The sequence below is a fragment of the Balaenoptera musculus genome, chromosome 9 (genome assembly GCF_009873245.2).
Source record: "Balaenoptera musculus isolate JJ_BM4_2016_0621 chromosome 9, mBalMus1.pri.v3, whole genome shotgun sequence".
NCBI classification, from domain to species: Eukaryota; Metazoa; Chordata; class Mammalia; order Artiodactyla; family Balaenopteridae; genus Balaenoptera; species Balaenoptera musculus.
In genome coordinates this window covers 24,580,339-25,157,054 of record NC_045793.1, presented here as the reverse complement: position 1 = coordinate 25,157,054, position 576,716 = coordinate 24,580,339, and the positions used below count along the sequence as shown (strand labels likewise).

The 576,716-nt window shown below is 45.3% G+C and overlaps 7 protein-coding genes and 1 pseudogene across 7 annotated transcripts; 3 read left to right on the top strand and 5 right to left on the bottom strand.

Annotated features, from left to right (window-relative positions):
- Positions 1 to 64,225: 64,225 nt before the first annotated feature.
- GCC1 (GRIP and coiled-coil domain containing 1) lies at positions 64,226 to 69,311 on the bottom strand. Its single transcript, XM_036863897.1, has 2 exons — positions 67,891 to 69,311; positions 64,226 to 67,031 (listed from the first exon to the last, which is right to left on the bottom strand). The coding sequence occupies exons 1-2, from the start codon at positions 68,920 to 68,922 to the stop codon at positions 65,736 to 65,738; spliced, it is 2,328 nt and encodes a 775-aa protein (XP_036719792.1). The 5' UTR covers positions 68,923 to 69,311; the 3' UTR covers positions 64,226 to 65,735.
- Positions 69,312 to 72,094: 2,783 nt separating this feature from the next.
- On the top strand, positions 72,095 to 75,070 carry ARF5 (ADP ribosylation factor 5). The gene is made up of 6 exons (XM_036864510.1): positions 72,095 to 72,292; positions 72,817 to 72,897; positions 73,232 to 73,341; positions 73,805 to 73,876; positions 74,360 to 74,485; positions 74,588 to 75,070. Exons 1-6 carry the CDS (start codon positions 72,226 to 72,228, stop codon positions 74,672 to 74,674), a joined length of 543 nt encoding a protein of 180 aa, XP_036720405.1. The 5' UTR covers positions 72,095 to 72,225; the 3' UTR covers positions 74,675 to 75,070.
- A 1,021-nt stretch (positions 75,071 to 76,091) lies between these two features.
- Positions 76,092 to 83,951, top strand: FSCN3 (fascin actin-bundling protein 3). Its single transcript, XM_036864014.1, has 7 exons — positions 76,092 to 76,336; positions 77,376 to 78,072; positions 78,412 to 78,530; positions 80,556 to 80,715; positions 81,198 to 81,368; positions 81,699 to 81,904; positions 83,778 to 83,951. The coding sequence occupies exons 1-6, from the start codon at positions 76,193 to 76,195 to the stop codon at positions 81,902 to 81,904; spliced, it is 1,497 nt and encodes a 498-aa protein (XP_036719909.1). The 5' UTR covers positions 76,092 to 76,192; the 3' UTR covers positions 83,778 to 83,951.
- Positions 83,952 to 87,473: 3,522 nt separating this feature from the next.
- Positions 87,474 to 97,483, bottom strand: PAX4 (paired box 4). Its single transcript, XM_036864318.1, is given in 12 exon segments — positions 87,474 to 87,542; positions 87,544 to 87,597; positions 87,931 to 88,089; positions 88,374 to 88,429; positions 88,814 to 88,883; positions 89,231 to 89,313; positions 89,502 to 89,627; positions 90,217 to 90,292; positions 90,607 to 90,822; positions 91,106 to 91,289; positions 95,036 to 95,096; positions 97,459 to 97,483. Coding segments are annotated over 12 exon segments (1,179 nt in total).
- A 9,258-nt stretch (positions 97,484 to 106,741) lies between these two features.
- On the bottom strand, positions 106,742 to 110,037 carry LOC118901220 (annotated as a pseudogene).
- A 6,411-nt stretch (positions 110,038 to 116,448) lies between these two features.
- On the top strand, positions 116,449 to 533,907 carry SND1 (staphylococcal nuclease and tudor domain containing 1). The gene is made up of 24 exons (XM_036862917.1): positions 116,449 to 116,774; positions 145,473 to 145,622; positions 158,931 to 159,051; positions 162,882 to 162,960; positions 171,747 to 171,907; positions 172,699 to 172,790; positions 173,413 to 173,571; positions 174,849 to 174,955; positions 177,220 to 177,310; positions 189,393 to 189,506; positions 274,667 to 274,756; positions 315,442 to 315,542; positions 350,772 to 350,882; positions 367,684 to 367,756; positions 388,048 to 388,189; positions 438,889 to 438,998; positions 519,436 to 519,624; positions 524,778 to 524,919; positions 528,323 to 528,446; positions 529,352 to 529,421; positions 530,458 to 530,571; positions 531,344 to 531,547; positions 533,148 to 533,192; positions 533,300 to 533,907. Exons 1-24 carry the CDS (start codon positions 116,697 to 116,699, stop codon positions 533,363 to 533,365), a joined length of 2,733 nt encoding a protein of 910 aa, XP_036718812.1. The 5' UTR covers positions 116,449 to 116,696; the 3' UTR covers positions 533,366 to 533,907.
- On the bottom strand, positions 243,609 to 245,353 carry LOC118900514 (rhotekin-like). The gene is given in 7 exon segments (XM_036862921.1): positions 243,609 to 243,710; positions 243,713 to 243,858; positions 243,860 to 243,938; positions 244,017 to 244,208; positions 244,211 to 245,163; positions 245,165 to 245,236; positions 245,238 to 245,353. Coding segments are annotated over 7 exon segments (1,641 nt in total). The 3' UTR covers positions 243,609 to 243,627.
- Positions 422,173 to 475,728, bottom strand: LRRC4 (leucine rich repeat containing 4). The gene is given in 4 exon segments (XM_036862918.1): positions 422,173 to 425,885; positions 473,563 to 473,924; positions 473,926 to 475,431; positions 475,611 to 475,728. Coding segments are annotated over 3 exon segments (1,854 nt in total). The 5' UTR covers positions 475,332 to 475,431; positions 475,611 to 475,728; the 3' UTR covers positions 422,173 to 425,799.
- Positions 533,908 to 576,716: the final 42,809 nt, after the last annotated feature.

The following is a 576,716-nucleotide window of genomic DNA, read 5'->3' as shown; positions in this document are numbered from 1 at the left end:
CTCTTTGAGCAAAGGGGAATTCTCCAGACAAGGGAGCAGGAGTGAGCTGTTAGTAGCCAATGATTATGGCAGCTGTGGGATGGGTGCCCTTGCCTGTTAATAGGGATCTCAGAGGGACACCAGCAGTGTAAACAATGTTTTCAAATTATTAAGAGAAATTTATTTTGAACCTAGAACCCTATACCTGGCCCTCTAGCCTCTCTATGAAAGAATTACTTGAGAGCAATATTGGAGCAGCAAGATAAATGAGTTCAAGAAAGAGAAATGCATGGTATACAAGAAAAAATACAAACAAAGGAATACATAAAATGTCAAGTTAATTCTAATAATTCTTAATGCAGAAATCAAAAAAAACAAAACAAAACCTGGAAGTAGAATTCCAGATGATTACCGTAAGGCAGATAGTGGTGTAGGATGAGGAGCAAAAAAATCAAAGTATCCTAAGGTGAGTAGCAGTGTATCTGGAGAGGAAGAAATAAACACAAATTAACTCTGGGCCTGTGTTCTCCAGCATGGTTGTTATGGGCTGATTTGTGTCCCCGCAAAATTCATAAATTAAAGCCCTAACCCTCAGTAGCTCAGAATGTGACTGTATTTGGAGATCGGGCCTTTAAAGAGACAAGTAAGTTAAAATGACATTGTTAGGGTGAATCCTAATCTAATCTGACTGGTGGCCTTGTAAGAAGAGGAAGTGTGGATACACAAGTGACACCAGGGATGTGTGCACACAGTGGCAAGGCCATGTGAGGACACGGCAAGAAGACAACCATCTACAAGTCAAGGAGAGAGACCTCAGGAGAAACCAAACCTGGCAACACCTTGATCTTGGACTTCCAGGCTCCAGAACTGTGAGATAATACATTTCTGTCATTTAAGCCACCTATGCTGTGGTATTCTGTTATGGCAGCCTGAGCAAACTAATATGATGGTACTTGCTGGCTACATATGGCTATTTAAATTTACATTCATTAAAATTAAATAAGTTAAAACTTCAGTTCCTCAGTCACACTAGCCACATTTCAAGTAATCAATAGCCCATGTAGCTAGTGCTTACCCTACTAGCCAGTGTTAGAGATATAAGACATTTCCTTCATCACAGAATTTTTTATTGCACAGTACTGCTCTAGAGGTTGAAGTCAAATTTTAAGTTTAAATATAGGGGATAAAAACTTAAAGGATGGGCTTCCCTGGTGGCACAGTGGTTAAGAATCCGCCTGCCAATGCAGGGAACATGGGTTCAAGCCCTAGTCCGGGAAGATCCCACATGCCGCGGAGCAACTAAGCCCATGTGCCACAACTACTGAGCCTGCACTCTAGAACCCATGCTGCACAACAAGAGAAGCTACTGCAACAAAGAGTAGACCCCTCTCACCACAACTAGAGAAAGCCCACGCGCAGCAACGAAGACCCAACGCAGCCAAAATAAATTAAATAAATAAATAAATTTCTAAAAAAAAAAACTTAAAGGATAATGATTAGAAAAAAGAGAAATAAAAATTAAATGACGAAAACATAATAAATCTAACAAAAGACCCAAAAGGATAAAACACCAATAAAATAAAGTAGTGGGAATATAACCGACCATATCAATAATCATAATAAGCATAAATATATTAAATTCCTCCTTTAAAAGACAAATTGTACTTTGAGTAGAGAAGGAAGAGAGGGAGGGAGGAAAGGAGGAAGGGAAGAAATTATGAAGTAAAATTAAAAATAGAGATATGGAAAATATACAATTGGTAACAAAAAGAAAACGTAGCAATAGTAATGTTAAACAAAATAGGATTCAAGTCCAAAAAACAGTAGCTGGAACAAAAAAGAATATTTTATACTAAAAAACGGTGCAATCAATCACGAAGATTGATAACTCTTCAAAATGTAAGGTAAAACTGTCAAATCCATGAGTGGCTACATTCAGAGTGGAAACTTCATACTCACAAAAGGAAAATATACTCTTGGATCAGTAACAAGATTTGACATATATTAGATCACAGATAAAATTTCAATCAATGCTGGAAGTCAGAAGTCTTACAAGCCATAATGACTGACCACATCACAATAAAAAGAGAAATTAATGAAAAGAGACAACCAAAATATTTATCAACTGGGACATATTTTGAACATGCTTCTAAATAGTTCCTGGAATAAAGAGGAACTCAAAATGTTATTTAGAAACACTATTTATTTATTTATGTTATTTAGGAACATTACTTAGGAAACACTATTTAGAAAGGAACGACAATGAAAGCATGTATTCAGTCAAGATTCTGAGTTGGCGTATGCTAATACATATATATGGAATCTTAACCAAAAAAAATGGTTCTGATGAACCTAGGGGCAGGACAGGAATAAAGACACAGACGTAGAGAATGGACTTAAGGACACAGGGAGGGGGAAGGGTAAGCTAGGACGAAGTGAGAGAGTAGCACTGACATATATACACTACCAAATGTAAAATAGATAGCTAGTAGGAAGCAGCCGCATAGCACAGGGAGATCAGCTCGGTGCTTTGTGACCCCCTAGAGGGGTGGGATAGGGAGGGTGGGAGGGAGATGCAAGAGGTAGGGGATATGGGGATATATGCATATGTATAGCTGATTCACTTTGTTATACAGCAGAAACTAACACACCATTGTAAAGCAATTATACTCCAATAAAGATGTTAAAAAAATTTAAAAGTTAAAAATAAATAAAAAGTAAAAATTTAAAAAAAGATTCTGAGTTGGAAGCAATAGAAACCAACTCTGGCTGACTTCGGCTGAAAATGAATTTATTAACAGGACATTGATTAGCCCACAGAATCACTGGCTTGGCAGCAGAACTAGACTCAGGGCTGTACAGTTAGAACAATGCCCACCACAATGCCACTGAAGCAATCTGGAGAGGACAACGCTCCTGCCACCACCAGGTGCCAGCAGCTGCTTCTTGCACCACTGATTATGACAGCCATGGATGCTGAGACTTCCCTGGTGGTCCTGCCCCAAGAACTTGGTCTTGCTGCCAATGCTACTGCTGTCACTTCTGTGCACTGCTAACTCTCATTGCAAAACCGGGATAGCATACCTATGCTTGGAGGCTAGATCATGTGCCTGTATCCATGCTGCAAGACACAACAACATTTTCAGCTTTTATAGAAAAGGCAGGCTTTGCCTCCCACTAAGACTTATCAACTCAAGAACAAAATAAGCCCAAAGAAAGTAGTAGAAAGCAATTAACTAAAACAAATAGAAAAATTAACAAAATGGAAAACAAAAATCAGATAGACTTGATTTTTTAAAAGATAGACAAGCTTTTATCATACTTGATTAAGGAGAGAGCGAGAAAAAAGAAACACAAACACCTTTTAGGCTAAGAAAAGGAACATGACTATAGATAGAATTATTATTTTTAAAATAATATTACATACAGGTTATTATCAATAAATCTGAAAACTTAGAGTAAATGGATATTTTCAAAGAAAACATGAAATAATTGACTCAAGAGAAGACACAAAACATGAGATAAATAACCACTGGAGAAAATAGAAATGTAATTTTAAAAATCTATCCCTGAAAAGGCATCAAGAAGACCCAGATGGCTTTATTAGTGGGTTCTAGAAAAATTTTTAGGGAAAAAAATGTGATTCCTGTTTTAGACAAACAACTCCAGATCGAGTATAGAAAAGGTGAAAAGTTTTCCCACTTCATTTTACAAATTAAATATAACCATGTTACCAAAACTGGACAAAAATTGCACGCTGAATAAGACAGTTACTGACAATATGATTCAAAAATGTAGATCCAAAAATCCTAAACCAAGTATTAGTAAATCAAACACAGCAGTATATTAAATATATCTTAAATATATATATTATATATATATATATGTAATGACCAAATAAGGCTTATTGCAGGAATGCCAGGATGATTCAACATTAGGAAACCTCATTAACAAAGGAGAAAATATCAGGAGTTTCTCCATTTTGATAGATATAAAAAATGCATTTGATAGAATACAGCAAGCTTTTTGAAATAAAAATCCCATTCTAAATTTTAAAAAACCTTTTATGAGGTAAGAACAGAAAAAAATTCCTTTTCCTAGATAGAAGTTAACCATCAGAAACATGCAAATTACTTCTGATGGTGAACTACTAGAGGTATTCTAATTGAAGACAAGACCAAGAAAATGTATCACATAACAGTTCTTGGGTTGAAAGAAATTGCCTGAAACCAATTCTAACTAACTTGATACAAAGGGAGGGAGAATTTATTGGAAAGCTTTTAGAAAGTTCTCAAAATCAACCAGAAGCCTGGAGAACCTAGCTCCAAAACAGACAGGAATTACTTGGTCTCTGGAATCAATGAATTCCAGTTTTTCTTGCTTGCTTACACATGGGTCACTTCTTCAAGAGCCGAAGCCCTAGGACAGTAAATCCAAATGGCTAAGCTCCAGTCACGAACTTGCCCCTTGACTATGCAGGTGCACTGATGGGAAAGATCTAATAAAAAAAATGTCCAAGGGTCTCTTCTACGTCCATAATAGGAAAGCAGGGTCCCAGGATTTACCAATCTTCTATGACTGCCCACAGTGGGGGAGAGGTAATTCCACAAAATCAATCAGTCAATCAATCAATCAAGGTGCTGTCAGAAGGAGAAAAAGATGCCAGGGAAATATAATTCTACCACAACATCCTAGTCAGTGCAATAAGACAAAAAAAAATAAAATTTTTTTTAAGAAAAAGGAAATAAGTGGTAAAGATCTCAAAAGGAAAAAGTAAACACTCATTAATTGGAGATGATATCATTGTCAAGCTAGAAAACTCAATAGAATCAACTGAAAAGTATTAATATATTATTATATTTGTAATTAATTACAACTTGTAATTAATACAAATTCATGAAGGTGGCTAAATACACTATCAACACAAAAAATTCAACAAATTTCCTACCTACTTTCAATAACCAATTAGAAAATGTAATGAAAAAATATCCAGTCACAGAAATAGCAAAAACTGAGATATCCAAACAACCCTAACGAGAAATGGATAAAACTCATATAAATAAAAATATAAAATTTTTCTGAAAGATATATTGAAGAAAACCTGAGAAAATGAAAAAATATACCATATTTCAGAATGGGAAAACTCAAAATTATAAAGCCATTCAACCTATAACAGCAATCAAATCCAAGCATAGTTTTTTACGGAACTTACAAACTTTTTATAAAGTTCATCTGAAAGAGAAAAACGTATAATAATACATTTGAAAAAATGAGGGAGCATTTACCATACCAGGTTTCAAAACATAGAGCTTTAATAATTAAAACGTGGTATAGTCTACAGAGGACATGAGAGAATCTAGCAGCAGCCACATGTTCATAATTTCTGTTATGACAAAGGCAGAATTTTACATTAAATGGCATTGGTACAATTGGCTAACCATTTGGAAACAAAATTAGATCCTTATTTCCTGTGTTGCACAAAAATAAATTCCACATACAGAGCTAAATGTAAAAACAAAACTATAAAAGCATCCTAAGAAAGTACAGATTATTTTAATATAATCTTGGGGTAAAAAGTTTTTTTTATCAGAGCCAGAGGCCATATATTGACCATTTCACTATATAAAAATTTTAAACTTTTAAATAATAAAAGGTACCTTTTAAAAGATAAAAACAAACAAACAAGCAAACAAATAAAGAAAAAAAAAAACAGCAACAGACTGGGAGAAAATATTCAAATGAGCTCCTGCAAATCAGTAAGAAAAAGACCAACGACCCACTTTAAAAATAGGCAAGGGCTTCCCTGGTGGCGCAGTGGTTAAGAATCCGCCTGCCAATGCAGGGGACACGGGTTCAAGCCCTGGTCCAGGGAGATTCCTACATGCCGCGGAGCAACTAAGCCCGTGCGCCACAACTACTGAGCCTGTGCTCTAGAGCCCGCGAGCCACAACTACTGAGCCTGCGCGCCTAGAGCCCGTGCTCCACAGCAAGAGAAACCACTGCAATGAGAAGCCTGCGCACTGCAACGAAGAGTTGCTGAGTAGCCCCCACTCGCCGCAACTAGAGAAAGCCCACGTGCAGCAACGAAGACCCAATGCAGCCAAAAAAAAACAAAATAAAAATAAATAAAACGAAAGGTGACTTATAAAATGTGTGCTAATTTTCAGCCTGCTATGACTTGCTGTTTACAGTTTAAGAAAGAAACCACACACTAAATCACAGGTACCATAGAATTACAAAATTACTTCATTCTCTAGACATTTACATAGTGCAGATCAGTGAAGTTGTAATGCTGAATTCTCCTTTACTTCATACCCAGGAGTCAACCTATAACCCCTAATCCTGGTTCTCTACCTCCTCCCCACTACTGCCCAATTTTTGGCCATTTGGCTAGTCATTACTCAAAATATAGGTAGGAAGAAAGAAAGGCAGGAGTTTAAAATTCATAAACAAGGTACTGTATGGTGTGAACAACTTTTATAAAATTTTGATGATGCTTGGGGGACGGAGGTTGACTGTGATTACTACAACACATTTGGAAAATTCTCTGAGTCTTTATGTCCACACCTCAGCCATCTCCTACCCCAGCAACACAGATAACCAAGGCCAAGCATAAACGATACTTCCTTGGAAAAAACTGCCTGTACTTCCCTGTACAGTTAGTCCTTCAGCCTCCTTGGTCTGAAAGCACTCTGTTTGGTACCTCCTATAGTCTAGTAGTTGGAATGCTATATTTTAATGTTTTCCAGATATGTCTTGCCCTTTTCTCTGCACATGCCACATAGACAGGGGCCTCTCTGATGCATCTGTATAGCTCTTGTGCCAGCCGCAGTGTTTGATACATAGGTAATATGTAGAGTTTTGTTGAATGAATGAACGAATGGTGTGACTTTCATTCAGCAGTTTACCACTTTTGACCAACTCCTGCCTTGTCTACTAAGTATATACCTCTTCCACTGTTATGTTACTAGCTTTCTGGATACTGCTTCTTACCTCCTTAGTCCCTTGCAGACATACAATGTTCCCAAAACACTCCATTTTTATCCAGACTCAAGTCAGAGGAGGAAGAAGAAGCAAAGGAAATAGAGAACTCAGTTCCATAATGTCAGGAGCCACATGATTTGGACTACAGCTATAACCCAGGCCTTAACAAATAGTCAAAATTACCCCAGGGCATAAGTTTTGAAATTCCAGTACTGGGTGAAAGAAGTCATCCTTGCAATATGGCAAAGAAAATAAACCTCAAAAATGTATGAACAATATAATAATAACAACTAACATTTATTGAGCACTTACTCTGGGTCAGCTACTGTTCTAAATAATTTTAATTGTACTGTAGTTTTATAAATGGTCCTGATATCTGGTAGGACAAGTCTCCCATCTTGCTCTTCTTCAAGAGTACTGTGGATCTCTTTGGTTTAGGGCTCTTCCATATAAATTTTACAATCAATTTTTCAAGTTCCACCAAAAATGAAAAAAATCCCTTTCAGATTTTGATTAGAATTGCATTGAATTTATGAATTATTTGGGGAAGAATCAATGTCTCATGATATTGAATCTTATATCACGTAGTATACCTCTCCATTTTTTTAGATCTCCTTTAATGTCTTTCTATGAAGTCTTATAATTTACTTCATAAAGGTCACATATATCTTTTGGAAGATTTATTCATAAGTACCATATTTTTGTTGCTATCATAAATGGGATATTCTTTCTTCTGTTATATTTTCTATTTGTTGATGGCAAATAGTTTGTATAATAACATTAGATCCAACCACCTTCTTATTAATTCTGTAACAAGCCTATAGATTCTTTGAACTTTCTGGGTAGAGAATCATATTATCTGCAAATAATGACTAATTTGCTTACTTATTTCTTGCCTTACTAAAAATCCAATAAAATGTTGATGAGAACTGACAATAGTGAATGTCACTGGCTTTGCCAAGTGTCATTGCCAGGTCTTAAAAGGAATGTTTCTAAGATTTGACCATTAAGAATCATGTTCACTGCATCACTAATTACTAGAGAAATGCAAATTAAAACTACAATGAGGTATCACTTCACACCTGTCAGAATGGCCATCATCAAAAAGTCTACAAATAATAAATGCTATAGAGGGTGTGGAGAATAGGATGTACTGTTGGTGGGAATGTAAACTGGTGCAGCCACTATGGAGAACAGTATGGAGGTTCCTTAAAAAACTAAACATAGAACTACCATATGATCCAGCATTCCCACTCTTGGGCATATATCCAGAGAAAACCATATTTTAAAAAGATACATGCACCCCAATGTTCATTGCAGCACTATTTACAATAGCCAAAATGCAGAAGCAACCTAAGTGTCCATCAACAGATGAATGGATAAAGAAGCAGCAGTGTATATTTACAATGGAATACTACTCAGCCATGAAAAAGACTGAAATATTGCCATTTGCAGCAACATGATGGTCTAGAGATTATCATAGTAAGTGGAGAAAATCAGACAAAGACAAATATATGATATCACATATATGTGGAATCTAAAAAATAATTCAAATGAATTTATTTGCAAAACAGAAACAGAACCATAGACATAGAAAACAAATTTATGGTTACCAAAGGGAAAAGGAGGGGAAGGGATAAATTAGGAGTAGGGATTAACAGATACATACAACTATATATAAAATAGATAACCAACAAGGATTTACTGTATACCACAGGGAACTATACAATATCTCGTAAAACCTATAGTGGAAAATAATCTTTATATATATATATATATATATATATATATATATATACATACATATATGTGTGTGTATGTATAACTGAATCACTTTGCTATACACCTGAAACTAACACAATATTGTAAATCAACTATAGTTCAATACATAAATAAATAAATAAAAGTTTTTAAAAATAAGAATAATGTTCACTGAAGTGTGTTGCTGTTCTTTTAATACCTTTTATCTGGTTAAGGGAATATCTTTCCATATTTAGCTTCATGAGATTTTTTAATAAAATCATAAACAGGTTTTGAATTTATCAAATATTTTTCCTGAATCTATTGAATTGATTTTTTTCTCATTTAATTTCTTGATATGATGAATGCTATTTATAAATATTGGAATGTTAAACCACCCTTGCATCTCTAAGATAAACCCAATTAAATCATAATACATTATCTTTTTTATACACTGCTGGATTTTGGCTTGTTAATATTTAGTGTAGAATTTTTGAATGTTCAGGAATGAGATTGGCCTGTAATTTTCCTTCCTGTACTATCCTTGTCAAATTTGGGGGTTTTACATTTATACCAGGTTCACAGAATAAGTGAGGAAGTATTGGCTCCTTTTCTATATTCTGGAAGCATTAGTATAAGACAGAATGACCTGTTCATTAACGTTTGGTAAAAAATCTGGGCCTGGTATTTTTTAATGGGAAGATTTTAACTACTTATTTCATTGCCTTTTTTTATCTCTTTCCTCTGATGAGTTTGAAATTATAGAATCTATTTCTATTCTATTAGTAGTAACCTTTGTAATTTTTAGACTTTATTTTTATTTTTATCAAAGATACATGTGGATATAGCTTAGTGTCAAATAGTTCTATGAATTTGTTATGTAAAACAGCAGTTCCCTAACCCCTACATGCAGCCCCATTTCCTGATTCCCAGAGGTAAATTCTCTCAATTTTTTAATTGATTCTTTTGATATTTATATCCATAGCTTACATAACATGCTTATATTATTACTTCTTGGTTTTTCTGTTTTAGGCATTATCTATTACCTTCCCACCTTGGAAAACAAGAACTTAATACACTTTCACACATACTCTACATCCTCATAAACCTACCATATACACACAAACACTACCCTTCAATCTTCACAATATAGCTATTTGAATTTTTTTTAATTAATTAATTTATTTTTGGCTGTGTTGGGTCTTCGTTGCTGCACGTGGGCTTTCTCTGGTTGAGGTGAGCGGGGGCTACTGTTCGTTGCGGTGCACGGGCTTCTCATTGCAGTGGCTTCTCTTGCTGTGGAGCACAGGCTCTAGGTGCACGGGCTTCAGTAGTTGTGGCACACGGGCTCAGTAGTTGTGGCTCGTGGGCTCAGTAGTTGTGGCTTGCGGGCCCTAGAGTGCAGGCTCAGTAGTTGTGGCGCATGGGCTTAGTTGCTCCGTGGCATGTGGGATCTTCCCGGACCAGGGCTCAAACCAATGTCCCCTGCATTGGCAGGTGGATTCTTAACCACTGCGCCACCAGGTAGGTCCCTATTTGAATTTTAGATAGGGATTGCTGTTTTACACATATTCAGTACCTACACCTCATTATACAGGGTAATAGACTCCACTCCCAACTGTGCCTACCACTGCCCAGCTCAGAAGTCACAGGAATTATCCCATCCAGAGGAAATGTTTAGGGTGGGAAGGAAAGCTGGTAGGCTAGCCTCTTTGTAGAAAACCTCTCAACCACTCCTCCTTTTGCACCCTCACCAAACCTCCACCTCCAGGAAGTTCCTAATGACACCCGCTCCAGGACCTTTTGTGAATTCCTCAGCACAAATAAGGTGCTCCTCAGCTTTCTCCATCTGGACGCGCACAATTCCATTTATTTCTTCCAGGTCCACATTGTGTTTCTTGTTGCTTTCCTTTTATGTGAATACATATGTTATGTCCTTTTTTCCCTTCCAGTTTTATTGAGATATAATTGATATATAGCACTGTATAAGTTTAAGATGTACAGTATCATGATTTGACTTACACACATCATGAAGTGATCATATGTTATTTCTTTAAGCAATTTCATACAGTTTCTATTATGCATCTCGTAATTCTAAAATCTGAAGTTCTTAGGAATCTAAATCATTTTTCATTGTTGCCGCTGACTCCTCATGCAGCTTGGAACTCGGCTTCCCCAGGTTCTCTAAGACAGTTGCCACGCATCCAGCTGCTTCCCGCCTTCCTAAATTTGGCTCCTTACTTGTTCCTGTAGGCTTGTAACTTTTAAAAACATCCATTTATTGTCATGCTTGTGATTTGGAGAAGAGAGTGAAAATAAATGCATTCAATCTATCCATATGGTTTAACTAGACATTCCCATCCTTAAAATTTTTTCCTTCATATTTAAACAAAATCCAAAAGATAACCAATACCGTAACATTCCCTCCTGAATATCCTTCATCCTTCCCAGTTCACATACGATTTTTACCCCTCCCAATTTGTATGGCTCTGCTGCCTATAATTTAACTCTAATATTTTAATCCCCACAAATAAAACATTATTATTTTATATAGCTAAGATTTGTTAGATTACCGTTTTCTTTTCATCAGACCTTCTTCTATTTCAGACCTTACTTCTGTAGACATTTTTTTCAGTTCTTTTGAATAGCAACCTCAAGGTGTGATTTATGGACATATAGGGTCCCCGAGACACTTTTAGGGGTCCAAAAGGTCAAAACTACTTCCATAATAATACTGAGGTGTTATTTGTCTTTTCTACTGCATTGACACACACGTTGATAGTGCAAAAGCAACAATGGTTAAAAGTGCTGGTGCCTTAGCACGAATCAAGGCAGTGTCACCAAAGTAGGCTAGGAATCACTGTGTTGTCACTGTCACGCCCTCACAGTAAATTTTCTAAAATGCCAGTTTCACTTAACAGTGTGCTTGGTGAAGCAGGAAAAATAATATTAACGTTATTAAGTCTTGACCGGTAAGCAATGTCTTTTTAATAGTCTCTGTGACCAAAGGGCAAGTACAAAAAGCACTTCTGCTGAATACCAAAGTATGGTGGTTGTCTCAAGGAAAAACACTTGTGTGATTGAGTTTCAAGCTGACGTAACCAGTTTTTTCATGGAACCCCATCTTTACTTAAAAGGATGACTGACAGATGAACTATGGCTATTCAGACTTGGATGACTGCCAGACATTTTCTCAAAATTGAACGAAGTTGAGCCTGTTACTTCAAGGAAAACAACTGACAGAATTTGTTGCCAATGATAAAATTCAAGTTTACAAGCAAAAGTTAGAATTTTAGAAAACTTGTACTTCCCACCATGAGCATGACAGCTTCTCAGTACAGGGACTTTTCTATCAAGATCGGCAGTGATGTTAATGAGTGTGATTTTTGCACCAATATTTGGAAGATCTGCATTATTCAATGAACCAATATTTTCCAAATCACCAGTCCACGATGTTACAAAGTCATACATAAGTGAAATATCCATTTAAAGTTTAACATAGGCAAATAAATTTTGATGTAACAAGAATATGAAAAGGTTATTGATATGGCTTTCAAATTCCACATTGCAACTAACCATTAGAAAACTACCATTGGTTGAGTTTTGGTGTAATATCAGCAGTAATATCCACCATTATCTGAAAAGGGTATTAAAATACTTCTCCCTTTTCCTGCTACGTATCTGTGTGAGGCCAGATTTTTTTCATACGTTTCAACCAAACAACATATAGCAACAGAATGAATGCAGAAGCAGATATGAGAATCTAGCTATCTTCTATTTACCCAGACAGTAGATTTTCAAAAATGTAACACAATTTCTCAGTAATATTTTTGTTTTGGAAAATAAGCTATTTTTCTTAAACTATGTTATTTATGTTAACATCAAATGGATTTATGATTTTTGAATGCATTAATATTTTAAAATTCTGTTTCATCTTCTAATATGGTAGATATCAATAGATATAACCTACATATACAAAAGCACTTTGGGGTCCTCAATAATGTTTAAGAATGTAAAGGGGATCTGAGATCAAAATGTTTGTTTTAGAAGTTCCTTGATTGAGGGCTTGTTGTGATAAACTCTTGCATATTTTCCATCTCCCTGTCTTTCTGTGCTATATTCTGGATAATTTCTTTTAATCCTCTATCAATAATTCTCTCTTCAATTGTTTAATCTGCTACTTAACCAACTCATCGATTTTAAAAATTTTAACCATTATATTTTTCCATCTGGAAATTTCTATTTGGTTTCTTCTCAAATCTTCCCACTTATTTTGGGTAGTTCCTTATTGCTTTCTCATTTCTATAAGATGCCAGGTTATCTCTTTAAACATTTCATACCTTATCATTTGATATTCTACATCTGATAATTCCAAAATCTGAATTCATTAATGCTCTGAATCCTTTGTTCGTTGTTTCTGCTGACTTTCCTCATGGTGAGACAGAGGTTTTTTCTTCTGCCATTTTGGTGATCTTTGGTTGTGAGTTTATATTTGGTAGATCTTAACCTATAGGAATCCCAAAGTCCCACTGAGGTTGCCCTCATCCAGAGCAGGTTTCCTCTTCTTCTGCTGGAGGCCCAGGACTCTAGACCTGGGGCTACCTTACCCCCCTCCTAGGGTCTCACTAACATAATAGTCTCAGATTCCATTCATTCACCTTTGCTTTGGGTACAAAACTTAGTCTCCTGATCACATTTGCTTACTGCTCACTGCATCTCCTACTCACATTTCAACAAACTATTCTCTTTTTTTCACCATTGGACATTTCCCTCATTTCCTACCAACCTAGCCCTGCATTTGAAGTTGTGATGTTACTTAAGTACATATATAATATATCATAATAGAATCAAAACCCAACTTTATTTTTGCCTCCCACTGTTCCTACAAGTTTTATTTAGTAGCGGTAATGTTTCCCTGCACCTGGATTAAAACACAGTCTTGATTCAGTAACTAGAATGTCCAATTCTGTATAATAATTATAACTCTGGGTGTGACTTAGCAGTCAATCTCTTCCTCTCCCAGCTTGCTTCTGCTTCAGGCTACAAGCTTTCCATGAGAAAGAGGGGCTGATTGGCTTCTTCTCTAATTCACTGCCTTGTGCTTCTCTTCTCATCCTTCTTCTTCTGTCTTCCCTCTTCCAAGCTGAAGTTTTGATGCCTTCAGGGTCAAAGTAGGATAGAGAAGAGGAATGGGACAAAATGTTCTCACTTAACTGATATCCTCAGGATCTGAGGGTCAATGAGCTCTTCAGAGGTTATTATCAATGGACATCTTTCTCTTGCAACTTCTGGCCCCAGGTGGGTGCATTTCTAACCTGAGTGGTCTTTATAATTCCCACCTAGACTTTGTACACCAGTGGTACATAACCAGCCTCTATCTTCTGATTTCTCACCTCTTGCAGATGGCAGGCTCTGAGAGAAACCACACTGGCTCTTTTTCCCAATGCCCACAACTAGATTTTTTGAAACAATGAGACAGCATATGGGGGAAAAGAAAAAGCCAATCCCTCCCCACATCTGCCTCAAGAGTGGTTAGTCAGCCCTTTTCTTGCCCTCCAGATTTCCGGCATCAGAATCAGACTCCAGCCCACATGCATCAAAGCCCTCCAGGTGGTGCTACAGACCTGAAATAAAAAACGAAGTGTCTCCACCTAGGGGGTGGGGGCAGGCAGTGCAATGGATCCCCCAGGTTTCTCCAAAGGTATCCTCCTCACTAACCCTTTCCTCACTCCATGCAATAACCCCTTTTCATATCCTTGACCTACTACTTCATGCACATTGTTCACAGAATATTCAAACTCTCTTTGGTATCCACCATATTGGTGTTTCAGTCAAAACCCAGTGGAAAGAATTTCAGTCCAACACCCTGTGACTCATCAGTGAGCATGCTTTATCCGGGATCTAGCTGAGTATTTAGTACACCATGTCGGAGGAAGCAGGAGCATGTGCTAATAAACTTGACTCATTTAAATGTTGTAAATGTATGATAGAATGCCTTAAAAATAAGGCTGCAGTGCCTGGATGGGAGGGGAGTTTGGGGGAGAATGGATACATGTATATGTATGGCTGAGTCCCTTTGCTGTGCCCCTGAAACTATCACAACATTGTTAATCGGCTATACTCCAATATAAAATAAAAAGTTTTAAAAAAGTAAGTCTGCAGTATTCAGTCATATTCTGAAGGCCCTGAGCTGTGAAGAATACTGCTGTCACACCCCCAAATCAATGTCATTTCTGGAAAAGAATGATCACATACACTACAGTGAAGGACCTGTCTTCTTCATTATGCATGTGTTCCAAGTTCCCTGTTACACAAGTATGTCTCAGCCCACTTCTACCTCATTTGGATGCACATGAGGCCGTTTTTCCCTCCAGATACACATTGCATGATTATTTTCCGCTCTAGTAAATGAATAGCTTAATTAGCTCTTTAATTTGATTTTAAGAGCTGAAAAATATAGGTAATGGTGCATTCTTTTTTTTAATATTCTACATAATCACACTTTGGGACTAATTCTTAGATATGCAAACTGCACTAAAAGAACAGCAAAAAATAGAAAAAAGCAACATCTACTAAAAGCTATTTTTGACAATTAAGAGGATTTCTCTTGTTTACATTAGAGGAGTAATAGTACAAAAGTAACTGAACACATGCCAGAATAATTAGCAGCTCTTGGCTCATTTAAATTATATGCACATTGCCATTTTAATGCATTTTTTAAATACCCTCTTGCAATCCTGTTTTATTCTTGGAAGAAAATTAATAGCTTTCTACTAGGTATGACTAGTGAAAGCAAATTTGTTTCCTGTTTTCTTGGAAAACATGTATCTTCCTCGCTTTATAGACCTACTTTTAATAATAATTAAACACATAAAATAATAATAATTGTACTTTGGATTTATACTATACTTCTGCCTGAAAACTGGAGGCATTCTTTTATGGAAGATAACTCCTCTGTAAGAATATCATGTTGTTTTTCATGCTCGTTATATAACATGTTGATTCTAAGGATCATCTCATATTAATAATAAGAGGATTAAGACTGTGATTTTCTTTTTTCAAGAAAATACCCCAGTGGCTCCCTAGAAACAAATTCAGGGCATGAATTTTACACATTTTCTTCTAAATTTAAGGTCCCTGATGATTAGTCACAAAGTAGTGATTAGCAAGAAGGGTATGTATGTGCATGTTTCTCATCCTAGGAGATAAAAACAGGGAGCAAAGAGAGGAGATAATTTATATCTTCTGAAGACGTAAATACAGAAAATTTGGTCATAAGGACAGTAGACCCACTGATCTGAAAGCTCTAATCCAGACCAACAAAATTCTTGTCATTAAATGTTATAACATACATAGCTCAGCTAAGTATCATGATATGCCTCACTCAGACTTTAGAATATATGGAAAGCATTAACACAACCTGTCCACTGTTATCCTGTGCCTAGTCTGCTCTGGGCCCCGAACACATGCCATGTGAAACCACAAAAGTAGCTATGACATGACCTGGGCCCTCTAGAGGCCTCCAGTCTATTGAGAGATATGACTGCCGCATAGGTAATTAGAGGAAGGTAAAGAGTTGGACATTCTCTAAGATGGAATCAGGAGGGAGCTAGTACTTCTGCAAGGAGAAACCAGAGAAGACAAACACAGCCCTCAACCATAAGGCCAAGGAAAGCCATGAAAGCGTGTGGACCTCAAGAGGGGTCCTTTTGGGCCAAAGAGAACATCTGTCACACTCGTTCACTGGACAGGAATGCAGTCCCACCTCTTTCATACCAAGCTTTGCATAAAGTATACAAAAATAAAAGAAGGGTATACCTATCACAGAAATGTCTGTAAGCAAAAGAAAATGAGGCAAAGTCAGAAAGTATGATCAGGTAATCCAAAAAGATAAAAGTAGGGACTCTGGGGACTTCCCTGGTGGTCCAGTGGCAAGACTCCACGCTTCCACTGCAGGGGGCATGGGTTCAATCCCTGGTTGGGGAACTAAGATCCTGCACACCTCGTGGCGTGACCAAAAAAAAAAAAAAGCAGAGACTCTGGTCAAGAGGTTAGCCTGTCACATGGGCCTCTTTGTCTCTAAATTCAAGTCTGAAACAGGATATTTGCGGAGGTGTGATCCAGCCATGTAGGGAGGAGACTGCAGGTCATGACATGCATGACATTTCCATGCTCTCTCTCATGCTGAGAATGAGGAACAATGACAATATAAGTTGAGTACAGGTGGCTGGAGGAGACGATACTGTTAGCTCAAGAAGATCCAGGTTTTCTGCCTTCCTTTAGTATATTCACTTCCTTCTTTGCTTTGAAAGAAGAAAGACTACAACAGTGCCATCTTTATTTTTAGAGGCTTATTCCCTTCATTTGATGATCTACAATCAAAGCTACAATTGAGGAGACCAAGTACATCACCAAGGTCCTTGAAATTATGCATTCATCATTTTCAAGATATGTGTTCAGTAATAATATTCATATTATTTTATCACATTTTTGACAATAAAATAACATGTATAAAATATTCTCTTTAAAACTAATAATTTTTGCAAGAGTATAAAGATCTGATTATATATTTTAAAAATAGCTCTCCTAGCACATGTAGCAACTAGTTTGTGAGCTGATTTAATTTGACGTGTGAAAATTAATCAACGTTCGATCTTTGATCCATGCATGTAATTTCATTGATTTCAGTGGAATCTGTCTTCAAGGTCCAAGGGTAGAATCACTCCATAATTATCTTTACCAGTCCAGTTACTATATTTATTACAAAAGCCACTTCATTTCCCATACTGACTTTTTGAAACTCAGAGTGCATACATTAATATTCTGAATTTCTTCCTTCCATAGGCAGAGTATGAAATCCATCATGGAATTGGTAATATAAAATTACCAGAACAAGGATTTATGATGACAGTGAACACTCCTGAATGTCTCCAAGGGAGATACAAGTTTATATTTACTTCTTTAGTATATAATCCACGGTGGAGTAAAAGACCCTCACCAGATCTCTTATTCACCAATAATACTGATAACACTGAGGTTTCTGTCCCAACCTTCGAGATGCTTATTTAAAGCTTTTACCAGTTTCTCCATAATCCCTTTCCAAAATTCCCTCTTCTACCTGCCTCAGCAGTACCCTCCAGCCATAGTCCAACAATATAACATGAAACTTAACTGGATGCTTAACCGCTGAAAAAGGCACTTCCCACTTCCAAAGCCAGAAGAATACGTAATGAAACAACCAGTGCTGAGAAAATTAAACCAGTTCACAGAGCTCTTTCCTAATAAGGCAACAGTTAAAAATGACTCAGGCCCATAACAAAATAAAATTAGCAGGATGTCATAGAATCTTTTTTTGTTGTTGTTATTTTTCTTCAAAAAAGACTACAAAGCCTGCATTCCTTTTTTTGATGTACACATGAAAAAGAGCCCAGGGCTCTGCTCAGGGGAATCAGAAACGGTTTAGATTTGTTTAGCTATTAAAACCTGCCATCAGGGGACTTCCCTGGTGGCGCAGTGGTTAAGAATCCGCCTGCCAATGCAGGGAACACGGGTTCAATCCCTGCTCCGGGAAGATCCCACATGCTGTGGAGCAACTAAGCCCATGCACCACAACTACTGAGCCTGTGCTCTAGAGCCCACGAGCCTACAACTACTGAGCCTGCATGCCACAACTGCTGAAGCTCGCACACCTAGAGCCCATGCTCAGCAACAAGAGAAGCCACTGCAATGAGAAGCCCGTGCACAGCAATGAAGACTCAACGCAAGCAAAATTAATTAATTAATTAATGATGTTTTTTAATAAGAAGATATTCATTTTTAAAATTTTTATTTATTTATTTATTTTTGACTGTGTTGGGTCTTCGTTTCTGTGCGAGGGCTTTCTCCAGTTGCGGCAAGTGGGGGCCACTCTTCACCGCAGTGCGCGGGCCTCTCACTATCGCGGCCTCTCTTGTTGCGGAGCACAGGCTCCAGACACGCAGGCTCAGTAGTTGTGGCTCACGGGCCTAGCCGCTCTGCGGCATGTGGGATCCTCCGAGACCAGGGCTCGAACCTGTGTCCCCTGCATCGGCAGGCAGACTCTCAACCACTGCGCCACCAGGGAAGCCCTAATTAATTAATTTAAAAAAGAAAAAAAAACCTACCATCAGGCACAGTTTATCTGCAAAGTGGATGCCTATTTTGGCACCAATTGACAGTCTTACTAAAGTAGTGACAAGATGAATACAATCTTCAGGAACCAAAAGACTCTGAAATCTGCTCATATCATTCCATTTTTTCTATTACAAGAATTTACTCCTACAAAAATTAACTCAAAATGGATCATGGACTTAAGTGTAAAACAAAAAAACATAAAAATTTTAGAAACAAAAAAAAGGAGAAAAACTTCGGGTCCAGGAGTAGGCAACAAGTTCTTAGATTTGACACAAAAAAGCATAATCCGTAAAAGGAAAAGTTGACAAAATTAGACCATATCAAATTGAGAACTTTTGCTTTGCAAAAAACCACGTGACAAGGATGGAGAGCAAGGCACAGACTGGGGGAAAATATTTGCAAATGACATATCTAACAAAAGACTAGTACGTAAAAAAATATTTTTAAACTCTCCAAATTGAACAGTTAAAAAAATGAACAATCCATTAGAAAATGGGCAAAAGACATGAAAGCACATGAAAAGGTGTTCAACATCATCAGCCCTCAGGGAAATACAAATTAAAACCAACCACAAAGAGATATCACTACACACCTACCAGAATGACTAAAATGAAAAATAGTAGCAACATCAAATACTGGTGAGGCTGCAGGGAAAAATGGATCACTCATACATGACTGGTGGGAATGTAAAATCATAGTCATTCTGGAAAACACTTCGACAATGTGGCAGGCTGAATGATGGCCCGCAAAAGGTGTCCATGTCTTAATCTCCAGAACCTTTGAAAATGTTACCTTATATGACAAAAGAGACTTTGCAGATGTAATTAAGTTAAAATCTTGAGATGGGGAGATTATCCTGGATTATCCAGTGGGTGCAGTGTAAACACAAGGGTCCTTATAAGAGGAAAGCCAAACATCAGAGAGAAGAGAAGATGCTGCAGAGGCTTTAAACATAGAAGGAGGGACCATGATGAGCCTCTAGAAGGTGGTGGAGGCCAGGAATAGATTCTCCCCTGGAGCCTTCAGAAGGAATTAACACTGCCAACCCTGTAAGACTGATTTCAGAGGCCTGACCTCAGGAGCTATAAGAGAATACATTTGTGTTGTTTTAGGTCACTAAATTTGCAGCAGCAATAGGAAACTAATACATGCAGTTTCTTATAAAATTAAACAGACAACTAACATATGACACAACAGTTGTACTCTTAGGTGCTTATCCAGAGAAAGGAAAAACTTGTATTCACACAAAAACCTGTACACAAATGGTCAAAGCAGCCTGCTTTGTAACAGTCAAAAGCTGGAAATGGTCCAGATGCCCTTCCATAGGTAGGTTAAACAAACAGTGGTACATACATACCACAGAACACTCACTACTCAGCAATACAAAGGAATGAACCATTGATGCACAAAACAATTTGGATGAGTCTCAGGGGAATTACACTGAGTGAAAAAAGCCAATCCCAAAAGGTTACAGACTGTATAATTCCATTTGTCATTCTTGAAATGACAAAATAATGACAATGGAGAACAGATTAGAGACAGAAAGTGCGGTAGAAGGGAAGGATGCGGGTGTGATTACAAAAGGGCAGCTGGAAGGATCCTTGTGATGGAATTGTTTAGGATCTTGACAGTAGTGATGGATACACAGATGTGATAAAACTATATAGAACCCAATACACGCACACACACACACACACACACACACACACACACAAATAAAACTGGGGAAATAAGAAAGGTAGATTTTATCCATGTCAATATCTTAGTTGTGATAGTATACTACAGTTTTGCAAGATGCTACCATTGGGGAAAAAATGAGTAAACGGTACATGGGACTTCTCTGTATTATTTCTTGCAACTGCATGCAAATCTACAATTAACTCAATAAAATTTCAATTAAAAAAGGCATTTATTATAATCCGTATACTAAAATAATGTCTTCCTCTTTAATAGGCATTTTATGTCCCTCATACAACCAAATACTATCAGTACTTTCGTAAAACTACTTTTGCATTTATTATAAATAATTATATATTGGAATGTAGAGGGGTTTTTTTTAATTTATTTATTTATTTATGGCTGTGTTGGGTCTTCGTTTCTGTGCGAGGGCTTTCTCTAGTTGCGGCGAGCGGGGGCCACTCTTCATCGCGGTGCGCAGGCCTCTCACTATCGCGGCCTTTCTTGTTGCGGAGCACAGGCTCCAGATGCGCAGGCTCAGTAATTGTGGCTCACGGGCCTAGTTGCTCCGCGGCATGTGGGATCTTCCCAGACCAGGGCTCGAACCCGTGTCCCCTGCATTGGCAGGCAGATTCTCAACCACTGCGCCACCAGAGAAGCCCAAGAATGTAGAGTTTTTAGTAAAAGAAGAAAACTATTCTTAAGTCAGATATGATTTAATACTCTAAGTATTTGCTTTTATTTTTGCCACATATGCATTTCTGAATGCCCTACTCAACTGAAAGCTTGATATCTACTATGTGTGTGTGTGTATTGGATTCTGTACAGTTGTGTTGCATGTAGGTTTGCGTAGGTTTGTTCATGGAGCACATATTAGGGACAGAAGGTACGGCAGGAGGGAGAGGGGTGGCTGGGATTGTAAAAGGGCAAAACCAGGAATCTAGTAACAGACGCTGAAGATAGACCTTAAAGTTACAACTGCCCACATTCAGCACCAGGAATCTGGTAACAGACGCTGAAGATAGACCTTAAAGTTACAACTGCCCACATTTAGCACCAGGAATTTTGCTGGGATAATACTAGAAAGTCTAGCAATTTGCCAGAAGTTGTGGAAGAAGTGCCCAAATTCTGATTATGACTCAGAAAGCCAAAACCAGATTTCTGGTTTCTATCTCAGGCTCAGCCATTAACAGTGAAAATGACAGAGTGAGACCCAGCGCCACATCCAGTAAAATATCTCAGAAAGCACCATGTTGTCATCAGCAGCCACCCTTAGCTTCCTTACTCTCTAAGGCTGAATCTTCCCACTACATTCTGCAATTTCATAGTCATCATGATCAAGTGTGCATCTTTCCAACTGCTGAGAAGTCACTATTACCTCTGTATTATAACTAGGTAAACTGAGTCCTGGAAATCAGAATTATTTTCTCCAGTACCAACAGTCAGGGTTCAAGTTTCCTTCCTTTCGGCAGAACGTTGCTCAAAAGAGCGGTCGGTCATATCTAGGAAGCCAGATGACAAGGAAGTCCAAATCCCTGAATAGACTTGAAAATACAAGATGGCTAGGCAGCTGCAGCTTTTCAGGAGTATAGCTTCTCTTCTTGTGACTTTGACCCCTGTGTCATCCCCTCTCCTTACCTGTGCTGTCACCAGACAGTTGTTTACACTGTCAGCAACTCTGTCACATCCACAGGGAAAAAAGAAATTAGACTGGGCCAAAAAAGAATTCCATCTGTAAGCTCATCATCATTGGGTTAAAAGTTTAATATCCAAGCCACCACTTTGGGAAAAGGTCTAAAAACAAACAAGCAGCCTGGTGAGACGTGTAGCTCTGTCCAGCCTCTGACAACATGTGCTTTTGGTCACAGTGTCAGGCTCCCCAAAGAATAAGGAGAAATCAACTGCCTACCCAACTCATAGTCTTCTCGGGGTTGCTTGAACGCACAAAACAACTGATCCCAGCCTCCGTGACACCTAGGCATGCAGTGAGAGGGATGGAACACGCTATGTAGTTGTTGCATCTCTTAAACAAGCATAATTTTTCAAAGGATACAATGGAGCCTGATGAAAGAATAAAGATGATACTCTTTAGAGACGGTGACTGTGTCAAAAGAAAAAAGATCTGTGTTAACATTTAGCCAATATATTCCTCACCATTGACTATTTCCCCTTTCATTCCAAGACATTCATTATCAGATACAGTGTCACCCGAGTGCCATCATTTTGCAGTTGTTGCAAAGAGATGCATTGAAATGACACTAACTCTTGTTCATTCTCAAGATCTGATGAAACTTCCAGAGTGTGAGAAGCAGTTCTCTGGATACAGAAGAGATTTCATTATAATGTACTTTTGCTGGTATATTTTAAGGGGGAGAGGTAGCTAACAATATTCATAATATTAAATCAAAGCCTAAAGTATGACATGAGAGGAGACGCCAAAACCAGGCTGTGTAGCACATCACAACACTGACATCTGTTGGCTACAAGTGTACTGAATCTATCTCCCTTCTCTGAGGCTGCAAAACAACTCCTTCTAAACCAAATCTCTTACTGGCCCTGAGCCATTTGAGGTATGTTATGTCCTTCATTTCTAACAGATTGCAAACTCATGTTCATGGCTTCTCGTGTTAGCCTTTAACTCTCTTGTGAAACAAGACTTTAGGCCATTTTAATTCTTTTCTAAAACAAAAATCAAACATCCATGTATACAACAGCCCCGTTAATCCATGCACAAGCTCCATCAATGAGAACTGTCGTTTTACTGATACAATTTTGAAATGCAAATTATGAAGATTACACGTTTATTGATGTGTCACGTGTCCCCCGTGTAAATGCCTCCTGCCATTCACCCTGCTATGTATTCTCTCACTTGACTCTCCTTTTTAATCCTCCATTCTTGACCCCATCCTTCACTGTGCTCCTCTCTTCTCTGTGATCCTACACACTCTTTTTCTTCCTCTACCCATTACCTATGAGGATCCACGAAGACTCCCTGTGCAGTCCTCCAGAGCCCTCCTTCTGACACTCAGTATCAAGGGGACTGTATCTAAGCACGTGGTTCAATATCCCATAGAAGAAGCACTCCCTGACCTTTCCTCTCCTGTATCTCCTGAGGTTTCAATGACTTAGAATAAGAGGGATTACTTGCAACGTCCCTTCTTTAATGCTATGGATTAAAGCATTAAATTTAATTTAATGAATCACCCCACTTCTGAATCACCACTCCTTTCCAATTCCCCCATTTCTATCAAATGCAGTGCTATCCTTCCGGCCCTTTAATTGCAATTTTGGATGTGGTGCTGTGGCTTGGCTCTTCCCTCTTCTCCCCTACAACATTCCCTATCCATCCCCACAGCAGGGGTCCTGATCCCCGACCCCACAGCCTCTCACTTGGACAAAGACAGTAGAATGCTCATCCTCTTCCACGACACCAACCACCATCTACGTTCTAAAGACATCCCCTTCTCCAGCCTAGATATCTCCCCTAAACTTCAGACCCACAGAATCCTCAGAATCCGTAATTGGTCACCTTCACTTGGATATCACCAGGTACCTGAAACTCTACGTATCCAAAATCAAATTTCTATTCTTTCCTTTCTCCCCCCAACAACCTGCCTCCCTCTCCTCTGTTTCTCATCTCTGTAAATGTAAAGACCGTTGACTTTTCTGTCCAAGTCAAAAACCTGGGAGTCATCCAGAACTCCCACCTTTCCCTCAGATATCCTATCCAATCCATCGCAGAAGCTTAATTAATTGCCCTGTGGATTCCAGCCCCTGGGTTACTCTCTCTTTCATTCATGTCTCACCAACCCAACTGTAGCAGAGACCACTGTCTGACAACCCAAGATTTGAGCTCCTCCTCTGTAGTGTGGAATTGTCACAGGGAAGGAGCTGTCCAGACGGAAACTACTGCCTAAGCCCCTAGTATCTGGGCTGTGGAAGAAGGCATATGATTAGTTCTTGCCCGTGCAATGTAAGCTGATGTTACTTGTACCACTTAGTATTTACGAAGCAGATGTACATTCCCAAGGCTCTTTCCCCATCCACCAGCTGAATGGAGTAGACTCTTAGGTCTTAGAGGATAATGGGGCCACGAGACAGAGGAGCCTAGGTCTCTGAATGAGCACTTGGAAGGCTGTCTTCCAGGAAGAGACATATTGGGCTGTGACACAGTATGAAGCAAACTATTATTGTGTCAAGCCACTGGGAATTCTGGGCTTATCTTTTACAGTGCCTAAAGCACCCTCTGACACTGCCTACTTCAAGCCACCATCAGATTATTGCAGGTGACTCTCAGCTGATCTCTGTGCCTTTAGTCATGTCTGGGTGCCCTCTAGATCGTAAGCTCCTTGAAGGCAGAGTCTGGCTCTGCTTGTTCACATCACGGATCCCCATCATGTTGCACAGTGCTTACCAGGCAATAAAAACAACTAGGATCCTTTCTTCCCAATTACTCCCTAGGTCATAATCTCCTCTCCTGGTTTTTATTACCCAATGCCTCTCTCTCTCTTACACCAACACACACACACACACTCATACTCACACTCACAGAGGGTTGACTTGAGCCCTCCTCCCAGTCCTCATGCTGACAATTCCCTGACATCCCAGCCCCTCCCATTCCCTCCTACCCCTGCCCCCTTTCAAGTTGCTTATAGCTCAGCTTCTGTGAATTTTTGTCTAGCTTCATCTAGGACTGATTATTCCAACATTAGTTATCCCGTTGTTCTGTGTACCTTGTCCTAGACCTCTGCTTGCATGTGCAATAAATCCTTTGTGTCTGACATACACTCTTTCCCCTCCGCTGTGCTATAGTACACACTCCCACAGGGAAGAATAGAGGTTCACTCTTTTATTAGAGCTCCTTAGTGAATGTTCAATAAATACCACCCCCTGAATCCAATAATTTGCTTTGTATAATCCTCTACCTAGCATCTTCTAGGGCACCTCTGGGTCCACCTTTTTGTGTGTGTACTTCAATTTGAGGGATTTTAATGGAAATTATGCATAAAACTAAAATGAAACACAGCACTTACAAAAAGAAGTATCTCCCTATTACCTCCTTTGTGACTATGTAGTTTTCCATAAAGGGGAAATCGATTGTTAGAGCATGAAATAAGCAATTAGGTCCAGTGTATAATTATCATTCATAACAAGTAATAGTAATAATAATAATTTAATGTCTATTAAACCAGTGCTTGGCGCATAGTAAATGCTCTATGAACATCTTAACTTAATTCTAACAACAACACTATAAAGTGGTCCTCCTGTTGTTTCTGAATTGTATCAGTTTCTTCCTGAGCTTCCTTTCTTAAAGAGCCGGTAACTGAGGAAGGGGACTGTGTTGAGACATCTGAAAGGCTCCCTGCTGAGGGCTTCCAAAAGTCAAGGGTTTGCTGAGCACACCAGAATATAGGTGAGGGCTTCCCTGGTGGCGCAGTGGTTAAGAATCTGCCTGCCAATGCAGGGGTCATGGGTTCGAGCCCTGGCCTGGGAAGATCCCACATGCCGCGGAGCAACTAAGCCCATGCGCCACAGCTACTGAGCCTGTGCTCTAGAGCCCGCGAGCCACAACTACTGAGCCCACGTGCCACAACTACCGAAGCCCACGTGCCTAGAGCCCGTGCTCCGCAACAAGAGAAGCCACCGCAATGAGAAGCCTGCACACCGCAACGAAGAGTAGCGCCTGCTCGCTGCAGCTAGAGAAAGCCCGCGTGCAGCAATGAAGACACAGCCAAAAATAAAATGAAGGAAAATAAACAAAATTTTTTTAAAAAAGAGTATAGATGAAAAAGATGCACCGGGGATGACCAGCCTCAGACAAGAATCTCCTATCTTCATAGCGTGGCTGCTGGGAAGTTACAGGGAAATCCTGGAGGTACGATGACTGTTCCTAATACAGACACCATCATCCCCACTGTAGTTTACCCATTCCATCACACAGTCCACTCATCACACAGAGACTCAATAGCCGACATTTGGTCGGCCAGTCATCGTGGGTCATCTAAAGCACAGGGAAGCTGTGTATCCAGGATCCCTGGGAGGCTGACACATTAGCCAGCCCAGTACCAAAATCTCTTCAAACCATTCGACTGAGCACTCCTCGAAGAGACATAACCTAGCTCTCAAGGAAATCTGCTAAGGCTTTCAGGCGTGCCTCACCATGCTTTTGAAAAATTATTTTTCATTTATGTGCTGTACATTATCACTCTGTGTGCAGGCACTATATATATATTGTGCTGCACAAAAATAATTGATTACTCATGAGTGACAGAGTAATTGGCACTACCCGGGTTATTCAGCTATTTTTATACATTATAATTACCAGCTTCATTACACTAGACAGAATTTAATGTTCCTGAAAAGTAATATTATTGAAGGAATTGATACAAACGAATGTAATGCTCTTAAATTTAAAGCTTGTCACACAATGATAGAGTCTCCCATTGTTGGCTATTTATTAATATTTTGTTTTAATCATTTCAAACTCCTTTATCAAGTTGCAGAGCCTGTAGCTCCTGTCAATTCAGTACAACTGAATTCTAGTAAGTCTATAATCTGAATTAAAGCTTGCAGTAGTAATATTACATGTTTAATGCTGTGTTGAAAATCTAGAATCTTTTCTTTTGCGTACTGACCTGCATTAGAGCTGTGAGTTCCTTGAAAGCAAAAAATAAAAAAGGAGTCATTTATGTATGATCCTAATAAGTGCCTGGTATGCTCAGGCTGCATGAAATATACTAAATAAGCAGAATAATATACAACAATGAAGCCTATGAACTCCCTAGAAGAAATTCCATCTTCTGCACTGTGGTCTAGCTGTGATGCAGGAGCGAGACCTCCCAGGATAAAAGACATAGCTGTGAAGCTGAATCTGGCCCTTAACTTAAAGTCATCCTACCCAGGGTGATGGTACCAAGATAAGATATCTTTTGTGAAATGCTCTGGATTATATAAACGGAACCCTCCCACCCCCACTTTTAAATGACCTAACCACAGTGTCCCAAACGCTTCTTACTTATGAAACCTGGTTTTCTCTTCACTCCTGTGAATAATTCCTATGCTTATGCCAGTCTCTTTCTTTCCTCTTTTATTCTGCCTACCTTTGTATCTTTAAGAGCACAGGAAGTTTTACATGTTTGTAACTGAGGCCATTCATCTGAGCGGGTCTCCCCTCTGCTACAGTCCCCCGCTCCCCATTGTTCACACCCCAAATGAACTGCCAGGTCCTACCAGCCATCTGGGTGTGGCTTTCCTAACTATTCGTGTGCGCTCTCTCTCTCTCTCTCTCTCTCTCTCTCTCTCTCTCTCTCTCTCTCTCTCTCTCGTCTTCATTTTCCCTCATCCTTCCCTCCAGTCCCATCTATCTTTTCTCTTCCTCAGCAGTTGGCACTTAAATACTTAATACTGAAGCGCTTAAATAGTCCTTTCAATTGCCAGCTCCTAATACAAGAACTAGATTCATGGACTCCTTTTTTTAACCTTATTACTTTCTTTAAAATAATAATTAGAGTTAATTTTACTCCTGTGGTTCATGAATTGCTTTTTGTTCCTGTGAGTTAGCAAAAGTCCCTTCAAAAAACATTATTTCCCATCCCCACTATAATGGCTTAACAGATATGAATTAAAGAATCATAGAATATTTAACTATTATTAGCTTTAAGAAAATTAAAGTTAGAAAAGACAGGGTAGAATCGATCTTAAATGTGGAGCCAAAATTTTAATATGTCTTCCCAATCAGATTAATGTAGTAACATAATTTCAAGTAATTGACTCTATTGTTCTAGTACACATTAGTTTAGTAATCAAAGTGCCAACTTGATTAACTCCCATAAATTTGTATAGAAATATGCTTATTACCTCATGCCAAATACAAAAATTAACTCACAATGGATTATAGACCTAAGATTATAGTTCTTACTATGATTAATAAGAACTAAAACAACAAAACTCTTAGAAGGAAACATAGGAGTAAACCTTTGTGACCTTGGATTAGGCAATGGTTTCTTAGATATGACACAAAAAGAACAAGTGATAAAAGAGAAAAATAGGTCAATTGGACTTCATCAATATTAAAAACTTTGTGCTTTGGAGGACACCATCAAGAAAGAAAAGACCACTGACAAAATGGAAGAAATAAATGCAAATTATATATCTGATAAGGGTCTAGTATTCAGAATATATAAAGAACTCTTACCACTCAACCTAATTAAAAATGGACAAAGGATTTGAATAGCTATTTCTCAAAAGATGATATACAGATGACCAATAAGCCCATGAAAAGATGCTCAACATCATTAGTCATTAGGGAAATACAAATCAAAGCCACTAGGAGATCCTACTTCATACCTACTAAGATGGCTATAATCAAAAAGATAGAAAATAACAAGTGTTGGCAAGGATGTGGAAAAATTAGAACCCTCAAACATGTAAATGGTATAGTCACTTTGGAGAACAGTTTGGCAGTTGCTCAAAAAGTTAAACCTAGAGTTACCACATGACCCATCAATTCCACTTCTAAAAGTTTGAAAGCATACATCCAAAAAATTTGAAAATATTCATCCACACAAAAACTTGTACATGAATGTTCATAGCAGCATTATTCACAATAACCAAAAAGTAGAAACAACTCCAATGTCCATTAATGATTAATGAATAGATAAGCAAAATGTGGTATTTTCATTACAATGGAATATTATCAGCCATAAAAAGCAACTGATTCATACTACAACGTGGAGGAAACTTGAAAACATTATACTAAATGAAAGAAGCCAGAAACAAAAGGTCACATATTGTATGATTTCATTTATATGAAATATCTAGAATAGGCAAATCCACAGAGGCAGAAAGCAGATTAATGGCTGCCAGGGGCTGAGGAAGCGAAAAATGGAGAGTGACTCCCAGTAGGTGTGGGATTTCTTTTTGGAGTGATTAAAATATTCTGATGAGATCGGGCACATTCAGGGTGGTATGGCCGTAGACGAGTGATTAAACTATTTTGGAATTAGATAGTGGTGATGCTTGTACAACTTTGTGAATATACTAAAAATCACTGAATTGTATACTTTTAAAGAGTGAATATTATAAAGTATAAATTATATCTCAATAAGCTGTTATTCCTTTATAAGTGCTTATTGCTAGGAAGTGCTTTGTGCTCTGATCAGCAAAGGAGTTCCCAGTGATGGGGACTTGTTGGTGTCTAAGACCTGGAGGGGACAGAGTTCCATTCCAGAGATCCAGGGGCTTCGCCCTGGCCTTCCCCTTTTTCCTCTACTGAATTAATTCAGAAAATAGACCGTGTGTTGATGTTACTTTATGTAAATTAACTTCTCCTGACCTCAGTTTTCTCAGGTATTCACCCAAGGGAGTTAGAACCCAAGTGTTAAGAGTATACATTAGAGTCAGTGCAGTTACTATTTTCATCCCAGCTCTACCTTTTTAGAGCTGGAATTAAACCTTGGTCATGTTATTTAACCTTGCTAGGCCTCATTTATCCTCACTGTAAAGTGGGCATAATTGTACCCAACTTAGATTGTAGAGAATGAAAAAAATATACGTAGCATTCATTGGGGTCCTTGATAGGGAGGAAGCACTCTGTAATTGCAGTTATTATTAGCACAAATCTCCTTCCAGTTCTAAAATCTCTAAGATGCCTCATAGAATTACAGTTTAAATAGTATATATCATAAAAATAGTAACAAACACAGAATAATAGCTTTAAATAGTATATATCATAAAAATAGTAACAAACACAGAATAACAGCTTAAGTTGACTTGACACAGAGCTTAAAATAATAAGAAAAGGTTGAAGTCCTCTTGTCATTCTGCACAAACACTTCCATTACAACAATGTGTCCTTAAATGTTTTTTCCCATCTTCTGCCAGTTGCCTGATTTCTCAGATAAAATAGAGTATCCAATGATAGTTCAGTTGTTTCTGAATACACACAGATTTTCTTTCCATAATCTGGCTAGATGCTGGGGCGTGACTTTCTTATCATACTTAAGATTGCTCTGGCGGATCACGTAATTGATGGATGTACAAGGTAAGTCTATGGTAAGCCACAGGGACAGATGCTGTTCTCGCTGCCCCTTATTTCTGAGTCAAGGAGAAGACACTTTGATGATGGCTCAGGGGTTTTTTCCTACTAATTTTGATGCCCACATGCTTGAGAGGCTACTTCTTAGATTGCCAAGCAAACATTATTGACATCATTTGCAAAATGACAAAATTACAGGGACATCTCCACTGACTATTCAATAGACTGACTTCTAGCTCTCAAGGTGTCTTCCATTTTCTTCAAGCAGTAATTTATCGAAGAGATAATTATCAGCCATTAGCTCCCCCACTGAGCTAGCCCAGCAGTCTAAGTTCAGAGTGAATAAAAGGGGGAAATCATATAACTTACATAAGTACAGCCACTGATTTTTCTCAAAAAATAGAGAAACAGAAATAATACTTAAAAAAGAGTCTCGGCAATACTACTACTAATAATAATAATAATAATAATAACGACAACAACAAACTTCTGCAAGCAAAATCCCTTAGACCTAGTTGTAAGATCATGAGGTCTCATTTCATTTTTAAATGAATACATACTACACCAAGAAACAGCAGCCTATGATTACATCTAGAGCCAACCAAATCCCTCCAAGCCTCTGAACACGCCATAAAATAAAAAACATTCTAGTGTCCATAGGTCAGCCCATCTGTAGTAATTTGACAACCTGGGGGAGGGAGAGAACAGATATATACTTCAGATAATCCCTTAAAACTTATTAGGGTTTCTATAGGAAGCTTGTCCTTCATCTTCGAAGGTGCCCACAGGAAAGAGCAACCCGTGAACACAAACAAATGACACATTATGTTGAATCATAATCTTGAATAAACGAAAAGGATACCATTCGGCAAATTATTCCATAGTACCAGTAGCTAGTAAATTATGCAGGCCTCAACAAAACAGCTGACATGCACAATGACATTTAGAATAACAATATTCTGTCTTGATCTTGTTTTGCCATCTGTGAGGCTCCACAATTAATGCATCCTACCTTCGTGACTTACCATTTCATCAAACTGGAATACTGCATGTAGATCCACAGGCTTTGTGATATAGACACTTAATTGGTAAATTGATTCAGTAAAGGGAACCAAAACAAATTCTAGAAAATTTGGGACATATTAAAATAAAAATATCTAGCATTCAAATAGAAGTATAAAGGCTATGCATTTGCACGCGTTTTTGAAAGGCAATGGACTCCAGAGCCAGATGAGCGGGGCTGGAATTTTGGTTCTGCTAAGCTGTATGACCTTGGGCAATTTAACTTCTCTGTGCCTCAGTTTTCTCATCAGTAAGATGGGGACAGGAATAGTACCTATCTTGTAGGGCTGTAAGGAGAATTAATAAGTTAACATGTGTAAAATACTTAGCATAGTGTGTGGTACATGGGAAGCATTACATAGGAGTCAGCTGTCATTGTCTCTATGAGACTAGAGGTGGGGGTAACAGTAGAGTGCCATTTTAGCACAACCAACACAAAACGACCCCTTTGGCTTTGCACTTCTGGACGCTTGAACCCAAAAATCCAACCTGACTGATGATCTGAACCAACAGATGAGCCTCCCTATTAGCAATTTAAGGCGGAGCTCATGAGTTCCCTTTTGTCCAGGTACCTCCAACCCCTGAACATCTAGGGGATGGAAAGAGCATGCACTGGATCTGCAAACGTTAACTAAGAGATGCCATAAGGAGACCATCCGTGTATTACCAACTTGCAGAAAATCTGTGATACTGTAGATTCTACCTATACTAACATTTATAAAACAAATTTTGGTAACTCAGAAAGCACTTCAAGATCCAATAATATTTCAGAATCATTATTATGAACATCAGTTATTACTATACTGTAGAGGTGCAGACAGAGAAGAAAAACAAAGTTGAACTTGTCTCAACTATATCCTGGAAGTAGTCTTTTTTTTTTTTTTTTTACTAAATATCCTTGATATGAGTATATTTACTCACCACTTGTGTGTCTTTCTACTTTTTTTATTTTCCAGTTGCTTGGACTCTGGGCAATGAGGACTTTATCATTTCCTCTTTTTCTGTGAGAATGCATTATTTACCCAGCTCCCCATCACACCACACAGACCAATTGCTCTCTGAATGTAGCAACCCAAAATCAAACATCCAGACCTAGTAAGCACTGAAAAAGTAGTTCCCAACATCTTCACCTCTAAGAACTCCTTTTATTTTCTTTCCCCACAAACGATGTCCTAAAAGATTTTATCTACTGAAATACAATCATCGGTTAACCATTTACTTGTTGAAGGATATCTAGGTTGTTTCCAATTTTTAGCTATTGCAAATAAAGCTGTTATGAATATTCACATTCAGGTTTTTCTGTGAAGATAAAGTTTCATTTCTCCGAGATAAATGTCCAAGAGTACAACTGCTTGGGTGTATGGTAGTTACATGTTTAGGTTTATAAGAAACTGCCAAACTGTCTTCCAGGGTGGCTGGAACATTTTACATTCCCATTGTCAATGTAAGGGTGATCCATTTTATCTACATCCTCACCAGCATTTGGTAATGTCATTATTTTTCATTGTAGCCATTCTGATAGACATGTAGTAATATCTTATCGTGGTTTTAATTTGCATATCTCTAAGGGCTACTGATGTTGAACATCTTTCCATGGGCTTATTTCCCATCTGTATATCCTCTTTAGTGAAATGTCTGTTCATATCTTTTGCCCATTTCCTAATTGCATTGTTTAGTCTTTACTGTTGCGTTCTAAAAATTCTTTATATATTCTAGATACTAGTCCTTTATCAGATATATGGTTTGCAAATATTTTCTCCCAGTCTGTACTTACCTTTTCATCCTCTTCACAGAGTCTTTCAAGAAGCAAAAGTTTTCAATTTGGTGAGGTCCAATTTCTCAATTTTTCCTTTTATTAATCATGCTTTTTTGTGTCAAGCTAGAGATCCCCACAGCAGGAGCCATTGCACTAGAACTATGGTAACCAACTCATCCAGGTTTGCCTGGGACTTTCCTGGTTCTAGCTTTGAAAGTCCCGCATCCTGGGAATCCCCTCAGTCCCAGACAAACCAGGACAGTTGGTCACCATAACTAAAACCAATGGAATCCCGTCCCTCTTTTGTACCAAAGTAGCCTCGGCTGAATGGTGGAAAAGGATAGTGCCAGGGAGACACCACATTCTATGACTTAGAGTCAGGATGTGAAGTCATTGACACATAAGTAGTTGTGATGCTACAAAGTCGTGATGTGCACACATGGTACGTTTGCCATTTCCTCTCTCACTACGATAAGCATGATGCTCTAGAAAGGCAGGCTAACAGGGGAAGAGAGTTCCACTTGCACGGTCATCCCACTGTCCTCCCCTGACTTTGGAGTGTGTACTGAGGCAGCAATTCTCACAATGCCCACCCACATCCTTCCTCATCTGGTTCAACCCTTTGGGCCAGGAGTCCTGAGTCCTGGCTGCACACTAGATTCCCCTCGGGAGCTATTCAAAAATAGTGATGATTAGGCCCCATCCCAAACCAATTAAATGTGACTCTCTGGGAGTGGGGCTCAGGCATCCATTAGTTATAAAAACTCCCCAGGTGATTCCAGTGTGCAGCCAAGGTTGAGGCTGTCTGCTGGAGACTCTAAGAGTATAAACCACTTGAGGACAGGGATGGGAGCTGTTTGCCAGCACTGTACCCACAGCATCTAGCATGATGCCTGCATACAGTAGGCATCTGATATATATTTGGTAATTTTTAAAATGAGTGACTAAAATAGAAGTGATCATAGATTGGGACCAAATATCACTTACTTTGTCTTTCCTGCTTCGAACCAAAGAATCAAATGAGGTACAAGATAAACTGCAAGATAAGCCTCCCTATAACTAGTCTGTCCCCAAACCCTTCCCAATCTCCCAAAAGCTATTGTTGAAAAGTCAGGAAATCCAAGATGGCATCAATGGCCATTTTTATTACCATCATTTTACAGATAGATACTTTGGCTCTGGGACAGTGAGAGCTACATCTCGTCTCTGGGGAAGTTAGAATCTCGAGCCCTGGCAGCATCAGCATCACCAGGAATGCTGATTTTCAGGCCCCATCCCCAAACAACAGAATCAGAAGGTGCATATTTCAGGTCATTCACATGCTCTTTAAAGTTTGAGAAGTACCCATCTAACCCAAATGGCTGAGAGAACCAGCTGGCTCCACTGGGAAGGTCCTCAGGCCGGGAGATGTATACAGGGAAGGGAAGAGACCCTCAGATGAGGCTGGGGGAAGCAGTGGAGCCACACCCAGAGACCAAGTCACAGAGCCTTTTGACCGTCATAAAACCTCCAAAGAATCTAAGGACTTGAATCCTTAACTTCGCAAGTGTAAGTCTTGAGCTATAAAGATCAACGAGCAGGCAAACCGACACGGCAAAGGAGAATAGCCTATGGACACCATATAGTGTGTTTATTTTTACTTCCTGAAGGATCTGGATGAAGGCAGAGCCATGAACAGGTACTGGGTGTCGTCCTGAGATGGACTGAGGAATGTGGTCACGTCTCTGAATTACGGCGGCGGCGGCTGAGGCAAACACCTCGGGGTTTGCTCAGGGAGGCGGGGTGGGTGGGGCTCCTCGCTTCCTCCCCCACGTGGCCAGAGTTCTGTAATTCCCACATGACGTCCACCGTGCTGGGCAGTCCCCTCACGGCACCAGAGATCAGCACCAAGATCCCTTAGAAACCCTTGCTTGTCTGTCTGTGCGTCTAGCAGTTTAGTTAGCATGGCAGCATCCTTACCAGCGTTTACGGCTGGTGGCTGTTATTTTCATCGTTTACTTCATCCTAAAAGCAGCCTTCTGTGAGGTTTGCAGGTGGAAAGGGATGGCTGTGGTCGTGTTTTCTTTTGTATAATGGGGGGGATCTTATACCAGCGAGGAAATGATTTATTTTTTGCGAACTGTAGATACACTTTATGCATTTTTCTCCAGATTCTGATTAACGCCTACACAGACTTTCCCACAGAGGCAATAGCTGACACCCACCAGAAGTTCACGGAGAACAGCTCCCAAACCAGGGTGAACATCAAAGGCAGAGCTAAAACCTCAACTCACTCCATCCTAAGAGCCTCTCTGCCCTCAAAGTAACCTGACATAGCTACATAGACACAGGAACACCAGAAGGGGAGATCTCAGAAACTGTGTTGCCACAATGATGTTTTGTCCTGCTTTTGCCCTTGATGAAATTGCTTAAACTATTTTCTGCTTTATGACATCATACACAGAAAACATCGTACACAGAAAACATTTTTCATGCCCGGGCTCTGGCCTAAGGCAGTTTTTGCATTTTGCAATCAGGAGGAAATTGATTAATGTGAATGTTTTAGCTGTGGTTGTTGTTTGTGTATAAACTTTTGTTAAAACAAGTGCGGCAGAAAAAATGACCTTTATGTAGACACCTATTAAGGCACTAAAAGGCTTGGCTACATTCATCTGAGACGCGGACACATAACGAGGGGAACAATGAGGCGATCAGCAGCTGCAAGGGGTTGAATTGAACTCGTCAACAATGGAAAAGTTTCTCAGACCCAAATACCAGCAATCAAAGAGAATTTTTGCAGATAATCCGAAAGAAAGAAAATAATAAAATTAAAAAAAAAAAATGCTAGCCAACTTTGCACCAGTTAGCATAAGGTTGCCATCTGAAACATGTCAGCTTAAGAGCAGACTTACCACCATTCTTTCGCCCAACTGCAGTATTCAGAACTGTTTCCCCAAATAATCCCAGATGGCATGCCACAAAATTTCAATTCATTTTAAAAGCTTTCTTTGCAGTTATTATGCGATTGAAAGTGCAAAAGCAAGTTGCCATTCTCATGGCACTATTTGCATTGGCTATTATTATCCCCTAAAATCCCCTTTAAACAGCTACATTGTCAGCCCATAGGCCTCATTTAGAACTACAAAAAAGCCCAGATTAATTCGATCAAAGAAAGAGCCAAGTACAAAATGCACTTTTCAAACTGTATCAGAGTGGGTTCGCTTTACAGATCGCTTCGGGGCAAGAACCGCAGGGGAAAGAAAGCCTCGAAATAAAGCTTGGTTATGAAGCGAAATAACTCGGTTTGGCTCCTTCTCTGTTTTATTGGAGCACCTCGAGCCGAAATCTCCAATTAAAAATTCTTACAGGGAAATATATTTAAATATAAATGCCGACACGGATGCCCGCAAACGGCAGCATCACATTCGTACCCTTGCCTTTCGGCCATCGTTCTCGGGAGGCAGTTGGAAGCCTCGTGCGGGTAACCTGATTAGTTAGCAGGCATCTCTGAAGTCTCACACACTGAATAAGCCAAAGGGCTTTGCACTGTAAACATTTATATCCAGTTTTTTTCACCCCATCCCCAGAGGAAATGTTTTAAGTTACCACAAGACAAGAAATTGCTGGGAAACAAAGGAAAACGGGGGTGGCGGCCTTTCTTTGCACAAAACAAAACATGCTCAGATTCAGGTCGAATTCAGGGATGAGAAGCATGCTGCAAGCCCGCCTTCTACAGGCAGGCTGATTGGACTGCCGGCTGCGGGGTTGGTTGGTCGGATTTAGTCTCACCTGGGGGTCTGGAGGTGGGGGAGATAGCTGGGGTGAGCCAAGCTGGAGTTGGGTTTCTTAGGGACGCTGCATTCGTTTCCTAGGCAGGGCTAGCAGTGTCCGTTTCCACTGGAGATGGTGCAGCGGCGCTTCAGCCGGCCAGCTCCCTCCTCCCTCTGTGCCCAAAGCTGTTCCCTTCAGCCGCCGCTTTTGTGCGCTGAGAACATTTTACCGAAGAGGGATCGGAGGCACAAAGGTAGGGCTACAGGACGTATGCAGCAGGTTGTGCAATTGCCTCTTCAGGGACCGAGCAGGGCCAGCTGCAACAAATGTGAAAGTGATTTGCACGAGGGAGGAAACAGAGGCGATTCCAGCTGGTAGTTTCAGTTCAATCTTTTGCCCCCCCCCAGAAGGATGAACTCAAAGTCCTGTTGTTCCCCAAACCCACCCTGAAAACAAATGAGCATCATGCTGCTCTGGTCACATCCCATGTAATGTTTAGAAAGGGCACGCTTACCAAGGGGCTCCAACCATAAAGCACTGGTCCGGAGCTTCTTGGTCACATGCTCAGCTAGAAATGCACAGGACCAAGTTATTCAAATTGCACATAGGTGTGCACCACCCCGCAACAACTAAATCCTCATAATCATCCTGAGAATTATCTAGAGAAAACAAACATGGATAGAAAACTCTGCAAATTGGAAATGTTACCTACCTCCCACCTCTGAAGGCAGGAAGACAGGGAAAGAAGTCTTACAGGAAAGGGACTATAGACCCAAATTGCTTTCAGCAGAGGTAAACATTCAGTTTTTCCCCCAAATTTTCCAAATTAGTTGGAGTCTTTTCCTGATAGTTCTAAATTTTAACTACAGCATCATGGTACAAAGAAAAATGGTTCTGGTTTTCTGAGACCTGGATAAAGTTTCTGAAATTCTGCAAACCTACACCTGTAAAGCAAAAGGGAAAAGACAGGCATGTCTACTGATTCCTTATGAGAAAACTGTCACTGGGAGAAAACATATCCACAGTAATTTATTTCTAGTGAATTTCAATAGACCATTTGTTACCTAGTTGCAATGGAAATGTTCCTGTGACTTTTTATGTAGGTCTCACTGGAGCCCTAAATGAAAACACAATTACTTCCCTTGATGGGTAATGTTTCTCTGATGATAATTCAAAAAATATTCCAAGCAAAATAAGAAAGGAAGATCAGCACTTCATCATTACCACCACTGCCAGGGTCTAGAGACCCATGGTGATCCCATCAGGACTCACAAGCACATTGTTTAAGGCAAATCCTTTGAGTTTTGTTTTTGTTTTTGTTTTTGTTTTAGGGGAGCAGAGGAATAAGGGAGAATTTGTCACAGTATATTGTAAAAGCCTCAACTCTTTGTCAGGAGATCTGAATACTGGTCCTGGCTCTTCCTCTAACTAACAGAATGACCTTGGGCTAGTCCCTTTCCCTCTCTGGACCTTACTTTCCTCATCTATAAAATGAGAAGGCTCAACTAGATGATTTCCAAGGACCATTCCAGACGTAACACCAAAGAGTGATGCGAAGATTCCTCTGGAGACTGCAGACAACAGTAATACAAAGGTTCTAAAATAAGTCTCATGTTATGTGCTTTCTACATGACAGAATAGCTTCACTGGCACAGGATGGGGCTTGGAAGGCTTTCTTTTTGCCTATTAGAGGCTCTGGTCATCTCTATGATACACATATGAATGAACTTCAACGTGGTCAACAGGAAATTAGCCATGAAGTTTCTGGCAGTTAGCTGCACTGATGGATCCCAAATTTGAATCCACCGTAGGAAAGCCTACTTTACCTACCTGGCCATTGGGCCCCAACTTCTAGTCCTCTAGAAATAGCCTCTATGTTTTTCTTCAGTCAAATGGGAAAACAGGATGCCATTTTTAAAAATTATCTGACAAATATCTCTTAGGCCTTTTGTATTTATAAAGAGGAAGTCTTGGTTTAGTCATAAATACTTCCATTACTAGTATCACTATCCAAGCATTCATTCAAGAAATATTTATTGAGTGCCTACTTTGCACCAAGCACTAGTCCAGGTGCAGTAAATACAAGAGTGAAAAAGAATGACAAGTTCTCTGCTCTCATGGAGCTCAAACCCTAGCGCAGGGCCAGGGAGAGATCATACACAAGCAAAAACAGAATTAGAAGTAGAGTGGTGGGACAGAAATTGGTGGGCTACACTGGATTGAGTGAACTCTTTAAAAGAACGAGCCAGCATAGATCAGGGAGAAGAGCCCTCTGGGCAGAGGGAACAGCAAGGGCAAAATCCTGAAAACTTGGGACAGAAAGAAAGCCAGTGTGGCCAGAATGCAGTGGTGGAGGGAGGGAGTGGTGTAAGATAAAGTCAGAGAGGTGAGCAGGAACCAGACCAGGTACATCACTGGACTTTATGTTAATTATAGGACAGAGCATACAGGGAGTTTTATGCAGGGTAGTGACCGAGCTGCCCTCCTTTGTGCCCACACCCCACATCTCTCATGTCCAGCCTCCAGGTTTTGCCCGAGGACCTCCGTTTTGAGGCAGACTTCCTCAGCTCCCACATATATGAGGCAATTAATGCCCCATGGGGTGAGTTTTTGACTAAGGCAAGATGGCAGCTGACAGATAAATTCATCTCCCTTCCACCTCCATATGGACTGCTCTGAAAAAAAAAAAAAAAATCAAAGCCAGAAAATGACCTCACAAGATTGAGAAATCAATCATTCTTTTTTTTCCTTCCAGTTTCATTGAGATGTAATTGACATAACAGCGCTGTATAAGTTTAAGGAGTACAGCATAATGGTTTGACTTACATACATGATGAAATGATTATCACAATAGGTTTAGTGAACATCCATCATCCATAGATATAACAACAAATTAAAGAAATAGAAAAAACATTTTCCTTGTGAGAAATCAGACATTTTTAAATCCAAGTGATGGCCCATTGACTAATGCGCACTCATGTTCCCTCACTCTCCTCTCCTGCATCACTCCCCCTTTGCCCTCACTCTTCTCCCTGGGATTGGGTTCAGAAGGCAGGAGTCCAAGCAGAGGTGCAGCTGCTCTGCCATCTTACCGCTCAGCAGCTCTGGCGGTGCTGGAAGTATCTGCAGCGGATAAGAACACTGTGCAGAGTCTCTGGAAAGCCTCAGTGGGAGAGTTAGCCCAAAACACGAGGGTTATGGAGCAAGGCCAGACCTTCTGTGGCCAACAACTATTTTCCATTCGAAAAAACAGCTCCTGGTACCATTGAGACCTAGTAGAGATTGATTGATCTTGGTACATGAATTGACTATGCAAATGACTATAAGGTCAGGGAAGTGCAGCAATCCACCATATGATGGAAAATGGTGTATTCAGGATTGGGCCTGAGCAAGTCCAGAAGGTATGAGTAAGCTACCTGAACAGGTGGTCCAGATTCCCCTACACCTCTCTCTATTGCATTAACACCTCTTCCTCAACTCGCTCCCACAGCTTCATAGAGGACCCGTTGACATCAATTAACAGAAGAGGAAAGGACTCAGGGCTGGTTCATAGATGGGTCAATAACAATACATTGGTACAAAAACAAAATAAAATAAAACAAATAAAATTAAAAAGATAAAATAAAAAAAATACTGCAGCTGCATTACTCAGGAGTGGGTCTAAGGTGCGATGATGAAGGCAAATTCTCCCTGTAGGCAGAGCTCTGAGCAGTATACTTTGTCATCCTCTCCATATGAAGTGGCCTGAAGTACAGATATACGTAGATTCCTAAACAGTGGCAAAAAATGGCTTAAAGGTCAAGTCCTGAAAGGAACAAGATTGGAATATCAGAAATAAGGAGGTCCAGATAAACAACAAGGTCCTACCTCATAGCACAGGGAACTATATTCAATATCTTGTAATAACCTATAATGGAAAAGAATCTGAAAAAGAATATACTTATATGTATATGTGTGTGTGTGTATATATATATATTTATATATATATATATATATATATGAATCACTTTGCTATACCCCAGAAAGTAACACAACATTGTAAATCAACTATACTTCAATGAAAAAGAAAGAAAGGCATGCAGGAAGGAAGGAAGGAAGAGAAGGAGGGGAAGGAGGAAGGAGGGGAGGAAGAAAGAAGGCGGTCTGGGGAAGAGGTATGTGGGTGGATCTGTGGAAGCAGACCCCAGGTGTTTAGTTTTTTGAATCTCATGTTGATGCCCACAGGCGGTGTTCTTCCCCGTTAAGTCCCTCACCAACCACATGGACAGGATGACATGTCTTATGGACACGAGCCAGCCTTTCTTTCTTGGCTACCACAGTGCCTGTGCAATAGACCCATGCTACATCCATAGCCTTCATCCATGCTACCATGCTATGGATGGGCTAAACAGCATGAATTACCCTCGCTAAGACTGATGCAGCAACTCCCAGTGCTGAATGCCCAACCTGCCAAAAGCAGAGTCTGACACTGAGCTACTGATATGGCACTATGGCTCAGGAATTACACTTATATCACCTTCCACCCTAGAGGGAAGAGTAGGTGTTGTTTCCAGATTTGACACCTGCTTTAGATGAGATTTGCCTTTCCTCTTCATAATGCCTCCAACAGCACCGCCATTTAAGGTTTACAAATGCCTCTTCTAAAAACATTATATCACACATGATATTGCCTCGGTCCAAGGGACCGATTTTACAGCAGAGGAAGTGTGACAAGGGACACATAACCAGACTCCACTGCCTTATGCCTCATCACCCTGAAACACTCAGGCTAGTAGTGAGTGTACTGGCCTGTTAGGACTCATTTAAGGTGCTGGAATTATTATGCTCTATTCCAGGATTTGGTGTACGTACTGAATCAACAGGCAGAACCTGGTTCTGTGTGTCCAAGAGCTAGAAGACCCAAGACCAAAAACCAACGAGTGGAGGTAGGATTAACCCTTCTCACTATCACTCCCAGTGACTCACTCACAGAATTCGTGCTTCCCGTTTCTTTAGCCTTAGGCTCTGATGCATTAGTAGTCCTGGTCCTGGGTGAGGATACTTCCGCCAGGGAACACAGTAAGAGTTCTACTAACCTCGAGGCCTCAACCCCTACTTGGTCACTTTCATCTCCTCATTCCAGTAGACCAACAGGCAAATACATGAATTTATTTCTAATTACCATGAGGAGCTAGCGTTGATGCTACACATGGGGTCAGGAAGGAGTATGTCTGAAACCCAGGGGGCTTGCTGTAGTATCTCGTGGTGCTTCCTTGCCCTTTGATAACAATGGATGGACAACTGAGCAACCAGTACCTGACCAAGTTAAGGCAACTAAGGATTCAGATCCCTCAAAGATGAAGGTCTAGGTCAGTCTACCAGCAAAGGAACTCAGACCAGCCAAGTGCCGGCCAAGGGAGAGAGGGATCTAGAGTGGTGGAGGGAAACGACGATGAATATCTATTACAGCCAAGGGACAGGTTGCAGCATCAGGGACTGTAGACCATTTTGCTAACTCTGTTACCTTAAATCTTTTCAGAAATGACGGCTGGCCATCAAGTTGTGAATTATTGAACGCGTCCCTCCTTTCTCAGGGAAGACATGAAAACATCTTCACATCACAAAAATGAAGGCCACAGATCACAGTGTGAGAGCCAGACACAGTGGGAGGGTGGAGCTGATTTGAGAGATGCAGGAGGAGAACTGTATCAGCACCTCTCATGTGCCAGTCCAGATCTTCATGGTCTCACCATCCACAGGGCCTTTGGCCAGTTGTTCCAGACATAGCTGCAATTGTAGTGACTGCGTCCATATGGCCTCTGACCCACTTCAGGCAGAGAAAACCTGGTAGCACCTTGCTCCACACTATGCTTCACACTCCCATCCTTCGCCCTGAGGCATCCCTACTGACACCAAGGCACGGTACACACAGACCCACTCAGTGCCCCTCAGGGCCAGCTGCAGAATTTGCAGTACAAAATGAAAATGTGAAGTTGCTTGTTCAAAAACAGGAAAGAAGCTTTTTTCTTTCTTCCACAGTCTCTCTTTTGACCTGTCAAGGTATATTTTACCTGCTATTTCATGTTGCACTCCCTCAGGCAGAGAGGTACTCACCGGGTGAGTGCAGACCCTTTCAAGTATCCAGGGCACCACCAATGACTCAGTGGCACAAAGCTGGGCACAGAGAACCCATCTCAGAGAGGCAGGGAAAAGAAGAGACCACCATGAGCAGAAGCTCCAAGTCCCTCAGCGCAGGCTGCATTGTCCCTCAGACTTCACTTACAAAACACAAATTCAGAAATAAAATTATTAAGACTTTCCAGGCAGTGACTACAGAGCATTAAACCTCAAGAGTGGGCCCCCTTCTGAGCTCGGCTATGACTTCATTGGTCATGTGCCCAGGAAGCCGGCCCTGGTGCCCATGCACGCCCAAATGGGAGTGTAAAAGAATTAACACAATTAACACCCTGTGGAGCAAACTGTTAGCCAATGGGAGATGGGAGACAAGTAAATTCTTCTCCCTCTTTAATCCAGACATACTGCCCTGAAGAGTAGTTTCTCAGAAAACTGTCCTATAAGAAATCAGTCCCACTTGATTCCAAGTGCAGGCTGGCTCAGTTGGGCATTTTCATATTAGCTCTCTCTCCTTCCTGGACTTACTCTCCTTTTCTTCATCCTGCTTGGGCTGTATCCCGATTAAAGTAATAGCATATAAGCCTTTTCCACAGGCTCTGAATTTTGGGTAAACTAGGGTAAGACCATCAGTTAACTAAAAAAGCAAGGAAACAGGGAGGATACTTTAAAGAGTTTATTTTTATTTAAATGTTTTATTTTAGTTTATAATGCTATTTTAATTTAAAATGTTTAAGCATGCACTTGTTTGCCAATTTTCCAAAGTTTTTTTTTGTTTTTTAAAGATTGGGTTCACTTGGGAATTCCCTGGCGGTCCAGTAGTTAAGACTCCGCGCTTCCATGGCAGGGGGCACGAGTTTGATCCCTAGTTAGGGAACTAAGATCCCACGTGCCGCTCGGTGCAGCCAAAAACAACAGCAAAAAGCAAAACAAAACAAAACAGGACAAAACATTCCCTGGTGGCGCAGTGGTTAAGAATCTGCCTGCCAATGCAGGGGACACGGGTTCGAGCCCTGGTCTGGGAAGATCCCACATGCCGCGGAGTAACTAGGCCCGTGAGCCACAACTACTGAGCCTGCGTGTCTGGAGCTTGTGCTCCGCAACAAGAGAGGCCGCGATAGTGAGAGGCCTGCGCACCGCGATGAAGAGTGGCCCCCACTTGCCACAACTAGAGAAAGCCCTTGCACAGAAACGAAGACCCAACACAGCCAAAAATAAAAATGAATAAATAAATAAATAATAAAAATAAAGGAATTCCTTTAAAAAAAAAAAAAAGACTCAGTGCTTTCACTGCTGAGCCCAGGTTCAATCCCTGGTCAGAGAGCTAAGATCCCGCAAGCCACGAGGCGCAGCCAAAAAAAAAAAAAAGAGTGGCTTGAGCAAATTAGAAATTTATTTTTCTTTCATCTAGAACAAATCCAGAAACAGAGAGCTCATGACCTGTATGGTGCTCCAGTAAGTGACCAAGGACTCAAGTGCCTTCTGCCTCACTCTCCCCCATCCCTAGTGTGGGACCCCTGTCCTCATGGTCCAAGAGGGCTGCTAGAGCTTCAGCCACTGCATCTACATCCCAGGCAGCAGCATCGAGTAAAGGAAATGACAGGGGTACTCCCTCCCTTAAAAGGAGCCTTCACAGAAATCCTACACAACACTTCCTTTTAACATCTCATTATCCAGTAGTCACATAGTTTTTCATAGCTGCAAGGGAGCTGGCAAATGTCTTTTAGCTTAAGGCACAACGTGCCCACTCAGATATTACTAAGGGAGAAGAGGAGAATAAATATTGGGAGACAATTAGCCAATTTTATCACACATTGTAATTGTAAAATCATACCTGCCATTACCCAACCCCCAAATGAAGAAATCACTTATGTAAACATTTCTAGACATTGCTGTAGTAAAAATGCACATAGAATCAGCTTTTTGAGAAATAAGAATTCACATTTTTCATGAGACTTTCAAAGGGAAAGGGGGGGGGAAGAAAAATACCCTTCACCAAGGCCTACTATGTGCCAACCACAGTGCCTTTGCATCTGCCATCTCATTGATTGTCCACCATCAGGAGTGGTAGGAAGTCTTACTTTCTGTAATAGTCAGGATGGGCTAGATTGGGTGCAGTTAAAGAGAAAACTCCTTGTCACCTGTTGGGAAGGGGATAGGGAAGTGAAGGAATCACACAAGAGTTCCTATAGGTCAAAGAAAGGGACATGACCACGCCTACCTTCTAGCAGGTAACCAAGTGCTGGGGAGAATTGGAAACATCAATGGCTGATGGTCCAAGGTTAGAAAGAAGCTTTTGAGGCCAGGAGCAGTGTCTCACTACCTTGGTATCTGGCATCTGGCCCAAATCCTCACACACCTAAGGAGTCTGCTAAATGTTTAAGTTAAATTGTTTGCCAAAGGGGAAGTTTTAAAATTCGCCCAAATCTCCCATGTGAACCTCAATCATCTTTCTAGAACCACTCTTCTCCTGAAAGAATTAGCTTCTGCAGCATTATTCCTAGAACTCATCAAGATTGTGAAAAAATAAGAACTTCCTGAAAATTAGGTTCTGCCCAACTTCTTCCACACTGCCTGCCACCCAGGCAAAAAATTCCCCAAGGCAGCATGGACCCCAGGCCTCTAGTGGAGGAGACACTCATTTTGGCTTTCATGCTGCAGGACAATTTGACGTGTCAAAATTCTGTTTTTAATTTGCCCATTCCCAAGGAAGTCATGACAAATGTTATAACGGGAAATACATTTTTCCAACGATGAGGTTATATAGCAGGCTAATCACTTTTGCTTTTATGAAGAATCAAGTGCTGGTGTTGTTACTAGGGATTGTCAGCTAAATAATTTAAGCTGTGCTATTTACATAAGTCCCTAATTACTGCTGGGATTCGTACAGTAAGATGGAGTTAATGATTTTTTCTGTCATATCTCTTCTGTAATGTGATGACTTTTGCAAGCTTCCTCCTTCTAATTGCATAAAACAACTGAAGCACTGTGTTAAAGAAAAATGGGCAACTAAATAATGATGAGTCAAAACCCACCTAATTAAGACGCGAGTGCCAGAGCTGAGCCCCGAACTGCTTAGGGGCACACTTCTCATCATTGTTGGATGTCTCAAAAACCAACTGTGCATTAATGTACCAAGGGAAATAGCCAGCATTATCCATCCAAGTATCTTCATCAGTACATCCCCCTGAGCCTCTGGTGTCAGGACTTTAACACTGTAAGCAATAGAGTGCTGAAATTAGATAATTTGACACCACTTTTGAACATAAATCTTATTATGTGGATTCTCATTCCACCTCTCAACCCCTCAGTCCATTTCTGGATCCATAAAGATTTTAGATTGTGAAAAGAAATGGCCCTTGGACCACTGCAGAATTTTGGTCTTTCTTATGATTTCCTGGAGGCGTTTGCTGGCCTGGACTCTGACGCAAGGCAGTTCCTGCGAGCAGCCAGGGGGCGGAGAGAGAAGTGCCATGGCCTCCAGGCTCAGGACTCAGGACTCAGGTCACAGGGGAGGCTCTAGGCTCATCAGCCTGCTGGATCGGATGAAGGGCAAGGCCAGGAGGGTGTCATCACAGAGAGCAAGGACAGAACCTAGCTGCACGGGGAGGATGGAGACAAGAAAAGCCGATTTTTCCATCTACTTAGGAGACTTCAAAGGACTCAGCCTGGCCTGAAGACAAAATAAGGTGACCAGGAAGAGTGGCCCCTAAGTCGAGGCTGAGAACCAGAAAGGAGAGAGACTAAAGGAGCTGGAAGGAGCTGTAAAATGTATTATACTTTCACCTGTAATTTCCTTAAATGTATATTTTGTGTCCCCTTGTATTGTATAAAAAGTTCGTGTAAACAAGCTTTGATAGTCTATTGATTGGGTAATTCCTACACTGCCACCAACCATAATTCTGTGTGTGTGTGTGGGTGTGTGTGAGTGTGTGTGTGTTTTACTTCCTCCCAAACTGCTCAATATCTATCTTTTTTATCTTAATTAAAAACTGCATGTGGGAATTCCCTGGTGGTCCAGTGGTTAGGACTCAGTGCTCCCACTGCCGGACCCCAGGTTCAATCCCTGGTCATGGAACTAAGATCCTGCAAGCCACTCAGCGTGGCCAAAATAATAATAATAATAATAATAAAAGTTTAAAAATAAGAATAAATAAAAAATAAAAACTCTACATGAAACCATCATTTTGAAAGAGCAGGGTCTGTGATTCTAGCTGAGGGAAGAGGTAAATCAATACAGGGCTTAGAACACACTGAGTCTCAGGTGTCCGTCCCTCCCCTGGAAACCGTGCATTGACCACATGAAGCTGGAGCACGAGGACGCACTCCCAGCCGGAACACAGATTCAGGAGTCACGAGTGGTGGCAGTTACAGTGAGGAAACTGGATGGATACCCAAGAGAGTTTCAGAGTGATAAGAGAATGTCAAATACAGAACCCGAGTGCACAGCAACATTTTCTAATGGGTGGAGGAAGAAGAGACAAGTCACACAGGTAAGAAGAGAGGAAGTCACAGGAGAAAGAAGAAAGAGGTATAGCTCCCAAGGAGAGAAGTTTCAGGAAGGGATGGCTCATGGTGTCAGAGGTCATAATGATCAAGCAGATCATGGATCTGGCTACACTTTCAGCTCCTGGCTTTTAGCTCTGCCCTGGATGCAAAACTTACCTCGACCCCCTGAGATGATGTCTTCGTGGGCTGGTCCTTCCCTAAAGGCCACTGGGACATGGCCCAGGGCTACCACAGGCTCACTCATTGTCACGCATTGTCCTGGAAGGCCTCACTCAGCCTAAGACCAGAATGTGTACTTCTGCTCCAATGCTCTCATCTTCCTATCCACTCAGCCAGGACTTTAAAAGTCTATCTTTTATACACAGGTAAATGGAAGTCTTCCAGGCTGCACTGATGATACAGGTGGTATCTGATAATTACCCTTCAAAGAGGGCATATTGGATGACACTCTTCTTTTAAAATGGTCCGGCCAGGTCAGAGCTGAGTGCTCTCGCAGAGGTGGAGACAATATATTTTTGGAGTATTTAATAAAGCTTTAACTTTAGAATCATTTTAGATTTACAGAAAAATTTCAAAGACAATGTAAAGTGTTCCTATATATTCCAAACCTAGTTTTCCCTCTGATGAATATCTTACATTGGTATGGCACCTTTGTCACAATTAATGAACCAATATTGATTTGTTATTATTAACTAAGGTCCATACTTTTTTTTTTTTTTTTAAGTTTTACTTAATTTCCTTTTTCTGTCCCAGGATCCCATCCTGAATACCTTATTACATTTAGTCATCATGTCTCCTCCCACTTCTCCTGATTAATTCTCCTGGCTGTGGTAGTTGGGCTGCTATCTTTTACAATGGCTCTGCTGTCTCAGACTCGACATCCATGCATATCCCACTATCTAGATTCCCAGAACCCATGAGCACGGGGAGGAAGTTCCTGGGGCAAACATGGGTCACTCAGGCTAACGCACGGAGCGTGATCCAACCTGCGCTGTCTACAGATGGCTACAAAATAAGTAAAATAACTCTTACAGTGGTGTGAGGAGTGCTATCTTGTCCTGGAAGAAACAGTGCCTTGGTTTGTACTATCTTGTACTTGTACAGCACAAGAGGAGGAACAGGGAACAGATCAAGAATGAAGCCACATGGCTGTGAAGGAAACACCAGAACATGAGGAGCTGCTCTATCAGTGGAACAGAAGGGAGGGTGAGTAGCTCGAGGACCCAGAGCGAGGCCGCCACGGGGGCAGACGCTGCTAGTTCTCACCTCCCGTGGGGAGCAGGGACACAGGCAGCCTCGAGGGTTCTGCCCCAAGATTCTTCATTCTCCAGATAGATGGGTAAACTGTGGGGTGGGCCACAGGGATGTATCAGGCTCACAGAGCCCCTCCCCTGTGCCATCAGGACCAGGGACCCCCCACAAAGGATATTTGTTCCCCAGAATCAGAGGTGCCTGTCACGGGGGGACACCCTCAGGAGGGATGGGGCGTGAATTCTATTCCGTGCTCTATTTCCATCAGCTTATTCACCATTTTATCTCTGTAGGGAACAGAACTGCCATCTCTCTCCTTGTCTGGGGCCAGGTCAGCCTCACACGGTAAACAACTTGCTGACTGTAGTGGTGGTGGGGGAAGAGGAGACCTAATATATGGGAAAGAAAAGGGTAAACCTCTCTGAGGCCTGGAGAAGGAACTGGGGGGAAGGGGGCAAAAAACTAATGGAAAGTACTTTTCCCATCTCTTCTTCATGGCCTCTAATTAGTCATCACCCATTTTTGCCTCCTTGACCCTCCTAGTAATTTTTTAGTAACTTTATTGAGATATAATTCACATACAAAACAATTCACCCATTTAAAGTGTACAATTCAATGGTTTTTAGGGGTTTTAGTATATTCACAAAGTTGTTCAACTATCACCACTAATTCCAGAACATTTTCATCACCCCCCAAATAAATCCTGTACCATTAGCAGTCACTCCCCATCCTTCCCTCCCCACTTCCAGAACCTGGCAACCGCTAATCTGCTTTCTGTCTCTATGGAATTGCCTGTTCTGGATATTTCATATAAATAGAATCATACAATATGTGGCCTTTTGTGTCTGGCTTCTTTACTTAACATAATGTTTTTCAGGTTCTTCCATGTTGTAGAATGTATCAGTACTTCATTCCTTTTCATGGTTGAGTAATATTCCATTGTATGGCTATGCCACATTTTGTTTATCCATTTATCAGTTGATGGACATTTGGGTTGTTTCCACTTTCTGGCTCTTATGAATAATGCTACTATGAACATTAGTGTACAAGTTTTTCTACAAAAGTATGTTTTCAATTCTCTTGGATATATACCTAGGAGTAAAATTACTGGGTCATATAGTAACTCTGTTTAACTTTTTGAGGAACTGCCAAACCAGGGCTATACCAATTCTTTCACAAGAACAAGAAATAAACCTCTCTGTTGTTTAAGCCAGTGTTCTTTGGGGTTTTGATGTATGTACAACTGAGCCTAATTATAACTGGTACCCCTGGCCATTAAGTCTTCAGTGTTTTGTAAATAGGTACATATGCTTTAACTACCAGGGTGTGTTTTGTCTGCCAATAAGGCTGGGTGCAATTTGAGGATGAGGGTCACGTTCTTATCTTTCTGCATCTATCACAGAGTCCAGCATGGCCCAAAACAGAATTAATTTAAATACTTCTGGATGTACACATGGGTGTAGGGGTTCACACTGTCTAAAGAACATACAGAAGACAGAATCAGTATTCTCCCTCTATGAATGGTGAGAATTTCCTTTTTCCACCATCAGTCACTGAGCTGCACCTTCTATTCTACCTTTTTAATTACAGGACACTGTAAGTTTTCTGCTGAAATTTACTTGGAGAGACACTAGGTGTTGCTGGTTTCCCATGAAAAAGAATATTGCTAGGAATTATCCAGTAATACTGGAAGCCCTTATTACCAACAAGTCAGGAAGAATTTTGATTTTCCATTTTCATTTTTGAAAAAAAGTTCTTTCCAGATGAAATACTTCCGAAGTATATAATGTGGTAGGAAGAATAATAGCCCCCGCCCCCAGATTTTCATGTCCTAATCTCTGGAACCTGTTAGGTTGCATGGCAAAGGGGAATTAAAGTTGCTAATTGACTGAATTTAAGATAGGGAGATTATCCTGGATTATCCAGGTGGGCCTAACCCTAATCACAAGGGTCCTTAAGAGTGGAAGAGAGAGGCAGAAGAGAGTCAGAGGGAGATGTGACAATAGAGAAGGCGCAAAGAGATCCGACATCGCTGGCTTTGCGGATGGAGGAAGGGGACCGTGAGAAAAGCAACACAGGCAGCCTCTAGAAAAGGAAAAAAGGCAAGGAAACAGATTCTCCTGTTGAGCCTCCAAAATGGAACACCTTGGATTTTAGCCCAGTGAGACCCCCTTTCAGACTTCTGACCTCCAGACCTGTAGGATGATTAATTTGTGTTGTTTTAAAGTCACCAAGTTTGGGGTAATTTGTTATGGCAGCAATAGAAAGTCAATACATAGCCTAATACTGTTTTTCCCCACCTCATCTTTTTAAAAGTAGGAATCTTGGGACTTCCCTGGTGGCGCAGTGGTTAAGAATCCACCTGCCAATGCAGGGGACACGGGTTCGAGCCCTGGTCCGAGAAGATCCCACATGCCGTGGAGAAACTAAGCCCATGCACCACAACTACTGAGCCCGCGAGCCACAACTACTGAGCCTGTGTACCACAATTACTGAAGCCCGCGCACCTAGAGCCCATGCTCCGCAAAAAGAGAAGCCCCTGCTCACCACAACTAGAGAAAAGCCCGCACGCAGCAATGAAGACCCAACACAGCCAAAAATAAATAAAAATTTTTTTAAAAAGTAGGAACCTACTTCTTAGGAAGACAGTGGGATGTGGGAGCCAAAGTGGGAGTTAGGTAATAGTTGACCCACACAGAGTTAATTTATCATTGTATTATGTTGTCTAGTATATGTGATGTCAGACATTAATAATAATTATATTTTATAGTACTTTACACTTTTCTAAGAACTTTCAATACATTGTTTGATTTGATCAGTAAACAAACAAAGAGTCATCACAATAACTTTGAGAAGCTATGCAAATGCATTGCTTCCCTTTTTGACAGATTAAAAACAATGAGTCACGAAGAAGGTCCCAGAGAGAGGTAAGGACAGAATCAGCATTTTGTCTTCATCTCTTCCAGGGTGGTCCTTGGCCTTTAATATCTTACTCTTTCAAAGAACTAGGGTCCAGGGTGCTAGAAACCAAAAGCCCACTTTCCTAAGGACATCTGTATGGTTTGCAGGCATTCTTCCACCATATCTAGCACTTATGGAAAGAGTTCAAAGACATTAATTGAAAGTTTCTACCTTGGGCTTACAGACAATGACCTGAAGTCTGGTAGGCAGGCAGGTCTAGGTATTTCAGACCTTATGTTGTATGACTTATGGCTCCCAGAGCATAAAGGGACTCTCAGACTGTAGGCTCCTCCTTCGACGGTTCACTCCTCACTGGCTCTCCCCTCCCACCCAGCCTCCACCATCCTCTGAAGCCTGGCAGTAGCCGTGTTGGCCAGGGGTTCGCCATTGACTGACACTATGAATCTCTGGCTTGAACTCATTCCTCTGGCCCGTCCTACTCTGGATGCCAGAAGTAGAAAACTCTAGGCTGTTTGTGGCCCCTCAAAGCCCAACTCTCTACACAAGTCAGACACAGTCTACAGTTCATCTCACCAGCCTTCCCAGTCTCCAATCGATGCCCCCGCTTCCACCTTCCACCCTCCCTCCCTCCCTTCCTTCCTTTTGTCCTTCAGTAAGTGTTAAGGGCACATCTATTCTGCATACTGCACAAGACACTTGGGATGAAGTAGTGAAGAGCAGGCCCACTCCCTAGCCTCTGGCCCTGATACCTATTGGGAAACGCATACATACATTAAATAACAAACCCTGAAAAGGGGGAAACGCAGGGCACCCGCACTCAGTTAACAAGGAGACTGGCTCCAGCTCCCTTCATAAGCTTGGCTTTGGTTATTTTCAGTTTAGTGATGCAATTCTAGAGGGGCATCACAGTGTAATGATTAAGAACCTAGGCTCCAGAGCCAGACTTCCTGGGCCCAAATCCTGCACCTGCTGCTTGCTAGCTATGGGCAAGTTATTTAACCTTTCTTTGCCTCAATTTCCTCAGATGTAATAACAATGATGATAAATAATACCTCATAAGGTATGATTAATTAAATTAATAGCACAGAGACACCCTTAAATCAGGTCTTCTGATACATGTAAATACAGTACCTGGCATATATTAGATATGGCACATATTAGACCATATGAAATTGCTGTTGTTATAGGTTGGATATCAGCAACTCCGCAAACATTAAAACGTTAAAACATTAATATTAGCAAACGTTACTTAAGTGTTGTCACTGTCTTTCCAGCAGAGTGGTGGGAGAGTGAGCAGATGAAGGGGTAAAGGAGTGAGTGGTTCTGGAAGCCACAGAAGATGGAAGAAAGGAGGCCTCTTCCCTCTTTAATCAGTACAGCCATTAAAACAGGTCAGAAAGAAGGGTGGGAGGACACATGGAAAATAAACAGATGTTATAAGATTATCTCAAGCAAAAAGCAAACACAAAATTATAATGCATCATGTTATAATTTCAATAAAGGATAGAATTCCTGTGGACAGATATTGGAAGGGAGCATCAAAATGAAAACAGCTGCTGAGTTACATAGCTGGGATATGCATGGATGTTTAAAAGCTTTTAAAAATCTTGTTGAAAAGTGATTTAAATTTGATAGGGCCGAACACTCTCTCCATGATAAAACTCATTTCTCCTTTGAATTCTTTGACACCTCCTCTGCTAGTTTTCCACTTCTTTTCTGGTTGTTCCTCATCTGTCTCTGTGTGCTCTTTTATTCTGCCTACTTTTTAAATGTTAATGAAACATTTAACATTAATGAAATACTAAAGGGCTCCATCCTTGGGTTCTTGTTGTAGAAGAAACATATATGGGATAGGGGATGGTAGGGAAAAACTGAGTGGAAAGGGATTGGAATCAGAGATATTGGTGCAAACTTGCAATTTTTTTTTTTTTTTTTGCAGTGTTTGTGTTTTTACATTTTCGGTCTGTGATCCATTTTGAGTTAATTTTTTAAAATATTTATTTATTTGGTTGCATTGGGTCTTAGTTGCGGCAGGCGGGCTCCTTAGTTGCGGCATGCAAACTCTTAGTTGCAGCATGCATGTGGGATCTAGTTCCCTGACCAGGGATTGAACCCGGGCCCCCTGCATTGGGAGCACAGAGTCTTATCCACTGCGCCACCAGGGCAGTCCCCAAACTTGGAATTTTTAAAGTGTGTATTTATGCATGAATAGCTACATGTGCACACATATATGTATATATGTATATATAATACATAATATTTTCTATGTCTGTCTGCTGTAAGGACCTAGAAGCAAAGACACCCCAGTAGCAATGAGCTCACATAGCTCCCAGATATTGGTTTCTAATACCAGCCCCCACTAAAAAGAACCAGGCATCCCCAGAGAAATAGTTGATTCCAGGACTAGGGCACAGAAACCATAAGATGAGCCAAAAACATGTTTTCAAGCCAGAAAGTAAGGAAGTACTCCAAAAAACGATGGGGGCATGTCACAAGAACATGGGAGTTTGAAGGGGTTCTTACCAATCTGGGGAAATCTGAGCCAAAACAATTAAGTAAAATAGTAAATAATAAACCATTCAAAAATAGGAATCCATCAGTCTAATAATAAATAGATAAATAAATGTTAAATAAGTGATGGAGAAGGCAGGGCTCTTGCTTAGAAAATGCCAAGGACCAAAAGATAAATGCGGCAGCAGTGCTGGAGTTGAAAAATCATCATTTTTCAACCATCACAGCAAAGATTGGATTATCATCAGTTGATGTTAAATTTAGGGGGGAAATTTTGAAAAGAAGCAGGATATCTGCAAGGACTTAGAGTATCTCCCCATAGATTGTTTATTAGTAGCAAAACAAAATATTAACTATACAGTTAAGAAATCAGACACCTTGTCTGAGTATCAAAATTAACATCACCAATGAGGAGCAGATGATAATTTGCCTCTGGGAGTGATACCCTGAGAAGAGCATGTAAAACAAAGAATGTTACTCACCATCCAGTTGTACAAGGATTAAGTCATCAGCCACTGCAGTCGCTGATCAACAGTGTACCTGGGAGGAATTCAGGATGAAACACAGGGTGAGGTGCTCTGTGTTCCGGGAAAATAGGCCCCTTAGACAGTTAGATGTTTATCTCAGGAAGAACCTTAATGAACCCAGATTCTTGGATCTTCCCATGCACGGTAAAGCATTAAAATCATTAACTGATGTATCTTTTCCTTGTGACTAGCAGTAACCTTTTACCAAGGTGTATGCTTGATTGCATGTACTCCCTAGCCAAAAATCATAAATATACTGGCTTCTCCCCTACCCCTTTAGAGAAGTCTCCTCAGAGCTACTGTGAGGCTGTCTCCCAGGCTACAGTCCTCAGTAAGACCCTGAATAAAATTTAAACTCATAGCTCTTACGTTGTACAATTTTCTTTCATTCAACAATCACATCACTGATACAATATTCTGGCAGGGAATGCATAACCTTTGTCTGATCGTGAAGAAACGTCACACTCAAAATGAGGACTCTTCTATTTTAAAAAGTGGGGGAGGGCTGTATTCTCTTAAAATGTCACTGTCATAAAAGACAACAAAAGGTGAGGAACTATTCCAAATTAAAGGACGTTAAAGAGACGTGACAACTAAAGGCAATATGTGATCCTAGAGAGGATCCTATACTAGAGCGGGGGAAATCCTATAAAGGATATTATTGCGTTAGTTGACAAATTGGAATGCTGATGATGGATTTGATTATAGAATTGTACGGACGTTAAATTTACTGAAGATTGTTACTATATTGTAGTTATGTAAGAGAACATCTTAGGAAATAGTCACTGGTAAAAGGTAAAGGGCCATGATGCATGCAATTTACTCTCAAATGGTCCAGAAAAAATATATATGCATACATAGAGAGAAAGCAAAGGATAAAGCTAGTGGAACACAAGGTGAACAATAGATGAGTCTGGGTAAAGGGTATATGATTGTTCTCTGTACTGTTCTGGAAACTTTTCAGTAAATATGAGGTTATTTCGAAAAAGATCTTTTTAAAGGGGGTGGGTGCCACCCCTGGCCCATTTCTCTCCAAAGTCTACACATCCCCCGAGTAATCGCACGCACACTAGTGCCTGTGTCACGCCACAGACTCCCAAATCTTCATCTCTACTCCACGCTGTGCTCCTGAGGTCCCAAACTCTACGACAGTTGAGGGGGCCTCTAACTAACTAGTGGGAGCAGTTAACATAATTTAAGATGACTTGGATAATGGAAAGTTCGGGAGCTCTGCATTTTAATTCTTAAATTATGCCCCTACTATGATAACCCGTGAATACAGAAATGTTTTACTTTTCTGAATAACCTCTGACTTAAAAAAGAAGTTTTTATTTGCATGGTTATATTTACATTAACATTGATATTTTCTTCTACTCTTCTCCCTGAAGTCATCTTCTTTCTTCTCTAAGCTGAGCACCATGTCCCTCCCAGCTGCTCAGGTTGGAAGCTGGAAGTCACACCCCCTTTGCCAGGATCTGGGGAACAGGAAGACACAGCAGCTGCTGGCTCTGGAGCCACGTTTCTGTTACAGCCAGGCCAGAAAAACAGAAACCTTGCGTGCCACCCACTCAATCCGTTCCTAGTTCCAATCTCAGATGGAGCCTCAAGTACCTCTGGAATCCTAGTTGCAAAAGAAACTGACAAACATCATTTTCAGCTTTTTCATCTCTGCAGTTCAGGAAGACTCAATCAAAAGGGGATTAGAAGGACATTGAATGAGCTAATCTCCTATATCTACCACATGCCCCCATGCCCACTCTCACCACCACTGTCTGTCCATGTGGAAAATGCCAGTTGGTCTTAGTCTTGCAAAGCTCAATTGAAGTGTCACCTTCACTTTAGTTCCTTGATTCTTTGCAGACTGAGTTCAATGTCCTGTCTTCCCCTTCTACTCCTCCATTACAGCACTTGCCACACCGAATTATAATCATTCATCTCTGAACCTATATCCTGTGCTAAACATTGAGTATATTTTGAATGCCCAGCAAAGTGCCCGGGACAGAGTAAAAGTTCACTATGTGTGTGCTGAATTGATGAATAAACAGTGATATAACCTCCACGTTCCAGACTTCACCTACAGGTGGGTTAAAATTTAGGTCCATAAACACTAGCACCCATGGGTGGGAGTTACTGGGTAAGTTACCCTTAGTCGGCTGAACCAATAGGATCATCCTCCTGGATCTCTCCCTTTTCCCTTCTTGCATCTCTTTAAGAGGCCCAGGAGCAGGAGCAGGAGAAGAGAGGGAAGACTCAGACTCAGACATCAACAGAGCTGCTGCCTGCAGTTCTCACCGCCCCCTGCCCTCAGCGTCCGCCGCTGCTGTGCTCACCCAGACCCACACTGCACGAACCCACCGTGCACCCGATGCCCCACTCTGCCTGCCACCCAGCCACTACCCATCAGCCACTACTCTGGACGAGAGCCTCTACCTCACTCTTAAGCCACAACTTGTGATAGAGCCAATTTGTCCTGTGTGGGTCTCGGTTTCCTCTTCTCTTAAGGGAGCAGCATACCAAGCAAGCTCCAATATCCCTTTCGGACTGAACAGTCTGTGATTCCATAAATGCGCTGCTGGACTTGCACAGTCCAGGTCTTTGGTCCATGCTTTCATCCTGTGTGGGATGCACTTCCCCACCTAAGCCACCAAAGAAGGGCAGATCATCACTCATGGCCAGGCTCATGTCCTGAAGCCTCCCCTCATCACTCTGGATCACTCCCTGACTCTTCACCGTCATCATCCATTGACCAACCCACTCTTGGTGTACAGAGTCCTCCTGCTGTTGCAGTTTGGATAAACATGCTATATGAACCCCAACAGATTCTAAGCAACTTCGAGGCAGGAATCATTTTTATTGGAGAAGCAACAGGGCTGAAATGGAGAGAGGAGACAGAGGTGGTTAGTGAACCCATGCTAGTTGCTGGATCAGCCTGATTCCCTAGGCCTCTTGGCCAAGTCTGCCACCATAACTTGGGAAAGATCCCAAGAGTCACCTTTGTGGTTTGTACAGCACCCAGATACGGCCTGAATCATCTGACGGCTGAATGACCAGGGATTGCTAACGTGAACGATTCTGGCCCCAGGTGTCTCCAAAGCATGGTTCACAAATTGTAGAAAATTCTGTTTCCTCCTGTACCCATGGGGCTCCCTGACTCACTGACCGTGAGCCATGCACAAGTGCTGACCAAGGTGCTGAAGAGGCTCCCTGGGAAGACGTTAAAGAGAAAGAAAGATAGTGCCACTCTCCACTCTCACCTCCTTCCAGACACGCGTATCTTGGTTAGTCCCTCTCCAGAAGTTGGGTGCCGGTCTGAAGGACCAAGTGTCAACTCACAGAAAGAAATCAACTGTTTTTGTTCCTGACTAAACCTAGGCAGCAGAGAAAGTTTCATTTACAAGAACTTCGCCACAACCATAAAAGGATATGAGGATAGAAGAAAAGGAGGTCCCTAATCCCCTTGAGAGATAAGGTGATGGCGATGCCTGTTCTACACACCCCTCAAGTACAGGGGTCTCTCAAATACAGGGACACACTGCCAGAAGCTTCCTGCAGGGGTCCTCATCAGGAGCAAGACCTCAGGCCCAAGTTTGGCTCAGCACCTGAGCCTCAGAGCACTCGCCACATCCTATATCCTCCTTTTCTCAGCCATCTTCCTCATAGCTCTGAAGAGAACTCCCTGGTGGGACCAGGGCTAACTCCCCAAATCCTCTAACAACCAAAGGAAGCTAATTTACCTAAACTCAATTCTAGTCATATTCCCAGAGGCCGAGAGAAACAGCACAGCCACTAAAATGGCCGAAGAGACAACTAGCAGGAAAACAGCACAGTGGGAGAAAGCAACACTAGCAAAAAATTAAATCTCTCACTCTGAATGTACAAGATTGGTATTTTCAGTCTCTTGTTCATTCATTCGGCTGTTTATTGAGCATTTAGTATGTGCCAAATTATGAAAAGTCCTGAGAGTGCAAAGATGAATGGGGCCTGGGACATGACCATGAGAGGTTTATAGAGTAGTCAAGGAGACAGAGAAGTAAATTTAAAATGAAAGTACAAGAAATGACTGTGCCCAAGGTTGTATGAACAAAGTGCTAAAGGACCTCAGGGAAGTACCTGAGCATCCCTGGGTATCGGAAAAATCAGCGTGGATGGAGTGATGTTTCAGCTGAGTCTGAAAGGATAGGACCATACTGCACATGGCTGGGATAGGGTTGGGGGGTGGATTTTGAAGGTGGAGAAAACAGTGTGCCTAAGGATCCTAGGTTTGGGAAACGTAATCCAACCAGGTGATACAATGTAAGTGTTCAAAACCAACACAAACAAGCTTGGCTTCCAGACTCCTTCAAAGCTCCTCTCAGCTGGCTAAGGCTCCAAGTTGGGCAGATATCCCAGTGGACCATACAGGATGCCAGAGCAAAGACATCCACCCAAAGGGGCATGAAATTCCCCAGGCTGAGGCTTCACTTTTAAAACCTGATAGCTGTTGAACTAAAGGAAAGACAATGGACCCTACTCTAAATATTAACCCCCAAAATATATTGACTGTACGGACAGCACAGCCTCAGCTAATAAAAAATTTGCATGTGATTTGCATTAAAAAACTCACGTTCATGTAAAGTGGCATCAGCCTTTAGATTCATTCTCTCAGATAAGAAAGACAGTGTGGTCCCTCAGCGGCAGCCCATAGGGATGGACAAATTTACACTGAACCAGAGATGGTCTCCTTGCTGAAGTCAAGGGACAGGGTTTACCCATGAGGGTCACTGGCTTGCAGGTGACCTTCACTTTTCTGGGTCCCCTGACCTGTGGGTTTGTCAGAAGCTTTGATATTTAGGTTATTCAGGAGATCCGGGTCCCAGGAAAAAACAGGCTGTTACTACTCAAACTCACATAAAACTGAGCGGTAACAACGACTCCATTTCAGAACTTTCGGTGTGAAAGAGCTCTGTTGTTTTTCTGCTGTTACGAAAAAATGAGGCTTCAGAGAAATTATAAGGCAGTTTGTTGCCACTGAAGAGAGGACCACCTGGACAAGGACCCCTTCCTCCCCAGCCCAGGCCAGAAACACAGCCGCCTGAACTCCTGGGCAAGCAGCGCGTCCTCAAGATTCCACGTTGCCCTCTGGCGGCATAGACGGCAGAAAGAGCTGGGCCGCTCGGTTCAGATAAATGGGTTTGAATCCAGGTTCTACCATCCCTGGCTCTGGGCCTTGGGCAATTCATCCTGCCAAGCCTCCATTTCCTCATTTGCAAAACAGATATGCTTCACAAGACTGCTGTGAGGATTAAGTAAAATAACGCAGGGGAAATGCCAGCAGTCAGTTTCAGAGCAAGCACTTGATAAAAGATAGTCGTTTTTCCTTTTGTTTACGGAAATATTTGTGCCTAAGAAATCAAGAAAAGCTCAGTCTAACTTCCAATTCTGCCAATTCTTGGGAAAAAAAACTAATGTGGTTTAGCACCTACTCTGTTTCAGATACTGTGCTGGTTCTTTCTGTACTTAATTTCTTTATAACCTGAGACTGTAACCCTGAAATAAGTATCATTATTCCCATTATAAGAAAATTAAATTCAGAGAGATTAAGTGATTAATCAAGGTTATACAGTTGGCAGGAGATTGTACTGAGATTTTAGCCCAAAATGTCTGAATCTAGTTCCTTGCTCCAAAAACCATCAATCCGAGTAAGCCAGGCTGCCTGGGAGAGGCAGAGGAAGAGAGTGGAGGGGAGAGAGTAGAGGTGGTTGAAGATTGGGTAAAGTGACCAATTCATTACGGTTCTATTTCCAATTCCCAAAGGTGTTTCCCCAGCTTTACTGGAGGTTATTATTGGAATACAGTATAGTAATAGCTGATATCCTCCTCTCATTTAGTTAAAATGATCCCAGTTCTAAATAATCCTAAAATTTATATGGAACCACAAAAGACCCAGAATTGCCAAAGCAATCCTGAGGAAAAAGAACAAAGCTGGAAGCATAACCCTCCCAGACTTCAGACAATACTACAAAGCTGCAGTAATCAAAACAGAGAGGTGCTGGCACAAAAAGAGACATACGGATCAATGGAACATAATAGAGAGCCCAGAAACAAACCCACACACCTATGGTCAATTAATCTTTGACAAAGGAGGCAAGAATATACAATGGAGAAAAGACAGTCTCTTCAGCAAGTGGTGTTGGGAAAGCTGGACAGCTGCATGTAAATCAATGAAGTTAGAACATACCCTCTCACCAAACACAAAAGTAAACTCAAAGTGTCTTAAAGACTTAAATATAAGACATGACCCCACAAAACTCCTAGAAGAGAACACAGGCAAAACATTCTCTGGCATAAATCGCAGCAATGTTTTCTTAGGTCAGTATCCCAAGGCAACAGAAATAAAAACAAAAATAAACAAATGGGTCCTAATCAAACTTATAAGCTTTTTCACAGCAAAGGAAACCATATAAGAAACAAAAAGACAACCTATGGACTGAGAGAAATATTTGCAAATGATGCAACCAAGGGCTTAATTTCCAAAATATACAGACAGCTCATATAACTCAATAACAAAAAACAAACAACCCAATCAAAAAATGGTCATAAGACCTGAATAGACATTTCTCCAAAGAAGACAAACAGATGGCCAATAGGTACATGAAAAGATATTCAACATTGCTAATTATTTAGAAAAATGCAAATAAAAACTACAATGAGGTATCACCTCACACCAGTCAGAATGGCCATCATCAAAAAGTCTACAAATAATAAAGGCTGGAGAGGGTGTGGAGAAAAAGGAACCCTCATACACTGTTGGTGGGAATGTAAATTGGTGTAGCCACTATGAAGAACAGTATGGAGGTTCCTCAAAAAACTAAAAATAGAGTTGCCATATGATCCAGCAATCCCACGCCTGGGCATAATCTAGAGAAAACTATAATTTGAAAAGATACATGCACCCCAATGTTCACTGCAGCACTATTTATGATAGCCAAGACATGGAAACAACCTAAATGTCCACTGACAGATGAATGGACAAAGAAGAGGTGGTATATACATACATAGAATGGACTACTACCCAGCCATAAAAAAGAATGAAATAATGCCATTTGTAGCAACATGCATGGACCTAGAGATTATCATACTCTGACTTCTCTGAAGTCAGAGAAAAACAAATATGGTATCACTTACATGTAAAATCTAAAAAATGATACAAATGAACTTATTTACAAAACAGAAACAGACTCACAGACACAGAAAACAAACTTATGATTACCAAAGGAGAAGGGGGCGAGGGATAAATTAGCAGTTTGGGATTAGCAGATACAAACTACTATATATAAAATAAACAACAAGGTCCTGCTCTATAGCACAGGGAACTATATTCAAGATATTCAATATCTTGTAATAAGCTATAAATTTTTTTGTGTCTCATCTAAATTCTTTCTCTCTCTCTCTCCTTTTCCTTTCTTAGAGTTTCTAGAACAGGCATACCAGTCAAATAACTGGAAAACTTATTTGGGGGAAAGGGGAGGGAAGACAAGGAACCTGTGTCCTTAAGGGTAGGAAGGGACCAAGTCTTTTCCTTTCAGTTGGGAGCATTTGCAGCCTTATGTATATCAATACTTAAAAGTATTAATCTGAAACTGCCTTCCTTCTTTGCTCGTTTAATATCTCCTCAAAAGTCAAAAGCACAGAATTATTAGTCCTAGGAAAGCAGCTGTGACTATGGATCTTTCTATTCTGTCCAAAACCACCTAGGAATAACAACAATCATAATATATCCTACATTTAAGGGGATCAGGTAAGAAAATTAAGAGATGATCATCATCACCATCACCATCATCATCATCATCATCATTTAATTTAGCTTGATATCCTGAGAAACTTTTCCAGGATACCATGAATCCTGGTTTGAAGTATAATAAAGCATTCATAAGCAGATTACTTCTAAAGTTTAAAGCAGGGCTTCCCTGGTGGCACAGCGGTTAAGAATCCACCTGCCAATGCAGGGCACACGGGTTCGAGCCCTGATCCAGGAAGATCCCACATGCCGCGGAGCAACTAAGCCCATGTGCCACAACTACTGAGCCTGTGCTCTAGAGTCCGTGTGTCACAACTACTGAAGCCCACGCGCCTAGAGCCCGTGCTCCGCAATGAGAAGCCACCACAATGAGAAGCCTGCGCACCGCAACAAAGAGTAGCTCCCACTCGCCGCAACTAAAGAAAGCCCATGCGCAGCAACGAAGACCCAACGCAGGAGCTTCCCTGGTGGCACAGTGGTTGAGAATCTGCCTGCCAATGCAGGGCACATGGGTTCGAGCCCTGGTCCGGGAAGATCCCACATGCCGCGGAGCAACTAGGCCCGTGAGCCACAACTACTGAGCCTGTGCTCTAGAGTCCGTGTGTCACAACTACTGAAGCCCACGCGCCTAGAGCCCGTGCTCCGCAATGAGAAGCCACCACAATGAGAAGCCTGCGCACCGCAACAAAGAGTAGCTCCCACTCGCCGCAACTAAAGAAAGCCCATGCGCAGCAACGAAGACCCAACGCAGGAGCTTCCCTGGTGGCACAGTGGTTGAGAATCTGCCTGCCAATGCAGGGGACACGGGTTCAAGCCCTGGTCTGGAAAGATCCCACATGCCGCGGAGCAACTAGGCCCGTGAGCCACAACTACTGAGCCTGCGCGTCTGGAGCCTGTGCTCCGCAACAAGAGAGGCCACGATAGTGAGAGGCCCATGCACCGCGATGAAGAGTGGCCCCCGCTTGCCGCAACTAGAGAAAGCCCTCGCACAGAAACGAAGACCCAACACAGCCAAAAATAAATAAATAAAAAATAAATAAATTTAAAAACAAATAGAATCTAGGCAATAAAATAAAGTCTAACCTTTAAAAAAAAAAAAGACCCAACACAGCCAAAAATAAATAAATTTTTTAGGATAAATAAACTAATTTTTAAAAATAAATAAATAAAATAAAGTTCAAAGCAGTAATTATGGAAGTTTCAAGCTCGCCCACTAAACCCATGAGAAGGCTTTTTCCAGTGTAGTTGCCTATACACAAACACGCATACACAATTCCAGGCTAAAAAATTTGGGCTGTAATTGAGGCAGTTAAAGCATTGAGGTATTCCTCCCTAGATTCAAGCTCATGGATTAATATGATGAAATATTTCTTACATCCTTTTCATTTCCCATTTATATTCACACTCCATTTATGTCCATATATATATATATATATATATATATGTATATGTATATATATACCATTAAGGAAGCACACAGGTCAAGTTGGTCAGGTTTAATGATTCCGTGGTTATTATCATTTGAACACATCTCTTCTGTTCCGCTAAGTCTGCTTTCTGTAAATAGTCCAGGTCACCCAGCCTCCCAATCAGAACATTTAATCACAGTCTCTGCACCCCCAAACCCTCACAAAACAGATTGCTATGATGAAATAACAGAAAGATACATATTAGCCCAGTCAGTGGCAAAGCACTGGTCTTTAGGATCCAAAGATCTCTACAACCAGCAAGAGCAGTTGGGGGAAAGCAAAGAATTGGGAAGTGATACTGTTTGAACTCAACTTTTCTGAGCCCCTCCTTTAGTAGTAACATGTGTGGAGAAGACGAGGCTTACGGACTGAAACTCTATTACCTCCCTAAGTGAGTGGGCAAAGTACTCTGGTGACAGTAATGCATGAACACCCTGGCTGCAGGGACGTGGAGATTTAGCCAGAATGCTATCCACGGAGCAGCAAGTACCCCAGCCCGGCCTCAGCTGAATTTCCACCACTTTCCTGTGAGGGTCATAGCATTCTTCTGGAATCCTCTGCAGCAGATCTTCTTCCTCTTCCCTGTCCCTACAAAGGCAGAAACAGCTTGAGGGGGACGGTGTAAATCTCTGTGCTAACTCCTTGTATCCAGGCAGGATCAGACCTTCCTGATCAGACCCCTCTCTGTAAGAAGGCAGAATTTTTTCTCAATGGAAGTTCAACATTGAGGGAAAGCTAGCAAAGTCATTCACTCACAATCTCAGGCCAACCCTAGGCAGACAGGTTAAGACAGGGACAAATGTGAGAGGTCTAGAACCCTATCCAGGCCAAAAGCAGTCATTCAGGAAATCCCTAAGATCCAACTGGTGCTCAGGGTTCTCTCTAGGATGGTCACAAGTGGTGTGTTTTGTCCAGATTGATTATGTCGTACCTAGCCCTAAGTATTCCAAGCTTCCCAGGTTCCAAGATGAACTTCCCAAGTTCACTATTCCTTGGCCGTTTGGACTAGGGGACAATCTGTCACTATTTCAAACTTCCTGGTCCCTCTCCAGCCTGAATTTCTGTCCCCAGAGAATTGGGGCAGCAGTTGACCAGACTCAAGATTTTGATGAGATGGAGTAAATAGCTGGTCCTTGTGCATGTTTAGAAATTAACTGAACTCACTTTGGAGTCATATGTACTCCTAGCTCTGCACTAGGAGTATGATATTAAAACCAAAAAAACCTTATTTTAAAAGACTCTCACTTCCCCAACTTTTGCACCTCTGAGTCCTAACCTCTCCCCCCCGCTTCCCCTCACACACACCACCAGAAGATGCTGTCCCAACACTTTCAGTATCTCTAGGGCCCAAGGATAAAATGGCATTAATGGCATTTGGCAGAAAATCCCAACCCACACTGAGGATTCCTCCCAGGTCAACACAGTGAAGAAATGATAATGTAAGAGAAGAGGCAGGAGAAACCAGAGCCTGCCCCTTCTCACAGAACAGGCACAGAAAATTGAGGAGTTAGTGAAAAGGGCATCATCTCTTGCCAGAAGGCCACCAACTAGCACCGGCTGGGAGCCGCATGATCACTTGTTTCTCCTCTGGACTGAAGTGCAAGATGGTGAGGATGGCGGTGAGCGTCTGCTGGCGGCCCACGGTGTCCGGCAAGGTCAGGAAGCGGTAGATGATGTTCTTGAGGTACTCCAGGTTGGCTCCCTCCCGACTCTGGTCCCTGATGTTCTTTGCAATGTGGCTCTGCAGGGCCCCCACCTCCTCCCGATGCCGCTCGCCCTCCTCCAGCAGCCGATCCTGCAGCTGATGCACCTCCCCCTCCAGCCTGTGCTTCTGCTTCCTCAGGGACGTGACCTCCACCTCCTTGCGGGCCAACTGCTCGGCGTAAAGGAAGAAAGTGGGCTCGCTGGCCGCAGCCAGCTGCAGGGCTTGGGTCAGGCTGTCCGGGGCAGACGTGTCCGCCGGATCCCCGGGGCCCACACTGCCCACAGGGCTTCTGCGTCCCGGCAGCCCAGAGGACAAGGCCACGGAACGCAGCTGCTCCAGCTCCAGGTCCTTCTCGGCCAGCACGGCCAGGGCCCGGTCCCGCTGCTTGTGCAGCTCCTCCTCCAGTTTCAGCGTGCGGTCCCTGAAGTCCAGCTGGCTCCGCTCCAGTTCCTGCCGGTGGATGTGCTGCAGCCGGGCCAGCTCCTGCTTCCAGCCCTCAGCCTCCTGCTGGTGCTGGCATTCGAGCTCCTCGCAGGACAGCCGCAGCGAGATGTACTTCTCCTTCAGCTCCGCCAGCTGCTCCCGGGCTTCCTCCAGCTCCTTGCCCGGGTTCCCGTCTTTGACGTTCTTGCTCTTGAGGACGACCTGGGCCCGCATCTTGTACCTCTCAAACTCCTCCTTCAGCTGTTTCAGCTCCTGCTGGTAGTAGAGCACGCTGGCCTTCTCCCCGTCGGCAGCCTCTGAGCTGGGCATCATCTCCAGGTTGCAGAGCTTCTCCACGTCCAAGGTCACCTGGCTCTTCCTGGCCGCAACCTGCAGCAGCCTCTTCAGCTTCTCCATCTTGTCCTTCAGGACATTGACATCCAGACTGGACTCCTCTCCATGGCTGTCCAGAGGGGACCGGCTAGAGGCCGCTAGCGCCAGTGTCTTGTTCTCCAGGTCCAGCTGAAGAATGCGCTCCTTCAGCTTCTGGATGGCCAGCTGGTCCTTCTGCTTGGCTTTCTCATAGGTGCCCAGCAGTTCCGACACCTCAGATATTTGATTCTCCAGGGCCGCCACCCTCTGCTCTTCCAACTGCGACTGCTGTCGTAGCTGATCTTCGGCGAGGGCTGTCTGGAAAACAAGGGAACAGGTGGAGATGCATCCAGAAAAGCCACAAGGCCCGATGGCAAACTTTGAGAAAGCAAGAGAGGGGAGCAAAAGGGCTATGGGACAGAGGTGGCCTGGCAAAAATGGGAACTGGGAATTTTTCTGTTCGTTTGGGAGCTAACCCAAGCTCCTGTAACCTGCTCCCAGACACACATTATACCAAACAACATTAAGAACCTTTGTAGATCTGCTGTCGTTCTGCTTTAGTGTTTCTGCTCTCTCTTCTCATACGCCAAGCTCACATGTGAAGTGTGCTCTTAACCATATGACATTCTTTTCCTCTTCCAATATTCCTGGAAGTTCAAAATTGACTTGGATCTCTCCCAACACTGAAAGGTGGCACTGTAAAATAGCATACCTTTCCAGACAAGGCAAATGTTGACTGCAAGCAATACAACAGGTTATTTCTTCTGAGAAAATTCCCTTGGCCCCCTTCAGCCACCCTACCTATAGGCATACACTGCTACCTATATATAGGCATATTCCTACAAGCATACACTCCACCTTTCACCGCACAGCCGCCACTACACTGCTTCACAGAGCACAGCTGGGAAGATGCCAACGCCCAGATGCTCAGAGCTGTCTGGCTCCAACCCGGCCTCCACTCAGAAACTCCACATCCTACTGGAAGCACACTCTGTGGATACTGTCAACACCACACAGAAAAGGATTTCCCAGGACTCACAAGTGAAACTTTCTGAATAGCATCAAAAATCGACAGTGCAGCCACTTAGTTCTAACTATCAAAGGAGGAAAAAAAGCCCTAGTATTTCCCCACTTCAGGTTAAATGACTTAATGTTTGAAGGAGATGAAGATAATTACCTTCCTCATTTCCTGCTGCAACTGAGCCTGGAAATGGCTTTTAAGGCAGGCGGCCTCTTCCTGAAGCTCCTGCAGCCGGGGGTCAGGCCGATTCTTCTCATCTCGAAGAGCCTGCAGCTCACCTTTCAGCTCCTCTACCTCACGGGTCAGCTGCTTGGTTTGCAGTTCAAACCCTTCCATCTGACCGGCTGCATAGGCCTGCCCAGCCAGAGCTTCTCGGGTCTCTTCCAATCGAAGCTCCAAGTCCTGGCGCTGGGTCCTCTCCTCCTGCAGCAGCTTCTGGAGCTCACGCAGCATCAAGGCATGGTCACTCTGCTCTTGGGCCCGATCGTGCTGCTGCGTGATAAGTCGGGCTTTGGTTTCTGCTATCTGCTCCTGCAGCCCCTTCAATTCTCCCTCCAGCCGGCCCCTCTCCTCCTCTGCTTTTTTACTGGCATTATCTAAGTCCTGTTTCATCTTCTTTTTGTCAGCCAGGTAAGAAGCTTCCATGCGGGACTTCTCCTGGGTGACTGTAGCCAAAGAGCTGGTCAAAGTCGCCAACTGAGTCTTCAGCTGGTGCAGTCGTTTGTCCACCTCCCCACTCCCAGACGGTCCATCCCCACTACTACTGCTAACGCCGCTCTCCGATCCGCTGGCCTCTTCGCACTTTAGAGGTGGTGGTCCACGGGCCAGTCTGTCATCTTCTACCCCAAACTCACCCTTGGTGCTGGTCAGACTGGCCGCAGTATCTAAGCTGGTGGCGGTCCCAGTGCTATCCTCGCTGTGAGTGGAGCATCGGTCATCCACAGAGTCAGGAAAGGTGAGGCCTTGAGGCTGGACACCTGCAAGGCCCACATCCGCCTCGTGGGATACCGACAGCACCTTAATGCTGGCCTCCAGCGCCTCTTTCTCTTTCAGCAGACTTTTATAGGCGCGGACTACATCCTTGAGACGTGCCTGGTACTGGAGGAGCTGCTTCTTCTGGGTCTCAATGGTCTCCAGCAGGTCCTTCTTGCTTGGGCCGCCCCCGAAATTCATCCCAAACTTCTCCATGAGGGTTCAGAACGGGCTGTTCCACGTCAGTGTTCGGACAGCCTGGGAGAGGGTCACGAAGACGCTGGCGGGGAGAGAGTTGTCCCTAAGGACTTACATCCGCTCCTCACAGCTATTCGAGACCGGATGCAGGGCAGCGGGGCAGCCTGGCAGAAGCGCCCGCCATGTCCCAGGCAGGCGGGCAGGGGCGGGTCCTATCCTAGAGGCGGGGCGACGCTGGCACGAGAGGAGCACACTGCCAGGGCTCGCCCGCACTGTCCCAAAAGCCGCTCCGCGCTCCCCGCTCGCCCGGGCCACAGCAGCACCGGCCGGCCCCGGGCTCACGACTGGCCAAAGCTTTAAGCTGAGCGGAGCCCCATTCTGACTTCCTAACTCTAGCGGCTGGACAACCGCGCTTCCGGGTCCGCTGGAAGTGACGACAGCACGACGCCTCAGGCCCCGCCCCCCGTGGGCGCGAGGTGGGCGGGGCTACTTCAGCCGGTGGGTGGGAAGCCGCCTGTTGCGAACTCAGCTGGGCCACGAGTCGGTCACTCTCCAACAGAGCGCTGGTCACTCTCCACCAGAGCAGAGCAAGCAAAGTCGAGTACACGGAAGTAATGCTGGTTTGGTGAGGGCGCCTGGTCTTGCCCTAGCGCTACGATCAGCGAGGGACGGGGGCGACGTCGCACTGAGTCCTTACCAAAGACCCAGGTGAGCGACAAGACCCCACTGTTTGGGGGCTCAGTGCATTTGTCCCTAAAGAGCAACAATTAAGACTCCCTTTCGGACCACGAAAATGGCAACCCTTTCTAGGACAGTATTTGGCACCTAGTAGGTGTACAGTATAATTATTAGCATCCTTCCTGAGTTCTGCTGTGTTCATTAAACAAATATATATAGATGAATATATATAGCCGTGATGTCCATCCTAAGTGCCAACTATATTTCAGAAGCTTCACAGGAGTTTTGTTATTTAGTCTTTACAATAATTCTGCTGAGTGGGTGTTATTAGCACTATTTTACAGATAGGGAAACATGAGGCACAGAGAAGCTAAGTAACACGCCCGAGGTCACACAGCCAGTAAGTTTAGAATCCTATCTGGATCAGTCCGAGTCTCAGCATAACCAAATGCTGTGCCAGATGATCACCATGAAGAGACAAGATCCTGCCCTCAAGGAGACCACATCTAGAGAGGAAGCAGACATGCAAACAGGAGTATATTCAAAGTGGTACAGAAGTTAAGAGGAGGGAGGCCTGTCTAGGGGAGACAGAGAAGGCTCTCAGTGGAAATACTTTGGGATTTGAAGGATGAATACTGATTGCCCATCTAACTAGAGATGAGGGAAACAAACATTCCAGGCAGAGGGAAAAAAATTGCAAGGACTCCTGGGGCATCAGAGAGACTGGCTCACCCGGGAAGCAATGAGAATCATTTCAAGGCAGTAGCTTAGGGTATGCGAAGGAGGTGGCAACAGATGGGGCTGACACAATAGATGAGGACCCAAATTAAGGCATTTGGATTTTATCTTGGGTGATAAGACACTAAAGGATTTTCATCACAAGAGTGGCATCATCAAGTCTTGTATGACAAGGTGAAGATACCAAGGTGCAGAAGGCCATTTTCATTCATGGGGATCAGATGGTAGTGAAATAGAGCAGTGACAACAGGGATGGAAAGAAAAAGGCTAATTGAAAGAGCTAAAGATGACTTGGTCACCACTAGTTATGTTATTATATTGGAACTCTTTTAAATGTGCTCGTCAACATTGTAAAAGCCTTCTTAGGAATGCAAGTCTATGACTGAAGAGTAAAAAAGTCATGTATTCACTCATACCTGGTGCCCAGAGTCTGTTCTCTTTACAGACTGAGGGTCAGGATGGGGCAGACACTAGAAGTCTGTTCAGACCCAGATTCTTGGTGGCCCAGATAACATCAGCCGCATCACACAAAACATTCAGATACATTATCTTATTTTAATCTTCACCATAACCTCATGAGACAGGACAGATATTAGTCTCCCTTTACAGATGAGAAAATGATAGGTTGTGAGTATTGTTGAAGTCAAGCCCCACCCCCACCAAAAAAAGGCAGAACTGAGAATTGAACTGAGGCCTGGAACAATGGCACAAAGTGGGTACTCAGTAAATATCTGTGGAAGGGAGGGAGGGAGGGAGGGAGGAAGGAACTTTCTCTGATTCCCAGCTCACTTCACCATGTCCAGTCCATAAGCAACTCATCCTAGAAGCCCACTGCAAATCCAGAATAGGCAAAACGCCTGCCCTTGCTCCACTGAGCAACCGATTAGTCCATTCAACCCAGCCAGCATTTGTTAAGCATATATTAGGTGCCTGGCATTGACCCAGTCTCTGCCATAGAAGAAATTTAAATTAATTCCTATCTTGCTATTTCGCCTCAGATGCTAAGATGAGTGGGGAAATAACTTATGAAGCTCTTTGGCAAGAGCCTCACAAAATCCTAGATAGCTGTGCATTGAAAATCCAGGTTCCCAGGTAGGTCTGTGGCAGAGTGAGGAGGGAACTTTAGAAAGGCTGCCCTCTTCGACTGAAAGGCATTGTTTCCAGGGCCATCAAGGCGAAGGCAGAGTTCTCCAGTATACAGGAGTAGGGTCTACGACCCCGCCGCCAGAACTGGGGATCTTCCACTGTTTCTGCTGATTGGGGATCTATGAAGGTGGCGTTTTAAGGAACCATGAAGCGCATCTTCTTCCACCTCTGGCGTACTCCTCTCGAGATTCTACGGTCACTGAACCACCTGCTACGTTCAGAGTCCCTCGCTGGGAGGTGGGAGGATAAAAGGGAGGACTAAGATACTTGCACAGAACTTCCGCTCCCCCGGGGAGGAGGCTGGAGGTTACCAAGAGCTAAACCGGAGCCCAGAGTGGGTTGGACGCAACAAACCAAGGCCCAGCGACCGGCCACTGAAGATGGGGGTGGAGGGCCGTTATGCAGCGTTGTAGGCTTTCCTCGGCCCTGCCCGGGTTGCCGGTTCAGCGCCATAGACCTGACAGGTGTGCTAGGAACTGGGGGAGACCCAGGCCCTTTCCATCTTTAAAGCTGGCGCGGGACTGCGGAGGCTCGCTCAACTTCAGTGTCTTCCTGAGCCACGGTCTGGAGGCGGGGCGGGGGCGGGCCTGGGGGCGGGGCCAGGGCGGGGGACGGCCCGAGGTGACGTAGGGCCGGCCGGGACGCGCGGAGGCCGCGGCGGCGCCTCCTCCTTCTGCTGCTGCTGGGCCCCATCCCCCAGCGGCCGGTTCCAGCCAGCACCCCGCGTCCGTGCCCGCGCCCCCTCCCCCGGGCCCCGCCATGGGCCTCACCGTGTCCGCGCTCTTTTCGCGGATCTTTGGGAAGAAGCAGATGCGGATCCTCATGGGTGAGGCAGATCAAGCGCGCGGCCCGGACTGGAGCGCCAGCCCCCGCGCAGCCCTCTCGCCCCCGCGTCCCTCCAGCCCAGCTCACCCCGGTCTCTGACCCCGAGTCACCCACCTCCTAACCCCCTGGGGCCGCTACTCTCGGGTGGGTCGCGGTCTGCAGCACCGTCCCCGGGGCCTGAGACTGAGAGCTGCGGGCCTGGGTGGGGTGAAGCTCCCTTCGCCCCAGCCCGGCTGGTAAGAAGGGAGGATTCCGCCCTTGGAGACGACTTTTAAAAGGAGCGCGGCCTTTCTCTTGCGCCTCTTTCCCCTCAATCCTCTGCCGCCCCTCCCCCGCTTTGGGGGCAGGAGTTGGCGCTCCCCACCCTACTGCACTCAAGGCCCCGAAGGTAGATAACAGCGCGCACCTGGAGGCGCTCGGGCTCTCCGCCCCCGTCACCATCAGCTGTCCTGGCCTCTCCCCTTCCCTGGGCTCTAGGGGGCTCCCTCGCTCCCGTCTCCATCCCTGTGCCCCTCTCCGTTGCAGTTGGCTTGGATGCAGCCGGCAAGACCACAATCCTGTACAAACTGAAGTTGGGGGAGATTGTCACCACCATCCCCACCATAGGTGAGTCCAGACGGAGGAGCGGGAGCGCGGCGGCGGCACTTCTGAGGATCTTCTCTGCATTCTGCCCCAGGCCCTTATTTCTGTGCAGGGAGCTGACCCTGACATCAGATACTGCTACCTGAGAAGTGGGTCAGGGTATCTTTACGTGCAAGATGAGGCGGGATGGATGTGACCTAGCCCGGCCCCATCTGTGGGCTAGCTGGTCCTCTGGGGTTCTTTTCCCCTGGGCCTTGATCGTTGCCTTCTAGTTTTATATCCCTGCTGAATCCACTTAGTTTTAGTGAGTTCCTTCCTTTCAGGACTTCTTCCTCATATTTTTACCAATTATCTGCAGGCTTCAACGTGGAAACAGTGGAATACAAGAACATCTGTTTCACAGTGTGGGACGTGGGAGGCCAGGACAAGATTCGGCCTCTGTGGCGGCACTACTTCCAGAACACTCAGGTTGGGGCTCCCCAACCCCAGGGGAAGAGGGTTAAGGTCAGAAAGACTGAGATGTTGGCCCAGGCCAGGAAAAAACCCTTACCTCCTTCGACCCTCATTTGTAGGCTAGCCTCTCCTCATCCTTCTGAACTGGCCTCAGACTTCTGAGACTTAGCCACCGTAAGCTTCTCCTGAGAAGCAGAATTCTGAATCCACACTGCCTGATTTAGCTCTCATCACATGTCTTTCCCTGTTCCCTTGCACATCTTTTAGCTAGACTGCTCGCCTGAGGGCAGAGGCTGTATCCTTTGCTGGGTGTCTCCAGTTGGTGCGAGGACATCTGCAAAGCCGTAGTGGAAGTTTACTAGATGAGAAGGGTTTAGACACAATTAGACGTGGGCAGAAGAGAGAAAGAGCCAGACTAGGGTGTATATGTCCCAGGCTCGAGTGATTGCTCCTCTTTCCTTTCTTCCTTCCCACCCAGGGCCTCATCTTCGTGGTGGACAGTAATGACCGAGAGCGGGTCCAGGAATCTGCTGATGAACTCCAGAAGATGGTGAGCCCCCAGAGCCCTGGGACAGAGAGATCTCTGTGCTGGTGTGAGAGTCAGGAAATGCCTCACAGGCCTTGAATGTGTGATTCTCTTTGTGGACACAGTCACAAGAAGTAGCTCACCCTGTTTTGAATTGGGGTCAGGTAAAAAGTATAGGACCTACTTTTTCCTTGCATTCTCTCCTGTCTTCACAACTGACTCTGAGAAGTCGGTGGGGAGGGGGGAGTTCTACGTGGTGGAGAGAAACATCATCTTACGTTCTTATTTTTCCATTTGGAAATTTTGTCATTTTGACTAGGGCAAGGAGTCAAATTAGAAAAAGACCCTTTCTGGACTTCAGGCCAAAATGGCCTCAGGCTAGTTTATAACTCTGTCTTGGGTTCAGCACTAGACGACACAATATTCTGTTCTTCTCACAAATGTGCTAGAAGGTAAAAAGGGGGGCTCCCGTGCACAGCTGGATTCCACCCCCTTCGCCTCTCCCAGCTGCAGGAGGATGAGCTGCGGGATGCGGTGCTGCTGGTGTTTGCCAACAAGCAGGACATGCCCAACGCCATGCCCGTGAGCGAGCTGACCGACAAGCTGGGGCTACAGCACTTGCGCAGCCGCACGGTGAGGGCCTGCCTCTCCCAAAGGGGCCCCAGGCCAGGCAGGAAATAAAGGCATCTCCTTTTCTTCCCTGCTCCTGACCCCTTTCTTTCCTTCTCCCCACAGTGGTACGTCCAGGCCACCTGTGCCACCCAAGGCACGGGTTTGTATGATGGGCTGGACTGGCTGTCCCACGAGCTGTCGAAGCGCTAACCAACCAGGGGCCGGCCCCTGCTGCCCAGAAGCTCCCGCGTGCATCCCGGGGTGACCAGACTCCCGGACTCCTCAGGCAGTGCCCTTCCCCCCCAACTCCTCCTCCCCCGCAGACACCGGCCTCTGCTCCTGCCTGCATGTTGTCTCTGTTGTCGGAGCCTGGGGCCCCGCTCTCTGGGCACGGAGGGCTCCGCTCTCCTGCCTTCTGGGACCTGTGGAAAGGGGCTTCCGGGGCCAAGGCCCCTTCTGCCAGAGGAGGAGCAGGGATCTGGGTTTACTTTTGTTTCTTCCGTTTCGGGTGTACCCTTGGGGCCAGGTGGGGAGGGAAGGTGAGGGCTCCGGGTGGTGCTATGATGTGGCACTGGATATTGAGTAATAAATTTGCTGTGGTTTGTACACGGTGTTGTCTGTAGCCTAGAGGTCGGGGGCTGGGTTATTGGCTGCAAAGAGACAATATGGGAGAGGCTCAAAGCAGCTAAGGCTGCAGGGCCAGCCCCGTCCCCCAAGCACACACACACATCACTGCCCTCATCTAGCTCAGCTTCTCCTCCTTTACTCTTGAGATTGGAAGTATTTAGGGGCTCCAGTGGAGGAAATCCCCTTCCTTCCCCACTTCCAAGGGACCTTTGCTGCGGTAACAGGCTCTACCTTCATGGGTCTATACACCACCTAACGCCCATTTCCCAGCCATCTCCCAGCTACTTAGAGAAGTAGGCAGTGGGTCCTGGAGGCTATTGGACAACAGAGACTCCTTGGTGAGGGAAGGACTGATATCCTTAGGGGCAGCCCTGGCTGGTTGCCCAGCAGCAGGGCAACTGGGGACCGAAGAGGGTGCTCTGTGGTCCCCCCACCAAGGCCAGTCTCCTTACCCTGCTCCTGAGCCAGCCCTTCCTGATTAGCATGAGTAATCCGATCCTTGCTGGTTATCTAGGGTTTCCTCACACTCCCTGAAAAGTACCTTCTGAGATGTTTTGGCCTCATCCTCCCAAGGACCATAGAAGGTAATAGATTTTTCTTAGGTATCTTGAACTCTAAAAACACTTGAGCCCCAAGGGAGCCAGGCAGACCCCACTACCTAGGGAGGAAAGAGGTTGATTTCTATCCTATGATTAAAATGAGGAACACAAGTAAAGAAAGGGAGGGACTTGCCTGAAGTCACAGGTGGTGGTTGGCACAGGCTGAAGTTCTGATTCCCAGTCTTAGTTACCTCGATGCCTGGAGTGATGTGGGGAGGCTAGTGCCAGTGGCCCTGGACCCACTTCCTCTGGGCTGTGGATTGATGTTGCTGAGCCAGTGCCCCTTCTCCTCTATGGTGGGATAAGAGGCAACCCTCACAGTCACAATGCTCCCGGGTCACAGAGGTCCTGGGCCCCAGGCCAGCCTCTGCCTAGGAAGTTCCCTCTGGAAACATCTTCCGGTGGGCACTAAGGGCCTGATTCGGGGCCCTATGGCCTGTAGAACCTCACCACTGGGGAGAAGGCTGGGCCGGACTGAGTCATCACCTGTGGTGCCGGCCCCATGAATGAAGTGGAACGGATGCCAAGACAACCCAAGGCCGAGGACCTCAGGGTTGGGCTCATCAGCTGGGCGGGATCCTACCTCACTTTTGAGACATACAAGAATACCGTCACTGCTACGGCAAAGGGTTTGGGCCGGAGACAGGTAACAAAGCAAACTTGCACTGGAACCATTTTTCCCAAGCTGTGAGTGTGTGTGCGTGTGTGTGTGTGTGTGTGTGTGTGTGGTGTGGATACACTTTCAACCTAATCAGTTTACTAGCCTCTGCCATTGTCAGGGCAAGCCAGGCTTTTGCTCACAGGTCTCCATTGCTCCCTCTCCCCCTCTCTAGACCTAATTCTATCAGGTGAAGCCTCAGCCCTGGCTTTGCTACCTTGTCTGGCTCTGGTTGCTCCCTCCCCTCTATCCCAGCACAGTGGTCGTGTTATCACAGAAAGGAGAGGTGGAGAGCCCAGGCTGGAAGGCAGAATTGTGGGAGTCCGGGAAGTTGGACCAGCAGAGTTACTGCAAAGTCTATGTTCTGGTTGTAGTTTTGAGACTAGGGTTCTCTAGAAGCCCTCAGAGATTTGGTCTTCATTTTAGAGAGTGCTGTAGGCACCTCTCGGGATGGTGCTATAGAGCAAGGCAGTGGCAAGTTCCTCTCGCTTATAACAAGGTTGATCACCGCTGAAACAGACAATTCCATCTCGACTGTCTGTGCTCCCATCCTCATCCCCGGAGCCCGGGCCTGCCTGTAAGAGGTCTTTCTTTTCTCCTGCCATGGTGGAGAGGTGGTTTCGGGGGGGTGGACGTGTCGGCTGAGTGTGCTGTCCAGGGGCAACAGTGAGAAAGAGAGAAGTAAGACTTAAACAAAAGCATTTATTGGAAAGTTAGGTATTTAAGGAAGCAGCCAAGGAAGAGAGAGAGGGAGTTTTACCCTCCATTATCTGGAGGAGTGGGCATCTAGAACGTCTCTTGGGATCTTGAGAAGCCCTGTGGCTCCAGTGGTGGAGGAGCCCTGAGATCTCTAGATTACCACTGGATGAGAGGGTAGAAGAGTGGACAGCAAGGAGGCCAATGTGGAGGGAAGGTGGTTGTCCTCAGCGAAGGTGCTGGAGTGATGCCAGGGGTGATGGTTGAAGGGCTCCTCGGTCTAGTCTCTCGGCAATACTGATTTCCTTCTTCTCCCTCCCAATGCCTCCAGACCTGGGAGATCCTAGTGAGCAATAAGCATGACACACAGGCTGTGGTACGACTAAGAGGCTTGCAGGGCTTCTACCTTCTGTGCGAGGCGGATGGTTCTCTGTGCTATGGCCGGCCAAGGACAAGCCATCATGGATGCTTCCTAATCCGCTTCCACCGCAGTGGCAAATGGACCCTCCAGTGCATCATCAGTGGTCGTTATCTGGAATCTGATGGCGAGGATGTTTTCTGCACCTCCCGGGCCCTCTCAGCTTACCACATGTGGACCCCCCGGCCAGCCCTGCACGTCCACGTGATCCTCTACAGCCCCCTCAACCACTGCTATGCCCGGGCTGACCCCACCATGGGCCGAGTCTGGGTGGACGCACCAGTTCCCTGCCTGAAGGAATGTGGCTTCCTGTTGCATTTCCAAGATGGATGCTACCACCTGGAGACCTCTGCACACACCTTCTTGTCCCACTTAGACCGGCTGGTCTCCCAACCCTCAACACAGACAGCTTTCCACATGCAAGTGCGGCCTGGAGGGCTTGTGGCTCTGAGTGATGGAGAAGGAGGCATGTTGTATCCACAGGGCACACGCCTGCTCCTGAGCCTGGGCTCCAATCCCCATGGGGGCGAGGAGTGGCTCATCCTACAGCACTGCCCTACCTGGGTCAGCCTCAGGTCCAAGACTCAGAAGTTTCTCTCCGTTGTCTACGGCAAGTGCTGGGTCCAACACGGCCATAGAGGGAGGGAGGGCTGGCTGCTGAAAAGAGGAAAGTGTGTTTAGGATCAGTGAGGATTTTTGAAACTAATGATAAGGAAGATCCCGAGGTCCCAAGAGGATCTCTGCTGCCATGGAGAAGGGCTTTAAACCAGGGGCATGGGCTTGGAGAGAAAGTGGCCTGGGTCTTCTCCAGGCCACTATGGTCCAGCCAAAGGTGGTGAAGGCTGAGGAGGGAAAGCAGAAGCAATGCCAGCCATGAAGTGTGGAGGAGGGGCTGAGCCTGAGGCTGAGGCCAGACTCAGGCTTCTTCTGATGTGTTCTTCCTCTGCAGACGTGGAGGTGTGTGCCGCCTCTGAGCACATAACCCCAATGTCCTTGTTCCAGTTTGAATGTGACAACAAGAGCCCCACCTTGCAGCTTCGTTCAGCCAATGGCTGCTACCTAGCCCAGGTGAGACCTTGACTTTCTGAGTAAGAGAACCCTTAAGCCCTGAGCTCTCCCTCTCCAGACACACTTTTTCCTTCTTCAAGGCAGATGATCAGATGGTGAGGTAAAGTGTGGAGGTCCTTGTCTATAAACATTCATTTTCATCCAGTGGGCCCACTTTCATTCAATGGGGCCTCTTTAAAAAAAAAACTTAAACTTTATTGAGGCATTATTTACATACAATAAAATGCACCCATTTTAAGTGTACAATTCAATAAGTTTTGACAAATGTATGCAATCATGCTACAATCATATCACAAGTTAGAGAATATTTCTATCACCACAGAAATTCCCTCTTGCCCCTTTTCAGTCAGATCCCCTCCCCTCTTGCCCTCCCTACTACCACCGGTATATATTCTGTCACTATAGATTAGGTTTGCTTACTCTGGAATTTCATATAAATGGAATCATACAGTAATTACAGTATATATGCTTCTTTCACTCAGCATGATGTTTTTGAAATTTGTCCATGATGTCACATGTATCAGTAGTTCGTTCCTTTTTATTGCTGGGTAGTATTCCATAACTCTACTCATAAACACAAACATAATTTGTTTATCCTTTCACTTGTTGATGAACACTTGAGTTGTTTCCAGTTTGGGCCATTATGAACAAAGTTGCTATGAACATTCATGTACAAGCCTTTTTGTGGGCCTACGCTTTCAGTTATCTTGGGCAAATACGTAAGAGTGGAATTATTGGGTCATACGATAAATGTGTGTTTAACTTCTTAAGAAAATGTCAAGCAGTTTTCTAAAGTGATTGTACTATTTTACATTCTCACCAGTAATGTATGAGAGTTCTAATTGCTCCACATCCTTTCCAATACTAGGTATTGTCTGTGTTTTTAATTTTGGCCACTCTAAAATTAAATGTGTAATGCCATCTTATTGTGGCTTTAATTTGCATTTCCCTTATGATTAATAATGTCGAGCATCTTTTTTTTTTCCAGTGTTTTTGGTGGCTGCCCTTTATTTATTTAAATTTATTCTATTTTATTATTTTTTTTAAATTTTGGCTGCATTGGGTCTTCGTTGCTGCGTACAGGCTTTTTCTAGTTGTGGTGAGCGGGGGCTACTCTTCGTTGCGGTGCACGGGCTTCTCGTTGAGGTGGCTTCTCTTGTTGTGGAGCACAGGCTCTAGGCGCACGGGCTTCAGTAGTTGTGGCACGCAGGCTCAGTAGTTGCGGCTCACAGCTCTAGAGCGCAGGCTCAGTAGTTGTGGCACACAAGCTTAGTTGCTCCGCGGCATGTGGGATCTTCCCGGAGCAGGGCTCGAACCCATGTCCCCTGCATTGCAGGCGGATTCTTAACCACTGCGCCAGCAGGGAAGTCCCCAAGCATCTTTTCATGTGCTTATTGGCCGCTTGTATATCTTCTTTGTGAGGTGTCTATTCAGATCTTTTGTTTATTTGTTATTGGGTTGTCTTATTATTGAGTTGTAAGGGTTTTTGTGTGTTCTAACATCAGTCCTTTGCCAGATTTATGTATTGTAAACGTTTTCTCCCAATCTGTGGCTTGCCTTTTCATTTGCTTAATAGTGTCTTTTGAGCAGCAAGTTTTTAATTTTGATGAAGTCCAATTTCTCCGTTTTATAAATGGTTAGTGCTTTTTTCTTGCACCAGGAAATCCTTGCCTACCCCAAAGTTGCAAAGAATTTCTCCTACGTTTTCTTCTAGATGTTTATAGTTAAACTGTGGTTATAGTTTAGCTTTCATGTTTATGTCTATGATCTATTTCGAAATGATTCTGGAGTCTGGGCCAAGGTTCGTTTCTCTCCATATGGGATACAGCACAGACTGGAGAAGTGGGAGAGCTGAGGTCACAACATGTTTTCCAAAAAGCATCTGAAGGCATAAGCGTACCCTGGGAGAATAAAAAAAGCTAGAGGGTGGGATGTGGGAAAGAGGGTCTAAGAATAAAAATATTGAGGAGAAAGCTGAGATTTTGGGTCCTTGCTTCCCTTCTCTGTTCCCAATATTCTCTCCAGAGGCGCCATAGGAGAGTGATGGCTGACGGGCACCAGCTGGAGTCTGAAACCTTCTTTCGTATGCACTGGAATTGTGGCAGGATCATCCTGCAGTCTCCCAGTGGACGCTTCTTGGGCATCGCAGCCAATGGCCTGCTGATGGCCAGTGCCACCATTCCAGGTGAGCAAAGCAGGCCTTGCCAGGTTATTCCAAGTCAGAGACGCTTTCAGAGGGAGCGGGGGTTATGATAGAAAGACCACTGGAGTTGGGGTCAGAAGATTTGGGTCTGTATATCTGCTGAATCCCTGACTTTTCATCATCACTTGGGCAAACCACGTCTCTGAGGCTCAGTTTCATTGTCTCCATCATCAGTGGAGGTGACAGCCAACCTGCCTGCCTCACAGGATTATCCTGAGGATTAAATAGATTCACACATCTCAAAGGAACGAAGAATATTAAAATTTCTTGGCCTCCACGCTGTACTAAGTGTTTTCACAAACATTTCACAAGCACCTAGCGTGAGACCTGGCACATAGTAAGTGTTCACTAAATATTAAGATAATTGATGACACCCTTCTGCCATTAGTGCCCGTCTTCCTGCTTCCATCTGGGAAAGCACCTAGAGGCAGCCCATCCAGATAACTTCTTCCTGTTTCTTTCAGGCCCAAATGAGGAATTTGGGATTCGATTAGCCAACCGCCCCTTCCTCGCCTTGAGGGGACGGTATGGGTATGTGGGCACCTCGTCGGAACACGACCTCCTGCAGTGCAATATGGATCAGCCCGACTGCATTCACCTGCTGCCCTGCCGCCAGGGCATCTACCACTTCCAGGGTGAGTAGCTCTTCTTCTTCACCCCTGGGTTCATGGTCTAACCCAGCCTTAGCCCCAACTCAGACTTCAGGGCCTGCCACTCAGGGCCTACTTATATAAAAGGAAAAGCAGAGTTTCTGTTTGCTTTTACACTTCAAGGCCCCCAGAGTGGGGGGGGGAGGGGCAGAACAGAAGCCAGCCCTCCTGTGTTTCTAGAGAGGGACCTGCCAACACAGGCAGTGTAGGGCGGTCCGGGAGGGGTGGCGTGCCTCCTGGGAGCCTCCTCAGAGGCTGTACTGTGGGAGACGTTCCTCCAGAATGGCCCACCACCCTGAGCTCTTCCCTCCCCAGCACAAGGTGGATCCTTCTGGTCAATAACATCCTTTGGCACTTTTCGCCCTTGGGGAAAGTTTGCCCTCAACTTCGGTATAGAGCTTCAGGGCAGCAACTTGCTCACGGTGCTGGCACCCAATGGCTTCTACATGCGATCTGACCGAAGTGGCACCCTGTTGGCAGACAGCGAAGACATTACCAAGGAGTGTATTTGGGAATTCTAGGTAAGGTAAAGTGTGTAAGGACCGGGGGGTCTGGGAGCAGGAGCTGCAAGAGAAGAAGAGAGGAGGGTGGGGAGGCAGGTGGCAGTCAGACCAAAATGCAGCCCAGGCTGACTTCTATCCGACAGCTGGATCAACTCCACACGTTCACTGCGAGTCTGTGCCTTTTCTCTCAGGGCTTCTAGACCTAGACTTGCTGGAGAGAGGAGTCAGATCTAGGTTTCTCACTGTTATGTCACGCTGACACTTGCGCTTGCCAGCCAGCCTGCAAGGAACAGGATGAAGCGTACCTGTGTAGCTCTCTCTTCATTAAGGTGTGGAGTTTTGCCCCCTTTGTAGGGAAGACGGGTAACTTTGGGGGGTATTCTTTCCACCCTATGCACTTTCTACCCCTATACCCCTGGATCCTTGGGGTGCTGATGGCACCCAGATATTTATCTGCAGCCCTGACCCTTCTCCTGAAGTCTAACCTTATCTCTTTCCAACTTCCTGATTGACAGTTGACTTGACTTCATCCTGCCATCCCCTCCAAATCAGCCTCCTCACCTTCCCCTTCAAAGGTGGTCCTTCCTGCCCTCCCCACGGCCATCTAGGGCACCGCCATCCTCGCAAACTCTCAGGCTCAAGACCCCAGCACCATCTCTCCTTCCTCCCTTACATTCCCTTCACCAAACCCTGAAAACTCAGGTACTTCCTTAACAATGCCTCTTGAGCGCTTGCTCCTTCTTCATTGCCGTTGCCACTGCGTGGTTCCAAGCTTTCCACCAAGAGCCTACACTGCAACAAGGGCTCCCCAGCAGCACTCCCTGCCGCCAGGCCCATTCCCACCCGATATCTTCTCCACCCCAAGTTCACTTTCCTAAGATGCTGCCTCCATCCCATCATTCCCTGTTCACAACTCTTCAGGGCACCTCAGTGCTCTTAGCCCTGTCCCTTCACAATCGACCTCGCTTTCCTGGCTTGGGAACTCATGAGGATGTTGCAGAAAGAGATAGCTTTTGATATTGTATTAGACCTGGAACCAAAACTAACAAGGTGTGGTCCTTACTAGCTCTGTAACCGCAGGGAAATTGCTCTAACATGTCTAGGCCTTGGTTTCCTTATCTGTGAAATGGGAATAATATCTATTTCATAGAGTGGTGTGAAGGTTCAATGACCATATGCCTCTAGATAAAGATCCCCGTGTACATTCACTCTTTTCCTTCATTTTCTACCAGTTTTCTACACAAACCTTTTAATTGTGGCAAACTGGGGAAAATACAATGAAATTCCACTGGGCCTGTTTTCTTATCTATTCCATGAAGTATTTGGATCGAACTAAATTTCTCAGGCTCTTTCCAGGCCTAACATTCTAGTAGACAGTGTATCAAAGTGGTTAAGAGCTCATTTCTGGACTCCGAACTGGGTTCTAATTCGATGTTTATCAGTTAAACTTGTTGTTTGATGTTGGGCAAATGAACCTCTCGAAGTCTGCTTCTTGTGGGTAAAATGGGAATATAGTGTTTATCTCGTGGTATTATTGTATTACATGGGCTGATGATAGTGAAATGCTTAGTAAACAGCCTGGCACCTAGCACACTCTCACTCCATCAGACATCTCCCCCGATCCAGTTTGAATTCTTAGTAAATCTAACCTGTTGACTGTAGTCTCCCTGTGAATTCTGATGCAATTTTGCACCATTCATTGGATTTTAAAAAATCACCTCTACTGCCTTTTCCTATAAACTAACCTCACCTCTGTCCTTGTGATCCCTTATCAAGAATGGAACAAATCACTTTATTCTCTCTCTTCCCACAGGATCTCACCAGGTTTTTCCTAAAAGCCAAAGATCAGCAAATGACCGACTGAAGGTTCCTATTTCCACTTGCCTCCCAGGTCAATGGGATGCCACCTACCAAAATCCAAATCCTCCAGGAGAAACTACTACACTAAACCAAACAGGAACCCCAGAGTCAAGATCCATGAGAAGAATATCTGTTGCACAACATTTCCTACCCAGTTTAGCAAAACACCTGTTTCAAGCAACAATACATCACAAAAGGCCACCCCCAACACCCTGGTGTGCCTCTGACTTGTGAGTAGGGGTGTGGATGTGGGTGGCGACTGAGACCTCAGGTCACTCCAAGTTCTATCCAGAAGAGGGGAGACCAAATGGTAACCTATTCTTCTATTGATTCTCCGCATCCCCTCCAGAACCACTAGACTTTTCCCAGTGATCCCATGAGGATCCAGCCTTGCCCTGAAGGATTCAGAAACCAGATATGACTAGATGTTCTTTTGGCTTAGAACAAAGGAAGGATTATTAATGATCATAACAGCTTATGCCTCTATAGCCCACCCTCCCTCCAAAGCTTACCAACCATCCCACCTTATCATTACCTTTGATCCAATCAGCTGGACACAACAGGTACTTTCCCCATCACTGCCTACCATTTACAGGGAGCTGAAGTGATTTGCCCATGACTGGGACCTCTGACGCAATTCTTCAATTAGAGTAGACCCTAACATCCATGGCTCTTTCCATCAAAACAGAGTTTCCAAAATGACTGTCATTCTTGCACTGTCTTCATAACTTTGGCTTTTATTTACCTACTGTCCACCCTATTAATGTCTTCCTTTTTTTTTTTAATTTTTTTATTTATTTATGGCTGTGTTGGGTCTTCGTTTCTGTGCGAGGGCTTTCTCTAGTTGTGGCAAGCGGGGGCCACTCTTCATCGCGGTGTGCGGGCCTCTCACTATCGCGGCCTCTCTTGTTGCGGAGCACAGGCTCCAGACGTGCAGGCTCAGTAGTTGTGGCTCACGGGCTTAGTTGCTCCACGGCATGTGGGATCTTCCCAGACCAGGGCTCGAACCCGTGTCCCCTGCATTGGCAGGCAGACTCTCAACCACTGCGCCACCAGGGAAGCCCTTAATGTCTTTCTTGACATACACTCTTAAGTACATTTATTTTAAAAGGGATATTTTGATCACTATCATGAAATGGAAGACCAGAATCACTTGCCATGAATAGAAAGTGACCATGAAAAGAAATACAATGAAAACAAAGTGATGTTTCAAGTCTTAGTTAGATTTCCCTTCTTTGACCAAGGCTCAGAGACTCCCTTTCCCTCTGTTAAAAAAGTAGATTAGCAACTGTTACAGAGGGGCTAAAGAGTAGGACCAAAATGAAAATTTTCTCTTTGACACAATCAGAACTGTAAGGGAGTGGAAGAGGGAAAATTGTTCTCATTGTTAACCCAATATTATATAAAGCAGCATGCAGACAGTTCCTAAAAGTTTCTCAAATACCAGTGATGCCTGACCCCTATTGCACCATCCCATAAGCAGTGCCTGGTTTATAAGTCCACTGAGAAGAGAACCTGAAACCAGAACATGAGAGAGATTCTGTTTGGATAGAGGAAAATGATGTCAAGTTTCTGTAAGTATGTTTCTCCTCAAGAACATGAAAGAATTTTGTAAACATTTTAATCCAATAAAAAAAGGTTGCAAACACTAGAGGCCAGGGCGTCTCCTTTCCTGCAGAACATTAAGAACAGGCCAAGGATGTGGAGTGGAATATAGTCTTCAGAGATAAGACGTTGGGGGTCATTTAGTGGAGAACCCCTTCCTCAGCTTTCCATAAATACATCTACACACTCAGATGCACGGGCATGCATGTGCCCAGGGACACACACACACACACACACACACACACACACATTGGTCTGCCCCGCTCCCCGGAAGTGGTCATCCATCCTCCACTTGAATGGTGCTCAGCCATGGAGCCTCCGATGACAGCTGCTTCCATTGCTGAGGTCAGTTTTGTTGCTGAAGTGAAGGGCATATTCTCAGCTGTACTGTGAATGTTGTCACCCCACAAAACCTCGTCCATTTCCCTGAGCAGTCTGTCCAGCAGGGTCCCCAGCTTGAGGGGAGAGAAGGCAGGGCGGGGCAGGCTGCACTCTATTACCCTAGGAATTTCATTCTAGAGCTGTGCTGTCCCATAGAACTTTCTGTGCTGATGGAAATGTTCTATAAAATTTACTGTCCAATACAGTAACCTCAGGCACATGTGACTGCTGGGCATTTGATTTGGGGCTAGTGTGACTGAGGGGCTGAATTATTCATTTTATTTCATTTTAATTACACTTTAATAGCCACATGTGGTCGGTGGCTATTTACTGAGCCCTACAGCTCTAGAGTATTTGATGATAAAGAGACTTCCTGAAGGACAACTTCTGCACTTGTACCTGTCACAGATGGGAGTAAACAAACATGCCCCCAGTCCCCCCCACCCTGCTTTGCACCATCATCATTCCATCCCCTGCTCTTCAAAAAGGAAAGAATTTGGAGGGATGAGCCCATCCCCCATTCCAAATATCTCCTCTTTCCCCCTTTCCCCCCATAGCCCTCTCTTTCCCTGCATCCCAAGGCTTCCCAGGAGGAGCCTAGAGATTTCTCTGCAGGGAGACAAAATTGAGATGAGTTGGAACTTACAGCCAAGAAGAAGCAAGCAAACATGCCCCAGGAGCACATATAAAGGGATGAGCAGAATATAAAAAGGGTCATTTCCTCTCTGTGTGCTGTTGTGCAAAAAAAAAAATACATATGCAATTAAGGAGTTCATGTCTCTCTTCTTAGATTAAGGAATTATTATACATTTTCTTAGATGTGGTCATGGTGTTGTGGTTATGTAAGAAAATTTCCCTTATTTTTTGGAGATGCATGCTGGAGGACTCAGGGGTGACGTGCCATGAGGTACTATCAGTGTGTGTATGTGTTATGTGTGCATACATGTGGGTATATGAGCACCCAAACACCAAAATAGATACATATGTAGATATAAACATACATAGATAAATACAAAGATTAGATAGATTGGATAGATAGATAATAGCTAGATACCTAGTTATATAGACACATAAATATATTAGATGATAGCTAGATAGACACATAGTTACACAGATAACTAAATTAGACAGATAGATAGATAGATAGACAGATGGCAAACTTTTTTTTTTTTTTTTTTGGCTGTGCTGAGTCTTTGTTGCTGCTCGTGGGCTTTCTCTAGTTGCGGTGAGTGGGGGCTGCTCTTTGTTGCGGTGCGTGGGCTTCTCATTGCGGTGGCTTCTCTTGTTGCAGAGCACGGGCTCTAGGCTCACAGGCTCAGTAGTTGTGGCGCACGGGCTTAGTTGCTCCACGGCATGTGGGATCTTCCTGGACCAGGGCTCGAACCCATATCCCCTGCATTGGCAGGCGGATTCTTAACCACTGCGCCACCAGGGAAGCCTGGTGGCAAACTTTATAATTGTTAAATATAGCGGTGGGATTATGAGTGCTCATGAGAAAAACATGACAGACAACAGAACTACTGCTAATTTAAAAGATGTTTTTATCACTGCCAACTGGAAGCGTCTTAAGACCAGTGTGAGAAGTGGGTGGGCACGGCTTCTGCAATCAGGTGACACATAAGAAGGTCAAGGTCCACAGATGAGGAGGAGACACAGGAAGGAGGAAGGAGCAATGCTCTGCTTGGGCAGGCGGTATCAGATCCTCCCCATCCCATCTCCTTTCCACTCTGGACCACCTCCCTCATCCCAGGCCTCAAAGTGGGGAGCCAGGCCAGAGCAAGACCTGATGGGTACCAAGACTGGCGATGGGGGCAGAGGAAGGAAGGGCAAGGATGGCAAAGCAGGAGTGAATCCAGGGAGCTCGGCTGTGGGGGGCAAGTAGCCTGTAGGGATGAAGAGAGGTTGAGCTTGGGCTTGTTGCTGCCACCCCACCCCTCAAAGTCACTGATGGGGAGAGGGGCGGACATCGGTTCTCTACACTGGATATGCACACTTGAATCTCCATCCCAGCCCCCTTGCCCGCTATGGCCGTCAAAGGTAGTATAGACTCAGGGGTACTAGTCTCCCCAACTTTATGAGCCATGCAAAGAATGAGGAAAGCTGTATTGAGGTTCCTTTGATGACCCCGACTGGGGATCCGTGCCCTCCAGTGGGTCAAGGAGTCAGTTAGCCTTCCCTACACCCTGCAGGAGTGAGGCCTGGCCTGGATTCTTACCCCAGCAGGGCTTGAGACAGGCTTGTGGAGGAGTGTCACTCAGACATCTGTCTGCTGCTGTTCCCCAGAACCGCGGATAGCCGGGGGGAGCCAAGGATTCCAGGGCAGGTAGGACTGCTGTGGACACACTGCCGGGGGATTGCTAGAAAAAGCAAGAGGAAACCCTTAGCTGCCAGTGATGCCTCCTGTTTAGCATGACTGGGACCCCAGGGCTGCACGACCCCACCCCACCCCCAGGGCTGTATCCTGAACAACTTCAGAGGGAGCCATTCATATGGTAAACTCTGAGGATGGCACTTTCTGGCAGCATGTACTGTGGGGGCCCGGAGGAGTCATGCATTCTAGCTCAGGCACCCACTGGGAACAGGACAAGCAGTGATCCCTTCAGTCTTCCCAGTTCACACGCTTCCCCCTCTTCCTGGATACCTGTGCAGAGACGGTCCCTGCGGAGGCACTTGGTACAGTCAGGTCCTGGGAAGCACCTACAAGGTAAGGGTGGATGCACCAGAGGGAGGAACAGGGGTCTGGGGAGCAGGGGGTGGAGGTGAGAGGCAGGGAGGTTCAAGGAAAGGCAATGACTTCTGGGAGGGCTGGGAGGAGATGGATGCTACAGCCCCAAACTGCCCTCCTTCCCAGGGCGGGGTCTTGGGAGACTGGGGGAGAAGGATTAGATCCCAGGGATGGCAAACTGGGGGCGGTGCAGCCCTGAAGAGCAGGGACTGTGTATGTCCAGCATCTAACACAGGGTCTGGTGCATGGGAGGTGCCGAGTAAATGTTTGGTGGCTGCATGGATGGATGGATGGATGGGAAGGAAGGGAGGGAGGAAAGAAAGGTAGGTGAGTGGATGGATGGGCAGAGAAATCACCTGGAAACCGCATTTCCCCCTTGAGCTTCTCTTGTCGGCGCCACTTGGCTCTTCGGTTGGAAAACCAGATCTGAGGAGGGCAGAAAGCATGCGGCTGGCTGTGCGCTCCAAGGCCCAGCACCTACTGCTCTCACCACGTGTTCCTGACCTGGGCTCGGAGTGCAGACCCTTCCTCAGCCCTGACGTCATCCCTTCCTGCTCTGGCCTGGGCTCTCTGTCCCCTTCCTCCGTGCTAAGGCGTGGAGTGGGGAGTGGAAGAGAAAGCTCAGCAGAAGCGCAACAAGGAGGAACCCGTCTCATTCCTGCTCGTCTGGCCACCGTCTGGCCGCCGTCTCCATCTCCCCGGAACCCGAAGCCTGCCGGCCCAGACGCTCTGTCCTTGCGGTTCGCGCGCGCTGTGTGGCGGAGCTCACTCACCCTCACCGTGTCTTCAGGCAGAGAGGTGGCAGCAGCCAGCTTCCCGCGGGCCACTGAGTCAGGGTACTGCCCGCGCCGGAACTCTGCAGAGATGGAGGCTCACACAGCAAGGGCGCGGGGAGAGGATCAAGGCCCCGCTCCCCGCCTGTGCCAGCCCCGAACTGCCCTACTCCCCGACGCAGGGCCATCCACAGCCTCCAGCTCCCAGCCTTGGCCCGCAGGCCTCCGGGCCGTTGCCTCCGTGGCCCACCGTCCGCCCCAGCTCTGGCACCTTTCTCCAGCGCTTCAGCTTGGCCTGGGGAGAAGATCGTCCGATTCCGGTGGCCTGTCCCTGGGTGGGGACCCCGGGGCGCCTCGGAGCCACTAGGCGGCGTTGGAGGAACTGGAGCCAAAACAGCTGCAAAGGGAGACAGTGGCTGGTGCGGGTCTGTGATGGTGATTCCTCTGGTCGAACGGAGTCCCCACGTCCCTGGTGCTGTAGGCAGGGCACAATGCAGGGTGAGAGCAGAGCCGCACCGCCGGGGCATCCACAGTTACTCGGGGGTCACCGCAGGGGCACTGGTGGGAGGGTTCGAAGCCGTGGTGGGAACGTGCTTAGCATTTGGGGGGAGACAGCCACAAGGATGGGCCAGGCTTGCCTGATCCCTCAGCACCTCAAAAATGCTCTGAGGAGCTGTGAACGAGGCAGGGGGAGGGCGTGGAAGGCCGAGTCCTGTCTCCTTCTCGGCAGATCCTGTGAACTTAGAGACCTAGGGAGCTGGGCTCTGTTCCAGGACCTGCCAACAACTAGCTGGTGACCTTGGGTAAGTTACTTCCCTTCCTCTGAGCCTCCATTTTCTCCTGCTAGGAGAGAATAAGACCCCCTGTGAGGGCCACTTTATTGTCTTGTTGTGAGGGTGATCCAAGAGAGAACAAGAAAGGGATCTGAGAACTTAAAATGCTTAGGTTTGGCTCTGAACATCCCTGGAGGCCGCTCCAAGACCCACCTGGCAACCTGAGCTGTGCCCCGGGCAGTCTCTGGTCCTCCTGTATCACCCGCAGGACTCGGTTGATGGAGGAGACCTGAGGATGTGGGGTGATGAGTGGGGAAACGGTGCCCAGCCCAGGTTGCATCCTGAGGATGTTTCCCCAGTATCCTCTCTCTCCTCTGTCCCGGCCCAAGGGCAGCCTCCTTTCAGCCCCACGCTTTCTTCTTCTCACCTGTCTCACCACCACCGCTTTTCAGAAGAGAAACTTCTGGGTCGGAAGAGAGCCCAGGAGCCCCGCCCCCCAGCCTGGGAGGCCCCACTGCCAAGTAAGAAGGGATCTTCTTCTCCCTCCCCAGACAACCAGTCTGGCAGCCGCAGTTCCGGTTCTGGGGAGGGGAGGGCACTTACACTGGGAGTCTTGTCCTGGGTGCAAAGCCCTTCAGCGCAGAGCTGGCGTTGGATCTCCCAGGCGAAGAGGGCTGGGCACTCACCCTTCAGCTGGGCGATTCGAGCCACCACAGGTGGCGTGGCCAGGCGCGGCTTGCTTCCCCCAATCCCCCTGGGCTCCAAGACACCTGTGCGGTAGTAACGCCCTAGGATCTTGCTCACACAGCCATTAGATACCTGGGTCAGGTGAGAAGCAGGGACAGGTGAGGCATGATGGGCAGAGGGTGAGTGTCCCTGGGACAGAAGGAAGCTACAAGGCAAGGTGAGACTGACTGAATCAGGCCCCAGAGTCGAGTCTAGCCTCACCTTTGGAATCCTGAAGCTCCCCATCCCAGCCCTCAAGGAAGCGATCCAAGCCCCAAAGGCCCTCCGAGTCTGCAACAGCCCCAGACTTGCCTTAAAGGGGCCGCTTCTCCCTGCTTCTTGTGCCCATCACTGGGTGAAGGTCCCAGCACACTACCTTAAGGGTCCGTGAGATGTCACAGGGCCGCATCCCGCTGACGGCCAGCCGCACGATCTGCTGCCGGGTGTCCAGGGGCAGAGGCCGACCATTCACAAAGAGCCCCCCGAGCTGATTCACACTGCTGACCCCTGGGCAGGAGAAGGAGGCATCGTACCCGAAGTCTCCCCTCTCCCCAGCCCACCTGCAGCATGGAGGGCCCTCCTGGGAGAGGGTTACTCAGGCCCCGCTAGCCTGGCTTCCCACCATAGAGAAAATCCTCTCTCCAGGGGACTGCTCCCCTTCTGCTCCCAGGGTCCCCCAAACATGCCACTTTCTTTGGGAGCTGGCTCATGGGTGAGTCTTTGCTCCTTGGCCACGTGCACTGGCCCTCATTGTCTAAGGGCAGCAGGGTGGAGCAGGGAGAGAGTGCCCGGAAGGAGCTCCCCAGAACGCTGGCTGAGGGCAGATGAAACCACACGGATGCAAGCAGAGCCCTGAGCCATTCCCGCCCTCCTGTGATGCCCTGTTCTTCCCACTTCTCCTGGGCATCTTACCGTCCTGCAGCATGCTCCAGGCTGAGCCTCCTCACAGAAGGGCAGGAACTGGGAAGACTGGGGAGGGGAGTTCCTCCTGGGAGCTCCTTTTTTGTTCTTGAAGCTGGACCTGCAATAATCGAGGGTTCTTTGGGCGGAGTCTCTTGCTTAGAATGGTCTTGGGGTGTTTTGTGATAGAGGATAAGGTTTCTAAAGTTTGCCAGTAGATTGGCTATGAAAACTCAATTTCTCTTTACTAAACCTTTGAGTTAAAACATCACAGAGCCAGCAGATGACTGGATCTTTCTGGATGTCCTGATAAGGGCCTGGGAGGGTGGGAGGGCTCTCCTTCTCACATGTTCCATACAAGAGGTCAGGTAAAAATGGATGATGCGTTCCCTTTTCCAAATGGACCACTGTCGCCTCTGACCCCTCAAAAGCCTTATCAGCCACCAGGTGATACACTTGGGACCAAGTCCTGCCTCCTAAGCTCAGGATGCTATACCCAGCCAGAGAGGGCACCAGGGACCAAAGATCTCCATCGCCCTGGTCTGAGGCTGGGGACCAGGTTCAAGGCTCTGCCTTTACTCTCACGCAGGTCCTGACGTTATGTTCTCCAAACCACCAGCCAGAAAGCTTCCTTCAGAGCACCTCATGGGAGGGTCTTGCTCTGGTTTTTGATACTCTCCAAGAAGGTCTGGGGAAACACCAGGGCTCAGCTCTATCCCCAGGCATTGAGGCTTGTGTCCCACCCCCTGGAAGTAGAGATGAACAAGCCTGAAGTCCTGGCTTCTCCCGGAAGACACCTCTCTTGACAGCTTCTAACCTGCTGGGGTTGCTGCTCCCTGTTAACTCTGGAGAGGTCTAGATCTCATACTTTCAGAGGCCAAGTCTCTGGGACCAGACACTCATTCTTGCAACTACCGTTTACCGAAGGCATGTCAAAGCGAGAGAGGGAGAAGCAGGAGAGAGCTGTCTCTGACCTGTACAGAAGCCAATGTGAGCACAAGAGAGTCTCTTGGCAGCCCGGGACACAGGTCGTGGGCCACCATGTCCGTCTTGCTTTTATCTGCTAGTAATGGGAGTTGAAGCCGCCTCCTTTCATGCCTGGACCCCTGGCAGGGCTGGAGGTCACCCCAGAGAATAGCTTATGCATAGAACTTGCCTGTAATAACCATGCCATCTTGGCTCAGTTAACTAATCTGCAATTATTTACTGAATAAGGTATTAAGCATGAGCACATAACTGGTTGTTCAAGATGAAGGGAGTAAAAAGAATAGGGACCAGGTTTTTGCCCTCCAAGAGATTACAGTGCAACCAGGGAGAGGGGACCAGCTCGGGGGAAACAACAATAAACTCACAAAGACTATGGCAGCCAGAGCGATTTGATAAAGTTTAGGAGATAAATCAGCTTTTACTCACTCCTCTCTAGACAGTTAGAGACACATTCCCTGCATGCTCTCATCTTTCCAGAAAGTCAGGAAGGAAAGCAGAGGTTTCTCCAAAAAGAAAACTGAGGCAGAGATTGGGGTTCCCACAAATCAGGGGCCACCCAGGGAGTAAAGCTCAAGGAGGTTTAGAAGGCAGTCCCTCCTCAGAAGCTGCAATTTCCAGCTTCTAATCCTGAGGCTCTCTTTCTCTGCCTCCACCCCTGCTGCCTCCAAAGCAATAGAGAGAGGAAAGTCAATCTGGGGATGTAAAGGCTATGCCAGGATAGCGGGGGCAGGTGGAAGCTCAGAAAATCAGCCAAACCCTGAATCCTTGATAGGACTGTGTTCCCCCTGAGTGATCAGAGCTCAGAGGAGCTGTGGGGTCTCAGGTTCAATATCCAAACCTAAAGCATCTCCAAACCTAAAATCACCCCAACTCAAAACAGAAAGCCATCCCCAGTCACCGCACCACACATTTCCAACGTTCATATTAACTTGTCTGATGAAAGAACTGGTCCTCACAAGATGGGAGAGCAGGAGAGGGGGCTGAAGGGGCAGGAGGGTGGTGACTGCAAAGACAAAGGACGAGAGAGGTTGGCTTGGCCACACAAAGACATGGAACCAGCGTGAGAGGCAGAGCAGACAATGAGCCTGCGGTGAGCTACCTGTTTGGTGGGGGGGTCTCAGTCTCCTGACCTGGGCTCCTGAGACCCCTGCAGGCTCCAGGGATGGTGGTGGTCTGGTCCTGCTAACAGCCTCCACTCTGCTCCTGCTTCAGTCCTGCCAGGGGGTCCAGAGCCACAGAAAGCCCGTGCTCAGGAGCAGAGGGCAGCCTTCTGGGAGCAGCCAGTGATGTCACAGGCCATGAGCAGAGGAGAGAGGAGGAGGGAGGTGTGCGTGGGGCTGACTGACACCGGCCCCGAGTCAGGGCAAACCACAGCCAGTGACCCACTGTGTCCTTCCACTGGAAGTCCTCAGAGCCCACCTTGCGGCTACCTGCCACCCTGAAGCAGGTACAGAGCCAGTCTCATGCAGGCCCCCTGGCTCCTGAGTGCACCCACTCAGGGGCCAGTACTCCTGAAGGGAACGGGGAATGAGGAGGATGGGGAATTTCAGACTGTGTCCCCAAGGCTTTGAATGCACAGAAGCCCAAACATGAATTCCAGAACCACAGACACAGCTTCCCAGCCAGAATGTACTTTTGGGTTCTGGGTCAGCTCCTGGGTCCTATGTATATTGCTATAAAAGGTCAATGGGTATATAGACCAACACCTAATTACTGGCCAAGTCGGCTCATGGATCTCTGAGAATGCGGTGCGCATAGAGAGAGTATCACATAGCACCAGTTCTTCCCAAGAGTGTCCTCACCAATCCTTCAGTTGGCTCCTTGACTGAGGTGATGCCCAGGATGAGTTCTTGCCTGGAAACTGGGGGACCCTGGACTTTAGAACACTGGCAACAGGAGCGATGGAGGGAATGAGCCTCTGAAGGGAGTTAGGTTGCAGGTGGGGTGTTTATCCATTTCTCGATTTATCAGGCTCCATTCTACAAGGGATTTGGTGCTTTTAGACTCTGAGTTATGAATGACACTCCTGTTCCCACAGAGAACACCACAAGTTATCTGGATTGTTGTTCAGCTGGGGGGTCCAGTAGCTGGAAGGGAAACAAAGCCCCCAGCGCATGGAAGCTTTGTTGCCACCATGGTCTCAGCCAGACCCCTTGTGAAGGAGCCGGCATGGAAAGCTCTTTGGGTCCACCGCATACCTTGGTGTCTGTGAAACCCTCTCAGAAGTCAGGCTGAAAGTAAGCAGGGTGTGGTGCTCTAACACTAGACCCAGAGCGGGGAAGAATAGGTTTCAATGGTAAATGCTTTGGTTTGGGGGGCAGGGGTGTTGATGTTGTATGTTCAGCTTGATCCTAGGATTGGGAACTCTTATTCTCAAAGCAGGGCCAAATATATCACAGAAGTGGGTTTTCTACCTTACCCTGACATGTACTGCCCTTCTCTTCCAGCCTCCTCCAGCATCCTCAGACTAGCCTGGAGCCCTGGGGGACAGGGGAGACTGCAGCAGGCGGTTTCAGCACCAGGGGCAGGACAGCACATGCTCTAGTGGCTGTAGAGCCATTCACTCCCAGGGCAGCTGGCACTGCTGGTCCCTCTACTCAGCCATGCCTGGGTGAGAGGAGTTCCCGAGGAAGGCATGTGGTAGCTCTAATCTTAGTCCTCCTTTCCTGCCTCATCCCTTCCTCTTGATTTGCCCCTGCATCTGGGGGCCAAAGGCTCCATGTCCAGACCCACTATTCCCATAGACAGCTGTGTGAGGGTGGAGATAGGGGTGTCAGGGGGAGAAGGGACAAGACCTGGCAGATGGTGGTGGCAGCGATTTCCCCCATAAACTACCTTCTCCCCCCGCCTTTACAACACACTCTTGGGTCTGAACAAACAGAGGCTTTCGACCCAGAGGTGATGGGGGGAGGGAAAAGAGAGGAAGGGCCGTGGCAGAGGGGCCTAGCCAGCCCAGAGGCTCAGCCACTCAGCCCTCTGCCCAGCGCACCAGACTGTTTGAGGAGCAAATATCTGCCTTCACTGTCTGACTCTCTCAACCTCCCCCCCACCCCAACCCCGGGCTTGGGGCTAATTGTCCCTCATTCACTGGGCCCAGGCCCCAGGCTGCCGCCAGCCCCTGCCATCTGCTCTCAATTATACATTAACTCAGAGGTCTTGCCGCCCGCCAGCCAGCCTGTGCGCCCCTCTCCAGTCCGCCCGTGGCCATTCCTGCTTGTCCCTCGCCCTGTTGTAGAGCCCTGACCGCTGGCTTCTTCTGCCCTTGGGAGCCCCTGGTGTAAAGCCCTGTAGCTGTGGGAAAAGATCTGTCCTCAGGAGAGGCCGCTGGAGTTCCCCTGCCCTCCTCAAGGGGCCAGCAGACAAGACAAGCCTGTGCGTAAAGCTGGAGAGGGCAGGGCGCAGCCAGGACAGAGACCCACGGCTTTGATCTGACACCTCACCCCGGGCTTTGGGCACTCACTGGGGGTGGAAACGCCAGTTCCAGGCTGTTTCCACCCCTCCCTGTAGGCTGTGGGGTTCTGGCTCCCGTCTTCCCTCTCTCCAGCGAGCCCCACCTCCTGCCAGCCCTCAGCTTTCCAGAGCGCACTGGCCACCTCGCCAAAACCACTCTCTGGCAGCACATGCCTCCGAGTTGAAAGTCACAGTAGTTTCCCAGCTACAAAAACATAGGGTATCTTCAAGTTCCTTGGATATTCCTAAGCTTGGTGCTAAATCTGCAACTGCTTGCACCGCCAACCCTACTCTCCCAGCCCAGACCCCACTATAACACTTGCAAATCCCAACGCTTTTCCGCTCAGCGTCTGAAACGCTGGCTACTCAGCTCCCTCCCTCTGAATGTGCCACAGAGAGAGTGAAGAGCGCTTCCTCCCAACTGGGGACACAGAAAATGCCCCCCCCCCTTTTCCCTCTTTTTCACTGCAAGCCCCTAACCTCTGAGCTCAACCCTCCCCTTGTTTCTCCTAAGATCAGGCTTTGCCAGGCGGGGTGGGGAGTCTTTATTCCCCTAGACAACCCCCAGCAGAGCTGGAGAGTTCAGGGGTTAGAGCCAAGGGCTCCAGGAGGCCAGGTGAGGAAGAGCCCAGCCCAAAGCTGCCAGGTCTGGCGCTGTGCGCCTCAGACCTCAGTGGCCCATCACTTGGGGAGAGTGAGTGCGTCCTTGGGTCCGAATGCACATCAGACCTGCCCGAGGGGAAGGGGCTGCATCCTGACTGGGGTTTTCAGACCCGCCTGGTGACCCAACGTTCCATGTATTCCTTGGGGACAGCTAGCTCTGCGCTCTGCAGATCTTCCCCACTCCATCCCGCCCAACTTTGCATGAGGTGGAGGATCTGGGGAGGAAGATAGCATTCCATTTTTAAAATACATTTTATTTTAATAGGCTTTATATTTTAGGACAGTCTTAGATTTACAGAGCAATTTCAAAGATAATACAGAGAGTTCCCACACACCCTATACCCAGTTTCCCCTATTATGAACATCTTACATTAGTATTTGTTATAATTAATGAACCAATATGGATATGCTATTAATAACTAAAGTCCATACCTTATTCAGATTTCCTCAGTTTTTCCCTAAAGTCCTCTTTCTGTTCCAGGACTCCATCCAGGACACTACATTTAGCCACCAGGTATTCTGAGGCTCCTCTTGGCTGTGACAAGTTTCTCAGATTTTTCTTGTTTTTTACAACTTATAAAATTTTGAGGAATTGTAGAACATCCCTTAGTTTGGATTTGTCTGATGTTTTTCTCATGATTAGACTGGGCTTATGGGTTTTGAAGAAGAAGACTGAAAAAGGTAAAGTGCAGTCCTCATCATGTCACATCACACGTCAACATGACTTACCTCTGTTGATGTTGACCTTGATCATCCGGTTGAGGAAGTGTTTATTGGGTTTCCCCACCGAAGTTAATCTTTTTCCCTCTTTTCCATACGGTACTTTTCTGAAGGAAGTCCTATGTACAGCTCACACTTAAGGAGTGGGGAGTTATGCTTCACCTGCTTGAGAGTGAAGTATCTACATTGATTTTGGATTTCTTCTGCTCAGGAGATTTTTTACTTCTCTCCCACTTATTTGTTCAGTAATGTATGTCTATCAACATGGACTACGGATACTTATTTTATTCTTTGGAATATTATTATCCAATATACTACTTTTTTTGTTGCTCAAATTGTTCTAGCTTTGGCCATTAGGAGTTCTTTCAGTTGTCTCCTGTGTCGACATGCCCCCATTTTCATGGGGCTCAGTTTTTGTTTTGTGTGTGTCTGTGTGTGTTTGAGTATCTCCTTATTTATCTTGTATATTTCCTGCCCCAGGCCTAGAATCAGCCATTTCTCCAAGGAGCTCTGGAACCTTTTGTTGGAGAATGGTATGAGAAACAAAGATCTGGGCACTAGGTATGCCTGCTGCTACTGGGGTGTCAGTGCTTCTGGGTTCTTTCAGCTGACAGAGCAAAGAAATATACATGAGTGTACTAATCCATGTATATGGACATATCTATAAATAGTTCCATATGTAACCATTTGTATCGATATTAAACTAAACAGGAGTTCATACTGATGTCTCCAGCTCCAATCCATTATCACATGGATCATTCTGGTTTCCTCCCTTGCTTACCTGTGAAGTCTGTACAATACGTAAGTACAATTTATTTTACCTTTAGTCTTACAGACTCCACTCATTTCCAAAGTTACTTAAATCAAGTAACTTGATTTTCCCCACTCCCGTCCCTGAAGCTGTTTCATACATTGTAGTACACTTCCATTATTTATTCATATTCTGCAATTCATTTTAGGATTCCCTGACCTCTAGGTAGCTTTTTAAAATTTGTATACGTTAAGTTTCATCCTTTGTGCTCTAAAGTTCTGTAAGTTTTGATAAATGCATAAAGTTGTGTATCCACAAGTACAGTATTACACAGAGTAATTTCACGGCCTTAAGAGATGCGTAGTGCTTCACCTATTCAACCCCCTTCCCTCCCCGCAAGCCCCTGGTAACCACTGATCTTTTTACCATCACTATGGTTTTGCCTTTTCCAGAATGTTATGTAACGGAATCATACGGTATGTAGCCTTTTCAGACTGGCTTCTTTCACTTAGTAACATGCACTTAAGATTCCTTCATGTCTTTTCATGGCTTAATAGCTCATTTCTTTTTAGCACTGAGTAATATTCCACTGTATGGATGAACCACAGTTTATTTATCCATTCACCTACTGTGGGCATAAGTTTTCAACTCCTTTGGGTAAATAGCAAGGAGTACACTTGCTGAATCACGTGGTAAGAGTATGTTTAATTTTGTAAAAAAACTACTAAACTGTCTCCCAAAGTGGCTGTACCATTTTGCACACCCACCAGCAATGAATGTGAGTTCCTGTTGCTTCACCAACTCATTAGCATTTGGTGTTGTCAGTGTTTTGGATTTTGGCCATTCTAATAGGTGTCTAGTGGGGTATATCATTGTCATCTTAACTTGCATTTCCTTAATGATACAATGTGGATAATCTTGCCATATGCTTTTTGCCATCTGTATATCTTCTTTGGTAAGATGTCCAGTTAAGGTCTTTGATCCATTTTTTCATCAGGTGTTTGTTTTCTTATTGTTAAGTTTTAAGAGTTCTTTGTATATTTTGGGTAATATTCCTTTATCAGATATGTTTTTTGCAAATATTTTCTCCCAGTCTGTGGCTTACCTTCTAATTCTACTGACGTCTTTCAAAGAGCAGAAGTTTTTAATTGTAATAAATTCCAGCTTATCAATTATTTCTTTCATGGACCATGTCTTAGGTGTTGTATATAAAAGTGCATCACCATATCCATAGACTTTATTTTTTTTAGAGTAGTTTTAGGTTCACAGCAAAATTATGAGGAAGGTACAGAGATTTCCCATCAACCCTCTGTCCCCACACACGCACAGCCTCTCCCATATTCAATATCTCCAGTTTGTTACAATTGACGAACCTAAGGTGTAAATTCTGTAGATGTTCTTTATAAAGCTGAGGAAGTTCCCCTCTTTTCCCAGTCTGATGAGAGTTTTATCATGAGTGGGTATTGGATTTTGTTCAATGCCTTTTCTACATCAATTGAAATGATTTTTCTTCTTTAGCCTGTTGAAGTGATGGATTGTATTCATTGATTTTTAAATGTTGAACCAGCTTTGCATACCTGAAATAAATTCACTTGGTCATGGTGTATGATTCTTTTTAGACATTGTTGGGTACAAATTACTAATATTTTGCTGAGGATTTTTTTTTTATCTATGTTCATGAAACATACCGGTGTTCGGTTTTCCTTTCTTATGATGTCTTTAACACTTTTGATATTAGGGCAATTAATATTGGTCTCATAAAATGAGTTAAGAAGTGTTCTCTCAGAGATCCAGCTTTGAGAGTGAGGACAGGATTTATCAAGCACATGTATAGAACACTCGATATAAGTATCACACAATAATTGTTGTTACTACTATTACTACAACTATTATGTGCCAACAGGTAACGCTATTATCTATTGACTGCGTTCACCTGTTCCAGCCTAGGACATTCCCAGCCCCACCCTTGCTGCCTTAATTCTGCACTCCTGTCATTTCTGTCTCTCTGCTCTTCAGTTTACCCTCTTGATCTCTGGGCTCATTAAGCCTACTATATGAAATTCCTTCTCTGAACTAGAGTCACCTTATCTGGAGATAGTGGGGTGGCTATCTTTCTGCTGCCTTTGAAATATCCACAAACTTATGCACTTTTGAAAGGGAAGAGGAGGAGGAGCATGAGTCATTGATGATCCAAGGTCTTTGCCTCTATGCTTTTTTTTCTTAATTAATTAATTTATTTATTTAAAAAAATTTTTTTGGCTGTGTTGGGTCTTCATTTCTGTGTGAGGGCTTTCTCTAGTTGCAGCAAGCGGGGCCACTCTTCATTGCGGTGCGCGGGCCTCTCACTATCGCGGCCTCTCTTGTTGCGGAGCACAGGCTCCAGACGCGCAGGCTCAGTAGTTGTGGCGCACGGGCTTAGTTGCTCCGCGGCCTGTGGGATCTTCCCAGACCAGGGCTGGAACCCGTGTCCCCTGCATTGGCAGGCAGATTCTCAACCACTGCGCCACCAGGGAAGCCCCTGCCTCTATGCTTTTTGAAGGTTGTGGGATCTTCGTCTTGGTCTCACTATAGAGTGAGAGGGGACTGAACTGTTTTAATGTAATCTAGTCATCACTGAAACTATGTCTGTAACAGGTCCTACCTAGGAAAGCTCAGTGCTCCAGCTCGGGTAACTTTCTACTGCTTAGCAAGACCCAAAGGCAATGGGGAAGAAAGCTCCCTCCCCAAGAATAAGGATCTTACCTCGGTCCCAGGAATCCAGAGCTTGTCATCTTTACTGTGTCCACAAAGGCCCCCAAAGCAACACCTGCTCAGCCCAACAGAAGTCACTCTACTACCCAGAAGACAAGCTGTGTAAAGACAGGTAATTATAAATCAAGGCTCATTACTGTCTCTGGCTTGGCACCATCAAGCACAGTAACCAGGCTTTGAATGGTCCACGTCCCAGGTTTCATCATCAGCCCAGCTGGCATCCCTTTCACCACCAACCCTCAGCTTACCTAATTCTGCTTTACTATAGTCCTCAGGTCCACTTCTTGCTCGCCCTTATGCTCTCAAATCTCCACTACATGAAATCAATTATTTTAGCCTTCCCTAGACTGCTCCACATTTCTCTCCCTCTCTCTCTTTCTCTCTCTGTCTCTCTCTCTCTTTTGTGGAAGAAAGTGCAGCAGTGATGTTTCACGGAAGCTTCTGTTTACTCTCTGATTCTCTTTTCTTCTCCCACTATTCAACATTTAGATGGTTCACCAAAGCCCTCACTTTCTCCACCCACTATGCCGGTTTCTCTTGTCTCTTGGTACTTTGAGTTCTTTCTCTTAGTTTTCTTTCTATTTCTCATAATATATAATAATAATTATCCCAATCAAGCTGTATTTGGGGAGACGCTGGCTAGAGCTGCTTGACCTCAGCCACGGGGGATCAGCTACTTGGGAGCCTGCCTGGGAGAGCCAGGTGGCCCTGCAGGGTCTGCACGCGGGCTCCCCCTGCAGCCTGCCCAGTGCTCTGCGTTTCGTAGGGACCCTGAGTTTGATAGTAATTGTTCATAACCCAGGCTTCCTTCATCACCTCTCCCCTGAGAGTCCCAGCACTGTGATTGGCAGGGGAGTCAGCATCAGGTCAGAAGGGGAAAGAGAGATGCAGACTTGGGAAAGACTTGGCACCTGCAAGTGCTCTGAGACACCAGTTCCCCTTCTAATCCTGTACCATCCAATAGCCGCTCTCCACACCATGAGTCTGACTTCCTCCAGGGATGGAATTGAAAAGACACGCTCTGGAACCCAACAGAGTAAAATCCTTTGGGTGTTATTATCCTTGTTAAGGAAGCTGGGTTTGAGAATAGAATTCTCTTTTTTCAGGAGAAAAGAAGGAATTTATTTTAAACCAACCAGTAAAAATATCAGTCAAACTATCTAACATAATTGCCCAAAGATACTAATCTTAGGAACTCAGAAAAAAATGATTCTGTTGGATCAGCAATAAAGAATGCTGATTTTACCTCTGGTATTTTCTTTACTTTTCTTTTTACATTGTGGGAAAATATACACCACATAAAGCTTACCATTCTAGCCATTTTTAAGTGTAAAATTCAGTGGCATCAAGTACATTCACAATGTTGTATATCCATCATTACTATCCATTTCCAGAATTTTTCATCATCACAAATTCTGTACCCATTAAACAATAACTCCCCTTTCCTCACTCCTCCTAACACTTGGACCTTTATGCTACTTTCTGTCTCTATTAATTTGCCTATTCTAGGTACCACATGAGTGGGATCATGTAATATTTTTTCTTTCGTGTCTGGCTTATTTCACTTAGAACGATGTCTTTGAAAAGGAAGTTCTTATGCATGCTTCCCTTCTCTTTATCACCCTGATCTCAAAAAATTAAAGCTCCTTTTGAAACTATTGGTGGAGGCTTGACTAAGAACGGAGGTGTCAGTCTATGAGCCCTGGGCAATAATGGAGATGTCAGTCTACGAAGATGAAGGATAGAACACAGCAAGTCTGTAAAGAGCAGACTCCCCTGGAGTTCCAAGTTCACATACCTTGAGTACCGGGAGAGCCCCAGTTGAGAGAGAAGACAAGGCAAGAGAATTTCATCAGCCAGTCCACAGAGATACCAAGCAATTCAAATAGGAAAACGACAGCTTGTCTCTCTCTTCCAGATGCTGGGGTTTTTCTGTACTGGAGGGTGAATCCCCTGAGCTCTGGTCTGCTTGGAAAGGCGACAAGAAGGTAAGGTCAAAATAGAGGAGTTAAAATGTCCAAGTGGGACTTCCCTGGTGGCACAGTGGTTAAGAATCTGCCTGCCAATGCAGGGGACACGGGTTTGATCCCTGGTCCGGGAAGATCCCACATGCCTTGGAGCAACTAAGCCCGTGCACCACAACTACTGAGCCTGCGCTCTAGAGCCCAAGAGCCACAACTACTGAGCCCATGTGCCACAACTACTGAATCTCGCGCGTCTAGAACCCGTGCTCCACATCAAGAGAAGCCACCTCAGTGAGAAGCCTGCGCACCGCAACGAACAGTAGCCCCTGCTCGCCGCAACTAGAGAAAGCCTGCTCGCAGCAACGAAGACCCAACACAGCCAAAAATAAATTTATTAATTTAATTTAATTTAAATAAATAAAATGCCCAAGCGAGTCCTGCCTCCTAGCTTCTACATTCTTCCTCTCCTAACTCACTCCCATCTTTTAAAAATTTATGGACTGGAGATGAAAGGAGAAAATTTGAAGTAGAAGGAAGTAGTATGTGGGAAGGAAATGAGAAATAAGACATCATAGGAAATCTAGCCTCTTGACTGCGTGGCATCTTCTGTTCTGCTCCATCAAGAGAGAGTGGGAGGACACCACTGGCACGTGTGTGGAGGGGAGCACATTGCTTGGAAAAACTGAGATTTAGGCCAAACGGCCACTTATTTGCTGTGGGACCTCATCTTTCTAATGAATAAACTAACCCTAGTTTACCTGTTTCTTTTTGTCATAGGGAGATGTATTAATTCACTACAACTGCTGTAACAAAATACTACAAACTGGGTGGCTTAAACAATAGACATTTATTGTCTCACAGTTCTGGAGGCCAGAAGTCTGACATCAAAGTGTCAGCAGGGCCACGCTCCCTCTGGAGGCTCTAGGGAAGGATCTGTTCCAGGTCTTTCTCCTAGATTCTGGTAGTTCATTGGCTTATGGCTCCAATGTTCACATGATTTTCTTCCTCTGTGTGTGTGTGTGTGTGTGTGTGTGTGTGTGTGTGTGTGTTTTCAAAAAAGGCATTCTTTTCATGAGGACACTAGTCATTGATTTAGGGGCCCACCCTACTCTAGTATGACCTCTGATTTTAATTGATTACATCTACAATGACCCCATCTCCAAATACAGTCACATTATAAGGTACTGGGGGTGAGAACTTCATCATATGAATTTTTCAGGGACACAATTCAACCCATAACAGGAATGATTCCATTGTTTTAATTAGCACCTTTCCTATGGTAACCTCTCAGCACTGAGATTTGGAGAGAGATAATCATGCCCCTCCAAGACATATCCCAAGAAAGGAGCATCTTCTGCTCTATCCTGTCCTGTCTGGTCCCAAAGATGAGTTCTTACCCTTGGTAGGGACTGCAAAGCAAATGCCCAGCAAGACAATAATCCTCCTGGCTCTCACCAAGGTGCCATTTCTCCTCATACTCTCACCGCAAGTTCTTGTTTGTGGACCCCTCCATGGGGCCACCATCACTTTGTGCTGATTGTCACGTTCTTGTCAATGTTTTTAGATTTCCTTTTAGGTTTACCCTGTCTCTCCGTGGAAATTCTAGGCCCCAAGGTAAGGAGAAGATGAGGAGCTGTCCACGGTCCATTGATAAACAAGTCCTAAAGTTATCTGGCTCCTTCCTGCAAACAACTTGACCATCCTATGACATCCAGAATATGTGAGCTGGGTGGAGAAGGAGGTGAGGGCCAACTACTGGGCATAGCCTGCCAATAAGGCCTCCACTGGGCAGCCAGAGGGCAGTGTTCGGCTACCTAGAACCTGGGAGGGAGGAATTCCTATGAGGGGGCAAAGGCCCCGGAAATGGGTGTGGGGCTGGGACCAGCAGGGACTATTAAAGCAAATCCCCTCTTTAACAATCACTCTCAGGACTTCCAAACCTTCTCAGATATATTCAGCTCTGTCTTAACCCTAGGAGCTTAGAGGAGACTCCCTCTAATAGCTACTTTGTAGGAACAGAAATTTTCTTGGGAGAGAAAGGACAGTCAAGTTGGATAAAAGAGAAAAAAATTACCCAAGGTGCTAGATAACACTTTCTGTAGGAGGAACACAGAAAATTATCACAGTGGCTTGAAACAATGACTCATCTAGGCCAGCATTTTGTTTCTAGGACTGAAAAAACAAGAATCATTTGATGGGGAAAATAAAAGCTGGGTGGGCAAAAGACCACGTGAGATAAGGAAAAAGCGAGTAGATGAGGTAAATGTTATTAAATGTTACTGAAAGGATGTCTTTGACAACGACCTCAGCCTTTGTATGAGGTGGGATGGCCTCTAAGAGGCTTCCAAAACCATGCCTCATGGATAGATTGACAGAAGGACCAAGAGCTTGAACTTAGGAGTCACATAGACCCGGGTTGGAATCCTGTCCTCCTGAGCCTCAGTTTTATTTCCTTTACAGTGGAAACAACATTTCTCCCATGGGGGATTATTATAGCAATTTCATGAGATCATATGATAGTATATACAAAATATGTAGTACCATGCCTAGCCCGTTGTAGAGACTGAACAAAAGGTAGTGTTTATAATTTACTTAAGCACCAATAGAAGGCAAAATGGGGCTTCTTAGTTACCAAAATGATGAACACATGGTTATGCAGGCGTACTGAAGCGATGTGCAATAAAACCAGGCTGAGTGGGACTTCCCTGGTGGCGCAGTGGTTAAGAATCTGCCTGCCAATGCAGGGGACTCAGGTTCGAGCCCTGGTCCAGGAAGATCCCACATGCCGTGGAGCAACTAAGCCCATGCGCCACAACTACTGAGCCTGAGTGCCACAACTACTGAAGTCCACGCACCTAGAGCCCATGCTCCACAACAAGAGAAGCCACTGCAATGAGAAGCCCGCGCACCTCAACGAAGACCCAACGCGGCCCTAAATAAATAAATAAATTAATTAATTAATTAAAAAAAAAACCCAGGCTGAGCAAAAAATAATAATAATTAATAAATAAATACAGGCTAAGCAAAAACTCAGATGGGAAAGAGACTTCGGCTGTTTTTCTGGCCTGTTGGTTTATGATCACATGGGGCTCACGCCCATTCATTCTATCTCACCCAGATGAATTCTGGCCTGGAGGCTAGACAGGTATAACCGTCAGTCATGCTGTCACCGAAGAGAAGCAATGTGCTGTCTTTCCAGGGTGCACTCTGTGTATGTTGCCCAATAGACAGGGCTGGTGGGACCAAGTCCTGCAGAGCAGCTGCAGCACCATCACCTGAGTAAGTGATTAGAGCTGAACTTCTTGGCTCTCCCCTAGCGTTTTACAACCAGTACCCACTGTGGGGTACGTACGAACCCTTAGAGATGCCCTCCCTAAGGAGGCTAGGGGTGGGAGGGCCTCTGTGAGGCTGCCTTGTTGGGGAAAACTTCATGAGTACCACCTACTTCCTAACCAGTTACAACCCTTTTCTGTAAGCACTTACTATGCTCCCACCATGTTCTGACTCCTTTTCGCTCCTTTGCATTTCCTGGCCCTAAAAAGTTTTTACACGGATATGAGACAGAGGTGGAAAGTCTTAAGGAAAATTATGCATGGGGTGGAATTTTTGTATTAAGGGTGGGTTGGGGTTTTTTGTTTTGGTTTGGTTTGTTTTTTCATTGCTTAGTGATTTATTCTCTCTTTTTTTTTTTTTTTTGGCCGTGCCCCATGGCTTGTGGGATCTTAGTTCCCCAACCAGGGATTGAACCCTGGCCACTGCAGTGAAAGTGTCGAGTCCTTATCACTGGACTGCCAGGGAATTCCTGATTTATTCTCTTCAGGTTCCATCAGCAGGTGGAATGGAAGACCCTTCCCACCCTGGCACCTTGGGTAACCAAGGCATTATCCTCCTTCACTGCCTGCTCTGTCTGGAGGGCCCGCACATCAGTGCCTTCTTCCCCGAGGTACTCCAGAGTTGATGGGGTACCTTCAAGGCCTCACTCATCCCTCAGCCAATCGCAAGGGTCTGCACACCCGTCTCCACAATTTCCTTCACATCGGCAGGCTGCACACCAGGAGAACGCTCAGTTCTGTCTCTCTCTGAGCTCCAGCCCAACTTCCCCCTGGCTGCACTTTGCAGCCCTTATAGATTTTAGTAGAGTCTTGTATTTTCATTTGCCCCCATGAGAGGGAAGCAATTTCAGGGGAAGATATAAGGAACTTAACTGAACTCCAACGCCCTCTGTCCACGGAGCTGCGATCCCAAATGGCTCTGTACTTTATCTCTCACCTTGGTTTGTTCAGGGCCTCTTGGCTAGGCCAAGGGTGTTTAATTATAATGGGTTTATTTTTAGTTTTGGGGAAGAGACAAATTCATTTAGGAATGTGGAGAAGTCATAAGCAAGAAGGAAGGTGGATGGGAGAAAGAATAAACAAGGAGAAGGGAAATGAATGCTTAGTGGAATCTGTGTAGCAGTAAACATTAGGGTAACTGGACAGACCTTCCCATTTGTCTGCCATGGCTAGGAAGAACTTGGTCTCAGATCTTAGAGAAGAGCAGGTTGGAAATCTAACTGCCTTGCAATTCCATGGGTAGTAACTCCCAGGAAGAGAAGCCATCCTAATCCTTCCAGGGGAATTCAAACACCAAGCTCGAAAGGTCTAAAGTCACAGTTAAAATGCTCTGACATCTTCGTGTTTGCCCCTAAATCTGGGAATCCAGAGTTCAGGAGAGACGTTCCTCTCAATGACCTTGTCCTGGCCACAGGGGCCAGATGGGAGTGGGGACACTTATGCTTGTTTGGCAGCACAGTGAGAAAGGGGGAGAGCCATGGCTTTAAGCACTTGGTTTGGAGGCGAGGTGTGTGATGGGGAGAACAGAGCGAGTGGGGTACTCCTCTGTAGAGCCTGGGTCCCAAATGAGTTGGTGGGATTAGGCTGCTTGAAGAATAGAGTGTTTTACTCTTCTAGGGCCTCAGGATTTTGACTTTATCATTTGGTTTGCAATGAAGACTTTCTAAGTTCTGGGAGCAGGAGAATATTCCAGGGTTAGATCCTCTCATTTTGGATCAGGATAACATTGAAATGACTACAATCCCAAAAGATGACTTGAGGGCAGACAAACGAAATGATGTCACAGTGCCTCCAGGAATTGTTGCTATTAATGTGAAAGGCAAAATAATAAAGCTCCTAGAAGATAATAGAGGAGAATACCTTTATGACCAAATACCAGTTATACATATTTAAAAATGCTTAGCCTCATTAGAAATCAGGGAAATGCAAATTAAGGCCATAATGAGAATACTACTGCCCCTCTACCAAAATGTTTGGAATTAAAAAAGACTGATAAGGACCGCCCTGGTGGCACAGTGGTTAAGAATCCGCCTGCCAATGCAGGGGGCACGGGTTCGAGCCCTGCTCCCAGAAGATCCCACATGCTGTGGAGCAACTAAGCCCGTGCGCCACAGCTACTGAGCCTGTGCTCTAGAGCCAATGAGTCACAACTACTGAGCCCACGCACCACAACTACTGAAGCCTGCATGCCTAGAGCCTGTGCTCTGCAACAAGAGAAGCCACCGCAATGAGAAGCCTGCGCACCGCAACTAGAGAAAGCCCGCGCGCAGCAACGAAGACCCAATGCAGCCAAAAATAAATAAATAAATAAATTTATTTTTTAAAAAACCCAACATAGAAGATTCCGGTATCAGATATGACAGCAAGATTTAAGTTTGATCACCTAGACTGGTGATTAAATACATCAGTCACTAGCCTTAGGTGGCTACTTAAACTTAATTTAAATTAATTAAATTAAATAACATTAAAAATTCAGTTCCTCAGTTGCACTAGCCACATTTCAAGTGCTCATTGACCACATGTGGCTGTTGCCTACTGTGTTGGACAGAGCATATACAGAACGTTTCCATTGCTCCAGAAAGTTCTTTTGGACAGGGCTGATCTAGACAACTTGGGTTTATGACGCTTTTCTTTTATTATTTTTTAAAATATTTATTTATTTATTTATTTAGGCTGTGCCGGGTCTTAGTTGCAGCACGTGGGATCTTCGTTGTGGCATGCGTGCCGGATCTAGTTCCCCGACCAGGGATCGAACCCGGACCCCCTGCATCGGGAGCACAGAGTCTTACCCACTGGACTACCAGGGAAGTCCCATATGAGGCTTTTCTTTTAGATAAGCATAGTACAGTAAAACGTTGTATTAGCTCAGACTGTCATAACAAGATACCAGACTGGATGACTTGAGAAACAGAAACCTATTTTCTCACAGTTCTAGAGGCTAGAAGTCCAAGATCAAGGTGCCAGGGTTGATTTCTGGCGAGACCTCTCTTTCTGGCTTGCAGACAACCACCTTCTTGCTGTGTCTTCACATGGCCTTTCCTCTGTACACCTGCAGGCAGGGAGGGCGGGGGGAAGGAGAGAGAGCTGGTTTCTCTTCCTTATAAGGACACCAATCTTATTGGATTAGGAAACCACTCTTTTAACCTTAATTACCTCCATAAAGGCCCTGTCTCCAAATACAGTCACATTGGGGGTTTGGGCTTCAACATATGAATTTTGCAGAACACAGTTCAGTCTGTAACAAACTTTAAAAAGAAGGAGAAGGAAGAAGAGGAGGAGAAGGAGGAAGAGGAGAAGGAGGAGGAGGAGAGGGAGGAGGAGGAGAAGGAAGAGTAGGTCAGAGCCAGATGGTGAGGGCCTCCTGTGCTATGCTTAGGAGTTGAAACTCTATCTGAAGCAGAAGGGGAGCCACTATAATGTTAAGGAGGGAGTCTGTGTGATTGAAATGTGCATCTCAGAAAGAACAGCAAGTTGACAGTATGGAGGGTGGGTTGAAGTTGGAGAGGGTCTTGGAAGAATGGAAGCAGGTAGTTAGTCCAGTGCTGAATTTCCTCCCGTTTATCCAAAGGAAGCTCATTGAAAAGTTGAAAACTCTTTCATTGAAGCCTCTGGATTCTACAGGTGCAGATCGAGGTTGAGGGGCATGTCTGACCACCCTAGAAGCAGGCTAGTCAAATGGTTGAGAGCAGACTATGGTCAGAAATTTCAGGGTTCACATCTTGACTCCATCCTTATTACCAATTGACTTACAGTTGGTTGCTCACCTTTTCGAAGCATTTATGTCCTCCATTGTGGAAAGAGACTGAGTATTTCATAGCATTGTTCTAAGGATTAAATTATGTAATGTAGGGAAAAGTATTCTGCATCGAGTCTGTTTAGTATTTAGTGCTCAATATATTTTGGCCATTATTACTACCGGGGATATATTTCCTAGATTTACTCTCAAAGGAGTACAGAAAATAGTGTGTGTGTTTGTTTGTTTAAATGAATCTTGTCCGTCTCCAGATTGTGTGTGTGTGGGCGGGCGGTATGTGTTCATGTTCACCACCACACAGGAGTCACCTTTAAGGTTTTCTAAGTCTCCTTCCATTACTAATGGCAGAGTGAACATGAGTTTTAGAGTCACAAGAACTAGTGTCAAATCCCTTCTCTACTACTTCTCTAGCCGTGTGACCTTCAACAAACATCCTACTTGAATCTATAGTTCCTTACAGGTGAAATGAATATGATAATACTTTTCTGTCATTCATTTATTTTGTTGTATTTTATTTGGCTGCGCCGAACAGCATGCAGGATCCTAGCTCCCCGACCAGGGATCAAACTCTGTGCTGTCTGCAGTGGAAGCGCGGAGTCTTAACCACTGGACCACCAGGGAAGTCCCTGTCATTCATTTATTCACAGATATATACTGAGCAGCTGTCTGTGCCAGGCATGGCCTCCGAATTCCACTGTAAGGAAATCAGACACAGTCTGATGACATTTTCAAAGGGAAAGAGACAATGATACTACAATCTCATACGTGCTCTAATGGATCAAGAGTAGGAGAAAAAACAAAACAATCCTACCCTGAGGAAAGGCATTCTTCTCAATGCCTTCCAGGGGAGACATTCTGATTTCTAAGTGGGGAGTTGAAGGATGGGGAAACAGGGGAAGTGAGTCAGGGCAGGGAGGAGGAAAGAGGGATGGAAAGAGTGCTCCAGGCAGACAGAAAAGTAGGCACAAAGCCCTGGAGGCCAAGGGGTGTAGTCTTGAAAGGCCAAAACCAAGTTCACTTCGCCTGGGCACACTGTGGAAGGGTAGAGCTGTGAGAGAAGAGCTGGTGTAGAGAAATCACGTGAGGAGCTTAGGGAGTAGAAAGACCTGATCAGATCTGCATTTTAGAAATATCACTTAGGCTGCAGTAGGAAGAATGGGTGGGGTGTAGGTCAAGGAAGCTCCCTGATGTCAGGGAGCTCTATTATAAGCCTAGTGCAGCAACCCGGGTGAAAATATGTCAGGCTTAAGCAACAGGAGATACTTAATAATAATCACAGCAAATTTAACACATATATCCAGGCAGTGTTCTATGCATTTAGCATATACTAACGCATACAATCCTCAAGACCAGAACGACCCTAGGAGGTAAGTCTTATTATCATCTTTATTTTACAGAGGAGAAATCCATGGAACAGAGATACCACACAGCCTGCTCAAGGTTATATAGTGTTGGGATGTGAACCCAGGCAGCCTTGCTCCAGGTCGGGCTTATGTGCTACACCGCACTGCTGTAGATCTAACAGATTTCCGAGATTGACTAAGAATTAAGGAATGAGGTAGAGAGAGGAGTCACAGATGATCTCCAGATTTCTGGCTTGTAACTGTGTAGCTTTTTTTTTGTTTGTTTGTTTGTTTAATAATGTGAGTTTGTGTTTTTTTTTTTTAATTATTTATTTATTTATTTATTTATTTTTGGCTCTGTTGGGTCTTCGCCTCTGTGCAAGGGCTCTCTCCAGTTGCGGCAAGTGGGGGTCACTCTTCATCGCGGTGTGCGGGCCTCTCACCATCGTGGCCTCTCTTGTTGCGGAGCACAGGCTCCAGAAGCGCAGGCTCAGCAGTTGTGGCTCATGGGCCTAGTTGCTCCACGGCATGTGGGATCCTCCCAGACCAGGGCTTGAACCCATGTCCCCTGCATCGGCAGGCAGACTCTCAACCACTGCGCCACCAAGGAAGCCCTAACTGTGTAGCTTTTCATCTCATTATTTGGGCTGAGACACATAGTAGGGAAGAGGAGGCTAGAGAGGAAAGATAATGAGCTCCTTGTGAGACATGTTGAATTTGAATTCCCAAGGTGACAGCCACGGGCAGATATCCAGAGTATCATTGTACATATGGGTCTGGAGCGCAAGGGAGTTATTTTAACAGAAGTTATCTATTTGGGAATCATTAGCATGCAACCATGAGAATGGATTAGATGTCTCAGGAAGAATGTTTTGTGCTAGAAAAAAAGATACTTTGAGAAGAACCCAGGGGAACATCAATATTAAGGGGTAGGCAAAAGGAGAGTCCTTTACAATGGAGATGAGGAGGAATAGCTAGAGAGATGGGAGGAATATAAGAAATATGGGAAGGAAAGAGACATTTCAAGGAGTACGATGTCAAATGCTATGGAGAGCTCAGCTAAGTGACTGCCGAATGTGAAGAGTGTCCATTGAATGTAGTCACAAGGAGGTCACTCATGAGTGACCTTGGAGAGAACAGTTTCAGTAAGTTGATAAGAGCAATAGTCAGAGTGCAGGGAGCTGAGGACTGAATGCAGGGTGAGGATGCAGAGGCAACAGACACAAAGAATTTCACCAAGAGGGTTTGCCTATGAAGGGAGGAGCGCTATCTGGAGAGGGATGTGGAGTAAAGATTAATTTAATTAATTTATTTTTACTGTGCAAGACATTTGAGAATATTTAAATATTAATGAGAAGAATCCAGGATAAACTGAGAGGCTATGAAACAGGAGAGGGAATTATCTGAGCGCCCTTGAGAAGGTGGAGGGGGTGGATCCTGGACATAGACAGAGAGTTTAGCCTAAGCAGTAGGAAGTTTTTTCTTTGTAACAAGGGAGAAAAGGAGAAGAATGAGAAGGAAGATAAGTTTTTAGCTTTAGTGGTGGGAAATGGAGGGAGTTCTTTTTTTTTTTTTTTTTAACATCTTTATTGGAGTATAATTGCTTTACAATGGTGTGTTAGTTTCTGATGTATAACAAAGTGAATCAGCTATATGCATACGTATATCCCCATATCCCCTCCCTCTTGCGTCTCCTTCCCACCCTCTCTATCCCACCCCTCTAGGTGGTCGCAGAGCACAGAGCTGATCTCCCTGTGCTATGCTGCTGCTTCCCACTAGCTATCTGTTTTACATTTGGTAGTGTATATATGTCAGTGCTACTCTCTTACTTCGTCCCAGCCTCCCCTTCCCCCTCCCCGTGCCCTCAAGTCCGTTCTCTACGTCTGTGTCTTTATATGAAAGGAGTTCTTGATGGCTTTTATTATCCCTCCGAAGTAGGAGGCCTTACACTATTGGAGAGTGTGGGAGAGAGTGGAGTCAGGGTTAAGAGGAAAACAGAGAAGGTTTAAAACAGACCCAGGGATTTTTTTAATTAATTTTTATTGGAGTATGGTTGCTTTCCAATGTTGTGTTGGCCTCCACTGCACAACAAAATGAATCAGCCGTACACATACAGATATCCTCTCCCTTTTGGACTTCCCTTCTATTTAGGTTACCACAGTGCATTAGGTAGAGCTCCCTGTGTTATAAAGTATGTTCCCATCAGTTGTAAAACAGACCCAGGGATTTTTAGGGCAGGGAAAATACTCTGTGTGATACTATATTGATGGATATATGTCCATTATACATTTGTCTAAACCCATACAATGTACAACACCAAGAGTGAACCCTAATGTAAACTATGGACTTTGAGTGATTATGACGTGTCAATATAAGTTCATCAACTGTAACAAATGGACCATGGGATGTTGATAATGAGGGAGGCTATGCCTGTGCAGGGGCAGGGAATATATGGAGAAATCTCTGTACCCTCCTCTCAGTTTTGCTGTGAAACTAAAACTGCTCTAAAAACATAGTTTTAATTAAACAACGACACACCAGACCCAATGGAGTTGGAGACCAAAGTGATTGAGGAAACAGAAGAAATTCCAGGCAATGTGTGAGGGCCTGTGAATTGTTAGTGTGGCAACGACCTGCATCTTTGAGTGTTTGCTCTAGTTAAGTGGTAGGTTTGGAGAAGGCAGAGAGTTCTAGAGTTGGAGTTTTGACAGTTGAGTCCAGTGGAAGGCAAATGGGGATTAGAGATGAGGATACTGGAAGGAGAGGGGCAAAAATAATGGAGTCTAAGGGACCAGGAGAAAGCAGAAAAGAGCTGATATAAAGAGGACAGAGAGGTTCAGGGACTTTGAATTCTACTTAAAGAACAGTGTGTGATAGGTAGCCTCTAAGATGATCCCCAGTGATCCTACCTCCTGGGTAATCTCTGCCCTTGTGTAATCTCCTCCCTTTGAGTGTGGGCTGCACCTAATAGAATATGGCAAGTGATGGGATGTTACTTTTTTTTTTTTTTGGCTGCGTTGGGTCTTTGTTGCTGTAAGTTGCGGCGAGTGGGGACTCAAGTGGGGGTTACTCTTCATTGCGGTGCGGGGGCTTGTCATTGTGGTGGCTTCTCTTGTTGCGGAGCACGGGCTCTAGGCACGTGGGCTTCAGTAGTTGTGGCTCGTGGGCTCTAGAGTGCAGGCTCAGTAGTTGTGGCACATGGGCTTAGTTCCTCTGCAACACGTGGGATCTTCCCACACCAGGGCTCGAACCTGTGTCCCCTGCATTGGCAGGTGGATTCTTAACGACTGCGCCACCAGGGAAGTCCTGGGATGTTACTTCTGAGATTAGGTTCAAAAAGACTCGTGCTTGTCCTCTCGCTCTCTTACTCACTTGTTCTGATGCAAACCAGTTACCACGCTGTGTGCCCTACGGGGAGACCCACATAGCAGGGAACTGAGGTCCTGAATCCTGCCAATGACTGCCTGAGTGATCTTAAATGCAGATCCTCCCTTAGTCAGATGGAACCTTCAGATGAGACAAAAGCTCCCATTGATTACAGGCTTGATTACAGCCTTGTGAGGGAACTTGAAGCTAAGACCTGCCTAGATTCCTGACAAAAACTGTGAGATAATAAATGCTCATTGTTTTAATACTTAAGTTTTGGGGTAAATTGTTATACAGCAATAGATAACTAATACAAGGTATAAGAAGTAACAGTGAGAAGGGAGAAAGGACAGCAATTATGATCAGAGAATGGGGTGTTTGAGTTTACAGTTTCAGCTGTGGAGCTGTTGTAATGCTTCATCTGTCCTAAAGAGGGTAGCTGAAGGGGTGCAGAGGTCAAATTCACTGAAGATGAGGTCAAGGCCAGGGTATTGGATAAGTCAGGCACATAAAGGTTAAAGTCACTCAGGATCACTGGGTGGAGAAGAGTGTGCACCAGGTGTCAATTTCAATGAATGACAAAGTGGCATTTGGGGCAGAGAAGACAACAACCCCAGTGAAGAGGAGAGTACTATAATCAGGTGGGATGAGCCACCACAGAGATTTTTTTTTTTTTTTGAAGAGGATGGCAAATTAATGGTATGGAAGGGGCAATAGGCGTCTAGGAAGATGCTCACCCCAAAACTTGCCTCTGGGAAAAGTGAAGTGTGGGAGAATAACCGCTTCTCAAAAGAGCTACAGGGGAAACTGTCGTCAGTGTAGGACCAAGTTTCAAGATTAAGATTAAATGGCATGAAAGTAAGATCCTTGGCTCCTCATAGCGGGCACTCGACGAATATTAGTTGTCTCTCAACATTCACATGTCTTTGCTCTGCGCCTCCCTACCCCGCCATCACTTTATTCGAAAGAGACTAGGGCTAGGTGAAGGGATGGCGTCGGGCGGTTGGAGGAGGCGTGGCTCTTCACGCTACGTCAACGGAGAGAGTGTTAGCAAGGTTCTCCGCAACTTCACTGGCGCACAAGACATATCACCCCGTAAGAGAGATGTATTCTTTCCACCAAAAAACATTAATCGAGCGCCTAACAAGTGCTAGTCACCGACGACTCAAATGCGAGCGAGATACGCTCCCGATTACAGGGAGGGCGCGCGGCCACGTTCGGTGTCAAGGCCAACATCGGTAGGTTTCACGGCGTTCAGACTTTTCCAAGTACTTCCCACACTTTCAGCTGAGGTAAAATGTCGGAAGTCTGTGTGCACCAGTACTGAGATCCCTCTAGGATTCGGCCTCGTTGGCTCGGGGGGTCCCAGTCCGCTCTCCCCAACCCTGGTGCGCCCTCCTGTAAAGCGGGCTTCCACGTGGGCTCCCCAGGGGCCCGCGGGGCGGGGCGTAATGGGCGGGGCCAAGCCGGAGGGCGAGGCTGACCCCGCCCTTGGGGCTCCCATGGCCCACCGCGCCCCGCGGCCAGATGCTGACGTGTCCTTTCCTTTCCACTACACCTCCCGACACTACCTACTACCGCTGCCCCGGAAGTCCCGCCCCATACTTAGCCCATCACCGCAAATCAGCTCTTTCAGCGCTTCCTGAAGCTCTCCACCGGTTTGGGGAGCAAGGGGCGGGGTTCCGCGAGCAGGGTGCCTATTGGCTTGGGGTCCGGCGGGCTCTGGGCTCTAATTGGCCGGAGAGCAGTGGCGCTCTGGCACGCTTGCGCGGCGAGTAGAACGTGTAGCGGCGGCGGAGATCGCGTCTCTTTTGCTGGCGGTCCCGCTGCTGCTCCTCTGAGCACCCGGCGTGTCCGTCCCGTCCATCGCCCACAGCCGGTCGCCCGCCTGCTCCTCTCCGCGGCGGCCTCTCACCAACACCGACACCCACACTGACACCTCCAAGCCGGCCCACCGTCTTACTCGCTGGTTTTCCATCGCTACACATGGCCTCCTCCGCGCAGAGCGGCGGCTCCTCCGGGGGACCCGCGGTCCCCACCGTGCAGCGGGGCATCGTCAAGATGGTGAGAGCGGGGACCGGGACACCGATCCCACTGGCCACCACCGTGCGGGAGTCTGGCGCTGGCTCCTTCCCCTGCCGCCAGCCTGCATGGTCTCCCAGATCCTCTTTCCTCTGCCTCTTTCCTCACTTTTCACCCGTTCTCGGAATCCCCTCCCTAGACGCAAACCGACACGGACTCCTCTGGGTGCCTTGCCTCCCGGACACCCTGGCATTAGGGGTCACAGTGATTTCCGTGATCGCGGCACTCAGTCTCGTGGCTGTTTACCAGGACAGACAGATTAGTGATTGGTTAACGGGGATAATTTGTTGGTAGCTGTCCTCTGATCCACCCGTTCTCTGTCCATTTTAGCATATGCTGAGTAGTTTGCAGTTTTTCAAGATCCTGACGTCCGCTCTTCCATGGAACTCTTGGAGTACTTGGTCTTCTTGAAGCTTCTATATTTTCACCCACGCTCAGTTACTTACGCCAAGTTTTCTCGCGCTCTGGCCCTCATTTCCCGTCTTTTTCCCTCCACCTCTTGTGTCAAGTTTGTAGTCCTGAGAGCTCCTCATATTTGTGCTCCCCCTCTTTTTGACTCTTAAGATGTTAGACCGGTAGGAATCTTAGCGATCATTATTGTTCCCTCACTACAGATGAGACTAGTTTGAAGAGGGCAAGTGACTTGCCTAAGGTCACCTCGTGGTTTGGATTGGAGCCAGGACCAGAGCCCAAGTGTTCTGATTCCCAGCTCACTGCTGTAACACCGTAGATTCTGCCTGATTATATATCCCCTTACTTCCTACATCCTTGAATGGTGAATTTAAACCCTGCAAGTTTCATTAAAAAATATTTACCCCCGGCTCCATGATAATTTTGTAGTATAAATTCTCTTTATCAGTTGTCCCCTCTATTGGCCTCCCCACAACGCTCCCTAATATTGGAACCTGACACTTCTTGGTTGTTACTAGAATTTCTGGTTGTGATGACCACAGACTTCCAGATTGCATTTCAGACTGCAATTCTGACTTTTCTGTCAGGAAATATTCTTTATGAGATTTTGTCCCAAAGCTCTGCAGTGGTTTACAGTTGTAGAAAGTTTAAAATACATTCTGTTTTCTTGGCTCATTGTCTTTCACAGGATTAAAGTATTCTTCAGCTTGTGTGTATGAATTAGATTTCAAGATTTTTTTTTTCCCACTGATGCTCATGTATTCATTTCTTAGGCAGTATGCTGCCGCCAGCTGAGATTCTTAGGATTTTCAATATTGCTTTCCCCGTTTATTTATACATAAACGGAGAGTCAGAATTTATCAGAAACTGAAAGAGAAGGGAATTTCCAAGGTCCACATATTTTCACCTCCTTGGAATACTGACTTGACCTATGAAAGGATTATCCTGAAGTGGCTCCTCTTAAATTAGCTTTTTCATTTGCACTGATCTTTCCCTTCACCATAGGAACAGAGCAGTGCTTGGCGGTCTGGTAGTGGAGTTGGCAGCACTGAGTGAATCTTTCTGAGTTTTTTCCTTTGCTAAGGCTTGAATTTTTCTTAAAGGCCCCTCTTATTTGTGGGGTGGGAGTGGAAGGAGGCTGAACATATTTTTGCTTTTACAAATGCTGGAGGTTTCCAGGGCATCTGGATTCTATGGGGTGACGACGTCTGCCCACAGATTACTCCCGAGGATACTGAATATCAACAATCACTTGTTTATTAAGGCTCATGTCTTGAGCTGAGTATTCTGTTTGTATTATCTCATTTATAATACCTAACAAGTAGATAGGATCATTGGCTACATTTTACCGATATGTAATCTGAGGTTTAGAAAGAGTAGTTTACCCCAGGACAGGTACTTTTTAATTGGTAATGAGAGGCAGAGCTGGGACTTGAACCCAGGCCTGTCTGCTAAAGCACAGGCTCTTGAACATCATAGTACAGTGCCTCTGACTCCAGGACATGACGTTAGCAGAGGGCAGGGCCGGTGATGCATGGCCGCAAAATTGCAGGAAAGTGAAGCTGACTGTAATTGAGCGAAGGAAAGATTAGATGTTACTCCTGTCTTGTCCAGGAGCTGCTGTTATGCTAAGTGACTTTATTTGGTGCTTATGGTCCTTACGTGCAAAGGAGTGTGGTGTGGAAGACACGTTAGGATTGGACGGAGGCTTTGAAGATTGAGTGGTAGAGTCACCTATACTGCTGTTTTTCTGTGACCAAGCTGCAAGAGGTGGGTGAGTGAGTTCCAGGCAGGGATTAGGTGAGGGAAGCTGGGTGAACTGCAGAGCGACAGGCAGATTTGTGCCAGGCTTCGAAGCCTGTCTGGAATGAAAAATCGACCCCTGGCCAATTGCTCTGTGTGAAGTTCTTCTGCTAAGCAAAGTTGTATTTTCCTGGAGAGTAATCGTTTCCAGTGGTACCAGGAACTGCTTCGTAAGAACTGCAAGCGAAGATGGGGCTCTATGACAGAGGAAAGTGAGGAGGAAATAGTTTGATGAATAGGAAAATAGTGGCCACTGCTTTGCTTGTCTTTGGGTTGAGGGGCAGAAACTGACTAACCAGAGGCGGGCCTTTCAGGCTGAGATTTGTCTGGACTCAGGCTGAGCTGAAGGTCTGAAGGTCTAGGGTTGAGGTTTGCTGCAGTGAAGAGGAGTACTCACCCTTCCTCTTTTTTGCCAAAGAACCATGGAAAGGCCATGGAAAGTGCAAGTTTCTTCTGGTCTCTGCCTTGCTGTCCTAGCAAGTCCTGCATTCCTTCTTTTAAGGTTGAAGAAGAAAGAACTGAGAATGAAGTTGTAAAAAATTTTTGCATTTGCCCAGTTTTTTAAAATGACGGTAGAGGCTACGTCTGCTATTGAGAGTGGAAGCCAAGGGACAGAGCTGGTTCTGGAATGTGTTGAAGGAGGAAGTCGGCAGTAAGTTGACACAAGCGTTGTGGGGCCCTTCCGTTACTGAGAAGGCAGTGAGAATGATGGAAAAACCGAAGGTGGATTTGTATATTTTTTGAGTTGGGATAAGACTGGCAATTGTGTGGGCAGACAAAATAGGACCTGGGAAAGTAAATGTCTCTGTCAAATCAGATATTTTCTCAAAACCCTAGAGGATTCTATCTCTGGGTTTCTTGAGTAAATACTAGACTTTCTTTAGCTGCATCAGAATATTGTCAGCACATGTTAAATAGAGGTTGGGAGAAGTCTTGGGGTACTGAGTATAAAATTCAGTCACCCCACTTAGCAGCTACTTAGAGATGGCTATTTTCGCTGGTTTTGCTGACCCCATTTACTTCTGTCATGGGGATAGAGCCCTTTTCGAAGTCTTCACGCTAACCCTCCTATCTTATGTCTGCATGTCTTTTCAAGCAGGAGCACATAGCAGGATAAATCCGCCGCAGTTCTTGAATCTTCTGTGCTTATCAGAAGCAGCCATGGAAGCAGCATATCTTATCCTGCTTATGGTGTGGAAGACCAAATCTCAATTCCCATTTCACCCCGCCCCATTTAAAAGGGGAAAAGGATCCCTCTGCCAGTCTTTGGTTTTATGCTAAGAACCAGGATTCTCACTCGATGCCTAAGCCTTGGGACACCTAAAGGAGGAAATGACCACAATTTCCTCCTTCGACAGGAATTGTGCTGCCAGGTTGTTGTGAAGCGGGATGTAAGCTTCCTGGTGAGTAGCTTAGTGGAAATTTCTCCAGTGTACAGCTTGTAGGAAATGCTGCCTATAATTTAGATCATTATAGCTAAGTGTTTCCTATGTTTCTGAGCTAAGAAGTATGTGTCTTTCCAGAGTGTAGTAGGGATAGAGTAGTAGTCTACTGATCTGTTCCTTCCTACGTGCACTTAGCTCATGCAGACTGTGAAAGAAAAACACCTTTGCTAAGCTACTTAACACTCTTATTCTACTATTCAAAGGGACAAGGTAGCCGAATAACAATATTTTAGTAGGGCCATTTGCGAAGAAGTGGGTGGAATAGGATGGAAGGCTTTCCCCTCTAGTCTTAAAATTGCCCACTTCCCAGCAGGTGAGCATGGTAGCTTTCAATCAAAATTGTAAGTAAAGGAGCACTAAGTTTTTGCTATGTCTTAAAGGCTTTCTGTCGTTTTTCCTGTACGAAGAGGAAGCATCCTTCTGGCTCTAGTCGTGCTAACAGTGGCTGCTGCCATGTACTAACTAATGATATAGAATGATGAGCAATCATATTTCCTTTCTTGAACGAATTTTATTGATCATCTGTGTCAAGCACTGTCTGGGTATTAGAGAAACAGTGGTAAAAAAGTAAATCAGATTCCTGCCCTTACGGGTTCATGGAGGAGATAGACCATCAACAAGTAAACAAGAAGATGATAGTGTAAGATAGCGATTTCCGGTAGGGGAATGGGACAGAGCGGTTGGGAGGAAGGGAGGGGTGGCTCCTTTAGGTAGGAAAGGCTTCCCTCGTCTGAGATCGGATAGACATCAAAGAACCAGCCACGGGGGAAGAGTTCCCGGCAGAGGGAACCGCAAGTGCAAAGGTCCTAGGGTCTCCACTGGTGATTATTTTCAGAATTTTTATAGCAGCTCTTCAGTGTCTTCAAGTTCATTGTTTCACATAAATGGTATGGGTTTAACCTGAGCTATTAATATATGTGTTTTACGGTGATAAAAGGTGGAAAGGCAGCAGAGGTGATGCTTGTTCTGGTATCCTGGTGAGATCAGTAGCAGACATTAAGTCTACTGAATAAATATAACTGATGAGAGATTGATTAAAAAAAATACTTGCTTTTGGTCATATTCACGTTTCTTACAGGGCCAAGACTAAGGTTGGTTTTTTTTTTTTTAAGATTTATTTATTTATTTGGGTCTTAGTTGTGACACGCAGGATCTTCGTTGCGGCACGTGGGATCTTTAGTTGTGGCATGCGGGATCTAGTTCCCTGACCAGGGATGGAACCCTGCAATGCCCCCTGCGTTGGGAGTGCGGAGTCTTAACCGCTGGACCACCAGGGAAGTCCCAAGACTAAGGTTTTCTGACTTCCTGTCAGCCAATCCTGTGTATTCCCAAGGTACCCACCTCTCAGTGGACGGGCCCCGGATGAGACGATAAACGCCAAGAGCAGGCTTAGCAGGAGTCACAGAGCAGCTAGAACCTGTCAGTGTTCATGCTCCTGACATCATTTTTTTACTGCCTGGAATGTAGTAGCTCTGGCCTCTGGCAACACTTTTAACCTAGCAAGCTTTAGGTAACAGTGATGGTGAAAAGCAAAGTAGCATGCTTCAGAGCTCAAACTAATGGTCAGGAGAGAAGAGCTCGTGAGCAGTGTGGCTGTTTAACAGGAGTGGGGACTCCTGGGGCCGGGTAGTGATCAGCGCTGGTAATAACGAGGCAAGTGTTTTGGCGCATCTATGCCCCAGTTTACTTGGGGAGTGAAATTTGGGAAATAAGTGAACATTTTAGTTTTCATCGGTAAGTTCAGAAGAGAAAATTGGCCAGGTTTTTGAATCCCGGTAAGAAGCTTCTAAGGTCTGTTGTGAAACTTACTTATCAGCATGGGCTAGCAGTCCAGCTGACAGGTATGGTTCTAGCAGGGTGTTCAGTAGATATCCTTTGGAATCTGGTCTTTGGATTTATTTTGTTTCATTTTTTCAAGGGAGAGCATAGCTAAATATTGTAGGAAATTTTTTGCCTTATCGGGGACAAGGAATGAAGTAGAGGGATTCAACTCTTACTGGGCTTAGGTAGCTTTTCCTCTTATTTCTTGTTTGGAGATGGATACCCACCCAGGTCCCCCCACCACCCCGCCCCGGTTTCTGTTGCTAATTCCTCTCTTGGGAGACTGACGTATGCTTTTTGTTCTTACAGCGGAAATTGATGCAGAATCACAGGTTGTGAACATTTGATGCAGATGGAGTGTTGTGGGGATTCACTTACTTTCAGTGAGACTCAATATGATAAATTAACATCACGTTTTTCTCACTTAGCTCTAATGTTTAGGAAAAAAACCCCCAGTGATTTCAGTTGGCATTTTTTAAAAATTAGGAAGTTAAGCAACTTACAGGGAAAATAAACTTAATGAAAATTTAGGTGACACTTTCAGATGTCATTTTTGAGATGTTCAGTCTCTGATATAAACTGGGCTTGGCATATTTTCTCCATTTACATGCTTATGACGGAGACTTTAAGGCACCATCTCCTCTCTCTTTATGCCTTAACACAGTTTGAGGTGCTTTGCGTTCTCTTTACGTGGGAAGTAGTCTGCTCGGGATGGTCTTGTAACACCAACCTCATGTGTAATGGGGGAATTGAGGAGATTTGGGGAACTGTGCTTCAAGTTAATAAATCCAATGCATTAACATTGTCCCTGGGAAGCAACCTGGAAAAGAAGAGAGATCATGGACCTGGGATTAAGGGGACACAGGTTCTAGGCCAGCTGCTGCTGTTGTGCAGCTGCGTGCTGTGGGGTAAGGTAGTCTGCCTCTCAGGCTCTTTTCTTTTCTCTTAAATGAAGTGGTTGGACTCATCGTCTCTAAGCTCCTTATAGCCCCCAAAGGCTGCAAATGTATAAGAAAGAAGCAGTGTATTACATGTTTTTTAGGCATGAATCAAAGCTGAGAAATCTTATGCCTTCTGGTAGTCTTCACTTTGAATTGCTGCTTATCCTGCAGGAGACATATTTTCTGTTCCCATTGCTTGTTTTTTGTTCTGTTTTGAGAAGGTAGATTAGTTGAAATACGGTTTTCTAGTGTGGAAGACCAGAGTTAGAATTTGAATTAGACTAAGTGATCAGACACTGGAGCGGCTGGAGGGTGGATAGAATTGAGCCATGAAGATTCCTGGCTTCAGCGGTGGTGTTGGGATAGACTAGTGGGAGTGGTTGCTTGGGACCCAGAGGAACATGGTACCAGTGGGTTTTATTTATGCAGTCTCACCTCTGCTTCCGAACACCCAGCCATTCTCCTGGGGCAGCAGGTCTAGACCTGCGAAGGGTGGGGATGAGGAGGACAGTCAGGGAACCTGTAGTGCATGGGGAGAGTTTATTCTGGTCCTGCTCTTGTTGTGGGAGTCTGGCAGGAGCATGGGGCTTGGTTGGGTTCTGAGCTCTGGTTTTCACACTCTGACGCCAAAGCCTCTTCCTTTAGATCATTCTCATTGTCTTGCAGATCTTTCCCACTTCCATTTCATGTGCAAGTATAGGAATCATCTTAATCTATTCTTGGTAGTTCCTCACATGGTTTCTTCAGTTTATTTTTTATTGTAAGCTTTCTTACATCCTTTCTGGGAGTAGATATAGAGAGAGAGAAGGAGGCCAGTTATTTTCTAAACAGGTCGTTGCATCAGGACCACCTAGAAGGCTGTTCTGAGGCACTGGATTAGAATCTCTGCAAGTGTGGCTTGGGAATCCGTATTTTATTCTTTTTTTCCCACTGCACCGTGCGCCACGCGGATCTTAGTTCCCTGACCAGGGATCGAACCTGTGCCCCCTGCAGTGGAAGTGTGGAGTCCTAACCACCGGACGAGCGGGGAATTCCCGGGAATCCGTATTTTAAAAAAGCCACTCCTAAGTGATTCTGAAAGAGTCCGTTTGGGATTCATCCAGGGGCTGGCATTTGAGACCCACTGATCTTGTTTAACTTCTGTGCTGTATGTAGTTGAAGGGGCAGGACATAAATGACAAAAGAAGTGTATGTTTTTGGGGCCAGTGCCTCTGAATTTTATACGAGAGGGGATAGTAGCTTCTTTTTTTCTTTTTAGCACTTGTCTTGATGGCTCCCAGGACCCTTCGCATTGCTTTTAATCTGTAGCTCAATATTGGGCTGACGTCCTCAGGGGTCCATTTACAGTGACTCCGAGAGCCTATTCCTAGGTCATAACTGACAGCTGAGGAGTTGTTTTATATGCCTGACTTAGGCCATATGCTCATTTTAACACTCATTTGCCACTTTTCCTTCTATTTGCATAGATTCCCCAGATCTTCCTATAATTTGGCACCCATAACTTGGCACGTTATTACTATGGAAGTCTTTAGTGTCATCTACAAACATGAAGATTCTCTGCTCCTCACTTTCTGCTCTTAGAATCCTGCAGAACCACACATGTGGGCTTTTTGGTTTCTCTATTTATATCCATCCTGTTTCTTGTTTATAAGCCCCGTTCTTAACAAGAACAACACCAGTAAAACCCAAAATGATAATGACATCTTTGGTGGTTTAAGTCTTTACTTTTTATTTTTTTAATTTATTTTTGGCTGCGTTGGGTCTTTGTTGCTGCGCGTGGGCTTTCTCTAGCTGCGGTGAGCAGGGGCTGCTCGTCGTTGCGGTGCGCGGGCTTCTCATTGCCGTGGCTTCTCTTGTTGAGGAGCACGGGCTCTAGATGCAAAGGCTTCAGTAGTTGTGGCACGTGGCCTCAGTAGTTGTGGCTCGCGGGCTCTAGAGCGCAGGCTCCGTAGTTGTGGTGCACAGGCTTAGTTGCTCCACGGCATGCGGGATCTTCCCGGACCAGGGATCAAACCCGTGTCCCCTGCCTTGACAGGCGGATTCTTAACCACTGTGCCAACAGGGAAGCCCAGTCTTTACTTTCTATTCCACTAGCTTGTCTAATATGTAAATAAAACTTCCTTGTAATTCTCAAGTCTTTGAGGTCCTTGTGATTAAGGGTCACATTTGCAGTTCCTTGGTGGCCTTTCCTTCTTTTGACCAGCCGTTTTCTAGTTCATCCCTGAAGTACTTCCACATGCTCAGGTGAATGCCATCCAGTGTTAGTAATTTCATAATTATTGATATTTAAATTTTCAACGTCATGCTTGTTCCTAAGACTTCAAACAGTATAGAAGTATGTAAGGTTAAATGCAAAAATCTCGCTCTGCCCTCCTTATGAGTTTTCTACCATTCGTTCTCATTCCCTTAAGTAAATGTTCTTCCCACAGTTTTTTCATGCAGATATATACACCCTCCCTTTTTAAACAAACAAACAAACAAACAGAAATGAGGTCGTAATGAGTCCTGTAACTTTCCTTTTTAAATTAATTGTCATAACTATCTTTCTATGTCATAATTATACGTCTATCTCATTCTTTAATGTTTGAGGAGTATTCCATAATTTGGGTGTGTTTGCTTATCCACTTTTTTCCTGTTGATATATCAACATCCTTTGATACATCTTCGTGTTCTTGTGTCGGCATTTCCCTAAGGTAGATTCCTAGAAGTGCACTTAATGTTTCTGGTAGTTGTAGGGGGCGCTTTACTTAGAATTCACCTCTATATCCTACAAGGATCATCTTAGATTAGATTTAGGGCAAAATACAGCTTATCCTCTCCTTACACTCATTAATCCTTTCACGGTTGGTAGTCTATTTCCCCAGTCAGTATCCTTGAAAACCACTATCTTTTCAGTGGAGGGCAGGGCTCAGCTCCTGGGGATCATTAAATCACTACTCTTTAATTGCTTGAAGGCCCCCAGATGTTTGAGGTCTTGAACTTAAAGGAGAGTAGGCTCTTAGAGCTTTAGCCTTATCTGCTCTCTCTGGGTTCTAGAGAGCTCCCTTGCTAAGAAAGGGTGCAACTGCCTACCTATGGATGACAGGAGGAGGTCAGGGGCAAGGTCCTGTGAGAGGCCTGACTTTTCTTTCCTACGGTCTGGTACATAGGTCTTCCTCATTTTTCTTCTTGGATTAGCAGGTGGGGTGGTAGTGGTGGTGAGCCTGACCACATCCTGCACGGGGAAAGCCGGCCATTTTTAGAGTTGTTCGGAGAGGCCGAACCAGGGGAGTCTCGTTTGCAGCCTTTCGGTCCAGCTCGTCTCAACCCTGCTGATGGTTTACCTCCAGTTTCCGGGGCTTCAGGTGTGTGTGTGCCCCTCCCATATTTTTAGCATATTGGAACACTGCCTCTACTTTTATTTAGTTTGAGAATCTTTGGGGCAATCAGCTATTTTAAAAATTGAAATATTATTTTAAAAGGAAATGATTTCACCATTGAAAATGGGAAACCAGTATTACTTCCTGGTTACTACTTACTAGAAAGTACCTTTAGAAAAACCCCACGATGCAAACTAAGCAGCGAGTGTTACTAAACTCCAGCGAGGTACAGCGTCTCACAGCGGGCTCTGAAGGAAGCGTGTAACAAGTGGTAGAGGTGTGCTGGAGGCTTCGGGCCGCCAGACTGAAACTTCATTTAATAGAACAGGTTGAAAGAGAATTGAAAAGGGGACGGGAGACACTTCTTATTTATGTATAAATATTAAATGCTGATACATACATACAGGGATCATATACCCCCCAAACCAGTTTTTCTTGGTTTGTTTTTTAAACAAGCCCACACTTTGGGAAACAGACACATAAGTTGTGTCTTGAGGCAGAACCGAACTGATCTTCTGGGATGGCTGTGGCCCACGTCATCAGCTTCGCTGGCGATTAGCCACAATACCTTGGGCAAGTGACTTTACCCTTTACCTTCCAGCTTTGCCTGTGAACGAGCATAATAACAGTGCTCACCTCATGGGGTTGTTGCTGATAAAATGAGTGAGAGAAAGCGGTGTTCTGACCATTGGCTGGTGTTAGTAGTCCAGCACTTTCCGGATCTGTCCCCAGCTCAGATGGGACTGGAATTGGAACCAGCTGAGGCAAAATGAAAGGAAGAAGGGCACCTGGCAAGTTTTGTGATGTTAAGGCGGTTCAATTTGAAGGACTGGCTTTAATTTTGAGATTATATTCTTACCAGTATTATTTTTTTTTTGGCTAAAACGTCCTTTACTGTATAAATAACGTGATGGCCTTTGTTTTCTTTCATGTCCTCAGTACAAATAAAAAATGTATAACATGTCAGTCCTTAATTTTTGGAAGTGGGGGAAACTCTACTGGTCTGGAATCTTTAAAAGTCTGGGAAGCCCTGGCTTGGCAGAAACTGTGCACTGGCAAATGTGTAACCTTCTGAGCTTTGGAGGTATTCATTTAACTGTTAGGAAAGATTAAACAAATTTAGGTAACACGTGGAAAAGGGCAGTTGTATGTGTGAATACTAGTTGTGGTTCAGCGGCACAGGTGAGGCTAATCAGGCAAAAATATGATGGGCAAAGTTTTGCTTTCCTTTGACTCCTGCCCCATCCTCCCAGGAACCCTCTAGCCTCTGGTGCTTTAGGACTGGGCTGCATTTCGTCTCCACCCCCAAAGGATCAAAACTTGAAGTTGATATATTTAGAAAAAATTTTCCACTACAACGTAAAACATTTTCTGTTTTCTTTGCCCCGAGGTGGACTAGTTTGTTTGGGCATTTTCTGGTCCCCTTTGGGAGACTGGCAGAGAGGAACAATGTGTAGGACCAGCATAAATTGGTTATTTGCAAGGAACAGCCCCTTACCTGGCCTCCCACCTTTGTAAGGACAGGGCAACTTACATCCCACTTTGCCCAGGGCTGTTGTCTTGGCACGATTATCAGTAACGCCCTGTTCTCACTCTCAAAGTGTTCTGATTTGAGTGATAAAATGTATGTTTAATGGGTTTAGTAAGAAGAGTCAAGTCTGGGAGAAAGAGTGTGGGCTGGCATAGTTCAACAGAGGCCAAAATAAACAGAAGGTAGTTGGTTTTTTAAGTGTCTGCTAGGATGGCCTGGGGCGGGGTGGAAGGTCTCCAGGCTTTCATGGAGCACCGGCAGCCCGGGCTTGAGACCAGGCTGTGCACCTGATTCTGGGTAAAGCTTTGGGCTGATGAGATTTTAGGTGTCCCTCTCATTAAAATGCTGTTAAATAGAGGCAGGGAACCTTGTTTTATGGTGGAAGGGGGACCTCATGAAGTTAAATACTGAAGGTTTTCTTGGAGAATGGATGGGTTGGAAAAATCAGATGTGATATTTTCAGATCAGTTTCTCTGTTTTAAACATCTCTTCTGGGGAGACGGTGAAAGTGACAGGTCTTGACAGAGGCAGAGGAATGAAACGGATGAGATAAAAGGCAGCAGAAATGGGTAGGTCCAGGTGGGAACGCTCAGATGTTTGTGAAAGCAGCTGTGAGCAATCTGCTGTCGATATGCAAGTTGAAGGAAACTTGCCTAAAGTGAGGAAGGCCTGCTGGAAGTTTGTGGTAGAGAAAGGAATGAGAAGCGAGACATTTAAGTCTGTGTTTCCAGTCTCTGGAACGTGATGTTAGTGAACTTTTAAACTTTATGAATTCTGTTCCAGGAGAGGGAGGATGCATTGTTTTATATATAGCCTTTAATACCAGGGGCATTTTTATTTTTGGCAACCACCCAAAACAGTGACTTACTCTGTCAAATGTAATTTAGCTTACACTTACCTAATAGCACTGTCCCCGGTCTTCATGGAAAGTGGGGCATTTCTTCCTCCCATTCCTTCCCCCTTTGTGTAAGTAAGGGGGAGGGAGGCTCCATCCGAGTACCTGGGAATCCCGCTGAGCTTTATTATTCTGTGTGCAGTAATTGCTTGTGTTATTACTCCTGGCAGGTGAGCCCTTTCGCAGCCCAGAGGCCAGGAGGCTGCCTCTGTTACTTAAAAGCCGAGTTATCTTGTTAAACTCCTCTCTTGTGAGAGCTTTAGGCTCTCCTGAGACCTGCCGCAGGCTCTCTGGAGCCCAGGCCCCGCTCCCGGTTCAGCCTGCCCTGCCCGGTTGTTAGTCATCTCCTGCCAGCGCGTCACAGAGCCAGTCCGTGCGGGGCTGCCGGCCAGGCCGCTCGGCTTCCATTGAATTCTTCAGCGTCCCCGGATTGGTGCTCTGAATGAAAGTACCTCTCCTACTCTCGCGTCAGAAGAAAGTGTGTTTCCCTGATTATCGACTGGATGAAGCTGAAAGCCAGTGTAGAGAGAATAATAAACTTGGGACTCAGATTATCTGAGGAACGGGGAAAATCGGTTTTTGAAAGGGGTTGATGGCACAAGGCTAAACATAGTAAGGATGCCCCAGGAGTCTGAGCTGTCCATAAACTTTCTTGTGAAATTTCTATGCTTTATGTGTTAAAAACTTTCATTTATTTTGAAAGGAAAAAAACCAAAAGAAAAAAAAACGGTGAGGGGAATCAAAGAGCTGGGCTTTAGTGATAGTATAGGGTAAGTAGAATATTATTGGTATTTTTTAATAAAAATGGAGGAACAGTCTCTTCTGGGCAGTACTTGTAAGCAAATTCCAGATCATGGCCCAATAGCCTTAGTTTAACTTCTTGAAGAGGTGTGCAAATCTGTGCATTATGGTCAAGGATGGGGGTGGGCTGGGCACACCGGCATATAGTGGGGAAGGCATGACCACTTGTCTTGTAATCTTCAGCTGTGTTAGGTGATAAGGGACTTCATAACACTCTCTGAAGGATTTTAATATTAAGGAGAATCTTGGGATGGTACATTAATTTAGCAATAAAGGACTCTGAAAGGTTTATGGTAGATTTGTGGTTTGTACTTCTTTATTTTGACATCTAAAATTGACTGTCAACATTTCAAATAGGAAAAGTTTCCAAAGAAGTTTGGACAATAAAATGGGAACATTAATGCTTTTCATGGGTAGCACAGAAATTGCTTGACTTTCCCAAGTTCTACAGTCAGTCCTACATATAAGCCAAAATAAATATATTAGATATTCTTGAGAGACGATTCATTCGGAACAGTATTGAGTATTATGCTCAATAACCCAGCATCCGTTTGCCATAAATTAGTTCTAAGAAAAAATGTGCATGGCTTTACAGAAACAAACCCGAGGAACAGTAAATGCAATAATCTTCATTCCTATAGAATGTTGCAAGAGTCTGATATACTTTCACTTAGCTGTATCTGGTGCAGGCCTCCTACCCCCTTTTTAATCATGAGATTATGATTTGCTGTTTTGCATAGTGTACCTTTTGCTCGGGGATGCAGTGATGGCGTGCTGTGAGGAGGAGAAATAAGATGACAGCAGCTGTGGCCATTGAGGCTGGGAAAGCAGTAGCTGTGCTTTCCCCCTTTCTGGATCAGGTTTTGTGGTTACACTTCTGTCCTTCCTCTGAGCATTGGAGTTGGGGAGGAGGAACGAGAATTAAAGGGTGGGGAGGGCTGGACGTACAGACCCCGTTAACTGAGTAGCCCCTGGAATGCAACCTAGGCCTCTCCACCCTGCCTTGGCAACTTGCTTGGCACCTTGCTTCATCTCCATTTGCCCCTGAAGGGGGGAGGAAAAATCTTTGGCCTCAGAACACATTTTTTGAGCTTCCTTAACAGAAGACCTGTCTTAGGGGAGTTGCCTCCGAAACCTGCAGTGCCAGTGCATCAATTCAAGAGAAATAAGACCTTAACCTTCCTCTCACATTTTTTAGCAGTTCTGAAACCTGGAGTGGGCAGATATGCAAAGTGTATCTGAAACAAAAAAGGCACTGGTGATTTGAAACCCACAAAATAGGCTAAGGCCAGACACCCTAGAAGTGTGTATTTTGAAGCATTTAAGAAAACAATTGGTGACTTTTTAAAGTGCCTTAAAATTTCTCACAGTCCACAAACCAAACCTTTGGGCTAGGGTTCCAGTTTGTCATTGTTTGGTAAACAGTATTACAGGGTGGGATGTGGAAAATATTCAGAAGGCATGCCCTGGGAATTTTTAATCCCATTCATGACAGGCACATGAATATATCTGTAATACTTGGTGTACAAACGGTGCTTAGAACGGATCTTTACATCAAAGTCTTAGTGTCTAGAATTTGGTGTTTTTAGTGGCTGTATTATACTCTAACTGGGGTCTGGTTGGGAAGGCGGGGTGGATTCTGAGCCCCTTGGAGAGGGCTGTGAGCTGGCTTGATAGTAGCTTAAGCTTGTTCTTTTCTTCTCCACTGAGCGCTTCCCTCCTTGTCAGTGTGTTCTTTGCCTCCACTAATATTTCTCTGTGAGCTTCTTCCCTGGAGATAAAATGAAAAAATGTTACTCTCTTCGCTATCAGTTTAGGCATTTTTGTTACCGTGGTATTTGGCTTTGGCATGTAAATCTCTCAAGAGATTCTTGTCTATTAAACAAGAATAAATATAAGAATCATCGAAAATAAAATCCTAGAAGAGATGACAGCGTTTGTTCAGACAGAGTATCTCTTTGGGGGATATAGGAAATGACTGAGGAAAGTGGGAGGACAATTGAGTATCGAATAGTTAATTGGGAGATTTCTCCAGTGTGGTCTGGGACATAGATTTGAATGGTTTCTGTTGACAGTAGACTTGATAGCTCGCAGGAAATAATAGAGCGGTTGGAAATGAGTTAGGTAAAACATTCTTAAAGGATGTAACAAGGAAATTTGACACTTCATAATAAGAGGGCTGATGAAGAAAGCAGGTTGAAGAAAATGTTCCCAGAGGAAACACGAACTTCTTAGGGGAGAATAAAATGATGCTGAAGACTGTTGGAGTTGCCTTAGAGAGGACAGAGAGAGAGGGCTGGACAAAGTACTGAACTCGGGGAGGGGAGAATCTTTGAGGGGAGGGTTAGGTGAGGACACGCTTGCCTGTAGGTCATGCTAGGGAGGGGTTTCCTGTAAGGCCTTAGAGAACCTTTGGGTTACCTGTTGTCATTTGGCGGAAAAACAGGAAAAACAGCTGTGAATGCAGTGCATGCTCTTAAGAGCTTGGCTCTCTCGTTAGCTTCAACAAAAATCCACTAAGCTATGAGCTGCTTAAGGACAAGGACTGTGTTTTAATTGTTTTTGTCGCTTCTTTCCAAAGTCTAGCACTTGATACTTGTGCTTGATACATACTAGGACCATTCATTTATTCAGAAAAAACACTTACTGAATGCTTACTTTGTCTCTGGTCTTGTTCTGGGCTCTGGGGCTACCATGGTGAATAAGATGGTTGTAGTCCTTGCCTGGAGAGAGCTTGCACCGTGGAGTGGAAAACTGATACTAAACAATTCATTATGCTATTTAATGTTGTGATGAATTCTATGGGAGAGAAATACAGAGGCTCAGAGCATATATGGCATATAGCTGACCTAGTCTGGGGATTGGGAAGGCCTCTTTGAGTAAAAAGTTTAAGCTGAATTTGCTGGAGGACATGTTTGAGCCAGGCAGATTCCCCAGGCACAATGGGGAATAAAGTGTGTGTGTGAGGGGAGATTAACCTTGTTGTGCATACCTGTCACCTGAGGATCTTATTAAAATGCAGATTCTGAATCAGGAGGTCCAGGTAGGGTCTGAGTCTGCAGTTCCGACAAGCTCTCCGGTGACTGCTGGTCTGTAATTGCCTTCAGAGGCTTTCTGTGCATCCTCCTCCCCTTCTTTGTTTCAGTTGAAAGATGATGGGTCAACACCCCCCCGCCCCCCGCTGTGCCTCCCTCCATCTGTAGCCATGGTGGCTGCAGTGATTTAACTTTTCAGTGTATTTAAAGTATAGTTGATTAGCTGTAGAGACTCTTATTCTTGCGGAAGAGGAAATCAGGATTTGGTAAGGATAAAAGAAAATAAAATCTAAACTCGGGATCCAGTGTCTTGCAAATTAATAGATTTCTCTTGGCATTTACCAAAACATCTTTCCCTTTGTTTCTAGACTGGAGTGGGGAAACCAGGCATTGTTTTTGATAATCAGATTCTTCTTCGTTAATAAAGAAGGCCAGCTCCTGGGGGAAAGGGATTACCATCAAGATTACAGGATTTAAACCAAAAATATGGATGGTGCTCTGGCCTCTTAGAGAATGTTCTCAAGAGAGGACTCTGAATTTTCATCCATTGTTTCTCAAAACTTTTGAGACATTAGGGGGTTTTTGGCTTTTCTGAATATAAAATCTAATTAGATCACACATGTAGGTTTTTAAAAATCCCCACCAGATAACTAGCACTGGAAGGAAGAGGGCATCTCCCTAAAATTCAAGATCCTTTCTGGTAGTGATAACCTTTTCTTTTTTTATTTGGATGCAGACCATTTTTAAAGTCTTTACTGAATTTGTTACAATATTGTTTCTGTTTTATGCTTTGGTTTTTTGGCCGTGTGGCATGTGGGATCTTAGCTCCCTGACCAGGGATCTAACCTGCACCCCCTGCATTGGAAGGCGAAGTCTTAACCACTGGACCGTCAGGGAAGTCCCCAGCGATAGCTTTTTTGAACTGTGTGCTCAGAGCTTGGAATTCTGTGATTTGAATGCGTCTAGCATATTCTCTCATTTGGAAGAAGAACATGAAGCGATGAACGGATTATATGGGACGATATGGTCCTTGCAACACAATAACGGTTTTGTCACTGAACTGAACTTGGGTCTGCTTTGCTGCACAGCAAAGCCAATTTACTGACACCAGGTTGTGGTGAAGTATGTTTATTTGCTGGGTGCCAAGCAAGGTGGCTCGTGTTCAGAAGACCTGAACTCCTTGATGGCTTTCAGGGGATGATTTTCTTTTTTTAAATTTTTATTGGAGTATAGTTGATTTACAATGTTGTGTTAGTTTCAGGTGTAGAGCGAAGTGAATCAGTTATACATACACATACATCTACTCTTTTTTAGATTCTTTTCCCATGTAGGCCATTGCAGAGTATTGAGTAGAGTTCCCTGTGCTATACAGTAGGTCCTTATTAGTTATCTATTTTTTATATAGTAGTGTGTATATGTCAGTCCTAATCTTCCAATTTATCCCTCCCTCAGGGAATGATTTTTAAAGGTAACATTTGGGGTGAGGGCTGCAGGGTGTATGACTTTCTTCTGCTGATTGGTTGATGGTGAGGTAACAGGGTGATGTGAATCTTAATTATCAATGTTGTGGTGCCTGCCAGCCAGCCAGCGTGGGGTATACAGCGTGTCGTCACTGTCCTCTACCCAGGTGGGGGGGGTCTTAGTTTCTGCAGAACAACTCAAAGATACGTGTTAGATTGTGTGTATCCCTTGAGGAGGAACTAGAACTCTGTTTTATCACTGAACTATTGTCGTTACTTGTCTTGTTTAACTGCTTTTTGTTTCTGCATTCCCTCACTCCCCTAATGAGTTAACTGCTGGCGCCTGCTGTTTGGAACTCTGGAAGGCCTAGGAGACTAAAGCCTTCTATAAACAAGAAATGGGGGACACGGAGGGGCTTTTGTACCCGGGAGGGCCCTACAGGGTCCTGCTTGGTTTCAGTTTGACATCCATTCTCTTAGTTGTGTGTGCGGAGGGGGGGTCGGGAGGGGAGCAAGACAGATTTTCAGAATCACCAAGGAGATCTTGTTCTAGGGATTTGTTTTGTCTTTGAGGCTCTAAAGCAGCTGGTAGTATGTTTTGCACCTTTTTCAAAAGGTTTTTAAATTTTATTGAAAAATAATCTCAAACTTACAGAAAAGTTGCAAGAATAGTGCAAGTAACTCCTGTGACTCTCCCCCCAGAGGTTGCCATATCATCTTCTTTGTATTTATAACATATAGTCATTTTTCGTGGTAGTTATCTTCTGTCAAGTCACAAGCACTGAATTAGTGAATTTTGAACCATCGCTCCTGTGAGAAATACTGAGTTCCTGTGAGCCTCTGGTCACCACATTTTCATCAAGTAATAGATATATGACCTTGTTCTGTGTGCTTTTGTTTAAAGACCTCTTACTTGGGGCTTCCCTGGTGGCGCAGTGGTTAAGAATCCACCTGCCAGTGCAGGGGACATGGGTTCGAGCCCTGGTCTGGGAAGATCCCACATGCCACGGAGCAACTAAGCCTGTGTGCCACAACTGCTGAGCCTATGCTCTAGAGCCCGTGAGCCACAACTACTGAAGCCCATGTGCCACAACTACTGAAGCCCGCGCACCTAGAGCCTGTGCTCCGCAACAAGAGAAGCCACCGCAATGAGAAGCCCGCGCACCGCAACGAAGAGTAGCCCCCGCTCGCCACAACTAGAGAAAGCCCGCGCGCAGCAATGAAGACCCAACAGAGCCAAAAAAAAAAAAAAAAAAAAAAAACCTCTTACTTGATATGTAGTCTTGATTCATTAACATTGAACATATGAGCAACAGCACTATAACTTGTGCCTAAACGAAAATGATCTAATATTTTCTCTGTAGGGCACATCACAACAGCTTTCTCTGTGCTTAAGAAAACTTCATGACTACGCCTGTGGGCCATTTTAAACAGCACAATCACCACCCAAAAGCCCTGATCACTGCAGTAATTTTCCTTCAGCTTTAATAGTCTGAGTACTTGACCCTAAACATTTGGTCGAGGGGTCAAGTCCTGGAGTGATCAGATGATCACTTTTATGTTCTGGAGTCAATGTTTGGTTCTTCTCCCTTTGGCAATTTTCACACGTGACGGTTACTCTGATAAACTCTTTTGACAACTGGAATGGATTTTTCTGGAATGACACTTTGTGTTTGCCTGCCATATAGTTCCTGCTGAGTTCTTATTTCTGAGTAACTCTGGTTCCTTGACCACAGTGGAGCTGAGCCTTGGGGTGGTGAGGACTTGGCTCTGCAGAGGATCATCATCGGGGTTCTGGCTTCCAGGAGACTGAGTTAGTTCCTTTCTGGTGAGGCTTTATTTGTACAAGTTACAGCCTTGTGTTCTTTATGTTAAGTCACGACTGTTTTGATTCATAGTTCTCATATCAGGTGTTTAATATTTGGGGTTTATTAGAAAGTGCACGGGGAAAACCTGTGTTCTAGTCCTGGTGGCCATCATCTAACTGTGCCACAGTTTGTTGTGAGGATGGAGAGGAGTGGACAGTCGGGAGGGAAGAGAAGAGAGACCAGTGTGCCCTTAACATTTCTTGAGTACCTACTAGGTGTCAGGTACTGTGAGGCATCTCGCTTAATAACCATAACGTCCAGAGAAGATGGCAGTAGTATTGTCCTCACTTATAGATGAGGGAATATCACCACAGTGTTTGGAATGCTTGTCACTTGAGTTTGTGTTCAAACTTAAGACTATCTGATTTCAGATTCATGGTCATCTGAGGCTGTGATTGTCAAGACACTTTGTCAAGTTTGAAGTTAAGAATAGACTTAAGATACGATACTTATTTACCATGATCTCTGAGGACAGAGGTTCGGAAATCACTGAAGTCCACTCTCCTAGAGAGTGGGTATCTTAGGTGTTGAAGCAGGGAAACAAGATCATGGATTATTTCTCTAATTCTCTCTGGTTGAATTCAGTGGTGGGAGAATTTCCATGAATTTGATATTTACTTGTAAACCCCAGGAGGAAATGGTTCTTTTTCTGTGGTACATATACTTCCAGTCTTTACTTCAGACCACGCTTTGAGCCTTTTTTTTTTTTTTAATTTTGGCCACACCAAGCGGCTTGTGGGATCTCAGTTCCCCGACCAGGGATTGAACCTGGGTCACGGCAGTGAAAGCGCCGAATTTAACCACTAGACCACCAGGGAACTCCCAAGCCATTTCTTATAACAATATTGGCTATTATTTATTGGGTCTTTTGGCCAACCTCTGTGCCAAGGGCCTTATTCCCTTGTTTAGGTTTCATCACACCTCTCATGGATATTCTGATATACTTATTTTATAAATGAGGAAATTGAGGCTAATAGAGCCAATGAACTTTCAAAAATCACCACTGACATGGATTTGATTCTGAAACTAGATTCTTATTGCCACTTACCACTGCCCCTTCCCTGATTATAAAGATGAGCAGTCTGTAACTTGAAGTGGTCGTCCAGAATTTATTTTTGCTGTGCACGTACCACTTAACCTGCCATAAAACTAGTTTTCATCTCATTCCCTGTCATAATGTTTTATGTCAGAGGCTGGCAAACTGACTCTTTGAAGGGCCAGGTAGTAAATACTTTAGCCTTTGAGAGCCATGTGGGCTCTGTAGCAACTACTCAACTCTGCTGTTTCAGTGTGAAAGTAACCATATAGACTATTACATAAGTGAATGAGCTTGGCCATGTTCCAATAAAACTTTATTTATGGAAGCTGAAACTTGAATTTCATACTCTTTCCATGTGTTACATAACATCCTTTTTTTTTTTTAACCACTTAAAAATGTAAAAACCATTTTTAGCTCATGAGTTGTACAGAAACAGGTGGTAGGGCGGATTTGGCCACTGGACTGTAGTTTGCCAATCCTGCTTTTTATCATTCTGAAGTTTTCTTCCTTTGTGTCTCCTTTTTGGGTATTCTTTGGTATAATTGGGACTGCAAGTCTGCTTTCCCTGCATATGGTAGTGTTTAATAAGTGTTGATTTGGTTTGGGGAGCCAGCTCATGGAAGCTTTGCTGGCTTAGTGATTTAGTCTCTGACACCTGCTCTGCTGGCACACGGAAATGGAGATTTTTAACTGAGGAGAAGATTTAATCAGTAGGTAACCTCACCTACCGTTTTAACAGATAGCAGCTCCCCAAATGCTTGTTTCTTCCTGTGGCATAGTAGAACATCAGGTTTGGGGACTTCAGGTCTAGTACTTGCTCTGCCATCAATTTTATTTTAAGCAAAAGTCACTTGAGCCTGTCTCATTTGCAGATTCTTCATCTGTAAAATAAAAGGGCCTTGATGAGATGCTCTCAGTTAGCTGCCCTCTCTCTGCAGGTGATCGTTAGAGTCCCCTTGAGATTTGAACTTGCTTCTTTCCAAACTGAGGCCCAATTCATGGTACAGCTGGCCCTGGATTGTCTCTCCTGAAAGAGCTAGTGTGCCCGGCGCAAGTGAAATGGCCTGCCACGAGGCCATGGGCTTCCAGGTCATTGTGCTTGAATGCTGGGCCCCTTCATTTAGGTTTGCCTCTTGCTCTCGCCAGAAAAAGAAAGAAAAAGCCGGTCATGTTGGCACATGTGCTGGGAAAGACCTCCGAGACCACACAGCTTATGCTCTTCTGGGATTGCTTGCTCTTTGTCTAAATGACGTTTTAATTTTCAAGAGATGATTCTTCCTGTGGAGGCAACAGCTCTGGCTGCCAGAAAGCTTTTTTTCTGATATACTAAGATTTTCTCCAGTCTGTTTTTTTGTTTGTTTGTTTTTTAAGTTCTACTTGTGCTTTAATTCCATTTCTTTAGAGTTTTTTGCTTCATTAAAGTGCACAACAGTTCTTCCCCGTCCCCTGATGGTATTTTTAGGTGGAGAAAACACCTTGTCCAGAGAAGAGTCGCTGGCCTGCTTCTTTGTCCTCTAAACATGCAGCCTTTGGGTTGTGGCCTTTGCAGACTTGTGGATGGCATTATGGACTGTTCTTGGTTCTTGGACTGTTAGTGGTTTTCTTGGTTCTCCTTTCTGTGCCACAGAGGGAAAGGAGTTCATTCTACTTGCTGTGTTGTTTCTCAGAAAAAGCTTGTATTGTTTTTGGCCATCTTTCTCCTTTTTAGGGCTTTGTAGATTTCACTGAAGTTCTGCTTCTTTCCCGTGACTTCTATCTTGTTATTTCTCGAGGACTTGAAAGTTTACAGTAGCCCTTCATTCTGTTGTGAATCCCCATGCCTGACTTTTGGGTCTGAGTCAGCTGCCTTTTAAAAAACTTCTGTTAGTGTTGTTCAGCTAAGGGTCTAATCTTCCTACAAGATATGGAAATACCCCTATGGAGATAGACATTTTATGTCATATTTTTGTACTTCCATGTTGGATCTTAATTTTTTTAATTTAAATAAATTCACATACCATAAAATTACTCACACAACTGTTACCACTGTCTAATTCTAGAACAGTTTTCATTGGTACTTAAAAGAAAAAGAAACCCTGGACTTATTAGCAGTCACTCCCTGTTCTCTCCCTCCAGCCCTTGAGAACCACAGATCTACTTTCTGTCTCTATGGATTTGCCTGTTCTGGACATTTCATATAAATGGAATCATTTCAGTATGTGGCTTTTTGTCTGGCTTCTTTCACTTAGCATAATGTTTTCAAGATTCATCCATGTTGTAGCATCAGTCAGTACTTCATTTCTTTTTATTTCTGAATAATATTCCATTTTATGGTTATACTACATTTTGCTTATCTGTTTGTCGCTTGATGGACATTTGGATTGTTTCTACTCTTTTTGGCTCTTATGAGTAATGTTACCATGAACATTTGTGTACAAGATTTTGTGTGGACATATATTTTATTTTTCTTGACTTTGTACCTAGGAGTGAAATTGCTGGGTCATATGATAATTCTGTGTTTAACTTTTGAGGGACTGCCCGACTGTTTTCCAAAGTGATTGCATCACCAACAATGTATTAAGGTTCTAATTTCTCCACATTCTTGTCAACACTTGTTATTGTCTGTCTTACTGATTATAGCCACCCTAGTAGCTATGAAGTGATATATGTCATTGTGGTTTTGATTTGCATTTCCCTTATGACTAATAATAAATGTGCTTACTGGCCATTTGTATATCTTCTTTGGATAGATATCTGTTCAAATCCTTGCCCATTTTTAATTGTTGAGTTACAGTATTTCCTTATTCCAGGTACTAGACCCTTATCACATATGTTTTGTAAATACTATCTTTTCACTTTCTTGATATCATCCATTGAAGCACAATGTTTTTGGTTGCTTGTGCTTTCTAAGATGGTGTCATATCTAAGAAACCATTGCCTAATCCATGGTCACCATGTTTTCTTCTAAGAGTTTTATAGTTTAACTCTTATATTTAGGTCTCTGATCCTTTGAGTTAACTTTTGTATATGGTGTGAGGTAGCGATCTGGCTTCATTCTTTTGCACATGGATATCCAGTTTTCCCAGCATATTTTTGTTGAAAGGTTCTTTCCCAATTGTCTTGGCACCCTTTTTGAAAATCAGTTGACCGTAAATTTACGAGTTTATTTTGAGCTTCCGTTTCATAACATTTTGGTGTTCATCAGGTGACTATCCTTATTCTTTATATTGGATCTTCATATTGACAGATATGGCTAAGATATTCTTGTCATATCTTATCAGGCAGGTATACCTGTTAAGCTAGTCCTCCTTGTAGAGCTAACAAGATGCTCTCAGCTAAGAAGCTATGACTTTTAAGCCAAGATGATTTTTGCTCTTGGTGCCATGAAAAAGAATGCTGATTTTATTGACACGGATTTCTATACCATCACTTTTTTTGCCCTAAGTATAGTGTGGGTAGGTTTTTTTTTTTTTAATTAATTTATTTTATTTATTTATTTTTGGCTGCGTTGGGTCTTTGTTGCTGCGCATGGGCTTTCTCTAGTTGCAGCGAGCGGGGGCTACTCTTCGTTGCGGTGCGCGGGGCTTCTCATTGCAGTGGCTCCTCTTGTTGCAGAGCACGGACCATGTGCACGTGGGCTTCAGTAGCTGTGACTCGCGGGCTCTAGAGCGCAGACTCAGTAGTTGTGGCACACAGGCTTAGTTGCTCCGCGGCATGTGGGATCTTCCTGGACCAGGGCTCGAACCCGTGTCCCCTGCATTGGCAGGCGATTCTTAACCACTGCGCCACCAGGGAAGCCCTGGGTAGGTTTTTGTATAAAAGGTTTCTATCTTTTGGTGTTCGTGGTCTGGGGGCTTAAGAGTTAAACCAAGTCATTTATCAGTATCTAGTGAAGATTTAAGATGGTGTTCCTCTTGCTGTGCAGTATTTTAGTAGCTGCCCATAAAGTGTTTCACTGTAGGTGAATCTCCCAGTACACCTATTAGTGGGTTTGAGCAGTTTGAGTCCCCATTGTCTTTCTCAGCTGGCTTGTTTCAGCCTTTGTCACCATCCAACTTGTGCCCTGAAGCCAGGTCCTCTGAATCACACCATGTCTCTCTGCAGCCTTTATTGTCAGAGATGAAAACTGTCTAATTCATAACCTCAATCAAACTGACTCGTTTTGACAGCTGTTTTCACAAGCCTCCTGCTGTATCAGGTAGGGCTAAGATCATTTTTCTGGAATATGTCATTTTATTAATATAATTGGATAAAGCAGTTACCATATGACTTGCTTTCTACGCCCTATAAATTAGCAATCAAGGATAATTACCGCATCCATGAAAGTTTGCAACATGAATCAGTACAGCTTTGGCAGAACAATTACCCCTGACAGTTGCCTCTCAATCTTAACATTATTTTTCTGAAATTAAAATTCTGGATAACAAACAATATTTTACTTGTTTATTGTTTGTCTGGCTCCCCACACTAGAATGTCAGCTCTCCAAGAGCAGACATTTTTGTCTGTTTTATTTCACTGAAGTATGTTACTTGCCTGGAACAATGCCTGGCATATAGAAGGCACTCAATAAATTTGTGTTGAATTAATAAATGAATGAATAAATAAATGGCTCAGTCAATGGATAAAATTATAAGTAATCAACTTAGATGTCAGGTCTTGTGATTTACAGAGGAAAAATGACTTGTTTTCGTGTCATATGAGATACAAGTTAAGTTTGATATATAGACCCTTGGTCTTTTTCATATTTTACTTAAAGACATTTTAAAGGACTTCCCTGGTGGCGCAGTGGTTAAGAATCCGCCTGCCAATGCAGGGGACATGGGTTTGATCCCTGGTCCCGGAAGATCCCACATGCCGCGGAGCAACTAAGCCCATGTGCCACAACTACTGAGCCCGCGCGCCGCAACTACTGAGCCCGCATGCCGCAACTACTGAAGCCCGTGCACTCTAGGGGCCTGCGTGCTGCAACTACTGAGCCCACGTGCCACAACTACTGAAGCCCGCGCACCCGGAGCCAGTGCTCCGCAACAAGAGAAGCCACCGCAATGAGAAGCCCGCGCACCGCAAAGAAGAGTAGCCCCCACTCACTGCAACTAGAGAAAGCCTGTGTGCAGCAATGAAGACCCAACACAGCCCCCCAAAAATAAAGACATTTTAAGTATTTTTTCCCCAGAAGGTCTTTCCCTTGGCTTTATTTGGTGGGGAACCTTAGACAAGAGAAGCCCATTAAATATTTTTATTGAGGAAGAACTTGAATAAAGACTTTTGACAAGTGAGGCAGGTGGAGGGAGTTGAACAGTACTTGGAAGATGAAATGGAGAGAGCAAAAGAGGAGGTGGAGTGTGTTTTGAACTATTTCAGTTCCTATAAATAATAGGAAGGAAACAAATTCTTCCCATATAGACAGGTCTCTTCCTTCCATAGTGGTCTGCAGACAGTCTTTTCCTATCTCATCGCCAAGGCTGTGGCCACATGAATGAGGGGGAGAGAGTTTCAGAGGAAAGGTGTAGCCGTGCCCGTCCTCTCCTCCTGGGGGAACAGGAATAGCAGCACCCGCCACAGTGAATGTCTGTCCTTGTTGCTTGGGGGGTTGACTTGGTGGTTGCTGCTTGCATTTGTATCCTCAACAGTATAAAAGGTGTTGTGCAGCCTATAAAATCACCTCTCTCTAATATTAATTCACGTACTGACTGTTGTCTGAATGGCATATTTGGTGCAGTAATGCAAAGAAGCTCTGACAGCAGTCTTCAGAATAGCTTTCAGGGCAAGGGGAGAGTGTACAAATGAGGTTTTTCAGAATTCCTTTGTACAAGTTGTTTACTAAAGCCCTTGGTGGGGCCGGGATAATAGTTATAGACCCACTGTCCCACAGTGATCTACTTTACTAGGTCAAGGCATTAGAGGTAACACCTTGCTGATATTTAGGGGGAATAAGAGGGTACTCATCAGTCATTCTATTCTTGAGCTTTTCAGCGGGTTTCGTCAGACTTGAGAAATAAGGATTGTTTCCTAGCCTGGGTCAGTGCTCACTGGTCAGCCAAGGTGAGTTTCCAGCTGGGCTTCCCAAGAGGCACTGGGTCTCCTGGGAGTGCTTTATTACTTTTTGTGAAAACTTGACAAAAATCAAGGAATAGGCCTTTGAGACAGGTGCTCTGCTTTGTATGCTCTATGCTCCTCAGTCCCGTTGCAGCCTGTACATGAATGATTTCAAGGCAGGTATTCAAAAAATGTGCTTTTCTTCCGCCACTTGTGAAGAATTGACTGTAAGTGAATCATTTCCACATTCTTTTCCTTTTCTTCCTTTGGCCCTTCTCATTTCAGGAACATCAACCATCCTGTGCCCTACTCTATCTCTTCTTTGGCTTTGCTTTGTTTGAGGGCTTGTCTTTTTAGAATGTCAAATCCCTGGGATGATGTCCAGGACATGGGTTCTCAAGAAAGGCTGTTAGCAAGACTGTTTGGTTGGAGCTGTAGGGTTTAACTGCTGGTAACACTCGATCACAAAGGATAAAAATGAAAAGCATGACTTGTAACTAGATAAGGAAGACAGTCTTTTGTTATGGTGTAGCCAGGGAGGAACCATTTAGACCAAGGTCTGTGTGCTTGAGGTATTGGGGATAATGAGATGTTAATCTTAGCACTAATTAAAAAAAAAAATTGGACTATGTATATTTGTTGGACTATGTATATTTGTTGGACTATGTAGGTTCATACAATGGAATACTGTACAGCCACAAAAGTGAATAAACTAGTGTTCTGGCATGAATGAGTTTCACCCAAAAAAAGGGCAAAAGAAGCAAGTCACTCAAGTGTACTCATGGGTACACGCAGTAGACTCAGTTTATAGAGTTCAGAAATAGGAAAAACAAAACCACCATATTGCATAGAGATGTATACGTAAATGGTAACACTGTACAGAAAATCAAGGGACGAGGGGTTATCACAATGGTCAGGATAGTGGTGGCAGTCAGGAGAAGGGGCTTGGGAGTAGAGAGGGGCACAGGGGATCCAAGGTTCTGCTAGTGTTCTGGTAATTAACTTGGGTGGTGGTTACATAGTTGTTTGCTTCTTATTCTTTAAGATGTACATGTATGTTTAACGCACTTCTGTATTTATATTAATAATCCACGATTTAGAGCATGAGTTAAGGTGGAGAGGTGAGGGAGACAAGTCAGGTAAGCAAATGCATATCGAAGTGGCTTCCTTCATATTCCTTCCTTTCTTCCTTTGAGTCAGCTTCCTTTCCAAGGACTGTTCCCTTTACAGAAAACTCTGTGGTCTTGTCTGCTGCGGAGTTCTGCATTGGCAGGACTCTCCAACCTTCTATCTACTAACTTTTCATTCAGCAGCTTTTTCCTGTTTTGAAGGTGGGATTGAGCCTTTCAGCTCTAGTGAAGCCAGTGCTCAAGTCTCTCTGTTGATTAAATCGTGCCTCGCTGAGCAAAGAATTTGAATAGTTTGGGCAATGATTCTCATGTTTTTCTGTGTGCCGTTTCTTCTCTTCTCCCATGTGAAATCCTTTCTTCTTCCCCCCGCAAATATTTTAAGTGAGCTTTAGAGCTCATTCCACAGTTGCCAAGTGGGTTTTACGCCTGGCGTCCTTCAGGGAGAGAGGGAAGGAGCTGCTGGACTTGGGAGCTTTAAGGTGCTTCTTCGATTCCCCTGTTTTAATCACCGAGGGCGTGGGTTTTCTAGATTCTTTCTTCTGTATTTCTCTCTTAGCCTAGAGTCTGAGCACTGTCTACAGAGGAAGTGTGAGCACGGGGCTCTGGCTGCACTGCCTCCGCGTTAGCCCTGGGCATCCTCGGCTCCTTCTGGCTGGTGTGGCTGGCGTGTCGGGGCTTCTTCCTTCAGCTTCCACTTTTCTCTGGCCTTCTTCCATTGCTTGCCTTTTCCACCGTAGAACAGCACGTGTGGATGGAGACATTAACTTCTTAAATATTGAAAAGAACACAGGTGGTGGTCAGCTTGCAGGGATGAAATTACAAAGGTTATCTCCATGTCTCGCACGCCTCTTCACCCTAGTCTATTTTATGAGTCTTCTATCATTTTGTGTAATTCTTATTTGTATTGCTGGGTCAGTCACTTCAGAATCTAGCCCAAGGTTTTATGTAGGTATTTCTCTTATAAACTTAGAAATAGTCTTGTTCATTCAGTCATTCAACAAATATTTGAGTGCCTTCAAGAGGCCGAATAGTGTTCTAGATGTTGGGGATACAGGAGTGGACCATCTGTATTCTGGTGATGTTACCTTTAGACGGCTGATTTTCTCTGTTTTTCCTCTGACCTAGGTCCTCTCAGGGTGTGCCATCATTGTCCGCGGGCAGCCTCGTGGTGGGCCTCCTCCAGAGAGGCAGATCAACCTTAGCAACATTCGTGCTGGAAACCTTGCCCGCAGGGCAGCTGCCACACAACCTGATGCAAAAGACACCCCGGATGAGGTAGGTGCTTCCCCTCCGAGAGGTAGACCCAGCTTATAGCCCAGTCTCCTCCTTGACTGCACATTTGATGTACTCTTTCTTTTCTGTATATTTCAAGTTTGTTTTTTTTTAACATCTTTATTGGAGTATAATTGCTTTACAATGGTGTGTTAGTTTCTGATGTATAACAAAGTGAATCAGCTATACATATACATATATCCCCATATCTCCTCCCTCTTGCGTCTCTCTCCCACCCTCCCTATCCCACCCCACTAGGTGGTCACAAAGCACTGAGCTGATCTCCCTGTGCTATGCGGCTGCTTCCCACTAGCTAGCTATTTGACATCTGGTAGTATATATAAGTCCATGCCACTCTCTCACTTTGTCCCAGCTTACCCTTCCCCCTCCCCATGTCCTCAAGTCCATTCTCTACGTCTGCATCTTTATTCCTGTCCTGCCCCTGTGTTCTTCAGAACCTTTTTTTTTTTTTCTTTTAGATTCCATATATACGTGTTAGCATATGGTATATGTTTTACACTTTCTGACTTACTTGACTCTGTATGACAGACTCTGGGTCCATCCACCTCACTACAAATAACTCAATTTCGTTTCTTTTTATGACTGAGTAATATTCCATTGTATATGTGTGCCACATCTTCTTTATCCATTCATCTGTCAGTGGACACTTAGGTTGATTCCATGTCCTGGCTGATATAAATAGAGCTGCAATGAACATTGTGATACATGACTCTTTTTGAATTATGGTTTTCTCAGGGTATATGCCCAGTAGTGGGATTGCTGGGTCGTATGGTAGTTCTATTTTTAGTTTTTTAAGGAACCTCCATACTGTTCTCCATAGTGGCTGTATCAATATATATTCCCACCAACAGTGCAAGAGGGTTCCCTTTTCTCTACACCCTCTCCAGCATTTATTGTTTGTAGATTTTTTGATGATAGCCATTCTGACCGATGTGAGGTGATACCTCGTTGTAGTTTTGATTTGCATTTCTCTAATGATAAGTGATGTTGAGCATCCTTTCATGTGTTTGTTGGCAATCTGTATATCTTCTTTGGAGAAATGTCTATTTAGGTCTCCTGCCCATTTTTGGATTGGGTTGTTTGTTTTTTTGATATTGAGCTGCATGAGTTGCTTGTAAATTTTGGAGATTAGTCCTTTGTCAGTTGCTTCATTTGAAAATATTTTCTCCCATTCTGAGGGTTGTCTTTTCACCTTGTTTATGGTTTCCTTTGCTGTGCAAAAGCTTTTAAGTTTCATTAGGTCCCATTTGTTTATTTTTATTTTTATTTCCATTTCTCTAGGAGGTGGGTCAAAAAAGATCTTGCTCTGATTTATGTCATAGAGTGTTCTGCCTATGTTTTCCTCTAAGAGTTTGATAGTGTCTGGCCTTACATTTAGGTCTTTAATCCATTTTGAGTTTATTTTTCTGTAAGGTGTTAGGGAGTGTTCTAATTTCATTCTTTTATGTGTAGCTGTTCAGTTTTCCCAGCACCACTTATTGAAGAGGCTGTCTTTTCTCCATTGTACGTCCTTGCCTCCTTTATCAAAAATAAGGTGACCATAGGTGCGTGGGTTTATCTCTGGGCTTTCTATCCTGTTCCATTGATCCATATTTCTGTTCTTGTGCCAGTACCATACTGTCTTGATTACTGTAGCTTTGTAGTATAGTCTGAAGTCAGGGAGACTGACTCCTCCAGCTCCGTTTTTCTTTCTCAAGATTGCTTTGGCTATTAGGGGTCTTTTGTGTTTCCATACAAATTGTGAAATTTTTTGTTCTAGTTCTGTGAAAAATGCCATTGGTAGTTTGATAGGGATTGCATTGAATCTGTAGATTGCTTTGGGTAGTATAGTCATTTTCACGATGTTGATTCGTCCCATCCAAGAACATGATATATCTCTCCATCTATTTGTATCATTTTTAATTTCTTTCATCAGTGTCTTATAGTTTTCTGCATACAGGTCTTTTGTCTCCTTAGGTAGGTTGATTCCTAGGTATTTTATTCTTTTTGTTGCAGTGGTAAATGGGAGTGTTTCCTTAATTTCTCTTTCAGATTTTTCATCATTAGTGTGTAGGAATGCAAGAGATTTCTGTGCATTAATTTTGTATCCTGCAACTTTACCAAATTCATTGATTAGCTCTAGTAGTTTTCAGGTAGCATCTTTAGGATTCTCTATGTATAGTATCATGTCATCTGCAAACAGTGACAGCTTAGCTTCTTCTTTTCTGATTTGGATTCCCTTTATTTCTTTTTCTTCTCTGATTGCTGTGGCTGAAACTTCCAAAGCAATGTTGAGTAATAATGGTGAGAGTGAGAGTGGACAACCTTGTCTTGTTCCTGATCTTAGTGAGAATGGTTTCAGTTTTTCACCATTGAGAATGATGTTGGCTGTGGGTTTGTCATATATGGCCTTTATTATGTTGAGGTAAGTTCCATTTATGCCTACTGTCTGGAGGGTTTTTATCATAAATGGGTGTTGTATTTTGTCACATCTTTTATGTCACAACTTTCTGCATCTATTGATACGATCATATGGTTTTTTTCCTTCAATTTGTTAATATGGTGTATCACATTGATTGATTTGTGTATACTGAAGAATCCTTGCATTCCTGGGATAAACGCCACTTGATCATGGTGTATGATCCTTTTAATGTGCTGTTGGATTCTGTTTGCTAGTATTTTGTTGAGGATTTTTGCATCTGTGTTCATCAGTGATACTCGCCTGTAGTTTTCTTTCTTTGTGACATCTTTGTTTAGTTTTGGTATCAGGGTGATGGTGGCCTTGTAGAATGAGTTTGGGAGTGTTCCTCCCTCTGCTATATTTTGGAAGAGTTTGACAACGATAGGTGTTAGCTCTTCTCTAAATGTTTGACAGATTGCTCCTGTGAAGCCATCTGGTCTTGGACTTTTGTTTGTTGCAAGATTTTAAATCACAGTCTCAATTTCAGTGCTTGTGATTGGTTTGTTTATATTTTCTACTTCTTCCTGGTTCAGTCTCGGAAGGTTGTGCTTTTCTAAGAATGTGTCCATTTCTTCCAGGTTGTCCATTTTGTTGGCATATAGTTGCTTGTAGTAATCTCTCATGATCCTTCGTATTTCTGCTGTGTCAGTTGTTACTTCTCGTTTTTCACTTCTAATTCTATTGATTTGAGTCTTCTCCCTTTTCTTCTTGATGAGTCTGGCTAATGGTTTATCAGTTTTGTTTATCTTCTTAAAGAACCAGCTTTTAGTTTTTTTGATCTTTGTTATTGTTTCCTTCATTTCTTTTTCATTTATTTCTGATCTGATCTTTATGATTTCTTTCCTTCTGCTAACTTTGGGGTTTTTTTGTTCTTCTTTCTCTGATTGCTTTAGGTGTAAGGTTAGGTTGTTTATTTGAGACGTTTCTTGTTTCTTGAGGTAGAATTTTATTGCTATAAACTTCCCTCTTAGAACTGCTTTTGCTGCATCCCATAGGTTTTGGGTCATCGTGTTTTCATTGTCATTTGTTTTTAGGTATTTTTTGATTTCCTCTTTGATTTCTTCAGTGATTTCTTGGTTATTTAGTAGTGTATTGTTTAGCTTCCATGTGTTTGTATTTTTTACAGTTTTTTTTCCCTGTAATTGATATCTAGTCTCATAGCGTTGTGGTCGGAAAAGATACTTGATACAATTTCAATTTTCTCAAATTTACCAATGACTGATTTGTGACGCAAGATATGATCTATCCTGGAGAATGTTCCAGGAGCACTTGAGAAGAAAGTGTATTCTGTTGTTTTTGGATGGAATGTCCTATACATATCAATTAAGTCCATCTTGTTTAATGTATCATTTAAAGCTTGTGTTTCCTTATTTATTTTCATTTTGGATGATCTGTCCATTGGTGAAAGTGGGGTGTTAAAGTCCCCTACTATAATTGTGTTACTGTCGATTTCCCCTTTTATGGCTGTTAGCATTTGCCTTATGTATTGAGGTGCTCCTATGTTGTGTGCATAGATATTTACAATTGCTATATCTTCTTCTTGGATTGATCCCTTGATCATTATGTAGTGTCCTTCTTTGTCTCTTGTAATAGTCTTTATTTTAAAGTCTATTTTGTCTGATGAGAGAATTGCTACTCCAGCTTTCTTCTGATTTCCATTTGCATGGAATATCTTTTTCCCTCCCCTCACTTTCAGTCTGTATGTGTCCCTAGGTCTGAAGTGGGTCTCTTATGGACAGCATATATAGGGGTCTTGTTTTTGTATTCATTCACCCTGTCTATGTCTTTTGGTGGGAGCATTTAATCCATTTACATTTAAGGTAGTTATTGATATGTATGTTCCTATTACCATTTTCTTAATTGTTTTGGGTTTGTTATTGTAGGTGTTTTCCTTCTCTTGTGTTTCCTGCCTAGAGAAGTTCCTTTAGCACTTGTTGTAAAGCTGGTGCTGAATTCTCTTAGCTTTTGCTTGTCTGTAAAGGTTTTAATTTCTCCCTTGAATCTGAATGAGATCCTTGCTGGGTAGAGTTATCTTGGTTGTAGATTGTTCCCTTTCATCACTTTAAATATGTCCTGCCACTCCCTTCTGGCTTGCAGAGTTTCTGCTGAAAGATCAGCTGTTAACCTTATGCGGATTCCCTTTTATGTTATTTGTTGTTTTTCCCTTGCTGCTTTTAATATTTTTTCTTTGTATTTAATTTTTGATAGTTTGATTAATATGTATCTTGGCATTTTTCTCCTTGGATTTATCCTGTATGGGACTCTCTGTGCTTCCTGGACTTGATTAACTATTTCCTTTCCCATATTAGGGAAGTTTTCAACTCTAATCTCTTCAAATATTTTCTCAGACCCTTTCTTTTTCTCTTCTTCTTCTGGGACCCCTATATGTCCTCAATTCTTTTCATTCTTTTTTATTTATTCTGCTCTGCAGTAGTTATGTCCACTATATTATCTTCCAGGTCACTTATCCTTTCTTCTGCCTCAGTTATTCTGCTATTGATTCCTTCTAGAGAATTTTTAATTTCATTTATTGTGTTGTCCAACATTGTTTGTTTGCTTTTTAGCTCTTCTAGGTCCTTGTTAAACATTTCTTGTATTTTCTCTATTCTATTTCCATGATTTTGGATCATCTTTACTATCATTATTCTGAATTCTTTTTCAGGTAGGCTGCCTATTTCCTCTTCATTTGTTTGGTCTGGTGGGTTTTTACCTTGCTCCTTCATCTGCTGCATGTTTCTCTGTCTTCTCATTTTGCTTAACTTACTGTGTTTGGGTCTCCTTTTCGCAGGCTGCAGGTTTGTACTTCCCGTTGTTTTTGGTGTCTGCCCCCAGTGGGTAAGGTTGGTTCAGTGGGTTGTGTAGGCTTCCTGGTGGAGGGGACTGGTGCCTGTGTTCTGATGGATGAGGCTGGATTTTGTCTTTCTGGTGGGCAGGACTGCGTCTGGTGGTGTGTTTTGGGGTGTCTGTGACTTTATTATGATTTTAGGCAGCTTCTCTGCTAATCGGTGGGGTTGTGTTCCTGCCTTGCTAGTTGTTTGGCATAGGGTGTCCAGCACTGGAGCTTCATGGTCGTTGAGTGGAGCTGGGTCTTAGCGTTGAGATGGAGATCTCTGGGAGAGCTTTTGCTGTTTGATATTACGTTGAGCTGGGAGGTCTCTGGTGGGCCAGTGTCCTGAACTCGGTTCTCCTACCTCAGAGGCACAGGCCTGACACCCGGCCAGAGCACCAAAACCCTGTCAGCCACACAGCTGAGAAGAAAAGGGAGAAAAAATGGAAGAAAATAAATTAAAAAAATAAAATAAAGTTATTAAAATAGAAAAGAAAAAAAACTATTAAAAATAAAAAATTAAAAAGTAATAGAAAAAGAAAAAAAGAAAGAAAGAAGAGAGCAAACAAACCAAAAAACAAATCCACCAATGATAACAAGCACTGAAAAGTATACAAAAAAAAAAAAAAAGCGAACAAACAAAAAAACGGACAGATAGAACCCTAGAACAAACGGTGAAAGCAAAGCTATGCAGACAAAATCACACAAAGAAGCATATATGCACAGACTCACAAAAAGAGAAAATGAAAAAAAAATACATCTATATATTAAAAAAACGAGGAAGAGAGCAACCAAATCAATAAACAAATCTACCAACGATGATAAACTCTAAATACTAAACTAAGATAAACATAAAACCAGAAGTAAATTAGATGCAGAAAGCAAACCCTAAGTTTACAGTTGTTTCTGAAGTCCACCGCCTCAATTTTGGGATGATTCGTTGTCCATTCAGGTAATCCACAGATGCAGGGTACATCAAGTTGATTGTGGAGATTTAATCCACTGCTCCTGAGGCTGCTGGGAGAGTTTCCCTTTCTCTTCTTTGTTCGCACAGCTCCCAGGGTTCAGCTTTGGATTTGGCCCCGCCTCTGTGTGTAGGTCGCCTTAGGGCATCTGTTCTTCACCCAGACAGGACGGGGTTGAAGGAGCGGCTGATTAGGGGGCTCTGGCTCACTCAGGCGGGGGGGGAGGGAGGGGTATGGAATGCGGGGCGAGCCTGCGGCGGCAGAGGCCGGCGTGACGTTGCACCAGCCTGAGGTGCGCTGTGCGTTCTCCTGGGAAAGTTGTTCCTGGATCATGGGACCCTGGCAGTGGCGGGCTGCACAGGCTCCCGGGAGGGGAAGTTTGGATAGTGTCCTGTGCTTGCACACAGGCTTCTTGGTGGCGGCAGCAGCAGCCTTAGTGTCTCATGCCTGTCTCTGGGGTCCGCGCTGATAGCCACGGCTCGCGCCCTTCTCAAGCTCATTTAGGTGGTGCTCTGAATCCGCTCTCCTCACGCACCCAAAACAATGGTCTCTTGCCTCTTAGGCAGGTCCAGAATTTTTCCCGGACTCCCTCCCGGCTAGCTGTGGGGCACTAGCCCCCTTCAGGCAGTGTTCACGCAGCCAACCCCAGTCCTCTCCCTGGGGTCTGACCTCCGAAGCCCGAGCCTCAGCTCCCGGCCCGCATCCGCCCTGATGGGTGAGCCGACAAGCCTCTCGGGTTGGTGAGTGCTGGTCAGCACTGATCCTTTGTGCGGGAATCTCTCCGCTTTGCCCTCTGCACCCCTGTGGCTGCGCTCTCCTCCGTGACTCTGAAGCTTCCCCCCCTCTGCCACCCGCCGTCTCCGCCCGTGAAGGGGCTTCCTAGTGTGTGGAAACCTTTCCTCCTTCACAGCTCCCTCCCAGAGGTGCAGGTCCCATCCCTATTCTTTTGTCTCTGTTTTTCCTTTTTTCTTTTGCCCTGCCCTGGTACGTGGGGAGTTTATTGCCTTTTGGGAAGTCTGAGGTCTCCTGCCAGCGTTCAGTAGGTGTTCTGTAGGAGTTATTCCACATGTAGATGTATTTCTGATGTATTTGTGGGGAGGAAGGTATCTCCACGTCTTACTCCTCCGCCATCTTGAAGCAGGCTCCCTATTTCCAGTATTTTTATATCACAGGACTGATGACAAATCAACAGTGGCTTGCTTCAGTTTATACATTCACTACCTTTAATCCCGGTAATCCCAGTCTCTTTCCGTCATACACTTTCCCATAGGTTTAGAGCCTTTTCAGGTTTATCAGTGTTTCATGCCTCTTTCTCTGGAAACAGGTTAGTACATTTCCTAGGTAGTCTCAGCTGTTTGAGGTTGGCATTAGTTATGGCAGAGCTCTTTTATTTATGTTTGAATTCTTCATTTACCTTCAAAATTCAGAAGGATGCACAGTGAAAAATCTAGTTCTTCTCCCTGGAGACTACTGGTGTTATTGCAGTCTTGAGTCTCCAGAGGCATTTATCACCTATACAAGCAGACACTCATCTTCTTTTCTTTCTTTCTTTTTTTTAATTGAAGTATAGTTAATTTACCATGTTGTGTTAGTTTCAAGTGTTCAGCAAAGTGATTCAGTTATATGTATTTCAGATTCTTTTCCATGATAAGTTATTATAAGATACTGAGTATAGTTCACTGTGCTATACAGTAGACACTCATTTTCATAAATGGTAGCATATACTATAAATGTTAGGACTGTGCCTTATTATAGATTCTTAATCTGGGATCTGTGTCCTAAGGACGTCTGTGAACCCCATGAAATTGCTTTCAAAATTTTGTGTAAACATGCATTTTGAAGGGAGGAAGTTATCAGTTTCTTAGGGCAACTTGTGGTTCAGTAGTTGTCAAGAACCATGTGTTATGGCGATTTGACAAGCTTCTGAGCTTTTGTTCTACCATCCCCTCCAGCCCCCTGCTCCCCCATCTCTAATGCCTGGCCACCTTGCCTTCTTTGTGGTCTGCCTTGGACTCCTTAAGTTACCTCTCCAGGCAGCTACCATGAGTCTTCTTGGCTCCTGTACTTTGAAACATCAGTTCTTGTTTCTTCTTCAGTGGTGCTTTGGCTCTCAAAAATGAAGTTTCTGGATTCTAATTATTTGTCTTTTGCCTCAGCTTGATGATGATGGGCAAGTTGGTACCTCAGCTTCCATCTGCTGTTTTCTTCTCATGGAAGTGCGGGAAAAAAAGCAGCTCACGGGGGTCTTTCATTTAAGGAAAAACATGCAGTTGTTTTCATCTATAATAAAAAGCATTTTGTTTGAATTAAGAAGATAGTAAAGCAGTGTTATAGGAAATAGAGACAAATCACCCCAAATTCTATCAACAGCAATTAGATTCTTGGGATATTGACTAAATAGACAAAATCAGTTATTTTCCATTGGTCCTCTATCAGTAAGCACAAGTATTGGGTTATTCTATACCTCAGGGTTGTTCAATGAGGATTAAACAAGATAATGCGGAACGCGCCTGTAAGCTACTTAACAAATGTTAGCTGTGGTAATCTCTAGTGCTATTTAATTTCTGCTACTACAGACACTTCTCGTACTGTTAGTCCAAGTGCTGAAGATTAAATCTCTCTCAGCACTTTTCAAATTTTGGGTGCTAAGTGCTTTTCTTGACCAATGTTTTGCATAGTTCTTTCCCTTTCAGTTTTGTGTTGTGTAACAGCTTGCCTGCTTCTAAGAGGAGAAGAGTGTTGACCCTGGTTGGCTAGAGCCAGTCAAGTTCATTTCCCCAGAAGGAAGAAGCAGGGTTGCCTCTAGGGAAGAAGGGTTCGGTTTTAATTTTCTGTTTTGGGGATGAGAATCAAGGCCAGTTGCAGCTTGTTCTGAAGTATCTTAGCTGTAGCCTATGTAACAGTACAATAAAATCTTACCAGAACTATCCCAACTGAAAGAATACCATGTAATCTGATCCCTGCTCTCACTGGAGTTTCATATATTTATACAGCCTAGTGGTTTTTGTCTCTTCCAGAGCAACTCAGTTTCTCCTAGTAACTCTTCAAAGGTCCCTGTGACATAAAGTATTTGAGAGCTACGGATTTCACCCTTTGTCAGCCAGAGTCACTATTTCTGTGTGCAGTAATCTAGTCTCTCCTCGCCCTGCTGTGATTTGGTTTTCCCCCCACCATGCCCTTGAAGGTGCTCTGGCTCAAGTTAGCAGTGATGCCAAGTGGTAACCCAATTCCAAACACCCCCGCCAACCTCCAGGCTTTTATTGAGACCTAGAGATTCTGCCTCCTTCAAAATCTCTCTTCTCTATTCTTGAAACTTCATTACAGTTGCTATTGTTCTTTGTTCAACTCTGAGAGAGAGTGCTTTGTTCAACTCTGGAATATTGAGATAACAGTCTTTCTGCCTTCCCTCTGATTCTTTCTCTGTATGCTCTCAGATGTTTTTGAGATATAATGTCATTTTTTTTCCCTGGCTCAGTATTACTGCCAGATACTTCAGTGATTCCTCATTACCGCTGGACAAATCTAAATGCCTTAGCCTGGGATACAGTCCCATTTGTGATTTGACTTTTAGTCTTCTCACTGAACCCCCTCCGGGACGCTAAGTCCCAACCCCGAGGAAGTGTTCGGGTCTCCTAACAGGCCACCTGAGTCCTGCCTGCTCATGCCTTGGCTCAGCTGCCCCCTCCAGCGGGAGCTCCGTCTCCTCCTTGTGCCCCGGCGATTCATCCTCTGGAGAAGTCACACCTGACATCACCTTTCATCATCCCTTTTTTGTGCTGTCATCCTATTCCATGTTTATATGTCTCTATACTCGGTTGTCGGCTCCTCGAGGGGAGGGACGTCTGTGTTTTTCTGCCTCGTCAGTGCCTGACACAAAGCAGGTGTACAGTGAATAATGAGGAAAAGAACCGGAGCGTCTCCTTTTGCGGATCAGTGGATTGTGGAATGCAGCACTACTTTCTCTCTGGCTTTCTGTTGTTTTGGAGCATGTCTGGTTTTGTCACATTCAAACAGAGTCAAGGACATTATTGCTTATTTGCTTCCCTTTGTATCACTGTCCCAAATATCATGCACTTGATTATTCTCCGCCTTCTTTCATATCTGCTTTCAGAGAAACTTAGCTCTCTCCTAAGTCCCGTGACAATAAAAGCAGCTCTGCTGTGTGTCCCCAGCCATCACTGCCCTGTTCCAGCCTAATCCCCAGCGTTGCCTAGCTACTCTACGCAGCCTAGATACTGCATTGATGGGCACTGTGGGAATTATATATTTATTTCCCACAGATTTCTTGAGCTCTCATTGTACGTGAAGCTATATGTTGGTTTCATGCGAAATACAGAAATGAATGTCACAGTTGTTCTACATTCAGTGGAGCTTTTGAAAATTGGGGTGGTGGGGTGTTTGCGGCAGAGAGGGATTAATTACATATGCAGGTGGGACATGGGATGATCGAGCACTGGGCCAAGTACAAAAGTAGCTAGCTTTGAGGTTTTACATTGTTGTGGGATTTAATCTTGTTTCAGTAGTTTAGGAGTCTACCTGGTGCAAAGAAAAGATGGGAATTAAAATTCCATTTGTCGTGGTAGACACCAGAACCTTGCATGGGTCTGGGAGTGGAGAGCAAGCTGCTAGATCACCTGCCGTTGGGCATTCTAAAGGGAAGAGGCAGTTTTGAGTCTCAGCTACTTAACAGCCATTGCTTCCTAGGTGGAGCTCTGGCACATCATTTGACCAGACCAGTGATTCTTCCTGTTGGGTCATTGTGGCCCTAATGTGACGAACGCTTTGAGTCAGTTTCTGCGTACGTAGGGTTGTTCTGGGAGGCTCTGCTGGGATGGCCTTCCCCATTAGGTAGCCTTCTGCTGGCTGGCCTCCGTGTGGACACCTGCACGGGATTCTCTCCTGGAGTGCTCTGTTGCCCTCGGCAGGAGTGATGCAGTCACTCGCTTTCCTGAATCTTCTAATCGCCTCTCTTCATAGCTCGTATCTTGTCCATTTATTGAATTTGCCTGACTCTGGATGGAACACAGCTTGAGAAGGCTGGAATATTAAAGAAGCTAGGTTACCTTTCTCTAGGATAAGGTGTATGTCCTTTTCAGGACCTCTAGTGTAGCTTTCTCTTATTGCCCAGTGACTGACCAGCTGTAAAACATGAGGTCCTGAGAGAAGGGGGCTCCTTCCTCAAGCCTTAAAAGCTTTTAGTAATTCTGCCTAGTCAGTAGAAATTGGAGGTTTCCCCACAGGGGTTAGCTATTTCCTTGTGAACTGACCCTCGATAAATGAATTTTTACCGACGTCTTGGCTTCCTTTAGGAGTACTTTGTTTTGTCAGAGCTTTGCATTTAGGAAAGCAATGTTTCACTGAATTTTAGGTATTAGTGTCTTACTCAAAACTGAAGCCTAGACATTAGATCTATAGCTGAGGATATTTTTAGAGTAAGTGGATCACTAAGGTGATAATAATGTACGAGGCTGTGTTAATTGGTTTAGTACTGTTTCTGTGATGTGGCTGGTAGTTGGGCTCATTATCAGTCATCATACTCTTTGGTCACAGTATCTGTTTTCATTATTATGAATGAGGAGAGGGGTAGAAATGGGAGATTAAAATGTGGTGAACTCCATATTGCCATTGAGTGACTGGTTCTTTTGCTTGTTGGCACTTTGAAGAGAGTGCATTAGATGAGTGAGGATAAGCTTGTTTTTTTTTTGTCTTCAAGAGCACTTACTCAGGATTAGTTCTTCCTAGAACTATCCACAGTTGTTGTTGTCTAACAGTACTGGTTTTGTGAATACCAGCCCAGTGGGTTGGTAGACTGCCACATTTAAACTGGCTTCTGGTTTCTGGGAAGTCGTGGATGTTTTTCTTCTAGAAAAGCTTCTTGGCTAACCCCATGGAATAATCTTCATGGACTGAAAAGGTTGGCAGACGCTTCCTTTTCAGGTCACTGATACGCTGTTTTGCCTTTACTATGTGTAGCCCATGTTCTGTGGCTCCAGTTGGTAATAGACAACGCATGCACATCATATACCACTCTGCCCTTTTACACGCTGTAGTGTTCCTGCACACGAACTTCTGCAGATCATGTACTCCTTGAGCTCTTGCCCTCTCCTTCCTCATTTCTGTTCTAAGGGAACTTGGGGCACTGAGCTAGGTCCAGACTGTAAATTCAAGTGCTAGTGACCACTGACTGTGACAGTGCTGCTTCAGAGGAGACGTCTCCCTTTGTCTGTACCATCCCAAAGTGATGGGGGAAATACCATCCCTTTGCACAGTATCTTTTTTTATATATATATATTTTCTATTTTTTTTAATTTTTGGCTGCTTTGGGTCTTCCTTGCTGTGCGCAGGCTTTCTCTAGTTGTGGCGAGTGGGGGCTACTCTTCATTGTGGTGCGCGGGCTTCTCATTGCTGTGGCTTCTCTCGTTGAGGAGCACGGGCTATAGGTGTGCGGGCTTCAGTAGTTGCAGTTCGCAGGCTCTAGAGCGCAGGCTTAGTAGTTGTGGCGCACGGGCTTAGTTGCTCCGCGGCACGTGGGATCTTCCCGGAACAGGGATCAAACCCGTGTCCCCTGCATTGGTAGGAGGATTCTTAACCACTGCACCACCAGGGAAGTCCCTGCATAGTATCTTGAGATCACATGGAGACTCTGTTTGTACCCATTGTGGATGTGTGGCTTACTCCTTGTATCTGGGTCTTTAATGAGTGACAGGGAAGAACCACCATTGTCAAGCTGATCCCTTACCAGCTAGACAGTAGACAGTAGACGGCTAGAGAGTAGACAGTGATGGGGGTGGTGGAGGGGTGGGCATGGGGGGAAGTCCTAGTGCTGGTGTCTGGGAAACCATGATGCCTGTTTTTAGGGCCAGTGCTAGTTAAACCAAATGTTCGACCTGCCTTTTTTAGGAGCCCCCTAAGTGTATGATCCATGTTGTGTGTGTTTCATTTTTATATTCTCAGGGCCTAGTGTGTGGCCAGGCTATTGAAGGAGTGAAGTTGCTTGGATGTTGATTGTGTCGTGTGAGAACTGCCTAGTTCTTGAACACGTTTATTTTGTCTTTCAGCCCTGGGCATTTCCTGCTCGAGAGTTCCTTCGGAAGAAGCTGATTGGGAAGGAAGTCTGCTTCACGATAGAAAACAAGACTCCCCAGGGGCGAGAGTATGGCATGATCTACCTTGGAAAAGGTGAGTACCAAGGGGGAAAGGGCTCATCTTTCTCCAAGTCTGAAGTTCCTCCAAAGACTGGTTTTCGTCTGGCGGAGGTAGCTCTGGGAGGGTTGGCTGTAGGTCTCATTGGAAGTGCACAGAGCTCGTGGCACGTAGGTGCCCTGATACTCCTGCTCCTAGTTTACTCCTGTGCCTGCTTTCCTGGCTTGGTTTAGGTGTGTGTGTAAGCGTAGAATTATTTTTCCCTGTATTTAGGCCGTCAGCCTGTGGAACTCATTGGCTCTGTGCTTCTAGGTCAGAGTGCTAATTGAATTCCTATAGATTTCCTATTGCATCTTCTATTTGCTTTATCTATCTTGTGGCTTTTCTTCTCCTCCTGGGGACTCTCTTTAGGAAAGGACGATTTGTTTAGGGCTTGTGGTTTTTTGTAAGCCACATGACTTGGAATGGAATGGAAAGGACACAGGCTTTGGAGTGGTGTAGGTGTGGAGTCCTGGCTCTTCTACCGTGTACTCTTACTTAACCCTTAACTGAACCTTTCTAAGCCCTAGTTTCATTTGTAAGTTATAGAGAGAGTTTAAAGAGATGGTATGTGTAAAGCATCTTGCTCCAGCACAGAGAATGCACTCAATAAATATGTGTGTGTGCACACATATGCCTGTTGTTTAGCTGGGCCGGATAGCTTATGGGATATTAGGTGTTCTCGTCTTCTTTGCATTAGGTAGAGGGAGAGTAAGATTGCACAATGGAGTTTGAACAGAAATAGGATGTTGAAAGAATTGGTAGAATGTTTTCCATAAAGCAGTCAGATGAACAGGAACACTTATGTTCATCTGGATTATTTGGGGAGCAGACACCTTTTAAAGTTTCCTGTGATTCTTGATAAACTAGCCTTCTAACTGAGTTGCTTTAGATAATCTGTTTGCCTTGGGTGACTAGTAAGCTGGAAGTAAGCAAGTAGCGTATATGACAAGGCTAACAATATCCTTTTACGATTCTGATTTTAATTGTAGAGGTCTTAGACAAGTGAGTTGTGGATGACCTTGGAGCCTTCTTGTCCAATTTAGCCAGTAGAGAAACAGCCCTTTTAGCAAATGGCTATCTGCATCCTGATTGGGAAATTATAGAAATATATGGAATCTTTTCAAAAAGAGAAGTAAATAAATTTGCCTTTTACCCATAATTCAAATAATATAGTAGGTAATAAAACACTTAAGCATTATTGTTGGAGGGCTACTGGCTAGTAATAACGTAAGACAAATAGAAGTGTACTGTCTTCAAAATGCAATTGTTCGAGAATTTCATTACCTAAAATAATACAGTTCTGTAACAGCTGGTCAATCTTCTGTTACCGGACAAGAGACCTCACTGGACTATAGAACGTTTTTTTGGTACAGATATCTCTATGGAGAGACGGCCTGTAAGTGTTCATTTAAATAACCTTAGTCTCCAACTATAAAACAGTCTATTTAAGGTAAGAGGAGCTGACATTTAAAATTTTAAGTTGTTTTTAGAAAGTTTGTTTTTCAAACTGACGCAAATTACAGAGTGGATGTAATTTAGCATGACATTAACGTACTAGTGTGTTTAATAGAATCTGGCGCATAGGAGGTGATTGATAAATAATTACCAAAAGAATGATTGAAATCATCTACATCTTTCAGTTTTAAAGGCTTAAATGGCTTAAAGTTTAATATTTTCACTCAGACACTTTAACCAACTCTCACTGCCAGCTGTAATGAAACAGTGCCTTAGCTAATTAATTAGTCTTCATATATTTAGCCTATTCTATGGCTACTCTCTTTTTCGTCTTTTGTTTTTGTTTAGAAAAAAGATTTTCTTTCGCTCTATGTAGATAGATAAAAAATTTATTTAACTATAGTTGATTTACAATATTGTGTTCCAGGTGTGTAGCTTCAGATTCTTTTCCGCTATAGGTTATTATAAGATACTGAATATGGTTCCATGTGCTATACAGTAAATCCCTGTTGTTTATGTGGCTACTCTTTTTATGATGGAGGAGAATGATAGAACTTGAGAGTTTGTGGTTAACCCAGAACTTATTAAAAAAAAAAGAGAGAGATGATTGATTAGTCTTCAACTTTTGGAGAAAATACAGTCACCCACCTGCTCTGAGTACCAGCCCCAATTGTGACTTGATCACAGTCATACCTTGATTAGTAATAAGCAAGAATCAGATCTTTTCCCTACAAATTCCCTGTTTTCTGTATTCTATCCACCACATTTTGTTACCTTCTTTGGGAGTTTGGCCCAGAGAATTGTATTTTTCTCCCTTTTGAAGGAGCAATGAACGCATTTAGAAGTGGGCCAGCCAGCAGCCCTTTCAGAGCACTCTGTGCCAAGGAACTGTCCGAGAGCTGTTGCATTTGCCGTTGACTGGTGATTTTATGGCCGTTCGCCTTGTTTGTACCAGGCCTTCATTCTTTCTACCCCCGACCTCTTGGCACCTTACTGCTCAACTTTCCCCATCATTGTGGAGTCTTTCCTTTTGACTTTCCACTCTGTGGGGTTATTCCTGTTGCTTCGAAAGAACCAGTGTAATATTTACTGATGTCAGGTAGCTGTGTGTGTCTGTGTCTGGCCTCAGCGGTAACCTCAGTGGAAAGGTTCTTGTGATCCACGCTCAGCTTCAGAACCTGAACGTTCTTCGCGTGAACAGCATTCATCTCAACTTTTTTTTTTTTGGTAGTAGGAACAGGGGCTTATGATCTGCTTCAGAAATTTGGACAGGGCTAATGGCAAGGCATTTAGGTTGAGTTTGGGGGTGGTATGTAAACCTGTTGTTGCTTGCGGAAGTCTATGTATAGTGTACTGAATACATAAATCTTAGAGAATTTTATTCTATGCTGACGTTACCTATCAGCTAGACTGCTGTGTTACAGTTTATCTAGGAGCTTGTTCTCTGCTATATTAAAGATTTTTAAGTGGTGATTCCCTCATAGGTGTCTTCTTTTATCATTTTGGCTGACAAGCAGAGATTTAAGAGAATACAGAGAGCCTAAAAGCTTTTTCAATAGCATGGAAATGCAATGAATGTTTCAAGTGCTCAGGTGGCACCTAATCAGGTTGTGTTTTATGTTTCACTTCATTTTTCTTGCCTGCTCTGAAGGCTGCTGTGTGAGATTGGAAATTGAGATGCTGTCCCCTGCATCTCTGAGAACAGGAGAAAGAGTTTGTCAAATGGTGTAGCTTGCTTGTCTTGGTGGCCTCTTGGAGCAGAGAACAGGACATCCTGAGAGGAACTGGACTTGCTGGTGTGAAACATCGTAGGCAGTCCTAAGTGAATCTGTCTGATTGTCCAGGTGGGGGGCTGCCTTTTGATTCTGTTGTGTGAATTCCTGCTGTGTGCTTGGCACTGCGCTTGGTGATTTACACACATTTAATTCTCACAAGAACCTGTCTCGGCAGGTACTCTTCCCATTTTATAGATGAGTACGTGTATCGAGATGCTGAAAGACCTATTAAGCGGCAGAATTTGCATTTGGTGCTAGGCCTCTCCTCCTTAGGTCAGTGTTAGTCATCCTTTCCCGGGCTGCTGCATGTGTCTTGCTTCCCTGTCAGTCTCCTGGAGTTCCTGAGATTGCCTTTGGCTCAGGAGATACACGAGAAAATTAGTCCAGAGAAGATTTATAGACCTCTGGGTCCTAGAGACTAGACATTCTGGGGGAGAAGAGGTTTTTCGGAAAACCCAGCCCTACCTTGCTGCCTTGTCCCGTTCACTGGCAACGTCATTCCTTGAAGAGCTAAGGGTGAAAGTGGTCCCATTAGAGCTCGCTTGCTATTGGAGATGGATTTAAACACAAGATTCACACCTCTTTTTTCCTCAGATACCAATGGGGAAAACATTGCAGAATCTCTGGTTGCAGAGGGCTTGGCCACCCGGAGAGAAGGCATGAGAGCGAACAAGTAAGTGTCCATTACTTTTCTGTCTGACTTCCTCCCACACCACTGTGAGAACTGGGGGAGTCGACTCTACACTGGCTTTGCTGCATTTTCATTCCTGCCCCCGACGTAAAATAGGTAATGTCTGGTGTTCTCATGGCTTCTAGGGTATTCCTGCCCAGGTGTACGTGTGTATTTTTCTGAGCGAGGATGTTACTCAGCATTCATTAATGGCATTTGATGTGTGTAATTCAAAAACGGGCTTGGAGACGAAGCAGTGCTGTTCTTATATTCATAAGAATCAGTAGACTTATGCCTTACACTGTAGATATTGAGTTCCGGAGTATTTATCCATCCATCCCCAAATATTTATTGAGCATTTACTATATGCCAGGCTGTGTTCTAGACACTGTGAATATAGCAGTGAACAAAGACACTTAGTTTCTGCTAACAGTTTAACAGGGCGACAGACAACAAACCAAACAACAATTAGATGTTCGATATTATATGAGGTACAAGGAATAAGTAAATGTAATATAAAGCAGAGTGAATAAATCAAACTCCAAGCAAAATCTGCTGCTTGGAATCTAGCAAAACTGACAGGGGCTCAGTGGTTCTGTTTTAAGGTCAGGGAAAATTTATCGCTCTCCAAAGCCTTTTAGGTCTGTTTTGGTTTATGGATCTGTAGATACTTAAGTAATAGGTAAAATGTATTTGTTGTTAGTGGCAGTGTGAATTTGTTAGAAATGATTTTTAGGTATGTAAGGTTTATAGTGCATACATCATGTTAGGTTCACTCAGTAGGATGGGTTGCAGCTGGCTTTAATTAACACTTTAGTCTCTGAAAAGTGTAAGCTACATCAGTAATTTGGAGGCTAAAGATACTGGGTTTTTTTTGTTGTTGTTTGTTTTTCTGGTTTTATTTTATTTATTTATTTTTTTGAATTTCTGAGTTTTATTTATTTCTTTATACAGCAGGTTCTTATTAGTTATCCATTTTAAACACATCAGTGTATACATGTCAATCCCAATCGCCCAGTTCATCACACCACCACCCCCATCCCCCACGGCTTTCCCCCCTTGGTGTCCATACGTTTGTTCTCTACATCTGTGTCTCAATTTCTGCCCTGCAAACTGGTTCATCTGTACCATTTTTCTAGATTCCACATATATGCGTTAATATACGATATTTGTTTTTCTCTTTCTGACTTACTTCACTCTGTATGACAGTCTCTAGATCCATCCACATCTCTAAAAATGACCCAATTCTGTTCCTTTTTATGGCTGACTATATTCCATTTTATATAAGTACCACATCTTCTTTATCCATTCGTCTGTCCATGGGCATTTAGGTTGCTTCCATGACCTGGCTATTGTAAATAGTGCTGCAATAAAAACTGGGGTGCATGTGTCTTTTTGAATTATGGTTTTCTCTGGGTGTACGCCCAGTAGTGGGTTTGCTGGGTCATATGGTAATCCTATTTTTAGTTTTCTAAGGAACCTCCATACTGTTCTCCATAGTGGCTGTATCAATTTACGTTCCCACCAGCAGTGCAAGAGGGTTCCCTTTTCTCCACACCCTCTCCAGCATTTGTTGTTTGTAGATTTTCTGATGATGCCCATTCTAACTGGTGTGAGGTGATACCTCATTGTAGTTTTGATTTGCATTTCTCTAATAATTAGTGATGTTGAGGAGCTTTTCATGTGCTTCTTGGCCATCTGTATGTCTTCTCTGGAGAAATGTCCATTTAGGTCTTCTGCCCATCTTTGGATTGGGTTGTTTGTTTTTTTGATATTGAGCTGCATGAGCTGCTTGTATATTTTGGAGATTAATCCTTTGTCCGTTGCTTCATTTGCAAAAATTTTCTCCCATTCTGAGGATTGTCTTTTCGTCTTGTTTGTAGTTTCCTTTGCTTTGCAAAAGCTTTTAAGTTTCATTAGGTCCCATTTGTTTATTTTTGCTTTTATTTCCATTACTCTAGGAGGTGGATCAAAAAAGATCTTGCTGTGATTTATGTCATAGAGTGTTCTTCCTATGTTTTCCTCTAAGAGTTTTATAGTGTCCGGTCTTACATTTAGGTTTCTAATCCATTTTGAGTTTATTTTTGTGCAAGTGTTCTAATTTCATTCTTTTACATGTAGCTGTCCAGTTTCCCAAGCACCACTTATTGAAGAGACTGTGTTTTCTCCATTGTATGTCCTTGCCTCCTTTGTCATAGATTAGTTGACCATAGGTGCGTGGGTTTATCTCCGGGCTTTCTATCCTGTTCCATTGATCTATATTTCTGTTTTTGTGCCAGTACCATATTGTCTTGATTACTGTAGCTTTGTAGTATAGTCTGAAGTCAGGGAGTCTGATTCCTCCAGCTCTGTTTTTTTTCCCTCAAGACTGCTTTGGCTATTTGGGGTCTTTTGTGTCTCCATACAAATTTTAAGATTTTTTGTTCTAGTTCTGTAAAAAATGCCGTTGATAATTTGATAGGGATTGCATTGAGTCTGTAGATTGCTTTGGGTAGTGTAGTCATTTTCACAGTGTTGATTCTTGCAATCCAGGAACATGGTATATCTCTCCATCTATTTGTATCATCTTTAATTTCTTTCATCAGTGTCTTATAGTTTTCTGCATACAGGTCTTTTGTCTCCCTAGGTAGGTTTATTCCTAGGTATTTTAGTCTTTTTGTTGCAATGGTAAATGGGAGTGTTTCCTTAATTTCTCTTTCAAATTTTTCATCATTAGTGTGTAGGAATGCAAGAGATTTCTGTGCATTAATTTTGTATCCTGCAACTTTACCAAATTGATTGATGAGCTCCAGTAGTTTTCTGGTGGCATCTTTAGGATTCTCTATGTATAGTATCATGTCATCTGCAGACAGTGACAGTTTTACTTCTTCTTTTCCAATTTGTAGTCCTTTTATTTCTTTTTCTTCTCTAATTGCCGTGGCTAGGACTTCCAAAAACTATGTTGAATAATAGTGGTGAGAGTGGACATCCTTGTCTTGTTCCTGATCTTAGGGGAAATGCTTTCAGTTTTTCACCATTGACAATGATGTTTGCAGTGGGTTTGTCGTATAGGGCCTTTATTATGTTAGTTAGGTTCCCTCTATGCCCACTTTCTGGAGAGTTTTTGTCATAAACGGGTGTTGAATTTTGTCAAAAGCTATTTCTGCCTCTATTGAGATGATTATCTGTTTTTTATTCTTCAATTTGTTAATATGGTGTATCACATTGATTGATTTGTGTATACTGAAGAATCCTTGCATCCCTGGGATATATCCCACTTGATCATAGTGTATGATTCTTTTAATGTGTTGTTGGATTCTGTTTGCTAGTAATTTGTTGAGGATTTTTGCATCTATATTCATGAGTGATATTGGTCTGTAATTTTCTTGTTTTGTAGTATCTTTGTCTGGTTTTGGTATCAGGGTGATGGTGGCCTCATAGAATGAGTTTGGGAGTGTTCCTTCCTCTGCAATTTTTTGGAAGAGTTTGAGAGGGGTGGGTGTTAGCTCTTCTCTAAATGTTTGATAGAATTCACCTGTGAAGCCATCTGGTCTTGGACTTTTGTTTGTTGGAAGATTTTTAATCACAGTTTCAATTTCATTACTTGTGATTGGTGTGTTCATATTTTCTATTTCTTCCTGGTTCTCTCTTGGAAGGTTATACCTTTCTAAGAATTTGTCCATTTCTTCCAGGTTGTCCATTTTATTGGCATACAGTTGCTTGTGGTAGTCTCTTAGGATGCTTTGTATTTCTGCGGTGTCTGTTGTAACTTCTCCTTTTTCATTTCTAATTTTATTGATTTGAGTCCTCTCCCTCTTTTTCTTCATGAGTCTGGCTAATGGTTTATCAATTTTGTTTATCTTCTCAAAGAACCAGCTTTTTGTTTTTTTCATCTTTGCTATTGTTTTCTTTGTTTCTATTTCATTTATTTCTGCTCTGATCTTTATGATTTCTTTCCTTCTGCTAACTTTGGGTTTTGTTTGTTCTTCTTTCTCTAGTTCCTTTAGGTGTAAGGTTAGATTGTTTATTTGAGATTTTTCTTGTTTCTTGAGGTAGGCTTGTATTCCTATAAACTTCCCTCTTAGAACTGCTTTTGCTGCATCCCATAGGTTTTGGATCGTCGTGTTTTCATTGTCATTTGTCTCTACATATGTTTTGATTTCCTCTTCGATTTCTTCAGTGATCTCTTGGTTATTTAGTAGCATATTGTTTAGCCTCCATGTGTTTGTGTTTTGTATGTTTTTTCCCCTGTAATTGATTTCTAATCTCATAGCGTTGTGGTCAGAAAAGATGCTTGATATGATTTCAATTTTCTTAAATTTACTGAGGCTTGATTTGTGACCCAAGATGTGATGTATCCTGGAGAATGTTCCATGCGCACTTGAGAAGAAAGTGTAATCTGCTGTTTTTGGATGGAATGTCCTATAAATATCAATTAAATCTATCTGGTCTGTTGTGTCATTTAAAGCTTGTGTTTCCTTATTAATTTTCTGTTTGGATGATCTGTCCATTGGTGTAAGTGAGGTGTTAAAGTCCCCCACTATTATTGTGTTACTGTCGATTTTCTCTTTTATGGTTGTTAGCAGTTGCCTTATGTATTGAGGTGCTCCTGTGTTGGGTGCATATATATTTATAATTGTTATATCTTCTTCTTGGATTGATCCCTTGATCATTATGTAGTTTCCTTCCTTGTCTCTTGTAACATTCTTTATTTTAAAGTCTATTTTATCCGATATGAGTATTGCTACTCCAGCTTTCTTTTGATTTCCATTTGCATGGAATATCTTTTTCCACCCCCTCACTTTCAGTCTGTATGTGTCCGTAGGTCTGAAGTCGGTCTCTTGTAGATAGCATATATATGGGTCTTGTTTTTGTATCCATTCAGCAAGCCTGTGTCTTTTGGTTGGAGCATTTAATCTATTCACGTTTAAGGTAATTATTGATATGTATGTTCCTATTACCATTTTCTTAATTGTTCTGTGTTTTTTTTTTTTTAATGGGGAGCATTTTCTTTTTTTTTTTAAATTAATTAATTAATTTATTTTATTTATGGCTGTGTTGGGTCTTTGTTTCTGTGCGAGGGCTTTCTCTAGTTGTGGCAAGCGGGGGCCACTCTTCATCGCGGTGCGCGGGCCTCTCACTATCGTGGCCTCTCTTGTTGTGGAGCACAGGCTCCAGACGCGCAGGCTCAGTAATTGTGGCTCACGGGCCCAGTTGCTCTGCGGCATGTGGGATCTTCCCAGACCAGGGCTCGAACCCATGTTCCCTGCATTGGCAGGCAGACTCTTAACCACTGCGCCACCAGGGAAGCCCTCTGTGTTTGTTTTTGTAGGTCCTTTTCTTCTCTTGTGTTTACCACTTAGAGAAGTTCCTTTGGCATTTGTTGTAGAGCTGGTTTGGTGGTGCTGAATTCTCTTAGCTTTTGCTTGTCTGATTTGTCTGATTTGCTTGTCAGATTTGCTTGTCTGATTTGCTTGTCTGATTTGTCTGATTTGCTTGTCAGATTTGATTTGTCCAACGAATCTGAATGAGATCTTTGCTGGGTAGAGTAATCTTGGTTGTAGGGTCTTCCCTTTTATCCCTTTAAATATGTCCTGCCACTCCCTTCTGGCTTGTAGAGTTTCTGCTGAGAAATCAGCTGTTAACCTTATGGGAGTTCCCTTGTATGTTATTTGTTTTTTTTCCCTTGCTGCTATCAATAATTTTTCTTTGTCTTTAATTTTTGCCAATTTGATTACTATGTGTCTCGGCGTGTTTCTCCTTGGGTTTATCCTGTATGGGACTCTCTGCACTTCCCAGACTTGGGTGGCTATTTCCTTTCCCATGTTAGGGAAGTTTTTGACTATAATCACTTCAAGTATTTTCGCGGGTCCTCGCTCTCTCTCTTCTCCCTCTGGGACCCCTATAGTGCAGATGTTTTTGCATTTAATATTGTCCCAGAGGTCTCTTAGGCTGCCTTCATTTCTTTTCATTCTTTTTTCTTTGTTCTGTTCCGCAGCAGTGAATTCCACCATTCTGTCTTCCAGGTCACTTATTTGTTCTTCTGCCTCAGTTATTCTGCTATTGATTCCTTCTAGTGTATTTTTCATTTCAGTTATTGTATTGTTCATCTCTGTTTGTTCTTTAATTCTTCTAGGTCTTTGTTAAGCATTTCTTGCATCTTCTCGATCTTTGCCTCCATTCTTTTTCTGAGGTCCTGGATCATCTTCACTATCATTATTCTGAATTCTTTTTTGGAAGGTTACCTATCTCCACTTCATTTAGTTGTTTTTCTGGGGTTTTATCTTGTTCCTTCATGTGGTACGTAGCCCTCTGCCTTTTCATCTTGTCTGTTTTTCTGTAAATGTGGTTTTTGTTCCACAGGCTGCAGGATTGTAGTTCTTGCTTCTGCTGTCTGTCCTCTAGTGGATGAGGCTATCTCAGAGGCTTGTGCAAGTTTCCTGATGGGAGGGACTGGTGGTGGGTAGAGCTGGCTGTTGCTCTGGTGGGCACAGCTCAGTAAAACTTTAATCCGCTTGTCTGCTGATGTGTGGGGCTGGGTTCCCTCCCTGTTGGTTGTTTGGCTGAGGCAACCCAACACTGGAGCCTACCAGACTCTTTGGTGGGGCTAATGGTGGACTCTGGGTGGGGTCATGCCAAGGAGTACTTCCCAGAACTTCTGCTGCCAGTGTCCTTGTCCTCACGGTGAGACATAGCCACCCCTCCGCCTCTGCAGGAGAACCTCCAACACTAGCAGGTAGGTCTGGTTCAGTCTCCTATGGGGTCACTGCTCCTTCCCCTGGGTGCTGATGTGCACACTACCTTGTGTGTGCCCTCCAAGAGTGGAGTCTGTTTCCCCCAGTCCTGTTGACGTCCTGCAGTCAAATCCCGCTGGCCTTCAAAGTCTGATTCTCTAGGAATTCCTCCTCCTGTTGCCGGACCCCCAAGTTGGGAACCCTGATATGGGGCTCAGAACCTTCACTCCAGTGGGTGGACTTCTGTGGTATAAGTGTTCTCCAGTCTGTGAGTCACCCACCCAGCAGTTATGGGACTTGATTTTATTGTGATTGCGCCCCTCCTACCGTCTCATTGTGGCTTCTCCTTTGTCTTTGGATGTGGGGTGTCTTTTTTGGTGAGTTCCAGCATCTTCCTGTCGATGATTGTTCAGCAGTTAGTTGTGCTTTCGGTGCTCTTGCAAGACAGAGTGAGAATATGTCCTTCTACTCCGCCATCTTGAACCAATCCTGGGTTTTTGTTTTTTTTTTTTTTTTAGTTTTTGACTGTACCACGCGGCTTGTGGGATCATAGTTTCCTGACCAGGGATTGAACCTGGGGCCATGGCAGTGAAGAGTCCTAACCACTGGACCGCCAGGGAACTCCCTAAAGATGCTGTTTAAATCATTAAATCCTTGTTGTATTATGACTGTAGCTGTAGAAGAAGCTTTAAATAAATCTTTGCATGAACTGTACCAATGATGGGGAGGAACAAAGGCCAAAATGTGCAGTTTGCCTCCTTCCTGCCTTCACAGACTTTGTGGTCAAGTCATTCACCATATACTTCTTTGGTCCTTTCTGACTCCAAAGAGTCGTTGGCTAGAGCTTATAATTGGGGTGTGGGCATGTGGGAATTTGTTTTATTCCGACATTTGTCCTAGGTCCTGATTTTGGAAGCATGCCAAAGTTGTATCTTAAGGACAATTGCTGGCATGATTACTGTTGCAGTGTTTTTTGGAATCCAGTTTGTAACCAGAATGAAGAATTTTTAAAAACCCCAAAGCAGTATTGTACCATCTCAACAAAATATCTCCCCTGGAGTCCCAATCCTTTTTTCTCTGAAGTTGTCTTGATTTAAAGCCTTCTTTTCTCAGTTTCAATGTTTGCTTCTATCTCGAGCTACATTTTTTTTTCCCCCTGTGTAATTCTGGCAGCAATTTTGGATCTCTGAAGCTGATGATTGTTTTTTTTTTTTTTTTTTGTGGGGAGGAGGGAACGAGCAGTACTGAGGATTTCTGGCTTGAGAAATTGTAGGTCAGGAGTCCCTGCTGAAAATCCCTACTGATCAAGGTGGGAGGTTCAGTTTCTGCAGATGGCTGTTGATGGAACGAGGCGCTGACATCGTGGAAAGGCTTTCCAGGTTCACTTCAGCTCAGATACGTATGAGAGAGAAGAGCAGAGCTATTTTGGGTTTGGTTGTTTTGGGTGGTTTTTTGGGGTTTTTTTCCGGTCTGTCTACTGACTTTCTGGCTGCTCTTGTATGTAGTTTGGTTTCCTGTCTAATGAAGGAGTCTTCCATCTTCAAATTGCTTTGCTTAGCTGGCCTTATTGAATGTGTAAGTAGTTTTGGGGTGACATTATCTGTAATGGTATTTGTTCTGCATTCCCCAGCCCTGTTCTGCAGACAACAGGGAGTAAGGGTGGTTCTTAGTCACTTTCCCTGCACTGTGTCCTGCTGAGCTCTGCCTGGATTCTAGTTCCTGAATCTGGGGTGGTTAAATGAAGCTCTCCCTCCTGGAGCGGCTCCCTTCTGAGCCACCAGCTTGTTCTCTTGTAATCACTGATGGTGGCAGTACCGAGACGTGTGTTCTTTGGATACTCTCATTAAATGCTGTTATGATTGAATCTTTTGTTTGAGGGAATAAGTCTGAAATCCAGAAGTTGCACTCATGATGGGTTTCTGTTTATAGGCCTGGGTCTGAAGCCACAGATGTGAAACAAACTCTTTGGTCTTTCCAAGGGGAGAAGTTGCTGAAGAAACCCAGAATCAAAGATGAGCCTGATGTTTGTGTTGTGAATTCACTAACCGCATGTGTTTATTCTTTCTCACGTCCCAGTCCCGAGCAGAACCGGCTTTCGGAATGTGAGGAGCAAGCAAAAGCAGCTAAGAAAGGAATGTGGAGCGAGGGGAACGGTTCACATACTCTGCGGGACCTCAAGTACACCATTGAGAACCCCAGGCACTTTGTGGACTCACACCACCAGAAGCCCGTTAACGGTGAGGCCGTCGGGAAAAGACAGATGTGACTCAGGGTGATTCCTCTCTGTTTGCTCTTGAGCTTCTGGAGGTTCATAAAACCAATTCTACTTTAGTACCCAAGGGAAATTGTTCAGGGTAAAACAACACCCTGGTATTTTGGAAGGGAGCTTGAATCCAGTTCATATAGGTTGCATCAGATGTATTTTGCTGAGGTTAGTCCTTTGCGGCTACAAGCTAGTAAATCGCTGGTCATTTTGCACATGGGGGATCTTCCTGTTTTCTCTACCTAAATACTGTCCCCAAAACTTCAAGTTAGAAATGTGTATTCTGTGTATAGCTAAACACATATGCGTGTGCCCATGTGCGTGCATGCATGCGCGCACACACACACCCACACCCACACACACACACATTCTGTATAGTTCTCGGTCCTACTTTGAGATCGTATTAACTTACAGACTCAGTAAAATGAAATTATTACCAATCCTGAATTGTTGTTATTTTTTTGCCAGGCACTCAGTACACAGATAAGCTTTGTTATCCGTAAGCTAGGTTGCTTAGGTATAAGCCATGAGGTCCCAGAAGTTTCAAAAGATGTAGAAGTTGGTCTGAACCAAATCCCCCAGGAATAGTTTGGGCAGGAGTCTGTTGTGTGAACACTCGTGACGTGCCGGTGCTTCGTCACCTCTTGGAGGGATGCTTTCTTGGGGTTTGGGGGAGAGGAACTGCATTCCGGGCAGTTTGATTGGGCATTGTTTATCCTCGGCACGACTTTTGCTATGACTCAAGGCGTTTGTTCTGTCATGCAGCTATCATCGAGCACGTGCGGGACGGCAGTGTGGTCAGGGCCCTGCTCCTGCCCGACTACTACCTGGTCACGGTCATGCTGTCAGGGATCAAGGTCAGATCATACACTGGGCTACGGGGTGGTGATAGGGTTTGTGGAAGCGTTCAGTGACAGACTCTTCTACTTGGGGACTTCGTATATACTGTTTCTTTCTTGTATGGGCCGTTAACATTGACTAGAGTACTTTAAACTTTGCAGTTGGACAGTTCTAATTAGATCAAATAAGACTTTATTTTTTAAGTACTCAGGGTCTGTTTGGAGTGGGCTGTGCTGAGATTGTTGAAACCTAGAGAGGAGGGGATGGGAGGCTCTGAAGTTTGTTGAGTGTGGCTCGTCAATATAAAATACCCATTTTGATTAAAGAAATAATCAGGGATTTAAAGCAAGGCAGTGGTGAATCTCTTCTTGGCAAGGGGTCATTTTCAAGTATTGATATAATTAAGATGATTTTCCCCATGGTAACATGAGTTTTGTTTGCTTTACCAAGAAGTATGAGATGATGATACTTCTAGTTGCATTTTATCAGTATGCTTTAAGAAGGGTTGGAAGACCTGATTTGAGACCTTTCCAAGCTCAGCTTTGTGGGGTTTGTGCTTTTTGGACGGTTCCCTGTGGCCTGATTGAGCCCAGCACTCACATTAGGCTGCGTCACCCACTCGCCTTACTTTTGCTTTAGTGCCCAACTTTTCGACGGGAGGCAGATGGCAATGAAACACCAGAACCTTTTGCCGCAGAAGCCAAATTTTTCACCGAGTCTCGACTGCTTCAGAGAGATGTCCAGATCATTCTGGAGAGCTGCCACAACCAGAACATTCTGGGTACCATCCTTCATCCAGTGAGTGTGCCTATGCAGACTGGGCCACGTGGGGTGTGTGTGTGTGGGGTTCCACTTGGGGTTTGAAGAGCTGTAGTTTGCTTTTCTTCTTCCTCTCTGTATTTATGAGCCACTGAAATATCTTGGCAGGATTATCATCTACTGATTTTGAGGCCTTTTCTAGGGTGTTATCAGTTACCTGATAGAATTGGACAGATCTGCAACTTTGTGCTTTTAGAAAACTCATCTCAGTTGTTACTGGGTTTGTAAGGGGAGGAAGGACTCTAGCACTTATTTTCCCGAGGGCTGGTCCTAAAGCTTGCCAATAAGAAAGGTGGGAGGTTGCCACATCAATGAGAAGTGGTGATGAAGCTTGTAGATGGGATTGGTGAGGTTTGTATGCAGGTCTAGAAGTTAGCTATGTGGAGTTTTGGTAGAACTATGAAGAGGAAACCAGTCCATGGAAAAACTGTTCCAGGCCTTAGCCAGTTACTGCCTGACTCTGCTTTTGAGTAGGAACTAGGTTCTTTAAGTTCTTGTGGTTCTGACTATTGGGAGTTTTACTCTGTTGTATACTTTGGTAGGTGGGGTGTTCTTGGATGGGAAATGACTTTGTTTTTTAACACCCAAGTTTAAGTAGGTTTTCATTATTGTAACCTCTATCCAATACAGAATAAACTATTGTTACTCTTTGGCTAAAGAATTCTTCCGTGATGGCAGTTGTGGAAGGCTGGCTGGGAGGCTTGGTTTGGAATGTGCCAAGGTCATGTCTGTTTCTTGTGGACTGCTAGCTGTCTGCCAGAGCCCTGCCAGATGGCTGGCTCTGTGTCACAGTAGAATGTGAATTGTAATTCACTGGGCAAAATGTAACTTAAGTTATCCCTTACTCAGCCTGTTCTTCAGCTTTCCCCTTATGAAAAGGGGAGTAAGTGCTGATCTCAGGGAAGGAAATAATAGGTATAATCTCTACTGAAGATTAACATCCTCTGCCCACAAGAAGAGCTATTGAAATGTCAATTCCATTCAATGCCGCTAACATTTATCCTACCCCTGTTAAGTGAGAGTTACTGTGCTGGGTGTTGTGGGATGTGAAGCCAAGGCTGTTGAAAGGAGTCGCAGAGCAGCATCTCCCCTCTTATGGCTGATTTCATAATGAGAGAAATGGCTCTTCTTTTTTTTCTTTTTTAAACTGCAAAATAGATTGTGGCAATGTTAATCATGTCAGAAGTCTAGAGAAATGGATTCTCTTGCAATAGAATCTAATCTATGCCTGCTTTCTCACGTGCCTCGTTTTTCAGAATGGCAACATCACAGAGCTCCTCCTGAAGGAAGGTTTTGCCCGCTGTGTGGATTGGTCGATTGCAGTTTACACACGGGGCGCAGAAAAGCTGAGAGCGGCTGAGAGGTAAGGTCTGTCGGGGAAGCCTTCCAGCCAAGGATCTTGGTAGGGATCTTCAGGGGAAGAAATCTAGGGATCTTCTCTCACCCATCCATGTCAGTGTAAAGGATTAGGGAAATTCCAAAAGAGGCCAGGATCTCAGAGAGGAGTGGCTTACTTGTAAGTCTCCAGGTTCAGTCTAATTCAGAGCTGTATACTAAGGGCCTAGATTTTTCACTCAGACATTATTCTTCACCTGATTTGCTTTCTTAGTGTTTTCAGTACACTGTTTTTCCAAGCCCCTCACTTAAATTCCAGGTTTTAGGCATTTGAAATGAAATAAACTTGAGGCTTATTTGAGGACAGTGAAAGAGCTTATCAGCTACTTCCCGACATACAGGCTGGAGCCAGGCATATGATGGAAAGATAGAGCTGGTGGGTCCCCAAACAGAACTATCCAATGTTGTTGTGAGGCCTGATGCCCTAATTTATCTAACAGTATGTTGTAGTTATAAATGCTAATGCAACTGTGAGGTGTTTTTGGCTAGGTGCCTCATGGTTAAAGCAGGTGTAGCAATAACTGATTTCCAGGCAAATGATAGTTGGATATTGCCAAGATCAGTGGCTGTTTCAAAGTGTTTCCAGGTATATAGGTGAACTTGATGCTCCTGATGGAGCAGATGGAAGAAGATGAAGCAGGTAGATGAATAGAGATGATGTTCTCAAAGTCCCAGCAACTGCCTCCCGGGATACATTTAGGTAAAGGCCAGGACCACTAGTGATGACATTCCGCTCAAGCCTGTGTGGCTTATTTCAGAGTCATAAGACTACAACGGTCTTGATACCTTCACATTTTTGCCTTTGAGGTGCACAGCTAAGAGATGTGCAAGAACGTGAATTAAATGACTGTATTTCCCCTTTGTTAGCTCTTTTACAGCTTTCTATACCTGTAAGCAGAAATACTTGGAATTTTTTATCTGGGCCATTTGATATGGCATGCCTGACAAAGGTAGACTGATTGAAAAAACACAATGATTGTACAGATTTTCTAGTATTTTTATGTTCCACAATTAAATTTGAAAGATACAATACCCTTATCAAGCACAGCCTTCCAGATACCTCTGATTATTTCATGATGCTCAATTTTTTTTACTGTTGTTCAGAAAATCCTGTAAGTCTATTCCAAATTATTATTTTGGTTGGTAGTTCTTTTTGCATTCTTTAAGTTCCTGCCTCTCTCTGAAGAAAGTGAGTTACAGTGACAGTAGTTTCTACATGTTTTATAACATCTATAAGAGATTTTTAAGAGTGCTCATCATTAAAAAACAGGTTTAGACCAAGGAATGCAAATCATATTTCAATGATATGATTACTTGCCTGTTGTTTTGCATGCTGTGTTAGACTTGCTTGCATTGTTGGTAAATCTGTATTGAAGTATTTCGCGTGCTTTACAACTACTACATGCTGCTTTTAGAAGTTGCAATACTGTTTTCAGAAATAATAGTTTAATAGTCCCTTTCCCCTCCATCCATTTATTTCTAAATAAATACTTCGACAGTTTTTCACATATATATATATATATATATAAATAATATATGTGTGTGTGTATATATATATTTTTTTAAAAAAAATCTTTGCACATATTCCCTTTCCCTCTTAGTCTGACTCAAAAAATGTCTCCTGGGCTTAGTACTCTAAAACAAATTTCTGCCAACGTGATTTTTTACCTTCTGGCAGTGAAATTCTATTGGATTTTTGTCCATTTTTCATAATCATTAGTTGCACTAGAGTGACAATTTTGTTCTTGTTTTCCACGTGGGATTTGGGTTGCTGACAACCTTTTTATAATTCAAATGGAAATTGAGCAGGCCTATGCTTTTTAAAAAATATATTTGTTAGATGTGTGTGTTCTCCCTCCCATTTAAGAGAGTAGTTGCTCTGTGTTCATCATTCCAGCGCCTGGCATTTAGTAATCGCTCAGGAGGTACTTGATAAGCCAAAAGAGCTAATTATTGAGGTGGACTTGTACTGTCCAGACTCAGAAAAGTGTACACCCAGACCTTAGCCTATCAGCCATGGGTTTATGCTATATATGCATCTTGGATAGTTCCAGTTGCTGTACAGTTTTTCTTGTGGTTGTCATGCTTTGTTCAGGTTTGATTGGCCCTTTCTCCTGGGTGCCTTGTCTATGAGATAGGATAGGATTCTGTGCTGTTTGCTCCTGTGGTGATGGTGGATTCCATTGTTGACCTAGTCCATCTGAGTGATTTGCATCCTTGCTTTGTTTCCAGGTTTGCCAAGGAGCGCAGGCTGAGAATATGGAGAGACTATGTGGCTCCCACTGCTAATTTGGACCAAAAGGACAAGCAGTTTGTTGCCAAGGTGAGTCATTCTCAGCATCTGGAGATGCATTGTGGACGATGTCAGGCTAGTGATAATACAGAGCTCTGAATAATCAGTCGAGAGCTGAAGCATTTCTATTTTAAGGCAAACCACTGCATGGCTTGCATGGATGTGTGTGCATGATTGCATGCACGTGTGTATTTATTGTAGCGGACTTAGAAACTATAAGAACTTAAATTTCTTGCCTTGAATTTGCATAACTTCATTAGAAGTTCATGGGTTAAAGTTGTAGACATTGACCCCTTGAAATCTGTCTCATTTTCTGGAGGTTCTGTCCATTTAGCAAATGACATTCTCTTAGATTTCTGTTTTCTTTTTTTGGCCATGCTACGCGGCTTGCAGGATCTTAGTTCCCACCAGGGATTGAACCTGGGCCAATGGCAGTGAAAGCACCGAGTCCTAACCACTGGACTACCAGGGAACTCCCTCTCTTAGATTTCTTATGCCCAAGTATATATGACTTCAAATTTCTCTTCTTTCTGTTTTGGGACTCTTGTGGATTTGAATTTTTTCTAATGTGATGTGTTTTGGGTTTTTTTTGAATATTTGAATTTCATTTTACTTATTTTTTATACAGCAGGTTCTTATTAGTTATCTATTTTATACATATCAGTGTATACATGTCAATCCCAATCTCCCAATTCATCCCACCACCACCACCTCCACCCGCCACTTTCCCCCCTTGGTGTCCAGGCGTTTGTTCTCTACATCTGTGTCTCTATTTCTGCCCTGCAAACCAGTTCATCTGTACCATTTTTCTAGGTTCCACATACATGCATTAATATACGATGTTTGTTTTTCTCTTTCTGACTTACTTCACTCTGTATGACAGTCTCTAGATCCATCCACGTCTCTACAAATGACCCAATTTCGTTCCTTTTTATGGCTGAGTAATATTCCATTGTATATAAGTACCACATCTTCTTTATCCATTCGTCTGTCCATGGGCATTTAGGTTGCTTCCATGACCTGGCTATTGTAAATAGTGCTGCAGTGAACACTGGGGTGCATGTGTCTTTTTGAATTATGGTTTTCTCAGGGTATATGCCCAGTAGTGGTATTGCTAGGTCATATGGTAATTCTATTTTTAGTTTTTTAAGGAACCTCCATACTGTTCTCCATAGTGGCTGTATCAATTTACATTCCCACCAACAGTGCAGGAGGGTTCCCTTTTCTCCACACCCTCTCCAGCATTTGTTGTTTGTAGATTTTCTAATGATGCCCGTTCTAACTGGTGTGAGGTGATACCTCATTGTAGTTTTGATTTGCATTTCTCTAATAATTAGTGATGTGTTTTATTGAGGGCTCTCCACTGATGTGTCCTGGGATGGATTTCTCTGATGTGAACTAGAGCTACTGGATAGATTGTTTGGGTCCAGCAGGAGTGCTGTAAAAGTGTTTTTTCCTTCATTGTGGGGTTTGGTACCTTGAGTGTTAGAATCTGTAGTAGACCTCGCTTTCCCGAAATTGCTAGTGTTTTTAACTTATTGTTACTTTTGGCAAGACATAATGGAAGCTTTGTCTTTATGGACTTAAAGTGGTTAAATATCCATATCCTTGAGCTTGAGAAGTGGCTGTCCTAAAAATGTCTAATAGTGAGTTTAAGATGCAAAGCCACTAGGTGGCACTGTCAGTCTGAAAAATCCTGGAATGCTTTTTCTTGGAATGGTAAAATTTTAACAAGTCTCCGAGGAATTGGCTGAATTTCTTCACTTTCTTTTTTATGATGCCCAAAGTAGTAGGTCACAGAATGTTCAAGCGGCCCCTTCCCTCTTCTGGTAGATGGTCTCTAAGCAGCTGTAAGGTTAAGTATAATTGTGACTTTTAGTGGACGTTAGTGGGAGGAGCCCCTGGTTGGATACTCCCTGTGCGTCTTCCACACCTTGATGAAGACCAGAATGGACCCCTGCTTCTTTGTGTGAGGACCATACTAGCTTGGACACTTGGACATGGCTGCTCTGCCTAACTGAAACTTCCTTGGTGTGTTTATGTTTCCTATGATCTGTTCTAAAGACTATACTGCACAATGAAAGGATGATCATTCACTCACCAAGGAGGCGGGCCTTCCATTGTTCACCGTCATCACTTTGGGCATCTGTGATATTAGTTATGTAGATGACCCTTGGGAGGGTCTCATGATCCTGTACTGTCCCTAGCAGCCCCTCCTTAGTTGAAGTTGAGTTTGTAGCAGATTTTGAAGGGTTTTTGGGCCTTGGCTGGTTGGGGAACTAAGGCATTGCTGAAGAAAAATTCTTCAGCTAAAGGATTAAACGATTGAGTCAGTGGCTTTGCATTTTTCTTGAATAGGATTTTATTGATAACTAGAAAAAGGAGAGCTTTAGAACATTTATAGGACATGTCTTCCATTTTTAAAAATCCAGGATCCCAGAATCTATGTTTTGTCTTTTTTGTTTTGTTTTAAAACAGGGTGAGGCATTTTTTTTGCTTTTGTTTTTAATTACAATGAAGTTTTATTTGTTACAATGCCAGAGTAGAGGAGATTGCCTCTAAAAGCCAACTGATTAAGGATCCTGTAGTATCCTAAACATAAATTTAGGTCATTTGGATATAGACCTGTTCAGAGAGTAGAGAGAAAAAGGTGTTTATAGGTAGATAAATGGTTTTTGAAACTTACTGAATTTTGGAAATTCTTCAGCATTATTTTTGTTTGTAAAACAGGAAAAAACATAAAAAAGAAGGAAAAACACTCATACTACATGAAGTTACTATGACACAGATTTTTTTTTTTTTTTTAAAAACAAAGTTGATCATACTGTCAATCTCAGAGGTTGGCAAACTATGGCCCACGGGCCAGATTTGGCCCGTCACTTGTTTTTGTGTGGCCTGTGAGCTAAGAATGGATTTTACATAGAAGAAAAGTTCTGTGGCATATTGAAATTATATGAAATTCAAATTTCAGTGTCATGAGTAATTTGGCACATAGCCGCGTCTGTTCGTTTACATATTGTTTAGAGCTGTTTTTGTGATACGGTGGCAGAGGTGAGTGGTTGTGACAGAGACCATATGGCCTGCAAAGCCTAAAATATTTGCTGTCTGGCCCTTTACTGAAAAAGTCTGCTGACCCTATCTATACCAGTCCTACTCAGAGTACCTTGATATGATATAAGGAGCTTGAGCCAGAATAAACCAAGGCATTGCTGCTTTCATCAAGAAAATCTTGCTACAGAAAAAATGTCAGCAATGTTCTCAGTCATGTAGTTGATTTATGTTCTGCTACAAGCGCCTTATCTCATTGCAGACTGGCAGCCACTTTTGAATAGTCCTGACTTGTATTCTTTTGTAGGTAATTTTTAAGTTTGTAAGTTTTTATTTTTAAGACGTAAACATTTTTAAAGAACTCTAGGGTCTTCTTAAGAAATGTACTGTCTGGGGGCTTCCCTGGTGGTGCAGTGGTTAAGAATCCACCTGCCAGTGCAGGGGACACGGGTTCGATCCCTGGCCCGGGAAGATCCCACATGCCACAGAGCAACTAAGCCCATGCGCCACAACTACTGAGCCTGTGCTCTAGAGCATGCAAGCCACAACTACTGAACCCATGTGCCACAACTACTGAAGTCTGCACTCCTAGAGCCCGCACACTGCAACGAAGAGCAGCCCCTGCTCGCAGCAACTGGAGAAAGCCTGTGTGCAGCAAGGAAGACCCAATGCAGCCAAAAATAAATAAATAAATAAATAAAATTTAAGACAAAAGAGTGGTGACCTCCCAAAACAGCACTGCAAGGGCTGAGTCACTTTAAAAAAAAAAAAAAAGGGAAAAAAAAAAAGAAATGTACTGTCTGTTTCCCTCTCCCTTGAGGCAGCCATTTATGTAAACATTTTTAAAGAACTCTATTGTCTGCTTAAGAAATGTACTGTCTGTTTCCACCTCCCTTGAGGCAGCCATTTTCAACTCTTTGCTAATCCATGTCTTGGAATAAAATGTTACATTGCTCGCTCTTGATTTTTCAGGCAGAACCCCTTTTCCTTCACACATGGAAGGTGAGGATTTAGTTTTTTCACACATGGGTGTGCATGTACTTTTCTCCATGCCTTCTAATAGAACTGTATCATAATTCTGGCTCAGTTAATATTCAGTGTTTACTTTGTAAATGCTATCACTTCCGAGCCATATAGCATATTACCACTACTTTTCATTTCCTGCATGATTTTTTGTTTTCCCTGGAGGTAATTATTTTAAAATTTCTATATATATCTTTTTCATACTTATTAATTCAACCCCCACATTCTGCCTGTCTAAATCTCTTCTCAAGACATTGATTCAGTCTGTTATTCTTTATCTTTTTCAATACTACTTTCCAGGAGCCTTGTAACCTGTACCAGTCTGGATTAGTTCTTTTTTTTCCTTTTATGAAGCTGTCATCTTTCAATTTCTTTACCATTATCCTGAGTTTTTCTTTGCCTCACTCCTGGGTTGGTACTATGTTTGCTGGATCTTTTGGCTTCTTTATGATTTACGACTCTATTTCGGTGGCACACATTCTGTAGCTTCTTGGGAAAAGAGTGCCTGGTAGGTAAATTTTTTGAGACCTTTCATATCTACTCTGTTATTACACATGATAGTTTAGGTGGGTATAGAATTTTATGTTAGAAGTTATTTTCTTTTAGAATTATGAAGGCATTGCTCCACTGTCATTTATCTATTGGAGTTTTTTTTTTTCGTGTATTGTAGTGGTCTGATCTCTCATCCTTATGATATATTTTTTATTTCTGTAAGCTGTTAGCAAATTCTTCTTTATTCTGAAATTTCACAGTGCTGTGCTTTGTTTATCCATGTGTGAGCACGTTGTGGTTTAATTTTTAGTCCTTTATGTCTGGGAATTTCAACTATTTTGTTGTTGATTTCCATCTAGTTTATCTGCTCTCTATTTTTCTAGAATTCCTGTTTGGATGTTTGACTTCATGGACTAGTCTTCTAATTTTTTCTTAATATTTTCCATCTTTTTGTCTTGTCTTCTTTCTAGATATCTTCGTATTTGTCTCTCATCTCTTTTATTAGATATTTCATTTATGATGCTGTATTTTAATTTCTAAGAGCTTTCTTTGTTCTCTGAATGTTTCTCTTATACTGTTTAAAAAAATAACATGTAATACTTATTTCAGAGATGAATATCATCTGTTAGGTTTTTGAGGAATTAATAATAATTTTTTGAAGATTTTTTTCTCCCCGCATAGTCTTTGTTGTCTAAGTTGTTTTTAATTCTCTTTGGTTATTTTGATCCCTTATTTTCCATATTAGAGTCTTTCCTCAGATATCTGGTGATCCTTGGTTGTCTCTCTCAAAGAATTAGGTATTCAACACTGGCTTAGGAGCAATGAGCTCTTACGTATGGGATTTAGGGTATACATTTTGAAATCCAGGTGCTTCTTACATAGATTTTAAACCAGTCCTAGTTTTGGGCCTTATTTTCATCCCCCCTTGAGATTCCTGATTTGATAGTTTCTTACTCTTGGGTAGGGGAAGTCTGCAGTATAAATCAGAAAGGCTATTTTCTTTTCTCATCACTAGCTCAGGATTTAGCTTTTGTGAGTCTGTGGAGTCACTTACCACTCATCCCTCTGCTTTCCAGCTTCCAAGTTTTGTTGCTATATTCTTCTCTCCCATTATCTTTGTCCTTTTGGGCTTTTGGCAAAGAACAAAACAAAACAAAATAGCCCCCCAAACCCTTTATTTCTGTGTAGAGGTGTTTAGGGAGAGTAACAAAATAAGTATTTGAACTTGCTTTATTGTTCATAGTGTTCCATTATAAGGCTGCATCATAATTTATTTAACTAGTTCCCAGTAAGTTATTATGTAGTTTATCACTTTTCCGTTTTTTAGAAAACGGAGTGAATCTCTACGTAAATGGCAGTTATTTCCTTAGGAGTATTTTGGAGAATATTTGCCAGATAGCTCCCCCAGGAATGGTAACTAGTGTATATCCCATGTGTGTTCATTTTCTAATATGTTGTAGAGCAGAGCTTGACCAACTTTTTCTTAAAGGACTATAGTAAATATTTTAGGCTTTCTGGGCCATATAGTGTCTTTGCAACTCCTCAATTCTGCCACTGTAGCAAGAAAACAGCTGTGGGTAATATGTAAATGTGGGCGTGGCTGTGTTCCACTAAAACTTTATTTACGAGAGTAAGTGGTAGGCCCTTGGCCACAGTTTACCAAACCCTGTTGTAGAACATGGGATATCAGCATTAAATGTAAAAGGGAAAATGATCTGTATTTCTTTTCACAAGCTAGAACCCAGCTGCAGTTTTGTAGTCATTTTGCCTAATTTAAACATTTGTTAATGACAAACTACTCTTTCAAGGAAACCTAAAAAGGTCCTAAGGTGCCTTGAGCCTTCCCTAACATAGTCTGACAGTCCTGCAAGTTCTCACTGAAGGATTCTGCTCTGAGCCTGATGTGACCCTGAGGCCTGAACAAACAGAGTGACTGCTGAAGAGAGGACCACTGCCTCCCAGGAATTAATTGTACAGGGAACAGCTAAATAGCCTGCAAAGCCTGCTAAAGGTGACCTGGGAACTCTTTAACTGGGTGCCTCTGGGACCTTCTGGGTGACTTCTGGGACTGATGCAAAGCTGTAGGTTGGAATGTTGGCCGAGAGTCTCACTTCTGAGAAATTTGAAACTCAACAAAGTATTCCCTGGATACATGTGGCACTGAAAGACTGGTTTCCATTCTCTGCTTAAGCAGCTTCTCTTCTTAAGGAAGGAAATGCTAGGGAGGGCTATCCTTGTCTCTCCAGGTTAGCAGAGAGGCATGTTCACTTCACAGCGATTAGCTGAGCCTACTTGAGACTTTTGTGCCTGTCGTGGCTTGCCAGTTTCCTGCCTGCCTTCCCTGTGGCGTTTTAGCTGGTCTGTGCTGTTTGTAGCCATATGGTCCCTTGAGCACGTGGCTTGGCTTCCCTGTCCCTGCTGCTGGATGCTTGGGCCTTGCAGATTTCACAGACTGAATAACACCTGCGGGTGGGGAGAGGGGGTGGAGTCTTCTCACTGCCTGGCCTGGTAAGATAGAGGCCGCTAGCTTGGTTCTCTGTACCAATTGATTGCTTAACTGACAGAGCCCCAAACTAGGTGCTTTGAGAAGATGCAAAAGAATGAGAAGTGGTTCCCGTTCTCAAGGAGCTTATTACCCTTTAGGGCTTCGTCTGGGAGATAACCCTCAGTAGTTAACTGTGTGATATTGTTGGCCATGTCCAGTTTTGGAGGTCAGGTTATAAGCTATCCATGGATGCAGTGGATTCTAGTACTTATTTGGTTTGGCCCTGATGATTTTTTGCTGTGCAAAAATGTCATAGCTGTGAATGGGGTTCATTATCATGTCTCTCTGAGATGGTTTTTAAGCAAGGATATTTAGTATTTTTGGCTAGACTTTTATATTCCTATTTGGTAACGTGGAGAGAACAAAAAAATACTAGCTCCTTCCTTGACCTTTTGTCATATGGCTTTCAGATGAAAAGGAAGTTCTGGGGATGGTCTGGCTAGGAAGGTGGCCCCTCCTGTACCAAAAAGAGGTCAAGACTTGGTTTGTAGCTTAAGTTAGCAAACTAATTTGCTGATAAGAAAATGATTGAATTAGGAAAGATTTGTAAACATTTACCTAGCTTTCTAAATTGAGCCTTTATTTTTAGAAGAGTTTTAGATTTACAGAAAAATTAACAGATACTGTGGAGTTCCCACATTAACCCCTTGCCCCACTACCCCCCCCCCCCAGCTTCCCTTATTATTATCTGACATGATTATGGCACATCGATTGTAAGCAGTATACCAGCATTGATACGTTATTATCAACTAAAGTTACTTTCCCTCTAATGTCTGTTTTCTGTTGCAGAATCTCATCCTCAATAGCACGCTAAATTTAGTTGTCATATCTTGTTAAGTTTCTCTTGGATTTGATGGTTTCTCAGATTTTCTTTGCTTTTGATGACCTTGACAGTCATGAGGAGTATGGGTCGGGTATTTTGTCGGCTGCCCCTCTATGGGAATTTGTCTGATGCTTGGCTTCCTTTTAAGTACCTCCTACAGTGTCCAGTTTGTTGGCTTGCGCTTAGGTGCCTAGGGGTATTTGCATCAGAAAGTGGCGCTTTGTATTGTGTGAGGACAAAGGGTGGCAGCTGTGCTGTTCTGGGGGCCAGCGAAGGGATCTGTGCGGTGAGCCCCGGCCATTGCTGTAACAGGGTGGGGTGCTCCTTATTTCCCCCACTTTGGTGTTGTTTCACTAGTGTTTCCAGGGTTAGCTTGGGGAGAACAGACCTGGCAGACAGCCTCGGGGAGCAGGAGAAGCAGCCGGATGTCCTGAGGTTAGGGAGTAGAAAGGGTGTGTGGTGTCCCATTTCCAGTGGCCCCATCGAGGGCGCTCGCTGGTGGTGCCTGAAGGAGCCCTGTTTGGGCGGATGTTCCTTTTCTTCCTCTCTGGTACTGATAACATAGGCAGCTTTGGGAGGACTGGCGGTTGTGTCTGGGGACTCTTCTGAGGGTCTCCAGCTCAGGAGGCTGTTGTCGGCTCTCTGTGTTCGTTGCATGGATGCCGCAGGGTTTTTAGAAGCTGAGTGGCAGCAGCCCTTTGCATCCAGGGCGCAGCACTGTGGATGGGCTCCGCAGGTGGGGAGTGTGGCAGGAGGCCAGGGTGAGGGATGGGCGTCCCTTGCCCCTGACAGCACGCTGCCATTCTCCTGACTTGTGGCAGCCCTTAGTCTGCGCGTGTCATCAAGCCACTCATTTTTCCTTTTACAGTTGGGGGTCTAAGAAATGGGGAGGGAATTGGATTTAGGGCATGTATCTCAAGTCCAGCCAGTGACCTTTTTTTTTGTGTAGATTCTGCTCTTGGAGCGTGTGGTAGGGTAGGGTGTGTGTGTGTGTGAGTGTGTGTGTGTGTGTGTGTGTGTGTGTGTGTGTGTGTGTGTGTGTTTTGACTAGGGGTCAGTAGCTTGTGGAGAAGGTGAGCGATGATGTGGGCATACTGCAGAATGTCCTGATGAAAAGCACCATCAGAAATATGACTGTTATCAGTGTGGTCTGTGATGGTGCTGACGAGCAGGCTTTGGATAGTAATCCACGCTGCATTTTGCTTATGGCACAGTGTGTGACTGTAACTACTATTTTATTGTTTCTTCCATGTCTCTGCCCAGGAGCTGCTTGTTCTCCGGACAGTAATGACACAATTTACAGAGGAATAAAACACCATAAACCACACTTACATACACACACACAGACACGCACACTCACACCCCTTCAGAAGGGCAGAGCTCGTTTAGCTGGCAGCATCAGAGTGTACAGTTCCTGAAGAGGAGGTTGCTAATCAGGGAGATGCCGAGCAGAGTCTGCTGCTGAGGCCTGAAATTTACAGCTCCAAGAAGCTGTTTGCTGCTGCCGCGGCTGCTAACGCATCATGAGGGGTGATGAATACCAGTAACTTGTCACCGGGGTATGCTTAGATCTTCACATTCTGTAATCAGGGGGTGAAGGTGTGAGCACCGTGGTACTTTCCCTGGTTGTATTTCTCTCTGAGCATGACTAGGGAGTAGAGAATGGCTAGATATTTCTCATGTCTTGATTATAGGAAGCTTTCCTATGCTTTTGGCAGTTGACAATTTAATAGGAGTTAGTTTTGCAGTGGGAGGAATGTGTAGCTTGGTCCATCATTGAGATTTAGGAAACACCATGATGTGCGTGCACTTGAGATGCCTGATGATTACCGTATCCGTTGGGCAGTGGTCCTGTGCTTTTGAGGGAGGAGCAGTATTGATTTGCTGTACGAACTGTTTTGCTTGGTATGGCTTTGTGGAGTTTTTGGTTTGAAGGTGGGATAGCAGTGTAGCACGTATCATGGATACCTCGTGGCCCCCTCCCCTACCCCCATGTGCTGTAATCCATTTCATACAAATGTGGGATTTTGAAGCATAGGGAAATCATTAGCTGAGATCTTTTTCTTTTGGTCAGTTGACCAAGCCAGTGCTGCTGTCTTTAGGGAGTGAGAGGGAGATTCCATTATGATGGGCATTTTTACTTGGCATTAATGTGTCTAGATGATAATGGGAACAAGATGTACTCTTTTTCTTGCAGTTGCTTAGTCTGTGTTCTCGGTTATACCTTCTTGGCTGTTTTTAAGTTCTACACTTAAAATGATTGGGCCTCTTTGATTTGGAGGGTCCTATACACTTTGGCACCACTCATGCCTAGGTAATCATTCCTGACCTTGACTTGGTCCTCTTGTGACCACACATCATGCTTTTGATTACCCTTGGACTTCACTAAGGTTTTCTGGTCAGGTGAGTTTTGGATTCTGGCTGTCTGGGTTTTAGCGTTAGCCTTTATGTGACTCTCAGATCTATGAAAAAGGTGGTAGCAGAATGGCTGTGGTTATTTGAGCCTGTTTTTTTTTTTTTTTTTTCCCCTGCATTCAGGTTTGCAAGTTAATCTTAGACATAGTTAAAAATTAAAAATAATTACCCCCTCTCCTAATCTACACAGCTCTTTCTCAGACTCTTTACTACTCTTTTTGCCCTGGCCTGTTTTTCTCTACACCGCTTCCATTACTTATTGTGTTAAAACCCCAGGACGTCTTCCCGTCCACGAGCGGTAGTCAGCCTTCCATGGACTTATAGCTTGATTCCAGCTGTCATCTTTCTTTTTTCATTCATCCTGTTTGATGGCGCTTTCCTCCTGCTATTTCCTGTCATGTATAATTTCTCACTTGGTTTTGCTTTTTGCTCCTTCTTCAGATTGTCCCTTAAATTACTCTTTACTCTTTTTTTGTGTGTGGTTGGCTGGCTCTCTGGAAAAGGTAGAGACTAGCTACTTTCGCAGGAGTCTGCAAATAAATGGGTATATTCTGTTGTAAAAGGTTGTGAGCCTTCCAGAGAATAGTTAGTGAAGGCTCTTTTAGGATACTTACCAGTGTGATACCCACCACAGCAAAGGAGAGGCCGGGTACTTTTGTTTCACATATAAAAGAGGAGGGGGAATTTTGCAAGTCTACACTCACGGTGCAGCTGACCCCGTAGTTTGTTCAGCTACCTGTTTGCTCCTGATGGGGTCTGATTGAAGCCTAGGAGAGTTAGTTTTGGTTCTGCAGACGGTGATGGTGTTTTGTAGTCAATAGCTACCTTATAGCAAAGTGTTACTTGCAAAAAAATCCAAACAGCCTTGTAACAACAGGTTCTGAATATAATTGGGTGAATTGTAGACTGCTGGCTGAATTATGAGGTCTAGTTACAACCCTGATGTGGTCCTAGTCTGGTTTCAATGGAATTTTATTCTCTACACATTGGTGGAGTGTTCTAATAACCTCCACAGAGGAATATTTGTACTTTTGCCCTTGAATAGATATCCTCGTAAACTACCCCAGATTGGGAGTTAATCACTGGCTGAGAGTGGGGTCCAGTGTTACTGACTTTGGGTTCCAAAACATAGATGCCCATAGTAGTGCTCTGAAAAGGAGGCTTTCAGAGTAGTTGAAGTAATATCTTAGCAATTTAATATTTCTGCCGGTGAGATTAACAGCTTAGCATCTCCTTTCACACGCTGAGATGACAATTCTTTTTGCCCTTCACTTGCCTTTGATTTTTGTGCTCTGCATTGGGGTGTCCTATTTTGGTTCTTTCTCATCTAATGCTGCTACCTTCTTCTAATCCAGCCCTTGCCTCTTTTCCTAGAATCATGTTGTGATAGGCATTTTGATTGTAGCTTAGAACCTGTTTCAAGGAAAATCTTCAATAGCACGTAGAGACTGGATTTCCAGTTCGTAAGCTTTGTAGTTAACCACAAATCTTGGTCAGGGCAAAAGATTAAAAAAAAGCTGACCGTCTTTATGAATGATACAGATCCTGCCTCGTTGAGAAATCACCATCTCTTTGGGGGCTGATAATTATAGGATAGTTTTCTTCAACATTGTTGTACCATAAAGAAAGATACTGGATCTACCCCAAATGGCTCTTGATCTCATCCTTCTTCCTGTAATTGGGTGTGCCTTGCTCCTTAGCATGTGTACTACGAGATTTGGGCTATCGAGGCCAACATTCAAGCATTTTTGCCTTCTCGCCCACAGGTGATGCAGGTGCTGAATGCCGATGCCATTGTTGTGAAGCTGAACTCTGGGGACTACAAGACCATCCACTTGTCCAGCATCCGACCACCGAGGCTGGAGGGGGAGAATACACAGGTGAGATGAGAAAAGCAGCAAAGCCTCTTTTCCAAAACCAAAGGGGAAGAGAAGGAGAATTAGTTAGATGTGATCCATGTGTGGGAGAATGCTAACGGACAAGTAGTGTAAATCGCCAAAGTATTATTTCCTAGTATTTGCAGCCTAGCTGCTATTGGGCAGGTCTCAGTTTCTCCTGAACCACACTCACTACTCTCCTTCATTTTCGATGGGCCCTGTTGGCATTCCTCCCTAAGGGGCTGGAGAGGAGTTAGGGTTGGTATATGTTAGGTGGTAAATGAGGCTTGTTTATTGACGAGATCTTATTACCTGAGGATAAGGAGAGGAAAAGATCTGTGTCTCACATGCATGATAGTAAGGCTTGTTCTGCTGGTCATTTTGATTTGATCTGTATGTCTTTGCTCTAGGAAGAAATGAATCTTGGTATATATATTATCTGGGGCCACCTACTCATCTTTTCCAAGTGGTAACTAGGATTATTAGCTGTACTGTTTCTTGCTGTTTGTTGGATCTTTTGGCAGCAAGGGTGCTTGCCTAGCCAATGTGTATGATTTTGGTATGTCAACTTTGGGAAATTATGTTTAGGCTGAAAACTGCAGGCAGTTTTGTTTTAAATTCTGTGGTCATTTTCTTTCCATTGTTATGAGTTATAACAGGTTGGGGAAAGGGATTGTGGTTGGACTTCTTTGTTTATCTGGCTGTCTGGTTTTTACAGATAGCCCCTGTTTTTGCCTTCTGATAACTAAAGTGTGTAACTGTGTCGATTGGTTATGAACTGGGTCCTCAGTGAGAGCCGGTGCCACCGGCAAATTGAACAGTGTGGTTGAAGTTAGTGCTGTGTGGCTTTTTAATGTATCCCTTTTGTAGCTCTAGAGACTTGAAATTTGCTTTTCTGATGTTTTGCACGTCTTGGTTCATTCACGAGTTGAAATTCAGACCCTGTTTTCATTTGTGTGAGAGTTTAGAGACAGCCCATAAGATTCAAATGAAAATATTGTGATTGTCTTTTGAGTCAGATCATGCGTAAGAAACCCATACAGGATGGGTTCTTTGAATGTCTGGCCAATCAGTTCATCTCTACCCCCAACCCCCCAGCCGTTTTATCCCACAGAGGAGGCAATTTAATGCAGCAAACAGGATTGTGGTAAGGTTGAGAATGTAAATGCACGAAAGCCTAGAAATGCCAAAATAAGGTTCTCTCAGTAACTGTAGCTCTGCCTCATTGCACAGAGTAAATACACATGTCCAGTTTTGTCAGCACTGGGAGTAGTCCACAGTTCTGCATCTGTGCCATGCAGTTGGAATTAAGGTTCCCACGGCAACCACAACTTTGGAATTCTTGAACGTTAATTTTTTGCCTGCATCATCAGCCAAAGCATTATGTTAAAGGGGACTCAGTAGCTGAATTTTAAGCAGTTTTTAGGGGCATGGGGGAGTTATAGCTTAGGTCTGATAATAGCAAGTTTTCTCGAGTAAGAACTAAACTACCACTGAGAAGTTTTTGTTTTTCTCAGATCCTTTGGAACTCCTCAGGGGGTAATGGATGGATTTCCCTTAGCCTAGCGGATGACAGAAAGTTGTTGGAATACATTTCCCAGTTTAGGCAGGATCATGTTTATAGAATTTCTGGTTCTTACCAAGGTAGGTTATCTCTTATTTTATTTGTTAGACTTCTGTTCACTCCTGAGATCTTACTCCATTTTAAGAAAGTTCTAAGTGAGTCTCAGCTCTAAGAGTCAACATACGGCTTTTGAGTGAAATGAAGAATGATTTCCCTTATTTGTTCATTAAATTCCTTTGGAAGATTTTAATGAGCGTCACATAAGAAATTAATACAATACACTTTGAGTACAGTGGTGGTGGGTGCTGTGAAGAGCCCTGTTGTGGTGGGTGCTTGGGAAGTCTTCCCAGGAGCAGCTCGTATACCTCTTGAGTGCCCACAGACGAAGTGAGCTTGGAAGTGAGCAGATGAGAGAAAGGGCACTCTAGACCAGCACCGTCCAATAGACACATAATGCAAGCCCCAAACGTGAGCTCTGTGTGTTATTTAAAATTGTCTAGTAGCTATGTTTTAAAGAACCTTAATTTTAATGCAGTTTATTTGACTTACTATATCCAAAACAGTATCATTTCAACATTTAATGAATGTAAAAAATTCATGAGATATTTTACTTTTATTTTTACTGTGTCTTGGAAATCTGGTGTATGTTTTATACTCGGATCTCAGTTCATCCTAGCATATTTCTAGGGCTCAGTAGCCACGGGTGTGTAGTGGCTACTGTAATGGACAGCACAGGTTTAGGAATTCAAATGAATAGGTTCATTGTCATTGATAAATACTTACTGGGTACCCACTTTGTACCAGATGCTATGCTGGGGTTGCAGTGGGGAGTAAACCCTCATGGAACTGCTCTCATGGAACTTTAAAATCTAGTAGGGGAAATACGCAAATAATCACGTTTATGTCTTGTATTATGAAAGGAAAGGTTAGCGTTTATAAGAATGCATAATCTGGGAAGGCTTCTTTGAGGAAGTGACTTTTAAGGCCTGAAGGCTGATTAAGAGTTAACTAGGTAAAAAGTGGGGAGAAGACAATTTCTGACCAAGACAGCAGCAATGACAAGAACCGGGTGAGTTTGGGAATAGGGAATGGATGGCCTCTGTGGATGGTGCATGAGTGGTGTGATGCCTGTGTGGTCCAGAATATGGGCAGGGCCAGACCATGCATGTCCTGTGAATATTGCCGGATACTCATGAAAAGAGAGAGAATGTGGGGCATGTGATGAACTGTGAGTAATTTTGTATGACTGGAATAGAGGATACTTAATGCCAGGGGGTAGTAAGAAATGAGTTTGGGAGTTAGGCAGAGGTCACGTGTTGAAAACATGTCTGCCATGCCTTGTAGGCTTTTGTCTTGAACGATTTTAAGGGATGGCACCTTTTGGGTTTGAGTGTGCTTGTGTTGGTGGCTTTCATTTATAAAACATGAAAGTACTTTGCGTCTATAAAAGAAGATCATGCTAGATGAAAACTGATCTGTAGCGAGGGGTTCTGGTTTTGTTTTTGGTAAAGCTCACCTGGGGGTGAAAGGTATGAGGAAGGAGAGGCTGTGGATGTGGCTCCAGTAGCCTCTCATGCTGGAGGAGTCTTTCTACTTGAAGAATTCTCCCTGGAACCCTCACAGTGAGTGGAGATTCTTCTCTCTGCTTATTTTAAAGAGATTTACAGTATGGGTGTAGGAATAGAAATCACCCAGAGATCCCAGTGAGGCTGTAACTATATGTGTGTAATGACTAGGCAAGCAGGAGTCCCCTTGGAGTCTTTGGTTTCCCTGGTGTTCTTTACTGTGTACCAACAGTTCCTATACTACAAGGGGAGTCCAGTCAAGTACTCAAGGCGTGGATGTCGGGACCTCTGTTAGGCCACGTTGCACCCTTGTGCAGGTTAGAGAAGGGTGCCCCTTCCTTCAGGCAGCCTCACGTCAGGGCATATGGCTTGGCAAGTAGAGTGGAGGCTGAATTTTAGCTCCCACTCTCCCTCGGTCCGCTTGGCCAGGTGCCCTCGTGCACGGCACAATGTGTACAAGACGATGCGGCTGTCCTAGTTAGAACAGGGCTGATGGACTCTCCAAAGAAGACGTCGAGGGCATGTTTTGGGAATTGGGGAATGGTCTCATACTTACAGAAACAAAGGATGCCTGACAGTTGTTTGGAGATGACGGAGGGACCGTGGAGGGTGCTGAATGAAACCCTCAGGAGATTGCCTTCTCTCGATTTTGGGGACATTTTGGGGGAGGGGGTGTCCGTGGCTTTGAAACGGAGAAAAAGTAACTTGGCAGCTTATGGTATTGGAGCTCATTCTACACAAAAGAACAGAGTGGGATAAGGTGCAGATTAAGGAACTGGAGGAGGAGGTGACGAGGGAAAGTCTTTGCATGAGCGCCCTCAGGGGCATGCAGGCGGTGTGCAGAGACTCCTGCCATGGGGGGGCCTGCCTACAAGCTCCCAGCTGATGACCCGGTGGGGCTTGCCCTTCAGGTAAGAACGGGGAGCTTCTTTTAATGTCTATCTTCCCCCTACCCTAAAAATTAACGTGACATCAGCTAATACAGATCTTCTGAGACACCTCTATATATTGTGGGGATAGTAGGGCAAATTGGATTTTCCTTTTTTTAAATACAGAGACAAATTCATTTCTATTAAATTATACATGAAGGCAAGGAGGTTTTGCCCAAGGCTAACTGTGTACTTCCATTCCCCCCTTTTGGTTACTTTCTGATTGTAGCCAGAGGAAGGGCTCTGGACAAAACTGCATGATCAAAGGAACCGTTTGCATTCTAGGCAGCTCTTTTCCAGTAGCACCCGGAAATTCATGGGTTAGCCACGGCTCCCAGATTTTGGTTAGAGCTTGATTTGTTGCTGGAACACGTGACAGAGTTAAAAGCTAGAGTGTGTAGTATTTCCCTCAGAAGGAGTACAGTTGGATGTCTGATGCTGTTGATTCTGTTTCTGTGGCACCAAGCTTTTGGATTATTCAGGGCGAAATCCAGTGTCATCTCTTTGGAGATGTAGCTCCTTCAGGCTGAGATCCACTTTGGACACTGGTATGTGGTGCTCCTGTGACCGGAACATGTATCAGGGTTTCTCTAAAGGTGTAGTCTGTGTTATCCAGCTGTTTGCCACAAAGATACAAGTGCTAAATCTTGGCGAAAGGCTATGGGTTTTCTGAGCTGCTGCCTTAAAGGAGACAACACACTGTGCATCTCAGGACTTCCTAGAGAGCTTTTGGCTTTGATCTGAAACTGGAAAACCTAGTGCTCTATTGCCCAGGGCTGCTGCGGGCTTTGTGTTACACTTGGAGTGTTAATGACAAAGGAAATACAACCCCTGGGTGTTTGATGAAGGGACTGACTTATTTCCCCATGAAGTCCGATCTTGCGGTGCTGTTGTAGTGGGCAAAGACAGACACACACACACACACACACCCGGGAAGTGGGCAAAGACAGACACACACACACAAACACACACACACACACCCCGGGAAGTGGGCAAAGACAGACAGACAGACACACACACACACCGGGAAGTTTCTCTCATCTGTAGTTTCCTGCTTTCAACTTGTATTGGTTTCCATCACCCTGTCTTTCAGCCTCCTCCCTGTGAACTTACTCACCATATAAATGTTCTTTCACAGCACGGCCTCTAAATATTCAGACCTGGGCACTGTAGGATCAGTTTTGTTAAAGCTGCAGTCTGCCTAATCTCCCAGAGTCCTTGCTGCCTGTTTGGGGGGTTTGTTTCCCAGGCCTGAGCCCACTGGGTCTCCTCTTTAGGCAGGTGATGGGAGACGGAGCTGCAGGTAGGCACATTATTAGTGATACTTTGCAATGCTTAAGGGTTTTTTCTCAGAGGCAGGGTGGTTTCAGGTGCTAATATCACCATTTGTTGTGCAGGACCCCAGGGTGCTTTGCCATTTAGACACGACTGAAGGTGGTTCTCAACCTATTTCCTCCAGGTTAGATTTCTGAAAGCATGACGAGTGGTCCCTCTGGACCCTAGAGCAGACGATGCCGCCAGCTGAGATGCGTACCAACAGGAGGCTCTGGGGCTGCAGTCCCTAAGTGTAGCAGGGGCAAACCAGTAAACCCACTGACGGTGATCTTGCATGTGTGACTGGGAAGCATAAGGCAAATAGCAAATTACAGAGGGACTCCAGCCTGGCATTGAGGACCTTGGAGAAAAGCAGAAGCTCTTTGAAATGGATATAGCATTTCACCGGTTTCCAATGGAGAGATTTGGGGACTTGCAGCAATGTGATCAAAGGACATAGAATATGTCAGAGCGCCAGCAGAGGCATTCTGTACCGGCTTCAGATTTGTTTGATCTGGGCATTTTTGAGAAGAACACTTGAAACTTCTTTGTTAGAGGACTGAAAAAATTACTATTAGGAGACGATGGCTTGATCTTAGCTCATCTATTTAAGATTCCAGGATGTATATATCCAGTCATTTTTTAAAGATTAATACCTGTTGTTCAGCTGGAGTGGTCACCAGAGTCAAGACGTTTCATATCTGGGTGGATCCAGTTTCCTAAAATGTATGTTCCACCGCTCTTTGTAAGTGAATTATAACCTGGAGAAGACAGCAATTGCCTATCTGTTTCCCTTTGGTTTACTTTTTTCTCTCTTTACAAATTATATTTTCTTTTGTGTCCTTTAGCTAACGCATCCCCTTTCCCATGATCTTGCCTCTCCCCTACAAATAATTTTTGTGGGAGTTTAACAGTCTCCTAGTGGGTCTTGCTTGTTAAGCCTTCCCCGAACCTTGTGCGTTTATGTCTTTCAATCCATCTCTCTCTCTCTTTCTTCTCCCTTCATTTAATCATCACTGTTACCAGTTCTGTATTTTCAATTTATCTAAATCTTCCCAGTGCTGCTGTGTTCATATTTCTTGTCTCTCTTCAGTCCTGTCAGCTGCAGTAAGTTTCTTTTGTTTCCAGAGTTGACAGCCCCATCATATTTACTGTCCTATGACCATTTAACATAGCTGCTGTGCTGAGGTAACCCTCTTTCTTGCCTTGGTTCTCGAAAGCCTCGTTAGGCCAGGGATTTCCATACCCAGACCTTTCCTTCTCTGTATCATCCTGTTCTGTCTGTTGATGTCCAGGCCTGCTTTCCACCGTGAAGCCTAAACTCCCCTGACGGCAGGAATGGTATGGTTTTCTCCACTTCCTCTCTCCCCTCTTTTTCCGAAGCTTGCAGAGTGCTGTGACTACTGTAGGCATTTAATAAATGTTTAAATCGCCGTTATCTGCTGAGGCTGAAGACCTAATCCATACATTATTTTTGAGCGACATCATTTTTAGCGCTCCTAATCCATCGCTAATATCCGTGACTGCTTCTGCTAGCCATTGCAACTTGAGCCAGTGTATTGGTGTTGAAAGGCCCCAGGAGGGAGTTTTTGCAGTCGGGTTTTTTCCTACTTCCTAATTGGATTGCTCGTTTTGATGGTTGGGTCACACATGGCTTGGTTTTCTGTAGGCACTTCCTCTTCCCCAGTCCTGGTTTCAGTCTGGTTGCCGCCATTGGGGTGACGAGCCCTGCTTCTCCCTGAGCACTGGTTTTCCTCGTAATAGTATTCCAGTAGCCCGGGGCAGATTGGGTTCCGTCCACCAGAGGGGTTAATTTCAGGATTTTAAGTGCTTCCGCAGGTTGGTCCCCAACTGACTTTCTTTTAACACCTCTACTCTTATTCAGGCTTTCCCAAATTATCCCTCTTTCATAGATAGCAGTTCAGATGTCTTGATTCATTGGAGTTTTTAGGTGCACTTTTTCCCCTGAGGGCTATCTTTTTTTTTTTTTTTTTTTAAACTCTTGTTGACCTTGTTGGTTGTCAGATTATTTCTTTGCTTGGAAAAAATTTTAAAATCAATTAGAGAAGCTTTCCCTTCATCTTTCTCTCTTTATTTATGAGATACTGATTGCAGAGCTATCTACACTGTGTTTAGATAAATTACTTTTTTTTTTTTTGGCATAACATTTATATGCAAGGCAAGTTTAGTGCAGTCATCCAGTGCCTTGCACTTCTGCAGGCCAGGGTTGTAGGTTTCATTCCTTGGTGGACTGATTAGCTTTGTACTGGGAAAATTTTGTTTAGTTCAAAACCCAAACGTTTCAGTTCCTCATGTGTTATAGGTGCTGTGGACCTGGGAAATTATTTTTATTAGTAAGATGCTTATAATCTTAGAAATTGAGTCTCAAATTCTGACCAGTTTGTGCACGGTGTGGTCACAAGTTAGACTTTAGACTGGGTGGTAGATTGTGGATGAAGCAGTATCAGGTCATGTCACTGCTGTGGAAAAGGCTTTTCAGAACTGAGACCAGAAAGGGAAGCTGAAGGACACAGACGGTTGCTTTTTTTCCTCCTGCAAATGACAGGCCTATTGCTTAGGCATATTTTTAATGTCACTTTTCATTTCAGCCCGCCTTTGAAATCCTCGGCCAGTTTGTGAGCTGTTCACATTTTTATAGGCCTTCATCTCACCATCTCATGTGATCCGAGCCTGTTTTCGCCTGCGGATGCCTCTGCGTGGTTCAGGGTTGTGCTGGTGGCCACCTCGGCATATTGCTGTTTCACAGGAGGAGCTCCGTTCGGTTTAGCTGTGAAGACATCATGGAGACTTTGTGCTCCTTACCTTTTCACTTCTCTGCTAGAAGCCAGTGGATATAATCTCCTTCATCCTTGTCTCACTGTATTGGGCCCCTTCGTAAGGCTGAGCAGAAACTTCCCCTTTATGTGGGCATCTGCTGCGTCTCTGTGTTCAGACATCGGTACCAGAATTTGGTTCCTTCTGCTGTCCTGCTGATTCTGGATAACCCATGTAAGGGACGCCTGTAGTTCCTATAGTTTCTAGTTTCTGCTTTAAAATGCCTTTTTCTCTCGCCCCCCTTTCATACTCTATGATTTTTCTGGGGCAAGTAGATTTCTCATTTCTTCACATCTGTTGCCAGCTCACTCCCGGCCCATAGTTGATACTCACGTATTTGTTGTATAATGTCTCGTTTCGTTCTCATTGGCTCTCATCTCATTGTTCATAATCTGGGAGTGTGCGGAATGGGCAGACTACACCTCACACTTGACTTTCTGAGTTTACTGCTCTATCTTTCCTGGGATGTTTTCCCCATCAGTACTAGGGAGGCTGGTAGAAAGGTTTGAGGTTTTTTTTTTTCTTTTTTTTTTTTTTAATGTGCTGTTGTCTTTTGTAAGGTGGTCTGGAATTCAGAGAAAGCTGCCTTCTTTCATACAGAACTGCCTTTAGCATCTGCTCACCCGGCTGGAGGGGCTTGTTTTAGAAAGCCTGCCCTGCGGAAGCTGTAGGTGGATGTCTGCGGAGGGGCTGCTGGTGTGCCCCAGGCCCAGGCCGGCTCCCGCAGGCTCTGGCTGGAGCAGGTCCCTACGGATGGGGGTGCAGACTGTACCCCCCACCCTAGCCTCCTTGGCCCCCCTTTCCCCTTTCCCTCTTAGTGCAGCTGCTGTGAGGGAGCGCACACACGGTGCTCCGCATGGGAGAGCTGGCAGCCGGCTCCCCTTGCTGGTTTTGGCCATTGGGACAGCCAGGATTATTAGGCCAGTTTGTACTTTAAGATGAGGGATACTTGACATCACTCAAAGCAGCTTATTTTCTTTATTTCTTATTTCTTGTAAAGCGCAAAGAAGTTGTCCCAGCCCTCTGCTCTTCCTTTCAGTGTGTATTAAACTACCAGTTCGGTGTTGTCTTCAGGAAAACATCCGGGTTCCTCCCTGCCCTTGGCCAGCCTCTGCCTCACCTTCGAAGATCCTCTGTCGCGCCTGCCTCCTCGCTCTTAAAGCCCTTTGGCTTCACCTCTTCTTCCCTCACCCCTTTCCAACCCTCTTCTCTGGGAGGAGTGATGGTTCTTTCAGTCTAAACGGTCCTGTTTGCATACCAAGAAGTTACAGTTATTCTGGAGATGCATGGGCTCCGTAATATCAATGTCACGGAAAATGTAAGCTTCTTGGTTGAGAAGCCATAAGGCGGCTTCTGCTTGTAACACCATTTGGGCCCCTGGTTATTATTAGATATCCATAAAATCCCACAGTGGGAGAAGAGTCATCGGGGCTCTGTTTGAGAGAGATGTCTCCATCCCCAGAGATACGGATTAGCCCTAAGGTACCTGTGGTAGTAAATGGGACTTGACAAACTGAAAATTCAGGGCAATAAAATCCTACAGCCTTTCTTCTCTCACCCTCATCACCCTGCAATAAATGAATTCCCAGGGCAGAAGCTGATAGTGTTTAATATCTCTGTCTTGAACTATAATTGAATGTGCTCAAGTGGGAACATGCTCTCTCCTTGCTCCTGTGCCCATCCCTGAGTGGCTACTCTGGAGACTTGTGGCCTGTTTTTTGTGTCTCTACCCTCTTGCCCTCTCCCGACATTATCTCCCCCACCTCAGGGTCCTCAAAAGTTTTAATACAAGCTGGTGCCCTTTCTTTTGTTTGCTTTTGTGCTTTGACCTGGAAATATTTCTGCAATTATCTGAATGGTGAGAGTATGGATTTGTGCTCCTGCTACTCTAGTTTTCCTTTGGATTTCTTTTTTTTTTTTTTAAACAAATTTTTTCTCTTTTTTTTGGATGTGGACCATTTTTAAAGTCTTTATTGAATTTGTTAGAATATTGCTTCTGTTTTATGGTTTTGGTTTTTTGGCCCCGAGGCATGTGGGATCTTAGCTCCCCAACCAGGGATCGAACCCTCACCCCCTGCATCGGGCGGTGGACTGCCAGGGAAGTCCCTGGAGTTCTTTCAGTTACCTCTCCTATCCCTGCTGTGGTGCTTCCCACTCCCCCTACCACCCTCCCTCCCAGAGCGCAGAGAGGAAGTTTGTAAGCTTTGGTTTGAATGATGACATCACTCCAGGCACAGGCAATTTGGTCATCCTGTTACTGTTCTCATGCCTTACAAAGGAGCTCCTGACTGCCCCCGGTATCCCCCTCGTCTTGAACGTTGCTCTGAAATTCTCTGGGCTGTGTTTTGGATGCTGCATGAGCCTGCAAATGAATCCTCATTTCACCTCTGCAGAGTTGAAGTTCACTGTCGCCCTTTAGCTGCCTTGCTTTGGGTTCAGCCAGAAGGAGCGTCATCTTTAAACCTGAATTCACTACTTAAAACATGAACAACCAAACTGGCTTGCTCTAGTTTTCTTGGATAACTACATTTAAGCTGCTTATTAAATGTAATTTTAGATTCTAGAAAACTACATTGGCGTGGTTGAAGCCAGGCCAATATTCCTCTGCTCCCAGAATTTACATAATTTATGTCTTCATTGGTCAAGTCTCTAAATCTATAGCTGATAGATACTGATTTGAAGCAGGTGGCTGACTGATTGCATTCGAGTCTTTGCTTTTTAAATGAGGCTGTGCAGGGTGCTTGCGGCAGGGCAGAGTTTTTCCTTCTTCATGACACTTGTTAAAGAACAGTAAGGTACACTCGATTCAGCACATTTATGATAGGTGTAGGGACCACTGCAATGGGGTTTTGCGTGGAAGAGAGAGATTGGGCTCTGGATACCACAAGGAGGGTGGGAGTTTCTAATTAAGGAGCAGGGTGGGGTTTGGGGATGGTGGAGGATGAGAAACCCAATCAGATATCCAGTGTGATCAGATATCAAAGGTGGGGAAATCTGGCTAAAATTGGATTCGTGCTAAAATGGACAATGCAGCAATGGACACAGTGCCCAAAAGGCAGGGTCTAGTTGAGAAGAGAGTTCAAAGGAACCTGAATAGTGTTTGGTCAAGGAGAGAATGGCATTTGTGATGTCAGGTTTCAACCTTGGTGTCTGAAACTAGTGGTACGGCTTCAAAACTCCCTGTTCTTTTTTTTTTTAAGTAGAGGGAAGGATTTTTTATTTATTTATTTATTTATTTTTGGCTGTGTTGGGTCTTCGTTTCTGTGCGAGGGCTTTCTCTAGTTGTGGCAAGCGGGGGCCACTCTTCATCGCGGTGCGCGGGCCTCTTCACTATCGCGGCCTCTCTTGTTGCGGAGCACAGGCTCCAGACGCGCAGGCTCAGTAGTTGTGGCTCACGGGCCTAATTGCTCCGCGGCATGTGGGATCTTCCCAGACCAGGGCTCGAACCCGTGTCCCCTGCATTGGCAGGCAGACTCCCAACCACTGCGCCACCAGGGAAGCCCACTCCCTGTTCTTTAGAGACTGTATGGTTCACCTCCATGGTGCCTGTGGGAGGAAGCAAGCCTTAGACAATTGTAGCTTCAAGATACTTTTCCCAACAGGTTTCTCATTCCCTCTTCCATTGCCATCTTGACCTCTCCCTCTCTCTGGCGTGGTCCTTGTCTTTGGTGGTGGTCAGGATTAATAAGAGAAAGCCAGGACCTAAGAAGATAGTTTTATTTCCCTTTTTCTCCTGTTACCTTCAGTCTACACTGTGTCTTTTCTGCTCAGTTATAACCTCCTGCCATGGGTAATTCAGGGATGCAGAGCCCCCTGTGGTAGTAGAGGTAACTGAACTTAATGCAGCATGAGACTTGAGGGTATAAAATCTAAGGAAGCAGTTTTTGACTCCTCCCCACCCCCCCATGCTTGTATACCTTAAAGTGTTGTGGTGTTGCTGAAGTGACTTGGAATTCAGAAGCTAAGGAGTAGGAACTCATTGCTATTTCTGGCTTCTGTTTAACCTTGGTACATTTCTTCCACCTCTGCCCCCTTCCCTGCTAGGAAAATGATGTTCATATGTGTCGTTCTAAGGTATCCCCCGATGGGAAGTTCTACAAAGGCAAATCATTTGTTTGTTAACTATTAGAGTCACTGCAAATATGGCTGCCAACATTATCGCCTCTCATCTGCTACAGATGAGCTCTGGCCTTCTGGGTTCGCACAGGACTGCTCTGAGGACAAAGATTAAGTGGATCTCCGTTGATGCCATATCTTTTAATTGAACAGCCAACTTGCAGTGTGGATAGGGGTCTGCCACGGCCCTTCTCTTCCTGGTTTCTCCTCCTCCCACCCTCCGTCTAAGCCCCAGCGCAGAGGCAGAGGCACGCACCCTGTTGGTTCTCACGTGAAATCCAGGCTTTAACCCCAGAGTAGAGGCTAGGTCACGGTGTAGTTGGTAAGCTACTTGTGTTCGAATCTCTGTGGTTGGAGCCTGGAATGTTCATTTTTCACAATTGCCAGGTGTTTCTGTTGTATTTTAGCTTGAGACTAGTGTTCTGGATTGCTGCTCCTCGCGGTGGCAAAGTGAGGGTTTACTTTTCCAGGATCTTGGTCTCTGACGGTACCGTTTTTCTTCCCGGAGCCGGACTTAAACGCAGTAATATCTCTGCTGTTTCCTGGACGAGCTTTTCTCCCCCCAGGTTTCAGAGCCAACTGTGAACCAGATGTATCCCTTCTCAGCTTAGAACACCTCCTGAGGATTCCAGTGAAAGGAGATATGAGAGTTCCGCCTGAAGAAATTTGTCTGCTTCGGAGGACAGAGCTCTCTAGGGAACAGTGGAATTTCTTAGGGTATATGACATACTCTTTGAGCTGATGTTTGGTTGAGGTGGGGCCTGTTAGCAGTTTCTGGGTGAACTTCATGATAAAAAGTGAAAACGTTCATGAAGTGGTGTGCTGTGAGAACTGGATTCACACCTCCTGTGCCCTTATATTCACTGGATTTGCACGGCAGAGAGAAGGGTGCAGGAAGAGGAGTGTGCCTGCCTTCAGCAGGTGCAGGCAGCACTTAGACGGATGGAGGAAAATGCAGGTGTTTTATGGCACATGCACAGCTTGGTCACGGTTCAGGACACAGCATAGCAAGATCCTAAAGCGCCTTCTGAATCGTGACAGGTGCACAAAAGTACATCGCGCGTGTTTACTGTTGGGTGATGAAGACTCTATTAAGACTGAGGAGGAGGAACACTTCTTTTTTTTAGGTCTTAGAGAAGGTCTTCTGCTCAGCTCGGCTTCTTTTCAGGGCTCAGCTCTGAGCTTTACAGGCTGAGAAGTGCAGTCTGTTTGGCTGGTTAATTGATTTATGCTAAATGAACTCACAAAGATGTGATCTGAAAGTCAGTTTGTGGATGTATTCATTCATGATACGAAGTCCAGCTGCCAAGTAGACTGGAAGGTTCTAATGGGCCAAGGTGTTCTCTTTCTTGTAGAGGAAGTTTGTTTATTGTTTACAGAATTGGAGTAAAGGGGGTGCTGGATACTGAGGAAGGCTCAGGTGCCCTGGATGCCCATGTGGCCCAGGCAGAGTGTGGCCCAGGGCATGTGTTAGCTCCCCGCCCTCGCCGTCTCTGTTAGAGAGATGAGGAGACAGAGGCTTGGGAAGACTCGGTAACTTGCTCAAGGCTCCTTCTCTGGTAAGTGCAGGAACCAGGATCCTAACTGAGATCTGTTTTACTTGTCTCCAGACATGTCCTCTGGACTTCCATGTTGGCTGGGCAGGTTGGTGACCCTCTCCCTTACACTGGGTGGACTTCTCTCCAAGCTCCTGTTTTTCAGAATTTCTGCCAGCTACCAGAAGTAGCAGCTGGTTGTCTCTGTAACACAAGCTTTCTTATTTCAATGTATTTTTACAAGTTAAAATATTTCCTGCAACTATTTTGGGGGCACATAGTTGATATCAAGAGAGATTCAAATTTATATTTCCAATGGGTGTTTAACATCAGAAAAGTGGGTGAACTGTGTCTCCTTAATGTTCTTGTCTCCTATATGAAGTTTTCCTGGCGGTAATTTCACTGTTTAGAACAGTCAGGCCAACTCTATGAAGAGATTGGATTCTCTCTTTTTAGTGGAGTCTCAGTACTCGTCCTCTTTGTACAGGTTTCTGAGCCCTTTGAGCATCTGCTCCTGGATACTTTATTATTTGTTTAATTTTCATTCATTATTTTCATTCAGTAACCCCATTAGATGGCTTAAGCTTCTGATTTCATCTTTACATACATTCTCTACCATAGACATTTTTTCCCTTGTTATAAATGAAACATGTTCACTTCATAAATTTTGGAAAATTTTTAAAGAAAATATAAATTATATCTCACCAATCCAGAGGCAACATCACCACTGTTAATATCTCACGGCCTTCTTAGCTGCTTCTGTGTTCATGTTTTGTAACAGAGCACTTCCCCCTGGCCTTTAGATAATTTTCTAAAACATGATCTTTAATGGCTGTGCAGTTTTACAGAATGTGGACATACCGTAATTTACCAGTTTCCACCAATTTTTGTGTGGATAAATTGTTTCTGGTCTTTACAATTATTATATCCTCATTCTTAAAAGAGAAGGTTTGCCTGAAGCAGAAAGTAGGAAAAAGTCCATTCAGAGCTGAGGTAGCTCTTGGGCAGGTTGTGCTGTAACACAGTGCAAGAAATTTCCACCACAGACATGCATTCCCAGAGGGGCTGATATTTCGCCCTGCTGGCACAAGGCTCTCTAATCACCTAATTCCTTACCTGTTTGTGTTATTTAGAAGCAGGCGGCGGTCCAAGCCCTTTGTGTCTTGTTGTCAGGATGGCTCCCTCCCCCCCACCACCCCCTGCTTCTGAAATAAAGTGTGGAATAGGTGGTAGATCTTCTCCGGGGGACCACTGCTGTCTTCTGTTGCCCTGGCTAGGACATGGTGAGACACTTTAATGGGAACACAGAGGCCCCCGTGGCAGCTTTGTGAGTGTGGCCGGCAGTGATTATTTGTTTCGTCCCACGTGCTGCTCTGTCAGTGACTTCCTTCCACAGTGCGTGCTCCTGTGAGTATCTGCACCATTACATTGCAGATTATTACATTGCAGCCTGTTTTGATAAAAACTGTTATCCCCAGGTAAGTGTATAGGAAGCAGCTATATTTAACTAAAATACAACAGCATCGGTGGCCAGTAGATATTAAAATCACTATCATAATTTGAAGCAGTATTACCAACACTGCCACCCTGAGGAGGATGCTGCCCGTTCAAGGTTCCGGGGAAGGAGGCAAATGCAGGTTCTCTGCAGCTCTGCTGTCTCTGTTTGAAACCTAAGCACTGGCAGCAGTCTTGTCTGATCTCAAGAAGTGGTGTGGTGTTTGCAGAGAGTTACGGCTCAAATCATTGAGGTGATAAGCTGCGGTCAGCATCCCAAATATACGCTCAGGCAAAAAAGGCAGCCATTGACATGCAGGCGCAGATGTGCAGTGTACTCTTTGTGTGCCCTGTCCCTCAGCAGGTGAACTGCTGCATTCTTGGCCAGAAACTCTGGTTTGGTGCCTTGGGGGCATAAAGCATATTATGCACCAACCCAGCAGTTACTTTAACTCCTTATATGTTTAACATCTATGTGGAATAATTAGAAGGCACTGTGAGTTCCTGTAAATTGTTCAAATGCACAATTTTGCACTCTTATTGCTTATTTTTTGTGTGTGTTTTCTCTGAGAGTCAGTACTTGCTGTCAGCAAGTCTCTCCCCACCTGCACTGCCCCCACCCCCAGTTCCCTGCCCAAGACCTGCCTGCTGTTTACCCCTAGGGGGTCCTCTCAGGCACAGGCAGTACAGTTGTGGTCACACTGAAAGCTGTTTCTTTAAGGATCGGCTGCTTATCTGGGAGAACTCCATCAGCAGAGGTGAGAGGACCCCAGATTAAAGTGTTGCATCTGTTTACTTTTTTTTTTTTTTTCCTTCGTGCCTCTCCATCCTTTAGAGATGACCATCTCTTCAGATAAATCCTGGTCCAGGGAACACAGGAGACCAGGGGAGGATGCAGGGATAAGAGCCGAGTTACCAGTCTGCCTATAGCAGGTGTCCTGTATGACTCTCCCCCCACCCCCCTTCCTGCCTCCACTTGATAAACGTTCTCCCTGTTCCCCTCTGGCTCTGGAGAGCTAGCTGTAAGAGCCAGTAGAGGGCTTTGGAAGGACACTTCCAGGGTTAGTTGTGTCTGTGCACAGGAAGTGTAAGTGGAGAGATTTTAACTTGTGCATAGGTGTGTAGCTTGGAGTGACATCGGCTCTCTCTGGTTTGATTCTGATGAAACTGAGTGGTGGGTTTGTGCTGAAATGTGGCTGCAATTTCAGGAAGGGAAAGAATAGGCGGGGCTGGTGATCATTTTGTGATACTGTGTCATTTGTGTGGGTCCCTCCCTGTGGTTCTGAAGAAGAAATTAGTATATTGGTCATTTGAGAAAGTAATTTGAGCTCACAGACTCCCTGTCGCACTTGAGTAACTTTTGGAAAGTGTAATATTTTCCCCAAATCCCATTAAATGTTAGGCACTCGTTCTATATTCCCTTTACTGTCCTTTCACTGATTAGCAGAATATTTATGTGAACCCAGAAGGCTGATTTATTTATTTTATTGTCTTTTTTAATAACTTGCTTCTCCCTAGTGCTGGGTGCTCTCTGAGGCCCAGACAACCACCGTGATTTCTTTGGTAGTAATCATCTGCCCGCCCCTGGCCTGCATCCTCAAGGGACTGCTTTGAGCTCTTCCGGATTTAATGAAGCCTCTAGCTGTCCCTCCCCCTGGGTGGGTGATAATAAATCCACCCAAAATGCCCCCTCCCAGGGCCAGTAACTCATTGAGGGTATATAGCTGATCACTGGATAAGACTCGGCATCCTGACCCCCAGATCCCAGAACGACCATGCAAGAGATGTAGAAATGAAAATGCCACATAGCAGATTGGACCCGGACTTCTTGCTCTGTGAGCCTGTCTTGTCTGAGGTCTGTGGGTTTCTTTTACAGTTGATTTCTTGGCCAAGGTGCTCTGGAAATTCTTCAGCACCTGTGTCTGCTTGAGTAATTACTGATAAGCATGGTCTCTGAGATGTTGCTCTGGAAGTGGATAACAAATCTTGGGTTCCAAGTCCTAAAATCATGGTGGTAAAAGATTAGTCAGAAGAGAGCCTCTGAGTGGGGCTTGACAACCTTCCCACATGCGTTCCCCCAGCCGGCCCCCAACGCTGCAACCCCCAATATTTGCCAGCCCAAAGCACAGGTACAGCTTTCTGGCACATCTCTTCTGGTTCAGGTTGCTCTCCATAATTAAATTCTTATTGTTGCCTACGAGCACAGATCTCAGGTGTTAAGATGCAGGGCAAAACAGGTTTCTGCAGTCTCTCCTGCTCTAAGGGTAACTGGCTACATTTGTTTGTAATGGACACATGCTTGGTGTGCCTGTGTGTTTGGGGGTGGGTATCTTTTATTCATCAAGCATCTTTCGAATGCAAAAGGCTAACAACAAAAAAAGGTAGCTTGGGTACTTTTTTAAACACTTATTTTTTACGTGTTGATTTGGAATCGTGGAAAGAAAAGCACACACAACTTGGAACACAGTAAAAGATTAATGAGAAACAAAGCCATGAACTCATCAGTGTCTCAACCCCACTAAATCACCGCCCTAAAGAATCACAGTAACTCATCTATGTGTCATGGAACAGAACTGATTATGGTCTGACTCTGGAGCAACATGGCTCAATCAGCAGAGCAATGCAGAGTGGAAATGTTAAGTGTCGAGGTTTTTAATGCAGCGATTTTCAGCCCTTGACTGCACATCACAATCACCTAGGGATCTCTTAAAAGCCTCATGTGCCCCAGGTCTACTGAATCAGAATTTCCAAGTATGGGTCCCAGATAGGTTTTTTCCCCCCTTTCCTCCCTCAAAGCTCTTCAGATGCTTCTGATGTGCAGTTATGGTTGAGAACAACCTTTTTGTGTGGGTGTTTCCTGGGTGGCTGTGGTATGTGTGGGGATCTGGTGGGATTGTTCTGGGTGTGGTCTTATGATTAAAAGCGATGGCATCTAACCCAAATAAAATCTTGTAGGTGTAAATCTTGTTAAGCTTGCCTTAAGAAATGTTTGAAATAGTTATATTCTTTTAACGCTTTGGGGAATTTTCAGTTATTCCATAATAAAGATGTCATAGCCACTCGTTTCTTAAAAGTTTAAATATTTCCCTTCTGGAAAGCTCTTTCCCTATAAAGCATTGTTGCATATTCTGTCTCCTCTGGAGGTAGGGAGAGAAAATTATAGTTGTGATATCGTGATTTATAGTAAACATACCTTTTGGCCTTCGGCTCTATTTCGCCACAAAGGTGTCTTTTGTTATGTTAATAAGGTGACTTTGGCTCCCCTGAGGATGGGGGCTAGTTGCTGGGAGAACCAACCTTGTGACTGGAAGATTGGAATTTCGGTCCCACCCCCTGACCTCAGGGGCAGGGTTGTGCTGGAGGTTGAACCAATCGCTGGTGTCCAGTGATTTAATCAGTCATGCCTGTTTAAGGAGGCCTCCTTAAAAACCCGAAGGATTGGGTTTGGAGAGCTTCTGGGTCGGTGAACGCTGGAGATTGGGGGAGAGTGGTGCGCACTTGGAGAGGACGTGGACGCTCTGGGCCCTTTCCCCAGACCTTGCCCTGAGCGTCTCTTCCATCTGGCTGTTCTTGAGTTATATCCTTTTAAAATAAACCAGTAATCTAGTGAGTAAAATATTTCTGAGTTCTGTGAGCTGCTCCAGCAAATTAATCAAACCCAAGGAGGAGGTTGTTGGAACCCACAGTTCATAGCCGTTCAGTAAGCACAGGTGACAACCAAGACTTGTGATTGGCATCTGAAAGTTGAGGGTGCAGTCTTGGAGGACTTGGCCCTTAGCCTGTGGGATCTGACACTGCCTCCAGGTCGTGTCAGAGTTAAGTTGTAGGACACAGCGGGCGTCAGGAAGTTGCTTGGTGCCATAGGGACCCCTCCACCCCCCTCCCACCACGCCCCGACCCTCTCCCTGGACGTTGGGGTCGGCACAAGAGTCACTAATAGTAGTAGTGTCTGACTTTTCTGTCTTGTGATTTGGGCCAGTAGTTGCCTTAAAAGCTACAGTATGACCCGATTTATGAAATTTATCTGGGAAACTTTAATTTTCTTTTAGGAATGCCCGTAATGTTTCAGATATTTCAGTGGGTGTTTCAGCCCAGAATTGACTTGTCCTATGTATAACTAACTTCCTCAAGAAATTAAAATGACTCTTTTAAAAATGTTGAATATGATTTTGTCACTGACCTGGGTCCTTGGACTGTTTAGTCAATAGATGCTGTTAAGAGGCCAGACAGATTTAGGGGCTCATGCTGCAGCCTGAGGGAGCCAGAACAAGAAACAGGTGCCCTTGCTTGCTTCCCGAGGCAGGCTGGGGGCGAGCTCATCCCTTAAATGGGGCGAGGGTAGGGGGGGATCAGTGGCTTGGGCCGGAGGCCCAAGTCCCTTGGGTGGTCTGTTGTCCATCCCCTTGGTGGTGCTGTGTGTGGGGATCAAGAGCTTTTGCACCTCAAGTGGTGGTTGGTGGCCTTTTTGTATCTTATTGTTCATAATTGCCCCAACTGCCCATGTGTAGTTATTTTTAGTCCCTTATGGTTTCTTTGTATTCTGTTGCTCAGGAGACGTTTGTCCAGGTGCAGGCACTCAGGTAGAGGGTCCCAGGTCCCAGCCCATCTCAATTGCTTTTTTTTTTGGTTTTCTCTTCTACAAGATGGCTTCTTGAAATGCCCCTTTCGTTTTGTCCTCTGTTTGCTTGTTCTTTCTTTTAAACATTGTTTGTTAGAGCGTTACCTTAAAATTACCTGTGGAACTTAACAACGGCAACACCCGGGAGTCAACCAGAACAATCGATCTCCGGGAATGGAGCGCAGGCTTTGTACCACAGGTGATTCTAATTCTCAAACTGGATTGCAAACCCCCAGCTTTTTCCTATTGCTTGCTGGTGTGCTTCTTGGCCAGCACTTATCCCCCTCCCTCACTTTTTAACATTGCCTTCAGCTGTGTATCTGTTACGGCCCTTATGAGACATCTAATATTTCTCTTCTGCAGGTGACTTTAAAAGGCTGCCTTGTTAGAATGGAACACAGTAGACTTCTCTACTTTTGAACTTTGCTCCTAATAAATGATAACACTGTATACTTATGTAGTGTCCTTTTGGGGGAGCTTGGATATCTTTAAAAGCCTTGTAATTAATTCCCCAGTGTTTCCCTAGAGACCGGTAAGGGATTCCTTACTGTTAAATCTAATACCCTGAAGTTGCTGGGCTCTGCTGTCTTGTTCTCAGTTGTTCTCAACTTGAATGCTACCACTGTGGGGTTGAACAGGTTCCCAGATTGCCTTTCTGATAATCTGAGCAGGAAGACTCACCACCTAGCTTGTCTTTAGCCTGAAGGTAGGTCCTGCAGGGACTTCAGAAAGGTATTCTTTCTAATCTTAGGTGAAGAGATCTACTTGATAGGCAGCTGGTAGCTGAGTGTGGGTAGCCTTAGACAAAGGGTGTTGTGATGTTAGGGTTAGTGTGTGAAAAAGGGCGTGAAAGCTCGACTGATCCCAGGCGGAACCTGTGAGACCAGAGGACATCATGTGCCTCCAAGATGTGTATCTGGCTGATGTTTAAATTGCATCAAATTAAAGGGTATTTCTTGTTCTCCACTCTGATGTCACCAAAGGGTGGAATTAGTGTCATTTTCAGCAGCTTTGAGCTTCTGGAACTGTCACTCTCCCAGAGGGTCACTAAGGGTAGTAACTCAGCATTTCACTCCAAAGAGGCCAGAAACGTATCTGGAGGAACTTCTTCAGAGAGTTACTATTCCAGGTCCACTGAACCCTACTCATCTGTGTTGCAGTATATATATATATATATTTAAACCCTGTGGTAAGAAGTTCGTGTTAACTCCTGTTTGTCATACTTAAAAGAGCAGAAGGTATGCGGTGGGGTGGGGGGGAGTGTGGCAAGCACCACGTACTACGACTTGTATGAAAGTGCTCTGCAAAGCCTGCACCACAGGGATGTTCGCAGTGACTAGTCGTTTTCTAGCTGAACAGTTTTTCAGGTGGTTACGTAGTCCTTACTTTGAACAGTGTATTGCGTTGGGGATGAGGAGGGCTCCGAAGGTACTAGATAAAACCTCCACCGTCAGAAATTCAGTCTGGTAGTGGAAATAACTCCAGCACGTGTTAAACAAGGCGGCATCTGCTACGCACCGGAAGGGATATAACCAAGTGCTGTGGGGACTCCAAGGAGAGAGAAGTCACGTTTGGCTTGTTCTTCCCACTTGGGTTCTGGTACTGGTCCTGCTTGTACCTCTCATGAGGTAGAAACCCAGACACAGACCCGTCACTGGGCAGGGCTGTGGAGGTAACACGTCACCCCGCCCCCATTTTATTTTTGCTTCAGGGATTTCTGTTTAAACCCTTCAGTCACATCCAGTGTCACAGGACCCGACGTCTCATCCAAACAACTATTTAACTTTCCTCTTGGGGAAAAGGAAGACACGTGTACGACTGGTGCAGAGCTTAATGCTAGGGCTGGAACTGAATTGTACGCCTGTCGGAAGCCCCACGAACTTGCAAGGTGTTGGTCATTCGTTGTATGTCTTCAATTTGAAGAGGTGCTTTTTGCAGTGTCCAGGAACCTTAGTCTGGAAGGCGTTTTCCCTTGAAGCTCTGCTTTTTACCTAGACATTTTGTGAAGGCCACTCCTCAGGCAGCCCTTGTCATTTTGCTGAATGTCAGCAAGCATTTGCTGTCATTACTCCGATGATGCCGGGGAGGAAGGTGATGCTTTTACTTTCTAGCCAAATAGCCCCCAGCCTTTTGGTAGCTCTACATTGAAAGGTCAGCACCCTCTCTCTCCTTCTCTTGTCTCCTCTGTCCTCACTGTAATCTTTATAACCTGTCCCTTCTGGAAGCTGTTTTTGTGAAAAGCACTGAAGCCACATTTTAAAGAGAATGGATTCAGTAAGTCTGAAGATTCTTGTGTTGATTGTGAGCTTGAGATGGTCACCTTGGTCCACAGGAAGAAGTTGATTATTTATGGTTTCTGGCTCTTGGAAGAAAGTAGTACTGACTTTTTTTTTTTTTTTTTAAGATGTGTGTGTTTCGTTTTGTTTTTTAAACTTTAACCATGTATGCCTGTCATTCTTGGACTGTTTTACAGCTTGAGCATATTGTAATTTTGAGTAGTTCTCTTATTGAAATTGGCCAAGGTAATCATGGTGGTTTGAGTGGGAGAAGTCTCACCTGCTGTTGAGGTTCCATTTCATTTCCCAGTCCTTACACCTGTCTTTTATCAACAGGCATGTAAATTACACATAGATACAAATATTTTTCAAATGTGTAATGATGTTGGTTCTAATGAAGAACTCAGAGTTGCCCTAGAAGCCCTTTTAAATTAAGTTTGTATGTGGTGTTTTTTAATGATAGTAGATTATAATCTTTCATGATGGTGATTAAGTTTAGTCAAACATCTGTTTATTTAGCAAAGTGATCATGAATATTCCCTTTGCAGTTAACGCTGATTTAGGGAAGATCTATATTTATAATTAATAGATATTGAAGGTGTGCTAAATATACTTAGGCTCCTGTTCTTTCCTATTTCCTCCCTGTTCTTTTAATTTATTCTTTTTGGTGACCTTATATGTTCTGTTTGCTTCCCTTTGTGTATTGAAGTTACGATATTAAAATCAGTGTACCGAATGATGAAATGCGTATTTGCTAAGTAAGTCGGATTTTACTCTTGGCCACCCCTGCACGACCAAGGTAGAGGTGTTGCACACACAGTGAACATGAAGTAAATGTTATTGCCTGATAGGGCACTTCTGTCTGTCTCTTGGCCTATCCTGCCCAAGAAACGTTTTGACGGTCACTCAGTTTCCCACATGAATATGTAAATGAGGACGCGCTCATTCCCCAAATGGATAGTGGAAAGACAGAGTTTGGAGAGATAATAAAGACTCCTGTTTATTTAAAACAAAACAAAACACCTCCCTCTGAATGCTAAGATGGCCGCTTCAAGTAAACTCTAAGATGAGCACAAGTGCAACTGTTTTTTCTCGAAGCCTTGTCTCTGTATCTTGCAGATTATGTAGTCCTTGAGCAGGATTTCCTTTTTTAAATTTTAAATTTGCATTCATAAACTGCTGTTTAGGAAGATTAATTCCAAGAACCTTAAATTATAGAACAATACTACTGTTAATCCTTTAAATACCCTCGGTAAGTGGAAGGATACTCATGGGAAGAGGCACCCACTCAACTGTGTGAAGATTTGGGAGAAAGATGGAAACAAGGGACTTAATCTGTCCTGTAGATTCAGGCTTTTTTTTTTTTCTTCTTTCTTTCTTTTGGTAGAAGCTTTAAGGATGTCGCTATGTCTTAGTTGCAGAATTTTACTGCTTTGGTTACCAGAATCTTCGATGTCGTATGCCTTTTGTAGTATACCATCGATGATTTGTAGTGATGCAGAGAGACATCTTTTTTAGCGCAAGGGTAAATGGGTTTGGATTCCATCTCTTTGACTATCTGAAGTTATGACTGCACACTTTCTGTTCTTCGAGGGGATGCCACAGATTTACCTAAGTGATTTTTATCTTCTTGTGCATACTGAGTAGCTCCACCGTAGACATAGTTAAGTCTGTGATAACCCTTCCAAGTCCTGAAACGTCGTATAGTCTGATAAAATGCTGACGATCAATAATAGTCCTGGATGGCCTGCGCCCCTAAGTGTCTGAATGTTTGAGGGTGGCATCAGGCCAGGGGGCCCGCAGCACAGCCCCGGACCTGCGCTCTTGTCTGTCTGGTCTCCGAGCACATGCTCCGATGTTGAGGCGGCTTTGAGGCCATTTGGGTGTTCTCCACCCTTACCGCCGAGGAGGCTGTGATTGTGGGCACACCTGAGTGTTGATGTTGTTTTTACTCATAAGCACCTGTAGGCAAATAGTCGGGACTACCCGAGGGAAATGGTCATGGTAGAGAATTATGCAGTTTTAGAAATCCCTTTTTGTTTCAGAGCACAGTCTCTGCCTGCAATTGTAATGCATCGGAATTTTAGAAATAATTTTTGAAATGTCTGGTATTGGTCATAGCACTGTCTTACAGAATCAGGCAGAGGTCTTCGTTTTCTTACACATTCCGTTCAGCTCTTTCTGGCCAGCTAACCTAGCTTTTGAGCCCTAGTGGTCTTACATTCATTTCCATAACAAGGGGTTGTTGGTGCCTCAAACTCTAGGAATGGTGATTTGAGGAGGGAGGAAATGGCAGGAACCAATGAATGCTTAAATGAGACATTGGTTTGTAATGTCACAGACTCATCAGAGGAGGGCATGAGAGATGGAAAGAGAATGGAAACACAGACATCCTGCTGGTAGAGTGAAAGTCTCCCTCCTTCCTGATTTTCTGTGCCTTATTTCATTGGGAGATGCTTCTGATTGCCCCGTGTGGCTGCCCTTTTCTTACTCTCCCTTGCATCCTGTGAACACGGATCCTTTGCGTGCGGTGGCGGTGTAGGCTAGATAACTGATGGCTGGCTTCTGGTAGTACAGAAATACCTATTGATACTCTGGCTTATGTGGCTTTACTGACGTCCAGTCCCTCTTCCCCTCAGTCCCCAGCAACGACTGGCCGCTTTGAGCCTCTATTCAGTGAGTTGCAGAAATGGCTAACAGGCTACTAACGTTCGATCTTAGCATCTGAGTAGTCAGCCTATGCTAGTAATGTGTGACGGTAGGTAATCAGTATGACTTGGAGGCAAGGTGTGCTGTACTTCTTTGCCAGTACATTTTGTTCTGTATTTTCTTTGGTCTTAAAAATAACTTTTGAAAAAACTTACATTGGAATAGTAGACATTTTATGAAAACCTTTGCACTCAGTACATATAAGGTGTCTTTTGATTGTGTATGTGGAGGGTGTAGCTTGGGTGGCAGAGTTCATATAGAATGAAGGGAAAATGTGGTTTCCAGGGCTATTTTCCAGGTTGGCCAAGTTCTTCAAAGTGACAAACATCTCCGTTCCTTTGAAAATTATAGACATGTTGGTGTGCCCTCATTAAATGGTCAGGGGCCCTGTATCTCGTTGGATATAGTAGCACGTGTGGCTGTAAAAGGACTCTTAGGTGTAGGATTGTCCATGTCAATTCCTGCCCTTGTCTCTCTGAGGAATCATGGACTTGAAATAATTTTTGCTTCTGTTTTTCACTCACACAGATCACAACTCTTGTACTGACACGGCCAGTTACCATAACTCATTGTCCCAGACTTGCAGGGTATTACAGGGAATTGGCATTGGGAATTGAGGGATGTTTCTGTGATCATGCGTACTCTGGATATGAATTTCTCTAGCTACAGTCTAGAGGGAAATTGGAGTCAGATAATCCCCAAAACTTCATGCTCAGCCTGGAAGATCCTTTAGGAAAAAAGGTGTTTTTTTCCAACTGACAACAGCTATCAGAGCCCGGTCGACCCATTTGATGCTGCTGACCGTCAGCGGTTTGAGGAAGTGGCTCTGGCTGGTGCAGGCCCGCCGCATGGTGCTTTCTGACAAGGACTGATTTCTCAGGACATGCCACTGCAGTAAGTTTTAGCAGCGCTTTAGCTAAAGGCAACTCATGTTTTTCTGTTATCAGAGTCACCGCCTTGTATTGTCACTTGGGCTTTCTCCTGTTTCTTTGCCTTTTATTTGACTAATGTAGGAAGAAACTGTTGGTAGACGACAGGGGAGAACAGTGTGTCTTGATTGTAGAATTAATATATTTTAGTATGATGATGACCCAAAGGTCGTCATTGTCCGCCCGCCACCCCCGCCCCTCACTTCTTTCTGTGTGTGTGTTTTATTGCTTTGGATTAGGAAACATCTCGATCTTTTATGTTTCTTAAATGTCTAGTTATCAGTTGCTAAAGTCAGTGTTGTGCTAGCCTGTTCCTTTAAAAAATTTTTTTTTATTTTTTAAAGTTTTTATTGCAGTATAGTTGACTTACAGTGTTGTGTTTCTGCTGTACAGCAAAGTGATTCAGTTATACATATATCCACTCTTTTTTAGATTCTTTTCCCATATAGGTCATTACAGAGTATTGAGTAGAGTTCCCTGTGCTATATAGTAGGTCCTTATTATCTGCGTAGCCTATTCCTTTGACCTTGTTTCTAGCTCAGTGAAAACACAAGCCTGTGTGAAAACAGGATATCAAAGCTAGTAGCTGACGCTCTGGGGAGCCGTTCCATCTTGGCTGACTGTGCCTGTGCTTCTTCTGCTTTCCTGGCCTGGTAATCTCCACTTTGTGACATCTTGTCTTCTGACTCCATGCAGACAGACCATAGCACGTGGTAATACGTTTTCTCTGACTCTGTTTTTGCACCTTTTCATAGGATGTGCCCAGTGCGCAAAGCTGGTACGCATAGCAGTACAGTTCCAGGGCACTGCCAGCCCTCTTTGGATACTGGCCTATAACCGCACTGGCCAGGTGTATGTATCCTGGCAGTTACTATCTGAATTAGTAGCCATGAAGTCTATTAATCTGATATATGGCAGAAGTAATTCTAAAGTCAATTTACCGATTTTCAAAAGATACCTTAATTATATGTGTGAGAATTAAGCTATTAATTAGTTATTTGGAAATTGCTATAGTTGTTGAGAGGCAAGAGAAAGTGTTTCAAGATGGGGTGCAAGACGTGGGCTTAGTAGATGAAACGGCATTTTAGCAAGACCGGGAGGGTGGGTGAGTGAAAGGTGCAAGGCGTACACGGGTGCTGGGACTAAAGTTTTTCTTATAAGTGGCCCCCAAATTGTGAAGGCGCATGGGAATCATGGAGGAGCTCTAAAAAATGAACAAATACAGAGAGCAGCAATGACAGAAACAGTGTGATGCAGTACCCCTCCTAATTAACCCCAAATATCTGAGGTGGGAGGGGGATACAGAGACATGGGTGTATATTAGAGCTAAAAATTCCCCTTGTTGATTCAGATGTCCATTTAGCCTTAAGGAGATAAGCCTGCAAAATGTTGCTTAGAACCAAAATTGAACGATCTTGTTAGCTACACCAAGGACAGATTTGGCTTCATTCTGTGGACTGAGAAGCCTTTGAAGGTTTTTGAGCAGGCGTTGTGAGAAGAGAGAAGGGTGGGCGTACTCAGAGTGCCCTTTAGATGCAAGGAGGAGACACTACAGTGGAGGGCCCGTGCGGTGGCCTTGGTGGTGTGAACGATGAGGTATGGAGAGTCTGAATTAGGTGGTGGACATGGGAAAGGAAAGGATGCAAGAATGTTCATGCCAGGAAGAATCAGCAAGGTTTGATTGATCGATTAAATCTGGGGAGGGAGTGGTTAAGTTGTAGATCAGTGGATGTGAATTTGTCAGTTGAGACTTAAGATTTTGATCCAGAGTGCTAAGAATTTAGTTAATGAAATAAGGTAGGGTAACAGAAGTGGAGCTGGTTTGGGAGACTGGGTAACCACAAGAAGTTCTGCTTCAGGCAAGTGGGCACAACCCGCAAGCCGGAATGTTAAAGTAGGGAGTTGGAAATAAGTGAGGCGGAACTCGACAACATGTGCGACGACCAAAAATTTTGGCTCATCTCCATAGACATTTATTTTTAATCCAGTAAAGGGTTATACACGCTGCAGATGGGTCAAAGAAGAAATTTTGAGAAGGCTTGAAGGTTGGGTTATAGAGGATTTAGAGGCACTCAGTGTGCTGCTTCCCAGGAATGGAAAGACTGAGAGCTGGCCCCTGGTGTGAGGGATGAGGAAGATTTAAAGAAACATGGACCCACAACCCTTTGTTGAACAACCCTTAGGGTCAGATGTGTCTGAACTCAGGAGTTTTTGGGTTATAGAAAGGTGATACTGTCCAAGTATGGTATATATATTAATTACATATCCCCCTCAGGGGGGTTGTGGGTAGCAACCCCATAATTAAACACATTAGTAGATCTGCAGTGAAACTTGTGTGTTCACACTAAGTGGGATAAAGACTTTAAAGTAACCTCACATCTGATCAGGTGAGGTTTTGCAGCAAGTAAGTTCAGATTAGGTTGAGTTTTACTATCAAATATGTTATAAAAAGCAGTATTTTGGCGCTCAGAGCCTCTTGGAGTTCAGAGTCGTGGATAAGGGATTTTAGACCTGTAGTTTGAGGTTACTCTGTTAGAGAATTTTGACAAGGAAAGGACGTCAGCACCACCATCTACCTTCTTACCTCTCCCAAACCAGAAACCAGAAAGTCAAAAGTATAAGGTAGGAAATATCTTTTAAAGGGATGAATTTGTACTAGTATCTTTGGACTCCACACTTTGCTTCCCTTCAAGTTAGTCTTCCTTCTGGGCTGTATGTAATGGTAATATATAGTTATGTTGGTGGTAGAATTCTTTTGGTTTACCGGTGACTCAGATAAGGCAGACCATTCTAGGGGCTTTACTGATGTTATGGAGGCCAATCTAAAGAATTACCGACAATGTAAGAGAACAAATCCATTTTAAGTTGCTGTTGGTTTTTTGGCAGAATTTTTTGTCAAAGCCTGTTCAGTCTCTCCTCTTGTTGAAGGGAGCTGAAGCCTACCTAGGCCCCTGGTTATGTATGAATGGTCAGACTTGGTTCAAAAGAAGCGTTTTTAGCTCCTCGAGGTGGCTTTCATAGAGCCTGGCTTGGCCCTGAGCACATGAGACCTTTGGTACCATAGCGCCTGGGCTAGGACAGTGTAGAGGTCTGCACTGTTGAGAATATCAGATGAGGAGTGGAAGCTTGCCTTTCTGCCTGTGCACTGCCCACGTCACACTCTCTGTACCACCCCCAGTGTTTTCCCTGGTTTTATAAATATGACTTGAGGGATGGGTTAAAATGGGGAAGGTTTTCCAATGCAGACAGATTTATTGATTTAAAAAAAAAAAAAGGAAAAAGAAACTTGGCGGAGGGAACCTTGGGTTATAGCCTCGTTTGGCCTAGGGACACTATTTCTAGAGAGACTGGCCTTAGTGTCCTCATTTGTTTGAAAGATAATGCTGTTGGGTTCTGTGGGACTCACAGCAATATTTCTGCTCTGGCAAATCCTTGGCTAGGACAGGATTGGAAAAATAGGGAGTGCCCTTGCAGTTTTCCAGGATTGTTACGAACAAATGGCCCTTTTGCATTCCTGGTTCCTCAGCACCCTCTGGACACTGGCCTGGTCACAGGCAATTGGCTGTCCAAAGAGCGTGCGCGGGTTTGCAGCCGGAGCTCTCAGCGAGGCCCGGCACTTCCCCAGCCGACTGCTTGTGGGAGCGTTACTCAGTGTGCAGCTGTCGCCTGAATCACAAGTAGCATCCGAGTGTACGGCTGGCGCTCGCCCCGCTCGCTTTCCTTTCTGCTCGCTGCTGTGTGACTGTCTGATCCATGGAGCCGTGCGCTGGCTGGGATCCAGCTCAGCCAGCCGTATTGTTAGAGGTGGCACTCGGCCTTGCCTTCTTATCTCCTCCTTTCTGTCAGCGTCCTGGGAGGTTGTCTCCCTAATAGAACCGAGGAGTTGATTCCAGCAGGAATTGTGCTGGGCACGCTGGTCTCCATATAAATTGAGAGTGGTGTTCATGCAGCTTTCGTGGTGCCTTGTGGTTTCTAAAAACGAGCGGGTAGGAGTTTGGAGTGGGTGGCTGTGTCGGTAAACCCCATGTGGTGAGTTTGTTTTGGATCCATCATAATGCTTAGGTTCACAAGCCGGCCAGTGACGCGCGTTTATTAAATACCTTTCGTGTGCCAGGCATGGGGACTCTAAAGATGAACCTGCCCGCTTCCCTCAGGAGTCCCAGCCAGCCCCTCGCTGCCAGACAGGCTGCTCTGCTGTGTTCCTTGGTGGTTCCAGTGGTGAGCTCTGGGCTTGTATACTCTATTTCCCTGGGGGGAAGCAGAAGGGGAATTTAGAGAGCAAAGGCAGGGATCGGCACACTTTTACATTTTCTGCTAGGGGCTAGATAGTAATATTTTTTAGTAAATATTAAGCTTTGCAGGCCATGCAATCTCTGTCACAGCTATTCAGCTCTGCTGTGGTAGCTGAAACCAGCCAGAGACACCACCTAAATGATGGCTGTGGCTAGGTTCCAACCAAACTTTATTTATGAACTCTGAAATCTGAATTTCATAGAATTTTCACTTGTCCTCAGGTAGTCCTCTTTGACTTTTCCCTCACAAATGTAAAAACCATTTTCAGCTGACAGGCCACACAGAAACAGGTAGCAGGTGAGAGATCTGGCCGGTGGGCGGAAGTTTGCAGGCCCACCCCCTGGTATAAGGTGTTGGGCTTTGGCCTCTGACTTGGCCTCCTTTGCTTCCGCTGCTGTCTCCAGAGTGGCTCTTCAAAGACAGCCGGCTTACCATCGATCAGGTGCTGGGTGCTTTTCCCCTCTGAACTCATGTTTATGTGGTTTGGCAGCTTGGAGACAAACATGGTATTGACCCAGTGGTCTTAACTCACTCCCAGCTGTTTTAAGGGACAAATAGCGTCCCTCTTCAGGGCTGCAGCGGGCCAGAGGTTCAGTGCCTCCTCCTGGATAACGAATCCTGTCGAGTGTCTTTGCTCAGAGCCTCGTGTAGAAGGGGCTGGGCTCAGAACGACGTGTTTCAAATTCTTACTGGAGTACTTTGTGCTTTGGGGAGGGTAATCTGAGTGGAATTTTTTACTAACAGCCATAGTGATAATAGGAAACAGTATTCTTGAATCTCCCCAAGAGCAGAGGTCGTGTACAACAGGCCCATTGGAGCCTTGGATGCTGGCAGCCAGATGTTGTATGTAGGTGTGCTGGGCATGAAAATTGATGTTTTTCTCTTTTTAAATTGAAAAAGTCGCCCCCCCCCAAAACTCCCAACCCCCTGCCTCCAACTAAAGTCTTGCTTATTCTGATTATTGGTTGTAAAACAGGGCTGGAATGAGGGCAGGACAACACAGGCTCCCCTAGGGTGCCTAGACGTATTCTTCTGATTCTTTGGCAGAAAACACAAAATGTATAAGCAAAGTGGAACAGTCTGGTCTGTGGATTCTCCTTCCCTCGTTGCTATGTTCATTAAGGTGCTGTTTGTTATATCCTGCCTTCTTAAGACTCTGAAGAATTTTTTTGGCACTGAAATGTACTTTAACTCTTATTATTATATCTTATCTTTGAACTCTGCCCAGTGAATACAATTTTGTGCCAATTGAATCCTGCTAAAATGGTTACCTCTTTGTCATACCTCACCATCCAGATCATGGTGAGAAGGTAAAATTTTGACTGCTGAAGAGCCAAAATAGTTGTCTTCCTAAAAATTAGCTTTCAGTAGAGCCCCCTTGACAACTCAGAGCCTATTTGTTTATATTTTATTCACACTTAGCCCAAAGTAGATTATCAATTAGAAGTGAATTGTATCTAGCAGCCTTACAGCAAGATAGGAAGCAGAGAAAGATGAAATAGATACTAGACACTCCGAATATGATGTGTCATTTTGTGCCACGGTATTTTCTGTTTTGAGGACAGAAAATGATTTCACTGTTGGAATTGTATAGATTATCTTCTTGAGTGAAAATGGGACTCCGGCTGAGGTCAGGTGGAGTAAAAGAATTTTGCTTTCCTGAAGTGAGCCATCATTCTGTGGAAGATTCTATTCTGCCTCTCTGGATGTTTTGTTGCTTTTCACTGTAGCATCAGTATCCTTGCTGGGACCAAATTTCCTACAGCTTTTATTTGGTCCACTTAAGCTAAATTCTGTTTCAGTAACAAAAGCTCAGTAGCTTATAATAATAGAGGTTTATTTCTCATTCATACATCCATCATAAGTAGGCTATGGCTATGAATCAGGCTGAAGGATCATTCATTATCTGGGATTTTACCAATATCATATCGGAGGGAAAAGAGACATGGCAATCAAGCACTGACTCATTGCGATTTAACTAGCCCCTCCCAAGTTCACCAGAACAGCCATGTGTGTAAGTAAGCCTTCTGTGGGGAAGGGCTTTATAAACCACATGGCCAAGCCTGATGGTGAGGTGGGAGATTATTATCCTCTCCCAGAGAGAAAGGGGCACTATTTTGAAACAGAACCACAGACTTGTTGGATGGCCAGATTTCTGCAGCCCCAAATGGGAAACCCATAATTCTTCACTTTGGGAAAACTGTTTTTGGCCTGCAAAACTTTCACTGGTCTGATGGGTCAGTAATGGTAAGCATTAAAAGCCTAAGGGAAAATAGTATTCAGGTTGTGGGTCTTATTTTCATTAGCATTTTCACTTTCCTCAAAGCTTCATCTCTTTTAGACCTGAATAAATCCCTGGAGTTCACGGACTTGTTCCGATTTGCATAGCTGTTCTTAGCTCTGGGGCTGAGTTGTAGGGATGATCTCTGTAGCCTACAAAAAGCAATTGGAATACGGTCTTCCATCTGCCACCAACTTGTATTTTGGGTAAGTGATGCCAAGAAGTATACTCTGCACCTGACATCCACTTCCTTTCACCAGAGAGACCCAAGTAAGTTCCTGCTAACTTAATTCAGTGCAGCATTGCTTGCGTTGGGTAGCACGGAGCCCGAGAAGAGTGACACCTCGTGTTGCCACAGCCGACGGACTGACAACTAAATGCCTACCTATGTGCAGTTGCCCTGTGGAGGCATCTGATGGAAGCGAAACCGAAAGGACCTTCTGCTGTTCAGGTGGGGTTCACCGCCTCCCCCTCCCTCATCTTTGCTGGAGAAGAATAACATTCTGTGGTTTAATATGAGCCAAGCACTGATGTTAAAAACCCCCTGTAAAATCTGACCACAGCTTTAACCCTTGCCAGTCAGTCTGAGGACCAGAAAAAAGTCGAATCTGTCTTGTTGCAGAGATTTCTCAGAAGACGATCCTGCTGATGCCGGGCAGCCGTAGGTGCTCTGTATCTGGGAGTGAAATATAAAATCTCTTTGGCTGCTGGGGAACGGTAGGCTGTGTGCAGAGTTTCTGTGTCTGTGCCCTTCAGAGTGTGCAGCAGCTGTCTGCAGACGCTGCTGTCATTTGATGCGGTGGCTCCATCTGAGCGGGGAAGCTGCAGGTTTCAGACTGGCTCCCTGTAGGGTAATGAATTGTCAGGCCTCTGCCGATTCTCTAACAAGTTTGTACAACGTGTAACACAAGCTGACAAGACAAACAATTTTATTAATTTAAGCCTGCTGCTAATGGGATTGCAGTGCTATATGAATGTAGGAGGATTATACACACATACGGGAGTATCCAGCCCCACAAATTCTCATCCTCTGGGTTTGGTAATGGGAACAGCCTATTCATTTTGAAAAAAAGTTTGGTATTTCCATTTGGGCTTACTAAAATAATATTCATTTGAATTTGAATGGAAAAATACATAGAAATGTTCAGGGATTTATAGAGCTCAAATCAAATGAGCCATTGTACCAGCCTTTGAAGTATTAGAGCTATAATAGATGCCGGTGGGCAGTTGATAAACTTTTGTTTTTTACAAACCAATTACAACTAGAGGAGCTTTTGTCTTAAATCTGTCTGGAGTTTTGGTCTTCAGTTGGGAGAGTGCTGGAGCCTATGGGGAGATGGATTGTATTTTTATGGCCTCTGATCTGCAGTATTTTAATGTCAAATTCTCATATTCTTGTATATAAACTTGACAGTTTGAGGCAGTTGAACCTTGGATTGCTGACTAGAATTGATTAACCGTGTTTATGAAAGGAATGCATCATCCGAGAGACAGGGTTAGTTTAGGCAGATAAGGAAGAGGTTTCCTGTGAACTCTGTGTAATCTGATTTTTGGTTTCTGAGAGATGTGTTCCCAGCATGGAAAATGATCCAGCGTAAGAGCCAGGGGGTTTCAGAATCCCTCAGAGTACATGGGTAGTGGGGTAATTTCAGCAAGCGTGGTGTAATATTTCAGAGCTTCAGAGACAGTAACAGTGGCCTCTCCTTTCAGGACCTTGGGTAAGGAACGTAGCAATGTAGCAGGTTCCTGTCACTTGTGTAGCCTACCAACATCCAGACATTTAGAGCGCAGGCTATAAACTGTGCTAAGTTAATGCAGCAGGCAATCAAGAATTTAGGGCACTGGCATCAAAAAAAATCACTTAATAAATCATTGTAAATCTAAAGCAGCAAGTGATTGAGGCTTTCTGCCCTAATAATGTCAACCTTATGTATCACTCTGTTTGGGGATTATTCACTATTTGCACCCCAACAATTGTGATGTTGCTGCCTGTTCGCCCTCCTTTCCTCTCTCCCTGGTGCCTCCCTCACAACATCTGCTTTCAGAGCAGCTTATTATATACTTCAGACCTGTGTATTGTTTTAAAGCAGATTGGCACAGGGCAGGGGGTGATAGCAGGTAAGTTCTGTAAGTACATTTTGTATAATGTTAAAAAAAAAAAAATCACAAACTAAAGAATACTAGTTGGTGTTTCCCATTTTGTCTTTATTCTTCTGAAGCAGAAGCTGTGTTCCCAGAGTGTAGAGCCCCTAGTTCTTCCAGTGTCCTTCCCCTGCCCCTTGTATCTTAGACCTGCATGTCTTCAATTTTTCTTACCACCAGCCTCTGCTTTAGCCATTCCTCTTGAGGGTCTTGCCCTCCAAGGCTTATCTTCTCCCACGTACAGTGGCAACATAAAATCTGGGCTTCTCCAACTTGTTTGCCTGCCCCCAAACAAATTAGATATACAGCTTAATTTTCTAAGAGGTAGAATTGCCAGCTGCCAGGAGAAATAACAGTATATTTACATAATGGTGCAAATATCAAGTAATTTTCAGGTTCTACTCCTGTTACCAAGTCCAAGCTCATACTGCTGGCTGCATGGTAGGTCAGTAAACTGAGAGATGGGTTGTTGGGGGAAAAAATAGCGACTTTATTCAGAAAGCCAGCAGACCGAAAAGATGGGTGGACCAGCGTTCCAAAGAACCATCTTCCCTGAGGTAGAATTTAGGCTTCTTTTATGCTAAAAGGGGAGGGGGGAAACGTCCTGCTTCCCGCCAGACTCCGGAGGGGATGTGTTTAATTTCTTCCTTCCTGCAGCCGTTCACAGGTGGGCATGGTCAGGATGTTTCTTGTGAGCTATACAAAGGTATGTTAGCTTAACACTCATTACCTGGGAGGCAGGCTTCCCATAGATGGGCCTATGTATAATTTGAGAATAGGCAGTACCCCTTGAGTGATTAACTTGTAATAGGATACGAAGGTTCTTCCCTATTATACTTTGAGTACAATAAGTTATTCTTCATTTAAATGTAAATGGTATTACTTTGCCTATCTTTGCCACTTTCTGAAAGCTTTTTTAAAAAAATTATTTATTTTTAATTTTTGGCTGTGTTGGGTCTTTGCTGTGCGTGGGCTTTCTCTAGCTGTGGCGAGCAGGGGCTACTCTTCGTTGCAGTGCGTGGGCTTCTCATTGCGGTGGCTTCTCTTGTTGCGGAGCACAGGCTCTAGGCGCCCGGGCTTCAGTAGTTGTGGTGCACGGCTTCAGTTGCTCCGTGGCATGTGGGATCTTCCCGGACCAGGGCTTGAACCCGTGTCCCCTGCATTGGCAGGAAGATTCTTAACCACTGTGCCACCAGGGAAGCCCCTGAAAGCTTTTTTAAAGAAAGCTTTTTATTGAGGTTAAACACCCAGTCATGTGTATAAGGTGCAATAACCTTAAGTGTACAGCTTGATGAATTTTTAGGTATGTACACCCTCATGTGTCTACCACCCAGATCAACATAGAGAATATCTTAGCATCCCAGAAAGTGCCTATTCCCAGACAGTGTCTTTTGTCTTGAGGTAACCACTATTCTAATCAACACTGGTTAGTTGTGCCTGTTCTTGAACTTCACTAAATGTAATCATACATTACCCTTTTGTGTTTGGCTTTTTTCATGCAACATTATGCCTATAATAAGATTTTTGTGTATAATATTCTGTTGTATGAATTTACTTTGTTTATCCATTCTCTTACTGGACAGTTAGATTGTTTGCAGCTTGGATCTATTATGATAAAGATGCTGATAAACATTCCTGTATATGCGGTTGGTAGACATGCACATCTGTTTCTCCTGTATACCTAGGAATGCTTTTGTTGGGTCACAGCGCAGATAAATGTAGATGGATCTGAGGGTTTTTTGGTTTTTTTTTTTTTACTTTACGATTTCGTTAATTTGCACTACTTATTTATTACTTCAGAGACCTGATGCTGAATGGAAGAGGAATGGACTCGAAAGGAGTAGGCTAGTTGGTGTCTGAAACCAACCCACCACTAAATCTGTTTCTGAATCTGTAAGATAGGCGTTTCAGTGCCTGGTTGTTGTGTAGTAAATGTGGTTGAATAAGACAATGCATAGGAGACCTTTATTTAACAGACATTCCCTTTTTCACTTTCTAGAGAAATCTGATCCCCTGTTCATAGCTTATGAAGGGGAAAGTATTTGTTTGACTTTAGCACTATTAATTTTGAACTTTTCTACCTTTGCCTAGGACAGTCATCTATGTGCATATATGACTAATGAGAAAAATTAGTAAAGAGGTTAACGTATAACTCTTATGTAAGAGTCTCAAAAGGCACCTCTCTGCTATGTTTCGTCATTCTATCTTCTTTTTGCTATTAAGGGACAAGCCTCCCCAAAATTTTAACCTAATTATCTCTGTATTCAGTAGTTCTTTAAAGTGCTAGCTTTTTGTCTAACAGCTCCTCCTTTGGTGGTTTCTTCATACCTTTCAAGCATTCAAACTCTACTATGTGTCTAGGCATTTACTAATTGCTAATATTGTAACAATATGGACTTGATGAACTAGAAACTGCATTGTAATTGCAAACTGTCTTCTGAACAGATTTGTACGTCATCACAGTGTGTTCGTAGCACAATATAATTTTTAGATCACATTTAAAAAGTACAGAAAGATTTCAAAGATAGATCTCATGTGGTTGCTCTCCGTGTATACCTTAACGAGGACTTGTGGAAATCACTGTTTTCATCTTATCTCCATATGGTTTTCTAGGCCGCCTGCCACTACCATTTTGGCCATCAAGTATAAGATTAGCATGGTGAAGAGCCTGAATATTTTGCCTGCCTCTAATTACAACTCACTGTCCCTTACTTCAACTAAGTTAATCATCCCCAAACCCAAACAAATTTTTTTTTGTGAGGGGTGAAGGATTTGAGGGAGGAAAGTGCTTTTAACATTTGTATGTAAATTCCTTTATAAAGTAAGTTCCTAGACTTGAGGGGTTAATAACTAATGCTGTCCATGCTTATCTATCATTTGACCAGCTGTAGTTTTGTGGATTATTTTTGGTGAATTTCAAGGTGGGAAAGCTCTGGTCACCAGCTCATCTGGGGCCCTTTACTTTCTCATTTGGCTGAGAAAGTCTCAACTAAGGGAGGAAAGCTAAAAAAAGAAATAACATGCTAAGCACAGATGATGTACAGAGACATAAACATCTGGAATACATAGTCATGTTTAAACTCTTCCTGTTACACTCAGCAAGCAGTCTCTTCCATTCTATTAGGTTCTCAACTGGAACTTTAAGTCTTTAGCTTTTTTTTTTTAATTTTTAATTTCATTATTTTGTTTTTTTTTATTTTTGTTTTTTTGGCTGCGTTGGGTCTTCGTTGCTGTGTGAGGGCTTTCTCTAGTTGTGGAGCGGGGGCTACTCTTCATTGTGGTGCGAGGGCTTCTCCTTGCAGTGACTTCTCTTGTTGTGGAGCATGGACTCTAGGCGCACGGGCTTCAGTAGTTGTGTCTTGAGGGCTCTAGAGCACAGGCTCAGTAGTTGTGGCACACGGGCTTAGTTGCTCTGTGGCACGTGGGATCTTCCCGGACCAGGGCTCGAACCCGTGTCCCCTGCATTGGCAGGTGGATTCTTAACCACTGCACCACCAGGGAAGTCCCTAAGTCTTTAGCTTTTTGATCGAATTTCTTCATCCGTGGTTCAAAACTAGGTCTTACTAGCTGTTTGACCTTATTCAACATCCATTTTCCCCTGAATGCTGTTAAAATTAGTTTCATCTCTCTGCCAAAAGCAAGTCCTTCCTCTTACTTGTTCAAAGCCCTCATGTCTCTTTTAAATTATCCTATTTCAGTTTTTCTTTGAAGGCACAGCTTTTGTGTAGCAGGTATGGTTGGTATAGTATTCTGCAGAGGCTTGCACCTGGATATGTTGTTGTTGTTCAAAACTATTGGCTGTTTTTGAGTGTCCTCAAGAATTGTGTTCCAGAAATTGATTTAAGATTGAATTGCAGACCTTTGATATTAATGCTCAGAAATATCTAGGAGTCTCCTAATTGTTCTTTTAGGATAGTGGAAAGCGCTTTGGTGTGTGAAGAGATCTAGGTTCTCTTGATCTTCCACTTGCTTTGCGGTCTCAGGTGAAACCTAACCTCATCGAGCTTGGTTCCATTATCTGTAAATGGAAGGGTTTGGAGTAGATCGGAGGAGCATGGAAATGTCCTTAGGGACCAGATTGGTAACTGTTAGTTTGCTAGGGCCGCCATAGCGTACCACAGACTAGATAGATGGCTTAGACAATACATTTATTTTCTCACCGTTCTGGAGGCTGGAAGTACCAGATCCAAGGTTGGTGGTGGTGGTGGTTGCTTCGAGGCCTCTCCCCCTAGCTTGCAGGTGGCTGACCTCTTAATTCCTCTTCATACGGTCATCCCTCTGTATGTGTGTGACCCTAGTGTGCGTGCTTCTCACCTCTTACGCTGACACCAGTCAGATCAGATGAGTGCCCACCCTAGGTGCTGTCATTAACTTAGGCCCTTTTAAGAGGTAATTATCTTCAAATAGAGTCACATTCTGGGGTTCAACATATGAATCTGGGGGGACATCTTAGCTCATAACAGTAATGTAAATGTACCAGGCAGCGTAGTCTGGCAGAGAGAAGACTTTGCCTTAGACTTTGTCTGCTGCTCAGACGGAACTCCACATCAGGCTGACACATGATGCTGACTGTCATCCGCAGAAAGGTTGACACTCTTTAAGCAACTTCTAAATTGAGCTTATGGTGGTTTCACGTTTATAAAATCCTCTTTATTTTCAAGGAATAATGGTGAAAGAAATTGGATATGCAATGGCGTAATATCCTTTGCTCTTGGGACCAAGCAGTCAAACTGGCTCAAGATGTGGGTGGCTTCATAAAATGTGCATAATCTGTATCAGAGTCGTCACCCTCTTAAAGCTCTCTTTAAGGAAAGGACTTAAAGGAAGAGTCAAGCTTTGTATCTGAAGACGTTCACTGTAGCACAGTCCCTCAGAAAAAGTAGAAATAGTCTAGCCAGAAATAGAGGCTAGCTTAAGTAAATTCTTGAATATCAATGGTCCATTAAAATTTTTTTTAAGTTTTTTTTTTTTTGATGTGGACCATATTTAAAGTCTTTATTGCATTTGTTACAATATTGCTTCTGTTCTGTGTTTTGGTTTCTTGACTGTGAGGCATGTGGGATCCTAGCTCCCCGACCAGGGATTGAACACGCACCCCCTGAGTTGGAAGGTGAAGTCCCAACCACTGGACCTCTAGGGAAGTCCCTAAAATTTTTTTTAAATTGAATTATCACTTTCAGTAAAATCTTAAGTGTACAGTTTGAATTTTTATATTTATATATAACTATGCATTCTAATTATGTATCTATCAAAATTATAAAGATTATATTTCTACTGGGAAGATTAGGATACAGTGTTAAGTGATCAAAAAGGCAAAGATTGTTCTATTTGTTCTATTATAATTGTACAAAAACCTGAGCATAGGGTGAGACCGAAAGGGAACTGTTTTTAGAGCAGCATTAAATAATTGTTTGGATAAAGAGTAAGGTGAACTTTTTCGTTTTGATTTCCCTGAAGGATTTCTTTTTACTAGATTCGTCTATGTAGAAGACTCTTCTATTTAAAAGATTTTTGATGAGGGAGCTTCACATTAAGGCTCTCCTGCATTGGGCCATTTTTATGCTGTCAGTAACTAGTTGAGTTTAATCTTTGAGTTCCCCTAAAAAAAAGTGGTTCTCAACCTTTTTGGTTTGAAGGCTCCTATTAATATATTGAGGGCCCAAAAAGCTGTTGTTTATTTTATATCTGTTGATACATTCAGTACATACTAGCAGTGAAAACTGAGACATATAAAAATACTTAATTCATTAAAAAGCCCATTATATGTTAACGTAAGTTTTATGAGAAATAACTGTTTTCCATAAAATGAGGAGAGACACATTACTTTTTTATGCAAATCTGTTTACTGTGTGACTTAATAGAAGACAGCTGGAATCCTATCTGCTTCTGCATTTTCTTTGTTTTGATATGTTGTTTTGGTTGAAATTTTTGAAGCAATTCTAGCCTCACACACACGTAGTTGGAGATGGAAGAAAAGAGAGGAGCCAGGGGTCTTTGGTCTACATTTTGAGAACCGCTGCTCTAAAACAACAGTATTTCCAAAGTAACATTGGAAATCACATTGATTGTACTACCTGAACCTTGCAGAAAATCTTTTGGCTTGAAGTGTGTGTGGCTATAGATTGTGGGTGGTACTGTTGATAAAGTAAAAGTATCATCTGTAAATCAATATCTTCTGACAGTCCACTTACTTTGTTCACTTACTGTTGAAACTTAGATGAAAGTAATAGCCGGAAAGAGCAAATGCCTTCTCTAATTATACTTAGGGAAGATAAGGAATCCCCGGAATCTTTAGCCTACCCCTGTTGTCAGAGAAGAGAAATACTGACTCTAAAATCATGTTATCTTGTTGAGTCCCTTGTTTAATATCTAATGTGAGCTTTTTTTCATAAACATGTGGGACCCTGCCACCATTAAGTTTTATAAATATAGCACTGGCTCCCAAACATGTTCAGGTGGCAAACCTCCTAGAACTCACAGTACATAGGAATATTTAATGCCATCATTTTGATTTGGGATAATTCTCCAAGTAGAGAACACACTATATGTAAGTTATATAAAGTCAAGCATATGTGTGCACCAAAGTATGCATTCTATTCATAGTAATTCATAATAATAGTAATATTAAGTTAATATTGGTTCATTGATCTATTGCCGTTTGACATTTTATAATAAACACACTTTTTTATTAAAGAAAAATATATGGACGAAAGTCTCAAACTGCGACTATTATAGTTACTAACTTAATTTTTGGTAATATTATTTTTAGTGGTGATGACACTTTTTCTACATTGTTTGAGAAGCACCAGTATCCTAGAAAAGCAGATTGAGACCTACTAAAATACATTATCAAGGCCTATTAAGTCTAATTTCAAATAATGATAAAATTATTTATGGGATAAGACTTAATTCCAATCTGAACACTATGGCTTTTGCAACAGTAACGAAGGTAGCAGCTAACTTTTTACCTATCATTGTAAAGTGTTTCATTTCTTTTGCTAGAGCTCTCTCCCACCCTTTTGCCCATTTCCACATAATGTGTACTTTCACATTGCTTTTGGTTAGCTCCACTGAGTAGGTGCAATGTGTGTGCCCTTGTGTGAAGTACTTTAATAGGGCGATTGGGCTTTTCATGGTCCTCAACTCTGGAAGGAACTTCACATCCTCACTGGGTTTCTGATGTTGCTGTATTGCAGATGCTGCCAAGGGCTTCCTCTGCCCTGGGCCACCATCTTCGGTTTGCTTGGTGTAGAGTCAAATAACAAAACCAAAGCAAAGCAGAACCTTAACATGCATGGAGCAGGCTGTGGTTTTTATCAGAATGTCTATTTTTTTAAGATTTGTTTTGATGACCATTTTTAAAGTCTTTATTGAATTTGTTACAATATTTCTTCCGTTTCATGTTTTGGTTTTTTGGCCTTGAGGCATGTGGGATCTTAATTCCCTGACCAGGGATCAAACCTGCACCCCCGGCATTGGAAGGCGAAGTCCTAACCACTGGACTGCCAGGGAAGTCCCCAGAATGTCTTTTAATGTTTATATATTTGAGAGAATTTTCAGAAATCCTCTCCTTATTTCCTTGTTGCATTTCTGTGTCAAAGTGAAGAATTTGGGATCAGAAAAAATCTGTTGGTACCAAATTATGTTTCCAGGACTGGTTTGTAGGATCAGATGTGACTTTTTCAAATTGCAACCTTTTCTAATGGGCCCCTGGGAAATGTCTTAGCTAAATTGCAACAGTGACTGGTGAAGTTGATGGAGGTAAATTGCTCCCATTGCTGAGGGTTCAGAAAGCAGGCAGTGGAAGTTAAAATTCCAGGGGAAATCGGGCAGAACTATTGCAGATGGTTTCCCCCTTGAATAGAGAAGGGGGCTGATGTCACTGTTGATGAATGAGAGGAGATTAAAGCCTGATTTTTTTTTTTTGCAATGAATTAGTAATTTTTGGTACGCTAAAGAGAAATTTATGAAAAGACCATCAGAATCGGGTGATTTCTTTTCAATATTGGCTACAAATGATACCTAAGAACACACCATGAACATATTGGACTGTCTAGTACTTTATAGATAGGGTAGCACCAAGAAACTTGTGTATGCCCTCAGTGACCTCAGAGGTGGAGGGATTCCTTAGGTTATTGCTAATTTCTACGTGGTAGTCAACTACTGAGCACTTCTGATTTGCCTTTAGAAAAATGAACTTGGCTGGTTTTGACTGGTTATGGTGTTATTTGGGAATAGAGGTCATGAAGAAAGTATTTGTGGTTGGTATTCTGAGGGCCTGGCTCATGTCTTTCCCAGACACCTACTGTGTATTTGAGAAAGTCCTTCCAAGTTCCCTGCAAAGTGGGAATAATAATACATCACAAAATTGTGCAACACCATCAAGTCTTTTGTAATAAAACTCAGTGCTGTAGACTGTCCATCGTGCTGAATCCCTGGTAAGTGTAGAGAACACTAAATTAAGATCCAACCTTAAATCCTTAAACCCTGTGAGGCTGAGGCCTTCCTGAGCTGTGGCTCATTGAGGTGATGGGAGGGTACACTGTGAATGTCTGTGTTCTCTGTGGAGAGAATTTCTTGTGTTTTAGTTCTTTGTTTCTTGGAAAATACTTCATAGACATTTTAGAAGCCCAGATCTTTCACTTATCTAGGAGGATAAAGGACTTGATGACTTCCTTAGTTGATGGAAATTCTGTAACCGTCACTTGTAAGAGCTGAACCTAATGAATTTAGGTTTGCAGTTTACCCAGACCATAAGATCATTTTTTGACTTGTTTTTCTTTTCTTGCCTAAGTATTTGGATGTTTATTCAGTGTACACGTTTTAATATTACTTGGATGAATTTGGCATCATATATTAGACAACTAAAATTCATGTTTAAACAACTACAATTCCAGAGGTGGAAATTGCCATAGAATTGCTATGATGATATCAATTCTTTGCCTTCAAGAGTTAAGGGTTTGGATTACTGATGAGTTGATTCTGGTTTGTGTGAACTCTCCTACAGATCACTGCTTAATAGTTCCTTTTTTACTGCCTCCCAGAATTATTCTTGCCAAGAATCTGGTACAAGTAAATATTTTCCTGTTTTCCTCACTACTCTGTCCATGTCTAATTTAAGCCGAGTTCCTCCAAGCTCTAGTGCCTATGTTCTGTGGTTTGTAAAGTGCTATGTACTTTTATAACCTCTATAAATAGCAAAATATAGCTCATGGCAATAACACTGTGGCACCCTACACGTTTAGAGTGTGTGTGTGTAAGAGAGAAAGGGAGAGACACATTTATCTTGGGTAGAACATGTCTAGCATGCAAACCTATTCATCTCCTCATACACATCAGTACTGCTTCTGATTTTTTGTTCATTTGTTAGTAAATGACATCCCTTTATCTTTGGGACATTTTATTGTGAAACTAGGTGTGATGCTGGTCCCTTCCTTTCTCTTCTTTATCCTTTCCCTCTTTTTAACATAACAAAGATGATTGGAGAAAGACTGGTGGCCAGCTCAGTGAGATTTCCAACCAGATGCTTGTGTGCTAGGGGCCTAGCTTCCTATCCTGGTCTTCCTGTTTTATTTTTCAGTGGATCGCTACAGATGTCATCACATGTTTGGGAGATGTGAAGCTAGGAGCTAGAAGCTATTTCTATTGGCCCTGTCAATATAGTTTGATAAAATGCAAATGTCTTTAAAATGGTAGACTTCCAGTTAAAAGGCTCCATCAGGGAGTTTGTTTTGATAATGAAAGTGATTAAGAAGGCTCTCTTTTTTTCCACTGGTATGAATATTCAGCTAAAAGAGCATGGTTTTCTCTCTGTAATTGGACTCTGCTAATGAGGTTCTAATAACTCTTAGGTTCTAATAATGATTCTAACAAATCTGTTAGCTATCTTCCATGAATAGTGCTGGAGACCAAGAAGACACAAATTCTGGATGATGATGGCATCATATAGGGTTCTTAATGCCAACCATTTCCTCTTCTCTCTAATTCTAAGGAATCAGCAGGAGTTTATGGTTTTTCAGTGTTATGTTTGGAATTGCCTTCAAAACTTGGAATTTATAGGCCTGCAAGTGTTGGTTTTGGTGTGAGAAGGGAAAGGACCATAAACACAGCCACAATTGTTTGTAGACTAGGCTTTATCTAAAGCCTCCTTTCTAGAGCATTCAGTCTCTTCAGACCCGTTCTTCCTGGCAGAGCTTCAAGGAACAATATGGAAGAGGATTTTTTGGTAAAACTGGATTGAAAAAGTGAATATGCTATAGTGTAATCTGGGACGTGTATTGAGCTAGAATAGTTGTCCGAGATGGGCTGCCTTGTTTCTCTCTCAGCGCCTTATTAACAGCCTGACACCCTCCAGCTTTCCTCAGTTGGCCAGTGTTTGGGTTCTCTGATTTTAATAAGTCCTTTCACTGTCTATTTTTCTACCTTGTTCATTCTCTCAGGACCTAAGTGTTGGTTTTGTATCAGTTTCCCTTCATAACAAACTTGAGGCAGAGCATATAACCCCTCTAGTACGAGAGGATTACAAAGGCATTAGAGGGGCAAATAACTGTCTTGGGTATGCTCAGTGACTCAGAATGGTCCCCCAATTTTCTTTGTTACCTAGGTTCTTTTTTTTTTTAAGGAGGCACCAAGATTTCAACTGAGATCATCTTGATCTGCAATCCACAATCTCATTTTATATGGTGGCTTTGTTAGTTGGCCATATGAGTGGAATCATTGGGGATTATTACAGAACAAAGGTTTTTTTATGATCTTGATATTTGAGGAATAACTTTAAACAAAAGGATAAAACTAAAAGATTTGCAGGTGGTGTCTTGTCTTTGTGTGAACATTCGTTTTGTTGGAAGAATAGTTTTTCTCTGGTTTCAAACTTGTATAGATGGTGTTCATATTCTCTGAGCCAGTATAATAAAATATAGGGGAGTTTTAAAAAATTTCAATTTGTCAAGAGGCAAATTGTTGTCTCTTGCTGGGAGCTAGAGTCTAAGGTCATAGTATGAGAGAAAAAGAGTGTATAGTGAAAATTATCCTTAAAAATCTCTTTATTGTCATTTTGCACAAACAGAAAGTAGTGCTTCAGGATGGTCAGGACCAGGTTAAAATCAAGTCTTTTCTCTGAGTGGAATTGGGAGGGAACAGGGATAGAAAGCTAGCAATATTTAAAGTTATATCTATACCTCCACCCAACCCAACCCCTGTCTGTCTTTCTGAGAGACTTAACAGTTGTATTCCAGTACGTTAAATATGTATTGGAGGCAAATTCTTTGTCTTCATTGCACATCTGAAGTTGATAAGGAACTGCCCCTGGAGAAGTAAATCCCAGAAGGAGACTGAAACGGGGATAGACAAGGTCTTGGTACTGCTGGTGAAAACGTGTCAGTTGCAGACCCACAACTAACAGTGGTCAAGAGGGAGGGCTTGGGTTGGTTTCCAGAGGCCCAGAAGCGTTAGAGTGTTTTTTCAGAAGTGGCAGTGTTGAGCTCTGCTTTTTCAGGATGGTGGGCTGTCTGCACTGGTCAGGCAGGTCTGCTCTCATTTGTCCAAGGTGGGCTGTGAACATGTTCGCCCAGCTCTGTTGGATCCTTTGTGCCATTACAGGGTGACTTTCTACCCTAGGGTATTGAGTGATGGCTGACTTCTGAAGGTTGTTTTGATTTCTCTCTAGCAACATACCCAGTTAATTCTGGTTACGTATTTTGGGGGGCAGTTCCTCCCTGGTATCTGTTTTGTTAGGTATATTCTAACCAGCTTATATTCCTTGTCCAGGTCTGTTCATTCCATGCATCTTGTTACCGAGAGGGTTCTTTGAAATGTCTTTCCGTTTTTACTTACATAATGTTGGCAGATTCTTTTTTTTTTTTTAATCTTTCTTTGTATATATGTGTATATATATTTTAATATGGAATTCCATATGAATGTATCTTGCATCTTCTCTATTCCTCTTCCACTGCAGAGGCAGCTGTATTAACTGGAACAGTGCCCTTTTGTAGCTCACTACTGGTGTGTGCATTGCTTAATCCTCTCTTGCTTTTTAAACTCTCAGCCTGTAATGAATTAAATAGTTTTTGACTCTCCCTGATAAGGATATTTATGGGTCAGACCGGCAGAATTCCACCAAAGCACATTAGTGTCTCCTTTGAGTTGAAGCATTTATGTAGAGGCATCCTTCTGAATGGAGGGTAATGGAAATGCTTTTGGACCCCTTGCTGCCGCTGGCCCTCCTCGCCTCCCAGCTTTGTGCCGCTCACCTTCGTCAGAGTACAGGATGCCAGGCAGTGGATACGAGGTCTCAAGCCCACAGGATTATTTCACTTACGCTTCATTCGTTCATTGCCCAGATATTTCTTTATCAGCGCTATAGAACTTAAATATTTTTTGATGTCATATTAGTTACTGAGGGGGAGGGATGTTAAAAGATGTTGATGGGGTGGGTTGAGTCAAGATGATACAAATGAAGACAATGCAAGGTAGAATAAAAATGTTAGAGGCACAGAAGCAAAGAACTAATGAAATTCAGAGCAAGAAAGATGCTTGAGGGTTGGGAAATACATGGCTTGATAGTGTTATAACTGGTACTAATGATAAAGAGCACATACGATTTTGTACTTTTTTCCCTGTGCCAGGCACTGGCTAAGCGTTTTCCTGCGTTATCTAATTCATTCCGCACAAAGCCAAAGTCCTGTGAGGTGAGGGTTTTATTACCTTTATTTTGCACGTGAGGAAACTGCGCTTGGAAAGAGAGGTCAGGTTGCTTGTGCAAGGTCAAAGAGCTGGCAAGCGGTGGAACCCTTGGGAATAGGCTCCAAGCCTGGCTCAAGGGCTGTACGTTAACCACTACATCTTGCTGTTTAAATTCTTTTGATTTTTCAATTCAGTGCTTTATCTAGGTCACCAGTTCTTTCCATTAAAAAGAAAGTGTGGTGAAATGAATGTGTTGAGTAATTTGTGTTGTGCTGAATGCTTATTGCTATTTCATGCTCTACACTTAATTGCTTCTATATGCTTATTGCTTAATTACATAAAATGCAGTAGTCCCTTTATCATCTTTCTGCAAAACTGCCCCTTATTTCTTATGACTTAAGCAGATTAAAAAAGAAGTGTGTGCTAATTTAATTTTGGAGGCCAGAATTCTTTTTGGTAATGTTTTCTTTATGAATGCACTGATACCTCATTGGTTAAAGGATGTGTCTGGTCAGAATGCAGCTGTTCAGCATGTACGCATCAAACAGCTGTCACTGTGCAGCATCTTTTCCAGGCACCAGGTTGACATCTGGACTCAGTATTTTGGTGCAAGAGAAATGGTTCTTGCTAATAATGTCGTCACAGCATCATGCATCAAACAGAGCTGGAGGCTGTGTCTCTGCCAGTTGCCTTTTGATCATTATTCACCCTGAGTTAATGCAAAGAAAATGATCAGCTTGGGGGCCACAAGGGTAATACTTGGCATCCACATGCTACTGGTTTCCCAAAGGACCAAATATAAGTTTATTTTCCCTAGATTGGTGTAAGTGATTTGGATAGGTGATGTTTGGCCAAGCTGTAAGCTAGTTGAGCGCCTTCTATGTTCTTTTCTATATGGTTGGCACAATACAGCCTTAACTATTTGAGGTCCACTTGCTGGTTGAGTGATTATAATTGATATGAATGATACATAGTGAACATTCGGGGTAGGAATAGCTATGAGGTAGTATTTGCCAATACTTGCCCTTATTGGAAACATACCACATTTCCTTAATTCTTAAAAGATGTATCTCTCCCATCGGCAAATTTTAACATCTGGTTTCAGGACAAAACTTCTAGTCATAACTGACGGCTTTATTTTTAATGGAGTATAAAATAATGCATCTTAAAATAAGTGGCATCTTAGATTGAATTAAATATGATAGCTCTACTGTGCATCATTTGGTTCTAATCCCCACTGTCCTCTATTTCTATTGACTTGGTAAATTGCTTAGTATATTTAGAACACCTGAGTTCTTGTGGTTCTGACCTGGCCATTTGCTTCAAAAGATGTGTTATTCATTGTTCATCATTGGTGGTTTCCTACCCACTGGACAATTTATGTAACACTTCAGAGTTTATGTGACATTTGAGAATTGTAGGTGATGGGAAAGATGGTGTCTAATTTAAATGCACTGGAAGCATAGTCTTCACAAATATAATCAATGCAGGAGGGACGTGAGAGGAGAGGAGTGGAGCGGGGCATATATTTCAGTGAAAACTCATTTAGATTTAATGCTGTTTACCTACACCAAGAGAAAGTAAGAGAGAGGTAGCTGTGTCCTTGAATCTTAGAGACTTAGACCTTGAGGGGACTTTTCTCACTAGTCAGAATTAGATTTAAGTATCTCAGATGCATGATACTTTAACATGTGTACAGAGGTTTGGTATTTCCTCACCCATTCTGTAAGAATATTTTCCTGTGCTTGCAAAATCTTTACTGTAGGTAGTGGCCTTTGACCTCAGTTCTAGAGAGGCCTCTCTATGTATGTCTTTAAAACATGGTATAATGTTTTTAGGTATTTTCCATTATTTTATTTTTTAAAAATATTTATTTATTTATTTTTGGCTGTGTTGGGTCTTCGTTTCCGTGCGAGGGCTTTCTCTAGTTGCGGCAAGCGGGGGCCACTCTTCATCGCGGTGCGCGGGCCTCTCACTGTCGCGGCCTCTCTTGTTGCGGAGCACAGGCTCCAGACGCGCAGGCTCAGTAATTGTGGCTCACGGGCCCAGTTGCTCCGCGGCATGTGGGATCTTCCCAGACCAGGGCTCGAACCCGTGTCCCCTGCATTGGCAGGCAGATTCTCAACCACTGCGCCACCAGGGAAGCCCCGGTATTTTCCATTATTGATGGTAGTTCTTAACGATAGGAAAAAATGAACTGTATCAGATCTGGTGTCTGCTTATACCAGATCTAGATCCACTCCTAAAACATTAACCATATTTTGCTTATCATTAGAAATCATCAAAAAATTATCCCCCCAGTTCCTATTCTGTGCTGCCACAATGCTGGCAAATGTTAAAAAGGTATGTATGGGGGCTGTTTTGATACTGCTGTTTACATGCTGCCTAAAAATAAGCAGATTATGAAACATGTAGTTTTCCTCTTTTTAATTACCAAGTAATATACGAAACAGACATCTCTAGGCACTGTCTGGCAAGCAAAGCGTATGAACCGGAGACATGCTTTGAAAGCAGAATGAACCCTCTCATCTGTCCATCTCTGAGAGGTCATTTGAATATCAGGTGACTTGTATCTTAGTCTTCAGTTTCTTCCTTAGTGATATGATGGGTTTAATCAGTTTCAGTTAATACATACATTTTACTATATAACAATGAAACTTTTTTCATTTATAAATTAGAGGATAGGAATCAAATTTTTATTATGTTCTGAATTATGCTAAGCTTATATGGTTGGTACACATTAGACACCTAGCAGAAAAGAATGTTTGAGCTGCGGTTAAATCATTTACTCTTAGCTCTATAAGAATGTATGTGTACACTGTAATAATAGTGTTGTGCATAAGTGTAAATTAAGTGTACCAGTACACATTATATTAAAGATCATAAAACGCCTATATGATGATGATGGCTTGAAAGGACAAGACCCCTTACAAGCAAATTAACATCTGACTTAAAAAGAAAAGTTTCATTTATTTCCTTTCTGGTTGTTTAAAAAAAAAAAAAAAAGTTTCAGCCCCCCAAATTCAAGCAGTATATTTGTTAATGAAAATATTATTAATGAGAGGGAGTTATGGGTCAGGGATGTTTGTTGCAAATATAATTTTCAAATTGGAAAAAAAAGAAAAGGAAACCAATTTTTGCATTTCGTTAGCCATTTTGAGGTGTTTTGGTTCAATGTGAAATGGCCACAGCTGTTTATTTAGAAGTGAAAATATTACTTGATACATTAACTGAAATCTCACTCTGCTTTGTTATTGTCTCCTTGAAGAGAATTTTACTGTTAGATATTTGTCCCCTTATTGTGGGTTGAGTTGTGAAACCCCCCAAAAGATATGTTAAAGTTGTAACACTAAGAACCTATGACTACGACATTAGGTCTGTGAAGACCTTACTTCCAGATGATCAGTTAGGAGGAGGTCATACCTGATGAGGCTGGGCCCTAAATCCAATGCCTGGTGTGTCCTCATTGAGAGGATCAGGTGCACACAGATGCAAGAAGGCCCTGTGACAGAGACAGAGATTGGAGTGATGCAGCTGTAAGCTGAGCACTGCCAGGGATTGCTGGCCACCACCAGAAGCTGGAAAGAGGCTGCCTTAGAGCCTTCAGAGAGGGCATGGCCCTGCCAACACTCTGAGTTTTGTACTTTGGGCTCTTAACTGGGAGAGAGTAAGTTCGTGTTGTTCGAAGCCATCAGTCAGTGTCTGGTAATTTTTTATGGTAGCCCTAGGAAATGCATACCTGCGGCTCCCCCTCTTTTTCTGTAAACATTTTATGTCTTGTGATGAAAAATGGCTTTCCCTTTTTTTGAACAAAAACCACACAATCGGCTTTTAAGTGAACATCATGTATGTCAAGGCATGTTAACTTGGATTTTTGAAAGGTTGCTTTGAATGCTGAGACTGGGCTAATTTCCACACATTGTCATCCCACCTGTGTACAGGGTTTCCCTTCATGTTTCACCCCTGGGAACACCCTGGGTACCCTAGTGAAATTGCTCTAGTTTCCCTGGTTTACAACTCTTCTGAAGGAGCTATCTGTCTCTTTCCCAATAATCTTGTTATTCTATAAGTGTGTAGAATGTAATGTAGAACAGAGATTGGCATCTTATGAGTTGTGTGGTCTGTTTCGTATGACCTTTTCATATGATCATGGGCAAACTGTCTCCTAGCTCTTGTTTCTAGAAAATAAGAATGGCCGTTTAAATTAGATAAACTCAGTGGGTGTAAATTTTTACAAAAGTAAAAACTCCAAAGACCTTAACAAACTTCATTTATGTAGATCTCTCTAATCATATGATGGTGGCCAATGTATACGTGTTAGTTTATATTCTGATATTTATAACTGTTCATGAAACCACGTTTTGTCTATTTTTTTAAATTAATTAATTTTATTTTTGGCTGCGTTGGGTCTTCATTGCTGCGTGTGGGCTTTCTCTAGTTGCAGTGAGCGGGGCTACCCTTCCTTGTGGTGCACGGTCTTCTCATTGCGGTGGCTTCTCTTGTTGGAGGAGCACGGGCTCTAGGGCACGCGGGCTTCAGTAGTTGCAGCATGTGGGCTCAGTAGTTGTGGCTCGCGAGCTCTAGAGCACAGGCTCAGTAGTTGTGGTGCACGGGCTTAGTTGCTCCTGGGCATGTGGGATCTTCCCGGACCAGGGCTCTAACCTGTGTCCCTTGCGTTGGCAGGCGGGTTCTTAACCACTGCGCCACCAGGGAAATCCCAGCATTTTGTCTGTTTTTACAAACAGCTTTATTGGGACATAATGGATATGCAGGAAAACTGCACATTTTTAAAGTGTGCAATTTGGAAAGCTTTGAGAAATGTATATATATCCATGAAACCATCACTACGGTCAAGATAGTGAACATACTCATTACCACCCAGAGTTTCCTTGTGCCCCATTCTGTCCCTTCCCATGTACCCCCAAACCATTGATCTACTTTCTCTCATTATAGATTAGTTTCATTTTCTAGAGCTTATATAAATGGAATCATACAGTATCTACTCTTGTTAATCTGGCTTCCTTCACTCAGTCTAATTATCTGCGATTCATCTGTGTTGTGGTCTGTATCAGTAGTTCATCCTTTCTTTGCTGAGTAGTATTCCAGTGTATGGATATACCATGGTTTACCCATCCATTTACCTCTGGTGGTCATTTGGGCTGTTTCCAGTTGCCTCCAATTTTTGGCTCTTTATATATAAAGCTTTGATGAACATTTGTGTACAAGTCTTTGTATGGATATATATTTTCTTGTCTCCTGGATAAATACCCTGGAGTATAATGTTTGGGTCATTGTGGTGATGGTAGGCACTGTTGCTTCTAATGCTTTGCCGTGGTTCTTCCCCTGGCCTCAGGTGGAAGCACACTCCTGGGCTGATCAGTACTGTGCTCAAGAGAGGCCCTGTGCGCATCTCAGAAGTCATCTCTCTGTGCTGCTCTCTCCACCCTGGTCCTTTGTGCCAAGAGCTCTAGCAGGCTTGGTCTCCCCCAAACCCTTGTCCATTCCCACTACCAACTCTAGGCAGTAAGCAGTTGTAGGGCTCATTTGTGTCCTGTCTCTTAGGGATTACTGTTCTCTGTTGCCTGTTACCTATCTTACTGAAAACCATGTTTCAAAATGTTTGTTTTTTTTTGATTTTATGCAGGAGGGTGGATTTGGTCCTTGTTTCATCTTTGTTGGAAATGGAAGTTGCACATTTTTCTTGAATTATGGCACTTTTAATTTTAAACACACATATATTCCATTAAGCAAATATACTATTTTCTAGTTATGTCCATGTTCTAGATTTCTTTTTTTCTTAATAGCATTAAACATGTACTTTTTTTCCTATTTAGGATTATTTATTTTGGAACTGTACCCACAAAGTGAGTTAATAGGTTAAAGGTATATAAGCGAATTTTCAGACTGTACACCATAAATATTTAAACTTTCCTACGTATAATCGAGTTTTTGTTTCGTCACTATTTTTGTTTTCCTAGATTAACTGGACTTTAGAATTGTTTTCATCTGCATAAAAGATTACTAGTAAGAATGTGTTTTTCATGTAATTTACATTTGATTTCCCTTCATGTAAACCATTCATCTTCTTTGATTACTTTTAAAGTAGAATTATTTTTTTGGCTCTATATGTGTATCTTCTTGCATGACTTTCAGATGGGGTTTTTTTACTATTTGTTTATTTTTCTATATTTAGATATTTTTCAGTACATTTTATTTTGTAAAACTACTTTTTAATTCTAGAACATTGATCATTTTATTTCGTAAATTGTCTTTCCTCAGGTGGGCTTAAATCATAAATCTTTCTCCATCCTATGCCCCATTTATTTGTTTAATGCTTAGTTATGAGATACAATGGGAAGTTTATTGGCACCAATGCCTTGGTGAACTAACCAAAGTGCTTTTTAGAAACCAACTCTTCTGACAGAGGAGTGATTGGTGTGCCAACTCATTCCAGCCCAACTCAAACCATACTTTTTTTTTTTTTTTTTTGATGTTAAATAACTTTTAATGGTCAATGTGGGAGTCACAAGGGAGGTGCGTTCCCTCCCAGGGCTCTTCAGTGCCATCCTCAAAGCTGGTTAGTGCAGGGAGGTAGCACAGTGTTGGTTCCAGTTTTCTCCGAGGAAGGGTTTAGGGGGTCCCAGCCAGCCCTGGGAATGAATCCCTCAGCACCATGGCAACCACAGCTTAAAAGTGGCTTCTGCTCCCCCTCCCCAGCCTATCCGCAGTCCAGCAAAGGGGAGGCCAAGCTGGCCAACCTGCTACAAACAGCGCCGAATCCAGAGCCCAGCTGCACACCGATCACTTCTTCTTCTGGCCAGATCCTGTTGCCAGCACACCGTCTCACACTGGTGACTGGAGCCAAGTGTGGGGTGGACCTTTGCTGCAGAGGCCTCTAGACTGTGGGCACCGCTTCGGGCGCGGGGAGGGGCAACTGAGCGAGAAGCCCCAGGGGAGTGGTCTGGGGGGACAGCATCCAGGGAGACCATTTGGCATCTCCTCCAGGACAGGGAATGGGGCTGGGCTGGGGTTGGGGCCACTGAAGCAGGCGAGCAGGGGCCAAGCAGGGCAGGCTGGGGGCGTCTCCAGCCTTGTGCCCTCCCGCTGGGCCAGGCTGTCTGTCACTGCTGTGATGTCATCCAGCGGCTCAATAGCTGTGGCACCAGGAAGGGATTGAGGGGAGGGGGCTAGTCAGAGCTTAGGCCCCAGGCCTACTCAGCCCTGAGCATCACCTGTCACCATCTCATGGTACCAGGAACCCTGCTTGGCCAGTACTTGGAGTGGTTTCCGAGGAGCAGGGGTTTCAATTTTCATTATTTCATCACGGCACTGCTTCCACTGGCTCATGTCAAAGAAAAGCTGCCGCAGAGCTTCCGTCCAGCTCTGCAGGGCTCCCCAGCTCTCTGCCTGAAGCGTGTGTGTCCCTCATCCTCCCCATACTGGTTACTGATGCCCAGAGTGAAGGGCCGGCCCACTGCTTGGTCCAGCTCCCCTGCCCGGACTTGAGTCTCCTTGTTGATCACAACAGTAAACAGCGGCTCCTCCCCAGTGTCTGTGTCTTCAGGTTGATGGTAACAGAAGCGGTTTGTGCCTTTCAAGACTCCACGCGCTCGCACCCAGTCCTGCAGCTCCCCAGCTTGCTGCGCTCCGAGGGTACCCCCTGCAGTAGGCTGAGCCACGCAGAAAGGCTGAGCCACCAGACAGCAACACACGCTGCCATCGAGGGGCAGCCAGGCGGGGTCCTCATGACTGGTGACGGTCAGGTCAAGTGTGTGGGACCCATCTTGCACCGCTGCCAGGGTGAGAGTGGTATGAGCCAAGCGGTGGTAACGAGGACCACCAGCAGCTGCGGTGGGGAGCAAGATGGGACTGCTTCCCGAGCCCCTAGCTGTCTCCAGCGACGCCTGCACGCGCCTCCCCGAGGAGCAGCCCAGGCAGCTGCTGAGCTTGGTGGCAAGCCTCTTGGGGGCTCCAGCCAGGGCCCCCTCCTCTTCCACGCAGGCCCCATATAGCTCCAGCCGCAGTTCAGAGTCTGGCCCTGCCTCGGCAAAGAGCACGTTGTTGTGAAAGGAGACGGCCGTGAGGGTCCTGTCCGCCAGGATCGTCTCCGTGTCCTGAGTGCATTCCCCTGTCTGCAGCAGCAAGAACACAGCCCGATGGTGCAGGTCGCCTTCGGTCTTGAAATCTTCTGTGTCCTTCCACATGAGTGGGATCCGGAGGTCAGAAGTGCAGACCTGGCCGCGGCAGGGGGAGCGCTCAGCAGGTGGCCCGCTGCCAGGAGGCCGCTGGCCTGTCTTCCTCAGCACCTGCGCCGCCTCGCGCCGCTGCCTCTCGCCCGTGTAGCCGGCGGTGCAGCTGTTGCCCACCAGCACACTCTGGCTGGGAGCAGGCCACCGGCAGCTGGCGGGCCCCTTCCCTCGTCCGGGTCTCATGGTGTAGCGTTCTTTGCGACTGTGTCCTCCGGTGGGTCGCAGAAGAGGCTGAGCCAGCAGCAGCTGTGTTTGAACTGCATCTCCAGGGCGGAGCCCCTGGCCGCGGTGACCCGGCTCCGGTGGTTTCCGGAGAACATGCTGGCGGTTCGTGCTTCTGCCTGCCCTCAGCACTCCCCATGCTGCCCGGCTCTGCCTTGTCCCGTAGGCTTCTGTCCCTCGACTCAAACCATACTTTTAAAACTGTTGAAACCCTCGTTTTTTGTTCTGCAAGCTGCTGCTTTGAAACAGTCACACAGATGTTCTGGAAGCCTACCGAACTTCAAGAACTTCTTGGTGAGAAAACACTTGTGTTGTTTTTTAGTGCAGAAGATTAATCATACCTGAAGTGAAAATGGGCTTTAACATGGACATTGGTGGGCCCTCCATGAGGTGTGAAAGCTCTGGCTGGAATGGCCCTGAGCGTTGGTTCCATTGTTAGAAGGTGTGTGCACGTTTCCTCAAGTTGCTAGCTGCTGCTACTTGGAACTCTCTAGTGGCTTAGATTTGAATAGCAGTAACAAATATTTGTGGATGGCTCCCAGTGTGCTAAATGCTGCTTCTCAGTCCTTGACAGGTGCTGTAGATTTAATCCTTGTAACAGTATGTGACTAAAGGGATTTATGCTCCCCGGTTATAGATGAGGAAACTGAGGCACAGATAGTTTGATTAAATTTTCCCGGGATAATGCTGCTAAGGAGTGGCAGCTACTAAAGTTTGAAGAGTAAAAATAAATGTATTCTCATGTTATATCCTGGTTTGAGTCTCGACTGCAGTGTAGAATTACAAAAATTAAAGAAGGATCAACAGCTAGAAAACTGTACATTTGTTCAAGGTGAAAAACAGTTAAAAAAAAAAAATCACAGAGCACAGGACAGTAGGCAGGAAGAACTCTACTTAGTGTACTGACCTTCAAGTATGAACAAGATGCCACTGATACCCTGTGTAAACCTTGAGTGATGCAATACAAGTGTTCCCATACTGGTTCACTTTTCCTTTGAAACTAGAAATATTTTTTTGTAGGAAACTGAACGTTGTTAGGATTATAATCTGTATCTTTTTTATTTTTTAAAGGACTCAACTCTTTGTTTTTTTAATTTTTGGCTGTGTTGGGTCTTTGTTGCTGTGCGTGGGCTTTCTCTAGTTGTGGCGAACGGAGACTACTCTTCATTGTGGTGCGCGGGCTTATCATTGCGGTGCCTTCTCTTGTTGTGGAGCACGGGCTCTAGGCACATGGGCTTCAGTAGTTGAAGCACGCGGGCTCAGTAGTTGTGGCTCTCGGGCTTAGTTGCTCCGCAGCATGTGGGATCTTCCTGGCCCAGGGATTGAACCCGTGTCCCCTGTATTGGCAGGCGGATTCTCAACCACTGCGCCACCAGGGAAGTCCCATTCTGTATCATCTTAATAGAAATTTACTGGTCTATATAGCGAACAGGTATTTCTAACTCCGCTTTTTAATCAGCCCATGAATTTATATTGACCATTTTATCTTTTGGTCAAACTGTCGTAAAATCGTCATCTCATTGGCCCCTGTCCTGTTGTTTTAGGGCAAAAGTTAATGGAATCTGAATAATTCATTTATTTGGGTTGATCTTCAAAAGCAAGGGGTAACTTTTGCCCAAATAAACGAATCTGCCAGTTTTCCTCATGATTTTTATGTGCCAACTTTGATAATCTGTGGAAATGAACAATTTACATTTCTTGTTTAATGTAAGATTCAGTGGTGGTGGTGGTGGTTTTTAAAAAGATGGGAAATATGTGGGGCAGTGATGTTTAAGCAGAAGATGTGGAGTGTGTTTGCAGTTTTGTGTCCTGGAGGTCAGACTATGCAGTACGCGGTTTCCTGGGCAAAATAGGAATCTTCTTATAAAATATTCCTATGATCCAGCACATCATTATCCTCCTAGTCTTCACCTTCTTGGGCATAGTGTAGCAAAGGCCTATAATTATAAGGGTTAAGTAAAATGTGTGAAAGTAGTATTACTTGTATAGATGGGTGTAGTGAGGAAATTAAGGGGAGAGACTGTGTCACTGTGCCATTTAGACATATAAGTGCAGTGGGTAGTCTGAAACAGTAGGTATTTCTTAAGATCAAGGGTTCAAGACATTTATGGCCAGACCACAGGAAGAAGGATGCTGGGGTGGCAGTCACTTCCGCAGTAGTGCTTATTCAAACACGGCTCCGTTTTACTCTAGCTCAGAACAGCAATGTCTGCTCAGGGGCAGATGAGTTTTAAGAACGTGCCTGCCCTTTATCCTTTGGGATTTGTGGGTTCAGGCAAAGCACGTTCTTATTCTTTTGTCAACCTTGAATTTGGATACATTTCTTCTGTAGTCTTCCGCATGCTCACCTCCTGATTTTTAGCCGGTAGGCCCCTTTTTATCCTTGTTCACAAATAGTGAATTTTGTAACCCTTAAGATGTTATATCCAGTGACCCAGCTTGTTAAGAGGAAAGTCCCAGTCATTGCAGCTTTGTTTTAGAATCAAGGCCGTCACCACACCTCCTCGCCACCCTCTCTTAACACCTGGCAATAACAAGTGGAAACACTTCCCTATAAAGAGGAAGTACGGCCTTCATGTGGCAGAAGGGGGATTGAACTTCGGGAAAAACCAAATTGTTAGAATGATACTTTAACATTATATGCAAAATACCATTGTGGAGTTAGTAGAGATAAATGCTGAAGAGCTCTAAGGAAGAGCTGATAAAGTTTGATTGACCTAGGGGAGGTTTTGGCAGAGGAAACCACTTTGGAATTGATATTCTTTTTTTTTTTTTTTTAATTCACTTATTTTTGGCTACGTTGGGTCTTCGTTGCTGCACACGGGCTTTCTCCAGTTGCGGTGAGCGGGGGCTACTTTTTGTTGTGGTGTGTGGGCTTCTCACCGCGGTGGCCCCTCTTGTTGCGGAGCATGGGCTCTAGGCATGCGGGCTTCAGTACTTGTAGCACATGGGCTTCAGTAGTTGTGGCTCACGGGCTCTAGAGTGTAGGGTCAGTAGTTGTGGCGCACGGGCTTAGTTGCTCCGTGGCATGTGGGATCTTCCCGGACCAGGGATCGAACCCGTGTCCCCTGCATTGGCAGGCGGATTCCCAACCACTGCGCCACCAGGGAAGCCCTGGAATTGATATTCTTTTAGCTTGTAACACAGACTTGGGTGTCTGTACTCTACCTGCTGACTAGGATACTTGGAAGAGCAAGTTTGGGTGTCCATGCTTGGGGACAGTGACAGGAATGGGCAGTAAGAAAAGCATAGCTGCCGTACTGGATGATATTGGGTATTACGTTTCTTGACTTCAAAAAGGCATAACCACGGTATACTCCAGAGAAGAATGAATTTCAAGGTGGTGAAAGGGAAAGCCCAATATATTTGTCAGCTTACAGAAGAAAATTGGTTGACTTGTGAAATTTTTCTGCCATACCATAGACATTTTTGATTATTGCAGAACACATGATGAGCCTTCCTATGTTTCACGAGAGAAGAAAGACACTGTTTTTGTTGTCCACTGTCTGTACCCCAAAGACCTTGCTGAAAAAAGGTATTGATACCTTCCTTTGCTTGTAGCCTTTCTTGCTCAGCCTCGTAGCTCTGTCGGCCTTTCTCAGAAGTTTGCCCTTGATGTTGTACTCTGCCCCTTACGCTCCGTGTAGGGTTTCTTGACCCAAGCTGGTCATGTTTGTCCACCCTCTTGCCGGTCCCTTTTACGTGTGTCTTCAAATCGTTTGCCTTGTCCTTGTTATATTGTTAAGGTAATTTCTGAATTGAATGCTGTAGCAAGAGGACAGTTTGCAGTCAAGAGTGACCTGGGTTTCAAGTCTTTTTCAAGTCTGTGACTTAGTAATGACTGACCTTGGGTGAGTTATTCAGGACCTTTGAGCTCTGGTTTCCTCATCTGTAAAATGATGATACTGTTGAAATCTTAGTCTTTGTGAATATTAAATAGGACTCATATCGTGCCTTACGTATTATGTATTCAAATATTATGTAGTTAGTAATTGTTCTTGTCAGTCAAGCTTATTTAGTAGCTCTGGCTCACTTTGGATCCCCAAATAAGGTGCCTCTGACTTCATTTTGCACATCCATCTAGCTAAGAGCTGCCTGCTTCCCTTACGTCAGGTGGGTTTTTTTCCTGTTGAAAGACCTAGATTTATAATCTTGGCTTTCACTTTGAATGGCCTATTCTCAAGTGTCATTTTAAGTTGATTTGTTATGCTAATGCATTACAAATAATGTGCTTCCTAATTAGCCTGTATGTAATAAGGCAGGGTACCCACCTGCATACTTGCATATTAAATATTCTATGCAAAAATCCCTTAGCTCAGCTTCACACCATGGGGGGGATTGTTGCAGCACATGAAGAAGTCTGTTCTCTGACTTGAATGGTAGTGACTCATTATGCTAGCGTACATCATGAAGGCTAGGGCTTCATGGTGATTGGAGTCATTTAAAATTGGTTTGGACAGTGTGCTGTTGACCAGAGCACCTTGTGAGTAGTTCTGGTCCTAATTACATCTTTCCTCTAACACTGTAACGGCCTCCTACCTGGCCTCCTTCTCTCCAGTTGTCCCCCCTCTAATCCAGTTCTATATATGGCTGCTATGTTAATCTTCCTGAAACATACCTCTGATTCTGTCACTCTCCTTATCCTTAACTTTTTAAAAAGCTCCCCATTTCTTGGCGAAAAGGGCCAAACTTCTAAAGTCCCATGATGTGGCCTAAATTTCCAAAGTTCCTTTCTATAATACTTGCTTTTAGAGTGGTTATTAATGGTGGGAAGTTGGAAATGTGTACGGACATTGCCTTGGTGCACATCACTGGGGGACAGTTTTACTGGGTAGGGGGCCAAAAGTGCTAGAGGGGATAGTCCTACCAACGGAAGATTTTGCCAGAACAGCAGTGAGTTGGACATTAAGGAGTAAAACTAGGACCAGTTATAGGGAAACATTTTAGCTTAATATGAAAAAAGAACTTTCTAAGAAAGGTGTTCAGTGAGAGAGAGTGGGCTGTCCCAGGAAGTTAGTTTCCTTTCATCGAAGGCCTTGACACATGAGCTGAATAACCAGATGGTAGGAATACTGTGGAGGGGATTTGACAGTGCATAGGAGGCTAGAGGTACACTTTTAAGTTCCCTTCCAACCCACAGGCCCTGTGATTCTATGGCTTATAATTCATGAAAATGGTAAGACCGATTAGGTCGCCATAGAAACAGTGCTTCTGCACTTATATTTCCATACATTCCTCATAAGTGAGGTAGGTGGTTCTTGATGAAGCTTGCTTATACCATGTGGCAATGATCCTGCCTTTTTCCCCCTTCATCATGCTAATTGATATAATTGAACTATACATCAAGAAAAATGGAAACTGGTTTATTACTGCCTATGATATTTAATTTCCTTTTTAATTGTAACTCATTCCAGTTATACCAAGTTGCTGGGGCAGAAGGAATAGCAGCATTTGTGGTTCCGTAGGAATTAAGAAAGGAAGAAAACTTTTGTTCTTCTGAAGTTTTCATTTGGAATAGAAATCGGAGTTGGAACCTTGTTTCATGATTTGACTTATAAGTCCTTCTGTTTATCCCAGGAATGACTTTTGGCTAGCCTTAGAGCAAATTAGCCAGATGCTTATATATTTGATAGCGCTTTCCTTTCTCTTACTAATAATTAAAGTAAAAGAAATCATGATGAAATGTCATTCTAATAATTATGAAAATATTCAAAGTATGTTTAGATTTGTAATCTCAGAAAATACATGATGATAATTACCTGGATTATTCACAATAACCATTTCATAGAGGGGAAACCCAAGATACTGAAATTAGAGAATTATTTGCAGAACCAAGTCCAGATTCCCATTTCCACTTAAGACAAGTTCCCACAAAACTCTTACCAGTTTCTTTCAGGTATCTTTGTGATCAAGCTACAATATTGGTGGTTCTCCTCAAGGCTGCACATCTTTTGTCAAGGAGGCAGAGAATAGTTTCATGCCCTGCCTGGCAGGATCCTAAGTAACAGTCAATACCTTATTTACCTGTCTGATTTCCTGTTGTTTCTTGATTGCCTTTCCCAGGCCAGGGAGATTAATTTAAACACACTGACCTCCTTTATGGTTGTTGAGAATGATTACCGTTGGGGTCTGATTATTTTCCAGGGGGAAAAGGGAAGTTAATTTAGAAGGATCTTAATCAGAGTAGTGGTTTTTGTGACACATGTGTATGAGTTTGAAAACCAATACTAGGACCCTGCATCCTGACATGGGCCTGCACTCTTGTGCAGTTCCTTTGAGGTTAAGCTCTCCGAGCTGTTTAAAGATGGCTTATTTTTCTATTTAAACCTCATTCTGTCATAGGTTACAATCCTTTGGGGGCAGATATGGGTTGTTAGTTTGCTGAAAATAGAACTTAATTGGCTACTGTACCAAGTACTGATTTTTAATTTGACAAGAGAGTCGTAATTCAGTCAGCCTATTAGGTCCTTAAGGTTGTATGGAAGTTAGAAAATGTAACTAAAACCCCACCTGGACCGCTGCTCCTATGCAAACCAGGTATGGTTTTGGGTTGTGCACCGTGGGGCTTCTGACCGTTTGTGTAGCTGGAGGGGTAGTGTCTGCCCTACCTCTGAGGAGTGCCAGTGAACATGTTCGCTGAGTTTTTCAACTGCTATTTAATATTTACTTGCTATGGAAATGCGGAGGACTGGAACTGTCTAGCAGAGGAGGCATTGTCTTCCTCTTTTTGACTTTAGAGTTTCTGCTTTTGATAAATAGGAAAGAGACCCATTGGGGCAGTATAGTAATGTACATGTAATTACTATACAGTAATTTCCTCATTTAATTCAACAAAGATATCGCTGAGGTATGGGGACTGGTGGTAAGCCCCTGCTCATAGAAAACGGGGGAGGGATATCAATTCTGGCTCTCTTTCCTTTAAAGGGCAGTTATCACCTCACCTTCTGAGGCCCGCATGAAACACTTTCCAGTACATATGTAGAGCTACTACTGTCCCCAGCAGATGTTGAAGCAGATGTGCCTGCTGTTACAGAGTGAAGTCTGACAGCTGTTACCTAACCTCTTCAATATCCTTATTGTATCTACTTCAACCTTTCTTAGATTTTTTGAAGCCTTATTAGATATGAACAATTTTTGCCCAAAGGAACTGGCTTCTTCTCCCCATTGACTGACAAGATACTGGTCATCAGACAGTGATTAGCAGAATGTTGTGATTCTCCTTTTCCCCTGATGAATGTTTGTGTTAACAGACTAACAGCAGCTATAAGCACAGTTGTTTGGTGTCATAAGGAGATGAATTTCCTTCCATTTTTAGCTTTTATATGCTTGTACTTATTAGAGAGGTTGAGTGCTCTTAACATGTTTATAATCAAGGTTACCAACTCTAAAGAGAGTGGTAGTAGGCCAAGCATACTTGAATGTTCCTGGGGACTCTTGTAGTAGCTGAACTTGGACGTCGCCCGAGCCTCTCCTTGCTGTTTTGCTTTATGTGATATTTCATGAGAGTAATTTATCCTCAGTCATGAAGTATTTATTGAGCACCTACTGTGCCCAGATCGTTTTATGCTCTGCCTTGAAGACTTCTTAAATTTTCCCTGGTTTGGTTATGACTTTAGTCATGTCATAACATGACTGTAGTTTGGATTTGGATAATCAGTTTTCATGAAGGTGGGCACAAACACCAGTTATTTTATTTTGCCTTTTTGGTTGTATGGAGAGGAAACATGTTAAACTGAAACCTTGGGTTCTCAGGTATTTATGGCTAATGAAAGATATGGCTATTTATACCATATCCAGATGGTATTCTTAGGTATAAGGAAAACAAAGTGAACAGAAAGGTATTGACTTGAGTTTCTATGTATGGGTCATATTGTAGTGACCTAGGTACTTTATACATATTAACTGATTTAAGCTTTAGAGTACTGTCTCAAAATTCCTCCTCCCCCTGCTGTTGAAGTTTTCAATATTTGTCTTAACCATTGCACAAGCTTTTGGGCCCCAGTTTCAAATATCACTCTCTTCAGTCTGTCTTTCCACACTGCTGCTTAGTTGATCTTTGTAAAATTCCAAACACGTCTGTCCCCTTCCCAGAAAGTTGTCTTCGTTCCTCCATTCCAGAGGTTAACACCTCTGCCTGGCAAACAGCACTAGGCCCTGGCTGAACTTGCCCTGCCTCCTTATCCAGCATTTACCTCCTTTCTGAACTCTCCATTCTTTCCTACTGCTTATCTTGTGTCTCTCTCTCTCTGGAACACTAACTCATCCTTCCAGTTTTAAAACTTGAGAAAAGTGCCTCACCTCTTCTGACATTATTATTCCTTAAAAGAATGAAAAACTAACTCCCAAGACGTAATGTGTGTGTGTGTGTAACACGTATTTTTAAGAATAATAAACAGTCCTTCAATCTGGAATAATTTACAGTAAATTTGGTCAAATTCAGACTTAACACATTGCTGTCCCCTTTGTTTCATTTTTTGAAAACTGGGGAAAATTTCACCACAAGCCCTAGTTTTACAGACTTGTGTTTTTGAGTCTCTCGTGTATGTAGTGAAATTGACAGAAAGGCTGGAAATGTGAGGATGGGAACGAAGCAGGAAAAATTTTTAAAGGTTCTGTTTATTGAAATGTAGAATATTGGAAGTGCAGTGTGAGAATGGAAAGAACTGAAGAAATGTGGTAGTCATGCGAGGGGGCTGACTTAAAGGAGGGCATTGTAATTGACCAGTGGAAGGGAGGAAAGGGTTAGTCAGAGGGGAGACTAATTGGAAGATGAACAGCACTGAGGAAACCTGTGAGACGTGAAGCCCTCCCCAAGATTGTTTAATGACTACTTGAGTTTTGTGAGTTTGTTCCTGATTATACAGAGACAGAAATGATATTGATTCATCTTGTGTGTTCTGATGCATGCTCTTCAAAGAGGAAAGAAAGACAATCCTTTATATAAGTTTATTAGTGGTGAGATGACATTCTTTAAGAAATACCATCCATGGTGGCCACTGGGGAATTTGAGCCATCGAAGCCTTTTGGCCTGAAAGTAATTTAACAAGTCAGTATCTTTCTGGGTGACTGTAATTGCTAGACGTTCGATATTCATGAAATTTAGTTAGCATTCTTGCTGTTGAATGGATTTTTAATGTTTATTTGCAAAACCTTAAGTGTGTGTCCGAAGCCTTGAATGCATTCCCAAGTTATCCATTGTACACTCCCTGGATATGAAATATCAATTTTACAGGCTAGCAAAATGGTATTTAATGGTGGCTGACTGGATAGTGTTTAAGAACAATATGTATTAGATACTTAAATTTGTCTATTATCTGACTCGTGGCACAGATCATTGAATTTAGGTGGTACTGAAATTGCAGAAGATCTGGCTGCCTTAATAATCCAAGCTATGCAGCATGTTTATTTAGTCCCAGGACCTTCCTCTTGTCTTTCTTCTTTCTAAGCATGTACAGAAGAAAATAAAACAGTTTTGGTGTGTACTTTCACATCTACTTGCATTAGGAAAGATGTCTTTAAAAAACGGTAGGGACGTTTTCAGGACGCTTCTTGAAGCCTGGGGCACACCAGTTTTTTGTGATTTGTTGACATCAGTTGTTTTTTTCCTCCTTCTCTCATGTTTGCCTTCTTTGATTATACTTAAAGACCCAAGGTTTCACCACATTTCAATTTAAAATTTTGAGGCTAAATTTGGTCAAGCTGCAGCTGTAAAGGATGTTCTGTTTCATACCCATATCATTTTGTCTTGAATCTCATTTTAAAATGATCACTGTATTTTAGGCATATGCAATGTCTTCTTAATGGCTTCTTGGAAAAAATACATTGTTCAGTTAGATAAGTAAATGAGATTGTCTGGGTTACTGAGCATGACTCACTTAAAATCTCATTTGGAACAATTTCCCTGTCCACCCTTTGTTAACCATATATCCCGCTGCTTTTGTAGTACGGGGACTTGCACAAGAGTTAAAATGAACCACGGAGATCCCGATCTCCGGTCACAGCTCCTCCTCGATTCAAGGACTGTGGATGCATCTCTTTCCTTTCTGCCTTTTCTTTGATCTGTTTTTGGCTTTACTGTCATCCTTTGCTGTAGGTTTCTTAACTGCTTGTTTATTTTTTTCTTAGAAAAGTATGAGCATATGCAAACTACAAGGAATTTTGGAATGATTAAATGGATAAATATCATATACATAACCCATATGGGTTGTCTGAATAAGATTCCCCTTTATGATAGGCCAAAATTTGCATATTTGCTTATAGTTTCTCCACCATATCTTTGCGAGGGTGCCTCTGGTATACACAGTAAGCTTCCCATCCTTGTCATGCGTCCACCTGCTCGCTGGAACCCTTTCTACTGAATCCTCTACCCTGCCACTCATAATTCTTAGGTTATAATCTTGGCGTAGAATGGCGAGGGATAATATCTGTTACCATTGAACGCTGTATAAACCTGTTGAAAAAAATGGGATAAAAAAATTAAAGCCGTTAATGTTTTCTTCATCCCTTATATCCCCTCTTTTTGAACAGTTTAGCTTTACTGGTGCTAAATTAAATAACGATAATCTGTTAACTTTACAAAGACATAGTTTAAAGGCATTGGAAACACAAAGGGAAAAGGTATAGCTCCTCATTATAATTTTTCTGGAATGCTGCAAATAAATTGATTTACCAATCGTCAATTTTATGTTGCAGAAGCACTGGGAAAATAACCGTAAAGAAACGATTTTTTAAGTTCTTAATATAGAGAGGAGAGTCTTTTAAAACCATGAATAATCACTAGTATTCTGTTACATTGGGATTTTTTTTTTTCCCTGCACTAAATTTTAAACAGTTCTACTTGATTTCAATTTGGATCCATCAACAGAATAGTCAACTAAATGCGTACAGGACAAAGTGTTAATTTACCAAGTATGAACACACCACCACTTGGGGATTAATTCTGGTTTCTTTGGAAATAGTCTCAGGCCAAAACTTTATCGCTAAAGCCTGTAATCTAAATATTTCCTGTGGATTAGGCTAGATTAAATTATCTGTCCCATGTGTTCAGAATTCATGTGGATGAGGTCCTACTATTTTATATTTAAATTCTGATTTTGCAGGTTGAATGGAAGTTCTAGAAAAGACTGGAGAGATCTGAGGGGCCAGTGGAGTTATTAGGGTTGTAGGGTGTGGCGATGATGATGAATCAATACCTTTGTCTTAACTACAGCTGCTAAACGCGCGCCCCCCCCCCCCCGCCCGCCAAACACACACACTTGGTGGTGGTGAGGTGGGCCACAGGTTTGAGTCATCCTCTCTTCAGAGTCTGGTTCTATCTGGTATTTCACAGTAATAGCAGACATAATTGCCTTCTGATTTTTAAGGCTGTATGGCTTTCTTGATAATAATGGGAAATTGGTTATTCATTTGAGTGCTGTTGATTAGTGTTGATGTTTTCATGTCTCACAAGTATTTCTATTATCTGTCTGCAGATCCCAGGGGCATCTCTACTCTGAAATTTGGGGCTTCATTTATTTTCCTTCTCTCTCTGTTCTTTCCTGCTTCCTAGCTCCCAATTTGGATTAAAACTTAAACAGCTTAGGCCTAGAAGAAATAAGACATTTACACAATTGCAGATTTATTACTTTTGAATTTTTAAAAATGAACTTTAAAAGGTTTCTTTTACATTTTTAAGGTTTCCAAGTACTGCCCATATCTTTGGAGACTGACAGTGACCTTGGGGAAGGGGAGGGCGAAAGAGACTCATCAAAACATTTTCTAAAGAGATCAGTCTTCTATTTCCTTTCTGTGACCTGATTTGGTGAAGATATTTCCACCTCAAAGGAGGATCTTAAGAATACCATATATTTTCATTTTTAGGTGAATGGATGCAGCTTTGATGTTCTCATGCCTTACTTGAATGTGAATGTTAAAACATGGCAAATTTTCAGGGAATCATAGGGAACTGATCCATTTTATGTAACATTTACAGACTGATGGGCATTTAGAGATAGAAGGAACATTTAGCATTTAGACCCAGCCACTTTTTTCCCCCCCTTTTCTAACAGGAGGAAAATGAAGCCTAGAGAGATTAAGTAATTTTATTCAACAAACATTAATTGAATGTGTACCATATGTCAGACCCAGTCCTAGGAGCTGGGGGCTACAGAGATGAATAAGTTTAATTTCCTGTTGGAGATAAATACGTAGTTCTCAGATCATACAGTTTGTGATTAGAAGGATAGGAAGTAGAATATTTATGAATTATTCATAATCAGATCTTTATATGATGAAAATTATGTCAACCCTCTGTCCTTCCCCTTGCCTTTAATTTATTAAATCATCCAATAAAGATGATTTTCACTTATTTACTTATTTTGTGGGACTAAATCTGGTGTTCTCCCTTGGCTTCCTTCTTTTGGCGACCACTCTTTCTTGAAAGATTAGTGTACCCTAGCCACCCCCATTTTATCAGCTATTCAACCTGCTAAAACTGACTGAAATTGCTCTTGCTGAAGTTATTGCCATCTTGAGTGGGCACGTTTCTGTCCTTATTGTGACCACTTTGAATGTGCTGACTCTTGTCTTCTCAAACTCCATTCTCCCTTGGTTCCTTGGTGGCCTGATTCTCCTACCTCTTTTCCTTTTTTGTTTTCCCTTTGTGTTTCCAGTGCCACTTCTTACTTCCCCAAATGGGCCACACTTTCGCACATCTCTGTAGCAGTTGGTCATCCTTCAAGACTCAGCTCAGATCTCACCTCCTCATGAAGCATAGCTGACCTTTTGAAGAATTGAGGCACTTCAATTTCTCCATTCTTAACAGCACCTTGTATTCCTTTACCAATCCTGTAATTTTGTGGTTTGTATATCAAGCTTCTCCTTTTGAGTTTTTTTTTCTCTCTGGAGAACAGGGACGATTTTTTCTAGCGACTGGCACTTGATGCTGTTTTTGTACTTTAATGCAGAATGACTTCTTTTTTTTTTTTTAATTAATTAATTTTTTTTAAATTATTTTTGGCTGTGTTGGGTCTTCGTTTCTGTGCGAGGGCTTTCTCTAGTTGCGGCAAGCGGGGGCCACTCTTCATCGCGGTGCGCGGGCCTCTCGCTATCGCGGCCTCTCTTGTTGCGGAGCACAGGCTCCAGACGCGCAGGCTCAGTAGTTGTGGCTCACGGGCCTAGTTGCTCCGCAGCACGTGGGATCCTCCCAGACCAGGGCTTGAACCCGTGTCCCCTGCATTGGCAGGCAGACTCTCAACCACTGCGCCACCAGGGAAGCCCCAGAATGACTTCTCTCCAGCTCAAGCCACCTCTCCCCTCCCCAGCAGTCCATCCCTCTGTTTCTCTCTCCAGTGCTCTAGTGGGTTCTGTGTGCTAGGCCAGTACATTGCTGACAAGAAGTGACCTGTGGTGACCTGCTGCTAATGGTAGATTTATAGTGCCATCAACTGTCAGTATATTAATTCACTTAAGACGCTTAAACATAACCCTTAGTTACACTCAAATCGATTGGTAAATCTTTTAAAAAAATTCATAAATTATACGTGCATTAACTTGAGCCTATTCCTGTCTGATTAAATCTTAGTTCATAATTAGTGTAAGACAACTAACTGAAATTTTTCACAGCTAAGGGGATTTTCCAGTTCTCAACACAGCAGTGAATATCCTACAGAATGGTATTGTTTCCATATTATAACCTAAACATCTACGGTTCGCGTGTGCTGGGCAGCATCCCATCCTGCAAAAGACCGTTTTTGTCTTTAAGGAAATACAGTGTACCGCAGTTAAAAAAGAGCGTGCAGATTGGTTTTCCACAGTGCCTAATTCTCTGTGTCACGTGGCCGTGATAGGACTTCTAGGCCCATTAATAAGCTGATCCATTTGCTGAACTAGAATGGTTTTCTCTTGTTTCCCCACTGCATTTGGGTTGCTGACCCTTTATCCTTTGCTGTACACTTGTCCTTGATTAAAATTAGATCAATAAAGCTAAATCAAGGAAAAAAGAGGAATATCCTCGGTAGAATAAGTGACCATATATTACCGTTAAACTGTTCAGAAGGAAATATTAGGTGATTTTTTTTGGTTTTGTTTTTACTTATAGCCTTTTCTTTTATTTCTGATTAGTACTGATAACAAACCATATGCATTATACCTTATCTTTTGGAAGTATGGCAGTGGGGATGTGGATTTTTAAGCTGCTGGTTCCAAATATTTTGTTTGTCTTTTCCAGTAACCTCCTGGTCTTGGGTTGTGTTCAAATCTGTAAGATTTATTAGGTGAACGTTCTGTAGCTAAGTGGCAAGATGTTCTGTCTTCTCATTAGCAGTGACCCTGGATAGTTTTCTCACATTCAGCAACATTTGTTAGGGGCCACCCAGCATCCCTGTCACCTAGCGGTGAGGCAGAGCTGGGGTTCCGGCTGAGGAGGTCACCTTGTGCGCATCTCCACTGGGGGCAGGGGTGCTTTGTAGGGAGTGCTCAGGCTGAAACTGGTTTCCCTGTTCTTTTTGCATATGAACTCTACTCCTGTGGTACAAAGAGCTTATTACTTGGAAGGAGAAAATGACTTCTCTCTTGCTTTAAGCTGGGGAGGCATCATAGGGTCCTTAGATGCCTTGTAATAGAATCCAGTGGCCATGGATTTCAGAGTTGGTTAAATTAGAGTTCAATTTTTGCCCCTGCCATTTTCTGCTGTTGTGAGCTTTAGTCTAAATTACACTGAGCCTCTTTTCCTTCATCCGTAACAAAAATATTATATTTGCTGACTATTGAATTCTGTTGAGGATCAAATGAGTACAGTGGGATTAAAAAGATGAGTCAGATGCTGTTTTTAAGCTTAAATAGTTTCGAATCACCTATGAGATATAAGACACATATATACTGACTTGGGCCAGATGAACCAAGAGAGAAGACAGGATATTTGATTAGAGAGCTCAGAAGGTTTCCTGAGGATGGTGGGTGGCATTTGAGTATGGCCTCGCAGAACGCTTGGCATTTTATTTATTTATTTTTAAAAATAGATTTATTTATTTACTTTTTAAAAATAAATTTATTTATTTATTTACTTTTGGCTGAGTTGGGTCTTTGTTGCTGCGTGCTGGGCTTTCTCTAGTTGCGGTGAGCGGGGGCTACTCTTCGTTGTGGTGTGCGGGCTTCTCATTGCGGTGGCTTCCCTTGTTGCGGAACACGGGCACTAGGCACGCAGGCGTCAGTAGTTGTGGCTCACGGGCTCCAGAGCGCAGGCTGAGTAGTTGTGGCGCACGGGCTTAGTTGCTCCGTGGCATGTGGGATCTTCCTGGACCAGGGCTCGAACCCATGTCCCCTGCATTGGCAGGCGGATTCTTAACTACTGCGCCAGCAGGGAAGCCCACGTTTGGCATTTTAGTAAGCAAAGTCTTTAGCATTGAGATTGCAGTCACATCCAGGCACTGGAATAACATAAAAAGGGGAGTAGAAGATTCGGTTATGGGGCTTGTTCGGGAAGGAAACAATTTGGAATATAGTTGTTGGGATCAGAAGTGGGCTCGCATGTTTGATTATATCCATAATTAATACCTTTTTGTAGCCAACAAAAGATTAGGATTCATATCAGAAAATTCTCATGTTTATTTGGGTTTTGAATTTGTTAACGTGCTATGGCTTCTCCCAAATTAAATCAGAATATTACCTTGAATGAGTTCCACTTTTTTCTTCCTTGTGGTTAAAAAACACATAACATAAAATTTACATTCTTAACCATTTAATTGTGTGATTCAGAAGTGTTTAAGATATTCCCATTATTGTGAGACAAATCTCCAAAACTACTTCATCTTGCAGAACTGAAGCCCTGTACCCATTAATCAATTCCTTTTCCCCTTCCCCTCAGTCTCTGGCAACCATTTAGCTCCACTTTTTTTGACAGTTGGCTTAAGAGAAGTTTCTAGGATTCATCTAGCAACGTTTCATGATAAACTATGTAATAGCAAATCTGGTGTTATTGATCTCATTTTTCCATCTTGCTATAGTAGAAAAATGACATTTCGTTGGTGTTCTTGTGAGTTTGGCCATCCCCACTAACCCTCACATTGTGTGTATGTGCTTCTTCGCACAATATGGTAACTGCACTGACACAGGTAAGGTTTTTACTTTTCCATCTTTACTGTGATCCCAACTTAAACCACGAATATACACCTGTTATGGTTGGTCTTTAAAATCACAAAATGATTCACTACTCATGAGAGTCTAGCAAAGTACTGGAAAAAAAATTAGGGTACATTGTTCTCTTACTGCTTTAATTCTGTATCTTGTAGACTCTGTGGATTCGACACCTACTGGCTTGGAAGTTTTCCCTTTACTCTAGTGTGATGCTTGTGCTACCAGCCAATAAATACTCAAGCATTACTGTTCATTAACTATTTTAACTGTGGAAGCTCTTCATGTGCACTCCAACCATTTTTCTTGGTTTTTTTTTTTTTTTGGTGCACATTTTACATTGTAGGTAGTCCTGCTATATTGGGATTGGCCAGGTATAGAGGTATCTGGAACAGGTAAGAGGCAGTATTCTCTCAGGAGACAGTTGATTATCAGGAGAGTTGGACTGTTCCTCTCTGATGGTTACACATTTTGTCTAGTTACATAGAGAAGTGCTTTTGGCCACAGTGGCAGGTCAAGAAACCACAGCAGTTATTTTAACAGAGACGACTTTACATAAGGAATTATTAATCAGGTATGGAAATACTTAAAAGGTAAAAAGAGAACCCTAAGGGTCACATGGAGGTTTTAACCACATGACACAGCTACAACCTCTGGGTACAAATAAGAGATTGAAATATGAAAACTTAAGCATTTGGAGGATGGACCGAGTGGGACTCAGATCTCTGTTGAGCCGATGAAGGGGGGAAGAATAACTCCCTGGAGCTGGGACCCAGGCCTCCCAGGAGGGGGCTGCCAGTTGATTGGTTCTGGTGACTCTGAGGAGGTATGTTGAGACTGTTTCTGGGAGTGTTGGGAAAACTGCGAGCTGGAATCCATTGGTGCTACTGGAACAAGCTGCCATTGCTGAGAAGAAGAAGAATTGCTGTGGAGAAGCTGACTGGAATAGGAAAGAGTTTGTCCCTTTTTCTTGCTGTCCATTCTCCCTTTAACATCCCCTATTGGCAGAGCCTAACTGGGAACCAGCTGGCAAAGCAGAAATGTGGTTGGCAGTTTTCCCACCCCGGCACCACGAAGTGGAATTTTAAAAAGGCTAGGTTTAAAACTGAGTGACAGTAGCTTCATAACTGGCACAAATAGTGTGTCCAACTTAGTTAATCTCCTTGAGCTTCCCAGGAGCTGGTGGCTTTGGGTAGGCCTTCATTCCGTGCTGAAATGAACTGACCCTTTCAGGTCTGTGGGGGAGGTGCGTGTGGAACCGGCTGGGAGTGAAAAGCCTGTGCGTGATGGCAGTTCTTGCTGCCTCAGTGGTTGGGAGGCAGGTGGTAGAGAAATACCAGCCTGGGCTCTTTTGGGGTCTTTTGCTCTGGCATGATGTTACGTTGGGCATGTTTTTTCTCTGGACACCTAACTCCTCAGTTGAGAAGAGCTAATAGTTCCAGCTTTATTGGTTGCTGTGGGGATTAGAAATAATATGAAGCGTAGAAATTTAAGGTAGAGAGACAGCCTTTTGTTTTAAGGGGGTTAGGTTGGAAGGCCAGCTATAGGTGAGGAAAGAGTGTGATTATCAAAACGGGATGGTGACGTGATTGACCTAAAAACATTGTTAAACAGGCACAATTAAAGTGACATTACATAAAGCAGGAGCTAAAACTGCCTTGTCACGGACCGAGGCCCTGGTCTTAGGTCCCCTGTCCTTCCTTACGGAGATGAAGAGCTGTGGGTAATTCCCACTGGTGCAGGGCGAGATGCCCCCTGCTCACGCCTCCTGCCTCTGACCTTTACCTGGCTGTTCTGGAGATCTGGTCACTTGTCTACTGGTTCACTAGGTGCCAGCAACTGGCACCAAACAACCCCGACACATCCCTGAGTATGTCTCTTTCATCTGGGTGGAGGGCCAGTCTCTTTCCCAGGAGCAGCCTCCGCCGGGTCTGGAGTCAGCCTTGTCAAGGTCTCTTTCTGCCGTCAGCCAAGCCATGCCATGTATATATAATAACGTTGCCTTGCCACCTGGGTGCTGCCTCTGAATGTCTGTGCTGTTCACACTTCTGCTAATTTCATTTGCCCATACTTCTTCATGGTGGTAGTTGGTGATAGATGTTATATTTTTCTGATTGATGACAGACTGTACAGTACGAAAGAGTCATCTTTGTAGGGTTAGAATGATATCTGTCCTAAAGTACAGGCCCCATTTTGCTGAGTATTTAAAGACAGGCTGAGAGTACTTTGAATTTTGTAGATAAAATATATGGCACTAGACCTGGCAGCCTTATTTAGACCTTGGAGTGATGTAGCTGGCAAGGCAGGATCTCAGTGTCTAAAGGGAGGCCTAAGCTGTGCGCTTACATAATTCAGGCCTGTGCTTCTGAAATGCACCACAATTTATTGCACAAATTTGACTGGAAATCTGGCTCAATTGGAGGTTCCTCTGGCACCAGCTAAATAATGGTGTCACACCCAGCATCATTTTCCCTTCTGTGCTGTTCCAGGAAGAAACTTTCAATAATAATTATTATTTTTTAATACGGTGGAGAAGGGAAGGCATTCACAAAGAAGCATTTCTCTAACAAAATGATATTCTTTTCTGAATGGGCTCACCCGAGCCTGCTGTCTGTTACAGAGAAAATTGCCTTCCTATTGCAGGAGGTTTGTTTTCTTTTCCTCCGGAGCCTTCCTCCTCTTCTAGAACTGTGGGAGGGCCGGTGGCACATCACCGTGCTGGATGGATTTCATCTGGCTTGCAGCCTGTACTTTAAGTAACGGAGTTGTCTCTTCTGAGGGCACTGGATCTCCATTTTTAGCCTGGGGATGAAGGGTGAGAAATGTGGGAGATGATTTCTCCATTACTAGAAAACAAGATTTGGGGCCAACTGGTTAATTAGGAGCTTCCAGTGAAAAGGAAAGAAGTTGCAGAGGGGCAGAGCCAGTTGAGATATGCCGGTCCCTGTGACTTTCCATGACCCTACAGACCCCCAGGCCTGCTCTGGTCCTTGAAGACCCCCATTTTCTCTTCTGCTTTTAAACTCTGGTTTCTTATTTGTAGATTTTTTTGTGTCCTTCCCAATGAAGGTGTTTCCCGCGTTAACATTGATTCGTGTTTGCACTCCATCTTCGGAACTATTAGCTCTGTAGAAAGAGGCCTTAATAGAGAGACACTATTTTTATTTCTTCTCGGCTTCGTTTGCTCATTTGAGCAGCATATGAAGAGTGCGTCATTCAGCAAAACTTCACACCTCTTAGTATTGTCACAGACTAGCCTTTTGAGGACAAATGAAGGGCTGTACAATCTTTCACTATCCTTTTCTTCTGTCTTAGCCACAAGAAATGCTACCCCGGCAATTTAGGCTTAGTATCATCTCAAATTCGTGAATTTTTTAGGGAGGTGGGATGGTGGTACTTTGGAGTCCACATTAATGGAATTATCCCTTTTTATATTGTAGCTTACTATCATTTTATTTAGTGTTGAACTCTCACACTTGATTTTTTTTTAACAGTATCAGTTCAGCTTTACTTGAATTATTATACATGTTCTGTAAGGATAACTATTAGCTAATGATAGATTTGCGAGTAGGTTATTTCAAAGATCACAAGTAATTGAATTCATTACGTCAAATTTGTAGCGAGCAGAGGATTGCCTTAAAGTCTTGGCCAGGTCAAAAGAGAACACTAATTATTCAGATTTTGTACAATTGTTTTTTTTTCTAACATAACACATTGAAACTACCAGGAGTACTGCTTTTGCATCACTGCTTACAAAGAGCCTAGATTTTATGGTTGTACAGTGAGATATCTAGTCTAGAATCTTTTTAATCTTTATTCGGGAATATACTTATCTTTGTGTAGTATAGAATCATGTCTGGTAAAAGTTGCCAGAAGGTAGAGATATTAGCAATAGTTCACATTCAACTGGTGCTATATGAGATACTCATTAGCAACGGCGATACGGATCCACAGTGATATTGCCTCCTCCATCTCTTTGAAAGTTTTCTTTATATACTGACCAGTTCCGCTTATTCCCCTAATCAGAAATGCAGTTTGAGTTTAGAAAAATAAATCTTTTAGCTAGGCCTTTTTGCATTCCCCGTTTTATTCTCTCTGCGTGTTGGCATTTTCTATGAACATGGCACTATACTAGGCACTTCGTAGTTATTATTAAGCTCTTTTTTCCTCTCACAGATCTTCCCTCCTGTGGTCTGGTAGGAAAGATAAGACCTACAAGAAGTAATTAAATTATAGTAACGCAAGACAGAAAGTGATGAGTGCTGTAACTTCGGCTTATCTCTTCTGTCTCTTGATATTTTAGCTCTCGTTAACATCCATATTAGATGTTGTAAAACTTAGCCAAGTAGCTTTGTTTCTTAGTAACACGTGTAGATCTGTTTTTTCCCCATGGGGTTCATATTACCTGAAATATTCCTGGAATGCAAACTTAAGAGTTGCCTGATTTTGCACTAATATATTTAGTCCCTTCCTGATTTTTACAGGATTTTCAAGTCATTTTTTGCATGGGTTTTCACTGCGAAGTTATGTATTAATATAATGCCAGGTAATTCTTAACTTGCTGATTCTTGAGAGGAAACTGAGGCAAGCTGGCAGCCAGGAGCTGCTGGTGCCAGAATCATTGTTGAGAACCTAGGCCTCTGTTCTCTGGATGACAGCAAGCTACCCACTTACTCTTGATCATTTGTTGCCAGCAAATGCTTGAGGAATGTTTGATTTCATGTCCGGGATGGCTCTTTTTGTCTAACTTCAGGAGTGCTGAACTGAGCTTTGTTCTCTTCAAGGATTCGATGCCCTTTCTGTCTCATTATCCCAGTCTTACCGGCTGCATCCTCACCATTCCTCCAGGAAAGGTGGCACAGGCGTCACTCACCCTTGGAGCGGATCTTTATTTTCAGAGCACTGGGTCGGGGAGAGTTTTTGTCCCCGCACTGGGAAAAGAAGATGAGGCGGGGCTCTGAGGGCTTTCGCACTTTCCCTTTTCTTCCTGGGTCTGGAGGCGATTTGCTGCTGGTTGCATAGCTTCTTACTTGGGAGCCTTCACCTTCTTTTGCCTTGAGGTCTGTGAGGGGCAGACCCTATGCCTGCAGAAGAATTTGTAGCTAAGTGCAGGCACCCCATGTGGTGCCTTGGATAATGATTTTGGAGCCCTTAGAGCCTTAAAAGTATTCTTTAAAGTCTTGACAGGGTCTTGGGGGGGGGTGAAAAGACCTAATGTTTGGCCTCCTCCTTCTCCTGCCCCCTCCCTCGCCTGTCCTTACTGCATCTGTGCAGTAAATAGCAAGAACTTCTGAAAATGCTCTTAGTTGGCTGATGTAATTGAGTAGGAGAGCAATCTCCAGAGACAGATATTTTCCCACTTGCATGATGGTCTTGAAAAGGTACTTTGATTTGGGGAAGAGCGAGTTCCTTTGGAACGTAATCCTGCACTGTGCACCGTAGATGACAGGCGAGTCCCTTCAAGGACGTGAGGCTGCCGAAATCTGCTTTCCTTCTTTCCCTCTTTGGATACTGCGAAACCCGGCTCCTCCTGGCAAGTTGCCAGGAGATTGGTAATTGGGGCAATTTCTACGGCTTGCCACTTCCTCTGCTGTCACTGTGGCTAGTGTAGGTCTAGACCACTGTGTGTCTGGGGGTGGGGGGTGAGGGGAGGGTGTGCCTGTCCTGCTGTTCCCTGGCATGGGCAGGTAGAGAAATATTTGGTAATCTTGTTTTCCCACCGTTACTAGAATGTTCCCAATTGTCTTAGTTGTAAAGACGTTTAAGGAGTATTTCAAGTTACCTCCAGCTACATGTGCAGAAAGAAAGTGAGTTCCCCAGGTATTTACTTACTTGCCTACTTATTTAGCCACTTTGATGTTAATCAAGCTCCTCTGTGTTGCTTTGTGACTCTTTAAACCTTTGGAGTCCCTTTTCTTCTATTTCCGTTGGTTTAAGTGGGTCCAAAGTGCTCAAAAGGCGCTCTGCAGCGTTTCTCAAAGTGTGGCCCACGGTCCTTCTCGCTACTTATTAAACATACAGAATTGGGGACATGACCCCAGACCTGCAGAATCAGAATACCTGACGTGGCCCGGCAGTCTGCGTGTTTACAAGCTCCCACACTAAACCCGACGACTACTGACAGGCGATGACTGCCTTTTGGCACTAGGAAGCCAAGAACGGGTAGTGTCTGCCACCCCCCGCGGGCACCCCCCCTCCCCCGCTTCAGCCTCTGGGATAGCTGGGATCAGAATCCCTGCTCTGCGTGTTAACAAGAAGTGAGGCACGTTACTTAACTGTAAGCCTCACTTTCCTTGCTGTAATTGGGGATCATAATCCATTTCATAATGAATTGAACACTCTAAGAAGCAGACCCGAGTGTTTTTTTCCTAGGTCTGATGAAGAGTGGGTGGTTGTAGAAACAGTGGGTCGCAGAGTATGAGAGGAGTGTAGTAAACTAAGGGTTCTATAAAAGCAGCAAGACACTTCAGGGGCCAAGTATCTTGCATAAGCACGGGATTCAAAGTCCAGCCCTCTTACATTCTCACACTTGTGAATTTTTATAATCACATCTCAGGTTTAAAAAAATATTTTTTCAATTTGATTTGTTTTTATTTACCGTTCTCCTTTGCCTCCTTGGAGATATGTCTGAAATGTATTTCACTGTTGTGAATTTGGGACTTTCCCAGACCTTGTCTCTTTAATAGACCCTATTTACCTTTAAGAGAGATGTTTTTAGGAGGAAGAAATAGAGCTAATTGGGAAATAAAGTGAAAGTGTCTTTTTCTTTGAAACAACTCCTGGGGAGTGTGTGGGTATATGAATCTTCTGTGTGTGGTCCTATAGGTATAGTGGAGCAAGATATCTTCCATTTGGCCAAGGTGGTTACGATTTTGAACCTTTCCCCAGCTGCTGACTATAGATTTCTATCTAGTTAGATCTGCCTTTTATAAAATGTGCTATTGTGTATGTTAAGGATAGTAAATAGTGGATATCCCTGTGGATTGTGTCTCCTGGATGCCAAGGGAATTGAACGGTCCTTGATTGTAAATATGCCCAGGGCATGTGGTAATGTTCCTATTTTAAGTCTATAATTCAAACGGAAATTGCAGCCTTTGTTTATTAACATAGCTTGTGTGGCAGGGCAACTGGGACTGGTCCATTTACTGTTTGAAATTTTATCCATTTAAATCTGATCGTGTCTGTTCTTATTTTAATTCAGCAGTCTGTCTTAAGATCTTCGTAGAGTATAATTCTGCTTGGCTACTTTTAATATATTTCAAGCCTCCTTTTAAAAAAAAAAAATCAAACTTGTTTTTGACCCTGGTTATTTGAGAGCATGTTGGTAGTTAAATTATTCCCTTCTGCCTCATGGAAAGATACATCTATGAAAGAAAATCATTTTGAGGGAAGGAAAAAGGAATTTCATGCATTTCTTGTGAGGAAAAGAATGGAAGGTTATTCTGCCTCTGAGAGAAATAAAAGTATTAGACATTGTGAGCCAAAGGAAAGGTTGGCCAAACAAGGTTTGGGGGTTTCCTATCCCTAAACATTTTTTTGGTTTAAAAAACCCCAACGTTATAGAATGATACAGAACAAACATTTCTTATTATACCACATTTGCTTCAGATCGTCATTTAAAGAGACAAGCTTGCAGATGAAGTTGAAAGTCCCTGTGGACTCATCCTTGACCCTATTTCTCTCCCATTCTGTTTTCTTTCTCTGCCCATCCTGCATCAGTTAACTAACCATTGACTTCCGTTTCTAGGTATTTTTATACTTTGGCTATTTACATAGCTCTAGGAATAATGTTGCTTGTGTCTTTTTTTAGTCTGTATTTAAATCATTATCATTCTACAACTTGTTTTGCTGCTCAGTGTTGTTTTTCACATTTGTTCATTTATTGCATTGCTCTCAGACTAACTGCTCTCTGTTCTGCTCTGTGACTGTACAGAGCCGACTGTAAATTTTACATCGTTAACATGAGCATTGTGGTCCTTGTCTTGCATGAGTGAGACCTCTCTGGGGTATATACCCTCCTGTAAGTAGAATTTCCCAAGTATAGTGATGCATATCTTCAGCCTTAACCAGATGATGCCGAGTAGCACCATGTGAAAGTGCCACAGTGGTTGAACCGTTTTATATTCCCATCAGTGGTTACAGCACACCTATTTCCCCTCATCCTCATTTTAAAAATTTGACAATATATTGGATGTCCTATAGTATCTCAGCTTACATTGCCCTGATTATTAATGAAGTGATACCTTTTTTCGTACACTTAATGTCCAGCTGCAGTTCTTTTGTGAAATGGCCTGTTCGTACCTTTTGGCCAATTTTTCTGTTAGATAGTTTCTCTTATTGATTTGTTCTTCCTTCCTCTACTGAGTAAATCAAAGTAATGAGAGACCTTCCAACAACTCTCACTGCCACGTGTACCCACCTAAGAGCATCTGCATCCACACACCTAAAGGTGAATTATTGGAGCTCCTATGGAAAGCCATCCCCTCCTTACCTATGCATTAACAGTTCTATCCTCTTCCTTCTGCATTTTCACTTACTTGCTTTCCACAGGACCTTTGCCTGTTATTTCACCCCTCTAAAACCAAAAATCCAAAACCCCTTCTCTTCACCTTGCTTCCTCTGCCAGCTGCCACATAATCTCTTTGTATTTTGTAGCAGAACTTTCTGAAGTACCGTATGTACTCACTTCCTCCACTTCTTCTCTTCCCATTCCTAGTTCCAGGCAGGCTTTTGCCCCTACTGCTCCACCAAGATTAATCTTGCCAAGTTACAGACGAGCCACACTTAGCTTAATCCAACAAGCGGATCTTGGTCCTCAGCTCACTTGCCTTGCCTTGTACATTGGACACAGTTGATCTTTCCCTCCTCAATTCACTTTCTTTCCTTGGCTTCCAGGAAATAACATTGGTTGTTTCCTCCTGCTGAGATCACTGATTGCTCCTTCTCAGTCTCCTTTTATACATTCCTTCTCTTATTCCTTACCTTTCAATGTTATAATGCCTCAGTCCTCTGTCCTTTTCAATCTCGTAGGTTTAAATACCACCTATATGCCAACCACTCCCAAATGTAAATTACCAGCTCAGAGCGTTTTTCCAGACTCCACTCTGCCTACTCAAAACCTCCACTTGAGAGTTCAGCAGGCCCGTAACCAAACTCCTGATCTCACCCACCTCCCTCTACCTGTGGTCTTCCTCATCTCAGGTGATGACCCCACCTATTATTCCATTTGCTCAGATAAAAAAAAAACCTTGGAGTCATGCTCGATTTCTCCCTTTTTTCTCATCTCACATTTCATCCATCTACTTGCAGAATATTCCCAGATTCTGACCACTTCTTACCCCCTCACTGCTCTTCCTTGATGTAATGTTAACATCATTTCCCGCCCAGATTAATGCCATAATGTCCTAATTGGTCTCCCTTTGTTCTCTCTCTTCCCTGCTGTAGTGTCTGTTCTCAGCACAGTGACCAAAGTAATTCCTTCAGCTGTTAAGTCAGATGTGTGACTTTGTCTGTTGTTCTCCCCTCTCGAACTCAGCTGTAGCCACAGTGATGTCTCTGCTGTTCCTTGAACCCACCAGTCCTCTCCTAACTCAAGGCTTTTGCGTTGGCTGTCCTCTCTGCCTGTCTCTAGATGACTACATCCCATACCTCCTTTTGAGTCTTTGCTAAAATGTAATGTGATCAGGGTAGGCCTCACTGAGAAGTTTACAGCTGTGGCTCAGTACTCCAGTTCTCTCGTATCCTGTTCTGCCTTGTCTTTACCTTGTTTCACTTATCAGCTACTGAGTCTGTGCTTTGGCCTGTCAGTTTGTTCATGATGCTTTTTCAGTAAAGTACTCTTTAAAATTTTAGTGAAGCCACATTCATCAGTGTTTTCATCGTTTGTGTTTATTCAGCCTTGTGTTAAGAAATCCTGCAGGATCCTAGGGTCCAGTAAAATTTTTGGCTACAGTTTTTTGGCTGTTAGATGGGCTAGATTAAATTTGGCCTGAAACGGGGTTGAGAATAAGACCTTGATTAGGGGTCCCTTCCATTCCCTCCAGATGAGCATTAACCAGAGACCTCATTTTGGCATGATAAGCTCCTGTTCAAAAAAAAAAAAAAAAAAAAAAAAAATGCCAGGCATGCCTTTTAGATGCTGAGATTGGGCCTCCTTCCCAAACCAAGGAGAGGTAAAGATGATTGAAGTTATCTCTAACGTGAGTCATTGCAGAGCCTACATACAATGTCACTTCTCAGGATGAACAGTGATTACAGCACATATTGGTTTGTGTATTATCCGCCCACCAGATAAATCAAGCATTCTTTTCTATTTTTAATTTTAAAGTATTTCCATGTAGATTAGAATCTAAACTAGATAGTCCTTTTTAGCAGGCAAGATTCAGCTAAAGTCTTGTTTTCTCAGAATACATTCCATACCTCAATTGCCTCTTAGAGATTTCAAAGGCTTTTATGTACCTGGTAATTTGGAGGAATTGCTTTTATTGTGTAGTTTCTTAGGGACTTCTAATATCTCTCTCGTAAGATGTTTGCAGATGTCAGTAGCTACTAGATCTTCAGGATTAGAGTAACAAGATGACTCTGTTTTCACTTGTGGTATCTTGTTTTCTGCCCGTGCTATTAGTTCATTCCGAGCTTCATGAGAGACATATAATCAGACTCAAGTCACCCTGTTTTTTTGTTGGAATGTTTGGTATACTATTTATTTTCTTTCCTTCTTTTGAGAGTATCTTGGCTTGGCCCAGTCCTGTCGAGCATCTTTCTTCTTCACACTGCCATGTTCACACATTTAGGTGTATCTCATCCCATGATCTTCATTTGAATGCCTATTGAAACTGTTTCTTACCATTCTTTGTTTTGGAGTTCTGAACAAGTGACATTGCCTTAAACCTCTGTGGTGTTTCAGAATAAATAAGATAAGGTTCTGATATCAGGTTCTGTGGCACATCATAAGGCTGTGTAAGGGAAATGTCAATTATTTTGTTCAATTCATTTAAAAAAATGTTGTTCACTTAGTGAATCACACAGCTATTCTGAATAGATTGCCTTGTATCGCTAGGGGAATATGAATACATTGGGTCTTCTTTATTCCTGATGGCTGATTCTGATAACCATTGATTTTTGTCTTTATTAAAAATCCTGTTCATTACTGGCGCCTAGCATCTTCTGTCTAGCAAACATTCTTACACTATCAATAGTGTCATCATAAACTATTTTAGGGCTCCTCAGTAGTGACCCACTATTTTCACTTGGCTGCCTGAATGCTTATAAAATATCCATAATCCTATACATCTGCCCTTATGTTAGCCAGCACTCCCTCTAGCCAGGCAGCTCTTATTTGTCTCCTTTTCCTTGTTAAGGAAAACTCAGTGTTATGTTATTTCTTTAAAGATTTTCATGTTTCGGGCCGTACTTCACTTATTAGGCAATGATCATGGTTCCCCATGACTTTGATCAGAGTTTGGAAATACCAGTTGCTCCTGTTCAGAGTGTGGAGATTCCCACGCATCAACTCTGAGAAAGGATAAAGATTCACCTTCAGTTCTAAAGGTGCCTTAAGTTTTTTGAAGAGCACGAAAATGGTGCTGCTGCCTTTTTTTTTTTTTTTTTTTAAGCCAGAGAAATTAGAAGACAGGTGGATGGTGAATGTGAAGCTCGAACTCAAATAATTATGCACATTCTTGGTGATATCAGTGAATTGAAATGTTTAAATGATGTGTTTTGGACACCAAGCCTTGCTTTGGGTCTAGGAGGAAACCTCTATTTCTATGCCCTTGACCTCAGAATTGTCATTAGTATTACTTTAAATATGGGGGTATTAAAATGATAAATGTTCTTTATTTGAGAGTAGTTGGCTATTTAAGAAAACATAATTTGAATACTTTAAGTATAGAATGAATTATATAGAGATCTTGTTGTGTCAGGTGTGTAAAAGATGGCAAAGCAAAGTTGAGGCCAGGTGGGCTAATCATACAGGATGGGGAAGCAATGGTGTGCATCTAGGTTAGGGGTTATGGCTTAATTTTCTCCTTTTTTTCTGAAATTTTTTCCCCCCAAATATCTGTTCATGCAGTCCTATCCTTCTAGCATACTTGTTCTTGTATATTATTCTGCATATTTCTTTTGTGGTAGTACATCCAAGTATTTGAGTTTATACTATGAGGGAAGTACTGTATATTTGGGTCTGGGATCACAAAGGACAACAGAAAAGGACAGGGTCTCTGTTCTCATGCAACTTAGGAGTTAGCGGGAGAGACATTAATCATACCAACCAATTTAGCCAACATCTCCCAATTTCTTGTACACAAGCTCTAGTCCTCCATACGCTGTCCTCCCCCCAACTGCAAACTTCTCGGGTTCCTTCGCTTTTATCCCCTCTATCCACTCCCTTGTCAGTCACTATTTATTTCTTAAAGAGATTCTCCTAGCTCTTAAGTTCCTGTCAATTCCCAGTTCTGTTGCCTTCATCTGGACCCTCTCTCATCATCTCAGTTACATTGCTCAGAGCCCCTCTTTTGGGGGAAATCTGGGCCCCAAGAAATAATGAGGGGATTGGCTGTGTATTTGTGTGCTGAAATACTGTTTATTCCTGCCTCTCTCCTTTTGCTTGTCTTTTTTTTTCCCCCCAACTCTAATTTTCTTTCTAGTTTTTTTCCTATCCTGCAAACTCATGTTAAGTCCCACCTTGTCAATGAAACATCTCCTGATTACTTCTTTCCACTTCCCTGAATTCTAATAACACCTAGTCCCTGGTCTATATCACATAATTTAGCACTTATTCAGAACTGCTTTGTGTTACTTCATATCTGCAGGATTTCTTCTGTTATTGTTAGGTTACAAGGATTTTAAGTCCAAGAGTATAACATACATTTACATAGTGCTTTGTCTGGGGCTAATAGTTGGTAGGTGCTTAATAAAGGCTTACAGAGTAATAGAAGGAGATTTATAGTATATCTGTAAATATTAGAGGGGCCCTAATACTCAGTGAGCTTCTTCTATACTGCAGTTTATATAACTCTTTCCCTGTTGATGAACATTTAGGTTGTTTCCAGTTGTGTAAACATTCCATTGCTTATTTTTGACCCTGTCATTTGAAAAAAGATAATCTTGTTCCCTGTAAAGCATTTCAACCAAATACTTGTGAATCGTTTACTATATATCTAGCAATTGTTCAATATTTGTGATACTGGGAGCTAGAGCATATTTCAGGTGTGTTGTCATTATCTCACACTCTTGGCTGTGTTCATGTGTCAGTTTTTGCTTTGTTTTCCCATTCCTGATGCGGTATTTTATTTTGCTTTAAGGATAAGAACAAGAAACTGCGTCCCCTCTATGACATTCCCTATATGTTTGAAGCCCGGGAATTTCTGCGAAAGAAGCTTATTGGGAAAAAGGTAAGTGATGGCAGAAACATAATTTGCAAGTGGTTAGGGGTTGTTTTAATCTGGGCTCTTGTGATGGAATCCCAGAGACCAGCAGATGACTCTCCTCCACCAAGTCAAGCGGTATTACTTTGATATGAAGAGAGGCGTGCCTCTGTCTCGGGAAGTGGCATCCCTTGGGAGAAGTTTAAAATTGGGGCCCTGACCACGGTGTGATTTCCAGGGCTCTCACGGCATGTTCTTTCCAGGGTCCAGGCTCAATTCCAGTTTCAGTAATTGCATATTGCCCTGAGCTCCATCCACTTCCATGAAAGCAGAGTAGCTCTCTGCTTCTCTCCAGCCACTTGCATTAAAAGTCGGGGCTGTGGGATTTGCTAATGAAAGAAAGTGGCTGCTTTTTTCTGACTCCCCTGTTTCTGAGGAGAAGAGGGCTTCTGGATTAGGAGCCTGCCTTTTGTGGAAGAGAGGGTGTGGTTTCCTGGTGGTTCGTTGGGAGACTTCTGGTGTAGTGCAGCGTCTCAGAGGCCCTCAGAGGGCATTTCCTTGTGTTCTTAGATCAGGATGTTCTATGACCTGCTGCACAACTTGCTATTCTGGGAAGCTGACAATGAGCCTCTGATCTTCCCTGGATTTTCCCTGACCTCCCCAACCTACATATCCCAGACATTTCTTTGTGTCCTGGGTAAACAGAGGAAATGAATAGAATAGTTCCTGCGGTAATTGAGGGAAATCTGTTCAGAGAAAGACTGTGATTTGTCTTCTCCTTACTTTCCGTCGGTGGGGATTCTTCCAGGAAGTGTTATGTTTTGGGCCAACTTTTATTATAGGTTCAGAAAGGTAAGGCCATTTGGTTCTAAGTCTGACGTCAACACGTTGAAGCCATATTAGCATTCTTTACCTACGTGCAGGTTTTTAAATGATTGGAGTTGTGAGAGGTTTGTCAAAGTAGTGTAAAATAAATACAAATATAACCCATTTTATTATATACCGTAGTTACTAGAATGATAAATTATTGCAAGAGATTTTGAAGCTGGGCAAAAGATGAAATTGCTAATTTTGAGGTAGAGAAACCAAACTGGATTCCCTAAAACAATTATTAATCTCCTCAGATTCCTTGAGAGAATAGGCTCATTTGTCATTGTATAAAACATGACAGAATGCTGTATTCATTCATGAAGTGTAGTGCAAATGATGGCTTTAAGCCTCTTTCAATTTCGATCTCTTGTTATCTGATTGAATGTCTGACGTCTCTGTTTCACGAAGTCGATACCATATCACTGATTTACTGGCTCATAAACAATGGCATAGAGACAAGCAAGGAATTCCCCCTGCACGTGTTCATTTCGATTGAAATCCATCCAAAACCACACTGAAAGGAGTGGCAGCGCATATTTGCTTCATGCACAGCCAGTTGTGTGGTGTGTATTCTGGCATCCACCTGGTTTGTTTGAATATTGCCCTTCCCTGATTGTGCTTCGTCCCTAGGAGCAGAGATCACAGCTCAGGGTAGCAGCTGCTGAATGGTTCTAGAAAGTTAGCCCAGGCCTCTGCTCTCAAACACTGTGTGCCTGCTGGGCCTTTGTAAAGTCCTCTGTCTCAGGATCAAAGGACTGACCTCCAGTGTCAGATATGGTGGCAATTCTTAAGCAATTAGGCTCCTCCTTGGTGGGAGAAAACTCGTTTACTGGTTCCTCTGCATCAGAGTTGATTGGATTCTATTTGTGCTGAGCCCAAGTTTTGTCCCCCACGGTGACACTGTGTAAACGATGAATACTGTATCCCTGCGTAGGGAGAAGGATGCAGCTAAGCTCTGCTGGGCTGGAACATTCCTGATGCAAACTGCTTTTTCCTGGCTCGCCACCTGAAACCACTTGCCTGTCTTCTGGGCCCATCCGTTGCGACAGCGAACACCCGTGTGCTCTGGAGTCTGGGAGCAGACAGGGCAGTGGCTGCCTCAGGGGGGCGGCTAGCGCATCATCGCACAGTTCTGCCAGTTCCCTTCAGACCTCTGCAGCTGTTCCGTGCAGCACATGGTGATTAAGAGGCACCGAGAGGGAGCATGTGTGCCTGTGTGTGCCTGTGCACGAAAGCTGATTAGTACAGCCTGTCACAGCTTAAACGAGATAATGGAGGTAAAAATCATCTTCTCTGCCCAGACTATTATTTGACCATCCCAGAGAGTCTATAATAAGACAGTTTGGAGGGGTTTCTAGACTGTAGAGCATTGGGGTTGAAGGTAAAGCGGTGAGGTGCTTTGTTAGATTCAGTGGCCTCCATTTCAGTTATGGAAATTCACTTTGGTTCCCTCCCAAGACTTAATTCTGGCTAAATGCCTTAAAGTAACCAGGCACCTCTCTGAGCCTTGGTTTTAGCATTTGTGAACTGGGAATATTATTTGCCTTTCCTCTCTCATGGATGAGAGAATCCAGGATAATACTAGTCATTCATGTTTTTCCAGGTGCCTGTTATGTGGTTTGGTTTTGTTTAACAACACTGCTTTCGTTTAGAATCTAGCATTGCCTGACTTTCTCAGGTCTGAGGTCAAGAGATGTGAATCAGTGCGCAACTAATTTGACTGCCATCAACCCCTTGTGCAGATTTGGGTGTCACCTGGTTCCAGCTTCCACAAAATGTGTATCTGCTTGTATTGGAATGTATATGTGTGTGTGTATGTGTGTGTGTATGTGTGTGTGTGTGTGTTTTATCTGGTTTAAGGGAGAGGTAGGATACGTGCGTATCCTGGAAGTGTTTCAGAAGCTGTCTGAATTGCTATACTGCCTGGTAGAATGCCCTCCCCATCCCTTGTTTACCATCTGCCATCTGTGCTTTCACTAAAATATGACTAAGGAATATGCATGGAGGAGAGAACTGTCTTGCTAATTTCTTCTGGGTTTCTTCATGGTCCCAGTGTAGTGGACGCATGGAATCCTTGGTAACTTCAACATGTCCCTTAGTTTTCCAGAATGGCATCCTTAGTGAGTATAAGATGGTGAGATGCCCTCCTAAGAGAACCAGAGCTAAGGTCCTCTTCTGACAGCAGGAGCAGTTTCTTTCTCTGTGTACATTTTTTTTCTTAATGTTTAGAGACGGTCAGCCCAAGGAAAGCAGGAGTTTGTGTGCCTAAGTCATTTTGCTCTCAGTGGAATAAGGTAATAATAGCTGGGATCTTCACTGGGAGTTTTCTCCAGCTATTTCATAAAATCTCTAAATATTTTTTAATCTGTTTAATACAGCATTTACAAGTGACATATGAATCACTGTAACTCCTGTCCCTTGATTGCAAAATTTCTATCACCATGGGAACCATTGTGTTCAAAGTTGTAACTTGTTTGGACAATTGAAGGGTCAAAAATGGTGGATGAGATGAAATTGCAAGAAGCGATGAAGCTTCAGCCCTGGCAATAGATAGGAGAGCCTGGACGAGCATCTATCTCCAGAAACTGTACCCCCCAATTCGTCTGTTCCCTAAAGGTTTTGCCACTGTTTCTGTTGATAGAAGTAAGTTTGGGGGATGAGGCTCATTTGTAAACCAACGGCTGACTTTGTATGATTTTTATGCCATTAAAATTTGTTCCGTAAACTAGGTTGACTCTTTAGGCACTAAAAATTGGGTAATTTTCTGGATAAATGCAGACATTTGGGAAGTTATTGGGCTATGAATTAGGGAATTATTTCTAATTCATATTGTTTTAGATTGTTCTTTTTTGGAAACCTGTTTTACTTGAGGGTTGTACTTTTGGGGACGTGGGGCTCTTTGGGGTGGGTGGAAATGATTTCCATGTGTACCGGATTTACAATTCCAGCAGGTTCAAAACTGAACTCATGGTAAATCTGGTCTGTCTAGAATGGTTGGTATTGTATGTAAACGATATTATCTCTATTCTAGGTTAATGTGCTTTTATGAACCAGGCCGGCAACCCAACCACTGTTAATAGCCTTGTTTCTATGGGATAAAATACTCTGAGTGTCTAAATCAGCTATGGAAGATACGGCTCATTTGTTCTTCGGTGGTGGCTACCTATGTTGATTTTCATGCTATTCCAATATGTAGCATGAACTAAAGACTTCTGTTTTTTAAGGCACTTCATATAATGCTCATTCTAGTCTAAAGAGGAGAGCTGTCATTTATTGAGTTGTTTCTTGATGGAAAAATACTGAATTTTGTTTTCACTTTATTTAATTTTCACCTCCACCCTGAAAGATATATGTATCATTCCTATTTTCAGAGGCATAGAAACTGAAACTCATAGGAATTAGGTATCTTACCCCAGATGTCTATGCTTTTAATCACGATTTTGAATTACAAGGCATCTGGAAACCCCGCTTTCCTGTTGTGTGTACTGAATCATGTGTAGATAGCCAGGGTCACGGTGCTTTTTGGGATATGCCAGTTCTTGTGTATAACATGTACTCTGCCTGCTACGAGAAGTTGATTCTCTTCAGCCGCATCGTCCTCATCCGCAGATAGCCGCAGGTGGTAAGAGCACCGTGGATCAGCTCTCTGATTGCCTTCAGCCCTCTAGACATTGTCTCATTAGTCTTTGAGAGATGTCCCTGTGAAGTGATGTTTCATCAGGTTGTTCTTCAGAGAAACCAGTGTCAGATTACATGTTCTTCAGTTACACAGACAATGTGAGGTCATAGGTAACTGTGCTAAGCCAGTGTGGAGCTTGATTGTCCTTTCTCTTCAATCTCTTGGCAGAGATGAGGCTTCTGGGAGAAGGGGAAGGACAGGTCACTTCTTTATCTTGGGCCAGGGCCCCGCCCAGGTTGAGGCGCACAGGTTGAGGACTGGTCCCTGAAGGTACCCGGTGTAGCCTTCCTCAGCCGAAGCCGTGCTCCACTCAGCCGGTGAGAGCTCTTCAAGGGCATGGAGCTTTTTTGAGGAAAATTCTTTCACTCTTCTCACGGGCTGTATCACAGGGCTGTCCTGTTGCTTAAAAATACTTTTGCCGTGTGTTACTTAATCCGCTGTGTTAAGTACAAAGCTGGCAGTCTGGGGATTCTTGTTCTTAATTACCTCTGATGTATTTTAGTTTGGTTTTTGTAAACATTTCCTTTGTCATCTCCACATTTTCCACTTCATATTAGTGTGATTCACTCACGCTATAGAAGAGTCCTTTACATTAATGATCAAAACAGGCCCTAAGGTTGTGAATGCATTGTGATTTAAATCGACAGGTTTATGCGAGGTTGCTTGTCCTTGCTTTCTCAGTGCCAGCTGTTACCATCAATGTGGCTGTACATTTTTTGAATAAATGGCTCGAAAGATATTCACCAAATCGAGTGATATTTTGAATGGCTCATATTTTCTGACCATGCCTTTTCCAAGTAAGACTTCTCCCACTTAGACGGGCCAGGAGTGTGTCAGTGTGCACTGGAGACCAAGGGTCATTTTAGATGCCCTCGACCCCTTGGCTTGACTCATCAACTCCCTTGTCTGGTGAAGGTAATTAACAGAAATGACTGTAGCATGGCCTGTTTCTAGAGACTCGCTGAGTTGTTCTCAGCAAGGTAGCACTCGCCCTGCTGCCACTTAAGAGCTCTTCTTGATGGGTTTTTGGTTTTTTTATCTGCAGATTGTGCAGAGTACCTCTGTGCTTTAGGGGACCATCAGGGTGCTGAGCTGACCATATAGCTCTTTGGCGAAATGTGGTATTTGTATGATGTATATTGTAATGCCTTCTTAGGAAAGGACCTCTTAGTTAAATGAAGAGACTAGAACTTTAAACTGCATTCCTGGAAATGTCTTCTGTATGCTCACCCGTGGGAAATGATTTATTAGCTACAGAATCCTCAGGATCTCCTGTCTTTGGTTACTACTGGGCATTACTTTGTTTAAAGACTTTTCTTGGGCTTCCCTGGTGGCGCAGTGGTTGAGAATCTGCCTGCCAATGCAGGGGACACGGGTTCGAGCCCTGGTCTGGGAAGATCCCACATGCCGCGGGGCAACTGGGCCCGTGAGCCACAACTACTGAGCCTGTGCTCTAGAGCCTGTGCCCCGCAACAAGAGAGGCCACGATGGTGAGAGGCCCACGCACCGCGATGAAGAGTGGCCCCCGCTTGCCACAACTAGAGAAAGCCCTTGCACAGAAACGAAGACCCAACACAGCCAAAAATAAATAAATAAGTAAATAAATAAAGACTTTTCTTCCCTGGACTCCCAAGTTGCTCGTAGGTTCTGGTGAAGTTCCTTACATTTATAACTGATTTTTGGTCAGCTTGTCTTAAGCCACCCACTCCTGATCTTTTCAACGAGGATTCTGAAATGTCGTCCTTGGGGCTGGAACTTTCCATGCCTGTTCTCTGCAAATTGGGATTTTATTTTAGGGGGAGATTTGTGCTGAATCAGCTCAGCTGTGTTTGGGGGTAGGGAGAGAACAGGCTTTTTTTCCTGCTTTAAAAATAACCCTTATGTGCCAAAAACCCTATAAAATGTGCTGAATTGCAAATCTTCCAACTTCCTATACCTCCTGGTTTACAGCAAATAGATTCTTTTGAGCTTAGGCTCAATGACAGTGTATAGAATATCTTATAGTGTGGAAGAGAGTAAAGTGAGACTGTCCAGATGTGCTCAGTTGGAAAGGAAACCCAGCTCCTGCTATCTTTTCTCACAATATTTTTTTATTCGGTAGTTTCATCTTACAAGGGTCTATATAGGATTAGCACATATAACTTTGCTAGTAAGAAAAAGGTTTTGGTGTTTTTGCAAAGTAAGGCATCATTCAGAAGTAGTGAGTCCAATTTTTAGGCACAGGCTCTTAAGGGTTTCTTTCTGTGGCCTCTGTTTTTGCTGTGTCCAGAAAGTTAGGCTCATATTTCCAGTTGCTTGAGTATTTCTTTCCCAAGGGCATGAACAACCTGTGGGTGTACAAGAAGGTAGTATGTACAATTGTCTCTTGGTTCTAAGGTGGAAATTCCTCCAATTCTGTTTTATTTTTTTAAGACTTTTTTTGATGTGGACCATTTTTTTTTTAATTAATTTTTAAATTTATTTATTTATTTTTATTTTTGGCTGTGTTGGGTCTTTCTTGCTACGCGCGTGCTTTCTCTAGTTGTGGCGAGCAGGGGCTACTCCTCGTTGGGGTGCGCGGGCTTCTCACTGCGGTGGCTTCTCTTGTTGCAGAGCACGGGCTCTAGGTGCATGGACTTCAGTAGTTGTGGCACACGGGCTTCAGTAGTTGTGGCTCGCAGGCTCTAGAGCGCAGGCTCAGTAGTTGTGGCGCACGGGCTTAGTTGCTCCGTGGCATGTGGGATCTTCCCGGACCAGGGCTTGAACCCGTGTCCCCTGCATTGGCAGGCGGATTCTTAACCACTGCGCCACCAGGGAAGTCCAATGTAGACCATTTTTAAAGTCTTTATTGAATTTGTCACAATGTTGCTTCTTTTTTTTATGTTTTGGTTTTTTGGCCAGGAGACATGTGGGATCTTAGCTCCCCGACCAGGGATCGAACCTGCACCCCCTGCATTGGAAGGTGAAGTCTTAATCACTGGACCACCAGGGAAGTCCCCTCCAATTCTTTACAGCTGGGTGACTGAAGTGGTGTCTTAGGGCTGCAGCTTCATAATTAAGGCCATGCAGTTGTGAGCTCAAAGGCTATGTGCTCCTTGTTTTCATGCGTTTAAAATCTGAGCGAAACTTTTGGTTCTTACTGAATCGCGTTCTTTTGTTAATATGTGGAACTGCTGTCTTGCTTTCACTTACCAGTTATCTTTTCTCTGGCAAGTTTTCAGGTATTCCTAAAGTGCTGTAATTCTACCCCATGAGAATTGCTGCCTTGGATGGTCTTTCCTGGTGTTTTCATAATGATGGGTGTAGCGGGATGAATAGTGTCCCCTTAGAATTCATGTCCTTTTAGAACCTCAGAATGTGACCTTATCTGGAAATAGGGTCTTCACAGATGTAATGGGTTAAAATGAGATCCTACTGGATTAGGGTGGGATCTGAATCCAAAGACCTGTGCCTTCCTTAGAAGAGGGTAGGACACAGACAGAGAAGGAAGCACACGTGACAGTGGAGATGGAGATTGAAGTGACGCAGCTGCGGCACGGAATGCCAAGGAGACGGCCAGGAGCCACCAGTAGCTAGGAAAAGAGGCAAGGAAGGATTCTTCCCTCGAGCCTTCAGAGGGCACATCGGCCCTGTGTACATCTTGAAGTCAGACTTGAGGCTTCCGAAGTCATTAGAGTAAATTTCTGTTGTAAGCCAACCAGTTTGTGGTGCTTGGGTTACAGCAACCCTAGGAAAGTAAAGCAGCGGAAATGTAGGTTAGCTTCCTTTTTTTTTTTTTTAATTTTAAAAATTTATTTATTTATTTATTTATGGCTGCGTTGGGTCTTCGTTGCTGCATGCGGGCTTTCTCTAGTTGCAGCGAGTGGGGGCTACTCTTTGTTGTGGTGCGCGGGCTTCTTCTTGAGGTGGCTTCTCTTGTTGCGGAACATGGGCTCTGGGCGTGTGGGCTTCAGTAGTTGCGGCACGCGGGCTCGTAGTTGTGGCTCACAGGCTCTAGAGCTCAGGCTCAGTAGTTGTGGCTCACGGGCTTAGTTGCTCCATGGCATGTGGGATCCTCCCGGACCAGGGCTCGAACCCGTGTCCCCTGCATTGGCAGGCAGATTCTTAACCACTGCGCCACCAGGGAAGCCCAGGTTAGCTTCTTTGTCTGTTTGGCCAGTTGACTCTTGGGTAGAGTTCTCGTTTTTCAGTTTTGTACAAGACTGTCTCGTCTTTCGGTATTTGTGTTTATTCTTTCCGTCGTTACTCCTCCTGGGCTTTAATGCCGTCCCATCTTCAGACCAGCTGACAATTGGTATAGAGTAATTAATACTTGAGAGCACATTTCTGGTGTTGTCGGTAGGCTCACCCTCGGGCTTCTGTCCTGTTTCCCTTCCTTGAAGGATGAGTGCTGATGTCCACTTAAGAGGGCTGCCACAGTCACGGGGCCTCCATCACTTGGACTTCGATCATTAGTGTTTTGAAGTATGGCGCACCCTGGGAGAAATCATTCCTGGCAGGAGCTTTTGATGAACCATGCTCATCCCATTTAAGGCTGATGAATAGGACATTAGGAATAATAAGCACCATGTGTAACATGTCGCCTGCTTAGGGTGTGTGCTATGGGGTACTGTGCATGAGTGTTCTTCTGTAACTACAGGAATCTCAGGTTTTGTCTTTAATCTGGTCATTTTGGACCAGAAAATTTTTCTGCAACTTTGCCTTCCCACCTCTTCTGACTGCAAAAAGTGCTTGGGCTGGCCTGATGAGCAGGTGGTCCTCTTCTGAAGACAAAGGTTGAGTAGGTTTATCCTTTTGGAGGACTCAGTCCCTAGGAGAAGGCCAGAAGTGGCAGCCTGGTGAAGTCAACTCATTTTTATTATTCATTCAGCAAATATTTCTTGAGCAATTACTCCATACCACACCTTGTTCAAGACATGGGGATCGAGCCGTACAAACACCTGTTCTCATGGAACTAATAGTTTAGAAAAGGCACATGGTAGTTGGGTACCTTTTTGGAGGAAAAATATGAACAAAATATCATCTCTGTCACAAGTTGCCTACAGTCTAACTGCGATAAGATTACATCAAAATGTGTGAAGTTGAATAAGAACAGATTTGAATAACTGAGATAAGAAACATGTCTCTTGGCAGGATTGGATTAATATTAATGTGAATTGTACAGATCATAGTTGTCTTTCAGAGATGAGAGGTCACACCTGCTGTGTGACCTTCTACACTTAATGGCTTCAGCTGTCTCTTAAATATGAATATTTCCACCCCTGATTTCTTTCTTTGCCTTAAGATCAGTTTCCAGCTGCTGAATACTAGATACCCAAATACAGATGCCGGTAGATAGCTGTCATCTATTATGTCTAAAATGTAGTTCTTGGCTTCCATACGATTTTCTTCCCTGCTCACAAACTGCCTTGGCTACCTTTTTTGTTGGTCTTAAATAATGTCACCACCCACCTGTTATCCCAAACTTCAGTATCAGCAGTCTCCCCATCCCAATTTCATCTGATTCTGCCGTAGTTATCACTTCCAAATCTCCCTTTTCACAGTATTACCCATGGCGACTAGTCTGTGTGCTCCTGATCTCGCAGTTACTGCAGCTCCATCTCAAGTAGTTCTGCTCCTAGTCTCTGCCATCTTTCATATTGCTGTCAGAATCGCTTTCCGTATGCACAGTCATGGTCATCTCACAGACTCTGGTGACACCCAGATGGATGCAGAAAAGCATCTGACTCCTTAAATGAAGATAAAGGAAAGCAGGTTGTGTATAAAATAGCATAATGTCATTTAGGGATGTTTCCACTTCCAGTCTTATTTCCTACTCTACCCTCCATATGATACGTCACAAATAACTTCTCACCCTTGTGTCGACATGCCAAGCCCTTTTACAGCTTCTCGCTTTCACACTTCTTTTTCTGTAAGAATCTTAGCACGGTTCCGTATTCCTGGCTCCCCATGTAATGTCGGGGGCTGGCTGTCCTATTACTCCCCTGTGCCCATTTCTGGAGTATCTGTTCCCAGGTCTCACCTCCCTCACCCTCTATGGGGCCAGAGAGCCTGTGTGACCCTTTCTTCAGCTCTCAGCTCCTGATGTCAGGAATCAGATTAGGATCCCCCAATAAGTCTTTACAGAGGTGGTGGGATTTGTCCTCTATCTGGCAGTTCTTAAGAAAGATTGGAAGTCTTTGGATATAGAGAAGGGATGTAGAAAGCTCATGGCGTAGCTCTAAGCTGGACAGATGGTTTTCCTGTCACCTCTCTTCTTTAATTTCCTCATACGATATAGACCTCGAGCCCCACTTCAACGAGACTTTAGGCATAGCTCTGTCTGACAAATAAAAACCAAGACCTTAAAAACAGGTAGAGTAAGGATGTTTTTGTTTTTCTGGATATGAGTTATGGTTATGAACTAATCGCTCGCCCACTGGCAGCGTGCCGGATGCCTGCGAGGCCACCCTCCCCGTGGGCTCTTCGTGAGGCAGCCCAGGCCGCCACTCCTTAGTGCGGGAGGTCAACTCTGGGGCTGTTTCTGCGTCTTTTTGAAAATGTGCAGCATTTGTAATTTGTTCTCTTGAAAAATGATTTTTGACAGAGGGATTTAGCCAACTAGTAGGCAGTAAGTTAATATTTTTCACTTGGATCGTTCATTATGATTTTAAACCTCTAAGTGACAGACGCCTGATGGCCCCTGACCGCCCACTGACGTTCCCATTCCCTGGGACATGGGCTTCATAATGTTCGTCTTCTCCAGCAATAGTCCCAATGTATTGGAAGTAAATAAGTCCCTAACTGGCTCCGCTTGGCCATTTCTGCGGTGTATCGGGTACCTTTTAGCCTGGCAGGTTGCTGCTGAGCCCAGCTCCTCAGAGCCTGTCAGGCTAGACTTCGATGCGAGGGTTGGGCGGGGGGGGACTGGGCACGAGAGGCCCGTTAAGCATCAGATTTTCCTCTCACGAGGCCCAGTTTCTGCAGCCTGTAAATCTCTGACACCCCTTTATCCAAAAAAGAGGGAGGGGGAGGGAATGTAAGGAGAGGAGGAGAGGAGGTAAGTAAATAGCGGAGTGACCTGGGCCCTGATTAGAAATCGGTTGAACGTTTTGGTGAAATATTGCCACAGGCCGTTGGTGAGCTGGGGAAGCTTCTTAACTTTCCTACTGAATATTAAGAGCTGAGAGATGCATCCGTAACTGTATGGTCTGTGCATTCATGTCGCCTCTGCTTCTTCATCTGTAACATGGGCGTGTTATTTTGACAGCTGCGACTCGTTAGGTGTGCCGGGATGGGGAGGGGTGGAAGCAGACAGCTGCACTGGGAATACCTTCCGGGCAGGGCACGAAGGGTGGGAGCCTGTAAGTTCCTAGGATGGGGATAGAAACCAGCACCGCAGATGCGGACCTGTAGCATTGTCCACAGTTGTCAGCCCACATTACAGTGAAGAGGTAGGACATTTCTGTGACCTCAGAGGCTAGAAGATACGTGGCTGAATATTGTGTATGTTCAAATTCTTACACTTGGGATGAGTTTACTTCTTCCAGTCTGCCTTATTCTCTTGATTCATAAAATACAAAAGAATCGATTTTTGTAAGATCTTAAAGAATCCAGAAAGGGTCAACTGGTCATCCTGGTATCTCTGACCAGACTCTCCGACGAAACGGTCATCTACCGATCACTGTGTAGTTTTCCTGGTAGTCACTCTGGGGAGGGCAGGTCAGTTTCCCTTGCCTGGGATGGAGGTGGGAAAACTTGGGTTCCTGGAGCCAAGGGACCTGAAGTATGAAGTACATCTAGTCCTTCCTTGTTCACCTAACTCCATGACCTTGGATGATGGTTCCTTTTATTTTATTATATTTCCTTAATTTCCTTGTTGGTAAAAAGGGAGTGAACATTTTTTTTTGCCCTGTTTTTGCTGAATTGATCTACCTGATCCTTTTACAGTTCTGAAAGTTTAATCTTTTGACACCAAAGATTTATTTTAAATAACAATGAATGGGGATACCTGTGGTAGCCAAAACACAAGATTTGAGGGTTATGTTTGCATGTGTTGAAGATAAATCTCCACCACCTTTATGGTGTGGCTTTAATTATCTTTTACCAACCAGACTCCTACCTCCCCAAGAGAAAGCTAGGAGATTGAATTCATTCTTTTCCTGCTATGCTTATGTTACTGAGTTATGGTCACAGTATCTTTTATATCTTTTCAACTGAAATTTAAATTTTAAACTGTTATGGTTGTGGTCACAGTCAAGTTTCCCATTGGGGCAAGGACCTCTTTTCTCCCTTTTCTGGGACCTCTGTCTTCAAATGATTTTCTCCCATTGTGGGGCTGGTGTTTTGTTTCCCTCCATCACTCATCAGTTGGCTACATTTTGAAATCATGGCTTTGGAAACCAAATGCGTCACAGTGACTGACTCTGAGGCAGCCTGGAGCCTTTTCACATTTTCTACTAGTTTCTCCCATTGCCAGTGGTGCTGCCAGCTGTGTGGAAGAAAAGCTGTGTGCGGTTTGAGCTCCCCAGCATGGGAGAGTTTTTGAAGATGAGAGACAAAGATGAGTCGTGTTGCCGCTCTTCCGTGCTTCTGCTTTGGTGGTCGCTCATCATAGCTTCCCGAAGGGAAAATGGTAATAAGATCACTAAGTCTAGGTAGATTTATGACGTCTCTCTTGCCGTTCAGAGAGTGAACGTGGTATTGATAGTCTTTAATATCTCCTCCTGTACCAACACATACTCCCCATTCCTTTCCTTCCATCTCTCTAACCTTCTGGTGGTTTTCCTTCCTTTTCCCTCCCCTCCTTCCGCCTTGCATTTACCATCCCCCTCCTCAAAGGTGCTCAGACCTGTGACACGAACAGCTTCAAAATTCCAAGCCCGTAGTAGCTCTCATTTTCCAATACACACATCCTATCTGCCGTACTGTCTGACTTGGCCGTTGCCCTGGATCCCTGGGACCTTTCTGGCCTTAAGAGAAAAAAAAAGGGATTTGCTAAATGTCATCTTTTCTTGTTTCTGTTCTTCCTCCCAGCAGCATGGAACTTGGTCCATGACCAAAGCTGACAAAGCATCAGCTTCTCTCTGAACAAGGTCCACTTGGTTGCTTTGCAGTTCTAGTTTCTCCTTGGGCCGTCTCAGATGAACACAAAATTTGACAGGCTAGGTGATGTTGTGATACATTTTAAATTGTCTGCCTGCTTTAACTGTTACTTCCCCCGTTTCTGGAAAAGGGAAAACGTGGATGAGGAAGAAACTGCTGGTCAGTGCTTTTAGTCTGGATTGCCCTGCCCTGGGGGATTGTAGTCAGTGGGCCAGGGTGTGTGTGTCCTTGCTAGGTGCTCTGGTAATATGTCAGCTTGAGGCTGCCCCAAGCACAAGACCTTGTGGGGTGCTTGCACATTGTACTCACTAAGAAAAGAATAACTGTTTGGATGACACTGGGACCTGCTTCCGAATCTGTGGGAAGTGTGTTTTCCTTGGATGGTCTACCTTCCTAGAATTGGCATTTGGATTTGATTCTTTCTTCCTTGACTCCAAGTCTTTATCCCTGTCCTCCACCCCTGTGTGTCCAGGTTGATGATTTTTGGGTTCTTGCTTCTTCCTTTTCTTGCAGAGATTCCTCTTTGCATTGATGTGTATCTGTGGCGAGGCAAAGATACTTTTCCTTACAGAATTTTTAAATTTAATTTTTAAACAGCCAGGAAGACATAATTTGAAACATTTTTTGGTTGTTTTATATAACATGTTCTTAACTTTAAAAAAAGAAATAGATGGAGGTGTCATTTTTAGAAAGGACATATATGGATAAAGCAGTGCATCTTTTTTTACTTTCTCCTAAAGATTTTCAAAGTCAAATCAAGAAACTAAATCCTTTTTATTGTTTCATTTGCTGAAACAGACATTTTGAAGTCATTTGGCAGGAAAGCCAGTATGGAAACGTAGGATATTTTTGACAAACTATTGTATAAAATAGGCAGACAATTAAATTAGATAACATATCTTTTATCTTTTAGGTATTTTTCTTCTAGATATTTTTCTTTGCTAGGAAACCAATAACATTGTTTTAAGTTTTTCTTGTGTGTGTGTGTGTGTGTGTGTGTGTGTGTTGGGGGGCTTGCTTATTTTATTTTTTTTAACATCTTTACTGGAATATAATTGCTTTACAATGGTGTGTTAGTTTCTGCTGTATAACTAAGTGAATCAGCTATACATATACATATATCCCCATATCTCCTCCCTCTTGCGTCTGCCACCCACCCTCCCTATCCCGCCCCTCTAGGTGATCACAAAGCACCGAGCTGATCTCCCTGTGCTATGTGGCTGCTTCCCACTAGCTATCTATTTTACATTTGGTAGTGTATATATGTCCATGTCACTCTCTCACTTTGTCCCAGTGTCTTACCCTTCCCCCTCCCCGTGTCCTCAAGTCCATTCTCTACATCTGCGTCTTTATTCCTGTCCTGCCCCTAAGTTCTTCAGAACCATTTTTTTTTTTTTTTTTTAGATTCCATATATATGTGTTAGCACACGGTATTTGTTTTTCCCTTTCTGACTTACTTCACTCTGTATGACAGACTCTGGGTCCATCCACCTCACTACAAATAACTCAATTTCGTTTCTTTTTATGGCTGAGTAATATTCCATTGTATATATGTGCCACATCTTCTTTATCCATTCATCTGTCTGTGGACACTTAGGTTGCTTCCATATCCTGGCTGTTGTAAATAGAGCTGCAGTGAACATTGTGGTACATGACTCTTTTGGAATTATGGTTTTCTCAGGGTATATGCCCAGTAGTGAGATTGCTGAGTCGTATGGTAGTTCTATTTTGAGTTTTTTAAGGAACCTCCGTACTGTTCTCCATAGTGGCTGTGTCAAATTACATTCCCACCAACAGTGCAAGAGGGTTCCCTCTTCTTCACACCCTCTCCAGCATTTATTGTTTGTAGATTTTTATTAAAAATTTATTTATTTATTTATTTATTTATTTTTAGCTGTGTTGGGTCTTCGTTTCTGTGCGAGGGCTTTCTCCAGTTACGGTGAGCGGGGGCCACTCTTCATCGCAGTGCGTGGGCCTCTCACTGTCGCGGCCTCTCTTGTTGCGGAGCACAGGCTCCAGACGCGCAGGCTCAGTAGTTGTGGCTCACGGGCTTAGTTGCTCCGCGACATGTGGGATCTTCCCAGACCAGGGCTCGAACTCGTGTCCCCTGCATTGGCAGGCAGTTTCTCAACCACTGCACCACCAGGGAAGCCCTGTAGATTTTTTGATGATGGCCATTCTGACTGGTGTGAGGTGATACCTCATTGTAGTTTTGATTTGCATTTCTCTAATGATTAGTGATGTTGAGCATCTTTTCATGTGTTTGTTGGCAATCTGTATATCTTCTTTGGAGAAATGTCTGTTTAGGTCTTCTGCCCATTTTTGGATTGGGTTGTTTGTTTTTTTGATGTTGAGCTGCATGAGCTGCTTGTAAACTTTGGAGATTAATCCTTTGTCAGTTGCTTCATTTGCAAATATTTTCTCCCATTCTGAGGGTTGTCTTTTCATCCTGTTTATGGTTTCCTTTGCTGTGCAAAAGGTTTTGAGTTTCATTAGATCCCATTTGTTTATTTTTGTTTTTATTTCCATTTCTCTAGGAGGTGGGTCAAAAAGGATCTTGCTGTGATTTATGTCATAGAGTGTTTTGCCTAGGTTTTCCTCCAAGAGTTTTATAGTGTCTGGCCGTACATTTAGGTCTTTAATCCATTTTGAGTTTATTTTTGTGTATGGTGTTAGGGAGTGTTCTAATTTCATTCTTTTACATGTAGCTGTCCAATTTTCCCAGCACCACTTATTGAAGAGGCTGTCTTTTCTCCATTGTATATTCTTGCCTCCTTTATCAAAAATGAGGTGACCATATGTGTATGGGTTTATCTCTGGGCTTTCTGTCCTGTTGCATTGATCTATATTTCTGTTTTTGTGCCAGTACCATACTGTCTTGATTACTGTAGCTTTGTAGTATAGTCTGAAATCTCGGAGCCTGATTCCTCCAGCTCCGTTTTTCTTTCTCAAGATTGCTTTGGCTATTTGGGGTCTTTTGTGTTTCCATAGAAATTGTGAAATTTTTTGTTCTGGTTCTGTGAAAAATGCCATTGGTAGTTTGATAGTGATTGCATTGAATCTGTAGATTGCTTTGGGTAGTATAGTCATTTTCACAATGTTGATTCTCCCCATCCAAGAACGTGGTATATCTCTCCATCTGTTTGTATCATCTTTAATTTCTTTCATCAGTGTCTTATAATTTTCTGCATACAGGTCTTTTGTCTCCCTAAGTAGGTTTATTCCTAGGTATTTTATTCTTTTTGTTGCAGTGGTAAATGGGAGTGTTTCCTTAATTTCTCTTTCAGACTTTTCATCATTAGTGTATAGGAATGCAAGAGACTTCTGTGCATTAATTTTGTATCCTGCTACTTTACCAAATCCATTGATTAGCTCTAATAGTTTTCTGGTAGAGTCTTTAGGATTCTCTGTGTATAGTATCATGTCATCTGCAAACAGTGACAGCTTTACTTCTTCTTTTCCAATTTGGATTCCTTTTATTTCTTTTTCTTCTCTGATTGCTGTGGCTAGGACTTCCAAAACTATGTAGAATAATAGTGGTGAGAGTGGGCAACCTTGTCTTGTTCCTGATTTTAGAGTAAATGGTTTCAGTTTTTCTCCATTGAGAGCACTGTTGGCTGTGGGTTTGTCATATATGGCCTTTATTATGTTGAGGTAGGTTCCCTCTATGCATACTTTCTGGAGGGTTTTTATCATAAATGGGTGTTGAATTTTGTCGAAAGCTTTTTCTGCATCTATTGAGGTGATCATATGGTTTTTCTCCTTCAGTTTGTTAATATGGTGTATCACATTGATTGATTTGCATATACTGAAGAATCCTTGCATTCCTGGGATAAACCCCACTTGATCATGGTGTATGATCCTTTTAATGTGCTGTTGAATTCTGTTTGCTAGTATTTTGTTGAGGATTTTTGCGTCTGTGTTCATCAGTGATATTGGCCTGCAGTTTTCTTTTTTTGTGGCATCTTTGTCTGGTGTTGGTATCAGGGTGATGGTGGCCTTGTAGAATGAGTTTGAGACTGTTTCTCCCTCTACTATATTTTGGAAGAGTTTGAGAAGGATAGGTGTTAGTTCTTCTCTAAATGTTTGATAGAATTCGCCTGTGAAGCCATCTGGTCCTGGGCTTCTGTTTGTTGGAAGATTTTTAATCAGAGTCTCAATTTCAGTGCTTGTGGTTGGTCTGTTTATATTTTCCATTTCTTCTAGGTTGTCCATTTTATTGGCATAGAGTTGCTTGTAGTAATCTCTCATGATCCTTTGTATTTCTGCAGTGTCCGTTGTTACTTCTCCATTTTCATTTCTAATTGTTGATTTGAGTCTTTTCATTTTTTTCTTGATGAGTCTGGCTAATTGTTTATCAATTTTGTTTTTCTTTTTTTGTTTTTTGTTTTTAATTAATTAATTAATTTATTTTTGGCTGTGTTGGGTCTTCATTTCTGTGTGAGGGCTTTCTCTAGTCGTGGCGAGTGGGGGCCACTCTTCATCGTGGTGCGCAGGCCTCTCACTGTCGCGGCCTCTCTTGTTGCGGAGCACAGGCTCCAGACGCGCAGGCTTAGTAGTTGTGGCTCACGGGCCTAGTTGCTCTGCGGCATGTGGGATCTTCCCAGACCAGGGCTCGAACCTGTGTCCCCTGCATTGGCAGGCAGATTTTCAACCACTGCACCACCAGGGAAGCCCCCAATTTCATCTTCTCAAAGAACCAGCTTTTAGTTTTATTGACCTTTGCTACTGTGTCCTTCATTTCTTTTTCATTTATTTCTCATCTGATTTTTATGCTTTCTTTCCTTCTGCTAACTTTGGGGTTTTTTTTGTTCTTCTTTCTCTAATTGCTTTAGGTGTGAGGTTAGGTTGTGTATTTGAGATTTTTCTTGTTTCTTGAGGTAAGATTGTATCGCTATAAACTTCCCTCTTAGAACTGCTTTTGTTGCATCCCATAGGTTTTGGGTCATCGTGTTTTCATTGTCATTTGTTTCTAGGTATTTTTTGATTTCCTCAGTGATCTCTTGGTTATTTAGTAGTGTATTGTTTAGCCTCCATGTGTTTGTATTTTTTACAGTTTTTTTCCTGTAATTGATATCTAATCTCACAGTGTTGTGGTCAGAAAAGACACTTGATGCGATTTCAATTTTCTTAAATTTACCAAGGCTTGATTTGTGACCCAAGATATGATATATCCTGGAGAATGTTCCATGAGCACTTGAGAAGAAAGTGTATTCTATTGTTTTTGGATGGAATGTCCCATAAATATCAATTAAGTCCATCTTGTCTAATGTATCATTTCAAGCTTGTGTTTCCTTATTTATTTTCATTTTGGATGACCTGTCCATTGGTGAAAGTGGGGTGTTAAAGTCCCCTACTATTATTGTGTTGCTGTCGATTTCCCCTTTTATGGCTGTTAGCATTTGCGTTATGTATTGAGGTGCTTCTATGTTGGGGGCATAAATATTTACAATTGTTATATCTTCTTCTTGGATTGATCCCTTGATCATTATGTAGTGTCCTTCTTTGTCTCTTGTAATAGTCTTTATTTTAAAGTCTATTTTGTCTGATACGAGTATTGCTACTCCAGCTTTCTTTTGATTTCCATTTGCATGGAATATCTTTTTCCATCCCCTCACTTTCAGTCTGTATGTGTCCCTAGGTCTGAAGTCGGTCTCTTGTAGACAGCATATATATGAGTCTTGGTTTTGAATCCATTCAGCCAGTCTGTGTCTTCTGGTTGGAGCATCTAATCCATTTACATTTAAGGTAATTATTGATATGTATGTTCCTATTACCATTTTCTTAATTGTTTTGGGTTTGTTATTGTAGGGGTTTCCTTCTCTTGTGTTTCCTGCCTAGAGAAGTTCCTTTAGCATTTGTTGTAAAGCTGGTTTGGTGGTGCTGAATTCTCTTAGCTTTTGCTTGTCTGTAAAGGTTTTAATTTCTCCCTTGAATCTGAATGAGATCCTTGCTGGGTGGAGTAATCTTGGTTTTAGGTTTTTCCCTTTCATCACTTTAAATATGTCCTGCCACTCCCTTCTGGCTTGCAGAGTTTCTGCTGAAACATCAACTGTTAAGCTTATGGGGATTCCCTTGTGTGTTATTTGTTGCTTTTCCCTTGCTGCTTTTAGTATTTTTTCTTTGTATTTAATTTTTGATAGTTTGATTAATGTGTGCCTTGGCGTGTTTCTCCTTGGATTTATCCTGTATGGGACTCTCTGCGCTTCCTGGACTTGATTGACTATTTCCTTTCCCATATTAGGGAAGTTTTCAACTATAATCTCTTCACATATTTTCTCAGTCCCTTTCTTTTTCTCTTCTTCTTCTGGAACCCCTGTAATTCGAATGTTGGTGTGTTTAATGTTGTCCCAGAGGCCTGTGGAACTGTCCTCATTTCTTTTCGTTCTTTTTTCTTTGTTCTGCTCTGTGGTAGTTATTGCCACTATTTTATCTTCCAGGTCACTTATCCTTTCTTCTGCCTCAGTTATTCTGCTATTGAGTCCTTCTAGAGAATTTTTAATTTCATTTATTGTGTTTTTGATCATTGTTTGCTCTTTAGTTCTTCTGGGTCATTGTTAAACATTTCTTGTATTTTTTCCATTCTATTTCCACGATTTTGGGTCATCTTTACTATCATTACTCTGAATTCTTTTTCAGGTAGACTGCCTATTTCCTCTTAATTTATTTGGTCTGGTGGGGCTTTACCTTGCTCCTTCATCTACTGTGTGTTTCTTTGCCTTTTCATTTTGCTTAACTTACTGTGTTTGGGGTCTCCTTTTCGCAGGCTGCAGGTTCATAGTTCCCGTTGTTTTTGGTGTCTGCCCCCATGTGGGTAAGGTTGATTCAGTGGGTTGTGTAGGCTTCCTGGTGGAGGGGACTGGTGCCTGTGTTCTCGTGGATGAGGCTGGATCTTGTTTTTCTGGTGGGCAGGACCTCGTCTGGTGGTGTGTTTTGGGGTGAGCTTCTTATGATTTTAGGCAGCCTCTGTGCTAATGGGTGGGGTTGTGTTCCTGTCTTGCTAGTGTTTGGCATAGGGTGTCCAGCACTGTACCTTGCTGGTCATTGAGTGGAGCTGGGTCTTAGTGTTGAGATGGAGATCTCTGGGAGAACTTTTGCCGTTTGATAGTACGTGGAGCTGGGAGCTCTCTGGTGGACCAGTGTCCTAAACTCGGCTCTCCCACCTCAGAGGCACAGGCCTGATACCTGGCCGGAGCACCAAGACCCTGTCAGCCACATGGCTTTTGGGAAGTCTGAGGTTTTCTGCCAGTGTTCAGTAGGTGTCCTGTAGGAGTTGTTCCACTTGTAGATGTATTTTTGATATATTTGTGGGGAGGAAGGTGATCTCCATGTCTTACTCCTCCACCATCTTGAAGGTCCTTGCTTATTTTTTATGTTAATTATTTGAGTAGGTAATACATTCGTTTGGTTCAAAACTTAAATGCTAATAAAGACTATAAAATCAAAGAGCTCCCTTGTATCCTGGTCCTTTACCAATTGAGTTTACCTTCTCAGAAACAACTAGTATTATTTCCTTGTAAATCTTTCCAGAGATATTTTAGGCCTATATAGACAGATGTGTTTGTGGGGGGATATTCTTCAAATACTGGTATCATAAATAGTTAAAATTTCGTATGTATTAGGAAAAATGGTATCTCTGCGTTTGTATTTCATTTTACATGCTTAAAAGTACTAAAGAGTTGTTGCTGTTTTCAGCCTAGTTTTCTCTGTGACCATAATTTTCCTATTTGAAAATGTGTTATGAAATCTGCTAATATTGGGGTAGTGTCCATTCTGTCCTTGTTTATGATAGTGTATTTCGTTTTTGCTGTTTTGCTATAAATACCATGTACTGCCTGTTTTATCAGTGACAAAAGCAACACTTGTTCATTCTAAAAGAAATGTTTTTGAAAGAAAAGTGAAAGCAAAAAGAAACTACCAGCCAGGGGTAACACCTGTTAATACTTGAGTGTATATTATTCCAGTCTTTTTATGCATTTGGGTATTTGCATAATTTTCAACTTAGCTAATAATTTTATGGTACTTAGTGTTTTGTAACGTTCAGTACGATGGTTTCCCTGTGTCATTAAATTGACTTCTACATGAGGTACTTTTATCATTTAATATCTAGTGAGTATATAATCAATATCCTATTTTTGGCTATTTGTCATGGTTTAGCACATGGACTTTTGGATCCAGATAGACATGGGTTTGAATCTCTGAGGTAGCATTACGTAATTCAGTCCTGTCATGAACATTAAATGAAGTAATATATGGAAAGCACTTAGTGCAGTGCTCAGCACATTGTAAGAGCTCAATCGATAATAGCAAACTACTGAGTCAGGGCTTAGGAAAATTAAGAACAGGGAGCAGTATATAATATGACAAATAAAATGTGAACTTGCTCTATTCTATGTCCTGATAAGGTTAAATGAGAGAAAGACGGCCATCATTTTATTTTCTTTAGTGTCTGTTGCCTTTATTTTTTTTTAAATTTATTTATTTTATTTATTTATTATTTTTGGCTGCATTGGGTCTTCGTTGCTGTGCGCGGGCTTTCTCTAGTTGCGACGAGCAGGGTCTACTCTTGGTTGCAATGAGCGCGTGGGCTTCTCATTGCAGTGGCTTCTCTTGTTGAGGAGCACCGGCTCTAGGTGTGCGGGCTTCAGTAGTTGTGGCACGCGGGCTCAGTAGTTGTGGCTCGCGGGCTGTAGAGCACAGGCTCCGTAGTTGTGGTGCATGGGCTTAGTTGCTCTGTGGCACATGGGATCTTCCTGGAGCAGGGCTCGAACCCGTGTCCCCTGCATTGGTAGGCGATTTTTAACCACTGCGCCACCAGGGAAGCCCCCCTCTGTTGCCTTTAAAACCAGTCTAACAAGATGACAGTCTATTGCTTGCCCTTCTTTTTAAGAAAACCTTTTTGATCCCCAAGTGCTCACTGACACTGACTTGGATCTGCCTGACTCAGAGGAAGTGGGAGTGGGCCTGGGGAAGGGAGAGCTTGGAGAGTACTCTTAACATCCAGTTTGCTTCTTTTCTGAGATTCCAGGTACATTTTTTATATCTTGATAAGAGTTTCCATGGGAAGTGTCAGGAGATATGATGAGAACTTAATTTACTGTGACCCAGAGTAAGCTAAATAAAGGACAAAGTATGCCCCATCCAGCCTTCTTTCTTAACCCCCAGTCTCTCTGAAAGTCTCAAGCTTGAAGCCCCAAATTGAAGTCTCTGTCTCCTGAACTTACCTATCCAACAAGCACAGCTGTTTTATCATCAGTTAGAAATAAATGTTGGATGTCCTGCTTTTCAACTCCCAGATGAACACTCGATTAATTAATCCAGCATTTCAAAATATTATTGCCACTTGGTTTACTATTAAGAGGTCGAATTCAAAGATTGATTACATTTGAGGTAATATTGTGAAATGGGTTTATTTCTATTTCTAATCCGATAGGTAACATGTTTTGTTTAAAGTACTTCACTGATACTTCAGGTGAGAGATTTGTTATTTTTTGTATTATAGAGTGATGATTCTTGGTTGCTTATAGCAATTAATGACTTATGCTAGTACTAAATAAGAGGTATATTGAGAACAAAATGAAGTAGAAATGTGGCTTTATTAAAAGATGTAGATAAACTGATTGTACAGTTAGTGTCATATTATATCGTCATTTCTCCGTAGTGTTACTCTCAAGTTTCCACTGATTCTAAATGGTGTCCTTTTTACAGTAAAGTGCATATTAACCAAAATTGATTGAAATGAGTTAGGCCAGGTACATCCTCAGCACTATTGTCATTTGTTGGCCTCCAAAATTACCTGCCAGTTCTAAGGACTAAACCAATTTAGGTTTAGGATTCACTTTGGCTATATAGCCTAGAATGTAAATTCTGATCTTCATCCTTTTTCATGGTGCTGGTCTTGTCATCACTCTAGTAGAGGTAGCATTCGCATTGCTAGGAAAAGATGAAAGATTCTTATGCAGTTTCCACAGATGCAAATGGGAATGCATAAAGAGATTTGTATTTTGTCTTCTTGAGCCATGGATTGTCTTTATTTTGAGTAATTCTAGTCTTTTTTTTTTTGTGGCTGCACTGTGCAGCATGTGGGATCTTAGTTTCCCCACCAGGGATGGGACCCACACCCCCTGCATTGGAAGGTGGAGTCTTAACCACTAGACCCCCCTGGGAAGTCCCTCTAGTCATCTTGCTACTGTTGACCATCTTATTTCTTTAGTTCTTCACTTTGCAAAGCTTTACAGACCTCTTTCTTGACCTTTCTTCTTTGGGAGTGACCCCATGGACTTCCTTCTCAGGTTAAGTATTCACCACATAACTTTCTCTGGTTTTTGCAATGTTAGACTCGGTTACTATAATTTGTAAGTTATTTTTGAAAATAGGGAAGTAGGAACATGCGAGCACCGAATACAATTTTTTCAGTTGATTCCAAGCCTTCTGGAGAATTGGAGCCAGGGAATCAAGTCTCCCCTATTATCAGTGACACACAGGTTATGCTTTTTACGAGTGTGAGTACTGTTACCTTGGACCACACCTTAACTGTGATGATCTTTTGTTTTCCTTCTGTGGGTTTTTGTTTCCTGATTATAAAAGCAATGTATGTTTGTTATATTAAATTTGGAAAGTATAAAGGAAAAGGAAAAGTACTGTTAACATTTTGAGGTATTTTCTCTGATTCAAATATAAACATACAAGTAAATCTATATGTCCTTATTTTTTCAATTGACAGCATAACCTGAACATTTCCTCACATCCTTAAATGAAATTTCTTAAAGTAATAATTACAATGGCTGTGTAATTTTATTCCATGATTGTATGATAATTTATTTCACCGATTTGTGTTCATCTTAATTTTTTGAACTATGGTACTGTGACTTTATTTTATGTTTCGCTAAACATGCCATACTGTATAATCAACTAGATTCACTGAGCATACAAAATCAGGCTTCTAGATTTGGGAGGATCTAAAGTTTAGAAGCGTTAAGGGCAAAAAAGCTTCTATTTATGTATAATTTATATATAATTATAATTCGTATATAATAAGTCTTTTAATTGATGTTGAATGCTTTTTTACACAGGATTTGGTCATTTAAGAAATATAATAGCTTCTCCCCTTTTAAGTCCCATATATTTTCTCCCATTTAAAAAGTCGTACTTCCGGTTTTTGAGATTTTAATTCTAATTTTAAACTTTAATTTTATTCTTCTCCATATATTTCATTTAGTCTAGTTCTTAATGCTTAATTTTAACCTTCCATTATTCCCTTAGTTATTTTAAAGCAACATAGCAACAAAATAGTTTCTTTGTATTTTTGATTTTCTTGCTTATAGATCAGCAGGAGATACAGCAATAAGCTGGATAGTTTTGGAGAGAACCAGAGGCAATAACCAAAGTTGGAAGTCTGTCTCAGGCTTCTCATGGATTACCCCTTCAGCCACCTGCGTTGTATCCTGTATTTTAGGGTAGCTTCTGAAAGGGTAGCTTCTCAGACTTGGAAGACCTTGGGCTCTTAGACTGTAAATCTCTCCAGGCATATAACAGGCTTAATTTACTGAAATGACTTTTTATTGTGGATTACTATTCTTATAATTTCAAATTTTATTTGCTCTGATATTTAGGCTCTAGTAGTTACAACTCTTTCATTGAATTGCTCTTTAAATTTGGGTCATTCACATAACTCCTCTGAATCTGCTTTTTCTTACGTAGTGGTATATGCTTGCCTTAGGTGATAACTGTGATTCCTTTCATTTGATTTTAAATAGTCATTCATTTTACTTTATCCCTTAAAAGCTCAGCTAACTAAGAGTTGGAATAAAAAAAAATCTTTGTATAGTAATAAAAATTTTAACTTAATCATTAAAAAGTAACTTACTACTGAGATATTTTCCATTTTCAGTCTTCGTAAGCTACCCTATTCCAAATTGTATGAATTTGCCATTACGTATTGCAGAAGAGCCCTGTCTTGCATAATTTTCAGACGGATTAATCTTTCTGAATAACTGTTATGTTGTAGATGTTATTAATGTGACTCCCCCTGCTCCACAGCCCAGACACCTCTAAGCAGCTAAAATACAGTCTCAATATTCAAGAGAAGCAAAAATGTGTATTTAAAAAAAAAAGCTCTCACAGATAGATTGGTTGCTGATATGTTGTGGAATTATTAAAAATGGTTATGTTCATTCTTTCCAGGTTTGGGAGTTGCTTATTAGATCAATGCCAGTTAATTCTTCTCTGTTTTCCCCACTTGCTCCAGATCAGGGTATCTCTAACATGCCTATAATTTCCTATTAACTATGGGATGTTTTTCTAGGCTTTTGAACCCCATACTTATCATTGAATATTTTAGTGATTTAATTACTGTATTATGTTTATCATGACATTTACTCACAGGAATTTTATCAGATGTCACTAACAGAATGCTCATTTTATTAAATATTTCAATTTATAACCTTCTATCAATTACAACCATTTGTTATGCATGTTCTATTTATAAGTGCATCATTTCATTTGATTTAAATATACCTATGCATCTTGGTTTATCTTTTACAGAGAAAATAGACAATATATTATGGACCCATCGTTTCTTTTTCACCTGATTAACCTGAAATTTTCTTGTTGCTTTTTTGATATGTGTTGCTGTTCTGTTTGATTTTATTCATATATATGAAATTTAGCATGTGTTTATAGCAGTTTTGCCTGCACTTTCTCTAATACAGTAAGTTCGATTTCCATGTCCTATACCTACTAGTTCTGAAATGTACTGAGTGAAGTGAAATGATTGGGCTTCAAACAAATCTTCTGAGATCGTTCAGGAAGTCTCTCCTTAGGGTAGTTTGCATAAAGACCTTGGCCAATGATCGCAATAAACTCGGCTATAGATGGAAGCCTCAGTTGGTGATTTTCTAGTGTTTGGAGGTTGGTACTGTTGTGTGATATAGGTGGTTGTATCAGTATATTCTGATTATACTCACTGGGCATTTTTCTGTTACCCTCTAGAGCTGCTAGAAGTTTTGGCTTTAAATTCTTTCCCACAGAGTTGTCTAAACTTCTGTGGTAATTCTACAGTGGCAGAATGTTGTTAAATATCCTCACTATATTCTTAATCTGGTCTTTTGATGATCAGGTTAATAAATTTATAGCTCAAACAGTTATGTAATGAGTAAACCAGTTTTCCTATTTTGAGATTATCTTATGTGCTAAAAGACATGGAGACTTTTCTTTAGTAGCAGAAGAATAAAAAAATCTTTCTGTGCTAAATTATGGAGGAGGGCCCATTGAGTCTTTCTGTTTATTTCTTTCCTTCTGTGCTGTAGAAGAATTTATCATTCATTTTCCACTGTGGAATTGGTGCAGGCAGGAGAGGAATTGGGTCAGCTGGTATGCAGACTATCACATAGAAATGAGCACATGTGACAGGTCAGAGAGAGATGCATTGCTGTGGATACCAAGGATGTATTCAAACAGGCTAAGTAATGAAGATATGAAGATCCTTGAAACCACAGTTACAGTCTGGTTCATCGTGAGTGAGTGTGTGCAGGGAAACTGGGAAGCAGCTGTAGCCAGTGGGAGGGTTAAAGCCTTACAGGATTGTGTCTTTTGGAAGAATATTTCCATAGATGGTATCTGTATAATTTTTGGCATTCTACACAGTGCCTCTGCTGTTTGTCCTGAGCACATGACCTGCTGGGAAGAAGTTTGCTTTCCTCTGAAGTGGCTGGTTGGTTGGTTATTTGAACCATCCCACAATACTTAGGCCCTGAAAGATTTCTTCTTCCTGTTTATGAAAGAGTGGCTTTAAAAAAAAGAAAAAATATATGGATATGCTTGAGGTTCTCTGAACCAGACAGGTTGGGAGATTCAAATATTTCCCTTATGTGATTTGACTCCATGGCTTAAGTTAGTTGTGCTAATGATAGTAGGCTCTTCTGCATATGGTATCAGCTGCTCTCAACTGATTCTCAAGGTACTTCTTGTTATAAAAAAAAATTTTTATCATTATACTGAGATTTTATTAAAGTGGTTCTCAATGCACTTTCTGTTATGGCTGCAGTCTCAAAAGTATATTTTCATGGATAAACACAATATGGTGTATGCACACACTGTGTACACTCTGCCATAAAAGGAAATTAAGTACTGACATATGGAGCAACCTGGATGAACCTGAAAGCATTATACCATGTGGAAGATGTGAGACACGAAAGACCAGCTATTGTATGTTTCCATTTAAAGGAAATGTCCAAAACAGGCAAGTTGAAAGAGACAATAAGTAGATTGGTGGTGGCCAGGGGATGGGGAATAACTGCTCAATGGGTAAAGGGTATCTTTTGGGGTGATGAAAGTATTCTGGAATTATAATGGTGGTGGTTGCACAGCATTGTGGTTATACTAAAATTTACTAAATTAGTATACTTTTGACTGTTGTTGACTGTTGGAATGGCTGCTGAATGAATGACAAGCAGTACTTGGTGTTTCTTTGTTGATGTTACTGCTGGGTGGCATTTTATCCAGTGAGTTGAGTGGTGGGTGAGAGTGGGGATGGGAGTGGCAGCTGAAATGTGCGATGAGTCCCCTCATTAAGGGAAGCATATACTTGTCCAGTGATTTGCTAATTCATAGAAAGTGCTGTTGGATAATTACCTTTATGTTCTCATTAATGGGAAAAAAGTTTGGTTCACATGCTTGATTGATTTCAGTTGTGTGTTCACTTTCTTTTACCTAAAAAGATAATGTCAGGCTCTGAAAATCTGCTTTCCTTCCTTTTGGAAACGAGTTCCCAGTCTGTTGATTAGGTGTGGATAACAAGCGTTATATTTTGAGATTCTCTGATATATACAGACAGGAGTGCATGAGTTAGAGTTCTACTAATAGGAGCAGTGACTGTGGAGGCAGATTATTGGTACACCAAACATGGTTTACCATATTTCATTATCTTCAGATTACCTGCTGCTGTGAGACAGTGTTCCATCACCACCAGTTCTTGACCTATGATGTCATACCTTTGGCTAATCTGTGCATTATGTTAGAGCTAAAAATGGAAACCCCAGGGGTTGTCATCCATCTTTATTGACTGTACCATGATGATTAAGGGAGACAAAACGAATTCAGTATATCAGAGTGGGAAGTCTGTGTTCCTTGTCTGTTCCACTATTGGGAAACAGGATCACAGGGCATGAATTGGGGATGGGGCACAGCCCTTCGATTAGCAGCTCTTGGACTTAGAAGTAAAGGAAGAACAACAGGGTAGTCTGCTGTAAAATGTTGGGGGCTTCCCTGGTGGCGCAGTGGTTAAGAATCCGCCTGCCAGTGCAGGGGACACGGGTTCGAGCCCTGGTGCAGGAAGATCCCACATGCCTCGGAGCAACTAAGCCCATGCACCACAACTACTGAGCCTGCGCTTTAGAGCCCACGAGCCACAACTACTGAAGCCAGCAAGCCACAACTACTGAAGCCCGCGCACCTAGAGCCTGTGCTCCGCAACAAGAGAAGCCACCACAATGAGAAGCCTGCGCACAACAACGAAGACCCAACGCAGCCAAAAATAAATAAATAAATAAATTTATATTTAAAAAAATTGGGGGGCTTAATCAGTAGTCAGTTGGCAAAGTAATATTTTATGTCCTGCATCCTGTGAGGCATCGTGTAGCTGCCTCGGCTATATGAAGTGCTGCAGCTAGTTATAACAAACATTGAGCAGTAGTATCAGACTTGTCAGTGATCAGCATGCCAAAATGCAGTTCCTTGTTACGTGACAAGTAGGGAAAACATATGGCAGGCAGGTGGTGGTGGCAGCATCATTATCAGTGCACAGTGAGATTGACAGTTCATTTGCAGATAGCGATGCCCACCTGCTATGGAAACAGTGCGCCACTGGGCACCTGGAAGTATCCTCCTAACAGCGTATAGCCTGCCCTGCATAATCCTTATTGGTTGGCAGACACTACTAAGTGGTGACCCTGGCCTCATCCTGGGAACTAGTCTGATGAAATAGATAGTCAACATTGAAGTCTCTGGTTGTGAGGAGGCTAGTTTTTTATTTGTTTTTTAATAAAAGTACGTGTTTCCATTGTATATTTTATTCCAGCTACCCCTTGTTTATATTTTTAACTCAGTCGTATTTTTTTTCTCCTCCAAATGTAATTTTAAAATCTTAGAAATTTATGGTGAGAAAAGTTGAACGTGCCCCATAATAGTACCTTTGAAGGTAAGCCCTTCTAACAATGTTGGGTAAGTTCCACCAGATTGTTTCTATGTGTGTCCCTGAATTCCCCCAAATAAGATTATAGCTACCATTGTGCCTTTGCTTTTTAAAATTTGAACATGTTGTTATAGCAGAATATATAGATCTCCCTTGTTTTCAACAGCTACAGCGTATTTATTGAGACATGCTTGTAATATAGAGGGAAAGAATTGCCGTGGTGACTGCCAACTTGGAACTTGGGCTAGTGTCAGAGTTAGATCACAACTTGTAATTATGCATTTGTGTTAAACTACCATGAATGCAAAGGACAGAATGCTTGTACATACGTCTTTGTTTCTGTAGACTAAATTCCGAGAAGTGGAATTGTTGGGTCAAAAGACATCCACACATTAAATGTTAGTACAATTGCCAGTTTGACTGCAAAAGATGTACCAATTTAGGTTTCTGCCAACAGTAAAAATGCCACTTAGAGAAGCATATGAAAACTGAATGTTCATTAGAGAAGAGCATGGACAACAGTGATTAAATTCCTCTGGAGAACTAGATAGAGGTGGGAAATTATGGTGGGAGGCAATAAAATGTTCCCCCAAAGGGTAGATCTACACGTGACAGATCTCCACAGAGGACTATTCCTCAGAGAGGGAACGTGTTAGAGCGCAAGACTTCCAAAATTATGTGACAATTTTATAGGAGGTCAGTGAGCTGTAGGCTACTCTATCCCATTCTACAGCTGCCTCTGAGAAATGGTGAAGTAGGTACATCTAGTTAGACTTGTGGCACCTAGACATGCAGCTTCAGTTGGCTGTTTTTAGAAAGCAAGAAAATAGATATTTCATACCCTGAGAAAGATAGGATGATTTGTCCTCCATGACTGAGACTTCTACTCCTTTATTAATGGGTTTTGGTGCAGGACTTCTAATCACTACTGCCTGTGGGTAACCATCTATTTTCTTGGGAAAGTGATAGAAGTATCCTCTTGAATTCTTCAAGGAGATTCTGCAGTTGTCTGGCCTCTGCCTGGCTTACGTGGGGAGACTACCCCAAGTTAAAAAATACACACATACACACACACAGAATTGTGGCAAGATGCACATTACATAAAATTTACCATCTTAACCATTTTAAAGTGTACAGTTCAGTAGTGTTAAATATATTCACATTGTCCTGCAATCAGTCTCTACCTTGCAAAACTGAAAGTATACCCATTAAACAACAACTCCCCGTTTCCTCTTCCCACCAGCCCCTAGCAACCACCATCTACTTTGTTTCTTTGAGTTTGACTACTCTAGGTACCTCATTTAAGTGGAATCATACAGTATTTCTTTTTTTGTGACTGGCTTATAGAATTTAGCATGACATCCTCAAGACTCATTCAAGTCATAGCATATGCCAGAATTTCCTTCCTTTTTAAGGCTGAAAAATATTCCATTGTGTGTATCTACCACATTTTGTTTCTTCATCAGTGGACATTTGGGTTTCTTCTACCTTTTGATTATTGTGAGTAGTGCTGCTATGAACATGGACTACAAATATTTCTGAGACCCTGGATTGAATACCCAGAAGTAGAATTGCTAGATCTTACGGTAATTCTATTTTTAATTTTTTGAAGAACTAGAGAAATTTCTTTACTTTGTACCTCTATGTTAGTAATGGAAATGGAAGAACTTTGAGTCTGGGAGAGGGCTTCTTTGGCTATGCAGCTGCTGAGAGGCAATTTGCTTCATGAATTTAGGCCGTAATTGGTGCCTTTGACCTAGGTTTATAATCCAGTGCTAACCACCTAATTTCCTAATACGTATTTGTGGGCTGGGGACTTGGCTGTGTGCATAGACGTACACTGTTTTTGTTAAGAGACCTGGATTTGGAGGTGGACACAGATGCAGTCAGGATGGTCTTTGATCAGTGTCCATGTGTAGTTTCAGACATTGACCTTAGGTGTTACTGCTCTGTGCACGCTGTGCCTTTGATCAAGGGACTTCGTTTCATTTAGTAGGCCTCTATCTTCTGTGTGAAATACAGGGAGAGGAAGGTATATCTAAAGGAAGAAAGGCCTATGATGTTAACACCTGACTCTCTTGGAATCTTTTCTTAACAACGAAACCAAGAATAATTTATACAACAGAAGAGCTGTACCTTTGGGCTGTTTTACTTTGTGCCATTGGCAGGTATTCCTTAAGAATTATATTTTTTCTTCATCATTCTCCTTTGAGGTCAAGATACACTTCTACTAGTCCAATTCACCATTCTAACTTTCACCTTTAAGTTAACTTACCTGAGTGTTTGTTTATTTCCTTTGTCTGAGTGACTTCTAAATGGCAGCTCGCGGGCATGCTGGAGAAATAGGTGTGCTCTGAATTGCAGGGAATGCAGGGTGGCTTTTCTTTACTGACTTTGCAATACCTAACCCCCAGAGCAATAGGAATTGATTGGAACTCTTGGCGGGGTGACTACTTTAGCTCCCACTTTTATTGCTTTGGTTTCCCAGTTTGGCCTTTTGGTGAGTGGCCTTTTCCTTTGTAGACTGGCACATATTATGTTTGCAGAGAAAATGTAATTTAACCTTTTTGTTTTTATCCATGTGTTAAAAGCATCCTTTTTCCTCCAGTAATACTTCTTAGATGCCATTAAGCAAATCCCCTTTCTTCATATCCCTGAGCCTCTCACCTTAGCTTTATTTTCAAGACTGGGTGACCTTGTGTGTATTCTACACAAAGGCATGAGTATCCGTATATTTGTGCTGCTTGTGTGGCTGGAACTCCTCCAGGAAGAGGTCTGGGCGGAGTGATTTAATTTCCCCTGACTGCTGCTGACCTGGGAAACTTTGGACACAGATGACCATGACTGACACTTGTATAGAGGAGAAAAATGACCCACACTCAGCCTTCATCCTCCAGAGGAAAGCAGTGGAGATGGTGGCTCTGAGGAGAAGTAAGAAGAGACATGCAGGGAACCTGTGGGACAGTTTCCAGTAGTGTTTTGGGGGGCCTTTGGCATTCTTTGGTACAGACACTGTGGTATTAAAATTAGGTATTGGGATGAGTTAAACCATGATGCAGTAATGAGTAATATAGTGGTTGGAGCACTAATGCAAGCAGGTTACACTTTTTAGATATATCTGTAGGTTTATAAGGACTCAAGAATCAAGAGGATTAATGAAAATGCTTGCAGCTGCAAGGTTACTCTCACATAGTGGTTTCTATTTGTCTTTGATCCTCCTCAGATTTACTTGAAATATTTTCAATGGTCAGAACTTCATTTCCCTGATGATTTTACATGTGCTCGTTATCTACCTCATACATGAACTATGCATCTTGCTTCCAACCATTTTAATGTTATATTTTTGTCAGGGTGTTACCACTACTTCTAGAAATCTTTGCCCAGCTCTAATGGCCCTTTACATAAAATGTTTTCACATTTACTTGTGGATCTCATGCCTGTGTATGCTTCTAATTAAATATTTACCAAACTGAGTGTTTATTGGGGAGTAGTGATGTCCACTTAAATGAATGCCTAATGTCAGGTAGAGACTCTTAGCATCTCCGTAGGCCCCGTATGAAGCTGGATTTTACCTTTCCTCTCAAGGCAGATAAATGCATTTGCCCATCCGACAAGGGGGTGGGGAGTAATGGGTTCATTTTGTCAGAAATGCATCAAATAAGAAAGCTCCTTGACTCTGTGCTCATGGAGGTTGGGAAGCAGTAGAGGTTAACATTCCATTGATGAAAATGAAATGTGCTCAAAATAGTCCTGACTGTGCCGGGGGAGGTGGGAAGGGTGATTGTAGATCAGAGAGAGCAACGTAAACACATGTGAATAAACAGCCTTAACACCTAATTACAATGATTTTGAAGGGGGTGTTACCGAATGCATCTAGGCTGTGGCTTGGAGAGGTAGGAAAGGATCATTGGTTTGTCTCCTTCTCTTTGCAGTGTAGATATATAATTTTTTGTCAGTGTATCTGTAAAAGTTCTTCTAATTTAAGACATGCCAGAGCTAAAGGATGTCCTAATGGGACACAGAGATTTCAGCTTTTGATTGTGCTGAATGTAAACAAAAACTGTTCACATCTACCAATTGCTCATTTTCTTTCTAATAATACCAATACTCAACAGAAGCATTAATCATAAATACAAAAGCAGACATTTCTTTAATGTGAGTTTCTAGTTACCATTAGAGTACATTTCAAACACTAAGGTGAATTCTAGACTTACCTCAGCAACTCAATGATTAAGTCCAACCATTGAGTTGGTAGACAAGTCGCTGAAAAAGTATCTTCATAAATACTGAACAGAATATATTTTACAACGATAGTTACAAATTAGAGGAATTTTTTTCCCTTTGTGTGCACATTTATTCTCACCCCTGAAATTGTTTTCTGGAACTGAAAATTACATAAATAGCTTGCCTTTCTAGTCTAGTTAAATAATAGATTTTTTAAATAAGAAAATGAATGATAAACATTTTTTATACCCTGTTTCTTCATATTTGGTTTAAGAGTATTTACAAGGAATCTTAAAATAGAAGATAACAAAAGTTCCCCGTAGAAACTAGAGAAAGGTATAACCACCAAAGGCAGGATCATGTAATAGAGGATTGAGGCTAAGACTCTGGTCCCTTAATGGACAGTCTGGGCATGTACAGTGCAGTATCGCCACCACAGCTGTGTGTGGCTATTGTGCACTTGAAGTATTGCTGGTCCAGACTGAGATGTGTTGTTCCTGCACAACACACACCGGATTTCAAAGACTTTGTCAGTGAAAGAAAGAAAAGAAACCCAATACTTTAAAAATAATATTGGTTATATGTTGATATGATAGTGTTTTGGATATTTTGAGTTAAATCAAAAATACTATTAAAAGTAACTTTATCTGTTTCTTTTTTTAATGTCGCTGCTAGAAAATGTCAGTGTGCATATGTTGCTCTCATTTGTGGCTCTTATTGTTGTTGCCTCCTAGACAGCACAGGGTACGTTTGACATCCTTTTATGAGAGTTTAGCTTATTTCTGAATAGATGGCTCAGCTGGGAGGTCAGTGTGCCCAGAAGCAGGACCAAGAGGCTCCTGGGCAATTTTGTTTTGAAGCTCATCCTATATCTAGATGAATGGGTGACTGAACTGTGTTTCAAATTAAAAAAAAAAAAAAAGGTATCTCACATTTTTAGAATAATTACCTACGCTGCTTGTTAGCAGGGAAAAAAGGTCAAGAATGCATAAATTAAGTATTGTCCTATTATGCCCACAGCAAATGGAAACTTGGTTGCTCTCTGTTCCTTGTCTTCCTGATTTTGTAAGGCAAGGAGTATCCTCCCCAAATTCCTCTAGTTAACCTATTAGTTGAGGTGATTCCCCACACTCTACTTCAGTTATCTTTGGTAAATAAAATCTCCCCAACTAGTACCTGCAAAATTAATCTGGAAAGTGTCTTAATAAGTACTAAACAGTGTATCATTCTTTAAAATAAGCCATATTTATCTGTAAGTTGGGATGAAATATGTATGAGGTACATAGTCCTGTTTGCTGTGACTCCTTAAGGGGAAAAGTGTATTTAATTGAGTGTTTCTGCCTAATGATTTAAAGTCAACATGCATCTTACTTATGCATGTATGTATGTATGCGTGTATTTATGTATTTGTCTCGCAGATACTTATCACCTACTCTGTGCCAGGCTCTCCTCCAAGAAAATCAGTACATGTTTGTCTAAAACTAACTGACACAGCTTCGTATGAGTCAGGCCCTGCTCTAAATGCCTCATGTATATTAATGCGTTTCTTCTTCTAACAGTGAGATAGGTAGAGTTATCCATGTTAAACTGAAGCACGGAAGTGAGGTAACTTTTCCAAGTTCTCACAGCTCATATGTAGAATTGCTGGTAACCAAAACCTGCAGTCTGGCAGCTCCCAGAGTCCATGCTCTTATCTAAGCTGCGTAAAATATTTTGTTCCGCTTACTTTGGTCTCCCGGCTGCCTTAGCCAGACTTGCCCAGATGATGTGTTTTCTGTTTCTGTCATGAGAATGACGGGCCATACGAGAGCTTTTTTCTTAAGCCAGGGTATTTTTTTGAACAGCTCTTTGTGAATTTATGATTGGCCACATGGAATAGTGGGTGGGATTATATAGTAATTATGCAAAATAACCTCACGTAACAGCCTAAACTCAGACTGTGGCCTGGAAATCTTATGTATCTTTTATGCTTAGGCATTCAGATTTTGTCATTTCACTATCATCAGCATCATAAAGTCTATGAAGTTCTCTGGTGGTTTGTCACTTTTCTAGTGAGCGATTAGTTACGTGAAGGGTATCCACAGATTGTCAGAATTCCTTAGGTGTGGCCCAAGTGTATTCTGTTGTACTAAACTGTTTCCAGACTTTATAAGAGATTGGGATACAAATTTGGTTTTAAGTTCTCATCTTAGTTCCTCCGAAGGGTCCTTGAAATTGTTTTCAAGGAATATTCCACAATCTAATGCACCGAGGAGGAATCAGATTACCTGCTACCCTTTCTTTTCTTTGAGAACCTCTTTGAGAAATAATACAGGAAACTACATTTTTCTTAATCTAAAGCATTATCCCAATTTCAATATACGTCTTCCCTCCTTCATGCTTTAAATTAATATATGAAACAATGGTTAACAGCTTGACTAAGTGGTCCTCAAAATGCCTAACCACCTCATTTCAAAAGTATCCTCCAGAATTTCATGTCTGAAAGGGTTCCTGATTACACGTATCTGTTCATGAAACAAATATTCACTGTGTATGCTCCTACCGTACAGGCCCTATCGTGGCAGTTTCCATGAATAAAAGGCATGTTTTTTCCCTCTCCTGGCGCTTACACTCTATCTGTACTAGTTCATAGTAGTAAATGTAAGGTAGGAATTACACCGGTCTAAGAAAACACTACATAGCACACCATGTCTGGCTAAGTTATTTTCTAGAATTCTAGAGTTCAGTGATGCTCTAAAGTTCTAGCCTGGTGCTCTCATTTTCCAGGTGAATTACGTGAGAAAAGTGAGGCCCAAAGGTGTGGTGTGTGACTCATTCAATAAGAGAATGACAGGTGGAACCAGCAGGGAGCCCTGGACCCCTTGTGGTCCTTGCTGTAAAGAGGGCTCAGGCCCTGCCCTGTGTCCTGTACGTGTAAATTCCTGCATACCCAGTGTTCCAGGAGTATCTTTGCTGGAAAAATGAAGGACGCATTTGCATTAACCCATTACTTCTTTTCAACTCATGCCATTCCTTATGTAATTATCCCCAAGCACAAAATTCAGGTTATCCACTCTTCAGATGAAGACTTTGCTAAGATTTGCAGTTGTTTTTAATTGAAACTGCTCTTTTCCAAAAGTGATTGACAAGTCAGGGATAAGTATCTAGAGATGAAAAACTCCAAGGCAGGAGAACAGATCTCAGAATCCCCAGGAGAGGGACATAAATGCTAATTACACATTGACTTTAATTCCTGGTTTGTCCTAGCTATCTGCAGGTGTGCGTCTTGGCTGTGGGCTATTCTCAGGGCCTCATTTGTATTTGAGAATTTCTTTAATAATGTTCTCTCTCCAATGAGCTCTTTAATCTCTGACTTTCAGTTCTTTCTCTAGATAGAAGAAAAAACTAATTGGCAGGTGAATGTAGAATGTAGTTACTGGTTCTTTTGGTTATTGAAGATGAAAGATTTTTGGGAGGGGGGGGTCTTCCCATTGATTTTCTTTAAAGACAGCTTGGGGATAACATACCTTTTGGCCTGGAAGATGAGATGCTAAGGGTTCATTTTTGTTTGTTACCATTACCCCCATCACTACCGCCACCAGCGCTACTCAAGTGGCCTTCCAGATGAATAGCTGCTCTCTGGGTAGAGAGCTAATGTTACTCTGTGCCATGTACTTGTGCTGATGAACTGCTGTCCCACTCCTGTCTGCTGAGGAGGAGGCTTGTCATTGGCAGGTGCAAGGTAACCTTGAGATTCACTGAGTTTATTTTTAAGCAGGGATGAGTTTTTCTCCCCGGTAGTAGAATTGAGGGCTTGAGTTTGTTACTAGTTGGATTGGGTGAAAGCACAAAAATAGGTGAACATCTCCACAAATTTTTGACTTGTCCCCCGAATGCCCCAAATTGGACCATACCCTGTGTCTGTGCCCTTTTTAAACTTGGCCCTGAGTTACTTTACATCCTATGGTACGGGCGCCCTTGAGGTTTAGCTCCTGTACAACACTGATTTCCTGTGTGATTTTTGCCATAACTTCAACAGGTGTCTACATGGTTTCCCGGCCCTCTTCTGCTTCCGTAGGTTAGTTATCGGGCCTTGCCAGAGGCGAGTTCCAGGGTGGGTCAGTACAGACAACATGCAGAGGACTCCTTCCTTCCCAGGGATCTGAGTCAGCCTTGCTTCTGTGTGTGTAGACCTCCCATTCCTTGCCCTGTCTTTGGCCTGTAATAACTCTGGCCAGATGCCTACAGGGAAACTTTGAAAACCTCTTTGTTGGAGGTACTAGTTTTTCAGCCCTACCCCCGCTCCTGGGCTGTTCACATTCCGCACACTTACCCGTCTCCTTAGCTTTAGACAGATGATAAGGCTGAGCAGTAGTGTCAGTGTAGACATCTGACCTAAGGAGTCCTCTTTATATTTTCTTCTTTCTGTGTTGTTGTATGATGATAGTACTTCTCATGAGAAAGAGTTACCTTACTTTCAGCCCTTATTTGGCTTTCTCGCTGATGTGGCTCCTTGTTGCTTTTAAAACATGATTAGATGGAGCGTTCAAGTTTGTGATCTGACAGTCAGAATTTGGAGGCAGCTGTCCTTCTGGAAATTTCCATATTCATTTTTAAAATGGTTTTTTGAGCAACAGGCAGTTTGAAAGGATTTTGATGCTGCTCACCAGCAGTGTGGCTGAACTTGATGCTTGTACAACGTGCCGTCTCTAAGCTGACCGGTGGGAGCTAAAGTGTAGTTAGGAAAGGGAATTCTGGACTTTCAGACCATGGGGATGGCTTCAGGGTGCTTGACTCCTCAGTACAGGTATGTAACAGGTATGTAACCTCGGCCATGACCAAAGCCAAGCATTTGCCTTAATGCTATAATACAGACCCTGTATGTTTGCTAAGGGATACCACATACCACTTTCTTTTATGTATTTATTTATTTTTTACAACTTTCTTTTGACACACACACATGGTCCTCTTGAAAGATTTCGTAAAGAAAAAGCATCGCTCAGTGTGTCCATATCCATATGTTTAGTATATTCTAGGATTAACCTAGTATTAAAGGTTCTTCTGGTCCAGTCCATCCCCCCCCCCCCCCCCCCCCCCATTTCCTAACTTCAACTCTGTTGGTATCGGGTGTAGTTAGCTGCATCATTTTGATTCACATATTGTGAAACCAGTCCCAAACATCTCTGTGACTGTCATCTTGTTTGTTCTTCTTGATAGTTCTTAACACAGGCCTTGAGAACTTATGGCAGGCTGAAACTACATGCAGTTTTTCTGTAGAGGCATTCATTCATATTTTTGAGCAGATTTTCAAATGAGTCTGAAAAGGTTAGAGAACTGCTTTACCATAATGTCTAGGAGTCCTCCAGGAGTGTTCCAAACCTCTTCTCTGTCGAGTATAATTTATGTAAGGCCTTAAAGGTTCAGCCATTTTTCCTTCTCTCTTGATATCAGCCATCCTTTAGGTTCACAGCATCTTTTAGGCTCAAAGCAAAATTGAACAGAAAGTACAGAGAATTCCCGTATCTCTCCCCACTGCCCCCCACGTACTTCCTCCTCTGCCGTCAACAATCCCACTCCAGCGTGGTACATCTATTATAATTGGTGAGCCTACGTGGACACAGTATCATCTAGAGTCCATAGTTCACTAGGGTTCACTCTTGGTGTTCTACATTGTATGGATTTTGACAAATGTGTAATGACACGTATCCATCATTATAGTTCGATACAGAATAGTTTCACTGCTGTCAAAATCCTGCCCTCACATCTGTTCATCCTGTCTCGTCCTGCTAACCCCTGGCAGTCTTTTTACTGTCTTCGTATTTTTGCCTTTTCCAGAACGTCACAGTTGGAATCATACAATATATAGCTTTTCGATTGGCTTCTTTCTCTTAGTAATATGTATTTCAGATTCCTCCATGTCTTTTCGTGGCTCGACAGATCATTTCTTTTTAAGGGCTGAATAATATGCAGTTGTGTTCATGAACCACAGTTTATTCATTCACTTACTGAAGAGCACGTTGGTTGCTTCCAAGTTTTGGCATCTATATATAAAGCTGCCAAAGACATCCACATACAGATTTTGTGTGGACGTAAGTTTTTCACTGTTGGAATGTATGGTAAAAGTTTGTTCTATCCAAAACCATCTCTCGGAGTGGCTGTACTGTGTTGTATTCCCAGTAACAGTGAACGAGAATTCCTTTTGTTCCCTATCCTCACCTGCATTTGTTGTCAGTGTTTTGGATTTTGACTGTTCTACTAGATGTGTCGTGGTAGCTCATAGTTGTTTCAGTTTGCATTTCCCCAGTGACACGTGTGGAACATCTTTTCCATATGCTTGTCATCTGTATGTCTTCCTTGGTAAGATATCCAGGTCTTTTGCCCACTTTAAAATTGGGTTCTTCATTTTCTTATGGTTGGGATTTAAGAGTTCTTCCTATATTTTGGATTACAGTCCTCTATCAGAGATGGCTTTTGCAGATATTTTCTCCCCAAGTGTGGTTCAGCTGTCTTTCAGTTGTTTTTTAAAATCTTAGACCCACAAAGTCATACTGTGAGTGAGGTCAGCTTTTACAGTTGTGCTGGCACAGGGGGCTGCTAATGAGCTCTGTTGCAAATTCTCAGCCTTAACTACCTTGATGCTTTTTTTTTTAACATCTTTATTGGAGTGTAATTACTTTACAGTGGTCTACCTTGATTCTTTGTTTTCAGGTCAACGTGACTGTGGACTACATTAGACCGGCCAGCCCAGCCACAGAGACGGTGCCTGCCTTTTCAGAGCGTACCTGTGCCACTGTCACCATTGGAGGAATGTGAGTGTTCTGGCTGGTAGCAGCTCAGCCATAGCTGAGAGTTCTCTCCTCATTCAAGTCTCTCCTCCCTTTTGTCCTGATGTGCTTTCTGTTACTCTTAACTCAGTGGCTTATAATTGTTATGTGCCTGTGTAGCACTTTGTTTGCAAAGTACTGCATAATCGCTCATTAGTTAATCGTATACTTTCATTATTGTCATTATTTAAGACTTACTGGGCTCTGTGTGCTTGGCACTATGTAGCACTCATTATTACTATTAATAATGCCGTTTTTTGAGTGTCAATCGGGCCCTTAGGTACTATGCAAAATTAGAAAGGTTATCCGCATATTAGTTTAATTGTAGGCCGGAAAAAGAAGAGAGGTTAATTGGACCTTTTCTTTGTATAGATGTATGTAATCAGTAGATGACAGGGTCTCCCTCTTCTACTCGGCTGGCCTTACCCTGGTTACATTCCAAAGTCTTTTGGGAGCTCGGTTGAGGAACAGTCTTCCAAGGAGCTATCTGATGGGGGCAGTAGGAAGCCTGCTGGGCCATGCTTCCACAGTAAATATTAAAACAATCAAGTCAGTCCCCAGGAGCAATTCTTACCCTAAGTGAAATACGCTAGCATGCTAATTGTCTCCTTCTCTATTTCACAATCTTAAATGGTGTTTGTTACCAAACTGGTATTTTTCTTTTCTTTTAAAAGAGGGCGTGGTGGAGGGGAAGAAAAGGATAGGTTTCTCATCATAACAGGGATTGTCTTGTTGAAAGTACAGTGAAGCCCACTGGGAGAAACACCTCTCTCTAAGCTATAGCATGCCTCTGAAAGAAAGAGGATCTGGTAGCTAACTTACTTTCCAGAAGCTCTCCTGCCAAACAGGAGCTTCTCCCATCCGTCGCCCCGCCCCCGCCCCACCCCACCCCCTAGCCCCATTCGTGTTGTCACTTTTGGAAACAGGTATTTTTAGCTACTGTTGCCACTCCTATAGGTATTAATGTTGTTGACGTTCACACAGCAATCGGAGACTTCACTTTTGCCGAGAGGAACTGAATATCGGCTTTTGATGTCATTACCTTAATAGCATCGCAGGCGTCAGGTTATTTTTAGAAGCAGGTTCTTGAGAAATTAGATAATATTTTTGGAATGGGGGAAACTAGGAAATATTTTGCTCATTCTTCTATCTGTATAACTTGCAACAACGATTATTACCAATTTGTCACCAATTCTTAGGAGCTTGATGCATGCTTTCCTCCTGTGGAAAGCTGGAAAGTTAGTATTCCCCTAGATTAAGATTTTTGCTGCCACAAGCAAGGAGTCCTCTCCGATAACTGCTCCTCCTATCTACTTACTGGTTAAAACAACACCACTGCTGTCAAAATGCACATCTTTTTATTTTTGGCAGATGGCTTCTATTCGTGTTTTTCTAATGACCCATTAGAGCAGATTCTTTTTTTTTTTTTTTTTTTTTACACTGCTTAAAATTAGATATTCTGGAAATGTTCTATGGGGCGTTAACATTGACCTTTCTATCTCCCAGTTCTTGTAATTAGATCGTAAGTATTACTTTCGCATTATTTACCAAGGTATTTACCTCGGATTAGACCGGCTTGGCAGGGTACCCGGGGTGCATTGAGTTTCCTCATAGATTTGTTTCTCCTAAACTAGACTTTATGAGTAAACTGCTGGGCGGTAACTGGGAGAAATGTGGGGATGTACTAATATTTTTGAGACCAAACCTCACCAGATAGTAAGCTCCCTGAAGACAGGGATTTTTGTCTTGTTTATTCCCTGCTGTAGTCTCAGTATTCAGCAGTTGGTAGGAGTTCGATAAAATTGTGAGTGATTGTTTACTGTATTACACAGTGTCCCTTTATGAAATAAAACTGGGAGTACTTAGATGTTTCGTTACCTGGGACAGCTGTTTCTTCTGAGCTACAGGTTTATTTTAATCTGATAAATATTAAAAAAAAAACTTGTATCTGATAGTTTTGTTTGTTATTGGAAGGTCAGTGCCAAAGATAGGGCATCTCTAGAAAGTCTTCCTGGTAACATGCTTCTGATGTTTGAGTCTTCCTCATGGCTTCTCTTTGTTTTCCCCGTGGCCTTGATTTTTCTCTACTTAAATCATTCCAAATAATACTGTAGGAGAGTTGAGGTATTAATAATAATGTCCAAAATACTCAGCTTATATTTAGAATTATTATACCGAAATCCTTCTATCTGCTTTTAATGGTTATTCAGAAACATTGGCTAGAGCAGGGGATTTAATTTTTTTATCCCAAATGTTTTAATTCCATTTTAAACACAAAAAGGTACTTATATCTCCAAATCTTTGATATATGGGCAGCAAGGATCCACTGTGAGCTGCATAACTTTCTCTATGGAATGATGACTTAAAAACACTAATTATGGAATCCTAGACCTTTGTGATTTACATCCCCCTCATCTGTTATAGTTTTCCTGCTCTGATTTTTGCACATTTTGCAGCCATTTAAAAGCCATTCCTCTTACTAAACCTTTTAAAACAATTTTTCATAAAGACACTTTCTTTTGGTACTCATATATCAATAATTGATATAAAACTTAGTGAAGTACATAATAAAAATGACCAGTATAAATCTGGGGACAGAAACAGATTGGGATAGAAGTGCACAGGTGTGTTAGAGTGGTCCTCAGTCACTAACTGGTATCAGCCTCTGGGTTTTGGGGAGATCGTAGAACATGCGGGTCAGTTAAGGAAAGGTTGCTAGGAGAGCTTCTCTAGTAGTTCATTGCCTCTCTCGTGAGAGGCCTTAGGCTTTGTTCAGCTTATAGAGATGCTGCAGAATTAACGATCTTATCTAAACTGTGTCTAAACGACCCAATCTAAACTATGTCTGTCATTACCTGTCGGCTCCTACACCTACGTACTGGCCTTCATAGCGTCTAGAGGCTTTCCTGTTATTCAAGAGATCGATTCTCGAATAGCTTTTCTCAAACTGCTCATTCCAGGGGAAAGAGAAGGAAGAGACAGATGAGATGGCCTCTTTCAGGATTATTTCAAAGCAGATTTTTCAGTGTATTTCACATGCCAAAGTGTGTGAATTACCCCTATCCTCCACAGGGTTCCGTCTCGTCCTCCTGTTGTTTTCTCTGCTGTATGGGTCGGCGTCCAGTCACGTGGTCTTTGGGAGGCCTCTCTGGCGGAACCGTCTTCAGCTCCCCCTCTCTTGCCCTCTGGGGAATCAGTGAAAAGGAGGTTCATCATTCCTCTAATAGATTAAAATTTTTTTCTTGATTAACTTCACTATGGAGTTGGCAGGAGTTGTTACCTGTTCATCAAAACAATTTAAATAAAAAATAAAAAGATCAAACTTTGAGTTCTTTCTCATTCTCTGGCTCCCAGGTTGGGAATTAGCTGATCCTTTTAGGCCTGGATTGTGACAGGAAACTGTCAAGATGGCGCTTCCTGTTAATTACTTTTTATTGTATTTAAGACACTTATATAACTCTTCTTGTGATTTAGTCTTCTATGTAATTAGCTTCAGTGATTAAAATCTCATTCTTCCGTTATTGCCAGAGCCTTCCTGAGGAGCAAGTTTCGTGGGGTGACCTTTACTTGTGCTGGACTTCCCAATTACTTTTGAGCTGCAGTTTGGCAAACCCATATTACCTATTAACTGATTGCCCATGTCTTTCTGCATATCACATTTTCAAAGAAAAGTGTTAAAAAAAATTTGTTCACATTTATAAAGGGGCACCTAAAAATATGACTTGGGGTCAAGCCTCACACGTTGTACACTCGTAATTACCACCACCCCGTCCCCCATCCCCGGAAAATTGTCACATATCCGGTAGATAGTGTCATTTAAGGTTTTGCCCCCTTGCTCCTCATTATGTGAAGTATTTCACAATAATGGGAGACAATAGACATGGCCCATTTTGGAAAAGTGAAAGATGGCACAGAGATGAAACTGTGCAATAGGAACAGTTGGGAAATGCCTGATTTCTGCACAAGGTCAGTTTTTTGAGAGGTGATTGGGGTTTTGTGATGGTGATTTTTGAAACATTGTTTTAACCTCTGCTCCCTGCCACATTCATGTAAAGCCAGTGCTGTCCACCTTGATGCCTGTGTGGGGTCCTTACTACCAGAGATGTTGTGGCAGATCTCTTGGGCTTGGAGCGTCTTAGTTACTCTTTGTTGTAATGGTTATCATCTAGCAGGAGCAATGCCATCTTTATGAACTTCCTTTGCGGCTCTCTGGCTTCTTCATAGATAGTTTGTCTTTATTATTTTTATATAAATCAGACTATTACACTTACAAGGAATCAGACTTTTTTTTTTTTTGATGCGGGCCATTTTTAAAGTCTTTATTGAATTTGTCACAATATTGCTTCTGTTTTATGGTGTTTTGGTTTTTTGGCCGTGAGGCATGTGGGATCTTGGCTCCCCGACCAGGGATCGAACCCGCACCCCCTGCATTGGAAGGCAAAGTCTTAACCACTGGCCTGCCAAGGAAGTCCTAGAATCAGACTTCTTTTCCTTTTTTCATTTTCATTGGTTCTAGTTTGCAGGCGTACTTCCTCAGCTTTTCTGTTAGTGACTGAACATGAGGTTAAGGTCTTCTCCTTCTTTGAGAAGAGTTCTTTTCTAATCCTAGTTCAGTTTTTCTCAGCCATAGTAGGAAGCAGTGTCATACCATCCCTAGCTTTTCTGGCTTGAGTTCTGTAGCTGTAAGCCTTTTGCTGTCAGGTCAAATCTTAAAACACACTAATGTCTGACTTCCAAGCTAAACATAGGAAGAACGTGACCTCCTGAAACCCCATTTTCTGTCCTAGTGTTCTTACTCACCAAGTGGCCCACAATATTCTGAAGAGGTACTCTTTCAGTACCTGACATAGTATTAATGTCAGTGGCTCGGCCAGGAGGTAAAATCTGGGTTGTAGCCACCCCTTTTCTGCACAGATTTATTGTTTACACTTCATCTACTTTAGTGGGTTTCCCCCTCCAACCTTTTCCTGCTTTTAAGGGAAAAGAAGACATCAGAAGAAACATTCCTCCTCTCCCCTCACCCCCGAACACCTAAATCATAAACACCTAACCAACCTTCACCTCTAAAAAGAGCACCGTAGGTTGTTTTCTCAGCCTCACAGGCTGCTGTGTTGAGTAGTAGAATTATTTATGCCTATCCACCATCCCGAAGACATTGGAAGCATCTGTGGCATTTAGCTTAGAATACTTCGGAAAGAGTCGTTAAATAACTGCACCTATCTCCTGCTAGCTTTAGCACAGTGACCATTTTAAGAGAATGGCCCCATACAGCACCGTAAGAAGGAACTTGGTTGTGGCAAAGGGTTCAGGTGGGAACACTGCTTAGTTTCAGTTAGATCTTGAACATCTTGTGGCTGTGTATATGTGGGAATCTCAGGCGGCTGAGCCTTTTTTTTCTTTGTAAAGCCCTGATGCTTTCAAATTATTGTATTACCCTCATCACTATATATGGAAGTTCAATTAAGCTTTTCATAATGGAGCACTTGGCTCTTACAAATCAGCAGAATCCTTTGCTGAGCAATGTGTGTTCTTTCTTTCACTTTTCTCTACTTTTTTTTTTTTTTCCTCAGTATCAGTTGAGTAGAATGTCAAGTACTGGGTGACAGTCTATACTGAGCTGATCTTCAGGAAGGCCCCCTTATCAATTTCACAAAGTATACCAGGGAGAGCCTGGGGGAAAGTGAGGCTCTTCTCCAAATAAGGGGAGCTCATCCTAAGGGAGGAACATTCTGGAATGTTTAGAGATATGGATAAGTGTGTTCAAAATCATCTTAAGTTAAAGGCCCTGTTTGGAAAAAGTAGAAATGCTATCTATTCCGATTTCTGTGGGCCCTCAAAGTAACTTAGTGAGGGACTGGGCCCAGACAGGAGACCAGTTGCTCCTTCTATATTTGTCTGCTAAGAACAATAGATTTATCTGTTTATTCAACACATATTTGTTGAGCACCTACCGTGTGCCAGGCACGGGGAATATAGCCGTGAACAAAGTCTTAAGCATTTCCCTGTGCCGAGGCTCTCCAGCTGCACTTCATTCTCAGGAACTTTCTCGACTCTGGTTGCTGAGATGTCAAGAGTCCTTAAGGGTATTCACTGGCTTTGCTGCCCCCAGAACCTTGCTTATGTAGATTTTGGCTTTAAGAAACACAAGTGACTTTATATAGACAGTACCTTAAAAGGCTCTTTTCTATTCAGATTTTGCCTGGGACTTTTAGAGAATCCACCACTCAAACAAGTTAAAATAAAAATAAGAGATAATCCCTCTTACATCTTTATTTTTAGATGAGTCAATAACTTAACCTGTCAGTAGACAAAATGAAATGCTCAAGCGACTACCCACTGAAGCCATTTGTCCTTTTCCTCTTCACATTACCATTCTTGGGTCGTTCAGTGTTGGTGAAGCTTTGCGAGTCCTGACAATTCACCATGGTTCCCATCCTGCTCCATGTTCTCTTAGGGACCTAAAGACCTGCTTACCTTACTCCTGCCTCACCGGGCAGAGGACCCGATGCTAACTTCTAACAGAGACTGCTTCTCACTTTTTTGGATGGTTATCCTTATAACTCTATAAATTAACACTACTAATTTTTAAAATTTTTAGCTTTAAACAGTATCTCTTTACTTCATTTTTTAGTGTTTGCACTATTATTTCTACCCTTTAGCCCCTAGTTTTCTTACATTATTGTTGTTTTACCAGTGGTAAACTTTATAATGTTCAGTTACTGTTTCTGATTAACTTTTTATAGTGTCTGTGTACTGCCCACTCTGAAAGATTAGGAAATTAGAATGCTTACACATTTTTCTTATTCTTTTAAAAAAGTTTTTTTTTTTGCTTTTATCAAGATTTATAGCATTTATTCAGTTTCTCCTCTGTCAATGTCATTGTCCTCTAACCTTTGCTTGCAAGATGTTCCTAAATATTTAAACCTATCCCCCATCCCCTAGCAATTATAATTGTGTAAGTGTTACTATTGGACCAAAAACATGATAGTGTGATTAGACCTACAGTAAAAGAAACCCATGCCATTCAATGTCCAGAGAACTGTTGAGTTAATTCTGTGTGTGTCTGTATCCCTTCTTCTTTTTTACTCTTTTTTTTTTTTTTTTTTTTAAATAAATCTGTTGGTTTTTTATTTTTTTTTAAGTTATACAATTTTTATTTATTTATTTATTTATTTATGGCTGTGTTGGGTCTTCGTTTCTGTGCGAGGGCTTTCTCTAGTTGCGACAAGTGGGGGCCACTCTTCATCACGGTGCGCGGGCCTCTCATTATCGCGGCCTCTCTTGTTGCGGAGCACAGGCTCCAGACGCGCAGGCTCAGTAGCTGTGGCTCACGGGCCCAGCTGCTCCGCGGCATGTGGGATCTTCCCAGGCCAGGGCTCGAACCCGTGTCCCCTGCATTGGCAGGCAGATTCTCAACCACTGCGCCACCAGGGAAGCCCCTTTTTTTACTCTTTTTCATATACAGTTGCCACTATATCTCAAGTCATTCTTTTTGTGGTTTTTCCCTCTCATTTGTTGAAGAACCTTGATTTTTCTCATGTGTTGGGTGGTAAAGTTTCTGAATTTCTGAAAATGTCTAAATTTTTTTGCTTATGTTCTTGATTGTTAGTGTCATTATAAAATTCTGGCTTCAAAATTATTTTCCTGAAAACTTTGAAGACACTGTGTTCTATTGCTTCAACAACGTTTATGAGAAATCCAATTTCTGTTTCTTTAAATGTAACATTTTTTTCTGGCTCTGGAAGAGTTTTTACAATTTACCATTAATTGTTGGTTTTCTGAAATTTTATCAAAATATTTCGATGTCCTTTTTGCTTCATACTCGATTGTCTTTTCAACACTGAACACTAAAGAGATTTTTTGTTGTTACTTCTTGAATTATTTTCTTTTTCTTTTGTAATATTGTATCTTCGTATATCTAACTTTTCTTCCAAATTTTTAAGACCACCTCTGCATTTTTGTCCTATATTCAAGGAGATGTCTTCATTGTTTTCCCACTTGCTTAGCCAGCCAGCCAGCCATGTATATTGACTCATTTACATTCATACCGTCTCTGATTCATTCATCTCACTCATTCATGTACTTACTTGTTATTTCATACACCCAGTCTTTAGAGAGTGCCTGGTGTGTACTAAGCACTGGGTTAGGCACCAGGAATATATGGCAGTTCTAAAATAGAAATGATTTGTGCCCCCATGAAATTTACATACTAGTCTCTTGATCAAACCCATTTTACTTTTTAATCTCAGCACTCATATTTAAATTTTCTGTTCTTTAAGTGCTCTATTTTAATAGCATGCTCTTCTTAGTCTATGAATATAATATTTTCTCTATCTCTGAGAATCTTATTTAAAAATTAAGCACTTCTTCCAGCTTTCCCCCATGACTAAATGTTCTTTACTTTGTTCTTTTTCTTTCATAAGTCCTCAAGCATTTTGTGAACCTTGACCTATATTTATGAAGAAAGGACCAGGTTGGAGTTGGCACGGTTGTTCCTCTGCAGTTTTCTGTGTCTGCTTCTCCAAGACATCTGTCATAAAAAAGTCATAAGGGAGCAGCAAGTATCAGACGCAGCCTTCCTTATATGGTGCCTGAAAGTGGACCTGGAACATAGAGGAAGCAGGCAAATTTCAGACCCCACTAAAACTGTCAAGGCATGGGGGGCTTTCATCACCTGGTAGAGAGCCTTAGTGCATTTCCCTGGGATGACCTATGAGGGGGGACCAGGGATGGGGTGGGCCTGTGATGTGTTTGGCCTGCTCTCTCTAAACACTGTGCCTCTGCTTTACTTTCAGGCCACAAAATCCATCTACCAAAATCACCTGCCCTCTGTTCTATTATAACACGTGTTTTTTTGAAGTGAATTATCTCATGTGACATTGGTAATTTGGGGAAACACATTGATATAAAGTAGAAGTCGTATTGGTTTATAAGTGATGTTCCCAAATACATTGAAGTATTGTAAACAGTAAGGGATAAACTTTCTTACATTTAAAGGGAGAACTTTAGCAAGGTATAAAGACTTAAATAAGAAAAATCTGAGTGTAAAGAGGAGTCTATAGTAGGAATTTCCTTTCATGTAAGTCATGAATACATTAGTGACTTCAAGAACCTTTATGCTTTTCGCTTTGTTAAGCCCGGTAGCAACCTGTCGGTGAGGTCACAAAAGCTGTGAAGACACTTTTTCCAGAATTAAAACAGTGGATTAGTGAAGAATGCTACACTATGCATCAGACTGCTTTGATTAAAATGGTCTCTATTGATGGCACAACATTGTAAATCAACTATACTTCAATTAAAAAAAATTTCTTTTTAAATGGTCTCTATTGAAAACAAAGCCCTGTAGTCCCTTCTCTAGACAGAAGAGAAAGAATCAGAGCCCCAGAGTTCAAGGCTACTCGAACCCTAGAGATTTTTCATTGTGCACCATTTTTATTAGGGTCGTTTTTGCTGGTGCTTAGGCTAGAAATTTCCATAGGGTTTAAGACGACTGTGTATAACCCTGTTTGTTTCGGGGTTTTGGTGGTTTTGTGGGTTGTGAACTGCTTGGGATCACACAAACAAGTACGTGCTGGAAGAAATGCCTGTGCTTGCTAGTTAGGGCATTTTTCTATTACCAAGGGTGAAAACTCTGTGCTCCTAGCAACTCTGTGGGCATCATAGGGATGGATGGGGAAGAGGCTGGCTGGCCGGCCCTGCTCTTCTGAATGCTGTTCCTGATTAATTGCTCAGATGATGTTTCCAAAGCCTACTCACTGTGTGCTTTGTATGTGTCAATAAAGGCCCTTGAGGCGCCCCTGATTTGCCACCCATCTGATCCGATCTGTTTTCTGTCTTTCAGGATTTGTGCAAACTTTCTGATATGCTGTTAACACACTTTCTTATTTTCCAGCGCTATTAGGGCTTTATTCTTGTGCATATCTGTCTTTTCTGTCATTTCAGCGGGACCTTGTGAAGAATGTCATGTGGACATAAGTTCTCAGTCTGCCATTCTGACCTCCCTCAAGCATTCTTTATTTCTTTCTTTGGAGAGTGCAGTTGATGTGATAAGGAGAGGGGACATTTGACATGATTACCAGTAAGCACAAATTGTGTCTTTTCATGCCACTTCTCAGCCCCTTTCTTTTTACAGTTCCTGTGGCCAGCACAGTACACAGTGGTAAGGGAAGTAGGAATGGAGTTTTATAGATTTTTCTATCTCCCAGTGGTGATGCCGCTTCATAGGGATTTGCTCCGGTTCATACTGAGTGATATTTTAAAGTAATAAAAATTGTAGTAGCATTTTCAAAAGTTTAGGAAGTAGGGGAATCAGCCATTATGTAATCATGCTAACATAACCGTTGTTTGAAGGGTTCGCCTTTTGAGTGCTGGTTATTTTTTAAGAATTTAATTTAGGAACAGGAAAACTTTGACCGTTTGTCATAGTGTTGAGATGAAGGCTAGTTATTGTTGGATCTGAAGATTCTGTGGATATTTTCTTCAAATAGGCTTTGGAGGTAAGCACACTTGAGATTAAACCTCGGCTCTACACCTTGATAGCTGTGCAATCTTGGGCCTTAGTTTTTTTCTTATGTGAGTTCGATACGATAATACTACACTCCGAGGGCTGTTGTGAGGATTAAATGTGCCCGTGCATTTAAAATGTCTAGCACAGTGACTAAGCCATAATAGTCAAGTAGTTAAATGAGTCCTAAGCCTGGCCTCTAAATTGGTCATTGGCCTAATTTCAGACCTAGGGGTCTCTTTTGTCCTTTCTTTGTCACCTCTCCAACATCTCTGGCCATTTCTTTTCACTCAACTTTTTTCTTTTTTAAGGATTCTTCTTGAATGTTTTTATATTCCACCCTCTTCTTCTTCGCAGTCCCCCCCGCCCAAGCCCATCTACTGATAACGTTGCTACCTCACAGATGAGCTTGAATAAGATATAGAAAATGCCTAGTCGGTAGTACCTGCTCCAAGGTTAAACAACAAATCACCCCATGGGATTATGGTTAGATATTGTTGTACTGGTCTGTTCTTACTGTTCCACGGCAGACACTTTGGTTTTGGATTTCTCTTTTCTCATTTTTTCACTTGCCACTGAATCACATCATTTTTCCTCTAAGCATCGAAGGTATACTCTGTTTACCTAAGACAGTAATGCCTGATAAGTACTCCCGTAAAAGAAGTTAGATATTCATGAGTAGTTTTTAATGTTTCAAGGAGTTTAACACACGCTGACCATTGAGTAGGGACAAGATTTATTCCTTAGTAAAAGCAATTTTATTGAATAGTATCTTTCAAACCAAGAGGTGTGCTAGCAAGCAGCCTCCCTGGGTATACTTGTTGTGTATACATATTTAGCTACCTGTTTACTTCCTACCTGTATATGTTAGGTGTTTAAAAGGCAGAGGGCTACTGACTAAGTGTTTTAGGAAATGCTGCTATTCTCTGCCCCTACCTTAAAAGTCCTACTGAAAGTCAGATTCTCTGGATTTTTTTTGTTTTCTTCTTTGCCGCATCGCGGGATCTTAGTGCCCCAACCAGGGATTGAACCTGGGCCCATGGCAGTGAAAGTGCAGGGTCCTAACCACTGGACCGCCAGGGAATTCCCTTTGTGGATCTTTTAGACTGACCCTATCTGCTGTGATGCCTTTGTGAAGTTTTGTGCCATCGTTGTGTTCACAGCAAGTGGAACATGGAGGGATTTAACAAATATTTGGACCTTGGAAGTCAGCATGCATCATAGAATTTAGAGATGTTTAATGGCACGAGCTTCATAGGGGCCAAAGGAAACTTGGGACTGCCTTTTATCAAGTTTCCAGTGTGGGTTTTACATGGAGCCTTTTGGCTTTCTGATACATCTGTTTACATGACAGCTGTGATTCAACAAACTATTGCCTTAATGTGAGCTTCTGTTGTGTTAAAACTGTGATTTATAAACCATCACGTATCAGGTCAGCAACAAGGGGAATTAATTATATTGCAGTTCTTAACACCATCCTGCCTCCTCCCAAAACAAAAATCATCTTGACATTGACTGCAAAATCACCTTTTCCTCTAAAGTAAGAAGCACCTGTGTAAATCATTTTGTCTTGTCACCACTTTCTCAGAAACCTGGCTTTGAAACTGTTTTCCTTCGTTTGTCACTTAGCACAGCCTGTGGCTATGGAGAGATAAGACCATTTGAGTGAGGGTTCACCACCGAGGCTCTGTAGTTGCTTACTGTATTTCAAAGTTGGAAACCAAAATAATCCCACGTTCCCCCCAAGGGAAGGGGAGAATAGGAAATCGCAAAACCCTTATTGTATTGCTGGGTTCATTTGTTGCTGCTACTAGAGCTGCGAATCATTCAGTTAAAAAATATTATGTCTTCTAATTCTTAGGCACACGTTGACTACCAGCAAACATTTTTGTTTTGACTTTGTTTTATAAGTGGAGACTCATTTCTAGAGCTTTTACTCGCTGCAGTTGTATACTTTGTTGAGGCGGTGGAAGCCTAAAGCTGTTCCCACATTCTAGACTTTATCCATACGTTGGGCTTGGTCCAGTTGCTAATGAATTCTGGGAAACAAAACATGACTCGCCTGTTTCCGTGGTGCCAGCTGGCTGGGTTATGGGCCATAAACCATAACGGAGCAGTTAGTAGAATTCTTACTGGGCCTGTTTTTCCTTTCTGACCCATCTGAGAGAACTTCTCTTGAGCATCCACTCTAAGAAGCAACCTGTGCCAAAACAATTTTCTTCTAACTTATGTAGAAGAAGATAGTTATTTTTCCAGGTAACAGTGGCTTGGTATTTCGCAGAGCAGAATGATGGCCTTCCAGAATCTAGAGTATTATTTTGAATGCCTTCCTCTAAACAAGGACAAAGCATTTTTCATGTATATCAGCACCTGCAAAAACCATAGAGGATTTTTTTTTAATACCATTTTCTAATGCACCTTTTTCTAAAATTTTATTTTTGGCTGCATTGGGTGTTCGTTGCTGCATGCGGGCTTTCTCTAGTTGCGGCTAGCGGGGGCTACTCTTCATTGCCGTGCGTGGGCTTCTCATTGCGGTGGCTTCTCTTGCTGCGGAGCATGGGCTCTAGGCGCGTGGGCTTCAGTAGTTGTGGCACACGGGCTCAGTAGTTGTGACTCGCGGGCTCTAGAGCGCAGGCTCAGTAGTTGTGGTGCAGAAGCTTAGTTGCTCCGCGGCATGTGGGATCTTCCCGGACCAGGGCTCGAACCCGTGTCTCCTGCATTGGCAGGCGGATTCTTAACCACTGCACCACCAGGGAAGTCCAACCACAGAGGATTTGAAAAAGGCTTTCCGGGGCTACCCCGTCTCCATTTTGGTCTTTACCGGACCTCTATGATTTGGCTGGTTCTCCTTGCACTGTCAGAGCCAATCATTCCAGATGCCATTATGTAATTTTCTGTCTTGGGTGCGTGTTTGTGTGGGCGGGTGGTTTTGTTTTGTTTTTAAGTGGTGTTTAATGTCAGGCTAATAATAAACTGGGTACGTAGGCCTGGTTTTGTCATAATGGCCACGTGTTTGCTTATTTGTCCCTTATTCCCCTGAGAGGCAGAGAACTCCCCCTCCCCAAGTGGTGCCTACATTTTGGAGGGGGCTCTTGTCATCACAGCTGCCTAGAAGATGCAGCATGGCAACTGGCAGCTCTGTTCTGAGGAGACAAACATGAGGAATCTTCTCCCTGGTGGCTCCCATAGCCGATTGCTTATCTTCCTGCAACCTAAATAGAGCCAATAGAAATGAATTTGCTGTTCCTGAACCGGTTCCAAAGTTTGGTGTGCTCCCTACCCACAATTCTTAGGTTCTTGTTCTTTGTGGAATGCTAGATTGTTTGACACATGATTCTGGGGCCCTGAAGTTGCGTTTCATCATTCTTGGCCCCTTGAATTCTTGAAAAGAAGCCTATATTAGTTGTCTAGGCAGTTTTCCACAAAACTACATTATAGAACCACTTGGGGCTCTTAAAAATATAATGGTGCCCCATATTTTAAATCTAGGTACTGATATTTGTTGTTTTTAAAATACTGATCTTTACCCCTAGAGATTCTGGTATTATTGGCCTGGAAAGGGTATTTTTAAATTTATTTATTTATTTATTTATTTATTTATTTTTGGCTGTGTTGGGTCTTCGTTTCTGTGCGAGGGCTTTCTCCAGTTCTGGCAAGCGGGGGCCACTCTTCATCGCGGTGCGCGGGCCTCTCACTGCCGCGGCCTCTCCCATTGCGAAGCACAGGCTCCAGACGCGCAGGCTCAGTAGTTGTGGCTCACGGGCCCAGCCGCTCCGCGGCATGTGGGATCCTCCCAGACCAGGGCTCGAACCCATGTGCCCGGCATTGGCAGGCAGATTCTCAACCACTGCGCCACCAGGGAAGCCCCTGGAAAGGGTATTTTGAATGGTGGTTCTAATGTGCTGCCAGTATTAACAAGCACTAGGAAAGGAAGGCTAGAGGAAACAGGAGTTTCCAAAGCCAACATTCTCCTCTACTCTCAGATAAGTTGTAGATGTATCAGATAAGACTGATGTATCTGAAATTAATAATGTGTACTTAGGTGACTGAGGCATAATTATTTGGCAGCCTTCAATCCAGACTAATATCCTCAAGTGATTTCCTGTTTTGTGTTGATGCTCTTCTAGATATAACCCCATTTATGACCCTGGCTGTTTTCCTTCACACCTTTCTATTTATAAGCAGGGCTTGTGTTCAGCTAGTATTCACATGTATAACAAACTAGCCAGTACTATAATGTTAAGTATTTGAATATTGCCCTTGATTATAACACACAAAAGTTTGAGTCTGGTCTTTGAGAACCTTGCAAGACTTGTTTTCAGGGGGAGATGTCAGTCTTGTTTTTAGAGTGGGCTTGGTTGGCAGAGGAGGAATAGTCAATAACTAGAAGTATTCCTATTTTGGATTGGATAGTTTGAATTGGAACTATTTTCCATACCTTGTTCTGCATTGTTGAGCTTTGTGTTTGAGAGGGTGTGGTTGAGAATCATTGCCTGTAAAGGGATTCTTTCAGCCTGAGCTTGAGTAGAACTTGGTGGCATGTGTTTTTATTGTAAATGAACTGTCCCAGGATAGATCCATAACAAAGTAAATAGGAGTCTCTGGAGGCTGTTTTTCCCATCTGGAAACTCAGGAAAATTGGAGCATATAGGTAGGTCATACCTTGCTCACTTGTGCCCGTTCTGTGTTTTTCATCTTTAGATCATTAGACCATTTTCACATTGATAGATTATGTTCAGCAGTAACACAGTGTTCATTGTGGATTAGAAGACAGTTCATTAGGGTCCGCACTCATTTCCCCTCCTCTCCCTATCCAGCCCTCTCCACAGTTTACCTTCCATTTTAATAGCTGAGTCATCTTTTTCTGGAAGGTATATTTTTTTATGGCAGCTCCAAGAAGCATGAGCTGAAGAATGAGTTTATTTAGAGTCTGGCAGGGATAGTGGGACTGTAAGCAGACTGATTGTTCTAAAACTTCTGTAGAGTAAACTTGTTTCTAGGGCACAGAGTATAATAATAACGGCTTTGCAGCTCAGAACTGTCCCCCCCCCCCCGCCGCCGCCCACCCATAAAAACTAAAAAGACAGAGGAGGTAGAATCTGGCCAGAGTGTCAGGATTCTCTTCTCCCTCATTTTGTCTTTAGGAAGTTATTCACCCCTGATTTCTGTTCCCTGTGATTTTAGGAGATGATAATTTGCCATCCATGACATAACTTATACGTCACCCCCTCTCATTCCCCTGTGATAACAAAATTGCTGTGATAGCTATCCAACCAGTTTTTTAAAAAAATCCGATAATTCATTTCTAAACTGGAACTTGTTTCTTTCTAATCAGCCTCGTAATGTATTGCAGACATCACTCTCGCCATTGGCTACAGCAGTGATTTAATGCTGGGTTTTTAATGACTCCTTTGTTAACCCTGATATTCTGGGATTTAACACCCACTGGCCTTTGACCATTGGAAATGATGAAAACTTTGATTTCATGCATATTGGATAACACTGGCCTGTTGCGGGAGCCGTGAATCTTGCCGCTGCAGCGGCGCGTGAGATGCAGAGGCTGCGGCTGGGTGGGCGCTCTCCCAGGCCACGTGCTGCCGCCAAAGAGGGGAGCGCATCAACTTCATCAGCCCAGGGTGCCCTCCTCCCAGGACAGCCAGGTTCGAAGCGGGAGCTTGCACGGATGGCCTCATCTACTGGACAGGTCTCTGGACTTGTGAAGTGAGGTTCACCTTTTCAGCTGTTTCCTCAAAGATGCTTCTCTTGAACACATACCTTAACATCTGTCCTTTGAACCTTTTTTCTTCTAGTAAAGTCCTAGAATTTTGTAGGACTATCTAGGGTTCAAGACGATCTAGTCCACCTCACTCATTTTATAAACAAGATGTCTGAGTCCAGGAAGAGTGACCAAACCAGGCCGGTGTTGATGGGAACAGCAACAAGAGTGAACACCAAGAGGTGCAGTGCTCACTGTGTACCGGCACAATCTCAGCATCGTCATTTATTTACCTTTTTCCTTACAACAGCTTCGTGAGGTAACCTTGCACAGCAAGTCCAGACCCCTGCAGCTTCTCTCCTTACCTCCTGCTGCTGTTGAAAGCAGAGGTGCCCGTGTTGGTTGCTTTCCTCACTCTTAATGGAAGCATTGTGAGTGCTCTTTGGAAGAGACGGGCTAGTTTATTTATGATGGAATCTTGTGGCCAGACTGTTAGTACCATGAATAGATGCCAGGTTCTTTCCTCCTCCCCCCCAAAATTACTGCTCAGGAGAAAGGATGTGACCTTATACTTGGCATCTTCACAGAGACTCTTGTATTATTACAAAGTGCTTCCTCAGTTTATTTGGAGCACATCAGTTAGCCTGCTATAACTGCATGAAGGTCACATGGCAGCATTATTAAAAAGGAGCCAGTTTTTTTTTTTTTTTACATGAATGAAGCAATTATTACAGTGAATATGACCGCCTAATTGTGAGAGCTGAGTGTCATAGGAATTGACCTCTTAAAGGTCACTTTACAAAGCAGTGCTCTAAGGCAGGAGAAGCAAACTTTTTCTATAAAGTCCTAGATACTAATATTTCAGCTTTGAGAGCCATATGGTCTGTGTTGTAACTATTCAACTCTACCTTTGTAATGCTAAGGCCGCCAGAAACATGCAAACAATTGGGCATGGCTGTGTTCCAATGCAACTTTAATTATAAAGAGAGGCAATGAGTTTGCATCCCCTGTTCTAGATGCTGTGGAGATATGAATAGATACCTCTAGATCAAGTACTAAACCCAGCCACCTGAATATTATGAAGATGCATCCTTGTGACTTAAGGAAAGAATTTCTGAGGGCATAGAGCATGTCTGAAAAGTTTAAGATGGGTAAGATGAGAGAGAACTATCTCAAAATTGTCTCTAACGATAACGTACGTTCTAATGTTAAATACCCTCGTGCAGAGCATAGTTGGAGAAAAAAAGTGGGTAGCGTTTTAATCAAAGCAATACTTCTAGATTAGTAAATGTTATAAATAAATATTTGATGTCACTTATATCCAAAAAGTTATGATGAAGAAACACCCCTCCACCCCCGCCAAAAAAAAAAAATAAGCACACCTGGTATCACATGAAATGCAAGTACATTTTCTTGTAATGTTTTCTCTTGACCCTTACCAAGACTCAGATTATGTGGAAATGGCTGTATTTGAAAACTGTTTTCAATACAATCTCTTGTGTTCTCACTTCTTTCTAATTGAACTGTTGCTTTGCCAGTCACTGGTGACAGAACAGTTCTCTTCCTGCGTTGGGTACCCCAGGCAGCCATCCATCTCCTCCTGGTTATTTGATCCTATAAGCACGTCCTTGTTTTTCCGGATGTCCGATTCTCATTCTTTAGATGCTACCTAAGTCTCGCTATCTGGCACACTTGAACATGGAAAACAGCAGTCTTTTACTTTCTTGATTTCCACTTAATTTCTTGATTTCTTATGTCTTTCTCCTTTCTGTCACATTCACCAGATCAGCACTGACTTAACCTTTGCCTTGTCTCAGTTGAAATTTTCAACCTGGTCTCATTATGAAGGAAGGCACTGCCTGGCATGAGGAGTTTTGCTGGTCTCCTGGAGACAGTTTCTCTTTCTTTTCAGATGCATCTGGAATAACAGCTGCATCCCCATTCCTGAATAAAATGGGTTAGTACAGCTTCTCATGGCAAAGCACCTGCACTCTTAGGCAAGATTGGGGGTAAAATCCAGACCAGATTCATCACCAGCAGGCTGGGAGGACCAATTTTTATGGGGTGGGGATAGGCCACGTGAATGAGGATGTGACCAAACTGGCGTTGTAAGAGCACCACTTGTAACTGTTAAATGTAAGGGATTAGATAATCTGTCATTATGCTAATTCTCAGTAACAGATGGTGGAGAGTTCTGCCTCTCAACAGCAGTTTTCACCCTGGGGGAAATTAGCTCCCACCCAGATCAGCAGTCAGGCAGGAATTTCTTTGAGAGAGAAACACTACTGGTGATTGCATTGGTGTGTCCCTCTGAGCACATCTGCACATGTGCTGTTTTCCTGATTTCTCTACAGTTTACATATTCTTGGCCAGACCTCTTTGCTTCTTTCTGTAACATAAAGAATTTGAGGTGGTTTCTTTTCCATGTGGTTAAGTTGGGAAGATCAATATTGGAAGTAGCTTAGTAATGCTTTCAGACACATTTACCTATGTCGTATACTTCTTCAGAGAAAAGATGCCATACAGATAGCAAAAACATTGTTGATCATCAGTCTTTAGAATTGAACTTCAGAGATGAGATGCCAAGCGCTCTAAGTGCCACACCTTGCCTTGATATAATACTTAAAACAAAAAAGGTTTAATTAAGCCCTTTGGCTTCATATTGCCTAAGAGTCATCTTGATCCTGCTATTTTTTGTCTGTAAATGATTTCTCTTCAGTATTTTGTTAATTCATAGCTTCACCTGTCCTCTCCGTGCTGATGATTATCAACTTTTTATTTCTCATTGCTTATTCCTACTCCCAACTTACCACATACCTGCTTCTCATTTCCATTTGTATGTCCTACTCTTATTTCAAAGCCAGCATATTTAACACTAATGCTGATTTTTAAAACTGGCTTTCAAACTGTGTAGCTTGAAATCAGAGTTGATCATCGCTCATACAGGATGTAGTTCCAGATGTGCTTTAAACAGGCATGGTCATTCAGGTTTAATGGGTCAGTAAGTTGGTTCTTGTTCAAGAAGAAGTACAACCATTTTGGACTGGGAAGTCTAATAGTCAGGAAGCAGCCAGGGACCAGCCATCCATAGCTTTAGTTCCCACCAGGAGCTGAAATTAAGGATATTTGATCCTGCCTTGGTGACCCTTGGGGTCTTGAGAGAAAGCAGTTCAGTGATTAGGTGATGATTTAGTTGTTTATTGTTAAAGAATTCCCTTATCAGTCCTTTCCTGTGTCTCTTGCCATGCTCTGCTCTGTGCAATCAACAACTCGGATCTGTATTAACTCATTAGCCTTCTAGGGGATGAAGTGAGAGAGTGGCATGGACTTATATACACTACCAAATGGAAAATAGATAGCTAGTGGGAAGCAGCCGCATAGCACAGGGAGATCAGCTCGGTGCTTTGTGACCACCTAGAGGGGCGGGATAGGGAGGGTGGGAGGGGATATATGTATACGTATAGCTGATTCACTTTGTTATAAAGCAGAAACTAACACACCACTGTAAAGCAATTATACTCCAATAAAGATGTTAAAAAAGAAAAAAAAAGAGATGCCTTTTCTAACTGCAGGTTTTCTGCTCTCCATTTCTTCCTGCATAATGCGGCTGGATTAATTTTGCATAAGTTCTGTCTTCATGCTGTTATTTCACTATGAACAGCTATTTTAGATTTTCACAACCATCTTCAGTTAAGCCCCCTACCCCGTTCTCTTGCCCCTCACTCTCAGCAGACAATCTCATCTCCTACTTTCTGGAGAAAATACGGGCTTATCAGGAAAATGCCTTTAATTTCTTAGTCTCTCAGCCCCAAACTTGTCTTCCTCCTGCTTGCTTTCTTACCTCCTCCTTTCCCATCTCTGGAAGATTTCACCCTCTTTCTTTCCGAACTCATTTTTCTACCTACGTGCCCTGAATTCTGTTGCTTTTGGTCTCCTGAGGATTTCGTGCCATCAGCTCTCCCCGCCCCCCTTTTAAAAACAATTTTTAAAAATTTCCCTTTAGTGTTCCCTTACCATATCTGCTTTTCCTATTCTTGCCTTCTCTTCCTGGCCAAGTTAATTAAGAGTTAAAAGCAATTTTAGTTCTGTGTCCATTTGCTGTGCATTCTTTACCATCTGGCTTTGGCTACTCCACATCACTGAAACAGCCTACCTAGACCAGTGCTTCCCTCAAGGACACTTTTCAATCCTTACTTTTATTTGATCTCTCTGCGGTATTTAAAACATCACAATCTTTTTTGGACTTTTTTTTTTTCTCCTTTTCAGTACACCATACTTGACTGAATTTCCTTCTACGACTCTGAATACTTGTCCTCCGTCTGCTTTGCTCCTTAAATATTTGCGCTTCCTAAGCTTCTATCCTTGACCCTCTTCTCCCCTCTGCTCACCCTCCCAAGTGGTCTCATTCATCCCCTGGCTTCAGTTTGCAGGTAGATGCTGCTGATTTACCTGAAATCTGTGTCTCTAGCCTGATTCTTCCTACCAAACTCTCCACCAATATATCCAGCTTTTGACGGGATGACCATCACCACTTAGTTACTGAAGCTCAGTATGGCTGAAACGGAGCTCATGGTCTCCCCTTGAAAAGCTGTTTCTTTAGTCAAATGATCACATCTTGATTGATGGTGCCACCTTTCACTTAGCCTTTTATTCCACAAATCAAAATGTCATCTTTATCACCTGTCTCTCCGTTCCTGATTACCTACAGGTAGATCTCAGGTTCATTTCAGCCTTTCTCTCCTCACTGCCTGCTTTATGCTATCCGTCTTCCTACTGGCCTTACTGTTTCTAGTCCGAATCTCTTCTGATCCATTTTGCACACTACTGTTGCAGTTTGCTTTTTGAAACGAATATGATTGTTCTCCTGCTTAAAGTCTTCATTAATCATCCCACAGCCTTTAGGATTAACACAAACCCATGAGCTGACCCTTGCTTACCTCTCCATGTTTATATTTAATATTCCCTGGCTCTCATCCATTTCTGTTAAAAAATAATAATAATAAAAATAAATAGTAAATAAATAAAAGCAAAAACACACCTTTTTTTTAAGTCACCTACTTTACTTATTTATTTTTGGCTGTGTTGGGTCTTCGTTTCTGTGCGAGGGCTTTCTCTAGTTGCGGCGAGCGGGGGCCACTCTTCATCGCGGTGCGCAGGCCTCTCACTATCACGGCCTCTCTTGTTGCGGAGCACAGGCTCCAGACGCGCAGGCTCAGTAGTTGTGGCTCACGGGCCCAGTTGCTCCGCGGCACGTGGGATCTTCCCAGACCAGGGCTCGAACCCGTGTCCCCTGCATTGGCAGGCAGATTCTCAACCATTGCGCCACCAGGGAAGCCCCGATATCTTGCCTTTTAATTCCCAGTAGATAATCCAGGAAAGTGGGAGGGCGGGGTGGGGGCATGGAAGCAGACCATATAGGTTCTTGTGAGCCATTGCAAGTATTTGACTTTGACTTTGAATGAGACAGGAGTCACTGAAGAGTTTTGAGCAGAGGAGTGATGGCGAGATCTGTGGACTTTAATCTTAAAAGGATTATTCTGGCTGAGAATTATTATTCTAGTTGAGAATGGAGTTTAGAATCTTTGGTGCCTTCCTCTCTTATTGACATTTTTTTAAACTTTTTAAAACTTGGTTTTGAAGTGATTATAGATTCAAACAAGGGTCCATCCCATGTACCCTTTACCCGCCCCCACACACCGGTGGTTATGTCTTACACAATTATAGAACAATATCAAAGCCAGGAAATTTGGCATTGGAACAGTGTGTGTGTATAGGTCTGTGCCATTTTATCACATGTGTAGATTCATATAACCACCACCACAATCAAGACTGACAGCTATTCAGTCATCGCAAAGATCTCTTTTGTGCTACCCGTCCTAAGCCTTTCCCCTCCCACCATCAGTGACAAACACTAGGCTGTTTTCCATCCGTAGTTTTGAGGTCCCTCTGAGTTGCTGCATGTATCAGTAGCTTTTCCAGTGTGTGTATGGAAACTGGAGGTGGGCTGACTTGGTGGAAGGGAGCCTGTTTTATGACTTGAGACCTGAGTTCTAGTTCAGTTCAGTCACTAAATGATATTTCATGTCTCTGGGTCTCAGATTAGCCACCTGTAAGATGAGGAAATTGGAGTAAAACACTAAGATCTTTTCAGCTCTAAACTCCATGATCATAACGAATGAAGTCTTTGTGATTTTTTTTTTTCCTGTCATGATGAGGTCCACTTTTCTTGTTAATACTTACTCTTCAATAATCTATAGTCTTTTGTATGTTGTTAAGCTCAGAAGGACTACTCAAACATCTCATAATTGTTTTACTGACATATTGCTGCTACTTACATTTCTCAGGTATAAACTTGATAGGCCAAAGTAGTACTTGGCGAACCATGTAAATGTGAAGATGATTCTTTGATTTTTCCCTATTTTCAGTGATAAGATGCAGAAGTAGGATTCCAGCTCTCCATAACCTAGTGAGCCTCAGAGATACAAGAAACATGATAAATTGCTGTTAAGTGTCGATTCTATTCTTGAATCAGTTCCTTGAACACATTTCTACTAATGAGGTCTGTCGGTTTCTTGCTGTTGATAAAAGTTCTTAGCCAAAATAGAAGGTACTAGACAGTAAAGAACCCGCTGGACTTTAGTTTCACTGGTAGAAAATATACTGTATATTTCTTATTTGTTGATCATTCCCTCCTCTTTTTTATATTCCATAGCATTTGGGTGTAATACATTAAATCTTAAAGACATGGTGGGCATTAAAGAGTTGAAGAATCCTCTTAAGTTTGCCCAGCAGCCTGGCATCCCAGCATTTACCACCATAGTGTGTGCAGAGAGGAGAGGGCACTTACAGCCCCTAGTGGAAGGACTGGAAGAAATTGTACCCGTGGCCACAGTGCTCCACCAACCACAACCAGAAATGTGTATAAACCCTAAGATCTGTTTAATACTTATTGAAATGATATGTAATCTAGTTGGCCTTGAATATTATAAGCTAGTGCTATATAAAGATATATAAGACTGTTGATCAGTAAATCCTAGCTCCCTTTAAAAATTACATTAGAATGTATCTGAGCTGGAACGTATTTTGTAGAGCGTTTAGATCTACACTCTCATTTTATAGATACGGAAACTGATGCAGGCTTAGCTCCTTTGCAAGAGTTTAAACGGCCAGAGCACTGGAGTAAGAACCCAGATCCTCTGCCCTGAATCACGGCTCTGTGCCGTGAGTTCTTTATGAAACGAGCTCATAATTGCTCTCTATGGAGAGAGGAAGTGTGGGAAACATTAAGTGGCTTTCACTCTTGAAGAATAAATATAAATGCTGTGTGTAACTTCTCTCTTTTGTTGGATGAAGGAGAACTGGATAAACATTTATTCTTAACATTTCTGTTTTACCATATTCATCTGTTATTATTGTGTCATTCGGTCTCTTCACTCATTCTTTATAACTTAGATGAGGATTTTTTTTCCCTATTAAAGTGTTGATATTAGATGTGATAATTAGACCCTCCTTTTTAGAATTAACTCTGCCACACTGTGAATGTCTTTTTTTTAGAAAGTTGTTTATAATCACCTCTAATCCCTGTACGTGAATATAGTAGTATCTTTGTAAAAACATAGATACATATTTTCTTGACTTTTAGAAATTTACCTTTCACATATTCCACACTTTAATATGTTCATAGATATTCCTAAACCATTGTTCACTTGGAAAGGGAGAAGGTAATTGTGTTTTAACATGTGACTATTGGCTTTTTTAACATGTGACTATTTGGCTTTCAAACACATATGTAAAGACCATATGATGCACAAAAGTACAGAGTGACTATGGTCAGCTTGTGTAGCAGGAGCTCTCATAGGTCAGTGACTTGATTCAGGAGTCAGGGTGATGGTAGGGGACTCTACAAACTGTCAGTTCATTACTCCACCATTACTGAGGGAGAGAAGTTGAAGGAGGTTTTCACCTCACACTGCTGTTCCGTAAAATGTTAGTTTCTCAAAGGAAAGAGGAGCAGAGAAAAGGGATGAAGAAAACATGCTTATGACTACAGTCAGCATTTATACCTTGTGTTGGAACATAGAGAAGGAAAAGAAGTCCTCTGAATCCCCAGAAGGCAAGCAAATTATTATAATTAAATGTTTAATGTATATTTTAGATAGGATTATTAGTATTAGAGTGATCAAATTTATTATATGATGTGGATGGTTTATTTTTAATGTGTTGATAAATTTTTAATGTATTAAGAGTGTCTTGGATAATTCATGTGCACAATATATTTATTCCTATTTTATAGAATTTTAAAAGGACAGCAGCATAATAAAGGGAAATAGGCTGAGAATCAGAAGGCTGTCAGATGCCCATTGTGATGGTGTCTGTCTGTGTTACTTTAGACAACTCATTTAACAATTTTCAGGGTTTCCCTCTGGGTCTGTCTTCATCTATGTATGGAGGTTTTTGGATTAGTGTATCTCTCCAGACTCTTTTTGCTCAAATTCTATGACTCAGTCAGTTATTACTTTGTTTGCATCCAACTGCCCACAGGACCCCCTGGGAACTCTGAGAGTGCAATCAATCAGCTAGCCAATAAATATTTATTGAGTGCCTACTAAGTGTGTGGCTCTTTTTGGACCAATAGGGAATATGATCTGGTTAGGAAGACAAGATATGCACACAAAGGAAGATAATAATCTGCAGCAGTAAAAGATAAGTGCCAAACAAATGGCCCAGCCAGAGGAATTGAGATGGGGGACTGCCATGCTTGACTGGTTAGACTAAAGCAGGAGGTTGAAAGGCATTTAATAGAATAAGGTTAGAGAAGTATATGAGAGCTCCCTAGTAGAATGCCTCTTTAATAGTCTGTTACCTGTAGTTTATGGCATTGTAGTCAAAAGAGAACTGGATTTGAAATTTTATTTATTTATTTTTGCCAACAAAGCAAAAGACGTTGGGAAGGGGCGCCTGGGCACAGAGCTGCACGGTAAGGGAACCCGCGAGGACTGCTCTGCCACGTGGCTTGCAGTCTCAGGGTTTATGGTAATGGGGTTAGTTTCGGGGTTGTCTCTGGCCCATCATCTTGCTTTGCCCATATTTGGTCTGACTCAGTGTCCTCCCTGGTGGCGTGCACATCTTTCAGCCAAGATGGATTGCAGCATGAGGGTTTCTGGGAGGTTAGCAGGAAATATCCTCTCCTCCCTCCTCCTTTCCACCCCTCCTGGTTAGTTTTCAGTGACAGCACTGCATCCTTCATCGGGATCTCCTATTATGAGACAACTCAGGCAAGTGGTTATCATTGGGCCTGGCCAAGGCAGGCAGTTTCGGTCAGCGGTTCCCTAACAGTGTCAGCATTATGTGGTATAACAAATTGATTCTAAATTAAGGTTTTTTTAACCTTGGATTTGAAATTTTTAAAAATCTGGCTTCTAATTGTGACTCTGCCACTTACTAACAGGATTACTTGTAGCAAGCCTGGAACTGGTTACTTTTTTTTTTTTTTAAAAGAAATATATGCATACTAACTCTGTATTACTATAGGAGGATTGGGTTAATGTGTGTTAAAAAGCCTGTCCTATAGTAGACACCCAGTAGATGTTCATTAAATCAGGAATCATTATCGGAAAATTTCAAACAAGGTTTCTGTGATTGTGGTAGACTGGAGAATGAAGATTAAGAGGATTCAACTGACAGTGCTCAGGATTGGTCAGCTTTGCTAGGAGGCCAGGTAGGGGGAGACTGCAGTCCAGGTGAGAAGTAGTGGGGGCCGCAGCTGAGTTAGAGAGAAAGAACAGATTATAAAACAGTCGTGGGAGAAGCATTGGTGACTTGAATTCAAAGTTTGGACAACTAATTTTATCTGGGAATGAGTAGAGATGTCAGGCCTAGGTGACTGGGAATATGATGGTCCCACAATTAGAGATGTTAGGAGAATGAGCTGATTTGGTGGATTTCAGAAAAGCTTAATCTGGGGAAGTGAGCTTTATTTTTGAAATGCTGAGTTTTACTTGGTGATGAGTCATGCAAATTCACATGTCCTGCAAATAGTTTGAAATGTAAATGCATGGCATATTTAGCAATGAGTGGACCAGTTTGGATTGGCAGTGCATATTTGTTAGACAGCCTACTTCAAGCTAAATACAGTATTTAATTATCTTAATTGTTTTTGAGGGATCTAGTTGTCTCCTGGGAAACAAAGATGGTTGGTTGTCCAATAGAGGGAGTGTCACTTTGGGTGTATACCCCATGTTCTGTCCTGTAGTAGAGGGAGATTCAAGTTAGTCCATGAAGTTTCTGTCTATGAAACAGACATTTTTTTTCTTGTCTTATTTTGAGAGTTGGAGATTGGGGTAAATATTTGAAGTGGCATTGTTTTATTGCTGCTTACATTTAATATGCCCCTCATACCTCAGCCAAGGTTCATCATTGGCCTAACCGCCTCTGATATTTTGCTGACTTGGAAGTACGGCGATACTCAGAGAGGAGCTGGCATAATAGAGTATAATACCACGTTTTCCTTGTCTTATAAAGCCATAACCAGGATATTGCCGAATGAATGGAGTTGTCATATAAGAGCTGGCAATAAGATTACAGTACTGCAGAAATCCTGGGGGCAGAATAAAATTTAGTATTTAGTATGCGTAACTATTTGCTGTTATGCTTCTTCCCCTTCCTTTTTAAAATTGTTTTGACCCATATTTTCAACTATTCTCTTCCCCAGCCAGAATTAGGGAATGAATTAGGTGTTCAATTCTACTGCTTCCAAGTATATTTCTATCTTATTTTCTGTCAGTTTTTTCAGGAGATCAGGGTAGGGGTGCCCTTGTGTAGGGCTTGAGTGGGAATAGGGTAATGGGGGTGACTGGGCTCAGACACAGCTTGGAGCAGAGACATAGCTGTTCTTGACAGGTCGAGTGAGAAGTCACATCTCTTCATCACCCACTTTTTTACACCCTGCTCCCTAGATATCTTTGCTTTTATTTCTTTTCTTCCCAAACTGAAGAGTGCTCTTGGTGATCGGTGGGCTGTGGCCTCTGCAGCTGGTGAGGCTTTTGTCTGTGCTCAGGGGTAAGCCTACTATTAATACCGAAGCTTGGATGGATGTTTGTGTTGGGGATTCAAGGATTTCTCTTACTACAAAGCAGTAATTTTTTTGTGGAATGATTTTTTTTTCTTTCCCCTTTCTCTCCCCTCTCCCCTCCCTCGTTCCTCCTTTCTTTCCTTTCTTCATTTCTGCAAGTTTATGTTTAACCCAGACCCATATGTTTATGGGTCTCCTTTGGTTTCATTTTAACCATGTATCCTTTTGGATTCTTACGGCTGGACTTAGTCCATATCAGTCTGCATTGGTTTCTTTCCATCCCCCTCCCCATGAGGGAGAATGAGTAGGATTTATGAAAGTACAAAGACAGAGTCCTTGTTCTGAAGAGTTCTTGATTTTCATAATCTCAAATCCAGTCTCTAGAAAATGCTCTCATTGGTAGAACAGTTGTGTTTAGAACCTGTACATATTCTGAATGCTCATTAAATATGAGCTACTTATTGGAGAGTATTTTGTTTGAAAGGGTGCCTTTTTGCTTGATTAGCTTCTAAGGCTGTTCAGATCAGTCCATTCCATACTTGCCTGTTCTTGAGTCCGGCTTTCTGGGGTCTTGCTTCTTTGTGGGTCATGCCGTGTTTCATGTTCCATATAACCACAGCTGGGTTGGTGGGTTGACAAAAGCAGTCACCTTTGGCTCTGTGTCTGGAGTGAGTATGTCCTGCCCTAAGACTTTTAATCACTGCTTTTTCTCCCTCATTTCACTGTAGTTTCTAAAGCCTAGGTAGGGACATGGAGGCTTTTGAATCTTCTTCGTTGTTCTTGATCTGTGTTATGAGTTCTAGGAACGTCTCTAGCCACCGTTCGGATCCTCTGGTGACTATCCTGGTGACAGGACTTGTTAAACAGAATATGGAGCCATTAAGAGTAAAAAGATCCAAAAAAATCTATTTTAGTTATTTTTAGAATTAACATTAGTTCAAGGGGTGAGTGAAAAAATAGGGAAGATGGTGGGAGAGAGATTTGGGGAATCTGTAAAGCATGTCGTGCCACCTCAGATGTTTCTAATTATTGATGCTTCTAAAACAGAATCTCCTGTCTACATATGCTACTTGGTTATGTGGGAAGTGCCTCCTGGATGTATTTTAAGGAAAAAAAAAAAAAAAATGGAAAACTCATTGTTCCAGATTCTTGGGAATTCAATCTAAGGTTGGAGGATAAAAGACACTGGGTGGGAGAGGCAAAGTGCGACCCTTGGAGACGCTGTCACACTAGCTTGTGGCAGCTCCCTGTTGCTCTGTTGGGCTTTTTCCTAGTTTGAGGCCTGGGGAAAAAACAGTAGTCAGTAAAGATACTTGTTCACTGCCCATTGTCATAGATCCCTCTCATCTAGAACTCTACTCTCACCCTTTACAGTCTTATTTTGTCAGCCTATAAAAGCCAAGTCTATGTCAAGCTTGAAATTGCCAGGTTCTTGCCTGGTGAGGGTATTAGAGGTCTGTGTGTGAACTTGTAGAGAGGATCAGAGGGGAACCTGGCCTTGGGGCCTGGTAGCCATTAATCATTTTCCCCACTTCTTTGCCCTCTTAGACTGAGAGCCCATGTTTTCTGTGTATATGAGTAAAGGTGGCCCTAATATTCTGAAGAAGATAGCTGTCCAGTCCTCCTCGCTTTCTGCCTCATTACCGAATCTTGTGGTGGTCTCTCCCTCCTTCCTTGTCTCTGACTTATTTGCAAAGAAAGACATCAGCCCCCCATAGGTTCCCTGTGGTTCAGCCCCACAGAAGCACATTCCTATATAGCCGAGACATGAGATGAGCCATCTGATACGTTAGGAATTAATATGGGAACACTGTCAGCCAGAGCTCTCCATCTCAGCACTTTTGAGGAAGCCTGTCCTTGTCTTGAAGGTCCAGCCAATGTGGAAACAAAGCAGAGGCAGTTTCCCAGCATAAGATACTGGAGTCTTTGAGTGTCTTGGGTGACAGAGGCCCTGGCTACATGCCTGATGTCTTGTTGGATCATGTTCGCACAGGGAATAGCCATGGGGTTCATTTTATGCTCAGCTTATGAAATTTGACCCACGGGGCCTTGAAGTTATTGTAGAGAAGTCTTGGGGAATGCGTGTATGTGTGTGTGCATGTATGCGCACACGTGAGATAGGTACCTCTGCTAGAGATGATGTGACCGTTATAAATGAATTGAGCTGTTAAATATCTTCCAACCATTTCCTTTAGCCTTGACTCAAATATAGTGTAAAGGCATTTCTTTATGGGCTTACTTTATTCTGAATATGTGTCCACGTGTTTGTTTGCCTTAAGGAAATACTCTGCTTTGTAATCTCCATGGACATCTACTTCAGTGACTGATAAAATGTTGATGGTGTTAAAGTGGAAAATGTTTAGTTCAAATAGCTAGAGATCTATGAGCCAGAGCCATTGAGAGGTATCTGTTATCCTTACTCAGATGGAGAATGAAGTATATGTGTGTGTGTGCGTGTGTGTGTGTGCACGCCTGTGTGTGTTCCGGTGTTATGCCTTATGTCCACTCTTGAAATATTCTTATCCATTTACCCCAGGTTCTCTTGACAAGTAGCGTATACCCTTTAAATTAGCTCTACTGTTAGGACCAAACTGTGGAAGTCAAAGAACGTGTGAGACACTGTATGTGTGTATGTAGAGAAGATTATTCATGTAAGGAAAAGAATTAAGGATAATGGAAGGCAGGCTTTCCACTGTCAGAAGGGATGTATAAATATGGAAAGGAAGAAAACTACACGAGCCCTGTAGTGTTGGAATGGGGTTTTAGTACCTTTGTGAACTCATGGTGTGTTGGTTCAGGTTCTCCAAAAAGCTGATGCCAAGACAGGATTAAATGGACAAGAGGTTAATTGGAGAAAATTGAGGGAAAATGGGAAGGGAGCTGGAGGAGGCTGTGAAAGCCTAACCTCTGTGGAAAAGGGAGGGATGGAAGGTTGAATTGGAAAAACCTAAGCTGGGGCTGTGGGCAGTTGTAAGAGCTTCAACAAAGGTGATAAGGAGTCCTCAAAACCAAAGCTGCCTGTCAGAGGAGCCCCAGGTCTCTCAGCAATAGGCCTGCCTTAATATTTCCACTGCACCTAGTCATTGGCTAGAAGCAGCTGGTGGGAAGCATAGCCTTGGCAGAAAGAGTGATGGGTTTCAGAGCATAGCAGCTGGGGCTGTCAGTCAATTATGCTTCCTGCAGTCAGAGATCCGAGAGGCACATTTTCATGACTGCCACACATGGTTTTCAGTAGTTATAGATCTAGAAATAAATGTATGGAGATAAAAATGTAAATGTGGACTACTTGGATAAATGGCTAATTTCAGAGCTGCAGGAAACAGTGGAAGATGAGCCTGGAATGCATTGTGCCCGAAAGCAAGGAAGTGCTCAGAGAATGACAGGACACAGGAGCCAGGTTGACTTGGCTCCCACTGGCCAAATTGGGAAAAATTTCAGCATCAGAATAAAAAATGATGGTAGTGGATTATATGACCCTTTAAATAAAATATTTCATGGCAGTATACCTATACAAATCAATAAATGAATAACTTGGGAGTTTGATGAAAATTACATAGTTCAAAGTGTCTCTTTTCAGTATCTATTATAAAGAGGAAGAAAGTAACTTTACAGTAGAGAAGCCTGGTAGACACTACCTGAATCAAGTGATCAAAATGAACATTATCTGTAAATTACACATCATTTCAAAGGAGGCCATGGGAACAACACAGCATCACTTCTGTGACATTCCTGCCGAAGATTCATAGCTTGCCTCTGATCATAGAGACATCAGACAGGCCAAAATTCCTGGCCTGTACTCTTGAAAAGTTTCAAGGTTGTGGTAAACTAATCATGGTAGACTGTTCCAGGCGGAGGAGACAGGACAACAAAATGCAACACCTGATTCTGAGCTAGATCTGGTCTCCCCTAAGTTCTCTATTGGAACAGTTGGCAACATTTGAGTAGGGTTGTGGGTTAGATGGCAGTAATGTGTCCATACTGATATCCTGGCTCAAGTCATTATTTTCTGATTATGTCGGAAAATGTCCTGGTTTGTAGGAAATGCACACTAAAGGTTTTGGGGATGGTGGTATAACAGGTCATTTACTCTCAAACGAATCAAAGGTTGGCATGTTCTTTGTTACTGTATGTGCAATTTTTCTGTAAGATTGTTTTAAAACTACCCCCTCCCCTCCCCTCCCACACTTTTAAGTAATCTAGGTAATTTTAGTCAGTTATCTGATCTATCCATATATTGATTATTACTTCCAATCTTGGGTTTGGGGCGTAGGGATGGGGAAGGCAGGCAAGGTATGATCAGATAATGATAGCCTAGTGTGACTGAAATCTACTTTAATCCTGTTCTCATATATGGGCACAGAACACCTTTTCTCCAGGTTGGCAGAATATAGTACCCCATGGTTTCAAAGGTATCTTATGAGAAAGTATGAGCTTTTTGCAACCTGCTTGCTATGGAAATGAGTGGGCGGGGAGGATGTCAACTGCATGGAGATCTTTTGAGAAAGCTTGCAAAGACCCACGTTGCTTGTGTTTTTATCAGGAACATCTGATCTTGACTAGTGGAAACGGCTCACTTCTCATGTAACCTAAAATTCTCCTTGAGTTTGAAGAAGCATTTGAATCCCAGCACTAATTCTGTTTGTGTTTCTAGCTGATACAGAGAGAGATGATTTCCTGTTAGACCTCCACTCCAAGGTTGTTAGGTCGGTCCCTTTTTGTATGCTGATTGTGAATTATCCATTCAAGCCAGACATGTATAATTAGAGTAGAATTACTGATACACTCAAGAAAGCAGAACTTATAAATTTGTCTAAAGCAGCATAATGTCATGGCACATAATTTAATGTTCTCTTTTCTTACTGGGCAACTAATCAATACACTGGTGTTGAGTTCTGAGCCATCTTTGGCCGGGGGAGGTCTCCTGACCTTCCATTAGTGGCCAAAAGAAATGAATGAGAGAGTCAAGTACATGGATCTAGGCTAATTCCATTTTAGTTGTCTCCCTTTCATTCTCTCTCTCTCTCTCTTTTTTTTTTTAATTTATCTATTTTATTTATTTTATTTTTGGCTGCATTGGGTCTTTGTTGCTGCACGCGGGCTTTCTCTAGTTGCAGTGAGCGGGGGCTTCTCTTGCTGCGGACGACGGACTCTAGGCGCGCGGGCTTCAGTAGTTGTGGCACGTGGGCTCAGTAGTTGTGGCTTGCGGGCTCTAGAGTGTAGGCTCAGTAGTTGTGGCACACGGGCTTAGTTGCTCCACGACATGTGGGATCTTCCCGGACCAGGGCTTGAACCCCTGCATTGGCAGGAGAATTCTTACCCACTGTGCCACCAGGGAAGCCCCCTTTCATTCTCTTTAAATACAAGTCTTAGATAATGGAGAGGAGAATAACAGAAGCTGGGAAGGCATGTAGAAAGCTTTTGTCCTTACTTCTATGCTGGGCAAGCTTGGCTAATAAATGCTTAGGATAAGAAATAATGTTCCAGTGCTGTATTTCCAAAACGATCAGATGTTTTTCTCATACTTGGGTACAGAGCAAGAAAGACACAGCCCTTGCCCTCTCAGACCCCGTAATTTCAAATTGGAAGATAGATGATGAATTGATTGTAATATGCTGTGATGTCACAGGGGAGCACACACCAAGAAGAAAGTACATGTGGTGTGATTCTCACATGCCTGGCTCATAGGAGGGGCCCCATAATGATGTCTGTCATTGTTTCCTGTGTTTTTACTCTCCATGTTGCTGAGTACTAGCATTGCAACCATTCTTCCAGGAGAAGTCTGTATTTAGGGAAAAGAAGCCAAGGGAATATGGCTCACACTGAAGCTTTGGAGAGAAGGGAGGGAAGGTGGTGGGCAGGTTGTGGAGTTTAGAATCTGAGGCCCTAACTGGTTTGTAGACATTTGCTGGCAGGATCCGGAGGGCGAGAACCCTGCAGGAGAGGGAAGGGTTGTGCCCTTGGTTCTCTGCTGGCCACACAGGAACTCAGTTCAATACTGTGAATTGATTGGAGCAGAATTAACCAGGGTGGATCATTAAACATTTGTGCTATTTTGCTTAGTATTCTCTAGCTTATCATATAGAAGCTTATTTGTGTGAATTCTCCCTCTTCTGCCCTGTCATTCCAACTTTCTCCTCCAGACCCCACGTATTGACTGTAAAATGTCAATGCACCGTTATTCCAAATGCACTAGTACCAAACGTGTCTTTGTTCTTCTGGCATTTCCAATCACTAAGCCATCTCAACCTGTCACAGGTGGTCTCGTCCCCATCTTCTCTCTGGCCTCTTGGTGGGCGGAGCCTCTCCCCTGCCCTGTCGGGCCTTTGGTGACACCCTTAGTTAAATTCTCCCCGTACAGCATCGTCTACAGCTGCTGATTTGGGGCTGCTGGCATTCTCCACACTGCCAAACCCAGCTCTGTGATAATGACAGCGTTTGCCAGCACGCTTATGCGGTGACTCAGGAGACAGGGTGGCCAGCAAAGCAGCCTCTTTGTGGGAGTGGATTTTGAGAAGTGCTAATTCCGTGGCAGTTTGGAGATATTAATATCGTGCTGGCAGTAGATAAGCAGGCAGCAGAGGGGCACATAATGAGAAGAGAATCAGCCACAGCATCTTTTCCTCCTTTATCTACCCGCACATATCCCCCCGCCCCTTTTTTTAAAGTAAATCCCTGGGTTTTGATGAAGAGAACCCTTAAGTGGCTTAAACGTGCCTATAGACTGCTTAGCCCGGCTCACTGCATCCCCACAGTCTGAGAGTCTATAAGAACCACTAGAGTTAACTGCATTCCCCAGCGACACTAAGTCGTAGCATATGGTACAGTAGCCTATTGCTTACCGTCCCTCCTCCCTAAAGGGCAGCTCACCAGATGGTCTGAGTGGGGCCTTTGGTGTAATTACGACAGACACAAAGAAAGACATAACCGCCGGTCTCCCCCAGTGACATCATGCCTCTTGTTTTGCAGTATTTGGCTACAGGTAACTTTTGAAAATTTGTTTTCGCAGTTTCATTTCTGCCCATCACAGGTCCCTTTCCAGGTTGGGGAGGAACCATGCATATATGCTTCGTTAGTTGTCTGAGCGCCATTTCCAGTGTACTCTTCTGAGTGGATGGAAGCCACTCACAGTGGCCCCACTTTCTTATTCTAGTGAAGAAAAGATTCAGCATGTTGGAGAAATTTTTTTGAAGCAGGATTCAATCTGAATATCCCGTGGTTCTAAAAGGACTGTTGGGAGTATTGCTCCAAAGCTGGTCATCACAGGGTTTATACTTTTTACTTTGTTTCCATGCAATTGTTTTAAAGATCTTTCATTCCACCCCAATGCCTCCCCCTCCCCCTCCCCCCTCCCCAATTCCTTCCTAGCCTCACCTCCTCCAAGCCCCCTTTGGGTTGAGGGGAGAGCCAGTGTTGGGAGTTCTGATGAGAAGAGACGCACTTTGAGTGTTGCGTGAAACCAGTGTTCCCAACATTGCCAAACTGGAACATGGTATTTTCTAGTTCCAGTATAGGCTAGAAAGGAGATTTTGAGAAATTTAGGTCATGCTTTTATGTGCTTTGTGTTTTTTATCTGCGTGCCTGATATTTTAGAGCAGACTTTTCTTGAGGGTAGTGGCTTGTTTATAACATTCTGTAAATAGCCCTGCGTAATGTGGGCTTTTTACAGATATTTTCTGCCAGGTTTTATGTATGGATTGATATAGCATCTGACTGTACTAACCAGAAAAATGCTGAGCCAGGGGACTTGGTTATTCCTCCTTTTTATTTGGATTTCTAGCTTAGCAACTCATTGGTCTTGAAATCCTTGGCTTCTCCCTCCCTCTGCCAGGATGCGTTAAGACCTCCAGGTGCTAACTTATTATTGCTGTTGACTGAGCCCCACATGCACCTCGAGTGCTCACTGACCTATCTTTTCTGTTGCAGAAACATTGCCGAGGCCCTTGTCAGCAAAGGTCTGGCCACGGTGATCAGATACCGGCAGGATGACGATCAGCGGTCCTCTCACTATGATGAACTGCTCGCCGCCGAGGCCAGGTGAGATGCATAATTTAAATTAAAGTGAACGCCTTGGGTCCCAGGGCCCCACTTTTTTCTTTCCCACTATCCTGCCCATCCCTGAGCAGAATGCGACAGAAGACAACATGCTGAGAAAGCTTGTATTCTTTTATTATTCCAGCTTTTCCCCATCAGAAGAAAAGGGACCTCACTTCAAACTCGCAATGTAACCTTGGTTAAACACGCTTGGGCCTCTATTTTTTTTAATCTGCAAAATTTAAGCATATATTAGATATGATCTTCCTAGTAGATGCCGTAAAATGAACGACAGATGAGAAACTTCTACGTGGAGTATTTTTATCTCCACCATCCTTTCCTTCCCTGGGACAAACAGTGGAACCCTGCTTACTGTGCAGGACGTTTGCCTCGGGTTCTTCCCTCCAGAGGCCTCTGCTCCCCGGCCCCTCCCATTTGTCACCTCTAGACCTTTTGTCATGTACAAAGGAAATGAAAACATTTATTAGGAAATGAGTTTGCGTTTCACACTTCTGACAGCTGGCAGGAGAGCATTTGTGAGAAGCCCTGTGACATTTTCCTTTTGTCCTTCATCCCCGTGGCTGGTTGCCCCAAGGACATGCGTGCTGCTCAGCAATATTTCTTACCAGGAGTTCCTCAAGGCTCTTTCTCACGGGGCCTTCTGTCACTGGGCAGTGCTGGGAACGAAGTGATTCCTCCAGCCTTCCCGGGAAACAGAGCCAGAACTCGGTGATGATCGCTGTTCTGACTCGGAGAGCTTAGCAGACTGCTGGGCTCAACCAAAATATATCCATTGTTTCAAAGTGATTGCAGGCGCTTGCCTCACGCAGACGTTTTTCTGTGACCTAGGACTTAGTTTGTTCTAGAAGTTTGGTAATTGCCAGCTTACGCTCCACGGTAAGAGGAGGAATGAGTTTCAGCACATGCTGTCTATACTTCAGACTTCGTCATTGAGATCACTTCTCTTGCTCTTTGGCCCAGAACATTGCCCTGATACGTGACATTTACCTCTAACATCATGTCACATCCTGATGGATAGGGCATCTGTAGAATGTCACACAGAATGTCAGCTAAGAAAGCAGTCTGTCAGGTTGCTGTGGCTTTTTGGGTTCTTTCCTGTGGGCTTTTCCCAGTAGGACCTGCCTAGGACCTAAGTCTTAAGCACAAAGTTCTGTATCTTTGTTTGCTTGAGGCTCATTCATGTCTAGTGTAAAATAATATGATGTATAGTCCAGAACTGGTGTTTCTCTTCAACCCTTTCTCACTTCCTTATTCTTCTCTCCCTGCCTATATTATCACTAAGCCAGCTGGGCTGAAGGAACCCATAGTGGGAAATGTGGCTTCACATCTCTCACTACTGTTTGATGACCTTGCTATTCTAGGAAATGGACAATGATTAGACTGTTCTTTAGGTGGGATTTGGGGGGTGCGGGGGTGGGGAGGTTCGTGCTGGGCATGCTCAGTCTGATCTGGTGGCAACTTGGAGAAGCGGTTATGTCTTCCCAGTGTAGCAGGAGCACTTAACAATACAGTGGGATCTAGAGTCCCATTTTCTGCCCTGGGTTCACTCTGCCACTGGTGAATGTTTAACTCTGGCAGGCAGGTAAGCATGAAAATAATTTGCCTAGCTGCTCTGGAAAGTGAGGCCACAACAGGCTCTCTTATTATGCTGTTGTGCTACAATGTTTAACGAGGATGCAGAGATAGGTGACATTTTTTAGGTTTTAAAAAGAAAACAGCCTTTTTAGTCTGGTACTCATTTTGAGCTGATAGAATGTAACAAGACGCTTGCCTGTTAAAGCAGTGAGCTGCCTGGAGATAATTGTGTCGAGCCACTGCTTTCAGATGGATGGTGGAAAAACTGGCTCCGAAATCATTGCACTGCTGCAGGTAGAGTAAACGGAGAGAAATTAAGCACTTACCCTGGCCAGGGAGGCATTGCCATGAGGCAGTACACATCTTAGAAAGCTGTAGGAGAAGTGGCCCACATGACCTGCGAATGAGTCCTCCTTGGGAGCGGTGCTGTCCGCAAGCCCCATGCCAACCCCAGCGAGAAAGACCAGAACACCTGCCAGATAGGAATGGTGGCCTTATAGCCATTGAAGACTATTTTCAGTGCAGAATGCACCCCGCTTTTTGGGAAAATGATAGTCAACCTCACCGCAGGAGCACCTCTTCTCTGACACTGCTTTATTTTAGGTCGCCTTCGGTTTGAAGCACTCTGGCCCCTATGAGACATTCCCTGTGGGTTTTTTTTTTTTAAATTATGTATGTATGTATGTATGTATGTATGTATGGCTGCGTTGGGTCTTTGTTGCTGCGTGCAGGCTTTCTCTAGTTGTGGCAAACAGGGGCTTCTCTTGCTGCAGAGCACGGACTCTAGGCATGCGGGCTTCAGTAGTTGTGGCACGTGGGCTCAGTAGTTGTGGCACACGGGCTTAGTTGCTCTGCAGCATGTGGGATCTTCCCGGATCAGGGGTCGAACCCGTGTGTCCCCTGCATTGGCAGGCAGATTCTTAACCACTGCACCACCAGGGAAGTCCTCCCTGTGTTTTTACATGCTGCTTCTGCCCCTTATCCTGCCTGTCTAGTGAATATGATCTGAGTTTAGGGTTGTTTTCCTCTAGATAGATGAGCTGTATTTTTTTCCAGTTGAACTCGGCCTTGTAATTATTATGCCCCTGTCCATGCGGTCCCTCCACCTCCCAGCTGAGTGTCCTCTGCAGATCTCATTAGCGAGTTGTTTACTCCTTTCCTTGGACCTGAATAGAACCCCTAAACAAGAATGGCTTTGCTGTTGACCCCACGTCTTTCGCTGCTTGGACTGTCACTTAACTGTCTTTTGTTTATCATCCTTCAGCCACTTTTTAAACTCCAGTGATTGTGTACTGAACCAAGCCAATTTGAATTAATTTCCCAAGTAAAATTTCTTGAGGTACTGTATCTAATGCTTTAGCAAAGGCCAAATTAATAATATCTGCTGTGTTCATGGCAAGTCAACTCATCCTGGAACTCTTTTGGTCAGTAATAAGTGGGTGAAGGTAACATGGCAAGGCCAGCATTCTCTTGAGTGCCTGCCCACAGGGATGGTGATTCCAAGAGACTTCTTGTCCCTGTCCCCTGGATCCCTGTTGTTCTCTCTGGTTATCACTAGTGATCTCGGCAGTGGTGCCCAGTGCTCTGCCATTGACTTTGCTTTCCAGAGCACTGCCTGGCCATTAATCCTTTAAGAGAACGTTGTAAGCGTTGGGGAAAGGGCAGCCTGTTCAGTCTGTCTTTTCGGGTCAGCCAGCTGCCTGCGCGGGAGTTGATGAGCTTTCTCAGGGCTCTGCAGCCGCTGCTTCCTCTGCAAGGGGGTATGATCTGCCAGCCTTCCTCAGATCATCTGATGGGAGCTCAGGGAATGACGTGTTAGGCATGCATTGGGAGACCAGGTGAGACAGAAGAGGAAGAAGAATGCCAGTTTGCAGCTGCCTATGCTTTCAGGCATATCCACCTGCCCGCCAGAAACGAGCTCATCCTACCCCCTCAGGAGCTCTGTTCCGTGTGCCTGACCCTTCTCAGTGCCTTCATTCAGATGCCTGTCTGCTTTTGGGAAACCCTTTACACGCCTCAAACACATGGCTCATCTAGAGGAAGCCACATCTTTCTCGTTTAAAGGATAAATGAACCCCTAATTCCCGACAGGCGGCCTTCCTTTCTAGTTCACTTGTCTATCATCAGCTGCCTCTTCCCTCCTTACCTTGTGTCCTGGCAAAATACAGGTTTGGCACTTTTGTGTGTATTTTTGAGCCTTGCTTCTCTGTGGGCTCCATTGAAAAGCCCTTGCTTGTGTCCCAGTCTTCTGAGAGCTCCAGTGTGTCCTCCATATTCATAGTAAAAAGAACTTAGGTACAGCTGACCCACACTTTCTGATGACACTCCTGAACTTGGTCCCCCACTTTTAGGGGCATCATGTGGGCTCCTTTGGCAGTGTGTCACATCATTTCTTTTCTGCACCATTCTAATTTTTCACCCCCATATTGACTTCCCAACATTTCCCATTCTTGTTTGACTTCAGTATTTCTCAGCCAGCGGGCTGGCTGCTTTGTCTGTCTTGATGAGTGTTCTAAGCTTAAGGCGGGGCTTTGACTCCTACAGAGAATCTCCTATTCTTCTGAGGTATTTCCAAGATACTGAGTAATTATGGGGACCCTTCTTATTTTCTAAGGTATTACACAGTCTCTCAAACTCTGTGTATTTGATATAACACATCCTGTTTGATTTTAAACAGTACAGAATGTGAATTCCCCTAGCATTCTACAGGTTTTCCTGGTGGGCTTTTGTTGAGCTCATTATGGACACTGAAGATAAGCTGGTAATGCACGGAATCAAAGCCTGGCTGTGTGCCCTGTTTTCCTTGGACATCCCGACCTGTAGGATATCATCTGTCTGCATTCACCTAAAGCTACTTTGTATTAAAATGTAATATTTGAAGGTTTCCTAGAAACCGTTAGTCTGTGGTTCATTGCAGGAAAATACAGGAGTTGTTAGTTCAGAAGTTGGGCTTTATTCCTTTAAGGTACCCTTTAATTCTAAGATTTTGTGATTTCAAGATAGGATGTATATATTCAGAAAAGAAATTTATGCCCCAGCTTGACAGTGGGAAAGCAGTTGTATTGAACAACCTAGGGTCTGAGCAGATTTAAATGAATTCAGATTCATTCTGGACATACAGAATGAGGTTAGGGTTATCTCGGGAGAAGAGAAAAGGGCAGGCTCTCATCTTTTCCTGTGTGTTCTCTTTCTTGCCAGGCACACTGCAGATTAAGGAAACTGTGGTGGTGTCCTCCCTCTTGGAGAGGCAAGCATGAGCCTGCCCTGTCTCAGCTCTGCCTGGGCTCCGAGTCCTCCCTGACCCCGCAGGGACTCCTATTTCTGATTGAGCGAACCTTGCAACTTCCCTTTTCTTTAAAAACAAAAACAACTAGTGCTCCTGTCTTGCTGACTTTTGCATCTCCAACCTCCAAACCCTGTAAACACCAGCCCTTCATTAAAATCCTATCAAATTTCTTTTGCTTTTACCCAGCTTGGTTGACAGCGCCCTCCCTATTGTAGAATTCTCCCTGCTTGTACCCCTAGGAAATCTGTGTTGGCATTTCCGTCACAGACTTTGATCAGAAGGCTATAAACTTGTTGGTAACTCTTCCCTAGGCCAATACCTGTAGTCATTATTAAGAGGGAAACTGTTTCAAGTACAAACCTCTCTTGGTGTTGCAGTTACTGGGTCTACATTGGGCTTACTGACTTCCCTGCTCTTGTAGCAGTGAACTGTGCATGTATTTTGCATTTTTATAATACCACTGGGAGAGAAGTATGCTTGATTTCCCGCTCCTGATTGAGCCAGAGCAGCTCCACTTTTTTTTTTTTCTGATTTATAGAGGAATTTTCCCACAAAATTTTAATAGGTGGAGGAAAAAAATGACTTGTGCATAAAAAAATACAAAACTTTTTTATAAGGTCTTTCCTATCTGTGCCTTCAACTTAACTGGCATTTACAATGCTGTTTATGAATGAAACGTGAAGACTTACCAGCATTTTTTTTTTTGCTCTCTGTTGCTTTAATTGGAAGAGGTCAGCATTACTGGCTTGACACAGTTCTGACTTGCGAAATGCCTTGGCATGAAGCAGGTTTCATCTTCCTACCAATCCGGTGAGAAAACTGGTGTTGAGGTTGAGTCTGTGTTTTGTAAATTTGAAACTAATATATCCTATCACAATGTATAGACCAGTTAGAGTTAACCAGTTCTCCAAGAAAACAAATCATTCCTCTAATGGGAACAGTTGTTCAAGGCTGGTTTTCTCTTGCACGTGATGGCTTTGCATTCGTTCCTTTTCATTCCAGTTCTCTTTAGTGTACCCTGGGTCCCAGGTGGTGAAGAAAAAAGATAACAGACTCAAGCCTTACAAAGCATGCAGTCTCAGGAACACACTCTGAATAACTTGAATAGGACCTCTGGGTGTTGCTATTTTTCCTATTCTCTTTTCTTAGCCTGTTTTCTTAGCCCCTCCTCCTTTTCTCCCTCTGCATCATGAACACTGCCTGCCTTATATCTTTTTTATTCCATCTCTCACTTCTATTAAATTTTCCCATGAGGGCATCTCCCTGAAATTCATCTCTTCCGTCCAGCCTCTGTTCCTCTCAATAGTTTAATGGTACAGCTTTAATAAACCAAGATTTCTCACTTTCAATCTAATGACCTGAACCAAGTGAAAATTCTCTTTGCATAAAGCTAGAGCCTACTGAATACTGTTAAAAACAGAGCTTTGATTTGAAGTTTTTCTCTTTCCTTCACTGTTGAATTCCTGTAGCGCCAGAGTGTGGTTGGATTTTTGTAGGCCAGGCATTACAGAAAGCTGGAGTTGGGTGAATTATCTGCCGCCCTCTTCACCCGTCTGTGTTACATCATGCTGGTACAAATGGGAGGCCAGCGTGAGAAAGGAGGCCGGTCTTTCTCTTCAGTATCCTAATGGCTTCTTTTCTTCCTTAACCCTGGAAGTGCACTCCCCGCTAGATTTGGGGCTTGCCCTTGCCCTGGTGGCACGGCCAGAGGTTGCTAATGAGATTCAGCACGTGTCAGTGTTGGGGGGCGTTTCACCGTTGGGGAGTAGGGTACATCAGCTCTTGCAAGTGGATGTGATAACAGGAAAATGCATTAAAAGAGCTGGTGTGGGGAAGTGATTTGACGATACAGCTGAATGTGGGGAAATTTAGCTTTTCCCTTTCTTCAGAAGAGATGATGCACTCAACATCCAAATAGCAGTAATCAATCTGCATTTAAGGCAGCACAAATGGCCACTTCTGGAGAGCTGTATAATATCTCCATTTCCAAATAGTTTTCTCCTTCAGGATATTAAGAGGATCTGTTCACTCTTCATCCTGTCTTTCCTCCCCACTCCCAGTTCCATTTGATACAACTCAAACTGTGAGACTCGGCTTGATGACTAGTGTGGGGGGTTTGGGGTAAAGTCAGAACCCATTAGCTTTAGCTCCTATGTTGTACACAAGGTGTGGGTAGTTCTATAGGTCATGGTCAAATAATGAACTCACAGTAAGAAGTCCTCCTTGCCCAGTCTTTCCTGTAATTATTAATCTGCACTGGTTGTATTCTTTCAGAGGAAGTTGTTCTAGACTAACCTTCCTAATTAACTTGGTCCCCCCTCTCCACCCAGCTGTGACCGTTTGTCCACAGTACCTTGTCTGTTCTCTACCATCTCACTGTTCTCTTGGCTAAAAGGGTCTAGTTCCTCTCACACAAGCCCCAAATATTTGAGGTTTCAAAATATGTCCAACATATTTCAAAACACATTTGAAGATTATCATACTGGGAACATAATTTTAATCCCAAATAAGTTATAACAATAAAGTGATAACATTTGACCCTTGACATTTTTGAATGTCTCATAAGTTGACTCCCTAAACCACTGGTTCCCATAGGATGGTCCTCAGACCAGCAGCGTCATTTTCACCTGGGAACTTGTTAGAAATGTGAGTTCTCAGGTCTCCCCACATCTCCCTTACCCCAGACCTACCGAATCAGAAACTGGGGTTGAGTCCCAGCAATCTCTTTTCATGCGTCCTTCAGGTAGTTCTAATGCGCATGAAAATTTGAGAACCACTGCCCTAAACAATTCTTTACCACTGTTTTGTTTTGTTTTTGTTTTGTTTTTTAAACTGGTTTTTTTTTTTTTTTTTGAGGAATAACTTGGGGGCCTAACAATGGTGGGTTGGTTTTGTTTGTTTGTTTGTTAAAATATTTATTTATTTATTTATTTTTGGCTGTGTTGGGTCTTCGTTTCTGTGCGAGGGCTTTCTCCAGTTGCGGTGAGCGGGGGCCACTCTTCATCGCGGTGTGCGGGCCTCTCACTATCGTGGCCTCTTTTGTTGCGGAGCACAGGCTCCAGATGCGCAGACTCAGTAGTTGTGGCTCACGGGCCTAGTTGCTCCGCGGCATGTGGGATCCTCCCAGACCAGGGCTCGAACCCGTGTCCCTTGCATTAGCAGGCAGATTCTCAGCCACTGTGCCACCAGGGAAGCCCTGTTTTTGTTTTTTAAGAAAAAATCAAAATGTGTGTCCTTTTTACGGCACATTAATAATTTAATAGTTGGAATTGTAACCATGTGTAAAAGGTAATAGAGACTAAGGCATGGAATGGATAAGCTTTAGATCTCTTTGGATTTCCGTCCTAGTTATGCCTTCCCTGCCAGCCATACTTGTTCCTCACCAAGCCCATTGAATAGTTCTGTATTCCCTTTGACTCCTCTTTCCCCTTCCTCATACCCTGCATTCGTGGCTTTTGAACTGAATTCCTTCTGAGTAGCCTCTACCAGCTCTTGGCTAACTTAATGTGAAATCATCTTAAGGGTTGCTGTGCTTGCTTGATTTGCCCATCTGTGGTGTCAGGGGGCTGAATGGGTCGGAGAGCTGAGTGTCTATTACAGATATCCCTATCCTACTTTTGCTCTAATCCTTGGAAATCTCTCCAGAGGACTGTAGTTCAAATAATTAATCACTGATACATCAATGCACAGAATTTTATAGCTACTTGCGAAGGGGAAGTCTCCTTCGTAGCTTCCTTTCATTTGTAAGACTCTCTGCATCTAAATTTCTTGTAAACTCCCTCATGCATATGTTATCTCCTCAGCTGCCCCTGACTCCCCTCCTCCAGCTCTGGGCCTGGAAGTTGAGAAGGCTTACTTCCCATGCCTCTTGCTTCTGCATCAAGTTCAGAGAGCCAGATCTCAAGTGGATGGCAGTGAATCTTTTCCAGCAGGTCCCTGTAAGTGTACTCACATCGGAAAAACCATTTTTCCCAGCAGTAAGCCTGTTGCGTCTTTTGACTGAGGAAAAAGCATTAAAATTTTCTCTAATTTGTTCATTTTACATAACAAACATCAGGTGCATTGGGGGAGAAAACAAAAATGTGTGGTCTAGTGGGGTTTTGGATGAGCAAGTAAATAATTGCAAATATAATTATAAGCATGGCGATACCAGTGGGTACCTGGGAAGGAGCACCTAAATCAACGGGTTTATCCACAAATAGAGTCCATGAGGCAAAGTGTGTTCTGTCTGGGTTCTGTCTGGGTTGCCTTGGGAAAGGGAGGTGGAAAACAGGAGTAGTGCTTTGCTGACCTGTGACACAGCCATTCCACTTCTATGAATTTATTCTAAGGAATAATTAGGGCGGTGCCTGACAGTTTAAGAGTTATTCCTTTGGCATTATTTATAGTACTGGAAGTATTATACTGGAATATTAACATTCACATAAATATCTAGCAGTAGGCAATTGATTAAATTATGGAATGTGCATCCATATTATGGACTTATGTGCAGTTATTCAAAATGATGTAATAAAACTAATAACACAAGGAAGTGTTCATTTAGTTACTGTTTCTGGGGGAAAAAACAATCGCCAAACTTTTCCCACAATTTAAGTGGGCAGGTATGTGTATATAAACACTTAGAAATTTTGTTAATGATGCTTTTGTCTTGGAATTGAATTACGCATCGTTCTTTCTCCTATTTTTTCTCTGGCCCTGTTTTGTCTCTGTGATCAAGACATGAAAAAATTTGGGACTTCCCTGACGGTCCAGTGGTTAAGACTCCGTGCTTCCACTGCAGGGGGTGTGGGTTTGATCCTGGTCGGGGAGCTAAGTTCCCGAATTCCGCGTGGCACAGCCAAAAAAATAAAAATAAATAAAAAGATATGAAAAAATTACAAAACCAGTGTCATTGAGGCAATTTTGAGTTGTCATTGCCTCTCGTCTCACCTTTCTGCAGCCTTGTCCTCTCAAGAAGCCTTTATTTATTTATTTTTTATAAATTTATTTATTTTATTTATGGCTGCGTTGGGTCTTCGTTGCTGCATGCGGGCTTTTCTCTGGTTGCGGCAAGCGGGGGCTACTCTTCGTTGAGGTGCACGGGTTTCTCATTGCAGTGGCTTCTCGGGAGCGCGGGCTCTAGGCGCATGGGCTTCAGTAGTTGTGGCACATGGGCTCAGCAGTTGTGGCTTGCGGGCTCTAGAGCACAGGCTCAGTAGTTGTGGCACACGGGCTTAGTAGTTCCACGGCATGTGGGATCTTCCCAGACCAGGGCTCGAACCCATGTCTCCTGCAGCGGCAGGCGGATTCTTAACCACTGCGCCACCAGGGAAGCCCTCAAGAAGACTTTAGACTGACACTGACCATTTCTACTTGCTCTCTAGTAGTCCTTTGGTCCTAATCTGGGACAGCGTGGTCTGCTTGTGTTTCCCATGAATCTAATATTGGGCTACCTCTTCTCTGGTGATTCTCTGCCACAGAGCTCAGTTTTTCCCCCTCTCTTAACCTGAGCACAGCAGATCACATGTCACACCTGGTGCAATAGCAGTGCGTCTTCGTTTCTTCTTATATTAGTTTTCGATGAGGTGGCCCAGAGTTCCTTGTTATTTGCTCCGCTGCTTCATAATACCTCCTGACTCATTAGCTCACTGACCTCCTGTTGACCATAGGACTCAATTTCCTCCTTTCCAGTCTCTGTACTCTCCATCTTTTCTGTCTTATCAGTAATTCTGATTTCGTTGAAAATGCAGCTGCATAAGGCCCACCCACCATTGTGCACCTGTGCCTGCTCTGTGTCTCATTTTCCGAGTGTCAGGACCCGGTTGCTTCCTCCCACTGCCAAGGAGCCAGTAGAAAGGCCAAAGGAAGTGTTCCTTTTTGCTGTGTTTCACTGCTGTATTCATCAGTATGATCTGAAACACAATGAAAGCTCCTTTAGAAGTTTAGCAAGTTGCTCATTCTTTGTTCTGCTTTTTATCCTGTTCCGTTGGAATTATTTTCCTTTCTCCTTAGTCATTTACCCTGTATTACCTAGTAGGTGTTTCTGACGATCCTGCCACTTGGTTCCATTTCACTGTTTATGGTGTTTGGAGCTTTGCTCCCATCACTGCCTTTCAGACTGTTGACCATCTCCTCTAGCTGTAGGACTCTTGAAGAAAGGAATGAGAGGCTTTTGTTCTTGATGCACTTTTGCTTCTGCTCAGAGGCCAGGCTTTCAGCTCTTCTGCCTTGCCCCACTCCAAGTAGCGAAACCAAGATGTCTGCGACCTGGAGCATATATCGTGAACCTGCACCTCCAGGAGAGCCAGCAAGCCTCACTCTTCTGTGCCCTACACTCAGTTGGCATTATCCATGTCTCCAATCTGAAATACCTTCACACTCTGCATTAGTCAGCGGGCATTTGTTCAGCTTTACTAGGCACACAGTAATTGAACTAGGTGACCCTGAGTTTAAAACTATGTGACATAGCTCTGTGTTAAGTACCGTAACGAGTATTAAGGATAGAATTCTAACCCCCGAAGGGCCTGTAGTCTAGCTATAGAAATAAAGTGAACACATGATACAATTTGAAAATACTGCATTGCAGTTTAAATTGCATGCTGAACTGAGTGATACACGTGCGTGTACCCATTCACATCTATAGTTCTGCCATTTCAAAGTGGTTCATAGATACTTCCAGTGTTCAAACAGCCCCCCACCTAGGACCCCAGGTTAACAATTCCTACGTGACAATTGTTTTATGACTGTGGTGAGGTGGTGACTACTGATAAGCTGTAATTCTTTTCTTTCTCTAGTGTGGATCTATAAAGACAGTGTAATGAATAACTTGCACGTAGGGGGCCTGGGGAAGATGGACCTAATTGAATTAGAAGGAGTAATGTGGGAATGGTGGGAAGACATAAACTCTGGGGCACATGAAAGCCAAGCATTATACTTTCCACTCGATGGATGTCACAGGCTGGTGGTCTTTGTTATGGGTATAAGCAGGGGAGCAAAATGAGGAAATCAATTCTGTGGAGAAGTCATGCAGCAGTAGTGTGCACTCTCAGAGGGGCCTGAGTGGATGTAAAATATTCCTGATGTTATCTTGGAATAAATTGGTGTGGGCCTGGCCCAAGGGGGTTACAAAAGAGCCAAGTGAACACAGTTAGGAAGGAAGTTTTGGATGCAGGCAAGGAAGCAGAAGCAGAGTTAAGGGACATTGTGGTTCCTGGTTACCAAGACAGTGTTGTTAAAGGGGAATGATGAATTCAGGGCCTCCGGATCTTCCTCGTCATTTCCCTGCCACCTCTCTGTTGTATGCTTTCTGTCACTTTATTTTCTTTAGATCCCTTTATGTATGAAAGTGGTTCTTTTTGAACTGGGAAACTGTTGGAGTTCCCATGCCCCAGAAAAATTCATATATATAATTCTACTACCATTTCAGGTTAGCTAATAGGTATTCCCAGCATCCTACGTGAAGCTCACTTATGTCGCCAGGTTAAGAATTCCTCGTGTGGCAACTATTTTATGATTGGGATAAGGTTGAATCTAACCATACGGTCTTTGAACTTTTTTTGTAAACTCACAAAAATATTCAGAATAATAATCTATACATTGAAATAAAGGTCATGGCCTCTTTGTTGGCACAAGATGAACTGATGACATAAGATGTCAGTGGTGCTAAGGCTTGTGCCTTGGAGAAGGAGGTTTTCTGACTGTGCAAGGGGCCCCAAAACCGAAGAGCAAACTCTGTTTCTTTGTATAAAGAGTGCTAGGTTCTAATTCTGTTGCGCTAAGGTAGCGGGGTTAATCTCCCTTTAAAAACCTCCCTGCCTGCCTTTGCAGAGTTGATGGTTTTTATCTTCTAGTGGGAAGGCAGTAGTATCTCATACAGAAGAATTTCAGACTTCGTTGGTTAAAGGGAATAGTTTTCCAGTGATCTGAATGGGGTTCCTCTTCCACGCTATAGCTTCTAGAAGCTTCTAGAAGCAACCTAGAAAGCTGAGTTTTCATCCCTCTCCTTTACTGTTACCTCTTTGTAGGTATGTGGACGTTACTCACTTTTCCTGGCTGGTGATGATTTCTGTCCATTATTGACACTGCTGGTTGTTGCCATCTTTGTGCTGCGGCTGCTTGGAGAAGAAAGCGTCTGAGCGGAGCAGCCTGTGCTCTGCCCACCTGCTTCCTTTCTCCTGGCTGGCTTCAGCTTCAGCCTGCCTTTGTGAGAAAGCAGCTATTCAGCAGACACAGCAGGTGAAGTTTAGAAGTCAGGAGTTTCATTCCTCGCCTAATGAAAAGGGATGTTGAACGTGGTTGCAGCCTGCAGGCAGCATGGGGAGGGGAGTTGGTGTTTGCTCTGTGGAGCAGGTATCAGTGGAAGCAAACCTGCTACCTTTATACCCTCCCAGGTCTCAAAGACAGAGGGCCCCAAACCTATCCCAGAGAAGCTGGGTTATGTAAGATACAGGGGTAGCTGCACCCGGAAATAATGACAAGGCAGCAGAACCAGGATCTTCCTGTTTTTATTTTCCTGTATACAGTTGTTAGTAGGCAGGCGTGTCGTATATGGATGCTTGCATCCCGGAACAAAGGTATATATTATATTCCTTTCGTTAACAGCACTGTGGTAAGCCTACCACTCTTGGTGTTTGCTCCTTACCTCTTTGAGATAAAAGCACGAATTTCTTTTTTTTTTTTTCTACATCTTTATTGGAGTATAATTGCTTTACAATGTTGTTAGTTTCTGCTGTACAACAAAGTGAATCAGTTAAATGTATACATATATCCCCATATCACCTCCCTCCCAGCCTCCTGCACTGGGTGGTTCTCCCAGATCCCCTCCCTCCCCCTCCCCCTCCCCTGGCATCAGCCTTGTGTCAGGCTGAGGGAGGTTTTCTGGGGATGGCTCACCTGGTGTCGTTTCTGCAGCAGCTGGCAAACAAGAACCAAAGCAACCTCAGCACAGGGAGGGAGACCCAAGCTGGCACATGAAACCGTTTAGATACTCAGTGATCCCTCACACTTTGCTGTCTGGGTCCAGCACACCACTTATACTTTAGAGGGCTTCCTGGGCGGGCAGCATTTGTACTTAGTGTCTACAAATTATTAACTTTCAATTTTGCCTCTGTTTTGCTAAGAACTAAAATAAGAACTATTTCTCAGTTTAAATATGATGTTGCCTGAAATTTATCTAATTTAGCAATTGTATCTAAAGTATGAAAAGATGAAGTCTTTGAAGGTTTTTCCAAAATTAATGCCTGAATGTAAACAAGTATCTAATATTCTTTTTAGGAACAAGGTAAGCAGAATTTCTTCTTTTAATATTAAGACTTACTTCACTGTATGACAGTAAAATTAAGTGAGAAAGAGAAAAATAAATACCATATGCTAACACATATATATGGAATCTAAAAAAAAAAAAAAAGATCCTGAAGAACCTAGGGGCAGGACAGGAATAAAGACACAGACATAGAGAATGGCCGCATAGCACAGGGAGATCAGCTTGGTGCTTGGTGACCACCTAGAGGGGTGGGATGGGAGGGAGGGTGGGAGGGAGATGCAAGAGGGAGGAGATATGGGGATATATGTATATGTATAGCTGATTCACTTTGTTATAAAGCAGAAACTAACACACCACTGTAAAGCAATTATACTCCAATAAAGATGTTAAAAAATAAATAAAACAATGAAACAAAAAAGACTTAATTTTAAAGAATTCTGGATTGTTTCAAATGTCATATGTACACTATTATCCATATTTTCTGCTTTGGGGTATTACGTTTTTCCCCTTGGGGTGGTATGTTTAATCTTGGTTAAGTGCTGAATTTCTGCTTATGGCACAAAGCTACTTTGGGGTCACAGAGAGAAAGCAGAATTGTAGGTTACCAGCTCACCACTTTTGCCTTGAGAACCTGTTTTCTGATGTACTGCCCAGGCCCTGTTCTTTTTTCCTTGGAGTATATGAGGTGCTCTCCAGCCCCCAGGAAAGGCCAGGAGTTCAGCAGTGTTCTCCATGAACCATCTGTTTATTGAGCAGGTCCACGTATTTTGGTTGTTAGAAAAGGAGAAGGCTGTGGGCAATCTGTGCCCACACGGGACCTGCAGAAAGCTGAGCAGGCTTCGCCTAGAAGAAAGGCGACTTACCCTCAGGGTGGCAGTGAGCTTGCCTTGCCTCGCTGCGGGTTTGTTCCCAAGCCGCTTCCTTTGAGTTTATGGTAGCAAAATGGGGAAAGCCTGCTGGTGGCAGAGGAGGCTGTAGAAACAGGACACAAGCAGGATGTACACAGGGCTTTGGGAGATGGAAGAGCTGGAGCTACCATTAGTGTGCAGATCCCAAGGGACCAGGGGTTAAACCTGGTCCATGGTCATTATCAGACACCCTGAACAATAAATCACTGGACTAAAATTAAATGGAGTAATTGTGACTCATCTGCAATTTCTAAAGCTGAAGCCCTTGATTCAGATTCAGGAGGAATCATGGGAGTCAAGGAACTTGGAAATGTTTTCTTTCAGCTAACAGTTCAGATTAGAATGAGTGTATGATTTTTTTCTTAATTCTATACTTTGACTTCTTCCCCTCATCATGGAATGGAAACTGGGTGGTAAGGGAAGTGTTTTGTTTGTCGTATCTGAACAGAAGGTGATTCAAATCAGTTGAGTGAGAGACAGGTCCCCTGGGGTGGAAAAAGGGGCAAGTGGGGAGTGATAAGGGCCCGAGTATGTAAGAAATGACTGTTGCACTTTGCACTCAGCAACACCCACCCAGTTTGATTTGTGAATTGGATTTAGAAAGTTAGGACGTGAGAGTAACGCCTCTACTTCTACTCATTAGTGGAGCCCGAGTGGGAAGAAGGTTGCAGTGTGGTTCCTAGTGTGAGGGTCCGACATGTTGACCCTGGCCTGGGCAGTTTACTTTAACACTTTCTCTGGAATATGGAAACCCTAAAAAGTCTAGTTCATGGAGCAGTCACACTCCTGAATCTCTTTCTCAGTCTCTAAACACAGCAGTGTTCCCTGCGTGGGTCCGCAGGCTAGCAGTATGCGCAAAGGTCTTGACTAATGGTGTCATCGCTGAGTGATGTACCCATCACCTTTGATTCTGCGGTCCTTCATTGTTACATGAGTGATCATGTCCCTGAAGCTACCACTCAAGGGATTAGGAGGCAAAAGGTGGGAGATTGGAGCAAACCAGCCAGTGGTCAGATGTGTGTCCCAGGGTCCCCTGCTAAACCCAGTGTTATTACAACCTGAGACTGATTGAAAATGAGGCTTAATGTCAGTTATGTACCTTTGCTAATTTCTACCCCCCCCCCCCACCGCCCACCGCCCCGTTTTCTTTCTTCAGCCGTGCGGTGCAGCTTGCCATATCTTAGTTCCCTGCCCAGGGATCGAACCCAGGCCGGTGGTGAAAGCGCCAAGCTCTAAGCACTGGACTGCCAGGGGATTCCCTTCTCCCCCATTATTAAAAAGACTTTTCTGTACAGTATTGCTGCATTCAGGGCAACTTATCTTTTTACCTGGGAGGAACTTATTTCCATTAGAATTGGAACACAAGCTACATATTTTTGCATTTAAAATGTTTCATGTGATTAAACACAGAAAGAAACATTATTACTTCTGTTTTTTAGGAATGTGCTCTCCAACTGATTCTTCTTTTGTGCCTAGAACGATGCCTTTCCTTTGGAAGCAAGTTCTGGAGCTCTCTTTGATAGCCAGGCACAGTGTTAGCAGTAACTAGCAGCCAGCTTGTGGTAACTGGGCTTAGGGGAAGAGCAGGAGTGTGCCCGCCCCACCTCCCAGTGCTCTGGCCGAGACCGGCTGCTCAGCAGTGTGCCCTGTGTAGTGACACATGACCATCGGACCAACCTCTCTTCCTGCCGCCTTGTCCCACCCTCCTTACCCCTTCCCAGTGTGATTTGTATTGTCATCGGGCTTCTTTTCTGTTTTCTTCTTTCTTTACAGGGCTATTAAGAATGGCAAAGGATTGCATAGCAAGAAGGAAGTGCCTATCCACCGTGTCGCAGACATATCTGGGGTGAGTTGTGTCCGTGAATGGAGCTGTGTGGCTCCGAGGCGCCAAGAGCTTGGCTGCTCATTCACCGAAGGACCTCAGTTTATGTGTTTTCTGTAGCTCATTCTTTTTCAGGCACTGAATGTGAATTTTTCCATGGCTTCTGCTAATGCATCTATAGAGATCCTGTTTTATACTCCAGGAAAGCAGAATTTAAACAAGGGCATAAAACTGCCTATCTCTTCAGCTGAATTTTTACTGAGTTGCTTTTCCCTTTTCTTATTATCATGAGTTAGGAGATATTTCTTTTGAGTTGTATTAAAATAAAATTACCTTTTTAAAAAAAAATCCCTGTTCTGTGACTGGAAAGTCTTAGTGGAGAAAGGTCAAATACAGGTTCTAGGACAGGTTTAGGAAGTAATCCTAATTAATCCTGATCAACTAGGGAGAAGTATGTGAGCATCCTTTGAGCTAACAGATGTACTAGATGATACAGGAGAAGAGATGATGCAGATACTTCTGCGCTCCCTTAAGGCTGTGTCCAAACGACTATTTCATGATCAGGATGCTACCCTTGCACGTTTCGGAACTTTCATTGGCTGAACTAGACGCCTTTGTTAGTTGAGGGGGTTTATTCATTTACTCAGCAAGTGCCTACTGTGGCTGGAACTGCTCTAGGCAGAGAATATAACAATGAACAGAACTGATAAAGTCCCTACATGCAAGCGGGAAAGGGAGACAATAGCAATGCCAGGCAGCAGCGACTGCTCTGAGGAATAGGGCAGACCAAGGCAGTAGTGAGGGTTCAGGGGTTGATTTTGATCAGGTGGCCGGGGAAGGCCTTCTGGCTGTCAGTTCCACCCTCTGTTCCTGGGACACACACCATCCAGTTCAACTCCCGTAGTCACTAATGGGTAAGGAGGGGCTCCAGGTCACGTGTAGGGAGGAGCACGCAGTCCAAGGGACATGACAGAGGAAGGGTAGTCAGTCTTAGCTTGGACACTTGGGAAGCTTGCCTCAGGCACAAGAAGAAAACACTACCGTAAACAGAAGCTCAGCCAGGCCCACAGCAGTGATGAATTCCAGTGTAGCTTATGTTGTGTTCCCAGGCCTGGCTCAGGCTTTGCCTGTAGTTCCTTGTGGTGGCTTCGAGCCTGTCTCGGCAGCTCTCCTTTGCCTGGGTGTGGTCGTCCCGTTGGCTTTAATCACTGGGATTCTGTTGAGCTTTTCCCTCTCTGTAGCAGTCACTGCAGACTACAGATTGCACAGTGTGGCAATTAATTAATTAGACTTCCGTCAAGGCGTTGTGCCACTGTTTAACGAGCAAGGTACATCACTGTGCGTTCCTCGTAGCTCAAGTCCAGAGAAGCCCAGAAAACCTGTTACTAATGGCCTTTGAGCCACAGGTGACTGCGTTGTATCTCCTGGGGCTCATGGTTCACAGGTGACTTTCCCAGCAAGCTGGTATCAGGCCCGTTTTCTCTGTGGTTTACTGTGCTGAGTTATTGTTCATGTGTATATTAATTTCTATATGTGTCTGCTGTGGCATTCTCAACAATATTTCCTTTAATATCATTCTTTTGGTGAAGTCAAAGGGTAATTTTTTTGGTTATTCAACTGCAGGGAGACAACGCTGTAAAATACCTATTTTGGAAAACATAGTGGTGACTCCTGCACTAATGGCAGATATGCCCACCCAAAAGCTCATGTCTGGCCCATACTCCAGGGCCGTCTAGAAGCTGAATTCAGCCTTGGGGATGGTGCTCTGTTTTGGCCTGTGGAGTTTCTATTCTTGCTTAGATTTCCTATTGGCATCGAGGTGAGGCCCTCAGCAGGTTTTTGAGGTAGAGTTACAGTTGCTTTGGGGCTGTGCTCTTGGTACCCCCAGTGCAGTGTCCTAATGATCTTGAATGCTATCTTTGGATCACATGCTGCCTTCTACCTTGATGCGTTTTCTTTATGTTTGCGTGTTTGTTTTTGGTAGCAATGAATCTTAGGAAACCTGTCTTCATAATCCCCCACTAAACTGTAGTTCGGTTTCATACATACCTTTATCCTCTTTTCTGCCTAGATATTGGCGAATTGGTTTGCTCTTACATTATTCAAAAATAAATGCAGGTCAGGCTCCCCCACTTACCACATAAATAAAAGAGGAAAGCTAGATCACGTGGGAGAGTATAAGTGAAAAGGCTATTCCATTTAATAGATGTCAGAATGACCTTGTCCACCTTCATCACACATTATTCAGCTTAGATTGCAGGTTTTTTTGGTACCCTGTATAATAGACGAGTTTTGTCTCCCCCTTCTAACCTTCGTTTCTTTCCATCACAATGTCGTGTTCAGTATGTGTGTGTTCTGGGTGCCCTTGTGCCATTTAAGTGAGATGTATGGGTCTTCAGCTTCCTGAAGCATTCTGGTTATCTTACTGAGGGACAGGTAGGCATGTGGGGTCAGATGGGCAAATAGTTTACATCTGGTTGAAGAAACAAACATTGGAATAAAGACCATGTAATACAAGCATATATAATGGTTTCATTAAAGTTTCTCAATTTTTTTTTTAAATCCTTGTGTCCTTCCCTCCCACCATTGGTCCCCCTTTTAGTTGCAGGTTGTGGTAAATGGCAGTTTTTGTTGAGCTGACACTATATGCAATATGCTGCCACCATAATTGACTATGAACTGATATTTGTGCATGACCTCTCACCACAACCGAGGACACATCCTTGGAGGAGAAGAAGACATATATGCTCTTCACATTTTGTTTTCTAAACACTCAAGAAATATGCTCTGTGGAAGAGGTTATATCATGATTGTGAGACAAATAACCCATACATTTGTTCTAGTCTTAGTGGCCTCCCACTCTTAGAGTCAGGTTTCTACCCATTGTTCCCATCCCTTCTCTTGTATTTTGTAAAAATGATTTCAGCAGGTAAGGATCAGAGTGCATGAAAATGCCTCCTGTAGAGAGTTAGCAAGTGCAAGCCCTGCTTGGCTGGCTCCCTACCGCGGGAAGTTAAGTAACCCAAGTGTAGACTGACTCTGCTTCGGCAGGTGAGATGCTCGCCTCGTCATGTGGTGCTGAAACAAGCAGGCCTTTTCATGTGCATTCATCAGCTTTTCCCAGGACTGGACCGCTCAGGTATTGGCTGCTAAACATGCTTTCTGACTTTGTGTTCTCCTGTCCCCAATTGAGCCTCTTGCATCCCTTCCCATAGCAAGAACGCATTACAGTTCTTTGACTTTTCAAAAATGTTACGATGGCTCCCCAGTGTTTAGGTTGTGTTGCGTTTTGATTTTGTTAATATAGATGATTTTTGACATTAACGTCAGCTAAGTGTTGTGTTTTCTGTGAGCTTCATGGTGTCTGTGTGTAGTGCCAACTGGATGAACCTACCTTTTGACTGGGGCATTGCCAACTGGATGAACCTACCTTTTGACTGGGGCAATGCCAACTGGATGAACCTACCTTTTGCCTGGGGCTTGGATAAACTTGGCTCTTCTGCATCTGTGCTCCTGTTTTTCAGGGTATCCACTAAGGGGGGAAAAAAAATCTGGTAATTTGGGTCCTGAAGCAGTTACTGGTTTCCTTTATTTCTGACTTTTGAAGGTGAAGGAAATAGGCTATTACAAGCACCTGTCAATTGCTGTCCTTATTACCCCTGTCCGGTTACCCTTCAGGCCGGGATGTTTCTGTGAATGTGAAACCGCTAAGAATTTGATCAACTTGGTACTAGATCTGATTCCATTTGGATGGTGGTTCTGTGGTGACTGCTTCCCTTCATACAACCATGTTTTCATTATTAGTGGGTTTTGTTTTTCCCTATTCCTTTCTCCACTCCCTCCCTCGCCAGCATACAAAAAGTCGGAATGCGCGTCAGTGGAATATAAGGCTGTTGCTTATCTTCGGTTTATTATTGTTTTTGCTGTAGCCTCCTCTGTAATAAATACAATCTCCTGCAGATATAACGTGTAAAACAGGCAATAAAATGTGACTGGTGCGTGGCTTGCTGTTGTTCTGGTAAATCAGACAAATCAATTACGGTTCTGAGGTAAGAGAGGGCTCCCACTCCTCAGGTTGCAGCCGCGTTGCACCGATTTCTTCCTCTGCCTCCCTCCGCTGGTGCTTGGTGAGTCATAGTGTCTATTTGACTTTTCCTCTATTTCCTGTCATGTGTTCTTTCCTCTCAGGTGCGTGTGGAGTTATGACGTGTGTTGACGACACCATGAGAGGCTAGAGCCTAGCCCGGCATCCTATCCACTCCAGCCACATTTCTAACAGTCCCAGAATGGGTCCGATTGCCAGGATGGGGCTGTCCATCTCCTGAACATCTTCTGCCTTTCCATGGCGTGGAATCTTGATGACTTGGAAGCAGATTTTGCTGTTGTTTATTCTGCTCCTCTCTCCTTTCTTGCCTTCTGGTTGGGCTCACTTGAAGATTGTCTTCTTTGCTCACGTTCCATGCTGGCTTCTTGGTAACCTCCTCTATCCATGAGTGGTTTTTGTTGGAGATACATACTATTACTAATATGAATGTGCTTAAACGTGGCCTAGAATGGTCCAAAGACTAGCTCTGGGGGTGGGGAGTAGGGAGAGTCAGATTTTCAGGTCCCTGCTTTCTCCTTTAAATCATGAAGACCTGCAGAGTTGCCCAGTCAGAGTCTCACATGCAAATATAAAGGATGGAAGTGTTCCTTTAAAATAAATAGGCAGGGTTTTAAGCATGTCCTCCTGACCTCTTCCTTCAGGTTCTGGTTTTTCAGTGCCTTTTTGAACTTGAATAGCACTGTCCTCTTTTCCTCAGGGTGTTGGAAGCAGCCCTTTCCATGAGTCTTGGGGGCCATTATAGAAGTTATCTTTTCTTACCTCCCAATGGAGTTGGGCCTCAATGTAAGAGTTTAAAAATATTTTTGGCTGAAGAGATTTAAAAAGTGGTCTGTCCAGTAAGTCTGAGGAAGGTATAAAGCAGTACAGTCACCCAGGGGCTTTATAACTTAGGTCTGTGTTAAACTGCAGCTCCCTTGTGTGTCTTCTGGCCTCCTTGTTTAGAATGCCTCCTGCTGCTTACGTGACCCTAAGGTTCCTCTCGGCTTCTAATCACCGGTGATTTGATGGTACCAACGCTCCTTTCTTGTTTGTTTTAGTAGCTCTTCCCTCTTTTACTCTCCCTTAGCCTCTGAGTAACCTCCTAACCCTCTAATGTCCCTTTTGTGCTGACTACACAAGGTCAAGGCCTAGGGTTCTGCCTGGGAGTTTGGTTGCTTAGCACTAGAGGTCCCTTCACACTGTATATGTGCTCCCCTGGGGAAATCCCAGAAGAACCTTGTCCTGCAAGAGCCAGCGCACCGGCTGCTGACCTTGCTGCTAGAAGCCTTATGTGCTCCATAAGGCTGATGACTGCTCACGGGGAAGCCGGGCTCAGTGCTGGTGCTGGGTTCTCAGGTGCTTTCTTGCATCTCTCCTGCATTTGGCAGCTCTAGTTTTTGCCAGTTTAGGGGAAGCTGCTGCTCTCCTTGTTCCACTCGTCCTCTCCCCGCACCCGAAGGTCCTTGAACTCCAGCCACTCCAGTCGTACCGCAATGTGCAGCTCGTTGACCAGGATTCTCACAGCACAGAAACGTGCACGACAGCCCTGTGGCGAAGGCAGCTGCGACGGCAGAGGGGCAGCTACCCTGGGAGTCTCTCTCTCCCATGCTGCTGAGGCTCTTTCCTTTCTCCATCCCCTCCCCCTCTCCTCTCCTGTCTTCCCGTCCCTCCCCCCCAGCTCCCTTTTCCCCTCTCCTTCTGCAAAAGAGTTGGAGTTTGTTAAGGAGACCTCGATCGATCGTGGGGGAGTTTGCTTCAGCTGGTCGCCCTCTCTAATGGCTGAGTGCGTTGCTTTATGGCCTTTTGTCCATAGTTCTTTGAGCCCTAGGAGTCATGTGTGGCCAGTTCTTGTTTTGTAAAGCTCTCCTGTTCACACTCCCCAGAACCGCAGGGGTATCCCTCTCTCCTTCTAAAGAAATCCAAAAGCATTTATGCTTTCCACGGGAATAAGAGAGAAGTCTGTCTTTCTTAGTCTGAACATGTTTCTGAATGAAATTGCTCAGAAATGCTGGAATTTTAAAAAGATTGTATTTCAGCCTCTACCACAGTTAGTGGTTGTGTTTAAGCACCTCCTTGTACAAATTTAATCCAGTTTTCAACTGAGTTCTTCTATTGTGGATTTTTTTTTTGCACCGTAGGGCATGAAATCTAGGACAATCTCTCACCTCTTTTACTTAGTTTGGGACATCAGGAGAAATTGTTAGTAGACTTTGAAACTGGCAAGATGATTATTGGGTATCCTTTCAATGGAACACTGGGTGCTGCCTAGTAAACCCTTTGGGGTTATCTGATTCTGTAGCCCCTTTGCTTTTAACTGGCATGTTTTGCACCCCTATGGAGAGGGAATTTAACTTGTGAAGACCTAATAAAGATGCAAATGATTCCTATTTGTACAAATGTGGCCCTGTATAGACAGAGACAATTAATTTCTACTCTGTAAAAGAAATGTTTTCAAACTTTACATTTTCACTCTGTAGTTTTGCTGTACAGTTTTGCATCTTTAGCAAATTCACTTCAGCATTCCTAGTTGCCTGTATATATATCCATCCTCCAGGCTCTGCTTTGAATCACTTGTAATATCTTTCTGGTTCCCTCATTAATTAGTGAGTTAAAATAAAATTTTTGACACATCTTTATTTTATATTTGTATAGAAGTCATGGTTTTACCTGTTTGAAAATTATCCTTTAAGAGGATAGGGGAAGAAATTGCAAAAACAAGAGGGAAATACAACTACTTATAACATTGTTTTTATTGCCTCCTCTGTACCTGAAAATATGAAGAGTCATTTGGTTGTAGAAGTTCTTTTAAAATATAAAGTTCTAAAGTGAATATGTCTCTTTCATCTGCAGAATGCCCAATTCCATCCTGTACCTTACTGGGTCTACCGTTTTGTTCACCAACAAGCTTTTTTTTTTTTTCTTTTTAACATCTTTATTGGAGTACAATTGCTTTACAATGTTTTGTTAGTTTCTGCTGTATAACAAAGTGAATCAGCTATACATATACATATATCCCCATATCCCCTCCCTCTTGAGCCTCCTTCCCCACCGTCCCTATCCCACTCCTCTAGGTGGTCACAGTCCGACAAGCTTTTGTGTTGGAAAATTCAGGCACCATAATAGGTTGAGGTAGAGGGATTGGACATTGAGCTGAGCACAGGGCCCTATGTCTTGACGTTTGGTGGGTGTGTTCCAGCTCTGAATTTCAGCACCTCTGAAGAAATGTTTGATCAGGTGACTTGCCCAGAGGTAGAGCACTATTAGAGACAGCATTTCTTAAAATTTGTTGCTTCTATCAGTAAAACATCTTATTTCCAAAATAATCTGTAGACTTGGTGTGTCACTGCCATGCATTCTGTTTTCAGGAAGTTTTCTGCCACAAATTTGTCTGGTTCCCTTCTGATTCCTTGTTTAACTGACTTCATACAGGGGGATGCCTACAAATGAGTTCTGAGAAACAGGGTCCTAGCTTTTATTTAAGTGTCCTGAGCTATAATTTTTGTGTCTTTCTTCCTTTGTTCAAAGAAAGGAGAAAAGAAATTGAGGGAGTCCAGGAGCATTTTTTCCAATGAAAAAATGTCATCTCTTTCCAGAGAGAGTCGCCTCCAGCACAGATTCTGCTCGCGCTGGTTCATGCTCTTCAGTTCTCTTTTCTGTTCTCTGGGTGCATGTGGGGATTGTTCTGTGAGTCTATTTCATGGGTCCAAATTGGCTGTGAATGAGCCCATTGCAGACTTGGCTAAAGGAATGCTTCGGGTATTTTGGAGGCAGTTGATAACATTCCTGCTTCCCAGGTTCAGGTGTGTGATCAGGTTGTCTGATCTGTCCTGTGACTGCCGAGTGATGTGGTGAAACTTGAAGTATTTCTGCCCAGCCACGGCTTCACTCTCCACTTCACCATCATAACACTACTTAGCCCTAGATTGAACTCATTTTGTCCTGTGGCTATTGCTTATGTAAACATCTCAAAGTAAGTCATTTTACTAACACAGACATTCTGCTTACTCGAGTTTTAAGGCTTTATTTAGCATGCTTCCAACATATTCCCTAAGGAATATGTTGTACAGAATTTTGGGCACTACTTGCAGTGTTGACGTCCAGATAAATATTCTCGAATCAGACCTCAGGGTGGCTTTGGAATTACCTAGTAATTTTGTGCCTCAGTTCCTCACGAAAGAGTGTTCTCAGGAAGAAATGATAGAATTCGTAAGACAAGATTAGATTTGGGAGGGTCTCAATTTGGAGGAAGACCTGTGTTCTCTTGTAGGACATTACTGCAACACGCCTGGCTACTTCACCCACCATAGAGAATATTTTCATATTCAGTCTCATCCTGTTTCCACTTCTCAGTCCACTGGCTCCGACTCCATTATGTGAGCTGTCTCTGAGTAGCCATCTCTGCCCTCCTGACCGTGCCCTCCTCCTCCTTCAGGCCCTTTCTCTTCTTCCTGGCAGTTTTCCCTTTTGATCCTCACCGCCTTCTCGTCATGCCTTACTTCAGCATTTACACAATCACCTATTACCATGATTTTGTACTTGTTGATATATTGATTGGTCACCCGTCTCAGTTGACGTATGTGCAATGGTTTTCCTCAATAGTTGATAAACTCCTGAGAAAATGGGATCTTTTTTGTATCTCTTCACAGAGCCTGATTTAGATTTGATCTGCCAGGGGATGACCTAAACAGTATGAAATTGTGTTTGAACGAATGTGACCCTAGATCCTAGATGTACAGTTAACTGTGCTGGTTAGTAACTAGAAGTGGGTAGACCAGTAGAAGGACACAACAGGAAGGATGCCTATTTTCTAGCATATAGCAGCAGCCCGGAGTACATGATTAGTCGCATGAGTCCCAATATCAGATCAGCCAAGTTCAAGTCCTGGCTCGATTGCTTATTAATTTGTCACCTGGAGGTTATTTAACATCTCTGTGCCATGGTTTTCTCATCTGTAACATGAATGTAATGCCCTTATTACCTCATTAGGTTGTGGTGTGCTTGAATGAGTTAATACAGCCAAAGTATTTAGAACAGTTGACATGGTTCATATGGTGGTGGTGGTTATTAAATGGCTGAGCGTTCTGCCTGGCCTACAGAAAGTCCTCTAAAATGATCCGTCATCCTCATCAGTAGTGTTTGTATTGCAAACTTTTTATCCAAGTCCTGAATCATACTCCTTCTCTCCTGAGTTCTTTTACTGCCCCATTATCTCTCCTTGACATTTAACATATGCTATCTGGCTTGTGTTATAGATGCATTTGTCATGTTGAGTCATGAATGAATGATCAAACAATTAGTATTTATCGAAAGCTTATTATATTCCAGGCACAGTGCTGGGTGTTGAGGCTATAACATTAAACAGTACAGGTGTAGTCCTTCTAGGTCATACACAATTCGGTCTCTAATTACAATTGTGATAGAAGTATAGAGACCTGTGAGTGTGTCTTCACAGCCTATCCCTTCTCCCATGTGCTCAGAGACCATCTTCTAAGTGATTTTAAAATGAGGCCTAAAGGAGGGGTTACTTGGAGGTCTTGTTCAATTGATAGGCTAGATCCTTAGAATTTCACATTTAGAACCTCGGTACAATATCCATATGCAAATACATCATATCAAAGTTGTAAAGTCACTGGTTGGGGGCAGGGTTCAATCTGTAGTTTTCCTTAGGAAGAATTAGAATTCCCAAATATATGCCAAAAGAGGACAGTTCTAACAACTTTAAAGTTATTTTTCTTTAAGGGTGGTTTCTTTATTGTTTAGCCTATTATTGCACATTTTTCATGTATGTGTGGAATTCTGGGTACTTTTTATTAAATCTGTTTCTGAGTCCAACCATGGGGCTCTTTACATCGTGCTGCTGGCTTTACTAGGAACATGTTTTTCTTATTCTTGCATCATGCTAATGTGTGATTTTTGTTTGTTTTTCTACCTAATGTCGACACTCCTTTTGGCTCTGCACCATAATTACCTAAGTTAAACTTTTATTCCTTAGGAAAAGAGCTACTTAGTTTGCTGTCTTCAGTGCCATAAAGCTCTGTGCTTCAGATGACATTTTTGAAGGAATCATGGAGCACGTTTCACATGCAATTTCAGGTCGGGATGTTTTCCAAATCAGTTTCCAGACTTTATTACAGTGTCCATAATATTTATTTGTCTCAAAATATGTGGAACAATTATGAAGAACTAATTCACTCAAGAGAATGTTGACTCTTGGCTCAAAAAAAAAAACTGGAGAGAGTTATCTGACCTGAGTAATTTGCAAGTTTATCTGGGCAAAACTGAATCAGCCCTGAATGTTAATGTATTTTCTTCTTTTAAAAACAAAAACCTGGGGACTTCCCTGGTGATGCAGTGGATAAAACTCCGCGCTCCCAATGCAGGGGATCCTAGTTCAGTCCCTGGTCAGGGAACTAGATCCCACATGCATGCCACAACTAAGGAGCCCACCTGCCACAACTAAGCCCGGCACAACCAAATAAATAAATAAATAAATAAAATAAAACCAAAAACGTACACATTTCTTAGCACAAGTTTTCTGTCAAAATTTTTGTTTTTAAATGCATTGAATATAAATGCATTTATATTTATATTCTTCAAAGGAAGAAAATCATCTCTACAAGAAAATATTCAATAAGAATACATCTGTTCACCAAAATGTGGGGTTGTCTTCTTTTGTCATTTTCTCTCCTCCCCCCTCTCCTTTTTAAGTGATGAAAGGTTTTTTCAGAACAGAGACTTTCTCTCTTTTATTCTTAACTGTACAGTCAGTGCCTAGAACAGTGACACATAATAGGTGCTTAATTCCTTTTTCCACATGAATATTCCTCTTTTACCTCACTTTTAATGTCTACCTAGTATTCTGTCTTATGTATTGTTGGATATTTAGTTTCTTTGGATTATTTTTTCCTTTCTCACACACACACACACACACACACACACACACACACAAGCACACAAACATTGGTTCCTTAGCTAAATCATAGTCTGTAGTTATTTTCTTAGAACAATTTCATAAAGTAGAAACTTAGACCAAAGGGATAGCATGACATGTTTTAACATGATCATTATTTACCTATGAATCTTTATTGAGTAAAATGATTAGATTTTAGTTTTATGCATTTGTTATTCTTTTTTTTTTTTTTTAATTTTTATTTATTTATATATTTATTTATGGCTGTGTTGGGTCTTCGTTTCCGTGCGAGGGCTTTCTCCAGCTGCGGCAAGCGGGGGCCACTCCTCATCGCGGTGCGCGGGCCTCTCACTATCGCAGCCTCTCTCGTTGCGGAGCACAGGCTCCAGACGCGCAGGCTCAGTAATTGTAGCTCACGGGCCTAGTCGCTCCGCGGCATGTGGGATCTTCCCAGACCAGGGCTCGAACCCGTGTCCCCTGCATTGGCAGGCAGATTCTCAACCACTGCGCCACCAGGGAAGCCCGCATTTGTTATTCTTAAACACTGTGACCACCTTTTATCTTAATTAATAATTTCTACCATACTGGATATCCTTTTTCTCTGTTTCAAAAACTTGAACTTAACCTTGCAAATTTTGTAATTATTTTCATTAGCACTTTAAAAATGTAAATATTAACTCCTTCAAAATGCTTTTTACTTAATTTATTGGACCTAAATTGGTATGTCTGCAAGCAAAGCTGAATGTTCACAGTACTTTTAGGGGATGTTGAAATTATTTTAATCATGTAACCTTTATTTAACATTTATTTTCGTTTTTTATTTTATGTCATAGATTGCTTGGTTTTTTGTGTTTTTGTTTCTCCTCTATCCTTTTCTGAAGTTGTGTTCTTGTCTCAGGTGGGGCACAGTTTAGCATGGCATCAATTTCCTTGCCTCTGAGTTCTTGATTTGCCCATGAAATGAAAACTTGTGCTTTGTCAGACCATCGCTTAAATTCTTTACTCTGCATGTATTATTTTAATTATATCTTTCAAGCCATTTTGTGGTTCTGTAATAAATTTTCACCTCTTGCATATAGAGACTTTAGAAGTGATAAAAATTGATCTAAAATTTTTAAGAAAAAATTGTACTTCAGACCTGTATGTTACTTTTTAATCATAGCCTTGTAATTGATAATCCAGAGTTACAGATGCGGTTGAGTGCTTTGTTCCATATTCTCACTGTCACATACATGTATAAGCTATGTTTTTAGACCATTCTCACGTCCTTTTTCTGGTAACGTATGAGATGTTTATTGTGGTATTCCTATAATAATTTATTATCCTTTTTTTCTTAGAAAAGTAACAGCAGACTTGTTAAAAATTTAAATGGCCTTTTTCTCACATCCCCATTGGTTGTGTTTATCTTTACCAATTTAAAATAGGAATACTATCTTTAACTATTTTCTTATCAATGTAATTGTCTGTTTGATATAAATTGGTTTTTCTACGATTTGGATAAATTACATGTTTTTTGAGAAATAATTAACCTGAAAATAATTGGAAGGTATGCCTTCCAGTGCGTTAAGTTCCCTTTTAAACTTTTTTTTGTTATAAATTGGTAATTTTAGATCACTGTCTCTTATGTCCATATTCTTGAGCAGTTATAATTAAGTTTCATAGTAAAATGTTTTCTTCATATAACTAAAGCAGCCAGTGGTATCAGAAATATAGTGTATTGCTATGCCCGTGGATAACGAAAAGAATTTATGTGTTGATTCAAAGTTCTCATGAATAGGATAGTCTTTCGCCTGAATAAAATCTACAAAAGCAATCCTGTATTTACTTAACTGACCCAAGATAAGACATTTTCTCCATGAAAAAATAGTGGGTTTTTTGTTTTGTTTTGTTTTTTTAAGGAAAAGGTTGTGAGGAGGAAGGTTTTTATGGAGGAAGGCATGGATTCAGGAAATACAACCTAGGAAAGGATGTGAAGGGAATTTCCAGGGTCGGCCCAGGACATCTGCTGTGTAGCAGGCCCCACGGGTTACCATTTATGCAGAGGTCAATAGGCAGATGGCAGCGCTCCAGGGAGGGCTGTAATTTAAAAAGTCATGATTTTAGAAACACAATATCAGTTTAACCAAGAATTGTAATAATAATCTGTTGGAGAGCTAGAGTCTATAGAAGTGGGAGTAGGGGCAGTCTGGGATGACATAGTGGATGGGAAGAAGGTGGAGTTTATTTGTGAAACACCACAAGTCATGAGCCGTAACTTTGAGACAGTTGAGTGGAATGGCAGACCTGAGGAGGGGTGTGGCTTGGCACTGCCTTGGGCATCCACGCTAAAGAAAGAGGATTGAAGAAAGGAAGAGAGCAGACTGGTAAGAGTTGATACCTTATCATAAGTAGATACAGATTTACATCTGCTCTCTATCTGAGACACAGATATACCACCATCTGCACTTTCTATACTAAACTTATAAGTAGACTTTTTTTTTCTTGTCTTAGAGAATAAACGAAGGGCATTGTATTTCCTGTTGGTGATAAAATGCAGATTTTTCCCACTCAGAGGCTGTAACTGCATTTCTAAAGGTTAAATTGAATAGTTCTCACAGCATAATTTCAGCTCGTTAAATTTGGGAAACTGAAAGTCATTTGATAAAAGAATAATCTCTGAGCCTGTATAGAATTTTCATTTGATTGGGAATTGGGTATTATTTTATTCACATTAAGCCGGATCACAGAATGATTTTATTTCAAGGTAGAAAAGAAATGTCAATAGGCATATGTACTTAGTAGTACTCTTTTCATTATTTGATGAGAATATTTCCTCTGTATAGCCAATTGAGGGATGACCTCATGCTTTCTCTTAGCCATTGCCTAAGAATTGATACTTTCTTATGGTGCTTTTGGGAGATGGCTAAGATTTTTCTTTGCTATGCTCTTCTAACCCCTTGCTTTCTCATCCAAACTATTTTCTGCTTAAAATTTTTAAAGTGCTTTAATGCACTGAATAGCTACTTTAGTGGTTTACCTCAAACATAATTACTGAGTACTGAATTTTGAGCTTGTTATTCACTCTGAGCTACATATAAACTAGTTGACGAGGAAATTTTGAGTTAAAAATGAAATTCTTGCATAGTCTACCTACCCAAGCCATTTTTTCTTGGTTATTTTTAAATTTAGGTGTAACTTACGGAGTTTTGATAAACAGGTATACACAATGCCATCACCAAAGTCAAGAAAAGAGGCTTTCATCATCCCCCAAAATGCTTCCGTCCCCTTTGGAGTCAACCCCCAACCCTTCCCCTGGTCTATGGCAACCACAGATCTGTTTTCTGTCCTTCCAGTTTAACTTTTGTAAGACTGTCGTAGAAATGGAGTCATGTATTTGAGGTTCATCCATGTTGTTGCCTACTTCCTCTTTATTGTAGAGTAGTATTCTGTCATGTGAGTGGACTACAGTTTGTTTATCCAGACCCCTGTTGAGGGAGATTTCAGTTCTGTCCAGCTTGGAGTGATGACAGATGAAGTCCAGGCCATATTCTGAGGATCCTCTAATCTATGTAACAGGATTTGACTTGCTTTTAGTTGGACTGCCACGATTGCTGGGATGCTGCTTTGCATGTTTTCATTCTAAACACATGATTGTGCTTCTCTTCTCCACATTTGCCAAGTCCTGCTTGCTTTTCTCAGTATTGTGCCTCATGGAACAGAGATAGATGCTGGGCAAGACCAACCAAATAAAAATACTCATAGACACCTGTCTTTTGCCGGGCTCTAGAGGGCAGGCGCATCCTCAACGTTTCAAGTCTGATGGCGGAGGAATTTTCCCCTCCATGTTGGGGGCACAAAGGACATGGTCAACAGCTTTCGTCGTCCAGTGTGGGAAGCACACCACACTGGCTCCCTCTGCCCTTTGGTCTCTGCTTTTTTAGGCTGCCCTCCCTTAATAATTGGTAAAGAAGTAGAAGCAGGGAAGAAAACTGAAGGTCGTGTTCTCTGAGTGTTCTCCCGATTAGAATGCAGCCTCCCAAGTTTAGGGCTTTCTTCCAGCCTAGTGCTCCTGCAAATGTCCTCTTGCTTCACGCTCCCAGGAATGGAGCCCGGAGCCTGAAACGTGATTTCTCCTACGTTCTGACATGTTGGAGCCCGAGTGAGGTGCTATGCCAGCTAACTAAACACTATGAGAAACTGTAAAACATAGACGACACTTGATGAAAGATTATTGATGGCCCAGCTTCAGCACCTCTTTTTTCTCATGGTTTGTTTCTTTATAATTTTTTTTTTTTCCCCAGAGTGGTTTTCTCTAGGGTTCTCTCCTGTGTTCACTTCATTCCTGTTAAACTTGCACCTCACTGATGTTTACACCCTCTACCAGTCCCCTTTACAGACACTTCACCACGAAACATTGATAACCAGCCCGCGAAGGGGAGCTTCAGATGTTTGAGTGCTTTGTGGTAATGTTGGAGCTGGGCGTATTCCCAAGTATCTCCTCCCAGGGCCCCATTTATGTCAAGAGAGTATCTTGCTATGCAGCTCGTTCCTCAAAGAGAATCATAAACTCATTCTGTGAACTGAAACATCACATGGGGCCAATAGAGCCCCGTGGTTGGGAAGGAGGAAGAGTGTGTGTTGATGGATGGCATTTTTGCCTTTCTGGTCAGGGATGTAGTTGTGATTTGTCTTCCACATAGTTGCAGAGGTAATTCGCCTGGTCTGGGGAACCCTGACAAGATAGATACCTATGATGGTGAATTACCACAATACAGCTTAAAATAACAGAGTGTGTTTGCTTCAGTTTCCTTAGCCGTAAGTTCTGATTCCCATGTTCTCTTTTTCTCTCTGCATCTGTCCTCTTGTACACATAGACTTTGCTGCTTCAATATTAAGATTGGTTGGACCCAAACAGCATTGTGCTGTGGAGTCCTTGAGCCTCAGGTCAGCCCTGTGGATACAGGATTGTCAGCTCTTTTAGGGGAGAAACGCTCCTGGTTTGCTGGAGTGGGCAGTTCAGACCGCAACTGTACCTGCAGGAAGCTTCATCACGTTTGATGGGCCTCTTTCGAGTTCAGTTTCTCAAGTGCTTGTGGAGTTGAATACCCCCATGGTACCATTATAAGCTCTGCATGTATTTGGTTTTAGTTCTTTTTCCTATGATGTTAATCAAAGAGTGATTGTGATGATGGGAACTAATTAGTGAGCTTCATTATTAACAGTTCCCATCTGAGACTTGCACACGATGATCCTGAGTGGTTAATTGTTAACTAATAAGTTTACTGATTCCCATTTCCCTGTGCTGTTTTGTGTGCCATGAGGTTTGCCTCTCACCAGTCCTAACCACGTTAATGCCTACTGTATGGCTATTTTCAATGGAAAAATCATAGAATTCACTTTGCTAACATCTAGTGTAAACGGACAGCCGAAATCCCCGTTCCAGAATTTAGAGAACTTTGATTTATGTAAGTTCTGCTCTTCAAGGATGCAGGGGACCTAGCTGTGTAAGTAGTGTTCTTGTGGACCTCTGTCCTGTGCCTGCCATGTAAGGATTCTGCTTTCCTTGTTCTCTTTCCCGCCCCACCCCCATTCACAACTTTCCCACTCTCCCAAACTTGGTAATTCATTGTACTCAGTTATTTCAAACATGTGTGTTTGCTTACACAGGAGGGTACTTTGTAGAGGTAAGTTGCAGTCTCACTGCTGTAGGGATTTTTTTTTATAGGCATTGACCAACATGCACCCACATTTACAAGAAATTTAGCCTGACCATCCAGAAGTGAGGGCAGAGTAGGAGTGTATGATTAAGGTGTCTTTATAACCTTTCCCACTCCCTAAGGATCATCCTGCTTTTCTTCAGCGTCCTTCAAAACCCTGCTCCTGTAAGTTTGAAGTATAGATATTCACATTCTTTGAAATGAAGTCACCCCAGGCATGTTTGTTACATCGTTACTTTCTCAATTTCAAGGTGCATTGAGGAGGCAGAAACATTCCTTAAAGAGATGCCATCCACAATAGCAGGTTAAATGTAGCTAATACAACCTTAAATTAGCTTTTCTAGGAGTACAGGAAAATACTTACCGTTTGGTTTGTTTTGGAGCACAGGTAATGTGAAAACTGCCAGTGCAACAAAGAAGATTTATCTGCTCAGCACTGCAGTTACTTCTTGATTATTTACACCAGTGGAGGGGAATGTTAGTACAGAAAACAGAAAACTATAGCTAATTTATCTACGTGGATTCTCAAAGCCTTGAGACTGTGTAACTCAACTATGACAACTGTGGCAAATAGATTCCCAGACCTCATGTAAACCAGCCACAACATAGAAAACCTGAGGATGAGGGACTTTGCAACTAGACTTCTAAGCAGAAATATTTGATATTTAACAGTCTTACCTTGAAGTGAGCATCCTAAGTCTCAATGTTGTTCTCTCTTTAAATTTGAGGCCTTTAATCTTTATTTTTAAAAATGTTTCGAGTTATAAGGAAATCTGTCACATCACTAAGTCTTAGAAGGTCCTGCTTTGCATTATTGGAAGAAAATTTTAAATGTCGTGTTAATGACATCCTTTGAACTTGATCACTTGGCTGCCCTTGAGAACCACCTGGCATCTTCAACCCCTCAGTAGGGCCTAAACTGGACTCTCTTATACTGGTTCTCATAGTCGTGCTTTCTCTTATTTACCTATAGCTGTAACCTTAGAAATGAGTATTGGAATCTAGCACGTTGCTGTACTTTCACAGGCTCTTTGGAAGGCAAGTCATTTAGCCATAGCATTTAGTCCATTTTCTAATAATCAAAATTCCTAAAAAAAAAAAAAAAAAATTTCTATAGCTAAATTAGCAGAGAATGACTTACGGCTACATCACCTGAGGAAACTTATCAATCTGCCTTGCCAGTCTTTTCATTTGAGCCACTGAAACAAATATTAAAGGTTTCAAGAATTTTTGTATTGAAAAGGAATTTGCCAAGCAAAGGAACAGCTTGAGATGACAAGGAAAGACGGACACCGTTGTCTGCCTGTGACTGAGATTTGAAAGAGTTGACATCTTTTGGTGATTACATTCAATTTTGTTGGCTTTATAAGAATTTTTTATTTCTAAAACTCTACCACCTTGGACAAGATTTCCATCTTTTCCTTTAACGGGTGGTCCACGGGCATATCACCTGCTCCATGCCTTTGGAGCATTTGCCTCAAGAGGATGGGGAGCTCCACGTCTTATCTTACGGTTTTGCCTCTGGAAAGAGACATGGCCAATTGTGGTGGGCTTTTAAAGTTTGTTTTCATGCCTTCGATTGTCACCGTCGGCTTTCGCTTCTAATCGTTGTCATGATCGATGGCATGTCACGTTCTCTTTGCTGTCCTCCCGTGTATTTCTGGACTAGGACTAAGTTGCAGGTTGAGACTTAGGAAGAGTGAGGAACATCCATTGGTTTATTTTTATCTGTCTGGCTGGCTGTCTGTCTGTGTGTGTCTTACATAGCTAACAGTAGGGCCCCTTCGTTTCTCCTTGATTCTCTAAGTATGTCTCTTGATAAACTAAGTAATCATTTAGCAAAATAGGAGAATCTGCTGCAGCTTCCTTTTTTAGTATTAACATTAAAGGTGTACCTGTGCGTGTGCTGTTTTATTCCTGTAAGCATCTTTTTCTCAGGTAAATACGTCCAAGAGACAGTGACGAGCAAATGTCTATTTCTGAAAAATATAGATTACTGCGGTCTTGAGGGAAGGCCTTCTCTTTAGAGACCTTAAGTTGCCTAATGATTTGTGATAATCAATTTGATAATTGTTGACTTATTGGCTCAGCTCAGGAGTAATGTCCCAGATTTATTCTAGTATGGCAAGAGGATTTTAATCAGGTAGTGCCTTCTTTCCCATGGAGCATTTGTCTTGCTTGGCTGTTCTGGACTTCAGCCAACTGCCAGAAAGGCTTTTTCCCACTGTGTGTGGATAGTAGAATGCATGTTTGCTTAAGTGTTCATTGGGGGAGTTTCCAACCCACTAAAGCTCATTGTTACCTTACCTTTTACCAATGTGCCCTTAGAAACACTGAGAATGGATGACTGTCTCTCCTTTTCTCTGGGAATCTGTTTGAAGGGAAGGATGAATCTCATTACTATAAACATTGTTTTCATCCCAGCCTACGTCACTGCTTCTGAATGAGAGGAGCCCCTTTGGCTGCTGTGAAGACTCTCAGATGCCTGATGGCTTGTTAAATTTTCATTACCTAATGTGCATTAATTTAGGTACAGTAGCTCTGCTGCTCTGACTTAGGAAGGAAGAGCTTGGCGAGTGCAGACAGCGTATGTCATCCGAGTCAGGAAAGTGTGCAGAGCTTGCTGTCCTCAGAGGGAGTTTGCCAGTGGGCTGGCTGCGCTGAAAACCTCCGAAATTCATCCAGTGACTATTCCCCCAGCACGTGCCGTGTGATGCTTTGATGCTTGCTTACTCTATCATCTGTTTAATTAGCTTGAGAGACTGAAAGGACTTGATGGCTCTTAGCTCCTCCAAAGCTGAGAGCTCTGAGGTTCAGAAGGTCCACGATTTGGTACTCTTGAGGGTAGAATGCATGCAGTTTGTGTTGATGCGTGAAAAAAGTTTAAAAAGCCCTGTGCGGTTTCATGTGTTTTTATTGTTTCTATAATTATTTGCGCTGACATGATGCAGTACTTACTGGTCCCTGTGGTTCACATCCTGCTGTTGCAGATTTCCCAGGCTGGGAGCAGGAGCAGTGTGCCCCAGGTCCTGGCTCATCCCTCAAAAGCATGGAGAGCAGGGCTTGCAGAATTGGTGCCCAAAGAAGGGGCTGCGCTCTCCTCCTTGTTAGGAAAACATAGCCTATTAAAGTTTGAAGATGAACTGTTTTGGGTTTCCTGGGAAAGGGCTTTAGGGGCTGTATCAGGAGCCGGGTGTCACAGGTTTTTTTTGTTCGTTTGTTTGGGGTTTTTTAAATGAAAATTAAAGGTTAGATTAATCTCCAAAGAAGGTGAGTATTGGTCTTCTCCCCTCAATTTTATGTAGAAGGAAGAAGAGCTCTTTTTCCTATTCCAGAGAAGGAGTGAAATTCTCATTGCAGGGCACCGTCCTAACTTTTATATCCACTTTAGTAATTGAACAGAGGGGAGAAGAGAGTCAGAATGTTCTGGAAGCTTTTGATTATATTTCTCCTATGAAAGTCACATGGGTATCTTGTTTTTGTCCTGGTTTCAGAAATGTCTGATATGCTAGGGATTTTCTCCCAGCTTCCTGTGGTCTGCCAGACTTTTTGCCCTAGACCAGAGAGAAAGAAACATTTACCTAGATTCCATTACTTTTCTAACGATTCTTATTTTCTCCCCCAGGACACCCAAAAAGCAAAGCAGTTTCTGCCCTTCCTTCAGCGGGCAGGTCGTTCTGAAGCCGTGGTGGAGTACGTGTTCAGTGGGTCTCGTCTCAAGCTGTATTTGCCAAAGGAAACTTGCCTTATCACCTTCTTGCTTGCAGGTAAGTCTTCTGTGTTATGTGTTGTTCTGAAAATTCTTCTTGGGGCTCGGAAGTCATCCCTGGAGGTCACATGCCCTCCTTTCTACAGGACTTGGAGCCCATGTAGGTGCTTCAACCTCTAATTGAGACGTGAACACAGAGTTCCTAGGTTTGATCCCGCTGTTACTGCAGACCCAGCACTGGTCCTGTCCTGCTTCTCATTCCCGCCAACCACCAGGACGTAGGAGTGCAGGACAGCTAACAAGACAGCCCGTATCCTCACACAGCCTGAGTGAAGGGAATTCCAGACATAGGAAAGCGTTAATGATGGAGTGCTCACGGTTGGTGTCGCCCATTTGGGATGGACCGCCCTGCTGTGTTAGTCACGGGCAAGGCCACAGAGGCGCCGAGACACTCTGCCCTTGTAGCGCCACAGGCAGTGCCACTTGTGCTCTTTTATTCTTTTCAGGTGTCATCAGGATCCAAATCCTTTATGAAACCCCAGATTTGCCATTACCTTCACAGGCCCCTGCGTCCCTGGTATTTCCCTCTTGCACTAAGGGTGCCAGGCCAGGGCGAGCCTTCCTCCTTTCCTTTGCTGACTGACTGTCCATCTTTCTTATCCTGTCTTATCTAGTAACATTTCACAAGCCAGCAAGTCTATGTGTGAACTGTGCCCTTTGAGAAATTTACATGTGTGCATTCAAGGAGCAGACAGTTTCATTTCTTCCCTGCCGGCAGACAAGAGAGTTATTTATTTCCATCAGTACTTCGCAGCTGTGGTCTTTGAGGGAGAGGGTCACCCCACCCCGATATACACTCCCAAAGATTGTATTCCACTGTGTTTACCCACTGTACGCCACCTCCTCTGAGGCCAGCCTGTTGCCTCAGCACTACTTCTGTTGAATCCTGGGGTAGGATTTGCCATGGGGGAAGAGAACTGGGGGCCGTGTTTGCCATCCCCTGCCAGATCGCCTCAGCCTTGCTCTCCTCGAAGGCACTGATGGTTTCTTCCCCATAAGGGTCTCCCTCAGGCCCCAACTACATGGATTGTTAAGTGCGATTGGTCACTCACCGAGCACAAGGCCGTGAAGCTCACTGTTGCTGCCTGGCCCTCGCTGCTCCGTGAGGCTCCTGAGCTCCCTTAAGAGGTTACTGATCACTGCCCAGCTCTGCAGGCTTTCTGCAGCTCAGGGGCAGCTCTAGAGAAGAAAGGCCGCAAGAAGTCCATACCTCACCGGAGGGCTGTGCTTTCGTGTCTGCGAGTATGAGTTGTAAGTAAACTGAGGGGCAGAGTGGCAGTGTGTGTGAGTCCTTTCATGGAGCCATTTGTGCCCTTTTTCTTAAGATTTCTGTAGCAGAGGAGTTTCTTAGCAGTGAATTCTTGTTACAGGGTTTGAGGTATATATTCAACTCATTCTTTGCTCTCTGCCTGCAAAACAAAAGCATCCTTTTGGCAGAGCTTTATCCCAGAGGTGTGAAAGAGAAACAGTATTATTCTTTCCTGGAAACTTGGCTGCAGATCTATAGGGGAAAGAAAACATTGAAGTTCTGGCTTCCAAACTTAAAACCACCTGAATGGAGCCGGCTCAGAGCTTTAAACCTGTCTTGCCTGGAGTTTTCCTGCAGAACCCTTCTGGTGGTACCTTCTGAAACACGAGCAGCCTGACCACTCAGCTCGGCATCAGCCGGTTCCTCTGTGTACTTGGCATTATTCTAAGCTTAGCAATTCAAAAGGCATTGCTTGAGTTAACTTACACGGTGAAAGATAGATTACAGAAGCAAATTCCTGATAAAAATATAAGCTTTTACATTTTTCTCCTGCCGTACCCTATGCAGTTGTATTATGCATCTTCTGATTTCTTTAGAAACCTGGCAGGGATACAGGACGTTGAAAAGTTGGAAAAGAAAGCTGGCCTCGGTTTCAATCATGGCTCTGCTCTGTACAAGCAGGGGACTTTAGGGACGTTTGTTTTTTGGGTTTTTTTGTTTTTTGTTTTGACTCTTCAAACGTTAGTTTACACATCAGTTAACTGGAGAAAGTTTCTTGCCTTTCAGGATGTATAAAGGTTTAGAGCAAGCCTGCCATAAAGTAGATCATCAGTAAATGTTTCCTTCCTGTTCTTCTCACAAAGACTTAGTGAATTCATAACTAGAGCTTTCACTTAACTGTATGGAATGGCACTGTTGTGCAGTATGTGTGCACGTACCTGTGGCTCTACCACGGAGACTTTGACCTCCCCATTAATTCAAGTAAATCAAGAGAAGGAGCTGGGAGCTGTCCTAGCCTCCTCCTGACTAAGCAAAACGCTCACTAAAACAAAAGCTACTGGCTTTCCTCTTTGAGTCTGGAGCAAGGAACTCTGCATCCCGGTAAGACACAGTCCTAGGTCTTAAGCTCTAGAGGGAAGACAGATACATGAACAAACTGTAGTGTTGGGTGTTAGGTGAGAAAATAGAATTACTTACAATGCACAGAAGTAGCACAGAGGAGAGAATGGTTGGTTAGGTGGAGATCAGGGACTGTGTATCTGAGCTGTGTTTTAAAGGACAAATAGGAGTTTGCAATGTTGTAAGGACAGGATGGGAGGGGAGGAAGAGAGGAATATTCTAGATAGAGGTACCAGCAGGTACAAAGATGTAGAGGTATGATACATTCTGATGTGTCCAGGAAACCATGAATCCTTTGGTATTGGTGGGGTATAAAGAGTGAAGAGTGGGGTGAGGCTGGAAACACAGATGGAAGCTAGTCTTCTGTGGCATATACTGTGGACCCTCAGAGGCGCTCAAGGTATCAGGGGCGTGCCATGCTCACACTTGTGTTAAGAAAGTTTATTTTGGTAGATACATTGGCATACGTGAGGCTGGAGGCTGGGAGAGTGGTTAAGAAGCAAGAGGGATAGAGGCCCGAAATCTGGTGATGGAGGAGAGGAGAGATTGGAAGAGTATTTAAGAGGAAGACTTCCTAATTCAGGGAATGACTGAGGTTTTTTGGTCAAGGATGGGGGATGACATTGAGTATGGGAAAGAAAGTAAACAGGTCCAAGGCTTGAGTTATTGGGAAGATTTTGATGTCCACCAGCAAGGGCGACACTCAGAGTAGGTTCTTGGAACAGGTAGTTGGTGGTCAGAGGATTAGATGGAGAATCCTCAGAGAGCGTCTTCAGGAAGCCAAGGGAGAGAAGAATTCCAAGGAGTCAGCAGTGTCGGGTTTTACCTTAAAAGATCAAGTAGTTAAAAACTATGGAGTGATTTTATACTACTGATTAGTTGCTAAGTCACAGATGATCTTTGTCAGTATGATTGGGGAGTAAATGTGGGCAGTAAGGAACAGAATTTAAAATAGACTGCTCTTCACAGCAATCTAATAGAATGGAAAAAGGAGTACAGAAAAGTGAATGCTAAAGGGTCAAGGGAACATTCTGAGGATGTCAGCATCTTGAGTACTTTTATAACTAATTCTTAGGATTGGCGCAGAACGTGGCATGGACACTTGGAAAAGCTGTTCAGTATACCTATTGTCTTCAGAGTGCCAGTTATAGACTGTAAAACTCAACAAAGTCTCCTTGGCTAATGAGGATATGAAAGAGATGAAGTGAGAAGTTATCAGGAACTTGAGAAGCACTGGTCTGAACAGGAACTCAGAAAGGATACAAGTAAATGATTGCTAGGGCAGTGACCCTGCGGAGACAGAATGAATGCGATGGAGAACATGGCCGGAGGATCCTAGAGAGAAGGGTCCCTTGGTCATCCGGGACCAACCACAAAGCTGAACGTCAGCATAGACAGACACGATGCTTACACCGTGCAGCTGCTCACCTGAAAGGTGGTCCTCATGGCACAGCTTGGCAGCTCTCTGTGGAATGTGCCCTGCACCCTGTAAAATTGATGTCTGCTGGAAATGACGTTAGGGTTGTGATTCTCAAGGGGAAAGTCAAGATAATTGTTCAGCAATCCCGTATGTGCTGGTACCATTGCTCCCAGCCTTTTGGAGAGCCCTCTGGATTTCAAGGTGGGGTGGACACTTTCCGTTTTTACGTGGCCTTTTTTGGGCAGACGGCCCCGCAGCTTGATAGGGAGTGGCATTTGGCCCGAGCCAGCTGGCCTCTCCGTCATGGTTCCTGCACCCCTGCATGTGGAATGATTGCTTGGTCAGATGGGATAGCAGGTGGGGCTGGGCAAAGTCAGCTGTAGCTAACAGGCCAGCGCCTCCTGAGAGCTCTTGCCCTTCAGTCCTCTGAGCACCTGGCTTAGGTTCAGCCGGTGAGCAGGTGACCTTACCGCCTCAGAACTGAGACGGTTCAAGGTCCCCCCGCCTGCTGCTGTGGCCTCCTCCCGTGTGCACTTATTTCAGTATCAGAGGCAGTCACAGGCAGTTCTTGTCCTGAGTTAACAGAAAGGTCAACGTTCCTCAGGCCCCCCACACTTGTTTAAAAGCATCCTTTTTCCTCATCTGGCATTTAGTGAGCTCCATACATTTCCTTCTCTTAGAACAAAAGCAGTTTACCTTCAGTCTTTATTTTTAGTTCATTTTCACTTGTCCTGTGTGTCACCTTTTACTTAGTATCTCATCTAAAGGGATATGGAGGCACATATTTGCAGATTGCTTGGCCCGTGATTCACATTTTTATTTCAAAGCACAAGTGGGCCTGGAGTGTGTGCCTTATTGCTGTGACCTCTATATTATGTTGCCTTATTTTGCATTACTTTCTTAGCTCTGGGCTACTTGGGTCATGCTGAGGGCACAGTTCAGGAAGTTGTCCTGTTGGCTGAGCATAGCAGGTATCAAGTTAGTGCCTGTAAACCAAATGCCTGAATGAGAAGAGGGTAATAATTTGAGGTTTCAGTGTAAAGTAATCTAAGGAGTCTTGTGTCAGATATTTGGAGTCTTCTAACTCACTGAGCCTACCCCATTTACATATATCCGTGTTTGTTCTTACCAGTGGGACAGCAATAAGCGCGAGGAATTGTGGACCGAGACAGGTTTGGCATGGTGGGGAGTGGATGTCGGTCACGTGGGGTGGAACTCACGGTACAGACCACCTAGAATGCAGCAGTCACCTGGCAGGGGGTTTCCGTGTGGATCGCAGCAGGTGACTTATAATTAACCAGTTACCTAGTCATATGAAACAAGACTAGAAAATGAGACTTTTCTTTGCCTGCCCTTCGGCATTTTTCAATTTTTTTTCTCTTTGATTACAAGTCCCCTCTTGAAGCTGCCTTATGACAAGGGAGGCAATGAGGAGAGGTCCTAGATGTCTGGGGTTTGATAAATGGTGGCGGGTGTGTGCATGATGAGCTAAAGGGTTGGCTGTGTGTCCTTCCACCCTGAATGCCTTTGAACAAAGTACCTCATTTCCTTCTGTCTCTGTAATGTCTCTTCTCCAGCCAATCCTAATAGGAATATCAACTGCCTGTTTCAGTAGACCAAGAACTTTAATGAGAGAGGAGAGGGAAGGTGAACAGGAATATCGTCCTCATCTCCTGGCCCCAGGAATGGTGGATCCCCATTGATTACCAGTGCCTAACCAAATTAACACAATTAACGCCAACGTATGTTTAAGTGAGAAATCCCATTCTGCTATCAGAGAGGTGCTAATGAATCAGGCTGCTATTGTAGTTGTGTTTGCTGGGCTTCTATCCTTAATTAAGCAGTTACAGGGTCTGCTGATACTTATGAATTCTTTTCAGATACTTTAATTGAATTGCAACGTAATGGATATTTGTAAAGTGGAGTATTCTTTCTCTTGGGACTTGCCCATTTGGTTCTGTCTCTGCCTCCTACTTGCTTCCAGTTGGGTCCTATTACTGGAAATGGGCAGCTTGACATGAAACTTTTCTAGGGCTGCTCTAGTTGTTCACTTTTAAAGGTATCATTGTGAATTATACGAATTATATTCATGTCAGAAGGTCCTCTAGGGTCACTTGTCAGAAAATATTAGCACAATAAGCAGGTTTGGGGAGACTTTTTTAATGAGGCCAAGATTTTTATAAGCCCACTAAAAGAAACACAGTCTCTGATAGCTTGTGGATGATGCTTAAACTAATCAGATAATTTCTGCTTTCTTGAATGTCTTTTAGTCTAATAGTTGAGACAGCCATATGAAAAACTTTAACAGGGAAAAACAAAATGGAGCTATGAAAAGTATAGGCATCATACCATGAGAATGCAGAGGAAAGAACAATCAATTGAGGAATAGAAAAGACTTCCCAAGGGAGATGGTATTTGAGCATCCAAGAAGATCTGGAACATTTTCTTCTGGCAAGCTGGGTGCGATTCATTTAGGCAAAACAACTTTGCCTATATTATTAGCTCTCAGAAAGAGTCGCGTAAAGAAATGGATGGACTCATCAATCATTCTTCCCTCTGCTTTTGTCTGGTCGTGTAAATCTCCTTCTTGGCTCTCCCGCCATGGAACATTCAGCGCTCTGCCCTTAGCTCCCCGTCTCTGCAGGCAGACCATCACCCACGGTCACGTGGATGGAAGTGCAAACCTGCGACTGCAGCCTGATTATCTTCCATCTTTAGATCGTGAATCATCCCCGGAATGAGCCTCCTCATGTTTGTGGGTCACTCAGTCACATGACTATTTAATAATTTTTTTATATCCACTGGGCACTTTGCTAAGAATATTGAAATGCGTAAGATATGGTGCCAGCCTTCAAGCAAAGTACTTGTATCTACCGAAGTACAGGATATATAGACATGAAGAAAAAAAATATTTGTAAGAAGTATAAGGGGAGGAGAAACAATTCCTAGCCTTTTATAAAATTATTCTTCTGCGATACTGTCAAAAAGGCTAAGGCAATCCTGATTCATAACCCAGAAGTACAATATCCAGAGAGGGACAGAGCCAAGTGCTGACTCAGCCGCGTCAGTTCAGGCCTGGAGTGTGGTGTTCCATCTGAGGACCACGCTTTTAGGGAGGACATCAGCAAACTGCAGAAGGATCAGAAGACAGTGACGTGGGTGGTAAGAGACCTAGGAAGGCCGGTACCCAAGGACTAGTAGAGGCATCAAAGGAGACGTACAGGACACAGTCGAGTGTCTCAGGGTAAAAGAGGCAAGGATTCAATTTTTTTCAGTAGTCATTTTAATTTTTTTTTTTTTTATTGAGACAGAGTAATAAAGACATCAATACAAATAAGATTTGTTCAGCATGGTTTAATGGCAGCCACAGACCTTGGAGCTAGAACACTTAAAGATGCGTTCTTGCTCTCCCGCTTCCTAGTTAGTTATTTCCATTAGACTGGCCTGCTTATCTTGGTGTGATGCTGGGACCTAGAGGTGAGGGAAGCAGCAAGGCCCATATGACAGTTCCCAGCCAGTCAGTCCAGAGACTCCAGCAACTGAGGAGGAGAGAGTCCTAGTGGTGGCCCTACCTTCTGCGGAGTCAGCCTGAGGGGTGGCACAGCCTCCCATTTGGGATGTTCTGCCCTCACCATCTCAGTTGGGCTTTCCGTGCCAAGAAAAGAAAGATGTTGATTTATCCTCAGTTTCTGGATAGGCCCATTGGTTGCCTCTGGGTGGATAGGTCAAAGGTAAGTGAAAAGCACCCTTGCATCCTAAGTCCTCTGACTTCTGCCTTTTCCTCTTGCTGCTCCCGAGTTCTGATATCAATGAGATAAGGGGGAAATATCCTGCAGAGGTATCAGGCCTGTTCTCTGCAGCGCTTATGAGAGCCAGTAGAGTGGTACAAGAGGGTCAGACCTGTGAGTTTTTCCCCAAGGCTTCCTTTTTCCATTCCTTCTCCTCCCCTCCTACTCTAAGGTTCTTTCTGAGTCTGTTAAAGGTTATTTAGGCTGCCTTCCACCTGGTGGGCATGGGGGGAAGGAATGGAAAGCTTACAGAGCTCTGATGGCTGTTCTTTGCTGCAGTCTTTCCAATACCAGCACCTGTCTCTGGTTGTGCCCTGATGCCTCGGTTCTAATCCCATTCTTGTGGCGTCCCCAGAAAAATAAATCTCAGTGTGAATATTTCAGTGCCATCTTGTCAGCCTACTGGCATTTTCCACCAGCCGTTTAGTAGGAATGGTGGCAAGCAGCAGCATCCACGACTGGGCTACTCACCACTTCCCCACCCTGAGGGGGTGTCTATTTGGCCAGCCTAAGAGTAGGAAATGGCATGTCCTGGATGCAGGAGAGGGAGTGTAAATGGTGTGGTAATTTGAAATTAAAGGGAAATGCTTAGAAATCTGGTAATGGGCAGCCCTGGGGTGAACAGTGTGCACTGTGCCCATAAGACTTAATCTTGGTTGCTATGGGAACCACCTCTCACATTCCCCTTTCAAACAGAGATAAGACTGGATTTTTTTTTTTTAATAGATTTATTTATTTTTGGCTGTGTTGGGTCTTCGTTGCTATGCGTGGGCTTCTCATTGTGGTGGCTTCTCTTATTGCAGAGCGTGGGCTCTAGGTGCACAGGCTTCAGTAGTTGTGGCTCGCAGGCTCAGTAGTTGTGGCTTGGGAGCTCTAGAGCGCAGGCTCAGTGGTTGTGGCCCATGGGCTTAGTTGCTCCACGGCATGTGGGATCTTCCTGGACCGGGGCTCGAACCCGTGTCCCCTGCATTGGCAGGCAGATTCTTAACCACTGCGCCACCAGGGAAGCCCATGACTGGATTTTAAAAAGCAAAAAAGTTCTTCATCATTGAAAAGTGTCTTTGCCCCTAAGCCCCGGGTCTTTGCACACCTTGGGTTCCTTTCAGAAAGTTTTCCTGAGGCTTCCCCAAACTAATGGAATGGATTTGCCAGAGTCTCTTCCTGGCCCTTTATATAACAGCACTGACATGGGCATTAGAACACGTGGTGTCCAGTATGGGCAGCTAGCCCAAGCACACTCTCCTGTTGCCCCTGAGGGGCGCCATGGGTTTCCACTTAAGGAACTGGATAGGACCACTGGTCACATCATGATGGGCTCTGAGGAAGCCCAAGGAGCTGTGCTCGGTCTCAGTGCCATGGGATCGGTCCCAGATCCTGAGGTAGGGCTGCCAAGCACAGACCTTGTAGGAGCAAGAACAATTCACGGAAGTTACTTTCATATTTGGAAGGCGTCTGAGACACAACCGCATTCTCAGTCGTGGTTTTTCATCATTAGAGCTTTTCCCCATTTATTTAAATTACCCACTTAATCCAGGCCTTGTATGTTTTCAGGGTTTTTTTCCTTTTTTTTTAATAGATTTATTTATTTAATTATTTATTTATTGGCTGCGTTGGGTCTTCCATGGCTGCACATGGGCTTTCTCTAGTTGCGGTGAGCGGGGGCTACTCTTCGTTGCGGTGCGCGGGCTTCTCATTGCAGTGGCTTCCCTTGTTGCGGAGCACGGGCTCTAGGCGCGTGGGCTTCAGTAGTTGTGGCTCGTGGGCTCTAGAGCGCAGGCTCAGTGGTTGTGGTGCATGGGCTTAGTTGCTCCGCGGCATATGGGGTCTTCCCGGACCAGGGCTCGAACCCGTGTCCCCTGCATTGGCAGGCGGATTCTTAACCACTGCGCCACCAGGGAAGCCCCTGTTTTCAGGGTTTTTTTAAACCGTCCTTTGCCTGTGATAAAATAAATGAGAATCTATGTCTCTATTCAGCGGCCTTTGATTTCTGGGCATACAGCTCCCTGCAAAGTTGACTTACAGGCTTCTAAATGGGCTTTGGAGAAGCTTTCTGTCTAAGCTTTTTGGATTCCCTGTAATTTTCCTTATTATGCTCATGCTTTACAATTAGCAGTCCTGAATAAACCCTAGTAACTCCCATGCTTACCTTCACTATATGAAGGAAGATATTTAAATGGACCAGTTAGTTAGTCTACGGCGGGTGGAGAAGTTCCCATTTCCCTGCCCTGGTGTGCCTCCTCTTCCTGAGCTTGTACATCTGCTAGTGATTTTTCTAGGGTTAATTTGGGTGTTTTTATTTTTAAATTGGAACATGGTGTCTGTCTCTTCTCTGTGTGTGTTTTGGATGCAGCCCCTGTGCTAGGCATGCGGTTATTAACTCGACTGATATACCAGTTCGCTCATTAGCATTTGCATTTTAAATTACAAGCTAGAGCAGACGACATTTATGCTATATTTGTACCACTGCCTTCTTCATGAATGATGTCGTATGTGCAGGGACTGCAGAAATAACTCCTCTAGGGCCCTGAGGTATTTTAGTCTCTTCTTCAACAAATTATTTCTTTTTTACTCTTGATTCTCACTGTTTGGTGGAAAAGAATTTAAAAATTCCCTAAGTTTAGCCTTATTTGTGAGTACTGCTGATTAGGATGTGCTGATGACAGACCGACCCTTCATATCAAAAGAGGCCTAGTGCATGGAGTGGCCTCTTTCCCTCTCACGTGATTTGCCTGATGAGCAGTCTGCTTTGACTAGAGAGGAGGGAATTTCTTCCCCACAGCTTGGTGGGTGGGGAGACGTGGTAACAGATACTTGTTTTCGCTTCTATTCAGGCTCACACCCCTCTCTTCTATAGCTGAATAGTCAGAGGTTATTTTTTAACACCTGTTATTGCTTGGCGCTGCAAGGGGAAAGAGAGGGAGATAGTATGTGCCTTTAAGGAGCTTCTTTTCGACAAGAAACATTTAGATCACACCACAGTACAGCACATACTTAAATAAATGCCAGTAGTTAAGTTCTCTTCGGGGAACTCTTCCTCTTGGCACATGGAAACTCCACCGCCTAGATCATAAGAACCGAGTCAGAAGTGCCCAGTCATGGACTGTGGACCTGGGAATGGAGCCTCCTAGGCTGAGGCGTGCCCAGCTCTGCCTCAGCCAGGGTTTGGCTGGTTTCTGGCAGCAGGTTGAGGGCCGGAAGTAAAGCTCTGGTAGATAGCTGTGCATCCACATCATTGTGCTCTTTCTTTGTGGTAACAAATGGTGGTTCTCTGAGGTCTGTCACAGGGACCCTTCCTCTTGGTGAATTCTGGCTTTTAAAACACATCATGAAAAATCCAGGGAAGTCACACTGGAAAATAGATGTGCATTCTAGGTAATAAATACAGAGGTAGGTAACAATTCTTTATCCACTCTGTCTTGCCCATCAGCTTTTCAGAAGAAGTTTAAAAGTTTGAAAGGTCAATGGGCACGACAGACTTCATGAAGAATTGTTACCTACCTCTGTATTTCTTTTCTTCCATGAGGGTGGTTTGTGTTTCATGTCTGGTGTACTCTGTTAGACGTGTCCTTTAGTGGCTTCCATGAGCTCTGGCCTCCAAACACGGGAGCCTCAGTGTTTATGTGTTTGTTTACTTTTTTTCCCCTAGTCTCTAGTTTCTTTTGATCTCCGTTCCTGTTACCTGGCAAAATTGTTCTCCAGAAACTGAGTCTAACAAGGCAAGTATAGATGGCATGGAGGAGACGAGCGGGTCCCTGGAGTGTTTGGAGTAATGAGCAAAGCATGAGATCCAGTGGCTGGCGTCACAGTGAAAGGACGGGGCAGATGAAGGTCCCTTGGGGTTGTGGTTGTACGGTGGCGGGTATCTAGATGGTACTCAGAGTGTTCGGAGTCTCGTTTGTAAATGCTGCATGAGGGTGCCGGTGGAAACAGTTGAGACAAACAGCTCACTAAAGACCCAAGGAATCCCACAGACTCTTTCATGTTTTCATGACATCTGTTATCAGGTGAAGGACTGCTTGCTGCCCATCACTTCCCAGCCTGCTGGGGCTCCAGAGGAGGGGGATGGGGTTGACCGCCTGAGCTCCCCCAGCTGCCCAGCCATCCAGCACCCTCGCAGTTCCCTGCACCTTCCTCCGCTCTGTCCACGGGTTCTGACAGAGACCTTGAACTAAGTGGGTTAGGAATAAACTGCTTGAATGCGTTTGTGCAGATAGCTTCTCTCACCAGCTCTCTGAAGTGCTTTTTGAAATACACGGGGGCCCTTTGTGTGAGCTGCTTTTATAAGCTGTGAAGTCCATTGTCACCGCTCTCTGCAGCCAGCATGTCTCTAACCTAAGTAATGTGGACTTGGCTCCTGGACAGGGCTGGGGATTGGCACCGGCGGCAGCAGCGCTGCCCTCCAGAGTCGCCAGCAGCTGTTGCAGGTTGGAGGATCTGCAGAAATTGAGATGGCTGTTCCCAGATATTGGCACTTGCCTGGTGATGAATGACGTGTCTGTGCGCGGGGACTCTGTGTGCTTTCCTTCGGCCTTTTCTTCTCAGCCCCTGATTGTGGCGCCCGCTCAATGGCCCCGTTGTGGAGGAGGGTGCTGAATGGAGGAGGGTGCTGAATGGAGGGGTTAGTGGCCTGCCTCTACCGCCATTCCCTCCCTCCATTGGCCTGAACTGAGACAGTAAGAATAGCTCTTTGATCCCCTGAACTGGTTCTTGGGGCAGGAATTTCGTGGCACATCGCACAGATGCCATGGAGCTAAGAATCCAACCTCCCGAGGCCAGAAAAATGAACTTCACCTGAAAGAGAGCCACGTGATCCCCACTTCCATTACTCTGGTGTCCTTTTGCCTTAACCCACGCATCTGTACCAGAATGGCCAGAAAAGGTCTATTTTGATAAAGTCATTGATGGGTGGTATGTTTATTTCTGACGTGATTGCCCAAGAGTGAAATTTTTAGGGGTTTGTGCCACTTTGTATGATTCCTTCATATCACACACAGTCATGCATATTCACGTATGCATATGCTGAAACTGGTGTTACAGTGCCATCTCCTTAGAGATTAAACTGCAAAGAAACTGTCATGAATGACCTCTTTTAAGAGACTTGCGCCCTCGCAACTCTAACCTCTGCCGTGGTTCTCGCGTGTCACCTTTTAATTTTGTCTACTTGCCACTGTCTGAAATTTTCTAGTTTACTTATTTGTTTGTTTTCGTGACTCTTTGTATCACCAGAGTCTAAGATGCTTGAAGGCAGGGACCTTGTCTTGTGACTGCAGAACCCCTGTACTAGTGCCTAGAACAGCGCCTAATCCAGAGTCAGCATTCACTGGACAGTTCTTGGATGAATGAATGGATGCACACTGGTTCTGGGCTAACACTTGTTAGCTTATTTGGAAATTCTGAAAACAAAATAACAACACTATTACCATGGAGAATGAGTGCTAGAGCCACAGCAGCCCTAAATTGGAAAACAGAGTACCAAACTGGGTCCCTGTCTAGAGAACTGGACTGAGGCTTAAAACTGCCCCTCAAAGTCACATAACCTCTCTGGGCCTTGGACTTTTTCAAAGAGTGAGGGGATCGGATTAGGTTTCTCTCGAGATTTGAATCTCTAATAATAATAATAACCTTAATGAGTATTATACGCTGTGAATTAACTCATTTAATCCTTACCACGGCTGTTAGGTGGATACCATTACAATCCCCATTTCATAGATGAGAAAACTGAGGCCTAGGAAAGTTAACTTCCTAAATAAAGAGCAGAGCACATTTTCTTGATCTCATCCTTTGTGCTGTCGTTTAGAACGTGTTGCGCAACTTGACATTGAATGTACTTGAAGGTCTCACCTCTTCTGTTTTCCCAGTCTTCCGTCCATTCATTTCATCTGCCTGTGCTCTCTTGTTGGCTAGGAATCAACCAGATGCCACCTTTCTTCTGGGATGACCAAAAGCAAAGCTTAAGAAGGGGATGGTGGTGGCCCTCTTTAGGAAATGCAGTAATGTGGATATGAGATTTTAGTTGTTGTTTTAGAGCTTGGATTTGTTTCTCGGCCCCAATAGGAACACACCTAAGCTGAGAGCATGGCTAGGACATGTGACTGGGGAGGAGAGAGAGAGCAGGTCAGACCTGTGGGATGGGTTTATGAGCAGGGGCGTTTATGGACAAATTAAACTTTAGCCCTGAGTAAGCAAAGTCCTAAGCCAGTTATTACTGCTCTGGCACTTCTAATGGGCCCTATGCAACCCTTATAAATTATTCAGCTGCTTTACTAATAAAAGGCCGAGCTACTTGCCTAGTCCTGGTGATTCTTCAGTAGAGCTCAGAGAGAACAGGTTAGAGGGGCAGCAGTACTTACTGACCTCCAAGGAACCCTCCTTTCTCATATGGAGATGAAAGGGTTAAACTGACTACCTCAAGTAGCAGAGTTTTGACAGATAATGCATAAAACTGTTAATACTGGAAGTTGTGGCTCACGGGCCTGGTTGCTCCGCGGCATGTGGGATCTTCCCGGACCAGGGCTCGAGCCCGTGTCCCCTGCATTGGCAGGCGGATTCTCAACCACTGCGCCACCAGGGAAGCCCGAAGCCATATTTTTATTTACCGTATTTGAGTGCCCTATTAGGATTTCCAAAGGAGAATACATAACATCCAGTATTAAATAAAGAAGTCATCTTTGATTCACCAAAAAAAAAAAAAACTGTTAATACTGGAGATAGACAAAGGGCTTTCCTCTGAGGAGATGCCTGCCAAGGTTCCCTGGACTGTTAGATCTGATGCATATTTCACAATGTCTTGATCATGGTGATTAAATGTCCCAGGATATCTAGCACTTAAGCATCAGAAGTTGTTGGGTTTTTTAAAATAATACTCATAACATTTTATTTTGTTATAATTTCAAATTTACAGAAATGTTACAAGAACTGTGCAAAAATCTTTCCGTTACCTTTGTTGAATTGTTAACATATTGCCTCATTTGCTGTCAGTGTAGTTTTAGAATCAGAAGACTTTTGCCAAATTGCCCCTCACATCTATAAACAGTGAAAAATAATTTTTTCCATCTCATACAGAATATACTTTAAAAATTTTTTTCTTATGTGGTCACTGAACTTGTTCCCTGGCAACAACCATGATACTGCCGCAATTTGGAGGATGGGCTGTTACGGCCGTACATCCTGGCTTTCCTGGGCGATCTCCTGCTTTCCCGCGCTCTATTCCAAGTTCAGGCCAAGTGTCAAGCTGGTGGGTCTTTTTAGTTCAAAAGATATCATTATAGTAGCTTTGGGGGTTCTGTCAGCCCCAGATGTTTCCAGAGGTGAGGGACCCTGGAAGTAGCACTTAGGGCGGTGGTCTCTAGCCCCGCCTGGACGCCCCTGGGAAGGTGCTCATCCCAGCAGATCAGCACGTTTGCTCTCTGAGCCCCTGGAAATGATCCAGGCTTTCTAATCTTACTTCCTTTCAGATTTCAGTGAACAGTGGATCTGATTAAAGCAAAGTGACTCATTCATACACACATCCAAGCGTGTCTGAGTTCTGTTTTTTAAAGGTGCTCAGAGAATATCAGTGATTTCTCGAGGAGCTCTACATTTATCTGGACTCTAATCTGCGGCAAGCTGAGGGGGCACCATGGAAAGGAGACTCAAGGCTGCGATTTCCCAGCGCGCCCTGGAAGAAGCCTGGCACTCCTGTTCAAGGACCCGACTGCTTGTCTCACAGTTCATGGCACAGAATTTCCAAAGAGAGACTCTTTTCTTTTTTCTTTCAACTTTGCACATTCTTGTCATCCTGTTTGCTCTTCTGCACCCTCTCCCAGTATTATGTCTTTGTGACTTTTCACAGAAACAATACCGTGTTGGTATTTGTGCTTGTTCTCATTGATTGTCTCTTTCTCCTTCACTAGACTGTTTTTTCATTCGTTGGTGAATGGCCTTGATTTTGTAACAGTAAGAATTGTCACAGTAATGTTTACCACCAATAATTAGCATTTGTACTTAGTCAAGCATTTTGTCCCCATTGCTTTCCATGATCCTATAGAGGACTTGACGAGATTGTTACCTTTTAGTATGGCTGGAAATATTCAGCTTAGTAGAGTTGGACTTGGAGGCCTAATTTTAGGGGAATAAAATTAGTGAAAGGTGAGTTTGAGATATTTTAAAGGACAGTTGATGATAGAAAGTTCACTGGACAAGAAATGGGAAGACCTTGTTCTCATCCAGACCCTACTGCTGACTCTGGCCTTTAACAAGGCTCACACGGGTACCTGTCCTCACTCCTGGCTCCCCTTGGCTGTACGCTTATAGGCGCTACCCCAGCGATTGTTAATTCCGGGATAGGGTCCCAGTTTACGTGGCCTTGGATTATGTTAAATGCGAGCTGACGTTCTTTCTAGCCCTAAAATGCCATGACCTTATGGACTCTTCCCATTGCTCAGGAAATTGAGTTGATTGGATTTTTGCCCTGACATAAATGTGATCTGTATGAGGAGGTGAAGACAGCTTAGAAGACAGCTGGTGTCTTCCCTCAGTTCATCAGATAAACATTCTAATTGGATGGCAGGGCTCAGTTTTGAAGTATCCTGAGCTTAAAGGTAAGCTAGCCAAGGGCTAATGCTAATCGATCCAGTTCTCAGAAGAGTAATTAGGGCCCTAAGGAGACGAGGACCACGTGCTTCTAGGATGGCTCCAAAGAAGCAGAGAAGCTTCCTTGGGCTTCTTTGGAGCAAGCTGCTTCTTTAGAGCGCAGCCTTTGCTCAAATTTCTCCCATATGTTCATGTGGGACCTGGGCCCCTCCGTGGCCCAACTGTCTTATGTTTCTAGGTCTCTTCTCGGTGGGGTTATAGATTGATTGTGCTAAGCATTGGTTTATCCTGGGTTTGTTTTTCTTCACGTGCCCACTTTTTAAAGCTACAGATTTAAACACATAAGCTGGGAAATACGTAAGTTTCAAATTCTGTTAGAATGCTGGTTCACACACTTCACACATGAGGTATATTGAGGGTTTACCTTTAGCAGCAGCCCAACTAGTAATTGCCAATACTGCTTATGTACGATGGTGTGGAATTGCCAGCCGTTACTATGAGAACCTTCACTTTTGCATTTCCTGACTCATTTTACACTGAACAATGCAGATGTGCAGAGATTTGAAGGGGAGGGATGATAAGACCAGGGAGCTGGCAAGTAAATGAAACTCTTCTCTTGAATCCCTTTGAATGGCAAGTTCTCGGTACTCATTCAGCTCCTGCCCTTGTGGAAGCTTGTTTTCCCTAAATCTTTAAGAAAGAAGGAAAATAGTTTGACCTTTATTTGCAGTAAGCTTCAAAGTAGTTCAAGTTCAATACTTAGCAGGAAGATTGCCTTTAATGAGCCAAGTTTAGAGGAGGTGGATTTTAATCTCGATGCTCAGCAGGAGAGGAGATGCGCATACACAGTGAGGAAAGTATGTTTGTAGCTTTAACTCTTACATTTGAAACAGAACCAGTCCCCCAGCAGCATTTAGGAACCACAAAACCTGCGTGCGTTTTTTTTGTTGTTTTTTTGAGCAAAAAAGCATCTCATCTGTAGCATGTGCCTGTGTGTAGGGTCTTGAATTTAAAAAAAAAAAAGAAAACAAAACACCCTTTACTCAAGTCACTCAGAAGTCACCTTTACTTACTTGGAACTTCATCTGAGAAATTCCTGTTCCAAAGCAAGCTCTTTCCCCTTCTTCCTGAGCTCCCTCCCTGCTCAGGATTTGGCCCCAGCCTGGGGTGAAGTGTGGGTTAGATTCTCTACAGAAGGAAAAGGTGCTTCCCTCAGCCTTTGTCAGCGCTAATCGCCAGCTGTGTTTAGTGCTCTCACTTTGTTTTCCTTTCCCTGGTTGTTTGGTGAGCCTGGTTTTATGCTGAATAGAAGATAAGCCTGCTTACTGATCCCTCCCCTTCCCTCTCATCCCTCCTCCTCTCACTGCACTGGGAAGAAATTCTTGATTTGCAGTTTAGAACTGAGACTTTAGAGGGGGCCTGTCATCACCAGGACCCGGATGGGAACCGGCTGGCACTGACCACTGGCTGCTGCGGGTGGTCATATTTACTTAGAGACACAGGATGGTTCCTGGGCACTTCCACGTGGTGCTGACACTCACTCCCGATGAGTTCTAGCATCATGCTTCTCAAACTCAGCAGGTCTGGAGGAGAGTCAGAGATCTTGCATTTCTAACAGGTTTCCCGGTGATGTCAGTGCTGCCTGTTTACAGACCAGTCTTGATTGGAAATGATCTAAATCTCTTTTCCTTTTTTGTTCTTTCCCTCCTAGACTTGGAAGTTATGAAATCTCCATTGCACACACAAATCCTTAGTGGCTGTGAGAACAGGTTTTGGAACCAGTTCCCGTCTCGTCTGTGCTTAGGCTCTCCCACTTGCTAGATACGTGTAGTTTCCCCATTAAAAAGTGGGGCTGGAAGGGTGTTACTGTGTAATGAGCAAATCATTCCTGTGAAGTGCTGCTTATCCAGTGACCAGCAAAAACCCAAAGTGGCCATTTTGAGCCCAGACTTGCTTGCATGATTTGAATTCTGTTCACATAGATGCTGTCATCTGGGGAGGCCTCAGCCTTGAGGCATTTTAGGGCAGTGCCTTCTTTCCCATCCCTGAGACTAGAACTGTGGTCTTATTGTGATGTTCCCTTCCTCCTGCTCACATTAGCCCTTGCTTTTTTTTTTTTTTTTTAATAAATTTATTTTTATTTATTTATGGCTGCATTGGGTCTTTGTTGGTGTGTGCGGGCTTTCTCTAGTTGCGGCGAGCGGGAGCTACTCTTCGTTTTGGTGCACGGGCTTCTCATTGCGGTGGCTTCTCTTGTTGCAGAGCACGGGCTCTAGGCATGCAGGCTTCAGTAGTTGTGGCATGCAGGCTCAGTAGCTGCGGCTCGTGGGCTCTAGTGCGCAGGCTCAGTAGTTGTGGCACACAGGCTTAGTTGCTCCACGGCATGTGGGATCTTCCCAGACCAGGGCTCGAACCCATGTCCCCTGCACTGGCAGGCGGATTCTTAACCACTGCGCCACCAGGGAAGTCCCAGCCCTTGCTTTTTGAGGGGTCTGGAGCATCCTCGTTTGGTCTGTCCTCATGGCCACATCTTGTGGAGCTGGAACGGATCTTTTCTGCCATGATACATATATTCAGATCCTCTGTGTGGTGTAGCACAGTGGGACAGTTAGCCCTCAGTGAAGGATAACCAAGCAATGTGTCCAGTAGCAATGGAAGTTGCCAGTTAAATCTCAGCTGTATGTTAGGTTGCAGACTCTTTTTTTTTTTAATACATCTTTACTGGAGTATAATTGCTTCACAATACTGTTAGTTTCTGTTGTACAACAAAGTAAATCAGCCATATGCATACATATATCCCCATATCCCCTCCCTCTTGAGCCTCCCTCCCACCCTCCCTATCCCACCCCTCTAGGTGGACACAAAGCACCGAGCTGATCTCCCTGTGCTATGCGGCTGCTTCCCACTAGCTATCTGTTTTACATTTGGTCGTGTATATATGTCCATGCCACTCTCTCACTTCGTCCCAGCGTCTTACCCTTCCCCCTCCCCGTGTCCTCTCTCACTTTGTCCCAGTGTCTTACCCTTCCCCCTCCCCGTGTCCTTTCTCACTTCGTCCCAGTGTCTTACCCTTCCCCCTCCCCGTGTCCTCAGGTCCTTCTCTTATGTCTACCTCTTTATTCCTGCCCTGCCACTAGGTTCATCAGACTCTTAACACAGAGAGATACTGTGTCTGAAAAGGAATTCCTTCTAGTGAGTAAAGCTGCATTGTTGGGACAGAATGTGATGGTGAAAATTGGAAGGTGGAAATGTGGGGTCTGCTTGGTTGAAGAATGTGCCTGAGTTCACAGGGCCTTTCACCAATCCTGGTCCCTTCCTTAGTAGTGAGTGTGGGAACAGTTTTCATTCACGATTCCTACTCCAGTCTTTTGTAGTTTCAATCCCATTTCCTCTTTATTTATGCAAGATACTTTTATTTTTTCCTGCCCCTAATTTTTTTTTTTTTTCTTCTTTTCTCTCCCTCTTCCCTCTGATAGGAAAGGGGGGCGGGCAGGAAGCTTTCTGTGGTGGGACTTGTGAACCAGCGCCTGTGCTCAGTGCGTTTACATGGATTCCTCATTGAATCTCCCTTAACCCTCTCAATCTGCCCTTTATTTAATTTATCATCATAATGTTCGTTTGGGGGACAGTAAAAGAAATACCAAGGAAAAGTTCTAAATGCTTTGAATCAAATGAAATTTTTTCCTCATCCTATCAGTGAATTCTTTTCACTTAGATTTCAAGCTGTTGCAAAACAAGTCTTGTTAATTTTCATTTATTCAGAGGCTGCTTATCCCATTTGGCAATTACCACTTCCTTCCCCGCTCTCTCCTGCTGCTGCTCTTATCTTAGCCTTTTTACTGTTCCTCCTCCACCAGAGGGATGGAGAGGGGAATGGATAGAAAATTTAAACAGTAAATGTTGCTACTTTTTTTTTTAATGAGATCATTGTGAGGCAAAAACTGACAACAGTTATGTTTGGAAAATTGGATTGACTTTTAAACATTCACTGTCTTACAAGTACTTCTTGGTATTGTGGGCAAAGATAGATGGGCTGATTGATGCAGAGAGTACAGAGGGCAACTAGATGAGTGCCTCTCGATGGAATGAGTCTGGCACAACCTGTCTTCCTTCCTTCTCTCCCTTCAGCAAATATTTACTGAATGTACACTGTGTTCTGGGGACAGAATGGTGAACAAGACAAAGGCCCACCTTTCAGGAGCTAGCCGTGGGTTTCTGTCTAGGGGTGCCATGCTCAAGATCTTACTTGTGAAAATACTTCTCGCCACTCCCCCCAGGACGCAGCCCGTGGGCCTCTTAAGAGCAGGAGCCTTTGTTAGCTACTCAGGTAGGATCGTCGGTCCTTCCCTCACTGCTGCTTGATTTCTTCTCCGTGATGAAGCAGTGGGTCTGCTGGTCTCACGAAGCAAGGCTTGGGAGAGACTCTGGGGAGATTCCTCTCATCCTTTAGTCTCTTATGTCTTCGGCTTTGTCTCTCTTACCCTGGAAACTCAGTCTCCAGCCGTGTGACCGCTCTCCGAGAGCTTTGTATTTGTGTTGGCAGAAGTTCGAATCTGGAGAGCAATACTTCTTATGGATTAATTGCCAAAGTAATTATATTGTAAAATAATACGCATGATTGATACTTAATATATCCCTCTCCGGGGAGCTGGAGAGCTTCACTGATTTGGAGAGGTGAGCCGGTTGCTGGTTTAGGAGCAGAGCTTTGTATGAAAAGCCAAATGGATGGCCTGGGCTTAAAGGCAGGAGCAGAAGATGGGAGGTGGTTACAGGACAGCCACCGTAATCAGGAAGTGTGTTGCTCCACGAAGGTGCCCGCCGGTTACACTCAAGACGTGGTAAATCTCCAGGAGATGATGGGCAGCGGGGCGAGAGGAGAAGAATCTTTTTTTTTTTTTTTAATTGATTGATTGATTGATGGCTGGCTGTGTTGGGTCTTCATTTCTGTGCGAGGGCTTTCTCCAGTTGTGGCAAGCGGGGGCCACTCTTCATTGCGGTGCGCGGGCCTCTCACTATCGCGGCCTCTCTTGTTGCGGAGCACAGGCTCCAGACGCGCAGGCTCAGTAATTGTGGCTCATGGGCCTAGTTGCTCCGCGGCATGTGGGATCCTCCCAGACCAGGGCTCGAACCCGTGTCCCCTGCATTGGCAGGCAGATTCTCAACCACTGCGCCACCAGGGAAGCCCAGGAGAGGAATCTTGTTCTCCTGTTCAAGCTTGTTGAGAACGAGCCTCCCCGTGTCTGCAGTGGGGTCCTGCGGATAAAGACTCCTCCCCTGCCGCCCAGGCTGCAGAGCAGCCGCTCTGTAAAGCTTCTCCCTCCCCTTCCCTGCCGAGCAGGGCACACGCAGCCTCTCCGCACAGCTAGAACGCCTTATTTATTGATTCGGGTGATCCTAATGTGCCTATTTAATACCCTTCTAAAAGCGCTTTTTAGCACATGAGCAAGTAAGGAAGCCCACTAAATCCTAGGCACAGAGGGCTGTTTAAGGATGTTCCTGCCGCTGCATACTTATGGACAGGGGCTGGAGTTATGACATTTATCTCTGTTCGCTAGGGCACTGATGTATATCTGCTGCATCTCCCATGGAGAGCTGCGCCTTATCTTGAGAGAGAGCAGTGAGAGCACAGCCATCACTCGTGCTGCCCGGGCAGGTGGGGACTCCTTGCGGGAAGCCGTGTCGCCCCCTACCGGCGGGGATGGGGTGAGCATGGTGGCACATGCCATGGAGACTTGGGTGGAAAATCAAGGATTTAAAACAGGAGAGAGAACAATACAGTTCCTAATAGCTCTCCTCAGGGAGGAATGTTTTAACCTGCTTCCTTTTTTTTTTTCTTTTAAACTGTATAGATTTTTTTTCAATAAATTTATTTATTTATTGGGCTGCGTTGGGTCTCTTGCTGCGTGCTGGCTTTTCTCTAGCTGCGGCGAGTGTCATTGCGGTGCGTGGGCTTCTCATTGCAGTGGCTTCTCTTGTTGTGGAGCACAGGCTCTAGGCGCGCGGGCTTCAGTAGTTGTGGCACGTGGGCTCAGTAGTTGTGGCTCGCAGGCTCTGGAGCACAGGCTCAGTAGTTGTGGTGCACAGGTTTAGTTGCTCCGCGACATGTGGGATCTTCCCAGACCAGGGCTCGAACCCATGTCCCCTGCATTGACAGGCAGATTCTTAACCATTGTGCCACCAGGGAAGTCCCTATAGATTTGTTTTTAAAAGAGATGGTCAAGTGGTTTCTTTCTCTGTTTTTTTGTGTGTGTTAAAGAAATAACATGGTTATTGACGATTTTGTGAAAATAGAAAAATTAGAAATGAGTAAGCACTTCCATCATCCAAACACTAGCCAACATTTGCACGCAACTTCTTTCCTCTTGTGTTCCTAACCTATTCCCTGCTGGCTCTGAGAGCCAGGAAAGACCTGGTTTGATCTCCATGTCTTATGCAAGGGCCCTCACTAACTTGGATTAACTTGTCTGTTTCTCTGTCCTTAAAATATAGGACTGGTGAATTTAAAGGAGATTAAAAATAGAAAAGTAAATGGAGAGCGAGCTGGAGGGAAGACAGGCTGAGTTCTGTTGTTAGATTGTCCTTGGTACTGGCCCTTGGGAATTTGTGGTTGAGCAGAAATTTAGGGCTCTTTTTGAGCTTCTGAGACCCAGCCTTTTAGGGACCAACACCCACCCCATTTCTTGGGCATATTATCAGGAATCCGTAGAGTTTATAGAATTAGTTTCTTCTAATCTTCCTTCCAGGCAGGTTCCCAGTCTCCTAATGAATCTTCCTTCATGTGTTCTAGTGATCCTTCTGGTCTGTATTCTCTATAACAGAGATGTTTCTAGAATGCACATCTGCTCACGTTGTCCCCCTGCTTATAATATCTCAGTGGTTCTTTTGCCTTCACAATAAGGCTTTGAAGGTTCTTCATGGTCTGAGCCCCATTCATCTTTGTAGCTTTCGCCTCCCTGCACCTCTACCAAGCCCTCTTCCTGAGCAGAGGCACTTGACGTGTCCAGAACCAGCCATGCTGGCCTCAGGGATTTTACACATTTTGTTCTCTCAGCTTAGAGTGTCTGGCCCCTTTTCTCCTTTCATCATCAACCCTTCACCCCCAGGAGTCCAGCTTTAGGTATGTGCTCTCAAGGAAACCTTGGTTTAGCATCCTGATTATCTGTGTACATGTCCGTATGTTCCTTGCCCACCTCTATGCCCACTCCTTAGCCCAGCGCCTGGCATGGAGCGGGTGTGCAGTCCATGTATGCCGAACGAACAGAGCAATGCACAAAGATTTTCATACGGTCATCACCTGCCAGGTCTCTGCTCCCATCTCCTTCCTCCATGACTGCGCAGGTTCCCTGAAATGCAGAGTCAAGGTACCCCACCTGCTCTGATTGCCCCACTGTGTGCAGTAGAGGTCTGGAGGATACATCAGATGGCATCGGAGTGACCAGTCCATTTGGGGAGGATGGTGTGCTTGTTAAAACAGACTAAAATTGTCAAAGCAGTGAAGTGAGGATGCGGTTAGAAGACATATGTGGAAGTTCATGGGGCAAAGAGTGATCGGGAGGAGCTCCCTGGAGGGCGTGGAGCTTCAGCCAAGTCCTGAGGGCTGTCTCCTGGTCTGCCAATGATTATTACTGGTCTGCTGCTCAGTTCCAAGGACAGGAGCAAGCCTCAACAAGCAAGTCATCTCCTCATCCTAGCCCTGGACACTCCACTCCATGTACTTTGATGCATGTGTGCGTGCATTTGGGGCAACTTCTCCCTGGTACTTTCTCCGTTACTTTTACCACTCATCCCCTTCTGTCACACTATACGATTTACTTGTTTAATATCTTTTCCCTCTACTTACAAGTTCCATGAAGGCAGGGATTTCTCTCTGCTTCATTTGCTACCATGGAGTGAAACCTAGCACCTGGAATATTGCCTGCTTCATAGTGGGCCTCTCATCAATAGGGAGCATTTCCCAGAACAAGGAAATCCTGTATGAGAGGCCATATAGAAACTGAGCATTTACCCATCTGCTCTTCACTGTCTGTGTCCCGGGGAACTGGAAATACATAATTAAAATGCATGATCCCATAGTTCTATCCCCGGCTCTCCAAAAAAGCAAGTCCAAGTGTGGTTTTTCATCAAAGCTATCTTACCATGTTGTCCCTGCTGCTTCTGAGCTAATGGAGTAGAGACATGACAGTGTTAGGACCACACTGGCATCGTGTTTGGAACCAGTGGTAATACGCTAACTAGCAACTTCTGCTGCCGAGGTTCTCAGCATCCTGATTGGAACTTCATGGAGCCCGCCCCATCCTTCTGAGCACTGGTCCTATGTAGGTGGCGGCCGATTCGATGGCCATATCACTGTGAAAATGCCTTTGATGAATGGAAACTCATTCCCTTATCTTGTTCTTCTGATGCCACAGCTGCTGTCTTGTTGATTCAAAACCGAGACTGAGGATATATAACCCACTAAGTTTCTGTTTCTGACCGTCGTGTTCCATAGAAGGCTGTTGTTTCTATTCCACTTGGTGTGTACCTTTTAAACAGCAACAGGATTGTGGGCTTGTCCTCGTCAGTCTTGACCGTATAGTAGAGGATTGTCCAGAGAAGGGTTGCTCAGGATTCTTAGACTAAGAATTGTGTGATGAGGATAATGCTGTAGCTGATTAAGTCATGATCAGCAAGTGTTTGGCTGCTTCTTAGCTCGTGTGTCGAAGGCTGGGGGTGGACATGAGGATATTTGGTGAACCCACAGGCCCCGGTAGAATCTGCTGGAAGGCCAGTAGTGCAAGGCCAGTCTAGTCTGAAGGGTCAGTTCGCCTATGGGAAGCTTCCTCCCTATCCATCACACTGGTCCTTGCCACCCAGGGGTTGAGGTTGAAATGGTTAACCCTTCTGAATTACTTCAGTGGGCACTTACTGTTTACCAACACTGCTAGAAGCATCTAAATGGTAAATTACCTGATTTAACATGTATAATAATCCTAGAATGCATTTAAATTGTTATCCGTGTTTCTCAGGTGAGGATACTGATCCCAGTTGTCTGTGCAGATGGCGTCCTCAGAATGAATCAGGGCAGGTAGGACATAGCCATGCGTGGTAGCCCTGAGAGGCAGAACCAGGACTAACCCTGCAGCACTTAACTCTCCCTGTGAGGGTCAGGGTTGGCCGGCATGGTAATAAGAGTCCTGTAAGACTGGGGTTCCAGTTCCCTGTGGAGATTCAGGCCTCTATGTGAAGCCCCTGGATAAATGTAACACATTGTCTTAGACTGACTACTCTACGTCTTTTTCGTCCATCGCTAAGTATCCAGAGCATGTGCGCCTGCTCTCCGACCTCTGTCTGCTCCACTGAGAAAGAGGTACGCGGGCCTTCCCGCACAGGAGCAGCAGTTGCCTCTCCCGCCTTCCCCTAGCCTTTGCCGAGTGCGTGGACGCAGCGATTCGGAGGCTTCGGGCACAAGTACCAGCCTAGAACCGGTGACTTCTCAGCCATCTGGGTTCTCTGCCCACACAGGAAATAGGACCAGAGGTGCGAGTGGAGGATACGGGGATGGAGAGGGAGATGGCATGCCACACGCTGGCATGTTTGCTGCTATGGCTCTTATTACAGTTCTAAGGCAGTGTTAAATTAGCCAGTTAATAAAAATGAATATACCATTGGAAGCTACATTTGTGTGGGCCTTGTTGTTGTTGGTGTTAAATGGGCTAATTTAACACCATCCTAGAATGGTGGTGATTGTGATAGCAACAGCCCACAAGTTCAGGAGAAGGTGGGGGTGGTTCCCTCCACAGCTTCCCTGGGCAGTGCCGTGTGCCCTGTGTCTTTGTTTGCTGAGGAGATGGGATAAACAATATCTAGACATCGGCTGTTCAGTGGCCCTTGGGACTCTGCTTCATGGTCAGGGGGATGTCTTAGGAGTCTCTCCCTGGCAGACTACATTGCAATCATTTTTGTGTACCCATTTCTTCACATGTAGCTGTCTATATTCTTATTCACCCCTGGATGCCATTCTAACAATGGCTTTCCATTTCACTCAAAACTGGAGTTCTTATTGTGGCCTACAAGTGTATCCTTTCTACCCCTCCACAATATGTGTATTTCTAACATGTGCAACAGTGCTTGGCATATAGTAGGTGCTTGGTAAATATTTGTTGATGAATGAACTCCAACTAATAGCCACAGTATTCTCCTGTGATACAGAGATCTAGACAGGTGTGTTGGCAGTCATGTTGTGAGTATAGATTTTCATTTTATCTCAGCACTGGCCAACATCAATCAACAGAAGAATTTGTTTGTGTTCTCCATTGAGTTCTTGTGCCCCCTCCAATCTACTGTCTGTTCCCACTCAGGTAGAGATAAAAGTAGAAATAGATCTGCTCTTCTAGCTGCTGCCCATTCGTCTTCTGGAGCCAGCTGGGTCGGAAGAGAAGGGCCAACAGTGCCTTTGCTCCTGTGGCTTTCCCCTTTCCCAGTTCCACATGACAGGATATGGGCCAGTATCACAATTGTTGGCACAGACGCCCTGTTTTCCTCCACTTTCTAGAATGGATCCTCATTATTGATTCACAGTAAGTTCATGGTGTGGGGCTGCCCAGATGAGCATGACTAAATGCCCTTAGCAGCTCCCCTCCTTCCAGCCACTGCAGCAACCGGAAGCGTTCCCCACATATTTCAGACCCCCTTTGGGGGTTGATCCTGCTCCTGATTAAAACCACTAATCTCTAATAGAAGAACAAAGAAAACATCCTATTACAGTTATCTAGAAAGTGGGGTGGAGTGCAGAAGTTCTGTTGAGCAACATAACTTATTTTTCTTTTTTTGAGGCCCTAGCTGAGGTTAAGTAAAGATGAATTAATAATGAAGTGAAATCAGCCTGGTTATATGACTTACTCCGTTTAGCTATGTCCTACAGCCCCAGGGGCATCAGTTGCTGAGAAAACAGACATTAAATCTGTATTCACCATGATCCTTCTGTGTTGATCTGTGCAGGAAAATGGACCACGTTGCCGTCTATATTCACATCTTCTCTGAGTTATATTTTAGGAGGGAGATTAGGGCCAGACTCTGAGAGCCTTTAAGGAATTATATCAGATGCTGCAGTGTTACAGTGAAATTGGAATGAAAGCTCAACTTCTGAGAGGTTCAGTACCAGCCTGCCAGCTGCCCAGGAACATCCTGGGATGAAGCTTAGGGGAATCCAAGGGAAGTTAGGTCTTGGAGAAGAGTTTTCTAGAGCCAAATGTGTCCTTTCCTTCTCAGATGGACTTGGGAGGTGTAGGCAGAGGTGCCTTAAACCATAAGAAAATCACTTTTACTTCTTCCTGGCAAGATAGGGCATTCACTAAATGCGTCCCTATCCTTCGGACCACGTAACCCCCTCACATGTGGACCTCTCTAGGTTTTCCTGTGGCCATAGCATTCTATCCAGATAGTTACTGAATTTGTCATTAATGTAGATGCATACCTGCTTTGCAGAATTAAATTACCTACTTGGGTAATTAGGGAGCATGAAATTTTAACATATTGCCCAAGTATCTAGGTATATTTCTAAAATCTTGCTGTAGTCAATCAGTGGCCTTTTTTTTTCATACAGTATCTACAAATGGTATTTATTTAACGTTTTTTCCTTCTTTCTTTTTCTTTCTTTTCTTTCCTTTTTCCTTTCTTTTTTTTTTTTTAAACGGAGCTACATGATGGTGAGGTCTGGATTCAGACATGCTCATTTTGAGCTGCTTGAACAACAAGCTGAAACATGAAACTAGAAGAAACCTTAGGATGATAGCAAAACAAATAAAAATTAAATTCTTTGATTGTTTGCCACTGTACCAAACACGTGCAAAGAGCACTCCTTTTCAAGAAAGAAAGACCTAAAACCAACACAACCAAAATTTAAATACTACTTTTGCCATTTGAAATTGTCTAATCAGCCTCATTTTCCTCTATTGACATCATCATCTTCTGTTTGTTCTGATGCTTCATTTTTAGTATCTCTATGGGCTTATGAAAGCAGAAAGATTGCCTGGGTTGGAACAAGTTTCTCTACCATTTCCTATGTGTCCGTTCTCAACCAAAATAAATCAGCGCAAATACCAGTGTCTGCTCCTTACCAGGCCTTTGAGACCTGCTTGGAAGAAAAAGGAGGGTATATCTTATCAGGCTAGCTGAAATCAACAAGCAGGACACCCTTCAACAATAATAGTGTTGCCCTTTGGAGTCAGAAGGGCGTCTTTCTTAGCATTACCTTTGACAGCTGATTGGCCAGACCATTCTCAGCAGGTAACCTGTGAGTTCCAGTGATTTGATCCTATCAGCACATTAAGATCATTGTGCATAACTCTTAGAATTTGTTAAGAGAGTATCAAGGTAGGATAACCACATTGGTGTATATTATTTATGCCTTTTCTCGTTATTAAAAAGAAAAAGTAATTTCAGAGTTCTAATGTAAAGCTGAAGTACACTTTGCATAAAGAGTATGATGGATTTTCTCACTACTTGGAATTGCTGTGCTTGAAAGAAAATGGGGAATGGGAATGAATATAGTCCAATAAATTAAGCCTTGAAACCCAAACAGTGCTGTGTAAGCAAGCTGACTACAAATCAAACACAAGTGTTTGCTAAAAAATACGTGATCTCAGTTGAGGCTGAACAGAACCAGCCTCTTTGTACATATGTGTATATTTCTCTTGACATGTGCAAAGACTTGTTGCATTTCCATTCCTGTGGTCTCAGATCTCTCTGGCAAAAAGTATCATCCATTAATGAAGAAGAAAACTGCAGAGCAGATTTCCCCAAATGGCAAAGAATAATCTTCCTCAAATGTTGACAAATAGCAGGGGGGACTTGGGTGGGTTTTCTAGCTTTAAGGATCCCCAGATTTCCTATGTTTGTTTTTTAATATGTGATTTTCATTTCTTCACATTGTTCTGGCTAGCATATACCAGTCGTGGAAGGCTAGGTCATCGTGTGGATCACAGCGATCAAGCCCAGTGTGTTCATTCTTTTCAGCCCCATCCTCCAGGCAGCTGCTGATAGCCTTCCTGGAGCAAGTGCTGGAAACCGTCCAACTCCTCATTTTACAGATGAGGAAACAGAGGCACAAAGAAATGGAGCAGCCTCGTCATGGTCACAAGCTGTATTAGTCGTAAGGCAGGGGCTTCTTCCCATGGACTTTCATCTCTATACCTTGCGCTCTGGCATAGCATGTTCTTAACTCACCTTTTTTGAACAGATTGCTCCCAACTCAGAGCCAAAGCTACTTGAAGCATGAGTTCAGATGACACTGTGATCTCTTGGAGTCGATAGTAAAGTTTGGAGTAGAGCGTATTTTCCTTCTTAGAACCTCATGTCAAATCTCCAGTTACTTTTTAGCTTATTTTGATGACTGCATTCCATTTGATCTATTTTCTCTAAGTTGTTCAGCAGCCGTGGGCCAAAATCATTATGTTCTGACTGAACCAGGAGATGGTGGCAGCTAGATTTGAAACTGAAATGCAAAGCATGTGCAGGGTGCAGCAAGTTGTTTGCTTTGGGTGATTGAGGATTATGGGTGAGGGAGTCTGGGAAGGTGGGGCTGAATTGCATCTTTCCCAACTGGGAGGCAGTTGTGGCATTTGGAGTGGAACTTTTCTGGACTTCCCATGAATTGCAGGATGTTTAGCATCTTAGCTCCCCCTCCAGGGTGCCATAGCACCGTCTCCCAGGGGAAACATTGGGCGCATCAGTAAACCACTCCTGCAGTTTTCCAAACACTCCCAGGTGGTGTTTGCACAGCCCCGGAGTGAGAGATCTATTGGTTGGTAGCAGTATTGGAGAAGGAAGATGGAAACATGGAAAAATGGTTCTCCTGCTTTAGGAGTTGGCAATCTCTTTTTCAGTAGGATCAGTATTTAACAATGGCATCCAGAAAGAGAACTCCCATGCCACCCTGATGCCTTATGCACAAGTTAGTGGCAGGGATGGGGGTGGTGGAGAAAAATTCGCTAAAATCACAGTGGAAAAAATCAGTAAAGGATGTAATTTCTGCTTTCATGGAACTGTCACTTGTTGCCATCCATGCTGTTTCTTTCTGGGAGCATGAATAACAGCAGCTTGATTTACTCCCTTCCTAAATTCCCAGCTGTTGTCTGTTCTTCATGCTTCACAAACGTCAGTGAGAAATAAGTCCTGGCATCTGAGAGATGCAGACCATTTCTTCCTAATCAGCATCCTATCCCTCCTGGCTGCTCCTTACTCCTGCCATGTTCTTTATAATCAAAAGTGTTAACATTGTGTTGTATTTTTCTTGTAGTATCTTTTTACATAAGGGTATGGTAACTCTGCATTCGCCTGGAAACTAAAGTTCCTAAAAATATTTTCAAAAGATCCAACAGCATTTTGGGGGTCATTGGATCTCCCATCAAGCAGTGGTTTAGACCATGGTTAAATATACTAAAACTTACCAGGACGATTATCCTCTAAAAGTATTAGCTTGTATAGTAATACATACTTTTCAGTGTTTTCACATATTTTTCCCCTCTGGGTGCCTATTACAATGCTGTGAGGTAGGAAGGGCTATTGTTATCACCAATGAGACTCAGAAAAGTTGTTACTTGGCCAAGGTCACATAGTTTAATTAAGAACTGGCACTTAGTACCCCGCCATTTCCTCCTCCTCCTTTTCAGGGACTGAGGGAGGAGACCAATTTGATTTGTCCTCTTTGGATGTCAGAACAATGTTTCTTTTTTTAAAGGAATATTTTAAGCTTTTCAATTCCGATCTTCCATTGAGACAAGTTCTTTATTCTTCTGCCAACGAAATGTGACCTCCTGTCAATCAAATATCTGTGTCCCCCTTTAACTCTTAGTTTTGAAACTTGTCTCAGTAACACAGACCTGCAGTCCCTGTTGCCTGGTGTATATATGTAATGTGGGGAAAAGCCATTTCCATGGTAGTAGGAAGTTAAAGATTTTTGTGACGTGCTGATGAGCTGGAGTCCACTTTTTACTTTCAGTCCCCTTTGAATTCCTCTGCAGAGGTTTGATGATTAGCCAATGACAGAGGGAAGAAGAAAGCTATGATAATGGTTTTCAAATAGATCGTAATTTTAATTGAAAAGAAATCTGACTGATAACATGAAATCTGACTGATAAAACATGTTTAGATAATAGGTGTGCACACAGTGTTAGAATAATTATTACCTTTTTTGATTCTGTGAAATTATAATAAATTTTGTTGGGAGAAAGAATGCATAGGAAGCAGTTTGTTTTGTTAATAAGCCAGTTCCTTTTCTGCCTTAGAAGTGAGTGTAGTAGGAAGATTTGGCATTGTGCTTTCCCAAGCACAACACATCAGCTCTCAAATATCCTGACCTGGGCTGTGGTTCTCAGAAGGAACTCGAGTGTCCTGCCAGGCACATCCGTAGAGTCCTTTGCGCCTGCGCCCCTCCTGATTGCCTTGCGTAGCACCCTTCTGCCATTGTAAACATTGGGAGCATCAGTAAGCAGCCCCCCGCTTGTGCTAGATGCATGTTCCTCTGGCCAGTTGTTGTTCACTCTTTCAGAGTGAACTTCAGGGTTGACTCCTGTCCAGATCCTTTACCTCCTCTGTGTTCGCAGGGCATCCCGTGCTGCCTCTATCATTGCATCATCCTTGTAACCACGTTGTCGTTGCATTGGCTTGTGACTGTTTCTTTGTCTGGAGTTTTGACACTGGGGACATGGTAGAAACTCTGTAAAGGGTGGGTGGGCGGGTGGTGATCTACTGTTCGGCCTCCCCAACCCCTGCATCCTGAGGAAGAGCATCACTGTGGCGTGTCCCTTTCTCTAGCCTGTCGTTGTGAGTGCCTTACACCGGGAGAAGGAAGGGGTGTGCTGACTGGGTCTTCTGCCACGCATCTAGGCAGAACCTGCAGTCTCGCGCAGCAAGGTGGAGTGTAGGGAAAGTAAATGATTTAGGAGACAGAACGCTTGGGGTGTGATGCTGGCACCACTCCCTCGTGTATAAAATGACAGAGGTGGACAAAGATACTCCCAAGGATCTCTTAATCACTCTGACTTCGGGAATTCTGTGAAATACCCCTTCTTTAGGGAGACACTTTAGTGAATTCATTACAAATATGAATTTCTGACTCACAGGAGCAGACTCAAATTCTGGATCTGCCATTTATAAACCTGTAATGTAGGGCAAGTTATTTAACCTGTCTTTGCCTCAGTTATCTCATCTGTAAATTAGGGGTGCTCTAAGTATTAAATAGCATGATGCATGTTTTTTTAAAAGTACTTAATCCGGTGCTTAACCACAACGGAAGATACCACTCAGATTACAGTAGCTGTTATTTGTTAGACTAATTTCTTTGTGATCAGTCTATATTCTCTTGATATATGTCAAAAAAAGAACACAAACAAACAAAAAAAAACCCTTTCAGTGATATGTAAACCTCGCTGTGATAATACCAACTACTTCCTAATGTGTTTTTTAAAAGCCAGCATAGCCTATCAGATTATCTGTCTGCTCAGGAAAAGACATCCAAAAACAGAATTCCATAGGCTAAACCAGGACCCTGGGCAGCCTGAGTTAAGATGAAGTGCATTCAGCCCAACTGATAGGATTCAATGGCAAGAACAACTGCCTGTCAAAAGATATGGCTTATAATCTGTGCCTCATAACCAAGTTGGCGTGTGACTTTGTGTAGGTCATTTAATTTCTCTGATTTCCTCTTTCCTCCTCTGTGAAAATACAGAGTTTGGGCTGAACGATTTCTAAGGTTCTTTCCAGCTGTAAAATGTGATTCTGTAAATGTTTAGGTGATACATGTAGATGTCCTTACAGTCATTTTCTTTTGTGTTTTAGGCTGGAAACCTAGGAAAGATAGGCAGTGTGGTTTTCTTCTCCAAGTTTTCCTTTAGGTTCTGTGTGTTATAGAATTGTCGTCAGTGTATGTGTTTTCTAGGTCCTTTATACATGAACTTGTATTAAAGCATGTCCCCCAACCCCTTTCTTCTGTTGAACGCTGGGTGTTAATCCCTTTTCCATGTTATCTTGTTAACTTTGACCCGTGATTCTTGCCTCATCGAATCTTTGTTCTCATCTGATATATATTAAATAAGCAGGTCCTCAATGTCTTTACCACAAAAGCACTGAATTCAAGTGCTGTGATTCATTCATTCCTTTAACGATCTTTTTACTGCACTTTCACCCAGCTTCAGGCCACCCTTTGCAGCCAGATGATTTTGCTGGACTTCAGCTCTGAGTTGTTTAGATGTCCCCCTACCCTGTAGCTCAATTTCTTTGCTATTGAGGGTGATCACCAACCTTTTTATCCATCTTAGAAAGCTTGTAGGCTTTCTCTCCAGAAAATGCCAGATACGGGAGAAAAAGGGTGTAACCAGCCAAGGAAAGAGAGGGAGCTTGAAACAGCATTGTTACTCAAAATGGCAAATAGTTTAATACGGCTGGCATGTCTCCTGTAAGAGGGACAATGGTTAAAGATGAGTTTGGGAAGTCAGATTCCCCATCTTTGAAGGGCCCTGTGTCCATGCTGCTTAGATTGTACCTCATAGAGAAGTCGTCGATGACTTCGAGTCGTGGACATTCTTAGTGAATGATGAGTCTGAAGAAGGCTATCAGTCTTCTCTTCAGAAAATACATGACCACACAAAGATTTTCATACAGTTTCATTGGATTGGCAAACACTAGCCCAAGCCCATCCTTGACCCACCCCCGTCCCTGACCCTCACTCCCAGGTTAGGAATCCCTAAGGTGAGTAATAGGAAGCAGTGAATGGTGGGTAATGCGTTATGTCTTTTTTTTCTTTTTCTTTTTAGTTTTAGAAATGATTATTACGTAGTAAAGCACACGAATCTTAAGTATACAGCTTGATTCATTTTATGTATATAAAAGTACACATATAACTGCAAGTAACCAAGTAAACCACTACCCATGTAGAGGTATAGAATATTTCTAGCATCCCAGCAGGCTCTTTCATGGCCTTCCCCTCAAAGATAACCAGTATTTTGACTTCTGTTGCCATAGATGAGTTTTGCCTGTCTTGGACATCATACCTGGAATCATAATCTTATTTTACGAACTTTATTTTACCCAGCTTTTGTCTGAGATTCATCCATGTTATTAGATATAGTGGAAGTCCCTCCTTTTTCACTGCATTGTCTATTTTTAAAAGATTACTTTTACCGCAATACGAAGACTAGATTGGGAGAATCCAAACTGCAGTCAGGAAGTTTGGGTAAGATGAAGAGGAAAGAACAGATCTGGTTAGGAGGGTTCTGATCTAGAATTCTGCTGGTTGTTTGATAATAGAGGATGGGAAAAGAGAGGTCGCTTTTCTGGCTTGTAAATAATAGCATGTTTGCAAGGAGAAGGTTATTAGGTCACCTTTGAGACCTTGAACATTTGATGCCTGTGGATTTTGGCAGGTCCAGATGAATTTGGTAGAAAGGTCAGAACTAAAGATGAAAACTTAGAGCATCATCAGCTTATAATGGAACCTGAAGCACAGGGAACGAATGTGATTGCCTGGGACTGGGGGTTAGAGGAGGACGCAGCTGTGAAGGTGCAGGTTCTGACCGCGGAGACTTAGAGAAATAGGAGGGGCACCGGGAGGAAGGGTTAGCAAGGAAGCCGAGCCAAGGGCAGCGTGTGCGTCACAAAGGCCTGAAAGTTGGGAGGAGGCTTTGTGAGGTGTTCTGTAGCACCTCTCCTCTCCCACTCCTCCTGTATGTTTGTGTTCTGTCCGTACATGTGCCTGTCGTCCACACTGAACTGTGAGTTCTCAGAGGAAAGGCGCTGTGTTCCTTCCCCTACTCATTACTTTCCAAAATCTAGCAGAGTCAGTCTTTTACCTGGAAGTGCTCATGGAATGTCCAGGTTGCACTTACTTCTAAGGCAGCCCTGAATTGGATGCCCTTCCCTGATGAGCACCTGGGGGGTCTCTTGATGAGGGAGCTTGGGCCCAGGAACAGAGCTGGGTTCAAAGCCCGGGCTCTGCAGAGCCCAAGGGGCAACGAGCAGCGGCGCTCTGGGAACGGCCTCCTTCAGCGAGCTGGGCGGCTCCTTCAGTTACATAAGATGCGTGTGTTCTGGCCGGGAAGAGCTGCCTGAGTGAGTGGTTAGCAAAAATGATTTGTGTGGAGTTATTTTGAGACCCCACAGGAGGGAATGGCAGCCAAACCCTGCAGTATTTTAAACCGCATCACTCATCTACAGAGATTAATCCATTACAGAGTCTCAGCCAGAACGCTGGTAACAGGGAAAGAAGAATCTTTAGGGTCCTAGCAGATTATAAACACCACTTCTCCCAGTCCACACAAGGTGAATTCAGTGGCTTAGACCGAACTCAGTGCCTCCAGATTCTCCCACACATACTCCTCTGTCCTGTCTGCCCTGAGGGCTGGAAGTGGCTGTGCAGGTTTCCTTCTGTGGGGTTGGCCTGGGTCACTGTGCAGCAGCAGTTTGAATGTGCTCTCATTCGCTGTATAGGATGCAAATTGGCTTTCTAATAGAGGAGGGAGCCCCCTTTCTATGGTCGCCAAACACATCATTTAGCGATTGAGCTCCTTGTGGTTCCAGGCTGGCCAGGAGAAATCCCTCCTTCCCCTTCCAAAGCATTCACCTTGCTCCTGACTTAAGCGTGAACAGCTGTCGAAGGGTGGATGAATTACAGAATATAGAATTTTCCAGTTTAGCGACATTAGCAGAGAGAGCCTCCATATGAAACACTTCTCTTGTTTTTGTTTTCCTCTTGGCTGTTATGCTGTGAAATTTGCCTCCTCGCTCCCACACCCTCTTGCTGACAGCTGTCCTCTTTGCCATTCAGGAGCCAGCACCTCCCTAGATGGCTGCCTGAGATGGAAAAGGCCTTCTCCCTTTTCCTCCCCAGGTCCACAGTTGTGTAGCCGGAGAGTTCCATGTGCGGGGACATCTGATCGCCTTCTGACCCCGAGGGATCCATCTGGGCTAGATGTGTTTTAGACACTTGCTAGACTGTGGAGGGAGGGTTGAGAAAGAAAGAACCCTATCCACGACTGTCCATCTTGTTTTGTTATATATATTTTAGAGAATAATTATTTAATGACACAAACTGTGGAAACTGAAAAATAGTTACATAAAACAGGCAACCACGTGGGTATACAGCTTTTCAGAGCCCCTCAGATTCCTTACAAGAACGTGCCCTCTGGCATTTATTTTAAACGTAGATGCCTTGTAACAAGCTTCTTATACCCCAGCACTGGTCCTACTAGGCAGACGTGGAAGGGGGCACACTTGAGGAGAAGCACTGCTCACGCTTGTGCGCGTGGGAGAGAGAGATGGCTTCCCCGCCACGTGCACCCCAGAGGAGCCGCTGTCCATGGTCTAAAAGGCTTCAGCTGATGGCATTTCTCTCTGGTTGTGATACTGGACGAGTCTGGCCTGATGGGGAGTGGGGCTGGGATACGGTAAAGCGTGACCTTGGAGCAGAAGGAAGTGAGAAGACACAAACAAGCCAGCATCGGAAGTTTTCAGGATGATGAAAGGGAACCTACAGGCAGCCTGGGGCTTGGGAAGAGATGTGCAGGGCGTGAGGCGGCAGAAGCGCGGCTCATTGCTCCGTTTTCCCTGGAATGAAGCTTGATTCTCATGTACGCTCTGCCAGGGAATCCACCCGTTCCTGTCTCTGGCCTCTGCCCCTTCAGACACTCTTCGCTGCGTGTCCATGCCCGTCAGTAGGTGGGTGCAGCCCCGGTGTCACTTCCCCACAAATAGCAGTTTCTGATTTGCGTCATTACGGCCACTGCGGTCCCCTGAGCGCCTCCTTCCTCTGCTCTTCAGTCCGCCTCCCCCCACTCCCCTCCTCCCACCCTCTTTCCTTGAATGTGTGAGCACATGTGAGCGTGCGCACGCGCACACACCCCGCCTTGGTTGTCACAGCACCCGGAATCGCCATCAGGCAACGCGCTTGATTGCGAGCTGTGTTTGGGGAGTTGATGGTCCCCACCGTCCCTCAACACACCACTGCCACTTCCTCACCAGTCGCACCCTTATCAGAAATCACGATTTGGGGCAAGCTTCTCGCCCGGGGGCTTATGCCTCGTGCTGTCCTTCAACTGTGAGTAATGAGCCCACTGGAGCAGCTTTCCTGGCCCTTGAAGACGGGCCCAGCCTGAAGAGACTGGTTAATATCTCCCATTGGCTGCAAAAAATCAGGCAGCTTGTCTGTCAGGTCCCTGATTTTCTCCCTCCCTCTCCTCCCTTCTCTCCTGCTTTTCAAATGAAGCTTTGTACCCGGCGTCACAGTTCAAATCCTGGTGCTCTGGTGCCCTGTTGCCACACTGTGACAGGAGCTAAAAAGCCTCAATTAAGTGCGAGCCATGCTTTCACTGTCCCACTGGCCACAGTGACGACTGAAATCATCGTTTCTTCGGGGCTGCATCAGTGGAAGGCAAAGGACGCAGAAATCCTTTTCTTTCCCTCAGGTCTCCCAAACAGGGAAGATAATCACTTCAATAGAACAGTCTTTCCCTGAATTCTGCAAAGTGGCTTCTAGGCAGTGGTTTGGATTTGCTGTTCCTTTTTATCCCCGATAGCCCTGTGAATGAGAGAAGGAAATGAATAGACTGCTTATCACCACACCACCGGGGTCTCCAAGACAGAGTGGAAGCTGGCTGGATGTGGATCCTTCCTCAGGATGGGCTCCACCTCTCCCCACGGTCCCTCGAGGGCTCCCACATACCGGGGGCTCCTCCTGCACGGGTGCAGCTGTCTCTTGCTGCGGCCTCCTGCCTGGAGGGAAAGTCTAACTCTGCCTGGTCACCGGGAGACGGGGCTGGTACACAGCCTCTGCGCACTCCTCCCTGATCAGTCCGACTCAGGCAGCAGATTTCCCCTCCAAAGGTGCCTCTCTCCTCAGCATGTAAGAAGGGTTGCTCCCTAGTGAACGAGCCCCGCCACCCCACCAGACGTTTAATTCAGTCGACTAGAAAGGTGTTTCCTATCGGAAGACGCCCTTCATACTATCTAGGCTTAAGGAAGAAAAGCAGGAGGATGGTAGGAAATCAAAACCCACGTCTTGTGCGGGTGTTTAGTCTGGAGAACATAAGTCATGAGGATGAGTGGAAAGAGATGTTGTACTGTCTTCAGATATTTGAAGGGCTGTCAAGTGGGTGATGGATGTTTTATGTGGCCCCAAGGAACTGGACCAGATTTTAGAAGGCCTAGAGGGTCAGGTTGTGGATTTCTGATTTTATGTGGTATAAACTCTTGGAAGCCACTGAAGGGTTTTGAGCAGAATACTGTGCTTTAGGAAAATTAATCAGGCAGGAAGAATCAGGATAGGGGAAAATGGAGGGCAGGCAGGTAGATCAGAGGATTCTTGGCCAGAAGTGACAGGAGCTTGAACAAGCGGGGTTAGGTTGAGGATTGAGAGGATTCCATGGATCATATAAACAGCTATGGAGGTGGAATTAATGGAATCGATAAGACGTAGCAGTCATTAGGTTATGTGGACAAAGTAGGGACAAATCAAAGATAAGGGAGATTCTTAGGCTGAGGGCTTGCTAGTGCTGCAATCAGAATAGGGGACAAGGAAAGGAGCGGAGGCGATTTAGCAAGAAGATAAGTTTGTTGAGTCTGAGGTATTGGCAGGACGGTCAAGGGGGAGATACCTGTCAGACACTGGGGGATTGGGTCTAGAGCTTAGAGGACAGTTCAGGCTTACATGTCTGTAGGTTCTGTGTGATCACAGTGATGGAGAACATGAAAATGGATGGGCTTTCCAAGGGAGGGTGCAGAGAGTGAAAAGAAAGAGGCCCAAGACATAACTGAGGGCAACAGCGGGAGACAAGACGAACAGCCCAGAGAGAGGACCCCAGTAGAGGGGAGGAAAGACTTTCACGACAGGGGTGGGGCACAGTGTCACGCGCCATATAGAGATGGAGTAGGACTCCTGCTGAGAAGAGGTGATGAGATTTGTCAGTGAGGAGGTTACTTTTCCAAGTAGAGTAGAAAGATAAAGTCTGAGTAGCAGCAAGAAGTATGATAGTGAAAGTCTGTTGTCACGGAGTGGAAGGAAGCAGTTGTGGTGAGAAACAGAGAAGGGCAACTCCAGAAATTTCAAAGTTTTGAATAGGGTCTGGGGGAGTAGAGTGGGAATAAAGGGGGCAGATGGCAAGTACAGGAGAGAAGACGTTCCTAGAACGGGGTGCAGGAGAGCCAGCGTGCGGGCACACACCTGTGCTTGGCGTTGGCTGCCTCAGCTTCCCTTGAGCCACATTTGCTTGCTTTTCACCTTCTCAGCTACACGACCGTGGGCTTTTTTAGTATCTTTATTATTATTATGCTATTACCTGTACTGATCTTCTGGTTCTGGGAAGCTAAATTCTGTCTCGCCTGAACTTTTTTTTTTATATAACTTTTTTTAGGGGGTTTATTTTGGGTTTTTTTAGTTTATTTTTGGCTGCATTGGGTCTTCGTTGCTGCACGCTGGCTTTCTCTAGTTGTGGCGAGTGGCAGCTGCTCTTCATGGCGGTGCGCGGGCTTCTCCTTGTGGTGGCTTCTCTTGTTGCGGAGCACGGGCTCTAGGCACGTGGGCATCAGTAGTGTGGCACACAGGCTCAGTAGTTGTGGCTCACGGGCTTAGCTGCTCCGCGGCATGTGGGAACTTCCCAGACCAGGGCTCGAACCCGTGTCCCCTGCATTGGCAGGCGGATTCTTAACCACTGTGCCACCAGGGAAGGCCTGGACTTTTTTTTTTTACCCAGCTTACAACGTGCTTTAGAGCAAGAGTCGGCAAACTTCTTCTCTAAAGGGCCAGAGAGTAAATAGACACTGAAATTTGAATTTCATACAGTTTTTCACAGGTCACAAAATATTTCTTTTTCAACCATTCAGAAATGTAAAAGCTGTTCTTAACTCATAGGTTGTACAAAAACAGGCAGTGGGTTAGATTTAGTCCTCAGGAAGTTGTCTGCTGACCCCTTTTTTATGATGCTAACCAAAAAAAAAGTGAAGGCCAGTCTTCATCCACAGCCCAGAATTCAAGCTACTTATCAGGATAGGATGTATTTCTATATCCAAGATCAGCCTGTGGTCTTGAAGAACCTTGGCTTTTCAGAATTCCTCTCCTTTTTGGCTTGTTTTCATTTATTTCTTGAAGCATAAAGGTAGTGAGGTAGAAGGCTCTTCCTAAGAGCTTCTCAGCTCTCAGATTTTTATTCATTGTCCTTGCTTTGGGGGGTGTTAGTATTCCTGACAGTAGCTGGGTTTTTTCTTCTGCAGTTCCACTGGCTGAGCATACTAACCTCTAGACACTGGGATTTCACTTGCCTCAGGAGAAGAAGCTCAGAGAAATTATCTATGAGTGGAAAGCTCAGTAAAGGCAATGGTTTGGAAGTGTACTCCACACATCTCAGAACCATTTTGTTCAAATAACAACACAGCTTGGTTTAGAAAAAGTCACTCTAAATTTATGCGAGTAAGCACCTTTTACATTTGCCTGCCAGGTGTGTGGCAGGATACCTTCTGGAAGCTGGTAGTCGCAGGACCCACGTGCAGGTTTCCTGTGGCTTTCTGCGTACCCCCGGAGCTGTTCTCTACCAGCCTGGACAGGAGATTCAGATCGCTCTCTTTATCCATGAACATGGAATTTAAAAGACCAAGATTGGGGTTTGGGGGGTACCAAAAATGACATTTATTTTTATAAATCTAAGTTTCATTTGATTCAGAGATAAAGTTACGTGTTTAAAATAAGTCAGAAAAAGCAAAAGTTGAGGTTCTCATAGAAACCAACTCCCCCTCGCTGCTCAGACATGGGTTTGCGCTTGTTAGGTGCTGTCTCCATGGTGCCACAGTGTTACGTAAGAGCTTGAGCCGTGTAGCTCTCTTGTCGCTGGAAAGACCACTGTGAGCCTAGCTCTTGACCTCAGACGCTTTGTTTTCTATGTAATGAGGCTATGAGGTGGCTGTTTTGATATGGATAATTAGGAGAAACTCAATGGAAAACATTTTCAAAGGGCACAGTTGTTTCATTCTGCTCCTAGTTGGTGGTGATATTATTGCAGCTGCTGCTTACAGCAAACCCCCAAATGAACATGTGTATCGGGAAGCCGACAGCCTGCCATCTCCAACCTCCCCTTCACAAACACACCCCCAGAGAAAGCCTGGCTGGCTTATTTATGGCCATGCGCTTGGGATGTCATGGGAAGGGAACGGCCTTGTTCATCAGTCAAGAGTTTTTTCTCCCTTTAAAAATCATTGTTTTCAGATCTTGCTCTGCGGTGGGGAGAATCATAAAAGGTTATTCTGATGCTGGCCCGATTGTTACCTGCCACACCAGCTCCACCTGAAAAAGCTCTTCTCCCTTTGGGGAATGATTCTTCGGTGTCTAAAGCCAATGATAAATCAAGTTGGATGAAGCCAGTTCTGCCCACTACCTGGCTTGCCAGACTGAGAGCCAGCAATCCAGTGTGAGGCCTCTAAGCCATCCCTTCCTCGTCTCCTCCTCAGACAGTGGTCAGTGATTTAGCATCTAACACTCACTCTCCTTAAAGTCCCAGAAGTAAGAGATAGTAGAGTTCCTCATAAACTCACCAAGCATTAACTAGTATGCATACGGGAACTCAAAAGAGGACACTGTTATCACAGGTTTGTTGCATGTATTTTTGCTAGGTTTTTCTCCTCTCTGGCGTTCGTTTAGCACACAATTATTGAGTATCTCCTTACTGTGGCTCCAGAGAGAACTAGCATACCCCTCACCTCCAATAACTGCAGAATGGGATCCACCATTGACAGGCTGATAACTGGAGATGAGACTCGAGACGTCACCCCTCTCCTAGTGGTCACACTATAGTGACTTGCGCCGGAGAAACTTGTCCCTCCCTTCCGTAGATGCCTCCCTCCATCCCTCCCTTTCCTCAAAGGGAGCTGAAATTCCCGTCACATTGTGGAGAATGGATCTCATTGCTCCTGTCCCCAATTAACTTCGGTTTCTGGTCTTTCAACAAATGCATCAAACATTACCAAATCAGGGCAACCTAATAAAAGTCTCCCCCAAACAACTGGAAGTATGAAGTAAAAACAGCTTCAGTCTCGGCTTTTGCCCAGTTCCGACTCCCCTGACTACCATTACCTGAGGAGTTTGATCCCTTTAATTAGGATTCCTTCATTCTTCTTTTATCCCTTTATTCTCGTCACTGAAAGAGCCTTAGCAGTGACACGTTCCAGAATTGGCCCAGAAGATGCTGCCTCCCCGGAGGTGGTAACAAAATAGCGGCTTAGAGAACAAGGGCGAGAATGAAGAGTCTGAGACAATGCAAAATCCTGGTTTCGTTTCTGACCCTTTCAGTACAAACTGAGGCCTTGTATCATGTGGAACTAACTCTTGGGAACCCACTGGTCTACCGTTTGCCTTGCTGTTTGGGCCATCTTGGGAACGTGAAAATATAGGACCAGCTGGTCCTAAGTGGGACGGTTTGCCGTTCTCAATTGTTAACTGACTCACTGACGACATTTGCAACTTGAGACCTCCAAATGATTTCTGCTTTAAAGCTTACGAGAGAGGACTGAGAGCAAGCTTTTTTGGTACACGAGGTGCATTACGTTTCTGAGCTCCAGCAATGTACAGCGGTTTGGCCTTGCATTGTAGGTTCAGGTGGTAACCACATTGCTTAAGGTTAGGCGGGTGACCTATCTGCCTCTGCCTTCTGTGCCGATGGCTTAAGAGTTCTGGATTCTGTTCTTGATGCTTAGGGAAAGAGTAGAAAAGTAAGAATGTGTCACTTTTCTTGGACTACATACGGAGTTCAATGTCTAACTCTCTGTGTGAAGTGGGGTTTTTTAAATTTTGTTTTTCATTGGGGGGGAAGGATGGCAGGGGAAAGTATAGAAATGGAACTCATTGAATGCGGGGGTAGAAATCTCTGCTGAGAGTCTGTGAGGTATAAGTTGGCCAGCCGCAGCAGCAGGAACTCAGGCAGAGGTATTGGAGTGCAGTCAGTGTGACAGGAAGCTTATTTTGGTGTTCTTTCTGTGCCTTGCCTTGTCCTTGACGTTTACTCCAGGGGACTGTGTTTATATAGAAAGAAGGGAGAGGTGCCCGTGGTTTCCTATCTGGGAAACTTACAGCATTTCATAGCATGCTTACCCGGGGTCCTAGAGACCAGGGGTGAAGATGCCCCGTGACATGAGAGCGTCTGGTCCTCTGTCCCTTTCCCAGCTGTCTGTCCCCCAGCTCTGCTTAGCTCCGCTTTATCTGCTAGCCAGGCATGTGCCACGTGCTAGCCGATGAAGCCTGTGTTTGTTCTGAAAGCCCCACCAGAACGGCCATTTTGTCTCCGCTATGGTTTGATCAACAAAATTTGTTAAAATTTCAGGGAGCAGTATTTAAAGCAGAGGTATTTTGACTTGAATATTACTTAAGAAGTCTCTCCCTAAATATAGGAAGTAAAACCATAGCTCCCTGGTCTGGGCTGCTTTCGCAGAAGCAGAGGGATGGGCTTTGTGGCCACCTTTCAGCTTTAGGATCAAATAATTGCCTTTTCATTTCCACTGGGAAACTTACTGATGACCCCGTGGTCATCCCCACACTAAGGTTTTCCGATATTTCATCCAGATTTTCTTTCCCCTAATAATTACACCCCCTGTTTTTAGGCTAAGCATTTTCCCTCCTTTTTGTGTTTACACCTTTCAAATATTTGCAGTTTGTTATCGTGTCACCCTCTTAGTCACCGCTCAGCCGAGCTGTACAGATTTAAGCACCTTTAATCTGGCCTTTCCAGGCAGGCCTGCCCACCCCTGAGTCATCTTGCACTGCTCTCTGAGTGCGCTCCAGGCATGGCCGCCTGGAGCCGAACGCAGGGCCACGGGTGGGAATTGTTCTCCTCCTTTGTCGAGTTGGAAACTGAACACAGCTGCGGTGCAGCAGCCTCAGGTCTCGCTCACACTGCTGGTCGGTGCTGCACACGTCCCCTGTGTATTTGAGTTGCGTTTCCCAAATGTGCTGATTCAAAGACCCGTGGGGCAAAGGGTGTAGCTGTGCTTTCTTTTTCGTCCTTGAAGTGTTGTGTCACCATGGGGAAGTGGGATGTGTGTAATTAGGAATTCTGTCAGCCCCTCTCCTGGTATTTGCATAAGGTCTATGACCCTGACTGTTCATGAGCCGTTTCCTTCTCTGTGTATGGACTTCTGTCCCAGAAGTATTTTTCACGAATGTTCATTCAACATTGCTTGAGGATCTACAGTGCCACTGGGTGCTAGGCAGTGTGTCAGATGCTAGAAAGATCTGAATAAGACACAGTACCCACCCTAAGAAGCAATTTAGTTTTAGTTTAATTTGGGTTGGAAATGCCAGGTTCTCACATAGGCTTGCTCATGGTAGCAGCGAGAGGAGAGAGCAGATTTATGGGAACATCCATGAAATTCTTAAACAGCATCCAAGGTGAGGTCAGATCTCCCAGATCCCGGAACACAGAGGGCGGTCGTGGGGCTGAGGTTCCGGGACCTCGCTGCAGGTCTCTGGTGTTAGTGCTCCGGTGTTGATGCAGCGCCCTCCCCTCCTTCCTCCTGCTCCTGACGGGCTGATGTTCTGCACGCTGCCCGGTTCAAATTCCAGAAAGAATCTTTCTCACCTGTTACCTTTCATTTCTCTTTAGACAGAGCTTTTTTTTTCCCTCTGCCAGCCTGCTATAAATTGACTATCCTTGAATCAAGTGCAGTAGCGACTCTCCCCTCCCTCCCTCCCTCCCTCCCTCCCTCATTTCTCACCTTCTGCTCTGCCCTCCATCCCCAACTTCTGGTCGGGGGAGAGGACAGAAGCCAGGGTCATGTGCTGGAAAACAGCTGCCTGAGGCTGACCCTTAGCAAGGGACATGGCAGTGGCGAGCCCATGATTGACTTGTCTGGTGCATCCTCCCAATGCATCCACCTGCCGTAATCCAGTTATGTGTTATTTCTTAACATTCTTCACCCTACAGACTGAATGGTAAATTCCGTCACCAATAGCATACTTCATACAATGGCAGGGGAAAATAATATTGTCATGCTGCTAATTAAGCTTCACTAGGACAAAGCCAGTCTTTTTCATCACTGAGTTTTCACCTCCCAACCCACTGCCTAGCCCAGAGTAGGCACTGATTTGTGAAACGGGGGGAGGGAAGGTCTGCCGAGGGAACTCGCCAAGTATCTGAAGTAGGCAGAGGGCGAAGGTGAGGTCTGCGTGCGTCCTCTGCCCTCGCCTCCGTAATGTCTGATGTAGTGACGAGCACACAGTGGACAAGCAATAATCACCCTCAACTAATCCTTCCAGTTGGTTACTGTTTCCACTAGAGTTCTGTTTCCTGCTGTGAGTGCCTGGTCTCTTGTTTGCTGGACTAAGTGCCACTGGGAAGCTGTCGCTTCTAGCGGAGGCAGATTTGCCATACTCGCCATACTTCCCTTTCACTCCCAGTAAAGAAAAAGCCACCATGCTTTGAGCCCAGCTTGATTATCATAAAACTCAACATATAGTGTAAAATATTCAGAGCGATGCACGACTCTCTCACATAGCCATCAATAGACTCTTATATAGCCATTATCGTATCATTAACAAGAATTTGTCCTTTCATTCCACAGCTGACTGACCAAAGTGTTTGTGTTAATTGACCTAGTTAGTCAATGTCTCTAAATGTATAATTTCTTTTTAACAGAATGCTCTTATAGCCCAGCATTTTACATTTGAGAGGAGGCACCCTGTACTCAGGGAGTCAAGCCTTGGGTGGGAAATCTCAAAAGGGCATAACCCAGATTGTAGGATTTTCTGGCTAGGGAAGAATTTGGAGTTTCCTCATTTTACAGACAGAGACCTTGGGGCTTGGAGAGAGGTTTTATACTTCATCAGTGGCAGAGTAGAAACCAGAAATGATATGCTGATAGCTAGTGATGAATTTTCTCTTTCTAAACTGTACAAGATCAGGCAAATCCTCTTTCTGTTTTGTTTTTAAGTAGTCTTGGTCAGCCATCATATCCCAGAAAGCATAGAAAAGGTGTGAGGAATGATGGGTTTATTCCCTACAGGCAGGTCTGTCTGTCAGGCTTTAAAGAGGTCAGGGAGCCCCCGGAGCAGGGGCGGGTGTGGCTGGCCTGCCTCTCCGGCATCTGCCCTTGGCGGAAGTCAGCTGCACCTGCCCTGGGGGGGGTCTCTCTCTCCATTCTGCCCCCCACCCCGACCCCATCATAGGGAAGGAAATGTTCAAGAATGTTGGGGAATTTTTTTTTTTTAAACAAAATGTTTGTGGTATATGAATGGCTTGCCCGAGTCAGGGGTGAGCTTGGCAGTAGACCTGCACCTGTGGTGTTGGGAGCATAGCAGACTTAATGTGCCCTTGTCAGGGCCTTATCGGGAAAGACAGCGGTTGGTGGTGACGTGCACAATTCAGAACCGTGGGCTCTTCCTGGCCTGGCTGTGGAGGGCTTCTGGAACCCAGTGACACCTCGCTTCCTCCTCACCGTCTCGGGCGCTCACCTTTGCCGCCGGTGAGCCTGCCCAGCTTGGCCTCTGCAGTTGCTTTCAGAGACCCCAGCTTTCTTTCCCGTGATGTGCTTTCTTTTAACCTTTTCTAAGTCTGTTGTATCGGTAACAAAGCGGCCCAGCCGGCCCAGCACTGCAGTGGCCTTTGAGTCAAGGTGCGGCGTGAACGGTGTTTCCTTACTGGCCAGGCTCTTGGGAAGGGAGGGCTCGGTGGGCCTCTTCTTGCTGATGGCACGTGGCCTTCCCCTGCTTTCAGCAGCCGTGTCTGTCTTTCCAGCCTTACGATGTTACCTTGTTTGGCTTGCTCCCTGTTAGTGGACAGCATATTTCTCGCCCTGTTCCTTGATCCCTTGGGACACAAAAGCCAAGTCCCAAAGCTGGTTAAGTAAGCACTCGGTGTAGACTTTGACCTCTCCAGGAGGGCCGTCAGGGCGCCCAGCGTTCTGTCTTCACACCCCAGTCTTCTCCCGGGGTTCACCAAGCCGTGGGCCTTGCCCCACCAGAGGTCTTCAGTTAATTCAGTGTCATAACTGAATTTTTTTTCATTAATGAAATAGAGAAGACAGCGTGTCACATGTAGTCACGATTGACCACTGCTCTGTCGAAACTTTGCCGTATATGTGTACATACCCGTATTTAAGTGTGGGGTGGGGTCATAATCAACGTTAAAAGTTTGAAAAACGCTCGTCTACACAGTCCGTCTACAGAAGTAGCTTGGCTCATAGGTTTCTAACACTCAGATATTCAATATTATAAAAACCCTTCCCGCTATCCTGGCCCCAGCTGTGAGCCCTGGTCTGGTAATAGATTCCACCTCGCCCACCCACTCCCTGTTTTGGGGTCCCGCCTAGGGCCGGAACCTAGGGGTTCCCTTGCCTCTGTGCTCCAGTCCGACAGTGCCTGCACCTCTGCTATGGTGACGACCCGGGGCCGAGGGCCCGTCCGCCATTACGTGTAAACCCCAGCTGTGTCTCCACTCGCCTGCCCGACAAGAAATCGCGTCCCCAGGCCCTGCACTCCTGCCTTGTCTGACACCCTCTGGGGACAGCAGTGCTCGACTCCAAAACTGGGCATTTGCTCAGTGGCTTTAGCATCTGACAGTCTAGGGTTCAGATTGGCCCCTTAGTAGCGCGGTGATTTGGGTACTTGGGTCCATTCATAGATAGTCAAGGATGCTCAGTAAGTACTCATTTTTCCCGCTCTTTGTCCTCCTAGCGCTTATACCTGGGTTTAGCTGGGTTTCACTGTTTGCTACCTGCTCCCACTGGATCTATTGTTAAGATACAACCTCTCTCTATCCTAGTAAGCAGTGTCGACTCAGCCATCCCTGACCCTGAGCTGAGATGTGACATTGAGACAGGTTTTGACTGGGAAGGGGTTACTTCAGAGGAGACAAGTCCAAGAGAGGGAAGAGTCAGCCCAGCAGAAAGGGAAGTAAATGATAAAAGCAGAGATGGTATTCTTGTTCTCAAGCAAATTTTCTGTTCGCTTTCCTTTCTCTTACCTGCCTGCCTGACAGGAATTGATGTGCTTGGATGTGTTTACTTTTTCCACTTCAAGGGCAGGGAAACATCCTGGTTCAGCTTTCTCCTCTTGAAGAGCTGTAGCCCAGCTCCTGGCAAGTAGAGGGACAGTGGAACGTAGGCCCTCCTTCGCCTCTGGGTCCACATGCAGTGGTTGGCGTTTGGTCACCACGGGCCCATGGGTTTCTCTCCAGGAAGGTGATCTGAATCCATTTCAGCGTGATGTGTTCAGCTCCCTGGGCTCACGGGGCCATCTTGCTTCTCAGTTTAATCAGTTGGTGGTCTCCCAGGATTCAGAGAGGGCTGCTGGGGTCTCTTGCTCTCTTGAGACTTCACAATACCAAGGCAGCTACAGGAATAGAGTGGGGACATCTGCTCAGCTAGGGAGACTCTTTGGGTCCTTTAAGTGACACAACAGTCCACCAACAGCACCCCAGTTCTGCCCCATCCAAGAGTCAGAAACAAACTGAACACTTGTTTTCGCGTTACTCTTGTCTCCTCAGCAGTGCTTTACCTATGGTTATGTGACCAGAAGTTTCAGTAGAATTGTTTATTTTTCTTTCTGACAATTATAATTTTTGCTTAGTTCACAGACGCAGAATGAAAAATGTTTTTGGCTATTAATGTCGTAAGAATCATGGCTATCTTTCATTTTACTTGTTCCCCCATCTCTCCTTTCAAGGTTAATCTCAGGCTTTTTGCAAGGTTAATCTCAGGCTTTTTGGTTCTATGAGTTTATTGATGTCTTTTTCAAAAATCAGTTCCACTTCTCCCTCACAGCCTGGCACTGAAGTGCCGGGAGAGAGTGAGGCAGCCCTGGTGCTCTTGCCCAGGTGACGCTTGGGTAGGGCTTTCACCGTCCCCTTCTTCGTGTGAGCAGGAGAGTGGTCCTGGCACCAGCTCCAGCCGCTCTCCTGCTGCGGGTTCTCTCCTTGTGCCGTGCTCCCCGTCCAGCGTTCTGTTTGATGTCGTGTGTTCCTCTTTTGAGGCTTGGAGAGAAAGCTCTGTTCTTGAGCTTCTGAAAGACCAGGGTATAAACTATTACCTTTCCTCTGAGCTCCATGACCTTGAATCTGTGCTGTGGCCAGAAACATGAGCAGCCACCTGGCTTCATCCGTAAGGAATGTGCCTTCAGTCCCGGCAGTGGCGGCCCCTCTTCTCCCAAAGGCGCCCAGCAGGTGTCTGCAGTAGCCTAGCTGCCCTGCGGCCCGCGCCTCCCTGTGCCAGATCTTTTGTAACTTCACCCGAGGCTGTTTGTAAATAAGAGCTAACACCTTCCAGTCCTGCCTTATCGAAGCAGGAGAGGCCGGCAGTTACTTAACGACACGGGCACTAAGTGCATATTCCTCCTCACCACCCCCATATTTTGATTATTTTCTTTTCCTACGTCTCTAGCCTAGTTCAAGTCTTGGCTTCGTAATTACAGCTGCAGTTTGAATATTTTGGAAATATTTATAAGTCTAATCCAGACATTAAAATGTGACATAGTTCATGGCCTCTCACAGGTGACCACTGTTGGTGATAAATATTTGCAAAATGAATGATTGAATCAAAGAGAAAGAAAAGGCAGTCTACATTGGTTAGGAGCACCTGTATTGTATAAAATACTGTCCTTGAATACGTAGGAGTGTGAAGGGTAAGATTTTTGCCCTCAGGAATCTTATAGTCTAGTTTGCAGATTGAAAGATGACTGAGATTCTGAGAGTGGGTAATTGTGTCAGTGATAATAATGGTAAAATAAAAAGAGCTAAAATGTATTGAACCTTTCCATATGTCAGGCATGGTACTAAATATTTTACCTAATAATCTCCCCTAGTTCACCCAACAGCCATGTGAAGTAGGTTTTTACAAATAGGACAACTGAGGCTTTGAAAGGGTTCAGTAACTTGGCCAAGGTCACAGATCCTAGTAAGTGACAGTTAGGGTGTGAATCCAGGCCTGTCTGGCTCCAGACACATGATACTTCATCAGGATTCTGTTTTTTCTCTCTCTCCTTCTAAATGAAATACTGATGGTACTGTCGTCCCAAATATAGCCAGAGGACAGAGGGGGAAGCTTATTTGAAGAGGAAAATGACACCAAGTTAACACTTTTGAATTGGATGTGAAAGTCAGATAGTAAAGAGAAAATGGCTGGAATGGCTCTCAGGAGGCAGAATGGCTGGGGATATCAGTGTAATTTAGGTGAGAGAGCCATTTATGTAAGTGATGGTTAAAGCAGTGAGACTATAGGCCTGTAAGGAGCGAGGAGTCCAAGATGAGGATTCATGCCACATGTTGGGGTATGTGTGTTTCCTGCATATCTTATTTAGAACTCCCTGGATGGTCTTAATAATTCCCAGATTCTGTGACTGGGATCTCCTCTTCGCTGTTGCTGCTGTGATAGTGTTAGTTTTTCCCACCTCCAGAGAACTAAACGCCTCCCCTTCTACCCCTGCCTCTGCCCTACCTCGTGTCATGGCATTCTGATCAAACGCCTGTCTCGTTACAAGGGTCAGGTGACCATCCTTGCTGGATACCAGGCCTAGTGGACCCCTTTTCATCACAAATTCTTCTTTTCTCCTGGCACAGGCATCGAGTGCCCCCGAGGAGCCCGAAACCTCCCAGGCTTGGTGCAGGAGGGAGAGCCGTTCAGTGAGGAAGCAACGCTTTTCACCAAGGAGCTGGTGCTGCAGCGAGAGGTAGGGCATCTTCCAGGGGCTTCTTGGATGAGGAGGGGGAGAAAGTGGGGCTCGCTCGGTCTGATGGCAGAGATCAGTCTGCCCCTTTTTCCGGTGCTCGGGCTTCCACGGCCATGATCCGTTCTGTGTCTGCCCACATCCTGGTCCTTGAGCCCGGCTCCACTGGCCAGCTGCCCTCCAATTGCTCCTCACCGTGGGCGTCCTGAGATGTGGGCTGAACACCAGGCCGGCCCAGCCAGGATCCTAAGGCAGAGAGCTTGCGGCCTTGCAGTCTCCTCCTTGGCGAATTAGCTGAGCTGCCTGCCTCCAGCTGGATTTAGAAGCTTGACTAACCCTGTCAGGGGCCAATTTTCTTTGAACGTTTATTTGTATCTTTTGAGTAATTGCATTTTCTGTAGCGGGTTTTCTGACTTAATTTAATTGTATTTTTGTTTCTGCCTGTTGGGCTGGCTCTTGCAGGCAGGAGTTAGGCTGCTCAGCTGCCATGGTGCCCATCTACCTGCTAATTTTTATCAAGTCATAGTCAACAGATCCATCTTCTTTCCAGGAGTATGCCAGTCACTCATCCTGCTAGGTGGGCACAAAAAAGGACCAGTGGGGAGTGTGCTGGGCTCAGGCTTAGGATTTTAGATCTGCCTTTTTTCCTTTTTTTTTTTTTTTTTTTTTAACAAACCCATAGGATACCTCCTGCTTTAATGCAATATCATAATACCCATAGAGTGAAAAAGATTATGGGGGTTCTAGAGGTTATCTTGCTCATGAGTCTTTGTAGGTTTTTGGGAGCAGATGTGTGGTCTTCTTTGGGTTGCTAAGTGATACAGATACCTGTTTATAAGCTTCCGCATCTCTCATTTTGATTTGAAACGCCAGTGAATATATTAGGGGGGGTGCTTAATGCCCTTAATTGTCTCGTCAGTCTCACATTCCGCTCTGTTTTGTTTGTGGTCAGATGCATTTGTTTGTGAAGAAGCCATCCTTAACGTTGGCATGCGAGGTGTCTTTCCCCTCCCCCCTATTTTGTAACTCCACCACATAGGTTGAATTGTTATCAGTTAAAGAGAGCTTCCCACTAGAGAAGTATTTCAAGAATCCAAACACTCCTGTTGTCTGTCAGTAGCTGTTGAAATTTTTTGACGTTGCACAGGAATTAGGTCGAAGGGCCAGATATTTTAGAATTTCCCTCTGTAATATCCCCTTTGGATAATGAACTACAGAGCTGTTTCATGTTGGAATGAGCAGGTGAGTGCCCTCAACGTCATGACTTAAAGACTTTACAGAGGGAGCAGGACCAGACGTTGGTTGGTTGGCTGTGCTTTGGATGGGGGAGGCAGTCCCCTCACTGGACCGCCGAAGACGTTTGTTAGTAACACCCTCAGCACTTACTCTCTAAGCCACATTTCTGTTCTTTGTCACCAGAGTCCTCTTCCTGTTGTTGCCCATCTCCTAAAGCTTCTTTCCCTTTCTTTTTCAACTCTTGTTTCCCCAGCCACTTTTCTTCCTGATCATGTTTCTGGCCCGCTGGTGATACCCAAAAGCACAAGGGGGTCAAAGAGAATACTGACCACTGAAAGGAGTGAGTGGCCCAAAACTCTTTTACTCTCTCATGGTTATTATGACCTTACCTTTGTCTGTGTATTTGCTGATATTTGATTGTTGAAAAAGATAAAAAGTTTTCCCCATTTTCGTTGGTGCCTCTGACATGTAAGTTTGCAGATCCTTAGTCTAATCCAAAGTTGATATTGATCTTTCTTGGTTGTAATGTCCCAATCTTTCATAGCCGTGGGTTGGGGCCTCTTGATCGAGAACATTTCTACATTTTCTTAGCTGCTTGTATGATTACTTGGGCTGACTGTTTTGAAAGGTCTTTATCCAGAGGAAAGATGGGTATGGCCTAAACAAAGGATAACTTGAGATTCTGACTAAAGGAACCAGTTACAGCCTACTCTCCTGGGCCATTTCCCTTTATATAACATATGAAAACTCTTTTCTGAATGGTGTAGGAATGAAGAGAGGGTTTTGTTTTGTTATAGGTTTATTCACTTACTTCTACCTGTATAGTACCTTCATTTTTATTCCAGGGGTTGTCCTGGGGAGCGTTTCTCTTTGCCATCTTCCCCCCACCCCCCAAGGATCTAGAAAAGACTGATGGATTGGTCCTTGGATGTAGAGGTCCTTCCCACCGTTAGGAGAAGGGCCGCGGGGCCGCCTGGATGGCTGAGCAGGGCTCCGCAGCCTCTCAGCACACACGGCTCTCACCTTCAGGGCGGCCTCCACTCCAGGAACTCCTCTGGGGCCGAGCTGCTGTCCTGTGGGCCGAAGTTGAATGGGTTTTCTTACCTTGTGCCTGTTCCCTTGATAATCACGTTTAGCTCAGGTAATCAGGTGTTGTGAAGATGTGATTGGCCTTGACCCTGCCCCACCCCTCCCCTAAATTCTTTTTTATTATCTTATTTTTGGGCCAGGATTTCTCTACCCCCTGCCTGCTTTTCCCAGTCACTATAAATCTCTCTCGTGTAGGAAAGGAGTAAGTAGCCCATGGATCTCGTGATTTCACAGCACCTCCTGGGCCCCATGTGTGATCCCACAGAGAGATGGCCATTAAGTTGGACTCCAGAACCCATAGACTGAATTGGGAAGGATTCAGTGAAGTAGGGGAGAGACTGTGTAATGACCACCGCCCCTAGGTCAGCCCCTGCCGGGGAGCAGACAGAAAGCTGGGGTGTGGGGTGCCTGGCCCTGAAAAGCGACTCCTTGTTTATGAGGTGGGTTGTCTTAGCTTTGGGCAGACAGAGCAGGAATTGCTGCCTGTCTCCTTCTCAGTTTTGGGTGGAGACAGACTTGTAGTCTTTCCATCCCATATCCTCATGTGGAGCCTGTACCGTCTCACACGAGACTCCTCTCATTTCAGCTGGCCCCCGTTATCTTGAGACCTGAGAGCCTGCTTTCCTGAAATGTGTTTTTACGATGACACTAGTCAGGACGGAGCGCCTGACATTTCTGGCCATCACTCAGCTCATTTTCCTGAGTGTCTCCCCTGCCACCTTTCATCACCTTTCTTCTTTTTCTCCGTTTTTCTACATGGTCCTTCTCCTCAGCCATTGGTTCCTCTCGGCTTTTGTTCCTTTCCCTGAGTCGGGAGTCTGGGAGGACTGTTCCAGGTCAGTGGTCTGGGTGTTCCGGTGGTGCTGCCAGCTTCAGGTCATTAACAGTAAGCTAGACACCATGTCATTACCTGATTCTCTTCGTGACCTTGAAGGCCAAAGCAGCCAAGAAACTCTGAAAGGCCTTCAACAGTTCTTCTCAGCCTCACTCAGCTGGTGTATAGCAGGGATGGGCAGACCCGGCCCACTGCCAGTTTTGTAAATAAAGCTTTATTGAAACACAGCCACACTAACCTTTTTATGTACTGTCTATGGCTCCTTTCATGTTATAACAGCAGAGTTGAGCAGTTACAACAGGATATGTGGTCTGCAATGGCTAAAAATATTTACTGTCTTTTTATCAGAAATGTTTGCTGACGGTGCTGTACGGGTTTTGTCAAGTTGGGTTTAAATGGCTTGGTACAGCCCTGAAAATGAGTTTGTTCTCATGTCCCCGGGCTTTGAGGGTGGGCTACTTCTGGACCACACAACATGAGATCATTGTGTCCCATTGGACGGCATGTGCTTGGTGACACCCCCTTTGCCAGGCACCCCCCCCTCCCCCAATACAGCTGCCTCTTTCAGGCAATTCCCTGCCACACTGCCAAGGACAGGAAGATCTGGTGTAATTTCCCAGATGGGGAATTGTGCCCGTTGCTAGCGTCTTCCCAGAAGTAGTGGTGAGAGAGAGCATTAGATAACCGGCTTAAAAGTGCAGACTCCGAGGTTTTCACACTCCAGTTATCACGTGGTCCTGGGTAAGTGATTCTTTTCTGCCTTGGCATTCCTATCTAAAACATTGATCCAGCAATCCCAAGCCATCCTCTTCCTTTTGAGGCCCTTCCTGTGAATAAAACAGTCCTTTGGGATCTCTCCACACCTTCGTTTTGGAAGGCCAGCTAGCCAGCCCTCGCTCACTGACCCACTGCTGCCTCTGCAGCTCTGTTGGGAAAACCTGCGCTTTTAGAGAGGGGGGCGTAAAGTATTATTAAAAGAGATCAGTGCCGCTGTTGAACCCTCTTCACAGTTCCAGGCTGTAGGAGGTGCAGCTCCCGGGGAGGGGCTGGGGGCTCATTTCCAAGGCCTTTCTCCGTGACCCCTTTGTCCTGAGATCTCCGAAACGGCCCTTTGCTGCTGCCTGGAAAATGACGTCCTCGTGCTGGACAGCGAGCCGAAAGCTCTGGCTGCTGCCCTGACCTATTTCCCTTCTTCCTGCTGGCATCAAAAGGGAGGATGTCCCCCCGGGGAGCTCATTCTGCAGGCTGCAGCGGCCCGGGCTCAGTCCTGGATGCCCTCCCTCCCACTACCCGTGCTCTTAAAAACAAAAATGCGTGAAAGCATTACAGGCAACTGTTGCCGTTTGAAGAGCAAGTATTTATGTTTCAGAGAAATATGGACTCAGCAGTGAATATTGGTATATATTTATGGAGGGGTTTGTCTGGGAAAGAATACTTAAATAAAAGGAAAGTGGTTCCTTCTCCTTTGTTTCAGCACCAAGTGTGCTGCATCTTGTCTGAAAAAGATAAACCGGTCTAAGCAGTTCACCACTGATGTAAATAGTGTTTTCCCCACGCCCTGTCTTTGCCCAAAGCACTGTGGTATGTGCCCTGTCGCCCTTCCTGCTCCTGTCTGTCTGTGTGGGCCCCTTCCCTGTCCAGGAGACGCGTGGGAGGCGGAACAGTAGCCACATTACTTCTCCAGATCAAGGCAATGAGGATGGTTCCAACCACGGGGAAATCCACCAGGGTGGAGGACACCCACTGCTCTCCGACTCTTGTCAGTGCCGTGCCCCTTGGCAGCCCTTGCTGAGCCGGGAATAACAACCTACTGGAAAAGCAAGCCAGCCGTCCAGCAATGTTGCACTTACTTGTACAAAGACACCCTATTCTAGATTATCTCTACCACTTCCCAGGAAAGAGGGAAGGCAGTAAGGACAGCTTTCTAAACAGCTCTCTTATCGCAGGAGGCGTTAAAGGCTATTTGGGGGCTAAGGCTTTTCTCACCTCCCCGCACATTCTTGACAGTTCATCACCCACCAGGGGTCTTTCAGTCTATTTTTTCAATTAATTTAAGACTATTTTCTTTGACAGGGTTGGGAGGGGGTCAGGTAAAGACTCTCTGTCTTAATAGTGATCAATTTTGTATAGCGTTTTCTAGTGCAAAAGTTCTTTCATATATAATATTTTGTTTTAATCTCACAGCAAACTTATAAGAAAAATATTATCCCACGATTTACAGTTCTGGAAACTAAGATGCAGAGTGAACTGCCTCTATTCACAGAGCTTATTGTAGGACAAATACCAAAACCCAAATGTCTGTATTCCCAATCGAGTGCTTTTTCTCCCCCAGTCTTGCCAGTTTTGCTATTAGAAGGTGGTCATTCTTTTTAGCCATACTGTATATTTCTCAACCCTCAAATGTCTAGAACTAATAAATTAGTAAAGGATCTCCCTAGAGGTCCAGCACTGACTGAGTGGTCAGTGCCACTGGGTCTGATTCTGGGGGCTCTCAAGACTGCAGAGGGATCTGAGGAATTTGCTGTGGCCCTGCCTCCCAAAATATCGACTCTCCTCTTGTCACAGTTCTTGTATCTTTTGAGTGCCTGATTCCTGCTTCATCTGTTGCTTGGCCTTTGTGGGCCTTAATTTTTGTATGATTCCTTGCTAACCTGTCTTCGTATCAGTTTGATCATGTATATCCATATTTCTATTTCTAACCTTTCTTAAAAGAGAAATCTTGACTTAAGTGCATTGTTTATAAATACGTAACTCCCCGTTGCGTCTGGGATGAAGTTTAATCTCCTTAGTTTACGTATATCCTTGATAACCTCTCAACTTCATGTATCACCACTACTCATTCCACAATCTGCACCTCATCAGAACTGACTTTATTATACTCAGGATTCCCCATACATAACATTCCATTCCATCTCTCCCACCCCTTGGGTCAGCTTGAGCTCTCCACCCAGTATACCAACCACCCCCCTTCTTTGCTCTCTTATTCCCACCTGTCCTTCAAGATATGCCTCCTCCTCTCAGAAGCCCTCCCTGGATCTCTCAGGCTGGGTGAGATGGCCTTCTGTCAGTCCCCAAAGCACCTTGTCCATACAGACATCTGTCATGTACTGGCCAATGATGTTGAAGGCATCTGTCTGTATTGGTTTCCCCACTACATTGTTAGCTCCTCAAGGTCAAGAAGCATGCTTTTGTCTTTGTTCTTCGTATCTTGCCTCATGTGTAAGAGATACTCAATAGATAAATGTTCATTAAATCGACTAATTGATTCCCTGTGACCTAATTCTGGAGATTGGGAAGAAGGCCTGTTCTTGTCTGTTACAGTTCTTCGGGAAAGCTCTCTAAGCTTAGCATTTGCGGGGTGGAGAGGGAGTCTCTGGAGTATAGAGGTTGGACACACAGCTGCTAATTTAGGAACTTCTCATTGAAAAATTCCATTACTCAGACCTGACTGTGTGCTTCCTATGGGACCCTGACCTCCCTGGGTCTCCTCATCTTACAGATGGGGTAATAAGATAATGGTATTTGAATGCTTTGTTTTGTTTTTTTTAATTCCGGTGTTCACAAAGAAAGTGGTTAGTGTCCCTTCCCCACTCTCCTAATATGGGCTACTTGTCTCTTTCCCTCCCTGGTTGTTTTCCATCCTCTGCTTTTGTTGATCTAACTATTAAATGAGGTGAAGCGTTTATTTTGAAGTTCAGATTCCTGTTCACTGATAGGTTGTAAGCCCCACATGAATACCAGGCTGTTATCTGCTCACTTACAGCCCCTTCAATTCTGGGCTCCTGCCCCTTGCCAAGTATCTCTAAAAGCTCTAGAAGGAGGGCCTTCAATTCCCATTTTAGTCCCATTCAGTGAAAGTGGCATCAGAGTGAGAATAGGTGAGGCTAAAATGAAGACTGTCACATTGTCCTTTCTTCCCCCTTCCCCTGGCTGCTGGTCCCCCTTATCGGCTTTTAAACTCCTTGGGAGCCAGTCACCGGTCTCTTCCCAAGCAAGCTCAGCAGCGTGCGCTGATGGGTGCCAGCAGCGTGCTGGCTCCAGTGGGATTCCTCTCTGCAAAGCTGCTGGCTCAGCTGGCTGTTGTCTGTTCCCCTGTACTTCAGCTTGGAACTTTCATAGCTAGTCAAGCATGGAATTGCATCCATTCTTCTGAAATAGCTGCTGGGCCTAATCCTTCATTGGCTTGGCCAAGATCCTATTACCTGTAATTATGTCATACAGCCTGACTGGTATAGGTTTGATAGGCCTCACTGCCCTCCAGAGGCTAGTGTTTGCATCCCGGGCTGGCTCTTGGGATTGTGGGCAGAATAAGGTTTAGGCCCACAAGAGATTTGGCCTCCTTAGGATATATAGGAAGGTCTCAAGAAAGTAATTCTATCTCAGGGAAGAAAATCCTTTTCAGCAGAGGTATTCTTCCTTTCCCTGGACAATGGGTCCCTACTATTGTAAACTCTTCCTTGACAGACTTCTGTATTTTTTCTGCCAGTTCAGTTTGGTTTTTCTTAATATTCTTTCCAGCACAAGGAAATTAGAGGTATAGTCTTTAGACCTGCCGCATTCTGTTTCCTCCACAAGTAGAAGCCTTGGCAATGCTAAGGCAGTCCCTGGCACTGGTTTTTCCTTTCCATCTTTAGTTCTAACCCACATCAGTCCCAGAGTAAAGCTGTAAAAGGCTCAAACATGACTTCCTCTTGCATCTTTCTGCTATAATAGTCCATAGTACTTACTTTGAACTTCATCTAAATTGAGGCCTGGAAGCGAGTATAGTGGGCAGTGATTGCCGCTGGAGAATGCATTTACTGGTTTGCTAACAGATTATCACTACAAACGTAAGGTCGTAAAAATCCTTCAAACAGAGCCTTGCTAAGCAGAACCCCTGCCACCTATGGTATTCGATACTATCTGCCTGTCTGACATAAAACGATGTTCTTTATGAGTCATCCCTATGGAAGATGGCTATTGCCAGGCACATTCAGCCTCCTGGTCTACCTTCTGTAGAACTATGGAGAGCCTCTGACCTGGAACAAATGGAGAATTGCAATCAGGAGGTAAGAGACTGCTGGACCCCTCAGAGGTAAAGGTGCCTGCCGGGTGAGCTGGGTGCCATTTATTTTAATTTAGATATCTCTTACCTCTTCAGTCACCCTGGATGTTCACTGCTTCTTAAGCTTTGGTTAGGGTTCTCTTTTTTAAAAAAAAAAGGCGGGGGGAGCTAACATTCTTAATATAATGACAGAGGGCTGAAGAAAAGGGACTCAGAATTTGTGTTTTTCACATGAAATCCCTTATTATGAAGTCTGTCCACTTCTTTCTGGAAGCCTAATCTGGAAATTAGTTCTGTTTCATTAATACCTTCTGACTAGCAGATAATATTTACTTTTCACACGCAAGACGGCCTCATATAGACTGCCCACTCTGTTTCCAGAAGAGCTTCACCTCAGACCCCAACACATTGGCCCACGCCCATGTAGACTTGAGTGTGAGCTTTCATGCTGGCATGTTCAGGGGTTTTCAGGCCCCATGCCTCCCTGTTCTGTTTGTCCTAACTATTCCCAGACATGCCCACTGCCTGAATATTAATAATCCCCTTGGAATTATATAATTCAACTGATATCATTTTAGAACACGGCTCTTAATAGACAATAGCAGGGCCGCCTGAGCTGCCCGCAAAGAAAAGCGGACTGTAGATTGCATTTGCTCTCCAGGTAATACTAACATTCTGGTTTTTCACGTGTGACTCCCCCAGGGACACAAGCCTGACTGCTCTGGTGGATGAGCCAACCTTAACCCTGCCCTCTTCTTGCCATTAGCATGCCCACTGCTTGTGTCTGTTGCCACGGACTGGACGAGATCCTCTGGGTTCCAAACCTGGCTTATAGATGAACTTCCCACTTGCCGCTCTACCCATGACAGTTTCTGGTCAGCTGAACTTAAATGGATTTTGGAAATGAAAGTGACCAATGGTCTGTTATGAAAAGCAGTGGTGCATGAAATAAGATTATGAGCAAGCTTGAGAATTAACAGCAGAGATCCCCTAACCTGGTCTGAACAGCATGTCTGCCCATTTAAGGACATCTTTCCCTTCCTGGCCACTTAACAAAGACTCTGTTAGTAATGTGTGCAGAGTCAGACCTGGGTTCTCATTCCAGGTTCACCATGTACTGTGTGACGTTGACCATGATCCTTACCCTCTCTAAAACCAGGGCAATCTCAGTGCGTAATAGAATTCAGTATGAATGGTGCCCCTGGGGTTATGCAGTGCAGCCGACCTGCTAAACCTAAGTGCCTCACTTATAATGAGGGCACTTGCTCTATAGGGTTACTGTGGAAATAATGTATATATGTAATGTGCCCAGCACTGGTGCCCTCGTAGATAGTAAACACTCAGTGAGCAAGAGCTCACAGCATCATTTTTATTATGAATGAAAATTCTCTTGGAGGTTAGCTAAAATCTAGGATTGGAACTTCACCGAGGACAAACCACCATAGCCAGAGCAGGTAGGGTGGGCTGGGCACAGGCCTGTGTGTTGGGAGCATTTAAGTAGAATCAGGGGTCAGCCAGTCTCTTTCCTACAAAGAAGATAAAAGTCGGGGTCTCTTTGCCGCTGCTTCTGCATCTTCCTGCACATTAGAACAGCTTCTTTCTAGGCAGGGTCACATTCAGTGGAAACACTAATGCTGAGAGGTCCTGAACCTACACACAGAGCCTCTTCTAGACTTGACTGTGGACCATAGATAAGCCACCCGTCACCAAAGAGGGGGAAGCCAGGACTCCATACATACCACGTGGACATCTAAGAAGGAGTGGCTTGAGTATCTGTGCCATTCACTCCGACTGCCATGGGGTATTTGGAGGATGATCTGCCAACACCAAGGGCTCTCCCATGCTTTCTCTATACTGGACTCTGACCTTACTTATTTCCCAGTGTCACTGGGACTTGAAAATGGGGGATACAGGGATGACTTATTTAGAGCCTGGCTGGTCCACGCTTCCTTATCCTCTGATGGTGTAGTGGTGGTCTTTTTTGTCTCCATACCACCTTACCATGACCACATCAGTCTGATTGCCATTGAGTTTATCTTTGATCTGTGTTCAGTTGGAGGGCTGGAGGAGAGTGGAGTGCCAGGCAGGAGCTCTAAAGAAAGATCTAGATGTTAGCCAGTATTAAAATGGATAAGAAAAGAACCCACGACAATCCCTTTGGGACACTCATTGCAGCAAGAACAAAAGCTATCCATTGAACCAGGAATGAAAGGTCGAATTGGAAGCTGCTTCACCGTGCCATTTTTCTTTCCAGGTTAGCATAATGCCTTCCTCTTCTCCCTTTCCCTTCTCTTGGTACACTGGAATTCTGTGTAATGGTCACCAGAAAAGGATCTCGGCATTGACTGTATATACCCAGAGGTGGAAGGTCATGCACATAAGACCAACAGGTCCGTCCTTCCCCAGCCAGAGCCCTGCATTCGCCACTGCACTTCAGGAGTCTCTCCAGCGCTTGCAGTGCTGGGATGCCGTTACCTCTCCAGTTAAATAAATCTACAACTACTGACCCAGGATTTTTGTAGCAACACTGCAACCTTATATGAGGAGATGCAACAAATAGTCCATTACCACTGATTGGATATGGATTTTCGGCCTGGCCACTTGCCACTTGGTAATTTTAGAATAGGGTCACTTTCGGAATTGGAAGATTCCTTGTAAGAGGATACTGGTATTTGCTAAATAGTTGTTGCTTATCTTCATGCCCTCTTTTAGCTGCACTCTCGCTCCTGAGCGTGGGGCCGGTCTCTCTGTTTGCCTGGCAGAGACGGCCAGAGCTCATCCTTCATCGGTTTACAGGGCTGCAGACGTGGCCATTTCCAAACGCCCAGGGTGCACTTAACCACTTCCTCCTTCTAATCTCAGCACTTCCACTCTAAACACATCAGCAGCTTTGTAACTTGCATTTTATTTTGCTCTGTGTTTTGGCCCTTCAGGTATTTGTGGGAGGAAGGTGGGGAGACTGGCGAACTGTGTTGTCATTGATTTCAGAATTACACAATCACGCCCTGAGTCACCGTCCCTGGAGAATCATGCCAGGGCTCTCACTGCTTTCACACATGGCTTTTTATGGTTGGGTTCTGTTTTATATTTGACATGTGACTGCCTACCTTGGTTTCACCATCTGCAAAATGGGAGCACTCAGCCCTGTTCCACCTGGAGAATGCTGAAAGGCGTGGTGGCGAGATCCCTGAGGAGCCCCTTGTCATTCCCACATATGCAGTAAAGGGTTGCCAGGCCCCAGATGACAAATAACCACCCACAAGCTGAGGGCACTGTGTGGCCTGGAGAGGAAGCTCCCGGTCAGACAGTTTTTTCCTCATCTGCATCTGAATAGTTAGACCCAGTTGATGAAACAAGAGAACTGTCGTTCCTGGACCCTGAGATCGGACCATTCTTTACCTCATTGAGCTAATAACCTTGGGTCATATTTCCCCTTTCCCTCTGCCATGCCATCTGTCTGTTACATTGCCTCTCACTTGACATGACTTTGGTTCTAATAAGCATACTTCGTAAACAGCAGCTGTCCTCGAGCACTGAAGAATTCTGTCTCCCTTAAAGCCAACTGGTTGGGCCAGGTCCTGAGAATCAGACACTACACGTATGTCTTTCTGTTATGGGTTGATATGCCCGTCTGTGGTAACAATGTGCCCTGTTTCCTGCTTCGCTGGGGAACACTGTATTTACATATAACATCATCAAGCCTGTCTGCACGTGATCCCTGGATTCAGATCCAACCTCTCACCTTTTGATCTTTTTGACATGTCTTTCAGCCCAGAGTGTTTCAAGGGTCAGGCTTGAACCCCGGAAGCCAATGTCTTTGTCAGTAGCAAGTATGATTCAAGATAGGTAGCAGATAAAGGTGAAACTATCTAGTTTTTCTGGGGTTTTTTTGCCAGTTGACTCGGGGTGGGGTTAGTACAGCGAAGCTAGAGATTACGCTCGAAGCATTTGGTTCTTGCTTCCCCATACAGGATTTTAGGCAGTTGTTGAGATAACCTAGCCAAACACCCCTGAAGAATGGCAAAGTCAGCAATTCACGAGGCCTTGGGATCAGCAGCGCCTCTCGGTGTACAGGAGGAGGAGCCACGTGGCTTGTATCAAGCCCATGAGGTGCGGAGGGAGCCCCAAGGCTGCTCTCCATGGCAGCCCTGCCAGGGGTGAGGAGGGGCTCCAGCTGACACGTTCACACGTCCCCCGAGCATCCTTAACACCCCGTGACAGGAAGACCACCTCCAGGGAGGCCCCGCGTTCTCCCACTGCCCAGACTTCTTCTATCTGCCCTTCCTCTCTCGCTTCTTCACCCTCCCTCTTGTGTTTCTGTAATTTGTACAGTATCATTGAGAGGTGTTGAAGAGATCAATAGCAGTTCACCTTTTCCCTTATTGATTAAAGCGGCGGCAAGGACAGATGGCAGGCAGTCCCCATTCATTCAGCATGAGCGATCCATTTCCTACCAAGCCATCAGTGACCTCTCCCTCTGCCTGTTACTTTGCTGGTCTGCAACTTGGGCTACTCTTGTTTCTGGGCTGCTGTAACAGGAATGAGAGGACCACTGGGTTCGGCTTGTATAACCAAAGCTGGGTGGGGAAGGAGACTGCGGGAAGAGGCTGGGAAGCCTGTTCTTTGACTTGTGGCTTTATCTGAGGGGCTGGCCACATGGGCTGTACTCTCAGGAAGAGGCGGCGTGGCGTGGCTGCCTCCCCCAGCACTTCCCTCCCCCTGTCCTCCTGAAGTGCACAGCCTGCCTTTAGTGTACATTTTTCTACAGAATGTAAATTGAGTACGCTGAGTGAAAAGCCCATGACCCCTGTGAACTGGCTGTTTTTGCAGTCCGGGAGCCTTAACTTTGGCTCAGCCCGAGGGAATAAGTGGGGTGGGGAGCGGGGGAGGAAGGGTTCTTACGTTAGGAGGACTCAGTTTCCACCAGGGGTGAAGAATGGAGACAGTTCTTATCAGCTGCCTTCTTTCTCACCTTTAGAAACAAGCCCCAGAAGGGTGGGTGCATGTGTGCGCGTGTGTTGTTCTGTTCTGCCTCAGTGGAAACACCCTCTGGCTCTCACCTGGGGAAGGTGATGGAGACCACCCCCCCAAGGCCCAGCCCCTTCATGACATTTCAGGCGCCAAGCACTAAAGAGTTGGTTTTTAAAACCTGCGTCTCGAATGGCAAATATTATAACGTCACTCACCTGGTGGGACGCCAAGGATCTTTGAATCCCAGGGCACTTAAGAGGGAGGTTGGCCCTGACTGCAGAGGCAGCGCTTGGCTCACCCAGCCTCTTTTCCCCTTCTGTGTGGTGGTTTGAATTTCGTTGGTTCTCTAGCACGTACCTTTACACAGAAGCACCTGTTGTCCACCATGCCCCGCAGGGTCGTTAAGCCCTCTCAGTCCCTCCACAGCATGAGCCAGTTCCAGAAACTCCAGTCAGTAGAGTTCTGACTGCGGAGCAGCGAATGTTTGGAGGGCCGCCCGGAAGCTGCCCCTGCTCCGTGACCTGTGCCACCCGGCAGAGGGAGCCACTTACCTGAGCGGGCACTTCATGGGAGTCGCGTTCCCGGAGCTGTGGTTGCCGTCAGGCAGCTTGCAGTCTTCCGTGTCAGCCCGAGCACAGGGCCAGGCTTCTGCAGAGGAGCACTGCCATCGCAGTCACGTATCCTGAGTGAGTGCCCAGTGGGTCAAGGTCACTATTTTGGATGCCCCTCTCCCAGCAGGGAGATTTCGCTAGAAACCCAGTGCCACTATGTCAGGTAGCTTTGCGGTCTGCAGGTGCCAGACCCGGAGAAGGCAGCCAGCTCTCTGTGAAGCTGGTTAATTACATGTGAAGCTGCCAGCAGGACGATTGTTCTTTCCCTATGGATCATTAGTAAACCGTCCTGGCCTGCATAGATGGGGCGAGGGAAGTCTCTGACAATTCCATCACCTTCCTCGGCTTCATCAGACAGGTCTTCCTTTCCTCCCTTTCAGTCTAAAGCTTTCAAAATGGCTGGGGAGGAGGAGAGGAGGGAAAAGAAGTTTCCACTTAATGCACGTGTTTTTCTCCTAAGCTGGAAAGTGGCCCCCTGCTTTCAGATCGTCTTGGCAGCCAGAGTACGGAGGGTTCGAGGCTTGCCATGGGTGGGAAGTGCTAGTGGCTCAGCTCCTAGTACATTTGCAGCAAACTACAGAACGGGCCCTATTTGGAGACGAGGCAGCGAGTGCAGCAGGTGGCAAACAGTCCTGCTCCACTAGGGCCCTGGATGGGCACCGTCTTCTTCCTTCAGCCAAGGCAGCCTCAGTTCCTGCTATGCCTGAGTGCAGAAAGCATTTCTGGTTTTTTAGAAGCTTTTAGGCAAAGATGGGAGAAGGCAAAGCAAATAAAATATGGGAAACTCAGTCTAGTTTAAAACACTGCCCCGTCAAACAACCTAAAATAGAGCTTTTCCTTTGTCAGAAGAATTTAGAATAGAAATCTACATTTCTCCATAGAGCATTGAGTGCAAAAATAAAAAGGATTATAAATAGAAATAAGCATGACCCATTCAGCTTCCAAGGACTTGAGCGTACAGCCTTCTGAATACTGCCTTAGAGCATTTTATAGGTATGAGGCCTCTAGACGTTATACTGTCCAGTCCAGACGGTTCACAGTGGTTGGGAGCTGAGGCCGGAAGAAGGTAATCACTAGGGCACGTTCACGCGGTGATTCATAGACCTGCCGTCTCCACGCTCCCGTTGTATTGCTCCCCTCTGCGCCTCCCAGGCAAGAGCCACCGCCACCTGTCCATCCACTTGCAGCACAGGTGGCAATAACTGGAGACTGTGACATCGGTGGCGTGTAAAAGGGAGTCAGGTGAATGTGACAGGTGGACAGAAGCGGTAAGCACGTGTGTTCTCTACGCTCCGTTGTGAGAAAAGAACAAGAAGCTAAGTCAGGAGGAAGTCCTCCGGGGCCTCTGCGTTCTGTAAGGAAGACTCGCTGGACAAGGGTGCCGAGAGAACGGCAAAGAGGACGGGAAGGCCTGCCAGAGTGGGAGGAGGACAGGTGTCTGACCCACCTGGAATCGTCCACTGCTTTTCCTGACATGTGAATCGTAGAAAAGCTGCTGTCTTTCTTGCCAAAAACTAAGCTTCACGAGAGCCCAGAAGAAACAACCACGGAGTGCCAAGTCGAGGGTTTTTTCTTTTTCCTCTGTGTGTGTGTGTTGGGGGTGAGGAGGGCAGTTTACAGAATTGCTTTGCTTCGCTTTTCTCACTGAGAGAGGGCGGGTAGGGGTCAGATTTCCTAGCTGGATTGCCCTCGAGCTCCTTGGGGAGCTGGGATTGCCCCCCAGGCTCGAGCTCTGTGTTCTGGTCACGTTCAGCCCAGGCACAGGGTGGCCCCCCGGCCACCCTCCCAGCACCCTGTGCTCTTAGACCTGCTCCCTCTACTGTCACAGGAGGCTGATCCGAAAGCCATGCCGTGGTATCAGGGTCTGGGCTTCACCTCCACCCTATAGCTGAGGCAGGTTACCCATCTTGTTAGCGGTGATGTCTGTCTGTTTTTCATAGGGTTGTCAAGTGGGGGAGGAACAAATTACATTTTCCGGCAATTTAATTTTATTAACTCTGACTTTTTCCCCCTTTTTCCAAAGCACAACTAAATGGAGCTAAACACACACACAAGGGCTATATTTGGTCCTGATGGTGCGGTAGAGTAGGGAAGGCACAAACATAGAGGATTGTCTGCTACCTAGTAAACACAGGGAGGTGTCAGGGCTGGAGAATTCAATAGTAATAATAAGCATTTATACGGTGCAATGACAACTTTGATACAGGGCATAATTTTCTGGGGATTGCTATTAATTGTGCTTCTGCCTGTGAATGGCCCCCTGGTGAGGGGCTGTGAACACCACGCAGGGTTAAGCTATATTAAACGTCAATTAAAACAGCGTAAAATAGAAATGGAATAAAATATGCAAAGGTCAGAGTGGCTGTGAACACGCAGACGAGAGAGGGGAGAGAGGGACTAGGGCCTGGTGAGCCTAGTACACTGGCGGATTCATGCTCCTAGTGGCTCTAAGCTTTTGAGTTTTCAGGTTTAGAAGGTTTGCCGGAGAGTGAATAACGGTACCCTCCAGCTTCCCCCAGTTCAGTTCTTCCCCAAAAGGGTTTCAGAAACTACTCATTGTGGCCAGTAAGAAATGAGCAGAGACAACCAGGCAATCTGCCAGCACTGTCCAATAGAACTTTCTGTGAGGATAGAAGTGTTCTTTACGTGTGCTGTCCAGTATTGTAGCGTCTAGCCACTTCTGGGTACTGTGTACTTGAAATGTGGTTAGTGCAACCGAGGCACAGAATCTTTAATGAAATTCAAATAGCCACGTGTGGCTACTGGCTACCACATTGGACAACGCGAGACATTCGCCCACGCTGAGCACTCAGGAGATGTTCGATTGGCACTCTTCTTCCTGAACCAATTTGTTCCTTCTCCCACACCTCACACTGTTTTTTTCAATACTTTTTTTTTTTTGACCCAGTCTTCTCATGCTTTTGACTTAAGCTTCCAAATTCTTTCATAAGGGTCACACGCAAGGCCAAGAAATGAGAAAGGAGAACAACACCTGCATCAAACCAGTCAGCCGTGGCCTTGTCCTTGCCCCCTTTTCTTCTGACAGCCCAGAGTCAAGCTAATACCAGATGTTTCCCACTCTCCCAGGCAGAAAAGAAGGGAATGGCTTTGGATCTCTGGCTGAAGATCAGATCTACGGCGCTGTCACTGTCCCCACTGAACATCTGATTCAGTTGCCGAATCTGACCCTTGAGTTCCCCAGAACCTGCAGGGATTGCAAAATTCCCAGGTCATCCAGGGAACACTCACCTGAGGTCCCTGTGGCACCTGAACTGTGAAAATACCTTTTCCCATAGCTCTTTCAATACCTGTTGAATACTTAGAATGAGTTCACTCATTGCAGTGCCATGGTATAGTGGAACAAAGCACTGGACTTGTAATCAAAACCCCATGTTTAAGTCCTGGCTCCTCCATTTACTAAATCTATGACCTTGACAAGAATCACTGTACCTCCCTGGGGTTTCATCTTCCCCGATAAAAATGACTCGGCTAGAGTGAATGACCTCTAGGTGTTGAGAGGACCTAGAAAAGAGGTCCAGAGAAGAGACCCCCTCACTGCCGTGAAGCCCTACGCCTCCACTCCGTTACCCCTTCAGGTGTCAAGCCTGCATTTAAAGCACCCCTTTCCTGAGGCCACCGAGAGGCCTCACCTGTGTCTCATTACCACTGACTCACACTTGGAAGTTGTCCAGCAGCACAGACACGCCCTGAGCCAGAACGGGTGGCATGCCCCCTCCCCCCGCCAATTACTGTCATACTCCTGTGCATCTTGGGGAGTCGACAACAGTCCCCGATGACTGTGGGTCATCCTCAGAGATGGTGTTTTAGCAGAAGGCAGCAGGAGTTTCTTGGCTTAGGCAGTAGGTCCATAAAGAAAAGAAGGGTTTGGGAGGTGCCCGATGCGTGCCGACCGTCCTGGCTGGCTACTTGTTCGCCAGCCCCCTCCTCCCAGGACTCACTGTTCGCTGCTTCAGGGACTGTCCACAGCTGCCCAGAGCCCCCGTGGAGCTGCCGGCGCCGCACAGCTCACAGGGGGCCCTGTAGCGTCTCTAACTGAGGAGCCGGTGAGCAGACGCCCCCAAGAGGGGTATTTTTAGCTGCAGCGACACAGCCTCATCTTTTTGCAGGATGTCTAGGGGTTTTTTTAATGAAACAAGTAAGACTGAAGACTGGGGTCCCAAACCCCAGCGCCCACACCCAAGAAGTTTTGGTGCACCCCACTCACCAGAGGCCTCATTAATCCTGCCTACAGCCGGGCGCTGAGGCTCAGGGTTGGCCCAGAATACCAGGCCAGAGAGACAGTGTGCAGAGGGAGGAGAGCCAGAAATAGAGCAGGCCTAATGCAGGCTGGCCTGCTGTGAGGTGCTGAGGGCCCTCTGGGCAGCTGCGAACAACTCTCCTTCCAAGCCTGTCAGACCTTTGATGGGTCTGGGGGACCGAGTGAGTGGGCCTCACAGTTAGGACAGCCTTGCCTTGAATGAGGGATTCCGTTCTGTGGCTTGCTGACTTCCTAATGCTTTTGTTTTCCTTCCCTTCATCCTGGTCTGTGACTCACCTTTTCCTTGACTTTTTTTTATTGTATACCATGTGATGGGGGGCTGTAGGACATCCGTGGAGCTCGTGTCAGACCCCATAGAAGAGTCCTGGGGTGATGAGGCAGTGGTTCTCAGCCCCGGCTGCACACTGGGATTGGGAGCTGCAGGAGGCTTAGGAAAGATACTAATACCCGGGCCTCCCTGGCTTCATCGAGCACCAGATTTTTATTTTAAGTTCTCCAGGCATATTAGGTGATACCAAGGAATAATTTTATTAATCGTGTTAGGTGTGATAGTGGCATTGTGGTTATGTAAGAAAATGGCTGTGTTTTTTAGAGATGCATTGCTGAAGTATGGAAGGGCTAAATGACATCATGTCTGGGCTATGCTTTAAAATACTTCAGCAGAGAGAAGGGGGGATAGATGAACCAAATATGACAAGTTCAATAATTGTTGAGCCTGGATGGTTGGTGTATGGGAGTTCATGGCAATTCTCTATTTTCCGTGTTTCACATTTTTCAAATTGAAAGGTTTTTTTTTAGTAATGAAAAAATTTTTTTCAATTAAAAAGCTCCCCAGGTGATTCTGATGCTCACCTCAGGTTGAGAACCAGTGGTTTAAGAGATTAAATTTGGATCCCCACACCGTAGATCAGCTCTGATCTTGGATAACCTAAGACCTTTCAGGATGAGTTCCTACGAGTATCTGGTCCCCAAACTCTTGGGTAGGTGAGGAGCAGGGTGGGCACACAGACCAAACCAGACCTGTGTCTGTAGTCAGAGTTCACAGGGGACAGCTGGACTGCTTTGCCTCTTGCGCCCAGTGACCTCAGTGTCACCCAGCCCCGAGCGCTGTTGTGCCGTGTAGTTTGCCTGCCAGCGCTCCCACACTCCAGCCTGAGGACCTTGCTCGCCACACAGGAGATAGAAGACAGCTGCATTGTGACACATGCCACCGGGGGCGGGTCCTGATTTCCTCCGTGTTCAACACTATCCCTAATGGGGTTCTGCTGAAGCCTGCCCCTCCCCCTGCTCCCGGGAGTCCCCGTGTTGTCAGCTCTGCCTGCAGGTCTGTGATGGCTCTTTTGTGTCCTCAGTGCCTCTTCCAACTCCCAAGCAGGATTTTGCTCCGGCTGCTCAGCAGTGGGGCAAATAGCAGCTTGCTGCAGCCACACTAAATGGAGCTCGAGCTAGAAGCTTCCATGCTACGTTTACACAGCACAGCCTTGCTTAGGACCCTGGCTTAGCAGCTGTTTGTTCGGGGGGGCTTTGCGATTTACACCTCAACGTTCAGTGAGTCTGTGTGTCGCTAAGGGAAGCTGAAGCAGAGAGTGGGCTACAGACTGCCAAGGTCAACCGGCCCGGAGCTTCACTACCCGTAGTATTTACCGAGAGCCTGGGTGCCCTCCTTCCCACTCCCAGGGGAAGCCTTGACATAGTCCTTTCAGCAAATGCCAGCTTGAGAGAAGTGCGAAGTCACCTCCTGCGCCTCTAGGAGGGCCTGGAGCAGGTCATCCCCCCAGGGTCTGAGTCAGTATTGGTCCTGCCGCTGTCCCGTGCCTACATCCAGAATTCCAACGGGGGGAGTTGCTTCCCCATAAGAACGAGCAGCCTGGGAGGCGCTGTTTGGATGGGAGGGGGCAGAAGCTGTCCCTGACTCTGTGCTGCTCCCCAGCACGTACCTCCCATCGCCACGCTCAGACCATCCGTCGTAACTGTTTCCCCCACTGTGCTGAGCTCCTCAAGGGTGAGGCCCAAGCCTTTCATCTCCGCTGTTCCCCAGTGCCTGGCACAGTGCTGGTCGCCAGACGGGCTCTAAATAAGCGTACACATGAATAAGTGAACCACAGAAGGGCTACAGCCGGGAGTGCCAGTCAGCTAAGGGTCAGAAACCTAACAGTGAAGAAAGTCGTTTCTCATTCATTTAGGCTTCTGACCCTAAACTGGGTGCTGATCTGGAGCCCTGCCCGAATCAGGTTGTAGAGCAGCCTATGACGAGGGAAGGTTGCTGTTCTTTTCCCACCTTCCTTAGGAATAAATGGTATTCTCTCTGTGCCTCGATTTCTCCCATTTGATATTCATGGGCCTCTGAACATCTGTCCTCTCTCCCTCCTTGCCGGGGGCTCTGAGCAGGCTGCCGTGTTTGTAGGAGGGTTTCCCTGTGTTTTTTTCAGGGCCGTCAGTCGAGTGGCACCTGGCTAGTTCTCTTGGAAGTTACTCTCCTGAACCTGAATGAAACCTCAGGACCCCTGGCTCAGCTTAAGCAAAACCATGTACAAGAGGCGCTTCTGGAGTTAGTGACAGGACTGTCCTGTCTGAGCACTGAGCCTTCTCCCTGCTCTCTCAAGTCCAGAGCAGAGGCTGTCATCCTGGGCGTGCCCTCGGATCACCTGGTTACATTTTGAAAATATCAAAGTGCTGTCTCCTCCATATGTGATCTGGAGTCAGGACGCTGGTATTTTTTAACAGCTCCCTCAGCGTGGGGAATGTGTACTTGGGACTGACTACCACTGTCTTTTCAAAGCATCTTCACCAGGAGGAGCTGTAAGGGCGCTGAGCACCCCACTGCTGGCCTCCCCCCTCCCCCACCCCCCCACCACAGGAAGGTGGAAGAGCAGAACGAGTGTCTGTGGCTTCCGGCGCCCCGGGTCGCCTCCCTTAGCCAGCTCTGAGACGCAGCTGCCATCCCAGACCGTGTGATGGACGGTGCAGGCCTACCCACACGCGCACACAGAGCCCAGGGCTGCTTAACCTCGGGCAGGTGACTGGAGGGGGAACCGTGGACAGCGGTTCAATTTAGTTTCGGAGGGCATTAGTGAGGGAGAACAATCCAGAGCTGTCTTTGCAATTTGTTGAAATGAAGGTTTTTTTAAAAAAAAATCTAGCTCAAGGGATTCTCACCTGGGTTACGCCCACCAGCTCCCAGGCGTCACATCCCACCCCACGGTAGCAGAAGCGTCTGCCTCAGCAGTGAGAGGCAAGGCCAGACACCAGTTGAAATCCCAGACGGCGTCCTCCCCTCCCTCCATCTCTTGTCAGATATTTCAAGCTTTAAGTCCTTATTCGTGCTCTGCCTACTTGGCTGGCTGTTCTTGCACTTGAGCGGCTTGTTGGCCTGGACAGGTCCAAGCTGTCGGAGCCGTCAGGAGCTGCACCTCCCCCCTCGCGTCTCCTATCTGAGCCAACCTTGACTCACAGTAGTGCAGATGGCCCCGGCCTTATCCAGTGACGCCCGCCACTGCCCTCCTCCTCCTGTCCTGCTTTCCCAGCAATGGAGGGGCTGGGCCAGGCCTGGCCTGCAGGTCAACCTGGGGCTGCCACGGAGACCACTCTTAGTTCATGCTCTGGCATATTCACCCAGACAACACGCTAACAAAAAAATGTTTTTGTTTTTGTTTTTGTTTTAAATCTGAACCACATAGGACAAGGGTACAGCAAGGTCTAAGTTCAGATTATGCAGGAAACACTTTCCGGCCTGCATGAGAGCTAATCTGTTTTTGCAGATAGCCTTAGTTTTACCCACTCTGCTTCCTAACTATTCCTGGGAGCTGAGAGAATGAGGCGAGAGCAGGTGTCAGAAATAAGCGTTCCTTCTTTTCCTCCCCTACTCTCCCTTTAATGTAGACTGGGCAACTTCTCTACAGCGCCTCGGTCTCTCAGACCGGCTCCAGGTGCCGAAAGGTGGTGCCCTGTAACATACCACTGTAATCAGTTCATTTCCTTTCTCCTTGTCCCTCTCCAAGAGAGATGAAGTGGCAGATGACGAACGTGAGAGGGGTCATGGGTGACCTTGTACACGAGAAAGACATGCCGCACCAGGGCCGGCCTCACTCTGCCTTTCCCGGTGCTAGGTCCCTGCCGCGCTGCAGACGAGGCCCAGGATAAGGGTCCCATTTAGCAGGCTCGGCCTGAGTGGGACCCGCAGCCATGCCCTCTGGCAGCAGCCTGCAGCAGGGAGGGATGCTGTGCCAGCAGGCTCCTCAGCCACTGGCACAGCTTTGGGTGGGGCAATCAGCGCAGATACATTGGCTCATTCAGGTCGTCTGTAAACCTAAGGGACCCCAGCAGCTAGTGGCATGCCGTTGCTCCAGCAATACCAATATTCACGTGATTTACCCTGAGGCTTAGCTGCTACCCACATTATTTCCAAGCATTCTTCTCCGTTGGAGAAGACAGTCTGAGGCTGCTTCAACACAGCCCCTAAAGCCACCCCTTTTCATGGGGCAATATCAGGACTGAGATATACGGTATCTTTATTGGCACCCAAGGACCAATAACATAGTTGACTAAAGACAAAGGCTGCCTGCAGAGCCTCTATCCCCCCAGTTAGAACCAGTCATTTGATGAGCATTCTCATGTCCTAGTGAACGTGAGACGGTGGATGGGATGGAATTAAGGGGCCTGATTCCACTCCAAATATCATGGTTACCTACAGCCTAGGGTTGGGGTCTACTCTCTTCCATCCGATTTGCTAAGTAAGGAAGAAAGATCTTTTACCCTAGTCCAGTACCTAGGAACCTTTTTGTGTCTCTAAAGCCACATGATAGGTATCACCAAACTAGTCGATTTCCTGTCCTTCAGGACTGGCCCTGTTCTCCGGGGCTTCTGTCCAGCACGGTATGTTGCTTTCTCTTCCTGCTACAGTTGCTGCTTAGCCTGTTAGCCCCAGGAAACTTATTCTCTTGGATCCATTTTCTTCTCTTCAAGTATCACCACGTTTTATCGACCTGCCTGCTTTCGCTTTTGATCCACACGTCCTCGTCATTTAGAACCACTAGACTAAGAGTGACCTGCAGGCACAGTCCAGGTTCTTGAGTTGGGTCCCAAGGGTCCGAAATTGACAGGATTTGTCTAAACCCTTAAAGTAACCTTTTTGTAGCCAGAAACCTTAGCAGATACACTACCCCCTCACCCCACCCCGTACCCCCAGTGACAAAGGAGCCTTGGAGCCGCTGAGCACAGTGTCTAGAGGGCAGCAGAGCTCCAGCGGGGGATGCAGGGATGCTGCCATCTCCTTCCGGCCCAGCCTCTCGTCCTGTAACAGCGGCTCAGAGGCTTGGAGGTTGGGGTAGGGAGGTTCCGCCCTCTCAACTCACTGTAGCACTGCCTGTAAACCGGCCGAGCTAGGGACCTAGAGAGCTGCCTCCACCGCCCCCATCATCTGGGTCTCTGCTTGACGCCAGGATGCCCTGGGCCCGAGGGGGCTGCCTAAGTACAGCTGCAAGCTGCCCAGCTAGATTGTTCTTGTTGTCCCAGCCCAAGGCGACCTCTCAGGCTCCGTGTGTGGCATTCACTGTAACTTGAGGCATGAGAGATGGCACTGTTCTCTCTGGGGGCAGGTAGGGAAAAGATTCCCTATCTGAGTCTTCCTGGGTCTCAGTTCCATATGGAAAAGCACCACCCTCCCCCGCCCCAACCCGTCAGTGTCTCCCACTCCGCACACCCGATTCTGCCTCAGGCCATTTCCCAGCCGCAGCTCTAGTGGGGGCAAACTCTTTACCCTCGTGGTACTTTGTAAGCTGGAGCTGTGAGGCCCAAACTTCCAGAAGGGAGATGAAATGATCTCGTGGGGCTGACAGGTACAGCACAGCCAGCGTTTGTTTTGGGTGTTGATTTCCACATATTAAATGATTCTCGTTGCCACTGCCACTGAACTTCCTTGCCCCTGTGTGTGATGGTCAGGTTCTATATCAACCATGAAGTCCGTGCAGGGACGGAGCGGGAGAGAGCTTTGCTGCTGTGCTCTGGCACCTGAAAACGGTTCTGTCTCCAGCACGGAGCTGCCAGTGGGGAACTGCTGACACTCTAGAGAATTGCCAGGGAGACCCCTCCATCTCCTGCCAAGCTAAACAAACGCTGCCCTGCACGGTTCTGAATCACACCTCCCTGCAGATTCATTCCTCCTTCCCTGGCTCGGCTAGGGTACCGCCTTATGGGAAAGTCCTGGGTGTCAGCAAGAGAGGCGTTTGAGGAGAAAGGAACTGATGGAGGAAGGGGGAGTGCCACTCAGTCATCTTTTAAGTAGAAAGGAAAAGGTCAGCGGAGCCACATGGGGCCTGGGCTACATCAGTGTTGACTCTGCCTTGCTGCGGCAAAGGGACCGGCTCACCGGGGCCAGCAGTGGGCACTGCCAACCCCATCCAGCTGCCAAGCACAAAGAAACGCATGCTCTGTATACACAGATGGGTCTGCATGTCAGCATGAGCCCGTTTTTAGCCCTTGCCTAGGAAGGGCAGCCCACGATACAGTAATTTAATTAAATTTGCTTCTCTCCATGGCCCGCATATTTGAAGAGGTTTGGGGGGGAAATGAATCTGGCTGAGGAACATAACCCTGCTGCTCTGGCACTGCCCCAGAGCTGAGCCGCAGTACCATAAAGGGTCTCGCCATCCTGAACACGGCCCAGGGCATCTGTCTGCACGGCAGGCTCTCTGGCCGGGCTGCCTGCTGGCACATCTGGCAAGGCAGCCTCTGGAAGCAGTGCATCTCCATCACAGGGAAGCCACCGGGGGCAAAATAAGGAGTCTCCCCACCCCCTACTCAAGACTTGCTGGCAGCAACCTCAGCAGTACTTAGAGCCACGGTATTAGCTTTTTTCCCCACCATCTTCAGTGTATGAGAAGGGAGAGGGCAGGATGAGAGGACCCCACCCCTCAACTGACACTGCAGCTTCAGTTATCCCCCCAGTTTCGGTGTTGGCCCACACACCTGTGCTTCTGCCCAGAACGTGATCAGTATTTAGGGACCTGAAATTGACTCAGCTTTCATATTACCATGTTGCGTATCTCAAATGCGATCAGTTTTTGTTCATTATGCCTGAGCTTAACTCATTCCCACACACCTCACACCCCTGTGACCTCCCCCAGCCTCCCAGCCAGTGCCCACTAGTCTTGCGTTAAGTTTATCAACTCCTCAGGAGGTGCCTAAGCTTTTACTTTATCTTGTCTTCTCCCTCCTGTCCAGAGTGTCTGCCCTTTCATCTTATCACTAACCTCTAGCCTATCTCTCAGCCTTTTTTTGTCCCAGGTCAGCAGTACCATGCCTTGGAGAGGTACATTCTCTGGTTATCTTTCTGTCCCCCCAACAAGAGCACATCCTCCTGGCTGGTAATCTCTCCTGTGTAATGATAATAGCAGCACCTCCGAGAGAAAGGGAATTTCTCTGGCACTGTTCATCTCAACACCAGCAGAACACAGGCTGTTGCTTAGGAGTGGGAATCATTAGAGTCAGGCCATTATTGGAAGGGACCAGTCTCTAAGGGAGCTAGCAGAAATTACTGCTCCTTAATAGACAGAAACTCATTTGCTCAAAGCCCCCGCCCTCCTCTTTATTTCTCTGCATTCCCCACCTCCCCTCTCTTCCCAGCTTTGAAGTTGAGAAGAGAGGTAACTCCACCCCATCCAAGATGGCAAATTTCTGCTAAATTAACTAGGTTAAAAGAGATCCTTGGCTGAAAGCAGCTGTTTTTTAGAATGTTTCTGTTGGGACTTCACTTGAAACCATCGTGAAGGAGACAGATTCTAATTAAATATATGTGATAAAATTCTAGCCAGGGCCACTCCGTTTCCCAAGAGGGGATTTGTTGAGATGGGGGAAGAGGAGACGTTTACTAGCTGCAGGCCCCGAGTCCGCCTGGGCTGTCTGAGCTTTCCCTGTGAGGGTCTCCTTGCTTACAGTAGCAGGGAAGGTAGAAGCAGAACTCTAGACGTCCCTGCTTCTCCAGTGGTCCACTTGACCTTGAACGGACCTCTGACATGATTGAGCTTCTGCAAAACTTCCTTTCATGGGATACCTGTTCTTTACAGCTCTTCACCTTCACAGGGATGGGGAGGGCGGCCTCAGCCACAAGTGCTCCTTCTAATTTGTTAGCTGTTTGGGCAGCCATCAGAACTCCCATGCCCTGGAACACTCATGGTTGAAGAGAAAGGAAGAGTTGCCTGATTTCTCAGCTCTAGCTGTTTGAGGGAAGTCAGGAATGGGCACCATCTGGCTGGCAGCATTAAGCACAGATAAAGTACTGGCCTGGAAGGCCTTTCCCTTCTTTCCCTCCCTCCTTGGAAGCAAAGGGTAAGGGACTGCACCAAATTGCAAACTCCAGGGGGCACTAATCACTTTGTAGCTTCTGTCAGTGGCGCCCCCTGGAGTTGTAAGTCACAGTGGCCCTGCGGGTGCTAGGCTGAGAACCCAGAGACCTGGTCTCCACATCACCAGCTAGCGGGCACTGGCAGTCACATCCCCCTGGGCTTCGTTTTCCTCACAAATAAAATGAGAGGGTTCAACTAGATTTTCTGAATTAACTTGGAAACTCCCTTCACTGTCTCCACATTCCTGAAGTTAGAAGCTGTAAACCATCATTCTGTCCTCAGTGACCATTGCCATTCCAAGGTCGACCAGCAGTGAGAACACACTGTGGAGCTGCCCTCAGCTGACATGATACCACTCACTGGTCAGAGCAGATGTGAACTTAAAACAGGAAGGTGGAAGAGGAATTAAGGAAAGGGAAAGCTACCCTGCAGGCCAATGAGCTGAAACCAGAGGCACATGGAATAGGCCAATTCCTTATTCTCTTGTGTTTGTACTTCTCTGAGGCTTCAGAACCTTTTTTCCTCATACACAAGCATACGACACATCCAGTAGTTGCAGTCGCTTCCCTCACAAGGGAAACAAAATGAAATGCAAACGTATTTTGAGCTATCTCAGTCTTGGCATATCCCTCTAAGTCTCCTCTCCCCATTCCTAATTTAAAGATTGTCTTCCCTTCCCCTGGTTCCTTTAGCAGTCTCTTCCTTGGCCCTCCCTCCTATCTTACTCCAGACTTCCTCAATTCATCCCCTTAAGAGATGAATTGGAAGAATATGCTGTCATGTCAGAAGGAAGCCATTGTCAATTCACACAGGCAGACGCTAATAGGATAAAGTATTATCCGACTTTCTTTAAGTCCAAAAATTAAGTCGTCTTGCAGTGGTAATAGATTATAACTGTATCCACTGCAGCTGGTGGGCTGCAGGAATAGGCTGTTAGTATGAGGCCTGGGCTCCATTTCTGGGACTGTGACGGGCCTGTTGTGAGGGGTGCGCTGTGTGTTCCTACAAACACAGCGACACTATCCAGGGAACTGCCTACAGCTCGTTCAGTTCACCTCCAGGGTGGAACCTGAGTGGGAGGACCTGTATTAATGTTCTTAATGAACCTGGGTGAGTGGGTAGGGCCTTGAAGCCTGGGAAGAAGTAGCCCGAGGCCAGGAAACCAAACTTTGCACAGCGAACAGTTAGTGTGTGAAAGCGCCTCTCCCTCATCCTTGCTGACTCATTGAGCGGGTAGAGTGGCTTATCTGGTGACTAAGTGAGCACCTGCACAGACAGGGAAACCAGGGTTGAGACCTTATTAAAGAAATGTTAAGAGACTACAGATTAAGGACTTGCCTTGGGAGAGGAAGCAGAACTGTTAGAAGGAAGAAAGAGCCATCAAGCTTCTAGAATGGAAGGATCTTGCGGGATATCCTAGGTCCTATCATGGCAGACGGTTGTACGCAAATGGGAATTATGGGGGGGGGAATCTGATAGGAGAGTTAACGGGGGTGTGTGCTTTTTATTAACGGGAGATATAAGAAGGTGGGTGGATATTAAAGAAGCAAGTAGATCAAGGGCTGTTCCTTTGGTATTTAGTAATTAATCTAAACTTCAGTAATTGCTCTAGTATTGTTCCTAGGCACACAGAATGGATGAACCCGCAAGGCCAAGTACTACTTTGGTCCATCCAATCCCCACACCTGGCATTAGCGTAGCCTCTCATCTCAGTGCCTCCCTGCTGTAGGTTTAAGAGTCTTTACCAGGATAAGCTAGAGAAGACAGCGCCATCCTCTCAAATGCTAACTTCCTTTGCCAGGAGAGCCTCTCCCAGGGCTCTCCCCCATGGGCCCAGGCCTGACCTTTCTGACTCACTGCCAGGGTCCATGTGCCCTGAACTCAACAGTCATTATTTTTATGGGAAAACACGATTTATATAACACTCTCCCTCGGGAATAACACTCTTTTCGTGGATAAACAGTGAGCTGCACCCTCTCCTCTCCTCTCCCCCCATGACTGTGCCTTCACAGAAATGCGGGAGGCCCTGAGGGAGCCGTCAGGATCAGAATTTGATTACAGCCCTGAGGGTGGGGTTGCCCCCCCCCCCCCCCCCCCGCCAAGCAGTGGACAGCCTCCAGCATCGGGAACAGGACTGTCGTGGGCAGGTGGTTTGGCCCAAGTACTGACAGCAAAGCTGGCATGTTCCAGAGGATGAAACCTGTGATCATCCTAAAATCTAATTCTAGCCTCTCATTAGGAAATCAAATGCATTCTTTCTTAGGCTTCTCTTGGAAAGTTGATCTCCCTGCTTTTCTTCTGCTCTGTTCTGTGCCATGAATATCACACTACCGGCCCTCCCCGCATCCAGGGTCCAGCCAGCCTCCTGCTTGCTAGGGCAGAGGAATCTCCCTGGCTTTCCTCCCTAACTGCATTGCAGCCCCTTAGCCTGTGCATCTGCCATATAGCTCCATCCTGCTCTCACTTGCTCAAATTATGGTGCTTTTTCCTGCCTTTCTTTCCTCCAAGCCCTCCAATACTGCTTTGAAGCCCCAGCAGCCCTCTCTGTGCTCCTTTCTCCTTCCTGGTGTCTCCGTGGACCCACCTCCCTTGGTAAAGCACCCTGATAAGGAAACAGGGCGAGGTGGCGAGACACTGGGAAGCTCACCCTCCTGGTAAAGGACCAGGACTTTTAGTAGGTGCTTCCTGTTCCAGCCCTCCGCTTGTGCACCTCCAGCAGCAGCACCTTTCCTTTCTCCTGACCCGCCATAAGAAAAGGTAATCCGTTCCTGGGCTAAGACAGTGCCTTGGGCCATCTAAAGAGCTAGATTAAAGAACAGAGCACAAGGCAGTGTTTTCCTGGGAAGAAAAGTGCACCCCATCTTTCCCACAGTGTTTGGGCTTGTAGATGGTGCTGTCGTGCTGCCCAGGACTTCTGGATAATTATCCTTCCTCTTTAGGGTAGCTCAGTCGGCATGTTCTCTCTTTGGACATGGATGAGATTCAAGAATAGAGGTGGTGATGGGGACTAGTCAGTTGGTCTGTCCCCTTATCGTCAAATTTCAATTCCTACAACAACTATGGAGTAGTGAGGTAGATACCAATATTATGCCCATTTTACAGATGAGGAAAACGAGTATTTGTCCAAAGTCACATAACTAGTAAGTGACAGAGCTGGGATTCAACCCAGGAAGACTGGCTTCAGAGTCCGTACTTGTAAGCACTATGCTATATTGCTTTGCAGATATGTATATTTCACTGAAGGTTCCTGAAGCCTTTATCCCTGCTCCAAGAAGCAATTTACTTCATCTCAATTTAAAGCAAAGATGAAAACAACCTTAATCCACTACCCAAACCATTCTTCCCCCCTCCGGGGAAAAGGGTGCTTTCTGAATGGACAGAAACCAAGAGAGGTGCTTTGAGCCAAAAGCTGCCTTGCAGTTTAGCTGAGGCAGGATTTAGAAATGGTGTGAACAGTGCCTGCATTAGCCGATGGCACGGAGTGCTGAGTGCCAGCAGAGGAGATAAAATCAGACATATGTTTGGATATAAATGTTCTCTCTCTTTTTCTTCTCTAATTTTAAGCCCCTGCTGCTTTGTTGCAGTAAAATGTTGAAGCCTTAATTGTGGGCTCTGGCCCCCTAAGGAAGTAGCCTGGGCTGAGTAAGGCCCACTTAGCCTTCTCTTAATCTCTACCCATCTCCACCGTTAACGGCATGGACTCTGGATCTCTTCCCCATTAATAGGCATTGTCTTCAAGGGACTCTTTACTAGGCTGCTGCCCTCCCCCCACCAGCCCCCCGTCCCAACAAGTTGCTAGCTACAGTACATGTTAACAGCCATGATGGAGCTGATGTCCCTAGGCCTTAGAAACTAGCCTGTCTGCTCTACCTTCACTGACAGTAGAATGCAGCTTTACACCAAAGAGTGATAAAAGGCCCTAGAACAAATTATGGGAGTGGCAACCAGATCATGATTTTAGAGCTGGGGCTAGGGTAGATGCAATGGAGGAGAGGAATTAAAGAGCCCCCCGCCTCCCCAAATAGTCTCATTGTTCAGCCAAATAAGCAGAAACCACTCGCTGTGGAGAAGTTGCTGTTGAGAGGTGCTCTAAGACCTCTGTCAGTCCTTTACTCTGCAAAGCTTCCAAGGCTAAGGTTGGGAGAAGGCCAAGCCATCGTTCCCACTGTGAGCACCCTGCCTTGTCTGCTTCACCTTTTCCCTAGCAGCCATTGCCCTCTGTGGGATCCCGTGGTTTCTGCCTGCCATTGAACCTAAGAATCAGGAAGCTGTTATGTATAGTCCTGAGAATCCAACTCCTTAGTCAGCACACGTGGCCCTTGGGCCACCTCTGGGGCCCCTGTGGTCCGAATTCTGCTCAGGCCCCGGAGGGCAGTAGAGCTGGTTCTGAAGGAGATTGGACAGCTCTAAGGGGAGGGAGAAGAGAACACAGCAATAGCTATAGGAAGGCCCCGTTTTCACTGCATATTGGCCAGGAAAGAGAGATGTTCTTGAGAGCCAGTAAGAGCCTTAATGAGAAAGCACATTGGTTTGGGTAGTCAAGAGACCTGCGTTTCAGTCCCACCTCTTCCACTAATTAGCAGTGTGACCTTGGACTGTATCTTTCAGTTTCTCTGGGGCTCCGTTTCCTTGACTGTAAAATGTGAAGGGATTAGACTACATGGTTTTTCACGGCCTTTAAAGTATTCTGTAATGAAAACTCTCTAACTCCATATAATCAGCAGCAGTCTTTTCCCTGTAACGTGTTGCTATGACTCCCCTCCCGAAGAGCTGCCAACCCATGTTCCATTCTCAGGTAACAAACCCTAGAGCTTGGCCAGGCCGAGGATGAGTCACCCGCCCAGCATTAAAGGCTGCACTTTCGGTGCTCATGGGACTCCTCTCTGAAAAGTTGTCCCAAGTGCCTGCTACAAAGGAGGGTGTACCCAACATCACGGCAGAGGAGAGCTGCCGCTCTAAATGCTGAACCAGTGCCCAGGTCAGGGAGTAGGCCCAGTGGGGAAAGGAACTCCCCTTGCAGCTCTAAGGACACTCATACCCAGGGACCATATTCTGTCTCCCCCAGCTCCTTTGAGGTTCCTTCTGGAAAGCACTTCTCCTTCAGATTCCAAGACCTGAATATGCCCCACCCCCAGGACAAGTGCATTTGTTCTTAGGACTCTTCCCCAGGAATGTTTTAGGCCCATTTCTTCACCTCTCCCCTCAGATCTTTGTTCAGCCCCAGAGCCTTTGTCATTCCACAGCTACTGCATAGTTCCCTGGCCGCCCAGATAGCTGTCAAAAAGAGGAGGGGTGTAAGGAAATGGGCTCCACATCCTCTATTTCTGAAGCAGCTCCTTCCTTCACAGTTGCCTCTGAATGTGTACCCAGGAAGCTGTTCTAAACAGCCTGAGCTGTGTCTTATGGCACTAGGAAAGGGGGTGACTTCTTGCATTTTTCAACTGGTCCTCGCCAAGTCCCACCCTTTTCTCGGCTGCAGTTTTCTCTCTTTTTATTGGGGGTAGGGTACTAAAGGACAGGCAGAGGGAACATATCATTGTAGCCTAGAGACATGAATGGCAGTTTCTAAAAGTGTGAGCCCATGCATACACACTGCCACAAACACTGACACCCAGAAATTTTGTGTATGTAAAATACATACACACACAGACACACACACAGAGGAGGATTAAGAATTGGCCCTTTCTTAGCCAACTGCTGCAAAGTGCTGCCTGCCTCTCTCTCTGTGTTCAGTGCCAGGGAGATCACACCCACTCAGTCCCGATTCCCTGCACTCGTATAAATACTAGTGCTGAAGAGACGAGGGTCCCAGTTCAGTCAGCCTGCCTGGACCACGTCCCTCGGCTGCACGTCAGGAGACCAACACCCACCACCACCAAGACACGTTTGACTATTCAGCACCCAGAGAACAGAAGCAACACTGCCTGCGGGATCTTTAAGCACAACAACATTATTGCAATCCTCTTAAATCCAGGTCCCCCGGGGTCCCCGTGTAGAGCTGGTGCTGCCTGACCAGCAGCTTCTGCTGAGGTGGCATTTAACTCCTGGCCGGGTCCCAGGAGCTGAGGCTGACCCATTCCTCTCGCTTTTCCAGGGCACAGGGAATTCGGTTCTACCCCCCCCAACAGAGCCAGGCAGGGACTAACACACTTAGCTTGTGAACGGTGCACTAGTATCGGGGTGCTTTTATTTAAGCTAAGGAAAAGTGGTTGACAGCTTTAGCGTGTTCCCATACTTTAAAGAAATGGAATATTGTCCTCCCCGCCCCTTTTTTTCTTTAAATAGAAATTATTTGGTCAGTGCTCATAAGAAGCTATAGGTTCAGGGTCTTACTCAATTTAACCCTTTGGGGACACTGAATTAAAAATTGAACAGTATTTATTAAAATACAAAAATACACTTTTCTCACGTTACAATCAGTGGCATTTCCCCCCACATCCCACCCCCTTTCAAATCTGAACCCTTTATTTCCTTTTAAAGCTAAAATAATAAATGAAAGGAGTTACATCATTAAATGGACCAGAATAACAGAGATCTCTGCTTTCCCCACCCACACCCGCCCTTTCTCTTCCCCCTCCTCCTGAGGTAGCCCTGGGAGAGGGAAGCATTTCCCCCCATTGTGCTACATTCAACAGGACTCCATGCCGCACTCATTCTGTGTGTATCACTTTGTTTTAACTGTGGATTTCACATCTTTTTTGTGAACCATCCTGGTGAGGAAAGGCTTCATCACTTTAAATGAGCCTGTGCCCTTTTTGTCTCTCCTCTTTCTTCTCTACTCATGTTCTGCCCCCTCCCCGTCACCACAACCAGTTGACATCAGCCGTAATAATCCCTAATGAATCAGCATTTAGAATAGTCACCAAATCACAAGCATGAGAAAAGCTTCCCACTCCCAGCCTCTCCCCCCTTCTCCACCTTAAAACAAACCAACCCTTAAAAAAAAAAAAAATCATCAAATGCATCACTGTCTACAATCATTTGTCAGATACCGGGAACAACAGGTGGACATGGCACAATGCTGAGTTATGGCCTCCCGCGAATACCTTCTCTCTGCGTCTGCTCTCCCTTCCCATCCCCCTTTGGTACCACGTCCCCCCCCCCGCCCCCCCAGGGGCCACCTCCTTCTCCTGGGAAGCCCTGAATAGACACATGCCTTGCACAGAGTGGGTTAAGCCCAGCTGCAGGAATCTGGTGCAATGTGAAAGCGTTTGACTGACAGCTACGCCAGCTCCCTTCCTTCTCTGCTCCTTCCCGAAGCCCTCTGTCAGGCGGGGCACGCTGTGTCCCACTGAACAAACCAAGAAGACTTGTGCACAGGAATGCACATACTCAGTCCCTTTAAGGTTTCCGTTGAATTTTGGTGGTTTTCCTGTTTAAAATACATTTTACAGATCTGTCTTTCCCTTGGCCTCTGAAGAAAAAATTATTGCCTCTCAACATTTTACGCACAGTACAGATTCTTAGTGCTGTTTTTTGTTCGTTTGTATTTTTTGTTTAAATACGATAAATCTGCAAAGACAGCTCTCAGCCTAAGAAAGATGTCTAGAGAAATGGGTAGTCCTGTGTCCTATGAAGTATCTTCTAAACAGTGACAGTTCAGCCTATCCCCCCACCCCTCAGCAGCCCACACCTTAACTCTTTCGGGATCTTGGTTGGTGTTTTAGTTTGTTTTATCTTAGCAGTTTCAACGCTATACCAGAAATCCCTCCTGGCAGCCCAGCAGACTGACTTGTGGCTTCTATCCCACAACATTCCCAAGGTCCCCCACCCCCTTTAAATAGAACTTACAAGTTAGAAAATAGTTTTGTTTTGATTTTTCTTTTTAAATTTTAATATAATCTGTTTCTTTTACCAGCCCATAGATTTAATATATAAGCATATACAAGAAAAAGTCTCTCCCCACTCTGTACAAAAGTTGCTGTCTTGTGTGTGTGTGCATTCTATTGCATTTTATAAGTTTGGGGCGGGGGAGTCATATTTGAGTTTCCTGTACCTTGTCCTTGGTATGGGTCTGAATGATATAAGGTTCAGAGATAGTGGTGACTGTGGGGTGCAGAGAGTTCCCCAGACTGTTTTCTGTCCAGTGGGCCCCATGTGCTGGTTTGTAGGTGTTGTAGTTAATATGGTCATGAATTGTGGGCAGCACGACCGCCCCCTCACCTGATACACCGGATGGAGCTGCTGTTGCTGCTGCAGATGCCGCCGCTGGGATGTCTTCATCCACCTGGATAATCTCAACAGTCCGGGCAGCTGTGACTGTACTCCTCTGCTGGTGCCGCTTGCGAAGTTTATAGAAGACAATCAACATGGCAGCAGCTAGCAGAGTCACTGCCACAAAGCAGCCAATGATGATCTTGGTGGTCTTCATGACTTCATCCAGGCTGGTCTGCATCTTATCATTGGTGTCCGTCGCGGTTACCGCCACCTGCTTGGGCACACGGGTGGTCTGAATGAGCACCGTGGTAGAGGTGGTATATGCCGGCTGGTAACCAGTGGACGTAGTAGGAACGGGCTTGTACTTCGGTTGTATCCTCAGGCGAGATCTCAGTGGTCTCCACTGTGACAGTGGTGAAGAAGCTGTAGTTGGAGGTGTTGAGCTCGGCCGTGCTCACGTTGAGGTAGGCCGAGGCATTGGAGTTGCCCGCCACGTTGGTCACCATGCATGTGTATACCCCAGTGTCTGAGAGCAGCACATGGGAGAAGTTCAAGGTGCCGTCGTTGAGGACAGAGATCCGTGGGTGGCGGGAGGCGTGGCTGAGCACTGTCCCATTGGGCAGCAGCCACTTCACGGAGGACATGGGGGGAGTCCGACACTTAAGTTCTGCCATCCGACCCTCAGAGATATTGAGGTCCCGAGGTGCATCCATGATGAAGGGGGCAGAGCACTGGAAGGAGGCCTGGTCCACCTCCACCAGGTAGCGGCCTCGCATGTGCAAGGGAGCATGACAGCGGCCACAGCAGGTGGAATTGGTGGGTATGTACTCTCGAAGCCACCAGGCTAGCCACAGAATGTCACAATCACAGTTCCAAGGATTGTGGTGTAGGTGCAACTCCACCAGGTACCTCAGTGGGGTGAAGAGGTCATGGGGCAAAGAAGAGAGGTTATTGTGGGCCAAGTTGAGTTCCACCAGGGAGGCCAGCCCATCAAAAGCATTCCGCTCAATCAGGCTGACCTGTGAGTTCATGACCCATAGCTTCTTGAGGGAGCTCAGGCCATGGAAGGAGCCAGGCCTGATCTCAGGGAAGTGGTTTCCTGACATCTCCAGCTCCTCCAGCCCCACCAGGGGGGTGAGGTTGGGCATATCTTTAATGTTGCACATGCCCAAGTTCAGGTACTTGAGGTTGAACAGTCCCTCAAAAGCCCCCTCAGAGATGTACTCTAGCTTCTTGAGCTCCCCCAAGTCCAGGCGCATGAGGGAGGGCACCCGGTTGAAGGCATAAGAGGGGATGCTTTCTATGGGGTTGTTGCGCAGCCAGAGCTCCCGCAGCTTGGACAGGTATTCAAAGGCCCCGCTCGGGATGACTGTCAGCCAGTTGTCAAACAGCTCCAGGGTGTTGAGGCTGGCCAGGCCGTTGAAGGCCCCCACCTCGATCTGCCGGATGGAGTTCCTGCCCAGCTGCAGGACCTCCAGGTGGTGGAGGTGGCGGAAGGTGTCGGCCTGGATCATCTGGATGTTGTTTTCCATGAGGTTGAGGTACCGGGTGTTGGAAGGAATACCGTGAGGGACCTCGGAGAGGCCCCGGCGGGTGCACACCACCTTGCTGAACTGGTTACTGCACGAGCAGACAGACGGGCAGTTCTGGGGCCCGGCGGAGGCGGCAGCAGCGATGGCTGCACACAGAATCCACACTTGCGCCGTGAGGTAGATGACGGGGAGCAGGACGGCATTCCAGGTGTGGTGCACAGTTACCTGCCACAAGAGCTTCATGGTGTGGCACGTTCATAATTCACCATCGCCTGGGATTTTGGCTCGGAAAGGAGAACCAGCCCTACCCCGGCTTAAGTGAGCTAGGAGCTCCTCTTTCCATCTGGAGAAGGAGGTGGGGAGGGGGCGATTAGAGAGACGGAGCAGATCGGCCGGAAAAAAATCATGCCAAACTAAAGAGTGGCCCCTCGTCTACCAGCCCCCCCTCGAGGCCAGCCCTCGGAAAGCTGGGACTTTCCCCCCGTTGCGACCATCCCCACCCAATCATTCGCTCTCACCTACCTCGGAAGGAAGGAAGGGAAGAACTGGCGCGGTGTCCTTAAGCGTTTGCCGCCGGAGCTGGCCACCTCGTTCCCATTCTCACTTCTTAGTTTTAATTAACAAAAGGGGGAAGTAGAGGGGGCGGGGAGGGCAGAGGGGAGGGGAGGGGAGGGGTGGGGGAGACAAAATGGCTTCTAGTAAATCCGGAGCCGGCTAGCGGAGCCGCGGAGTTGAGGCGCGCCGGGAGAGCCGAAGCCCGGCGGGCTATGCAGGTGCATGCCCCCCCCTCAGCCCGAGGCGGGGCGCCACCAGCGCTTCCCGGCTTTGTCCTTGGACCCTGGCCCCGGCTCGCACCAGCCGAGGGGGAAGCGGCTTCATCGCCGGAGTGTGCCTCCGGCGCCCCCCGCCCGCTCCGGGGCTGCCACCCGGCGGGGAGTGAGGGGGCGCCTCGCAGCCTCCCAGGCCGCGCTCGCTGCCGAAGCTGCCGCCGCGCTGCCCCCTCTCCTTGTGTCGGCCGCTCCCGGCCCGAGGCAGCTGATGCAGTCGTTCGCTCGCGGTGCTGCGAGAGTTAAGAGGAGGTGTTCGCCGGTCCTTCGCCCCCCACCCCCCGCCCTCCGACACACACCCCCTTCTCTCCTCGTCTCTTCTCTTAAGGGTTAAAAAGACCAGAACTGGGCTCAGTTTCCCAGTCCGCCGGCTGCTGGTGCGAAGAGCAGTAATCCGTCCAGCCCCCCGAGGGGCAGCGGCGTGGAGGCAGCGCCGGGACCTGGTCCGCCGGCCAGAGGAGCGCGCGGCGGCCGGGTCGCCCCGCACCGCAGGCCCCTTCCGGGAGTCCGGGGGCGGCTGCAGCCGCCCCCGGAGGCGCGGAATCGCCCGCCGCAGTCGGGCCCCCGGCGCGCCGCCGGATCTGGCTTTGTGCGGAGGGAGCGAGTTCAGGGCTCCAGCCCCCGGCGCCTTCAGCGGCTGCGCTGCCCGCGGACTGCTGCAGCGGCCCCGGCGCTGGCGGCGGCGTGAGCAGCGGGGGTCGCGGCTGCGGGGAACGCTCCGGAGCCCGGGAACATGGTCCCCACTCGCTAGCAGCGGCGGCGGCGGCAGCAGCAGCAGCAACAGCAGCAGCAGCGGGGCCCCTGTGCGCGGCGCCCACCGTCTCCTCCTCGCGCCGGGCTCGCGGTGTTGCAGGCAGCAGCCACGCAGACTGCTCTCTCATCCTTTTGTCCTTCAGTCAGAACGTGAATGTACTGCTGACGCATACTGTTCTGAGGAGAAGATTAGCGTGATGCAGGGCTCTTATGTATTAACACCGCTCCCCCTCCGCTGCCTGCCCTCGAGGGGTTAACGCCGGCGCCTTCCAGCGCCGCGCCGGCCCGCGCCGCGCAGCCCCGAGCTCTGCGCCTCCGTGCGACTTCCTCCCTCCCCCCCTCCTTTCCTCCCTCCCTCCCTCTCTTCCTTCCTTCCTCCCTTCCTTCCTCTCTCCCCCAGCCCCACCCCCCCCCTCCCCGGCCGCTTCCTCCCCGCCCCCTCTAGACGCTGGGAGCGGGCCGGGCGAGGGAGCAGGAGTGAGCGTCAAGTGGGGGGCCGCGCGCAAGTCGCAGGCGTGCGCAGCTATTTTGGTCCGATCGCAGGGAGCCGCCGAGTGGCCGCTGATAGGCTGGAGCGGCTCGGGGCTGCTGCTGCGGAGGGACCGCGCCGGCCCCCGCCCCCGCCCCCGCCGCGCACTGGGCGCCCGGCACCCTCGGGCTCTGGGCGCGCTGGGCTTAGGGCCTGGGGAGCCGGAGGCGCGGCGGCCCTCGGCGGGGCTGCTGCAGTTGGCGGGCCTCCAGCCTGGACCGCGTCATCCTCACCCCCGGCGACTGCGGACGGGGCGACCGGCCGCTCGGCCCGGGCTGCACGCTCGGGAGTTATGAGCTGCACTGGGGGACGCGGGGGTGGCCGCGGCGCTGCTGCTGCACATGTGCCTGTTCGTCCTGCCCCTTCCCTCGCAAATTTCCTCACCCGTCGTCGGCTTTAACTAGGGCTTTCACTGATAGTTTTCTTAATGAGGGTTGCGGGTGAGGCAAACAGTGGAAGGAAAGACCAAGTGCGGGGAGCTAGGGGAGTGACAACTTGGGACAGCGCGACAACCAGTTGGAAGGATTGAGGTGAACTCCCAGCAGCCAGGGCACAACCCGTTCATTCAGCAGCCAGCCGGAGCCGCGGCTTCTCGCTCTTCGCAGCCCCGCGCCCTTTCCCCTCCGTGCGCCCAGAGATTGGAGGGAGTGGGTCTTAAAGCTTCTGCCTCATGAGCTCCACCAGCTCTTCTTTGTTTCTGGGAGTCCCTGAGAAGAACTGCGTAGCAACCTGCCCCTACTTCCGGTGAGAGGCGACCCCGGGGCGTTTGATGGACCAGTCAGTGTAGGAGCGAAAACAGGACTTGTTCAGAGTTTTCCCACCGGAGAAAATGACTCCTCTTTCTCTGCCTGGTGCGGCGGGGGCCAACTGTGGCTAAGCCCTGGGAAGCCAGCTGGTAGAATATGGCACTAGTTTAGTGTTGCTTCTTTTCAAGGGCTACCTCCAGGCTCCTTTCCTTGTGCCCCGTCCACCTCTGCCTTGGCAAGCTTGCTTGCCCATCACCTGCACGTGGGCTATTGCTTAAGAAGAGGAGGTCCTGGCCTGGATCTCTCAGCTCTCTGGATTCTGCCACACCCTTATCTCAATATTGTCTGCTGCCCAGTAATCTGAAACCTCCTTAAACATGCCAGGGAATTTTTGAAGTCCGTGGATGGAATGGACACAGCTCCATTGTAGGCAATTTGGATTCCCTGTCATTTACCAACTTTTTTATTATGCATTTGCAGTCAAATAATAGCAACATTAATAGTTAATATGTTACCTAAGATCACATAGTAAGCGGTAGAGCCAGGCCTTGAACCCTGGCAGAGCTCAGATGTCTAGGAACTTGGACAGTAGAAGTGATTCTCCAGAGTTTTCTACCAGTCAATAAGAACTCAGGTTTCATTCACTTACTTCAACAGTCATTTACTGGGATGTTTGTCTACTGTATGCTCTCCACTATACCAAAGATGGATGGATGGATGGATACATCTGTTCTTGTTTAATCTGCCTTTACCCAGTGACACAGTTGCCATAGTTGTCTCCATTTTATGGATGGAGGTACTGAGCTCTGGCAGGCGAATAACATGCTCAAGGTCATACACCCAGAAAGCAACAGAGGCAGCATCTCAATCCAGTCTTCAAACCCTGAGTCCGGTGTTTTCATCACTGCCACAAAGATGTCCAGTATGTTCACTCTGCATAGAGCAAATGGCGGAGGCAAGGTGGGGGGACAGCCTGCATAAAACACTTCAGGGAAGGGTATATGGAATATACTAGAATGAAGGGTGGGAGAGGAGGGGCTGAGAAAATAGATCCTTTATTTAACTTGTTTGACTCACAATTACTAATCAAAGAAAGAGAGAAATGGAGGTTGAGTTCCACCTGGGCTCTTTAGTGGCTCTTTTTCCCTTCTTGACTAAGCCCCATTTGCACATCATCAGCTTCAAGCAGGACACACCCATCTTATACCCAGGTGTGAGTCTAGCCTAACAGGGATCTGTGGAGGAGAATTGAAAACCCGCTGTTGAGAAGTTCTCTCCTTGCCACAGCTGGCATTGAGCTGGTAGGGTTCCAGAGAGACCCTGGCCAGGGTCTGGATGGCGCCCTGGAATATGGCTGCCCCTCCCCCCTCAGGCAGAAGAGGGGCCTGCCTGGCTGGTGTGGGCAAACTCAGAACCCATCTGTTCAGCTCCAGGCCCAGCAAATGTTGTGTAGGTGGATGGAAGGGTAGGATCAAACCAGTATTTAGTAATGGGGTGGTCTCGTGGTAAATATTTGTGAGTGATATCACCCAAGCTTCATGCAGCTCATGGAGTTCTAGATAGGGCTACTTTGCCCTCTGTAGGCCAGCTAGGCTAAGGGAGCGTCATAGAAACCATCAACTGGACCAAGGAGGCTGTGGGACCATGGCAGCACCCACAGCCCTTTTGAACTGAAAGTGGCACTGAAGCCTTTAATCCTGTCACTCGAGTATCATCTAGCCATCTGTCTGTTGCTCCTCACAGCCCCTGGTTCTGACTGCTTCCTTGATTTGGAGTGGTGCCACCAGGGAATAATAAGAAGAGGAAGGCTTAAACTTGGAGAGGAGAGAAGGAAGAAACCCTGGGTTGAGAGTGTTTTCACTTGTGGTTTCCCACAGAGAGACTGCTGCGATAAAGCAGAGTTGAAGACGCCAGCCAGTGATCCGGCAAGGCTGTGTCAGCCGCTTGTTACCTGCACTAAGATTGGGATACCTGAGTTCTCGTCCCTTTTCTGCCGCTGATTAGACGTGTGACAAATCTTAAATTAAGACAGCTCTAAACCTAGGTTTCTTCATTTCTAAAATTAAGGGAATGGACTAGAAAGTTCCTTCCAGCTCTCATCGTCCACGATTCCCACCCCTCCTCAGATGTGAAGCTTTGCGAAGAAGGTTGATCCTTTGGGGTTGTAGCCAAGTCTTGGTAACGTGCCACAAAGCTGAGAAGCGAATGATTCCTTCAGTTGAAATCGAGAAATCCACAGAGCCAGAGCAGAGCAGACTGTTTTCCCAGCTACTAAAAAGGCCTGCAGATCGCAGAGTGCTAAAGCTAAAAGGGACCTTGGAGATCATCTGGACTTAACCTCTCATTTCACAGATGTCATTAATGAAGTTCAGAGAGGCATAGTGACTTACCTAGAGCCACACGACTAATTAACGTCAGAGTCTCTGTCCCATCTGAGCTCAGCCCCTCAGTCAAGGTGACAGTATGTGGCTAATTGGCATTTAAACCTGGGGCTTGAAGATATTTCCAAATGCCTGCCTTCTGTGCTCTTGTATGCAGGTAATATCATTATATTTTGCTGGGCTGGGTTAACGATGGGTCTTTGATAGAGCCATTCTGAGTGACTTTGGACCCCTAATAAGAAGTGGAGGGAATTCCCTGGTGGTCCAGTGGTGAGGGCTCCGTGCTCTCACTGCCGAGGGCCCAGGTTCAATCCCTGGTCGGGGAGCTAAAATCTCTCAAGCTGTGCAGCGTGGCCCCCCCAAAAAAGAAAGTGTTAAAAAAATTTTTTTGAGAAGAAGTGAAAGAAATGGTCATCCAGGGGACTGGCTAGGGGGACCCAGGATAACTGGGCGCCTAGTACAGCCCATGGTAGACCATTCCTCAGCCTGAGACGCATTGCTGAGGCAGTATTCTCAGCAGCCACTAGATGTCCATAATGCCTCGCAGGGTTTGCCAGCAGTGAGCAGGGTGCTACCTTGCCTCCAGTAGGCTTTTGGCCCCCTCAAGGTGGGTCCATCCGTGGCAGGAAGATCACATATGTACCCCCTGAAACTCTAGTTCCTATTTGCAATACTTTTCGGCTGCCAAACCCTACTCAAGCACCTTATCTGTTTTTATATTCTTTATGCCGCCGTTTTTTTTTTGTTTTTTTTTTTAAATGGGATTTATTTATTTATTTATTTATTTATGGCTGTGTTGGGTTTTCGCTTCTGTGCGAGGGCTTTCTCTAGTTGCGGCAAGTGGGGGCCACTCTTCATCGCGGTGCGCGGGCCTCTCACTGTCGCGGCCTCTCCTGTTGCGGAGCACAAGCTCCAGACGCACAGGCTCAGTAGTTGTGGCTCACGGGCCTAGTTGCTCCGCGGCACGTGGGATCTTCCCAGACCAGGGCTCGAACCCGTGTCCCCTGCATTGGCAGGCAGATTCTCAACCACTGTGCCACCAGGGAAGCCCCAACGCTGCCGTTTTAACTAAGAAAAGAACGAGAGCCAAGGAGGAAAAGCGATTTGGAAAATAAGAAAGAAAAAGAAAAATAGTATGGAAATTGACCTCCACAAAGGGAAAGACATCAGTTGATTGGTGAATTAGTAGTGACAAAACATAAGAAATGGTCTGTATGGAAAAAGTCACCTTCTCCTACCTAAGGCAATGAACACATTGTGTGTGTGTGTGTGTGTGTGTGTGTATTTGCATCTCTCACTCACTTCCACCCACATGTACAGATACCTTTCCAGGGTCAACTGGTCATGAGGTTTCTGTTTAATGGATAAAGTCACCATTGCAAAAAAGTAAGGTTATTTTTCTTGCCTATGATCCTGAAGTGAGCCTGTGACCATGCCATTACTACCCACAGTCATAAAGGGAATGGATTTTATTCCTTGAGCCTGATGATTCAAGGCGACGCAGCTGTTCTAGACTTACCCACTCTTCCTAGTGCCTCAAAACCCACTGTCCTTTTCCCCTTAGAACTCTGCTGTCTAAGGAAGTCAGAAGGAAGTGGACAAAAAAGCACTCTCCCTCTGGGTCCCATCCAGAGCAATTTGTAGAAAACCTCAGAAAAGAAAAGATGCTTAATAATAATGGCAAAGGGCTATAGAATGGAAGGGCCTCTTCCTCTTCTCTGAGGCTGGTTTCTTGGGGCTTACCGTTTCTTATCGGGCTGCCAGGCCTGAGTGAAGGGAGAAACCTCCCAACGCCCCAACTGCTGCCTCTTTTGGAATAGACAGTTTGTGCCCATTCTAGACACAATCATCTGTACGGTCAAACAGCCCAGAGAGGTCCAGCCAAAAGCCTTGGAAATGTACTCTTCAGGTGCACTAGCCCATTACAGGCCCTGTGGTTTATCCTTCCCTTTAACTGTCTTTGTATAGCAGTAACAATAATGATGTTAACAGCAACATTTCCTGGGGCATTGATCGGTACCCATATTAATCATCACAACAGCTCTGTGAGGTGGGTACCATTAGATTCCCCATTTTGCAGATGAATTTAAGACGCTTTCTCAGGATCACAGAACTAGTAAGTGGCTATATCAGTTTCCTAAGGCTGTCATAACAAATTACCACATATTTGGTGGTTTAAAACATCAGAAATTTATTCTCTCGCAGTTCTGGAGGCGAAAAGTGCAAAATCTGGTAGGGCCATCCTCCCTCCAGGGGCCCTAGGGGAGAATTTGTGCCTGGCCTTTTTTGCCTGTTCCAGCTCCTGGTGACTGTCCCATTCCTTGATTTGTGGCCGCGTCACATCAATCTCCTTGGTCATGTTGACTCCTCCTTTTCTGTCTGTCTCCTCTTTGACTTTTAAGGACACTTGCCATTGGATATAGGGCCCACCTGGTCAATCAAGGGTGATGTCATTGCAAGATCCTTAGTTGCATCTGCAAAGACCCTTTTTCCAAATTGGGTAACATTTACAGGTTTGGGGATTGGGACGTGGGCATTGTCTGTCTGGGGCTCATTCAGCTCACTGCAGTGACAGAGCTCAAATCTATTCAGCATTCAAATTTTAAACCACTGTGATGCTGCGATGTGCCACTTAAGATGGACCCTCCCCTTTCTCTTCCTCTTACCTCTAGCAGGTACATCCTCTGTATACCTGTGCTTGTGAGGGGGAGAGGAGAGGAGCCAGGTGTCAGCGGTATGGCCATTGGGTCTTCCCGTTGGAAAGGGAGAGAGGATCAGTCAGTGCAACAGTTAGGAAACATCACATGAGCTGAGGGAAGGGGGCACGTGAACCAGAGAAGCTCAAGAGATCTGCCTTGATTCCTTTTCTTGATAATTTTCTCACTCTTTACATGGCCTGTTGATTTTATCCCAAAGATCTTGGAACATCTAAGCATTTACCAGTAATATTAGAGGTACCTCTTGGCATTGCTACAAAATTTGGCTCAACTGTAGTAACTAAGTCACAGAAATGTTGAGCTTCCCACTCATTGGAGATTAAGAAAGGCCTAAAGATCAGAGCGCAGCAGATACAAAGGCAGATGCGGGAGTGAGAGCTATGAGTAAGTGGCTTTTCGAGTATCTCCAGCACAAATCTCATCCTTAACCAAGAGTCCATGCCTGCAGGGACACACACATACACAATGGTTTTATAAATTTATTCATGTTTTGGTTAGTGAAAGCCCAAACAGTTTTTTCCCCCAAACTGAGTCCTACGTGAAAGAGGGAGGGGGAGAGAGAAAGAATGACATGCATTCATACGTACATGTTAGTGGGCGTTATACCGTAGTGGGGGTTATGAAAGCATTCTGGAATCAGAGAAACCTGGGTTTAAATCATGGTTCTCTCTCTTGCCTACTGTGTATAATATATGCTGTGTATATAAGTTGCTTCTTTAAGCTTCAGATTCTTCATGTGTAAAGTGGGATTAATAACTGTATTTATTTTGTGGTGTTAGACTAGAAGCAAGTAAGGAAAATCAGTCAGTCTTAGCTAATAGTAATATGTAGTAGTAGCAGCTGTTACTTTCTAATAAGGAAACTAGTATAGAAGGGAAATATTTTTATCCAAAGTCAATTACTGAGAGAATCCTTTTTTTTCTTTTATTTTTCCCTCTCTGCTCTTGGTATTGCACCTAATTTAGACCTTTCAGTTCTTCATTTAAGATATAAGGTGTTTCTCACTGTTTTTAAGTTAGTTTTGAGATGATTTTAGACTCAGAGACAGGTTGAACATACTCAGACTATAGGATATGGTCTTCACCCAGCTTACTATTATGTTAACATCTTATATCACAGAACATTTACTCAAAACTAGAAATTAAAGGATTCGAGATATAGGTGTTTACTCTTTCCCTCTAAATCTATTCTCCACAGCCACCAAAGCCATCTTTGTGACACTATATCAGATCATGTTATTGATTTGCTTAGAATGCTCCAGTGTTCTTCCCCCTCATAATTCAAATAACGACCAAATGGTGTACCATGGACCACAGGCCCTAAGCCATCATGCCTTGCCTGCTCCTATGCCCTCGTGTTTTATCACCTTCCTGCTTAACCCCTACCCTTCAGCTATGCTGCTCTTCTTTCTTTTGGAATACTCTAAGCCGGTTCTCCCCATTAGGGCCTCTGCTCTCTGCTCTTTCTGGAATGTTCTTCCCCCACATCTTCAGGTGGTTGGCTCCTTCTTGAGCAGGTCTCTTGGGACTTTCCATGACTACCCTGTCCTTTAGACTACTTTAGTAGCCCCACCAATCATAGTCATATCCCTGGGTTTTATTTTCTTATTTGATTTACCATCATCTGAAATTCTCATTTACTTGCACACCCCATGAAAGCAGAGGCCCTTCCCATCTTGTGCCCAACACCTAGATCATAGTGGTGAATTAATTACTTCAGAGGAAAGAGGACTATTCTTTGACCCAAATGAACAGGAGTTCAGGCCTCCCTAATGGTGTATCAATAGCCCTAGCCCTACTCCATAAACCTTTGAAAAGATAGGTGAAAAATGACCAGCTTTTGGGACTTCCCTGGTGGCACAGTGGATAAGACTCCATGCTCCCAATGTAGGGGGCCCAGGTTCGATCCCTGGTCAGGGAACTAGGTCCCACATGCATGCCGCAACTAAGAGTTCACATGCCACAGCTAAGGAGCCCATGAGCCACAACTAAGGAGCCCATGTGCCGCAACTAAGGAGCCCGCGTGCCGCAACTAAGACCTGGTGCAACCAAATAAAAAATAAATAAAATTAAAAAAAAAAAAAAAGAATACCCAGAACCTTGTAATTTTAAAAAAAAAAAAAAATCAGCTTTTTTTTTTTTTTAATACTGGGAAATTTAAGGAGGATCCTAGTGATCATAAGGTTTCGCCAGTCCTCAGTTTTTAAAATTCCTAGCCCCTTGCTGACAGATTTATGAGCAAGAGTTTTATGGAGGTATCATCAAGGCTCACGGGTTCTTGGCAGTTGTGGATATGTGAAGAGTGAGCAGAAGAGCGAGTATAGGTACACAGATACGATTATCTGTGCTCATGGATACACGTGCCTGTCATTTTCAAATTTGCTAAAGTGCATTTTCTCCAAAGGGAGTGAGGGCTGTTGAGCCTGAAATAGGGAACACCAGGACTGTAAGAGGAAATGCTTTGGAAGTGGCTATGCCAACGCTAATTAAAGAATGTTAGGACAATCACCACTAGCAGTAGTAAAGGGCGCCCCATTACCTCTCTTTATGGAGAGCTGGGTAAATTTAAAAGCAGCTATAATTATCCCACTGAGTGCCCGAGCTATAGCGCAGTCGGTGGGCACCTGGCTGGGCGGTGAGAGGAGCCCAGAGCTTCTGTCCAGGGTCCTTATCTCTATTAGCTGTAGTCCCTAAATTTTGCATGACTAAAGAACAAACAGTTCCATCAACAGACTCTTAATTTAAAACACTCAGTGGGGAGATTGAAGCAAACAGCTGTGTGGAGAGTCTGACTGGGAGCCTGGCCACCTGGGTCCTTCCCCAGCTTTGCTTTTGACTTTCTTTCCCTTTTGCCTTGAGGGAAGATGATTCTTCCTGTTGTGACTCCATTTTCCTTGACCATGGATGTATCACAGATTTTGTTAAAAAAAATAGTCGCATGGGGCTTCCCTGGTGGCGCAGTGGTTAAGAATCCGCCTGCCAATGCAGGGGACACAGGTTCGAACCCTGGTCCGGGAAGATCCCACATGCCGTGGAGTCACTAAGCCCGTGTGCCACAACTGCTGAGCCTGTGCTCTAGAGCCTGTGAGCCACAACTACTGAGCCCGTGTGCCACAACTGCTGAAGCCCGCGCGCTCTAGGGCCCCCGTGCGGCAACTACGGCGCCTGCGTGCTGCAACTACTGGAGCCCATGCGCCTAGGGCCCATGCTCCGCAACGAGAGAAGCCACCGCAATGAGAAACCCACGTGCCGCAACGAAGAGTAGCCCCTGCTCGCCCCAACTAGAGAAGGCCTGCGTGCAGCAACAAAGACCCAATGCAGCCAAAAATAAATAAATTAAATAAATAAATTTTTTTAAAAAATAGTCACATGGCTTAGGGCTATTCTCCTGGGAATATTCTAGGACCCCTTATGGAACAGGTCACTGCTTCAGAGAAGACCTTATAGTTTAGAGAGAGTGAACAAGATGGGAACACACTTTCTATACTTACCCTAGGGCATTTCTGACTGAATTTAAGAAACATGCTCAGCTTGGAACTTTTTCTGTGTTTTTAATCTGTTCAATTTGGCTTGAAGCCTGTTGTGCCCTTTTCTGCTGTTTCTTCTTGTAGCTGTTCCGTGGCCTATACAGCAGTGCCTTGTTGGCACTGCCTTCTCTTTCCCAGGCTTCTTTATCTGTTGTTCAGTCTCTTTGTGGATCAGCACCTGTGGCCATCAAGCTGCCTCGCACACCTTGGTGATTGTTTTCAATTTTATGCTGCCAGTTTCAGCTGTAGCTCGGGTTTTCTTACTTCCAGTTGGTATGGCCTCAGTTCATCATCCAGTACTGGCCTGATAAGGTGGGTTCATTTGTCTGATCTAAGGAGTTTCTGAGGGAGACTTGGAGGACCCCTAATGAAAATGTGGGCTTGAATTTTGTCTCTTAGTTGCTGTTGTGACCATCCTCAGCCCACCCCATCCTTGAGCAAAAGGCCAGGCTCTTACCCTTAGAAGTGGAGGGGCGTGCAGCACTGGGGACAACAGGAGCCTAGCCTGGAGCTCACACCACTGGCTTCTCCATGAGTCATCAAACGACCGAAGGGTGGGTTGGCTGACACCCAGGTTCCTGGGTGCTGCGTTCCTTTTGCGTTACGTGCGCCTCTTCAGGAGTGAGATCTCCCCAGCCTCCGGCCTGCTCTTGATCCATGGTTTTAGATGCAGTTCTATCTGCACATGCTTCCAGTGGGAATCACCTTTATATCTAGAGGAATTTGGGGTGGGTGAACGTGAAATAAGGGAGCTAGGACCCCCAGCTCCTCTAGCAGCTGTAGAGAGAAGAATTAGAATTCCCCAGCTGGTTGGTTCGTCAGTCTGTCATATTCCTATTCTCTCTCTGTCTTTCACTTACTGTCTCTCTCACATGCAGTTCAGAATTTGGCCAGAGCTGATAGGTAGATTTGTTTGTTTTTACACAAGGGTAACACGACTATCTCATTCTCCTTTACCCCAGAACACTACCCCTGGCCGTGAAACCCTGCCTTTTCAATTTTTCCTCGCTACCAGCCAGGAATGCTAAGCAGCATGCTCTCGGGAACCTGTCATGTTGGTCTACTTGAAACTGTTTCTCTGATGGACACCAGACTGAAATGGCTCTGCTTCTGATAAGGGGTGCTGGAGCCCCACTTTTGTGGGGCCCCCAGTTGGGGATCTGGTAGTCTACTACCATGATGCCTGGACACTGACAGCCTGGCTAGAGGAGCCCTTATTCTGTATCACTTTCTTGGTGACGGGGGCCAGTTTGTGTGACAGCCCAGTGAGGCTGCTTGATTTGTATTCAGTGCACAAGCCCTAAAGAAAAAAGTCTGAGAGGTGCCTTGCCAGCCAATAACTCTGAAAGGATTCTTTGTGTAAGTGAGCAGTCTCTGGGCTGGACGCCCTCCCTCCCCGCAAGCTGGCCTCGCTGGCCCAGTAACTCGGTGGTGCTTTGGAGCTGGCACCGAGCCCTTGGGGATCACTCCCGAAGGGGAGACCATCTTGGGATCCCAGGCACACAGAGCAACTTCAGCTCTGTCCTTCCTGCCCTGGCATCTGACAGTCTGCCTCCAAATGCCAGTCCGTGGGATCTATTCAAGGCCATGTGTGCACACGAGACAGTAAGTGAAAAAGAGAGAGATGAATATGAAAAGACCAACTGACCAACAGACTGAGGGCATTCTACTTCTTCCTTCTAGTGGAAGCCTCCAGAGAAAGATGGAGCCTGTGTCCAACACTCCAGGGGGGCTGCTCCATCTCTCTTTCGGCCAGCAGGACCCTGTGTTGGCCTGAGCCTTTTGATTTCCTAACCAACTAAAGCAGTCTTTTGCTCCCGTTGTCTGAAAAGCGACAGACCTTCTGCTCCTGTACACCTGAGAGCTGCAGGGTAAATGTCTTTATCAAACTGAGACTAAGAGGAGCTCCCGCTCTGATCGGAGGCCGGGCCTGCCTCTGGCCTCCAGCACCACCATCGACAGCCCTGCCCCTTTTCAGCGCAGCTTAAGGGGTGGGCTTCCTGCCAGCTCCTGTCTCGGTCTGAGTCTATCTCTTTAAGAGTGTTATTTGCTATTGAGCTTTCTGAACACATAACCTTGACTTGCTTGCTTAGGTGAATAAGACCATTCTTGTTAAATACTGTTTTCTAGGAAGGAGAAGAATTAAGCAGGTGTTGAAGGATTTTCCTAAAGACTCATGTGTGAGCCTGGAGGACAATAGCACTGGGAAGCAGCGGGGTAGGGGTCTGGCATCTCTGTGTTAAGCTGCATTTGTTGTGAGAGAAGCCGAGAGGTTGGCGGAATTTTGTCCCATCACGTGGTCCGTCTCAGAGGTGAGGCTGGCTGTCCCCTCGTATTTCAGTGCTGCTGGGTTTCTCATTCTGGTTTCACCTTTGCCAGGGTTAAAACCCCCTTTGTGTCTCATTTTTAAGATATTGATCAAGGGCCTGATATCCAACTCTCTGGACAAAAATATCAAAAAATATGGTTCCCCATATTTAGTCCATCGAAATAATGTACTAAACATTGCAGCACTTTTATAGGGTACCCATTAAATAGGACAGTGTAACCCGACCACTTTTTTTAATCTTTTTCTTCTGGAAGCCTCTAGGAAGGGCTGTGGGCCTGAGAGAGAGGCTGTGTCAGGGGCCAAAGCTAGCAGAGTAGGGTCTCCTGCACTGGCCCAAACTCAGCTTCTCCTGAGGAACGTTTGGTCCCCCGAAAGAAATAGGGATGTGGTCCCACACAGCGACCCACCCACAGACTCAGTGCTGTCACATCGGGATTCGTAGAGAAGAAAACCAAGGAACTATTTCCATTTGGCTGAAGGAAAGTGTCTCCCAGGTCCACTCCCATCTCCAGTGCCCCTCTGCCTCTCTTGGGCCTGTGGCACTTTTGGTTGGTGTGTTAATCACTTCTCCATGCAGCACCGTCAAGGAGCTTCGCAGCCCTGATGCGAAGTGCAGAAAGATTTTTTCAGACCCCATCCACAAAGGGACAGGCAGGCTCGTGACAAAACAGGCTTTGGAGGCAAATATAGCCCTGCCTGTGTCACAGAGACCTTTGTCCCCTGGAGCAGGTCAGGTGTGAACAGAAATTCTGAAACCAGTGACTTGAAAGCTGGTTACCAAGGAATTTTCTGCATGGGCCCTGTGCATGTACAACATGCTTATTTTTAAAAGCCTTCCTTGTTCTCGCCTTGCTGGAATCATTCATTGTTTTTCTCCCAGAGAAGATAATAAAACGGGGTTTAGAATAAGGAATGGGCTGGTCTTCCCTTGCTCCTAACCTCTCCCATCTTTTATTCCTCCTCTCGCTCCTACTCCCAAACTTATAATTTAAGATATCCTTCTAGAAGGGACTAGGGATGGCCTTGCTCTCATCCTCAGGTATAATAGCCTTTTCCCATTCAGTTCTTTCTTTTTCCCCATAACTCACATGGAGTGGAAGGAATGAATCTGTTTCTGGATTGATGAGTCTCATTCAGTCATCGTCTACATTGGTCTCTCTGACCTGCTAATGCCATTTGAGTTTCTAAAGTCCTTACTTTGCAAATGCACTTGTGTCCTGGGTTTAGCTTCTGATTACAGGATTAGCAGAGATTATACAGTCTGTCTGATGTCTTCTCCAGGCTTTCTATCAGATTTGTGGCTATGAATTGAGAGATTTGTACATCGACAGAATAGGAGCTATAGGCAGAGATGGACCGATGAGGGAAAAAAGAAAAAGGATCTCGTGTAAAGAACTGGCGTGGTATCAGTCCTGATATTTGAATCAAAACCAGTTAAGAATCTGGGAACCTAGACTTTCTACCTCTTGATGTCATGATTCTGCTCCACCTGTGCCCTCTTTCCTAGACCAGCTTTTCGTGAACCCTGACTCCTCCCCCTCCCCACCCCAGTTGTTTCACCGGAATAGAACTCTGAGCCGATGCTCTGGGTGGCACCCTTTGCTAAGAGCTCTCCTGGCATCAGCCATCCCTCTTGCCTCCATCTTGTCAGTTCTCATTAGACAGCAACTCTTCAGTTGTACATTGAGGACCCTGAGAGGCCGGAAAAAAATGACAGATGGGCTTGGGACACAGAGCAGCTCCTGTGACTCAGAAACATTAGGGGATGCAGCCACCTAGTTTTGTCGTGGGGGTTAAAAAAGACACAGATAACTATGGAAAAGGCTCCTGGGTCACTGTAGGCTATAGGTGCTTCGTGCTGCAATAGACCATCTATGCAGGAGACTGACCTCTCATAGAAAGTCAGTCCCAAAGGAAGGCAGCTCCAGGGTGGGTTAGTTTAACTGAGATGAGGCCCCAGGTCAGAATCAGGTACCTTAGTTTTTTTCCTCTTCTGTGTTTGAACCATTCCCTCAGCGTGACCACAGTTCTTTCTTGGCTGCAAGATGGTTGCCATAGCACCAGGCATTGCATGCCCACACACCAATCTCCACAGGCAGGAGAAGCAGTGTGTTTCTGCATCTCTTTTTAAAAGCAAAGAAATCCTTCCCCATATGCCTCTCACCTTACTTCCTCTTATATCTCACTGTCCAGATTGGGATGACACTACTAAACTGTGATGTGGCACCAGGAAAGAGAACTCTGCTCCCCAGTGATGGACTGAGTGAGACCAGGGTTTCATAGGGTCCATGAATTTGGATGGGGAGAAAATTACGTCTTTATTAGCCTCTAACTCAAATTTAGCATGTCCTTTGAATGTGAATGTAAGCCAAAAATCATAGTGAAACTAGTGTATCTGTGATTTTGTCACCCGTGGAAATCACAGGTATTTTTATATCACATTATAATAGTTGCAGGAATTTCAACATTGTGTTTACTCTTATCACTGCCTTGAGATTATAGATGTCAGACCTACTGCTAGATCTTGTTATTTGGTGTGTTAATAAAGAAGTACATATATTTACTATATCCTGATTTGGGTGGGTTTTTAAAAATATTTTAATAACTGTTTCAGTGTAAATGGTTTCCTTTGCAATCCTATGTATTTTAATTAATGTATCCAAAAATATTATTATTCTATGAAGGGGTCCATAGGTTTCCCTCGACTGCCAGCGAGTCCCATGGCACAAAAAAATAACTTAGATCGTCACATTTTCCTGAGTCACACATAGATATCACAAGGAAAAAGGACAGAGACTTGCCAGCAGGGAGAAGGGGAAATGGCTATTGAGTGGCAACCATCGGGCCTTTCCACAGCAAGTGCCCATAGACTCAGGCAGCCAAAGTGCCACCAAGTGGTTCCGGCCCTGCTGTTGCCCAACTGCGTTTAATTTACAGCTGGGTCTCCTGAACTTGAGGCATTGATTATACTGTCTATGTGCTATTGCCAAGTCCAAGTACCCTCTATACTATTATCTCCTTAATATTTTTCTTTAAATCACTCTGTTCTTTCTGAAACTATTTTGGAACTTTTAAAAATGGAAACACATCACTTATCATAAATGAAAGGAAATTTAAAAAATAAATACGGAGAATGCAGAACAGTGTTACTGAATTCTGGCTAAATCCTGTTTGCCTGCAAGGCTCTGAGCCTGAGGTCTGCCCGGTTTTTGTTAAAGAGATGCTAAAGACAGATTGGCAGTAAACCAAGACTTTCTCCTTAATTTATTCAGAGTCACTGAGAAATAATTGAAAAGGGAATAACTCAGTTTGTGGTTGTCATTCAGTGCCCTGTCATTGCCCCATCTAAAATAATTCACTCCCTTGGAAAAAGCAGGGTGATGCCAAGTGACCCTACCTACAAAGGGAATGAGGTTAGTCGGACTTAGTTTTCATGAACATGTCATCTCTTAATGATCACTGCTTTCTAAGAACTCACAAACTACATTTCAACAACTGCTTCTGGGATTTGGTCCAGGACAGACTTTAAGCTTTCTTACCTGTGGTTCATGGACTTCACCATCTTTCCGTTTCTTTTGCTCCATTCTTTTTTCCCTTTTTAAAGGTCAGACTAGTGTTTGCCTGTCTCCATTCTGACAGCATCTCTTCTGTTCTCGCAGATCCAGCAGCTATCAGAGAACTGATGAGGCTTGATGTTACTCAGTGGGACTTTAGGGGGAGGCATCAGTTCTGGAACCCAGTGGCGGAAGAGGCAACCCCTCTTGGCATAGTCCCAAAGCTCAAAGAGAGACAAACTAGGTGAGCAGAGGCCCTAAAAGTCAGAAGACAGGGGACCTGCACCAGAGTAGTTTTGGCCCTGCTCGCAGCAGGAGAGAAACACACAGAGGGGATTGAACTGGGCATGCAACTTCGGGGTGCAGAGCCAAGGGTTGGAATCGGAGTATTTGAGAGCTGGAAGGAAGCTCAGAAGTCTAATCCCATCCCCCATCTAGAGATAAGAAATCACAAACCCAGAGAAGTTAAGCCATAAAGTCACACTGGCACACGGTAGTGGCAGAGCTGAGATGAGAACCCTTACCCTGCGCTACTTTCACTCTTAAGGTACTAAAAGTACTTTCTCCTCCTTCCGTTCACAGTGTTAAAACAGGGCTGGGGGTCACTCTCCCACCCTCCCCTCCTCTGCTCTCCTTTCCCTTTCCTCACGGGTCATTGTTTCACCCCTTCTTCCCGTTGCACCTCCAGGCCCTCGTCCTTGCCTGCAGCTCTGCTTCTCCGGAGCCCTCTCTCATTCCTGGGGCCTTTTAGCACTGGTGTTGAAGCTGAAGGAGAGAATGTTCTTTCGGGTCATGTCAGACCTTTGTGCCCCATGCACCTCTTCGTGATGTAATGCTGTTGCTGGTGGGCATCTTTATGATGGGAGATGAGGAGAACTCAGAGAGTACTTCTTCCATCTCCCTTCTCTCATTTCCCCCACAAAGATTCTAGTTGCCAAGTGCGGGGAGGCCTGGGGTCTACATTTCTCTTCTTTCCTGTTCATCTCTGGACCTCCGAGAACACAAGAGGTTAGAAGCTCTGGATGGAAGGGGGTGAGACCACAGCTGCAATTTCCAGGCGCTGACTTAGAACTGGTAGTGATTTTTTTTTTTTTTTAAATAGTTCAGGCAACCCCATTGTGAAGGACAGGCTGACACTTGCTGACCATGCTTGTGCAAAATTTCTCCTGGAGCTGTTAGCTGTGTGCATGTTTACACGCTGAGCGTGCCTTGTGGGCATGTTTGTATGTGAGCGGGAGCTTCCATCCCCAGAGCAGGCCTCCTGCAGAACTGAGACGCTTTTCTTAATGGTTTGAAACGACAAATGTTATTGTCTTTGAGTTAAGTGGTTCAATTAGCACTGATTGGAAAGAGTGGGATGAACTGGGGAAACGCGCAGGCTGTTTGGTAACAGCCTCAGGAACAGAGGGAGGGAGGGAGGGAGAGAAGGTGTCACCGACTAAAACAGCTCCCAGGGGTGGCCTGTCCCTCTGTGTGGATGGGGGAGAGAGCTGCCGGGACCGATTTTTGTTTTGGGGGCAAGAGCAGGAAGCTGTTAGAGAGGTGACGTCGGTGTGTCTGTGTAATTTCCCTGCTGCTGTAAGAGATCTTCCATTCTCCACATAAAATATTAATCACCCCGCGACGTGTCCCCTCTGCCCACTGGTTTAACCCAGTGTCAGGACGCGCTCTGGTTTGCAGTCCTTCCAGCTGTTCACGCGGGTGCTTTGTACGTCCATCTTTCTGTCCGCCAGAGACCTTTCGGGGAAGGTTAGCAGCATTGCAAAGCCTTTCATATCTTCTGAGCAGCCTCAGGTATTTTCACCCTGCAGTCCTTCCTGGGGATAGAGGTGGGGTCAGCACCTTTATTTGTGAGTCTGTGCCCTCCCCAGTCTTTTCTCTTTACCCCTTTTTCTCTGCTACCCTAACATGAGCAGCTCCAGGATCATTTCAAGCCCCAGAGCTTTTCATTCCACCCTTCCCCTCCAGGTCTGAGTTTCCCAGCACTGTGGAGGGCTCAGTGATTGATCTGTCGCTGTGCCTCGTCTCCCAGAAGGTTTTCTCTTTCCACTCTGGATAAAAGAAACAAGGCCCGGCTGCTCCAGGCTTTCATCTCCCAGCCCTCGTTCTTCCTGGCCCCTCCTCTCACAGCTGCTCACTTCCCCAAGCTTCCCCTGTTCCTCCAAGGCCTCCCAAGGAGGACAGGTTTCTCTTCTGTTGCCATCCCGACACAGGGTCCACCTCTTCCTTCCCTTTCCTCTTGGGTCCACCATGGTTCCAACCACCCTCTGCCTCTCAACTCATTGCTAAGACCAGAAGACTGGAAGAGCTTCCCGCCTGCTGCCACGTTCGTGCAGCAGGATGGTGTGATTGTTGGCAATGTGGACTTAGGAATCAGAGACCCGCTTTTGAATTCTGGCCCTTTCACATACTGGCTGCATGGCCTTACACATGAGACACTTAACTCATTAACCTTTACTATCTTCATCCATAAAACATTAAGTAAGCAGAGTTGTGGGAAGAAAGTCACCTGAGAGCCCTGGAGTGCAGTAAGGGAGAGAATAAGTCAGGGGAACAGTGCATCTCTGCAGGTGATGTGAAGGTGAAAGAGATTCTGAGCTGATGTCTTAGGGTCATCAAATGAAAGCTTGGCTAAAACCAAGGAGGCCGGGGTAAACACACACATAGGAAAGGCTTACCAGAGAGCACTGCATTCTGTATCAAGAAGAATTAACTTCAGGGACACCCTCTATCCCAGGCAGATAGCCTCGGGTACCACATAATTGGTCCCATCCAGTCTTCATGAGAAGGCTGAATCAGGAGCTAGTTGCATGTGCGTGTGTGTGCCTGTGTGTATGCGTGTGTAAGAGAGACATGAACAGAAAGAGTTGTTTATTCAGTTTTCACCCTTTTCTTTCTCTCCTTCCTCTTTTTTGTACGTGGAGGGTTCTTCTGTATGAATGTCCCTAAGGAGACAAAGAAGTTTTACAGAAACCACTGTTTTCTAGCCATCTTTATATCATAGATTGAGTCAGCGTGACCCAGCAGATCCTGAAGAGAAAAGTAGGATGAGATTCCCCACACCTCACCGTTTCCCCCCTTCCCCCAGGTAGCTCACACTCACAGCCCCCACTCTCACACGGAGAAAAGACCTCCGCAAATTTCTCCTTCCCTGACTTGAGCAATGCAGTTATTGCGCCATAGTGAGGAGGTCATTGCTGCTGAACCATCCAGAAAGAGGCTCTCATAGCCATATAAAACCCAGGGAATTGGACCCCAGGAGAGTCCCACATGCCCCTCAGATGCCATTGGAACAATCTTTGAACAAAAACTTGTTTCATCTTCCAGTTCCTGGCTAATTTTTTTTTTTTTTTTTGGTCCTCCATCACACTGTTTTCCCCTGGTCTTTGGGCCCAAATCCCGCTTCCATTTATCATGTCGCCTGCAAATCCATTTTCTGTGCTGCTGCCAAGTTCCTTTTCTGCATTCCTGCAGCCATCTACCTATGACCCAGCCAGCCTCCCCCCTCCGAGAGTTCCTGTAAGTATTTGCGAGAACCATTGTTCCGAGAAGATAGGCAGAGCCGCTGATGTGAGGGCCCTGAGAGGGGCAGAGCCAGGTCAGCCCTCCCGAGCTGAAGAAGAGCATCATTGCCGAGATGTTTCTAAGCTCTTCTCTGCTTCGTCTCCATTTTTAATGTAGACTCGCACCCCAAATCCATCTCTGGGTCCATGTAAAAGGCAGCACCTTCATGTATCTGAAAGCTAAATTACGAAGACGAGCTTCTGGAAGGAAGAATTCAGACCTGGTCCTTCCCTGGTTCTGCCTGGTGTGCTGTGCCTCCAGGACTTCCCACAGGCTCCCACCATAGGGTTTTCCTTCTCAACAGTATTCACCAAGTCCTTACTTATGGAGCATCTTGGAGCCACAATACAAGTTTAACTTACTGACCCTGGGTTTGTCTGCCCTTCCTAAGATTTAGGTGGAAGCCCAGAAGGCATACTTAATCACATTTGAGATGTACAAGATTGTGTTCTGCTAGGACAGAAAATCAAGGTTCAAAATTTCTTGCAAGTATGGAGAGAGATGGGTTGTAACTTACAAGGTGAAATGTAATCTACCAGTTGTAACAAACGCAGAGTCCTGTGTTTAAGTTCAAAAAATCAGTTACACAATTACAGGATGAAAGTGACCTATCTTGATGGCAGTTCATTTGAAAATTACCCCAGGGCATTTTGTTTACTACAAACTGTGTACTAACAACAGTGTGAAATGACGGATAAAAATTGCTTTAATAGAAAATAGTATAGTTCAAAGGATGTAGTTATTCTGCTGTGCTTAAGCAACATCTGGGATACTGTGTTCAGTTCTGACTGTTTTTAGAGAGTTCTTGATAAATGGAGGCGCATTCCTAGGAAGGGACCAGGTGGTATAGAGGGTGGCTGGGATCCAGGACCAGGGAGTAATAGAAATCACTAGGGATGGAAAGAAAAAGCAGAATAAACATTAATAGTATGAATGGCTGCCACGTGGAAGGAGGCAGGGGACGGATGCTTTTTGTGGACTTGCTAAACCCCGTGCTAGTCACTCACACCTGACTCTTTTCTCATCTAATTCTCAAAGCTGCCCTCAGAGAGGTATTTGGGCTCAGAGAACCTTCCCAAAATTACCCGCAGGTAAATAAGAAAAAGGGATTAGATTTGTTCTGAATTGCTCCAGACTACAAAACTTAGACCAGTAAGAGGAAGTACAGGTTGAACTTGAAAGATGACTTTTCTAAACAGTGGAATGGACTCGTCTTCGAGAACTCCCTGTTAGGGAATATTTTGCTAGAAGCTGACCATCTCCCAGAAGTATGAGGAAGACATCTGGATTGGGGAGGAGACCAGGATGACCTTTGGTTCAGATGGGGTGTTGTGTAATTCCCGCGGGCTGCCCGAGGGCAGCATCAGGTACAGACGAGCTGCTGGGCAGGGGAAGTGGAGGAGGCTAGGAATGCCAGCCCGCCCTTTCTTCTGCTTTTGCTTTACTGGGCCGTTTACACCAGCCTTCGCCCAGTGCCCCTTTTTGCTTGTCTTCCCAACCAAGAATGGGCATTTTGAGGAGGCCCCATCCTGCCTCCTCCCCCCCCATCAGTACGGTCTGCTCTGCAGCAGCCTCCCCCGTGGCGGGTGTGGCCAGCCCAGCTCCGGACAGAACTGTCTTCCAGGCCAAGACGTTGGCAGGGTCGGGGTATGTGCCCACACGCTCACACTGCAGCTGATCGATGCCTGTCGGAGCTTGGCGTCAGAGTGACAGCCACAGGCCGGGCTGTTTGCTGAACACAACTCGTCCGTCGAGGGAAATCAGACGAAATCCATCTCCTTGTCCAAAGCCTGGCCCGATGGGCTGTGCCTGGAATGCCAGTCTTATATCCCACCCTACTTTGTGCCTTGAAAATCATTCCCTCTGGGACTTCAGTGTTACAGTGATGGGTCCCCTGGGGCAGGAGAATTATAGTCAGGAAAGTGATGTGAAGAGACCAGTCCCAGCCCCTACCCTTTAGGAACTTCCAGTTTAGCGCTGGCGGCTGCTGTAATGGGCGATGCGGGTCTAATGCGTACAGAATTGACCCATAGTTATCTTGAATTGATTGGCATAAAATAGAGCATAAATCAAATGGATTGAATTAAAAATTTTGCAGATGTGTTTTGAGCAGGGTGTGACCAGATTAGTAGGTTGTAGACAATTGGTGGGGAAGGGTCTTTTTAAAAGCTCTCATTAGAGAGGCAATTATAGGGTTTTAAGGCTTTCAAATTGTTAAGGACAAGTTTTGGCAAAGGTTCTGTGTTTGCAAACCATTTCGGGCTGTGAGAGCTGTCACCCTGTGTCTTGGCACTAAGCCAGCTAGCAGCTTCTCTTTCCTCTCCCTAAAGCTTCCTTTATCCCATACAAGCCTGTACCTGAAACTTCAAGAAGACCCTCTCTAACCCTCTGCCACTGCAGCACTTCCATTTCCCAAGGCTGCTGGCTCTTAAGTGAAGAACTCTACCCTGCTCCCCACCTCTGTCCGAGGCCGTGCCTAGTAATTCTCCCCCCCTTGCCTGCCCTCCCATGAGGGGTCTGAATGACTCACAGGTGTCAAAGAAAATTGTTGCAGGAGGCCAGTCACTTTGGAAGGCAATATTTTTTTTTTCCCAGTAGCTAGAAGATTGTGGAACAGAAAATCGTTCAAAAGGTAGAAGTGGGATGTCTGGATGGCAGTGGAAGGAGGTTGGCCCAGGAGCAAGAGGATGGAGCGTAGCAGCTGAGAAAAATGAGGTGTTTGGGGAGGGGGAGGGTTGCAAAACCGGCAAGCAGAGGAGGGGGATCCTGGGTGAGGAGCCGAGGGGTGAGCCAGAGTTCGAGTGGCTCCTTCTGCTGCTGGCCCTCAGAGGGCCTTTCACGCCCAGGGAGGAAGCTCTGGTATTGCTCTCCTAGGGATGCGCCGGAGGGATCAGCCCCTTCTTGGGCCTCCTCGCCCCGCGCTGCCCTACTTCAGCAAGCCGAGCGCTCCCCCACCCCGGGCCTGTGGAGTACAGCAGTCAGACCTTCACTGCCCACACACAGGAGCTGCTCTGCAATAAAAGAAAATAAACCAAGGTAGTGGGAATGGCCGGTGCAGGGGGCAGGCTCCCAGAGAGCTGGGCCAGCTGCTGCCCGTCTTCCCCGCACCACTGAGCACCATTAGGCCGCTGTCAGTAAGTCATCTGCGGTCCCCTGGGCCTCCTTTCTGGGGCTGAGTGAGTGACCCACGCGGTGGTCAGTTGTAGCAGCAACAACAGCAGCATATGTACACGGGCATCCTGGTTCAGGCTCCGTAGACCACTCCAGGGGCAGTAAGACAGGGGATAGAGAGGCGATTTCACCTCCTAATGCAAACCGACCTCAAGACAAGCCTTGATGGTATCAACTCTGCTGTCCCATACCCAGAACTAGCTGGAAGAGGTGGAGTCGTGGGACCCACAAATGCCCAAAGGGAAGCAGAGGGAGGCACCAGCACCTGGCCGACTGTCCTCCCGGGGTCCCCACCTTGCACATACATCGTTCTGCACAGCAGATACTTATGCCTTGCACGGAGGTTAGCATTAACAGTGGTTCAGTCTCCAGTAGTTTTCGTTCTGTCATGCCGCGTGTCTGGCCCTTTGACCAGAGAGCTTTTAAACTCCTCCTCCCTGCCCTCTTTCCTTGCCCCCTCTCCCTGGCTCCCCCCGTCCCCGGCTGGATCCAGACTTGTTGATGAGCCTCAGCTTTCCCCCCGCACACGAAGCACTAAATCTTGCCCGCCTGCCTCTCGACCCACCATCATTTCCCGAGCTCACCTACACCCGTGAATGCTTAACTTAAAACTTCTGCTGCCGCTCGGCAGTTTGTAATTCTGAGACCGATTTCAACAGAGGAAACAAAATGGGCTGATGAATGTACTCAGAGAGGTGAGCAGAAAACCACACACACAGCATCTCTGTGGTGTGGGGACAGGCTTTCTTCACCATTTAGCTGAATAAGATGGATATCTGCAGTGAAGAGTTATTCTAATAGGATGGATATCTGCCTGATCTATTGGCCTGCAGGAAGGTTATGAGTTTTACATTTCCTCATCTCCACGGCAATAAATTCTCTGGGCTTTTCAATTACAAACTGAGTTTTCAGTTGGGGAAGCCAGAAGGAGTTTGTTTTGGTCAAAGGACTGAAAGGGCAGATCCAATCAGGGGGTTGGGAGGCAGGCGGAAAGGTGTGCCAGGCTCACCTCGTCCTTCATCTTTACCTTCTCCACTGCCTGTGGCCCTCCCCCCGCAGCTCTCCCAGACCAGTTTCCCGTGTCCTTGGCTTCTCAGTGTGGCTGATGTTCCCACCACAGGGATTTAAAGGAGCCCCTGTAGCTTCAGAGGTGAGAACCCGTCTCTGGATGTCTGCCCTAACGTTCCTCTGTGGAGTCCAGGGCAGCAGGGGTGGAATGAAATGGGAACAGTGGAACCTACAGGACACACGGCCAGGGGGTGCTCTAGCCTGACCACCCCCTGATGCAGGCCCAAGAGCATGGGTTGCAGCCCGTGGCTCTCCCAGGCAGTGGGAGAGGTGGTGATTTCCCCAAGGCTGGGCTCATGCTGAGCAACCAACAGAGAAGAGGTGCAGCGAGTCCCAGAGGGTAATGAGCCCAGAACACCACTAACCCGAGTGCTCAGCGTGGGATCATTGGGGAAACGAGCTCGGGCAGATCTGTGCGGAGGGGAATCTCGGCTTTCTTAATGACTTTCTGCCTCTCTGCTGACATATCACCCCCGGCCCAAGAGCAGGGCAGACAGTGCCAGCAGGAAGGCAGACGCCTCTCCCAAGGTCCACTTCCTGGCCTTTCTCAGCATGCCTTCATCCCCCTTCCGGCCCCTAATGGGCCTACCACTCCCTGGGTCAGGGTTCCAGAAAACTCTTAGACATCTGGGAGTGCCATTCTCCTGGATGTCAGCGACCATTCTGCCTACTGGTTAGTGACAAGAGCCAGGCTCTGCAGTTACGCAGGACTGTGTTCAAATTCTGGCTTCTGTACTTACCAAATAACCTTGGATAATTTCTTTAACCTCTCTGAGCATTCATTTCCTTATCAGAAAAATGAGACTAAAAATAACCACTGCATAAAAAGGTTGTGAGGATTAACAAGGCAACATGCATGACTGTGAACCTAATTCAGTGTGTGGCACACAGCAGGTACCCAATAAATGTTAATTCCCTTCCCTCTTCCCTCTGATACAGAGCTATTGGTCTTTCCTTCAGATGTGGAAGTGGAAATTGTGGCACCTTCTCGCCTGGGGCATTTGTGATCTACCCCCTGCCTAGCCCGGCTGTCGGACAGAACCTGTGTTCAAGGCAGTAACTAGAAGGGTACGGCTATAATGTGGTGGGTCCTCAGAGCAGGCCTTTTCCCCAGATACTATATGCAGGGACTATGTTTGGATCAGTAATAAAAAGAAAGAAAGGTCTTATTTCTCTGTGATAATCTTCCTCTTATGTTCTTTGAATCAAACATTCTTAAAGGCCAAGATAAATCAATAGTTGAGTGCCAGTGATTGGCATCTGGATTTGCTTTTCATTTAATTCATTTACTAAGCATGTACTGACTTTCTACTGTGTCAAGTGCCATGCTAGGAATTGGGACCACAAAGTCAAGTAAGCTATGTTTTTTGCCATCAAGGAGTTGGCAGGCTCAAGAGCTCATCAGGGTGCAGGGTGATACGTGCTCTGCAACTCACAGGATTCTCTCCTGTACAGAGTACGACTGGGGATTCAGAAAAGACTTCCTGAAGGAAGTACGGCTGAGGCCAATTTTTTAAGGATGAGTAGACATCAGCCAAGCCAAGGGTAGAAGGAGGACATGGATTCCAAAGAGAGGTACCAGTGCATCAGTTAGGAATTGCATTCAATTGCTGATATGGACCAGAAACCACATTTGCTTAAACAAGATTAAAGTTTACTTCTTTTCTTGGTTAAAAAAAAAAACTCCAAACGCAGGCAGTGTTGAACAGGTACAGTGACTCCCAGTGTCAACAGGGATCTGAGCCCCTTCAAACTCCTGCTCACCTCTCCTTAGCACGTGAATTCCATTCTCGAGATCCAAGGTGGCTGTGGAGCTCCAGCCATTCACATCTTCCTTCTTGACAGGATGCCAAGGGAAAGAGAGAAAGCCCAGCAAGAGCAAATACTTGGAAGTCCCACTTAAAAGTCTCAGCTGAGGGCTTCCCTGGTGGCGCAGTGGTTAAGAATCCGCCTGCCAATGCAGGGGACGTGGGTTCAATCCCTGGTCCAGGAAGATCCCACATGCAGTGGAGCAACTAAGCCCGTGTGCCACAACTACTGAGCCTGCGCTCTAGAGCCCGCGCGCCACAACTACTGAGCCCACGCGCCGCAACTGCTGAAGCCCGCGCACTCTAGGACCCGTGTGCGGCAACTACTGAGCCCGTGTGCTGCAACTGCTGAAGCCTGCGTGCCTAGAGCCCATGCTCCACGACAAGAGAAGCCACCGCAGTGAGAAGCCTGCGCACCGCAAGGAAGAGTAGCCCCCGCTCTCCGCAGCTAGAGAAAGCCCACGTACAGCAACGAAGACCCAACGCAGCCAAAAAAATAAAATAAATAAATTTTTTAAAATGTCTCAGCTGAATCTCAGTGGTGTGAGCAATGAGAGAGGGGACAGTCCTTAAGCTGGCCACACTGATGTCTGGACTAAAAGGATGCCTGTTACTAAGGAAGAAAGAAAGAGTGGAAATTGAGAAATGGAAATTGTGCCCCAGACAGCATGTGCCAAGGCACAGAGAGGTGACATTTCCGTGTCTGTTTAGGGAACACATAGCATTGTGTGCCCAGATCAAAGAGTCCAAGTAGTAAGTGGAAGAGGGATAGGAGGTGGTAGGAAACGAGACTACAGAAGCAAATCCACATTTTCCACTAGTTTTGGAAAGCTCTGCTGGTTCAGCTGAATGGGGCAATCGCCAGGGTTCAGACTGGGCTGGTCAGGTGGCATCCACCGGGGCGCCAGGCTGGACTCAGCACCTCTAGTTCAGACCCCCTCCTCTTTCAAAGGAAAGCTCCCATGTGGCTCTATGAGTCACATAGGCCCTGCCAAGGCTTGGACCAAGTAAGCTAGAATGTATATTGGCCAAAGGCCCCTAATTTTTCCCTTAGAGAACCAGAGGTTAGTCACTCTGTGACCTGGGTACACTCAAAATGTGTTTCTGTTCTCACTCTATGTGCTTGACCCAATAGGAAGAGCCCGCATTTATTGAGTACCTTCTGTGTACAAGACATTGTTCTGAGGGCCTCATTCTGCCTTATTTAAACCTCACATTTTCCTTAGGAGGGAGGTGTTCAGTTTTATTACTCCCGTGTTACAGTTTGAAGAAACTGAAACAGAGGCTTAAAATAACTCACCTAGGGTTACTAAATGGCAGAAGCCGAATTCAAACCCAGATAGTCTGGCTCCAGAGCTCTCACTGGTAACCACGGCACAGTTCTGCCGGTGGATGAGGTCCCCCACATCAGGAGAAAACATTGGGATGGAGGCAGATGGGTGGAGGTAGGACTGAGCACAAAGCGTTTTGCTGTCTGTCTTGCAAGAAAGGAGTAAAAACTCATGCTAACAGACCAAGCCTGGTCCAGGCTGGGACATCTGCCTTCGTGCCCTCCTCCTGCCTCCTGTCTGCCCCCAGTGCGATCTGACTCTAGCCCGCACAGTCCACTGAAGAGCTGCCACTATGCCTTTTCATCTCTCTCATCTGCCTCCCAACCGTCATGAGTGTAACAGGGATTTTGTGCATCTTGTTCAGGTTCCGACCCTTCCTTCTTTCCTTTCTGCCTCCCTAAGAATGTACAGGATCCACCCCCAGTTCATCCGTCCCAGACCTGTGTCAGGAGGGATGACTTGTCCCATCCCCCCGTCCCTCCAGGTCGTCCTCTTGAGCTCTTCTTCTGGGCTGCACGCACCGCCTCGTGGCCTCTGCTCTCTCTGTCATCCCTTCTCTCTCTTCCCTCTAACATCTGCTTGCACCTCCACTGACTTCAGCCTCCCTTTCTATCCCGAAATTCTACCCTCCTTCCTGCTCCTCCCCTACCAGTCATGCATTATTTCCAAAGTGTGGCCCGAGTCATTCTGCCCACTAGCATGTGTTTGCCTTGCCCCTGCCTGTGATGTCCCGCCCAGCCTGTAATGCCCGGCCCCTCCCCTCCCTGGAGAGTGTCCCGACTGTCCAGCCCTCAGAGCTGGCTCTCTTCTTTGAGCCCCTCCAGTATTTGCTGTCTGTGCTACCACTCGGTGGTCGTGTGGCATTCTGTCACTGGTTGCCATGATGTGGCTTCACCGTATCTTCTTAAGTTCTTTGAAGGCAGAAGTTAATTTTTTCATCCATTTGGATCTACTGCAGTGCCTGATGCATTGCTTTTCTATTTAGTAGATGCCAAATAACTCTTGATTGGTTGATGACAATAATTCCTAGGTCTCTTTACATATGCTTAATGTTTGTTTTTTTAAAAATAAATTTATTTATTTATTTATTTATGGCTGCGTTGGCTCTTCACTGCCGTGCGCGGGCTTTCTCTAGTTGCGGCGAGTGGGGGCTACTCTTCGTTGCGATGCGCAGGCTTCTCATTATGGTGGCTTCTCTTGTTGCGGAGCACATGCTGTAGGCGCGCAGGCTTCAGTAGTTGTGGCTCACGGGCTCTAGAGCACAGGCTCAGTAGTTGTAGCACACAGGCTTAGTTGCTCCACGGCATGTGGGATCTTCCCAGACCAGGGCTCGAACCCGTGTCCCCCTGCATTGGCAGGCGGATTCTTAACCACTGGGCCACCAAGGAAGTCCAATATCCTTCATGTTTGTTATCCATTTCAGTTCCTTCCGCATTTGTCTTCCCATTTTGAAGAATCCTAATCGCTTTTGGACATTCTCATCTCTTTTAATCAGCTCAACTCAGCCTTCCTGGTCCTTCTCCAGCCCTGCTGGGTCTTTCCAGAGATGCAAGGCTGAACCACAGAGATCTCTCCTTGCAGGGTACATTGTACCCCATTATAGCTTTTAACCTGTGTTTTCTGCTGTCTTTGTTAGGGAAGCTAACAGGAAAATAGCCATGTAGAAGATGCTGCGCGGAAACGACAGAGCCCTGCCAGGCACATCCTCTCCCAGGAGGCCAGGATCCTCCTCCGTCATGCACTTTCCAGCACTGCCTAGAATCCTGCTGCTCAGGACAGGCTGTAGGGACTGGGGGTAGGTTGATAGGAAACAGGCCTACAGCCTCTTTCAGAGGCCGTAACATAAAAGCTCATGGGTTGACAAGGCAGAGCAGTTGATTCGGGACATGGGCAGTAAGATCGAGTTCTTTGTTAGGAAGGGTGAATCAGGGAAGGCTTCCTGGAGGACAGAAGAGGTGTGAGGTCGCCCCTTACAAACAGCTTCACACGTTTTCATTCTCCACTCCTGGGCAGAAACTTCCTGAAAGGGGTTGCCTTAGCATTTCTTTTGTTGTTGTTGTTTTTGTTTTTGTTTTTGGCCACACCACAGGTCTTGTGGGATTTTAGTTCCCCAGCTAGGGGTCGAACCTGGGCCCTCGGCAGTGAAAGCGTGGAGTCCTAACCACCGGACCGCCAGGGAATTCCTGCCTTAGCATTTCTTCACTGGTAAACGAGCAGACATCTCTGGGTGGGCTCCGCCACCTCTGCACCTCCCTTGGCAGTGCAGGGGCTGCTGCTCATCTGGCTTTTACAGCTGTGATGCAGGGTCGTGGCCTCAGGGACGGGCGGGGTTATGGGAGTCCAGGTGGGGTTGGGCAGCTTACACAGCAAGCAGATCAGCAGGGCCAGGGTGGAGGGTCCTTGACGGGGAGTAAGAGGAAATGAGGTTGGGGAGATGGGGGGGTGTGAGCCCTGGTTTGTATATTCTCTCTTTGAGAAGGTACAAGATGCTAAGAATCTCCTCTTAGCCCTTCTTTTTCTCTCTGTCCTCCCTGAGGCATCCCTGTGAGGACCTGCTTAAGTTAGAGGACAGGGCTGGCCTTTCACTTCCTTTTTGTTGCCCCTGACCTTCGCTCTCTGTGTTTTCCTGCCCACTGGCTCTAGGCAGCCCCTCAGGAGCAGCGATCAACTGAGAGCACCTCCGAATAGCATTAAAAGAAATCAAATTCTTGAATGGTATTTGCACTGAGTGGTGGAGTCCCGAAGCTTTTTTCCGAGGGCACTGTGGCAGGAAGTCCATCCGTGGTGGGAGGAGCCGCATTGGCAGCAGTAGCTGTATCAGAACAGCCTTCGGCAGGCAGTTAGGCTCAGGCAAAGGTCAGGCTCGCTGGGCCCCTCCGAGTCAAAGAGATCCGCTTTAAAACCTTAATTGTGACTTCTGGGAGATCTTAGCCGGAGATAGTGAACGTTTTCATTTCCTGTCTCCGCTGTAGAACATACCTGTCTTGGAGGAGTGCTCCCCACGTGGAGCAGAGAGCAGTTGTCAGTGGAAGTCTGCTTAGTGCGGCCAAATTGGGAGGTGGAGCAGGGCAAATGAGGCTGCCTTGGCCCCGTCGGGGTGGGGGGGGACCCAGCACAGCTACTCCCTGCCTGGGAACAGGGCACAGTCAGCCTGAGCAAAGGGTAGCACTTAGGGGCTACCCACTAGCTCCTGGGACCTCATTAAGCTGAATTGTATTGGGGATATTTGGTTGAAATGGGAGCAAGAGAAATAATTGTGATTAATGGGACCCTGGCTCCCGTCAAGAGGATGGACGGACAGTCGCGTCAAGAGCAAGCTACTGACCCATCCTACATATTGTCCTTTCCTACCACTAACGTTCCACCCTCTCTCGCTCTGATCTCCCGCCTGTGGCTTTGGGAACTTTCAGGAGGTGACTACAAGGCCCACAGCAGCATCAGGAGCCTTTGCCAGTGGAGGAGGAAGTGGGAATGTGGTCCCAGCGTGGAGAAGCAGAGGGGTCAGAATACTCACGCCAACCCCTGCCCGTCAGTCGCAGCCTTTCTTTGGGCAGAGACAGCTGGGGCCAGGGAGCAAACTCCAGCCCTGCCCGGGAAGTCTGGGGAGGCTTTATGGCATATGAGAGCTCAACTCTGACGGTGTAAGCAGTGCCATTTTAATATCATCATTAGCAGTGAGGAAGCCCAGCCTCAACCCATAGAAGAGGGCAGGGACCAGGTTCATTAACCCGGCGGATCTAGCCTCTGGCAGGCTGCATTTATCCCAATCTCAGCTGTATACACTCAGACCTTATAATGGGTGGCTTTTACCCACGGGCTTTTCTCTGCATTACTGACAGTCCAGAGAGATCGCGGGCCCTCCAGGTCATACAGAGTAAGACCCCAGTTTTCCCATGTGACAGGAGGGTGAACACACGGCAGCCCTAGCCCGCTGGCTCTGCCAGGACCCAGAGACTACAGTTGCAGGGGCTCCGTAGCATCTCAAAAGGTGTTTTGTTTTCCTTACTGTGTTACAGTAGGTTTGAAACAGAGCTTGGGAACGTGCATCAGGCATGGGCAGAGTCCCCACAAATGCCCAGATCTCCTCTCTATTGGGCCTGAGGGAGCAGCTCCTTAGTGGGGTGAGAAGCCAGGACTCTCTCTGTGGCCCGTCCAGGGATGTAGATCAGCAGGGCTGCTGTCCCCCTACCGCATGGCCTTCGTGTACATCAGAAAAGGGTGCCCTACCTGGGTAGTCGCACACAGGGCACACGATGTACAGCCTGGTGGGGACGGATTTAAGGAAGGATACAGGTGACTACAGGAGTGGGGGGCTGCATGAGAGGAGCCCAGAGGAGATGGTACCTTCTTAGCTGGCCGGATGATGAGGGAGACATGAGGAGGGAAGGAAAGGGGGAGTGGTGGGGGTCCCCCCCCTGGGTACAGTGCTCCTTTATCCTCTCAGTGCCTTCAGCTGTGCTTTCATGCCGTTGATCTGACGTTAGTCAGGGATGAGCATTCTGTGTTTTTGTGTTGACATTGTTTGCCATTTCCTATATTCAGTTCAACAGAACGAGTAAACTGCCTGGTCCCTAGCTGCCAGTGTGGAATTTCTCTCTGTTCAATCCTTCTCTCTGGTGCCTTTTTCTGGCCTGCAAGAGGGGTTGGTGTCTGTGGCCCTGTTGCCAAGAGACCAGGTGATGGTGACAGAGAAGGAGCCCCATGTCCCCTTCCCTCTTGCCCCAGCCCGACCGCCTTTGGGTTGCCTCCCCAGCCACAGCCCAGTTCTGACGACTCTAAAGAGTCTGAGCCGGGAGTTGGCTTCCCAGTCCACACCCCAGATTCCTCCATTCCAGCCGCAGTTGCCTTTCCTCGGTGGGGTCCGTGTTCTCCTGGAAGGGCCTGAGACCTTGAGGCTTTCTCAGCCCTGTGCTCAGATGTTCCCTCAGGTGACCGTGGCCTGACCGGCACACCCAGCGCCTGGCTTGGAGGATTTAGCACTGACGGTCAGGGCCCTGTCCTGTCCTCATGGCTCTTCCTCTAGCTTTCTCTCCTCACGCCTGCCTTGCTGAGGGGTGGTGGCCAGGAGTGGTGGGGGGTGTAGGAGACCAGGGGAGGCCCACGCAGCTGCTGCCTGCGCTCCTGCCTGGATAAAGAGAAGAACCCAGGCTCGCTGCAGTTATATTCGGTACAGGCAAAGCCAAGTGCGAAGCAGCCCCTTCTGCTCGTGACGTCTGGGTGCCTCTGAGTCATCACTGCTGGCTGCACTGACCGAAGCCAGTTTCTGCCCCTCTGGCTCCTACGAGCAGACCTGCTCTGACGCGGCAGCTGTGGGACAGCCTTGTCACCTTAGAGGGGTTCTCGAAACAGGCCTTTTGCAGTCAGGTGGGTGCCACTGGACTTCCCCAAAGACAGTTTTCTGTCCCAGGAACTTTCCTTCTGCCAGTGGTCTGGAGAAGCTAGGACCTTTTACCTTTCATCATCCATCTGTTGTGTGCCTACCATGTGCCATTAATAAGGTGTACCATTAATAAATGCCCATCATATAATACTATAGTTAATATTGGTATGAACAAAGTGCTGTGAGGAAAAGCATTAAGTATATAAAGGAGTGGTTCAAGTGTGCAGAATCTTAATGGTGGGTAGAGTAGGAGTTCACGGGTGTAGTAATAGGAAGAAGCATTCTCGCCAAAGGGAGTATAGCCTTGTACGGAGGCCTGGGACGATGCATCTGTGTGGAGCTGGAGGTGGATTGGCGTGACTAAAGCAAAATAATGAGGGCCAAAATGGTAGAAGATGAGACCAGTAAGAACCCAGTTTTATCAGGAGCTTATCCTCTACTGTGCTAAGGAATTTGAACTTCAGTAGAGAACAAGAAAAGGATTTCAGCGAAGGAAAAATTGATCCAATTTGGGTTTTTTTTTGCAAAGTAACAACATTTATTGAGAAGTTACTATGTGCCAGACTCTTCTTAAGTGTTTAATTTGGGTCAGTTCATTTATTCTTTAATAAAACCCTTTGAGGGCTTCCCTGGTGGCACAGTGGTTGGGAATCCGCCTGCCGATGCAGGGGACACAGGTTCTATCCCTGGTCCGGGAAGATCCCACATGCCGTGGAGCATCTAAGCCCGTGCACCACAACTACTCAGCCTGCGCTCTAGAGCCCGCGAGCCACAACTACTGAGCCCTCGTGCCTAGAGCCCGTGCTCCACAACAAGAGAAGCCACCGCAATGAGAAGCCCACGCACCGCAACAAAGAGTAGCCCCCGCTCGCAGCAACTAGAGAAAGCCCGCGCGCAGCAACGAAGACCCAATGCAGCCAAAAAAAAAAAAAACAAAACGAAAAACCCTTTGAGGTAGGTGCCATTATTATGCCCATGTGACAAATAGGAAAAAACTCAGACCCAGAGAGGTTAAATAACCCACTCAGGACCACACAGCTGGTAAGTAGTAGAGCAAGATGTGAACCCAGATGGTCTGGCTACAGAGCCCACATCTAACCACTGTCCTGCATAGCCTGTGATAAGCCACACACTGCAGCAGCATCCAGGGGCCATTAGGGAGTGGCGAGGCTGGTGGCAGGGATGCCAGTGAGGGGACTGTCACCCAAAGCCAGGACCTGAACTCGGGGAGTGGCGATAAGGATAAAGAAGAGGGGGAGAATTCAAGAGATGTTTATGAAGTAGGACCACTGTGACCTGGAGATTGACTGTGAATATAAAAGGAGTCGAGGATGATCTCTAAGCTGCTCGTGCTACCGAGTGAGATAAGAAATGCAGGTGAAAGTGCAGCTTTTATAGTGAAGATAGTAGAGTCAGGATTGGACTCGTTGCAATTTATCTGGTGGAGGTGAATCCTGAAGAGAGGTCCGGGCTGGAAATAGGAGTGGTGGTGTCGTGTAACTCTGAGCCATGCAGGACGGAAATTGTCTACAGCTTCAGATGGCCCCCTGGGGAATATCCATGTTCAAGGGGCGTGTTGGTGGGAAAGAATTCACAACTGAAACCAAGAAATCACGGAGAAGACACCAAGATTGGGAATCACAGAGGCCTTAAAAAAGAGTTTCGAAATAGAAGGGGGAGTGCTTAGCCTTGTCAGATACCTAAAAAGAAATTAATAAAATGGCAATTAAGAGGTCTTGAGTGACCCTTGAAGTGGTAGTCATATTGGAATGTCGACAGTGATGACCAGCCGTGTTGGATGGGGAACCTGTGGGAAAGGATGTCAGTGGTGGTGCCCTGGACAGGGGTAGGGGCAGAACGAGGGCCCCCAGTTCAGCCACATTCCCTGCATGAACCTCAGGGAAGAGAGAGTTAAATTTCCCTCCAGCTTCCAGCCCCGGGTTTTCCTGGGAAGATGAACAGTCTGCTCTCCTTATTGTCTGCACCAAAGGAGCAGATTGCGTCAGTTTGTAAACTGTGTTACCGCTTGCAAAGGCCTGGAGTCAGCAGGTTTGCATTTCCCAGCAGACTCAGACGATGCTGATCGCCTCGGCTCCCGCCTCTCCACCTCAGGCAGGACCAGGAGCTGCCCCCCGACCCCCCACCTCTGTCATCCCGCCCCTCATCCCTGAGGTATTCAAGGAGAGAGAGCAGGAAGCCCTGAGCTTCTAGCGGAGCCATCGCGCCCAGTGCTCTGGCCGTCCCTCAATTTCCAGGAGCCTCTTGGCCTCTCTTGCCAACCCGGGCCTGATTTCTAGGCATTCCTAGGGCTTTGACTTAGACGAGCGCACAAATGTCAGAAAAGAGGTTTTCTGGGAACAACTGGCGCTGTGGGCTGGGCTTGAAAGCATCTTTTGGTCTGGAGGTGATGAGGGATTAGGAGCAGCGGCGCTGGTGAGGACTGGGGCCCTGCTACTGCAGGAGCACAGGGAAGCTCGGTACCGCTTCTGCCCCTCACCTGCCCACTCCCCACCGGCGGGTGACCGTAGTGAGACCCAGGAGGCATTTCATAGGCACTGCCTCTGCGGCTTCCGGAGCGTTACATTATTAATTGCATTGTGTTAATGCTCATCGTCTCTGAAAGACCACCGTGTGTCTGCGCGTGGCCGAGAGTGGAGGGGACGAGTTGGCTGTGTTAAGCTGCTACTACATGAAGGTGAGGTGTCTCTTCGAGTTCACGGCTCCGGCTGTGGCAGCACGTTACAGCCTTCATGCAGCATCAGTGATGGTGGAAAGCCCAGCTCTCCGGCGGCGTGGCTACCTCTGCGTGGCAGGAAAAGGAGGCTCCGTTGCACTCTGGTCGCTCTGGATCGCTGCTCACATCCTTGCGGAAAGCTCTGGATGGGACGTGCGGGTTGGGAAGAGCTGGAGTGCCTTTCTTCCTCTCTGCAGGCTCTCCCACAGGGCTTGCCGGTGCGCCTGTGGGCCTCCCCCCTTGCCCTTCTCTCCCACATAACCCCTTGTCTGTCTTCTCTCTCATCGACTCTCAGTCATACTGGTGCGCCACCAGGGCCACCACCCCAAACCCCAACTCATACCTTAGGACGTTGTGAGCAGAGAGAACCTTAAAAACCGGGTTCAACTCTCACTAACGTGGAGAAACTGAGCCCGGAGGAGGCTGTGACACCCCAGCCCAGAAGAGCTGGTCCCTGGATCGCTGTTTTAGTCCAAGGTTTTTGCTATGCTTCTCAATGCCTTCTCCCCATCCAAGCCTCATTCCGATCTTGTTCCCAGTTCCAGGCTTGTTACTGATGGCTTTGGGGTTATTTAAAGCAGGGCTAGCACCAGACAGCATGTGGAAAGGACGGAGGCTTCTGCTGTCATTGGGGCCGATGATGTCACCTCCCCAGAGGTATCCGCGCTCCTGCTCCACCTTCTGGAGGAACCTGCAGCCAGCACCTCTCCCCTCCCCCCTCTGCCACCCCTCGTGCAGGAAGTCTTCCTTTCCAGATGCCCTGGGGCAGGCGTGTCCTGAGCTGCCGCTCCTGCCCAGCTGGCACCACCTGTCCTACCCGAGGCAGCCGCCTCCCTTGGGGGAGGGAGCGTCCCCTCAGCTGTTTTCCAGGCAGTCCACAGCCTCCCAGCCTCTGGGGCCCAGGCTCAGTAATTTCCTGTGTTGCCTCAGGCACTGCACAAGAGAGAGCCCAAGACGCGCTCTCTCGGGGGAGATTGTACCTCTTTTCCATCCTCCCGACGCGTAAAAAGGGGAAGGTGGGTTATATGGGAGGGGAGACTCCCCACCCTCCCGCGTTGCCAAAAACCCCCTCTGCGCTGTGCCTCCTTTGGCTGCCCTGAGTCACCGCGTGGAGCATGCCGCCCCCTGCTCTATGTCCTACCTGGTCCAACATTTTAAAATTCCTTTGCCCTAAGTGCCCCTGGCTGCCTCGTTTAGGCTGCCTTTCCGTGGAGGCGGCCTCCAGCTCACCACCCCCCCCCGACCCTACCGTGAAGAAGGCTACAGGAGGGGACCTGCGTGTTTCCAGCTTTGCCCCAGACTTAGAGCCCTGGGCATCCAGCTTGCCTCCTGGAGCAGGAGAGGGACAGCTGAACGAACCCCCCAAGGTGGTTGAAATTTCCTCTGTGGTCTTACAGCTGAGCTGTCTGATCTTCTTCCCCACCGCGCACAGTACTCTTTCAGAAGGCTGATTGGCTGGGGGGGCCAGGAGACGTTAGCGTCCTCGTCTCTGTAAGAACATCAGCCCCTGTCTGCCTTTCGTTTCTCCTGCTTCCTGCACACCCCCTCAGCTGGCTGGCCCGGCATTGCACCCCGGCAGACTGTGCCTCACTGCCTGGAGTGGGAGAATGACTCCGCCCCCATCGCCTGTTTGATCGAAGTAGTTGCTGTGTTAAGAAGCTGGACAGAATCCAGAAGGGGACCAGTGGCGGGCGGGGGGCGGGGAGGGGGGGAGAGCAGGACGCTCCAGCCGCTGAGAAGAGGGCTGTGGGAAACAAAACGTTCACGGCCACCGCTGCCTTCCCTCCCCGGGTTGCTTCCAGCCGTGGAGGGCGGGAACTGCTCAGGGTCTCCTCTTTCCTCCTCCCCTTCTGCCCTTCCCTGCGCACCCGCAGCTGCAAAGGGTGAGACCACAGCCTGTTCGGGTGGGCACCGAGGTGTGTGTGCTGCCTGGGACGGGAGTGCTTCCTCAGTAATTAGGAGACGTGCAAATTAACAGCCTGTGCCGTTTGTATTAATTTGGTAAATAAGCCAGAACAATTTCATTAGTGGCACCTTAATGTGCTTGGGAGCAGGAGGACGTGTCCCACTGTGAGGCAATGGGGCCTGCTGGCCGCCCCGGCCCACAGACAGGCAGCCCAGGTCCAGTGGGTCTAGCTGCTCTCCCTCTGGGCATGGCTGGCTGGGCCACACCCCCGATCGGCCCTGTGGTGGAGAAAGATCCCTCCCCCCTCCACTGATTAGAAAGGCATCTGTTTGTTCAGCTGGGTTTGGGGACGGTCACTCATTAGGTTTTCCCATCAGCCCGCACTTCCCTCACCTCCCACTCTGGGTGTAAGAACCGAGGGGATTGAGCTCAGCCACACAGGGCTGCCGCTGGTTGTAACTAGCCTGACCGCTGCCAGCTGGCCCTTAGTTGAAGGAAGAGGAAGCAGTTTTACATCACCAAAACTTCACGGCTAGATTTAGGATTTGAACCCAGGTCTGTCTGACTGCAAGATTCATGCTCTTTCTACCACCTCATGGCCCAGTCAGTACACCCAGCTCTGGAGCAGATTCAGAGAACAGGCTTCGCTCGCCTTGGAGCTGACAGTCTAGGTGGAGAATAAAGACATTTTGAAATGAAATAACTGCCCTTCCCCAGAAGTAAATAATTGATGATGATGAAGAAGCAGCATTTGTGTGTCAAGCACTCTTCTAAGTGTTTAGCATACTTATATTAGTTCATTTATCGTCAAAACAGACCCTTTGAGGTAGGTACTATTGCAGTTCCAAGGTAATTGATTCACCAGAGCTCATGCAGGTGGTGGGTGGATTTGTTTGGCTCCAGAGTTTGTGCTCTTAACCTCTGTGCTGTACATTGGCCCCTACGTGTCAAAGGGAGAGTAAGCCCATAGATGTTCAGGCCAGGTGTTCAGTTCACTGCAGGCTAAGGTTTAGGGAAGCCTTCACAGGAGGGTGGTGTGGAAGCTGGAAGAGCTCACCTCACGGGACCTAGTTCAGAGCCATAAAAACCCCACCCACTCTGCCAGTATCAAGAGCACAGGACAAGAGATGTTGGCAGGTGACCAGTCCAGCAGGGGTGCACAGTGAGGCAGCACCTCGGTGTCCTTCAACGCCTGAGGGTCAGGTCTGACCTTTAGACATCTAGGCTCTTGCTCTGTCTTAACCAGAGTTATCACCAAGCCGCCGCCTCCACGTGGCACCACCCCTTCTCAAAGTCTCTCCAGAGGCAGTCTCCTCCCCCCCAGCTCCGTGTGTTGCTAGGTCTCAGCATTCGGCTTCTGTATGAGCTTTGAGGAGGGGGAGTGAGGAGAAGAGCCATCATCTGTCCCTTGCTGACATTGCTTGTGTCCACGTGTACACATACTCCGTGGTCCCCTCAAGGCCATTATCAGCCCACCTGTGTACACACCAAATGCCCACGTGCTTATGAAGTGTTCTGGCAGACTGTAGTAGTCACCCAAGGCCTGACCTACCTGAGGTCACGTGCCGCTGTAGGAGGCCTCCCAAGGAAGACGGTGAGTCCAGATCTCTTCCTGAAACATTCCAAGATGCCAAAGAGACAGGTAGCCATGCTGTATAGCGCTTCGCACTCTACACCACACTCCGTGAATAGTTATCTCATTAATGCTGCGGTAGCAGAAAGAAACCAGAAGAGGTTTCTTGTGTGTTTGACAAGAATGAGCCTCCCCTAACTCCTGTCTACAGTTTGAGGCAGCTTGTAGGCAATTGCTGTCTATGTATCTGTATATAGTCAATCCTCATTATATATGAGTCCATATTTGCGAATTCACTTAATTACTAAAATTTATTTGTCACCTCAATCAGTACTCCTGGTGCTTTTTGGACCATTTGTAGATGCGCACAGAGTCTCCTGGTGAGCACGTTCCCAGCTAAGGCTGCACAGGCAGTGGCTCTGCCTTCTTGTTTCAGCTCTCATTCTGCAAACAAGTGCCCTCCTCGTGGTCTATTTAGTGCCACGGTTTTCCAGTTTTTGCACTTTTTGTTGTAGTTAAAAATGGCCTCCAAGCATAGCGCTGAAGTGCTGTCTAGTGTTCCTGAGTACAAGAGGCTATGATGCGCCTTGAGGAGAAAATCCATGTGTTAGACAAGCTTTATTCAGGCATGAGTTACAGTGCTGTTGGCTGTGAGTTCAGTGTTAATGAATCATCAATATGTATTCAATGCAGTGTCTTTAAACAGAAACACTCATAGAAGGAGGTTATGTTTTGATAAGTTGATCAAAATGTGACTAGAGTCTTGAAGGAACCTAACCCTGTGTTTCCCCTGGGGGCAGTGGTTCAGGATTCCCTAATTCCTTGTTCATGGTGACTTTATAGAGATAAGTACCCCCAAATAACTGTATATAAGCCTATGCGTGTGTATATGTATATTTTTTTTTAATTAGGAGAAAATATGAGAAATTTGAGTCTTAAGGCTGAGTCTTAAAGTTGAACACAGAAACAGAGCTTTTACAGATATGGACCCACATAATGTTATAGTCAGGTCACAAATTCCTGGCAGTCAGTATGAAAGAGAGACATGATGAAGGATGAACGCGTATACCCACCTGGGAGCGCCCTGTGGTTCCCATGCAACTTGCCCAGAGCTAAAGAGTCAAGACTTTGATCTTCACACTGAACCCCTGTGCCCGTCCAGGCTGGGGCGTGGCCAGAAGGATAGACATAGCACGGGGTGAGGGCAGAGAGGCCGCGGAAGCCGAGAGTCTCGGTAGCAGCGGGAACACTGGCCCAGCCCTATCCCTCCACTGAGCCCCGCCCACCTTCCCCTGAGCCCCCTTGTTTGATTGAGAAATTACTGTGGTGGCAGCAGCTGTAATTAAAGGGGAAGCAGAGACCCACGGGCGACAGCTTTATCTCCCTCTACAACCCAGGATGGATTGGGCGGCAGCACAGTGCCCCGGGCCAGAGATTTCTTTCCTCTGCAGCCGGCTGGGCCCAGGGGCTTGTCAAGCCCAAGTTAACATATCGATTGCAGGCAGGGAGCGGCTGGGTAAGTGTAAAGCCAGGGCTCACCTGCCAAGAGAGCCTGGCTGCTCCCCAGCAGTTTTGGCCCCAGGTGTGGCTGCTAGTCGCCGGGGTCGCCCTCTAGTGGGAGCCCTGGGAGGCTGGCATCTGGTTTGTGGCCTCAGAGGGTGAGAAGTGAATTCGACATTGGCCTTGTAGAGTGGGGTCTGAGCGTGGGCACCTTATAGGAGAGAAGGGTTGTACCTGGCCAGTTGCCTCTGCAAATCATCTCTCTGAGGTTCTTGCCTCCATCCCAGGAATCTGGTGCCAAGAGAAGCCATCAAGCTTCGTGTCACACCGGCCACCACAAGCCCTCGGGCTGGAGGGAGGCCTTGTGCTCGAGCAGGGCAGCCATCCTCAGTTTTAGGAAAAGGACACCTGGCAGTGAACACATGGAAGACAAGAGGTCGGGAATGGGGGTGCTGGCATGGGCCTGGGCTCAGTGTTGGTCCGGGAGCTGTTGCAGTTTGATTTGCTTTCAGCTACTCGTGAGCAGGTGTCTCCTGAGCCCCCAGATGCGAAGGAGCCCAGTGGTTTGGTGGTGGGAGCCTGCGTCAGCACCCCGTACTCTACCCCTTGTCTCATGAGCCCCCAAGCACAAGGCAGGCAGCGCTCTGCTCTTCCCAGAATTCTCCTGGGACCTGCTGCTGCTTGGCCTTAGCACGTCTGATAAAGCTCGGCAAATGAAGGAGATGGTCTTCCCAGGTATCATCTGCCCATCCCTGTTCTTGTCTGACCACTGCAGTCCCGACAGCCTCTTCCTCCATCCTTAGCCCTCACACTGTAGGGGCGCCCAGCGCTTCAGCGCCCCGGGCATTTAAAAGGTGGCCAAGGGCTCCTCAGGCAGTCTGTCACTCACCTCAAGTGAATTTAGGTGCCTTATTGGCTGGTCGGCTCTTGGGGCCCCTGTTTTTTTATCGAGTACCATTTTGCCCACCTGACCTCTCCCACAAATGCAGGTCCTCCAGTAAATTAATTACCAGAATTCGAGAAAGGAGAAACACGTTTTGCCACCTACAGATGCAGGATGCTGGTTCTCCCTGCTCCAGCCCTCAGTGGTGTGAGGCCCGCGTGGGGTAGACCCAGCCCAGCAGAGCCCAGTGCTTCCGCCCCCGGCTGTACCAGGGAAGTGCAGGGTGGTGGAGGGAGCCGGCCTCAACCCCGTGGAAAGCGAAGAAGGGGCGTCAGAGGTGTGCCTGGAGGAAGGAAGGACTGCTCCTGAGACAGAGGCTGTGGGGAAAGAGGAGGGGAGGGTCTTTTCTGCTCCCAAGTCAAGGGGGCGGTAGGGAAAGAAGGCAGCAGGGCAACCTGGCTTCTGCTCTCAGCTCTGACCCTTGCGAGCTCCACTTCCCTTGTCTGTGCCTCAGTTTCCCTGCCGACAAAATCAAGTTGGATTGGATGGGTATAACGTCTTTGTTTTCTAGCTCTCATAAACTCTGCGTATTCCCTTCTGTGCCACACCCCCGCTTCAGGTGTCGTTGAACTTGCATTCCACCTGAAGGGGTAACGGGGGGCCTCAAGTAGGAAGAAGGGTGCTCAAGAATAGGAAGAAGTCAGGGTCCCACCTCCCTGGTCCCGCTCCTTGTCCCACCCCCACTGCCTTCCCTCCGAACGCCCAAGCCGCCTCTGTCTGCTTACAGGGAGTCGTGTCCCGGGCATCTCTCCCTGCTGAGTCAGGACTCCGCCAGCTGGGCGGGCTGCTCTCCTCCCCCCCTCGCCCCTCGTACCTAGCCCTCTGCCCTTGGCTGCTGCCACTGGCTCCAGCCCAGGCTTCAGAGAATTCCCAGGTATTTAGACATTCATTTTATTGCTTAATCGAGCTTGAAGCCGTTTAAATTAATACAAGTTTTTACGTTTGGCAGCAAAGGCTTTTACAGGCCCCTTTAGCAGGCGAAGAACGAGGTTGGGAGAGGATCAAAGAAGGAATTCCTCCTGGGCCATTGCCTTCACGAGGCGGGAGCAGAGTCCATGCCGGGTCTGGGGCCCTGGGTCTTGGGGAGGTCCTCAGGGGAGGAGGCCCGGGAGCCCCTGGGCTCTGCAGGGGTCCTGCAGGGTCTGGGGCCCTGGGTCTTGGGGAGGTCCTCAGGGGAGGAGGCCCGGGAGCCCCTGGGCTCTGCAGGGGTCCTGCAGGGTCTGGGGATCAGCCTTAGCACTCGGCCCCGAGGCCTGGGCTGATGGTGGTGAGCACACCCTTCCAGCTACGCTTTTTTAGGGATAACTTCCTGCTGGAATCACCCCCGAGCTGCCCCTGTGTGGTAGTGTTACTTCCTGCCCACATCTCTCTGCTCACCTGTCCCCTTCCCTCCTCTCCTCACCTGGCTTTCATCCCACCTCTTTCATTACCTTCATTAAGCATTACTTCATTCAGCTCTTCCGGGAGGAACACGAGTTCCCCTCTCCTCGGGGATTGCCTTGCTCCCCCAGGGCCTGTCTTCAGGGCAGAGCTGGGGTTCAGGGGGTGCTGAAGAAGAGTGGGATGTTCCCACAGCTATGGCCGCCGCCTGTCTCACCCCTGACCTTTATCTATATGCTTGCGCACACGCGCGTGCACACACACACGCGCACACTCACACACAGAGCTTACTTAAGCTAAGGAGAGTCGAGTTTATCCTAGTAGCTCTCTGCTAAGAGGAAGGGGAGGGGATTTGAGAGGAGAGGGGAGTTTTGAAGTTGCTTTGTCAGTAACGTATCTGTCAACGATGGTTCTGCGGTGCGAGAGGCTGAAAAGTATAGACCAGCTCACAGCACTCAGGTGAAGGGTTCTAAGAGGCTCCCACAAGCTCCTACTCTGCCTGACTCATCCTTCCAGCGACTCCTGTCCCGTGGAGCGACGGTGGTGGCAGTGGCCCAGGGCCGCTCTCCTCCCCTGCCCACCCTGGGCCCCTGCTGCAGGCTGACGCCCCCTGTCTCTGCTCCCCAGGTGGAGGTGGAGGTGGAGGGCATGGACAAGGCTGGCAACTTCATCGGCTGGCTGCACATCGACGGCGCCAACCTATCCGTCCTGCTGGTGGAGCACGCGCTCTCCAAGGTCCACTTCACCGCCGAGCGCAGCTCCTACTACAAATCCCTGCTGTCTGCCGAGGAGGCCGCCAAGCAGAAGAAAGAGAAGGTAGGCTGTGGAATGGGCCTGGCGGGGGAGGAGGCGGCTGCCCTCTCTCCCCGTCCCCTCCAGCCCCACGCACCAGCACCGCTGTCTCCATACGACAGACAGAAGCGGTTCTGTCACCCCTCAACTGAGTGACCCCCGTTGGCGTTGGTCTCAGACCCCATGTCAGAAACCCCACGCTGAGATGGCCCCGGACCCGCTCTGAGCACTCCCTGTTGGGCCAGCTCTGGTGGCCCTGGAGCAGGAAGCTGCCTGGAAGGTGACCTTGGAGCCCCTGGGCCGCAGGAGACCGGGAAGCCTGCCCTCCGGTGCTCTCAGAGAGGCCGGTTGGCCTGCAGCCCACGTCTGAATTTCCTTCACATTGCCCTGCAGGGAAGCCCATTTTGGAAGCTGCCCCAGGAGATGCATAAAGCTGTTAGGACAGCAGATTTACAGCCCATCCATCTCTGCAGACACTGCATTGAGGAGACAAGGGGGGTGGGTCGGAAAGCAGCTTTTGGAAACAAATGGACGATTAAAGAACCCAGTGGTTTGGGTGATGGGAGCCGGGCTCGGCACCCCCCGCCCCCAGCCTGTCGCCACTGACTTACAGCCCAGCACTGATAATGGGGATAAATCAGCTGGCCACCAATTTGTCAGGGCTTCTCTGAGTTTGAGGAGGATTTCATGGGACAGCCGTGCTGAGCCATAAATTGGTTGCAGGAATAAACGTTTCTTTCCCCACGGGGCAGCCGTCTGGCTTACAACTCTCCTCTCAGAGCCAAGGCCCAGACACCTGCCAAAAGGCGTAGGGGGCTTTGGGGCCCGGAGGGCTCCTCGTCCTCGTCCTCCTTCTCACTCCGGCTCTTCCCACCTGTCCTCTAAGAGAGGATACATCACTTCCCCCAGGGGCCAGGTCCGGAACACCTTCTTGGATCTCTGTGTATGTCTTATTCCCATCCCCTAGAGATTAGGGCAGGTGACCGATCCTACTGGAGGCTGAAGGACCCCAGGAAGAGGTGGCCCCCAAAGCCAAGACCGGTGAAAGGGACTGTCCATGCCTTGGAGGAGTGAGCAGGCCACCATGGGGCCCCCAAGGAGACTCCCACCCTTCCTTGTCCCAGCTCTTCCTCCTAGAGTGACGGGGAGGCAGACAGCCTCGGCTCCCTCAACAGAGGAGCTTCCTCTCGGAGTTCCTGTTTGTGGCAGCTGAACTTAAGACTGCCACCTGCACGTCCTCTGCTCGTTGCAGGGAAATGGAGGAGGCGTGGTGCTGGGCCTCACGTGCAAAGGCTGAACGAGTTAGCAGCTGGGTGTCAGTGTGGCAAGCGCCAGCCTCTAAGGCCCAGATTCTGAAAGCATCTTTGCCCCCTGGCCCTGCTCCCTGGCTACTCAGCACCTGAGCTGAGAAGCTATCTCTTCAGATCTGAGTGATCTTCTACCCTCTGAGAGTAGAGACCCCAGAGGGACCAAGGAGAGGACAGAGAAGGGAATCTGGCCAAAGATGGAGGGTGGTCCCTTGCTTAGGTGCTGAACTGGGCATCACTGTTTACTTCACAGTGGATTTGTCTGAAAGAACCCAAATCGTCATTTCGCTGGTGCCACGTGATGGTGCTGAGGAGTAATTGCCAGTGATTAATTACTTACCCAGGCTGCGTGGTTTTATTCCAGTCCAATTAAAATGCGGCGCACCACCCTCAGGGTGAGGGCCTGCCTGCCTCCTGGGCCCCTCTCCTGCACATCTCAGCCTCTTCGAGGATCCCGGGGGGACCTCACATGACTTGCCTCCTCCTGGTGGGGCCGGGACCCAGGAGTAGTGTGGGCAGAGCCTTGCAGCGGCCCTCGGAGTTAGCTGCACTCAGAGAAGTTGGTGGTCCGCTGGGGGACAGTAAACTGTATATCTGACGTGTCCCCAGGATCCCCAGCCTTGCCCCAGTGGTGACCCCATGAGAGCTGCGTTAGCTGTCGAGAGACAGGTACATCTGGGGTTAAAAGATCATCGTGGTACCTATGAGCTGACTGAAGAAAGTAATACTAAGAGATTTTGTGAGACCAGGAGCAAGCAGAAGTCGTAGGTGGGTGTGATTATGTCATGTACACTTCTGAGCAGGTCTGTCTGGGGAAACCCCGCAGTGCTGTATTCCCAGCTCTGAGAATTTAGCTGCCTCCCTGCCAGGCCTAATTCCTCCCTGTGCCTTGCAGACACCTCTCCTCATGAAGAGGCTAGTCAGGCCCTCCCCTTCCTCTGTAGGAGGCTGATGCAGGGCTCCCCCCTCCTCCTCCTTTAGGGATCCTGGGCAGGTCTGAGGACCAAAGAGGGAGCCGCAGATGGCAGCTGTCTGGACTGTTCCCCCATCGCCCCTCCCCCTTTTTGCCCCAGCAGGGCCCTTGACAGGGCTGGATTGGCCACTGATTGGCTTTTACTGAGCTTGACTTCCCCGATGCGGGCTTGAAGGCCTCCACCACCCTGGCCCCATGCCAGCCCCACCTCCGGAGCCTCCTGAGCAGCGATATTAAATAGGATTTAGAAAGGAGAGGCTCCAGCCAGTGGAGCCTCGGTCCACACTGCCCATCGCTTGCCAGGAGGCGCACCCGGGGCTCCCCAGGGAGGAGGGAGGGCCAGGAGCAGGGTGAGGACAGGAGGGGAGACAGCCTCTACTCCTGACCTGGCCCCGGAATGCAAAAGCGATCTGAGCAGGACAGGAAATGGCGTGACAGAGCAGCGTGTAGCAGAGGAGGGAGGGGCTTCCCTTGCCCACTGCCCACTTGTGTCTGTAGCTAGGGCCATGGAGGGGTCACAGACAGTGTCTTGCCGATGTGTCTGTCCCCTCCCTGCCCAGGTTCTGCAGGGGGCAACAGAAGCCAGTGTGGGCAAAGCAGGCCCTTGTTCTAAGGGTGGGGACCTGGGCGGCCAAGCCCATCCAGTTGACGGACTGCTTCCCACCAGGAAGCCACACTGACCAGCTTGGGAAGGGACCCCGCACGGCTCCACGACTGAAGGGCCAAGCCCGTCCTCTCTTACAAGTGGAGCTCCTCCATCTGAGGAGGAGCTCTCCCTCTTCTGCCCTTTAGCAACCTCGTGCTTCCCGTGTCTTCTCACCTCAGGAGGCAGCAGTATACACCCCTCTGCTCCCCTCCTGCTGCCCCGGAAGCTGTGGGACCTCGACAGGACTGGCCCGTTGCCGCCTCCTTGTAGGAGAGGGGCCTGAGGGCCAAGCCGAGGCTTTGTTTGCATCATCCGTGACCTCCGGCCCGCTGCCCCCCCTGCACCTGCCGGGGAAGACGCTCTGCCTCCTCTCTCGGAGGAGGAAACCTGATGCTGTCGCCTGAGGCACCTTTACTTGAGGAGTCGTTAGCAGTTTCTGTTCTCACCCTGTCAGTCTGTTCCCAGTTCATCCATACGGAAGACGAGCCTCCCTCCGTACAGCGGAGGGAAGCCGGGTGGGGTTAGGATGGGGGCCCACTCAGGAGGCAGTACAGGGGCCCTGTCTCTCCAGCCCGCTGTGTGCTGGGAAAGGAGGGAGCAGGATGGGAGAGGGGAGGGCCGCTGACTTGGTCTGGAGCTGGTAGGGGCACCGAGTGCAGACAGATTGCAGGGTGGTGGTGGTGGGAAAGGGGGCAGAGGACAGGCTGCTGGGTCAGGAGGGCCACTGCTGGGGAGGGGGCGGAAGTTTGGGCCCAGGTGATGTCTCTCCCATCCCTCTCCGCCACCCTCTGGCAGCCTCCCCCGGGCTCAGAAAGTCCCTGTTGCTCATTCCAGTTCTCGGGGCCCTTGCCTCTCCTTCTATTGGAAGGACACACACTCGTGCCACATTAAAGGCAGGAGCATGGCCTCTGCGTGTGTGGCCCAAAGTGGTTCAGTAATTCCAGCCTTCCTGCCCTTCAGCTGCTTCCCGATGCCCCCCAGGAGTCCGCGTGTCAGCTGCGTGATCATGTGGTCATACTCTACCACCTCTTGCAAGGGAAGAAAAGGAGACTCAGAGAAGGCATGTGACTTGACAAAAGTCACACAGCAAAGTAAAGGGCAAAATGAAAAGACCAGAGTCCACATCTCCCCACCTACAGCTTTTCCCCGTTGCTCAGTGCTGCCTTCTGTGTCCAGAGGCCCAGTCACTGCCAAAATTCCCCTTGAAGAGCTCTAGGGCCAGGCCGCCTGTGTTCAAATCCTGGTTCTGCTACATCTAGCAAGCCTGTGTGCCTCAGTTTCTTCATTTGTAAAAACAGGGGTAATGTTTATACCTTTTCAAACGGTTGTCGTGAGGATTAAATGAGCTAGTACTTGGATAACGTTTAGTGTGGCACCTAGTAAGCATATAAGGTTTGGGCTAATATTTTATCACCACCCCACTCATTCCTGTGTGTGTGTGTGTCTGGGACCCCGTGTGTGGTCCAGTCCCCTGGACTCCCCCACCCCCTTTGCACTGCTCAGCTGGAGAGCCACCTCCCTCCCCTGCTATGACAGGCCTCACTACTGGGATAATCTCCTGGCCGCAGGATTGGATTTGACGTGCTGTCACCCCGAATCAGCTTCTGAGCCGCCACAGCCCTGACAGTGCGGGGCTAGGGGAGGAAGGGAGAGGGAAGGGTGGAGGGGAGCGGCCCAGCTTCTGAGCCGGGGTCAGAGCAGCCTGCTGGCGGTGAGAACAGAGGCGTGCTCGCACAGTGGCAGCCCTCGCCTCCACGGCCCAGGGCTGTCACTTGGAGAGTCTCAGGAGCGCCTGTGGCCCTGTGACAGTGGGAGGGCCTGGAGAGTTCAGAGTGACCCCCGAAGGGTGGTGTGAGGGAGGGAGATGGGGACCCAGCACCACTCCAGCACCGAGGTTCTCACACGCTGGTATGCGTGGGAATGGGAATCGCGGGGAGACTTTGGTTTTGACTTACTTTCCCTGGGACCCTGAGAGCACATCCTGATTTGGCAGGCTGGGGTGGGACCCAGGCACCTACGTGTTCAGTAAGCTCCCCAGTTGCTTCTGATGCCTGCCAGAGCCGCTGGATGGGAAGTGCTCTCCCCACCCCCGCCCAGAGGTAGGAGGGTTCCAGGGGCTCGTCCTGTGCTGGCATCACCTCCACCCTCACTCGCCAGGGCAGCGATTCCCCCTGCCCAGAGCCCCTTTCCCGGCACCCTTTCTGACTTCACTTCCTAATCTCTTCCTCCCCTGTGCTGGCCACACACGCAGGTCTGGGCCCACTATGAGGAGCAGCCCGTGGAGGAGGTGACGCCCGTGCTGGAGGAGAAGGAGCGCTCGGCCAGCTACAAGCCAGTGTTTGTGACTGAGATCACCGACGACCTGCACTTCTACGTGCAGGATGTGGAGACGGGTGGGCACACAGGCGCGGCCCCGGGCTCCGCTGCTTCACGGCTGCTGGCATGATCTGGCCCGCCTCAGGGCCCCTCTGTTCAGTGGGAGGGAGGGACACAGCCCAGGGCTTCCGGGGGTCTCCCCGAATAGCTTGTGGCTGCTGCCCACCTCCGGGCCCCTGCGCCGCACTCAGGGCCCGAGGTCGTTGTATCAGCTGCAAGGGAGCCCCGGAGCGGGCGAGGCTGAGCAGGTCCTCTGAGGACTGGTGAGGTAACCAGCTTTGTCTGGGTGGTGCTCGGAGACTCTTAGGTAATTGTTTTAGTCCCAGACACCCCTGGCAGGGCTGGGCAGGAGGATTTGTAGCCCTCAGAGTGTATCAGGAAGCAACGGACAGATTGTCTCTATGTGGCCAGGAAGCACAAGCCAGCTCTGCTCAGTGCCTCTCTCCGTCAGCTTCCTTGGGAGGGGAGGAGGGGGAGCCTGGGCTTGTCTCTGCTGGGGTTTCTCCTTCTCCAGAGGTTGCCATAGCCCTGAGTGGTAGCCAGTTGCCATGGTAACTGGCGGCACTCTAGGGGAAGTCATCCCCAGAAAGTCTTTCTGAAGGACCCTCTCTCTCCATCCTCTTCCTTCCTTCTGCCCTCAAGTGCAGTGCACTGTGGCCAGGGTCCCCTCGGCAGAGACCTCAGGCTTCTGGAGGAGAGAGGGCAGTAGAGCCGGCTCTCACAGCAGCTGCGCTGGGGCCCCTCCAGCCCAGCTTCCTCCCTTCACTCTCTCCATCCTGACCTCCCTCCTCTCCTTGCCACCCTCTGCAGGGAAACATTTTAGCTGAGGTCAGAGGAAGAAGCTCTTAGAGCCAGCTCTCGGTCCACGAGGCAGATCCTTAAAAGGGGGGGGGGGGGCTAAAGGTGTCGGTGGCACTCGAGGCAGCCCCGTAGGTGGCAGGGTGCGGCTCTGCCCGCCCTCCCCGGCCCCGCCCCCACCCCCACCCCCAGGCCCGCTCCAGATTGTCAGCAGCCTCGCCTCAGCCGCCTCCCCTCTAATGATATCTCCCAGGCAGGCACCTGCTTTTGTGGCAATGTCATTTCACCGGGAAAAACTGACCACCTCGAGCCCTGGGCTGGCTGTACTTGGGAGGGGAGCAAAGCCAGGGAGGGGCGGAGATGGAAATGATGAGCCTGAAGGATTCGGTTCTCTCGTGGCCAGCTGTAATCCTGGTGAGAGGGGGCCCAGCCATTGCCTTGGGACGAGCCGAGAGGGGGCCTCCAGGCTGGGTGGTGTGGAGTGCGGGGAGTCTGGGTGGTGGCCCAGGTAGGAAGGAGAGCTATTCCTAAGCACGGGAGCCAGCGAGAATGGCCCTTGGGGAGCTCGGGGAAAGGGAACTCAAAGAAGACCCTGCCCAGGGTACCCCGGCTGCCAGGCAGGCTCCACCTGGCCTCTGGGTCCTGCTGGGTAGGACCTGCCTTGAGTAAGAACAGGCCCGGAGTCTCCAGGAGACAGAGCTTGAGGGTTCAAGGCCTTTGCCCACATACTGTCTGTGATCTCAGAGGCTTCCTGTGCCAGCTCTGTACCCCGCCTGGCTGTCTCTGACTGCTCTCGGAAGCCAGGACGCTGCACTGAGTGGTAGCCAAGGCAGATAATAGGGAGAGAAAGAGAACTTGGGGGGAACCGTGTATTGTTGGAAGATTGGAGTAGCGAGTGAGGTGCTGTGTGGCATGCCACCTGGATAGCTGTAGGCTCCCGAGAAAACCCTGCCTTCCATCAGATCCGTGAAAACGAACCTCAGCGTACCCAGCCTCCCTCTCCTGAAACCTTTTACCCCTCTTGGAGGCAGGGACATCCTCTGGCCCTGTTTCCCTTCTCTTAATTAAAGCCTGCCTTCGGGAAGGATCTGGTGAAATGATGAACACATTGCCATTGGCTCTAAATGACCAACCGGGCTCTGTGTAAGGGCTTCCCAGAGGGCTTTGCCTGTTCGCAGAACTGTTGCCTTGGAGCATAATAACAATAATAATAATAAAAATAGACCAAGTATAGCAGGACCTTGTCTGTGTAGAGGTAGCTTCTTAGTCCCTGAAATTTTACTGTCTGGGCAAGGAACGCAGGCGCAGGAGAACGGAGGGTTTATTGCCGGGCGGGGGGAGGGCAGCGCCTTCCGAAAAGTCCCTGAAACCGTCCTGTGAACACCGGCATGGGGGCCCGAGAGTGTAGACAGGGCGCGCGCCTGCGGGCCCCTCTTCAACACTGCAGTCATCAAGCACCCTGCACAGCCGGGGCTTTACTGGGTCACTTGAGAGTAAGCAGAACCGAGTGAGCTATGGTCTGTGCCGTGAAGGCGCTCCCGGCATAGTGGCAGAAACGTAAACCAGGCAGGGAATGGATAAGGCCCACTGTGACAGCGTACCAACGGCCGTCATGTGTCAGGCCCCTGTAACAGAGTGGCCGGGGGCCCTGAGGATGGGGGCGAGTCCTTCACCACCGCCAGCCGCCCTCGCCTCAGAGAGCGAAGGGGGAGCAAAGGGCCTGCTGAGAGCGTGAGTCCGGCCCAGAGGGACGCAAAGGAGAAGCCACTGGGGGCTGATGCTCAGCAGAGTAGGGGTGAGGGGCTGTGGCAGGAAGGAGCCAGGGGAGGGCACTGAGAAGACCTCGGGGGCTGCCACACCCAGTGAAGACCAGACCAGCAGCAGGGACCGACGACCCAGGGGCAGTGGTTCGGGAAAGACAAGGCAGGGAAGGGGTCTCCCTCCCCGCAAACGAGGAGGGCAGTGAGCTGGCGTGGGAGGGTGGGACCCCCCCCCCCGCCTGGCAGCACTTGGAGGTTCAGTTCAGCATGTGTCTCATGGGGTGCGTCAGGTCAGAGTGTCCACATTTGAATAGACTGAGACCGGGCCCTGCTGCCAGAATTGTTCCCCACCTTGCACGGCGCAGATTCTGAGGCCCTTTCCTTGTCCAGGGTCGTATGGGGCCCATCCTTCAGCTCCGCTTTTGCCCCCAGGAGACGTTGCAGAGAGTGGCTGCTGTCCGTCACCGCCTCTGTGGCCCAGGCCGGGGCCCGCCCTGGTAGGACTGGAGAAGGCTGGTTGGCCTTGGCCTTGCTTAGTGTCCACTCATTTTCTCTACCTCCTAAACCAAGGCCCAGGAACATTCCCTAGGGCGTCTCTGGCCATGGCCAGTAGATTGGAGAGCCGAGACTGGAAGACTGGGTGCCTCTAAGGCCTGAAGTGTCAGCAAGATACTGTGAAACCTCCTCGACCAGGGACCAAAGAGGACTTCCCTGTGGGACGGGGGCAAGCCAGTGCCGCGGGCACCCTACAGCGTTCCACATCCTGCCCACTCCCCAGGCTCATCTGCCTCCCCAGCGCCATCTACAGATGATACTCCAAGGCACATGGCACCCAGGTCTCACTCCCTGTTCCTCCCCACAGGCACCCAGTTGGAGAAGCTGATGGAGAACATGCGCAATGATATTGCCAGCCACCCTCCCGTCGAGGGCTCCTATGCCCCCCGCCGGGGCGAATTCTGCATTGCCAAATTTGTAGACGGAGAATGGTAGGCCACCTGGACCCGAGCAAGGGAAAGAGTCTAAAGTAGGAGCAGCAGCAGTTCTGTCCCCAGGGCGCAGGCCTGCAGAGCCACTAGCCAGGCTTCAGGCATTTGCCGTAGTGGCCGGCTTCCCACTGGGTGCTTGTTCTTGGCCGTGGCCGGCTCTCCGGAGTGGCCCTCTTTGTTGCCCACAGCCCGTTTGCGGCCTGCGCTTTAACCCGTGGTTTTTCTGCAGTCAGCCTCTGGCGTAAAGAAGTGTCCCTCCTTCTCTCTCCTGGGCTACTCCTTTGGGGGAGCCCTGGCTGGCTGGAGCTCTCCAACACCCCCCTCACCCCACGCAGGAAAAGTGACGTCAGGGCGGGGGTAGGGGGTCGGGTGAGGGTGGAGGCTGGTGCTCAGTGAGCCCGGACCAGCCGCCACCCTCCACCCCAGCTGTCTGGGGCGTGAGCCGCAGCGCTCGCAGGCTGCAAGAAGGTCACTTATGTCGGATCTACCAAGCGTAGGGCCCGTGGCCTTCCCAGGGTGACGAAGTGATGTGGATGGGTTCCCTGCTGTGGCCTCCCAGGCAGATCTGCCGGCTAATTACAGCTGCTGTCTAGTGCGCTGGGTTTAAACAGCAGACATCAATCTAGTCATTAGTCTTGTTGCTTTTATGCCCCAAGGACACGTTCATCCGCTCCACACGCTCCCCTCCCGCCCTCTGCTCCCAGCTATGCTCTGACTCCATTAAATGGTGGCCACAGCACCCCGGGCTGTGCAGTCCGAGAACTGCCCTTTGTGACACCCATGGGTGTTCTCTCTGAACCCTGGGCAGGGAAATGCTGTAGCCCCTGCCCTGCCATCGCTGACGCTCCAGGGAGACCGGCCTCCTCAGGGCTGTCCCTTGAGTTCTGCCCGTGATGCCATTGCAGGTACCGCGCCCGAGTGGAGAAAGTCGAGTCTCCTGCCAAAGTACACGTCTTCTACATCGACTACGGCAACGTGAGTGCGGGGGCCAGGAGGTGGACGAGTACGCAAGGGAGGGGCCCCGAGTGCCGCCAGGGACCCTTCAACACAGTAGGCCCCTAGGTCAAGTCCATCTGCCCTCTCCAGGGTCCCTCTGAGCTTTAGACTCCCTCCCTCCCTCCCTCCCTCCCTGACGGAATGGTGAGCGTGTGGGCCTCTCTACTGTTCCTCTAACAGGCGCGTGACCCCTGAGTGACTGGGCAAAACTGGCATCTCTGGTCCGAGGCCTGTGAGCACTGAGTGGTCCTCTGTCCAGGCCCCAGCCACGGCCCCGGTTCCTCTTCTGCCCAACGTCTCTGAAGAGTGGGTCCCTGAAGGCCCCTGGTCCACACGCTCAACTGGGTCCTTGTGTGCTGATCCCCAGCACATCCCAAACCCAGGCTTGCTGGGAAGGGGCTGGTACCCCTGGGAGAAATGCCCCTTGGGCTGGGCCTGGGAGTCTCCCAGCAGTAAGCAGGAGAGAACGCTGTCGTTCAGAGCCGTGCCGCTCCTGAGGACTAGTGTGGAAGGGCCGTTAATAGAAAGCCCAGAGCTGGGCCATGCTCCCAACTTACCACCCGGGAACACACAGAGGAAGGGGTCTTGCCAGGCTGGGGTTGCCCCACGCACCTGAGCCAGAACCACTAGCAGGCGGGGGGCTGCCTGGACCCTCGTCTTGGAGCGCTCTTCCAGCCAGGGCCCCCCCCAGCCTGTGGGAAAGGGGTCAGGGAGCCCATGTCACAGAGGGAAGGTATTGGGGAAAAGTGGAGACAGTGATCAGAGTTGAGCTACCAGGTTGGGTATGCAGCAGGAGCCACCAGGTGTGCCACCACCGGGCCCGGCTTCCCACCTCCCAGGCTTCGCTGACTGGGCGATTCCGTGCATGTGGCTACTCGGAAACGAGCCCTGGGGGGTGGGGTGGGGGATGGAGGCCCTGAGTTAGAATCCCTAGGGGCCTGGCCGTGCGAGTTGTCCCCTGAGAGCAAGGGAGCGCCGAGTGTGTGATGCTGTTGGCCTGGTGTGTCCTCTGCAGAGAGAGATCCTGCCGTCCTCCCGCCTGGGCACCCTGCCACCTGCCTTCAGCACTCGCGTGCTGCCAGCTCAAGCCACGGAGTATGCCTTCGCCTTCATCCAGGTGCCCCAAGACGTGAGTCTCCACGCCTTCCTTCCTCTCAGCGGGACTGTCCCATGACACTCAGACACTGCTGCAGTCCCAGCACGTATCTGCACGAAGGAAACCCAGCCCTGTCCCGGATCCCACCCCTTCCTCACCCTGGCCCCCTCTCACGGGGCTGAGCCCCCGGCGCGGCCCTGGTTAGTGGCCACTGTCTCTAGCCTCTTGGGCTCTCGGCTGCAGTGGTCTCCCAGCACTCCTTCCAGGCACAGACGATGCCGCCAGCAGTAACTGCCCCCAAACAGCTCTGACTGTGTCACACCTCTGCTGAAAATCCTCCACTGGGGTCCCACTGGCTGATGGGAGGAGTAGAAACAATGATGATGGTCTGTTAGTCACGGGAGAGAGGGGCGTGGCCAAGGTTGAGGGAAGGTGGCATCAGAGCCTCTGAGCTGGCTCTTGAGAAACAGGGGGCCTGGTGGACCAGGGCACGTTGGGCAAAAAGACTGGTCCAGCAACCGCAGCCGGGTGTCGGAGGCCCTGCGGGCAGCAGCAGGAGATGTCAGGCCCTGTCTGCCCGGGCAGGGAGGTTATTCTTCGTGTTGTAGGCGGGAGGGGCTGTGGGCAAGGGGGCCCTTCCTGTCCAGAGCCTGTTTCCGCCCTCGCTGGGGTCTAAGCGGGGAGCGAGGTGATGCCGGCACGTGCTGTGCAGACTCCCTTGAAGTCCGTGGACAGGACCTGGGGCCCTCACGGCTCGTGGCTGGCGCTCGCCTCTCACGCCGACCGGGGGGTGTCCCTGCTGCAGGAGGACGCTCGAACAGACGCCGTGGACAGCGTGGTGCGGGACATCCAGAACACGCAGTGCCTGCTCAACGTGGAGCACCTGAGCGCCGGCTGTCCCCACGTCACCTTGCAGTTTGCCGACTCCAAGGGGGACGTGGGGCTGGGCTTGGTGAAGGAGGGATTGGTCATGGTGGAGGTGCGCAAGGAGAAACAGTTCCAGAAGGTGGTACGTGCTGCGGATGCGGGGTGTCCCTCGCGCCTCCCACCGCCGTCACGGGGGGACTGGGAGGGGACTGCGCCGGGAGCCAGAGAGGGAGCGGGGAACCCACCGTCTTGCTGCTCCTGTTGGGGAAAGATAATGGATTTGGGTTTGTTGGGGTTTAAAATTTAAAAAGCTAATTACGTCCCAAATTAATTGACTGCCGGTTTGGCTGAAAACACAGCTGCAAACTGGAGCGGAAAGTTTGCCTTTGCCCGTACCCCCGGTGACAGGCTAGGAAGCTCTGCCAGGGGTGGCATGGCGAAGGTCACAGCCTGTTGTGTTGTCTCTCCCGTCCTCACTTGCTCCTCTCCCAGTCCATAACCAGCTCCCAGCACTCAGCGCCCCTCTGCCACGACACCCCTCCAGCCTGTTTGGAGAGGTGCAGGGCTTAGAGCTGGGCCTGAGCCCCGCCTCCCTCGTTCATGAGACATCTGGCCCTAGAGCTCAGCCTTTGGAAGCCTGAGTCTCCCACTGATGACGTGAGGAGAGCACAGCCGGCCCGGCTGCTCGGTAGGGTGGACCACGAGGATCGGGGGCCGACACCTGGGAAACCTCCTTGCGCTGCTCATTTGTTGATCACGAGGCCCAGGCCTCCCGCTCAGCCCCGTTCCCATCCCAGTTTCCCCCAGCCTCTCCCCACGACACGCCAGCCTCGAGGGACGGGCCAGGCCGGTGGGAAGCTCGTGCCCTTCTGCAGCGCCCAGCTCCCCCACACTCCTGAGTGGAGGGACACGAGCGGCAGGGTTGAAACCAGTGTTCTCCTCTCTCCACTGTGCCCTTGCTTCCCCTTCTCCCCCGTCTTTTGCCTTTCCTCTCTCCCCGCATAACGATTGGTGGTTTGTGGATCCATGGCTCTGGTTATGCAAGTTGATTAACTCATTTGGAACAAAACCTCAGTGTGAGTCACTTCTGTGCCTCATCCGGACAGGAGGGGCCCGACCCCTAGTCTTCCCCCTAGTTTCCTAGATCACTCCTAGGAGTTAGCTTAAGTTTCCCTGTAAAATTGGAGCTCTTAGTGTCCGCCATATGAAGCTACCCATAAAGTCTCTGGTGTCTAGAAACGCCTAATGTGTTCATTCATTCACCTACTTATTCTTTCAGTAAATGTTTACTGAGGACCTACAAATCTCAGTGAACAAGAGACAACGTTCCATGGAGCTTACATTCAAGCATGAGGAGACAAAGAAGAAAATAAATATAATAAGTCAACAAAATTAAATGTTAGACAATAAGTGCAATGGAAAAAGGGAAAGTAGAAGTAAAGAAAGGGACTCAGGAGTATGTCGGAGGGAGTGGTGGTGATTTTAAATGGGGTCATTTGAGGCCTCGTTAAGAAGGTGATCCTTGACCAAAGACGTGAAGGGGCAGGCTAGGTAGCCAGGTAGACAGGAGCGGGAAGCGTGTTTCAGGCGGGTGAAGCGGCCAGCATGGAGAGTCGAGAAACAGCTAGGAGACTGTGACCCTGCACTTGGATTTTACTTGGAGGGAGCTGGGGACCCGTTGAGCAGGGGAGTGACGTGACCTGGGCCTCACCCTGACCATCCCTTTGTCCTCCTCCCGCCAGATCACAGAATACCTGAACGCCCAGGAGTCAGCCAAGAGCGCCAGGGTGAGTTTTTGCCTCAGGAGCCCCAGAGGGCGCTGAGAGAGGGGCTTGGCCGTTTGGGTCCCAGCAGGTCCCGCCTCCCTGAAGAGCCATTTTCTGTTTTCTCGCAGCTGAACCTGTGGCGCTACGGAGACTTCCGAGCCGATGACGCAGATGAGTTTGGCTACAGCCGCTAAGGAGGGAATCGGGTCTGGCCCCCCGCACCGCTCACGCCAGTACCTCTTCCTCTGCCGGGAGGGGGTTTTCAGCTCCAGACCTCAAATCGGGGGCATAGATTGGGTCCAGCTTTGCTTCAGTGTATGGGAATGTCTTGTAGGGTGGCATCTGGGCTGGGGACGGGGGGTGGGGGGAGCCCAAGGCTTTCAGGGGACAGGCCGCTGTCTTCTGCGAGCACAGGCACTGCCATCCGCTGTCCCAGCTGATTTTGTTTCTCTTTGGGGGTTTGTTTTTTAAAAACTGTCCTCAGATCAGGAAGAAACATGAAAGACTTTGTCCTATGGAGGGCATGATCCTGGCACCCAAGGCCAGCTGGCACCCCACTTCTATCCCAGACTCCCCTTTTCCCCAGCTCTCTGTCCAGCTGTTGATTATGTGGTTTCTCTGATACGTCCATTCTCAAATGCCAGCGTGTCCACGTCTGCCCCTTTGCCAGCCCTCCCCATTTCTGTATTTAAAGCTTTTGAGGCCCAATAAAATAGTACATGCTGTCTGCAGCCCTTATTGGTCATGGTGGAGGCCAGAGCCCAGGGTTTCGGCAGCCCCAGCCAGGAGGAGACCTGGGCACTTGAATCTAATCCATATGTCTGGCCACACCCCCTAGAAACATAGCCAGTCATGGGAAGCAGGGCAGGCCTTCAGAGTTCCAAGCAACTCCTGGGGCCTGGTGGGCATACCTGGCACCATGGCCATCATGCAGAAGGCTGGCGATCTTCTCTTCTGACTCACCTGCACGTGGCTGCCCTCAAGAACCTTAGCAGCTCGGCAAGCAGTGCCCAGGACACTCCCTGCGGGAAAGGCCAGGCTCGGTCCTGCCAGGCCCAGGCGGGAGGTTGCTGGGCCTGTCCTTTGGCAGGACCCACCAGAGCCCCAACAAGGGGCCAGAAGGGACTTGCCGAGGGAGATGAGGTGATTTCCCTCTTCCTGCTGTAACAGAAGGAAAGGCTGATGCCAGATAGGCTGGCACAGCGTGTGTTAAGGTCAGTGGCCCCTGGTCCCTGCCCATCTCCCTCCAGTGTGTGTCCACTGGAGAAGGGAGCTGGAGGATGGGGGCTCCGAGAGGGGTCTGGGCAGCAGGCCGAGGAGAGCTCGTCTCCCCAGGTGAGCTCTGGCTCTGTTTGACTTGACGAGGTGTCCCCCAAGTCCTCCAGGTGGAGCTGGCCACGGAGCTCAGAAACCCCAGGCTACTCCTAGCCCCTGAGGGGGGGGCGCTGAGAGCGGCCACCATGGTGTGTGCAGTAAGAGGCCTGCGTGCTTCTCGGGGCACGAAAGCAGGTGTATGCGTGTTGGGCGCTCACCACTCCAGCAGCTGCAGTGTCTAGGGGACCTGCCTGTTCTCCCAAACCCCAGGGCCCCACCCTTGTGGCTCTGACCTTCCCAGGCACATACTCTGGTGTCACACGGTGGCCCGTCTTCTTGGCAGCCCCACTTTTCCCCCCACATTCTGATCTGGGGTGATGCTCCAAGCTGCCATGTAAGATTGGTCCTTTGGTCAAGTCTTTGGGGAAAGTCAGTGGAGGTGATGGGGCCTGGCTGGCCAGCTCTCATTCCTAAACGAGGTCCTGGGCCCCAGAAAATTCTGGCTTCTGGCAGTTTTGCCCCACACCCACTCATTCAGGCCCAGGGGTCACGTGGGGTTCTATCCAGGACTCCTGTCTTCCTGTACTCCTGTCTTCCTATACTCCTATACTCCTGAAGCAGGGCAGGCCTTCAGAGCTCCAAGCAACTCCTGGGGCCTGGTGGGCGTACCTGGCACCATGGCCATCATGCAGAACGTTGGGCATCTTCTCTTTTGACTCATCTGCACATGGCTCCCCTCAGGAACCTCTGGGTTGGTCAGAATGAGTATTTATGCTCCTCGAATCAGAACCTCTTTATGGTCCAGTAAACTGTTTTCCATGATCCGTACAGCCCCTATGGGGCCCGAGAAGTCCGCAGGAATGGGTGTGAGTCTCTCCATCTGTCTCCACTCCCGGAGAAGCTGTTCTGCCCCCGCAGGCAGGCTCACTCCCACCATGATCTCTCATTTTATTTTTCTCCATCGTGGAGGCTGGTCATGGAAAAGAAAATGCCCATTTCACCCATTTCTCTCCCTCCTGGTAGGGCCCAGAGGTAGGTCAGTGTGTATCCACTTGAACGCAATTGGCAGAGGGGCGAGATGCCAGCTCACTCTTTTCTAAAAGGGTCTGAAGTCATCTCACTGTCTTAACAGTTGCCTTGGTTACATCTGTGCCCAAGGATAAACCCTTCATGGTTCTCCAATTGAAATGATGCCTGAACCTTCCCACTTCTTACTTTCTTTCTCCAAGGCTGATTTAGACGAAGGTCAGAATATTCACCAGGCCAGAAGGCCCTGCTGCTGCTGGTTTTGGCCCCAGCTCAGTGTTCCTGTGTTTGCCACATCGGTTGAGTTCCTGAGGTCTGTCCTGGGCAGGGCTGGGACTAGGGTGAGGCGAGCCAGGCGCCTAGGGTGCAGAATTTAAGGAGGCACTCGAGTGTGCAGGTGCGTTGGCATATTTTCTTTTCATCCCCAGTTGAGGCCAGTCAGCGTCAGCACTTGCACAAGTAGCATCAGCACTTGCACAAGTAGCACCAAGAAAAAAAAAAAAACCTCTCCAAAGGTCCTTCTCCCGCTAGAGTTGCAAAACATGGCTCTTGGTGTCAGGATCATAAGCTCTGCCTTCCCATCCACCTTTCCAGTTGAACAACAGAATCTTTTGAGCACCTGTCATTCATCCATCCATCCACCAAACACGGATTAAGACCCAGCAGCACCGGCACAGCGATGGGTCTAGTGAGTGCCAAGACGACCTCCACAGGCTCTCGGGGGCGTGGCAATCTAGGTGCGGAGGAGGAACCAGATGCTGAAACACCCAAAACAAGCCACAGCAGTGGCAGCGCACGAGGACGAGGGACTGAGGCCATCGCCTGGTGGCTGGGGAGGCATCACAGAGGAGGGGGGCCGAGTTGGGCTAATGGATGGCAGGAGAGCAGCATTGCTAATCTGGGCAGGCTCTGGAAGTTTCCCAGTCTCTGAGGGCTGGTGCTGCAGACTCTAGGGTTTAGACTAGCCAGTAGGGAGAAGTACTGATGCCCGAGACCCCTCCCCAGTGACTCATCTCCCTCCTCCCGGCCAGTGGGCAGGACCAGTAGGGAAGGCAGGTGGTGGAGGGAAGGGCTCGCACGGCTGCCTCCACTTTATTTATTGGTTTGATTATTTCTCCGTCCCAGGGAGAGAGTCGGTGGACCCCTTTTCTTGCTTTAGCCCATGTTGGGAAGCAGGGAGGGGCTGGAGAACTGGTGCCTCAAGAGTGGTTATTGATGTCCTAATTACAAGAGGATGCTAATTTAATTTGAACCTAATTACAGTGCACTACCCCGGGTGGCATGTGTTTTAATAATTAACGCCCTTCAGTTGCGTAGGAGTGTAATAATATTTACAGTGGGTTGGCCAGCAGCCTGGGGAGGCGGGCCGGGGGCCCATACGCCACCCTCCCCCCGGACAGCTTGGCTGCTAGCAGGTGGGGAAGGTGGCACATGAGTCTTGGTTGGCTAGTATCTCGTCAGCCCTCCCAGGGAACATGCGTGGGCCTCATTTCCAGCCACTTCCTTGACCCAGCAGGCCGCTCCGCTCTACGGGGCTGGAAGTCTGAGATACGTCGCAGCCTGCCCCTCCCCTGCCCCTCACTGCGCCACCTCTGCCTGCCCGGGCCCATCCTAGGGAAGGGATTGTTCATGGGGAAGGAAGGAGAGTTGCTTGGTTTTTCTTCTCTTTTTATCGGTAACACTTGTAAGGAAATATACATTCAGAAAGGTGCACAGATTGTAACTGTGCAGCTCAGGTTTTCACAAAGTGAACATAGCCGTGTAAACACACAAATCAAAACCCAGAACAGCACCAGCCTGTCATAAGCTTGCCCCTCAGTCACTGTCACCTCCAAAGGCAACTCCTGTTTTATCCCAGTGGATGAATTTCGCCTGTTTTGATGCATTTTTGGTTTTGTTTTTTGGTTTTGCCTGGGTTTGAATTTTACATAAGTGGAGTCGTGCAGTACGTATCCTTACGTGCCCGCCTTCTCTCGCTCAGCTTGTCTGGGAGGTTCATCCTGTTTACATCAGCCTTAGTGTGTGCATTCTCATTTCTGTGTGCTCCGCTGTCTGAAGATACTACTCTTTGGTGGTTGTAAAGAACTGAGATGCTCAGCAATCTGCCAGAGCCAGAGCTATGCCAGTCCCTAAAGGGGAAATCTGCTCATCCTAATTATACAGCTGGGGGACCCGAGGTGACACATTATGAGAAGGAGTAGCAAGATGACAGGGCAGGGCAGTTCCACCCACCACAAACTCAGAACAGTGTGGCTGCCAGCGTGCCTCCCATGCCCAGCCTTTCAGAGCTCTCAGCGGTGGGGAAAGGGTCTATTAGCAAGTTCTAGAAGCCAAGCAGAAAAACCAGGGGTTTAAGAGATGGTCAGAGGGAACTTCAGTGTCTCTACCCAGACGTCTCGCTAAGCCAGTGCTTCTCTAAGTGTGGCTGGCAGACCAGCTACCTCAGAATCACCTGGGGTGCTTGTTAAAATGCAGCTTCCAAGAATAGTGCCAGGACTATATTGGGAATGGGGGTGGGGTGAGTGAGCTCAAGCCTCATCTATCATCACAGGAAGACAATGGGTAATGTTTGAAGTTGATAAAACAAGAACTGGCCTATTTAGCAATAAGATGGTAACCACCAAAAGATCTAAAATAGATGATTAAAAGCGGTTGCCTATAGGTAGCACAACTGGGGGTGGGGAGTGTATCTTCTTATAAATCCCTGTGTACTGTTTTTTCACCACAGACAAGCACTTCTCATTATCTTTTTTTAATTCACTCTCAGGTAATTATACATGTATCACTTCCCACTCCAAGACCTCAGTTCCTGTGGGCCAGGGTCTGGGAGTCTGCACTTTTGACAAGCTTCCTAGGTGATTCTGATGACTTCTCAAGTTCAAGAATTGACTATCACTGTCCAAAGTCATTTTGCAACATGAGGAAGGAGACACAGTAACTCGCCCAAGGTCACCCAGTTTATTAATGGCAGGCCCAGAAATAGAAAACAGGTCCCCAGGCCTGTGATTTTTCTCTACGTCATTGGCATTCACCTTGGTGGGTGCCCGACTCAGTGGGCCTGGCCGTCAGAGACCCGGAGGCGAGCTGGGGACCTGGCTCAGTTGAGGGAGGCCAGGGGACCCCTCCTGCCACGGGCCCAGAGCACTTGTAACTGCAGCGGGCTTACAACACCCACGGTTTGTACAAAGCCGCTGCTCGTGCTGCCCTGCCAGCAGCAGTGTCTGAGCTGTTTTCTCAGGAGGGGAGCCACCCAGAGCCCCCGGAACATTCAGGCCTTCAGCATCTACTGAGCGCCTACCAGTTGCAGGCACTGTTCTGAGGGCTGGGATACAAAGAGGACCAAGCCCTAGCCTCGTGGGGCTTACAGTCTATGAGGACAGTAGGTACTGGTGATAGAGAAACCTAGTTAACTGATGGAAGTAGAGGTCTATACAGACGCTGTGGTGGTCGCTTGTCAAGTTGACAGAGTGCACGCCCCATACGCTAGCAGTTCCTGCCTGGCCTGTGGCCAAGGGCCGCCTGCGCCGTTAAGAACCCGCACCAGGAGTCACGTGCAAGAGCGGTCATTGCAGTTTTGTTCCTACTTCAAATCACTGGCACAACAGACACCACAAGCATATCCACACAATGAAAATGAATGAATTGTGGTAACAGAACAACACGGGTAAATTTTGGAAACAGTAAAGCAAGCGCATCTCAGAGGACTTCATACCATATGATGCCATTATTCTAAAGTTCAAAATCAAGTAATACATTGCTTACATGTATGTGTATGTTGAGTGATCATAAGATTTATGGGATGTTTTTGAGAATGTAAAGGGACACTTAACTCCTTACATTTGGACCACAAATGTAAACTGGCACTTTTTTGAGCAAACTGGGACACATTGACACCTTTGATGTATGTAATAAAATACAAAACCAAAACAAAGGGGTGATAAACACAGAAGTCTGGATGGTGGTCACCTCCAGAGGGAGCAGGAAACCCTTTGGGGGTGGGATAGGGAAGGATGTCAGTTACTGGGAATGTCCCAGGACTCAGTCTGGGAGGTGGGTATTAGTAAGGTGGCATGGGAGCTCAGAGGAGAGAAAGTGAATTTTTCCTGGGAGTTAAGTGGAGTTATGGTCAGAGAAACCTAAAAAAGGAGCACTTCACTCTGCCAGGGAAGGTTTCAAGGACAAAGTGACAGCTTCTGCAGTTTACCAGGTAGAGAGTGGGTCTAGTTAAGGGAACACACTGAGTGAAACCCTCCCCTGGCTGGGGAGGCTGCCTGCCTGATTCCAGGGTTGTGTGCGGCCACAGGACTAAAGACCAAAGCTCAGGCCTGCCCTCGCCAGCCCTGGGCACTGACCAGTAAGGCCCCACCACCCACTAGGAAAAAGCATAAGACATCTGACTTCACAGTCCCCGGATAACTTCAAGGTGAGGTAAAACTTAGAGTAAGGTGCACAGATTGTAAGTGTACAGCTCCTGGATGTTTACACGTCTATACATCCCTGAAACCATCACTCAAACTAGAAGGTCAGCATACCAGAACGTTCCCTAGGCCCCTGCCACCCAAGGTAATGACAGTTTTTACCTCTGTCACCATAGCTTTGGCTATTCTTGGTGCCAGGGTCTTTTAAAAGACTTTTTTTGGCACATAGTCTTTTTGCCAGAGCACTGAAGCTCGGGGCTTGAATCGGCACTGGGCAGAATCCGGGCCTCAGAGCCCAACCACGGCTGCTTCAGGACCTTGGACAAGGCCAGCGGGAGGTCCCTGTTCGCACTGCACGAGGGCTTTGCTGCCAGGCTGGCAGCACAGATTCATCATCCCAGCTTGACGGAGTCATTATTCTAGGCCCTGGGCCCAGCCGCTGTGCCATGGGAGCGAGTGACATTGAGGCGGTTCAGTGTGCAGGCACCCTCAATCCATAGAGTCATCTGGGTGCCCGGGGCCTAGGAAGCCACCACCCCCTCTACCCTGGGGCAGGTCTCCTGTATCCACCTGAGTGCTGGTCCAGGCCAGGTGAGTGCCCGGGGACAGAGCCCGTGTTCTCAGTTGTCTGCATGGAAGGAGAGGCCAGAGCTGTGGCGAATCTAAGCGGTACCCCGCTGGGCTCTGGGGTGTAGTCCCAGGCACGGCTCACCTGTGGTCAGGAGTGTCTCTGAGCTTCAGAGGCTTCACAGCAGAGGAAAGGGCAGGCTGCACAGCGGTCCTCCCTCCCGTCCGCTGCAGGCACCCGCCCTGCCCGGGTCAGCCCCTCAGGCTGCCCTCTCTCCAGCCTGTCCTGCAGCGGGTGTTTCAGAGTTTGGGTTTCAAACTTCTTGCGGAGCCTTAGGCTCAGCAAGCTATTTAACCTCTCTGATGCTGTTTCCTCATCTGTAAACTGAAGGTAAAAATGTAAAAGTTCCTGCATTTATAGTTGCTGTCAGATTTCAGTGAGAGATTTGCACAGCCCTTTGTGCAGGCCCCGACACAGAGCAGTGTTCAGTGATGCCGCCGATACAGGGAGGCACGGCGCCGGCAGCCTGCCTGTGCCTGGGTAGCCAGTGCCCGACGAAGGTGGGAGTCTGGGCAGAACTGTTTGGGTGAAAGGAATTCGTGATGACGCTACAAAATCCAGGCACATAAAGGCCGCCTGCTCGTGAGAGCACTGTGGGGTTCAGGCCAGATGGGAGCCAGAGGTGTCAGAGGAGGGGTAGGGAGCTGAGGTCACTTGGCTGAGTCCCTGACTCTCCAGTTTGCAGAGTGGTGGGAGGTGGGAGTCATGTACACTCGGGACAGTTGCCTGTGTGGGCAAGACAGGTCTGGGGCTGGGTTTCACCCCCCAGCTATGAACATCTGGGGAGGGTGGTTTACAGAGGGGTCTCCCCAGGGGCAGCAGTGCACCCACTCTGGGCAGTTCAGTGGGAGGGCGGGAGCAGTGGGCGTCACTAGGAACTGGCCTGGCCTCCTTGTCCCATCTGGCCTGATCTGTAGAGGGCAGCTCCTGAGGAGAGGCCTGAGGCAGAGATCTCAAATGGTGCCGCATCTGATCAATTGATACTGGCTCCCTGGGGTGCTGTGTAGAAAAGGATTCTGAGGTCATGCCAGAAAGTCAACTGCAATCAATTATTGATGTCTACGAAGAGTGTAAGAAGGGGGGGTGGTCATATGTGTCCCACATATTTGCTATCTTTGTCTTGGTGCTTTATGGGGAGGGGGTTCAGGAATCCTCTGACTCCATCAAAGCAGGAGTCACTTCCGTAGCATCCTTGGCAGCAGGCATCGGCTTCTCCTAGAACAGAAGCCTGGAAACTCCCTCTCAAGGCAGTGGTGCCCAACCTAGCCAGTTCTTACCCTATTACTGTACTGCGTTCCAGTCGCAAAGAATGTGTTGCAATTTAATAAACAAGAGTTAAGCACCCAGGGACTTCCCTGGTGGTCCAGTGGTAAAGAATCTGCCTTCCAATGCAGGGGACGCGGGTTCAATCCCTGGTTGGGGAACTAAGGTCCCACATGCTGCAGGGCAACTAAGCCTGCATGCCACAGCTACTGAGCCCGCACGCCTCAACTAGAGAGCCCACGTGCCGCAGACTACAGAGCCCACGTGCTCTGGAACCCACGAGCCACAACTAGAGAGAGAAAACCTGCATGCCACAACTAGAGAGAAGCCCGAGTGCCACAACGAAGAGCCTGTGCGCCCCAACAAAGATCCCGCATGCCACAACTAAGACCCAGCACAACCAAAAAAAAAAATAAAAGCACCTACTCTATGCTGAGCACTAAAGACCCGTAGCTGAGCCCATCAAGTCCCCTGCCCCGCCGGGTGGGTGTCATCTGCAGATCTTTGAATCTGGTCAGCTACAGTAAGACCAGTTTTCTTGGGGCGGGAGAGGACCCTAAAGGCAGAGATGGGGAGCTAGGCCCCAAACCTGGAAGGATCTGGTCCTTGAGCCGTGGGCATCTCCTGAAGACCAATCTTCCATTTTCCTCTGGCGGGGGCAGGCCTTTCAGGTCAGCAGGCCTAAAACAGTGCTTCTCAAACTTTATCATGCTTGTAATCTTATTAAAAGGCAGGTTCTGATCCAGTAGGTCTGGGGCAAAGCCAAGAGTCTGCATTTTTTTTTTAATTTATTTATTTTTGGCTGTGTTGGGTCTTCGTTGCTGCACGCGGGCTTTCTCTAGTTGCGGCAAGCGGGGGCTACCCTTCGTTGCGGTGCGCGGGCTTCTCATTGCGGTGGCTTCTCTTGTTGCGGAGCATGGGCTGTAGGTGCGCGGGCTTCAGTAGTTGCGGCTCACAGGCTCTAGAGCGCAGGCTTCAGTAGTTGTGGCCCACGGGCTTAGTTGCTCCACGGCATGTGGGATCTTCCCAGACCAGGGCTTGAACCCGTGTCCCCTGCATTGGCAGGCAGATTCTCAACCACTGTGCCACCAGGGAAGCCCCAAGTCTGCATTTCTAACAAGCTCGCAGGAGATTCTTAGGCGGTAGGATCTGTGGGGAGCAAGCCCTCCCCCATACCCAGAGCCTACCAGGAGGAGGGAGGTAGAGAAGACACCTGGCCCCCACAGAGGGCACCAGTGAGGTGACCAAGGCCTGAGTTTGGAGACAGGGAGAGAACATGATTCATGCTACCTAGAGCCAGAAATCTGAGGGAAAGAGCCATGCTCCAGCATGGCTCTGCGGGACGACCTGACCTAGGGGAGACTCTCTCTGCCCTACGAGTGCCAGGGATAATGCTGAGAGTGCTGGCAGGCTCTCTCTAGACTATACGGCCCCATTATGACCATGACGTGAGCGACAGCCAACCATCCACGTGCCCGGCACTGGGCTAAGCACTAAGGGTAGCCCTATGAAGGAAGGACTTTTGGCCTCCATGTCACAGAAACCCTCTAGAAGACAGGCCGTGCGTTATTCATCTATGTCTCCCTATCCCCAGCACAGTGTCTACCGGTAGCAGGTATTTGATAAATGATTTATGAATGAATGAAGAGCTAAAGTGCAGCTCAACCCAGGCAGAGGGTATTGTATGGGACCAGGCCCAGAGGGAAGAGAGGAAAGACGGTCAGAGCCCCCAGGATGCCATATCAACTTTACCTCCGGCCCCTTTACCTTCTCACCAGGCCCCAGCAAGACTCGTGCTGAACAGGGCAGCCTGGGAGTCAGTGGCAAGCCTTTACTTGTTGGAAAAAAGGGAAATCCTTAAGCTCTATATTGCTCCAGGTTGATGATTCCCTAGTTCTTTTTGGAAAATTCTGGATCCAGGTCCACTGTGCTGAGGGGGCAGAGCAGGGCCTGACAAAGCTTAGGGCTGGTCAGGATCCCATTATCCAAACGGTCTTATACGTGAACCTCTTCCCTTGTGCCAGGCTCTGTGCCAAGCACATCACATGCTTGCATCCCACGGCCACCGTGCTGTGATCCGAGATCGTACCCTGGTCCAAGGCCACAGACTGGTAAGACTCAACCCCGGTGACCACGCCCAGACTCGGTAGACAGCGCCCCCTCGGGGCCAAGGCGAGGCGGCCAGGAGACCAGACCTGGAGGAAGGCAGGCAGATGCAGCTGGGTGCTGCTAGTCCGTGCCTTGTTGTCAGTGAGAAGCAGCCAGAGGGAGGCCATGAGTGACGGTTCTTCTGAGGACACCCGCTGCTGGCTTGCGAGCAAAGGTTAGGGCATCACAGGTCTGGTTGTGCGGGAGCTTCTGTGGGCCTTCCACATCACAATTCCGTGGAGCCGGAACCAGAAATCATTATCGCCCCATTTTACAGATGAAGAACTGAGAACGAGGAGAGGAAGTGACTTGGCCAGGGTAGCAGAACTAGTTAGCTGCAGGGCCGGAGTTGGGAACCTGGCATCTGGCATCCCGCATGTGCGCCCATGGCCCGCCGCCTTCTCCCCGCTAGCCGCCATCTCTCCCACTTCCCGCCTTCCACCCTGAGTCCGGGGGGGGTCTCGGCCGTCCCCATCCCCATCCGCTGATGGGTGCTCCACCTGGGCCCATGCACCTAACGATGGACACCTGGCTGATCGCTCACAGGTGTTTCGTGCGCGCCGACGGAGACGCGGCCCAGGGGCGCAGTGGCCCGCGAGACTGGCCAGGACGCCTCTCCCGCGCCGACCTCCTCGGGACCCCCACCTCAAGTGGGCGGCGGCAGAAGAGGGTAGCAGGTGCGGGCAGGTAGGGTTGCCGCGCCCTCGATCCGCTCGCCGGGTGTGTCCGGGATGCCGACCCCGCACCAGTGGGGCCTGAGCCGCCCGACCCTGGCAAGGTGCCAGAGGCTGGCCCTCTGCTGCTTCTGCCCCCGGGCCGCTCTCAAATGCAGTCTCCACCAGGCGCCGGAAGCCCTCGACCCCAGCCCCAGAGAGGCCCACCGTCTCCTAGTTCAGATCCTCTCCCCGTTCCCCTTCCCCCCCCCCCTCCGCTCCCCCTCCCCCTCCGCTCCTCCCCCCCCAGTCTCTGTGCACTGCCGGTAATTGATCTTCCTCTGCCCTCTCCCCGCATGTTCTCCACATCTATCCCAGGAACTGTGATGCAGGCTCCCCGTTTCTCTCCATCTCCCACTCCCAGCTCTCAGTAACCCCTCCCGTCCATCAGCGTGACACAGACACAAATGATCTGAGTGGTTCTAAAAACGTGGTTCCCGGATTAGCAGCAACAGCAGCATTTGGGAACTTGTTAAGAATGCCAACTCTCAGGTCCCACCTCAGACCAACTGAAACAGAAACGGTGGAGCCCAGCAGGTGACTGTGATGCATGCCAAAGTTTGAGAGCCTCTGATCTAAACGTTCTTTCATTTACTCATTCATCCCCGACAAACGCGGCAGTTCTACCGATGGAGGAGAGGCGCCCAGAAGCACCAAGATGCTCCACTAGCTGACCATCTGCAAGATACTGTCCAGTAGCTTCTGGATGGCAGATGGAGGCATTCCTCCTTGGTCTAGTGCAGACCAGGGAATCAGGAGGTGGAAAGGAGGCCCCAGGTTCAGGCCAGGAGGGAAGTGAATGGCTGCCAAGGGTCCCCTGGGGTGCAGTGTGGGAGAAGCTGCCTGGGTTTGCCTTGGTGCTGTACTCACAGCACCCACCATCAAAGCTGCAAGGACAGGTAAGTGACCTCCTCTGCCCTTGGCAAGCAAGGAAGTCTCTGGAGGGTCAGTAGTCTTTTGCCCTTTGCAGAGAGGAGGTAGCCTGACTGGGTGGGCAACCAGGGTTTTCTGCAGGGGACGGCAGTCATTCATCTCCCATAGTAAGCTCTCCTGTGGGCTGTCCACCTGGGAGGGAACCCAGGCCAAAGGATTCAATGCAGAAAAGCTCAAAGTTCTGAGGGGAAGCTTTATGGGGAGATGGGTTCCCCACGCAATGAGAGAACAAGGAGGGCACAGACCCATAAGACACATGGATCAGGTGACCAGGGCTGAAACATAGCCAGAGCCAGTTTTCCTTGACTGCATTCCCACAAGCAGGGGGCCAGAGAGGTGGGGATACACTGCACCCTCCCTCTGCTCAGGTGGGAGGGATGCAGTCCCTCCCCATTTCCTGCCTTCCTGGAGGGCTTCAGATGAATATGAATCTGCACCCCGCCACACTCCAAATTGTGGCATCACATGGAGCCTGATGTTGTTTGATGGCATTTTGGGTGCCCCAGAACCTTGCCTGCCATGAGGTGATGGCAGTTATTTATGCCCAGGCCTTGCTCTGATCTCAGGGAGAATATCTCATCATAAATTGGCATGCCATGGCAAACAATTAAAAGAGAAAAATAAACCTCAGCGCAATCTCAGGATGCTCGGAAATGAGGAATTACAAGGTGGTGGCATGAAAAAATTATATAAAAATCTATTTTTACATCACAATAATGTGCTTTTATGCGGGTAGTAATTTCTGGATGGGCAATAAAGTAGCTTTTACATCAGGCCAAATCAGAGTTTATAGGCAATCGGTGCTTTTATCTGGGAAAATATAACTCACCCATCCCCACACCATCCATCCTGCAGGCAGCAGGCCTCATCTTCCACAGCACCATCAGTATTGAGGAAATAATTATGCAATTAAAGTGTCAGCCCTCCACACCCCCCTGCCATGATCTCCCAACAACATCTTCCAGCTTCTGTCATTGACTCCTTCCCAAAGATGGGACAAGCCATGGGTCCAGGACAAGGTAGTGGAGGGGCCAGACAGATGCTGACCACTGTCTCCACTGGGCCAGAAAGGAGCCCAGTGCTTAGAGAAAACACTACAGGACCAGCAAGCCCTCCACAGACACTGAGGGTCTGCTATGGCCCAGACCCTGTGCTAAGAACCTGGGACCCCGTAACTGACTTGGAGAGCTCACAGTCTTGTGACAGTCATGATGCAGGCAGGGGGTGAAAGCTATGGCAGTAAACCCAGGGAGCCGAAGGGGCACAAGGGAAGAGTTGGGGGTGGGATGGAGTGGTGTGGGGCGTGGCACTGACCAGAGGCCTCCACTTGGGAGAGGGGCAAGTGAGAGAGCTGAAGGTATGAAGGTAAGTGTGTTCTAGAGGGCAGGTCACAGCCCAGGCAATGTCTCTAACTGGGGCATTGAGACAGGCATGTGAGAGGACCTGGTAGCTGTCCATAAATGCAAAGTGCTGAAACTGTCCTTCAATATCATCTAGTCTAACCCAACACTCTACAGACCCTGGAAATAGGTGACACATTCTGTTCAGTAAAGGCGTATACACAAAGTGTATGGGCAGAGTTTAGGGAAATCAACAAGAGATGGTGCAAGACCCCAGGGCTGGCGAGAGAGAGGAGCTATTACCCAAAACCTGGAGGGCAAGGAGCGGGGGCAGTTAACGGAACCCTGAGAGAGCCACTGGATGATGAAGGCCATCAGATAGGGGACCAGACTCTCTATCACCTGAAAAGCTGAGGAAAGTAGGAAGGTCGAAGGGAATGAGAAAGGTTTTAATGGGGCACAGAAGCCTACTTCACTTTCCTCCCACCCTCCAGTCTCCAGCCAGTGCCTCCCAGTGGCCACCCCAAACCAGGAGCCAGAGACCAAGGGAGCCTGTTGGTACTGCCCAGATGGGTCAGCCTCAGAGCAGACAGCAGAGTGGAGAAGGGTGGAGAGTAGATCTGGACATGCAAACAGAAGACGTCCAGCACTGGCACATATTGGGAATTATTGGACAGGCTGGTAATTTGGCCAAAATGTAGCGGGATATCAATGACTATGATTACTATTTCCATGCAGCAAATGTTTGTAGTTTTTCTCTTCTCACGTTTTTGGTTCACCAGAACCTATATTCAGCATCAGCCTTGACACTCTGACCTGACATCACACACTATTTCATGGCCAGAGAGTCTATACAATATGGTGGAAGAGAATCCATGCAGTAGTATAGGTGGGGTGTAGACCAAAATGGCCATTCTGGAGAGGGCAATGGCAATCCTGAGGCAAATGCAGGCTCCAGCATTTCTGCTCCTGGCATGTCCCCCCAAGAAGTCCTCACACACAGCCTCATAAGGGGACGGATGTGAGGACGCCCATGGCAGCATTCCTTGTGGTGGGAGATGGAGAGCCCATCCCTGGGAGGCTGGATGGGCAAAATGCATTGGAAGCAAACCACGGGCCCTCTGCAGTAGCAAGGAAATTGCTGTTCACAGAAACTTTCAAGAGTTTTAAAAGCAGTGCTGAGTAGAAAAAGCGAGAAAGGGAATGAGATCCATAATTCTGAAGCACTCAAATAAGATTAAAAACACATGCACACCCACCAAGGGGGGAAGGTGGGGTGGGGGGGTGTGGAGGTGGGATGAATTGGGAGATTGGGATTGACATATATACACTAATATGTATAAAATAGTTAACTAATATGAACCTGCTGTATAAAAAACATAAAATTCAAAAAACAAAACAAAAAAAACCACATGCACACCAAAAAAAAAAAATTTTGCCAGCACTTTTACATTTTAGAATGGTTGGCTTCGGGGAGGAGAGGCAGTGGCATTGACAGGGGATATAAATAAACAACACCCTAAATCAGAGAAGATGGCAGGGACTCCGGAGTCAGAACACCTGGGCTGGAATCAAGGCAGTGTTGCTGTGTGACCTGGCATGTTACTTAGATGCTTCATCTTTTAAATCGGAGGAAACAGTAATAACTAGATCCTGAGGCGTGTTTATGGGACCAGATACTGATCCAACAAGACCTGTTCTGGGGCAGGAGGGTCCACAAAGTGGCCGGGATGTGCAGGGCAGGGGAGCCACTCTGGCTGCTTGAAGCCTGCCCCGCAGCAGCTGTGCGTGTATGGCCAACTCACAGGGGACAGTGTCCAGAGCGCTGATAAAGTCCCTCAGTGAAAAGCTATGCCTCACCACCTATGGCAGGACAGAAAGCCACCATTAGGGATTCCTTGATTCCTTTCTCTGCCTCTTCTCCACTAAAATGCAAAATATGCCCCCCGCCCCATTCTGTTGTTCGAAGGCATTAATAGTTTCCGTCTTTAACTCCCAAGTTGGTTTGAATTTGTTTATAGGATTAGCTCCCTATCATCTGAGAAGCTGAAAAAAGAAGGCCTAAGGGAATGAGCCATGTGGTGGATACATTCTGATGGGAGAAAGCAGAATGAGCTCCTGGGGGGAACCACTCAAAGCAGGTAGGATGTTAGAGGGGGAGGTCCTAGGCTCTCCAGGGAAGGTATCTCAGTTTAAAAGGTCTATGATGGAGGCATCTGAGTTTTGCCAGGAGCTGCCCAGGGGTCCCAAGGTGTCAGTTCATACTTGACCCCTCCTTGCCCAGTAGGGGTGGGCCCGGGGGCTTCAGCATCTCAGTGGGTTTATGCCTGGAGGTCTCCCCACTTGCCCCTTTCTCTATTCTCCCCCTTCTCCTCCAGGAGGCCACACATTCTGTAAGGCTTGGATTTCTTCTTCTTCTTCTTCTTTTCCACACCCTGCACCTTCTGGGATCTTAGTTCCCTGACCAGGGATTGAACCCGGGCCTTTGGCAGTGAGAGTGCAGAGTCCTAAATACTGGACCGCCAGGGGATGACCTCGTATTTCTTTAATTCAATCCCCTTTCTTCCTATCTCTTCATTTTTTCTGGCTTTTCTGCCAGTAGGGAGGAGAAGGGCTTGCTGTAAGCCCTTCCTCTGAGCTCGTGGCTCAAGACACTGGCCCTACTTCTCATTTGCACTAGTACTAGGAGGTAAGTGAGCAGCCCAGCATAGAAGCAGCTCTCGGGCAAACAGCTTCATCTAGCAGCCTTGTGCCCTCTGACCTTGTCACACTGCAGCTAGGGGAGAGAACTAAGAAGCATCTCCACGAGGACCTGGCTGTAGTGGATTGAATAGTGTCCCCCAGAGGATATGTCCAAGTCCAACCCCCTCCCCACACCCAACCTGTGAATGTGACCTTATTTGGAAATAGTCCTTGCAGATATAATAAAGTTTATACTTGAGTTAAGGAGGGGTCGCCGGATGCGATCACCTGGATTCAGGGTGGGCCCTAAATCCACTGACTGGTGTCCTTATAGAAGGAGAGGGAGATCTGAGACAGAGACACAGGGAGAAGGCCACATGAAGGAGACAGTGTGGGAGGGGGAAATCACCTTCCCTCTACCCTTCTGAGTTCTTAGCTGAGGCCCCGCAGTCAAAGACAGATTAACAAGAGAAAAGCAAACGGAAGTTTATGAACATGTGCAACTCATGTATAAGTGGGAGATACCCAGGGGGAAATGAGTAACTCCCCAAGGTGGCTCTAGAATTCAGGATTAAATACCATATAATAGGGAAGGGCAGGGGAGAGGTCGGCCTTTTAGGGGAGAGCAAATAATATTTAGGAAAGATGAATGGGCCCTGAGAATAGGAAAGATGAATGGGCCCTGTCAGGGTGTCGTGTCACTTCTAGTTTCCTCTCCTGTGATAAGAGTCAATTCCCCTTGATTGATGAAACCCCTGGGGAGGGGATTGATGACAGCGGAGGTCCTTTGGGAGGCCCTGTCTTAGGCAGGTAAGGGGGAGTTCGGGGAAAGCCTCTTCCTGCATTTGCTGTTTTTCAGTTGCCTACAGTTTAAAATAATTAATACAGCAGAGTGGCATATTTAGAGTGGCACGTCCCGAACCCTTCCAGTCATCTTTTGGGGCTACCGTTCAGCAAGCAGAGACTGGAGTTATTCTAGCACAAGCCAGGGAACTCCAGAAGCCACCAGAGACTAGAAGAGGCAAGGAATTTCCCCTAGAGCTTTCCCTAAGAGGGAGCACGGCCCTGCGGACTTGGCAGAAACGTGAAACTGAGGCCCCAAGACACCTCGGGGGCGGGGTGGGGGGGGCATGAAGGGCTGGGCGCACACAGGACCAGCCAGGCGCCCTGCCTCCCAGCTGACGCCGGCCCCTTGCTGCGCGGTGCCTGCCTTTCAGGTGCCCCCTCCGGGTCAGAGGGCGTGAAGCAGCGGGAGCCCCCGTGAGCCCGGGACCCCTGAGTGGCACCACCCTGCTGCCGCCCCTCGGCCTCGGCCAGGGGAGACGAGGGCAGCCCGAAGCCCGCGTACCCCTGCGGTGATTTCATGCCCCATGAGACAGGCAATCATAAATAATAGACACACGGCAGCCTGCCCCGGGCCTGCCGCTTCAGCGGGCCGTGCTGAGGTGGCTGCCTGGAAAATCAACCACTTCCCAGCCCTGGTGGGGAGAGAGAACAGCATCGGAGAGAGGCAGGAGCCCGGCGGCTCGGCCTGCAGAGCCCCAGCCAATAAACGGGCTGAAAATCAGCAGCCTCTCCCCGCGGCGGCCACACCCTCCTTTTCCCGCAGCTGCCGCTGTGGGTTTGGGTTTCGCATCTCCAAGCAGATGTCTGTCCCCATCACAGCCAGTCTGAGGCTCAGCGGCGGCGGCCAAGTGGAGGATGAGAAGGGGAAGGTGGGAGGTTCCCGGCTCGGGGCGGGGGGGCGGGGGGGCGGGGTGTCGTGGTCGCGGGGGCTCCCTAGGGACCCTTGGCTGGCTCAGCCGGCCCCAGTTGGCTTCCCGGCAGCTCTGAGCATCCAGCCGTCACTTGCAAAGGGTGCTTTCTGAGCACCCGTGTTGGAGCTGGGCACCTAAGCAGCCCAAAGATAAAGGTCCTGGGATCCATCTGTCTGCACTTGGTGGGGAGACACGCGCAGACCCCTCACCTCGCTGGCTCTCTTTGAACGGGGGCTATGACCCACGGAGAAGAGACCCCACGGTGGGCACTGGGCCCCAGGCTCTAGAAGGGTGCAGCCTGTACACCTGTGCCTCTAAAGAATGAGTTGCTGTTTTACTTTCAAGCAAAGAATGAACATTCTAGTAAGGAATTGGGTGAGCGAGGGTTCTGCAAATCATCGCCCCCTGGGATGAGGGGTTGGAACATGAATTTATCTCAATTATGTTGCCATTGATGAAACATTTCAATAATGCATCTTTTGAAACAGAGAGAATGTGAGCCCCACAGAAATATTCCTTATGTCGCTTTTTCATCACTCGCTACGTGGAGCCCCTCTGTCCCCTCCCACCTTGGAATCACGCACACCCAGCTCCCATCTGCCCAGCGCTGGGTCTAGCTGGCCCCAGGTTCCCAACAGATCTTACCTGGAGAACTGCCAAACTCTTCTAGCATATTCCTGCCTTCTCTCCTCTTTAAGTCCACTCTACAGGTTAAAAAAATCTCAGGAAGGGGCTTCCTGGTGGCGCAGTGGTTGAGAATCTGCTGCCAATGCAGGGGACACGGGTTCGGGCCCTGGTCTGGGAGGATCCCACATGCTCGCGGAGCGACTGGGCCCGTGAGCCACAATTGCTGAGCCTGCGCGTCTGGAGCCTGTGCCCCGCAACGGGAGAGGCCGCGACAGTGAGAGGCCCCGCGCACCGCGATGAGTGGCCCCCCGCTTGCCATGGCTAGAGAGAGCCCTCGCACAGAAGCGAGGACCCAACACAGCCATAAATAAATAAAATAGTGTTTAAACAAAGGCCTTTAAAAAAAAAAAAAAAAATCTCAGGGGCTTCTCAAACTGCTCGGCCTGACCCTTCCCTATCTGTGGCTGACCTAGTCCTTCACCCATGCCTGCCCACGCTTCCTGCTCCTCAGGAAGCTAAACACCCCGGTCTCTTTGTCCCCCTGTGCCTTTGCTAAAGGCAATTCCCACTTTCTAGAACACTCTTTTCCACTTTCACTGTCTTGAAATCCTTGTGACTTTCCAAAGACCAGCTCACGTTACCCTTTTTTTAAAAAATTAATTAATTTATTTATTTTTGGCTGTGTTGGGTCTTCGTCTCTGCGCGAGGGCTTTCTCTAATTGCGGCAAGCAGGGGCCACTCCTCATCGCGGTGCGCGGGCCTCTCACTATTGCGGCCTCTCTTGTTGCGGAGCACAGGCTCCAGACGCGCAGGCTCAGTAGTTGTGACTCACGGGCCCAGTTGCTCCGCGGCATGTGGGATCCTCCCAGACCAGGGCTCGAACCCGTGTCCCCTGCATTGGCAGGCAGACTCTCAACCACTGCACCACCAGGGAAGCCCCACATGTTACCCTTTATCCTCAATTCATCCCCAACAAAAATTGGTCACTTCTCTTTGTGTCACTTTGGACAACTTCTATCACAGTGCCTACATTTCTCATTATAATGACTGTCTTGTGTATCTTCCCTGCTGAATGGCTAGATCCTAAGGTCCCGACTGAGAACAGTGTCTGGCATGTAATAGGCATCTAATAAATGCCGCCAAACTGCAGTAACATGTAGATTCATGATATAAATGATTTTTGTTACAAGCCACTGAGATTTTTTTTAAGTGCTTTGTTACACAGCATTATTATGTCGAGAGCTGATTGAGACAAATGGGTCCAGGGAGACTGGAGCAGTACGGGACTGAGCATGCAGCCTTGGCAGGGAGCTATTCCATAGGCAGGGTGAGTGACTGAGTACTGATGTTGGGTGTGGGGTAAGGTTGCTCTTAATGTGGTGATAAAGAGTCAGACCTCCCAGGTTCAAGTCCTTGTCCTGCCACTTGCTGCCATGTGTGTGTCTCTGGGCAAGTGACTCATTTTCCTCATCTATAAAATAGGGATGATAAATCGTCTCTGTCTCATGGGGCTGTTGTGAGGAGCAAGTGAATAGATACCAAGCCCAGTGCCTGGCAGGTGGTGAGGGTTCCACAAGTGTTTGTGGTTGAAGACTATGACTAATTATAAACAGTCATCATATGCCCCTCGTCCCTGGTCCAGCTTGCCGGCCCTCTGCCTGGTTCTACACAGCATGAGCTGTATCTGTCGAGAGGAGCTCCACGGGAGGGAGGCAGCTTTCCTCTGCCATTTTCCATCAAGGTTCCTCTTGATCTTTGATGTGTCACGAGGGGCTGGTAGCAGCCTGTGGCCTGCCTTCCCTCAGCAGAACCAAGCGGGTCTCTGGCTCCTGTCACGGACCTCTCACCATGGAGAGAGACAGTAAGTCACAGCTCAGAAAGGCAGGGCTTGACAAAAGCAAGGGATGGAGGTGGCACTGCTGGTGATGACTCCATCTTCCCAGCTCTTGTGAGTCATGTAGACCCGCTACCAAGACCCCCAGCTTCTAGACATGGACAAGAGTCTTGAAGTCTCCAGGTCACCTCCTTTTTGGTCACATCAGCCGACAGTCATTGTACCACATCCCCAGGAAGCAGAGACTGTGGGGATTCAGGGTTGGGGGTGGCTCAGGCCCTGCATTCCAGCCTGGCTGGGGTCAGAGGGACACTGGAAATAGCCGAGCAAATCACCGCATCATGTATCAGCAGGACCCTCAAAGCTGCCCAGCCGAAGATCCCATGAGGAAGGGAGGTCAGCATCTTCCAGGGAACACCCTAAAGGGGCTGGAAGGATGGCAAGGGCTTGGATAAATGGAGGCGAGGGCGGACTGAGGCATCCCGGGCACCCCTCTCCAAAAGGCCCGCCCTGGGTGGAAAACTGTGACTGTCTCATTGCCGCCACAGCAGCTGTTCCCTCACCAACTCATCCCAGGAGGGGCCAGGCCTCATCAGCGGCATCCTTCCAGCCTCGGCTGGAAATGGTCCCCTAACGGAGAGACTCCCTCCTGGGCTGCCATTTCCCAGGGCTCCCAGCACCCCAAAGCCAGAAATAGGGGACGGGGGAGGAATCAAGTCCTGCAGACAGCTGGTGTCTCCAGGCTCTGGGGCTGGCGTGAACAGAGAACTCAGCTCCCGGGAATCCTGCCCCCACTGTGGCCGCAGCAGGAGACGGGGCGATGGCAGAAAGAATGGTGGGCGGGGAGGGTGGAGTGCGGAGGCCTGAGCTGACGTAACTGGTTGACCTGGAGCAGGCCACCGCCCCATCGCTGCATGGTCTCTTCACTCGCCTGAGACCACCAGCCGGGCCAGAGCAATGAAAGAGAGACACTTGGGCGCAGTGGAGGTGAAGGTGTGGGAGGAGGGTTGCTTATGGTGAATATTAAGGTAGGGTACTTCTGTCCTCTTCTAGAAAGAATTCCAGGCACATGGACCCCTCCAGCAGAAGCAAAAGCCTCCAGCCCCATCTGTACCCTCCACCACTGGCAGCACAGGGACCAGCATAATAATAATAGCACTTACACAGCATTCTCTGTGTGCTGAGCCCTGCTCCAAATGCTTCACATGCATTCACTCATTTTCCCTGTGCAATAGTTTCACTACACCCCCTTTTTCAGATGAGGAGGCTGAAGCACAGAGAGGTTGAGTAACTAGCCCAAGGTCACACAGCTGGTGAGCCGTGAGGTTGGATCTGGACCTGGCCATGTTTGTAACCCCTCTCTTTTGCTGCCTCTCCTCCTCAGAGGTCCTCGGTGAATCCTCTGAGCAACTCTTTAGCCGAGAACTGGGAAGATCGAGATGGGGCAAGGCCCCAAGGTGCGCCACGAAGCAGTTTTCTCTGTGTGGTGCTCAGCAGAATCCCTCGGAGTGACTTGGGGCAGGGCCGGGGATGGGGAACCGGGACAAGAGAGACACCTCGAGGTAAATTAAATGGGCTGAAACCAAGAGATGCACACGGAGCTGAGAGCAAATGAGAGGCCAAAGATGGGGCTGGAAGCCGCTGTTTTTAAGATTATTTTGAAGGGAAAGAAAGAGAAGGGCCTGGAGAGATGGATGGATAGGAAACAGCACATGCACTCCAAGCAGGGCCCAGCGCCCCGCAGAGGCCTCGGCCCTCCTTGGTTCACTCATCAGGTCTCCGCTCTCACCTAGTGCCACCAACCTTGAGAGGAGGCATGCAGGCTGGGGGACTCGTGGGGTCAGAGATGGGTCCCAAAAAGCCACTTCCTGACCAGAATTGGCTACGCTCCCAGTGAGGGCCACTGAGTGCCACAGGGGAGCTGGCCGGGCAGGGCCTGTGGTGGAGGCATCGGCTGCCCCTCAGGAAGGGCCATTGCCAAGGGTGTGAGCGCTCCTCTCCCGCCTGCAGCGTTGGGCTGGCAGGGAGGAGGCCTGGGCAGGGGCACGCAGGGCAGCTCCAGGGACAAACCTCTTCGCAGTCGGTGGGTCCTGGCCTCCCCCGACCAGGACGCCGCGGGCCGGGGGTGCTGAGGCTCACTCGCTCCCGTGTCAGGCAGCTGATGCTGGCAGAGGCTGGAATCTCCATCAACACCCACACATGGCCTTTCTCTGTGGCCTTTCTGCTTGTGAGTCAGTTTGGGCTTTTTTACAGCACGGCAGCCTCAGGGCAGTCAGACTGCTTATGTGGCAACTGAAGACTTCCAGAGTGAGAACTCACTCCAGCCAGTGAAGCAGAAGCTTTATGGCTCTTTCTGACCTAGCCTTGGAAGCCGCGTGATGTCGCTTCCACTGCCCTCGCCCAACACTACCTGCAGCCTCACCGCAAAGGTGCGCTGGGAGTCAAGGTCAGGGGACACGGATTCCCCACCCGATCTGGGATGGGAGATACCATCCTGGAAAGGGCAGTCTGCCACACTTGTAGACTATGCCCACAAAAGGAGGTAGCCCTTCCTTTCAAATCCAAATTATCATGCCCTGAGTTCCCCAAAGCCCTCCCTCCCGCAGGTTTATCGGGGAGTGTCCCAAAGGCACTCCATGTCACATTGTCATACAGGAAATTACCTCCGTGCACGGTCAGACTAGCTGTCCCAGAGCTCACGGGACAGAAAGGCTCACAGACCAGATAAAGATTCTCGAATTACATGGCTTATTAAATCAATTAAAAATGCACCGTGAGAAGCATGGGGAAAGAGATGGGTAAGTCAGCACACTTAGGCTGGGGTGCCCGCGGGTAGAAGGAGCACAGCACTGAATCCTGGGTGCCAGTGTTCGCATGTCCCGCCTCTCCCTGCTGCATCAGCCTTGTCACTGATGGTCAGGGGAGCAAAGGGGCTCAGTGGATGGCGGTGCCTGGAGCCAACACTTGCTCTATCAGAGATGTGCAGAGGCAAGCCTGGCTCACCAATTAGCCTGTAGAGCAGCTATTCATTTTTTTAAAGATTCAAACCCACTTGGTGCTTTATTTAGATTATTAAAGGTATTTTCCACAGTAGGTGTTAATAGAAGTTAGCATCTGGGATGTTTGAACTTAATAATTTTCTTAGGCATAGAACACATGGAGCCAGAATGAGTGTCACCGGTGGGTAGCCAGTTGAAGACCTTGTGAATATTGAGCATGTTGGGAGCATCATGTATATTTAGTGTATCACGGATATTTGATGCCTATTTTTTTAATCTTTCTTATCTATCAGTAATACTCTTATTTGTTCCATTCTTTGTCTCTCTGTTCACATACATAGATTCTCTATACTTCAAAATGTTTCACCAGCTATTTGCCTTGATAGTCTCTCTTATGTTGTTTTTTTTGTTTGTTTTTTTTAAAATTTATTTTATTTTATTTTTTATTATTTATGGCTGTGTTGGGTCTTCGTTTCTGTGCGAGGGCTTTCTCTAGTTGTGGCAAGCGGGGGCCACTCTTCGTCGTGGTGCGCGGGCCTCTCACTATCGCGGCCCCTCCTGTTGCAGGGCACAGGCTCCAGACGCGCAGGCTCAGTACTTATGGCTCACGGGCCTAGTTGCTCCACGGCATGTGGGATCTTCCCAGACCAGAGCTCGAACCCGTGTCCCCTGCATTGGCAGGCAAACTCTCAACTACTGCGCCACCAGGGAAGCCCCATGTTGTTTTTTTTATCAGAATTGGATATTCTTAAACAATCCAGCCAACACACATTATACACATTCACTCTAGAAAAGGCCCCTCTGGGTGTCTTGGCTCTGTTTTCATCTTCTGATGCACTGCTGCCTCTCCTTCCAGTCACCACTCTTCTGCCTCCCTAGGTCTCTGCTGGTGACTATGGCTGAGGCCCTCACCCCAGCCTTAGGAAGGGGTCACTCTTCTCTCCTGTGGCTCTTCCTCTGAAACCTGGACAGACTTGCCAACTGCCATTAGAAGTGGCTGTCCTTGGAGCCCACAGACCCTAACCTGCTCTCAGTGGGCTGGCTCTCTGACTAGCACAGTTTGCACTGCATGGCCGAGACCAGCTCTCTGCCACCCTAAGAATGTTCCAGGAGAGCTAGGTTTGACTCACCAGAAATCTCCCCACTCTCAGACCTGCCTTGTTTCCTATGGGACCAGCCGTACCTTTTACAGGCAACCCAAAAAGGCTGTGGTTGACCTTGTCCTGACAGGACCATCCTGAGAGTCCAGCCACGTCCTTCCAGAGCCGGGTCTATGCGGTTACATCCCTGCATGTGGTCCCAGGTGTGCTGGCGAAGCCCATCCCGGTCTGGTCTAGGTCTTTCCTCCAATGTGAGGTGAAGTGAATGTTGGTCTTGCCCGCCTCCTCCCCCAACCATATTCCCATTTCTGCTCCTCATCTCTAATGAGCAAAACTTCTGTTTAATCCAGTTGCATATTTGTTGAACATCTGCTATGTAGCGCCAGGCACTATTTTAGGCACTGCCAATTCAGCAGTAAACCAAACAGGCAAAATCCCTGCCTTCATGGCCCTAATATTCTAGTGGAGGAGACACACGAGACACCACATCAATACATAATACAGTGTATTAGAAGGTGCCAAGTGCCAAGGTCGGGGGCTGAGCGCTAAACCAGGGAAAAGGTGGAGATTATGGGAGGAGGGGAGTGGGGCTACCATTTTAAAGACAGTGGTCAGGGAAGGCCTCACTGAGAAGGTGACATTTAAATAAAATCTTGAAGTACAGGAGAGAGCCTACCATGTGAATAGCTGGGGAAGGGAGTTCTGGGCAGAGGGAGAAGCTCGTGCAAAGGCTCTGAGGCTTTGGACAAAAACAAAGATATCTTCTAGGTTTTAGATTAAAAAAAAAAAATCTCCTGGAACTTCCTTGGTGGTCCAGTGGCTAAGACTCTGCGCTCCCAGTGCAGGGGGCCCGGGTTCGATCTCTGGTCAGGGAACTAGATCCCACATGCTGCAACTAAGAGTTCTCATGCCGTAACTGAAGGATCCCATGTGGCACAACGAAGATCCCGTGTACCGCAACTAAGACCTGGCACAGCCAAATAAATAAGTAAAATAAATAAATATTTTTTTAAAAAATCTTAAAAAAAAAAAAAATCTTGGGCTTCCCTGGTGGCGCAGTGGTTGAGAATCTGCCTGCCAATGCAGGGGACACGGGTTCGAGCCCTGGTCTGGGAAGATCCCACATGCCGCGGAGCAACTGGGCCCGTGAGCCACAACTACTGAGCCTGCGCGTCTTGTGCTCCGCAACAAGAGAGAGGCCGCAATAATGAGAGGCCCGTGCACCGCGATGAAGAGTGGCCCCCACTTGCGGCAACTAGAGAAAGCCCTCGCACAGAAACGAAGACCCAACACAGCCATAAATTAATTAATTAATTAATTTTAAAATTAAAAAAAAAAAATCTCTCTACCTCTGCAAGGGCAGGTTCTTCCAAAGATGAGATGAGGGAGGGCCAAGCCACAGACCAAGCCTCCGCTTTGGGTTAGGCCTTTAGGTCAGCAAGTGTCTGCACACCTGGTCCTCCAACAGGGAGCAGGTCCTTGTCTCACCCACACAGCTACATGGCTTCCTGAAGGGCTCATTTCAGAGCAAAGGGAAGTCTGGTCCCAAAGACAAAGCCAGGTTTCCACCCTCCAAGGCAGAAGTTGCTTGCTTTTCTTTTTCTTTTTTTTTTTTTAAGATTTTTTTTTTTTTTTGATGTGGACCATTTTTAAAGTCTTTATTGAATTTGTTACGATATGGCTTCTGTTTTATGTTTTGGTTATTTTGGCCCCAAGGCATGTGGGATCTTAGCTCCCTGACGAGGGACCGAACCCACACCCCTCACATTGTAAGGCTAAGTCTTAACCACTGGACCGCCAGGGAAGTCCCCAGAAGTTGCTTTTAATCCTAGAAGAAAAATCTTCCTAACATTCCACATTTTAAGTCCAGTCTTTCTGATAACTTCTTTGCACTTACTGAATTTTTTGAGGCCAGTATACCTGTGAAACCCTTTTAGGAATGATTATTATCACCTCAATTTTGCAATTTGGGAACTGAGGTTCAGAGAGGGCAATTCCTGTGTCCAAGGACACACAGCCAGTCCCTCCTCCCTGTCCTCTTTTAGAGGCTGTGTGTCTTTGGCCAAACAACTCAGCCTCAAAGCCTCAGGTGGCTCATCTGAAAGATGGGAATGATGCCTGCTTCCCAGCGGGGTGTAGTAAGAACTAAATGAGGTAAGGTAGGGTGGCACATAGCAGAGGCTCGATGAATTGTTTGTAGTATTACTGCTTTCACTCTGGGGTAGAAAATGGGGCTCTGGGTCTGTCAGAGGTGCTGGTTCCCCACCCCCCCTCAGTCTGGCCTAGAGGGTCCCGCGGGGACACGAGGGGCACTTTGTGGGGCGCAGGAAGGGGAGGGGCTCTCAGGATAGGGGCTGGGCTCCTCTGGGCTCTCTGACCATTTTCCATCTTCCTTTTCTTCACGAGCTGCAATAATTTAACAACCCTGGAAGTGAAAAAGATAGCTGGGGAAGCAAAGGCGGACTAGCTTAAATTAAAATTAAATTGAGATAAATTAAATTAAATGGGCAACTTTCTGGTGCTCATGTCTCAGGCCAAATTATTGTGGAGCGCTCGGGCTGCAGAGGAGACATCCTTGGTCCGGATTCTAGCACTTCCTAGTGGTGGTGCAGGGGGGAGGCGGGGGGGCGGGGGTGTGGCCCTCGGCTGCCCACCTGCTCTCTGCGACTCCTCCTGGTTGAGGAAGGTGCTTGGGGGGAGCACAGGAAGCCAGAGGCTCCAAGCTGGCTGCACCCACCCCTACCTCCTTCATCCTGTCTGCTTCCACCATTAGCTACCAGGTAGCTACCATACTGACTCCAGTATGGATGATCTCCACTTCCAGGTCCCTTGGCTGGAGGAGGTACATCTCTGAGTAGCAGCAGTGGGGCTAGAGCGCCACCAGGTCTGCAATCATCTTGACCCCTTGGGATTCTAAGGCCTAACTTGGACTGGGGTGTGGTGGAGCCCAGCTACCCTGCAGGGCACAGGCCCTTCAGCTGTCCCTTCCCTCCCGGGCCACCCCGGGCACTTCAGACCCAAACAAACCAGATTCCACAGGCTGCAAGGAGGATGATTAATTAATTAACTTTCCTTAAGGGCTCAGGCACAGGCTAATGGGCAATAGGCATTCTCATTATTATTTTTATCAGACTTTGCAATTTTATAGCTCCCATCACCCAGGGCTATCAGTGTCTCTGGAAGTTAATTAAGCCTGCCAGGGATGGACTCAGAGGGAGGAGGAGGCGAGGGCAGGGTTTCGGGGAGAGCCGGGGGATCCTGATTCCCCTCAGGGCTTGGGCCCAGGGTGCAGGGCTCCCCCACTTTAGGGGGAGACACAAGAGGGTGGGTGAGGACCCACCTCTGCTATGCTCCGTGGTCATATGACTGAGCCTGGGGGGAAGCAGGGAATGGATGGGATTGAAGGTAGCCAGAGGGCCCCAGGCTCCAGTCTCTGACTCTCACACAGGGACAGACCCCCTGCTCTCAGTTTACCTCGCTGAGCAGTGGGGAGAATTAGGAGCTAGAGACGGATAACAGAGCTTCTCTTGTTCTCTGTGACTTTCATTCTGCCAGCGGCACCAATGTGTGCAGCACTCCTTCCTTTTATGCCCCTTTTCCTCATTTCATCAGGCAACAAATACCTCTTGGGTGTGTCATGTGTATCCCTGGAGCTGGAGACAAACGGGTGATCCAAGTGTGGTCTTCCCCTCGCCGAGAGGACAGTGGTCCTTGGGTGACCTGTGCTCCTGGCTGGGAAGAACAGCAGTAAAAGTTCTGGGGATAATGGAGACTCTGGGAGTGGGGACAGTGCAACCATCAAGTGGGCCTCCAGGGCCCCCAGGCAGCCCACGAGCCCCTGAGGCCTGCAGCTTCGGTGCCCAACCCTCCAAGCTGGCACCAGAGCAGGCCCAGCACGTGTGGCAGAGATGGGGCAACCCACCCCCAAGCCCAGCCTGGAGCCCCCCTCTATGGAAGCAGCAGCAGGAAAGAGCTGCTACAGACTTAGGGTGTTTGGTACAGAACAGACAACCAGGGCACTGTGGATATCAGTCTGACCATCCAGGCAGGGGCTCCAGCCCTCACACTTACAAACGGAGCCCCATCGTCTCAGCCGCCAGACACAGCAGGTAACCCTGGAGATCACTGGCAGAGAGAATCCAGGGAAGTGAGCTGTGGAAATCAGGACAGTTTAGGAAAGCAAGATCCCTCAGGGCACCCAGAGGCTGTGTAGCCTCTTAAAACAGGCCTTGTCACATCAGGATGTCCAAGGATCCTGCTTCCCAGCTCTATCTACTCTGGGATCTGATTAGGCCCAGCCCTTGTGTGGAGGGAGAGCTGGAAGGAGCCTTTTGGGAAGACAGCAGAAGGATTCATTGGAAACTACTGGCCTGAGAGCCATACAGAACCCTGTATGCTATCAGCTGAACACAATTATGCACAAAAACCTATGGCCAATATGCAAACCGTTCTGATACACATTTATATTTTTTATTATTTGGAGTTTGAATTCATTTCAGTTACAAATCAATACCTGAATCTATTCACCTTAAAAATTATCAGAATAAATCTAAAGTCTCTATGGACCCAACTCTTCTGCTCCTCCCCATCTCCAGAGGAAGCCACTATCATGATTTGGGTGTGGGTCCTTCAGATTCAAAAGAATTTTTTTTTACTCCGTTAGAGAGACTCACAAAAAAATATAGTATTATTTTGGGAGAGTGCTTTTAAAAATATATAAATGGTATCATATGTATTCTACGTAGGGAAGAAAAAATAATTTTCCCTCTACCCTTCTAGGTTCTTGGCTGAGACCCCTTCCCCCGGTAATAGAACACAGATTAACAGGAGAAAACAATTTAATTATATACATATATATAGGAGCCCCACAAAGATATGATACTCAAAGGAATGACCAGAGCAGGAAGCGTTTATACCTTTTAGACAAAGAAACAGTATATTTGTGAAGAATTGACAAGACAAAGAGGCTTGCACTTGGGGTAATAAAGTGCTGAAGAAGTAACAAGGTTTGTTTTTACAATCTTCTCAGCCCTAAATTCCCTGTCTCTGGTGATAAGGGTACCTCCTGCCCTCCCAGTACAGAGAAGGTACCTTTCAAATGGGAGATTTATCTCCTGCTTTTCAGGGAGATAAAGAAGGGTCAGAGTGTCCTTCTTACACCAGCTGTTTCTCAAGTTCCTTTAATTCAAAATAATCAATATGCCAAAATGGCATATTTTGGGGATGACTTTCTGAAACCCTACATCTGCAACTGACTTTTTCCCTCAATGATATTTTTCACACTGATACGTTTAAACCTGGTTCATTCCTTTTGGCTGAAGTGTAGTCTTCTATCATAAGAAGGTATCACATTTTACTGCTCTTTTTTTTAAATTACTACCACTCTTTTTAAAAAAATACTACCATTCTTTTTTATAAATTAATTTATTTATTTGGTTACATCGGGTCTTAGTTGCAGCACACGGGATCTTCGTTGCAGCATGCGGGATCTTTCGTTGCGGTGTGCGGGCTCTTCCTTACGGCATGTGGACTTCTCTAGTTGTGGTGCCCAGGCTCCAGAGTGCATGGACTCTGTAGTCTGCCACACGCGGGCTCTCTAGTTGCTGCGCGTGGGCTTAGTTGCCCCGCGGCATGTGGGATCTCAGTTCCCTGACCAGGGATCGAACCCACGTCCCCTGAACTGGCAGGCAGATCCTTAACCACTGCGCCACCAGGGAAGTCCCTATACCACTCTTTTGATATTTCAAAAATTCCTCAATGATCATTCTTGTGCATGCCTGTGTGCACATGTGTGAGTATTTCCACATGTGTCTGTCTCTCTAGTGTTGACACAGAAGCATAATCACTAGGTTATACGATATGAACATTTTCCATTTTAAATAGATACTATCAAATCACTCTCCAAAGTGGCTGTACCAATTAACACCCCTCCCCCAGCCGCTATATGGGCATGCCCATTTCCACACACCCTCACTAGCACTTGATATTATAAAGAAAATTTTTTTCCAAGTTGGTGATTAAAAATAGTGGAGTTTTGAGTCACATTTCCTTGATTACTCCTGGGATGAACATCGTTTGTTTATCAGCATTTATATTTTCTCTTTTGTGAATTGGGTACTTATACCCATTGTTCATTTTTTTCTATTGGATGTTTTTTCCTTTTTCCTATTGATTTAAAGATAGTCTATAAATGTTAGATTTTAGTTCCTTTTCTATATATTTAAAACGTTTGCCATCAGTGTGTCGATTGCCTTTTAAATGTGTCTGTGGTATCTTGTACCCGGTATGAATCTTAAATTTTGAGTTGTAAAGTTTCCTTTATGTAGAAATCTCCTTTATGATTTGGTGTGTAGACTTTCTGTCATGTTTAAATAAGCTTTCCCTGCTATAAAGTAAAAAAGATAGTCTTCTATAATTTATTCTAATAATTTCAAAACATTTCTTTTTACATTTAGGTCTTTAACTCATTTGGAGCATATTTTTATGGCAATAATATAACCAGATAAAACTATATTTCCCTGTCTCCTCTTCAGATAGGGACTCCATGGGACTTAGTTCTGGTCTAGGGGAAGCAAGCAGAAGTCTACGGGGGAATTTAGGGGAAAGTTTTACTTTCCTGCTATAGGCACTGCCCTTTCCTCTTTCTCACTTCTTTCACTGCCCAGAATTCGAGTGTGTTACCCTTTCACAAGAATTTCAGAATTAGTTTGTCAAGTTGCACAAAAAAATCTTGTTGGAAGTTTAACTGGGATTTCTATCAACTTTGAGTAACAGAGGCAACAGGCACTTAATATAATAGAAATTTTAGTTTTGCATAAGTAAATTCACAAGAATGCAGACCAAAGCTGGTGCAAAGACCCCATGATGTCAACAAAAAACTGAGCTTCTTCTCTACTTTTGTTAGCATGTGGCTTTTATATTCTTGGACTCAGGATGTGCTGTACTCCCAGGGATGGCATCTTAATAGCAATGTGAACTCTAAAGTATCTAGCATAAACCTAGTAAAAAATGTCCAAGTCCCATGTAGACCCTTCCCACCCATGAACATGGTATAGCTTTTATTTATTCAACTCTTTGCTTGCAGATTCTTCTGGAACAACCCTACTTTGTCATTGATTGAATCCTATTTGTATATATCTCTCTCTCTACACAAATTTTCATCTATACTTATTTCCATATCTATGTTGAAAGCCATTAGTTCATACCGATGTGTCTAATTACAGTCCAACATCATAGTGTTCTTTCTAATTTTCTCTTTTTTGTATTTGAACTTTTTCGACCTGTGAGAACTCTGAATCCCATCATCCTCAATATATTTGCTTATTTGATCAATTCTCATATATAACCAATCTCCTATTGATGCTGACATATTGGAGAGAGAGAGAGATTTTCTAACTCTGTCTACTGAGAGGGCCTGGAAGTAACGCAATCCAAAATCAAAAAGCACACTGACTGCCCAGATCTTGGTTTCTAAATACCACTGTCCCCTAAAAGGAACCAGAGTTCCTTGGAGATAATGGCTGATTCCAAGACAGAAGCATGAAAAGTACAAGATAAGCCTGGAACATCTTGTACCAGAAAGTAAGGACATGCTCAAAACATGTCAAAGGGACACAGAGGTCAGCATGAATGAGTGCTCACTGGTCAAATCTGGGACTATTTGGTTATTAAATAAAATAATAACAACAGATTATAACTCAGTGAATAAAGTAGGAATCCATGAGCTTATACTGAGAAAGCGAGAGAGAGAGAGACAGAGAGAGAGGGAGAGACACAGAGACACAGAAAGACGGAGACAGAGAAAGGGGGAGAGACAAGGCGGGGGGGCAGGGAAGAATAGAGATGACAAAGCTTTTCTTTAATAATAGGATGCCACCTAATAAATACAGAAGGAATGACGGAATTAGAAACTTTGGCAACCCTCGTAGTAATAACGACCTCAGCCAAGAAACATCAATGGGTGCTAAAACTAGTGAGTGAAAGTTTGAAAAGTAACAGGATATTACAGAGCTTCAAAGTACTTATGGATTACCAAAAGGGAAAGAGTGGCTTTCAGTGGAGAAACCTGGCAGTCACTACCTCAGTCAACTAACAAGGTTAACATCATCAGTAATGAAACTAACTGAAATCATGTACCACCTGCCAGGACTCAGTGAGAAGAAAGTAGCATCACTTCTGTGATACTTCTGCCAAAGATGCATAACGTGAAGCTAATCATAAGAAAACATCAGACAAATCCGAGCTGAGGTACCACTACAAAATAACTGGCTGTGATCTTCAAAACTCACAAGGTCCTGTAGGTTAAGGAAAGACCGGGGAGCTATTCTAGACTGGAGGAGACATGACAACTAAGTGAAACACATGATCTTGGATTAGATCCTTTCGATGGAAAAGACATTATTGAGACGATCAGTGAAGCTTGAATGGAGTGTGCAAATTAGGTGGCAGTGATGCATCCATGTTAACATTCTCATTTTGCTGGTGTGTTGTAGGAGAATGTTCTTATTTGTAGGAAATGTACATTAAAGGAAAGTTGCATGATACCAGCAACTTTCATTCAAACAGTTCAATAAAAAGTTTTTTATACTATTTTTGCACCTTTTCTTTAAGTTTGAAATATTTTTGAAAACAAAAAGAAAAAGAAAACAACAAACAAAAACACAAGAAAGAATACACAGATGAGAGAGCCAACAGTCAAATGCAGAATATGGACCATTGTAAAGGACAACTGACTAGGTTTTTTCAGTGTCAGTGAGATGAGAAATAAAAGGGCAAGATTCAGGGGGAGGGGTTAATCTAGTCAAAAGAGATTTAAGACACACAATAAACCAGTGTGGATCCTGATTTCAACAAAACAGCTCTGAAAAGACATTTTAAAGACAATCAGGGAAATCTGAGTAAAGACTGAGTGTCAGATATTACCAAGTAATTCTTGCTAATATTCTAAGTGTGAAGAAGCCATTGTGATTATATAAGAAAATGTGCTTTTTCTCCCCAAATACACATGGAAATAAAATAACTTGAAGTCTGGTGTTGGCTTTAAAATACTTCAGAAAAAGGGGATAAACCAATCAAGTAGAGAAAAACCTTTGATAATTACTGAATCTGGGTGATGGGTGTTGTAGTAGATAGCTCAGGCTGCCATAACAGAATACCACAGGCTTAAACAACATAAATTAATTTTCTCACAGTTGTAGAGGCTAGACATCCAAGATCAAAGTGTCAGCAGGTTTGGTTTCTTCTGAGGCTGCCTTCTCACTGTGTCCACACCTGGTTGTCCCTTGGTCTGTGCTGTTTGTGTCCTAATCTTCTCTTCTTATAAGGGCACCAGTCATGTTGAACTGGGGCCACCCGTATGACCTCATTTTACCTTAATTACCTCTTTAAAGGCCTTATCTCCAAATATGTCACATTCTGAGGTCCTGAGAGTTAGGACTTCAACGTACAAATTTGGGGGGAATACAATTCAATCTCTTAAAAGGTATATGGGAGTTTATTATACCATTCTCTCACTCTTTTGAGTATTTAATTTTTTCATGATAAAATTTTTTCATCATAAAAACAAATGCTGAAAAATTAAGTGAAGAGAGCCACTACAGATGTATCTTTTTTTTTGGCTGCGTTGGGTCTTCGTTGCTGCACACGGGCTTTCTCTAGTTGCTGCGAGCGGGAGCCACTCTTCATTGCGGTGCGCGTGCTTCTCCTTGTGGTGGCTTCTCTTGTTGCAGAGCACAGGCTCTAGGCACGTGGGCTTCAGTAGTTGTGGCACACGGGCTCAGTAGTTGTGGCTCATAGGCTCTAGAGTGCAGGCTCAGTAGTTGTGGTGCACGGGCTTAGTTGCTCCGCAGCATGTGGGATCTTCCCGGACCAGGGCTCGAACCCGTGTCCCCCTGTATTGGCAGGTGGATTCTTAACCACTGTGCCACCAGGGAAGTCCCAGATGTATCTTTTGAGGAATTTTGCTGCAGAAGACATCAGAGAAACGAGATCATGCCTGGAGGTGGGATACGAGGTCAAGGGAGTAATTTTTTTCTTTTAAAATGACTCTTTTATTATGGCATATTTGTCTGCTAATAGGAAGGATCCAATAGAAAAATTTGTTGTACCATGGAGGAGACAGGTGACAATTGCAGACGAAAGTCTCTGAGTTGGCAAAGGGGTTGGAATATGCTGATAGGAATGGAGGTCCTACCCACCGGAAGGGCAGGCTGCAGGGGGGCAGTTGCTGCTGGGGAACCTGGAAATCCTCTTCCAGTTGATTACGCTTCCTCAGTGAAATAAGAAGCAAGGGCATCCATCAGTTAAGAGTGAGACTTGTGGTTGCCAAGGGGGAGGGGAGTAGGGGAGGGAAGTGTTTGGAGTCTGGGGTTAGCAGATGCAAACTATTACATATAGGATGGATAAACAACAAGGTCCTACGGTATAGTACAGGGAACTATATTCAATAACCTGTGATAAACCATAATGGAAAAGAATATGAAAAAGAATATATATATGCATAACTGCGTAACTTTGCTGTATAGCAGAAATTAACACAACATTGTAAAACAACTACACTTCAATAAAATTAAAAAACTTTAATGAGCAAAAAATAAATAAATAAAAGCTATCAGAAAATTATTTTTTAAAAAAAGAGTGAGGAAGTGTTGGAAATTTGAGGAGAGGAGAGAAGATATGAACTGTTCAGCTGGAGAGTAGAGAGTGAATTGAACACGGAAATGGAGAAGGAATGCCAGGGATTAGGGAGACCCCTTTTGCAGGTCAGGAATATGGTTTGCAAATATTTTCCCCCAGTCTGTAGCTTGTCTGTTCATCCTTTTAATAAGGTCTTTCTCACAGGAACAGTTTTTAATTTCAGTGAAGTCCAATTGGTCAATTGTTCCATTTATGGAGCCTGCTTTTGGCGTCAAGCCTAAGAATTTTTTGCCGAGCCCTAAATCCTGAAGATTTTCTCCTACTTTTTTTCTAAACCTTTTATAATTTTTACATTTTACAATTCAGTCTGTGATCCGTTTTGAGTTAATTTTTGTATAAGGTGTGAGACAGCTCAAAGTTCATTTTTTGGTCTATGCACCAGCACCAATTGTTGAAAAGGCAATCTTTCCTTCATTGAATTGTTTTTGCAGTTTTGTAAAAAATCAGTCCAGTATCTTTGTGTTGGGTCTATTTTTGGATTCTCTATTCTGTTCCATTGATCTACGTGTCTATCCCTTTGGCAATAACACACAGTATTGATTACTTTAGTACCTTAATGTCAGGTAGGGTGATTCCTCCCAATTTATTATTCTTTTTCAAGATTGTTTTAGCTATTCTAGGGCTTGTGTGCTTCCAGATAAACTTTAGAATAAGCTTGTCTATTTCTGCAAAAGAGCAGTTTGGGGAGAACTGACATCTTCACTATGTTGAGTCTTCCAATCTTTGAACACAATATCCCTCCCCAAGTATTTAGGTCTTCTTTGATTTCTTTCATCAGCATTTCATCATATTAATGGGATCTAGGTGGGGCAGAAATAAGTGTGTGTCTGATGCCTTGAACTGGAAGCCTGGTGTCAATGTTCAAGTCTCATTACTAAAAAAAATTGAAGACCTTGAACAAGTTTGACTAAGACAATTGTCTTATTCTGGTTCAGACTGGATTGTTCTTCTGGGCTCACTCATTTTCTGCTGATATTTTTTTCTGTGTGCTCTTATATTCTATTCTGGGATGATATCTCCCTGCATCCAGCTCCTCGGATTATGAGTTGCTTAAAGTTCACTGCAGAGTCTTTGCCATTTGGGTTGCTATGGAGACTTCCCTTCCTTCCAGTGTGCTCTGCCACCTCTGCCATTGCTTATTAATTCTTGGGTTAATCACTACTTCCCAACTGTTGGCCCTACAGCTTTCTAATGTTCTCTCATGCTAGTGCACATTTCAGTGACAGTTAGTACATTCACAATATTGTGCAACCATCATCACCATCTAGTTCCAGAATATTTTTATTACCCCGAAAGGAAACCCCCAAACCATGAAGCATTCACTCCCCATTTCCCCTTCCCCTCAGCTCCTGGTAGCCACTAATGTGCTTTCTGTCTCTATGGATTTACCTTTTCTAATTATTTCATATAAGTGGAATCATACAACATGTGGCCTTTTGTGTCTGGCTTCTTTCACTTAGCATGTTTTTAGGCTCATGCATGTTGTAGCAGGTATCAGTACTTCATTCCTTTTAATGGATGAAAAATATTCCATTGTATGGACATACCACATTTTGTTTACCCATTCATCAAATGAGGGACATTTTGGTTGTTTCTACTTTGGGATATTATAAATAATGCTGCTATGAACATTCACATACAAGTTTTTGTGTGGACACATGTTTTTAATTTTCTTAAGTATATACCTAGGAGTAGAATCACTGAGTCATACAGTAATCCTATGTTTAACTATTTGAGCAACCACCAAGTTGTTTTCCATAGTGACTGTAACCATTTTACATTCCCACCAGCAATGTATAACGGTTCTCCAAATCCTCATCAACACTTGTTATTTTCCTTTTTCTTTCTTTCTTTCTTTCTTTTTTTTTTTTTTATTGGCATCCTAGTGGATGTGAAGTGGTTTCTCATTGTGGTTTTGATTGTATTTCCCTAATGACTAATGATGATGAGCTTCATTTTATGTGCCTGTTGGCCATTTGTATATCTTCTTTTCAGAAATGTCTATTCAACTCCTTTGCCCATTTTATTTATTTATTTTTTAAATTTTATTTATTTTTGGCTGCATCGGGTCTTCATTGCTGTGCGTGGGCTTTCTCTAGTCACGGTGAGCGGGGGCTACTCTTCTTTCCAGTGCACGGGCTTCTCATTGCGGTGGCTTCTCTTGTTGCGAAGCACAGGCTTAGGCCTGCGGGCTTCAGTAGTTGTGGCACGTGGGCTCAGTAGTTGTGGTGCATGGGCTTAGTTGCTCCGTGGCATGTGGGATCTTCCCGGACCAGGGCTCGAACCCGTGTCCCCTGCATTGGCAGGCGGATTCTTAACCACTGTGCCACCAGGGAAGTCCTTGCCCATTTTAAAATTGGGTTCTTTGTCTTTCTGTTGTTGAGTTGTAAGAGTTTTTAATATATTTTGTATATTAGACCTTTTTCAGATTAATGATTTGCAAACATTTTCTTGCATTCTAAGAGTCTTTTTGCTTCCTTGATTGTGTCTTTTGATGCACAAAAGTTTTAATTTTGATGAAGTCCAATTTGTCTATCTTTGTTGTTAATTGCTTGTATTTTTGGTGTCATATCTAAGAAATTATTGCCAAGCCCAGTCATGAAGATTTACCTTCATATTTTCTTCTAAGAGTTTTATAGTTTTAGCTTTTACCTTTAGTTCTTTGCTCCATTTTTGGTTAATTTTTGTATATAGTGTGAGGTAAGGATACATTTCTTTCTTTCTTTCTTTCTTTCTTTTTTTTTTGCTTGTGGATTTTCAGTTCTCCCAGTGCCATCTGCTGAAGAGATGACTATTATTTCCCCATTGAATGGCCTTGGTACCCTTGTCAAAATCAATTGACCATAGATGTATGGGTTTATTTCTGGACTCTCAATTCTATTCCATTGGTCTATATGTCTATCCTTATGCCAGCAACACCCTGTTTTGATTATTGTAACTTTGTTGTAAGTTTTGAAACCAGAAGTCTGAATCTTCCAACATTTTTTGTTCTTTTTCAAGATTGTTTTGGCTTCTGGGGGTCTCTTGCAATCCTACATGAATTTTAGGATCAGCTTTCCCATTTCTGCAAAAAAAGGCCATTGGGATTTTGATATGGATTTTATTCAATCTGAAGACCACTTGAGGAGTATTGTCATCTTAACAATATTCAATATTAAGTCTTCTGACCCATGAATACAGATGTTTTTCCATTTATTTAGGTCTTTAATTATTCAACTCAGGGCTTCCCTGTTCTCATCCTTTTTACACTCGGTCTTCTGGGCGGCATCTGCTTTCCTTTCCCATATGCTGTCAAAGATCTTTTCTTTTAACTGCTTGAATTTTCACTTCACTTTTACACTCTTTCTGAAATTCTACTAATTGTATTAGAAATTTGTTTGAGTTAATGAGATTTGGTCTGCTTAAAATTTTTTTAACTGTAAAAGGAAAAGGGTTTGTCAGTTATTACAGTGTAATGTGAAATTGTTTAACCTCCTAGTCAAAGTTTCCCACCCTGAGGAATAAGAGTCAGACTGATGGAGTGGAAGGGAAACATGTTGGAAAACAGAGTGTCCCAGGTGGGCATTTGGGGTGAATAAGGACACTGGGATGGCTACCTCTATCTCTTCCCTCTGCACGCTTCTGTCACCTGGGGCAGAGCTTAAGTTGGTACTAAAAGTCTATTCCTTTATAGGTTCAACAGGCTTTTCAAGGTCATATGTAAAACAGTTCATATGGAGAAAATACATTCTGGATTCCAAAAAAGGACCAACCAACATATAAAACAGTGTGAAGTCTATCCCTATTACTACAGGGAACACTCATCCACGCTCCTGGGTGTGTAAGGAAGGCTCCATTGGTGTAACTGCTAGCTTTTCAACACCCTTTACTCCCTTTTCCTCCTGGGCATGAGCTCATCCCAGCCCGGGAATGAGTAAGCGAGTCTGCCTCCCTCTGGGATTCAGTTAGTGAGTCTTTTTCTTCTCAGACTGAGTCTTGCAATTTAGGCCTGGTCATCAGGAAAGGTGACATTTTATTTCTCCACCTCCTTGTTCCTGTAGTATTTTTCAATTTCTCTAGAACCTAGTCAGAGAAGAGAGATGTTATTTATTGGACTCTCTCAACATCTTGTTGAACATTGCTGGTTTTCAGTGTCCCACTAAATCCTGGACCAGATTTAACTAGTCAGGGAGTCTTAAAAATTAAAACTTTTGGGCTTCCCTGGTGGCACAGTGGTTGAGAATCTGCCTGCCAATGCAGGGGACACGGGTTCAAGCCCTGGTCTGGGAAGATCCCACATGCCACAGAGCAACTGGGCCCGTGAGCCATAATTACTGAGCCTGCGTGTCTGGAGCCTGTGCTCCGCAACAAGAGAGGCTGCAATAGTGAGAGGCCCGCGCACCGCGATGAAGAGTGGCCCCCACTTGCCACAACTAGAGAAAGCCCTTGCACAGAAACGAAAACCCAACACAGCCATAAATAAATAAAAATTTAAAAAAAAAAAAATTAAAACTTTTTTCTGCTTCTGAAAAATATGGCCTTTCAAGGACCCAGACATCATTAAGGTGAGTCTGAAATGTGTTCACATAATCATTTATTCATAAATCTCATCAGTGCAAGATTGGATGTTTCCACCTGTTCACATAGGAATTTTTATTATTTGCAAAGATCCTTTCCGCAGGCATTTCTGGACTCACCAAGGGGTGTCCTGGTCTGATTATGCATCAGTCTTCGCCATCACTTGTCCTTGCTCTGAATCCTGCCGCAGCCCTCCCCAGCCTCTGCCTTTGCCATTTCTGTCTCAGCCGGACAACTGCCCCTGTCTCCACTGTCCCTGCTGGTGGCGCCACGGTTCTATGGCTGCTGGCCTGACCGCTGAGCAAAGCTGCCCCTGGGCTGGGCTGCAGCAACTGGCGCAAGGGAGCCTCTGTCATAGACTCAGGGAGGCTCTTTGGGTGGGAGGAGAGCGCTCCTTCAGGGGTGCATTGAGTCAGGTCAAGGTGGCTTGGGTTCTGAGGAGTCAGAGTCAGTGAACAACTCACCCCAAAGCCCTAGTTCTCTCCAGGGCGCACTCACACTCCCGGGGTGGATGAAGCAAGATAAGTTCCAGGGCAAGAAGCCACCCGGCCCCTCCTGGTGCCGACACCCCTGGCTGATCTGGCTGGCTGGTCCAAACTCCCTTCTCTCTTAGAGAGACCTGTGTACAAGGCCCCCGTGGTCTCTGCCTAAAGTGCGGTCCCATCCAGCAGCCCCCTCTGCCAAAGCCCACAGATCGTGGCAGTGTGTCCCAGCCTCAGCACCTCAGCTCGGACAAGGTCAGGTTGATTTGCTTTAGAAGGTGTCTCAGCCCTCCTGTAAATGTGGACACAAACAGATACTGGGGGCAGGGTGGGGTGGGGAATGCCTACCCAGGGAATCCTTACTAGCTGAACAACCATCCTCCTAACTAGAGCTTTACCAGCATCCCTGACTATCCTTAGTGTGAGTCTTAAAAGGCCAGATGAGAGCGAATACGGACGAGCGAGTGATGCCCTCAAAGCAGGAGCCTCATTTTGGGGTCGTGTTTGGAAAAGCCCGTCTTCAGAGGCGACACAAGCTCCTTCTGAACCTCAAGTCAAAAGCGGACAGTGAGATGTTTACTCTGGAATGGGGGGGGGGTGGTCTGGGTGGGCCATGGACCGTGGGTCCCCTCGTTCCACCTCCCGCCTGGAGCCCGGGAGGGTGAGCTGGAGGCTGGGTTTGAAGGAGGAAGAAGTCCATTCACAGCAGCTATGGGGTTCGCCACCCCCTTCCCGGGTGGGCTGCGGGGACGAGGCGTCTGCAGCGTGGGAAGGAACCTTGGGGACCCAAGGGGGCCGGAGGATTTGGCCAGGCCGTCGCCCCCGGCGCTCTCCTGGCTTGGAGGGAGCCTCACTTCTGCCCCGGGTGAGCCGCCGCCGGTCCCAGGTCGTTGGGGCCGGGGCGGCGCCGCGCAGTGTCTCAAGGCTCCACGAGGGGGCGCGCGAGCTCAGAGTCTGCGGCGCGGCAGGCACGCAAGGCAGCGGGAGGACCGCAGCGGCGACCGGGTTCCCCGGCCTGGTGGGTGCCCTGCAAACCACGCACCTCGGGAGGATGGGCTTTACCTCGGAAGCGCAGCAGGTCCTTAACAAGGTTTTGTTGATTGAGTCATAAACCGAATTACACTGAGAATTTCGAGCTTTAACTTGTTCTATCTTACTTATTCCATCCCCAGACGGGGATAATTCTTTTTACGTATTAAAAGAAGCCTGCTGGAAGAGGGCGATGCAAGCCCAGACGGCTTTATGCGGTCTATTTAGGGAAGAAATGACTGAAGAGGTGGGGTGGGATGTGATGGCCGGGGGCGGGGAGCGCGGGGAGCGCGGGGAGCAGCTGTCCCACCGGCCCTGTGTTACCTCTTTCTGCTCAAAGGCTCAGCTAGGTTGGCCCCAGGCCTCCGGGAATTTCCTTGCCTTGGTCGGTTTCCTGGTTTCAGGTTAAGGACAGCACCCAAGGGCCAGAGGCAAGGTGAGCTAGCGCCAGGGTAGGGCATCTTTCTTCCAGACTTCCCAGGGACTCTCTTCCCCCGGGACACCCCCCCACACACCCCCTTGCTCAGACGTGGGCCTTTTCTGGCTGCTCATCCCTCTATGGGGCTTGGGCATCACTTCTGCAGGAGAGTCCTTAACCAGCTCCCCCTGACGCCCAGTCTGGGTTAGGGCCCCTCTTCCGTTGTGTTGACAACGGGGGATGGGCAGTTCTACAGACCCAGGTTCAAATCCCTGTTAACAGCTGGGTGATTTGGAGCAAGTTAGTAAATCCTCTTTTTCTTCCCAGTTACACCAAGAAATGGGACCTACCTACCAAAGAGTAGCCATGAGACACTCTAAGACTTTAGAACAGGAACTGGCATATCTTGACTAACCTCAGCTGGGAATGCTATGGTACCTTTTCTTTGTGGTGGAGACAGGTCTCCATCCACTGTCTCATTGTCAGTGGATGTAAGCCCTTCAAGGGCAGTGGCTGTTTTACTCATCTGGAGCAGTGCCCTGCACCCAGCGCCAGGCTCAGTACCTGCTTACTGCAGACAGTATGTCCTACCTGGGACCAGGCTGACCCGGGCAGGACCTCTCACAGCTCCTGCCCACCCCCTCCCCCAGAGGTTCTCTGGGTCCCTGCTGAGGTCCTAGAATGACCCCCTGCTTCTGCCCTCTCTCTTCCCCAAGCCAGCTGCACAGCCTACAGCCCAGCAGCTCCTCATCTCCACAGGCTCTCGTGACCCATCCTTGCTAGCAGCTCCCGGTCTCTGCATGAGATGGTCCCAGCAGGGGACCCACACCCAGGAGGGCTGCTCCCTTGTCACCCGCCTCACCTCACCCAGGCTCCGCCACTGACCCCTTGCTCCACTTTAGAGTGAAGAATCCTGTGGAGGCCCCAGGTCCTCTGCTCCCTGCACACTCTGAAGTGCGTGACCCAGTTCTCTGCTCCTTGTACACTCTGAAGTGCATGGCTCTCAACTGCAGTCTGAACACAGGCGTTGACAGAGGTTTAGCAACAGTGGGAGAGGGCTGCATGACGGCGTGGGGCGGAGAGCTGAGCCCGGCCCGGAATGAATGGTGCTCTCCAGCACTCTTGCAGTCTGGCTTCAGCCTGCTTCCTGGAAGCGTGATGGTCTCTGCTCCAATGAACCCCCATCTCTGTGATTCTTGTCCCCTATCCTGCTTTATTTTTTCCATAGCGCTTATTGCCACCTGACATATTATAGATTTATTTATTGTCCATTCTTTCCCATTAACATCCCCCACAAAGGCAGGGGCAATGATTTATTCAAAGATTTAGTTCTGAGCCGGGGTTTCCAGGCATCCCAGGTAGAGACTCTAACAACAAAAAATGCCAAAGAGGGAGAGGGGAAAAAAAACCCAAACCAATGAAAACTTCTACTGAAAATTATGAAACATATGAGGAATTCTAATGCTAAGAAAGACAACAAAATCAATGAAGCAAGACAAAGTCACTGAAGATTGCATTCATTTATAGAATAGTTTGACAAATTTTTAAAATAAATATGTTGAAGGTGCTCAAGGAGATGACT

Coding starts and splice junctions, on each gene's coding strand:
- GCC1 (XM_036863897.1), bottom strand. CDS start 68,922: ATGGAGAAGTTTGGGATGAATTTCGGGGGCGGCCCAAGCAAGAAGGAC. Junction 67,032..67,890: donor TGCAGCAGGAAATGAGGAAG/GTAATTATCTTC, acceptor CTTGTTTTCCAG/ACAGCCCTCGCCGAAGATCA.
- ARF5 (XM_036864510.1), top strand. CDS start 72,226: ATGGGCCTCACCGTGTCCGCGCTCTTTTCGCGGATCTTTGGGAAGAAG. Junction 73,877..74,359: donor CTGATGAACTCCAGAAGATG/GTGAGCCCCCAG, acceptor CGCCTCTCCCAG/CTGCAGGAGGATGAGCTGCG. Junction 74,486..74,587: donor AGCACTTGCGCAGCCGCACG/GTGAGGGCCTGC, acceptor TTCTCCCCACAG/TGGTACGTCCAGGCCACCTG.
- FSCN3 (XM_036864014.1), top strand. CDS start 76,193: ATGAATGAAGTGGAACGGATGCCAAGACAACCCAAGGCCGAGGACCTC. Junction 76,337..77,375: donor AGGGTTTGGGCCGGAGACAG/GTAACAAAGCAA, acceptor CAATGCCTCCAG/ACCTGGGAGATCCTAGTGAG. Junction 78,073..78,411: donor GTTTCTCTCCGTTGTCTACG/GCAAGTGCTGGG, acceptor CTTCCTCTGCAG/ACGTGGAGGTGTGTGCCGCC.
- SND1 (XM_036862917.1), top strand. CDS start 116,697: ATGGCCTCCTCCGCGCAGAGCGGCGGCTCCTCCGGGGGACCCGCGGTC. Junction 171,908..172,698: donor CCACCAGAAGCCCGTTAACG/GTGAGGCCGTCG, acceptor TCTGTCATGCAG/CTATCATCGAGCACGTGCGG. Junction 177,311..189,392: donor ACAAGCAGTTTGTTGCCAAG/GTGAGTCATTCT, acceptor TCTCGCCCACAG/GTGATGCAGGTGCTGAATGC.